At 34.2% G+C, this 451,157-nt stretch overlaps 2 protein-coding genes across 2 annotated transcripts; one reads left to right on the top strand and one right to left on the bottom strand.

Annotated features, from left to right (window-relative positions):
- The first annotated feature begins 71,692 nt into the window (after positions 1-71,692).
- On the top strand, positions 71,693-418,840 carry LOC150107730 (protein amalgam-like). The gene is made up of 6 exons (XM_090391501.1): positions 71,693-72,050; positions 232,384-232,571; positions 353,410-353,620; positions 411,793-412,086; positions 415,486-416,218; positions 418,707-418,840. Exons 1-6 carry the CDS (start codon positions 71,915-71,917, stop codon positions 418,708-418,710), a joined length of 1,566 nt encoding a protein of 521 aa, XP_090247627.1. The 5' UTR covers positions 71,693-71,914; the 3' UTR covers positions 418,711-418,840.
- LOC150107731 (uncharacterized) lies at positions 368,646-400,752 on the bottom strand. The gene is made up of 4 exons (XM_090391599.1): positions 400,654-400,752; positions 385,629-385,665; positions 381,148-381,302; positions 368,646-368,717 (listed from the first exon to the last, which is right to left on the bottom strand). Exons 1-4 carry the CDS (start codon positions 400,750-400,752, stop codon positions 368,679-368,681), a joined length of 330 nt encoding a protein of 109 aa, XP_090247725.1. The 3' UTR covers positions 368,646-368,678.
- Positions 418,841-451,157: the final 32,317 nt, after the last annotated feature.

Here is a 451,157-nt window from a genome sequence, read left to right on the forward strand (position 1 = left end):
TGACTAGTGCTTTTTAGCTCAACAACACTCCATCCACACAGATTTACTTCATTCAGATGACGGGATAAAGAGTCAAGGACTCAGTCCATCGCCCAGTTCCTTAAAGAACTTAAGAGTTGGCTTTATGTGATCAGTCGACCGTGAGATGCGGTGATTGATTCATTCAATCCAATACCATTGGAGGGTAATGGATGGCAATGCTGTAGCCAATGAAGTTCTAACTGAAGCTCGGCTATTGCTGTTACCCTCCTGCCATGATCAGAGCTTTAATAGCCCATTAGCACCTTATCCCTACACTGTCCTCTACAGATAACGGGGAAGATGAAAAGCATTCTTGCTTCGCCCCTTTAAGCAATTCCTTATAAGGACTATAAGAGTTGGCTTTATGTGATCAATCGACAGTGAGATGCGGTGATTGATTCATTCAATCCAATACCCGTGGAGGGTAATGGATGGCAATGCTGTAGCTAATGAAGTTCTAACTGAGCCCCGGCTATTGTTGTTACCCTCCTGCCATGATCAGAGCTTTAATAGCTCAATAACACCTTATCCATACACTGTCCTCTACAGATAACGGGGAAGATCAAAAGCATTCTTGCTTCGCCCCTTTAAGCAAGTCCTTATAAGGACTATAAGGATAAGGACGAGAGAGTGAGGGTTTACCCATGGAGGGTAATGGATGGCAATGCTGTAGCTAATGAAGTTCTAACTGAGCCCCGGCTATTGTTGTTACCCTCCTGCCATGATCAGAGCTTTAATAGCTCAATAACACCTTATCCTTACACTGTCCTCTACAGATAACGGGGAAGATGAAAAGCATTCTTGCTTCGCCCCTTTAAGCCAGTCCTTATAATGACGATAGAGTGAGGATTGATTCATTCAATCCAATACCCTTGGAGGGTAATGGATGGCAATGCTGTATCCAATGAAGTTCTAACTGAGGCTCGGCTATTGCTGTTACTCTCCTGCCATGATCAGAGCTTTAATTGCTCAATAACACCATATCCCTACACTGTCCGCCATAGATAACGGGGAAGATGAAAAGCATTCTTGCTTCTCCCCTTGAAGCCAGTCCTTATAAGGATATTGCTCAATAACACCATATCCCTACACTGTCCTCCATAGATAACGGGGAAGATGAAAAGAATTCTTGCTTCGCCCCTTTAAGCCAGTCCTTATAAGGATAAGGACGAGAGAGTGAGAATATTTAAGGTGGATGGTTGGAGAGAGTGAGAATAGAAATCGACCGTGAGATCCGGTGATTAATACCCTTGGGGGGGGGTAATGGATGGCAATGCTGTAGCCAATGAAGTACTGACTGAGGCTCGGCTATTACTGTTACCCTCCTGCCATGATCAGAGCTTAATAGCTCAATAACACCTTATCTCTACACTGTCTTCTACATAGAACGGGGAAGATGAAACGCATTCTTGCTTCGCCCATTTAAGCCAGCCCTAATAAGAACACTATTTAAATCTTTTTACGAGATGGATTTCATGTTTTTTTTTTTTTTTAGGATTTCATGCATATTTAAATTTAAATATCTTATTTTAGAAAGAAATATTTGGATTTAATTTACTGCAGATCAATTGCTTGAAAAAAGTTGGAATAGTGAGAAAAAAATGGTTAAACTATTCCTTTGTAGTTTCTTTATCTTCAGGCAACTCGATTTGTTCAAGTTTTTTTTTCTTCTCGGAGACGGGATAAATCGTCCTCAGAACCATTGTTCATGACTTTGTGCCTTTGAAATAATTCTAAACAATGACAAAGTTTCACCGCGGTTGCTGTTCGATCTGTTTTGAAAACGAGAACTGCACGTATGTGTATATGTATCGTAAATCAGAAAGAATTCTACATTTTACCTCGCAGATTTCTATTCTGGAATAAAATGTTAAATTCTCTAGCTATACAACACCTCCTGGTAAACATAAAAGTATTTATTCACCAAAAGTTAATACAAGCGAAAATTAGATAAATGTGTGTTAAGGAGACTTTGAAAGAAGGTAAATTTACACAAAAATTTAGTTACTTTTAAATAGAACTAGTCTGGACGAAAAATAGGGTCTTTTTCAAGAAACAAGTCCCATAAACTGTATGCTGCAAATGCAACTTTTTGCTATTTTATTTTAAACATGAGAATTTTAAAAATTCAGTATACTTAAAACATGGACATTAAGAACAATATATCCTGATTTCTGATTTAATAATTATATAGGATTGCTTGGAATATATGGAGATTGAGTTGTGGGTAGGTACCTAAACGGACTGTTTCTAACGTGTTATTAAAATTGTTTACGCAAGATACTCCAAAGTGTTTGATATTTAAGATTCAAATTCCTCTCTAAGTATTTAAATTTTTTTAGTAATTTGAAATTTTAAATATATAGCATTATGAAACGAGTTATAAATAAGATAATAAATAATAAATATTTTAATATTTTATTAAAATATTTTAAATTTCCTTGCTACACCTTATTTTAAATTGTATAAAATATCGTCATTATACAAACAACTGCATTAATATTTTAATGAGTGGGGGATCAATCGACCGTGAGATGCGGTGATTGATTCATTCATTCAATCCAATATCCTTGGAGGGTAATGGATGGCAATGCTGTAGCCAATGAAGTTCTAACTGAGGCTCGGCTATTGCTGTTATTCTCCTGCCATGATCAGAGCTTTAATTGCTCAATAACACCTTATCCATACACTGTCCTCTACAGATAACGGGGAAGATGAAAAGCATTCTTGCTTCGCCCCTTTAAGCCAGTCCTTATAAGGATAAGGACTAATATTTTAATGGGAAGGGGGAGGTGAGATGCGGTGATTGATTCATCAATCCAATACCTTTGGAGGGTAATGGATAGCAATGCTGTAGTTAATGAAGCTCTAACTGAGGCTCGGCTATTGCTGTTACCCTCCTGCCATGATCAGAGCTTTAATAATAGCTCAATAACCTTATCCCTACACTGTCCGCTACAGATAACGGGGAATATGAAAAGCATTCTTGCTTCGCCCCTTTAAGCCAGTCCTTATAAGGATAATATTTTAATTTTCAAAGGAGTGTAACATTGTTAGCAAGGTTTTTTTTAGTTGGTTTTCGAGTTAAAATCATTTATGTTGTCCGTTGTAGTTCTCTATAAGCATGAAATCAGCTGCACTTTTTATTGGCCCTTTACGGATATTTAAATAAGATCAACATACTAAGAACACATTTTAAAAAGCGAGTTATTGAAAATGAAAGACAATCCCTTCCGACCTGGATTGGCTGCGTCTCTCTATGACGTTTTCCAAGCGCGCTAGCTGTCCTAATTTTTCCGACTAGTATTACATATTAGAATGAGATGTATGGCCTGTCATGGCCACCTGTCTTCGCCAGTCCCCCCATCTCAGTTCCTGTAATAAATAATGTTTTCCTCAGCCTCAGATCGCTTCTGTCTAACGACGCATGCAAGTCGACACTCCGACTTAGCAGGGATTCGTTGTTGCCACCCCTCCTCCATTTTCCTCCCTTTTCCAACACTGCTAACGTTTAGGGTGTGTTCTCATGGTGAAGTGGTCGCTTGTAAATTGTGTTTGGGCTTGTCATTTGGTACCGATGGCATTACTTAAATGCCATTCGTCTATTCTTTCCTCTGTCATCATTTGCCAGTTATTCGCTTGGATCAAACAGAACATCCTTAATTTTTATTTCTAGAAGTTAGATTATATCACTGGAAAAGAATGAAAAATAAAAAAATATTCACTTTATTATGGCTTTAGAAACGAAGCTAAGCCGATTTCCAAATTATGTGATATTTATTAAGCTAGAAAACTCTTGAAAAGATGTATAAAATGATCTTAGTCACTTATCATTAAAATAGCTGATGATTTAATAAACAAATGGCTAATGAATTTTTATTTCCTTTCATAATATGAGTTGATATAGATCTTCAGTATACATTCAGTTGATATAGAGCTTAAGCCTATTTAAGATGAGCTTAAGCCTATTTAAGACTTTATTTAATTTTGCTTCCATTTTTTACCCTTCTAAACAATCATCTCAGCTATGAATAACTATTATTATTATTAGTAGTAGTAGTAGTACCAAGGTAAAAAGAGGAGCGATTCCAGGCACGTCCGTTCACGTCCGAGGTGTGTGTATGCGTGCGTGCGACCATGTGTGTGTGTGTGTGTGCGTGTGAATGAATTTCTCATCGTACGGCAGTAGTGAATATCAGACCTATCATATCAGTATCCTACGTCCACGTCCATCACAGCAATCAAACCAATAAACAATAAATAACCGGTGACATCCTCAGATAAGCATACTAAAAAGGATGCAAGCTGAGACATTACATCTCAATCGAAATCAACACAAAGAAAAAAACCCATTTATTACATTGAAGTGCTGTAGTTACAGCGCTTAAATACATTAAAGCAAAAATTGTAAATGTATATCATTTATTGTTATTGTATAAATACTGTAAAATGTAATCTTATTCAACCGCTATAAATTACGAACTACAGTAACAATTATTAATATATTATACAAAAAAGAGGAAAATTTGTACGAATTTCATTATTTAAAAAACAAACAAACCCAGACCAATATGTTTTGTAAACGTATAATATATAATCATAAATTTAATAAGAAAAAAATATTGAATTTTTTTATAGAAATCTGATGTGAAAAATGAACCATAATCTGCAGCATTTAGTTGCAGTACTTTGTAAAATAAGATGTTGGAATATCACTTAAGACGATTATTGCATATATGTAAATATTTTGAGATCAATAAAAATTGCTATTATTATTATTAATTTAAAAAAATGCATGTTCTAATTCTACGAACTGTGACATAAACGAAGAACTCAGCAATGAAACTTTTGTATCATGGTGTTAAAAAAGGTGTAACTATTTTTGAAGAGCAATAAGTTTATTATTGTTATTAAAAAGCTTATTATTATTATTATTATTATTATTATTTACATATATCAATTCCACTTATTGTAACAAATGTTTATATTACAGTGCTAATTTTTATTTACATGTAATTTCTTTGAAAGAGAATAAATATTAAAACATTAAAAAGTATTATTATTATTATTATTATTATTATTATTATTATTATTATTATTATTATTATTATTATTATTATTATTATTATATCAGTGCTAACTTCTGCCCATAATATAACAATTTTATTTCACAATGATAGTAAGCACATATGTACGGTTTTGCTTGCGCCTACCAGGTGGCAGTGTAGTGTATTTGTTCTCTATCATCTGAAAGATAACGCATTTAAATGGAATTTTTATATAGCTGTTTAATAATCAACTTACATTGTTTATGATTTATTTATACATATCTACATGGAGGCATCACTTTAACACGTTCATTGCCAATCACGCGATATCGCGCGATGCGAGTTCTCACCAAACGGCCGATCACGCGTTATCGCGTTGACGTCGCTAACTAAATAAAAAAATAAAATCAAATTTGGCCACCACACGAAATTCCAATTTTCAGCTTGGCAATGAGGGATGCATCGATTTTACCATCTTGAATGATTTTTTTTTACAAACCGCAACACGGAACAGCAATTGTAATAGAAACAGTTGTATAAATAAAATATTTTAAAGCTTAAAACGAACATATTGATTTTAAAAGAAAACCTCTTTCCTTAAACCATGTCTGGACCTGTTTTAAAGGCAAAATATATTCCAAAATATATAATTAATCCTCTTTGTGTGGCAGGAAACTGTATACTATTGGAGGTGAAAATATTCCTAATACATCTTGAACAAGTATAGAAATAAATTTGAAGTTTCCTAAAAAAAGTGTATTAAGAACATTCTTTATATAGCAACATCATTCATGATCATTGTAATTGAATCGAGAGCGGTGTTTGTATGTGATGTAGACAGCGTTATTAATTGCCATGGTAGGCTATTTTTTTTCTTCATGTCGAATTATTTTGCAAAATCAAAATGTTTCGATAAATCCTGTATAAATATCATAAGGAGACTGGGAATAATTTAAATTTTAATCTCTACTAGTTTCGTATGCATCATAGCACATTCCTTCAAGAGAGTGAAATAAGCACGTAAACTAATACTACATTGACTACGAGAAATCCATGGAAAACTATATCCCTTGAAACACGCTCAGTGTTGTACTGGATCTCTGGGATTTATCAACGGTAGAACGACGGAAATATCACTGTGACAACCACAATACGCAGTAGAAGACAAAAGATTTGTAACCGAAAACGTCCCTAAACGTTCTTGACGTTGTATGAGGAGAGCAATTCAACTCATACACGATCTTTACCTCACAGTTTCACTACACCCTCTATTTCACAAATGCAGTGTTTCAGCTATGTGTCTCTTCTATGGGTACTTCCATGGTCACTGGTGCCCAGAACTAGCAACCATCATTTCTCCATTTTTTTTCTTTTTAAAATAAAAGCAGCTTTCCAACATCTCTTTTCATTCAAACTACAAACTCGTCAAACCTGCTTCTTTTCCTCCTCATTTATTCCACCTATCTTTGTCCTCTTGAATAGTCTTCCTTATGGAGTGTTCCCCAACGTCACGAGGAAGACTATTCAAGAGGACAAAAAAAAAAAAAGAAGACAAGAGGTCAATAGATTTTCTTCTTTTCCATTCCTTATCTGTACCACATAGATGGCGCTGATTCTTTATCTCATGTATGGAATAAATAGAAAACTTAACTACTGAAAATTTTGTATGAAAATCAGCAATAAAAAGACAAAGACAATGCAAATAGACAGCAGAAGCATTGAAAATATCAACTTAATTGTGAATAGCGAACCTCTAGCTGGTATGGTAGGAAGTCAACTGAATACATGTATATGGAATAAGAGAGAAATTAGTCAAAACACTAAACTAGCTGTATACAAGACCGCAGTCAAGCCAGTTTTAACTTATGGACCTGAGAGCTCGGTTAGAAATAAAACACTTGACCAAAGACTAGAGACCGCAGATATGAGTCCAGAGAAAGATTAGGGGCATGAACAGATGGCATCAATGGCAATAACATCTTAAAAACGAGGATATTAGGAAAGAACTTAACATCGTTAGCATCCAGTGTGTTAGTAGAGCTAATCTCAGGTGGTATGGTCACTTAAACAGAATGGGCGAGGAAAGATTAGCAAAACAAATGTTCGCTGCCAGGATGACAGGAAAAAGACTGAGAGGAAGACCAAGATGTAGGTGGATTGATACAGTAAAAAGTGCCTCAGAAGACAGAAATATAAGATCTGATAATGTTGGAGTCTTGACAGAGAACAGACTGATTTGGAGGAAAAGTGTTGATAAGAAGTTAGTAATGATGTAGGTTCTTCATGTGGTACTATCATATCCTGTACACCCACTTGAGGATACATGTCAGGAATTTGATGATAAATAAATAAATTCCGTCTGATGATACAGCGTTCTCCTCTTTTTACGGGAGTTCACGGTACCATCTAGTCTCTCCAAATTTTATCCGGGCTCCGGAACCGGCATAGGCTGACGAATCAGACCTATGGCTGGGTCAGTACTCCTGACTGTAATCCATGTGTGTCCTTGGACCGATTTGCCTGCTTGCAGGATTAAAAACACCAGATAAACTGCCAGAAAAACCCTGCCCTCCACGCCCAAGATCGGCTAATTGGCTATGGCTGAGGAAGATCCTCGAACTCCTCACGTCGTTGACGGGAATCGAACCTAGGACACTCCTTCCCCAGTCATATGGTTGCAAAGCGCAAAGCCACTAGGCTAACCGCGCGGACAATTTGATGATGATGATGATGATGATGAAGTACTGAAATTTCCAAATATTCAAATAGGAGTGTAACTTTCCAAAAGCTGATATTACATCTTATTCTTATACCATATATGCAATAAATATAACTCTATAATAGTCTAACATTGTTTGTTTATTAATAGATACTACTATCTTATTAGTAGTAAAAATAATAATTTGAAGATAGTCGGTATGTTCTTCCTGTTAGGACGCCAGGAAGGGGAATTCAAATTTATTTACTAGAAAATAACGAGCAACAGCTAATCGACTTTTGGTTGTTCAAGTTAAAGAACGGTGTGTGGTTTAATTGGCTAGAATTTATTTGAAGTTTAACATCTTTGCAAACGAAGATTCATGTTTCCATGTGGTTATTTCTTATTCTCAAGGTTCCTTTCTGAACCCAGCTGGTTATCATTAATGAAGATTTTTTTGTCCTCTGCGAGCCGTCCGTGCAAGAAGATGAAGGGCGTAATTTCTACTAATCGATAAGGTGGCCTAGTTTTGCTTGTACGGAGAGATACGTTTAGTCTGCTTAACCAGTGATTATGCCACCCTTGATTTACATGATTCCCAACTCAAGAATGTTGTGATTTATGGAAAAAAAATCGTGTGGATTAAATTTAATGCTTCTAGTCACAGCGTGTTTTTTTTTCTTCACGGCAAACACTCATCAGTTCGGTAGGGCGCTTCGTGGTTTCGTCCGAGGGTGCTCATTTTATCATCATTTGGATTGATGAACGCCACAACAATCAGCCGTCCGTCTTGTTATTATTCTGCGCGCGCAATTTAGAAGATGTAATTTTAATATGGAATTCATCGCTTATGTAAGCGAGCAGACGAGGAGAGAAAGATAGAAGCAGAGAGGATTATTTTTTTAAAAATATAGAGATGTATTCGATAGAAGGAGAGCAAGAAGATAAAAAGAGAGAAAAAACAGAAAGAAGAAAGAATTAAAGAATGGTAAGATGTGGAGAGAGAGAGAGAGAGAGAGAGAGAGAGATTAAAACTAAGATGAAAATAATTTAATTATAATAGAAAAGAAAATTAAAAATAGATTAAAAAAACTAATATTTTAAGCATCATTTTGCGTTTGTATTCCTAAATGCATCTAGTCCAGGTATTCAAGATTTCTTAAAAAATTTTAATAACTACTGTAATAAATTTGTCCTAAAAATCAATAATAAAAGACAAACCAAGATCCTTAAAAACATTAATTGCAGCTGAATGGAGAACATATATACTACAAGTCAAAACATTTCATCCAATAATGCACAATTTTAGTGAAGATGACAAATTGAATATGATAATAGAATAACCAAAGCTCATATTGTGGGGTGCCAACCGAATAAATTTTTATGGATTAAGAGAATAGTATTCGAAATACTAAACTTCTTATACAAGAATTCATTCCAACTACATTTACCTTATGGATTCCAGAGCTTGGTTAGAAAAGGAAAGATATGAGAAAAATGAGGAAAGTAAACAGGTGGCATCAGTAGCAGAATCATATTAGAAATGAGGATATTAGGATAGAACTTAATATTGTGAGCATTCAGGAATGTGTGAGCGGAGATAAAGCAACAAAGCTATGAGATTAGTGTATCATGTCAATAAACTGCTCATGTTCTGCTTCCTCAGGAAAGGATGCAAAACAAGTGTTTTAATGCCGTTGTAGTAGATTTTTCTTCGTATATTATCCGTATTTCTCCGGTACATTCTTCGTACAGGAGAAATTCGAAGATCTAGGTGGGATGATGCAGTTAGATATGCCTAGGAAGACCAAAATATAAAATATCTATTAAGGACACATATCAGTGAATTTTAGGATGATTATAATGATATTAAAACATTATCCATCAACTGTTATTCTAATATTTTTTTAAATACACAATAAACTAACGATCAGTTCATATTGTAACAAATTCGTGCATATATTTACATGCATAATTGAGAAAGAGGCATGTATTCAAAATCTCTCTATGAGTGGAAAATTTTATTCAGCCATTTTTAGGCAAGGCTAAGTAATGAGCAGTGAAAGTTTGCAATTTGCTAGTCTATCTTGCTTCATCCTGCCGTCAGTAAGCATTTGAAAGATATCATTCTATAGGTAGAGCTGGACTCAGGAAGTTAAAGAAACAGTCAAGGAAAATCAAGCATATCGAAAGTTCCTGGCAAGTAAGTCAGCTCTTAGGGAATACAGATAAAAATATAAGAAAGCAAAACACTGTGTAAAATTAGATAAACATAAGAACATTGAACATTTGGTAAGAACATTGAAAATATATATCAGTAAGATGATAAAATATTCTGGAGGCTATTGAAAAAGCTTGGAAATGAAAGAAAGGGTACTGTAAAAGGAATCAGAGATGATAAAGGGGGACATGAAAACTGAACATGACGATATTCCAGATGTATGGAGTAATTACTTTGAAAAATTGCTAAATGAAACAAGCGGTGACAGCATGATGGTAGAAAACACTTAACAGAAATGTCATCTGGAATATATATCTGTACTTGAAGTAGGAAAAGCTATCACAAACCTGAAATGTGGAAAGGCAGCTGGAGTAGATAATATTCGACCGGAAATGTTAAAATATGGAGGAATAAAAGTTTTACAGTGGCTGCACTGCATAATTCAGAAGGCCTGGCCAGAGAGTCGAGTTCCAGATGATTGGAGTAGAGCGCTCATAGTATCCATCTATAAAAAAACGGAATAAAGTTGAATATAAGAATTACAGAAGAATTTCTCTACTGAATGCTCCTGGTAAGATTTATGCAAGTATTCTTGAGAAACAGCTAAGAAAAATTGTGGACGAGAAGCTTGGAGTAGCACAAAGCTAGATTCATACCAAACAAATATCGTCAGGATCAGATTTTCACTTTAAGATAAATAGTCGGGAAATCATGGGTATATAACAAGGATCTGAATTTAGGTTTTGTAGGTCTAGAAAATTCATATGACAAGGTGTCCAGGAGAAAGCTTTTCGAAACCCTACAATTTTTTGGGGTGAATGAAACATTCTACAGAGCAATACATAGTGTATATTTAAGATGTAAGACAGCAATTAGAATTGAAGGAAATACGGAAAGATAGTTTGATGTAAAATCTGGTGTCAGACAAGGATGTGCATTACCTCCACTATTATTCATTATGTATATGTATCACATTATGAAGGAAAGCGGTATTAAATCTGATATCACAATTGGTGATGTTAATCGTAGCTCTTTACTTTATGCATGATGTTATATTTCTGAATAAATCCAGTAGAAGTCTGCAAGATTCTATAACTAAATTTAATAACTGTTGTAATAAATTTGATATGAAACTCAGCAATAAAAAAAAATACAAAGACAAGGAATATAGTCAGAAGCATTAAAAATATCAACTGCATTGAGAATGGAGAACCTATAGACAAGTAAACCATTTCAACTATTTAGATGCAATTTTTAGTGAAGATGGCAAATTAAATTTGGAAATAGACAGCAGAATTAGCAAAGCTGGTATGATAGGAAGTCAGTTGAATAAATGTATATGGCATAATATAAGAGAGAAATTAGTCGGAACACTAAATTAGCTGTATACAAGACGGTGTTCAATCCAATTTTAACTAATGGACCCTGAGAGCTGAGTGAGACATAAAACACTTGATCAAAGACTAGAGACCACAGTTATGAGAGAGAGTCCTGAGAAGATTAGGGGCGTGAACAGATGGCATCAATAGGAATCTCATATTAAAAATGAGGATATTAGGAAAGAACTTGAAATTGTTAATATTCAGGAATGTGCTAGCAGAGCTAATCTCAGGAGGTATGGTCACTTAAACAGAATGGAAGAGGAAAGATTAGCAAAACGAGTGTTCGCTGCCAGGATAGCAGAAAAAAAGACCCAGAGGAAGAAAGATATAGGTGGATTGGTTCAGTAAAATGCGCCTTAGAAGACAGAAATATAAGATCTGATAATATTGGAATGTTGACAGATAATGCGGAGGGAAATTGTTGATAGGTAGTTAGTAATGATGTAAGTGTGCAATGCTATCGTAAGATCCTGTAATCTCCCCCTGAGGGTATATGCCAGGAATTTGATGATGATGAATTAGAGCTGGTTACCTTATCCCAAATCTAAAATACTTGTAAAGATCGCTACTGTCGGCAAATAGATTTTATTATTTAGTTTATATATATTTTTTAAATGTGATATTTATTTCTTTATCATTGTTTATTTAATTAAATTTCTTAAGTCCCGTTATTCCCGACGGAAGCAGACAGGAGGTGTTTTAACTCTAATTAACACTGGTCTCCAACCTTATCCGTCATCAACAGCTGAGCACAAGGCCATCAATGATTTGCTAGACATCAGGGAAGAGAGCAGCCTACTACTGTCGCCATGTTAACTTTCTAACAGGTGTATATATATATATATGTATATACATACATGTGTGTGTACTACCCACTCCAGTGCTTATATTTATAATTACTCGAGTATGATACTAAGTATACGAAACGCTCTGTATTTAAACATGTTTCGAGATTTGCATAAAGTTTTTAACATAATATTCGTAGGTTTGAAATAAAATATTTCTGCTGAACTAAATTATTAATTAAGGTTGTTTAACCAACGTTTTTTCTGACAGCTTCTTAACTTTGGTTGTTTCCGCTGTAATTCGAAATCGAATACCTTTGTTCTTGAGTTCAGAAAAACACTAACAATTGTTGTTAGCATAATAATTGTAAATTATAACATGAAAATATGTGAATATTCTACGATATGGTGTAATATAGTCTGCGAGGTTATGCGCTTCACAACCATATGCCTGTGGAAGGAATGAATGTCCTAGGTTCGATTCTCGTCGACGACATGAGGAACTTAACGATCTTCTTCAGCCATAGCCAAGTTAGCCGGTCTTGTGAGTGGACAGCAGGATTTTTCCTTCCGCAAAACAGGCAAATCGGCCCCGTGAACACACGCTTTGACAGACATGGGATACTACCGGGAATAAGGAGCAACCAATCTATTCCGTGGGATTATCGGTTACGGAAGCTTACGCGGTAAAATGCGGAGGCCTGCGCGAAAGCGTAACATACGATGATAATGTAATATCAATGTAGATCTAAAATCTTGCCAAGATTTTAGTATGTCGTAAAAAAAAAGAGTATCTTACGACTATTTTTGGGGAAAAATCCTTCTATGAAGAGTAATAATATTTCAATGATATGAAAAGTTTAAAAAAGTAATTTTAAACTAATTTTAGAAATTTATTACAAACATTTTTTAAAGTAAAATATATACCGTATATGTCGGAGTATAAGACGACTCGCAAATACTACAGAAAACCCCTCGAAACTATGTGTCGTCTAATACGACGAGTATAAAAAGGGAAGCTTAATTTCTTGAATGAATATTTAGGTATATAGTTACAATACATCGTTATACAAGAAAATAGGAGTGTTTATAAACAAATCAGATTAATTTTTTGTTACATAAATTTATTTAAAATATTACAACAGATATAAGTCTTAAAAAACAAATAATAATTATTAACCTCAATTTTCAGGTTATTTTTCTTCATCATCTGTTGAAAATAGTTCCTCAGATTCATTGTTTAAATGATCGTCATATGGATCCCAGTTCGAATCCCGTGAATTGATTTCGTTTTCATCGTCATCAGTGTCCCACAACAAATCATCTTCCGTACCATCCATAAGATTAGAGATAGCACACTTTTTAAATGATTTTATTACAGTCTTCTACTTTTTTGTTGCTTATCAAATTGTTTTTGCTACTTTATTGCTTATACCAAAGCTCATAGCAGTTTTCTCCATATATCCAACATTTGACAATAGAAATTTATGCTCTTGTCTCAACTGAATAATAAATTAATGGAAACTGGTAAGTTTGTGGTCAAGATCTGCTGATAGTTTTTCAGCAATTTTCGTTTTTTGTCGTATTACCAGATTTTTTCTGTTCATAAAACGATTACATCATCCTGAAGTAGCTTGAAATTTTTTACTTTCAACCGGATTCAATCTTGACCATTTTAGTGCATATGCTCTAATCTTATTTCTTGCAAGATAACCATTCTGCCTTTGTTCAAATACGCATTCTGCAACTTGATTTTCCAGTTGCAGCCATCAGGTGATCCCCGTTCTCATCGCATAATTTTCTTTGGCAATTTTTTTAAATTATCTTCTTTCTTCCTCCATTCTCTTACCATCTTCTCGGTTATGTCAAACTTTCTTGCAGCAGCATAGTTATTAGTTTGCTTTGCCATTTCAATTATCCTTATTTTAAATCGAGCTTCATACTTTCTTCGCTTTGTTGATGGTTCCATGATTTTAAATGATAACAATTTTATAATCCTCAAATTTAAAAAAAGTGCAAAATTATTAATTAATTAAAATTAGGGTTAATCACTTTTAATTATGGTGATTCGCGTAAATATGCAAAAAAATAATAAAATAAAAGAAAAAATAATAACGGATATGCATAGATATAAAAATAATGGATATAACAACAATACCTAACGTTGCATTAATACAAGAAAGAAGAAATTCGGGGGGGGGTCGTCTTATACAACCGACATAAGCTTAAAACCTAAAAATAGCCTAAAATTTAGGCCTCGTCTTATACGCCAACATATACGGTAAATGTTACTATTATTTACTGTATAAATAAACAAAATACTAAGTGTAACATAATCGAATAATTGTGACATAATAATACATTAAGAAATTTAATATGAACCGCTTTTTATCACAATTATTACAAAATTAATATATTAATATTAATACATATGAATTTCCCTTACTGATATCTTCCTTACTTACGTAAGAAATTTACCAACCGTTATAGTCCTTATAAGGACTGGCTTAAAGGAACGAAGCAAGATTGCTTTTCTTATTCCCCGTTGTCTGTAGAGGGCAGTGTAAGGATAAGGTGTTATTGAGCTATAAAGCTCTGATCATGGCAAGAGGGTAACAGCAATAGCCGAGCCTCAGTTAGAACTACATTGGCTACAGCATTGCCATCCATTACCCTCCCTGGGTACCAATTAGTCGCCTCGTATGACATGCATTAGCTACAGTGGTGATACTTAAGTAAAGCTAATCTCTAAAAATTCGGACGATCCCTAGACCACTCAGTAGTGGCCGAAAGACCGTCCATCTCAGCGTTGGCTCCACTCAGTGATGGAGTTCCACCCACACAACACCACCGAGCAGAACCGCTCATATTTTCCGAAGAAAAGCATTCACCGACAAAGTCCCTCAGCGGGTCGTGCCGGAGAACACTTCCCCGGAGACTCAAATTGCTACCTTAAGACAAACACCTTAAGAGAGCGAACTCAAACTCTGGAATCTCAGCGTCCAATTAGTCGCCTCTTACGACATGCTTGGATTTGCATTGGTGATACGTAAATATAACTAATCTCTAAAAATTAAGACGAGTGGTGTCCTTCATAATTATATAAATTTTTGGATTAGCAAAATAATTATTGCTTTTTTTTTAATAAATAGCACTTACAAATTTATATTTCGAATGTTTTATATGACAGAACTGTTTATCTAATGGATTAAAAAACCAAATTTCCTTTGGATATACCTCGCTAGAGTCACGTTTAAAGGATTCTGCTATAAAACCTAGTATTGTGTTTACAAACACAATATTACATTATTGTAGTTTTCTGTATAAAAACAAAAAATGGTTCATGATAGATAAAATATTATTACACCGATGGAAAAAAACCAAGCTGAACAGGGAGAAACTGCGCATAAGTCCGGCTAACTTGTCTATGGTAGATTCTTGAGTTCTTCACGTCTCCGACGAGATTCGAACCGAGGACACCTTTTTCCCCGTTTATGGTTGAGAAGCACACAGCCACTAGGCTAACCGCGCAAGTTAATTACACACTAAGGTTTATTTATTTTTGTTTATATTTATTGGATACCAAATATTAACATAGAATGCTAATATTTGGTATCCAAGAATATTATTTTAAACTGGCAATCAGATAAGGATTTGAAAGTCTAAACTTGATAAATTTAGATCGAGATAAATTTCCATCAGTGAAAATAACAGAAATAAATAAATAGCTTCATAAATAAATGTAAAATAGGATTTTTGGTCTCATGAATGTCAATAGTAACAAGTTCGTAGGAATTATGCTTTGAAAAATATTGAAGAGGAAAAATATTTTGTTATCTACTGCATTCGAGCCTTCTTAGCTCAGTCGGTATGGATGAAACCCTTTGGTCGGAAAGATCTGGGTTCGATTCCCGTCAGTGACGTGAGGAAGTTATCTGGTCTCTTTCGACTAAAGGCGAGTTAGCCGGTTTTATACGGAATTTTTTCACCCGAAAAGGCGGGTTTTTCGTCACCCCAGAACAGGTAACCCGGCCCCATGAACACACGCTTCTACAGACATAGGACACCTCCAGGAATAAGGAGTAACCAACCTATTCCGTAGGATTTCGGTTCCCAATGCGTGCAAGGTAAAATGTACGCGTGATTTGGATTAGGATACTGCATTCATTATATTTACCAAAACGAATCTTCACAAAAAAAAACAAAAAAACGGCTTCAAATTGGTGATTGAAATCTTAAGAAAACTCGGAATCAACTTTTGAAAGAAAAATTACACACAGACACACACACACACACACACACAAAGAGAGATTATTATTATTATTATTATTATTATCATTATTATTATTATTATTATTATTATTATTATTATTATTATTATTATTTGTTATACAAGTATTGCCATGGATTCAGGCGACTCCGAGGAAGCCTCGTTATTCACAGAACACCTATCACACCTCCGCTTTAACTCATTCACTGTGCTGAAACACTTTGCAATCCTCTGGCATTCCATTCCATCCATTCACCACATTCCAATAAAAAAATGTAATGGTAACATCTTTGCTAACCACAGTTATACAATTTCCACGAGTGTCCCCCTGTCCTCATCCTGCCATGTATAGAAATAAGAGTTCGGTGTCAATCCAATAAAACCCCTTTAATAACTTATTTGCCTCTATCTTGTCCCCTTGTTTTACGCTTATCGGCCAGTTTTTGAAGCCCATAATCCATTAATCTATTCTTTCTTACAGGGGGCATTCCATAGACCTGCCACAATGTTTGTCATTCGCCTCTGGATCCTCTCCACCACCACTGTTTGAAAGAAAGAAAGAACATATTATAGTGCAAAAGAGAAAAAACTAATAAAAAGATTCTCGTAACAAAAACCCAAAATATAAAAAAATTAGACTATTTGAAAATAAATAACAAAAAGAATGAATGTAACTAAAGCATAGAACCAGAATGGAAATAAATTTTTAAAAATACTGCAAAAGTAATAATGAGAGAGAGAGAGAGAGAGAGAGAGAGAGAGAGATGATATTTAATAATAGTATTGAAATACATAAAGACATTCGATTTCTCTGTCGCTATGGTAACCTGTAAAAGGATATTCCGAAACTGCACCATAACTTCAGCCACTATTGTCTTTCTAAATCCTTCCCTTTTCTTTTATAAGCCAACAAAAAAAAAAGGTAGCCACCTTTCATATCCATGTTTTTTTAACTCAATAAAAGCCAAAATATTGTAGAAACACTCATGCTTCTGTTTTGTCGTCTGAATGTTTTGCCATGTTTCTTACATTATCCGATCATCAGATGTATTAGGTTTATCCCACTGGCCACCTTCTTCTATGTCATAAAGCAGAAGATGCATCCGAAGCCAATACGGCTATGGGTCTCCTATCGCCACTGTAAGAAATATCAAATGTTTTCAATGGATAATGATAGAACAAGAGAACACCGTGTAACTTACGTTTGACTGTTAGACTGTGCTATAAAATTCTATCAGACTCCATCGGAAGAAGAAAAAGATATAATTCACATAACTGGATTTGTGTAACCATCGAAGTACAAAAATTGTTTTACCAAATGTCTGTTTTTTTATTTATTTATGTGTGTCTCTCTATTTGTTTATTGTTTTTTATATATATAGAATGATAATTTTTAATAAATCCCATGAATCTGTCAGGCTAAAAAATTATAGCCTAAATTTTCACCCCAATTGAGTTTATTTTAAGGGGCCTAAGATGGTATTTTTCATAAATTACTTGTTTTCATGAGGGAGAAAAAATACATTTTATAATCCTGAAATCATAATGCAAATGTCAAACAAACTTTTCATTTCACACCTAAACAAAAGTTCTAGAATTGCGTGCTGAAAAAACAGAGTCAAACTTAGAAACGGAAACCGACAAGCGTTCTACGAACTGAACATAAGTGTCAGACTGAGTGACAATATGCAGCCAGGAGAATGCTGATAATGGTCTGTATGTCAATCCTGTGAAAATATTCTGACATTTGTCACATTAGTATGTCACTGGAATTTGTAATATAGCTATAATACGCCGCACTTCGCACATAGAAAATTAAAAATATACTGACATTACACGTGAGGGTTTGCTAAAAATACCTATTTCTTTAAACACAATGCTAAAGTCAATAAGCGCCAAAGGTCCACCCATTGGTGTATTTGGTAGTAGAGAACATAAAATGTATGTAGTTTTAAGATTCAGCATTCAGAATTGAAAAACAAAAAACCTAATACAGCAAAGCGAGAAGTATTTCTAGTTAAATATAGTTAAATAAATAAATTATATCACTATATAATTTTATAATACGTTTATATAAAGTTCTTAAAAGAACTGGGCGATGGACTGAGTCCTTGACTCTTTATCCCGTCATCTGAATGAAGAAAATCTGTGTAGATGGAGTGTTATTGAGCTAAAAAGCTCTAGCCATGGCTGGGTAACGGTAATAGCCGTTAAAACTTCATTGGTTACAGCAGTTAAAACTTCATTGGTTACAGCATTGCCATTTGTTACCCTGATTAGTAAGTAAAGGGTAAAATCTCAAAAAATCGGACGATCTCTAGGCCACTCCATAGTGGGCGAAAGACCGTCCATATCTCAGCGTTGGTTCCACTCAGTGACGGCCGCCCCGTCCTAGCACCCCAACGGGCTCCGCGTCCTAGCAGAACCGCTCAGCGTTGGTTCCACTCAGTGTCGGCCGCCCCGTTCTAGTACCCCGACTACTGAGCAGAACCACTCAAATTCCGAGGAAAATAATTCACCGACAAGAACCCCTCAGCGGGCCATGCCGGAGAACACCTTCCCCGGAGACTCAAAGTGCTCCCCTAAGGCAAAAACCCTAAGTGGGCGAACTCAAAAACTCATCACCCAGGATAACAGCAACAGCCGAACCTCAGTTAACTTCCTTGGTTCAGCATTGCTAATTGTTACCCTGGAAGTCCTGATTAGTAAGTAAAGGGTAAAATCTCAAAAAATCGGACGATCTCTAGGCCACTCCATAGTGGGCGAAAGACCGTCCATGTCTCAGCGTTGGTTCCACTTAGTGACGGCCGCCCCATCCTAGCACCCCGACGGGCTCCCCGTTTAAGCAGAACCGCTCAGCATTGGTTCCACTCTGTGTCGGCCGCCCCGTCCTAGCACCCCGACGGGCTCTCCGACTACTGAGAAGAACCGCTCAAATTCCGAGGAAAATAATTCACCGACAAGAACCCCTCAGCGGGCCATGCCGGAGAACACCTTCCCCGGAGACTCAAGGTGCTCCCTTAAGACAAAAACCCTAAGGGAGCGAACTCAAAAACTCACACCCAGGATAACAGCAACAGCGGAACCTCAGTTTACTTCCTTGGTTCAGCATTGCTAATTGTTACCCTGGAAGTCCTAAAAAGGACTTTTTTTACATTCCCCACGTTTATATATATATATATATATATATATATATATAAATTATATCACTATAAAATTTTATAATACGTTTATAAATGGTGTTTATGTCTTTGTTAACAGGAAGATATAAAACATTTTTATGAAATCATAAAAAAATTTAGAATATGATTTTAGAATAGAGAATATTATAATTCCAGTCCTATTTTATAGCTAAATATAGAAAAAACTTAACAAAGCTTTGAACATTTATCACAAGCAGCGTTTCGAAACAAACATGAATATTAACTACCTGGTAAACTTTCGAAACAAACATGAATATTAACTACCTGGTAAACTTTCGAAACAAACATGAATATTAACTACCTGGTAAACTTTCGAAACTTTTTAAAGCTTATTGTTAAATTTAGTCATAAAATATAAAATATAGCTGCATCTATAATACTTATGTTTTAGCACCTTATCTACAATTTAATGCTTTTCAAATTTATATTTCAGTGAATTAGGTTATAATGACAATAATATTAATAAAAAAAATTACAAATTGAGATATGGACTTTCATGTATAATGAAGAGAAATATTTTTTATTAAATTTGATTGGTTTATATCATTAATTAATTTAACATGTTCGCTCTCATTTTTTTATTAATTTCTAATATTTAATAATTATTAATTTCTTTATAAATTAAACAATTTCTATATGTATTATAGAAATTTAAAAATTTCTATATTTAGTATAAAATATAACTGGATTCATTATAACTTCTGTTTTAATATCTTATCCATTCAAATTGATTCTCTGTATTTCAGAGAATGCAATGTTGTTATTATTATTATTATTATTATTATTATTATTATTATTATTATTATTATTATTATTATTTGGAAATTCAAACACGGACCTCCATATATCACTACGGTCCATGTTTGAATTTGCCTGTCAGTTGTTAATTTGACGTCTTTGTTCTCAAATTTTGTCATTATTATTTTCCTTATGAATAAAACAATCCCTAAGTAAAGTAAGTCGTTAAACATGAAGATTATCAGTCCATCTATAAATAAAAATATAGAAATTTCGATCCACTAATATATGCTGAAAAAAAGTATATGCACAGAAATAAAAAAATCTTAAACACTTTATGCCAAGTATATTAATGCCTAAGCACTTTTTATTTCTATTTAACTAAATGAAATTTTTATTTAAATATAAAACATTCATAATTTTTATTTGAAAAATTTTAATAACTTAATTTTAGTATTAATTATTATTTTCTATACACAAAGACACCATAATTTATTTCATATATAGAAATATATAATATCATGCCCTGACTAATTTTCCGAAGTTGATTGTATTGTATATTGTAGAATTTTATCATAGTGATTACAAGACAAAATCGCAACGAAGGAAAATTATCTCGCTTACTTTCAAAAGCTGAATTCTAACATCCATAGTGGAAATTCAAAATTAGAGTCAGAATGCTGAATATCGATGGAATATTCTTAATGCTTTGCTCACTTAGTGCCATAGCCGTATTTATCTTAGAAATATGCAAATTTACTCACTAATAGGAGTTCATTCGTTGAATTGAACTGCAAAGGTATTTATTCTACGTCGCCCGAAGATAGAGTTTCTGATTTAATCTCTCAATGTCTTTTAGTGCTAGATGTAACTTAACCCCGAGGGCCAATACGTGAGCAGAATCAACTCTCGCGTTTCTCTCTCCTCGGTTGGAAACAAATGCACGATTATTGCGAACGGAGCTTACTCGGTTGACATGTATTTTTGATCGCACTTAATCTGGTACAAACGAATTCTTCTCATAATCGCTTTGTCAGAATAAGCGAAGGGATGCGAAGAATATCTTGAAGTAAGGGTTTGTCTCGGTAGGGCATTTTAAGAAGAAATCATGTGACTAATACATTTCAGTGGCCTCCGTTTGACATTGCAACCGATCTACACTCTTGTCCTACTTTTCCTTTGGCCTGACGTCCTCATTTCGTTTACTGTTCTACTTGATGTGATTCGACACGCTCAGTTTTGAGTCTCTCTCGACCATTTTATCGTTTTTCTCTTTCTATCTCTCTTGAATCTGTTTCTTCCATTATCCTGCCTAATTTTCTCTGTGTTTCCTTTTAATATTGCTTTATTATACCTGTCTCTTTTCTTTTTATTTTTCTCTATCTCTCTTTCATTTTTTTCTGTTTCTTCCTTTATTCCAGCTCATTTTTTTGCGTATTCCCTTTTAACATTCATTATTTCTCTGCACGGTTCTCATCAAGTTACTAACTCACTGACTCTTTCTTTCTCTCTCTCTCAATTCTTTCTTTCTGTTTTTCTCTTTCTCCCACTCACACACTCTCTATATATCTCTCTGCTTCTTTCACTTTCTCTCTCTCATTCAGCGTCCCCCTCTCACTCACTGTCTTGTTATTTTGTTCTCTCAATCACATAGTCTCTCTCTCTCTCTCTCTCTCTCTCTCTCTCTCTCTCTCTCTCTCTCTCTCTCTCTCTCTCTCTCTCATTAAAACTGTTCTGCGCCGTATGTCAGGATGTCGCTATTAATAAAGGTGGATGCCGATATGGCCATACTGTTGCGTACCGCCCCTCCCCCAAGGAATACCCTAATTTTTTACCTTAACAATAGTCAAAGATAGTGTATATTGCTGTTATAATAATGAAATAAAGTATCTATAGTCGGTAAATTATTTGTGTTTGTTACTATGAGACGGAATTTTATACAGACAAGTAGGATTACCTAACCGACAGGTGTCATGGTATTATGTCTAAAATGACACCAGCTTTTCGCTTCTTCTTCAACCTTAGAAAATTAAAGACGGAAACGTACGTGAAATAAACATATTAGTTGTAATTTTTTGTCTAATTATCATACGTATCCTATACAATAAAAAATGGAACATAAAATAAAATTACAATATAATAATCAATTTCAACAAGCGCCACTACAGCATCAGTAGTGCAACAGAAGGTTAGTCAATTCCCAATAAAAATACGATAATATAATAACCAGGAATTTGCATAAAAATTCTTGATCACTTATTGTGTGTTCCATTGTTGTTATTGTAGTGAGTACGCCTGATACTTGGGCGAGAATTTTATAGCTAATAAATTTATTTCAAGTGCGTTTAAGTTTCTGTATTTAATTTTTTTTTGTGTGTCAGCTTACGTACCTATATTAAAACATTCTTCATCAACTCATCCGACCTTAGGACGGGCAGGGTTCGGTCCCCTGATTAACACTTTCATTGCCAAGCTGAAAATTGGAATTTCGTGTGGTGGCCAAATTTTTTTTATTTAGTTAGCGACGTTCACGCGATAACGCGTGATCGACAGTTTGGTGAGGGCTCGCATCGCGTGATTGGCAATGAACGTGTTGAGGGTTATAGCGAATTAATGCAACCAGCAAGCCACACTTTTGCTGTATCCCCTAAGGACAATATCCACACCTGTAGATCTATGTATTCATTCAGTTGGTTTGTAATTTTTAGGGGCGTAAACCCCAACTTTTCGGGGAAAAAACTTCGCTATTTCCCTTATGGGGCCAGCTAACCCACCATTAGATTGAAAACACGTGATAAAGGTTCCTTACATTATAGAGTAGATTCGAACTCGGGTCTATTCAACAAAATGGCTCACCTATGACTACTGAGCTAGTGGAGGCTGTTTTTCACTTCTTTACACTATTTTATGAAACACTTTATTTATTTATTCGTATGGAGTTTCCTTCCTTTTTCTCCCCGTCCCTATTGGGGGGTTAAGTATTTATGGCTATAGATCCGTGTGTGTTCATGGGACCGGTTTGCTTGCTTGCGGGATGAAAAACGCCAGATAAACTGGAGTAAAAAAACCCTACTGCCCGCGCCCAAGACCGACTAACTTGGCTATGGCTGAGGAAGATCCTCAAATTCCTCACGTCTTCGACGGGAATCGAACCTGGGACACTCCTTCCCCAGTCATATGGTTGTGAAGCGCACAGCCACTAGGCTAACCGAGCGGATATGAAACACTGAAACTCGTACAATGAGCTAAATCCTATTGCGCATCTCTTCCAGCGTAATTTTCATCCCCTTTTTTCTTTACATATTAGGCCAAAGGCGGTAATAGATAATAGCGATTTATAAGAAGTTAATACCGCTTCTTATAAATCGAACTTTGGGAATGATACGGAAGTCAGTAAGTTTTTTAATTTGTTACGGTCAATTTACGTGTTGTCCGGAAGGTTTAACTGTATACTCTTCAGAGGGAAACATATTTGAGTTTTTCATATGGATTTCTTTCAGTTCCAGACGGAATTCGAACCCACATTTTGTTCCAACTAAGAGACTTGGTCGTACACACACTGCTAAGAAATCCTGTGTAAATTCGTCTTTTTAATCATACTTCTTTAATTACTTATTTTTCTAGTTTTTGTGACTTCAGTAGTACGTATCATAAACACGATACCACAATTAACATGCAGTTCTCTTTAATTTATTCCTGTTTGTGCTCAATGATGAGCTGCTTAGTGTAACATAAAGCAAACCGATGCATTCTATCCACTCTAGAAAGAGATGAGTTCTTGGCTTGCTTTGATTGGTTGGTTTATTTCAGAATTGTTAAATAAAATCTAAATGAAGCACTTTAAATTCCAAGCCATCCTGTAGCCAGTGACAGTTCTATAGGTTGTATATATATTTTTAATTCTATCGTGGCTTCGTTAGTGACTCCGTTGTGAATAATAAGAGCAATAAAGCTGCATAATAACAGAGTGAATGCTTACTTTGGGAACATTATCATGGAGAAAGTTAAAAGAAACCGAAGATAATGTTTATTCTCTAGTGCAGATTGCTCTTAACGATCTCCAAGCGAATCACTTTTTGCTAGTCAAATGGATGCACTCGAGAGGTGAAAAAGAGAAATAAAGGTAATTATACTCACGAACTAGAAATATCAACACATTAGTTTGATGTTTTTTTTGGTTATCATGTAGAAGAGAGATTGCTTTATAACCGGATAGGCTTCTGACCAAGATATTTTGCAAATAATCCGTAGTAATGCCCAGGATAAATGCGAATTTTTCAATTTAACGTCCGCAGTTTATCACAAAGGTCATATTTGACATCAAGATAGCTTTCGAAAGCTTTCCATTTATTTACATAAAACAGGTTTGCTATCATAAAGATATTGGTACCTTAGCTTCCACTGAAACGCTTGGAAAAGAGATGCTTGGGTTAATAATAGCTGGCACCGGCGCATAGCCGTGCTAAGTGATGGATCCTCGTTTGAGTAATTGTCTTCGAGTTTAATTCTGTTCGGTAAAAAAGTCAGTGTTCCATGATTTAGCTTTGTGATTAATGAATCTCCATCTTGTTTATTATACAGCCGTTTAGAACTTTATCAGAAACTTCTTTACGTTTTCACAAATATCACGCAATCTTCTGTTTACTAGAGAATATATCAAAACTTTTATGAATTTTAATTCATTCATAACTCCTGGCAGTTTCTAAAGCTGTCTAAAATTCATCAAGGAAAATAAGCTGATTCTAGAAAGATATTTAAATACTTTTCCATGACTGATTATAAAATATGCTTGGGGTTTTAAAACATACACACGTGTTGTGAAAAAGATCAAAGTACTGATTATGACACAAGTCCATTTATATGAATATATTATAATGCAAGTAATTTTAGTAATTGATTCATCTGCTGCGATTTTTGTACTTATATAAATAATTTATAATATTCTCTTGGTTATTTCATTTAACCTTTTATCAGAAGATTAAGAATTAATTAACTAATTAATTCTTAATCTTTTCAAAAAAAAGAAATATATATATATACATATATATATATTTTTTTTTCTTTTGAGATGGACTGACTCCTTGGCTCTTTATCCCTTCATCTCATTGAATATGAATATGTCTATGGGGTGTTATTGAGCTAAAAGCTCTAGTCATGGCTGGGTAATGGCAATAGCCGAGCCTCAGTTAAAACTTCATTGGCTACAGCATTGCTATCCATTACCCTCCCTGGGTTCCCATTTTAGTCGCCTCGTACGACATGCATGGGCCACATGAGGCTGGTATATAAGTAAAGCCCTCTCTAAAAATTAAGACGATCCCTAGACCATTCCATAGCCGAAAGATCGTCCAACTCAGCGTCGATTACACTCAGTGACCCCCCCCCACCACCACCACTGAGCAGAACCGCTCATATTCCAGGGAAAAGCATCCACTGACGAGGCCCCTAACGGGCCACGTCGGAGAACACCCTCCAGAGACCAAAAATGCTCTCCCAGGGCAAACCCCCCGAAATCAAACCCCGCCTCACCGGGGAGCAAAATTCTGGAAGAAACCTAAGAGAGTAAAACTCTCAAAACTCTGCGTCCCCTTTAGTCGCCTCTTACGACATGTATGGGCTATAGTAGAGCTATTAGTAGAATTTATCCCGGCCACCACACGGGGACTCTTAATATATATATTTTTTTAGGGGGGGGGAAGTGGACTGATTCCTTGATGCTTCATCTGATTGACAAAATCTGTGTGGATAGGGTGCATGGCAATAGCTGAGCCTCAGTTAAAACTTCATTGGCTACAGCACTGCCATCCGTTACCCTCGATATATATATATATATATATATATATATATATATATATATATATATATATATATATATATATATATATATATATATTTATTTATCCCGGCCACCACAGGGGACTCTTAATATATATATATATATATTTAGGGGGGGGGGGAGTGGACTGATTCCTTGACGCTTCATCTGATTGACGAAAATCTGTGTGGATGGGGTGTTATTGAGCTAAAAGCTCTGGTCATGGCAATAGCTGAGCCTCAGTTAAAACTTCATTGGCTACAGCATTGCCATCCGTTATCCTCGATATATACGTATATATATAAATAAAAGTTTCGTTAAATAAATTAATTATATATATATACCTCATAATTAATTTAATACCTCTTAATTAATATATACCTCATAATTAATTTAATACCTCTTAATTAATATATTATACCTCTTATTTAATTTAATACCTTTTAATTAATAATCAATGCAGTCCTTATAAGGACTGGCTTAAAGGGGCGAAGCAAGTATGCTTTTAATCTTCCCCGTTATCTGTAGAGGACAGTGTAGGGATAAGGTGTTATTCAGCTATTAAAGCTCTGATCATGGCAGGAGGGTAACAGCAATAGCCGAGCCTCAGTTAGAACTTCATTGGCTACAGCATTGCTATCCATTATCCTCCAAGGGTATTGGATTGAATGAATCAATCACCGCATCTCACGGTCGATTCAATCAATCAATGTAGTTAATAAATTAACGTTACTTATATTTAAAATTATTATTTTTGAAAATAGTGTCGGAATAATTTTTTAAATTATATTAATTATATTTGTTATTTAATAAATGATCATAAAATTTAAATATGTATTTATTATTATAAAGAATTTTTATAAATAAGTTAACATCAGGAAACTTGTTTATTGAGTCGGTTCTGGTTTTTAATCCAATCTCAAGTGCGAAGAACCTTAAGTGGCAGGGTTTTCCTCCCAGAAAATCCTGTTTTTTTTTTTATTTTATTCCGCAAAGCAGACAAACGAGACAGAAGAATACACGCAATTATCAGTCATTATAAAGATTCTACTTATCTTCTACCGAATATAACATTATAAATATACATTATTATATTATAATAATGTTAATTTCTAAATTAACACTATACAGATAGGATTAATTAATCGTACTATCAGAGTATTTATTTTAAATTCAGTGAAGTTAAGATATTTGGCCATAACCAGGTGGTCACTGTATCGCTAACATGTAAGGGGAAAATCAGAATTACTGCCATCTATTCCACCCATATTAAAAACATTATACTTAATGGGTTTTACATTTAATTTAAATATATTTTAAATGACGTTTGAATGTGATATTTAGAGTTACAACCCGATAATTAAAAGGATTTTGTTTTGATTTGGATCCGTTTTGATGGAGAAAAAAATCCCAGATTTCAAGCCGACAGGATAAAGATGGATTGCTTTTTATTTTTCTGTAATATATGCCTTCTAAATGAGCTTACAGATATTTACTCTAGAATTCAGAAGAACATCAAAAATTGAAATGATTCAATTATCAAAAAATTATCAAAAGCCATTATCAAAAATATTATCAAAGCATTATATATAATATAATGCTTTGATAACATATTTTATGATTATTCCTATTATAAAATGATCGGTGGCTTATTCTACGATGTAATTTCGGAATTTTTTTCAGTATCAATTTGCGCAGTTCCTCACACGATACATTAGCCTTCCGTCTAAACCCTCTTCCATATCTGAATTGAAAATTTAATAACATTTCACTGTCTTAGTCAAGCAACCGTCGAATTTAAACTCATTATTGGACTGTGGTCTGATTCATTTGTGCAAAGGATTCTAATAATCTTTCTCATAATGAAGTAATTTCACCAATGTACCGTTGTGATCAATTATACACAGCAAATTCGTGATCCATATAACTTTTGCAGACGTGCGTGTTGGATGAATACGTTGCTTACCGAGTGTTGAAGCCGAACTGTGCTACTACCTTCTAACTACCTTTGACAGTGAGAAACCATTCACCTGGTGTTGTTCACTGGCAGACTATTGACGCTACGCATGTGTGAACTAGAACTTCCGGTACACTTGGGTTACATGCAGCCTATACTACAGTCCTCTGTGATTAATAAAATTATACGCTTCGGATCTCTGTTCCAGTGTTTAATTTTGGCAGATAATAATTCGCTTGAGTTATAAATAAAATGCGCTTTATGAAGATGGAGAGACTGTGAGAGGAAGCAGAGTCGTTGAAACGTATGCATCATGAATGTACCCATCTGTTACTCTAGCAAAATATGGATAAGTATGGGATCCACGGCCAATCACCAGATAACTGCAGATGGTCCCCTAAAGGTTGATCATACCCCACTCGAAAACACCTATTTTAACGCAGGAGTTTTTGAACTGTAAGCTGAGTTCGTTAAAGACTGAGTTGTTACAGCTTTTTAGAAATTAAACTTATTTAACTGAATTATACAGAAAGCTGTATACGTTAGTTATAGATGTGATTTAGCAAAAGCTGAGCAAATACATATGACTCCTTACAAGAAGTCCACTTAACTGTAACGTAAATATCAAGCCTCCCTAGGTGCTTTATCTTCATATTTCAGATAGTATAATTTCAATTTCATTTATTTATTTATTTTCGATTTTAAAGAATTACTTCAATGGTTTCATCTGGATGGATATACTATTGAGGGTAAGAATAAAATATCCATTTGTGACCTAGTAAACTGAATATTGCACAAAGAAAAAAAAACCAAAGTTTCTTAAAGGATAGAATATTGAACTAGATTTAACTTACCCGTTAATTAAAAGTCGATACGAAAGAACTGTACTGTTGCCTCTTTAGTGTTTTTTTAGTGCAGTCGCTCACGTGATGCTAATGTTTGAAATTTTTTCGGTCGTTAGTAAACATCCAAATTGTATAATTCCCAACATGACTTCTGCAGAAATTATTAATTTCCAGATTACTGCCATACATTTAGTGAAACTATGAAAAACAAAACTGTACTAAATGGATGAAAGTGTCCTTCAGGTCATGTAATATGTAATTTGCTTAGATTTTAACAAGCATTTCATTATGTAAATAGAGGAAAATTTAGTTGAATACTAAATTTAGTTGAATACAAAGAAAAACATAGACTTTAAAATACCAAGATAGGTTTCAAACTACTATCAGAATACAAGTGCAGCAGTTCAATTTAAAAATATCACAACAAACAAACTTGAAATCAAACAAGGAGAGAGGATTCCCACTCTCCCCAAGCCATTTTAATATTTTCATCCAAGAACTCGTCAAATAAGTATTGTCCTCAACAAAAAAGTTAAAGTCAATGGAACACCATTCATGATGTAGTAGTAATAACATACGAGTATAACCAATCAAATCTCCAACACAACTCGCAAAATTACAATAAACCCGAAGAAATTATTATATGTTTATAAAGTCAAGTAAAAGAAAGAAAATGAAAATTGGAAGCACTTAGGAGATATATAGATAACACGTAATCAGGAAAACATAGAACGAGTTTGGTTTCGTCACATTGTTCGAATGCATTTTAATATAAATTAAATGCATATTTTTAGTATAAATTAAAATTTTATATTAGATCTAATTTAGCCTTAATTAGAAATCGAGGTAGTTCCACCAATCATCGAATAAACTACGCTGTGTTTGTCTGTTATTTTTGTTGTAAATTATATAACAAACATTCAGTCATATATTTGGTGCAAAGTATAACTTTCTTTGCAAACTCTGCATTTATATATATATTTATATATCAGCCTTTGATATCAGAACACCCATAAAGGGTATTGTTAATTATCGACGAGTTGGCTTTGTTAAAGAAAAGTTCTGAATTCAATTTGTAGTCTTAAATTAAATCTGTGAATTGTACATTCATTTCCAGCTCGTCTTTGTCTGCTTTTAGCTAGATGCGGTATCAGAAGGACGTGCACTAAATAAATGATGGCCCTCCAGAGAAATGAGCATAAATTTAAGTGAATATATTCTACGTGAAATTATACCCGATGTGTTATGATGACATGAACTTCATTAGTGTTGCGAAGAAGAATAGGTAAAAATCATAAATTTATGAATAATTAATTGATCTAGGTCCTTTGAAGGATCAAAATCTTCCAGTTTCAATTTGCATAATGGAAGAAACTCCTATTAATCCCTTAGCTTCAAAAATGCGCGGCTTGCAACACTTAAAAGTGTGATCATAACGGTATCAGTGATGGACTGCCATCTTTTTCTTCGTACAAAATGTAAGCTTGAATCTTAAAAGAAAAGATTTCGATGGATGCAGGTGTCTATTCATATTAGTAAACACTAATCGATCATATTTCTGTCTTAATTTTTTGGTCTAGGGATGGAATATTTGAGTGCTAATTAAAACAAGGAACATATCAAGGTGATTAAGGGATTTAACTGTGTTCATCACCAGCTGAAATAGTGAAAAACATGATGGACTTTTAAACTAATCAGTATTGAATAGCCAGGAGTTGTTTTAGATTTCATTGACATGCATCTTATAAATGAAATTATTAATTTGCGGTTTGTCTTGTATAGAATGCGAATAATCTGACTTAGCGAATTAAATTAAAAGCAAAGACAAAGCATTCCTTTTAATTTACATTTAATTTTTTATAAAGAATAAAAGTAAGAAAAGACGTTTCCATCTTTTATAGGAACTTTTATTGAAACTCTAAGGTATCCTCAAATTTGAAAATAAAAATAATAAAAAAATAAGTAGGAGTCAGCTGGTCTCCACCGCTTGTCATTACAGTAGCTGATGGCATTTCTGCCGGCATGCTACATGAAACGTGACGAGAAACGGCAAACAAGTGCTGCCATCTGATGTTCTAATTAAAGTATTATTTATGCATGTATGTATATCGTGCATGTTCACGATCAAGTTTGATTAGTTGTGGGTTTAAAATCTATTTCTTCTAAGAGAAATGAAAAAAAAAAAAAAACACTAACATGGAATACGCTGATAATAGACATAGAAGAGTTCTTTTTGGGAGTTATTAGAAGCAAATATGTCTTCAAAAGGCTTGAATATATGTCTTCAAAAGAATCAAAAATTAGCAAGTTATCCGGAGGCACACAAGCACCTTCTGAATTAATCCATATAACATTGTACATGTTATTTAAATGCTCGGCTATTAAATCAACCTTAATATAATATGCATATGTTGATATGCATTTGAATTTGAAAGGACTATTTCATCTCAATATTATTCATCACTCAATGTGATTTCTTCATGTTCGAGCTCACTGTTATATCCTCTTTCATATACTGATAATAAATGCTTGCAAACCTTAATGAAAAACTTGCCTTAATTAGATTTATCGAGGCTTTGTTGATAATGTAAAATAGACAAAATAAGGCACCTCTACATTCTAAAAGCTCTCATCCAACAAAAGTTTATAAAACAATGATAATTATGACTTGTGGCTTACTGGGAAAGTTAAGCTCAGTAACTCCTTTTATGATAGACTACAGTACATTAAAATCAGGGGCTCTTTATTGTTTATCCACACGTATCTATTGAGCCAAGAATGATGTACGGAACATAATCAGAGTTGTGAGCCTTTCCATTGTTCAGTTGGTAAGGACAACGATGATCTTGTTCGAATTCAGCCTGGGACGTAAAAAAAATTATAAAAGGTATTCAACAGTAGGTTAGTCACCTTGTGTCATACGGAAGTCACAAGGTTTTTATTCCTTGCGAAGACCAGGGTTTTCATCCAAAAAACAGACAAACAAACCATCCAAAAGAGCACCAAGACATAATATTGACGATAAGCTCTAGTTTTTTTTCGACTGTCATTTCTTCAAGGAAAAAATAGCAGTAGATCACTTCTTTCTCAACCATCACCTGCATTCTAGAACGGCACTGATATGCTACAGGTTCTTCTACCTCGTGTGTAAGACGAATATCTATCCTAACAACACAGTCAAATCTTAACCAAAATGATGTTTAGAATGATCCCATCTACGAAGATCGGTAGTCTTCTTAAAGTCTTCTATCGGCAGCATCCTGGATAGACCAAGGCTTAAAAATAATCATATGCTGTATACCCAATTTGTAAATATGTCTATGAACATAAAGGTATATATAATATAATATGCGTAGCCTATAAAATATGTGTAGGTCATAACATATGCATATTTTAATTACTTTTCTTTAGGCAGCGTAACAGAGATAAAGAGACAAGAATGCTCCTTAAACGTTCAGTTTAGAGTAGAGAAATATTCAAAGGTATGGTTATACCAATATTTCAGCTTCAATATTTCAACTGAAAGCCAAGGATTTAGTTATAGGATTTAAAATAAAACATAATACTGCATGTACTTTATCTCCGATATCATTGTACAGATAGGTTTTAGATGCTCGCATCACACAGGGCAAATCATTACCGAGATTTTGTTGTTTCTTTTCACTCCAGCCTCCATGCCAATTTGGTCAAAATCACTTAGAAACCAGCCACTCTGGAAATATATATTTCTAATGCAAGAGCAGTTTCAGTATTGTGCCAGGATCCATTACCACTTCCTATTTCTTTTTTCTTAAATTATCGTTCCTTTTTTTATTAAGTAGAGAGAAGATTATCTTTTTTTTTTGCTATTTCTGAAAGTCATTTGCAGGAAAGAAAATACAATATTATAGACACAGATATGATAACCTTTTGTCACTAAAAGAACACCCAAGTTTCCTTTCACGATCATTCTTTGCAACCATAAAAGCCGTGAAAGTTAGGAGAGAAAGAAGCGGGTGAAGAAAATGTAAACTGCGCAATTGGAAAACATTTCTATATTTATAGGTGACATACCTATTAGGATAACGGCGAAGGAAGTATAGACAGGCACGTTTTATTTTATTGGCACTGAACTGCAATTTATATGGATGGTAAGGAATATTTTTACGATTTTTCAACACTGGTTGAACTTGCTAGCAAATTCGCTAGTATTTGAATAACGCGTGGACCTTTAGCCTTTGAAAGATGAATCTGATGGAGTGTTGGCCAAAAGTTCGACCTTCAGGAACTGTAAAATGGTCAAGCAAATAAACGGTGAAAAACCATGTTTGCTCTTAGAAAAAGTAATAAATTAAATGAAACAATTTTATATATTCTACTTTTTCTAATTACTTTACAATAAAATAATCAATTGAAAATTAATAACAAACTAACAAACAATATTTGACAACATTTAAACAATGCTAACGAAATGAATCTGTTAAATAAGTTAAAAAATTATAAATACATGGCAATATGATTCGTTGTGAGGTGTCATTGAGGTGAAAAGCATAGGGTACGTTATACTAACCCCACGTGGTTCAAATGTTGACTCTTATAAACAGTATAGGTTATTTAAGTTTTGCCGCCAAGCACTTCATTAGCGATAGATCTGGAAGGCTAGGCCTAACTCAATTATTTACTTCTTGTTATCTTTGTGGTGTTCCCATGCATATTTCTTCAGAGCAGCCTGTGTGTGTGTGGCAGATATAACATAACAGTATATATTATAATATATACTGCTATGTTATATATTCGTTTCCCCCTATAAACTTTTTGTTTATAGGGGGAAACGAAGTTGTGGTTGCCTAAACAGTTAGTTGATCATAAAGTACGTAGATCTGTTTACAAAAGTAAGATGCAGTATTAATATTCCATGTTGCGTCAATATCGCTATTCCAATCGGACACGTGTTAGATATATGACAGAGTTATGGCTCCTGTGTAGTCTGGATTGTTCTATCTGAGGACTTTTGTTTGAATGCTGCACTTGTCTATGATTTTAACATCTTAATTTTAATATTTTTCTATTGAAGAAATATCCTTCGAGCGAAACACGGGAGAGTTAATAAAACAGCAGGATTTTTTTATTTATTTTTATTTTTATGTAGTTAATTCTGGCATATATATGACATATTTTCATACTACAGAAGATCAAGAGACGCCTTGTGTCTCTAAACGACTTGTGTAAGTTGAGTCGTTTATTTTATTTTATTATTCTTTTTGACCATTGGTCGTCAATCTAGATATTGGATGTCTAGCTTCAGGATTGGAAAGTAATTACTGGGACATACTGTAGTTATGTCCCAGTAGTTACTTGGAAATTTCTTTGAAATTTTGAAATCTCACAGAAATTTCAATGCATTATGATCATAACTATAATTGCCATTTTTACCAAAAATATTTATTAAATTTTAAATAAAATGTATTTATAACTCTTAATTATCGTTATTAATTAAATTATTTAAATTTTAGTCACATTAATCTTAATTTAATTAACACACCTTTTTTATTTTTTAAAGTAAATGGAATATAATTTTAGTGGTAACGTTATGTTATGCTATGTTATGAGGTCGGTTAATGGTGGGTTGAGTGTTGAATCAATCGACCGTGAGATGCGGTGATTGATTCATTCAATCCAATACTCTTGGAGGGTAATGGATGGCAATGCTGTAGCCAATGAAGTTCTAACTGAAGCTCGGCTATTGCTGTTACCCTCCTGCCATGATCAGAGCTTTAATTGCTGAATAACACCTTATCCCTACACTGTCCTCTACAGATAACGGGGAATATGAAAAGCATTCTTGCTTCGCCCCTTTAAGCCAGTCCTTATAAGGACTATAAGATGTTATGTTATAAGAAAAGTCCTTTTTAGGACTTCCAGGGTAACAAATGGCAATGCTGTAGCCAATGAAGTTTTAACTGAGGCTCGGCTATTGCCGTTACCCAGCTATGACTAAAGCTTTTTAGCTCAATAACACCCCATCCACACAGATTTTCTTCATTCAGATGACGGGATAAAGAGTCAAGGACTCAGTCCATCGCCCAGTTCTTTTAAGAACTATGTTATGTTATGATTCCTTTTTAGGACTTCCAGGGTAACAAATGGCAATGCTGTAGCCCATGAAGTTTTAACTGAGGCTCGGCTATTGCCGTTACCCAGCCACGAGTAGAGCTTTTTAGCTCAACAACACTCCATCCACACAGATTTTCTTCATTCAGATGACGGGATAAAGAGTCAAGGACTCGGTCCATCGCCCAGTTCTTTTAAGAATGTTATGTTATCATACTGAGGTAATGATTCCTATTTAATACCCATTTCTGTATCTGTATGAAACACCAATAGCTCTCTACAATTCATACAGATACAGAAATATATATAGAACGTTACACAGAAACGTTCGTTAAGACATTGTGAAAACTTTTAGTTTTGTTTAATCGAACATTTTGAAACGATAGCATACTGTCACTCTGTGTATCTGATATAATCTTAGTCATTTAATAGCATGTTACACTTAATTCAAGTCCTGTAATATTACTAGAAATTGCATTGCATTCTTTATTGATTTAAGGTGAATCATATTCCCCTATTTTGACTCATTATAACCTATCACAGGCAACAGACAGCTTTGACGAAGTTTAAAATATTTTAGTACTCGATGTATACGGGACTTATTCTATTCGTTTTGCTCCGTGTGTGAAACAATAAATATACGCTAAATAAATGATTGATATTTATCATTATTTTATGAGTTGGAAGCATATAATTTCCTGAATATTAATGGGATCTCACGTTGCTTCTGTTTATAAACTACGAAATTCCGCATAAAAACGTATAAATAGGCTACTTTTAGATGAATTTGCATATGAAGGGAAGAAATGGAAAATGTTTAGTTTTTTTTCTTCTCTAGCATTTAAAATATACTTTCAACAATATCAGCAATAATATTTTTCAGTCGGAAGTCTTGTTTGTCTCATTAATATCTAATACTGGATATATTAGTAAAATGACGCGATATTTGCACTTGTTGACACACACACACAGAGAAAGAGAGAGAGAGAGAGAGAGAGAGAGAGAGAGAGAGAGAGAGAGAGAGAGAGAGAGAGAGAGAGAGAAGGAGAGAGAGAGAGAGAGAGAGAGAGAGAGAGAGAGAGAGGAGTCTGGGTTATAATCCAGTTTAGAATGTGAAGAACTTTGTATGAGGGCTTTTCAAATGAAGATAAGTTAGCCGTTCTCGGGATTTTTCATTCTCCAAAACAGGTGAGAACGAATGCAGTTAATATACATAACACACTGGCTTCATAGTCTTAGTTTTACCGACCGTAAATCTAATCGAAACCAGTTCAAACCAAGCCATAATTAATAACCCATACAGTTATTTTTTTAGTGTTCTCCATGCGTTGATATAAACTGAAATGGCGATATTTATACCCATAAACACACAAGAATATGACAAATCTAGAAGATTTTGAATCAAGCCCGGAATATTTTCAGGATCCTAGTCTGAACTGGAGTTCTATTTGTTTATGACCAGCCTGATACTTCCCTTTTCTTTTAGTGATAAAGTAAGAATACAAGAAATACAAAGCCACTTTTAAGATGTGATTTTTATTGGCATTATGCGGTATACTTAAAATAATAACACAAATTAATTGAAAGTCATAGCGATGATTCCAATTAAAAGAAACAGTTTCGCCACATCAGTTTATGTTGAAATTGTTAATCATTAAATGGAAGCGTAAGATTGAGGAGTATAACAAGTTTGTTTAATTTCGTTGCTCTTTCATGTGTACAAATAGAACCTCCATAGGTCAGTCGGTATAGACGAATCCCTTTAGTCAGAAAGACCTAGGTTGGATTCCCGTCCATAATGAGGAACCTTTAGCTGCTCTTTTTCGATGAAAGGTGAATTAGCCGGTCTCATACGGTTGGAAAAAAAGTCTACTAGTCAGAGGGTTTTTCCACCCAGAAACTCGCCTTTTTTCGTCCCTCAGAACAGGCAAATCGTCCCGTGTGCGGATCTAAAGGAAAAATTAAATGTAGTGAACAATTAACTTATATTTAAAAAAGAAGAGGACGTCTAAGCTCAATAGTCTTATCTGTTGACACAAGATTGTACCTCCTAAACGACAGTTTGACTTTTAATGCAAAAAACTCTAAAAAGAACTAAGAAAGAGAGCGAGAAAGAATGAAAAAAACGAAAAGGTAGGAATTTTAATATTAATATAATTAAAAATTTCTATGGTGTCTGAAATTATTTTAAAATATTTCAAATTTTTTCAAAATTATATTGTGTAAATATTTATTTCTATAACATCTTAATACTTTTTATAAATGTGTATAGAAATTATTAAAATAATTGTTAAATCTAAACTTAACTCTATTATTGTCCAAAATTAGCAGTAACGCTGATGATGACTTGCTTTTGTGTAGTAATAGATGCCTAAGCGCTTAGAAAAACGTTCAGAAATGATAGTTTATGAGTTCTCATTAATTTTCTAATGCTATTTATTTTTAATAAAGAAAAAAAAATCAAAGATTACGTGGAGTTTTAAAAGTCGGAAAGAAAATATCCTCAGTATGCCTTGTGAATAGTTTTCTATTAATGTTTATCACCGAATTGAAAATACTCATTAAAATCGCCATACAAGAAACACGATAAGCTATATTAAACTATGGGTAAGTTATTAAATAGAAAAGGCCAAGCACATTTCAGTACTTTTAACAAAACATAAAGTTTTTTAAAGAGTAGATGTGGAGAACATGGTGAATTGTGCATTGTAACCGGGTTAATGACTACGCATTACCGACTAAAATATGAGTTTGAAAGAAGCGAACCAACTGCTTCATTTAGCCAGAGTTGTTCGCCATCTTGAGAGCCCATTATATCTCCCTTTTATGCCTTTAATCTGCACTGACTGCATTAAACTCATAAACAGTAGACGGGTAATGAAAGTGATGCATCTGTTGGTGTTATGATTTTTCTTTTAGTAATGACGAGGCATTCTATAAAAGGAAATAAATTCGAATGATGGTTAATTAAACTAATGAATAATAAAGGTAAAAATTCGAAGTAATAATTTTCTTATTGCAAGATTTTGACCACGATATATAATTCTAATGGGTGTATCCCACAATTAACACTTGTGAATATATTTTTTGTATTTTAGTATTCCGAAAATCTGAGCGTTCTTAAACATTCAGCTTTTAAATTTTAATTTTTATTATGTTTTAATACTGTTGAGAATTTTTAATTTTCGGAAGAATCACTTCAATATATGGTTTATGAAATATTTAAATAAAAATAAACAAAAAGATTAAAAAATTAAACAAAAATAAACGTTTTCATTATAATTTATATTTATTCAGATAATGTTTTAAAATAGTAAAACATTTATAATTTATGAATAATACATTTTAAGCAGCTAAATCTGATTTTTTTTCATATGTTGAATGATTCATATTTTGTTCGATGATTGTTGCTGTTAACACATTTTAATATAGATCTAAGTGGGCTGGTTGGTTGTTGGCAGAAGCAACTATGAGGTCAGTGTTTAGATCCCGAAATTGCGTGTGTTCATTTTTTGAGAAATGAAAAAAAACTCAGGTTCCGGGAGAGGAAAAAAAAAAAAGTTACACCTCTGTTTCAATATCGATCTGAGGGGTAGCATGTAGCATGTTGGGCCTTTCTGCAGGAAATGTATGAATAATTCTGTAATATTTACCTATAGATAAAATAGAGAGTGGTCTAGGGGAATCATAATTTATTGTATAAATAAAATAATTAATTGTATTGTAATTTAATATAATAATATTAATTGCATTTAAATGATTATTTTGCTTTGCCGGACTGTTTAATTGAGTCAATATAGTTCCTCCGCTCTTGTTCCTGAAATTAGAAGACTCATGTTCATGTTTCAGTCTCATAAACACGAGACTTTGAAACATATGGATTATATCCCGTCTTATTAAATGGATATGTCTTATGTTGTGGTAGACGAGTTTTCTCATAGTTATGTGACCGCTTTCAATCTTATATCGTTTTTGTATGTAGGGTAGGGTAACAAATATGTGTAAACAATTAGTATATTTAAAGTAAATAAATATATAAATTATATATTAATTAATTGCCATAATTGCTACAATTATGGTACGAAACACTTTCACAAACGTTTTTAGAAATTCAGAACATAAATGCAACCAGTAGAAAAGTTGAAATTATATTTTAATAGAAGATATTATAGATCCATTCATATTTTATATCTAAATTTAGAAACAAACTTAGTTTCTCAGAGAACTTATAAGAATATAACATTCAGTATCAGAATTGCCTTGATTTACACTACTTAAAAGACACAAATGCCGAAGTCGTAAATGTGCCTTTTATTAGCCTTTGGATAAAAGGTTTTAGGTTTCACTGCCTGGGAGCTGTTTCTAAATACTAAACAAAAGTCGAGTATACGGATCCCTTGGCAGAGTTCGTTTTTTTTTTTTGTTGTTTTTTTAAGTAGCGTAAACCAAGGCAACTCCGATGCCTATTTTACATAAGCTCTTTAGTAAATTTCGAATCGTTTAAATTTTTTTTTCTATATTTGTCTATAAAATATGGATCCATAATATTCTCCATTTTAATATCTATTTATACCAAAATTAAAGCCTTTCTATAATTTAGTAGTTTAAATTATAGGTTTAATAATATTATCACTCAGAAGTGGATGAAAATGCTATATTTATTTCCCCGATAAATAATTATATCATCAAGCATAAAATTAGTATGCATGACGTCACCTCCGTCTGAACCTGGTAAGATGTATTAATTAAATTAGTTAGCCAAACAAAATCACGGATATTTCTTTTTTTGATCTCCTGGTTTCTTTAAAACACAAGAAAGATAAAATTTCTCATTGTGATATGAAAATCGCGCAAAGATAAACTGTCAATATCAAATTTTGTCGAGAAATAATTAATGAAGCTCATTTTCCTCAAGAGACCTCACTTCCGAGATTGCGATCTCACCACACAGATCAATAATTCACGGAAGAGAACAGTATTTTTTTGTTCGTTTTGTAGTTTGCCTTATAGATAACCTCGGCGGATAACGAGCAGGAACTATACTTTTAAGCTAAAGAAGAAATTCAGTATATCAAATGATTCTCATATTGACTAAACTAAACAAAAAACAAAAGCTAATTTCTTCTGATATCGAAGAAAAAAAATATTAAAAGCCATCGTTATGTTGGAAAAGATTAGTAAGGATGCAATATGTAGCAAAAGTGGAGCATGAATATAAATCACCAGAGCGAGTTTGGAATAATAAAAAATGAATTAAATCGATATAATCAGACGGCATCATACACTGCGTAGACAAAAATATAAACATCAATACATATGAATATTTTTTTCACCCCAAAAGTCTTTTCGAAATGAGTATGTTGAATCTACGTTGAAAAATAAATTATGATATATCCGGTACTGCGATGTTGTTCTTCCAAAACAAAATAAAATAAAATAAAATAAAAATAAATAAACAAAAACACTGACATGTATGCTATCAAAAACGATAAAAATTTGAATATGAAAAAAAAAAACAAAAAAAAAACAAGCAACCATTGAAGAATTTTTATTTCAAAAACAACAACAACAAAATATAGACTGAAAAGAGAATGAAGCCAGACAAGTACATCTACCGGGACATAAAAATAACCAAAATGCTACAATGGATGATATTCGTTGGGAGTGGTCTGTTGTGTAAAGAATTGAATCTCTGTGCTTGATGAGTTCTTAGGTTCTTAGAACAGAAAATAAGGATTAGACTAGAAAAAATGGAAAATTTAAATTGTCGAATCTAAGTAAAAACTTTAAATAAGATGCCTGGCGTAAACGGCAAAAGGACATACTTACCTTACTTTACCAAGAGGATTAATTTATATTATTAATAAATATAAAATTTAAAAACGTGTCATCGTTCCTTTTATACTACATTTTGCCACCAGTGATGAGGACAACGTCTCGTGAAGCACAACACTAGCAGGGATGGATGATTTTCATCCTTCTATTGGTGGCTATTTTTCTTAGTACAAACTTGAAGTGGATAAAACGTTAAACTCAATAGCAAATACCGCTTTTCTCGTATCCCTTTTACCATATTTTTAGAGTGGTGGACTTGGTGAATATCACCAAGTCCACCTCTTGAAAGTGATGGACTTAGACTTCATGGAAGAGATACCTTTGTTACGAATTTACCTGGAAAGATACCTTTGTTACTAGATTGATTTTAAAACGCATTCGTTATTGTTATCTTTATCATTTATCATCATTATTCTTCGGAGAGATCCCACTCTAGGATGGCAAGCAGGGAAAACCATACATATTACTCAGTTCCTTCTTTATAATAAGTAAATATGGCTGTTCCTACCAAACAACATTCGAAGTTGATTATATATTTTAGAAGGGAAACCAGGAGCAAGACAAGCTATCCGATATTACAGTTCTAGACGGTGTGTTTTTTAAAGACTTAAGAAGAATAATGATCAACAGCATTTAGTTCATATATTTGCAAATCATCACTTAGTTTGGAAGAAAAATATTCAAATAATACAAGTCTCTTGGACTACTTCCTCAGGACGGATTATGCGATTTTCTCTCATTATGAAACAACAAAACAATAATAATATGTCCAGCAATTGTAAATTGCGTATAGGTCGTCTTTAGATAATAATATATTGATTAAACATTTATTACCCGTTATTAAGCTTAATAATTTTCAGTACTTAATACTCGCTAACAAAAAAATAATACTTCCAACACGCACAACAATACTAACTACATATTAATCGAGAGAGTAATATACAAAATGTATCGGTGCACATAAACAAAATTAATGTATCCAAAAAGGAACCTTAGCTGTATTCCATGGTGTTAATGAGTAAAGAAATTTTACACTTTCTTCTAAATGAATTTTTTAGTAGTCACGGAACCTTGTGCATCTACTCCATTCACGTAATATCCCATTCACTGGCAGGATCTTACTCCGGAACAAGTTAAAAAAACGATGGAGAAATTCTGATGATAAAAGACAATGTTTTTTTTCTTCAAAGATACGAAAACGTTTGCCTTCATTGGTATAGCAAAAGCCGAACTGACTCTTATATCATTCAGGGTTTCAAGTAATAATGGACCTATTCTAAACCATTCTGAAAATTCTCCAAGTAAAACTTAAATATCACCACAGTAGAATCCGCTATTCAGACGTGTACTCTTTCCAGATTTTTTTCTACCAATGTATATCGTGCTTACAGGAATCTCTCACTCTACTAATTACGCATCTATCAGGACATGGATTCCAAATCTATACGTAAGCTGAGAACCGAGATCTATTGCTTCTCAATATAGATCATTGTTTGCATCGTGATGGACGTTCCACTAAAGTTGGATAGAAAGAGACTACACTTGTGAAGAGTTCGACTGCTATGATATCTACTTTTACAATGGCCAGTTTGTAAGGTAGAATTACTGTTCTCTCGTAGTGAACTGTGCAAGTATAGCAAGGCGATTTTGTTATTCTATTAAGAATTCCTGAACATCCATTGAGAGTACATATAAAGAAATTAATGATGATGAATTACAAAAAAAAAAAAAAGCTCCTGTTTGTTTTCATTTAGATCTTTTCTTGCATTGTATAAGTAATACCAGCTTCATTCCCAGCTAAAGTTAATTTTGGATTGCAATAAAATTACAGCTTTCACGAGGAACGACAAATAGGTCCAAGTTCTAGAATTCAACTATGAGCTTCTATTGAATGATCCAGGTGTTCACCGTAGCTGATGTTGCTTCAGCTGTATTTCATCATGTACCACAGGTGATTTATTCAGCACCTTCTCTCAATAAGTGCTATGCATTAAACACTCTTGATCTTGATTAAAAAAATTCCCGATTTTATGTTCTTTTTCTTGAGATAAGAACATTTATTTACCTGATGGTCGATCTTGCTCATATGGAAATTGTTTCATTGGTGAACACTCATCAATTTCCAATTAAAGTCGTATTCCTTTCACTTTGGTTCTGGACGGAAAAAAATCATAGAATAAAAAAAGGTGAGAAGTAAAGAAATGCAGAAGAAGGGTCATGTGATTTTCAACTTTAACTGCTAGAAATGAGCGGGAGTATTGCCATGTTGGAGGGAAAAAACATTCGTTTCCACGTTGAGGAACTTGATTCAAATGAGCGAATAAATGAAGTTCACCGTTTTCTGATTGAGGTTGATTTTCTAAGCAACGCATGACGCCAGATTATACTCTACCTTTACGATTTGCATTAGCTAGAGTAATTCCATCTTGTGGTCAAACCGAAAAAGTTTGATTACAGCTTATATATTTACTTTGTCTACATTTTATTTAATTATTTTAGCCTGTGATTATTCCAAACATTCAATATAAACCTTTATTAGAACAAACACAAGAAAATAATACTTGTATGTCTAATTAGACAAAATTCATATTAATTAAATAAAGGCAAAATATCGATCTTTAACATAACAGGGGCCAGCTCTTTAAAAAGTGGGCCCCTGTTTTTGTAACAAAAATGTTTCCGTCACTTACACCATTTTTCTAAAACAATATTAATCTATAGCTTTCTTAGCATTTATTTTATTCTAGTAGAGCTAAGATGTTCTTACAGTTTTTAAGTAGCACACAATTATATTTCAAACCAAACTAAAAGTGAAATCGCACAAAGGGATATTTATTTCGAAAATTACAACTTTAAATTTAGAACTTAGATTAATATCAGACCATGAAATATTTAATAAAAGTAAACAATACTCTTGATTATTGCTTCCAATCCCCCCCCCCCCCCCAAGAAAGAGGTTGAAAGCCACTGCCTAAAGAAAGTTAGCTCTGGTACTAGAAGAATCTTTTGAACAATAAAAAGTGGAATTTCCTTTCATTGTTCTAATATTTGCCCTACATATATGTATGTATGTATATATACTTATATACATATATATATCATACATATATATACATATTGAAAAAAATATATATATATATACAAAACTGAAGATGCATCGCAAGAAGACAGAATATCACTGGGTGATGGATTTAGTTAATGTTTTGGAATATCTGGTCGGCATTTTTAATCATACATTGTGAATTTAGTAATGGTTTATTCATTTCGCGTTAAATTTTGATAAGGGGGCTGCTGTTGTGTGTTTGTCTGAAATTATTGGACGTAGTGGGACTTGGTTTATGTATCTTAACTTGCCTGAAAGTAGTGGGTGGATATCTATTGTATTTATCTATTTTGTATTCTTCTTTGAGTTGATGTAAAAGTTGATATCATTCCAGTCATGATGTATAAAATTTTATTGTGTAACAACTTTTATTTATTTATTATTATTATTATTATTATTATTATTATTATTATTATTATTATTATTATTGGAGGGGGCGCTGTGTAGGCATACGAACGGTTGCATGGTCGTATCGCTCGTCCCGTTTTTATAGTTTTAATGTGGTTCTAACTCCTGTTTTTAATTTAAAAGTGTCATAAAGAAACTCTACTTGTCACACTGAAGACAGTGACATATAATTCATCGAAATCGGCCAAGTGGAATCCAAAATCTGCGTGTGCTAAAAAAATTGAAGCGTACACCGCGGTTGCTAACGAGTACAGAACAAAGGACGTCGCCATCTTTGCAGCTGTCCAGAGGAAGAAAGGAGAGTCATGAAGTGCAACAAGTGTCAGAATGAATTGCCGTCCGACGGATGTTACATAACCTGCAGGAAATGCCATAGGAATCTTCACTTTACATGTTCCGGACTTTCTAAAACAACCTGGCAACGCAAATCCAATGCCAAACGAGAAGAATGGAAGTGCCTAAACTGTAGAGAGAACAAAGAAACGCCACCACCCACAACGCAACTGATTACGCAGGAGGCAGAATCGGACGATGAACTGAACAGATAACAAAACACAGGTGAGTCTTATAATTTGAGTTCCGTTAATTTATTACTGAAAAAGGTTTAGAAAATATAGAAGCCAGCTTGGTAGATCTTGTCCAAGAACTATTTGATAAACAGAATAAATAAATAACAAAAAAAAATTAGCGAATATGAAGAGTATTTAAATTTAATAATTCAAAAGTCGAAGAAGTCTTACAAACGGTAAAAGACATTAAAACCAGCATTAACGCATTAACTGAGAGGCAGCACAAATTGATAAAAGACACATCGGAACTCCGTCAAGAATTTAATTCCCTGAAACAACAATACGAAGTTTTAAACCAACAACAACATAAAGAAGACCTTGTCATAAACGGTCTTCCAGAAACCGAATTCACAGAAAATCAAAGAGACGTAGTTCTAAAGTTAGGCCATGCAATTGACATCCCCTTACAGCATAATGATATTCAGACCATAAATCTGTTTCCCAGGAAGAACAGAAAACAAGGTTCGCCACGACCGGCACCAGTCATAGTTCGTCTGACAAGCAAGGTTACAAGACACAATCTCATAAAAGCCAGCATACTGAAAAAACCAGTAGTCAAGGATTTAAATGCATCGCAAGACAATACGCCAATCTTTCTATCTGAGTATTTAACACCTTTCAATCAGAATCTTTTGAACCAAGCAAGAAAAGAATAAAAAAGAGAAAAAAGTATCAATTTTTATGGATCAAAGACGGCAAAATATTCTTGAGAAAGTCGCAGACTTCAAAGTCTATACAAATAAAAAGCTCGGAAGATATAGATAGGTTGCCAGAGTGAAACAAACGACTCAAACTTAGTTCAATAAGAAGATCTTAACACAACAAAAATGAATGTGAACCATCAGATAGATGTAATTACACCGGAATACATCAGTAGTTGTACTTTCAAATCGCTTGATGCATGGAAACAACACACAGTACAAGCGAGAGGTCTCTCAATCTTGCATATTAACATCAGAAGCATCCGAAAACATTGGTTATTGTTACAGGCTTATCTGAGGAATTACACTGATATTATTGATATATTGATTCTTACAGAAGTATCCATAACTAATGACGAAGCGACTGCTTTCCAAATTCCAGGCTTCCAACAACATAGATCATCCCGCCAAACAAAAAGAGGGGGTGGAATATTAATATTTATCAAACAAAAATTAATACCAAAAGAAACTGGTATTAATTTTTCGAGGCAAAGGGTTTCAGCATGAAACCCTTTGCCTCGAAATCACTAATATCACCAATAGACAGCATGCCATAATACTAAATGCTATTTACAGGCCAACAAAACCTAAACATGATAAAATTCTTGCATGAACTCAATTGCTGGCTTTCACGCTAAGAAACATGCTCAACCGAATACCTAATGCTAATTGGCGACATAAACATAAATATTGCAAACGAAAACCAGAACAACACTGTACAATACCTGGACGCACTATCCATCTATAATCTAATACCAACAATAACATCATGTACTAGAGAAGAAATATTCGTAAATATTATCACTGCCTCCTGTCTAGACCATATAAACGTCCGAGCATCACCAAATAACTGCATCAGTCATAAAGTGCAAAGTAGCAGACCATTACTTCACCGCTCTAAACCTGCACACCTAGACAATATCGATGCAATATCCCACAGAAGAAAAGCGACAGAAAACAATAATAGACGAAGAAGTATTCAACCACGAAATAAGAAAAACCAACTGGGAACACATAGTATCAGATTCAGCAGATATCTTATACAACAACATTAAACTCACACTGGAGGAAATATATAAGAATGCTTTAAGGAAAATCAGAATTCGTTCAAAAACAACCCAAAATCCTTGGATAACACAAAATTAATCCTAGAAATACACAGAAAGGACGCTGTATGGAAAGAATTAAAGCGATATAAAAATAACACAGCTTTAAAAACTGAATATAAGATAACAAAGAATTGTCTTACAACACAAATAAGAAATGCAAAAAGATACTACTACAGAGACAAAGTAACCTCTGCACAAAACAACATGAAACAAACCTGGCATCTGATCAACGAGATGAGAGATTGTGCTCCCAACACCACCGCCTTCGAAACCATAAAAAACAGCTTCATGAAAGACGCAAAACCTATCCTACAACTAGCAAATGACTTTAACCAATACTTTGCAGACTCCATCCAAGAACTTCACAGAAATATTCCCCCAATCACAAAACGAGACCCTCCACTTGGATCGCGATCAAAACAGACATTATGGTTCCCAACCATAAAAGAAGCAGAACTTCTCTCAGCAATACATCAAATCAAACCAAACAAAGGCCCAGGAATAGATGGTATCAGACCTAAAGATATAAAGCAACATGCAACTAGTTTAAGTCCTATCCTACTAAAACTAATAAATAAAATATTTAAAACAGGACAGATACCAAGTATGCTAAAGACCGCCATAATTACACCCATATACAAACAAGGAAAAAGAAATTTAATCAGCAATTACAGACCCATAGCAACATTACCAATTATCAATCAAATTATGGAGCGGATCATACTGAAGAAACTCACAGCATACACTGAGATCTGTTATATTATCCCCAAAACGCAATATGGTTTTCAGAAAAATAAGGGAACAACATCTCTCTTGGAAGACTTTACAGACGTAATTAATACCGCATTAGACAAAAACAAAATAGCCATGGTAGTCTTTATAGATCTAACCAAAGCATTCGATACACTTACACATCAAACCTTGTTAGAAAAGCTGAGGCATGTTGGAATAGACGGGCCTCTTCACAAGTGGTTTACAAACTACCTCCAAAATAGAAAGCATATCACGCGTATCGGATCAAACCGAAGCAGAGAGCTACCAGTAACCTGTGGAGTGCCACAGGGAGCTGTACCCTCCCCAACTCTATTCAACATTTACACGCACGATATTAATCAGTTATCACTCAAAGGTAAGATATTCCAGTACGCAGACGATACAGCAATAATATCCATACATAATAACGCAAGCATAGCCCAAACAAATATGCAACATGATATAAATCTGATCATAGACTGGCTCACGAAAAACTCCTAAACTCAGAAAAGACAAAATTAATGATATTCAGAAATCCACTAACTCGACCAGTTGTTAACAAATATATAACCATCCAACATCCACTTTCCAACACAAAAAACACACAAAACAGCAAAACCACTACAATCACTCAGGTTGAAACAATACGATACCTTGGAATTTACCTCGATGCAGATATGAACTGGAATAGCCATATGAAACATTTACACAACAAACTCCGAACAATAAGTGGCAAACTCTACAGATTAAAAGACATAGTTCCCATACATCTAAAAACACTAATATACAAATCACTATGCCAAAATATACTAAGATACGCTATAACAACGTATGCTTTCTGTGCACCCTACAAATTAAATAGATTAATGTCGCTACAGTACAAAATGACAAAACTGATCTTCTGGGAACAAAGAGAAAATCACGACCTTATAAACATTGCAATGGCAGAACACAAAATACTGACAGCAAAACATTTATGTCACTATGCAGCCTTGCTAAAACATTATTTCGATGCCAACTACAGGACAGTTAGAAATACATACCGTATAACAAGACCTCAGACTACTAATTATATCACATATAAATACAATAATCACTACGGAAAGGCCACGCGAAACTTCTACATCCCAGACATGATAAAGAAATTACCTTTTGAATACAGAAACCTTACAAACTACAATAGCCTGGAAAGAGCTCTAAGGACATACTACGAACAAGAAATACGCACCCAAAATACCATACAATCTTAATGAAACACAATATATTCGCTCAGGCTTCCAGTTCAGCGACGCATCAGTACATTCCAATTTATTGTGTGTGTGTGGGGGGGGGGGAGTGCGTTTGTATGTGTGTGTGTGTGTGCGTGCGTGTGCGTGTGAGTGCGCGCGCGCGAATTTCTCAATCATAGATTCCGTAGCATTCTAACAGAAAAAAAAAACAATACATAATAACCAACTGGTGTCATCCTCAGATAAGCTTACATTTAAACTTTGAGGATGAAAGGAGAAAAAAAAATTACTTCTCATCCAAGATGTAACATATGTAACCAAATGCATGTAATGTACGTATCACAAGAAAACCAATGTATGTATTATATGTGTAAACCAATGTATGTATTATATGTGTAAACCAATGTACGTAATGTAAATATCACATGTAAACAAATGTAAGTAATGTATCATATGTAAACAAATGAATGTAATGTATATAATAATTGTAACAAATGTATGCAATGTAAAAAAAAAATTATTAAAAAAAAATAATAAAAATAAAAAATATTATTATTATTATTATCAGATAAGCTTACATATAAGCTTCGAGGATGAAAGCAAAGAAATTAGTTCTCATCCAAGATGTATCATATGTAACCAAATGCAAGTAATGTTCGTATCACATGAAAACCAATGTATGTAATATATGTATTATATGTAAACAAATGTAAGTAATGTATCATATGTAAACAAATGTAAGTAATGTATCATATGTAAACAAATGTAAGTAATGTATCATATGTAAACAAATGTATGTAATGTATCATATGTAAACAAATGTATGTAATGTATATAATAACTATAGCAAATGTAAGCAATGTAAAAAAAAATTCTTTTAAATGTAAATCATGAGTTTACACCGTATGTTTGTGAGAATAAGGAAACATAATATTTAGATTGCATATGTGTAAATACTGTTGTATAATCACACCTTTTCAAACTTGAAAAAAAAATAGTAAAATACAACATATAATATTATACAACTTATGTAACTCTGAACAATATAATTATAAATTATTATTATGATTGTTATAAAAAAAAAAGAAAGAAAGAAAAAACTGTTATCATCATTACTATTTAAATCTCATTATAAATAGCACAAAGTGCTGAACCTTACTGAATAGATGATCATTGTACATATGTAAATATTAGAAAGAACAATAAAAAAATATTATTATTATTATTATTACAGTGATATCATCTTTATTTGCTTAATCGACAGTAATGTTAAACTTATTTTTTAAGCTTCAAAAACTTTAAACATGATACAAAACTGACATTATTTATTATCAACTTTAAAATAAATTTAGCATATATATATATATATATATATATAGAATGAAAATATCGTCAGATAAAACTAAAACAATAGCATTTTGTTGGCTAACCCCAGTTAGAATTAAAATAGTTATTAATAATAAAACAATAGAACAGATAAATACTTTCGGTTATCTTGGATGTGAAATATCATATGAAGGAGAAAAAGTTATGAAATTAAAAACTTCAAATTTTTACACATTATAGGCCTGATAAATAGAACACTCAATCTAAACATTGTACAAAATATTCAGATACACGCTTGAAAATACACAAAACGTTAGCAGTGCCAACATCATTATATGGTAGCGAAATTGCGACAATAAATAAACAAGATAACAACGAATAAAATATGTAAAATGAGATTAATAAGAAGAATTGCAAAATATACGTTATTCGACAAAAAAAAAGAACGAAAAAAGTTTAAAAGGCCAATAACGAGCGACCATATATATATATATTTAAACTATTCCTCAAAATACTACGGCTAGGAATTGAAAAAATAAAATAAAATGCTTCTCAACAAATACTGTATGTACTAAAATTCATCATCATCATAACGCAAATTAGTATATAGACCATATTGATCTGTTCTGGTCTCATTATCCATCTAATATCCTCTTTTGAGGTCTACCAGGCTTTCTCTTTCCAATTGGTTTATAGTTTATTATTTGTTTTGGATATCGGGTGTTGGCCATTCGGTTTACATGTTCGGTCCAATTATGTTTATAATTGGTTCTATTGATTTTATTTTTAGTTCTTTTAAACTTTTTTAGTTCTTTTAAACTTTTTTAGTTCTGTTTTTTTGTCGAATAACGTATATTTTGCAGTTCTTCTTATTAATCTCATTTTACGTATTTTATTCGTTGTTAAGGGTTGCTGAAATTCAGATCAGGAAGAAAGAGTGAAATTATAGATAGTAAACGAGATCTTAGTGGAGCAGTTTTAACTGTTGCCACATTGGATACTTCTAAACAGTCCTTCATATACTAAAACAATGAGTCCTGAATTAAGACATAACAGAATTTGTTACTCCTCAAATTATGCTATATAAAATAGACGATATAAATATAACTTTACTTCGTGGAATATTTTAATTATTTTAATTTTTATTATTAAACATTTTTAAATTTTTTATTTAAATTGTCCAATTAATTATAGTTATGTTACTTTTTGTATGAAGTTTTATATTTTATTCGTTATAAATTTATTTATTTAGTATAACAATTAGGTTTCTTTTATCACTAAATTACAATTTAAATTTCATACAATTCCTACTAATTTGGCGTCACATCTAGAAACATTAAAAAAACTTCTTTTTTATCAACCCATTATCACACTTCACAAATCACAAAACTCTTGTAAGACTCGCAGATTTCTTCAAGATTATCCTTTTTTAAGTCTTCAAAAAAGAAACAAATGATACCTTTACACTCCAACTAAAAAAACCTTCTACTGCGATGGTTGGAAGCACACGGGAATTCTTCTAATTAAAATAAAACTAAAAGCAGTTTTTTAGTTAAAATATTCTCAATTGAGTGGTTGCACGACTGTAATTTATTCTTTCTATACGTACTTAAGGTAGCTTGATCAGCTATTTCTTGGTGCTTATAGCAAGTCTGTACTCCAACGAAAAATCATGAACTTCGGTACTTTATGAGGAAAATTCGCACAGACATCTCTCTCTCTCTCTCTCTCTCTCTCCCGCCTCTTCCAGCATCCGCAGCTTCTCTTATCGATCAAACGCATGTGGGTGTTCCAGACAAAATGAAATTGCCTACGTTTGCATAGCTACTCCAGTTTTCTGAGCTTTAGTAAGTGATGATTTGTGATTGTCAGTCGTAGTGGAGATGGCATGGATAGAAAACTGTCCGCCGTTTCGCATTTTCAAGAGTCTACACAACTTACGGCCTTTCCCCTCCCCTATCTTTTAAAAGAGGGAAAAAAATAATCGGAAGACAAGACTCTTCATAGCAATGGCAGTCATTGAGACGTCGCTAAATGACCATTGCGCTAAAATACGCTACAACATCCATTTTCTTATTTTCCGTCTTCAAGTGGCGTACAAACTTCACAAAACAAAACCAACTTTGCCAGCTGCAAATGGGGCGTGAGAAAGAAAGACACAACCATAACGGAAAAAAAAGAAAGAAAAGAAAAAAGAAACACAAACCAAGATGCTATTTTTACTGCAAATTCCTATCTCTGAAGGTCTTTTGCTGTAGTTGTTCCACATTGACATGGTTAAATGGCATCCAATGTTGCCATGGCAACTTGAGAATGATTGGAGTCGGAGGATAAAAAGAATAATTTGTATTGTAGGAGATGGTAAGGACTCTCAGTTAACATTTCGTTAATATTTCGAATATTGTCTGAAGGATCTTGTTTCAACCAAAGAATTTCGGCTGAAACTATTACCTTTTACCGAAATTTCTAATGAAAATAATACGGCTTTATTACAACAACATGAGCGGTATTATTTCAAACAGTGATAGTTTAGTTTTGTACAAACTATCTGACATAAATCGAAAGTAGCCTCAAACTGTATTCACTTTTAGTGGGCTAATAATTGGAACTCACTGGATTCTTGAATCACTGAAGGTCAAATAGGTTGCTGCTGTTCCTCTTGAGAGTACGTAATTGGACTGTTTGATTTTGAGAAAGTTTGTTTTAATGTTGACTGATTTCATGGTATATCACATGCAAATAATATTAACAATAATTTTTTCATGTTTCAAACAATTATTCACAGTTGAAAACATTGATTTGGAGGCTTCAAAGTAACATTTAAACCATTTTTGTGATGATTTTATGGAATCCACTTTCCTAGAAGGATAAATTTTAAAATGGGGTATAATCTCTATGTTTATTTCACGCTTGAGTTAGTTAGAATTATGATTAATTCTGCTACGAAAATAAGATATCACTGTATTATGTCTAGTAATTGTTTGTGTTCTCCAAATAATTGGCTTGTTTAACGGGACAAAACCCCGAAGACAACCTTTGGTTTTCACTGGATTTGAACGAAGATCTTTCAAACAATGGATATAGGTTGCGTTGTCTTTGCAAATTTGCGTTAATTCTGGTAAAATGGGGATCTAATTCCTGACTTATACAGTTTATTACAGGGTGGCCCATAAGTCACGAAGGAGTTTAAAAAATTTAATAACTTTTTATTCGTTAATTGTTTATTTATGAAAAACCATATCACGTAAATGACTCATTTTCGGCCCTTTCTACGGTATGTTTCATGACAGCTGTTAATGTTAATCGCTGCAGGGCGGGCCCTAATTTCTGCAGAAGTGTTCTCCTTCAGCTGTTGGACTGTCTGGGAATTGGTCATATGCATCTTTGTCTTCGACTTCTTCGTAGTCCCATACGAAGAAGTCGGAAGCCGTCAGATCTGAAGAACGTGGTGGCCATTTAACTGCAGATCTTCACGAAGTTATTCGCTCGCCGAAAATTATACAGGTTACTGGACACAGTTCTGCCTTTTAAGTGGTGTAATCTAAGGCTACTCCGATTCCAAAGTTATATTAGTATAAACTATATGATAAACAGAAATTGTTTCAAGTATCAATTACATTTAGCTATAAAAAGATGATGGATCTATGATATCTTTTTATATGGTAAAAGCTCTACATAGCTTAGCGTTCTGATTAAGTATAAGTTATATACTTTTTGTTATTGGTTACTTAAATTTGATTTTACTAGAACAATCTTGACTCACTTAGTTGGAATCATAATTACTACAAAAATATTTTTTTAATATTGAATATAATGAGGATTTTGACATCTTTCATAATTATAATGCCAAAGAAAGGAAACAAAAGTTTCGAATTTTACCTGAGAGTTTATGAGAATAAACTTTCTGTATAGGAATTGGCTTATGATGGATGTCAAAATCCTCATTACATATTATAAGATCCAAATTGAAGCTTTTTTGGTTCTAAATTTTATTAGTATATATGTTTATTTTATTAAGATGATGGCTTTATTAACAACATTATTTTGTTAATTAATTATTTATCCACAATATTGTCTTATTTATTAATTAATGATTTATCTACAATATTGTCTTATTTATTAATCATGATTATTGCTTTTATATTATTATTTTATAATTAAAGATGATCGTTATATTAATAAACTAATATTTGTTAAGCTATTAGTTTATTAATAAATTAAACTATATTGTTTAATTTTATTATTTATTTATTTAATTAAAAGGACAAGTGATCAAGAAAAAAAAGAGGAATAAATTTGGTTCGATAATTGTGAAGCTGAACTATAAATAGACGTTGTCCAGCATCTGCTATTCGTGTTTTGGTTTTTACATGATTAGAAATGTGTGGAGAAAATTATAGTTGTCAGTTCGTTGAAACCTAATAAAGTATCTACAAAAACCCTAGAGAATATAGGGTCAGCGAACATTTCTCGTCTTATGATACGAAGAATGTTTTTAAGGTTTGGATAAATTCGGATTTAAATAGCATAGAATTTAAAGAAGTAATAAATGTTGTGAATGGGAAAAGATACTGCGTTTTTGGAGTCTGAGGAGACAATGAAGGTGATGTGTTTGGAAAGGCTATATTATGTCAAGAAACGAAGTTTTTATTTGCGTAGAAGTTTTTTAAATTTAAGGAAAGCTAAAATGAGATCGTTCTTACAACAAATTGCAAGAATTAAGGTAGATATTTTGATTTCGTTTTAGTTGATAACAGTCCTCACTGGATAATGGCAAGCAGTTCATTGTTTCAAGTATTAGTTATGGACGATTTTGAAAATGAAAATGGTTGAGCATTAGAAAATTTATTTTACATCAACAAAGTCATGAATAGGGTTTTATATCAGTGAAAGATAGTCATTTAAATTACAGTGCAAAAATGCAGAGTAATCAGCCCATCTTAGCATGGAAATCAGAATAAAGAAAACTATATGACGTCACACGTACTGAAAAGGAAATTTAGTTATAGGCAATGAAAGGCAGGCTGTGTACGACGCTAATTAGCCAACTGATCCTTTGTTCCAGAGCCGATCACATGTATACTGGAAATATTAAGATTTCTGAAGATCTTGATATTAAGATTTCTGAAGATCTTGATATTAAGATATCTTTAGATATCATGATGTCATTGTATAATGATTGGAAACAATTTATTCTGTGGACTTTTGACAACGCACACAAACGATTTGTAAACATATTTGAAGCTCATATTTTGATATTTCTCAATGACACCTGCAACCTCCCACTGATGAAATAGCTCGCCGTTGAGGTTAAACTTCATTTTAGGAAAGAGTGAAAGCAATATGAAAACAAATCATATTTATTTTCCTATTGTTATCTAAATAATCCGCGCATCCTCTGCCTTCAACTTAAACTAAGATCTAAATTACGTTAACAACTTATGTACATGAACTTTAGCCTTTTTTGAGGAAAGAGTAGCATATAGTAAAAGTTGTATTCGTATTCAGAAGTTGGTAACTATCGCTGTTCTTAGAACATTGATAGTGCGTGAAAAGTTACAACAATCAGGTGTGCAGCATACAATACAATCGTTAGTACGTGAACCACGTACTAACGATTGATTCACTGCTTTTAATCAGTGAATCATATAAATTTTACACTCACGCTTATGTCTATTTCGCATTTTTTTAATTTGTTTTTAGATTCCTGATATGTTCTCTGAGGGAGGGGTACAGCATATTATGATGGTACTAAATGAAAATTTTAAGTCATTAATAACTACCTATCGAAAATTTTTCTTCAAATTCATTTCTCATCTCTCAGGGCACCAATGTTGTCAGGTGAGATGTTTGTCTTCTAAGGTCTGGTTGGTAGAAGTCGCTTCACTGCAGCACTCATATGTATGCTTAGGATGATGTTCAACAGGAGAAGAGATAAATACAAAATCACTGTATTAAAAATTCGTAAACACTTTTCGTTTCGACAAAAACGAATCTATAATCTGTAAATTTGTACAGGTCTAATAGATATAATTTACGAGTTTCTGGATGAGAATTTTTCAAAAATTCTCGAATCTAGTGAAAAACAGTACTGTTTGCTTGAAGAGGAAAACGAGCTGGTCTACTACATTTGTAAATGCAAAAGGTTTGCAGACAAGAGAGAAAGGAAGAAAGGAACAACAAAATTTATCTTGTTTCCAATCTCCAGGGAATGAGAACTGTCTATTTTTGCTTTCCACTCATGTCCAATTGTGTTTATAGAAGGAATACTGTCAACACGCTTGCTGCTCCAAAAAGTAAAATAAATTTCTGTTTTGAAATAAAATAAGAAAGGCAGTGCGAAAAATTAAATTTGCTGATGTATAGCTGAAGGCGAATTAGATGTCAGAACAAACTTATTTCGAATAGGCTTTGGAAGTATTACTACAAATTCAGTGATATTAAACAGAGATGAGACAAACAGAGACAGAGAAGGAGAGAGGGAATTCTATCCAGTGTTGATATGACTAAAAACTATCACTTACATTATGTATTATGCCACGTAAAATTTTCAAGTCAGCGAAAATCAAGTCTGAACATAATTTTCTAATATTTAAAATCAGGGATTATTTTTACATGATTTTTAACAATCGTTTTAATATGATCATGCTTTTAAATTTAAGTCATTGACATACTCGATTACAGAAATGAATACAAGTCGATTTAAACTCAAATAAAATAGAAAACAAAAGATTGTCATAAGATATATATGGCGAAATGATAAAGTTACGATACTATAGAAACTGTGGCCCTGAGGAAAAATAACATGAGCAGGATGGAAGTAGCAGAGATGAGAATGCTTAGGTGGATGTGCGGTGTGACCAGAAAGGATCATCTGAGAAATGACTATGTCAGGGGAACAGTGAAAGTTACGAACTTAGGAGCGAAAATACAGGAGGCAAGGTTGAGATGGTTTGGTCATGTGATGAGGAGGGAGGAGGAATATGTGGGAAGAAGGGTCATGCAGATGGATGTGTAAGGAAGGTGGAAGCGTGGGCGGCCAAAGAAGAGATGGAGGGAGCTGGTAGAAGAGGACTTAACGATGAAGAACTTGGATGTGATGACAGCCCAAGACAGGAAGGTGTGGAGAAGACTCATTATCAACAGTGACCCCACTTAAGTGGGAAAAGCTGCAGAAGAAGAAGATAAAGTTACGATACTGATTTCGTTACAGAGGGTAACGTCTGTATCAGAATAAGTTAAAAAGTATAAGGAATGAATATTTATTAAAATTTGTGTACATCCTTTCTCAATATTTCACCGGAGTTTTGACTGTGTTTCATTCAGTTGTGAAAAAACCTTACGTACCTGCAAAATAAAAAGCTTTCACTTATGCGATTGCCATCACCTCTCGACGAAATATATATTTCAAAAGACTTTTGAGTGATTCAGAAGGTAATAGCCCGGTCGAGCAAGGAATGATTTCTATGGATGATGTAGGACTCCATCGGGAAACTTCCGTTATGACGTTCTATGCCAGAACTCAACATCTGCTAACAACGGATCTTCTCGTTTACTCCAAATCTTCTCGCATAGGGCATTATGTGCGCTACAATTTCAAATGCCGTCGTTTTCCTTCCAGCTTCTTCAACTTGACCTAAGCGTCAAGAACAATAATAACTGTGTTGGGAAATGGCATCTTTCATACGATATTAATCGTATGAAATATAAATGGGTATAATGGGTATAAACGATACCAATGAGAATCCATGAGTTGTTTGATAACTCATTTATCCACGAACTTTGCAGAAATTAATTATATCATGGATTAAATTATCACAAATATACTCATAACTGTGCATATTCTGTCTGACTTTCCACTCCTTTGATATTCATCCTTCTGTTTTACGAAATAATATCTGAATTACGTGTTTTGAAGTTCTCAATAGGCTTTTGATAAATATCCTTCTTTCTCTTTCAAAGTCACGGTTGTTCGAAAGTTGTTCAGACTCTATGTTTTAATACTAATATCAAGATTTCAACCCTTCCGTATCATAGGGAACCTTTATGAACTATGACAGCAAACGTCAGGGACATGGTTTTGTTTTAAATTAAATTGTCGTATAGGACAAAGTAATGCTTTTATTTGTTCGAGCACCGTTTCATGCTTTTAGCAAATGATTCGAAGTTCAGATGAGCAGACAGATAATAGGAGAGAGTAATTTTTGCCAAAATAGGCTTACAAGGCGTTTATATACCATGATGTCTTCATCAAATCCCAATAGGAAACATTTTCTGTGATGTGTTCTATGACGTTTTGAGATGGAAGAGAAACTATGATTAACGCGACTTACCTCCACCACAAATTCAGACCAGAGGGAATCTTGATCAAAGGCTTTCGTAAAGATGGACTGGTCTAGGTGGACCAATTCCATGACTACATCGGTCACATAAACTAAATCCTTGTCGTTTTATTTGTGGGGAATGTTACTGCAGTTCATTTATACGAACATACCAACCAGGAACTTTCCAGAAAGTATTGTCAGCGATGAGATGTGAATGTCAATAAAAAGGAAATAATCGTGAACTCCTCCAGTGATGTTATCATCAGAGTATTATTTCTTTTCTCATTTAACATAGCATTTCTGCCTATTTCTTGACAGTTTCCCTTGTGTTTACATCGAATTGTTGGCGTTTGTGCTGCTACAAAGGGCCATTTCTCGAAAACTTTGGGTTTCCAGACGTGCTCATTGGGATATTTTTCTTACTCTTGAGGTATACAATACACCTATGAATTTTATGGTAATTATCCTGTATAGCATAAAATATTATTCCGTCTTGTATACGATATCGAAAGTAATAAAAGTAGTATATCTGACATCACATCTATCTTGAACTTACCAACTATCATAAATTTTGATATAGACCAGCATTAACTTCTTTTTGTATACGAACTGACAATTTTGCTGATGATTGGATTTCATGAATTGTAAACTAATCTATTTTATTTTAATTTCATTTTAATTATGATTTTATTTTACCTTTTTGTACAAAAGAAATAGTTGTGTCCCCACTTTATACCTAATCTCAATTTTAGACTATTGCAAATTGATATGTTTCCTCTTTGATGCTGCATGGGTCATTGATATCTTCAAGAAATGCGCAACTCAAAATACAAAAAATGCCTTAATGACATTAACCTTTAAGATATATACAATATCGCATATGATTATGTTTAACGTTATCTAGCAAATCATAAGAAACACTAGAAATATTTACATTAAATATTCTACGTTATTCAAACAATTAAAATAAATTTAAAGCATAATAAAACTAAAATCGAGTTTTCTTTTTCTCAGAATAAAAGAATACATTTGAGGACACCAGTGATATTATTATCTTTTTTAACAAAGATTAACTTCTTTAAAAAATTCTAAAAATTCTTCGATTTTAATAATGTTGAATAATTAAATCTGTGTTTATTAGCACTCATCAGAGAAATAATACAAATAAACAAGGTATGTGAAACAATTCAGAGTGTGTTTATATAATACGCAAATACATGATGATGTATAAGAGAGGCATAAAAGATTGTCAAAGCCATTCCAAATTTCAGTTGTCACGAACATTCCCATCCCATTCATGTGCCTTCTCCTATCCATGAGGTTGACTACCATGATGTGACTCATGGTAGACTTCGGTTTAATGACATGTGGTGAGGACCCTATCTCTTCCACATATTGTCGTAAATATTCATGGCTGTAAACGGGGCGGGTTTACTTGTTCTGAGGGACGAAATATCCGAGTTTCCGGGTGCAAAAACCCTTTACCTCCGTATAGGAGACCGGCTAACTCACCTTTAGTCGAAAGAGACCAGATAAAGGTTCCTCACGTCATGGACGGGAATCAAACCCAGGTCTTTCCTACCAAAGGTCTTCGTCTATACCGACTGAGCTACGGAGGCTCAATCCGTCGTATTCTAAACCCGAAGAAGGAGTGAGCAATGCAATATGGGATACAACGATCTATCTGATATCAAGAGAGAGCTGCACTTTATACATAACTAGCACCGCCGTGTAGATATTTCAATGAAAACTTTCTTTCCAGTCTTGGATAAAACGAAAATACAATTTCGGTTGAAATATAATAAGTACTGCATGTTAGACAGCCATTCAAAATACAGTTTTTAAAATGCAATGAAAGATGACCAAATGGCAGCATGCAGAAGACACACGCCCGTCCGCACCGCGTGTGTGCGTGTATATCGTGCACACACACACACACACACACACACACACACACACACACACACACACACACACACACACACACACACACACACACACACACACACACACACACACACACACACACACACACACACACACACACACACACACACACACACACACACATACACACACACACACACACACACACACACACACACACACACACACACACATACATACACAACACACGCCTTGAGTCCAAAGAATCTTCAATTATTTTCTTGGCTTCTGAAAGGAAATTCATCATGTTAATTTGTGTACAGTAAGGATAATCGGCAGCTGATTAATTCGGAGGATTCTTTTGGAGACCTGACGATTAATTAAGGTAAAAAATATTTTCATGAAGAAAAACAAAAGATTTTATACAATGCTTAAAGAACATCCAATAAGGATTAAGAGAAGTTAATCATTCTTCCGGATAAGAAGCTTATAAAACAGTAATTACGTCTTAGAAATTGCTGTTTAATTGGCTGAAGGGAAAAAAAAAATTCTGTTCACCGCGATGTGCAAAATGCTTTGCGATTTTTGATTTGCGAATATAATATGACGCTGGATTGTTCTACAAAGAGATTTTAAGTCGTAGAATTAAATGACAGTGGTGCTAATATTAGAAAATAGCATAATTTATGGTGTGCAGGAAACATAAAAACTACTTTATCAGTAATAATTACTGGATAATCTTATTTTCTTAAATATTTCTATTATTCAGTCAAATAGGACTTAAAAACTGTGTGCTGAAACAGAAATCAGAAGAAGGAAACGACAGTAATTGAAACCGAAGAATAAATTGCAGAACAGGAGGTATGCGAACTGAAATTACGAGATGAAAAAGGTAGAAAAATGAAGAAATGGATGCAGAGAAAAAGACATGGAGAAAGAAACCAAACAGAAACAAAGAATAAATAAATAAATAAATATATATATATATATATATATATATATATTAAAAATACAAAGAAATTTTATACTTGGTTTTAATCCTTTTCCCAAGTAAGCAAAACAAAGGTTTGCGCGTGAAATATATTCACGTCTAAGCTAATAGAAGCTAATGACTTCATGTCACTTGGCTATGCATGTATCCCATAATGCAAAGCGCTCCCCCCGCCTTTAGGCGTGTATAATGCAACGAATAATGGGAAGGGCTACTACTCAGACCGTTTCGACCTTCATTGAGGTCTCTTCAGTGGGAGCCAGACCCGGGAGAGATACCAAAATCATTTCGCAATGCCATTGAGATTAAGGTATGGATCGCGACAAAAGAAAACAGAACGTGAAAAACAGATACTAGTACAGTATTGTGAAAGAGATGAAATAGGGAAGGAATAAAAACCATAGAAAATTGAAAGACATTTTTGACTGAAGGTAATCTTAACAGAGAAATATTTGAAAAGAATGAAAAAAAGAACACTGATTAAAGTTTCAAGATAAATTAAAAAAGAGAACGAAGACGAAAGAAAAAAGAGAGAACATACCAAGTAGAAATGACAAAGCAAATGAAGAAGAATTGAATTAGAAAACGCGAAAGAATAACAGAAACAAGGAAGATAAACTATTGAAAATGAAATATTAAAATAAAGTAAGAGACATGGATAGGTAGTAAATATAGTAGGAATAAGAGAAGAATAAGAGGAACAAAAAGGAAGCAAAAAAAACTAAATAAATTGAAATACCAGCAAACGGGAAACTAGACGAGGAAAGAGAAATAAAGAGGAGCATGAACAAGAGAGAAGGAGGAAGGAGAACCTAGGAGAAGAGAAACTAGAAAAATCAAGAGAGACCGAGAGAGACAGAGAGCGAGAGAGAGAGAGAGAGAGAGAGAGAGAGAGAGAAAATAAAGAAAAAAAAAGAAAAACACCGAGAAAGTCCTTCTATTTCTTTGATGTTACTAGTACTTTTCTATTTTGCGTGACACGAAACTCGAATTTCCTAGACGAAAACCCTCCTATTCCCGTATGAATGCAAAACAGCAGAATAATGAAGAGAAGGAGGAAGAGAAATTAAATACATCTTTGGATACAATATAATTATTTCATGCAAACTTGGTGTCTGTTAGTATAAGTATTAGACGAATGTTTCTTCTCATTTACGCTGACTGTGAATGAGAATCGAATCCCGGATATATTTGCATTTTATCGATCAGCAATTATTGGAAAATAATACGAATGATGAACACACACACACACACACACACACACACACACACACACACACACACACACACACACACACACACACACACACACACACACACACACACACACACACACACACACACACACACACACACACACACACACACACACACACACACACAATCACTGCTGTATTTTCGATGCTCAATGATTTTTTTTCTATCTATTCCGAGCAGCTGATATTACGAAATAAAAAAAAAAAAATGCAGCCATCCAATTCAGTCTGAACGATTTTGACAGAACTGCTGAAAACTAAAAAAAAAAAAAAAGGTACAGTGGAGATAATTTTTAACCCGTGAGTTGTGAAAGTTTCTACTTCACAGTCGATTGTAGAGTTAGGCACACAGCTCTGCTGAATATAAAGTAATTTCTTTCCAATATTGGCTGCAACTTTTGACATGTTTCTTAAGGGAAAACTTTTATCATTGTGTGCGTACATATTTTATCAAATCCAGTATTAGAGAATAATGATCTATCGACCAATTTTTTACTTCAAGTTTCGAATTTTTTTTATCTCATCCTGTTCTTTGATGTTTTTCTCGATCACGTAGATGTCTTTTGTGCAAATAAACAAACGTAACCCCAAGTATAAACACATAAGAGTGTCAATACATAATGGTTTTGTTCTCTTACAGTTCTTTAGTTCATTTGTCAAGGTTTAGTATTGCACTAGGCAGTCATCTAATCCATACGAAGCTCGAATCTAAACACACTTTTGTTATAATTCACGTGTAAATAAAGCCGAACTGCCAGCGAACTTAAATAAATAGATCTAGTCGAAAAGAAGAACGATATAATTTTATTTAAAGTAGTTTTAAACGATTTCAAGAAGTTTATAATATTTTGTGTCTCTTTACTAATTGCTGTTTTTAAAAGAAGTGAACTGTGTGAAGCGATGGAAATATTATTTATCAAATTTAAGTGATGCCAACTCACGCTAAACGTGGAGTGTATTAAGGTTATAATATAAAAAAAAAACGAAATGAAATCGTTGGTAAGAAATAGATAAAAAAAATACGCCACACGCAAATTCCTTACCACACATTTCATAGAAGACAAAAATGAATGGAAGTGTAGACTCCAGACATGAAACAATTGATTTGTTTTATAGCAGAATTTTTATCCAAAGTATTGATAATATTATAATAACTATCTACAACAGAACGTAATCTGCTATTTCAGTCAAGTCCGAACTGTAAAATGCGAAATCAAATAATTCAAATTTCACCCTTTTCATTAGCGAAACATAACGAATATGAACATTTAAATTTCAGTTTTATATTCAGTCTCTTCGAGTCACCTTTAGATTTTTTTATATATGCTCCTCAATATTTGAAGCAGTTTCCCCTAGAGTCTTCAGCTTCCAATATGACATCATTTGTTCTGATACTACACTACTTAAAGGGCACTTGGATGGATAGTCGAACATGAATAAATTAAAGAGAATATAGTACAATAACAATCTCTCGAAACATCTTAAAATCAAACTAGTCAAAGCCATGATCCTCCCTACAGCAACATATGGAAGTGAGTCATGACGACTTACTAAGAAGGAACTACTTAAAATAAATGCATTCGAGGGGGAGTGCCTAAGAAAAATAAACAAACTACGCTGGACTGAACATAAAACCACAGAATAAGTAAAGTAGGATCTCAACTAGCAGGACAACCTCACAGACATTATTCTTCAGCAACAGCTCCGATGGTTCGGATATGTCCAGAGAATGCCTTCTCACAAACTTTCAAAAATCGTGCTAAATGGAAGAACAAGAAAACAGCGTTAACCTAGAAGACCGAGGAAAGGTTGGCTCAGATCTGCATTCACCAACTTCAATACTATGTTCGAGAAGACTAAAAAAGAACCATTTGCAGACAAATTGTACAAAGGGGACTCAACCCGTCACTAGACGATGAGATGAAGAAGAAGAGAAAAAAAGGCACGAACTGCGACCAATATTTAATGATTTTACTCAAGAGTTTTACTGGTGCAGCTGTTTCAAATTGTTGGCTCTCATTAAAGCGAAGGCGAAAACCCTTTATATGAAAGAAAAAAAAGAAACTATCAGGATTCTCAGTCTTTGAGAAAGTACTATAAGCGTCCAACTAACTACTCGTGGTTTGCGTCTTTACCTTAACTCGAACAGGTATAGAGCTGGCTTATCATGAAACAAAATGAAGCGCTTGCATAAGAATGCTTGATAATGTTAAGTAGAATTTGATATTTTACTTGATACAAATGGAACTTGAATATTTAGTTAAACTCTTGAGATAGGCAAACTGCTTTCCTAAATGCTCTGGTGTTCGACAATAGACTCATAATTCCACTTTCGTATAAGACCGTTTAACTCACCTTCTGCTGAAACGTTCTTCTTATAGAAGTTCCTCGCATTTTAAATGGGATTTAAAATGCATTCAAATAATAATCACCATTTTTCGTTTGTTTTCGACTTTTGACAAGTTCATGATTTTTCAGATAAGGGTTCTGACACGTTAAGCCATTTCTTATAAATCATACTCGTGCTGATAAGCGCCCTCTATATATACTCATTACTCCGTTACAATATTGGAGAGGGCGCGCCAATCGTTCAGAGGATTTTCAAGATAGGATAATTGTAATTTTTTAATATATTTCGACGTCGAGAGACGAAAAGTTATCCAATCAAATTAACAGAAGTGTATTAACGAACACGCCGAGAATATAGAACATTAGTTTAAGGATTATAATGATGTAATGAAACTAGACAAGAAGACAGACAAAACAAACACACAGAAATATAATGATTTTCAACCATGGCAGGTCATACTTAACCTATAAGTTAAATCATTTTTGATATGAGGAGTATTTTGTGAAATTGAATATTACTTTTGCTATTTAAGTAAGTTACCATACAAATTTCGATATAAATGTAGATTAAAATCGAATAATACTGATGAAAACAAATGCAGTATGTATGTTAGATCCTAATTTTACATAAGAAAATGTTTTGATATCTATTTCAGTTTTAAAATTTCGTACTAAAGTAAACTAATATAGCGTACTATATTTGAAATTTATGAACTCAGTTTTTGTAAATAAAATATCATAGAATTTTGGTTTTTTACATTTCTAACCGGTTAGTAAAAACAAAGTGATACAAAGTTGTATTTTATTTTATTCATAGACTGGAGATTACGTCATACTGATGAAATGATAGTGCTGCCCCCTCAGTAGTTAATTCGAAGAAATGTTTCATGAAAGGCTTATCGAAATAGCATCGCATATCCTGTAAATTATCTTTCTCTAATCAAACATCATTTTGAGATCTACAAATATTCATTTATATGAAGTAAATTTTTATTATATTTAATATGATATATTTCATCTATTTATGGCAATCCATATTAAGTGGTTAGAAATCCGAAGTACATTGGTGTCATACTTAAACATGTGTTAGCCATCCTTTATTAAACAGGAAGTCTCATTCTGGGCGCGATACAAATTACTTTGCTTCTAAAAATACACTAAAAAAGTTTAGTGTATTTTTAAAATATTAAAAGTAAAATTTAAAATTTATATTTTCTCTCAAAAAATAAAAAATAAAAATCGAAATTAAGATTTTATTTCCAATGATGTTTTAGACTGAAAATCTTTAATTTCAAAGAATTACAGTGTACATTATTCCTTTCAAAATATAATGAATTCATTTCTTTTCATTTCTCTGAAATTCAATTCATTTCTCTGACTGGCTTAATGTACCTTTCAATAAATATAAAACTACCATTAGATGTAAAGGAATTCTTTGCAGGTCGCTTTAGCCTCGGAATAATCGCTGCCTTTCTAAACCAGCGGTCGAGAAAAAAAACATGCATGTGGATTGAAACGCGAATCAGTTTTAACTTCATAGACGCCCAGCCAATTTACAGATGAATATTTTAGTGGGCTCGTCAAAATTCTAAGTAGATCTGATTATGCCTATTTTATGAATCGGAATTTGCTTGGGAGATTCACAAAGCATTTTTCTCTGTGCTGCACTAACAAAAAAGAAAAAAATGTTGAAATATGTTTGGAGGCCACTCGGAAATGAATACCAATGTTTGCATAACTGTATGAGGAAAATGGATTTATTGAAAGCGAAGTTAAAAGAAGAAAATCACATCTCACAGAGCACCTTCTATAATGACTACATTTGAGAAAATTCTACTGTATTATTCATAAAGTGCTAGTGGCTACAATGACACTGAACTATTGCGTCTTGATGACATTGTGTTTAACAATAACCCAAGCACCACATTCAAAAGTAGAAGTGGCTGCAACGTGTTTAAGCAAGCTACGAATGATGAAAGACGTGAATTTTTTTTGTCCATTTTTTTAAATTTTTTTTACTCATACAGTTGGAAAGGGGAAATGATGGGAGAAAGTTTTTTTTTTCGGATATTTACATTTCTTCAGACACCGGAAAATTCTATGTACATACTAGAGTTTCTAAATATTTGCAAGCGATATCAAATATTTGGAAACTCTACTGAGAGTACAGGACATTCTGTTTGTGCTTTAAACGCATGGATATAAGACATTTGTTCGTTGTAGCAAAGGGATTTGTATCACAGGGACTAATGCCACAAAGAAGGAAGGAAAATACTTAATCTTTCTCATGTATTTCGACTTATTTCTTCACGAGGTGCCTTGTGCTTTCACAGTACAATGATGATGTTTTCAACAGCTCATCTTTCATATTTCAGATTCAGTTTAGGACAAAGTTGATGTTGAAAGAATGGGTGATACTGAGGACTGACCTCACGAAAACAGAATACTGGAGACGAATGCCTTGGTAATCAGAATTAGAGATGGGTATGAGATACAGATAATTTGTAAATTTGCAGAGTTATCTTCAGTCGTGGATTACTTTGATGACTCTACACTTTGTGTTGAATCTTGCAGTTCATACGCGTTGGCTCGAGCTTGATCAAGCCTTTGCCTCATCGAATGCATAGATGTCACATAAGAAAGTGCTATCTTCCTTATCGTATAGGGAACTTGCATTTTTGTTCATTTTTCAGTGATCAATACTCAGTGTGCTAATCATTCTTCAACAATTTTAACAGAATCTCGAAGTACCAATCCATCAGACTCAATTAATTAGTCATCAACTGGGTTAGTGATGGGAAAACAAATGGAAGCTGTCCATCGCAGTTGAATCTGAGCATTTATACATTGATCAAATTTGACAATGAATCCACTTTAGAGTTAGGTTATGGCCATGCGTTACCTCATTACTGATCAAAATGAATTACACAATTAACATTCACCTATAAACTGTCACTTGCGACTCAGATCTGAAGTGATTATAGTTGACACGTCATCCACTGCTTCCATGTACGCGCCATGCGCACAGTTTCCGACGACGAAATATAATTTCAGTAATTCTGATACAAGAAGAAGACGTATTCACTGACTATGAATGTTTACCCCTTTTGCTCTAAATATGAATGCCGTATCTATCCTTCAGTTATTATTATCAGCCTTATAATGATGTCATATAATAGCGTCTAGATGGAACGTAATGTTTGATCTTAAATGCTGTTCGTGTTTCACTGTATATTGAAATGGACCTGATCATGTGCTTATTAACATCTGCATTACATAAGAGAAACTGTAGTTGAGACAGTGAAGACGATCTGTCAGTTGATACAGTAACTGATTACGAACTTCAAGCATCCTGTTAATAATACCTTTAGAGAATCGGAAATTCTCCAGATGTGTCATTCAAATGTTTTATTCAAATGTGTTATAGTGACCTATCACTTTAAATCACATCCCACTGTGGCGTCAATCACACTGGAATTAATTCACATCCTAATGTCACTAAGTCACATCATTCCAGATATCAACTGACGATGATTTTGGATATAGAATAGGAAGAAAATATTTCCAATTTTTGTTGGAGAAGCTCTTCCTCCAGTTAACACCAGAAAGGCCATGTCATGGAGTCTTTTGCTACAGAGTAAAGCTTAAATTGAAGAGAGGGCATAGCGATTTGGGAGAATGCCTTAATATCCTACCTTTTTCTCCTTTAGTATCGAACTGGAAGATGAAGCAAACGTTAGGTTTAGGTTCATCTCAACATCTCAAGAGTTATAAATAGTATATAATACCTAAGCCATATAACTATTTTACGATTTTTTCATAGCAACAAAATTTCTTCTGCTAATTATCCATTTATATGGGTAGTTACCAGCTGTTTTCTAACATAGAGGATTCCTTTCCCCTTCGCAAGAAAGCGGGGGATATAGTTGGAGGCATGACTCATACCTTTGACTGGAAAAAGCAGAGTTTCGAATCACATAAATATACGAGACAAGAAAACATTTTTTAGATTTTTCGACTGAAGTTATTTGACGGAGATTCCTCTTCTCATCATATTATTTGCCTTGAAAAGAAACAAATAAGTCTTGAAAAATATTTTTGACAGTTCCCAGGACTGAGATAAGCGAAGAAGACTAAACTAAGCAACCGATACATGGTCTTTTTCACGAGAGTTTCTGGACTCAAATAAGATGCGATAAAACCACATCACAGTGAGCTATGAAAAATCAACTTCTACGTACCGAATTTCTTTTAAAAACGTCAATACCAGAGTGGGATTCAAATTTATAACCTGTTGGTCGTAAAACAAAGACACTACTATTTGATCACTCTGGTTAAAGTGAGACTCAGTTTGGAGGAAGACTTCTTTTTTTTTAGGGACATTGAAGCCGAACATTTTTCGATTTCATATTCAAAAGTAACTCTGTCAGATGAGATGCTTTATTAGTGTTAAAAGTTCATCTTGCAAAATTGTTTCGTTTTCTTTCTGTATAATCTTATATATATATATATATATATATATATATATATGTCGAGAGAGAGTTTTGATTTGGCCACAGTAGAACTTTGTATTATTATTTTAAAAATTTCATCAAAAAATTCCCTGTTAAAAATTTAATTATTTTTATCCAGCTTACATTTTAAGAGTTCTTATTTAAAATTCAACTGACTAACTACTCTTTCTTTTAATTATAACTTTTAATGGTAGTTTAAAGAATAAGTATTTTTAAGCAGCCTATTTATTCATTTATTTCTTGTAATTATTTTTTTCTGGTTATATTTAAATGCTTCTTAATACATTTCTTTATATTTGAATTTTCGTTCGCACAGTATTCGCTTCCTTGTTTTCTTCGTTAAGTAAATAAACAATCCTAAAGCAACTTCCGAATAGTAGCCAAGAGGCTCGCTTTCCCTGGAAAATAAAGGGTAAACTGATCTTGATTCACAAGGTCAGTTTATCCTTTACGATTTTTTCAAGAAATTAAGTTAATATCTGATTAATGTAGCTGGTGTTCATCACTGTAGTAGTTTATTTTTCTATGAATTTTTGCAGAACTGAATGTGAATTGTATAAATTTGTATTCTGCTAAGAAAGGTGCAATCCTTTTATAAGTTGGAAAGTTGATATTTCCCATAGATATATTAATATTTTCAACATTGACTATAAATTCAGTTATTCATTTACAAATAAATACTGTATATTTTTAAAAGACCTCAGATTTAATTTATTATGATGACAAACTTTTCATTTAATGATTTATATTTCAGTAGATTGTAGAAATGAACATCTTTCTCCGGTTCTATTAGAAAATGCTTAAAATAACCTCGCAGGAAATAAATAAAAACATTGCAATAACAGACATGCAATGTATATAATATATATAAAATAAAATGCACAATTTCAACATATCTCAGTATACTCATAAAAAATTGTAACACATATGCTGAAATTAGTCCTTATAAGGACTGGCTTAAAGGGGCGAAGCAAGAATGCTTTTTATCTTCCCCGTTATCTGTAGAAGACAGTGTATGGATCAGGTGTTATTGAGCTATTAAAGCTCTGATCATAGCAAAAGGGTAACAGCGATAGACGAGCCTCAATTAGGACTTCATTGGCTACAGCATTGCCATCCATTACCCTCCAAAGGTATTCTCACGGTCGATTCCACCTATCACCCCTCCGCTGAAATTAGTTGCATTAGTAGATTACTTTAAATAAATCTATAAAATATTCTAAATGGTGTATAATTGTATTTATTTTTAGAAGGAATTATTTCAAAATTTTCTGTTTAAAAATACACAAATTGTATAAAATAAAAAATACAAAAATAGTTTATTTCTTCTAAATTAATTTTTGCTAGATAAGTATTAAATATATTAATTGATATTAATTGTAAAAACTTGAAATGGATGTTACGACGCATATTTTGTATTTAACTGTCTGTTATGACAAAAAAAAAAAAAAAAAAAAAAAAAAAAAGAAAAATTCTTTCTCCTTTCATCGCGCTAACCTTTTGTTTGTGCGCTCCGAATAGGAGGGGGGGAATAAAATCCATGATGATAAAGCGTCGGAAACAGAGGCTGTTAATTGATAGATGCAGGTTTGAACAAACATACAAGGTTGCCGATGTGGGCCTACGAGCGACAGAACTGGGCATTCTGTTTACATTACTCGCAGCTATTCGATTTGTTCAAGGCATCTTCGCCAGGAGCTAGACTGTGGACGTGTGTGGCATGGAGTCTAATCAACAGAGACATCGTTATTGTACCTGCTTAGAAGGAATAAAAAAAAAAGTGAACAATTCTAAACAGAATCTATTTCTTCTTTAATTCCATCTTTCTTTCTTTCATTCTACCTTGAAGTTTAAGCTACATTTCCTGACTGGGTCGTATTCCAAGTTACAAAATATATTTACAAATTTCAGCTCATTCTTTATTTCCCATTCGCATTTCCTAGACAAAAGCCATTGAGCAGTTACTACCGGTGAGCGAATTTTGGTTGTATGTGTGTGTGTGCGTGCATGCGTGCGTGCGCGCAGGCTGTTCGACATTTCTTTACCTTCATATGCGATGCTCCAACATTGGCTACTAGCCAACACCTAGTCTCAAGCAGCAAAATCGGCTACTGCTACCTGATTACCGCTAGGGGGCACCACTTGACTCCACCGATTCGTTGGCATGTATCGGTAAACTGCTTCAGCGGTGGTGAGCGAGGGGGACAGCCGCGTGTTTTCATTCTAATCGTACTTCGAGCCTCGCTGAGCCGGTCTTTTGGAGGTGTAGCCGTGTTCTGTGACAAAATTAGAGATCCCGACACCTAATGTGTCGCATCGGAAGTGTAGACTAGCTAAGGATCAAGCGACTGATGATGTGATTGCTCCAATGAGTTGATGCAGCTGATTGAGATACCAGCACACAGGATATTTACAACTGTGTGTGAGACACATTTGATCTACTAAGCCGGAACAACATCCCCCCCCGTTTCTCTGAGTGTCTGCCGGATGAGCAGAGGCAGGCACATGGCTCAAAGCTTTATGTGGATCGGCCTCAGCATGCCTTTAAGTAATCGCAATAGAGCATCGTTGTTCTGGATGCTTATATGTCCACCGATATTCATCTCTCTAGTCAATGGTAAAGGTAAGAAATAAAATATTTGCTTTTGTTTAAAACTCTGCGAAACCTAAAAGTTACGAGAGAAAAATTAACTCTCGTGTCCTTATATCTATTTTCATTAACTCTCGTGTATTTCATTGTATAACTAAAATATTATAAACATGATTTAATATAAAAGGTGTTGTTGAGTAAAATATATATTTTTTATTTTATTCTTCAGAATTATTTTCACTTTTTTTAAAAAAAAAAAAAAAATTAGATTTAAAATGATAATTTATATAATAATTAAATTATTTAAGAAGTTATAATTCCATATATATTAATATAGACAATTGATTGTTTCTATCTGTATCGTATGAAATCAACTTATTGTTAGTACATTTTTAAACTGTAATCTATCAATTGTGAATATCAATGCATATCTTTTAGAAAGAATATCAGGCACGAAAACCTCATCGAATTAATTTATTATGTGCAATTATATGATCTTTTACAATAAAACATTACAAGTGTATGTTACGAACGTTAAAATCATAGATTTCTCTAGACAACGAATTTCGTCCGTATTGTCTTTTTCACATATTTATATCATCTAAAACATCTAAAAAAAAAAAAAAAACCGAAATATTCGGTTCTGTCTCCTAATTGCTAGGTTAGTATTCGACCATCGGAGATCCACTAGTATGATACGATAGTGCCACAAAGGTAAGCGCAGTAGAATTTGCTGCCATAAGAAATATAGATCGTTTAGTGGACAATCTTGAAGCGTTTTACAGTACTGCAATTCTGAAAGTCGTTAATCAATGGGATTTTTCATTACAGAATGTAGTGACCTTTGACCTTTTGAGTATGAAGTAAGCAAACTGTCATTAAAATTTCATCCGTTGTTTGAGATTAATTATTTTTATGCTAATCAATAATTAATTAAATACATCCTTTTGGAATTAACTTTGGACCTTTACCGATCAATAACCTCTAATAAAATCTATTCAATTTGAACGATAGCTATTTCTTTTTATCAGTATGGCAAGAACCCTTTGTAGTCGGTACGCCACTCAAATTCTTTAACAGATTATAATTTCTCCACTTTCACATACGGTTATGTTTGTGACTAATTTTGTTCCTAAATATTAGTCATGTATACACGTAAATTATTTGAAGTTTCCTTAACGGATTGATTTTTCTTCTACTTGGTATTGCACTTAGCGATTACATCGATAGTAGTCTTTCATGTTATATGGTAGAGCATTTATGCGAGATCGTGTTTTATTATTATTATTTGAAAAGTGTAATATACTAATGGTATCAATGGGCAATGGAACAATGGATTGATTTACACGTTGGAAAGCATAAGCTGTTTGAAATCGTCTGACTTTTGAAGAATCTATTCATTCAATATTCTTTTGCTTAAAGAATTAAATATACTTATCCTTAAAGGGCTTTTTGCTCTGTTTTTGATAAATATTATCGATTCAAATAAGACTAACTGATTTATTTTAATGATAACTTAAATACGGGTAAAAGAATACATTGTTACTTACTATATCCAGGTAATTAATTGGAGAAATAAATGAGTAATACAATCGGATATATTCTTTCATGGAAAAGATTGCAGTGAAGTTTGTTATATTCTTTCGTGTTTCAAATCAAACAGTTACTCTTTATTCAATTTTTCATGAAAGTGTTCATTTAGATTTTAAAATAGCCTAATCTGAATAGGATATATCCCCACTTTCCAAAAGTATCGATTTATTGCGAAACGCGTATATGCGCTTAGTATGAAAAGATCTTTTTTATGAAAAGAAATGGTAATAATAAAGATAAAACTGTCTATATTGAATCACAAATGATACTCTGGTTGCTCAATCGTTTTCGTTGCTTTCCATGCTCATTAAATCTTCAATCGTAACTAGGATATAATCTGAGAGTAGTTTATAAACTTTTATTCCACACATATGCAGTGCGATGACGTGTTTATTTTCCACAGAAAAGAAGCAGCAACTATAATCCATCAGCGTTTCCCGTCAGGAAACAGTTAATGACTTTCTACACGACACAGAATTGTACGTTGATTCAGCGTGAGAGATTGGATCTGTTTTTATCAGCTCTACAGACTGCGCTACCTCTGCTACAGGATAGTATAGCGTATAATATATTATGAACTCTTCAAAGAGCATATATTATTATTTTTCATCTAGGTTTGAAGTTACTTGTAAACAAGTAATTTCGAAGGAACTTTAGCATACGTGTACATGAATACTTCTCTAGCAGAAAGAGGGATAGATTTTAAAGAGAAAGATATAACATAAAGAAAGCATTGGAAGGGTAGAAAAGAGAATATATGGGGTTGTTAAACATGGATGTACATAAAATGAAAATAATAGATGAGGAGAATAAAAGTGAACCAGCAAGTGGACTAGCGTGAAAGAGAGAGAGAGAGAGAGAGAGAGAGAGAGAGAGAGAGAGAGAGAGTTATAAAACCAGATAATTAAAGAAAATACTGGTGGTTCGGTGATAAAGGGGAGATCGCATACATACATATATACATAAATAGAGAGAGAGAGAGAGAGAAAAAGTGCTAGTCAGTTAGTAAGACATGCTGAAATGAAGGCCACTAAGCTAGTATAGTATGTCTCTAATTGGGCATAGTTTCTGACTGTTTCTCAGATTTGCATTAGGATAAACTGAAATTACTTGAATGAAACCTGCTTCCATTACGAAATAAAACTATTTCCCATCCAGTAAATAACGAATCTTCCTCACGAGTTATCAGATGCGAACCAAAGCAAGAGAGAAAGAGGAATAAACTTAGAATGTCAGAAAGAATAAACTGGTACGGCGATAAAGACAAAGAGATAGATAAAAAAGTAGATAGACAAATAGAAACAGAAAAAGAGAGAAAGAAGGAGAACATAGATTAAGGAGAGAACTTGATTTTGTCTTTCTTTCTCTCTCTCTCTCTCTTTTCATGTACATACATGATAAGAAAAAAGATGAAAAAGAAAACGAATGAAAACGTAAGATGGGAAAAAGAGAAAGGAACGATAGTAATAGAAAAATACCGAAAGTGGAAACGAGGGCAGTTATCGCACATTCCCCAAAGTACCCGGATGGAAGACAATGGACAAAGTTAGGGCGAAGTAGTCAGAAACCACGATAATAAGACACGTCCAACTACTGCTCTCAGCTGTCGAAGGCAACTCTGTAACCCTGCTCATTACTTTTATGTTCCATGAGGTGTGTGCAGCCACTTCGCTAATGAGGATCGCCAAGAAACAGCACGATTTTCTGTGCCCAACGAACACAACGCGATATATGGCGACACTGTTTAGCCTCTTGCTTGTAGACTGCCGTGACACCTGCCCTGATGAACAGGTCTGTTATCTTGCAAGATGCTGACAAAAATGACGAGAAATACGTGTGCTCCGCACTGCCAACCATCCACGAAGTTAATTGTATAAATGCACTCGGATATATAAAAAGAAAACCTTATAGCCTTCTTGTGTAACTACCAATCACCCCACATAATTCTTTATAGTCACTTTGCTAGCGACCTATTTAGGCATTAACATAAACTTAACACGTATAAATTTGTTAACGGCTCCAAATCTAATTTGGTTTTACTTCGCTTGAATCGTGAACGACTCCATTGTAATCAACTTCCGACACAAAGTGCGCAGGCGCATTGGTAGTATTTAGTACTTGAGCATAGATAACTGGGATCGCTTTCGAGGCCTTAATCCATATTTTCTGTCACCGCCAGTAAAAGTTCCCTTGCTGTTGTTTAGATATGTAAATTTATAGTCGACTGCTGTCGTTAATTTTAAGACCTTTCTACTTTTATTTTCTTTGAGTTTTAGTTAATTTGAAGCCGGAAACACTTCGCCACATGCATAAATTAAAGCCATATACACAAGAGAGAGAGAGAGAGAGAGAGAGAGAGGCTACATTATCTAAAGGCTATTGGAGATTTCTACGAAAATGTTAAATACCGGTAAAATGGTATCAGCAAGGCGCATCGTCTGAGACAAAATGGGATATAAAAACAGTACATTATTATCTCACTTTATGTTTATTGTTTATCTTTAAGTTCTAAGTAAAACAAGATTTACATAAAATCAGCTTACAGATTACTCTTACACTCCGATGTATCTCTGCTGATCCACTTAGTAACATTTTTTATAGCTGGGCCTACTGATAATTGATTTTTGTATTAAGCTGATTTACAGGACGATGGCTGTTATTGTAATTGTTTCCTGGATTACTGAAATCAGTTTTGTTCATTCTCACTCACTCTCTCTCTCTCTCTCTCTCTCTCTCTCTCTCTTTATAGAAATTTTTTTCTAAAGTGCATTTTGACTAATATAATATCATGCAGATAAGTTACAGCTTCATATTTCTCCTATTAGGAATATTTCTTATCCCATCTTTTATGCATATGTCCTACTTAAGCATTTACAACAACGTTTAAGTAAGATGTAGCATTCAGAAAGCGCTGTGATCTTATCAACGTTTTCGGAAAAAAATACACCTCGTATGAGAATCAACATAAAGTTATTCCACCCCGAAACTTTGACACATGAATTTATGTTGCCATATCCAGTTATTATTGTCAGTGTGGAAAAACTGGAAACAGGATTAGTATTTGCTAATCAAGTCTCAATGATAGGTAATCAGATACAAAGTTAAATCATTTTAAAAATTGTAACAATTAATCTCATAGTAAATCGTTAAACTCATATACCGTGACATGACATGGATGCCTTCGGCTATATTTGTATATGTAAGCATAAATTGGCAATATAGACTTTAACATCATAGTCATTCTTGAAAAATAGAGTCACGATGAATCATTGAACCACAGACATATTAAGAGACACAATCACAGAGATTTAGGCTCGTCTTCCATTTCCAGAGATACCAGATGAAACACAAAAATCAGTACCACGTCAAGATCTCACTTATCTCACTTATTATATTAATGTCCAAATTAAACATGGAGAATATATCTGTAAAGCAATGATTCACTCAAAACAGATATACAGTAATTAAATAACAGTCTTTAGGAAGCTTCTACATCGGCTAGTTGCCACTAGAGCTAGACAAGATGGATCAACATAATGGGATGGGAAATCAAAAGAAAATAGTATGGCTATATGGCCATATTATTGTCATGGTTTCTCTATTTACAGTAATATTCAAATTCGCAATTTGTCCACCCATTATATTTCAGTTAACAGTTACCAGGATTTTCGGACATGTGACTTGCTCAATATATTCCTGAAAGAAATGGACTTACTTTTTTCTTTCCATGTCCCAAAATATGGAATCTCGAGTGGTAAGGAGGTTTCATTTGTTATTTACCCCACTACAATTTTTGGTCTTTCTACTTTTATCAATCATTTGTATGAATATGTTGTCATTCTTTCATTATTTTATTTTGTTCTGTTCGTCATACTGCATATTTCTTGATTAAATATAAAATTGCTTGATTTTTTTCTCCCTTACTCTTGTTTTGTTAATTATTTCGGATAAAAAAGTTTACCTCGATATGTTTGCTTGGTAATGTGATTATATATTGTGTAATCTAATTATTCTGTTTACTTTTCTTACTATCACGTGTATCAATTTTTAAACCTTACTCTCCAAATATTGCGAGTGCATTTAGCGTGATTAGATTAAGGATTATATTAAAGAAACCTGATTTACTAACCAAACATGGAAGCCTTCGATCGATTTCAAGCCACTAATAATCCTCCTGGTGACCAATTAGTCTAATAACTGATTTTGTATTACAAGTTGGTCTTTAGTATGCGAATAGTTTCTGTCTTTGTGCTTTTACTGTGTCTACTTAAGTGATTTTCTGACTTTCTTGTTCAGTGTTATTCAAGATTCGGTGTAATACTTAAATTTCATTATCTCTTATTATTTTCACCTTAACGTGCTAGGTGAACTGTTGTTCTGTTGATTAGTCGATATCAATAATGACCTTTGGTTTCTTTTGGATTCAAATCTAGTTCTTTTATTCAAAAGAACTAGATTTGAATCCCGTCTCGGGCATGAAAAGTGAAGATGAGTTAATTGGTCCCATGCGGAGGTGGCAGCATTTTCCTCCTGGAAACTCAGATTTTTTCAATCCACAAAACACACAAACCGGCCAGAAAAAAAATATGCAATTTACAAACATAACAAACACTGGAGATTGGATCAGTCGCCTTATCATAAGCAGCAATCAGTTTTCAAAGATGCAAAGTTAGTTGGCTGTGACAGACTATTGAGCCTAACGCAACAAAGTAAAGTGGGAATGGCATTAATGGGAAAAACCCAATGGAATTTTTAATTTAAGCTCTTCACGCTTGTCACTAAATCAGATCAACTTAGACATTTTGAAATATCTAACGCTCTTTTCTTGACTTAAATAAATGAAAAATTGTACAAATAGCTTTCGTGTTTTGCCAAAATAAAAACACTATTTATTTTGTAAAATGTTATTATCCTGATATTATCTTGCTGCATTTTTTCATTTGAATTTTATATGACATATCATTATATTAATATATATATATCTACAAATATAGTAAATATTCACCTATTTAAAATTATTAGCCATATTAAAATTAATTAATATATATAAAAATAAATTATTATTATTTAAAAAATTTAAAGAAGAAAAATTTTAGAGAGATTTTCAGCTTTTCTTTAGTTAGAATATTACACACCTTATTTTTTTATACATAATAATCTTTAAGTAAATCGGTGTTCGTTAAGCGTATTGGTGATATTTAGGCTCGGTGATTGATTCATTCAATCCAATACCTTGGATGGTAATGGATGGCAATGCTGTAGCCAGTGAAGTTCTAACTGAGGCTCGGCTAATGCTGTTACCCTCCTGCCATGATCAGAGCTTTAATAGCTCAATAACACCTTATCCCTACACTGTCCTCTACAGATAACGGGGAAGATGAAAAGCATTATTGCTTCGCCCCTTTAAGCCAGTCCTTATAAGGACTATAAGCGTATTGGTTTTAGATTTGTGTATTCGATGTGCTTGAATATACTTGGAAAAGTATCCGAACTACTAAAATCCAGCTTTTGCTAAAACTAAAATATTAGGGAAAACGTGTTATTGTTTTCCGAAAGGGTTTCACTTTTACAGAGAATGTATGTCAGTTTTTAGGAATATACTCGCCGTTGACAGAGTTCGCCTAAATTTTCATTGTTTCATCCTTGATTATATGACAGTTATTGGAGCAGTTTGACTGTTTTCAGAACACATTTTAAGTTTTTTTTATTTTGAGAATTAGTAAAACGCGTTTTACACTTTGTCAATTCAAAGTGTAAAATGCGATGTTGAAGCGAACCTTGGCATGTAAGGATAAGGAAGTCATTTTGCCTCTCTTTATAAGGCTTGGATTATTGTGCGCAGATTTGATCTCCCGGGTTCCAAGGGAATAAAGGGTGCAAAGAAGAGTTACAAAGATTATATCCGAATTATGGAATTTAGATTCTGAGAACAATTTGCGAGTATGATGTGGATTACAGACTCTAGTAAACAGCGGAAAGTGGGATGATATGATAGAGGTCTACAAACTTTTGAATGGGTGTTATAGGATATCAGCTGATGAAATATTTCGTTATATGGAAGGTGGGGAGAGAACACGGGCTCCATGGAAGTTAAGTTTGTTCAGTCAAGAAAGGGGTAAGGGCTAGGTTTTTCTCCCAGAGAGCAGTGAGTGAGTGGAATAATTTGCCCTTAGGTTAGGGGTAGTAAGTGCAAATAGTGTGCGCGAATTTAAGGAAAGGTATGATTGCTGCTTTGGGTGATTTATAGCCTCTCTCTCGGTGAGTCCTTGACTCCGTGGAGGTATCAAATAATAATAATTCATGCATAGGTATTTAACAGCCATTTGAACCAATTTTTTATATGAATGGACTTTGATTCATTGAATGAGGAACTTTGCTGAAATTTCTGGACGTATTTCAGTGTTTGATTTTACCAGACGGCTGTTAGCTTCCATAATATAGCATGGCACTATGATATATAAATTTATAGCGTATAGTTTGTTTATTGTCTTGTTTTTGCAATATAACAGATGTACTGTATTAAATAAAAGCTATCTAATGGTAGTAATTCTGTGAAAATTCAAGCAAGATTTTAAAGGGGAGTACAGTTTATGAAACTTCGATCCGTTTTTGTCTTATCTACTGTGAACATGTAATTTTGTTTGGTTTAATATTGCCATAACCGCTTGCCCGATTGAAAGTAAAATAGAAACCGATTTCAGAGATTTTAACAAGAGATAGCGAATAAAACTTATGATTAAATTCTATCATTTCAATGCAAAGTTATGTTGTGTTTTTTTTTCTTTTTTGTATGAGAATCTTGCAACCGAAGGATTTTAAACGTATAGTTTCTATGATTTGAAACACCGAATTGTAATAAAATCTCCAGCAAGCATTCGAATAAGTTACATAAACATGGGTTCAAATTTATAGACCATATTCGTCGGCAGTTTTAATGTGGGTTACTTTTATATACATTTTGCAAAGGCACAGACATTCCGATTGTAATTACAATAATAATTATGCTGTTTTCAATTACCGCAATTGTATTACATTATATAGATATCATTATAATTTTTGGTGTTTTTGGTTATTCTTACAATCCAAAAACAGGCTGTTATGCCTAGTATTTATCGATACTTTGTTGTCAATTCATTCTCAACCAATAAATTTCGACTCCAATTATATTGTAATATTCAGGTGAAGAATTATATTTCCGAGAGTAACACTGCTTAATATTGGGAAAACGACTTTGTGTTGCATATAGACTTTATATTGTAAAGTCTTTCCTGATTTTTAGTACTCACCGCAAATCTGAAAGGGTTTGCGATTACCTCAAAAATACCAAAATTAAATTTCCTTTTTAGGTAAATCGGAACCTTGTTCGTTATATTGCTGAATACAATAATATCCAAATAAGTTATTTCTTTCGAAATAATTTCATTACTCCTTATTGATTCAACTAATAATATTTAACACCATTGTATTGCTGTTTGTATTCAATAACTATTTATGATACAATGTTGGTATATTACTAACGATTTAAATAATATATATATATATATATATATATATATATATATATATATATATATATATATATATATATATATATATATATATCGATTTAGAAAGTGTAAAATAATATTTTAAAAATGTAATTTAATTTTTACAATTTAAAAAAATAACAGAAACCTCTGAAATCTTCACATAAAAATGGAATAATAAATCCTAATATTTGTTTCTTACTGTTTGGTTCCCCGTGTGGTTGCCGGGATAAGAATAGCACCAATGTAACTAATGCATGTCGTATGAAGTGACTAAAATTGATACCCTTGGAGGGTAATGGATAGCAATGCTGTAACCAATGAAGTTTTAACTGAGGCTCGGCTATTGCTGTTACCCTCCTGCCATGATCAGAGCTTTATAGCTCAATAACACCTTATCCTTACACTGTCCTCTACAGACAACGGGGAATATGAAAAGCAATATTGCTTCGCCCCTTTAAGGGCGAAGCAATATATTTTATATCCTTATAAGGATATAAGGATATAAGGTCTTATATATCCTTATATCCTTATAAGGATATAAGGTCTTACTGTTTCTCCTCGTCTGGTTGCCGGGATAAGAATAGCATCAATGCATGTCGTAACAGGCGACTAAAATTGGTACCCAGGGAGAGTAATGGTTGGCAATGCTGTAGCCAATGAAGTTCTAACTGAGGCTCGGCTATTGCTGTTATCCTCTTGCCATGATCAGAGCTTTATAGCTCAACAACCCCTATCCTTCACTGTCCTCCTCAGACAACGCGGAATATAAAAAGCATTCTTGCTTCGCCCCTTTAAGCCAGTCCTTATAAGGACTTACTGTTTCATCTCATAAGAGATGAGATTCACTATGTGGTTACTACTATCCTACTCTACCTTTTTCTCTTCCCTTCTCACTACCTGCTGACCCTCAGCACAACATTTAGACTCCATAGGCCGGTGATGAAAGATATGAACTCCCATTATATCATTGATCGAATTCAGTCCAGTAAGCACGAATCCGAAATTGTATATTCGCTATGGTCTCGTTAGCTAGAATTATTTTATGGGCATTTACGGAAATAGTTATAGACATTTCAAAGAACACTGCTAACTAGAATATCATTTATTTCCAAACACGTGATTCATTTCTGCAGGTTTAACTAAGTGGGTGATTTCATTCATTTTCCAGCTGTATTCTGCACCTGGTTCTCCTATTTTGACTTCGCACAAGTTGGAAAAGTTCCCTTCCCCCTCCCCCCTTCTTTTAGATAATCCCATCTCTAAAGTCACAAGGGACAGTCAATTTTCTGTCCATCTCTCCCGCTATCGTATTGGCAACGCTATCGTAGTCCCGTCTCCCATGAGAATGAAGTTTGATAATCAACTTAGGAGCGTTGGCTTCCCACTTTCTAATGAGACCAACTAACCCTCCTTTTAGTTGATAGATTCGGTAATCTCACGCACTTTGAAGCAGCAGCGGTTTCGGTCTTCCATAATGAACGTAATGTTATCAGCAAATAGCTGACCGCTTCCAACATCCTTTGGTCCGGATGTGGGATCTACACTCATTAAACAAACGACTAACTACAAAAATTGGCCGACGAGTAAAGCTTTTCCCCAAATCGTGATCTGAATTCAATGTACAATACAGGAATCAAGCTCTCACCCTCATCAATAAAGGTTAAGGTATGGTGCAAATTATTCTATAATGGAATACAGAAAAATGAAATCAAATGTGTAAGAATATATTTTTGTCTAAGCTCTTGTGTTATGTTTATACAGTACGATATTCTTATTTACATTACGTTTATAAGATATATAAATACATTTAACTTCTGGCAGCATATGATGTGTCATCAAAAAACATTTGAAATGTACCAAATATCATTTGATCTATCTTATTTTTAAGACCAACTACTTGACTACTGTGGAATTTTAATTTTTTTAAATAAAATATTTCATATATATTTTTATGTAAACTATAATATATATTTTATATACATAAAATATTCTAATATTACTGGAGATTTAAATTTATTTTTAAAGTAATGTTAATGAACCAAATTTATTTAATTTTTATTTAAATATAAATTTTGTGAAAAATATCATCCAATATTGCCGTTACCCTCCTGCCATGATCAGAGCTTTAATAGCTCAATAACACCTTATCCCTACACTGTCCTCTACAGATAACGGGGAAGAAGAAAAGCATTCTTGTTTCGCCCCTTTAAGCCAGTCCTTATAAGGATATAAGGATCCAATCACGCACAATAAAGTTTTGTACCTTCAAAAATCATTTTCTTAACTAATGATATTACTAAAACATAATATTATATTATATTATATTATATTATATTATATTATATTATATTATATTATATTATATTATATTCAATATATATGAAATATTATATGATCATTCAATATATGATATATGATAATTCGATATATGATATTACTAATACTAAAATTCATAGTAAAATTTCTTATAAGGAATTTTAATTTTCTGTATCACAGTATCACAGTACATTAATTGACATCCATCTATTCCATAATTTAAGAAGGAAAGGAGTAACACAACTATGTTCCTTCACTCTCCCAAATATTTACGCTTTTATACTGAGATCCTGGAGAAATCATTAAATCAAACAGGGAAATGTTAAATAAAGTGGATTGAGCCCAGCTTATTCTATCAAATGCCTACGGCACTCAGATGATATCATAGTATTCATGACAGACCAAACTTGTGCACCTGTATTAAAATCATACATTATCAATTTTTCGCAAGCTTCAGGCTCGGCTCTTCATACATGAAGATAAACAATAATCTCCCTATTTGTCTAATAGGAGTGTGAAGAGCTAGTAAACCCGTTACCATTGGTGTTATGTTCATTCACCATATTGTTTTCCATTCAATGAAACAGCTACATAGATTAAGGAATCTTTCTCTCTACTGCAAGACTGTAAACACCAGTTTTAAAGGAACGAGCAAAAGTAGTGAAAGTGAAAAAAATTATGTTTCCTGCAGATTACATTCTTCCCTTTCTTCCAGCTGAAAGTACAGAGTCCTATTTGCAGAAAGATGTGAGCGTGTCTCGTGAAAACGCGAAAAGGAAATTTGAACAGGGTTGTTTTAACATACAGAACATGAGGTTTATTCACACATCGACAAATGGTGTAAATCATGAATATCATGCTTGACTACAATCATCTTAATCACATGTTTTCAATATTCTGAGCTGGCTCGCAGGAATTACTTTAGTGGAAAGCTTTGCTAATCTACAAAATATCTTTCCATCTAGAGTTGTCCTTAATTTTAAGATTTGTAATGATTTTCTTCAAGTTCTGGAATGTATGTGGCAAATAGAAGAAATATTTGATTGGTGCAAAACATGTACTGTAATCCAAGCAACAGCTCACCGTTTCTATTACTGGTATTTAACTCAGGCCGTCTGGAAGAAAGTGGCTGTGTCGTTTAGCCTATTACAACTTTCCAGGGATTTAGCAATAAATTTAGTAATCTTCCTGACAAACAGATCAATAAAGTTGTTATTTATGTTATTAGATATAGATTACACTTATGGGGGATCAACAAGAGAGTGATTTTCGGATGTGTTCAACAGTACTCGTACTTTCTTATTTAATTATTTGTCTGCAAGTTAAGAAGCTTGGGAATAAAGTATTTGTTGTCGTAAATATCTTGTACTTTTTATGGAATAACCAAATGTGTTAAGACTTCTTGATAAGGTATACGCTCTCAGAGAGCGAAAGAGAGAGAGAGAGAGAGAGAGAGAGAGAGAGAGAGAGAGAAGGGGCCAGGAATCATACCTTATTCTCTGAAAGCTTGCACTTGTACATAGAGCTCTATTCTGATGTACATTCATCAAAACAAAGCTGTTTTGATGAATTTAATGAGTCTAAAAATTGTATGAGCCTATCTGGTTGGTTGTCTGCGTGGATTCGTTTCCATTCTCCAACCAGTAGGATGCGAGTTCGAAAGTTATTGTGGACGTTTTTGAATAATTTTACATGGTAGATTATTTACATTGTCTAGTTTAGGAACACTAGACCTGCTAAAAAACGTTCTATAGAAGAAATCGGTATTATGTGTGTTAAATCGCTTGATTAGCTGGATGAAGATCAGGATTTGGCAGTAGGTGGTCCCTTCTAATTATAAAAACACATAACCACTCACTGTTCATATTGAACACTTGACCTGCCGTGAGTGAAATTATCACACCAATAGAAACTTGTTCCCACCCACTGCCGTTTGATACACCTCTCCCTACGAGTGATGAATTTCTTCCGGTGAGACTATGCTTAACATCCAGAAATCAGATCACCTTTTCGTCTGACATAGATTCCAGTCGTCCCTTGTCATCTAATGGTTGTATGAGGAAATAAATACGAATAATATTTTGTTACGTTATATTTTGAAACAACTTCGTATTGAAGTTATACCAGATTAAGTGAAACCATTAGAATAGATAGATAGATAGATAGAGAGAGAGAGAGAGAGAGAGCAACCAAAATGTTTACTTCAGTGAATAATTCCACTCAAAGCAGTCTAATTCTTCTGCACACACATACACCTTGATCCATTCCTATTACCATTGATAGAAAGAATTTTCAATCCAAGTTTTTGATTATAATCGAAATCTTCGTAATCATATATGGTTTAATTATGCCACAATTATTAAACCTTTTGCCTTTCAAGTATCTTTGAAACTTAGAAAAATAAGGGATCACTCGAGATCGTCGTGGACACTTTTGCATCCCCACATTTTCCCTTGAGAGTACTGTTATACGGAATTACTGCCTCTTGAGATGTTTCTGTACAGAATATACTTTCCTTTTCCTCTAAGTCATACACTTCAGTCACTGATTCTTCATTTCTAGTAGCTGAAGAGCGCCCAGAAAGCTCTTCACTTTGAACGGATATTTGTTCTGATTTAAAATTGTCGAACTACTTGAAACCCTTGCAAGGATCATGTTATCGCCGTGAAAGATTGTTTACGTTAATCCTCCGCATATTTCCGTAGTTGTCTTACCGAAGTGGTATATGATAGATACATATTCCGTACTTTCTAGCATATTTTAACGGCAAACATGCCTTTTAAAGATTTGTATTCTCTCTCTCTCTCTCTCTCTCTCTCTCTCTCTCTCTCTCTCTCACACACACACACATACATACACGCATGCACACACACACACACACACACATACACGCATGCACACACACACACACACATACGCGCGCGCGCGAATTTATAAGCTTCTTATTGAATATTACTGAGTAGTTGTATTCTTTCTTAAGCTTTTAGTATTCGAATTCGAAAGGATTGCATTCATACTGACTTGTTCCTACTAAAATGTATTAATTTATTATATATATATATATAAATACTGGCGTTGTGTGCCCATTTCGGTTGGGTGTTCTGTCGTGAATTGTCGTATGATTGCATTTTTATCGATGTATGAAAGTTTGAAGAGTGCATATCGCATCAGCTCTCATCTTAATTGGTCTAGTGCAATTAATTGTAGGATGACTTTGAATACTTTAGTTTATCTAATTAATTGTAACCAAATCTGTGTAAGTGAGGGACAATGTTTTTGTTTTAAGATATATTAGAAAACAGTAACGAAGGAGAATGCTATATTTGGTTGGTGTAGTTGAATTACTCCAAGGTGTAAATATAATAGCGAATTTGGAAGAGGAGGACGAGGCTTACCTCATTCGACTACAATCATACAATATGCAAAAGCTCTGTCAGAAAACGAAACATTCAGTAAATCGTCAAAAATAAAAACTTGACTATATCGCTGTACTAAACATGTTCGCACTTCAATTCACACTCCAAGCACGCAAAACAGATGAAACTCAGAAACCCAAAACAGCAACTCATGACAAATGACGACGTTCAATTGGATTGGTTGACACAATAATCAATCACAGCCACTGATGATTTCTGGGTGCTATTGTCTCAGCGCACACCCAGTCCTGTCTTCTGGGTGGTTTCAAACCATTGGAAAGTTAAGAATTTAACACGCTGCGCCATCTGCACGTCTGTTTAAAAATTGCTTACTTCGTTGGCGGAGTGGATAGCGTCTGGTTTTGCAACCTACAGACAACCTGTTCGATATCTCACCATTCGAAATTCGATCAATTTATCTTCGCGATTATACATTATAACTACTTGCTGAATAAGCAGAAAACAAACTTATGGACCGCACTACTTTGCGTGGATGAAGATTTGTCCATCGGGCGGAATGAGCTGTTAAAGCAATAGTCTCAAGTCAGACAGTACATTGATTAAATAATCTATAATTTGACTGTGTCTACTTCGCTTATTTTTTATTAATATTTTTTGAAAGCTTCTGCCAGTGAAAATAGCAATGCATGAAAGATATTGTAAAATCATAACTATGAACTGATAACAGAAATAATGCAAAAGTGCCGAGAAAGCAATAGTGAGGTATTACGTCATACCTTGATCAGAGAGGCCATCTCTTTTGACCATTTTTGATTAATGCTCTGATAATATAGTTAATCATAATGGTGTGTTGTGCCTATCAACATCGCTTACTCAGCTAAACAAATCTTTTAGTTTCTGGTGAAAAGAAACCCTTTAAACTTCGTATGAGATCGACTAACTCATCTTCAATAGAAAAAGCTCTAGGTTCGAGTCCTGTACGGGATTCGAACCCGTATCTTTCCAAACAAAGGGCACGTCATTAGCAACTGAGTTACAAAGGAATCATTAACTACGTTGAATTAAATCTACCAACCACAATCTTCCTTACATTTTTTATTTTTAAAACACTGTTCAACTAGAAATCTCCGTTTAGGCGGCATAATTATGCAACACCAACATTTTCCTTGACCCATTGAAGCGATGAATCAAGAGATAAATGACGTAGGTCATAGGTTACATCGAGAGATCAGACATCGCAATTGAAGTTCGGAAGCTTTTTTTTTTTTTATGATTTATTTAATGATGATACAGAACGCTTCTAGGGTCAAGAGTGTCAAAGGTCAGAGCTTCAAATTGCAATGCAGCTCCTAACATTTTTTCATCCTCTTTTTATTCTCTCTTTCTTTTTATCGGAAATATATCATCTTGTTGATAATATTGCAACGCATACAAGGCGTTATGACGAATGTCTCGGAGTCGTAATACAGTCGACGTTTCATAATTTACCATAAACTCGCCCTTCCTGACAGTCGCATGGAAGTCCGGCAAATGACAAATCAATTCGTCTGATCAATATTCGCTCCCGTGTGTATTATACCGTATATCTGACGAGCTTTTCTTCCTTCTGTACAGCTTTGATTATTGACCTTTGATGGCGGGGCAGCTGATTTTTGTCGTTCAAAGACCCACTACGATTACACTAAAAATAAAACCAGCTACCGAGTCCAAGTCTACACGTAATTCGGTTTCAGATTAATCTGTGTCCTACAATAACTAGCAAGGGACGATGTTATTTCAGAGAGAAGGAAGCTCTTTCTGACTCACCAGTTTCATTCATTCGTGGCAGATATTAAGAGGAGGGTAGCTAATGAAAGATACGAACAAGCTTTGATAGAACTTGGGGAATTGAATAGGGAGATCAAATTATCTCTAGTCTAGACTTCTAAAAAAGGATTTAATGAAAACTGAATGTAATGTATGTTGTAAGTTCTGAAAATATCCGTTCTATGTTGCAATAACTTCGGGTTTTCATAGGAGAAGAAATATCTTAAGTAAATTAGATTAATCGATTATTTACAACTAAAGATAGCAAGCATGCATATGGAAAAGTAAAAATAATGATTGTTTAATATTATAAAGTTAATCGGGAAATTTTTTGACATTCCCTGATACTTTTTATCGCATCTTTCGCAATAGTGAATTCGACTGTTTAAAGTGATAAACTGATAAAATGGCCAACAATTGGAAACAGTTATAACAATGATAAAAAGACTCCCTTAGTACTTCAGACAGTGGAATTATCAGTTTAAAAGGTCACGAAAATCTTTAATTGCGTTTCTGTACGAGTTAAGCATTGGGGACTGTAAAGATTAAATGACTAGCCAATAGTCTGCTGGCGAACTGGCAACTTTAAGAAGCGATTGAATAAATAATAGATCTGGAAACTGACACCATCTGCTTGAGCAGCAGATTGTTGGTGCAGTGATTACATCTCTTGGGATTCCTGAATCCTAAAAGACTCAAGTCAATAGTAGACCTAAGGTGGACATGGATTTGATCTCATCCACTCAAGAAGGATGTATAAATCTCCTAAAATATCAGTAATTTAAGATAAAATGTCAACTAAACACTGTCATTGGGCGGCTAATTTCTTTGTTTTCTTCAATTGTTTGCAATTAACTGAAAACATATTGACAGAATAGAGTAGAAAAGTTAATTTAAAGAATGTTTAGATTTTTTTTCTCTTAGAAAAAATTAGATCGGAAATGATTTTCTTAGGAAAACCCAGTGAGGCTAGTGCGCTGCATATACGGTTACACATTGAGTGCCTAAAAAAGAAATAAAATCTCCTATTCACATCCCATCGTGGTAAGAAGAATTCTGTAGGACATTTTCAAATATTAACCAATCTCAAGACAAGATATTCAACTAACTCTTCTCATTAGTCTTGACTACTCGTTATAATATCAAACTTCAGATTTATTCATTTTATCTTAGAATCTTAGTACAATCCAAGTCCTACCTACTTCGTTTTTCTTTTCTCTATGATGATCTTTATTCAACTATTTCCTGGTCTTCGTTTTTTTTCACAGTCCTCGTATTGGTTGACGCTGTGACACAAAAGTCAACCTGAGTTAATCTGTACCTAAATAAACAGAATGGGGGAAAAGTACAGTAAAAATACCAAGAGATGCACATTACACATCCAGACGCCAACTTTGTCACGCGTAGCAGTGGCTCCTGACGTGTGAAGGTCGCTACTTTCAAAAGGAATACGAGGTGATAAGAAAATTAAATTTAGTGGAGCGTCAAAGGTTGCAGTTTTGTGTGGCAGTTTGGAGTTGTGTTTTTTTGCAGTTTGTTGAACATTGGCAACAATCGTGTTCTCATTTAATCTGATATCCTTTCTGATGTCATCTAAGCCTCGTTACAGGTGGTGCGCCTTTTAGAAACTTACGTTTGAAATGTCAGCTTCTTAGTACTTTCTTACATTTTCTATGAAATCCAATTTTCTAGAAAGATGGTATATAACGAACTGTTTTTTTTTAAGTATAAAATATATTCTAGTAGTTCATTCTACTCTTAAATGAAATCAAATATGATTATTCCTAGAGAATACTAACTTACAAGACACTCCTAGAAAGAATCAAAATAAATAGATTCACATAGGTTATATTAGACATTTAATCATATTAATAATAAACTGTTTTCTAAGTAGAATCAAATGTTTAGTTTAGTTTATGAAAAACATCTAAAAAATGTTTAGTTTAGTTTATGAAAAACATCTAAAAAATGTTTAGTTTAGTTTATGAAAAACATCTAAACCAAATTAAATATATCAACCAATAGCCTTCTAACCCTGCCTTTTTTAGATGTGTGGAAATGGTGTTTGTTTGCTATAGAGATAGACTGCCAAAAGAAAGATCATTATAGATTAGATTCTATTCGCAGACTTTTCTTTTTTGTCGGTTCCTCAGTAATCGAATTTTGGAGCAGACATATAACGCTATTTGTTTTTTCCTCAAAATTCGAGGTTTTGACTCCATATCTCAAACAATAGACCTCATATATATATATATATATATATATATATATATATATATATATATATATATATATATATATATATATATATATATATATATATATATATATATATATATATATACCTGTTAGCGTTTATTTCTTTCCCGAAAGTCAAAAGTATTAAAAGTTGATACTTTTGAGTTCAGCTGTTAGTGATAGCTGAAGGGTGAACAGCTGTCATGATGCTTTAATTGTTAGGGCTAAAGCGATTTCATCTATTCGCTTTGAGAACAATCTTAAACAGTATCAACTTTTAATATGAAAATATGGCCATACTTTTTTTGGATGGACATCCTTGGGTTCCAATCTCGTTTGGAATGCAAGGACACAAGAGATATTATGCGCAGGCAATTTAATTGATCTGACGTGGAAGTATTGATTATTTCCATCCGTAAACTACGGTTTTCTCTTAGAAAATATACATACAGTCCATTAAACTAATGTGCCAAAATAAAGTCGTCTCACTGCTACTTCTTTAACATTGAATAATTAATAACTTTACGACTAGTCAATAATAAACTTCTCCTAAGCAGACCAAAATATACTACTATTACTTAACAATGAGATCATTCTAAGTAGAATCACATGTATTCGTATACGATAAGTAGTTTGTAATTTGAAGCACACATGTTAACAATTTACAATGCGCTGAGCAAAATATAGTAATTCTGGTTCACGCTAAGGACGCAAAGAGTCTTTCTGAGGGCTTTACAACTAAAGGTGAGTTAGCTGATCTCATATTAAGATGATAGAGTTTCCAGACTCGGAAACTTGTATTTACAGCCCAGAAACTAAAGCTATGAGACCACTGCATTATATTTGTAATTTGCATATGTTCGTATAGCGGGTTTGCCTGATTTCCGAGATGAAAAACCGGAGTTTCCGTAAGAAAACATCTTAAACCCTCCCCCCCACCCTATGAAATAGGCTAACTCAACTGCAGTTCAAAAGTCCTTATAAACACTTTTTTACACGGATTCAAACCTAGGTCATTATAAATAAACGGTATCATTGATACTGTCTGAGCTACGGAGGTCCTCCGCATCAGTCGACACTGGCATCATATGCTAAATTGATTCCGGCGTAATATTACCAACAGCGAAACAAATGAGAGTTCTAGTTTCAGCCCAAATGGTCGAAAACAAAATCCTAACTAAAATCACGCACCTTATTACCGTTTAGAGTACGCTTTGCTTCGTAATAATCCTCATGTACTGTAGGATTCAAGTCCTTTCAAAACAGAATAAAACATAACCCGTGAGTGATTTGCTTATGTGCGAAATCCACACAGAAATTAGCATAAACTCTTTAGAAATCTCTGAGTATTGACGGTTGATATCAAAGAACGTTTTGTATGCAAATCAGAGATAATTTTGAATGTTACAGAGAAAAATAAATTAAACCCAATAATTAAAGAAAATTTATTCCGAAATGTTCTTTATTTCAATTATTTATTCATTAAATACATTAAAATTAAAATTTAGAGTTCGTTGCGAAATCTTCTGTTTCTCAGCACGCACGCACTTACGAACTTGTCATCAGTGAATGGAGCGTGAAAAATCTTGAAATATAACACTGGGAAAACAATTTCACTGACAATCATTTGACAGATTCATACGTCCCTTTCTTAGAGCACCGTTGATGCGTGTTTGTGTGTGTTTCTTTATAACATTGCACATATCGTTGATTGTAGTCCATCATCAGTATATCTTTTGGTGTAGTCTTAAGTTTCGTTATTTTTAAGATTTTTAACCGTCAACTGAGTTAGCACATACTTAATTTTTGTCCCTTTATATTCGTAGATATTCTATCCTTCTTATTTCAAATTATGTCTCTAGTGACCTGTTTCACAAACTGTATTAGATATGCAGTTTGTGAGATCGCTTGGTGATTTTCAAAGGAATATTCAAATTTTCGTGGTCCTCCCCCCCCCCCTAAAAAAGACCTTTGCACATAATTTCTCGTTTTGTCCTTTCTGTATGCTGTTCCTGTTTCTGGTCAAACTATTTCACCATAACATAAAATTACTATTTTATTTACAAAGAACGAATCCTCAATATCTATGGCATCTATTAAATATCATTGGAGAGAAATATCTCCCGAAAACATATACTGACATATAGATTACCAATCTAGTTAATCGAATGAAATGCTCTCCAGCCAGTAGCTTTTAGGTTCGAATCCCAATGTTTCTGAATGCCTTTAGATTGGAAACGAATTTTTATTTCCTGTGTGAGGCCACAACCTTGCTTATTGAAGGCCTGAATGGCTTAAAAATAGTTCCATGTTTGGTCCCTTTAGGAGAGAGCTTTGGGTTTATCTCACCCCTTATCATATCTTATCCTATCTAACCCCCTTACACACACACACACACACACACACACATGAAATCGCTGTGGTAATGAAGAGGAAGACAATACGATACTAATAAATCGTTAACCTAGGTGATTAAGTCGAAAAAGCCTTTATTTTGCTATGGAAGTCAGTAAGCCTGAATCCATTACGACAGAAATAAATGTCAAAATCTTAAGTGAGAGATGGTTATAGCTGCTCGATTGTGACATCATTTTATTTATTTTTGTTCTGAAATGGAATGAAAAAATATTTGTATTGGTCTTTAGAGTTTATGCAATCTCTAATCTACATGTATTCATTTCGTCTGTTTCCTAATTTTAATGGATGTGTATATCAGTTCGTAACTTTCAGTACAAACTGATATTTTTAATTTGAAGAACGTGAGGTGTAGGATAATTTCGAAAAAGTTTTATATCATTTAGTAAATACCGCTTCCCTGTAATTCTTATCGCTTCCGTGTAATTCTTATCGCTTCCTACAAATGCACACTGGAAGATGAATAGGGAGTTGCGTTTTCCCATTGACAATCTGAATGAGATTCGTTTTTGAGCAATTTTGATATCATATATAGGGTGGTTCAAAATTTCACGTACAAACATTGAGGGTAGGTAGAGTACGTCAAAATCAACCATATTCACATAGGAAAGCATGACCGGAAACGCCACCGCAAGGTACTAACAGGGACACAAAGATACAGAAATAACACAAGGCAGTAAGTAATGTAAAAAACTTTATTAGGCGTAACTGAACAGTTCAATAGTAGTTGGATACATAATATGGTTTCACATCAGGCGCTCAAAGTTACCACCATTAGCAGTGATGCATGCCTGACACCGACGACGCATTGATTGCCGTACATTTTCTAAAATACCTAGAGTTTCCCGGATATTAGCAGCGGGGATGGCGATTCTTGCCACAAAGTCCATGTCAGAGGCAACAGGCGTTTCGTACACCATGGCTTTAAGGATCCTCCATAGAATGAAATCAATGCTCAATAAATCAGGTGAGCGTGGGGGGAGGGGTCATGTGACGGGTCTACCACGCCTAATCCATCGAGCCCCCAAAGGACCTGTCCAAATACTGACGCACAGAAATACCAAAATGGGCTGGAGCTCTGTCACGTTGAAACCACATCTGCTGACGCACAGTCATTGGAACATTGTTCAGTAAATCCGGAAGAACTTCTTCCAGAAAGATTCGATACTGCTGGGAGTCCAGTCGGCGTGGTAACTGGTATGGGTCGAGTAAACAGTCAGCGACGATACCTACCCATACATTAATGGCGAAGCGTTGTTGTGCAGCATGTGATCGCACAGCGTGTAGGTTCTCATGGGCCCACACATGAGCGTTGTGGTGATTGAAGATCCGTTCGCGGATAAATGAAGCTTCATCCGTGAACAAAACACAAGTTGGAAAATACCGGTCTACGGCACTTTTCTGCAGAAACCACTGTGCGAATTCCACACTTCGAGGATAATCTTCGGCCATTGCAGATGAAATGTATGTAAGGACTCAGACTGCAAAACGCGCAATAGACTGGATCGAGATACTCCTATAGCAGAAGCAACGACACGTGTGCTTGTCTCTGGATTATTGTCCATCGCATGCAACACCTCCTCTTCGATGGCGGGAGTTCGCTTCGATTGTGGCCGCTGACTATCATGCCTACGATCCCTGAATGATCCATAGTCACGCAAATTCTGATTCAAATGCGCAAACATTTGGTGATGCGGTATACATCTGTTCGGGTACCTGTAGCGATACATTCTTACAGCGGCTCGTCCATTACCGTTAGACATGCACCTCGTTTACAGGTAACCCGTAAACGAGGTGCATGTCTGCCATCTCAGAGTTCGTAAAACGACGCATGTTCTTTGTACGACGTCGAAAGTTTGAATGAGGAAGCCCCAATTGCTCACCTGGAGCACTGGCGAACAGCGCCACCTACCACTTTCGGGTGGCGTTTCCGGTCACGCTTTCCTATGTGAGTATGGTTGATTTGGATGTTCTCTACCTCCCCTCAAAGTTTGTACGTGGAATTTTGAACCATCCTGTATATTCTGGAGGGAAGTGAGTATTTTGATGTTATTTTTAAACATCTTAAGTAGTGTAGTGGAACTGAATGTGATATTTCGAAGTTCCTCTAAAGTTTGTTGTATATTAATAAAATAAACGAAATAAAATAAATGATTACACAAATTAACGTTGATGGGGAGAGATGTAATTAGATGGAATCAGATATATCAATATTAGTTTATAATAAGAGCATTTTGAGATAAATTGATTGTGTGATGGCTCTTCTAGGATTCAAAATGAAACTTATTTGAGATAAATTTGGAGCCAACTATATTACTGGGTTAGATCTATGAGTAAATTTAATGACCATGTGTGATGTATAACGATCAAATTGCATCCAGAAAAGAAAAAAAAAAAATATATATATATATATATATATATCAAAGCTTGATTTGCTTCCTCATTCTTAAGTAAAAGGCTGGTTATATTCCACTAATTCGAGCCCTACCCAAGGGCCTATGAGTTGTGGAAATACTTTCTGAAAATGAAAGCTGTGCCGAACAAAGCGGCCTTTTGCATCTGCCCAATTTTTAATCCATCTAACTCGAGTGCTTCTAGATGCTTTTCAAGGTTTTAAGGATGGCGCCTAAAGCACCTATTATTATGAGAGCAACGTTTGTTTTCTTTTGCCAGATTCGTTGAACTTCGATTTGCAAATCGCGATATTTTGTAATTTTTTCATTTTTTTTTTGTCATCAATCCGACTGTCTCCTGGTACAGATATTTCGATAAACTTAACACCCTTGTTTTCCCTTCTTTCAACCACTGTGATATCGGTTGTGTTACATTCCAAGCTTTTGTCAGTCTGGATTTTGAAATCCCAGAATATTTTAGCTTTTTCATTCTCAACAACTTTCTGGTGAACTTTATGCTTCCAGTAGTCTTTAGATACTTTAAACCCGTACTTTTTACATAAATGACAGTGAATTATCTTAGTTACGTTATCATGCCTTTTACGGTACTAATTATTACGGTGTTAATATATATATATATATATTCTTATTCTATTCCTTGTTTTTATTTCCGGGCTGAAGTGTCCCCTCTCAAAATCCCTCCTTATGTCAGGAATTTGAATGCTGGCTTATCTCTCGTTGCCCAGTCTCAAAGAGTGCCTTGCTTATCAGTAGACAAAGGTTTGTAGCCTGGTGATCCTGGCTTCCGCTAGGGAACGCGAAGTTAGTCCGTCCGTGCTTAAGTTCCTTTTTTTTTTTTAGGTCTTCCCTTTTCCCCTTCTTTTTCTACTTCACCTCAGCAACACGGCTTGGGGAAGGTACAGTGCACTAGAAACGGTGTCTTTCTGCGCCGTAGAGCGCCAACAAGCAACGCTTTCATGGTGCATGATCTGCATAATCGGGTGTAGGCACTGGTCTATCGATTGGGCAAGTTTCGATTTTCCTTGCTACAGAAAGAGAGAGAGAGAGAGAGAGAGAGAGAGAGAGAGAGAGAGAGAGAGAGAGAGAGAGAGAGAGAGAGAGAGCTGGCGTGCGTCCTCTCTCTGACCCAATGATTTAAATTTTCTTAGTCCTAATCCTCAGACAGACGCCTGGTACAACCTCTAATATAATATCGGATAATACAGTCATGAAACTGAAGGAATTTAAGTACAGATACACGAGGAAATTAAGGGGGGGAGGGGGGGAGTGACAACAAACACACCCCATGCTTGGCCGCACTCGTAAAACCACACTCCCAGATAGCAACTTAAAGGCATAAATAGCGCACAGAGACGTGTTTCTGATTGTAAAACCTAATTGAACACAAGGAGCTCTCCATTGTTGATGCACACGCAAAGACCAAGCCCATTACAAGATAATGTCTTCTTAGTAAAAGTAGCTCTTCGTTTAAACAAAATCTCCTAGCTGTTTTACTAATGGCGTTTTTGTCCATTTGCTTGAATAATTCGAAGTCTTTATTGGAAGATATAAAAAAAAACGGGAAAAGATACAAAAAAGTGATAGATTTATTATCATCAGGGTATGTTTTTTTTTCCCTTCAGAGGGAATATTTTGCAGACAGACATATTATGGCAATTCAAAAATATATTCATTCCATTAGAGCAGCGCATCCCAAACTTTTTTTATTATTTATTATTTCTTTTTTGTTATTTTTTTTATTTTAATGGAAAAAAAAGCATACATTGGTGCGAGTTAGTAAATTTTGCTTCGGCGCTTAATGAATATTAGTCAATATATGCTTATTCCTATAAGTTTCATTTCAAAGCAGAAATCTAAGAATTGCAGTTTCAAATATTTCACCTGATATTGACTTTTTTTTGTATAGCAGTATTGAAACACATCCATCACATTAAATTGTCATTAACTTCTTTTATGTTTTTAATTCTTCTTTATTACTAATCGTTTTACGTTTCATGTGCTTGTACTGCAAATGCACAATAACAATATATCTATCTATATAAAAATATGAGATAATGTGCCATGTCAAATATGTATGTAAGATGCTAAAAATATAATATTTGCATTTGATTTTTGCAATATTCCCGGTGTATGTTTTGTATTGAATATAAATACATTAAATATTATAATAATATATGTCTATATTACGATTTTTTTCGAGGGTGGGGGGCCGTGAAATATTTTAATTTTTCCAAAGGGGGGGGGGGCTGACATTCAGAAGTTCGGGAAGCACTGTTTGCCGAAAACTATATGAAAAATTAAGAAAATAAATGTTATAATTTCAACCAATTTCTTAAATGAACTGGGTGATGGACTGAGTTCTTGACTCTTTATCCAGTCATCTGAATGAAGAAAATTTGTGTCGATGTGGTGTTATTCAGCTAAAAGCTCTAGTCATGGCTGGGTAACCGTAATAGCCGAGCCTCAGTTAAAACTTCATTGGCTACAGCATTGCCATTCGTTACCCTGGAAGTCCTAAAAAGGAGTTTGATAATCCTCTCTTCAACCAACTTTTGCCTTAGAGATTTCTAATATTTTCTACTTATATATTAAAAGAAATGGTTTATGTTAAATTAAAAAAATATTTAAGTTGATTTATTTAAATTAAAGATATTGTTTAAATTATAATGGTATATTTTAAATTACCATGTTAATTTATGTGAAAATTCGTTAGGTTTTAGTTCTTAATATAGATGTAGGCAGAAACTTCATTATCCAATTCTTCTACACATCATCGTCCAAAAGTATCAATAATTAGTAAGATCGCAGTAGTTGTTGGAGGAGATACATTACATACTAGGCTGTTATTCATATACTAAGTTCTAAAACATTAGATTGCTATGTTTAAAATTAATTTTAAAGTGTTTTATATTTAAACAGCACGACTAAAATTTTTATACTTTTAAATAGAATTTAGTTTCGCTTTATTTTATCTAATAACTGCAGTTATTTCATGATTATTAAAAAAGATATAATACTCGTTTTCTTTTTATTTATAATTTAATAATTAAATTTATGTGGAATTTCACTGTCTACCACTAGAGGGCAAAATTATATTTTTGTTGCTTTGACTTTGAAACTGATTTGATTTCTTGAAAGGGAAGCCGCTGCATAAAGCAGATGAGGTTTAGAAATTCAAATTATGGCACGAATGAATATAAATTACACTTAGTAGAGCTTAATAGAATTGATTGGTGTTGTTTAAAAATACATGCAGAAATATCCCATTTTTGGCAATATATAGATATGCAAGTATGGTTATAGGATCTACACAGAGATGACATGTCAACCAACCTTATACGTTGTTAAATTATTAACGCGCAGGAAGATCTTGGAAGTGCGCTTGCCAGAATGCGTTGGCTAACAGCCTAGTATGTAATGTATCTCCTCCAACAACTACTGCGATCTTACTAATTATTAATACTATTGGATGGTGACGTGTAGAAGAATTGGATAATGCAGTTTCTGCCTAAATCTATATTAAGAACTAAAATCTAATGAATTTTCATGGTAATGAACTAACATGGTAATTTAAAATATACTCATTATACTTTAAACGATATCTTTAATTTAAATAAATCTATTTAAATATTTTTCAAATTAACATAAACCATTTATTTTAATATATAAGTATAGAATATTTAAAATCTCATTATTTCTTACCTAAATGGGGGGGATAATGGATGGCAATGATGTAGCCAATGAAGTTCTAACTGAGGCTCGGCTATTGCTGTTACCGTCCTGCCATGATCAGAGCTTTATAGCTCAATACCACCTTATCCCTATACTGTACTCTACAGATAATGGGGAAGATGGAAAGCATTCTTGCTTCGCTCCTTTAAGCCAGTTCTTATAAGGACTTGCCTAAATATAAATATATTAATCTATGATCACGATAGTGTTCTAGGTTTAAGAAATGACAGTCTTTAAGAAGTAAAAGGTTTTACGACTTCCAGGGTAACGGATGACCATGCTGTAGCCAATGAAGATTTAACTGAGGCTTGGCTATTGCCGTTACCCCACCATGACTAGAGCTTATAGCTTTCCTATCCATACATTTTCTTTTACAGATAATGGGGCGTGAAAAGCATTCTTGCTTCAACTATCTAGCCAAAAAAAGGGTAAAGATAAATATTTAAAAAAGGGTGAAGATAAATATTTAAAAAAGGGTATAGCTAAATATTTAAAACTTGAATTGAAGTTTCAAAACTCACCTGAGTGCTTGTACGAATGCAACCTTCGCAATTGAGTTGCTTGGTTTTGCACTACTTATAAGACGAACTGTGTGCCCGTATGTTTGCCTTTTATTACTGCTTTTGATTAAGGTTTTACTGTCCTGACATCAAACCAGACAGAAACTTTAAGATATCAAAAAACCTTCTTTTCAATACCGAAGCAATACGTTTGTGAAAAATTATTGAAAAGAGAGTTTTTCATCTCCTAAGATTCCTACCTAGTTTCTGATGAGGACCAACTTTTCCAAACAGCTGTCAGGACAGTGAAACCACAATCAGAAGTATTAATAAAAGTCTAGCGTACGAATTACTGGGAAAACGTCGTGTGTCTTAAGTAGTGTAATGCTAACGCTACTCCGATGCCCAAAGTTATATTCTCATCAGTTCTGTGATCACTTTTGAAAGTTATAGATTCAGTTATTTGGCTATGGAATAATGACAGAGTTAAGATATTCTCTATTTCTATAACTTTCAATCATCTCATCACCAAATTGAAGCCTCCTTAGCTCTTTCCTCTACTATTTTAACTTATACACATAAAATCTAATAATTTGATATAAGTAAAAAGGACTTTTATTTGATACTTTTAATTATATTTAAAATTTTGATCTTTTAAAAATAGTTATGGTCTCTAAACATCCATCAAGAAGCCTGAATCGATATCTGACAGCAAATACAGTGCTTTATGCAGATAGCCAATTAATTATCTGCAAATCTGAAGCTTCACTAATCTGTTAATCATTTACTTCAGCTAAGTACTGAATACAACTTAAAATTTTTCTTAACAAGCAAACAAAAAAATCTAGGTTATTCTGGAGTAAATATTTAATACAAAATAAAATAGTAATTGAAAACTACACACACACACGCACACACATTTCAGATATTCATTTTTATAATAGCATTAATTATCATAAAATTCTAACGCTTCCTATTAAAGATCCAAAACTTGGTTTACTTCCAGTTTTGTAATTTATTGTTGTTGCTATTGTAATTATATTAAAAACTATGCTTTTAATATTCCTTAACTTAAATGCATTCTTTTATCCTATTTGATTTGATAATTATTCAAATCATAATTATTATTTAATTCTATCACCAAGTACCATTTTCCTAGAGGGCGTTAGTTACTCTGTCACGTTTTTTCTATTTACGTATTATTGACTTGTTTAGCTTACCATCGAAGCCGTTAATAATGTACGATCTGAGTTAAAACAGAACCGAACGGTGGCTAGTACAATTTGTAATGCGAAGTCTGACGAAGTCCCGCTAACAGAACGTGCATTCAAAATCACCGAAATGCAGTTAGCTTCGATAATTGAGCGCTCACAGGACGGATGACCTAGATTATTTTTAAATCCATTAGGAGGAGTATAAATGAGTTATTCCATCAAGTATTTCTGTCTCTGTGCTAATTTGACACGACATATCGATCAAACGTCAGTGCATATCGTATGGCTTAATTAGTTATTAAACCTAACCCTCGGCTCCAGGAGACGAAACAGTTTCTGTCCTTACGTTGTATTCCTTAGTATTGTGACACCTTAGATCTATTGATCTGCTTCTACACGTACTTTAGGCCATCGCATAATTGGGTTAGTTTCTGGTGTCAGGGTGATTAGCTCTCACTGGATTTCCAGGCAAGAAATTAAGATAAAATGATAAAATGGTCTATAAAAAAATTCTCTGCGGCATAGTTTCCCCAACTAAAAATTACAAACGATTTTAGTTTTACCCTCTTGATAAGTGGGTGTAGCATGAGAATTTTGACACCTGTATGGGGAGTCAGTAGCAGAATTGTTTAAAGTATTCAAAGAAAATCCATATGGTTACGTTTTCTTAGAGGGCGCTAGTATCTATGCGACGTTTTCTCCTTTATTTAGAAATAATTATTGACTTTAAAGCTACAATCCTGTTATCTGAGATTCATAAACATCCTGCATGCATTACATTATTTCTAAAAAATTCAGGAACACGGTTACACAAAATTAAATTATTTAGAATTACTGTTTTATTTATTTATTTTTTTAAATTCAGTAATTCTATTAAAACTACTAGAGCTGAAAAATCAAATATTCACGTTCTCAGTTTATTATTATTATTATTATTATTATTATTATTATTATTATTATTATTATTATTATTATTATTAGGAGGGTAGATGTAACATTTCTGAAAGTTTTTTGACGGTTAACAGTTACAAAACTGAATATCCGAAATGAAAACATCACCATGACAACAAACCTGCAAGCTTGGAACAACTTGTGTTGCAATTTTAGGTAAACACAGAGATTCAAGCCTATGATCAGCCATGCGGAATCATATAGACCATGCCTACCGTTCCTCTACAGGAGTTTTCCTGTATATCAAAGAAACATATGCGAGACTACAATAAGAACGAAAGGAGCTTCCACAGACATTCTAATATCTGTAAACTAACCTCCCCTTATAGATTGAAAAAAGAGTAGATTTTCACAATAGATCAAAGCCGTACCGATGTCGTACTATTGGTAATAATAGTAACCATAGCAGCAAATAATTTCGTCCACTAAGATCCAAATGTGAAAATATTACATAGATATCAGATATTAGATATTTGTGTAGCAAACTGCCACACTTTTAAGGCGTTTAAAATAAAATTAATTTATATTGAAGTGAAAGTGTTACAGATTACATTGTTGCAAACAGTTACTCATTGTAGCTTATAAAATACCTACATAGTAAAGCCTGAACTTTAAATGCTATTGTATAGATTCTTTCCAGATAAACAGAAACTTGAACTATTTTTAGAATGGAATTTTCAAAATCCAGTCATTCTAGTGAAGCGAACCAGACAGAAGAGGATTATTGGCTGTATACCTGTTAAAGTCGTAGTATTCTTAGTTTATATTCTCAAATATATTCGAACAATGTTCTCTTCGAAGAACATTGTATTGAATTCTGACGATTTTTATTTATTTTTTTAAACATTAACTAATGTAATCCTATAGAAACAAAACAAAGACTGAAAATAGTGATTAAAATGAAAAAAAAAAAAAAAAAGACATTAAGAAATGAGTACAAAACAAACAGTGACACTAATAAAACTAAAGGACATTATTTATTGATTGATTGATTGATTGATTATTACATGACACCTCCAGAGAGTCCAAGGGACTCATTGAGGGAGGACACTTACTCTACAACTCTGTCTCCACCACTCAATCCACCAACTACAACGAGCCGCAACTACCATCATCATCTACACCAACGCCATCTACCGCCCATCACCACCACCACAACCACTGGTATTTTCACAGACAATCACAAACATTAAAAGTTTAACTCGCAAAAAAATGAATAAAAATGAAAAATAAGATTAATAAAATGTAATAAGTTAAGAATAATAAAATGTAATAAGTTAAGAATAATCATTGGAACATGGAACTTTGATTTGTTCATTTATCTGATATTTGCGTATTGATAAAACAGACGAAAAAAATTCCTTGGAGGAATTTAATGAATGATGGTGTACCAGTAGTGCAAGAAGATAATAAAACGTTTGTCTCTTCGCCAAATTTCTCGGTACATGATGTCACACTAACAGCTTTCGAACTATGCGAGTATCACTTTCTCTGAAACTAAGATTCAGTTATCGTTATAGACATTAAATGTTTAATATTTAATAACAAAAAAAATCTTTCTGTAACAAATAAAAACGTACAATAATACTTAACCATATTAAACTTGTATCCGAACTATAATCTTAAGTTCTGTTTTCGGCCAGTGCCAACTGGATCGACTCCACTATTCCGTAAGAGCAAAAAGACTTCTTCAGTTTCGTCCCTAACGATGCATGCATTTCTGTTTTCCGCCCTGTTAAACGAAAAATATGAGATTTCGTAGAAATAGTAGCCGAGGGTGTTTTCGCCACTGAATCAATAATCCATTTGTTTTTCAGACTGCTCTTGGAAATAGAGAAGTTTAGCACCAAGAGAGCGTATTTTCCATGACGAATACTTTGTAAAATATAGACAATCCCAAAGTAGATTATATTGTCGGCCAAAGTTACTCCCTACATTCGTTATGGCCCTACTGAGATACATGAAGATGGATATACTCTAACAGAAGATTTGATTCCATACAAAAATACGTAATCTTTTCAAAAAATATATCGTAGCATCCCTCTTGATCCGGTAGGTAGAATTTTAGATAGCGCCTACGTTTTATTATGGAGTGTATTGACCGTCAGGTATTTGCTGTTAGACACATTTTCGAAGGTGGAATAAATATAATCTTTAAACTAACACGAAGGGATGAACTATGTAAATAGATACAAATATTTGTTTGCTGTTCTGTAAAATGTATTGCCGAGAATCGCGTAGCAACGAAAACAACGTTGTAGTGCTTGTAGAACCATCTCGAAACGAGTCGTGTCATTTATTTGACCCTTTTCGCTAACAGAGCTGTTAAATATGGAACAAGGGACTGTATTGATGGTTGCTACGCCTACTTAGATAGAGAGTTACCTACCGATCTTTAGGCTGAACAGAATCCTGTATTCTCTTAACACTTTTACTCTTGCTACTACATGACATCCCATGAACCACAGTGATTGAGCATCCTTCGTCTATACACTTGACAAGTGCGGCTGCGTTGGTATGGGGGTGACAATCACTTGCTGTAGAGTCGCCTTAAACAAACACCAAGTCTCCTTTTGATTGATTGGTTAACTACGTTCAGAATATCAGGTTTCTATGCAGTGGCTAAAGATTCTTCGGCTTTTATAAAACATTATACAAGGAAAGTACATGTTTTGACACACATAATTAAAAGTGTCTCAGTAACTTCGGTTAATCATTAGGGTTTGGAGTATTTAGAAAATGTCAGAGAATACGTTGCTTCTTCAGTATCACTGACTGTCATTTTGTCTTTTATTTTGTTTGTAAAACGACATCTTTGAAGCAGCTATAATGTTACTTGTGACAATGAAAACGGAGCTTCCCGGCTACACATTTCTGTCATTGTTAAATAACTATGTATGTGCAAGCATTGTTGGAACAAGCTACATTGTCACTCTTTATGGAACAATCGTATTTTAAAGAGAGAACTCTACATGAAATGAATCATTTCTGCAATCGACATTTTGATATGATTAGCTTCACACGTGCTCTTATTTAGAATAAGACATTGTAGCTGTTCCCATATTAAATGAAACTGACATTTGTAGCTAATGTGAAAGTTAAGCTATGTTCTTTTTTTCTGTTATATTGCTGCAATCTGTCTTTCAATCTCAGTATATTATGCTTTTCTCACAGCATAACACGTGTTTTCATTGTTTGAAGTAGTCTTAATGTTGTAAACATTATTGCAATGACATAAAAAACACGTAAACGTATGTTTAATTGACGTCATAGCTGTTACGCATAAAACGTGCACTCATTCTTGAAACAAACATAACTCTTTTCAGTACAGCACGTGCGCTTGTTTTTTGAAATTGACATTAAAGCTATTTTAACACAGTTAAATTGCCTGCCTTGCTTTGCCATGCACGCCTTAAGTTTGATTTTTCACAGTTTACCGTTTACCTATTGTTGTTATATACATTAACTGTGTAAAGGATTTCGTTTGGCACTCCTGTAATGTTTTCTATTCATCGATATATGCTTTCCTGTTTGTCACTCTCCTCGAAACACTAAAGGAAAAAGGCGATTGTAAAGAGATTCGACTATTGCGTATTTTTTTTTTAAAATGTGTTTTTCGATATTTTTCATTTATTGCTCTAACACATTACCAAGCGTCGTGTTTGATGTTTTATTTAAAGCGGGAGCTCTTCAGACAGCTGCAACATATTAAATAAATGTGTAATAAAAACAGGAATCCAATATCTTTCACAGTCTCTTTTACACACACGCATTTTCTCTCTTGTCTACGTCTACATTATATGAGCGGTCTTAGCTGTAGTTAGTATGTGGAGTGAACGAAGGGAGATGTTCTAGGCACAAGCCAACAGCTGATGGGTTTCATGACGCTGTCATTTACACTAAGACCTCTTTCCGGTACATTTCCTCTTTGGTATAAGTTTTGATGCTTTTCTCGTCAAATGAAAGGATTACAAGTAGATTGGTTAATATCCCCTACGGCTGTCGAGGTTATGACTTTACTTGGGAGAAGACGCAAAGAATTCTAATATGAGGTTGAGTCGCTTGGGTATTCAAATCCGCAGCACTTTTCAAGCTAGCACTAAAGGATTCTTCAAAACAGATTACTTTAATAAACTTTAGTTAAGTTTTCTGAAGCGTTATTGTGTTCGTCTGTAAAGTATATTCGACATACGGTATTAGTTTAATTAGTATAGAAAGACATGCACAACACACACTCTTATATTGTTTTTTTTTTTTTTTTTTTAACAACAATGCATGCATCTTATTGTATATCAGACTAACACTCTTTATTTGTTGTTGGGTTTCGTTTTTGTACATTTAACGTTGCGTGGTATACAACTGTTGCTAGTGTAGTGGCGCGCTGTTGCAAGAGTTGCTTGGACGCATTGTTGTAATTGTTGCAACAACACACACGTAAATGTTTGCGAAGGCTCATTGTTGTAACTATCGAAATGGAAAGTTTTGCATATTATGTTTGTGTACATTGTTGTAACTATTCAAACTGACAATTGCCTTTAGACGTGAATATTGAAACTGACAGATTTACATAGCATGCTTAATCAACTGAACTTCAATTTGAATTTCAATTGTAGCAACAATTGAAATTACAGATTTACATAGCATGCTTATACACGTAGTAAGAATTGAAATTGCAGATTTGCACAGCATGCTTAGACACGTAGTAACTATTGAAATTGACATATTTATATAGCATGCTTAGACAACTGAACTTCAATTTGAATTTCAATTGTAGCAACAATTGAAATTACAGATTTACATAGCATGCTTATACATGTAGTAAGAATTGAAATTCACAGATTTACATAGCATGCTTAATCAACTGAACTTCAATTTGAATTTCAATTGTAGTAACAATTGAAATTACAGATTTACACAGCATGCTTATACACGTAGTAAGAATTGAAATTGCAGATTTGCACAGCATGCTTAGACACGTAGTAACTATTGAAATTGACATATTTATGTCAATTTCAATAGCATGCTTAGACAACTGAACTTCAATTTGAATTTCAATTGTAGCAACAATTGAAATTACAGATTTAAATAGCATGCTTAGGCGTTATAACTGTTGAAATTGACAGTTTTTGCATATTATGCGTGGACATTGTTGTAATTATTACATGACAGATATTGTTGCATGAAACATTCTTAGAATATTGACATTGATAACTATGCATATTACCTATATACTTATTTCAAGGCTTTGTTTTTAACTATAAAACATTAGTATGAACTAATACATATTTATCAATGGAAATAAAATGGAATTCGAACTAATGCTTATCTGTCAAATTTGTCGTGTGCGCTTACCCACACTGTTGCTCTTTGATTCTTTACCCCTCTTTTTTAAATCAGTTTTGAAACTGTACTTTACGACATCATTGCAAACACGTTTGCTGTATATACGCTGTATGATCACGTGCTCAACTTTTCTTATTTCGAATCTATGTTTCCTCTTTGAAAAATTAAATAAATGGATTGTTTCAAGTATATATATATATATATCTTTGGAATGATTCTTTTCGCTTTTATTTCTGTATATTTTACACATTTAAATGATAGACCGAGCATTGTTAGTTCTTTTCCGGTTTATTACGCCTCGTGAATCATCTTTAATCTAACCATCACCCTGCAGATGAATCACGTAGTAATGATACCATTTCCCCCTTAATTATACACATTTCTTTTTGGAGTGCAATGCTTATTACTCACGTCAAAGTTAGGCAAAGAGAAAACGTAATATTTTGCAACATTTTATTTTGTTGTTGGATCATTTTTAGCGTAATGGCTTTAGTATGCCTTTCAAGGATTTGGAAAAGTTTTTTATGTTCATTGCTTCTCATAAGCAATCGCATCTTTATTTATTTTTATTTCGTTTTTCTCTTTTTCTCTAGCTTAGGGTTATAATGAACAGGTAATTTGATGTTCTTAATATGCCATTTTTAATTACAAATGATGTGGTTAATTTGTAGATTGCGTAAATATTTTTTTTTGTTTGGTTGGTTTGTTTCTAGATTTGTTTGTGTTTTTCCTTGTGGCAATTGCAATCACTTTTGATAGCTCGGCAATGGCATGAATAAAAAAAAAAATTGAAAAATTAAGTGGGTTTGAGAAAGTAAAAAAAAAAAAGAAAAAAAGGAAAAAGAAAAAAAGTACTGAGATACAGAGCAATTAAATTAAGTAAATGAAAACTTTTAATGATTTGCAGAGGAAATTGATATGTTTTTTTATCCAAACTTATATCGCAAAACAGCGTATCCGGTATATATATACCGGAAACAAATCTAAAAATCAAAGAATGAAATAATATTATAAAATAAAATCTTTATATATATATATATATATATATATATATTTTAATTAATTTTTTTTAAAGATTTTATTTTAGAATATTTCATTCTTTGACTACTAAGCTTATTAATTCTTCAGTGCACTGAAAGTGATATAGTTATAGCTCCAAAAACCCAAATATTTCCAGAAATGCAGAAGATGATCTCATACTTATCTTATATTCATAAGCTAAATTTCACCAACACTCTTATTGACTGTGGTTAATTAATCAACATCGCATTTCTAGAACAGCAAAAATCTAGAAATAAATATTAATATGTAGAAAATATGATAGTAGAAGTTAAGCTAGATGGTGGCAGTTGTCAGCCCTACTTTCTTCCCCAGATGTATATAAAAATCATTGATAATCTTAGGCCAGTTATCTGTGATTTTCAAGAGTGGAGAGTGGCAGTCTACTGGTCTCTGAAAGTTACTGATAAACTTTTTTCATTAAGGTTTTCACTTTTGTTCCCTTTGGGGAACAAAAGCCATCAACAGATTTATTTTTATTTTGTTTAATTCTTCGCAGATAAGAATAAAAATTTAAAATTAAATTTAAAAAAAAATATTTATTTTATTTTTAAAACAATTTAATATGTTTATTTATAAGAAGTAACGAAAAATAATTTCTTATAAACCGAAAACATACTCATTATTTACAGAGTATTCGAAAGCAACGAAAAGGCAGATGAATGTAAATATGTTTGATAATTTCAGAGAAATTTTTCTAAACTACGTCTATTTGAATTATAACTTGGAAAGTGCATTTTTTAAAAACTATTGCAGTATTATTTCTGTTGCTATTAATATTATTTCTTCTGTGTATCCTTACGGCAAATGATACCATTTGTTGAGAAACAAAAAATTAAAAATTAAAAATTAAAAATAAAATAAATAAATAAAACATGAGATGCGATTAAAACTCATGTTTTCATCACATCTGAAAGCGAGAAATATTTGACTATTTTTGTCATTCTAAAAAGATTATATTTTACTTAGCATTTTATTAGAAGCAGCAATTACTAAAAGCTGATTTCGTGTTTTCCAAATGACTGTTATTAAAATGTATTACATAGTAGATGTGAAGATTAGTAATACATAATAAGACATTGATGTTTCAACGACAGATGCAGGAAACAGATAAAATATCAAAAAGAAATTGAGATCTCAGGAAGAGGATATTAGCCATATCGGAAACTTGAATGAACGTAATCCAGGAAAGCAATACGGTAGCAATCACGAAGAACATAAGGTCTAGGTTTCTGTTAAAAAAAAAATAGGAACGCAGATGTATTCCGTTATTAGGAAGTAGCGACTAAAAAACTAATTAAAATGCGTATTAGTATTTAATTCAATCCCAAACATGATGGCTCATTTCAACCTATACTGCATTGGTAATGTGGATGGGCAAACATTTTCGGAGGGAGTCAAGTAAATTGTTGGAAATGTAGGAACCTTCATAAGGTAGAACAACATTGAAAAGAATGAACAAACAGTAGAAAATGTTACTTAAATATAAAGAGCCAACAGGCTTCATTCAAAATGAAGCCTGTTTGGCTCTTTATATTTAAGTAACTTAATGGGTTGCACCTTTTCGACAACTCGTATAGCAGAGTATATAAATTCTTTTCGCTATACCCTTTGGTATTAATTTTGGTCTAGCTACTCACTGATGAAGCCTCAATAAAGGCTGAAACCGATCTGGGTAGTGACCTCCCTACCATAATGTAATAACAGCATACATTTCCTAGGAAATGTGTTTTTACATTATGGAAAATACCAAAAATAGCGATTAGAACTTTCCCCACCTTTGCAACGAGTTGCCCGAGATTGTACTACGTACTGGGACTACTTGCATTTGCTCACGCTAGTAATCGCCGATACTTTTATCGTTTACTATATTCGGCATGAAACTCTCTGATTCCGATCTTTGAGTTTCTTATTCGGTTTTAAAACAATGTGGGAGTAGAAAATGTATTGTTTGAGTTTGGAATTGAACACGAAGAGGTGTTTAGCAGCCACTACACGTAGTTTAAAGATTTAACACATGAGTTTTAATCACATATGGAGGCGAGAAATATTTATAAGGAATATTTTTTGTCATTCTAAAAAGATTATATTTTACTTAACATTTTATAAGAAGCAGCAGTTACTCTGAAAGCTGATTTCGTGTCTTCGAAATGACTGTTATTTAAATGTATTACATAGTAGATGGGAAGATTAGTAACATGTATAAAATAAGACAAGAATAAATCGAATGGTGACATTGATGTTTCAACGACAGATGCAGGAAACAGATAAAATGTCAAAAAAGAAATTGAGATCTCAGGAAGAGGATATTAGCCATATCGGAAACTTTAATGAACGTGATCCAGGAAATTCATACGGTAGCAATCACGAGGAACATAAGGTCTACGTTTCCATTAAAGAAAAAAATAGGAGCTCAGAGGTATTCCGTTATTAGGGACTGCTAACTAAAAAAAAAATAATTACAATGTGTATTAGTATTTAATTGCAATCCCAAACACGACGGTTCGTTTCAACCTATACTACATTGGTAATGTGGATGGGCAAACATTTTCGAAGGGAGTCAAGTAAATTGTTGGAAATGTAGGAACATTCATAAGATAGAACAACAGTAGAAAATGTATTCTTTGAGTTTGGGATTGAACGCGAAGAGGTGTTTAGCAGTCACTACACGTAGCTTAAAGATTTAAAAGAGGAGAAGCAAGCGATGCGAGTGTTGGTGAACAGTGAATAAAATATCTATCGAAAAGAGACGAAGCAGAAGTCGAATGTCTTGTGAAAGAGTGCAGTAAATTGGTGAAGGACCAGTCATTGATCAACCTGATTCCTTTTAGTTGAGCCAATTATTTTAGATATCTCAAATATGACAATAATGCGAGTTGAAGTGATTTTTGATTTGTATAGAGAAAAGAAATGCCAAGAGAAAAGCTAATTTTATTGGATTTTGAAGAAATGCTCGTAATATGTTGCTAAAACTGAAGCGGGTTTTTTCTCGAAAAATTAAAGGGAAATATGACCTATCAAACAATAAAGTTAATGAGATTTTCAGAATACCATTTTATTTAACAAAGGTTTCTCTTTTATTTCCACTATCTACTTTTATAGCCATGTAGAATAATTCGTGTAGCATAAGATTTCTAAAATACAAAAAAAAAATATCTAAAAGGAACTGTGATTGCGAAAACTATGCATTGAGTTCGCAGTCAATGGAAGAAGTTCGGTGCCGTACGGAAAGAAGGTGGCGGTTGAAGAAACAGCGCTCTGTGGTTCCCCACAATTTTTTTTTCAAAGTTTGAGGATAAAGATAAATCCACTATCATGTATAATGTACAGTCAAAGAGAGAAAGGAGGAAATCCAGTTACAGGAATCAGAAGCAGACCATGAGAAGAGAGTATACTGAAATGACCTTTGTATTAAGCCCTATCAAACTAGAGATATCAAGAGCAACCCCTTACTTCTAAATTTTTTCGTGCCATTTGTTGAAAAGTAGATGACATAACCAAGTATATTTCCTGTTGATTTACAATGGTGGAATGCGTACTAGAAACTATTTATCAGCTGAGAGGTTTCCAGATAATGTGCTCACTGTGCATGAATCTCTACATTACAATAAAAGAACTAAAGTGAGAACAAACGTTCAGAACTATTAGAAAAGCGAAGGCTTTCAGAGGTTAGGAGTCCATTTTATATCCAAGTTGGAGAAAATTCTTTTGATTTCTTTCTAGCAAAAATTCAAAGACGACATTGACTATTCTTAAACTTGACTGGCAGAAGAACACTTAATGAGATTATCAGTGTAAGAATTGGAAGAAAAGTAAGATGCTAGGCTATCTCTCTCTCTCTCCCATTTTTTGTGACAAGGCCATCGAATCATCCGAGTGTAAAAGAGGTGGAAGAAGGAGTGGAAAAACATTACTGTGAAAAACTTTGTTAATGGACCAGAAACCAAGACTAGCTTCGGATTAGGTTTACGGTTTTGCATATAATCATCGGCTTACAACTATTTGGAACAAACTTAAAAAGTTGTAAACCAGTTGGGATATGCTTGATTCTTTTCTTAAACAGTCTTCGCAAACTTCTTCACATCTTGTTGAGCCAAGATTTATATAAGAGACGATAATTTAAAATGAAAAGTGAAAGGGATGTTTTCATACTTATAGCGATTCTTTCAGTGATGTATTCAATGCATAATCAAACGACAAGAAACAATAATCCCAATCAAATAAAACGTAGAAATCAAGAATATCATTCCACTTGACATTCTTGTATTTTTCAGCATCACGCAACTTCTTCGCAAACTTCTTCACATCTTGTTGAGCCAAGATTTATATAAGAGACGATAATTTAAAATGAAAAGTGAAAGGGATGTTTTCATACTTATAGCGATTCTTTCAGTGATGTATTCAATGCATAATCAAACGACAAGAAACAATAATCCTAATCAAATAAAACGTAGAAATCAAGAATATCATTCCACTTGACATTCTTGTATTTTTCAGCATCACGCGGGTAAGAGTGGATTTACTGAAGGATAAAATCCATCAACATCTTACTTAGAAGAATCACTCGAGAAGGCGAGATCGGGTTTGGAGAATATTTGGAGTTATCTGGAATTCTTAGAGGGGTGTAAACAACTCATGTCAGATCGTTCGTGATAGCAAATGCATTAACTTCACTGCTTGGTGAATTATTGAATCTAGAAAAGGAAAGGTAATAGAAATTTTGAAATCTCCACGAAAGATTACTTTGCTATTAAGAAAGTTGGATGAGAGAATTTCAGTTTAAAAAAAAGGAAAATTAAAACATTAGCAATGGCCTGTAGTATTATAAGAAGTGAAATGAATTTGATGGAAGAAAGATATTTTAGCCAAAAAATATCAAAAAAAGAGAAGATTTTAAGTTGGACACTTTTTCTAGGATATCAGCCATGCGTCTAAATTCTACCTTTGACACGAAAGCCTTAAAAAGCATTTAGGGAAAGTGAGATGAGTAAAGAGTGAAGGAGTGACCTTCTGTTACGAAAAATAAGTGTGGTTTGGTAAAATGAAGAATGTATTGAACATCCCCTATTTACAAATCGGATCTGGATGGTTTCAGAAATTTCTAATTTTTTTCTTCATGTGCTTTTCTTCAATTTGTTTGACTTTAAATGATTATTGCTTAAAGTAAATGGAAATTAAGAGAAACGTGGAATAAACATCACCTTTGCTAAGAGATATGGAGAATTTTGCCCAGGTCCTCTACTGCCCATTACTTCGGCAACTTCTCAGACAAGCTTACCGACTCTCTTCATGTTTCTTTAGGAGAACAGAGGCAGCAGGATTATTCGGTAGGTGGCCCGTAAGCCTTCCACCTACTTACTATTACGTTCAGTCAAGAATACTGCTTAGCAACCGGTCTGCAGGTTTACAAACTTTACACTAGAATGAAATGGGAGAAAGTAAACCTAAAATAAAATTAAATCCTTTGTTTCGGAGTAAAAGGTTTTGCTATTTCAAGCCACCAAGAAGCAAACTTTGCTATCACAATGGAACAATCAAATTCATCTACCACCCAGTTATACTTGGTACCTAACCTATCCTTTGAAATAGTTCTCCTCTCGTGTGCTGATTTAATGTCTATCTTTAACGGCTGAGGAATGTCTTGAAGATTACTATCGTAATGGCGTAAGTTGAAGATTTGGTTGAAGCAGATTGAACTGATTCTAGAAGTTCAACATTCGCAGCAGTGTTAATGACCTGATTCCATCAGTAGTTTATACTTCCACGATTTAATCCTAATTAGGGACTGTTACCTGTTCACTCTCTCTCTCTCTCTTTCTCTCTCTTAATTAGGAGAAAATCTGCAACCTCCTAAGGGTCGAATCTGGTTCCGTTAGAATTGATTTCTGAAGGCAAAGATCGATGGTAATTTTCATATAAATATATCCTGAAGTTTATTACAGTTAGTTCTTGATTTATGCGATTTTGTTTTGGTAATCTTTCTGTTTTGTTTCTGTCAACGTGTTCCATCCATTTATGTTTATATTTTTTAATTTTTTCTATTACGGATTCTTGGTTTAATTCTTTCATAATTCCTTCATTATATATATATATATATATATATATATATATATATATATATATATATATATATATATATATATATATATAATATTATAATCATGTTAAATTATAGTATAATAATCTTGTAATTATAATAAAATAATTGTAAAAGTATATTATAATCATGTTAAACCATATTTTCTTAAATCAAGAACTCCTTGCTTTACGTCATTTTTTCTCCCTTTAACGCGATTAGTAATTGGTGACATTGGTAGAAGACATCGTAACGTTGACAACAGAAGTCGCGAGCATATACTCGTAACTGCATTCAGCTGTAGTCAGGGTAGCCTAGTTACTAGATAGGAATAGGGCAATGATGGATCTATGAATTTTGCACGGGAGTAAAATAATAAATAATTAATTAAATAAAAACATGCGTCCTTTATCAACGATTTTAGATTTAGCTTCTTCTGTTAATTTTTTTATTGTTGCTCTCTCTCTCTCTCTCTCTTTCTCTCTCCTTGGCTATTTAGACCTCTTTAACCTATTAGAAGGCATGTATTGGTCTGAGTATATTATTAAATTGTTCAAGTAACTATGCGTGCTTATTTGATGCATACCGATTAATAATGTAAAAATATTATTGAGAATCGATACCAAATATGTTTGTAGACACACTCATAGGAGTACACACATCACACTGATCGAATTTCGAATACGCCAAGCCAGCCATTCAGTGTTCGGAGTTCTTTATTGTCACTCTAAAATGCAAATAGTGCATTCGATAAATCAATCCTATGCACACAGACTAAACACATTTATTATTTACACAAAACACATTTGTACAATATAGGAAAGATAGACTAAAGATTGCCAAGGATAAACATAATCATAATAAAACATAAGCGGAATCGGAATGGAGTACAGCCTTTTGTTTCTATTTTCTCTCTGCGAACGTCTAGAAGTCCACTTCAGATTTGACTGGAAAATAATAATAATAACGTAAGCCGTGTGTGGATGTCTGTGATTTATAGGTGGGAGATGAACATCGCCCGCTGTGAGACCATCACTAACTTATTGAAAGCCTGAAGTGGATTGGAAATAAGTTTCATGTTTCGTCTCTAGAACAGAGTTTCTGGACAATGTAAAAATAAATAGAAATATAAAATAGATAAAATTAGTAATAATAGGAAAAACGTATTAGCTCACCCATGGTACGAATGTTCTATAGGTTTACAGAAAATCTTTCGTGGGTGGCAGTCACATAAAAAAATAAATAAATAAAACTAAGTTGAATATGTGGAATTTACTGAGGTCTCTGAAAGATAATTTACCTAAGAAAGGGAGACTGTAAATCCTCTAACAATAAAATTTCAGTACATTAGTATAATACTCCAAAATAACAACCACAACTTCTCAATTTAGGGAAAATATTTAAATCAATTACATGCGAATGCTTATTCAACATGCAGAACAATGATACAAATACATGTATATTGAAGTTGTCGCATATCTCTGGAGAACAGGGACTGACAGCATCCACATAAAATATTTAACATGACAATAGTTCGTGAATATTTAGAAGTCCGTCAATGTATAATAACTTCCTACGTGTTAATCTGTTTATATTTTTCTATACTTAATAAGATGTCCTCTTTTAATACAAGAATTTTATTTATTTTCTTTCTTTCTTTTTTTTTTTAACGTTATGTTCCTGAAATTATTTCTACAAGGAAAGATGGCATTTTCGTATACGTTTATCATTTTCCAATATTCTTTTTACGACTTTCGAAAGTCAAATGCAAACTTTTATATTTGCATAAAATGCGAATCTTTCATCTTTACAACCATCTGTCTGAATACTGTACGCGGAAAAGTGCAATAAAAAGCATATATTGGGATCGGATAATCACGTAGTTTAAGGCGTTGTCCTCTACAAAACCTCTACAAAACGAGCTATAGCGACCTGATAATAATAAACAGAAGTACCAAGAATGTGACCTGATCGTATCCTCATTCATTATAGTTAAATTAAACTTTTTATTTATCTTTCAACCTAATGTTGTTCTTTTCTGTATAAAAAATCGATATCACTTCTAGCGTCATCTCCTCTAGTATTTCCTCCTAGTGTCCACTATAATGAGACAAAGTTACATTGGCGATCCATAGGTAATCTGAGGTCTGCTGATGATACCATACTCCTCTGCAAAGACAAGGAAGAACTAGGAAACATTCTTGATAAAGTTAACGAGATCAGTAATAACAGAAGATTTCAGCTGAATCCTAGCAAGATAAAGATTATGGTTCTCAAAGGAAATACAGACAGGGAATCTCTTGAGAAACAAATACACCTTGATGGACAAAGAATTGAGGAAAGTCATCAAGTTTGAGTACCTGGGATCCATTATTAATGTGAAGAATTGCTGTTCAGAAGATGCCCTAATTGTCTTCTGACGTAAGATTAGGAATTGGCCAATACAACAGTCAGAGATTTGTAAAACATCTGGAAAGATGGATCTATCTCTACGGAAACAAAGTGCGGATTTTGGATGCAGTTGTTTTTCCAACAGCAACTTATGGATGTGAGACTTGGAACCTAAAGAAGTCAGATAAGAAACGGATATCTGCTTTTGAGATGTGGTGTTACAGAAAGCAGTTGAGGATATCATATTCTCAAAGGCGTATAAATGAATGGGTGTTAGAAAAGATCAGTAGAACTTTAAGGCTCCTTACGGATATTGACAGAAGAAAGTTAAATATTTTGGACACGTTGAAACGATAGAAGAAGGACGTCTCAGAACAGTAATAGAAGGTAAAGTTCCTGGGAAAAGAGAAAGGGGTAGACCATCAATTAGATGGATGGATGGTGTGTGTGTGTGGGGTGACTGATCTTCAGAAAGTTGAGGTCGCCAGAAAAGCAAACAACAGGACTACATGGCGAGGCCTGGTGTGGAATATCACCGAGCATCGGAGTGACTATGCGGTATCTGTGGATGGACAACGAACAGATGATGGAGATCTAAAGTAATATGCTTGCTATCACTTGAGAATATTTCATTTCAGTTTCTTCAAAGATACTTTTGCTGATTTTCCAGGCGTACCCTCACAAATAATAACAATTTGATTCCAGAGACAGCTGAACTGCAAATATAGTGCGATCATGATATAGCAGCGGTACTCCCAAACCCTTCGTAACACGAGAAGTAATGAAATATGTTGATAATCGCCTGTTTGGCTGTTAAACTTACATAGCCTCTTTACCGTTCTCAAATTTGAAAAGTAACTAACTCTCTAATAAAGAAACATATAAATAAATAATAAGCGAAGAACTTAAAGTAAGTTTAGTACTAGGTATAATATAAAATGCGAAATAAAAGAGATAAAACAGGAACATACAGTATTTGAAAGAATAGACAATTTTCCAAGAACAATCCTTTGTAAAAGATTTTTATATTTTATATTAAAAACCATACCATTTATTTTATTATTAAAATTATAGTTTTTAAAAAATAAAAGGTGTTTTGATAAATATAATAATTTAAAGAAAATAATTTAATAAAATAGAGTAAAAATTTTTAAACTTCAACTTAATTAAACTTACAATATAATTCTATTATAAAGTTTTATAAAATTTTAAAACAAGATGAATCATATTATGACACAATGAGTTAATGAAAAGATAACGACGAGTCTCAGATAGAGGTAACATGGATTTCAAAAAATTACCCTCAGTTCTTTCAACACGTGGCTTGATTGTGCTGCAGATTTATGCACCTTCTGTTGTGAATTTAAATTAAGAAACTCTCATTGAAATAATTTCTCTTTATGTAAAAGTGACTGCTTTCTCAATTTAAGAAACCTGATATAATATGTAGAGAAGTGCGAATCATGAACGTGAAATTGCTGCACCCGCATTTGAAATTTTAAACAATAGTTTTAAAGAAAAAGGTAGCTAAGAACGTTGTTTATCACAGAAGAATCGCGAAAAGTAATAATAAATCTGTGAAAGAAAAAAAAGCCTCAGGGATGGGCAAGGATATGTGAGTCAGTATTGACTTTTTTTTCTACTTTTCTTCCCTGCATCCATCGCATCATCGTGGACTTCTTACAGCGGATAAGTATTTGCTTCATCTATCGCCAGAGAAATACTGATAACACAACCAAACAGATTTTTCAATTTTAGTACAAAAAATAATAATAATAAATAATAAAAGAAATTTCAAAAAAAAAAAAAAAGTCAATCCAAATAGACTACTTAACGATACAATTACAACGAACATTGAAATCTCATAGTTACCTTTCAGGTTTTCCATGATGTCATTGCAAGCCTGAAATGGCTTGAATCGTACAAGCAATAATATTTTAATAATATTTATCCAACTAGAATGGAGTTATTATATGCGTTCCTAAGGATGCAAAACGAACCACATTTGATAATCCTGATAGTCATTTAAAAAGTTATTTTAATATTTACTAAAAGAAAATATCTACTTAGTTTTTATTCTAAGATTTTCTATAAATGAAATTTTCACTTTTAAACTCGGTAGGTTTAGACTATCTACAAGTTTGAGCTCATCTTTTTTTTTCTTTGGGTATTGATACTTAGTGAAGTTTTTATGTTTTTTGAAGCAACAACAACAACAACTAAAAAAAAATAGTCAAACTTCCATCAATAGTTTATTTTGTGTTATCACAGCCAGATGGAATAGTAATGTTGAGATCGAACGTCTGTTTGTTTGAGAAACTTGAATAACAAAAAAAAAAAAAAAACTGTTTATTTTCTTCTCTAATATCTGATGCTATCCAGTGGTTATGCGAGCAAACGCCACACACTTCGGCATCGGACCATTTTTATCCGCTATGGTTTGTTGCACCGAAGTAGAAGGATTGTAAATCAATTTAGAATACCGGATACAAACACAAATAAGTGGGTTGGGGAGGGAATAAGTGTGTATATCGGAGATGACTGCCGCCGGAAAATGTCTTGGTAACAGGCGAACGGGGATGACAAGCTTGGGAGAGAGAGAGGGAAAAAGTGCGTCAGCCTGTTATATATGTACAAATATGGAATAGCCATGCTAGTGAAAGAAACATCTCTTGGCTATGTTATTTCTTTGCTCACCAGAACAGAATGGATATATCCCTTTTGTGGGGTGGTGGTTCAGTTTATTCCTTCAGGATATACGATGTAAGAAGCGTGTGGGATGCTGTGTTCAATACAATAAGATCGAGTGAAAGAGAAGGCAAAACACAATAAAAAACGCACTTGAAATTCCACCTAACATCTGCCTAGAATCGCTAAGAAAATACAACGCGAGAGAAGTACCGATTATAGTGAGATAAATATAAAGAAAGTTTTTTTATTACTTATTTTTTATATTTAAACTTTCAGTGAAATGAGGTAAAATAAAACTAACAACTACCCGGAAACTAATCGGATTTCTATACCTGAAACAAATAATCATGTGTATCTATCTGTTTATAATTTGTCCACCTATTCCAATTTTAAAATTATAGACTGTTCTGCTTATTGGATAAATGAAGATAATGCTCGACAGTTGTCACTGAAATTGGAATTTGTTTCTACAATCATTTGTTTTCTACAAAAAGTATAAATTGGATATTTTAGTGAGAATGAGATGGTCACTTTCCGTTTTTGAGTTTATTTATCGAAGTAATGTAGCTTATAATTTGAAGCTCAAATTGGATATTACAAAAGCAGGCTTTTAAAATTGACATTTGATAAGATGCGAGCCCAAATGAGAGGCTTGGTGAAGAAGTGGATCGATGTATGGGATGTAAATTTTACGAACAACCGAAATCCTTCTCAAAACATTGCAGGATTTTTATTATGTAAAAGGTTTACAATGCAAACTGACTAGTATATAAAACATTTAAAATGATAAAACTGTTACTGTACAAACTATTAGACAGAGTAAGTTATCTCGGACCATTAAAAATATTGTTTCTCTCACTTCCCTTAATGCTATTTTTTTTACATTTTTTTCATTTACTTATTTCCAGCTTAAACCAGAATTTATTTCTATGTTATGTATAGTAATTAAAGTGTTCTACTATCTTTTTTTTTTATTCCTTTCATTGTCTAGACCAGTTAGGAGACAAGATGTCAGCCTTGGATAGCCACATGTGTCAGACAGAATGTCGAGATAATCTTTATCTTAAGCCAGAAAAATCCTGTTTAATGTGTACATTGTTCAATGTTATAAAGGATATTTTCCCAAAGGCTTTTACTAATAAAAAACCTAGGAGTTCGTCACTCCCTCGAAATAAAAAAAAAAGAAAACAAACAGCATCAGTAGATGGAGGGATAGCACTTTATACTGAAAAGAATAAGAAGAAAGCATTTGTGCACATACTTCTCTACTTATGTTGTGATTTTAATACTTGTCATATATTATAAGCTTTAGCAACCACGAGGAAGTTATGAGACATTTCTTTCTTGATATGCCTCATATTGCGTCACTTCAAGGACTCATGACAATTCTTATACACGGAAATATTCAACTCTTCTTTGATTTGTACGCCATCAAATTTTTATATATACTTCTTATTTTAAATATTCTTCTAATATTGATATGCCTCTTACTTTTGATCCAATGCTGTGTTACAATTTTACGTAGACCATTCACTCTTTTGGAAAAAAATCTGATGGAATAGGAAATGGATAATGCTTATTCTGACAGTATCCTATGTCTGTAAATTTCGCGTGTTGTTCTTCTGACCTGTTTCGTGGGACAAAAAACCCAAAAACTCAATTATGAGACCAGCTAACCTTCAATTAATAGGTCGTGATTAAGGCCTCCTCGTACTATACGAGATTCGAACCCAGGTTTTTTCCAAACAAATTACATTGTCGAAAATGAATGAATTATGGAGTCTATTTTTGATACATCTCTAATTTGAATACATATCTCATTATGAACAAAGTCCCGATTTTTTATTTAATTGTTTTTATAGAAGACAGAAATCCTTCTAGAGACTTTTAAATCCAATTTAGGCCTGGTGATTATCTCATACCATACTAAAAAATTTATCTCCACACATGAAGCCATTCACAAAACTTTGGTGTTTTTAATAATGAGGGTACAATCTATTCAGTCAATCACATCGGAAGCTTAAAAAATATTCCTTATAAGGACTGGTTTAAAGGGGCGAAGCAAGAATGATTTTAATTTTCCCCGTTATCTGTAGAGAACAGTGTAGGGATAAGGTGTTATTGAGCTATTAAAGCTCTGATCATGGCAGGAGGCTAACAGCAATAGCCGAGCCTCAGTTAGGACTTCATTGGCTCCAGCATTGCCATTCATTACCCTCCAAGGGTATTAATCACCGCATCTCACGGTCGATCCTAACCAAATAAATAAATAAATAAGTTCTTAAAATAACTGGGAGATGGACTGATTCCTTGACTCTTAATCCTGTCATTTGAATGAAGATCTGTGTCTGTGTGGATGAAGTATTATTCAGCTAAAGCTCTAGTCATGGCTGGATAACGGCAATAGCCGAGCCTCAGTTAAAACTTCATTGGCTACGGCATTGCCATTCGTTAACCTGGAAGTCCTAAAAAAGACTTTTTACTCCATCTAACCTCCCTTCATAAATAAATATATAAATATATATAGTCCTTATAGTCCTTATAAGGACTGGCTTAAAGGGGCGAAGCAATAATGCTTTTCATATTCCCCGTTATCTGTAGAGGACAGTGTAGGGATAAGGTGTTATTAAGCTATTAAAGCTCTGATCATGGCAGGAGGGTAACAGCAATAGCCGAGCCTCAGTTAGAACTTCATTGGCTACAGCATTGCCATTCATTACCCTCCAAGGGTATTGGATTGAATGAATCAATCACCGCATCTCACGGTCGATTGATTCCAATAATCTAAATATTTTACAATTGTTAATAACAATGATTTATATATATTTAATAACAATGATTTAAATATATATAAATCATTGTTATTAACAATTGTAATTTTATTATTTAAAATATTTAAAGGTGTAAATGTATATTAGCATTTTAAGAATTATTTAAACAAACTTTTATATTTTAGAAATATTAATAATATTGCTAAATTTTAAATATAATATAAGTCAAGTTATTACTACTAAGAGAAACAATGTATAGCATAGGAAACATGTTTGAATACAATGTATTTTGAAGATATGTGAATCAGTTTATCTTCAGTAAATGTTTCTTACGAAGTGTGAAAATGCAGTTTTCTTTGTTCCCCAAACACAAAGGCTGAATACTTAATGAAAAAAGTTTTGGTGAGAATATTACACAAGTACAACCCAACTACCAGTCGTTATCAGTACTATTTGCTTTCAAAGAGTTTCATACACCCTTAAGAACTGAGCCTAGTGACACAGAGGTTTTCCTGTGCACAACCAAACACTCTTCCTGAGGGAGCGATGCATGGTGATTAAACTCCTAGGCAACATCTATAATTACTTATAAGCTGATAATGGATATCCTCCAAATCTGAGGAACAATAATTATTAAGTAGAGTATTTGTTAATTCTCAATTAAAACAAGGTTAAAATCGAGTTCTTACTTGAATGTACAATAGCTCAGTAATGGACTTGCTTATCGGGATTTCCTGGGAAGTAAATTACCAATTTCCTGTTGTCAGACGTTGACTTAATTTCCTCGAGCTTCCTGCATGACCATAAATTACGAAGCAATAAATAGATCCTGCTATTTTATATGAACTTCATTTTGTTTTATTTTTTTAACGAAAATTAAAAGTGGTTTTACAAGAGGAAAAAGTGAAGAAAAAATATGAAAAGTGAAGAATTAAAGAAACAAAACAACAAAATGTAAACGTTTAGCATTTTACTGTACGTATAATGTTTTTGACTATATTATTATTAGAGCCTCCGTAGCTCTAGACGAAGCCCTTTGGTCAGAAAGACCTGGGTTCGATTCCCGTATATGATATGAGGAACCTTTTTCAGGTCTCTTTCGACTAAAAGTGAGTTAGCCGGTCTCATACAGAAGTAGGGGTTTGTTTTTAATCCAGAAACTCGTGTTTTTCGTTCCCTAGAACAGACAAACCGACCCCCGTGAACACACGCATCTGCAGACATAGGACATGCCGGGAGACGTACGACTAACCACCTTATCTTCAAAGCGGTCACGGTTTCAAATCGTAATAGGCCATGCCTAATACATGAAGGGAGGATTATTATTATTATTAAAATTCTAGTTATATTTCAACTTAGATTCACTATTTTATTAGCAAATAGTGAATCTAAGAATATGCACACAATTAGACTAATTGTATGCATATTCTGTTTATTCAGTTAACGTATTTCTATGAACATTTTTGAATAGCACATCTAATGGGATCGTAAAGTGTTGAGTTATAACCAGCCAGAGTAGATTGTGAATCCACTTTATACTAATAGCAGGCTGTGGGTAAAAATTCCACAATAGCACGGGTGTCTGAGAGTAACCTTAGGTGGTAGATGAGTTTCTTCTCCCTCTGTGATACCACCCACCCTTCTTTATGACACAAAAACCATTCTGTTTGTTCGAGAGTAGAGTAGAGTAATAGTTTGTCTGTTTATCTATTTATTAGCACTAGTACAAGTACAATTAATTATTAATTTAAAAATAAAATATATGACTACATTAAGAAATACAACCATAGAAAGAATAAAATATATAGTAGAATGATAGATAGATTGGGATGAGGAATTTCTATTACCGGAGAAATTCTTGGTCATAGAAGCCCAAAATGTGGGCTTCTATGACCCAGTTCTTTTGCATATTTGTCTAATCAAACACAGATCAGGATGTATGGTAATAATTTATTGTATGACCTAATTTGAAAATCATAAAATAAAATCAAACACCAAAATTATTTGTTAATTAATTTAGTGGGTGATTGTCTTAAATTATTCCTTAGAAAATTATTGTATTTTAATTAAAAATGAATATATTATACTTGATATTTTATATAGATAGCTTACCATTTCATATTTTTGTAATTTTGCGCACCAAGATTTTATATTGTGTGCACGATTTTCATGTATATAATATACCGCTAGGTGGACAATCTTTGGGCGACTTCCGGCCTTCTAATTAAAAAAAAAGGTTTCCTACTGCTGGATCTGAATATCACATTTATTATAAATATAATAAATGCAGCGGTGCGGATATAAACTCATCTTTATGAAAGCTCGTGGTATCTCTAACCCATATGGACATCTCCATTCTTCAGAAGCAATAATCATCCATGTGATGCTTGATATCCAGTGCTGTTCAATTAGCAGTGGAATTTGACACGATATTCTCATTTACGGCAAATCCCTATGGTGCTTTGGAAACAGAATTTGAAAAGCGGAGGACCAACCTACGAATATATTGCTTTTAACTTTAATTCTTGCGTGCTGTTATTGTGAACATTGCATTTTGCACAGTCATCTCATTCAACAGTACCACACTTGGATATTTTCAAAATGATCCATATTTTCAACATGTATTCTCAAATTGTTGAATTAATATCTCAAAATTAGTAAACTGTACCGGAGAAATTCATCTTAACCTTAATAAACATATTGCAGAAAGCCATTTACGGTGTGTGCTAATGCCATATAAGTGATTTAACTGTAGACTATTTTAGGCTATTAGGGACTAATAGTTGCTCACATTAACTCCTCGTGCGGCTACAATAGTAACATATTAACTGTGCATAATATCGTGGCGTTATTGCAGATAATTCTTAACTGTCTCCAATGGTCTACAAACGATAACATTTCATGCTTGAACAAATATCGATAATCCCATCTTAGAGTTGGGAAGAATAAACGAAAGTTTATTTGGTGTTGGTAATTGTTAAGAAATCTTCTCTCTCTCTCTGGTTATGTTATCCACACACGCACACACACATTTGCAATATTGAACCAAAGCTTTATTCCTATCAGAGCCCTAACGTTCGCTGAAATTATGATGGGGACACACAACATCATTACAACTCTTCAGAGATGCCTGTAATGTTTAAACTATTGGCCACATTCCAGAAACAAAGCGCGTTGGAATTTTTCCAGCGCCGGTGAAAAAAATAAATAAAACTAAAACGTAATCATGCATGAAAAATATGAAACTCTTTCGATGTGTTTTACTTGCAAAAAGAACACACTGACAAAGTGGATCAAAAGAAGAGAACTGCAAATAAAGATATTACGTTTGTTCGCTTAAAAATGCTGCAGCGATTAAAAGTGGTAATTTACCTGAAACAGATCATATGGTGGGAGTTTCATTTGTTAATTTTTTTATTGAACACAGATTCTATTCGAATTTCGCCGTGCACAGATAAGCATGATTAAAAACCAACAGTGAAAGTAATACAGATTGAAAGACTGATATTGAAGGAGAGTTGACAAAAACGGGAAGCGATCAAAATGTCTAAACGGAGATTCGAAAACGCGATAAAAGGAGGATTGTGCTCGTGTTCAGCAGAAATCAAACTGATAGAGATAGAGAAATAACAATTTAGAGAATCTGTTGTTTGTGTGAGGGGAAAGAGGGATATAGTGGAGTACAATTGGAATCATAAGAGAACGAGAGAGAGAGAGAGAGAGAGGGTGGAGTGTTGAATGTCGAAATTGTTTTGTGAGAACTCATTGGAGGGAGAGAGAGAAAGAGATATGATGGGGTGAATGTCGAAATTGTTTTTGTAAGAAAACATGAGAGAGAGAGAGAGAGGGTGGAGTGTTGAATGTCGAAATTGTTTTGTGAGAACTCATTGGAGGGAGAGAGAGAAAGAGATATGATGGGGTGAATGTCGAAATTGTTTTTGTAAGAAAACATGAGAGAGAGAGACAGAGAGAGAGACACATGATGTGTGAATGTCGAATTTTTTTAAGAAATCGAGAGGGAGAGAGATCATGGGTTGAATGTCGAAATTGCTTTGTAAGAAATCATGAGAGAAACAAAGAAAACAAGAGAAATTGGGAGAAAAAGATTACAAAAAACGCATTGTAATACACAGAGATTATACTACATAAGGAATACCAATTTACATGGATCACTAATTTTCATTAATTAACTTCTTCGTAATCAGAGGGGAGTAATTACTTTCTATCATTTCGAAGCGTTTTATCTAATATGTCAATTCCTGTAAATATTTTAAATGGAAAAATCGATTTACATTGCAACACACTTTACTTAAGATCATCTAAATACGAAATTGCATTAACTTTCGTATCCTCAGAGTAATGTTTGTGTCTTTCAATAATTCAATCCCGACAAATGATCCGGTTTAAACAAAGCAAAATGATCACTCGACTAAAAATTCCAAATTGATTATTTGTTACAGAAATGCTGCATTTCATTAAAATTCGTCAAGCATCAAAGTAGTTATTTATACAGATAGACGGACGATCGCATCGAATCTAATAGACGCTTAAGCATTTTTTGAAGTGACTAACTTACCCTTCTCTGCAAAAGTTTAAAATATATCTGCAGTCATCACAGATTGGATTTAAACCGGTTTCTTACTTGCGAAAGCGAGTGACACAGAGCGACCACTCAATCACAGAGAGGACGAGGAGATGTAGAGACAGTGACAAAGATGGGATGAAGAGATTGGGGGGGGGAAGGACATGTGGAATGGGATATTCACTGAAAGAGAGAGAAAGATGAATTGAAGGAATGAAAGGAAGAGGATAGAAAGACACAAAGAGGTCAAACGGGAGATTGAATGAAAAAAAGGGAGACTGACACAGAGATAGACAGTTTCAGAAAGAGAGAGATTTCTTACTTTATCTTACCAAGTTTTCTATATAATTTTGCACTTACATTATCTTTTGATGTGAAAACATCGGACATTACTTATGGAACAAAAAAAGCTTTAACATATCCTATATGATTAGCTATACTTAAACCGAAATGCGACACTGTGAAAGAAAAACGAAATAGCGTCTAAAGCGAAGGTAAAGGTTAGGATCTTATCTCATAAATGAAGTCTCGTTGTGTGCGAGTAACGTTGTATTATTCCTTTTGTCTGACCTTAAATGTTGGGTGGATTCTCGAGTCGGATAACTTCCATTTAGACAATGATACCTATGGTCACACACGTAACACGCTTCTCCATTTTAACATGAACAGGCTAGCTGATGCACCTTTTACTCTGATTGCCTTGAACAACAGTAATAATAGTGGCCTGCGATCGAGGTATATGTGGGTAAGATAACTTGAATGTTTCAGTGGAATTGTCATTGTCATTTCAAACACAATTTTACATTTTTATTGCAACGAGTAGTCTGTGAGCTCTGTAGTAAGTAAGTGAAGTCATTGGCAAGATGTAATACTATACAGCATTGTGTTGTGCCATAATGATATTATGGAGTGCATCGTCTATGGTAATCTAACATGTAAACAAAATACAAGAATAATCCATTTGTTGTTTATTTTAACAGCTAATTTATTTAATCGCTTTTTGTTCATTTCATGAATTATAATACCATTGCAGAAAAATATTAATTTTTACTTACATCTGGAAATATCCCGTTGTTCTAACGAAGTGGAAAATAATAAAATTGAAACGGGATCAGAAGGCAATTCCATGTATGCATTATTTGTAAGCGACCTGGTAAATGTAGATATAGATCGTATTATTTAGTGTACCTTTTATAATTTGCAAAAAACTATACTTATTAAGGTAATAAATATTATATTTATTACAATGAAGATACGAGGGACGTCCAGAAAGCAATTTCCGTTTTTAAATATTTTCATAGTAGCGCTGCGATTGCAATGGTGCGCATGCGTGCTGAGTTGATTCCTTAGCAAGGCGTTGGTGCCATTTTCAGACATTCTCGCAGTGCGTACTCTTCTTGGTATGTGTTTATAATGTCTAAGAAAATCGAATCGCTCGCCGCAACTTCTTGGATCAAGGCTCCACAATCAACGCGAGTATGTACTGCCAAACCTTTAAGAAACTGCGTCGTGCGATCCAGAATAAACGACATAGCATGCTTACTAGGGGGCGTTGTTTTGATTCATGATAACGCCGGCCCACACATGGCCTACGTAACACAACAACTTTTCGCCACCTTCGGCTGGGAATAATTCCATCATCCCCCAATTAGTCCTGACCTCGCGCCAAGCCACTTTCACCTGTTCAAACATCTGAAATCTTTCTTCGTCGTCGGCAGTTTCAAGACGACGACGAGGTCAAAGAAGCAGTCAATACGTGGCTTGCGTCACAAGTGGAAACCTTCTACGACGAGCGTATACAACAATTGGTTTCCCCGTTGTGATAAGTGCCTGAACAATGGCGGAAATTATGTAGAAAATTAGTGAAAGATGTCTACTTTAATTTCCAATAAAGTTTTTTTTTGTAAGTGTATTTTTGTTTCACTGACAGCCCATCAGAACTTACTTTCTGGAACTGTTTAGGTAAAGGGTAAAATCTCAAAAAATCAGACGATCTCTAGGCCACTCATTCGTGGGCGAAAGACCGTCTAAATCTCCGCGTTGGTTCCACTCAGTGAAACTCGACCGAGTAGAACCACTCATTCCGAAGAAAATAATTCACCGACAAGAACCCCTCAGCGGGCCGTGCCGGAGAACACTTTCCCCGGTGACTCAAATTGCTCCTTTAAGGCAAAAACCCTAAGAGAGCGAACTCTCGAAACTCGGCAGGATAACAGCAACAGCCGAACCTCAGTTTACTTCCTTGGTTCAGCGTTGCCATTTGTTACCCTGGAAGTCCTAAAAAGGACATTGATCTTCCTTCATCATTTCAGTGAAACAGCTCGACTCGTTTTTAATAATATAACAATGTATGTTTAAAGATAAGGTGTAGGAATAAATAAAGACTATTTTGAATAAGCTCTAAATATGTACATCATTTTATGAAGCTATTTTACTTTTTTATTATATTTATATTCATATTTTATTTATAATCTTTTATTTAGTTTTCTGTAATTCTTAACCATGTTTCGTAATTTTACTCATTGGGCTGGTACACGCTATTCCAAATGAAAGCTCCTGCGAGTCAGCGAATTAAGACACTCTTGGCAATCAGAAAAGGCGAAAAGTAATTAATTATGTGGACTGATGGAGTTAAAGGATGAAAGTAGCAACTATTGGGAGACCATTTCATTTCTATGGTTACTAAATCAATTCGTCTTGTCCTTGTCAGTGTGCATACCAGAGCCACTTTGAGCAGAGAAGGCATTGCTCTTCCAAACTCCAATGTAAGCGCTGCTGTTGCTGTAATTAGGTTATAAAGGAATTCATCTGGATTGACTTGATTTGCTCGAAGGAAGCATCGTTTATAAGAGCCCTTTGAAATCGCAATAATTTACTTGTTAATATCTTATTAAACGATTAGGAAATGTTTTATTATATTGTCAGCTAGTGTTATTCTGACGGTTGTATAGATGAAATGACAACCTGAACTGTTATTTATTTTTCCGCAATTTGTATTCAAAAATCAGATGACTCCACTTTAGTAGAGTGGCCTCCACTTGGGAAAGAGATCTTAGTTCAAATTCACTGATCGAATGAATTATTCTGTCTTTTTTTCCAACTCGTTTCTTTTGGCAGTCGTTAGATGGAAGTAGAAGGGTTTTACCACATTATTTTAGTAAATGTTGTCTTATTTCTAGAATATACATAACATTACTTATACAATGGATTCATGAAACTTTTACGAAACATCAGAACTCAATGGAAACGAATCAGAATGGTTCTGCAGTTTCACAATCTATTTACTAAAAGGTAAACCTTAGATAGAAATGTAATTTGCTCCATTGGAAGTAGAACTTCGGACACATTTAATACATTGATTTAATTCAGTGCGTGCTCTGTTTAACTCTGCATACAACAAAGAGAAATCCTATATCTTGGAAAACACCTTCTCACATTTTCCTTCCTCATGCTCCAAAATGATGAGTTGGATGAGACTAAACATACAAATATCTACGAGCTCCTCAGGCAAGTACCGATTACAAAGATCTGAACAAATCGGGAAACTTCATATTCTATTCATTCGAATCGATTAAAGTCTTCTTTGATATTATCAATCCATCTCATTCAGGAGCAACCTCTTTTCCTAACACCTTCTGGATCACTTATAATCTTAATGCCTAAGCTAATACTCCGTATTGTGAAGCGACCGAACCATCCTAGCTCCTTAAACAGAACAATGTTAAGAAGTGGCGACCACTCCTCGGACATATCTCATCGTTATCAACAAAACACACCGCGATACTCCTTTAACATCTTTGAAATCATTAAGTCTTCGATTACCTTCTTACACAAAGTCTGCGTCCATCACGATAAATAGAGTTAAGACGGACATTTTAAGTTTTGGTCTTACTAATGTTTTTGCTGTCTTTCCAATACTTTCCAGACGTTTTAATATTTCAGAGGTCATTCCAAATCTCTATCCACTTCATTCCTCGCGTCATCTTATTAATGTTACTTACGCAGCTAAGAAGATAACTGACGTGAGAGACTTGCTCTATTGCACATCCTTCAAGAAAGACACTAAAAATGCATCTTTATCATTTGATTATCTGTTTTCATTGCCTTTGTTTTTCAATATAGATAAGAAAATCTACTGGCATAGCAATAAATGGGCAATAGAGGTGCATATGAATAAGGCCAACATCATCAGCATAATCCAGATAAGGAACTCTAAGAGTCTTAGACCATTTTAGTCACGGTCTTTCCCATCATAGACCACCTTAGTACGCAGTCTTTTACTACTTGTTTCAGTCCTTCGTAGAGTCCTGTTCCTAACAAAATCAGTTACAGACCTCAATATAAACGACATGGCATAGCCCTTACTCCATTTGTTATTTTAAATTCATTCATTAACTTTAACACAAACTTCGCTGTGTTCAATACCAAATAATGAGAATAGACTAAGCTATAGAAAATTGTTACTATAAAAAAGCTGTTACCATATAAAGTAGACATAGTGTTGATAGGTTTCCCGGGTTGCTCTTGCAATCTTCCATAAATTTTGCTTATTAACTGACTCAAAATCCATTTTGAATTCCACAACAGTTATGGTACAAGTTTCTGAAATTCGAAACATTCCTCAAGAATTTGTCTTTTTCCTTTTTAAATTCACCTTTCTCGTCTCTGTAATTTGTTTGTCAAGTAGATTCTTTAAATTGGATGGCATCTTACGTTTCATTGTGTTCTCATTTTTATCCATTAATAACTTCACTCCATTCCCTCTCTCAGTCTTCTCAGATAACTTACTAATAACTTCACATTGTCCAATGTCGCGATCATTCTCTCTGGCTACATTCTCTGCTTTCTTCGTCATGTTATTAAGCCATTTTCATCTATTTTCGATCTGCGCTTTTATTTGTTTATACATTTTCTATAGCTTAGTCTATTCTCATTATTTGGGATGCTGCTTCAGCCTCTTCTTACATTCTCTTCTTTCATCAATTAACTGCTTTGCTTCACAATCCAAACAATTCTTTTGCTTTTCTCTAATCCCTACAAGCTTCGTTGAAAGCAACTCCCACACACAGCCAGATTTTAAGTCATTATCGTGTAGGTAGGTTTCTCTTTCGTAACATTTATTCTATTGATTCTACTAAATTCTGGCCATAACAACATTGCTTCAGCATTAGCAGTAACAGTAGAGCGTTAGAATGCATTTTCTAAACTTCAATTGCAATGTGCTCTTAACGTTAGTGGTCAGATCTTATCTGTGCCTCTAAATGTCCTGTGCCTCTAAATAAATATATATATATATATATATATATATTATCTTTATGCTTGAAAGTGCTTGTATTTCTTTCTCTAAAAGAACATTCTAGCAATTCTGTTGAATAACAGTTCAACCTTACTGATGTGTTTGCCGTACTCACGTCCTGAGTATATGATCGAGGGCTAACCTTTTGAATGTCACCTTTTCCTGTTTATTTTTCTTCCTGTAGGGCAAGAATCGCCAACGTGCACGTGTGGGATTATCAGTTAGGACATCAAAAAAAATGTCTTAGTTCAGTATCCTTATGTTCTAGGTCCCCATGGAAAGAAAAGTTTGAACAGGTCTCTGGAAGAATGATATTTGTTTGTTCCAATCAATGCATCAGTATTTATTTTTTCCATACGTTAATATCTCCTCAACAAATGCGTCGAGTGAAATACTAGTTAACATTTCCTCCTACTACAGTTGCTATGCTTATATCTGCATACTGGCGCGTTATAGCCCAATTTGTGACAACAGTCAATCCATTAGTAAGCGAGAGAGAGAGAGAGAGAGAGAGAGAGACGCTGCGTTTTATGCTTCGTAGATCCTTGTAACCCTTACTCAACGATGATACAATGCATGAGAAAGTTGTGACATTAGTAAATATATTGTGGCGCATGGCCCTGTTGATAGCTAACCTCCAGTTTCTAGTGGTTGGAGAATTAGACATTGCTGTGTTAGACAATTCTACTAACTGTTTTTCACTAGAAATAAAGTGCTGTATACTACATCAGCAGTCACAGAATGAAATCTGTTAATCTTTGAACTATAAGTAACGTATTCACCTACGCCATGAGGATTACTATTCCGTACTGAACATTCTAATTTGTACCCACCAAAACAAACTGTTCTCTCATCACTAAACACATTTTAAACATACAGATTTTGGTTTTAAATCGAAATATAAAGAGCGTTAGTTTTCAATATCACTCTGCATATTTGATTTATTTGATTTGTACTATTGAAGTGTGTATTACTTGTATTATTGTCTTATAGTGTTTCTTATATTGTAGTTTTCTTGTGTGTCCAATAAAGTCCTTCATGAATACAGATTTCATTTGCAAAATATCACAAGTAAATCCATCATGTCATAGTAATATTCTTTAAAGACATTTTGCCATTTGGCATAATGTCTCCGCATTTTAGTTGGATTATACAGAAAGGAACAACCAACATTAGCAAATGTTTCTTCACTGTTAACAGGCTGTTGTGAATTTTTTGTGAATGCAACTTGAGCACAGCACACTTCAGTTCAATTTGCACATGAAATAATTGTACGGAAAATTAAGATGAATGGAGCTCAATAGCAAAAACCTGTATAAAGTTCAAGAAAGCAAATAGTTCATTGTCTAGTATTATAGTGTGGATATTATAGTAACATATCCCCAGTTAGATTTCTGGTGGCTTTTAAATATTTTCTTACAATGTACATTTTGTCTATTTACGTGTTTCAATTTGGCATAAAGTTCTGAAACTGTTTAAATCTACTTTTACTCTAAGTTATTTAAGGCAACCTCGAATGCATAATATTGAACATGAAAAGTCGTTTTTGTTTGCATTCCGAACAAACTGATTTCCACTTGTAATCACCGAAGTCGCATGTTATAAATAAGGATTTATATTTCTTTTCATCTTCATAGATTTCATGTATTATTTTTTTCCGTTATTCTCTAGTATTTAATACTTTCTTCTATTTTCTTTATGTTATAATTCATATTTTATTTCATTCTATGGGCTTATATTTTCGTATTAAATGTAGCTTCTATAGCTAAATCGGTATCGAAGATACTATTTAGATGGGAAGACAGTACGCGAAGAACATTTATAAGATATTCTTCAACGGAAAATGAGTTGTGAGGTCTTACAGATTTTAATAATCTTGAAGCATGATTTTCATCTTGAAAAAAAAAAAATAATAATATATATATATATATACAGGGTGTCCCAAAATTCACGCAAGAAGTAATTTTGATAGAAAACACAGGTTTTTAATTAAAAATTGTAATTTCTTATTGATTCATAAAGTATACAGTATAGGGTTATTCATGGAATAGCATATCGGGTAAATGGCCTCCACGGCTTTGCTGGCACATACGCACTCTTTTGTCGAAATTTTCCATGACCGTTTTGCATAAATGTGGCTGAATTTCGTTGATACAGCGCTCCATTTCCTCCTTCAAGGTGTGGGTGGTCGTGGGCTTGTTGGCATAAACCTTAGACTTCAAAAAACCCCAAAGAAAAAAGTCCAACGGCGTTAAGTCACATGATCTGGGCGGCCAATTCTGATCACCAAAACGGGAAATTACACGACCAGGAAATGACTCATGCAGTAATTGAATTGTTTCTCGGGCTGTATGGCATGTGGCACCGTCTTGTTGAAACCACATGTCGTCCACATCCATATCTTGCAATTTAGGCACAAAAAACTGGATTATCATGTCGCGATAGCGAGCACCATTAACTGTTATTGCCTTACCAGCCGCATTTTCGAAGAAGAATGGACCGATGATGCCTCCAGCCCAAAATCCGCACCAAACAGTGACACGTTGTGGATGCATTTGTTTCTCAACAATCACTCGTGGATTTTCTGAACCCCCAAATGCGACAATTTTGTCGATTAACGAAGCCATCAAGATGAAAATGAGCCTCATCGCTGAAGATGATTTTGTTCAAAAAATAAGCATCCACTTGTTGTTGTTCCATAATCCATTCAACGAACTCTCTTCGCTGTGTGTGGTCATTTTTAATAACCCTGAACTGTCAGCTGTCACGCTGTCTTTTTTTTTTCGTTGGCAACACTTTACCGCACAAATGGCGCTAAATTTAAATCTTGCGTGAATTTTGGGACACCCTGTATATATATATTATTTTATTTTATTTTTAATTTTTTTATTTATTTTTTATTTATATATATATATATATATAAACACACAATTAACATTATATTACATTTGCCTCATAGCCTTATTTATATTGATTATAATTACAGAACAATAGAAACACCGGCTTTTATTTTAATCCATGTTAATCTTCATTTAATAATCTATTCCGATCCTCATCAATAATACTCTTATTCTTATTCTTCCTCTGTATTTTTTCTGTTGCATTTTCTTTTTTTTGTTTTTTTTTCATTGTACGAGTACTTATATTTACTTCACTATTTCTTTTAGTCTTTCAAATATTTGTTATCCTATATTTTTTGTTTTTAAATTCTACGTTTTTCTTTTTTCTTTCTTTTTTTTTTCTTAATTTTGCTTTCATTATTTTTTTCTTTGTTCTTTCTCCTCTGTCTATTTCTGATTATTTTTACGTAATATAAGCCATGTTTATTTTAAAATTTTGCATCTCTCTCTCTCTCTCTCTCTCTGTGTGTATGTGTGTGTGTGTGCGTGTTAGTTTCTCTGCATTTCTCTCTCTCTTTCACACACACAGACACACAAAAAATGTTATTTCTACCTCCCTCCTTCTCTCTCTCTCTCTCTCTCTCTCTCTCTAATAATTAATGTTGATTTTCTTTCCTTTCCTCTTTTTTGATGGATTTCCATTCATTTATTTTATCTGATTTTCCTTCCTCTCTCCCTGTCCCTCTTTCTCTCTCTCTCTCTCTCTCTCTCTCTCTCTCTCTCTCTCTCTCTTGTCCTTCTTTTACTCTCTTTCTATTTTTTTCTCTCTCTCGTCCTCCTTTTACTCTCTTTCTATTTCGTTTTTTTCCCTCTCTCTTTTTCTCTCTCCTTTATACAACCCTTTATACTGCTTTTCTTTTTTTCTATTTTTTTTAATCATCCAAGTTAATTTTCTAATTTCTATTTTGTATTGCCCTATTTTTACGCTCACTCGATTCTTGTCCGCATCGTCCTCTATTTATGTTTTCCATCACGTCCTCTTCTCCGTCTTTGTATTCCTTAGTTTTATCCCATCATCAACCAAATAACAACATTAGGTGTAGTTTATACTGGAACGGAACCAAGTGCAATGTTCCCTTAATGATATCTCACCTTTCAACTGTTCGCAAAGGAAGGCAAAAAGCCAACAAACGCCCACGGAATGACATCAGTATACTTTGAATGCGTCACAGACTCCATTTATGTAATCATTTGGGAATACAAAAATATTGTTATCTAACATTCATCCCAACCACGTTCTATTAATATTTTCTATTAATATACAAAAATGAACTTTAAAAAAATAGCCCCTGTAGAGCACGTTTCCTTGCATGGCAGATTCGCCATACAGTAAACAATCATGTTATTTGCGTTTCAACCATTTCAAGGAGAAACAGAACTTTTTTTTTTTTTTTTCGGTGACCATACATTAAACACAAGGAATCTCGGCTGGCGCTTCTCTACCGATGTATAAGATGAAATAAAACAGCTTTCCATATACGCATGAATGTATCTTAGTTGCCAGCTCTAGTCACACGCGTATGTAAAACCCTCCATCTTTTATCCACATACAAGAAAGAATATGTAATGTAGAGAGCCAAGAATCACAGTAAAGTTTTGATTCGTTTTTCTCCTCTTAAAGAAGTAGAACATCACAAAGAGCTAAAAATCAGAGTTGCCACACGGAATTTTATTTTCGCGATGTTGCAATCATATATCCACCCATATCCTTCTTGGCAAACAGCGAGCCCCCATCTGTATGCTAGTGGGTAAACAGAATGTCTGGCATTACACACTTTCCAATGGGTTTGACATAAAGAAATAGACGTGGCTAGCGAACTAGTACGTGTATAACATACGGGAAAAGAGAAGTAAATGCATACTTTGAAAATTTCATTTTCTTCTAGCCTTCTCTGAATGTTAAAGACATCAGCCTTTTTCCAGCCACATGGAACAGAAAAGAACTTTATTTATATTCGTTCGCCTTGGCGAACCAGTAAACAGTAATTGCACTAACCGTGAGGAGTCTGTAGATATTGTAAAGTAATGGATTCGAAGGTAATTTTTTAGCTGCATCTACTGATCGAAAGAATCATTTTTAAATGCAAGAAAGTGGGTTTTTTGAAGTTCGAGGGAGTTATGAAAAGAATCAGTAATGGAATGCAAAGCATTGTGGATAAACTCATTTTATGAAATAGGGAATTATGGGTAATTGTTCGGAAGTAGATTTACTTCAGATTTGTTTTTAAACAAATCGTGATGATAATTTTAAACAAAAGAAATATTTTTCTGTTATTTTTAATATATTGTTGTTTATATTAGTTGATCTACCTGCTTAATTCTGGAGTCTTCAACTGATTTTAAATCACTCATTTTTGTATTCCTGAAAGACTAAATTATATTAGCATACCTGAACTAAGATGGCGCAACTATCGATTAGAAAAATGTTGTAAAATATATAAATAAATAAATACAGCTAAATTTAATTCATATGTTGTAATTAGTTTTTTATGTAGAGTATAAAAAAATTAAATATTTAATTTATCAAAGTTTTTACGATTCAAATTTTGAAAGATATAATAAACTTTTAAAAGTACATCTTATTTTTTATTAACTAACTTTTATACTAAAATACATCTCTTTCCAACATTTTTTTTCTCGTGTTATGCTCATTGGTCTATCATGATCAATTAACCTGGAATATTTTTAAGATGATAACCTGCCTTATCATAAGCAATAATCTGGAGGAAAAACTCGAGTTTTCCTGAGGGAAATCCTTCAATCTGCATATAGCTACCAACTCACGTTTAATTGAATAGGCCTGATAAAAACGTTTTTCGCTTCCTACCTACGCGAGACTAGAATCCTGGTTCTGGCAATTTTTTGAAACTTTCTTATGTTTGTTTTCATATTTGGTTATAAAATATGGCTGGATCCATAATATCCTCCATTTTACCAAAGTCTGATAAATATAAAATCTTAAAAATATAATAAATATTCACTAGAAAAAGTTAAGAATATGAATAAAAATCACGATGTTTCTAAACGTCCTTTTCTCTGAAGAAATTGTATTTTTTGCTTCATTTAAAAAAGGCACTACTGTGTTATTAACAACGATCACAGTTTTGTTTACTATTAACTGATATCATTCTGTTTACAAATGTTAAATATTAATTAACCTTTTCCATTTATGCGATTATTCCGTAATAGCTGTGTATGAGTGAAATTCTGGAGGAGCGTAAAGTGTGGAAAAGGAAGTTGTTATAAATAATTCACTGCACCGGAAACCATTTAATGATTTCCTGAGGAAATTCCTAATGTCAGCAAGAACATAAAAATAATTTCCTTTAATCATACAGTCTCTCTCTCTCTCTCTCTCCCCATTCTGATACCCAACTAAGATATATTTTTTAATTGTGAGAAGAAAAATAATTGCTGCTCCTTTCTGAAGAATAATGAATGGAAGTTGATTATAAAAACATACAGACCATTTAAACATTTTTTTAAAATAATTGAATTTATGTCACGTGATAATAATAAACAATTAACGAACTGCATTGTTGGACCGAGAACTCAATAACTCTGAATAAATGTGAATATTCCTTGCTGTTTTCATGACACTAAAAGCGGTTTTATTTTAAAGGTTAGTAAAAAAATTTTCAGTTACTTTATGCATTTATTTAAATAGTATTTATTATGGACAAAAAAAGCGAAATATATCACAACCATTGGGAAATATCCTCCAAGAATAATAGATAATTTACTGGATTCTTAGTACTGTAATCAATTTAGTTTGATGTTATTCTGTGAAAAGTTCTATAGTAATAGGTTGCAATTAAGATGAAACTTTGTTTCTTGAAGATTATTTTCCCGGTCTCTTAAGGTGATAGCAGGGTTTTTCACCAAAACGACAAACCGGCCAGAGAATATACGTAGTTTAAAAACATAGAGGCTAATAATGATGCGGTTAGCCCACATATACCATTAATTAAGTTTCTGGTTTTGGCCATCGATTAAACACGCAAAGTCGAAGATGAAGTAGTATGATTGTTAAAACGTAGCATCATCCTCCAGCATTTACTTGAAATATCAATATGATTGTCATCGATATAATCACTCAGTTAGGCAGTTAGTTCGTGTCTTACAATGTACCTTGACAAAGATAGATTGGCATGAGAAAAGAATGAAGCTCAGGTTCTAATGTACTTTGGCCATTGTGTATCATTGATCTTGCTAATTGTTAGAATCATTTATTGGTCCTATTTTTGGTTACTACTAAACAAAAATGACTAAAAACACTTATACTTCCCATCAACCATACCATGATTATGATCCAGTTGGAAAGAAACCCACAGACCATTTTTCTCTGTAGCTGCTAAATCAATTGCAAGTGTAGAAACGTAGCAAAAGGATAACCAAATATTTCATTCTATGTGACTCCAATTAACTGATGGTTGTAATTCTATAGTACACTATAACAAATTAGTAACGTGTGTGAGATGATTATTTTGTTTATTTTTATGAAACCTTTTCAAATCACTTCACGCCTCCAATAAGCTAAGCCTTGGTTCCACACTGGTGATAATATTCATCTCTCACCTGAGGACAATCGCAAACATCATGTTCATTGCAGATTCGAACCCAGAGTGTTGGTTAGAGAGTTAATCCCTCGACCAACCAAGCCAGCAGTTAGGCAATAAAGAACTGAAAACAAAGTCCTTATGAAGACAGAATATCAACTACATCAAAGAATAAATCGATATGGTGAATCAATGGACGAACAGATTAATTATATATTCGGGATTAACTAATAGTTGAACGATGCGATTCTATTCTTCTTGACCGACAAAATTATTTTGTAAAAATTATATGAAATGTAAGTTACGAAAATCTTATAAAGACAGTTTTATTTAGAAAAGACTTGCTTTTGTTATGAAATGAAAATTAAATCTTTTGACATCCTAGATATCGTATAAACTAGCAAGATGATAGCGTAACACATTAAGAAGAATAAATGAGATAAGATGTCTCTTAAAATTTGTACCTTTCTGTACGCGAAATAAAATGCACTTGCTCCCTCTCTCTCTCTCTCTCTCTGCTCACCTTTCTCATTGTCTCTTTATATGCAAAACTTTACCTCTTTCTGCTTTCTCTGTTCTCTTCATTCTCTCGGTATTTCTCGAATTCTATCCTTCATACAAACTTGACATCTAAGCATATTATTTTAAAAGTCATCGTGACGGTTTTCAATCTAAATGGTCCTTCTAATATGCAGTTATGTTATCATGAACGCATAATGACAAATTACAACGTTGTTATATTTAGGTCACTGCTAAATAAAACCATGTTTAATATATTGCATCGCTTGCAAATTCTCTGCTACACTGAAAGAGTGAGGACTATTATTAAAGCAAGGTTACTCTTCTAACTTGCCCTTCGCTTCGTGAGTGATAACGTCAAGGTAGTATAATGCCAAATGAGTCACTTAAAAATATGGTTTAATGGAAAAAAATGCCGATGGGTAAGAGCGAACTCTGCATGTACTTACATTATTTTGATTATAAAGAAGGCCTACATATGAGGTATAAGTAAAAAAATCGCATTTAATTCACTACCTACGTTCCAAGCTCATAATGGGTGCTTCATCTGATATCAAGTATTAGAACATTACAGTAGCGACAAAGGCTGTTGGCAAATAAATCAAATTTATTCAAAGTGTGTTAAACAAATATTTTAGCATGAATATTAGCTTTATACATGCGTGATTTTTATATATTGGATATGATTTTAAATAATGCAACATATTTTTATTGTTACATTTGAGATCCGAATATCTTTTATAATAATCTTCGATTCCGTTTTTAACTTTAAACGCAAAGTAAAATTATATACGAGATATATATTTATCCACTTTCAAACTGTGGTGACAGAATTTTCTTCCCTCAAGTTTTTTTTGTCCCAAAACGGCCAGTAGAACACACACACACACACACACACACACACACACACACACACACACACACACACACACACACACACACACACACACACACACACACACACACACACACACACACACACACACACACACACACACGCACGCACGCACGCACGCACGCGCACACACACACACACACACACACACACACACACACACACACACACACACACACACACACACACACACACACACACACACACACACACAAGGAATGCCAAATACCTATTGAAATAGGACTAACTACCTCCTCGGATTATAATTAAGAAGTACACTTGAAACTCGTGGGTGCTTAAACACCTGTTAAAACTACCGATAATGATGATGATTATCCTCCTCACCATCATCATCATCATGTTATATATATATATATATATATATATATATATATATATATATATATATATATATATATATATATATATATATATATAACGAGGGTGATCTGAAAAGTTCTCGGTCTAACAATGAAAAGACCAATTTATAATTTGAAAATTATAAATTTTGAAATGATAAATCTTTCAAATTATGTTTCAACATAATTTCCTTAAGACTAATACATTTATTCCGGCGATGCTCCAGCGCCATTATCCCGTCCCCGTAGTGGTTCTCAGTAAAATCTGCAAAATAGCCCTCTACAGCTGCAATCACCTCTTGATTCGAAGAAAAACGCTGACCAGCGAGGAAGAGTTTTAGTTTTGGGAAGAGATAGAAGTCAGAGGGAGCCAAATCTGGGGAATAGGGTGGATGTTCCAACAATTCATAGTGCAGATCCCTTAATTTTCCCATTGCCAAAACACCTTTGTGGGCAGGTCCATTGTCCTGATGAAAGATGATTTTTTTCTTCTGCAAATCGGATATTTTCTCACGAATTGTTTCGTCTGGTCTGGTTAAAAATCGGAATAATATTTCCCGGTTATTGTGTTACCTTTTTTTCAAGATAATTAATAAACAAAATGCCTTTAGCATCCCAAAACACCAATGCCATGACATTTCCTGTTGATGGAATCGAATTGTCTTCTTTGTCGCTGAACAACCGGCTTCTGTCCACTGTTTTGACTGCTGTTTTGATTCTGGGTGTAATGGTGAATCCAAGTCTCATTTCTTAATTGTCCAAAACAAAGGAGAAGAGTGCCCATAAACTTTTATGAACTTCGAATGAATTTATTTTGGCGTTAAACCTTCTTTTACAAAGAATTTTATAACCGCACATTTTCAATTTTATACCAAATTGTATCCATTTCAAGGGATGCAGACAACACTTTTGCTTCAGACAGCTGTATGAAACACACTATTTCATAGAATGACTTGCAGTTTCACATGGATGCTTATGACAAATGTGCCAACTTAGAAAAAAAAATCGTACCGATAGTGTTGCCATCTATGGTCGACGCTGAGAACGTTTCAGACCACCCTTGTATATATATATATATATATATATATATATATATATATATATATATATATATATATATATATATATATATATATATATATATATATATATATATATGTTAAAGATACTAAGAAATTTTATAAAATTGGTTTCAATCGGCTGTCTGAATGGGAGATCTAGGAGATATGAAAGATTAATTCTGATAAATCAAATAGTAGTAGTAGTTTTTTTTTCCATAGGTCGTATAGGTCATTGTTTTCGTTTAATCCCTTTTAATATGACTTAATTTTAATTGAATACAATTTAAACGTTTAGCTGTATGCTATAATCAAGAAAAAGATGAACATTACCAATATCTTTTGTTTTATGAACAATGGGATTAAGTACCATGAAATCAAGGCTTTCCAGCCGATTTTAATGACAAATCTTTCCGAAGATGAAGAGTGCAACATAATTACTTTCACCAAATAGTCCATGATTCCGATTACTATTAGATAAATCTAGCGTAAATAGAATGTCAGATATTTATCTGCGAGTTCCCAAAATAAGCATTTATTAATAATCACATACATTAGTGAGCGCCTATTTGCGAATGTACATAATTGATTACTCCAACAAAAGGAATATAAAATTGAATAATTTATTTATATATAATTTAGCCTTATTAATATTGTAATACTAGCTTATATCATTTACGAAAAAAAAAACAATATAGACGTATATTACAGTACATTCGAGTACTCCAAGGACGAAAGCAGACATCTTTGTCGTCTGCTTTCATCATGAAATGTCCCTAATCGAACAGAGGCTTCAAAGATAAAGTTCATTGCTGTCGTTGTCATGGATACGCCAACATTTTACTCTCCACAGCAATAAATTCTAATGTGTAAGCCAAAGTTGGTAGGTTATTTTATACCATTGAAATGAACATCGTGGCGATTAAATTTTTTCGATATCTGTGAATTTCAGAAACCTGATTTTGTTTATTTAATATTCCAATAGCTTTATAAATATTTAATAATCTAATTTACGTTGACAAATAGATTTCGGGTAAAATTTTTACATATTTTCTTTCTTTCTTCGTGGCTATAAACCATCCATGCTATTATGGATAGAACATATTGAAACGTGAGCGTGTACACCAGGGTACAGCACTTATTACTGATTGTTGAGCACGCAGAGGAACATCATGGCTGTTTGCTCGAGCAGCTTTAATAATGATGGAAAATCTCCATTTGACATCCATCATGAGATACTGTTTACAAAAGGGATGTTAGTGAACATTATGCCTTAATTTATTTGTTTACAAAATGCTTAGTTCTCTTGAATAGCGTGTAGGTTGCATGTATCGTGCGTGTTATTGGTTAAGTGGGGGCCAGACTGGTCGCCATCTTTAATTACTTCGATTTGTTCGCGACCATTGCGCACACAAGATGTAAATTCAATCGATCAATCAGTAGATGGAATGAAATGGCTTGTGAAAGTTCAACACTGTTCAGAACTATGGCGTATCGAAATAGTATAGAATTCTAGAATAAAACCATTTCATCAAAATCTTTGAATGTAGCTAAAAATAGATATATATCACTGAGAAAAAGAGTTGTGCGCAGCGATATATCTCGGCGTTTTTTGTTTTATGAACAATAGGGTTAAAGGAGATATGAACAATAGGTTAAATGAGACCGTCTAACTCACAAATAGTGAGTTAGACGGTCTCGTTCGGAGGCAGGGCCGCCGAGAGGGGGGGGGTGACATCTGAGACTTTTGTCACGGGCCCGGCATCGAAAAGGGCCCGACCGTCGGGCCCAGACGTGTCACATAACTCTGTTTATAATGCATGGTTTTAATTCTCGTAATAATACAACAACGATAAAGGACAATGGCACATCGAGAATGATACTGTGTTTTGTTTTAGACAGATGGCTATGCTCTTTAGCTCGCTGTGAATGTCCGGAAGACACTGATTCTCTCGTCGCGGATCGCTGTAGTTATAGAGGTGATGACGTCAATAGGTGTTCGTGCAAGGTTGTTGCAGTCGGCTGCGCTAGCGCTAGCTAGTAATTGCATTCACAGTAATGTTATCTGCCAGAACGCTTCGTTCTTGTTAGTATTTTGATAGACGAAGGAGTTGTGATTGTTTGTAAAGTGTATAGTGTAGGCCGTGCGCTAAAAAATAAAAGTAAGTATTCTTATTAATTTGATATTTTAATTATTAAAATTATATTTTTAATAATACAAATTTGACCAACAGAAATGTATCATCTGGAAATATGGAAATCAAAAACGAAAGGAGAATAGGGATCGTGAGAAGGCAAAAGAATATAATATTTAAAAAACAAGCATTTACGACTGAAATATTTGAGGACGGAAGAACACCAAGATATTGAAAAAGTGATGCACTTTTTTAAGTGGAGCCAGGACCACAGACTTTTCACGGGCCCGAAAATATCTTCGGTGGCCCTGTTCGGAGGTGGTGTGTTTCTCCGGGAGACTCGATATTTTTCGTCCCTGAGAACAGAGAATCCACCCACCGTGAATACACAAGATCTATAGCCACAAATATGTATCCTTTGGGGGATACATCAGAGAAGGGGCGGTGCCGACTGCATTAAATCATCGTGACCCCTAATTACAGGACTCTACCTGTTCTAAGGGACCGATGGGTTGAAGAAGAAGAAACTGCCCAATATTTAGGAATGTTTTTAAGCAAGCCCCATAATAAGAACTCTTAAATTATAAATAATAATAATCGATACTTTAGTGTTGACAAATTCCAGAGTAAATTATATACATGGTAGAATAAAAAATTGATTTTAATAAGTGGTGTTTGCAGTCTCCATACGTCAATGGGTTTCGATGATGTCCTTTGGTATGGAAATATTATCCCTTTTTCGTTAAACTTGAGTTAGAGAGAGAGAGTCTCAGACGAAAATCAAAGCAGTTTATCTACCGTAAACTGGTTTATTTCATTGAGGCAAACCGGCCAAGAGAGAAGCGCAATTTGCATCTACAGATATTTAGGCATAATACTAACGACCTTATTTTTAAATTATGGTTACAAAAGCCAAGGATACTTGAGAGAATGTTGGGTTTGAACATGTAAGTATTACAGCAATTAAAATGATCGACTCGAGCCTAGTTGAGCGAGTGGATTAGGCTGTGAATTTGAATCTTACTGTGAGTATTATATGTATGACGTGTCTTTATTTGGCGGATGATTTCATCGCCCGATTTCAGATCACTAGCTCCATGTTTGATTTCTAGAGATGGGTTTCTAGACAATTTTGCACTTATTGCACGACCATACTAATATCGACAATCTTTTTTATGTGGCATTCACATAAAACAAACACTGAATACTTAATGAAATGTCCTATGGATTAATGGATGGCTTGCCTAGAGCTTAATTCAGCGCATTCGTTTTGCCATATCTTAGTAATATCTTGAGTATTTACTGCTTGATTACAGATTTTATTAATTTTTTTTCTATTCCTGATTTAATTTCTCTTGTCGTTTTAATTATTTACTATCGCCGAAATCCAATCCTGTCAATATTTTCCTCTCCAATTTAAAAGCAGTGCTCATGTAATCTTGTTATTGTCTCTACCATCTGTAGAGACAATGAGTGATTTTTTTTTTCTTATGTAAAATAAACTTTTCACGTGCATGTCAGTTTCAATATCTTTCGAAAATTCTTTAAACGTTATCTGAATAACAAAAATTATTCTACGTGAAGAAAAATCGCTGCTTACTGTTCGAGAGCTGAAAGAGACTTCTTTAAAATCTTTCATTCTCCTTTGAAGAGAACATTTACTTTAATTAATATTTCTCTCTCTCTCTCTCTCTCTCTCTCTCTCTCTCTCTCTCTCTCTCTCACACACACACACACACACACACACGCGTGTGTGTGTGTGCGTGTGTGTGTGTGTGTGTGTGTATTTCCATCATTTCTACAAATTCAGAAAATATTTTAAATATTCAGAAGATATCTGTTATTGTTTTACCCTTTCCCATATGTAGCTTAATAATTCCGTTGCGGGGAACCATACCACCTCCATCTTACTATCATTCTCTGTTATCTCAAAGTGTATATAATGTAGCATTTCTTCTCATTACTTTATTGTAGTTAAGGTATATTATCTAAAGAAATCAAAAACGTATGAAGAAAAAAGCATATAAAACATCTCTGTTAATCTGAAGTCATCTGAATATTTATTTATTTGACTAAATGCTCTTTACACTTTTCTTTTTCTCGCTGCCAAATAACAAAGAACACTGACTGCATCTGTCGTTAATCAAGAGATATTACACAGTGCTAATGATAATAATAAAAGTCAGACAGAGTATATTAATATGTCTGTGAACTGGTGTTTGCTATGGCAAGTTTATTTGTTTGTTTTCTAGAATGAAATTCACAACTATTCGGAACAATAAGCCTTTCGAATCGCAAAACTCTTTATAATAATAAGAATATAATATTGTAATTAATTTAATAAAAAAAAATCTACTGCTTTCGTCTGTGTTTAATAAACGAAATCACATTTATTACAAACTGAGATCAGTGCTCCTAAGTATCCCAAGTGCAATGAACAGTCAAGGGGGAAGTATATCCAATCATTCACATAGAAGTGAATGTCATATAAGTTCTTGCTAGCTGTAGATCAGTTTAATAATGAGAATTATCGCTTATGCTAGACGTAGGATATACATGGCTCAATTAAAAAAAATAATAAAGTTCAGGGAGGTCATCATTCAAAAAAGAAATCATCATAGAAATGAGACTTAAAACATATTAATACGTTTTTAATACAGCCTATTATCCTTATAAGGACTGGCTTAAAGGGGCGAAGCAAGAATGCTTTTCATATTCCCCGTTATCTGTAGAGGACAGTGTAGGGATAAGGTGTTATTGAGCAATTAAAGCTCTGATCATGGCAGGAGGGTAACAGCAATAGCGGAGCCTCAGTTAGAACTTCATTGGCTACAGCATTGCCATCCATTACCCTCCAAGGGTATTGGATTGAATGTTATTCTCCAACCTACAGCCTATTAGTAATATTATTTTTAACTTAAAATAAGCTTAAAATAATTTTAAAAGGTGTAAGAATTAATCAGTATTTAAATTTAGAAAAACGTTTCAAAAAATAGAGATTAAATTAAATATTTTGAAATTACATTTTAAATGCTTATTGTTTTCATATTATTTATAGCAGTTACTGTTTACAAAAGTTTACAACAAAAAACATCTCCAAGAGAAGCTGTAATTATTGCTTCTGCTCGTGATAACATTTCTAAGATAAACATTGCTACTGAATAAAAACACCCCAAATAAATTTTCTACAATTCTCGCTGTTTTCTAATTTTTATTTAGTTTTTTTTTTAAGTTTTCCCTACTTTCCCTCTCAATAATATCTTTCATCCTGCGTAATTCTCTCTCTCTCTCTCTCTTTCTCTCTCTCTCTCTATATATATATCATCAACCATTCTACATACTTTACGTGATTGGAATCAATATTTTATTCCTTCTTTTGGTGAAATTATCAAATATGTGACTTAACAATCTAATGAAATAGTAGCAAACAGCTAAACAATTCATTGCCTTCAGAACAACATTAAAAAGAACGTTATTGTCTGATGTTCTGCACTAAGTCGTTTTTAATGAATTCCTTTTCAACTCTACAATGAACTCTCCTCCTGTTTTGCATATTTTACGTTTTCCCAATGCAGAAACGAATGGACCAATCAGAAGTCCAAATAAACGAATTTTAAATATTGCAAAATAGGCTTAAATTGTGTTCAACTATACAACATTAACTTTCAAATAGAGTTCGTAATGTTTTGTTTGATAAAATCAAAAACAGCAAATAAAACCTAAGTACCTTCTGGATAATGTTTTCTTTCCATTCTATTAAAGAAATTATTGTCTTCGGAAAGTTCCCCCTACAGAGAATCGATTATTTCTCTCCACTAAAGAGATCCACTTATTATATACTATTTTATTCTCATTACTAGCGAAATTGCTCGGAATGCTGTCGTTTGCTTTATGGGATACTTTGCCAAGCTGAAATAGCTTTTTTCTCTTTTCGCTGCTTCCAGACTTGGCGATTATTTCCAGATCTTAATGGTCGCCAGTCTAACATGTGGCCATCTCATCGAATGAAAATACTTGTGTGCTTTTGAGTGTGACGATACCGAAGTTCGCAAAGTATATTGAATTTGTATTTTATTTCATTTTATTTCTTTGAAAGACAATAATTTTTCTTCTTGAATCACCTGTGTAATCAGGTAAATATTAGATGCATTTAGAGCAATATAAAAACACAACATATTAAAAAAAATTGGAAGGAACACACACACACACATACACAATGATTTGATATAAAATTATCCACTTGTTATTTGCGTTGTTTCTGTCTAGATTTAGTTTCCATTTCTTACCTCGTTACATAAATATATAAAGGATAAATGAATGAAAGAAGAAAATCCCATCCTATGAATCGATGGCATAAAACAATACAATATTTTCTATAAATATATAAATGATTCAATAAATCGCATAAATATATAAATGTCACATTTATTAAAGGAACCAGGAAGATTTCATCCATAAATACATAAATGTCATAAATGCTAAAGACAATCTGCAATTATATAGATCATATAAATATATATACAGTATATGATTCAATAAATCACACATTTAATTAAAGGAAAAGATCCCATCCAATCCAATAATAAGAATTTGATGCCATATAAGAATGCAATACGTCCTATAAATTAATGATATGGCAACTATAATATGCAAATTTTTATATACTTTTTAAACAATACAACGTACAAGAAATAAATATAAAAAGAACTTGTAGTAGTAACATGGGTTGGCAGCCTATTTTTCTACTCACTGTAGGGTGAAGGCCTCTCCCCTTGCGGGAAGTTTTCATCTTCCCCGTTATCTGTAGAGGACAGTGTAGGGATAAGGTGTATTTGAGCTATTAAAGCTCTGATCATGGCAGAAGGGTAACAGCAATATCCGAGCCTCAGTTAGGACTTCATTGGCAACAGCATTGCCATCCATTACCCTAAAAGGGTATTCATAATATAACTCCTTATAAGGACTAACTTAAAGGGGCGAAGCAAGAATGCTTTTCATCTTCCCCGTTATCTGTAGAGAACAGTGTAGGATAAGGTGTTATTGAGCTATTAAAGCTCTGATCATGGCAGGAGGGTAACAGCAATAGCCGAGCCTCAGTTAAGACTTCATTGGCAACAGCACTGCCATCCATTACCCTCCAAGGGTATTAATCACCGCATTTCACGGTCGATTTTGCTCTCAACTCCATAATAATATAACCACAACTATATGTCCACATTACAATTGCTTTGATAAAAGTAATATATAATATAACTCCTTATAGTCCTTATAAGGACTGGCTTAAAGGGGCGAAGCAAGAATGCTTTTCTCTTCCCCGTTATGTGTAGAGGACAGTGTAGGGATAAGGTGTTATTGAGCTATTAAAGCTCTGATCATGGCAGGAGGATAACAGCAATAGCCAAGCCTCAGTTAGGACTTCTTTGGCAACAGCATTGCCATCCATTACCCTCCAAGGTTATTAATCACCGCATCTCACGGTCGATTTTGCTTTCAACCCCATAATAATATAACTACAACTATATGTCCACATTACAATTGCTTTGATAAAAGTAATATATTTTGGTGTTTTTCAACAATAACAAATATTTCTTTAATAAATAATAAATCTGAAAATACGCTAAAAAAATGAAATTTGAAAATTAGGCTATAAATGCGAAATCGACCGCATCTCACGGTCGATTTACAACTTATAGTCCTTATAATAACTGGCTTAAAGGGGAGAAGCAAGAATGCTTTTCATCTTCCCCGTTATCTGTAGAGGACAGTGTAGGGATAAGGTGTTATTGAGCTATTAAAGCTCTGATCATGGCAGGAGGATAACAGCAATAGCCGAACCTCAGTTAGAACTTCATTAGCTACAGCAGTGCCATCAGTTACCCTCCAAGGGTATTGGATTGAATGAATCCCGATTTACAACTTAAAGTTCTTAAAAGAACTGGGCGATGGACTGAGTCCTTGACTCTTTATCCCGTCATCTGAATGAAGTAAATCTGTATGGATAGAGTGTTATTGAGCTAAAAAGCTCTAGTCATGGCTGGGTAACGGCAATAGCCGAGCCTCAGTTAAAACTTCATTGGCTATAGCATTGCCATTTGTCACCCTGGAAGTCCTAAAAAGGACTTTTCCGGGAATCAGGTGTTCATTCCCGCTCCCGTGTCTCGACCTACAACTATATGTCCATATTACAATTGCTTTGATAAAAGTAATATTTTGGTGTTTTTCAATAATAACAAATATTTCTTTAAGAAATCTGAAAATAAGCTAAAAGAACGAAATTTCAAAATTAGGGTTTAGTTGCTATATTATTATATCATATTTTAATAATAATATTAAAATTTTAAAATAAATAATCTACACTTCAGGCCGAATAGTTAGCATACTCACGACCATCAAGTGGGATTTACAATCTCGACCCAGAAAGATGTTGTGATTATCCTTATAATCGGGAGATGAATTTCATTACCAGGTGTAAGACCATCTCCCCGCTTACTGAATACCTAAACTGGATTGAAAAGTTTCATGTTTGATCTTAAGGCTAGACTTTCGGGGTTATGTAAATAATAGTGAAAAAACTCAGAGATCAATTACTATTTAGATACTACTTTTCTTAGTATTATTTGAGTAAATTAAAAACCCAATCTCAGTAGCGAATTATAAGACTATTGGTTCAAATTTTATTCATTTCCGTTTTGGTTCAATGGTCCAAGGAATACATTTTATCATATTTATTCTTATAGCGATGGATGCTAATATTCGCTTCTTAGATTGTTACATAGGGAATCCCAAACCGCCAATATTCTTGTCCACCGTACTGATTCCATTTATTTCCTGTGCTTTAGTAATATTAGGTTTAATTAGTGCACTGATAATCCTTTTCAATGTCCTTGTGCTGTGTGCGCTTCTCCAGTCCAATATTAATGATCTCAGAGCGCACACACTCACATACACACCTACTGAATTTCCAATTGTGTTTTCAAGCAATTAATTCCACCGTTCCAAAACTCGAACGTGTTTATAATTAATTGCTTGGAATTTCCTGAAATAAGCAATTAGTTGCAGATGCAATCGAGGATTCCAATACACCCAACTAATTGTTTCAAATATCAGCCAAAGTTGACGAAGGTTTCCGATGGGAAATTCAAACGAACATTCGCGATTACTTCCATTTTGGTGTGCGAGGTCCTGTGATCAAGTTCTTCTCTATACATAAGTCTGACATTCGTATTTCCACATATATCTATTAGGTAGATCAATAATGACAATTTTTCGATACAAATTCATTCTCTAATGCTTTTGCCAAGGGTTCAGATATCGAAAGGAATTGCTGAAATATCCTGTAAGCGAATGAAGGTTTAGATTAATCGAATAGAGATAAATATCATAACTTAATTATATTTTTCTGATTATTCAATCTCTCTAGAGAAATTCTGAAGCACAGTGAACTATCTTAGAACAAGTAAAGTAAAAACAAATAAATAAAATCAATGAAAATGAACTTAATAAACAATTTTATACAAAAATTATGCTTTCAAGCAATTTCAAATAATCCATAATATAAATTAGGATCTCTTTATAGTGAAAGTACTAAAAATGTTCTGTTATACAATCATTGAATAACAATGAAGTGTGCATTTATCAGCCGGTTAAAGCAGCTACCAGAAGTAAATTTTAGAGTCAGAAATCTACGGAATATGTACAGCGCCCTCATTTGAGTACAATGCGAGTACAATTCACAACACCATTGCCTAAAATAAATTATATCATAGGGAGATGGAGGAGTTTCTTCCTTCCATAAATTCGGGATTGTCTAACAAAACAGACAAACCGACCAAAAGATCACACCCAATTAATAGACATATGGCTTCATAGGCCTAGTTGTTTCGGAAGCATTTCCAATCAACCCACCCTTACAATAAAAGAAAAAATACTTCGGCGAAAGTCTCTTTATTAAAAATCAATTTATGTAACAGCTGTAGATTAGCCACCCTACAGAGAATTTTCCCAATTTACAGTTTATAATCATCGCAGTAATTTACAGATCCTTAAAGCCCATGACCGGTCAATCACCCTTGAATTCCGAGACCTTAATTTTTTAAGACGATTAGTTTGGACTAATCGTCTTAAAAAATTAATGGATATTTTTCTGTATGTCAACTGCTAATGTTTAATGTTTTCTGGCCAGATTTCATGATTGCCAGTAGAAACAACAGGCTTTCAAAGAGAACATTTCACGTATATATTCAGTGTACTGGACATTAACGAAACGCTCTTAAAAAGATTTTTCGTGTCTCGCAGGATTAGAACGCAGTTGTTCTTTTCAATCAAAGAGTATCTTTGATAACTGAACTCCCGAAGCTTCTATTGAAGTTTTATTGTATACTAAGACAGTTTAAGTATAAATTAACCTAAATGAATCCCGTGTAAAAAAACGAGGTAATGGAACACGGTATAACATTTTTTTCATGGATTGACAGTCCACCAAAGAATCTCGATCGAAGATTTTTACAAACTTGGTCTTCTAAATATTAAGGTCTGAAATGTGCAAAAAATTCCGATTGGTAATATGATGTCTAATCTGCATTAGAAATGGATTCTTTTCACAGATTATATTCCAGCAGATAAACTAGCAGTTTAGTCTAATGTATATTATTTCTTACAATAGTAAACCGAATTGTGGCAGCATTGTGTAGCAGCTTTTAACCCGAGGACTTCATTAGGCTATTTTAGTGTGACTAAGTCATCCAACAGTTCGGTGTGTCACCATCTCAGGAATGATGACTTTAATCAAACTTGAGAAAGACTTCGTTATTCAACATTATTTTTATACAAAGGCCAATTCGGATGGGGGGGGGGCTCATCTAAAGAGGAACTATACTATCAGTTTTTTCTGCAAGATTATAGACATAATAAAAACGTCTATACTGCTTGATTACATTTTCAGGTAAAAAGCACACGAAGATGTGTATCGCAGTTAACCCAATGTAGCAGAAAGAATTCTTTCCAATCTTTATCGACGATATGAAAAATGTCTTAAAACGTAATGACTCCACATGTTCGTACAATAAGTTCACGGTACCTTTCGAGTATTAAAATGTAATGCCACCCTGAAATACAAACGCTTCATTTTGCTAAAAGAAGAATGTGTCTCTGTTCGCATTCTTTTTCTAACGGAGGACGAGAGGGCTGTGATCCAAAAGTTTTGTATCATTCCTCTCATACTTGATTTTCCAGGCTAAGAATAGCTTCCTCCAATTAAAGACGTCCAATTGGGTATATACAAGGCCGAAGAATTCCTTCTGTATGCATTATCTAATATTAGAATCAGAAATATCTATTCAATTTTCTAATTAAAATCATACGATTCGAACAATATAAACAATTATAACGAATTATATTAATTACGTAGCAGCCCTTTAAGTATTATAATTTTAAACAACGTGAACAATTAATAATAAATAGCTATTATATTAATGTAGAAATAATTCGGCTAGTACAAAGGAGAATGTTGTTTGTTTATAGACATTCTTTCTTTCTAATTTTGCAAACGTTTACTGAGAAAGTCATATCCAAATGGAAAATTAATCCGATTTACTTGAAACTATCTATTCAATGATTTATAGAGTGCAAATACTGCTCAGTCATTTAATACGCTAACAATTTTCGAGCTAATGTCGGCAGTTTTTGTAACGTCATCTACCATTTAAAGCAAAAATAACTACGATCTCAGGGAATAACAAATAGAACATCTAAATATGAATCAACACGATTTCAACTGATTGTTTTTATAACGAAGATAGTAACAATTCAAATAAAAATGGAACTTTAATTTCAAATGGCCCTGTTTAGACCATGTATAATACAGACCATCATTGGTTTGGGGGCAGTTAATAACAGTAAAGCGAAGGAAAATGATCCATAGCCCATATCCAGGTAACTATACCCTTATGCTTAGTCTCCTATATTTGTGGCGATCGTTTAATATTATCTGGCGTCGTTTTATTTATATGTTTGCTAAACATTTTTAAATTCAATCCCGAACTGAAATGAATCAAGAAGATCGTAAACTTCCATTTTCTATAACAAAAAAAACCCGAACGCTGCCTCAAAACTATGCCTTTGTTGTATAATAGAACTTAAGGTGCATCAGTCATAAATCATTGCCGAAGTAACTTAAAAATGAATTCAGTCGGTCGATGCATCCCATGGTAATCTGTGTTTACACAGAAAAACACAACAAACAGGAGACACGACAGAGAGGCAGATACTAATGCATTCGCCATTATAATTTAGCATTAAATGTACTGGAAAAAATAATGCTCGATGATTAGTGTAGTGAGAACCTACGTGAAACAAATAACTTCTCACGACATACCAAAGAAATACGTTTCCATCTTTGGGATCATGTAAGACTTACAACTTGATTTTTTAAGCCGCAACTTAAAAAAATCGACCATAAAACTTACACATTTTTCAGAAAGTAATACGAGTTATCAATATAGGATGACCAGATAGCAGCAGTTCTCTTCTGTACTCTTTGCCAGATGCCTTTAAAATCTTCAAATTGTAGCTATGAGTTCAACTATTGGTGATAGTTTAGAAAACCTTCTGCTTCTCTATTTCTAATGGAAGGTTGTAAGGGCACGAAGAGTTCTTCCTATTCCCTTTGTGAATAAAATGGCGTTAGTTCTTCTTCTTCTTCTTCTTCTTCTTCTTCTTCTTCTTCTTATTATTATTATTATTATTATTATTATTATTATTATTATTATTATTATTATTATTATTATTATAAGTATTTGGATTGTTTGCATATTTTTGTAATAAATGACCATCCTTTACTTATGTAGAATAATCTTATGTAGAAAAATGTGATGATGTTCCAAACACTTGATAGTATAAACTTCATAAAGTGAATGATAGGAATGAGGAGAGGATTATATACGACTGGGATATTCATGGTGGACTTCGATCACCAAACAATTGGAAAATTAAATTAAAATTAAAAATAAATTCCTTATGACACGTGATGATTAAATTAAGACTGAGAGTTGCAATTAAAGTATTCTGACATTTAAATTCTTTGAATGTCTTTCTTATCTCAGATGACACAAGTTTAATTAACAGTAAAAAATCTCAACCATTCGCTGCAGTATTTTATTTGGCTTCAATTAGTTTACTGACACCCGTACCTACTGATTATACAACACGACCACATATAAATTTTTAATATGAATCCGATAACATAACTCAAAATAGCACACACAGTGTGCTTTTTAATATATTGTTTGTTTATACATAGAATAAGCAAGACAGTGGTCTCTCATCGAGTGATGAGATTCCAGCTAAAAACAATCACAAATATCTATGCCTATGGGGGAGGTCACAATGACTGCTATTGGAAATGAACGTCATTGATTGGATATTGAGGATGTAAGGTACATTTATAATGATCTTTTACTCATCTATAACTGCAACCTCCTGTAGTGGAACTTTAAACGAATCTATATTTTGTGGAAATCATGATCAGGATTATTTTCATCGGTAAATATTTGTAAATGTCAATAAATACTGTTATCTTAAGATCTTTATGAGATGCCTTCCGAAGCCATTTTAGATAGTCATATCTTCCAAATGTTATCGCGAATATTTTGATGATGATGATGTTTTCTTACTAGTAAACCTATCCCCACCAAAGATGCTATTTAATTAATTAACAACTTTTGAATTAAGTGACAACGATACGAATAAAATCCTGTAGCCAATTTCGGTTTTTGCTTGCATTCTATTAACTGTATATCAAGTGTCAAGAAGGCATTTTAGATGTATATTAGGTTAACTTGGAGAATAACCTAATAGAGAATATTAGGTTAACTCAGAGAATGATGTTACGTTAATTGAAATTAGCATAACATTCTGCTGTTGTGGTAATTGAAATTAGCATAACAAAAAAAACACAAAAGTACATAACGCCTCACCGTGAGTTTATAGTTTCATCGGCCTGATGCTCTCAAAATGACGTCTTTCAAAGAAACGACAGTGAATTGCAGCTGATTTGTCCTTTGATTCACTGCGTACAAAATTAAGCCCGCTTCTCTTCGTGATTATTTTCATCACTAGTGGGGTGTGGTTTGGTCATGTTGGGACATTCCAATTCACTGAACGCTTTTTTCTTGTAAACTATATGCATACGGCCCATGCAGTTCTCCTTATGATATTTTCCTTTGGCGCATGCGTTCAGCCGAGTGGCAGAATTCAGCAAGTAGTTTGATAACTAAAATCCATTATTTAATTTTAAAATAACATTTCGTGTTTGCAATTATGTACTTTCAAGATCATTATGAATTTTAAAAAAAGTATAAACTGAATATTGTGGCTATCTCATGAATTTTAAATTATGAATTATGAAAGAATATCGGAGTTAAAATAACTCCACTCGTAATGCCCTCTTATGATCACGTTGATATGCAAAAATACATTTCTATAAGGATCATGCATTTTGGAAAAACCCAGATCTAGAATACAAGAAGCATTACCAACTTTTTCGAAGTAGATCATCCAGGTTTATCTTCCAGGAGAAGTTCCGCATCTTTTTCTGTTTTGTACATTCCTTGCAAAATTGGCTGGAGAACAAACAACTTAAAGACTCTATACCCTTGACCAATAACACTCTTTGCCTGTACGTAATGCTAATCAGCTCACTGTTAACTAATGGACTCGGTCCCAAAAGGAAAGTTATTTGCGTCAACTCTCAATTCATGAAATTTCAGCATTGTTCTTCGTATAGTTCCACAAGTCTTAACAAATGCTTAACATTCTTACATTCTTAACAAATGAACTTCTTGTAATTCGGGTAGGGGCAAACCTGAATCATTTCAAAGTTGTCTTTATTCTGAGGATGCAAGGTGCATAACACAAAAGTGCATAACACCTTAGCGGGAGTGTATCGGCCTGATGCTCTTAAAATGATGTTTCTAAGAAATGACAATGAATTGCAGCTGATTTGTCCTTTGAATTGATATTAATTGCGAAAGAAATGTTGCACCTTGAGCAGTTCATAGAATATTTATATAAAATTATCGGCATGTTTCTATTCAATATGGAATGAAACGCATATTTCTAATAATCAAGCTTTTTTCCGTAATGATATTCTTATATCATACTTATATATAATTATTGTTAGCCAATGTGTTCTGTCATTTTGTTCATTGGATTCATAAAGAATACATACTTTAATCATGAGTTGGTCGTAATTAGACAGATTAGGATCCCACTTATGAAAGATTATTGACCTATAATACATTTGTATGGGTATCGTGGGTGGGATAAGGTTTACATACCCAAAAATCCTGCTCTAGAGGCAAATCACAGAACTTTGATCCTAACCATTTCATTACCAGGAGATGAAATTCATTCTACCGTCTAAATAAATTCCCAAAATATCCATTCCTACAGTGAAATTCGAAACCGCAGCCTGATGGTTGGTGAGAATAATCAAACAATCGCGTTAATGATTGTTGGCTTCAACAATTAATAAAAAATATAAAAATAAATAAATACATTGATGATGATAATTATGATGATGATGAAATAAATGAGCTAAAATGATAGTTCAATGAATTGGAATCGTAAAAAAAAGCAGTAATTCTTTCAACATCACGTCACTAGCCAGTACTTTCCTTATGTATTTCTTAATAAATTTACAATACGATTTGATTTAATAATCCCCTTAAACAGTCTGAAATAATTGACATAATTAACTGTAATAGGACAGCATTTTTCAGATGTCCAATTTTAACAATTTAGAGCAATGCCTAAATGATAGAACGAATAAATATCTTGTCGTAAACTGCGCAAGTTTAGAAAGGATGAATAACCAGTTAAAGCTTCCACTTAACGATGAACTATTCACTGGATAGCACTTAAAACCTACAATCTTCAAAGGGAAAATTCAAAGGGATATTCAATAAGATATTCTAAGAGAAAATAGAAAGAAAAGGGAACCTTTCGGTTCATTTTTGAGCAGTGCTTCGAAGAACAGTGTCAGTTGTTTGAACGATCTAAAATATATTCTTTCTTGTTCAAATAAGCTTTTCTGTCTATGAGAAACGTTACTGAAGTATGTTTACTGACAAAAAAAAGAAAACATATGAGGATAGGGATTTGCTTGTCTGTTGGGACCAGCTTGGACGTCTTTCGGAAAACTGTGAGAAAATCGGTTTTGTTGTTTGTATCAAGGAAGCTTAGAGGAGAAATTGGACTCCTTTCTAAAAAAAAAAACAAATAAATAAAAACACTTAAATGAAGAAAGAGGTGTATATACCATTAGTAAAACTGTTGGGCAAACATGTTTTCACGTGTGTGTGTGTGCGTGTGTAGGAAACAAATTATTTTAGTACTCAATCATTACTCTCTCTCTCTGTTTACCTACTAGAAAATTTTCGTCGTTTATTTCAACCGCTCCTGAGTTTCACCTTAAGATAGATAATTTATATAAACTAATAAAATCTATAAATTTATATAAACCAATAAAAATATATACATTTTTATAAATCAATAAAAATTATAATTAAATTTCTTTTATAATTGGATTTTTAAGAATAAAATTAAAACTTTTTCTTAAACACCATTTTTATATTTGAAGGTAAATAATATATTAAAATAACTAATGAAGTTGTTCACTATTATTGATATGCTGAAATCCGTAGCTCATTCAATAAAAGAAGCCCTTTGGTCGGAAAGACCTGGTGACATGAGGAACTTTTATCTGGTCTCTTTCGACTATTTCGACTAAAGATGAGTTAGCCGGTCTCATACGGAGATAGGTTTTTTATGGACAAAAAATCACGGGTTTCCGTTTTTGAGTCCCCGTGAGCACACATGGATTGCAATCATGAATATGTCCCAGCCGTAGCCCGAGCCCGGATAAAATTGGAGAGTTGTAAAAGCAATGGTGAACTACCCTGTAAAAATCTCACCACAAATACTTTGTGGGAAATGCCTACTAAGTCACCTACGGTCGGAAACGAATAAAAGGGAAAAACAGTTAAAATGTTCAATATTGAACAGTATGTTCAATACATGTATATGTATTGAACATACACTCTAAAATTTAATATAATAAATTCACTTCATATACGATATTTTATTTGTTATCTCAGTATTTTATAAATGTTAAAATAAGTCATGCGATGTTTATCAGTACTTCTGGAATCCGTATATTATTCAATATAAAGAATCTTTAGATGACATCGTTTCTTGTCTTCATTTTTGCACTTTCGTTACAAAAGTTGGCTTGCTTTAATAACAACTTACACTGAAAAATAAGAGTTTTAAAAGCATGTTACCAATATGTTTTGAAAACGAGACGTATCGTCCTAACAAGAGAGCAAGTAAAACGAATTTTAGTATGTCTGTCGATTGGGAAATGTGTTCCATCAAAAATGTAATCATATTTGGAGTGGATGTTTCGTGCCAAAATAAATCATCGTACCGGATGTGCGTTGTGTCTGCTTCATGCTCAGATGACAGACGTTTTAAAGCGTTACTTGAAGAAAATAATCTGGGTAACACACACACACACACACACACACACACACACACACACACACACACACACACACACACACACACACACACACACACACACACACACACACACACACACACACACACACACACACACACACACACACACACACACACACACACACAAAATCGTGCGTTTATCTTACTTGAATCATAATTTATGTATGACTTAACCCTGCTTTGATCGAATCTTCAATGACACTCTAGAGGAAATCAGTTTTCTGGTATGTTTTCATGCTGATGTCTTTTCAGAGTGAGAAATGTAATTTGTTCGAGGGTTCTATAAAGTGAAGTATTGTTAGCGAACCAGTGATCATATGTATTCATAACTTGGTACAGTTTCAAAATACGCAGTTTTATTTGGTGAAAATTATATTAAGAATGCACTCTCCATTTAAGGTGGATGATAATTCGCACTTTTACTGTGTAAAAGCAAGGAAAAAGAAGTTTCTTTTAATTCGTTTATAAAAAAAAAGAATGACAAATAGGAAAATTATTACTGAGAAAATCTTATCTCGGTCTCCTTCGCTCTCTCTCATAGACATCGAGATATATACTTACTGTGTCCAACACAAACATACATTTAATTGAGAAGACGTTGTATATTGGAACAATTTTGATAAAAGCTGGCCTTAATTTCGCAATACATAAAACTGATCTGATCGTCTAGTATCTAATTTCTAGTTTTCATATATATTTAATTTATCACGAGAAAAAAAAGGTTGATCTAAAACGTATGTCGACTGCCATAAATAACTTCGTTCTAAAATCAAACAAAAGGTAACAAACAACATCATGGCTGACGGCCCATGAATTTTTGTGTTTAAGCTCATTATTATGTTGTTTCATATTATAGATATTATTTAAAACAACCTCTCAATATGTTTTCTCAGCTCAAATTAAAAACCTTAGTCGTGTGAATGGAGAGTTGCAGATTGCGACATGTTTATTTTGTTTTGTTTGCTGTGAAATGTTTTTTTCCCACACACACACACACACACACACACACACACACATTGTACCAATTATAATGTAGAAATGAGCGAGTGTTAGAAACCAATTCCTCTTAAATATCGCCTAAGCCTTCGATATCTGCCAACATTACTAACAAACCAGAAATGCTCAGGAATGAGGTCAAACCCTTTCATACGGCTCAGCTTCCTAGGTAACCAGGGAGAAGTGAGCAGGTGAAAAACAAATGTGGTGCCTGTCTGAAACGCGATAAAAATAGAATCGATGCCTATATATATATATATATATATTCCGAACTTCATTTGTTCATATGTTTATCAATACGCGAATTTTTGAGATAATATTTCGAGAAAAATTTTGAATAGCTATTAACGAAACATTTAACTTCTGCTGATAGAAGAATATTAATTTCCTTCTCAGGCGAAGTCTGTTTTGTCTATCCTTCGGTTAGATAGGTCAAAGTTCAAATCGAAGAATTTTTATTAGGATAATTCAAATGAAAGCGAAATAGGTTTGTTATGAGGCCTGCTATGCTATAGGTGGCAGATTTTCTTTCTTTTTTTTATGACGTAAATTCGAGTATTTCAGCCAGTATATAGGCGCGCGCACGCACACACACACACACACACACACACACACACACACACACACACACACACACACACACACACACACACACACACACACACACACACACACACACACACACACACACACACACACACACACACACACACACACACAGTTTAACATATAAAATATACTTATAGACATTGGTCTGACCGCTTTATTCTGTAATCATGGTTTACGAAATCTAAGATACTTTTGGCAGTTATGGATACTTAATGGTCTGTTAAGAACGATAGGAAGAAGAAGAAGGATGATAATAATAGACACCAAACTGTCAAGAAAACAAAATAGTTGATATTTTCTCTCTTAATTCTGATGGAGATTATTAAGCAGGGGATTTATAATGACATGAACCCAAAAGAAACCGAATGCAAATATTAGAAAATACAATCAGTTGATCTTAGCAGGATGGTTATGAGGATTTGTATCATCAACAGCGCTAAATGGAATCTGATTATCGTGTAGTTAATGATTCAAGAATTCAGTAGTTATGAATAGGCAGTAGATTGACAATGTGGGTCAGTATATCCGTTCAAGTGCGTGTTGATAATGAAAAAAGCTTGTGATCTTTGGAATGGAACTTATAGCTGAAGTCAGATTATCGAGTTAAACTATTTTAAAATTGCTTTAACTGAATCGTCTTCAGCATACAGGATAAAATCAGAAACATTAAATCAATGTCAAAAACAGCTAACCGATCGCAAAGATAGAACAATGACGGATAAAACCATAATTTAATAGACATCCTATAATTGTTCAAATTATGGCAATAATAATTTTAGATTATATGTGCTGTAAATGAAATTTACAGCATATATTATAAAGAGAAGCGTCTTCACATACTGGCAACTGAATTAGAAACATTCGTTTAACACCGTGTTGGACCTCCTTTAGCCCGAATTACAACACATATACAGTTTCGCATGGATTCGAGAAGGTGTTCAATTGCTTCTACGTCTGTAAGTGTTTAAGTATGATTTCCAAGATCATGTCTAGAAGATCTGATTCTTAATATTCACTCCAGAACTCGCAGTTGCTGATACAACACTGTCTGTCTGCATACTTATTAAAAAAAATAAAAAAAAAGAACTTTTGCTTATTGACATTAAACGTGACGTGATACTTTCACGAGATTTAAAAGTTAATGAATCATGCCATACTAAAATCGGTATGATGACGTAATGTGTCCCTCGTGTTGCCATAGTGACAGTAAGTTCTGTTGGCATAGCTGCTATACACTGATATCTGCTATGGCATAGCAGATATCAGTGAATGTTTCGTTCTCAGTAAGTATGGTACAGTTAAATACGCACTGATCTTTTCTCCAAAGCTAAATTTTATTAAAAGATCATAAACTAATAGAATGCGGTGCTATTAAGTCTATTATTGAAAAATCCAGCATTCATTTCTAAAAAAATTATTGACTAATAAAGTAGACAATATCACTGTTAGTTGCCTCAAATATCACTAAAATCTTTACACTTAAGATGGAGGTCATGTGGGATGCTTGTTCATGAGTGATTGTCTTAGAATCTAGAAATTATGTCATAAAAAGAATGACTTTTAATTTTATAAGAAATCTACTTATTGTGCGGAAATTTTCTTCTCGAAAAGGCACATAAAATAATCAATAAAAAGCAGTGACCTTTCTCTAGGTGGGGAGAAGATTATTATTTATAATAATTATTATCTGAGATATTCATGGAGTCAGAGACTCACCGAGGGAGACTATACATCACCCACCCCAGCTGTCATACCTTTTCTTAGATTTATTTTCACACTAGATGCATTCCCTACTTCAACAAGCAAACTATTCCACTCACTCACTACTCTGTGAGAGAAAAATTTAGCACTCAACTCTTTCTTGACTGCACACAAACGTATCTTCCACGGATGTGCTCCCTTGTTTTCTCCCCATCTTCCGTATAATGAAATATTTCATCAGACGATATCAAATAACACCTGTTTAGATGTTTAGAGACTTCTGTCATATCACTTCTCTTTTTCCTGTTTACCAACGTCTGCAGTTCACATAATCTAAATCCTTCATACTCATTTCGTGAGTAATAAATGTAATTTACATTTTAAAAATCCCAATTGTGAAGATGACTCCAATGACTAAGTAGAAAAAGTGTTATAGTTTAAAGAGTTTATAGCAGAGGACAGGCAGGGGATTGAGGATTTAGAACATCCCCACCCTCCTGCCTGCTTCAGGTGATTAAAACGATACTGAATTGTAGGTTCAAGATAACACTAATACTTCGACCGACGTCAGAATTTAAAAGCCTTAACTGAGTTTCTTTCCTCAGAACGTGCACCTCTGACTGGCCCTCTTTTGTGACCATAAAAAATCATATTACACAATTTACACAGTTTATTTAAAATTAATTAAATGATAAAACAAAAAGACACTTTTTATTTTGTTATTTAATCAAGAATATCTATTTTATCACTAGGAATTAAATTCTATTTAAGTTTATTTATTTAATTAAATATAAGAACTTAGATATGCCTATTGAATCCCTATGGCCCTGTTATTTATGTGTGTGTGTGTGTGTGTGTGTGTGTGTGTGTGTGTGTGTGTGTGTGTGTGTGTGTGTGTGTGTGTGTGTGTGTGTGTGTGTGACTCTTTAAGTTTTCAGCTTCCTTTCAATGTATATGATTTTTCTCTTAAAGGATATCGTAGTCAATTTGTACTAAAATATGCATATCAAACCAATAGAACCATTTCCTACATCTGTGACGGAATTTCATACATATATAATCTCCCTCTCGCTTTCTCTTGCATCCCAGATGCAATAAGCACATCTATGAAAACGGAATTGCTCATTTTCAGAACCCAGCCACAAGAACAGAAACAGAACTATAAATTTAAAAAAAAATAAGCAAATCACAATGCCGATATGTTGAAAGTCGCTTCACTAGTGTGATAGAACATTTTTCGTACATAAATATTCCAAAGTAGACGACTGAAATTTGTTAAATGAATATGGACATTAATAAATAATATATTTTCTAATGTTTGTTTATTAGATAATAATTTATCTATAAACATATATACTATTAAAAGATACTCTTTATTTATTAGTAAAACATTTTGTTCTCTGTAAATTATCAAGTGACAATTAAATGTATTAAAACACCGTTTAAAAATCTGTTACTTTTCTTTTATAAAGAGTATTTGCAAACTGCAGTTGTTTTCAAATCTGTTGAATTCTCTTAGATGAAGTAGAAGAACTATTAGCTAAAATATTCTCCGCATTCAGTATTATTAATTTTAAATATTTTCAATAAAACAGGAAACATGTAGTAGGGCTGTCCATATGATGCAAATCAATACAAGTTTACAAAAACAAACTATAATATAATATATAGTCCAAAGTATAATGCACATGAATTTAAACAATTTATGATCTTAATTTTTAGTGTAAGTCGGCTTGTCTGGGAATAATAATAGTAACAGTATTCTCTCAGACGAAAATGAACTTTATGATTCTGATTTCATATTAAACTGAAATGATCCTAACATATAAGATATTTGTTATTAAAACTTAGTATATTAAACTGTAGTGTATTCTGTATAATTTTAGTGTTCTATTATAAAACATCTCCTTAAGAACTAATCAACAATGTCTTATTCTTAATGGAAAGATAATATTCATCAATATCACTTTATCTAGTTGATTGTAGCTTCAAATCCTAGGAGCGTTTATCTTTAAACGAACTTACGTCGCACATAGAAAGACATATTAATTATTTGCTACTGAAAAATGAACTGTTTTGTTGATAATCAACCAATTAAGTCTTAATTAATGAGGAATAAATTAATTTATTCTTTCATGTAATGCGAGAACACATAACAGGTCATTTTCTTTGTAATAAATCATCTCGAATCTTGCTGAAAAATTGAACTAGGGATATTTTCATAATTTCTCTCTCTCTCTCATCATCGGTTTACTTGTACAGAAAACTCTGATAAAAGATCGGGTAATTGCTGTAACCCGATCTTTTATCAGGTTGTTCTCAGTGACTAATATAATCATCGACTATACTTGAACAGGAATTTCTAAGAGTTGTTATTCAGATTATCAGCGTGAGATCTAAGACAACAAACGGCTTACTTAATTCTTTGATCCTAATTACATTGACCTCCGTGAACTGAGTGAATTGTCATACCGGTTTATGTTCTTTGAATAGTGAATTCGCTTTTATGAACGTGAAATGTTGCGTAGTTATTAACAATACGTGATATCTGAGCAGAACATGGAGAAAAATTTGTGATTAAATGGACAATTTTTTAAATTCTTTTCCAACTGATAAAGTGTGAAATTAAGCCCCATCCTAAGAACATTTTAAAAGAAACCTTTGGTTTATCAGTGCAGTAGAGTTTTACTAACAGTAATAAGCTGCAGTAACCTTATAAGGACTGGCTTAAAGGGGCGAAGCAAGAATGCTTTTCATCTTCCCCTTTATCTGTAGAGGACAGTATAGGAATAAGGTGTTGTTGAGCTGTTAAAGCTCTGATCATGGCAGGAGGGTAACAGCAATAGCCGAACCTCAGTTAGAACTTCATTGGATACAGCATTGCTATTCATTACCCTCGAAGAGTATTCTAAAGCACCACCCAAGCTGCAGTAACAGTCCTTATAAAGACTGGCTTAAAGGGGCGAAGCAAGAATGCTTTTCATCTCCCCCGTTATCTGTAGAGGACAGTGTAGGGATAAGGTGTTATTGACCTATTAAAGCTCTGATCATGGCAGGAGGGTAACAGCAATAGCCGAACCTCAGTTAGAACTTCATTGGCTACAGCATTGTCATCCATTACCCTCCAGGATTGATTATGAAATTCAATAGCTCTCCTAGTCTGCTGTAGTAACATCCTTATAGTCCTTATAAGGACTGGCTTAAAGGGGCGAAGCAAGAATGCTTTTCATATTCCCCGTTATCTGTAGAGGACAGTGTAGGGATAAGGTGTGATTGAGCAATTAAATTAAAGCTCTGATCATGGCAGGAGGGTAACAGCAATAGCCGAGCCTCAGTTAGAACTTCATTGGCTACAGCATTGCCATCCATTACCCTCCAAGAGTATTGGATTGAATGAATCAATCACCGCATTTCACGGTCAATTGATTGGTTAAGGTATCAGTCGCTGTAGTAACAATACATCACTCCCTTTATTATAGTTATATTATATTTAAAATATTATGGTGTTTTTAAGGTGTTTAATAAAAATATCGAAAAAGTTAAATTCCTATAGAAAAAATAAGAAATTAAATTAAATTTTAGAAATTTACCTTATTTTTAAAATTATTTTGAAAATTAAGGGTAATTTTTGCATCAAAATGTGTTTCTTTATGGAACATTTTATCAGGAAGAAATATATTAGTGAACACATTGTTAAACCGAATGCCATTTTAGCGATCATAGCGGAGACCATTCCCGATCCAAATGGAAAATACAAAACGTGCTTGACGTATCAAATATAGTGAATGACATCTGATCGTTTTCACTTTGTGTTCAATCTTTTTATTTGGTAATGACTACACACAACCGAGAGGTTTATAAGGGACCTCTTGATGGTGGCAGTGAAAAGAGGAAGTGTATGAAATGGCAAAGAGAGAATATCGCGACAGCGAAATGGACCTCAAAGAAATCCCTGGGGTATGGTCACTACCGCCCGATACTCATTCAATGCGTGGTTTGTGGAATCGATCGAAGAAAAAAAAAAAAGCTCCCACCCTCTTTTCTTAGCCTCACTTCAGTCTAACGTAACCGATTCTGATTTCTGTGGCTGCAGAAACGTAACCCAGCTGGGATCTGTTTTCTCTGCTGATGATAGAAGGCTGTAATATGCTAAAACGGAGTGGAAATTCGGATTATTTAAAGGGCACCCTCCCCCCCCCCCAAGATTATAAGATATAAAGGACCACGTAGATCGATCGATATATTTCCCTTCCACCAACTCTCAGTTATTTCTGGAAATTGGATAGAGTCATGTATCTCGTTTGCGAGGGAAATAAGACCATGTTTACCCCATCAGAATTTATATATTCGAGCAGTCGAAGTAGATGACGAAAGACCAACGATGTTCTATGAAAATTCATTATTTTTTTTTAAAGATCTTTGATCATTATTATGAATTTATTGAATATCTCTCCTTGAATCATAAGAAAGGATTAACATATGCATCGATTGCATTATCATTTAATTTGATGATATTGATGTAACAGTGCGATGCGGTATAAATTAAATGATAGATGACATCCAGGTCTCAATATCCGTTTTTCTTATGTGGAGAACAAAAGGAAATTCTAAGTTTGGAGACTGGTTAGTTCCTAGGGAGGCCAACCAATTTCCGTTTGACAGTATTTTTCACCTTATTGTAGACTACTGACAGAGGCTTCTTAGAAGTCTTTTGCCTAAAATCTTAAGAAGAAATGAGGATATTTAAGAAAAAGTATTTTCCTTGATTGTAGAAATTAAATATCTTTATAAATTAAATGAGATTTTAGCAACACTTAACTATAAATTTACTTATATTTTCGGAATGAAATTTTATAAGATTATTTTTAGATTAATTCTCAAAATAATCTATTGGGCTATTAGGATTACTTATTATTCCTATCTTAATGAGTGAGGAGCAATTTAAACAAACAGTGGTCACATCCATCCTTGATCACAAACAAAATCTATTGCGTTATTGAAATCTTTAACACCCTTTCTTTCTTTCTTTTTTTGTGGGGATTACCAAAAGAAATAAAATTAACCTGTTCACATAAATTACCAATTTTGGCGTCCTCTTTATATTACGAAAAAAAAAATTATGTAAACATATTTTTAATTTTCTAAGGCAGCGTTCTTCAACCTTTTTACACATGCAGACCGGCGGAAATAGGAGAAATATTTCGCCAACTGGCTGACGGCTAAGACAGAAACATAAACCAATGTAGATAGTGTTTTATTTATTAAATCCAATGTTATAAAACTACAATTTTTAGCTAGTGCGATATTTGCTGCTGCTTAGAGGTAAGAAAAATTTGATATACGTGGCTGGAGCGTTGTTTCTGCGAGATGAAGAAATTTTTGACTGATCGGCACCGGTCCGTGCACCACAAGTTGAAGAACAAGGCTCTCAGGGACACTGTCTTAAAGTTGACGTTTCAGAAATTGATAGGCAGTATATCTTTACATCTTTCTCCCTCTCTTTCTCTGTCTCTCTGTTGTAAAGATTGAGTGCATTCTTATGGTGTGCTAGCTAAGCGATAGTTCCTAATCCCAACTAGTATTTATGCACTTTGTGTATTCTATGGTCTGTTTTACTTAGTTGGGAGGTTAAAGCTGAATTTCTTCGAGGGCAAAAATAAAATAAAATAAACAAATAAAATCGATTCGTAACTAGTTGAAAATAGATATAGCAAAAAGATCCAGCAGTCGATATCTAGAATAGGAATAATTACAAGGTCAAATGATTACGCAACATCCATGCGAGCAGCTTACAAGAATTTCCATACGTTGAATAACGACCTATACAAATTTACAAAATATAGCTTCGAATATACCTTTTTATATGCAGAAAACACTCATCCACAGATCTATATTTGCACGGTCAAAATCCAAAATTAGTAAATCCACTAAGGTTTTAAAAGTGCAATATACAACATACAAATCAATAAATCATGTGAAAAAGTCTACAACGAGAAATCCAAATCAGGAAACTCGTGTCTGATACCCATGAACTATTCCGATGAGAAACAAGCTCATTAAAATTGATCGACTGATCTCTTTGGTGATACATTGTAAAGTGCAGTTGAAAATAACCAGCCAGACCTAACCTCATAACCATTCATCCTAGTTAGTATGGTCAAGATATTTTTTTTAATTATTATTACAATTCTATTACAATTATTGGAACGAAAAATTAACAACTTTAGGGTACACACTTCTTGTAGCAAGTACAAAAACATTCGGCAAATATGAATAGTTCCACACAATTTTGGGACAAAAAATATGCACATGCACTTCTACATTCCCAAAATTTTGGACGAATATCTTAGAAGATACAAATTTTCATGGAATTTGTGTTTCAAGAAAGTGTCGAATGTACATTGGACTAGATTTAGTTAACGTGTGCGTTTAATTCACAACAAGAAAATCTTCGCGGAATATCCCAGGTGTCATTCCTAACAGTCTTACTTTCTCAATTATACTGCATAGTAGATACGCCTGATATTAAATTGCTAAAGAGGAAAATATCTTGGTGTAATGCATGTTTCACAACAGACAAATGAAAAATGAATCCTGAATATGGTTTTACATTTTTTTTTTCTGTAGATAGGCGGTAGATGTTGTCCTTTATCATCTTCCTTACAGAAAGTCCATCTGGAAAAAATGTCATGTGATGTGACATTCTACTACCACAAAAATTCCCTGTTTATTTTTCTGGTACAGACATAGGCGGATGACGTCTGTAATGATGCCATTACAGGCTGTAGTGTCTCCACCTGCCGGAAAATTATGAAAACCGCATTAAATGATTTATTTTTCATTTGTGTATCCCTAAAGTAGGGAAATGTAAATTCACTTGTTGAACACTGACAGCGCCCTCTGGTGTCCTATTTCGAAACTAGTACCGCTGAAATTTATGAATTGCTAGATTAAGTCTCTAAATTACCGTCTAATTAGTCATTTCCTAGGGAATTTCTGTTCAAGTTAAATATCTTATTTAATAGCGTCTAAAGGTATTTTCCGTAGCCAATTAAACAGACGATTGAACCTGTTCGCGATGGTTGTTTGTTTGTGATTGAATTTAGCAGACACTCCTTCACTTGCTTCCAGACATGCACTCCACCAAATGAGCCCGTAGATATTGTGTGAGAAATATTTGTGGACAAATTACTTGTCGACGAATGCAGCACTTTGCACTCAATCAGTGCTCCCCGTCGGGGGACTGCCACACGTAATTTGAAATAATCATCCCGGTGGCCAAAAGTAGCGAACCACTTTGAACGAAGCACCATAAAAGAGAACGTTTAAGTAGGTAGAAAGGCAGGTAATTTGTTTCAGGTGTTTAGGTTTGATCTTGCCATTAGTTCACTACTGTTAGGGCAAGCAATATATTGTGCTATTGTGCCTGGAAGCGATCAAGCAAACTTCGTTCTGATACAGCCAATCTGCAGTAATGGTAGCAAGAAATACTGCCTCGAATGTTCCGATAACAGAACTGCTTCCTTACTAGAAGAAATCGCCGTGCCATCGGTGGGAAGGAGGGAAAAAAAGGGAACAGACTGTTGCAAATAATTGACACAAGTGGGAAGACATTGACAACGACAAAGCGTTTGTTTACAATAAAAGGAAACGAAGGAATTTTCTCTATTTCTTTCTTCATCTAATGATTGAAATGAATAAAGACAAAATAAAACTAACTTGAAGCAGACGATAAACAAAAAACTGAAGCAGACGATTCAAGGAATTAAGCAGACGAAGTTAGCACGTGATGAGAAAAGTGAAATAAACAAGATAAAAGAAATACAACAGATAATAGAAAGACTGCAATAAGAATTAAGCAAGACCTGATAAAACTTGGAAGATAATGATGAAAGAGGAATGAACATAAATATGATGAAAACAAAAAAAAAGAAGAAATCTAAAGACGATAAATTAATCCAAGATGAATGAGTAAAACAATGATGAATGACTAAAATGAGTAAAAGTTTTCGAATAAAAAATAAGTAAAATTAGATGAGTTAAAAACTAACAAGTCCTAAGATAAAGGAAAAATCATAACGGTGAAGCAGGTGGTCCTAAACGGCGATTAAAAGAACGTACTTAGTTTTGGAGTACAGGAAGATTATAAAAATGAACATTAAAAAAGAAATAACAAAATATGTAACGATCTTAAAAATAAAGTAGATGATGATAAAAATGAAGCGGGTGTAGCAATTTAAAAAAAGGTGATAACACTAAACCTGAATCAGATGACAGTGGAAAACAATCAGCAATAATATGCAATGCATTAGCAATAAACATTCAAAAACTAAAGAATATATGAAGTATAATAATGTGGTCATTAATTGAAGTGTTTTAATAAAAATATAATAAACGCATATGAGTTTGTAATTGGAAAGAAAAAGAAATGAAAGATATTACAGTAAAAGTCAACATTCTATTTACGATTCATTATGAACTTATCGTTCATATATACAGTGTATATATAAAAATACAAATAGGGAAAATAGGGAATGAAGGAAGAGGATAAATGCCCAATAGTAAAAACAGACGATAATTAGAAAGGCAGACGATAATTGCGTAATAAATAAAAAACATACGGAAATTGGGGGGAAAAGCAGACGATAGATGCTAAATAGAAAAAAACAGACGAAAGGAAAAAGCAGACGATAGATGCTAAATAGAAAAAAAAACAGACGAAAGGAAAAAAGCAGACGAAAAATGAGCAATGGTAGAACTAAATTTTAAGGTTAATATTACACGATTATTATTTATTTTTGTCTTGAATAAACACTTGAATTATGCACATTTCAAAAGAATTTTTCCCTCATTTTAATTAGGAAGACTATCGTCCACTATTCATGCTATCTATGCAATTTCAATGGTCATTTTAGGAAGTGTACTTAGACAGTTCCCTGTTATAAAATGGATACCTTCCATTGATAATCTTCAATTTCACTATTCTGTCTGTACAGAAATGAATTCTCCCCTAGATCTCCAATTATGTTCAAATAAGTTAAATTGTCCATTTAATATACTAGAGATGACCAGAAACTCTTCGACTCATTGCAAGAGAAAGGGATAACCAATTGCACGGATTATGCACTTAGGCCTTTACAACTCTCCTTAATAAAGCCGCAGCGCATGTCACAAAAGATGCGCCATTTTAGTGATGCACTCAAAGATCTCGCAACTATTTGTCACGTCATTTTCATTAGCTGACTTAATAAAGGTATTGTAGAAATTTGATAATAGTTGAAACATGTGACATTTCCATTCCGAGTCGTTGCTATGGTGACAGCGGGTGATCGTTAAGTCAAAGAATACACATTCACAGAAGTGTTGTTCTGTTGATTGCTTCACTTAGCAGTCAAGAACTTTCGTTTGTTTTGGTAAAACTTCAGTATCGCAATTGAGTTCGATTACAAGTTACATCTTAACAAAATTCTAAGTTTGTAGGAAATAATAATAAAGTCATTCTCTAGTATATAAATATAGTAAATTAACGTTTCTCTCTCTTTCTCTTATAATCTGTAGTGATAATCTTTTTTTTTTCATTTGGCCCACTTCTGGCGAAATTTTCAAAATTCAGAATGCTATTTTTATTTTTTGTTTATTTATTTCGCAGGTATAAACACGTCAAATTCATTTGAAAAAATTACAAAAGATTATTTAGTTTGGTTTTATGATTAAAAGATTTTCTTTCATTTTCTTCTTCATTTTCTTTTCCTTCTTCTTCTCTTCCTACATAATTATACAATCAATATGGACCAAATTTGGAATTTAATTTACGACAAATATAATTCTATGATAAATCACACCAAAATGGGAAAGTTGTAACGGAAATAGAGGAGAGATAGAGAGTAAAATGTCACATATACCCACAGAGGTCGTACGGTTAAACCTATTTCGAACAGTTATTTGGTAGTTGTTTTACCTATTTCTCCTGAAACAATATTAAATGACATCGCCTGAAAATATATCATTTATTTAAAAAAAAAGTGAGCCAAGTATTGAGAGAGAGAGAGAGAGTTACTTTCTAGATGCAACTAGTTGCCTGATATAAAGTGTTGAGAAGTGCACATTTCCTTTTGCTAATTAAACTCGTTCACTCCGTAATAATAGGAACAAAAATAAAAACGATAAGAAAGTAATGTTAGGAATTTGCATACACAAGAGACCAAATCCGAAACGCTATAGATACGATTCATGCAAATCCGTTCTAAGAGAACTGGCCAGGCTATTATATCAAGTATTTCAGATCAATCAGATTAATACTTATTTATTTTAAAACACGTAAACACCGTCTCATACACAAGACAGTTGTTTTAAAAAATAAAATTAGTAAAAACTGTCCTTTAAAAATAAGCATGAAAAATAGCCATCAAATCCTTTGGTGTTTCAAGAGCCATTTGCGTAATCATCTTAATTTGTTGATGTAGGATTTTCGACTATAAAATATTAGAATACCTTAAAATGAATTTGCGTTGTTTGGGAAAACGTGAAGTGATGGCCTTCATTGCTAATAAAGGGGATTTGGTGTTCAAGAAAACAACGAACAAAATAAATTGTCGTATTCACCAACAGAATTGGATTCCTTTCTTCGTAGCACATTCTGATAACCTTATAACAGGCCCTCTTCTGTGGAGAGCTAAAAAAACAACATTAAAAGCTGTTCTTAATTGTGTAAGTTTGATTTTTACGGAAATTCCACCTCGGAAGTAAAGGTTGCAAATTTATGGCCTAATTGGTACGATAGTGTGAGATAAAAATTGGATTTTTTCCGAAAGCCCAAACATGGTATATTTTCTTCGACTTAAAGATATTCAAAAATATCAGTCCCAGAGTGGGATTCCAACCGGCACACACACACACATACAGGGAGAGAGGGAGAGTAACAGCTCCACCTTTGAGCGTAGTACGATCGTCAATGTCGATGTCATATGGTAGAAACAGCAGTCTTTCTGGATTTAAGTTAAAGTGTTTAAAATTATACAAAAAAGTCTAAATAAAACAGCCAGCCAATAGTAGTCCTTTGGTCGAAGATAGTTTGATGAGTTAATAATGGTTAATGGCGGATTAGAAGAATTGTTCAGACTAACAGGCCGACTGTAATCCGTCAAAGAGAAGGTAATATCACGGTAGTTTTCAAATGGATATTTCGAAGTGCCCATCGGGTGGGTGGATCATATCACGAATGGGCGTGTAGTTGCAGACGATCTAACTCCCATGTATGGTAACGGGGTAGTATAGGCGTGGTGAAGGAGAACATTAACCGAAATGAAGCCGAAATTGGAATGACGGAAAAAATTAGTACGAATCTTAATACATAAATACTGAGTTTAATTAAATTCTATACACGAGAACAGGTTCATTATTATTAATCATTTATAAAATGTTTTCCGCTAATTTTACTTCATCTGGTCTGAGTTAAAATTAGAAATCGCTGAAGACATATTGAGAAAAATACCGAACATAAAATTTCGACCAAATTACTCATTCAGAACGATGTTATAGTACGGAAGGATTGACAAAAAAATGATAAGTACTTACGATGGAACTGAGGTAGAACCATGTTCTAGGCGTATATCAGAACTTTTCAGCCCCCCAGTGCACACTTTAGAAAACCTTTTAGTGTGCCTGTTTTGAGTAACGAAATCCGAATTTCGCGAGAAAAATCCCTTCCTGTCTGTATGAAATTGGCTAATTCACCTTTTAATTATAAAGTCGTGATAAAAGTTCTTTGCGTCAAAGACGGGGTTCGAACCCATATCTTTCCAGCCAAATGACTACGTCGAAAGCAAAAAACCCACGAAGGCATCACAGGTATATTCCACCGCTGCAAAACATATTAACGGTTGCTTCTTATATCGAATTAAGATCGAAGCAATGAAGGCTACGACCCCGATCTATGCTATCTGTTAATTGTTGTTCTGAGCCTCCGTAGCTAAGTTGTGTAGACGAGCCCATTGATTGAAAAGACCCAAGTTAGAATTCGGGTCTAACTAGGGTCTTTCTCTAGAAAAATTAGGGTTTTCGTCTCTCATAACAAACAAACTAGTCCTTTGAACACATACTGTTCTACAGACAAAAAATGCATATCCTTTAAAGGGATGCAACAGAGGATTTGCAAACGGTCTGCATTAAATTGCCCAACCTCTCTAAACAATCAGGAGACAACCATACACATAAGATCTGAACTGCGGGCTGTCCAACCAAAGGGCATTATTGATATTGATTGAACCACAGAGGCTCTGAACAACAGGACACACACACACACACACACACACACAAAAAAAAAATTTGCTTGTGTCTGTATTAAGTAATCCTCTTAAACCGTTTATGGATTAATGTGAAATAAGTTTACATCTTTGGAATTTTAGAATTCATATTACGATACTCGCGTAATTATTTCTTTCCTCGGGATATGTGCACTCATCATATTTTAATTAAATTTCCCCATGAGTTGGTTATTGAGAGATGTAAAACTTCTCTCAATAACAATCTCTATAAATTAGGTATCCAGAAAGTTTCGTCTTGATTTCATTTCGCATTATTATATAAAATCCAAATGAGGACATCTCATGATGCCTTTTTTAAATAAGGGAGATATTTATACCGCATATAACAATGAGATCTTTCACATCACTATTTTTAGACCATCAGTGTAACTATCGTTCGTGACGCCTATGTTAAGAGAGAGAGGAGCTGTCACTCTCTGAATACGATGCTAGCGTATCCAGAGCTTCAGTATTATAATTCAACTGCAGTTGTTTTTGTTAGCTACACCTAGTTATCTAATAATACGCTGAGCTGAGTTTCAATTTTTATCCGTAAGGTATTCCTAGTAGTGACACTCTGTTGCTATAGTGACGCATCGGTGATACTTTGGATAACAATGGTTGGAAGTAGGCAATAGCTACTTGTGTACTGCCGAAGTTCATTGTTGATAGAAAGACAGCAGTAGCGTATTAATGAGAAGATTTTTCTATATCAATGTTTCCCAGAGGGATATCTCCGCCATCTTGGGGTTGTTTGGTCTGTCACTCTGATAACAGGAGCGCTACAACCATCTGGTGGGCATTTTTGTAAGGTTGTGAAAAATGTTGGTAGGCCGAGCCAGTCTACTTTGTATCACGCATGAAGTAGATGGACCGATTTTGAGATGTGCAATGAAAGCAGTTGGCAACATTCATTTTGTGTTAATATTATTATAAAAAACACATTTCATTTTTCAATATAATTACATCAAAATGATATTATGTACGAGGTATCGGTTTTTATAGTTTCAAGAGTATTATGGTTTTAAAAGGGTAAACCGTACTATAATATATATTTTTACTTTGCAGCTCATTTTATTTCACAAATTATTGTTCACAGTAGGGAATGCTGAATGGATTCATTTCATTTTTACATTGCAATCTTTCACATTTCATTTTTTTTTAAATCGATAATAATAATAATCGACTGATATATTGCATTTTCTATTTGGAAAAAATATTCATTAGAAAATACATTTTAGAAGAATATACATACTAACTCTCAGCAACAGAAGTCCTAGAAGTAATAAGTTATTATTAAATAATTACATGCAGGTGATAAAATTAGGTAGTAATAAAATATTAAAATAAGTTTAGTTCTGAAGGATACTTATAGATGTGGACTAGAAAAAAAAACCTGTATTATCATATGCGCAAAGAGAGTGAAGTGCATATTACCAGGGATGAGACTCATTCTAATAAGAATAAATATCATTAAGGGTCAAGAACAGGGATGATGTTAGTTAAGGTAATGTGATCTGGATGGTAGCGAGGTTATAATGTGGCTTTATAATCCTTCGAAGCTAAATGAAGCTTTTGTGAGGAGAGTGGGATTAATTTTTAATTACTGTAGATGTTTTGGTGTATTATGTGCGTGTGTTTTCTCTTTAATCTTCTGATAACTGATCCGATGTGATCTTTTGGTTGTATGGGTGTATTGTGCTAACTGTGCAGGTACAACTTCCATAGTTCTTGTTTGAGTGTTCGATAACTGGTTAGGGCATTAAGTTGCGTGGAAGATTGTTGATAAGTGTAGGTATCAGATGCTCTCTAATACTTTCTCGCTATCTATGGTTGAAGTGCTGGTAGTGTAGAGAGTCATCTAGGCCTCATTGTTATGTCTCTGTATATTTACATTGAAGTACTTGTCTTAAATGAATACGTAGTGTCTCAAGTTTGATATGTTTAAAATTTTATGTATATGATTAAAATATTTAAGAGATGGTCAGTGTTTGGTGTGTGTTAGCTCTCCAATGCACCATAGAAATGATTCTTTTGTGCAACGATTCTAATTTGGACATATGACTGTTTGCTGTGTTCATATAGACTGTTGCCGTATCTTAGTATTGAGTGACAGATGCTATGGTAAGTCATTTTCTTAATGTTGACTGGTATCATATCGTTTACTTGGAACAATTTAGTTGCAATAATGCGGAGGAGTTTTTGAAGGTTCATGACGTTTTTTTATTTTCCATAAAAGGACTGGCTTAAAGGGGCAAAGCAATAATGCTTTTCGTATTCCCCGTTATCTGTAAAGGACAGTGTAAGGATAAGGTGTTATTGAGCTATATATAAAGCTCTGATCATGGTAGGAGGGTAATAACAATAGCCGAGCCTCAGTTAAAACTTCATTGGCTACAGCATTGCCATTTATTACCCTCCAAGGGTATTAATCACCCCATCTCACGGTCGATTCCAACTCACATCACCAGACCGAAGGTTCATAACAAACGCAATTGTTGGCATTGATAATACAGTGATGCGTGTAATTATGAAGTGTAGCTGGTACTGGATATACGACTCTCTGGTTTTTAATAACAAACATTTAGGTTTTGGTATTGTTTATTATGATAATTGTTACGAAAATATTTCGTTAATTCATTCAGGTTTTGTTATGATTTGGAGAGGGCGATGTTACTGATAAATCTGGCTCTGTATGCGGAGGTTGTGAATATTTTTTATGTATATATCAAAAAGGGTGGGTGATAGTATTGAAACTTGAGGGACTCTGTGTTTGGTTTGAATACCCGTACTATGGTTGGCACCTATTTTTGTTATTTGAATTCTGTTTGACAGGAAACTCCTGAACTAGGCGTTTAGCTTTCCGCTGACTCCAATGAAGTGTAATTTGTCCACTTCATTGGAGTCGGTTTAGTGGTCGAGAGTGTCGGATGCTTTTTTTTTATCTATAAAAAGAGAGAGAGAGAGCATCTGTCATTTCGAGTTTGAAGACAGTTAGAAAGAATATAATTTGCTGCTGACTGTGATGAGTTGGTTTTGTATTGGGTTTAATTTGAATGATGTCTCTCTTGAGTAATGTTGTTTGCAAAGTTTTGGTTGATGGATTCTACTAGATGTTGGGTTTTCGTGTCTTGTCCAAATTTGTTGGCGATGACGTCTTATGTGTGTGTGTGTGGGAGGGGAATTACGTTTTCATTTAAGCAACTTGTTGAGTGCAACTATGTTTGTTTCATATTGCCATAGTCTGCAGAAAATTTCTGGAAGTAGTAATTTATTTTAGATGTTACTTGGTTTCTTCTATGTATATAAAATGTTTGTAACTGGGCATGATTAGGTGATTTTTTGAAATCTCTTCCAGAGATTGGTTTTTAAAGAATTGCTATTTAGAATTTCGATATTTATCCAGGGATTTCCATCTAATGTTTTTTTAAATGTTTTGTTGACTTCTATATATTTCGGTAAAATGGCAAATAAAATCTTTATATAAACTTATTGGATCATCTAAACTAAGTAAACTATTCCAATCTGTGTTTTATGAGGTTGTCTATGATATTTTTTGCTATGAGAGTCGGGTCTGGTTTACTGTGTAGAGTTCTTTTGCTAGTGTTTGTGGAGCAGTTGACAGTTGTGCTGTGGAAAGTGGTAACTATTATGTAATGATCCGCTATTTAAATTGCTAATATTGACGATGTGTTTGTAGCCTCTTATGTTGATCGATGCAATTTTGTGTGTTTCTCAGCATTTCCTCTGTTGTTGGAGAACTTATAATCACATTAATATTATACTGACAGAATACATCTAGGTAAACATTTGTTGTGGAAGAGTTAGATTTAATGAATTGATATCGAGATCACCTATCAGAATAAGATGGTTTACTGTGCAAATGTTGATTCCGTTTATCCAGGTTTCTACTTCTTGGAGAAAATTGTGAGGGTTCGTGTCCGTAGGTCTATACATTGCGCTAATAATGTATTTTGGTTTTCTGTTAGCACCAGTGGCGGCTCGTGACTTGAAATCGTGGGGGTGCTGCAACTTTCGAAATATTCATACACACTGTAAGTACAGTGTATAAGTGTTTGGGTAAGATATCAAAATTATGGTAAAAATTCAAAAAGAAATTAAACATGAAAAAATATTGTTTATTGTCGATAAAATTATACAGTTTGGTATAATTCAAAATTACGTAAAAATAAAATCCATTGCTTTAATTGTAATTAAAGGAATGGATTTACAATTTTTGGACATTACAATTAAATCCTTTAATTGTAATGTCCAAATATTTACTGAGACGGAGTAAAGACGATAAGCACTAAGAACACTCTACTATTTGCCCAAACTGCATATAAACAATAGTGGAACTGCGCGACGGACAGTGCCGCATTACGCTAAAGTTCACATCTCACTATGACGTGTATATGCTTATATGACACTGTGGTAAACACAGTGCTGCTAGTGTCCTTCGCCCTCCTAAATGCTACAAGATGGGTTTTTATTATTTTTAATACAAAATAAGAGAATTTAATAGGATTGTTGTTGATAAAATTAAATATTACAAGCAAATATAAATAAATTGATCAATATATTTATCTATCGAGAAAAATTGGGGCGCTGCAGTTCCACAGTGCCTATGCACGAGCCACTCCTGGTTAACATTAACACTAGTGTTTCGGTGTGTTCAAAGTTAGTTGGAATTTCGGCAACATTCCAACCTTCCTTAACGAAGGCCATAATGCCACCTCCCTCTTCTGTGTTTTCTACACCAAGCGTAGGGGTGAAATTTGGTAATATTATTGTATCGTTTAAAGAAATCTCTGTTAGAATTAGTATGTCTGTATTACCTTTAGGAAAATACTTTAGGTCACTATCAAATATTGGATGAAGTTGATAATCATATAACTTATTCGTAGAGTCAGTAAAATAATAAAATCACATGAGTTGACGAGAAAATAACAATATGCGCTCGACGTGCATTACTCTGAGTTACACGCGTCTGAAAATAAATTTATTATGTGTCCTTCAGTAATCGTATCTATCATATGATGGATGTACTAGTACAATAACAATGCACGTTTAGCATGTTTGTTTATCCAGATAATGCACACGCATCCTTTAAACTCGTCAACTAAGTTCACGCTGTTATGTCAACAATACAATGTTTCAAACAGCATCTGCGCAAGTACAAATTAGTTCTGATCAATCAAACTAAAAAAAATGCTCTTATTTGGAAAGATATAATTACAAAAGAAATGTATTAATAAATACTCCACGTCATATTTCCGATTACATTGCAAAATAATCTCGATAACCCAATACATATTCAAATATGGACATTCATTTATTATATATTATATTTTACATAATATATTATATTTTATGCAATAGTCCTTATAAGGACTGGCTTAAAGGGACGAAGAAAGAATGCTTTTCATCTTCCCCGTTATCTATAGAGGACAGTGTAGGGATAAGGTGTTATTGAGCTATTAAAGCTCTAATCATGGCAGGAGGGTAACAGCAATATCCGAGCCTCAGTTAGAACTTCATTGGCTACATCATTGCCATCCATTACCATCTAAGGGTATTAATTACCGCCTTTTATGCAATTTGAACTTAATTGGTTGATGGATTGAGTCCTTGAATCTTTATTCCTTCATCTGGATTTTAGTTTGTGGGTGATGAGATTATTGTGGGTAATTTACCCGCTCATTGTGAGCATTGAGGCTGGATCAGCTTTCTCTTGCGATGGAGGATTTTGGTTTTTTATGTTTGAAATGATCTGAGGGCTTGTAGTTCGCTGCTTGTCGAATTACTTGATTTGGGTGATTATCCGTGATTGTGAAGAATTTCTCCGCAATGCCTGTTATGTAGGTCTTAATATCTGAAGATTGGCTTCTTGATGTAACTGGATGCTTCTGATGAACCATTGGGCATTAAATGTCATTCTTAGGCATTTATTCTGTATTATCTGAAGTCTGTTGATGTTGCTTTTAGTCGTGTGACCCCCAGGTTGGAGAGGCGTAAGTTAGTTGCGGTCTTATTACCGATTTGTAAAGGAGAATTTTGTTGCTTATGCTTAGGAAGCTGTTCCTATTCAAAAGTGGATATAGCTGTGCTATGGTCTGACTTGCTTTAGTGGCGACATTATCTATATGTGACTTGAAGTTTAGACGTCTATCATGAACTCCCAGATATTTGGTAGAATTGTGCCAAGGGATGATTTTACCAAACATTTGTATGCTTGTATTCGGTTCTGCTTTACGTCTGGTGAAAAGTACTGCAGAGCTTTTGTTTGGATTGATTGCGATACGCCATTTGGTGTACCAATCCTCCAATTCATTGACTGTTCTCTTGCAGCTTGATTGTGGCCAGGTGTGGACCGAGGGATCTGGCTATAATGATTGTGTCATCGGCATATAGAGCGGTGATAAATGGGGACAGTTTGGTGAGATCTGCCATGTATATGGAGAAGAGTAGGGGAGATAGCAGAGAGCCTTGAGGGATTCCGGCCGTGATTCTCCTCTCTGTGGATCTGATACCGTTGAGTTTTATTTTACATTTTCTGTTATTTAGATATGATTTGATAAGTAGAACTAGTGGTAATGGAATACCAACTTCGTGTAGTTTAAAAATTAGTCCGTGATGCCACACTCTATCAAATGCCTGAGTGATGTCCATGAAAACTGCCCCAGAGTGTTGGTGCCATTCATACCCTTGGGTTATATGTTCGACAACTCTGTAAATTTGTAGCGTTGTGGAATGATATTTCCTAAAGCCGAATTGTTCATCTTGAATGACATGGTGATATCTGTTGCCTCTTGAACCCATGTGAGAATAGCACGTTCGGCTATCTTACCTATGCATGAAAGAAGGCTGATTGGTCTGTAATTTTCAGGAAACTGTGTATTTTTCCCAGGTTTGGGAATTAGGAAAACGTCGGCAATTTTCCATCGCTGTGGTGGGAAATAATTTAGCCGGAGGATGGCATTAATGATGGCTACTAGATGCATAACCCCTTTCTGGGGAAGTAGCTTGAGCACCTTGTTTGTTATTCCATCTGGACCCGGAGCCTTTTTGTTATTTAGTTTTCTTAAAATCTCATATATATTTCTGTTGGTGACAGGGATTTGTTGTTGGATTGGAGTGAGGCATTTTGAGTTATTTTACGCACTTGGGTGTGCATTTTACTTATGAAATTTATATCTGTATTGATATAATTGGGGCTGCATTGTTTTTATAAGCTGTCAGCAAATGCTTCAGCTTTTTCCTCGTCGTTGTAGACAACACTAGATTCACCTTGGATTGGAGGAAGTGTAAAACGCTTTGAACGGAGTGATTTCATCATTTTCCATATTGATTGATCCTCTGTGTTTAATTGGTGAATTTTGTTATTCCAGAGTTGGTTACCGTGGTACTTTAGGGCATATCGAACCTGGTTTGCTGCTCTATTGACTGCTTATTTATCCGCTGGGTCCATCGTTCTCTGATATTGTCTTCTTAATCTGTTTTTCTCTTGGATAAGACATTTTATATCCTCTGGGGGTTTATTTGATGGTGCACATTTGGTTATATTTGTTACCTGTGTTATAGCTGTCAGTAGTTGTTTTTCAAGAGTTTTCGCTGCTTTGTCTATATCTTCGGCGGATGTTATATGAGGTATTATTGGACCAAGGTTATCCTGGAAGGCTGAGGGAAGTTGTTTCCAATTTATAAATGTGGTGGTGTTTTCCGTTAAATCTTATATGGTGCCTAGTTGTTATATGATGGAGTTATGATCAGAACTTAAGTCGTTGATTGCTTGTATCTGATAGCTGTGCGCTATGTTTTTTAATATTAATATTTGAATTTCTGCTATTCCAGACTGAATGTTTGACATTAAAATCTCCGGATATAATCACATCTAAATCAGATTCAAGGAGTTTTTTATTTGGGGGTTGTAGGCTGCATATATCGTAATGCTACTTGTATTTTCCATATGTATTTCTATTACTGTAGTTTCCATGTGTTCTGTTTGGGGTTCGGCTATTGAATTATGTTTTATGTTTCTTTTCACAAAGATGGCAGTGCCTTCACCTCTACAAAGCATCTGTCTGCACGGTAAGTGCTATAACCGTTGATACTGATTTTGTCACTTGGACGAAGATGTGATTCATTTATGAGGATGATGTATGCTTGGGTTTCTGCTGCAAACTCCTGTAATTTGATAGATAAACCATTTGCGTTCCATGAAACAATTTGTAGCAATTTCGGTTTTCTTTTAGACTTATCCATTAAGAATTTCCATAAGGAGTGATTGTGTGTGCCTTAAGATGATATCCTTGTCTTCTTGAGTTGGATTGGTTTGTCGGAGTTCAACAAGCATTTCACCTAAGTGGCTTGTTATGTTCAGTAGGATAGGTTTGTTGGTTGGCTGTGACTGATTTGGTTTTGGGTCTTTTTGGAAGGCTGATCTTGTAACTTCAGCATACGATCTTCCATCCGTTGTGGAGACTATGGTTTGATGGGAGGACGTGTTTTCTTGAAGAGGTTTTCTGGTTTTGAATTGCATATTTTGGTTTTGGGGAAATACTATACAGCCCCTATTGTTTGCAGCGTGTGGTCCTCTGCAGTTTGCACACTTTTCTGGAAGTGTGCGGGGTTTTGGCATTCATTTGATGCGTGTTTGCCACCACATTTCACGCAACGAAATTCAGCCTTGCAGCATCGTTGTGCATGCCCAATCTTCTGGCATCTATGACACTGGGTTGTAGTTGATTTATGTCTCAATGCCTCAAATTTTATGAATAGATCACAGATGGTTTGGAGATTGTATATATGTTTTTGGTCTTTACTTATTTCCACCAGAATTAGGGGATAGGGTGTTTTATCAGCTTTCCGCATTCGGCTGACTTTAATTGGGCTAAATCCCTTAAATTGGAGGTCTGCACTGAGGTCTTCTATTTATAATGTTTCAGTTACTCCCCTTAATACCACTTTTAGATTTTTCTCACTGTTGAGTGCAAAAGTGGCGTATGGCAGGTTGTAGTTGTCTAGGAGTGTGGTTATTTTTCTGTAGTCTGACGACGTTTTAGGTTGTATACGTATCCCTTCTTCTGTGTTTGTAGCTTTCATGAAGGTGATATCTGAAGATTTCAGTGCGGATGCAACGGACGTCCAGTGCTCGTTGGCCCTTAGGATGACTGGGTGTACCCTTTCTTTAAGTTCCTTATCTGATTCTATCTCCGCTGTTTTGGGTGTAAATGCAGTAGAGGAGATTTTCCTTTTCTTTTTGAACCGTTTGGAATTCTGTATTGGTTTCCAAAAACTGCTGAGTATTATCTAGGGATGCAGCATCCTATATATTCGTGGAGTGTCCTAATTCTGGTTCAGTTAACATACTTCCATCATTTAAATCACCCATAGTATCCTCTGTGACTGCTGTAGGGGGGAATGTATCTGATAACTTTACTTTCCCTGGCCAGTTGTCGCTCAATAGTTTTCCTAATCTTAGAAATTCTCTGTAAACTTCTTCGAATATGCTTTCATTGAGAGGTTTTGACATGTGTGATAGGAGGTAATAACTCTGTTAGAATAAAGTTTGAGAAATGGGTCCTAGAGCCCAATGTAAATATCCCGTAGATCAAATCGATCTATCAGCATAGGTAGTATTTTGCACTCAAAAGTTTTCTGAATAAAACTACTTACCAAAAAACTTTATTTATACATACTTTTGCTACTTGATTGCGAATCTAAACCAAAACTCAACAGACATTATTCATCAAACTAAACGATATTACATTCACTAGGCTTTATACGACTCAGCTAATCCTAATCTTAACTCCTAATCCACGATATCTATCTGGAATCCGTCCTTATAAGGACTGGCTTAAAAGGGCGAAGTAAGAATGCTTTTCATCTCCCCCGTTATCTGTAGATGACAGTGAAGGGATAAGGTGTTATTGAGCTATTAAAGCTCTGATCATGTCATGGAAGGAGGGTAACAGCAATAGCCGAGCCTCAGTTAGAACTTCATTGGCTACAGCATTGCCATCCATTACCCTCCAAGGGTATTGGATTGAATGAATCAATCACCGCATCTCACGATCGATTGATTCCACTCTACCACCGCATCCGTCCTTATCCTTATAAGGACTGGCCTAAAGGGGCGAAGCAAGAATGCTTTTCATCTTCCCCGTTATCTGTAGAGGACAGTGTAGGGATAAGGTGTTATTGAGTTATTAAAGCTCTGATCATGGCAGGAGGGTAACAGCAATAACCGAGCCTCAGTTAGAACTTCATTGGCTACAGCACTGCCATCTATTACCCTCCAAGGGTTCCGTCGCTTATAAAATAATAATTTATAGTAAATGAATCTTACATTTAAAACGGTGTCTTTTTGTAAAATTTAATAAGGAAAGAAAGTTTAAAACTTATTATAAAACATTTTTCAAATTCATAAAGTTTTAATATTATACAAAATATAGTTCAAAATTCATTGAATTTTTATAAACTAATTCGTTTGATGCACGCACTGCAAATTATCAATTATACTTCTGTATGATTGATATACGTTGAATTTATTTGCATTGGGAGGCCGCAAATATATCATTAATTTTGTTTTCGTATTATGATCAGTTGTTCATTTCTGCTATATTAGTATTTAGGAGAGAATAACTTGTCCTAAATAATAATATACCTATATAATATATTAGTCTATATAATATATACTAACATATTATATTATATTTTTATGATATAAAACGTATGTAAATTATTTTGATGCAAAAGTTGTAAGGATAAGGAAGTATTTTAGAACTTAGACTTGTAAACAATGTGGCTGAATGTCAATTCAGCCACATTGTTTACAAGTAGAAATAATACCGTTATTATTTCTCCTTGTAATTAGCATTATCCTAATGGGTTTTATGCGCTTATTTATATTTTCTTGTATACAACTGGAAACAATATTTTACGTCTGCTACTGAAAAAAAAATTAATAGCATTTAGAGATATTATTACAGTGCGTCAATTTGAAACATCTCATGGGATTGCATTCCTTAAGACAGTGTGTGTTCAGAATATCACTGTTCTGCTGAATAGTGCTGAAAACACTCTGTTAGTCGCTAAGAAGTACTAAAATTTCCTTGCAAAAGCATATTTGCAACTCTCAGGATATTTCTCACTCGTAGGTGTCTGTAAAAGAGGATCGTAGAGACTCAACATTGCACTTCGGTTGGAAGAAACTTGGTTCTAACGTAGACTTTTCAAATGAAGGTGAATCAATTGGCATCATACGAAAATGGAAGATTCTTCCTACCAAAATATATATTTCATCACATGATTAGGATTATCGACTTATATAACTCTATCCACTTATGGTACTAATGCCCTGTAGAATCACAACCTTTCATGATCGATTTGGCTTAAAACAAAATCAATCCAGGAAGATAGATTTTGTTTTTTAAGGATCCGGGATAAAACAAATCTATTAATCTGTGTAAGGTGTATTGGTTAAAGCTTCTACAGTCAGTTAAATTATTCGTTTTTCAACAAAAGGAAGGTTTTAAATCTCTGCTGAATAGGTTTTTCCTGTTGTCTTCTTGATTTTTCATTATACGGAAGCAACTCATTTTGAAACCGCTCAATGAAACAGACTGCATTGTAACGGAGCCTCATATCCGTGCCTTCATATGACTGTGTATTTATTAGCACTATTTAATTAATGGATCATTTAATCATAGTTAATATTCTATTTCAAAACATCACCATTTAATAACATTTATTTTACGGATTGTTCATGTTTTAACGTTGCTATTGATAACAGTATACCTTACAATTCCGTATTCTATAGGAAGAAACACGTTTTTTTAAAAAAATAAATGAACATGATTTTATCCTACTGGTGTCCATTTATTTTCAACCTTACTTCTATTGGTGATAAATGTTAATCTGTTGTAGAGTTGGCGATTCTAGTTGTACTAGAGAACTTCTCGGGCTCTCGATAGTCCTTCTACTATTCAGCAGAACAGTGACATTCTGAACACACAGACTTCTTAAGGACTGCAATCCCATGAGATGGATCAAAAGAATTCCAAAAAAAAAAAAAAAGAAGTTTCTTTTAGAGGTCGCATAAAGTGTAAGGTAACGCAATCAGTTGGGTTAACTGAAAAGCACTTTGGATAGACATCCAAGTGGCTCAAAAGAATACGAAAGGAATAAACCAATCTTTCGTTTTCCTATCACGAAGTGGGACTTCTTTCTGGTTTTTTTTTTCTCTTTTCTTAAAATCTATTTAGCGTTTACTCTCAAAAGCACTTTGAGTGGTAAAATTCACGCAATTTCAGCATCCTTAAAATAATGTAAAAATAAAGAATAAATGAATGTATAGAAAATGCATTCCTGGGCCTTCTATTATGCAAATATTCTTCCCATCATGCTCAGCGCCACTCAGTGAATACTCGCAAACAGATCGTTAGTGTTCATCCAAAGGTTTGTGCGCCCCACGTGTGCATGTATGTGATCAGTCAATTGTTATAGTAACACGCTCGTGTCTTTCAGAGGGGTATTCGTGTGGCCTACTTTTTGCTTCTTTACAACCAACATTCAGTAGGTCTCCATTAATGTATTCCTATCTCCCAATTCCATTAACGTGTCGCCACACGCAATCCTGTCTCATATCGTATCTCCCACCCCACCTGCAAGTAAAGATATCAATGTCTGAGGAAAACCCTTCATTGCGCCTCTGTAGCATATTCCATAGTTAAGACGTCGCTCTTTGTGCGGAAAGCACTCGGTTTCGATTCCATCGTGGTAAGGAAAAACCATGAGAGCTTTTTAACTAATGCGGAGAGAGCTGGTGTTATACTGAAGTAGCGTTGCCTTTTTCCTAAATAAAACAAACAAACCGGCCCTTGAACACACACACACACACACACACACACACACACACACACACACACACACACACACACACACACACACACACACACACACACACACACACACACACACACACACACAAAGAGAGAGAGAGAGAGAGAGAGAGAGAGAGTTGCATGGAAAAGAATAAGTATTTAATACCAAGTGTTTGTTTAATATTTTGACGCCTACAGGTATCATTTTGGTACGCTTTTCTTATTTAGAAAAGGTTTTGTAAAAAATTAAATTATGCGTGCTATTAAATCAAATTTACTATTTTAGCATTATTAAATAAGATTTAAAGTTATTTAAAGATTAAAAAATTAAAAGTATTAAAATGCATATATTAAATAAAAATGAAAGCTATGATATAAATTTTACTTCTACAATATATAAAGGTAATTTTATCGCTTTTATAAATTACCTCGTTAGGCATTTGCCTTAATACTTAACTCTAAAATATGACACAGGAACCATTATTTTCTGATTGCAGTAATTATCGCTTAGTAAGATTTCTGTATACAAAAACAGAATAGTGTGCTTTCATTTTTCTCAATATAAGAGCTAGTTTACATGGATGTACTCTATGCGACTTAGATTTAGACAGCTTAGCTGCAACGCATGTTTCTTATATCTGTGTCAGCAAAACTCTCTGATAGACGCTAAGTAGGAAAATTTTCTTGCAAACGTTTACTCTTAGGATACTTTTGATACCACAAGTGTCTGCAAAATAGCGTAGCGACGCAACATTGCACTTCTGTTGGAAGACCTGGTATAACATGGACTTTTCAAATGAAGGTGAATCATTCGGTGTCATACAAAGATGGAATATTCTTCCTACCACAAAATCGCAGTTTTGATTCCTGTAGAATAGATAAAACTGGCAGGAAAACATGCACTCAAGCAGTGGGGCACCCAAGGGGCCCCTGGCAACCCCTAAGGAAAAAGAAAAAAAAATTAGCAAAATTTCCAAAAACCTTTTCCTAATTAAAATTCATTTTTTTATTTATGTTGTTTGTGTCTTCTATTTCTATACTATTTATGAATTAGAGATCATTGCAGATGTTCAGTCATTGGTCGTATGCGATGCGTAGTGTATATTCTCAGATCGTCTACTCAACTCAACTGCGCCACTGCGCTCAAGAGACGTGCCACAATGATCCTATAGCTTTAGTTGATCCTCCCACTTCACTTCATCTAAGTCAACAACCTTTTCCAAATTAAAGTGAATACAACATTATCATTGTTTTTCACGGAAAGGATACGGACGCTCTCAATTCAATAAATTTCTTATCACTAACACTGACGTCAATAGTCTTCATCGGTGAGTAATGAGACTAGTGTTGACACTGAGTAGGAACGAGGGTGTACCACAATTCGTTTACTTTGTAATCACGAACATTCTCTTGTTCGAAATTAAAGAATCAGCTAGCTAATCCCAAGAACACATCCGATATGAAAAGAATTATTGTGATATAAGACGTTACACACGATATGCCTAAAATGAAAAGCATCACAACTTAATTTCTTCCCAACCTGTATAAAAATAAAACAGAATTAAACTTATGTTTCATTTTTATACACGTTATTTTCGTTTAAATAGGTTTTCATAGGACTTCAAGAATGTTTGCATCTTGGAGTATTTGGGCAATTCTGAACATCAGCGCACTCAGGATTTAATCTTGGGGGGGGGGGGGGGGGGAGTTGAGCATCTGCAAGTATAGAAATAGAAGATACAACACAACATAAATTTAAAAAAAATGAAATTTTAATTAGTAAAAGATTTTTGGAAATTTTTCTAGTGTTTTTTTTTTTCTTTGGAGGGAGCAGGGTCCCTCCTGAGTGCGCCACTGATTCTGAATTATGACCCAAGTAACTAAAACTATAAGGCAAAATTATTACATCTGATAATTGCCTGTGTTCTTTAACTGGTTTGTGAATTTTGCAGGAAAAAAAATAGGAGTTTCCCGAAGGGAAAAACAAAATCTCCACCTCAGTATTAGATTGGCTAACTCGCCTTCATTTGAAAAACGCTTATGAAGGTTGATCTCATTCTAGACACCCGGAAGAGTTGAGAAGTTGAAGATGACTCAGCTTAAAATCTGATTGCTTTTCTCAATCTAGTTCTCAGTTTCATTATTTACTTCTCTTACATTCTCTGCCAGTGGCATGCTTGAAATGTTAGAAATAACATGGTAAGGGAAAGATCATAGGTTAGATAATCAGAAGCTGTTCCCGAGAGACCAGATATAGTCTTTTGATTTTGTCTCCATGCACTGCTTTCACAATCATTTTTAAGATTCAGGTCAGAAGTTGAAGGTTCGAAGATGGTAAATTCAGGCAGTTAACAGCAATATTAATGACACGGAAAGACCTTGACATTCCCGTGGATACTCCAGTCCTAAAATCAACCCTCAAAATTATTGTTGTAGAAATGTGCTTGAAAGTAACAATTTTTGTGCAATAATTATGTTTCATAAATAAATAATTTTATTTATACAATTTCCTATGCCTGCCACAGGCTCTCCTTCCATAGCACAGTATCAATAATGATGTATTATACTTTTTGGAAAAAAACGTGCGTTTGAATCCCGTCTAAGTACATTTTCTGTTTTTTTTTTTTTAATGTAGGTTATCTGGTTTTAGATGGAGATATTAGGATGTTTTCCCTCTAGGAACACTGGTAATTATTTCCGAAAAATATCCAAACCCGTGTGGAAAAACAAATGCAGTCAGCAAACATAAATACGCTCACCTCGTAAACTTTAGGATTTTAATTTTCGTCAGCTTGTGTGAGACCGTCTGTCTTATCGAAGCCCTTGATCACCAGAACACGAATTCAGAATTCTCTTGCCATGATAATTATATCATTAATTCTAAATAACTTCAGTCACAGAAATCGCCTATTAAATCTCGGAGAGATTTCACAGACTCTGCAAAGAGCGTTATCAAGGGCAGTTAAAAGAAATTAACTAAACTACCTGTAGTTCTCAGGGCGCTTTCTCTTCATCACACTCTGGAGAAGCAGATAAGAACTCCAACAATTTCTTATTCTTCTCAAAGCAACTCTTTATCTCACAGATGTGCAATTTGGTTGATTTGATTTTTGCATCATTGCAAGATTGCATATCATGTGTTTATAATCAAGAATATACCGATACTTTTGAATACAAATATATTTAAAAATTTCCATTCAGGATGGTACACTACTGTACCATATAGGGTACTGCAGTGTACCATCTAAAAGGTGATAGTGCTTGCTGAGACAAATCAGCACCTTTTCTTACCCTTTAATTACTCCTAAATAGGACGTCCTCTTTTCGGGTGACAAACTATCAAAGACCATCCACCAATGGGATGGATGAACTATTCTAAAATAAAAAAATAATAAAAATTAAAAAAAAGAAGAAGACCTATTTCGACTAAATATATGGCTATCTTTCCGAGCATTCCAAGCACAGAATATGTGCTTGGAATGCACAGAATATATGCATTCTCGTTTCATTTCTTGAATTGCTCCATACAAGTTTATATTTATCTGTTGTGTCAAAGAGAAAACTGCAAAAATTCTCCAAGCGATTTGTTTTCTGTTATCTTCTTATTTGTTTGTTTGTTATATTTTAAATAAATTAATATTCAAATTATGTAGTACATAAAAGTTATTTAATTTAATAAAAATCAAATATAAATATTTAAAATTTCTTTTAATTTTTAGAAAAAAATAAGTAAACCTTTAAATTTTTACAATCATAGTATTATAAATAAAATACGACAAATATCATTTGTAATTTGGAATGAAATTAAAGCCGGGTGGTAGTTGATAGTTGATGAACCCTTGGAGGGTAATGGATGACAATGCTGTAGCCAATGAAGTTCTAACTGAGGCTTGGCTATTGCGCTTATCCTCCTGCCATGATCAGAGCTTTAATAGCTCAATAACACCTTATCTCTACACTGTCCTCTACAGATAACGGGGAAGATGAAAAGCATTCTTGCTTCGCCCCTTTAGGCCATTCCTTTTAAGGACTATTTGTAATTTGACTTGGAGGGTAATAGATGGCAATGCTGTAGCCAATGAAGTTCTAACTGAGGCTCGGCTATTGCTATTACCCTCCTGCCATGATCAGAGCGTTAATAGCTCAATAACACCTTATCTCTACACTGTCCTCTACAAATAACGGGGAAGATGAAAGCATTCTTGCTTCGCCCCTTTAAGCCAGTCCTTATAAGGACATTTGTAATTTCTTTTTCGCAATGAAACAGAAACTGCTAATGCTAATGTAGTCCATAATTGCAAATGCAAATTTACAATAAATAAATATAAATAAATTTTCATGAATTTATTGTTTCATAAATCATAATACATTTGAATTTTAATATCGCAATTATATTAAAAAAGAGTTTATTAAAATTTGCTAGTCAATCATAATAACAGCAGTTCCTGTTGTAAACTGCACAGTTATTTTTATATTCACAAGTGGTTTTCATGAATAGCAAAACAGGGAAAAATTGAAACACAACTAAACTGAAAGAAAAAAAAAAGCCATAAAATTCATCTTAAAGTGTGACTCATTATGATTTTACATACCTTTTATTTCTTGTTTTGTTTACGCATGACATTTAATTTTGATTCTTATTTCGTGTTCTGTTCTTTTAATTTGCCATCGCCTAGATCCGAGACTGAGTTGCAGAACGTTTTTTTTTTTTTAATCAAGGATGCTGCAACAGAAAATTGAATAAATTTATGTCAAATATCAAGAAGAAAAGACCAATTTCATGAAATATATTGGTTGCAGCCTGTTGGAGGAATAAATTAGCGCTTCCATTCTCTAATTAGGACGAAGATTCGAATTCCATTGCTGGCATGCATGCTAAGTGGTAGATGAATTTCATTACTAGGTGAGACCACTATCCTGCTTATTGCAATCTTGAAGTGCCTTGGAAAATGTTATATGTTTGGTATATAGGGCACGGAATGTCTGCCTATCTAATCCTTAGTTAGGACAGTACTGTGCGACCGCAGACGCGAGACTTTTCGACACTTCGGAGCATGGCAGAAGAAGGCGAATCCATTCCGATAATAGGGTAATCAATGCGTTTCGTGGGGTGAGGGTTTTACCAGTGTTTAATCAGAACATTAACTTTTCTTTTATGAAAATTCTAGTTTTTAAAATAGTAACTATTTTACTTGTACAACAGGTGAACTTTTACATATAAAGCACACGTGATTTCGCAGGTTGGTGACGTATTCGCACACTGCTTTATTCCTTTCTCCCCTTTAACATGAATTGACTCTTCTTGGCAGTCTGCCAACGAGAGCTCTCGCTTCTGTTGTCGCACAGTATATTCATGCAAGGTAGGTTCACACAAAATAAAGTTAATTTGAAATATATCATATGTGAATAGAATGGAATTTCCATGGTCAGTTGCATTTGCTCCTTGAAACCCATGTGAATCGGACATAGTCCATACTTTACTTAGCAGATGATTAGCGAAAATTGGTTTTCTTGGAATACTGTATATATAATTAAATATTAAAACTATTTTATTAAGTTTATGATATTAATTGAATTATGTGCGTTTGAATTTGGAAATATACAGTACGAAATTCGGTACAAAATTACTCAGTAGCTTACTGGTAGCCTTCCCTTTCTTTGAAGTTTTCATATGACGCTAAAACTTCTGGATGTCGTTAGGAACCACTGACCAATCAGTGCACGGCTAACGCCTCCCTTCAGAACTTGGAGGAGGCGATCAAGTGGTTGGCACAGACAGGGAAATGTGCTGCTCAGCAGTATATTAGATGGAATATTTCTATTGACCACCGAATATGAGGAAGCAAAGTTCAGATTCTTTTTCACATATTAAATGAAATCTTTTGTGATTTCCGATGAGACGATACCAAGAAAATTCAGTCAGTTCAAAATCTTGAAGAAGTGTGACTCTTTAAAGGCGCAATAACGTTCGAAAAATTTTTATATATTTTGAAATAAAATAAATGCTAGTTAAAGATAATATTACCGCAGCTTTATTGAATTCGGTTATCTTTATTTCATTGAATTTTAATAAAAAATAAATATCACTAAAATGGCAAAGCAATCATATAAATCAACTGTTTTATGTTTCATAGACTTTTCGTATTGCAAAATTCATGCACTATATCCAAATGTTATTAATTTTGAATATGAGATATTCAAAATTAATAACTTTATATTAAAATTAATAACTCATAACAAAAAAGAATATGGTCATGCCATACTCTCTCGTGTTTAATGTTTAATAGCAAATTAGGAAAAGTGCCGTGAATTTTTGATAAACATCACTAGCAAGTACTTTCTATAACTGTAATGACTTATACTTTGCAAATATATATATATATATATATACTAGGGGGGGATCTGCCCCCCCCCCGAGTTCCGGGCTGGTAAGCCGGTTCTCCTTCAATTCTGATGACTCGAGACATAGACATGAGACAGCAATGTGTTTGTCTCATGAAGGCAAACACATTGTTGGACGTTTCAAAACAATGAAGAGACAAAAAATGTGACATAAAAACGTTTCACATTTCAGCTTATCTTTTTATATATATAGAATAGATATATAACCCTGCACTAGAGACCAAACATAGAACTTTTTCAAGCCACGTTTTAATGCGGGTTATAGAAAATAGGTTGAAGAACGAAGGTTAGATAACAGCAGTAGAACCCCCACATTCGACTAATATTGGATTAAGGAAGATTGACCTTGTAGCAAAGAGAGGAGATGAGTTAGTCGTTATTGACGTACAAGTTGTGGGCACTGAGAGATCACTCACTATCCCTTATCATGAGAAAGCTGCTCACTATGTTGAAAACCAAGATTTAGTACGGACACCTCAGGAAGAACATCACATCGTGCCAAAATGTACCTCTGCAACTATCTTTTAAAGGTGTATGGTGTCAGCAGTTATATGGACTTACTAAGCTTTGGACTCCCTCGGACTGACTTTTTTGTGCTAACTCCAGGGTCTGGAGTTAGCACAAGATATTGCTAGGGGCTTAGGCCTCTTCTGGTCCACTTCTTCGCACTCTTTCAGTGCGAAGTTAGAAAATAAATAAATAACCAGCTGCTTATAGTATCATGTGACTTGTAAAAGTACCCAGTTTCATGTTTAGATTAAGGTTTATGCAGATTATTCCTCTGCTATCATATTTGGAACAAATAAAATAATAGAGAAACTTTGTGTCATATTTCTCAAGTGCTGTCTTTTTTCTTAGAAAAGCTTTTATATAAAATATGAAATAATCCGTAAAATATAATAAATTTAAAATTAATTCAATTTTTGTAGTGTTTGTTTTAAATCTAATTTATAAATACACCTATTATAATTTCTAATATTTGTATAATAAATAAATTAGATACAGATTTCCTGTCATTAAAATAATGCATGCTAGAATTACCAACAGTACATTGTATAATTATGCTTATGCGTTAAATTAGAAAGTAACTGCTCGAGTTAATTAATAATATCAAACAACAAAACTTTTAATTTCTCAACTCCTAATTAACTACGCTACAAGTAATTCTTATCATCTTGATTAATCTTTTTCGCTTCAATGAGCAATAAAGATTATCTAAGTGTTGTTACCTGAACAGGCGTGAGATCTCACATTCTTTTGCTTGATCTCGTGGATGCTAACAAAAAGAAGCTCATATGATTTCAACATTGAAGATGACAAGCAGGAAATTAAGCTGCATTTAACAAAGTGTGTGTGTGTGTGTGTGTGTGTGTGTGTGTGTGTGTGTGTGATTTTCCAGTAGAGTGGAGCGCTTGAGTAAATACCCTGTTTTCAGTTTAGAGCGATGATTTCTTTAAGATGCTGAATGTAATTTAGCTACGATATTCATTTTTAACAATACACTAAAACGAAGTATGATAAAGTTCAGTGGCGATGACAATTATTATTATTATTATTATGTTAGCTGTAGTCAAGCTATCAAAAAACTGGGAATGCATTCTGGGAACAATATTATTATTATTATTATTTATTGATAATCGTGTAAATGTATATCTGTATTTTTATAATGAATCAAGCTATTTTATTTATTTTTACATTTTCGAATTTTCATTTTCTTTCCTTTTTGTGTCTGGCTCAACAGTCTCACGGCACCCAAGTATGTTTGCTTCGTAGGAACCCAATTAATGCTATGATAAGGCATTTAATCGTGTGTTATATTGTGAATTCCACGTTTGTAATTTCTGATCCATTCATCAATCTATCTGAATGAAAATCCCCAGCTTTCAAACGAAAAAAGCCTTACCTGCTTCGTATGAGACAAGCTAACTCCCCTTTAAATAAAAAAGTCTCTAATAAAGATTATTAAGCATTCTACCCAAAGAGTACGGTCGATACCAAATGAGTTAAAGAGTCTTCAATGTTATAGTGTAATTCTACACTGAATTGAATTCTGCTCACTAGTTTTATTATCGTCTCAATCATAAGTAACCCGAGTTACTTATGTTTACTTTTAATTAAAATTAATTAATTTATAGATACTTTTAATTAAAATTAATTACGATGAATACAACACAATTTATTATTAAGTACTGAATATTAAATAAGTGTATATGATTCATTATTCAATGGAAGAATGGTACAAATAACAGTATTTTTACTGTGCATGTACATATTGTACACTTTTTTTGTAAAAGTAAATATTTATATCAATAATGAAGTTTACATCAAAGCCAAATTAGCTATTTGGTTTTGTGTGTTGAATTCTAGAAATTCATTTAACAAATTTAACTTAATTTAAAGATTTTCATTGAAGAGTGCTTAACATGGGCCATTTTTTATCTTTCATTTTTTTCGAAACTGTTCAAGCTATTCGGAAGACCCGTTTTGTTTACTTATGATAACTATTCAAATCTCCAATAATAATAATAATAATAATAATAATAATAATTTTTAAATAATTATTTTAAACTATTTTTATCTACACAACTTTTACAATTGTTCCATTAAACTTTAATAATGTAATCATATACTTTAACTGTGACCCAGACACGAGCTGTTATACGCATGCTTTATGATTCATTATTTTGATTCATGTTTTGAATGCAGTTAATAGCCTATCTTCCCCCCCCCCGACGATGTCTACGTAACGTTGGATGAAATATATCGAAGTTTTTGGATAAACGTTTATGTATATTAGTTACATGTGTACTCTGTGAACGTTTTTTCAATATATCTAGTACACCAGTTCCATTAAAACTATTTATATTACCTATATCTTAACCAACTTGTATTAAAATGTCCTTCAAATTCGGATTATCCTACGGTATCAGTTAGAGAACCCTCTAGGAGGAATCGTTGCATCATGTATGAACTCAATACGCAAAGAGCTTACAGAAATAATATTTTTACTCACATAGTTTTTAACATTACTTAAGCATTTTATTTCTATCTAATGAAAATGAGTAACGAACTTGACAATAGCATTAATGACATGAACATTAGTCATGTATTGGCTTATGATTAAGAAAAATATCTATGATCTATGTGATCCGAGAAAAAAAGATTCAAAATATGGACTCTAGAAAATAATAATATCTAAATAAGGTTCGGCTATCACTTGGGGGGGGGGGGATTTATTGCTAATATTTCTAATATATGGCAAGATACTATTTTTTTATCTCTACTAAAAATAAATAAATAAATAAAATAATTATAAGTTTTTTAAATCACATTTTGCGAAGCAAAATTTTAATTGGATTGTTTCATGTCAATTTGGGAATCTTTATCTCTGTTATGAATACCTACTGTTGTAGAAAACAGAAAAATAATCCTATAGATACTTAACATGCATCTCTGTTAAATATTTAGACATTAATGTTATTTTTTTTAAATAATATCATTTTCTTCTGATCGTTGTGGATATTACAATCCGAATAAAACATTGCCATTGATTATTTTTATTCCACAAAATTTATTTCCTAATGATTAGAACTTCATTCCTTGGAACAGTTAAAAAACTCCATTCTGAGAAAATTTAAGTTCAAATCAACGTCAAAAATTTAAGTAGACCTCTTTAAGATGCTGAAGTAGCCGATATCAGACAGTGATGATAATGTTATTCTTTAGAATACTAGAGCTCTTCTTCCCTTTCCTTAAGACAAATCAATCACTTCAGTTTTTTTTGTTTTTTTTTTTTGGGGGGGGAATGTAATACAGATGAAGCAAAAAATTTCATGAACAGACCTAAGTTAATTATTATTATTAGTAGTAGTAGTAGTAGTTTTGGTATTTTGATTATATCTAAGCGTACTGAATGCAAACAAGAAGCTCGCCTATATGAATGGCTAAATATCAAGACGCTTGTGCACAAAGCGCATGAATACAATATGTCCTTAAATCTAAGAAGTATTTAAGTGAACAAGAATCAATAACTCCACCTGCTGTTTACAAGAGATTCTCATATTTAATTGTTGGTCTATGGTATTACAGCAAAGACATCGACTAGGTTCATCAGAATTATATCTATATTTAGAATCCAGTCGTTAAAGGGAAAGAAACAGGGATAGAATTCTAAAGTATATTATTCATGCTTAAAATTCTGCAGCTGGTGATTTCACACCTATTCCCTTCAAAAAACTTAAGTCCTTACCTCGCTGCTTAAGCAGTGATGAATCTGTTTGAGTCAGTGCGTGTGAGAATTACTTAACTTGATTTATAAGATGCAACTTTTCATCCATTTCAAGATCTAGCCATGAAGTATAAAATATTTCGCACTATTCTATAATAAACTCCATGTCGTGCTAGTCTGCCAATCATTTACGTGTGAGCGCGTCTAACATTTTTTTTTATCTGGCACAAACACACATACCAAAGCAAATATAATTAACTAATGGTAAAGTAGTAAGAAGGAAGTTACTTTTGATTTAATTAGGCAATGGTGCATCTAAAACTATTTCGAGTAATATTTTAGTGCCAAGCAATATGTAACTATTTTTGAATTTCTCTAGATTAATATACATAGGTTATAGTAAAAATGATAAATAATTATGTGCTAACCGATCATATAGTTGCCATATAGAGCCATGTTGTAAAATATTAATGTAATATTTCTACAATGTTGTATTTTTAAAATTAATATAAAGTACATAATTTATTGTAAATATGTTATTACCAAATATCTTCAAAGTTACATTTTAATTTTAATTTAATGTGATGTTCAATTTAGTCCTTATATAAGGATTAAAGGGGCGAAGCAAGAATGCTTTTGATATCTTTCCCGTTATCTGTAGAGGACAGTGTAGGGATAAGGTGTTATTGGGTTATTAAAGCTCTGATCATGGCTGGAGGGTAACAGCAATAGTCGAACCTCAGTTAGAACTTCATTGGCTACAGCATTGCCATCCATTACCCTCAAAGGGTATTAATTAATCACTGCATCTCCCACCCGATCTCGAGATGTTCAATTCTTATAGTCCTTATAAGGACTGGCTTAAAGGGGCGAAGCAAAAATGCTTTTTATCTTCCTCGTTATCTGTAGAGGACAGTGTAGGGATAAGGTTATTGAGCTATTAAAGCTCTGATCATGGCAGGAGGGTAACAGCAATAGCCGAGCCTCAGTTCGAGATGTTCAATTTGTTTGTTTTTCTTTAATATTTAATAAAAATTGATATGGAATACGAAATGGTGTGAAAGGAATTAAAATTTTTTGATATAATTTTTATTTAAATTACAGATAAATAGTGCATATTCATATATACAATTTTATATTTAAATTGATTATAGTTGTAAATTACTTGACACCAAATATGCTATATGAAACTTTACAGAAAAATGAGTTTTATAATGGCAAAACTAATTTTTTGTAACTATGCACTTTCTTGAATCTATTTGCCGATCACGAGTCTCTAAGCTAGAAAATACCGATGTATTTATATGAGTCATTCTATGCCAGGGTAACATATCGAGTTGAAAGACCAGCTAATGTGCGCTATGGGAATCTGTTGGCCCATTTCTCAGTCACGTGTAATTTATTTGAGTTTTTAGTGTCGCAAAGGCGTGAATATTTTCTGTGATACTTCCCGTTGGTTTGGCTCTTCAGTATATTAGATCACTAGACGCATTCCTCATGCAATTCCGTTCTGCAGATAGGGATCAATACTCTATTGTATTCTTTTAAGATGATGTTATATGCAATAAAATGAAGTATGTAGGCACAAAATGTAATTTATTGTGCCAGCAGAAGCAAACAGTGATAATATTGTTTATTATTACAGGTATAAAAACGTGCCTCCAGATTTGTATCAGTGCGGGGATGGAGTAGATGGCGCTTTGTTGACAGTATACGATTTACGAATTCGGTACTCTAGGGGAACCCACTGGGTATTCTGAAACTAAGGAGTACTAAAACACATACTAAATAAATATTCTGAAGCTAAGGAGTACTGACACACATACTAAATAAATATAAATTTATTTAATATAAATAAATAAACTACTGCGTCCTAAAAATAACTATGCATGAAGTCAATACTCCTTAAAGTCCTTAAAAGGAATGGCCTAAAGGGGCGAAGCAAGAATGCTTTTCATATTCCCCGTTATCTGTAGAGGACAGTGTAGGGATAAGGCTATTAAAGTTATTGGCTATTAAAGCTCTGATCATGGCAGGAGGGTAAAAGCAATAGTCGAGTTAAAACTTCATTCGCTACAGCATTGCCATCCATTACCCAACAAGGGTATTAATTACCGCATCTCACGGTCAGAAGTCAATACTTATCCTTATAAGGACTGGCTTAAAGGGACGAAGCAAGAATGCTTTTCATCTTCCCCGTTATCTGTAGAGAACAGTGTAAGGATAAGATGTTATTGAGCTATATATAAAGCTCTGATCTTGGCAGGAGGGTAACACCAATAGCCGAGCCTCAGTTAGAAATTCATTGGCTATAGCACTGCCATCCATTACCCTCCCAGGGTACCCGTTTTAGTCGCCTCGTACGACATGCGTGAGCTACATTGGGGCTATCCCGGCCACCACACGTGTAAGAAGTCAATAGTTATCGTTATAGGGATTGGCTTAAAGGGGCGAAGCAAGAATGCTTTCCATCTTCCCCGTTATCTATAGTGGACTGTGTAAAGATAAGGTATTATTGAGCTATTAAAGCTCTGATGATGGCAGGAGGGTAACAGCAATAGCCGAGCCTCAGTTAGAACTTCATTGGCTACAGCATTGCATCGATTACCCTCCAAGAGTATTATGTGTCTTTATTTCGAAATCAATACTCTTAAAGTTCTTAAAAGAACTGGGCGTTGGACTGAGTCCTTGACTCTTTATCCCGTCACCTGAATGAAGAAAATATGTGTGGATGGGGTGTTATTGGGCTAAAAGCTCTAGTCATGGCTGTGTAACGGCAATAGCCGAGCCTTAGTTAAAACTTCATTAGCTACAGCATTGCCATTCGTTACCCTGGAAATCCTAAAAAGGACATAAATTCTTCCTCCGTGTCCTTTGAAGTCAATACTTATTGTCCTTATAAGGACTGGCTTAAAGGGGCAAAGCAAGAATGCTTTGCCCCTTTAAGCTAGTAACTGCAATAGCCGAGCCTCAGTTAAAACTTCATGGGCTACAGCATTGCTATTTTTTACCCTGGAAGTCCTAGAAAGGACTTTGATCTTCAGACCCTTCTACCGTTGTTGTTCGAAAAGTCAATGCTGAAAATCTTAAAGTTCTTAAAAGAACTGGGCGATGGACTGAGTCCTTGACTCTTTATCCCGTCATCTGAATGAAGTAAATCTGTATGGATGGAGTGTTATTGAACTAAAAAGCTCTAGTCATGGCTGGGTAACGGCAATAGCCGAGCCTCAGTTAAAACTTCATTGGCTATAGCATTGCCATTTGTCACCCTGGAAGTCCTAAAAAGGACTTTTTCGGGAATCAGGTGTTCATTCCCCCTCCAATGCTGAAAATGTCATGTCATATCTCTTATTATATTCTGATATATACATCCTAAAAAGGTGTACAAAGTACTATGGTAGTACTATGATAGCAATATTAAATAAAGTTTATATTATCTCTAATTTATATCAACCAATTTATTTCAAATTAATGTTTATTTATTTTAATATAAATTTTAAAGTTGTTATTGATAATGTAAATCTGTCATGTGCTAACGAACAGCTTTTTATGCGTTTACAAATTTTTATATATTCTATATGTGCTTAAATCAATGATCCAACAATGAAGGGGTACGAGAAAAGTTTTGAAATAGGTAACATGCTATTTTGAATGGAATGACTGCTGATATAAAATGGGAAGAACATGACAATATACTTCAATGTTGTAGTAAAAATCTGGACATATGGACTTCATCAATCCATATCATAAACGCATCGATGATTATTTAAAAAATATTCCGTTTATGAACGCCTAAGGAAATACAACAAAAATTACTTGCTCAAAAAAAAAAAAAAAAAAAAAAAACCTTGGGATTGCTACGTGACATAAACTCAACCCCATAGTTACAGTACGGTAACAGATTTTTAGACCTCATCATGTCAAGCTTTCGTCCCTGAGAATTTTTGTTGGGATTCACAGAGTTCTTTGGACCAACTTTAGTAACCATACGATATTTTTTGGGAGAGGAACATTAGTTTTCCCCTCCAAATTGTGGTCTTTTGTGTGCGTGTGCGTGTGCGTGCGTGCGTGCGTGTGTGTGTGTGTGTTCAGTTTTTGACTTCCTGAATTAGACATGCTTGATATTTAATTAATAATATCAAAAAAAGAGATCACTGGATTACAACAGTGATTTCTTACTTCACTTTTAGAAACTCAATTATGGACAACTGTGATTCATTTATCAGGGGATAGTTACTTTCGGTTCCCATTGGGAGATTATTCGAAGTGTAATGCCACTTTTCAAGTGAAAAAAAAAACGCAATAATGATATGACACAAGTAGAAATTAATTATCTCACTATTAATAAATATCACGCTAAAGTTATCATCAATTACAGTACACAGTTTTACTAGAAAACGCCATAGTAATCCTAAGGAGTAATACTTAAGATTTCTTAAGGAATATAGAATTATAACCCTTATGAAATATAATTAAGTTGTTCTGGTGCAAATTATTTGACATTTTTGTGAATTTGTTTTTAAAACTGCTTCCTCTGAATATCTGTTCTTTCTAATCGGCGATAAGTAGTACCAATAGGCGATCACACACACACACACACACACACACACACACACACACACACACACACACACACACACACACACACACACACACACACACACACACACACAACTGTTTGTATTTAATGTTTTTCGGATTATTCGCCAAAAATAAACAAACTATTATTTATTAAGATTTTGATGATGGCATTCAGTTTATAGCATTGGCCTGGTTGATGAGTGAATAGCATCCATTCTCCCTCCCTCTCTCTCTCTCTCCAAACTGCGAGTTCGATTCCCTCTGTAGGCATGGTAAGTGTCCTTAAATTAGTGGATAAATTTCATTTTCCCGGTGTGTGAAACCTCTAACTCCGCTTATTGTAGAACAGAAATGGTATGGAAAAGCTCCATATTTGGTTTATAAAACAAAACTTCAATTTCTTTCGGGCTCGGGACCGGCATATGGCTGGACGTATTCATGGTTGTAATCCATGTTTGTTCAAGTGGCTGGTTTGCGTGTTCTGGGGGACGAAAACCCGAGTTTCCGGGTGAAAAAACCTTCCCCCCCCTATTGACCGGCTAACTCACCTTTCGTCGAAAGAGACCAGATAAAGGTTCCTCACGTCTTGGAAGGGAATCGAACCCAGGTCTTTCTGACCAAAGGGCTTCGCCTATACCGATGAGCTACGGAGGCGCTGTCAAACCCTTAGTGGATGGTTTACATCGCTAGTGTGATATTAACATGAATATTTGAGGTCTAAAATGGGATGCCATTATGTTTGTTATCGGAATAGGTTCAGACGAATTGTGTCCTAGTGGCACTAGAAGACGTTTCGTGAGTTGATAAATAAAGAAATATGTCACCAACTGCAGTAGAATACTTTGTTGATTATATATATATTTATTTAAATTGTTGGATTGATATTTAGTCGAATCAATAATTTTCTATGAGGAGCTATGTATCCATTGATAAAATAAAAAACTAAATAAAAACGCGAAAATACTTTCATCTTTCTTCTATCCCATTTTTTAAGTCTTTTATGTTCGCTAATGGAGAAAGTCTCCAGCACATCTCGAAGAACTTCCTGCATTCTCTATCTCCAACTACGAAACAGGCGACGACGCGTGGATCAAGCCTAACGTCTCTAAGGAGAGATTCTGTGAAGGGTTTAATGAAGGAGAATTGGTGTCCTCGAATCCAATTCCCTGAACATTCTCTTGGTTTATTCAACCCATTGACCATGGAGTATACCTGGCAAGGATGATCATTTACAGTCGACCGAGCGTGGAAATGTATTTTAGAGAGGAAAGGTGGCGAAAATGATCACGTGCTGTCCTAACATGTAGTGGTTAATTTATCTCTCATATTATTCACTTAAAGAAGATTGGAAAATGTTTCTTCTTTACTGTCCCAGACCAGTGTGAACTGCTATTCGAACTCGGACTAAACTTTTTATCTCACTGATTACTGCTGTTTATTTGAAAATTAATGGTGAAACCTAAGAAATGTTTGTAAAGAACTTACCGATAAACCAATTCATCTTCATGCCGATTTAATAGCATTCCCCTGCTTAGAATTTCCTACAGATAAACGTAAACAGTTTAATTATGTTGTTTGAAAGTTAATATTACTGATGAGAAAACACGAGTTCCCGATTTTTAAACACATTACTGTAAAATGTTCTTTCTATCTCAGGAAGGATAAAAAACAGTAAAAAGAAAATTAGCACATGGTTTTTAATGAGAAATTGGTAATTATGTTTTAAAATAAAGGTTTAATTTTTTTGTGAGTTGGTTCCTTTCTTGTGGAATTGCTTTTATTTATTTATTTTGTCTAAATGGATGAAGCAAAAATGCTTTTCATATTCCCCGTTATCTGTAAAGAAAATGTATGGATAGCGTAATATAGGGCTATAAGCTCTGATCATGGCAGGAAGGTAACAGCAAAAGCCGACCCTCAGTTAAAACTTCATTGGCTGCAGCATTGCTATCCATTATCCTCTCTGGGTACCCATTTTAGTTGCCTCGTACGACATGCATGGGCTGCAGTGGGGCTATTCTTATCCCGGCCCCCCCACATGGGCATAATTGCTTCTACCTTTCCTTTTACATTCACCTTTCCTTATATATAATTAATATTTAAGAAATAATTTATTTTCAGTGAATATTTCATTAACAGAAAAAGACATTTTTATTTATTGTAAATAACTTTTATAATTGAATTTTTAATTATAATATACTTTAAAAATGATAATGATCATCTTCATACAATGGTGGAGAAGTGTTTGATGGATTTTGGCTTCTCAAGATTTCATGTTTTCAAAATAGATAACCTTTTAGTATCTGAGAACCAAAACTCTCATTTACTATTGCAAAAAAGTCATATTACGCATTCTGGTTTATTTTCAAACCTTATAAAATTAATCAGTAAATAACATCAATAAATTTAAATAAATAACAAATTAAAAGAAAAATAACTTTTTTTTTTAATTTTCATTTGTTTATTCTATTATTTATCAACTTTAGCTTTCTATTTTTGTTTTTATTTTGTGTTTTAAAGTTCTTAAAAGAATTGGGAGATGAACCGAGTACTTGACTCTTTATCCCGTCATCTAAATGAAGAGAATCTGTATGGATGGGGTGTTATTGAGCTAAAGGCTCTAGTCATGGCTGGGTAGCGGCAATAGCCGAGCCTCAGTTAAAACTTCATTGGCTACAGCATTGCCATTCGTTACCCTGGAAGTCCTAAAAAGGACTCTATCTCTCCTCATCATGCTTCACACCTCTGTGTTTTAAAGTCCTTATAAGGATAAGGACTGGTTTAAAGGGGCGAAGCAAAGATGCTTTTCATCTTTCTTATCTGTAGAGGACAGTGTAGGGATAAGGTGTTATTGAGCTATTAAAGCTCTGATCATGGCAGGAGGGTAACAGCAATAGCCGTACCTCAGTTAGAACTTCATTGGTATGTATTTTAAATTGAGCAATTAAAGCTCTGATCATGGCAGGAGGGTAGCAGCAATAGTCGAGCCTCAGTTAGAACTTCATTGGCCATCCATTACCTTCCAAGGGTATTGGATTCAATGAATCAATCACCGCATCTCCGGTTTGTGTTTTAAGGTTCTTAAAAGAACTGGGCGATGGACTGAGTCCTTGACTCTTTATCCCGTCATCTGAATGAAGAAAATCTGTGTGGATGGAGTGTTATTGAGCTAAAAAGCTCTAGTCATAGCTGGGTAACGGCAATAGCCTCAGTTAAAACTTCATTGGCTACAGCATTGCCATTTGTTACCCTGGAAGTCCTAAAAAGGACTTATCCAGGATCACCGATATTTTGTGTTTTAAAACATCTTTATAAGGACTGGCTTAAAGGTGTTATTGAGCTATTAAATTAAAGCTCTGATCATGGCAGGATGGTAACAGCATTAGCCGAGCCTCAGTTAGAACTTCATTGGCTACAGCATTGCCATGCATTACCCTCCAAGGGAAGGGTATTGGATCAATCACGAATCAATCACCGCATCTCACGGTCGATTGGTTCGTGTTTTAAAAACAGTCCTTATAAGGACTGGCTTAAAAGGGCGAAGCAAGAATGCTTTTCATCTTCCCCGTTATCTGTAGCGGGAAGTGTAGGGATAAGGTGTTATTGAGCTATTAAAGCTCTGATCATGGCAGGAGGGTAACAGCAACAGCCGAACCTTAGTTAAACTTCATTGGTTACAGCATTGCCATCCATTACCCTGATTAGTAAGTAAAGGGTAAAATCTCAAAAAATCGGACGATCTCTAGGCCACTCCATAGTGGGCGAAAGACCGTCCATGTCTCAGCGTTGGTTCCACTCATTGACGGCCGCCCCGTCCAAGCACCCCGACGGGCTCCCCGTTTAAGCAGAACCGCTCAGCGTTGGCTCCACTCAGTGTCGGCCGCCCCATCCTAGCACCTCGATGGGCTCCCCGACTCCTGAGCAGAACCGCTCAAATTCCGAGGAAAATAATTCACCGACAAGAACCCCTCAGCGGGCCCTGCCGGAGAACACCTTCCCCGGAGACTCAAGGTGCTCCCTTAAGGCAAAAACCCTAAGGGAGCGAACTCAAAAACTCACACCCAGGATAACAGCAACAGCCGAACCTCAGTTTACTTCCTTGGTTCAGCATTACCATTTGTTACCCTCCAAGGGTATTGGATTGAATGAATCAATCACCGCATCTCACGATCCCTCGACACCGATTATAGTTATTCATAATAAAAATATAAAATACAAATTGTGGTTTGCTGTTTATTATTAAGATCGTGTTAAATAACAATCGCTATTTATTAATAAATAATTTATAATTAAGGTTAAAATAAAGAATGATTGTTATTTGTTAATAAATAATTTATTAGTGAATTATCAATAAATAGGAATTAATCTAATGCATTATACAAGAGGAAGATACAAGATTTCAAAGAATATCTCAAACTCTTATGAGAGATTCTTTGAAATAAAAATCTCATGCACAGTCACAAACGAGTCTCAGTAGATTTCCCTATAGACTTGAAGGTACCTAATCATCATAGAAGGAAGTATCATCACAAGAGCTGTTATTTCCATGGATTTCAGAGAAAATCGTGATAGAAATTAAGTAGGTCAAACGATTACTTTTTCATTTGAAGGGAAAACGAAATCATAAGCTAATAATAATTTGTTGAGATACGATAACATTTGTATGATTTCCGTCAAGCAGATCCTCAGATCTTTTAAAAATTGAAAACACATTATTCTTTATGATTCTGAGCAGGAATACCACTTTATCGTACTTGAGATTATCTCAGATGACATCTATTATTCTACGTTTCTTTTCTAATTCAGAATTGGTACAATTACACGAGATTTAATATGTCGAAAAGTAAATTAGTAATTAGCGAAAGCCTATGGATAGTGTACATTGTTCGCTGTTTTTGAATTAAGGTTTAATTTGATTGGTTTATTTTTGTACGTCGGAGATTGGTGCGTGCTTCTGCTGTTCTGATAGAATAGATCCACATAGGCTTTGGAGTAAGTGCACTGGAGAAAGTTTCTCTCAAAAATTCAACTGTAAAAATAAAAATTAAATTAGAATAATAATATTAACTTTTACTAATTGAGAATTAATTTCTAGTAACTAAAAAAAATAAGTAAACCATAATAATTATAATATAAATATTTATAAATTTTTGTTTTACGAAGTTTATGTTAATGACTGATCCAATTGATGTTGTTGTCGTCTCGGCTTTCGAAATCCGGTATGCGATTTATTTAATTTCTCGACTAAATGCTCCATGGACGTTGCTGTTTGTTAATGATATGAAGTGTTTTTTCTGCACTTACAGCATTATGCGTGTATTCTAGATTGTCTCCATACTCTCCATTTATTAGCAGAATTCCATTTAGCTACGACGCTTTATGTTATCGATAAAACCTTTCGTCCAACATCTCCTATTGTGTTAGAAGAAACAAAAAGTCTTTCTCTGTACCCACACTGGTGGATAAGATATAAAACCTCACAACAGCTTACGGTGTATGCCTTTCATTCTCTCTGAGGCAGAATGTCGAGTAACGAGCTTCATGTTCATAATCTTCAGCCCTCATGAAGTGCAGTGTGGTGGAGAAACTATTACCACCAAATGCTTCGCTGAGCTACGATTTTTTTTGGGGGGGGGGGGGTGAGGAGGACGTCAGATCGCATAAGTTGACGATGTAGCTACTCGATACGATTTCTAGTTTTCTTTATTTGTTATCTACAGACATAGCCAACATTTTACAATAATCAGATATATATCATAAAATACTTCTAAAAAATTGTCATTGCCATCTCAGAGAATGGTAAAGGGAATTGAGAGAGGTTATGGGTCAGTCGATGAATGGCGGAAATTTTAACAACAGACATCGAGTACAATACATAGCTTCGGATGCGTTCCCGACTGACTTCATGGTGAAAGCACATTCGCGGATTAGCGATCAAAAGACACCCTCTTATAAGAGTTAGATTAATCTAAGTAATGTAGTCTTGATATTCGTACCATGTTTTCCCTTTGTGTATTCGTTTAGTCTATAAGAAGAGATTTGCAATTAGTCAAAAAGGAGATTTGTTGGAATTTTTTATGTGTTGATGAGGTTAAAGTTCTGCAGTTTGACTCGTCTATTTAAATACCTGTTATGGTAAATCTGCTTGTGGTAGTACCTTCTGATATAAATTATTAATCCTATTGTATAAACATTTCCGGTTAACTTAAAACCCTAAAAATACTGCAAAACCTTATAAAATATTGAAATTTTGTTGTGATTTTGCGACAGTGAGAATAAAAAAAGAAGAGGTAATAGCTGGTTGTTGACAATTAACAACTACGCAAAATTAACAAAACCAACAACAAAATATTTCACACTGTTCCGTCTAATAACACTTGAATTTAGTTCTTAAATGATCTACAATTCTCTTCATCATCACCAAATGCACAAGAGAGTATGATATAGCAATTATGATTTAGTTATACTTGTCTGTCTACAATTTTTTCCTAAATTGGTCGATTATTGTATTATATCTTATTATTGTTTCTATTTTGTAATGCCCAAGTTATTTACAAATGCACAGAGATTGCACACGTAAATTTTAAAAGGACTGAATCATGTGGATACAAATTTTCATATTTACCCACAAAACAATGGATTAATATTTGCTACAGAAGAATTTGCAAGTACTGTATATGCTAATGGCTCACAATCTATGAGAAAACGTTTGGAATGTGAAAGAGATAAATCTTCGAAAGCACTTCCGCACAAAAGTGTTGTGTGTGTGTGTGTGTGTGTGTGTGTGTGTGTGTGTGTGTGTGTGTGTGTGTGTGTGTGTGTGTGTGTGTGTGTGTGTGTGTGTGACTTTTTTCAAATTATGGCTGAACGATCCGCTTGCTTCGATGTTCCTATCGTCTTCTTCTTCTTCTTCAGTCCATCCATCCCTTAGGATGGGTAGATTCCCGTAATTATTGGTCACGTTGAATTAATGCAGTCCGCACGCCACTTCTCTTCTGCATCCTCTGAGCAAAAGAGAAGTTTGCGAAGGAAAAAAGCTCGAGTTTCTGGGAGAAAAACTCTTCACCTTCGTATGAGACAGACTAACTCACATTTGATCGAAAAGACCGGATAAAGTGTCTTCACGTCACAGACGGGATTCGAATCCAGGTCTTTCCAACCACATGACTCCTCTATACCAACCGATCTATGCTTTAATGCTCCTATCACAATGTTATAAACACCAACGCATGTACTAGCTGTCACCTTAGATTGTATGTAGTAGATGTAGGAATGGTATAAAATATGAATTTAGGTAATGCGAATTTAGCTATTACTAACCAAGATAGATTTAGTTTCCGGGATTAATAATAATAATAATATAAAATAATAATAATAAATTTACACATAAAACTGATATCTAGTGATAATTCACGAAAAAGTAAAAATCTCTTATATTAAACTAAGTCAAGTACTCAGAATATAAATTTATTCTTCCCCAAATTTTCTACTATTAGTTTCATTTGATTGATGATAACTAGCAGTTCTAATGCTCAGCATTTAAGATTATTTTTGCTCTTTTGAAGTGGCATTAAAACATTCACAGAAAATCAAATCGTTACTCTTGGAAAAATGGCGAGTGAGGATGGTGGTACAACTAGGCTAATGACTTTGCTCTTGAGATAACAAGTGATTCATATGATGGCTACAAGGTACTCGAAAAGAAACATTTAGGAACCACAGCTGTCCTACTACTAGTACAACTAGGTGCAGATCCTTTGTGCCAAATAAAAAAAAAAAAACTTTCCTTGGGAGTGTGGTATTTTGGAAATGATTGGTCTAGAAGAAAAATACTGTGCTTTGGCTACAAATAAGAATGAATATTTATAATTTATATTTATTATTCTTTTGTGTCATAGTTTATGATGTCAGGTTAAACATTTTCAGCTCTTTTTTGCAATAATTATATTATTGAAAAACTACACACGCACACCTACCCACACACGCATTATTTGAGATTACTTGTATTCTAAACGCACTAAGTGAAAACTTTCAGTTCAGGGACAAAGCTAAACAATGATAGAAAATGTCTCTTTCAAACGTTGTCATGACAACATGCTTGCACGTGTACTTTGTTTCTTTTTTCTCTTAACATTACAGAGTCCATAATGTCATTCTTTTTTTCCCCCTTCTTTTTACGGACATACAAGGTTCCTGTTCATTTCTTTCAAGTAAGGGATAAAGCGACCATTGATCTGATGCAAGGAATAGCCTGGAGCCTTTTTGAATAAAAGATTATCTTCCTGCTTGGAATAACTTTGCTATACAATGCTGACTATTAAGTGCGTTGACCACGGTTCTACAAGAAGGAAGACATCGATTATTGTTAAGTGATAATGAAATTAAAACGGACAGATTAGCACGGTTGTCCGGACCCTGAATAATGTAAATCCTCTCAATAAAAGCTAGTTAGAGAAGTGATCCATTGAACTAAAAAAAAAACTTTAGGATAATATCGAGGAGGTCATAAGCCTTTCTTTGTTCTTCTGAATATAACGATAGATTTATTTACTGCATCAGTGTCGTGAACTCCCTTATCTGGAACTCACTAATATTCTAAATGCTGGATGAAACATTAGGACCAAGAAGAAGAAGAAAACTTCATTTATGTTATTAATCATAAAAATTACGAAATATTAAGATTAGTATATGCATCCACTTTTAGCAACTTTATGTAACCGATTTAAAACGTAAAAGAAAAAAGGAGAATTTTTAAAAAAAGTTAATTTCTTCACAATACTGTGCTCATGACAAAAAACAAGTACTGCATCTCTGTATCGCCACAAAATATTCATATAATAAACAAAATACATATAACATAACAATATGCAATCCTTATTACAGTGAGATAATATTGGTGTTGTTGCTTTTATAGAACGAGATCCATACAGCCGAATGCAGTATTCTAATGCAGTATTTCAATATAATAGGTTAGCCCTTTGCCACGCGTGTTTGGCATGTGGCACCAGACGTAAGTTCAGAAAGCATAAAACTACGTTCTTAAGCAAACGAAAAGTCATAAAGTGACACATTGAATGTACAGGGAAAAAACTGTATTGCAGTTTTTCAGAAACGAAAGATATTTTAGTTTGGAAATAAAATATTTCGCTGATACCTCAGATTGAGAGTATTTAGGCCAATTCAAACAGACAACAAGGATAGGGACACTGCAAAATCTGCATTAGGAAAAAAAGGCTATATAATACTTATAAAATTCTGTATATGACTAATAAGTATATAAATATTTTATATTTTGAAACATCGGTGTACAATATAAATTTCTTTAATATTAATAAAGAAATTTATATATCGTAAACTTTAGTCACCTTCAATCTATAACCACTATGACTTATCGTAAACTTGTAAACAATATATCATTTGCCGAATACATTCAAGGTAATTTCGTTTGAGAGCCCTCACCACCACCACTATTATATTATGATACAGAGTGATACAAAAGTTAATTCAGAATTGGACTATTGAAAAACATGATCCGGAACCAAATCCTTATTGGTGTCCTTGCATTGATGGATTGCATTGTATTCATGGATCTAAAAGTAATTCTTTCAAATCCATTTCGGTTACATGCGAGTTAAAAGCCAAGAATATATCAAGACAAAATTACACGAATAATACATCTATATTTTTTTTGACAAAGTTTATTATTCTCTTCATATATACAAAATATTTACAAATATACAATTGAAGTATTACTATTACATTTTTTTTTCACTACAAATATTCAGTATTTGAAGTTAAGTGAATATTTAAATAAGATATACAAAAATAATAATAACTAATAATGTATTTTCCATTTTTCCATACATATTTACAATTATTTATTTCATTTGTTAAGAGAGAGATTTTTTTTCTATATGTGATATAATTAGTTGTTTGAGGTCTTGTTATGCGATATGTGTGTCTGACTGTCCTGTAGTTGGCATTGAAATAATGTTTTAGTAAATCTGCATAGTGACATAAATGTTTTGCTGTCAGTATTTTGTGTTCTGACATTGCAATGTATATAAGGTCTTTATTTTCTCTTTGTTCCCAAAAGATTAGTTTTATCATTTTGTATAATGACATTAATCTATTTCGTTTGTAGGGTGCACAGAAAGCGTACGTTGTTATAGCGTATCTTACTATATTTTGGCATAATGCTTTGTATATTAGTGTTTTTAGGCATATGGAAACTATGTCTTTTAACCTGTAGAGTTTGCCACTTATTGTTCGAAATTTGTTGTATAGATGGTTTATGTGGCTATTCCAGTTCAGAGGTAAATTCCAAGGTATCGTATTGTTTCAATCTGAGTGAGTATAGTGGTTTTCTGTGTGTTTTTTATGTTGGAGAGTGGATGTAGGAATGGTTATATATTTGTTATCAACTGGTCGAGTCAGTGGGTTTCTGAATATCATTAATTTTGTCTTTTCTGAGTTTAGGTGTATGGAGTTTTTTGTGACCCAATCTGTGATCAGATTTATGTCATGTTGAATGTTTGTTTGGACTATGCTTGCGTTATTATGTATGGATATTATTGCTGTATCGTTTGCGTATTGGAGTATCTTACCTTTGAGGGGTAGCTGATTAATATCGTGCGTGGAAATGTTGTATAGAGCAGGGGAGAGTACAGTTCCCTGTGGCACTCCACAGGTTACTGGTAGCTCTCTGCTTCGGTTTGATTCGATACGCGTGATATGCTTTCTATTTTGGAGGTAGTTTGTAAACCACCTATGAAGAGGCCCGTCTATTCCAACATGCCTCAGCTTTTCTAACAAGGTTCGATTTGTGAGTGTATCAAATGCTTTAGTTAGATCAATAAAGACTACCATTGCAATTTTGTTTTTGTCTAAGGCGGTATTAATTACGTCTGTAAAGTCTTCTAAGAGAAATGTAGTTCCATTATTTTTCTAAAAACCGTATTGTGTTTTGGGGATAATATGAAAGATCTCTGTGTATGCTGTGTGTTTCTCCAATACGATCCGCTCCATAATTTGATTGATAATTGGTAATGTTGCTATGGGTCTGTAATTGCTGATTAAATTTCTTTTTCCATGTATGTATATGGGTGTGATTATGGCGGTCTTTAGCATACTTGGTATCTGTCCTGTTTTAAATATTTTTTTATTAATTTTAGTAGGATAGGACTTAAACTAGTTGCATGTTGCATTATATCCTTAGTTCTTATACCATCAATTCCTGGGCCTTTGTTTGGTTTGATTTGATGTATTGCAGAGAGAAGTTCTGGTTCTTTTATGGTAGGGAACCATAATGTCTGTTTTGATTGCGGTCCAAGTGGAGGATAACGTTTTGTGATTGGGGGAGTATTTCTGTGTAGTTCTTGGATGGAGTCTGCAAAGTATTGGTTAAAGTCATTTGCTAGTTGTTTGATAGGTTTTACGTCTTTCATGAAGCTGTTTTTTATGGTTTCGAAGGCGGTGGTGTTGGGAGCACAATCTCTCATCTCGTTGATCAGATGCCAGGTTTGTTTCATGTTGTTTTGTGCAGAGGTTAATTTGTCTCTGTGGTAGTATCTTTTTGCATTTATTATTTGTGTTGTAAGACGATTCCTTGTTATCTTATATTCAATTTTTAAAGCTGTGATATTTGGATATCGCTTTAATTCTTTCCATAAAACGTCCTTTCTGTGTATTTCTAGGATTACGTTTTGTGTTATCCAATAATTTTGGGTTGTTTTTGAGCGAATTCCGATTTTCTTTGAAGCTTTCTTATATATGTCCTCCAGTGTGCGTTTAATGTCTCTTGTTGTATAAGATATCTGCTGAATCTGATGCCAGGTGTTCCCAGTCTGTTTATCTTATTTCATAGTTGACTATTTCTTCGTCTATTATTGTTTTCTCGCTTTTCGCTCTTCGTCTGTGGGACATTGCATGGATATTGTCTTGCTGTGCAGGTTTAGAGCGGTGAAGTAATGGTGTGCTACTTTGCGATTTATGACTGATGCAGTAACTGTTTGGTGGTGCTCTGACGTTTATATGATCTAGACAAGAGGCAGTGATAGTATTTCCTAATATTTCTTCTCTAGTACATGATGTTATTGTTGGTATTAGATTATAGATGGACAGTGCGTCCAGGTATTGTACAGTGTTGTTCTAGTTTTCGCTTGCAATATTTATGTTTATGTCGCCAATTAGCATTAGGTATTCGATTGAGCATATTTCTTGGCGTGAAAGCCAGCAATTGAGTTCGTGCAAGAATTTTATCATGTTTAGGTTTGGTGGCCTGTAAATAGCATTTAATATTATGGCATGCTGTCTATTGGTGGTATTAGTGATTTCGAGACAAAGGATTTCAGCATGCTCAAACTGATAGGCAGTTTCTTTTGCTATTAATTTATGTTCGAAAAATATTAATATTCCACCCACCCACCCGTTTTATTTGGCGGCATGATCTATGTTGTTGTAAGCCTGGAATTTGGAAAGCAGTCACTTCGTCATTAGTTATGGATATACTTCTGTTAGTATCAATATATCAATAATATCAGTGTAATTCCTCAGATAAGCCTGTAACAATAACCAATGTTTTCGGATGCTTCTGATGTTAATATGCAAGATTGAGAGTCCACTCGCTTGTACTGTGTGTTGTTTCCATGCATCAAGCGATTTGAAAGTACAATTACTGATGTATTCTGGTGTAATTACATCTATCTGATGGTTCACATTAATTTTTGTTGTGTTGAGATCTTCTTTTTGAACTAAGTTGGAGTCTTTTGTTTCACTCTGGCAACCTGTCTATATCTTCCGAGCTTTTTATTTGTATAGACTTTGAAGTCTGCGACTTTCTCAAGAATATTTTGCCGTCTTTGATTCATAAAAATTGATACTTTTTTCTGTTTTTTCTTTTGTTGCTTGGTTCAAAAGATTCTGATTGAAAGGTGTTAAATACTCAGATAGAAAGATTGGCGTATTGTCTTGCGATGCATTTAAATCCTTGATTACTGGCTTTTTCAGTCTGCTGGCTTTTATGAGATTGTCTCTTGTAGCCTTGCTTGTCAGACGGATTATTACTGGTGCTGGTCGTGGCGAGCCTTGTTTTTAGTTCTTCCTGGGAATCCTATTTATGAATATCATTATGCTGTAGGGGGATGTCAATTGCATGGCCTAACTTTAAAACTACGTCTGTGAGATTTTCTTGGATTTAGTTTCTGGAAGACCGTTTATGACAAGTTCTTCTTTATGTTGTTGTTGGTTTAAAACTTCGTATTGTAGTTTCAGGAAATAAAATTCTTGATGGAGTTCGGATGTGTCTTTTATCAATTTGTGTTGCCTGTACGTTGATGCTGGTTTTAATGTCTTTTACCGTTTTGTAAGACTTCTTCGACTGTTGTATTATTAAATTTAAGAAACTCTTCATATTCGCTAATTTTTTCTGTTATTTGTTTATTCTGTTTATGAAATAGTTCTTGGACAAGATCTACCAAGCTGGCTTTTATATTTTATAAACCTTTTTCTAGAAATAAATTTACGGAATTCAAATTATAAGACTCACAGGTATTTTTTTGTCTGTTCAGTTCATCGTCCGATTCTGCTTCCGGCGTAATCAGTTGCGTCGTGGATGGAGGCGTTTCTTTGTTGGCATTGGATTTGGAATAATAATAATAATAATAATAATAATAATAATAATAATAATAATAATAATAATAATAATAATAATAAAGAATCTGACAATAGTTATATTTTTATGTCTGCAGAATGATGTTTTCGAATAACACACCACTAAAAAAACTAAAGCAACTACTAAAGTTGGACTAGTTGGCATTACAGTCAAAGTGATCAATAGCATGAGGCTAGAGCAGTATTTGTTAACAATCCAACCCTATGTTTTCCCCCGTTTGGTTTGTCTGTTTTTCCGGGATGAAAAAGTCGAGTTTTTGAGAAATTAATACACCACTGCTTATGAATTTTACTAACTCATCTCAACTAGAAAAAGAAACTTGAAGAAACAAATACGGCCTACATGCTTTTGAAGTCGTATCCTTTTCCTTTTTCCATCTGAAAGGGAGTGGTTTGGCTACTAAATGCGACAATTTTATTATAGAAAATATTATAGAAAATGCTACCTAAATTACAAATCATAATACCTATATATCTGAGACGAGAATGAAGGGTAACATGAAAGCCTGAGGACAAAATAGACACTCGTGAATAACTACATATGCCCTGTGAACTAATGTTCATCTCTACAAGCGCTAAAGTGACACATAAAAGTCAATAATATACTCGACTTGACTAGGCGACTCAATGCATTGATGTCAGCTGGGCAGTTCAGCGAATGTATCAACGAGAAGAGACAAGGATGGAACTCTTTAATGAGAATAAAACAGCGTAGTAACAACGGAACACAGCATCAATTGACGACTTAACTGAGAGTTAGGAGATAGTAGGATGCGAACTGTATATAGAAAGGGCATCAACTGTACAATAAAATAAAATAAAAGTCGAAAACTATCTTGTAAAGGTTTAAATGGGTTCTGCACTTCTGATCAAAAATTGAAAGGTCCACTAAACATTATTATTATTATTATTATTATTATTATTATTATTATTATTATTATTATTATTATTATTATTATTATTATTATGTGCTGGATGTGTCACTATGTGGAATGGCTCATACTCTGAACTTTCTTGCTGCAAGCAAATATTAACTAATAGAAATGCTTTTGAAGTCGTATCCTTTTCCTTTTTCCATCTGAAAGGGAGTGGTTTGGCTACTAAATGCGACAATTTTATTATAGAAAATATTATAGAAAATGCTACCTAAATTACAAATCATAATACCTATATATCTGAGACGAGAATGAAGGGTAACATGAAAGCCTGAGGACAAAATAGACACTCGTGAATAACTACATATGCCCTGTGAACTAATGTTCATCTCTACAAGCGCTAAAGTGACACATAAAAGTCAATAATATACTCGACTTGACTAGGCGACTCAATGCATTGATGTCAGCTGGGCAGTTCAGCGAATGTATCAACGAGAAGAGACAAGGATGGAACTCTTTAATGAGAATAAAACAGCGTAGTAACAACGGAACACAGCATCAATTGACGACTTAACTGAGAGTTAGGAGATAGTAGGATGCGAACTGTATATAGAAAGGGCATCAACTGTACAATAAAATAAAATAAAAGTCGAAAACTATCTTGTAAAGGTTTAAATGGGTTCTGCACTTCTGATCAAAAATTGAAAGGTCCACTAAACATTATTATTATTATTATTATTATTATTATTATTATTATTATTATTATTATTATTATTATTATGTGCTGGATGTGTCACTATGTGGAATGGCTCATACTCTGAACTTTCTTGCTGCAAGCAAATATTAACTAATAGAAATGCTTTTGAAGTCGTATCCTTTTCCTTTTTCCATCTGAAAGGGAGTGGTTTGGCTACTAAATGCGACAATTTTATTATAGAAAATATTATAGAAAATGCTACCTAAATTACAAATCATAATACCTATATATCTGAGACGAGAATGAAGGGTAACATGAAAGCCTGAGGACAAAATAGACACTTGAATACAGGAAAGTAATGATAATAAATCGTCCAGATTTGCCGTTTTATAGTAGCAGCTAATTTCTGATGGAAAAAAAAACTTCAAGAAATATCCGTTATTTATTCTTGTATATGTAAGAATGATATTTTGATTATTTTAGAGCAATTATTTTGCTAAAATACTTTGATAAAAAAAAAAAAAAAACATGTTTCCAGGGGTGAATGCTGGTCTTGAAATTCACGCTTGCTCTTGTTATCATTCAGGGAATGAGAGGTGTGATTGAAGTCTGATTAGTGGAATAATGAATTACTGACCATTTAAGACTATATATTTAGAAATTTATGTACATTTAATCATACAAATACAACATTTATTTTACAAATGATATTCTATCTTTTTCAAATTAGCTACTTGAATACAAATTCTACACTACGGTTCTTCTTTATGAACTGGTCATTAACATCGTCATAAAAAGTTGGTTGTAACTTAATTTTCCCAAGTAACACACACACTTGTAAAGGCTGGCTGAAGCTCACTGGCTAGAGCTACGTTGACTGCGTATGGCCTGTGTTTAAGCAACAGAATGAGACGACGTGAAATGGCTACGCGCGCGCTCATGAAATCACAGTGCTGCTGCAAAGAACTGGAAACTCCTACAATCGAGAAAGGCAAGGTAGCTTTGACTAGACGAGCAAGCATCGGCCTTCGATATACACAACGCAAAGCTCAATTATTGGCGCGCAAGCTTAAGACGTCTTGTGTCTACAAAAATAAAAGCCGAAATGGAATGCTTATAAATGCATGCATTTATTAACAAATAAATATTACTTCTTTCTCAATTAATGAGCTTGCGCAGCAAGCATGGAGAATTCGCCCCTGCATGTTTCGAAATGTTCTATTATTAGAATTTCTTTTTAAAATCTGCTTAATAGAAATTGAATAAATAAAAACAAAATAAATTTTAAAAATATTTATTTAAAACACAAGTAATTTACAATGAAGATTAATTGCCGAATCTGAATCTATACAAAATAAACCATTAATAATAAGAAGATGGGAAGAATTAGAATAATTTGAAATTAATTTTAATAAAAATTCAAAATTAAATAATGCTAATTAATATTAACAGATTTTCCAATTTTGTATTATACTTTATATATACTGGAAAAGATTTTGGAAAAGTCAATAATGCGTTGCAGTAGCTATTAAAAATCAGGTTTGGATGGGATACATAGAGGGGGGGGGAGAGGTAGTAGAACATTTCCTCTGAAACGTACTGACTTGACAAAAACAACAACAAAAAAAATCTTCATCATATGTCACTGGTTCTCAAGTTGTTCTGGTGCGGGTTTAATCAATTTCAGATCGGGAGTGAAGTTACTGAAACGTGGAGCCAATGGGAAAGAACATTTTTTGGGTTTCTTTTACTGATATTATTGACTGGACGTGAAGCAAGTGTAGAGGAAACAGTTAAAGTACATATTTTTCAGTCTTTCGAGCTTTACTAAATTCCCAGGCATTTTGCTTCCTTACTTATCTTTTCCATTTCAATGGGTTTTAGCATCAGACTTTTATCCCTGGTATTTTAAAGTACTTCGTCAGCAAAATAGTCCCGACGTTTTCTCATCGTGTGGCTGTTGCAAGCGTAATTTCCAAAGAAAATGGAGACACGTAGCAGGCATGGATTTAGCCATGTGAGCGACATTAACGCTTAGGTCACAGCGAATCATTGCAAACTTCGCCACACAACAAAGGACAACAATGGAGTCGGCTTGTCACGCGATCCTATTACGTCTCGTTTGAGACATGCACGAGCAGCGAACGCGTGCGTTTTTATTGTCACTCCTAGTTCTCATGAACAAGCCTCTCTGATGAATCGCTTTTGTCAAGATAACATCGAAGAGTTGGATTGCAGTGGAGGTATCAAAAGATTCGGAATGTGGTTATTTATGATAAATAATTAAACATCCATTTTTTTTCGACGACGTGATATAAATTGCCTCGGTTTGTTTATATGATTAATTCTATTTATTTTTTCATATAGCTCAATTATTGAAACATATAATTTGTGTAATAAACTTCCATTAGAGAGAGCAGACATTTTCTCAAATTAAGTTTAGTTTAATTAAACTTAATTTATTTTTAAGATAAAGCATATATGAATATTTTATATTATTTAATTTAAATAATAGATTATATTTAAATTTTTCTTAATATTTATATTAAGAAATATAACAATAAGAATATAAATTGTATGCTACTTGTGGGTGGGATGGATGGATTGATCCACCGTGAGATGCGGTGATTAATAATATACCTGGAGGATAATGGATGGCAATGCTGTAGCCAATGAAGTTCTAATTGAGGCTCGGCTATTGCTGTTACCCTCCTGCCATGATCAGAGCTTTAATTTAATAGCTCAATAACACATTATCCCTACACTGTCCTCTACAGATAACGGGGAAGATGAAAAGCATTCTTGCTTCGCCCCTTTAAGCCAGTCCTTATAAGGACTATGCTCCTTGTGGACATACGAGGCTAATAAAATGGGTACCTAGGGAGGGTAATGGATGGCAATGCAGTAGCCAATGAAGTTCTAACTGAGGCTCGGCTATTGCTGTTACCCTCCTGCAATGATCAGAGCTTTATATTTATATACCATATATATATATATATATATATATATGTGTGTGTGTGTGTGTGTGTGTGTGTGTGTGTATATATATATATATATATAGCTCAATGAGGTAGAGGAAGTTAAGACATCCCAGTCCTTTTTAGGATTTCCAGGGTAACGAATGGCAATGCTGTAGCCAATGAAGTTTTAACTGAGGCTCGGCTATTGCCGTAACCCAGCCATGACTAGAGCTTCTTAGCTCAATAATACTCCATCCACACAGATTTTCTTCATTCAGATGACGGGATAAAGAGTCAAGGACTCAGTCCATCGCCCAGTTCTTTTAAGAACTTTTAAGATATAGCTCAATAACTCATTATCCTTCATTATCCTTACACTGTCCTCTACAGACAACGGGGAATATGAAAAGCATTCTTGCTTTGCCCCTTTAACATGTTCATTGCCAATCAGGCGATATCGCGCGATTCGAGTTCTCACCAAATGGCCGATCACGCGTTCTCGCGTGGACGTCGCTAACTAAATAAAAAAATAAAAAAAAATTGGCAACCACACGAAATTCCAATTTTCAGCTTGGCAATGAAAGTGTTAAGCCAATCCTTATATGCTACTTGTTTTTTAATGTTACGTAACATTCATTTTGTGTAAATGAAATGCGTAATAAAATATTTTTGAGTACTACATTTAACCTTTAGATTAAATTAACAGTATTGAGCAAAATTAGTACTTAATACACAAGCGCAATGATTCTTTGTTCTGTTATCTAAAACTGAAAATTACTGAGTTTGAAAATTTAGCCTTCGCAACAAATGTCGTCTGGTTGGCCAAGTGTTTGGCGTACCATTTTCCAAAGAACAGACTTTGGATTTGAATTTCACGATAGTCACAGATGTGTGTGATTGTTTTTGGTTGGAGGTGAATTTCATGGTGCTGTATGAGACCATCGCTCTACTTATTGGAGGCTTGAAGTGCCATGAATATATAGGTATATATTCATGCCACAAATACATTAAAAAATCCATAGCCCATCGAGCACCAATGTAAATGTCCGTTTACATAAAAAAAATCTTTCATGGGTGTGAGACATTTAAAAAAATTATACAAACCACTGATTTTGTACTTTTCCTGAGATAACCTAGTCTAGGGTGTTAAGATATAAACGGGTTTTTATGTTAAGTATCGCTCAGGGATGCAAGGAGATTCGAACTGAGTAGGATTTAACGTGAAATTGAATATTACTTATCAATTTAGTTATATTTGTGTGTGTGTCAGACAGGATTTATATTCTTGAGAAACGTTTAGATGAATTTGGCTTCTTGGAATGCCGTGTTATAAAACTGATGCTAAGTAGATACTAACAAAAACATAAATAACATTAAAGGAACACACACTTCAATGTGCATCAGGGATGAACATCAGAACAGACAATGATGAATATAGTACAATGATGAGTGATAGATAGGTTCAGTTTCGCAATTTCTTCGTGAGTGTTTGTAAAACCACAACAAAGCCGAGCTTTGTCTCACTAAAATTTAAAATTTCGTTCGATGTTTTTTTTTTTTTGTTCTGAATTTAATTCCTTCTTTTACAAGACTCTCCTTAAAATTGTCGTTATAAGTCTTGAACCCAACTTTCATTATTCATGCTATGATAATTAAAGTTCGAGATAGAATTAGAAACATAACGATTTATCGACCTCAATTTCTAATTAAAAAAGAAGAAAATTGCACCTCAGACGCGGTAGTCCGAAACACTTCGAAAATTCCAGATAAATAATTAACCAAGATTTAAAAGCTACACACGACAAATATAATTTCTGTAAATGCAGGTGCTAATTCATTTAAAGAATTACTCTGAAGGGCTTTGCACTCAGATCAATACTTGCAGCGAAAGTACTTATATGAGTATTATTTAAGCATACATGCTTGAACCACTGTATTAATTATATTATTTTTTTTATTGGCTTACAAGACTAGAAAAGAGAAAAACCAGACAATGAATTCCACAAAGATAATTGATAACGCATGGATACAGTATTTTTCCAATTAAGTTATTGCTCTTCATAAATCAGAGGGGTCGTCAACCTTTCTTGTCGACTTAATTGAAATGTTAGAGTATATCGATAAACCCTTCAAAGCAAGCGGAATGAACTCTTTTTATAGAAGATTTTCTTGATATTTTAAAATAGAGTGCATGGTATTAATTATTGTGGGTAATACATGTATAAAATATTTTCCAGATACCATACACGCAAGCATGACACGCAAAATTGTACAGCGTTCTACATTTTTAGTGTATGTGGACAGCATTGTGGATACGTTTCTGGTTGTTCTATAATGCGAGACGTAGAAAATTCGATTGTAGTGGTTGTCCAGAGGAACATTTTATCTGGTTAACAATTGTAATATTTAACCTAATTTATGATTCTGTTTGTCATTTTGTTGCATGAAGGCCTTGTTTTTACAAGTTTTATTTTCATATAATTCGTTTATAAAACAATGTTCGTACTGCACTAGGGGAATTTCCACCAAATATTGATGAATAAACATTAGCATTTTAGCCCATTCCTCCATCAGAATGGAAGTCAGTTCCAGATAAGTGATGCAATCTCTTTTCTTCTCCTTCCGACTCTGTAGGCAGCAATCAGCACTGTCTGCTAGCCCACAAGATTGTCCAAATCCTTGCAATGTAACATGGTGCATTTTCACTGTAGTATTCAACTAGGTTGTTTCCATGGGATCATCGTTTATTTTCCTAGAGGGTGGAAGACTTCTACAATAGCTCTTTTCCCGACAAAAACGAGAAAAGAAACATGCCAGAGTGGATGCCTCCATCTCCATAGATGAGACGATACCCTAGCTAGTAAATAACGTTCTTCTGTTTTGAGAGCTGCAAACGCATTCATCAGATTTGAAGAGTGTGTGTCGTAATTAGTCACTTTGTACCACAGCTTTCTAAAGATTAATTCTCAAACCAGTACATTGGGCGATGTTTAGTTTTTACTCAACAACCAACCCATGGAAACTGAGGTTATGAAGTGCAGTACCTGATGTTCTGGCACATTTCTCTGGCTTTTACCCTCATACTAGTTCTATTGAGAGAGCCTTGATAGTTAAGTTAGTATCGATGATAGTCTTCGGTTTAAAAGAACTATGTTCGAAACCCTTCTAGGATGAAGGTGAGTTAGCTAGTGTCTTAGGGATATGAAAGGTTTTTCCCTTCCTTAAACTCGGTGTTTCCATACCATAAAATAGAATCTCCGATCAGAAGAACAAGTGCAATTTACAGACATAAATTGTGTGTTCCACTAGCCAGCTAAGTCCTATGGAAAGAATTCACCGATTAACAACAGTAAGAATAAACAACTAACTCAGTGCTTTCTATCGCCTTTCTTTCTGTTCTTCGTCATTAATTATATTAATATAATTTAGATCAATATACATGGAGAGGACCATCATTTACGCCTGGATTACGTTTCTGAAAGAAAGATGGTGTAAAAAGACACATACGATCAGATTCGGGAATATGTGGTCCTAATCCAAAATATTATTCCCGCCCCAGAATTTCCTTTCTGTCTATTTTAGCCTTAAAAATTAAAAACACTATTTGTATGTTTCTAATATATAGATATAAAAATAAAATTATTAATATTATTTAATAAAAGTAATAATCATTTAAAATTGCTCACACAGAGATGCTATAGATTGTAGTCAGGTGATCATTCAAATAACTAATAACAAGGATTGTGTATCTATTTTTTGTTAATTTTTTGTATTTTTATTTATTTTGACATAATCCAGAAACCTTGCTATAAAGACCAAACATGAAACTTTTCCAAGCTACTTTATGTCTCGAATAAGATTATACAGAATAATCACTCAAACAGTTAATTCAATAAAGGTTGGTAAGTGATTCAGATAATTAATTCAGAAAAATTTGCTTTATGTTCCTGATGTTATGTATATTTCAGTAATTTTTCTTAGTTACACCTGAATATTTTCTGAATCAGAAAAAAAAAAGTTCTCTGAACATAGATTTGCTGATCTGGTTGGCCGAATGATGAGCTTATCAGCTCTCCAATCAAGCTGTAGGTTCGAATGTCACCGAAGATGTGGATATTTCGGTATCTTTAGGAGGTAGATGAATTTCATAGCCCATTACCATCCTGTATTTGAGGCCTGGACCTGCTCGAAAAGTTTTCATAGTTCGTTTCTACATTTAACAAAAAGAAAATGGTATTAGTTAGTCTTCCTGGGTTCGATTCACTACGATATTCCTCACAAATACTGTATTGCTTAGTAAGTCACCCATCTTCAAGGTCATATCTTTGCGTTCACAAGCATCTTCAAGGTCATATTTTCTTTGACAAATAACTGCAACAATAACAATAACAATAACATTTCTGGCTAGATGGGTGAATCAAAATTGCTTTTCATATTCCCCTTTGTCTTGTAATGGAAGAACTTTGAATGGAGTGTTTGTGAGCTATGTGCTCGCCCATTGAGGGCAGTGAAGTTAGTTGCGTTCAGCTGAACTTAAAATAGATTTTGGTCTTTTAAATTTGTAGATTTCTTCTTCATTATATTCCGAGGCTTCCTTGATTAACGGGTTTGGATGGTTACTTGTCTTGGTAAAGAACTTCTCAGCTAGATTTATGAGAAAGGAAGAGATGTAAGGGATATTAACTTCTCTATGGATCTGGGTGTTTCTTATGAACCAGGGGGCATCCAGAATCATCCTCAGGCACTTATTCTGTAATCTCTGAAGTTTTAGAATGTTAGAATTTGCGGTGTGGCTCCAAGCTGTGGATGCGTAAGTGATAACCGGTCTAATTACCATCTTGTAAATTGTTAATTTTGTTTGCGTGTCCAGTTTACTTTGTCTGTTGATCATAGGGTAGAGCTGTGCTAAGACGTTGGATGTCTTTGAGGAAATGTAACTAATATGTTTGCTGAATAGGAGTTTACTATCTAGAATCACTCCAAGATATTTAACTTCAGTCTGCCATGGAATCTTTACTCCCAATAAATAAATATCCTCCATGGTATGGATTTACTTTCTAGTAAACAGTATGGCTGAGCTTTTCTGGGGGTTAACTTGGATCCTCCAGTCTGCCATCCACTTTTCTAAAGTGTGTATGTTATTTTGTAGTCTTTTAGTTGCCAGTTTTGGGCTCAGTGAACTTGACATCAGTGCAGTATCAGCAGCATATAATGCAGTGAATGTTGTTCTTGGGTTCAGAGTGATGTCTGCTACATAGATTGAAAACAGTAGAGGTGCCAGAAGAGATCCTTGAGGTACGCCTGCCGAGATCCTGCGTCTGGTCGAAACCGTTTCGCCTACCCTGACCTGCATGTATCTGTCTTTCAGATAAGAATGTATTACCTTTATTAGTCTGACTGGGAAATTAAATTTTATCAGTTTGTAGAGAAGACCTTGATGCCATACTTTATCAAACGCCTTCTCTGCGTCGATGAAGATGGCAGCTGTATTGAGTTTCCAGTTGAAACCTTTAGTAATGATTTCTACCATCCGGTGCACTTGTTGGGCTGTACTATGGGCCCTACGGAAGCCGAACTGTTCGTTAGGCAAAATTCCTAACTTATCTGTTTCTGCTTGGAATCTTGAGAGGATCACTTTCTCTGTTACCTTTCCGAGGCTGGATAATAGGCTTATGGGTCTGTAGCTTTCAGGAAGGTGAGCATTTTTTCCTGGCTTCTTCAATGGTATGATTGTGGCTGTTTTCCATGTAGAAGGGAAATGCTGGAATCTAAAGATAGCATTTGTAATGTTGACGAGATGGACTATGGCCTTTCTTGGAAGTAGTTTTACTATTCTGTTAGTTATGTCATCCGGTCCTGGAGCTTTTCTATTGTTTAGATGGGAGATGATATTTATCATTTCTGTTGGATTTGTAGGAGTGATATGTTCTGAGTTGACAATGTTCTGTCTTAAGGTTGACCTAACATGACGATGAATCTTGTACATAAGGTTGATATTTAAATTAGTATACGATGGGTTGCACTGAGATTCTAGGTTATCTACTAGTGCTTCGGCTTTCTCTTCATCTTTGTGTACTGTCCCTTTCTTGGTTTGGATAGGGGGTATGAGTTGCTTTTTGGTGCGGATTGCTCTTAAGAATTTCCATACAGAATGATCTTCAGTATTGATGTTAGCCAATTTGATTTCCCATTGATGGTTTCTGTGTTTTTGAAGAGCTTCTCGGACCTGCCTGTTTAGATTGTTCAATACTTTTTTATCTTGTGGGGCTCTGGCATTGTGGTATCTCTTCCTGGCTCTATTTTTTGCTCTGATTAGGTCCATGATTTCTTCAGGGATACGGTTTGTTGGGTTGAAGACAGTTGATTGTCTGACTGATTCAATTGCTTTCTGAATTTGTATGGTTAAGTTATTTATTGCTGTGTCAATCTCTTCCTTTTTACTGATATTGGGTACTGGACCAATATGATCGGGAAGAACTTTGGCTAACTTGTCCCATGGTATGAATGTGTGCAGAGGAGAGAATTGATCTGATGAACCTAGATTGAGCACTATGGGACTGTGGTCAGAAGATAATTCGTTGACTGATTCCAATTTGAATTGGTATCTTAAATTTTTAAAAATGACAATGTCCAGCACATCCGAGCCACCCGAAGGGCTGTAATGGGTGGGCTCAGTAGGGCCGGCGACTACAACAGAGTTGAGCATTGCATAGTTGAAAAGTGTGTGGCCTTTGGTGTTAGTAGATGAGCTGTACCAAGATGTGTGTTTTGAGTTGAAGTCTCCTGCTATTATTATGGAGTCATTTGGACCAAGTACGGAGTCTAGATCTGTTGTCAGCAGAGGAATGCTTGGAGGGTTATATGCAGCATAGATCTTGAGACTCCCAGCATTGAAGGTATGTACCTCCACACCAGTCACCTCCAGGTTTACTGTTTTGGGCTTGTCTATTGTGTTATGATTCAAATAACTCTTTATATATATGGCTGTGCCTCCACCTCTTGTGCCAATTCTGTCGTTTCTGTACATAGTGTATCCACGGATTTTTGGGTTATTAGCTGGTCTTAGGTATGTTTCACCAATCAAGATGATATCAGCACTGAGACGAGTTGAAAGTTCTTGTAGTTCCAAAATCTTGTTCATCAATCCATTTGCATTCCATGCTATTATCTTAAGAGCTTTTGGTTTGAATTTATTATTCATGACAGATGGCTGTTATAATGTTTTGAGTGCTTTGCAGGAATCTCTTTCTGGAAGATGTTGAGGGGCATGTCTTGCTGAATTCTTGCAGCATAGTGGCAAGTGAGGCTGTTAAAATGGATGTTATGTTGGAGCTTTCTAGCTCAAGAGATGTAGGAGGCTTAGTGCTTGCAGCCTCAGCATATGTTTTGGTCATGGTTGTTCCTTCTTGTGAGGAAGAAGGCAAGGTGTTTCGGACTGGAAGACGATTTGTTTGGTTGCTTAAAACGTCTTTACGTGGCGGAACAAGATTGACGTTTGTTGGTCCTCGGTTTTTTGGATTGGAAAGGCATCCCTTGTAGTTGGCGGGATGAGGTCCTCTGCAGTTTGCACAGCATGCTGGAGTTGTGCGAGGTTTGGTGCAAGAGATGGTCTGGTGTCCCTCGCCACACTTCAAGCACCATTAGGCTGCCTTACATAGTTTTTGGGCATGTCCAAATCTTTGGCATCTATGACACTGACCTGCAGATGCTCTTTTCCTTAGAGGCTCAGTTGTAATTTTGAGACCGCATACTACAGTCAGTTCATAGATCTGCTTTCGTGTGTTGTTTATTTCCACCAGCACCAAAGGCATTGGCCTTTTATCTGCTCTGAGCATTCTGCTCACTTTAACTGGGGACAGGCCCTGTCTGGAGAGATCAGTGGACACATCTTCGGGAGTGATACCTTCAGCTATCCCAGGTAGAACAACTTTTAGGTTCTTTTCACTAGGTAAAGTGAAGGTGTGGTATGGGACGCTGGCTTTGTCCAGAAACCTGGTCATCTGTCTGTAATCCGAGACTGTAGAGGGTTGTATTTTAACTCCCTCATCTGTGTTTTTAGCTCATGAGAATGAGATGTTTTGCTCTCTTAGGGCTGATGAGATAGAGATCCATTTTTCTTTATCCCTTAATATGACAGGTGGTATCTTTTCTTTAGGACCATTGTGTGCTTCTATCCCTGATGTTTTGTGTTCTTCCACATTGGTGGAGATTTTCCTCTTCTTTTTCACCAATTGGAACTCTGTATCAGTTTCCAAGGTATGATGTCTGCTGTCTTGGGACGTAGCATCTTCCATACTCGGGGAGTGTGCTAAATCTGATTGCGTCTGAGTTATGGGCTCTTCACTCATGTCAACCATATTATCCTCTGTGACTGCTGTGGGAGGAAATGTGTCAAAGAGCTTGACTTTTCCTGGCCAATTATCACTCAGCAGCTTTCCCAGTCTGAGGAATTCAAAGTAAACTTCCTCGAATTTGGCCTCATTTAGAAGTTTTGCCATGATAATATTCGGAAATAAGTCACGGATGGAGAAAGAGTAGAGATTGCTCAAGTATTCCGAGCAGGTAAAGATAATCCTGTGGACTTTTGAGGGTCCACTAGCAAATCCCGGAGACACACTAAGGTGTCTACCAGCAATAAGATGTGGCGATATAAAATATAAAATACAACAATGGCGATACTAGCGGCAGTAGGCCTAGCGTATCGCCCTTGTAAATTCAATAGACTTACCTGGATAAACCAGTATAGAAAATAAAGTGCCAGTTTATGGCAGCAAGTAATCAAAAATACACGACACGAAACACTAACACGCGAGCCGCCATCTTACCTAACTGTTTTATGCCGACAAATAATAACTGCCCTTATAAGGACTGGCTTAAAGGGGCGAAGCAAGAATGCTTTTCATATTCCCCGTTATCTGTAGAGGACAGTGTAGGGATAAGGTGTTATTGAGCTATTAATTAAAGCTCTGATCATGGCAGGAGGGTAACAGCAATAGCCGAGCCTCAGTTAGAACTTCATTGGCTACAGCATTGCTATCCATTACCCTCCAAGGGTATTGGATTGAATGAATCAATCACCGCATCTCACGGTCGATTGTTCCCCTATAATAACTGCGTATAATATCGTACTTTTTCAATTAAAAACATGCTAATTTTTAAAAGGTGTGGGATGTTATTTTTTCCTTAGAAGTACATTAATATTTTTATAAAATATAACACCTGACTGGAATATAAACAGTATTTTTAAAGCAATATATTGTTATTTAATTATAAAGATTAAACATTAATTGCACTTAAAGAAAACAAATACAGTAATGATTATATATTTGATTATTGTTGAAAATAGAAAAATAATGCATTGGATTGTTTTTTTATCTGATATCGATACATCAATCTCTATGGACAGCATTTGATGTTGCTGTCTTCTATCAGAAGCAGCGTTTCATAGAAGAAACATCTTTGTTTCGTACAAAACCTCTATGGGGGAATATCTTTCGCAACCAACCATGCGAGAACCTGTATAAAGCGTCATCTCATTGAGAAGTTCATGCTAAAAACCTCTCTCCCCTCCCCTCAAACAGTAGAAGAAAAAATCTTGGAACGTTTCCAAATTTTAGTCTGTCTAGTAAATTAATTGGTCAGATGGGATGTGTGCATTTAATTAATTTTTTATTAGTGTTATCATGAATGTACAGGAATGCACAACTCTTCTCTTATAATGGGTTGGTATAGAATTCAGATGGCGTGTTTCTTATACTTAAAAAATACGTGTAGTTCTACCAATTTAGTATTGACATAGAGGTGAAATAATTTTTACATTATTTAAACCTTTATCCTTTGAGAGAGTCAGATGGATGCAGGTTAATGAGACGCACAAGACAAGCAAAATACATTTGTAGTGCCAATACGATTATCGATCCATCTCTTAGAGTGTGAATATCTGGTGTGCTGCAAAGAAACGTACTGAACTTTCCCAAAGGAAATCAAAAACATACGTACAGCGAAATTAATTACATGCTACAGAAAGGTTTTACTAGCAAATATACTCTCTCTGTGAATAGAGAATTTTTTAAGCAAATGATATTGTAATTACAATTATATGTATTATTTTTTTACATTTCTGTGAACAAGAACATTTTTATTTATTTATTTCTAGGTTCTACGTCATATACGGGAGAGCAAACAGGACACTTTCATTATACAGACTCTGTTGTTCGCCATGCACGAACAGCAGAAAATGAACTTCTCCCATATTTTGACAACAGTACTAATCGCAATGTAACTACATCATCTGGGAAAACGGCTTATCTTCCTTGCAGGGTCAGACATTTGGGCGACAGAACAGTAAGTTATTTTTGAATAATGTTTTTACCAATATCTAAAAAGAGAAGGAGTGGATATGTATGCATATCGAAATCAATATACATTTTTGAAATAATTGATTCGATATTTTTATTAGTAATATGTATAAAATAAGTTGGTGTATTTATAAAAATAAAGAAATCAATACAATTTTTTAAAATAAACAACATATTTAATGAAGTTTATTTAATATTTTAAAAGAGTTTTATATAAATTATATAATTTATATTGTTTTATTATATGTATGAAAGAATTTTATAAAAAAACTTTAGTACACATTTTCCAGGAGAATACTGTGGGTAGAAAAGATGAGTATTCAGTTAGGATTTAATATATCATTCGTATATTTAAATTAATTGAAATTAAAACTAACTTCGGTTTTCCTTATTTGACTAACTAAAAAGTAAATTTTAAAACGCAAGTTTTAATTAGACTGGTAATTTTTTTCTAAAAAAAGTGTAAAACAGAAATTGAACAATATCATTTTAGAAATTTAAAATGCTATTAGACTATGAATTTTTTTTTTTATAAAAAAACGTTCGTTTATTATTGAAGTTTTAAAGATATCTGTCAAGTAAAATAGAAATTGTTGTTTAACTTAATTTTCTCTGGAGAAAAATACAATTACAAATAGCAAAGCCTAAATGCGATGTAATTCAACCTAATATATAAACAGAAGGCTAATAAATAAAACAGAGACAGAAATAGAATGAAAAAAGGCGATGCATTAATAATGATTATTATTGAGTAGTTTTTAAAATGCACACTTTTTAATATAGTTTATCAAATCCTCATTAAAAAAAAAACGAATTCTTTTACTCTCGTCACTGTATCAAGAGTATCACGCTGTAACGTGATACTCTTCGATTAAGGTTTGTTTGCTCAATTTCAACTGTGAATTCTTAGTAGTTTTTTAAGTAAAAAAAAAAATACGGCATCCACTATTTATCTCTATCACTATGTCGGTACGTTAAACACATTGTCTTTCAGCATTTCGATCCAAGATTGAAAAAACGAGGAAATACCTTTAGTTTCAATTTAAATGAAACTGGTGCAACAATCGAGAAGTTTACGTTTTTTTTTTTTTTTAAACCACTCTATTGAATGCGTGTATGCACCATTCTTGTTTTTCCCATATTGTGTGATGCATCCGCATGTCGCTAAGAAATTCCATAAGAATTTTATTACCTTTCCAGTGGTTACCTAGGAGATAGTCAACACACAAGATTGTTTCTCTCTGTAGTTGGTTTTTCAATAACCTTCGTCATATGATCAGCAAACTCATTGGTAGTATTAAAGAAAAGAAAGATTTTTTCTATAAATTGCACTACTGGAATTATGTGCCTTTAAAATAAAAACAACAACAACAATTTTTAACATGGGAATTAGATTATATTATACATACCTGAAATAGTGCGGTTAATGCTTGCGTAAAGTATTCAGTACTAACTAATATAACGTTTGCCACTGTCATGTTCCAAGAGACAATCATTGTATGGGTGCAATTAAAAAAATCGTGATTTTTTTAATTCGATTTTTAATTTTTTTAATCATACTTAGCAGACATTATTTGATGTAATGAACAGTTTATGACACATTATTATTCTAGTTGTCTTTCTTTTGCTAACTAACAATAGAACAAAAACTTTTTAGGTCCTGCACCTCTTTTACATTTATATTTTCACTTATAATTGCAAATAAAGGGATAATATGTTACTCATAAAAAAAGTTTGTAAAGTGGCCACGTCTTTGCTGATGCATTCTTGTATTGTGGCTTGATATATTACTGTAATAAAGTTATCCTAAAATTTAATTTTACGAATAAAATTAGATTGCTCTAAAAAATAAAGAAAACTTATATTTAATATATAATTTAATTCTGTAAATGGACTTGCAATTCTAACAAAAACAAAATTAGAATGAGATGTTTTGAACCATCAACCTTTCCAATAAAATAAATGTTATTGATCCTTATAAGGATAAGGACTGGCTTAAAGGGGCGAAGCAAGAATGCTTTTCATCTTCCCCGTTATCTGTAGAGGACAGTGTAGGGATAAGGTGTTATTGAGCTATTAATTAAAGCTCTGATCATGGCAGGAGGGTAACAGCAAAAGCGGAGCCTCAGTTAGAACTTCATTGGCTACAGCATTGCCATCCGTTACCCTCCAAGGGTATTGGATTGAATGAATCAATCACCCCATCTCACGGTCGATTGATTCTAAATGTTATTGATATCGCCTGAGTTACTGGTTGTTATTTGTTATGTTAAAGTATAAAAGGTGGATTAAAGAATATAATTATATTTTTCTGTTTTCTCTTAAATATACTAAAACGTTTATGGAATTCAGATTAATATAAAGTTTGCAAACATATATATTAGAAAAGAATTAAGCAATATATTGATCATTAATTATTATATAAAAAAGGAATGTTTCTTGTTATGAAACTAGTTAATGACTCATCATCCAATAACATATCGATTCCTTCCAGTGTCTGGTTCAGACATCTGAATACAAAACCAATAGTCCAAATCTAGTGACATTAGCATCTTCTAATCGATACCTCGTTTCATTTGCGAATCTTCCAGTATTTAGATGAACAATTCATTTTCTATCGTAGTGTAGAATATGCAAAAATATAAAACAAGTGAATAGGAATAATAAGCATCAGAATTATACAGCTATCTTAAGTTAGGGACATTCGTTAAAAACGTATATATATATATTTTTTTTTTTATTTAACTTGTTAAAATAAACATTACACGATAGGTAACAAGGACTATTTACATATTATATATTATAAGTTTTTAAGTATATATATTTCAGAGAAGAAACATTTTTTTTTCCGGGTGTACAATACAGAATGCAACAAATGAATTAAAAAATTTACAGTTTACAGTTCAGTTTCAGTCTGAGTTGTCTTTCAGGTGAAGCACATTGTCGTCGTCAATCCAGAAGAGGGTACCAGTCGGATTCCACGCCTCTATGAATTTCGCGACAGTTCTTGTTTCTTTGAAGTGCTCAAGTTCCAATATCAGCCTGCTTTTTAGTTTCCGACGGAGGATATACATGAGGGTTTGTGCAGCTTCAGTGATGGATGGGTGCTGGTTACTTCTTGTCTGTTTTAGGTAGAAGCTGTAGATGACGGCTTTAGCGCAGATGAAGAGGAAATTGGATGTTCTGTGTCTGTTTTCTTCTGTGTGGACTAAATTCCAGTAGTCTTCTTGGCTGTGTGCGAAGTTACAAGTGCTCTAGGCAGTATTCAGGGCATAGGTGATTATCATTTTGTTTGCGGGACAGGTCAGATATGTGTGTTCCAAGGTACCTGAAACGTCACAGAATAGACACAGATCCGTTTCTCTTAGCTGAAATTTGTACAGCTTAGGAGTTGGCAAGATGTTGTGCCATAGTCTCCACTGTATATCGGAATCTGGTTTGGTACATTTTGATTTATATGGCAGATCCCACTGAAAACTGTGTGGTATATGCAACCTTGTAGATGAGAGTGTTAAGGCTGAGTATAAGAAGGGCGAGGATGGGGACATTGACATGAGGAAGTGGTATATTTTCTTGTAGTTGAAGTGAAAAACGTATAGATAGATAGATAGATAGATACAGAGAGAGAGGCAAACTGGCCAGAAGAATACACTGAGTACTGAAAAAGCTGATAATGCAGAGGGAATTAATCGCCCTATCATAAGAAGTAATCAGTTGTTTCAAAGAAACCAAATTACTTGGCCCCGTTACATACGATTCAAATTACACACTAAACAGGAAATCGGATGTGATGGGACGGGATGAGATGAATAGTTCAAAGTAATGGGCGACGATGCACACTGTGAACACGATGAACCTGGTCGCACCGTGTAAAGACATTCAGAAAACATCCATCCATCCATCCATGTAGGCAATTTCAAGCCACGTCAGCTCCTTATTTGAGTTGACACTTTTTCTTCTCTAAAATTCATAAGTCACATAAAAAAAGACTTATGATAGTCGTATGCTGCTATTTCTCAACCCCAGAGTATGCCGATCTCATGCAGTGACTGCAGTTTGTTTCTCATCAGAAACTCACAATTTCGCTCGCAGGATGTTGAAACACACACACACACACACACACACACACACACACACACACACACACACACACACACACACACACACACACACACACACACACACACACAAGGAATGTTAGCGCAGAAATTAAAAAAAGGACACCCTGATAATAATCTTTATATAAGCTGTTATACATACTGACTGAGGCTTAGGATTTCTATTACATGAGAATGTGCAAAAAATGCTGAGGACCTCAGAATATATCGAATGAATCGCTTATGTCGATAACAAAAGTGGTTAATTTGATACGTCAAGAGTATCATACCACAGATGCCAGCAAACATATACGATAAAAACATTATTCTGTCAAGAATACCTGTCCTTCCTCTTGAATGAATATAGTGGGAAAAAAATTAAAACCCTGGAATATTAATTACATATTTTTATTTCACTATTGAATTGATTATCCATTTAGAACTGTTGTAATGAGTAATTATTAAGATATACTGTATATTGGTTATCTAAAAAAGAGAAGATGGCAATGATATTAGGGAAAGCAGTCTACTAAATTAGGAATCAACAACATATAGAGAATTCATTGCTGGCCCTTCGTTAGGTTTATGTAAGCTCTAAGGGGGTCTCCTCCATTTTTGTGGATTTTTTCATACGGAGTAACGCCTTTGTTTTAGAAAGAATAGACACAATCTTTCAGATGGTGATATCAATTACATCAGAAAGAGAGCACATTTATTTAATTTCGAACTTCCTAAGACATGTTTCGAACACCATTAATAATCCAAACTATCCTTTCACTTGGAGTTAAAGAAACATTAAATTGCTGTATTTCTCTGAGAAATGTAAAGAAATGAGACAGATAGATAGATAGTAAAGAAAGAAAGAAGTAAAACCTCAATACAAGTTAGCATTGGGGAACAGGGGCGAGATACGTGAAAAAACAAGAAGAGAGTAAAAGAGAAGATAAAAATAAAAGTAATGAAATACAGAAACAAAATTGAGAGAGAGAGAGAGAGAGAGAGAGAGAGAGATGTTTATAAATAATCGGTGTGCAACTGCATGATTTCTGTATGTTTATCAGACTTTGTTTAGCAGAAGGAAAAATCTTACTGGTTTTCAAGGAGTAGGGCACAGACCCTTCTTTCTCCATATGATATCGACAAACTGCTTCAATTCAAAAGGCGTAGAAAAGTTCTTGATCTTCACACCCTAAATTTAAAATGAAAAAAAAAACTTCGTTCTTTCGAACTGCACTATAAAATATCAGAGAAAACGAAAAAGCAATCCAATAAGCAAAACTATTCCAGGAGAGAGAGAGAGAAGAGAATGATAATAAAACAACTAGAGAAACAAATAAATAAATATATATATATATATAAAGAAAATACGAAAAAGAAAAGGATAGACAAAAATAACGGTTAAGAGAAAGTAAAAAGAGACATTAAATGAAATGAAAAGAAAGTAAAATGAGAAAGAGAGAGAGAGAGAAGGTTACAAGAAAATTACGATAAACGTACAAACACAGACAGAGAGAGAGACGGGAGTAGATAAGAGAATTCGAAACAAAGATTAAGACAGTAATAGAGAGAGAGAATGAAAGAAAGAACTTGTAACAGTAAGATTGAAGAAAACCATGAGAAAAGAAAAAACAAAGAGAAAGAAGAAAAGAATTAAAGTTCGAGACGTTTCCCGATTACAAATATTATTTGCACTTGTGTAATGCGAACGGAGTTGCAATAACCTATTCCCTGCAAACGTCCACGCTACAATCGCAACATCTACAGTAATCGACCCTCCCTCCCTCTCTTCCCCTCCTCCCACACACACACACTCACAGAGTTGTACTGCAGAAACACAGCAACAGTACGGAAGTTGCGAAGGTTAAATTTAATTTACATACTTCTGCTCCGTTCGCAGGAGAAGAATGTTTTGGGTGTCCTGTCTCGCGAGGAGAATAAGAAAAGGAAGATGCGAGTACCAAAGTGGAACGCACGAAGTCGATAAGTTCTTTCATCCTATTACCGAGGCGCAAGGCACCGACCGAGTGGAGACGATCAATGCGCCTCTGCATGGAACGACAAAACGAAAACGGGGGAAAGAACGAAAGGGGACACACACACACACACGAAAAAAGAAAGAGTTCGTTGAAAAGCGGCAAATGCTTTAGAACAAAACATGTATCCTTGTGTTAAGGTTCTTAATTCCTTCAGCTCGCTTCTTTGAAATCGAGAAAATCAGATTTATTTATCAGTCCTTTTGAACTGCCTCTCACCTTATGATTTTCTATCAAGAAAGACGAACTCAGATAGGACGCAATGTAAATCGATATCCTTCCACTTTATAATTTTTGTACTCTCTTCGTTCGAGATTATATTCCTCGGTAAATTAGATTCTACAAAAAAAAAAAAAAAAAAACAGCACGTGGTTTTTTGCGTGCTTTCGAATAGCAGAGACACAGAAAGACGTGGGGGGGGCGGAAGGGATGGAAATATAAGGAGGTGATTCTGCATTGGATAACGTTAATGAAAGCAGCAGAGTATCGAGAATGCGTGAGATGACAGGGGGGAGGAGAATTAATAAGGGAAAAAAAGCAGAAAAGGAATAAAGAAAATGGAAGAGGAAAAGAAAGTAGGAGATAATTAAGTAGTAAAATAAAAACTATATATATATAATATCGAATCTAAATAAAAAGATTTTTTTTAATAAAGATTTTTTTGTAGAAGCAGTGGAAAATACAATCTAAGAAGCAAGTAAAGGGATAATACACGAGAAATCAATAAATGTATTTAAACAAAGCGGAAGTGCTTTTGTTAAACTAGAGAGAATTAAATCTCTCATGGAAATACATGCACAATAAAGAAAGACAGAGAGAGGAAGAGACAGCATTTTTAAAGAAGAACGTAGAATGCAAACTGGAATAGAAGTAAGTGAAAATAAACTGGTATACAAGAAAAGTAGCATGTGGAATAAAATGCCCTGCTTTTGATATTTAGTTGCAAAGATCTGAATGGATGGTATCTTCTTCAATGTAGACACCTCCAACTATTTGTTTTAATCATCGACAGGTTCTTTTTTGTTTTTAGCCGCTTGCCTACATTCTACATTTGATGTACTGTAGGTTTTGCAACCTCTTGTGTGTGGAATTAATATAGAAAATATGAATATCACACACGAGAAACAAGAATAGATTAATTTTTCTATTCTTTTAATTGAAATCGAGCAACTATTCCTTGTGTTGTGTGGATACTTCCCATCGAACAGTATTCGCCATTCATCTACAGACGGTATTTTGCTACTAATTTGGATATAGTTGTCGAGAACAAGTGAAACGGCAGCATGGAAAGATATAGAAAGTATTTACATGTTCGCTCTTGCCCTCTGAGACACACACACACACACATAAAAAAAAATCTTCTCTCTATTTATATCAAAATGTACCTATTCTTGGTCGATTAATTTAATATGATTTTACGATTTTTAAACGCCTGCAAATATAATAAATGTTCTGGAATTGTTTAAAGTAACTTTTTTATTTCAAATTACAGTATGCTTTTTAATTATAATGATCTCTCTCTCTCTCTCTCTCTCTCTCTCTCTCTCTCTGTTCATTTTGGAGACAATATTTCCATGACAACATTAGTTTTGGTTTTAGAGTCGGAACAAATTTGCTTTATGAATAATCTGAAATAGGAGCGGGGAAAGAAACATAAAATTAGTATATTTAATCACATTATTCGCTTTAGTGTGCTATTGTAATTACATGAATAGTTTTATAATTACATAAATTAAGTAAATCGTTGCATTTTAAAATATTAGAAACTTAGTTAATTTTATGAAATATTTGTGAAGAGCCTCTAGTGAATTACTGCTGAATAAATACGCAGGCAGTATTTTATTAAGAGAAACCAAAATTGCTCTCACCTCTACAACAGTCGTGTGTGTGTGTGTGTAAGAGTGAGAGAGAGATCCTTGGTACTAATGACACTTTACATCATTTTATGTATACTCTCCACCAGTCTGTGGTAAATATTTTGTCCATTCTCTCTTTTCCGTGAATATATATATATATATATATATATATATATATATATATATATATATATATATATATGTGTGTGTGTGTGTGTGTGTGTGTGTACATAAGGAGAATAAAGAAGTAAAAGTATTATGCATTCTAAGGAAGCCAATCAGTAAGAAGATATGTCAATTAAAAAATAATAGCGCTTTAAACATTTCTTTTAGAAATAGAAATTACACACTGTTTATTTCATAGTATCTTAAAACTTACTGTTAAGGTAGGAAAGCAGTTGTTTTAGTAAAGCTCTCTCACCGCTCAGTAAATGGATTTCTAGGTATTATAATAATGCTTCGAGTTAGTCACTTTGAATGTAGTTTGCAACGCCCAACGTTCGCCGATGCATCACATCTCTATCATCAACCTCTTTTGCATACACTAACCTCTTCATACGACCTCAGATGCAATAGCCTAAAGGATTTTATCAGAGTCTGGAGATGTAGTTGAAACAAGTTTTAGTCGGGAAAACTAGCTGACTAAGTATCATCGCATGTGCAACAACTGGGAACATAATGGTTTGGAGAACAGGAAACCAGTCTAGGAAGAGTGTGTGTGCTAGAGCGTGATCATAATGTAAATACTTAAGATGTTGCATTAATAACAGAATATCCATTCTCCAAAAGAGGCCAGAAACTTACTTGGCAAAAAGTTTTTCCTGAATGAGAAGCTGTTTGAGCACATATCAACTGTTGCACGAGGGATTTCGGCAGTCTAATATTATCATAATATTATTCACTCTGCTCTAACTCGAATATATGCTTCTGTGAATAAATTGTTCCTATACACGTCTAATTTATTTCTGCTTCTTGAAGAATTGCTGATCTTGTTAATGGTACACAGGTAAGAATCTCATTCGACGTCATCTAAGCAGTCGTTTCAAAAAAAACACTGTTGTGCATAAGAAAATTCGCGACGTATATGTCACAAGACTGTTTTGTTGATCAATAAAAATTTGTTGATTATGGATCGGAAAATGACGATCAGATTCCTGTTGTTGTGGTTACAAAAACTGTCAATAAAGTAGACGTCATCGTACTCCTCATTTAATAACTTATTCGGTATCTTTTAATAAAAAGCAGACAATTAAACAAGGTTAATCCAGTACCAATTCTAGCAAGACAAAGATCATGGTTCTCAAAGGAAAAACAAACAGAAAAGCTCTTGAGAACCAAATGTATCTTAATGGAGAAAGAATTCAGGAAGTCAGCAAGTTTGAGTACCTGGGATCCATTATTAATGTGAAGAATTGCTGTTCAGAAGATGTCAGAAAAGGTTAGGAATGGCTGAAACAACAGTCAGAGACCTGTCTAAAATCTGGAAGGATGGATCTATCTCCATGGGAACAAAGTTGAGGATTTTAGTACAAATGAATGGGTGTTAGAAAAGATTAGTAGAACTTTCAGGCTCCTTAAGGATATTGACAGAAGAAAGTTAAAATATTTTGGACACATAGAAAGGATGGAAGGGGGACTTCTCAGAACAGTAATAGAAGGTAAAGTTCCTGGAAAAAGAGGAAGAGGTAGACCATCAATGAGATGGATGGATGGCGTGTGTGGAGTGACTGATCTTCAGAGAGTTGAGGCTTTCAGAAGGGCAAACAACAGGACTACATGGCGAGGCCTAGTGTGGAACATCATCGAGCATCGGAATGACCATACGGCATCTGTAGATGCCCAGTGAACACAGACAAAATCCAGTACCAAAAGAAAATTTTTTGCAAGCTGTTAGAACGCTTGTAAGAACTAGATGACTTAATTAGACCATGCAGCATACATACAAATTACTTGGTCATGAACACTGCCACGTGTTCTAGGCAACTATTTAAGAATGCGTCTGGAAAAGTTGATCACAATGGGAAAAACAAAGGATCTTTCGGAGTTAGATCAAGAGCTGCTGTGGGTAACCGTCTGGCTGGAGCCACGATTTTGAAAACAGCAAAGTTGACTGGTTTCTCAAAGGTTAGATATCCTGTATGTTTAATCAGTGGAAAAATAACCCACTTGACTTGTCTAAAAGGTGTAACTGTTGTCCTAAGCCTGTCAGGAACAAGATTGCCGTTGCCTGAGAAGGCTTGTATGAGCAAATAGAACTTCCTGTATGCCTTCATTTAATGAAGGCTGTTTCAGACCCATACTCATTAACTAGGCTCAAGGAATTGAAGAGGATTGGTAATGGCAGTCGCATACCTACACAGAAACCACTGATTTCTGCGAGGTTTCTAATTCAGTGGCCGGTATGTGTAGTAGCCGAATCACGGAAGAATCACATTTTACCACCCGTTCTGAATGTAGCAGAATGTATACCATGCTGGCATATGTAGGTAGTTATTCCATCATATATAACATCATTGGACACCATAAGGCCAGTCCCGTACCTCATTGGGTTTTAGGAGTGAAGCTGTCTGCTGTCGAAGATGCCTTTTCCACACAGAGGTATTAGAACAATCACAAACATCCATGCCCTGGCGGGATTTGTCCCCCAGCCTCTTGGCTGGAGAGCGGATACGCTAACCACTCGGCCAACCAGGTCGGCATGTTGGCATAAAGCAATAAAACTATATACAGAAAAAAAGGTAGTTTTAAGGGATTCTCATAAAGAAAAGATTGTAAATCAATATCTGTTGGTGGGTTAAGCATAGATAATCCAGAAACTGTACTCTGTAGACCAAACTTTTTAAGTCTCGTTAGGCCTTCAATTGTTAAAGTGGCAATTTCAATCCCAGCGATGAAGACCATCTTAAATAGTAATTAAATGATTATGGTTATAGGTGAAACATTTATAAATATCTACGTCCATAAAAAATAGTAACACTACGACAATAGACATTCCAGGAGATACTGGATAATGACAAGAACACTACTAAATGTAGTGAAATCTATTATGATTTAATACATTTTCTGAATTTAATGAATTTTTGAAAGACATGTAATTTAATATTTTAATATGAGGAAGTTCGCATTGAGATATCAAGAATGGTTGTGTTTCTATAGTAGACTAAATTATGTCTCATACTGAGGCGATCTTTAATTTTTATAGCCAAATACTTTCAATCAGTGACTCCCAGAAACGAATTGTGTGCATTAAATTTTGTACAACAATCTGTAAGCCGGTAACTAAAACATGTAAATCATTTAAAGAGGTTGTCCAACTTGTAATGCTCTCAACTAGCCATAAATGAAGTATCAATGGCTGGAGAGAATAACAGCAATGAGAAAATACAGAATGGTTACCATCTGTAATTATTAGCATAATAATTCAGAAAGCGGACAACGGCTGCTAAGTAGACATCCTACCGTTGGAATGTTAATGCTCTCAACTAGCCATAAATGAAGACTTGATCCAAATCCTCAGTTTGGATCAAGTCTTTTGCCCTGTTTTTGGTTTTCGTAGTGAATAGAACTGTCTGAGAGAGAGAGAGAGAGAGAGAGAGATTTGATTGGAAATATGATGGAAGTATGGTTGGGTCAGTATGTATTGTCTTCATTAGATATGTTCTCTGGCTACCCGTTTATGAATTCTAAACCTACTACGTTATGAGATCAGCTAATTTACATTCAACTTAAATGGCCATATAAAGTTTTCTCTTGTCCATAACAGGAGTTGAACTCTGGTCTTTCCATCCAAATGAGAAATGTCGCGTAGTCTTCCAAGCTACGATATAAAACACAGGGTGATTCAAAAAGATGGATTCAATTTTGTAAGTCTATATATCAAACATAGAACTAATGATAAATATAATGTAAACTATATTTGATTATACTCACAATAAAGTTTATAGATGTTCAATGTGTCCCCCTCCGGCCGCACGGATAACATCAAGACGGTAGCTGAATTCTTCCCATACCCGAAGAAGGATGTCTTGCGTCACTGAGTTCACCACAGTTGTGATACATTCTTTTAGGTCAACCAAAGTTGTTGGTAGAGGTCGTACTTAAACTACTTCTTTTACGAACCCCCACACAAGAAAAAGTCGCAGAGTGTGAGATCAGCAGCTCACGAACGCAAAAAAAGTTGTGCTGCATAGTAGCCATTTTGCTCACAACTGACGCTACTGCACCGCTGTGCGCTAGGCAAGCTCTTGCGGTAGTATTTCAAACATTAGGACCTCCTCTTTCAAATGTTATGTAGATCATTCCCATACGATGTATAGTTCAGGAAATATAGCCCCACGAAATTGAGTCCATCCTTTTGAATCACCCTGTAGAATAAATACAGGAAGTTAATAAGAGAATGCGTACTGATAGAATGATGAACGTAAAAGACATTAATATGCCAAAAGAGAGAATAATAGAAAACCTGTTATTGAGTTCAGATTTCAGTGCAAAATGGTTAACAAATTAACTTCAAACATTCCTTTAGCACGTAATATAGAGTCGACATTTCAGCTATCAAGATGTTCTTCATGTCTATTCAGCTTTCTCGAGAGAGAATATTACGAAGCAATTACTGCTGCTATTCTCCAGGTTCCGCACAATAGTCGCATCGTGATGACATGGATTTCAGTGCTCTGCAAGCGACCAGCATTGCAGCCAAGGTCACACTTGAAATAACTGAAGTTCCTCATGCATCAGACGTGGGGATTATTACAAGCGCACTTGTCACTAACGGATAATAAGAGGCTGCGTTTTAAAACAGATGAGATGTGCATAGGGATTTCGTAATAATTCCACTGAATGAACCGATTCTCCTGTTTAAGCTTTTCGGTCTTGGAAGGCAGGATGGTAGAGACCGGATAACACATGTACGCTTTAATATAACGAAACTAAACAGAGTTTACAATGATGTTTCGATCTGTTTGATGGGCCTATGCTAGATATCTTTAACAAACAAGAATAAATTTATTTGGAGCTGACTAAAAAACTGATTATGATAAATTTGGAATACCATTTTGTGATAGTACTATATATTATCATTAGAGGGCACTAATAAATATATTAAAATTGAAATAATAAATGTTGTAATTTGCTTTATTAAAATAATTAAGCTATTTTTTTCTATTAACTCAAATGAAAACTATAAAAAACGTTAGTTTTTTTATTAAAATTACTTTTAAAATTAACACAAAAAGTATATTGATTAAATATTGATACATCATTTTTGTTTTATAATCGCTTGTGTAGATAAAAAACGTGTTTGGGCGATCCGCTCAGTTTTGTTTCGCAACAGGTTTGCCTGTTGCTGAGTACAACCACCACCGCCACCAGAGAACTTCAGTTCATTTAGGAACCCACCGAGAGTTCACTTGTGAAACGAGCTCTCGTCTAACACCGGCCAGAACATGGATTTTAGCCTGGTCTCTGACATGAAGAAACAGCTTGAAACAATCAGACTAGTACAACAATACAATATACAACATATACATACAATATACAATAAATATCAGACTAGTGCAATATACAATATATACATACAATAAATATCAGACTAGTACAATACAATATATACATACAATATATATACAATAAATATCAGACTAATACAATACAATATATATAATCATTGCACTAATAAAAGGCGAATATATGGGCTCTTCATAGCAGATTCCATTTCTTTTATTAAATAGTGTAACTGGAAAATTCGAAGCTTTTTATGTTTCGTTTATTTGGGTTTAAAATAATGACTGATATGTAATATTCGTATCATATTAATGCTTGTTATTTCATATTAGATATTATATCAGAGATATAAGATATTCATAAAAAATGAAAATAGAGATTTTTTTTTTATTTATACATTCTTTTTATGTGCCGCACAAGAAATGTAAACCTAGAGTACAATGGGTTGTCTAAGGAATTTTTTAAATCATTATTTATTTTTTTGTAAATTAATTTTTACGTAATCCTGAAATCCTACACTGGAGACTAAATATAGACCTTTTCCCAGCCACTTCAGGACTAGGAAGCGGCAGTGATCGCAAACATTCATTTCCACAGAGGCCTACGTCCCTGCAGCCAGTTGGTTGGTGATGGTAGGGGGAGGGATGTTAACTACTCTGCCATCAGGTCGGCGAAAGAGATATTCATAAGACAGAGCGATTGATAATAAACTGAATTTTTATTTTTATATTAGAAATATGCATATCACATAGACAATAGAATTAACAAAACTGGATTGATAGGATGTCAAATGAAGAAATTTATATGGAATAAGAGGGAAATTAATCAAAACAGTAAATTAGCTGTATACAAGACAGTGTTCAAACCGATTTTAACTTATGAATCTGAGAGCTACGTTAGACATAAAACACTTGACCAAAGACTACAGATATGAGAGTCCTGAGAAAGATTAGGGGCGTGAACGATGGCATCAATGGCAATATCATATTAAAGAGGACAATATTAGGAAAGAACTTAACCTTGTTATCTTCTGGGAATGTGTCAGCAGAGCTAATCTAAGGTGGTATGATCACTTAAACAGAACGAGAGAGGAAATATTAGCAAAACGAGTTCTCTGCCAGGTTGGCAGGAAATAAAAACCAGAGGAAGACCAAGATATAGGTGGATTCATACAGTAAAAAGTATCTGAGAATACCGAAATATTCGAGCTGATAACAGTTGAGTGCTGAGACAAATTTGGAGGAAATTACTGATAGGAAGTTAGCAATTATGTAACTTCTTCAAGCAGTACTATCATAGCATCCCGTATACTCCCTGATGTTTACACATCAGCAATTCGATGACGTTATTCATAACACAATTATATTTTTTTATATTATTGATTACAGGAAGAGATATCAGATTTTAAATTTCATAAAAATCCTTCTAAAGAATAAAAATAGGCATATAGAAAAATAACAGATTACGAATCGAGATTTATTGTAGTGTTTCGATTATTGAGGATGAATAAAAATCTCCTTATCATTTCGGTAAGATAAAAAAAAGAAACAAAAATAGAGAGAAGATGAGAGCAACTTCAGTTCCGAAATCTTCATTAGGTGCATCTGCTTGTAAAGTCCATGTCTTCAAACGCAGCTGTTCTCTTTGCTTGAATGTTAGCTTCTAATGATCGATCATGCGGTGGTTTCCAACAGCACACGTCGGCCTCTCTCTCTCTCTCTCTCTCTTTCTCTCCACGACTAAGCCATCATAGTGAAATGTGCAGTATCTAGCGTTTCGCGAAAAGGTCACGAGAACAGGAGTATCCCATTTTCAGAAATGGACAGATGCAGTGCCGGTGAAGTTAGCGTCACTTCCATGTTCCCAAACATGGGGTTTGCTCAAAATTGAATTTGATAGTTTTTTTTTTTTCCTTTCTCCGTTGCATGGCAGAAAGAAAGAAAAAGTGCGATGTGCTATTACAAGTTACGTATTTCATTGGGCAGTTCGTCATATTATGGTGAAGAATGTTGAATGTCGAGAGCTAGAGGAGGAAGACGGAAGGGAATACGAAAAACAAATCTCGATTGTGGACGTTTAATCGGCGGAAGATAAAAGAAGTTTTTTTTCTTTTTTTTTTTTCATTAGGTGACGGCAGCTGTGTCGGAACAGGACGTTACTTAAATTCATCCAAGCAATATGCTTCCTTAGAGATCAACTATTGTATTTGAGAAATCGACATTTTTATCAAAATTTATCACACAAGTCTTAAATATATCTCTTTTGATCACTTGCAGACTGATGATAGCATGTTTATTAATGAGTGTTCCATTGCTAAATAAATGACGATCACATAATTTAGGAAATTTACAACTTTACCAAAGTGAATTTAGACTTATTTCTAAAATATTATTTAAAATAAAATATGCATTCAAATAACTTTAAATAAGCTTAATTTTTCTTTAAATTTTTGAATTAAAATAAGTAATTTTAATATACCATTTTATTTTTATGTTAATAACTCTAAAAATTATAAGTAAGTTCAGAAGTAATAGGAGCGAAGGGGCATCAATCGACCGTGAGATGCGGTGATTTATTCATTCAATCCAATACCCTTGGAGGGTAATGGATGGCAATGCTGTAGCCAATGAAGTTCTAACTAAGGCTCGGCTATTGCTGTTACCCTCCTGCCATGATCTGAGCTTTAATAGCTCAATAACACCTTATCCCTACACAGTCCTCTACAGATAACGGGGAAGATGAAAAGCATTCTTGCTTCGCCCCTTTAAGCCAGTCCTTATAAGGATAAGTAATAGGAGCGGGAGACGAGATCAGTACCATTGGAGGATAATGGATAGCAATGCTGTAGCCATTGAAGTTCTAACTGAGGCTCGGCTATTGCTGTTACCCTCCTGCCATGATCAGAACTTTAATAGCCAATAACACCTTATCCCTACACTGTCCTCTACAGATAACGGGGAAGACAAAAAGCATTCTTGCTTCGCCCCTTTAAGCCAGTCCTTATAATGAATATAAGTATAAGTAATGAGAGGTGATTATCGACCGTCAGATGTGGTGATTAATACCCTTGTAGGGTAATGGATGGCACTGCTGTAGCCAATGAAGTTCTAACTGAGGCTTGGCTATTGCTGTTACCCTCCTGCCATGATCAGAGCTTTAGTAGCTCAATAACACCTTATCCCTACACAGTCCTCTACTGATAACGGGGAATATGAAAAGCATTCTTGCTTCGCCGCTTTAAGCCAGTCCTTATAAGGATTTAAGGAAATGTAATCATGGGAGTAAAAATATGGGTCCTTTTTAAGACTTCCCGGGTAACGAATGGCAATGCTGTAGCCAATGAAGTTTTAACTGAGGCTCGGCTATTGCCGTTACCCAATCAGGACTACAGCTTTTAGCTCAATAACACCCCATCCACACAGATATTCTTCATTCAGATGACGGGATAAAGAGTCAAGGAAAAAGTCAGTCCATCGCCCAGTTCTTTTAAGAACTTTAAGAAGTATAATCATATTTCAATACGATATATAATTGATATCAATAATTTGGAATGTTATATAATAATTTGGACAATATAGTATAAAGATTGTTATACAATACAGTATGTAATGTAATATACAATGCTATACAATACAGTATGTAACAATACTAATATGTAATATCAATAGGTTGTGTCATATCCAATAATTTGGACTGTTATACAATACAGTATGTAATAATACTAATATGTAATATGTAATAATATATTATATAAATAATATAATTACACATAAATATAATTACATATAATATATAAAATGTACTATTCACATAAATGATATTCATTCATCCATTTAATTCTCTTCCATCCTTAGGCGGGTCGAGTACCCTAATTAGGGGCACAGGGCAATTTAATGCAGCCGGTGTGCCATTCCTTTGGTCCCCGTTCCCCTAAGAATAAGGATTTCGTGGATGTACACGGACTTAGTGTGTTATATTGTATGATATATGATATTTATTATTATTAATTTATATCATAAAGCAATTGTATTCGAAGCTACACCCCTTATAATTCTCTTTGTAACCCAAGCATGTCGGTTGTGCTTACCAAAAACGGAAAACTTTCACTTAATTTCTCTTGATTTTCTAAAGAAAAAGAACTTGATTTCAAGTTCTCTTTCTTTAGTCAACCGTGATGTTGCCGACAACTGTGCCAAGACAGATAAAAATAAGTCATATTGCAACTGGCATGCACGATGTTTTCCATTATCCTGTGCGGTGTAGATTGTAGCTGAAAATAGAAGTAAACGTGTTATTTATTAACATAATTATCGATTTCGAAAAGATATTTGCATCATGCTAAAAGTGCACTCATGTTTCAGTTTCATGACTATTCCTCAAACTATTTGTGGCAGCTTTATTATATGAAACTGGCAGCATCGCTATGATTATTTCTCCATCTCTGTAAAATTCTTTCGCCGCAGAAATTGAGTTCTTTTACGGACTCAGCTTATGGATTTGCTCTCTCTGTTTCAGGTTTGTATGGTAGCCACGTGACCTAATCTTAATTTTATCTCCTTGGATTCTTGAAATTAAGACCAAGGCAAGTAAGGTTCGACTGCTGATTGCTAGCGTACTTTGGTTTGTTAGTTGTGCAGAGTAAAAATCCAAGTATCAGCTACGAAAAAGCCTGCCCACCAGACTCGAGACCAGGTAACTTTCCTGCAGTCCAAATACTCTGCTAAACAGGATTGGTCGAAGTCAGATCAACAAATGGACACATTTATTCTGCGTATAATTTGCATATTTTTACCAGAACTTTACGGATAAACTCATGCGCCTCATTACCATACGTGACGATATTTCTCCGTCAACAACAACAAGAAAAAGGCACAGCGTTTAAGTGGGTATTAAATGAAGGTAACTTACATGCTGTTATACGGGAATGGCAAGGAAGATCCCATTTCCATAAAACAAACAAACCAGTTCACAAACACACGCAATTACATAATAAAGCATAATGAAAATAGAGATCTTAGTTCTCCTCTGCTTTAATTCTAAATAATCAATAAGCAAAACTCACTTGGAGGTAACTGCAAATTGCCCAATAAACAATTACACTATTATATTACTATAATTATGCATTATCTGTGTAGATGCATGTTAACTACTACCATGACGCTGTATTGACAGAAGAATCATTGTTATAGTTTCGATTCTAATCGCGTGCAGCTGGTTTTCATTTGATTCTCGAGTTTACTATTCTTACTTTTGCTGATAAGTAGTGTCTCTTTTTTCTTTGTTTACTCATTCTTTCTGTTGGTATTCGGGTTTCATCCCCACAACCTAGAAAATCGGTTACCAAACGAACACTACTCCATACAATAATAGTAATCCGGATTGGCAACACGACTAATGATGGCAGTTTGTGTGCCATCTCGTCACCTGTAAGTCAAGAAATTGTCAATAGAGGTGAAATCAAATGAACGATTTCTTTCTGTTTAATCTCTTCAGCAATATGAGGGCAAAAGCATTGCACTACTGAGTACTTCCTTTTCCCCTCATTCATATAAAATTGGAACAGTCAAATCAATGTAAATAAGTTTGTTATTTTTTTCCCTAATCTTCAACACCTTTAAGGCATGAAAAGCAACAACTAAAAAAAGTCTATTCGCACTGATTTCGAGACGACCGACTCTAATGCTGTTTCGTGCAAAGTGACAAACTCAAGGGAGACATACTTAGAGGCATTAAAGTTCTTCGTGTTCTAAAAACACACACACACAAACACACAACCGACAGAGGGCGTAACGCTATAATTATGGGATTTACAGCCGAAATAGCTTCGTGTGAGCGTGATGTGACTTGAAATGGGAGCCTTGGAGCTTTTAGCGAAACTGGTTTCTCACCTTCCTTTTCCACCGTCCACTTCGTGCTATTTAGAGAATTCGATGTGGCTTAAAATTTCTCACACACCTGAAAGACGATTGCGTTTTCCTACTTCCAATGTCAAGAGCGCGCTCAGTAAGTTCGCTACTTTATCATTGTACCGAGTATTCCGCCCTTCAAGGTCACGCTAGATTTTCCCTCAATGAGTACTATAGCAAGAGTTATAAAGAGTTTCGTGAAGCTTAACAGAAAGCTCGAATCATAAATAAATACGATTATGGTCAAATGATATACGAATACGCAAGGTTGCGATGTATTACAACACATGGTGGGGCGGATCAGAAATAATAGGATAATCAGATAATCCACATTTAAGCAGAAAAATGTGAATCTCTATGGTTCAAGCTGAAATATATATAGACACGAGATTTTACAGACTGAAGATCATCATCATCATCATCATCATATATCTATATATGTTACCCGTTCTTTTGTTCGATCAGATATTCTTTGCTAGAGGAAGATGCCTAATTTTGAATTTTTCCTTTTTTGACCTTTGCTTAAGAATTTCTTGAGTTATTCGTCTGCTGTTCATGCCCACTCTCTTAATTATCAAAATAATTCTGACCTCTTTGACTTTTTGAAGCTGGATTCCCTGCAAATTCAAATACCCAAACAGAGAGTCATCTTTAACTTGCTGCACGTAATATAAACACTTCATCTCTCAACTAGAATATATGATTCACCCAACACTCCCGGATCTTTCGTAATGATATCGCCTTATTGGCACATTGTTAAGATGACCACACGCTAATTCAGATTACAATCTCATCTAAATTTCATCGCTAGTGAAATGCTCTCTCCTTTAGCATTCACAACGGACTGCCTTTCATAACAACAACGGCAAGTCTCTGAAACTTTTATTCCTTCTTCTTTCCATAGACAGATTACGATTTCTTTCCTCCAGATCCACTTGTTACATGAATTATCAGCATTCGAATGAATTTCCCACCCTGTTCACAATTCTCATTGAATATCCAAGCCATGATTTTCCAAGAATTGTGTCAAGACAATTAAAAAATAGCCTGCAGTGTCATGGAACCAGAACTCCCTCTTCATTCATAGTCTTCGCTGAAGCCTGCATCACTTGAAAAACCAGTATTAACAAGATTAAATCCGACTTTGAAAGGCTCATAAAACTCACCTATGCCAGTGGGAATCGTTCCTTCTGGTCCCCTTCCAAGAGCTGCCGGGTATAATATCACCTAGTTGGCAGTTCTTCAATATTATTTAAAGATAAACCTGCCTTCCTGGCCTCATTATTATTGTAATTGAACTCCTGCATAGTTCACAAAAGCAAATCATCCGCTTCTTTATCTGAAACATTGCATCGCATGCCTCCTTTGATCTTCAGCCAGAAAGACATCAGAAAAATCTTTAACAACTTGATTACCAATAACGCTTCTGGTTCTAATAGTTCCCTACCAGTTCTACTCAAGGGATGTGCTCTTGAACTTGTAGTGCATTGGATTTAGCTGGAATCCATTCCACATCATGGACGCACAGCATACAACCAATTCCCCTTTGCTCCTCTCTTGAAACGCGAAGGAGAAGAAGATAAAGTGATGACATTTATCATCAGTGTATAAGTCCTGATGAATAATCTCTTGGCAATATGAACCAAATAAATGCCGTCAGGAGACTCTCGGCTAAGCAGAGAATATCATACAGAGTTTTACTTGCATAAATATAAAAACGAAAATCGCTCCGGGCAGACACAGAAAGAAGGGAAAATGAAGAAATAGAACTCCATCTATGAGCCAGCAGCTGAAACGTCCTACATTTCCTTCCGGAAAACGAAGATGATAATAATAAGAATACTACTACTACTACTACTAATAATAATAATAAATAAATAAATAAATAAATAAATAAGCAAGAGGAGACTTCCTCATTTTGCATTCTTCTTCTTCTACTTGGCTTCGCGTGTTAGGCAATTGTTTGCCTGTAACGTTTTCAAGGGTTTTAAAAGTCTTCCGCCCATCTCCTCCTGGGTCTTCCTCTTAATCGGTGTCCCTTTAATTTATAATTCCAGGCAATTTTTGCCCAATTGTCCTCATTCTTTCTTTCTACGTGACTTTTCCAGTTCTTTCTGGTAAAGTCACATAGAAGCATTTTTACAGCTTCCACTTGTCTTTTATTTCGTTTTCTCCAAGTCCATGTTTCAGAATTTATTTGCTATTATTTTATATTAGTTATATTTGGGTTGTTCTAGACATCTGTTTATTGAAGTGCCTGTTCAAATTTCCAATGAGTGCTTGGAATTTTTGCTTTTTTTGCTTTCTTCCATTATATTTCCTATTGCTTTTGTGGTTTGAGGTAAAGCTTTCAATTCGTGCAGTATATTGATTAATTCTGTTCTGTTGGTTTGATCCTATGCTTTCTCATAATCCAGGAAGGCCATATATGTTGGCAGGAAAAGTTCTATTCTTTTCTCTATAACTCGTTTGAGTATAAATGTGGGACCTGTGGAGGATCTTCCTTTCCTAAACCCGCATTGTTTCTTTTTATATTTTATATATTTTTTAAAATTATTATTATTATATTATTATATTTTTATTATATTTATCCCCTTTTCTCAAATTATACTAACTCAAAGTTTTGCTCGGTTAAAAAATGCTATAAGTTAATGAGTTGACTTCCTTCATCTTCTTTTTATTTTTCATGTAGTGGGATATTTATAAACTCTGACTGATCGTTAGTGAAGCAAGAAATAAAAAAAAACGAGAAACCTTTGCCGATAAAACGAATACTTAAAGTATCAGATATTCAAAGATGGTCTTAAAAAATGTGATGCTCTAGCTATTCTAATTTGGAAATTTAATTAAGTCAAGCTTGGGTGTAACAGACAAGTGGTGTTTTATGTCATTTAGTGGAAACCATTCTAAATAATAAGTCGTAACGTCATCATTTCACCGCAACCTTACTTTAACTCCGAAATAAGCGTTGTCATTAAAGTGCTTCAAGCTACGCATATTCTTAAAGCTACCGCACGCATGCCTGCCTTTGATTTTTTAAAAATTCTTTCTTTGTTTCTTTTTGCAATCTTAGCTTTCATTTTTGTTTTCCTTTTCCTTTGTAGTTTTCAGTTTGGATGGAATGAACAAGTAACGATTTTTTTTCTTTTTTGATGAAAATACCGGAAGATAGGAGAAATTAATTTCCTTCTATAGGATGCGTTTTATTTAAAAGTCATGTATATAATTGAATGCTTGAAATGCGAAAACAGAGCACTGAAAACTATCTTGTAGTAATTTAATGCAGCGGTTGCTAAGAGATTATTTCATTCTTTTCATTCATTGGTTATAATTGGCTTATAAATGGCTATAAGAAGAATAGGAATTATAAAATTAAACAATTTTACGATACGCGTAGTTCTTGGAATTACCACTAGGTGGAGTGGGGGTTCCATATCTATATGTTTTCTTTCTGAAACGAATGTCCTAATCAGCCACTTTCAACATCAGGATGCAATCCAAATTGAAAATTACTGAATTTTTTCGTTTATGTTTATCGGCTGATTCGTCTGATTATTGTAGGAGTAAAACCCCGATTTCCTGTATAAAAATAAGAAAAACACTACAACCTCCGTTTGAGACCGATTAAGTTGTCTTTAGTGGCCGATGCTAAAATATTACTTAAAAGTACCTACAAAAGTGCTTTATACTTAAATAAAGTACGAAGTGTGGCTATTAAATAACAAGACTGGTTGCAAAAATGTGGTTTATTATTACAGTTGTACAACTTAATTGTTATCCCCCTCAACATACTCCCCTCTTCTATCTATACACCGTTGCATACGAATTTTCCATTGTTGGAAGCAGTGCTTTAAGTCATCAGGTGTTATCTGCTTCGTTTTCTCCTTTACCTCATCCCCTGACTGAAAATGGGTGCCCTTCAATGCGGATTTCAATTTTGGAAAAAGGTAAAAGTCGCATGGAGCTAAATCCGACGAGTAAAGGTGGATGGCCCAACACTGGGATCTTCTTATCAGCCAGACACTGCTTTACAGAAAAAAGTGCTTTTATACTTTGTGCACTGTGGGCTGGAGCGTTGTCCTGATTGAGAATCCAAGCATAGCGTTGTTCTTTCACAGATCGTGTGTCATTTCTTCCTCACTCTTTCTCTCAGCTTGACCAGAAACTCAAAGTAATAATGAGGTTCAACTATTACCACGCCATTGATATAAAAATAAATAAATAAATAAAACCCGATCAGCTTTGCCTTCAGTTTTAACTTGCTCATTCTTGCACGATTCTCAGTGTTGGACTATCCACCCTTACTCGCTGAACTTAGTTCCATGCGACTTTTACCTTTTTCCAAAGTTGAAATCCGCATTGAAGGGCGCCCATTTTTAGTCAGTGGATGAGGTAAAGGAGAAAACGGAAGCGCTACTGAAGCAGATAACACCTGATGACTTGCAGCACTGCTTCCAACAATGGAAAATTCGTATGCAACGGTGTGTAGATAGAGGAGGGGGAGTATGTTGAAGGGGATAACAATTAAGTTGTATACAATTTTAATAATAAACCACATTTTTGCAACCTGTTATCCAATCTCGTTATTTAATAGCCACACCTCGTACTGTAATCGTGAATGCCGTTATATGAGACCATCAAGGAATGAGTGCTGAGAATTTTACATGTTTTAACGTGGATGCTGTATAATCTTTGATTTCTTGCATCGGATTTATCATTAAATGTCCATCCAAACAGTGTAACGCTTTTTTCTGTGCTGTGCGTGTAGATACGCCTTCGCTCAAGAATATTTGTTACCGGAGTTCGGTCTTCAAAAGCACTGTGGAGATGGCTACGTAAGATACTTAGTATAATCGTTTTCTCTATCATTAGAAGGTAGTGTCATTGATCAAAACAAGAGCCAGGATTACCTGTCTTGCTAGTAAATACCACGAGCTCTTCGCTTAGACTCAAAGCAATTGGTGTTTTCTTTATATCTCTCTCTTACCTCTAGATACAAATCCATCCCCGGAGTAACGCCTCAAAGCCAAATTGGATGTTGTTTTCAGAAACAATTAGAGATCTACTGTGTGTGTGTGTGTGTGTGTGTGTGTGTGTGTGTGTGTGTGTGTGTGTGTGTGTGTGTGTGTGTGTGTGTGTGTGTGTGTGTGTGTGTGTGTGTTGCTAAGCTACAATTCCATTTTGACCTTTCGTTTTCGTATCTGGAGTTTGCTATTGATGAAATATCGTCTCCTATAGAAACAGCAAACATGTCAAGAGCTTTAGAGATATTAGTAGATTCGTATAATGAATCATACGTTCAAAGTAATCATTTAATTTAACTGGATTATAGCAAGCGTCTAGACATTAGCTGGTGGAATAATTGTTTTCAGATATTGTAGGAAATCGTTCGTATGCAAAATAACTTCTGTATGATTAATATTCTAATTTTTAAAATGCACTAACGTGTTAGAAATTTCTCAACTGTTGAATTCCAGAAATAGTTCTGACATCAGTTCTGATATATATATATATATAAGATTAGATATGAATTTCCGTTATGAGAAATCTATTATTTACAATATCTTTTAACCATGGAGAAAGTAATAATCAAAATTTCTGTTTATAACATATTTATAATATTATAAAATTTATAATATAACTATTTATAATATGTGTACTATACTGCTGAATAATTAATTATTTAGTTTATCTAATATTATTTTTAATATAATATAATTTAAATATAATTATTTAATAATTAGCTTTATCTTTTAGAATTCAAAAGTAAAGTTATAATTTGAAAACACACCATTATTTTATCTCAATCTATTTAATATATTTCTTCAAAGAAATGTTGGCATTATATCTTTAAGCTTGCCATATGATTTTTACATTATTATTAATCATATTGACAATGTATTCTTCTCCATTACATTACATCTTTTGTATTATTATTATTTTATTGTTCGTTTTAACTACTTTAAGCTAAGCTAATCTTGTATAATTTAACTACCTTCGAAGCACTTAGTTTCAAACTTTTATCAGTTAGCATTTTCGATGAAATTGAGATGCAAGAACTGCTTGTAATCTACGAAGTTATTACCTTCTTTATACTTCAGAACAACCTACTCGCCAGAGTAGGGGAATCTCTTAGGTGCTAAAAGTGTTCCACAGGGATGCTAATCAATGTAGAGTTCATTGCATTTCATAGTACACTACACTGTGGTAGTTTTTCTCCTTGAATACCTCGTTCTTCCGCATTCTCTGTAGAATTTAATTTGAGATTCAGGAAAATGTGCAAGCAAATGAATTAGTAAATTTACTCTTATATTTCTGTAACAATTCCCCACGCTGCTGTGTGCCTTTTCAACACAGTGCAATTATTGTTGGCAAGTAACCGCTATCAAATGGATAAACCGTGAAGAAGGATATAGCCGGTCGCCAACAATCTTCAAAGTAAGCTTTAAACATTCCGACGTCGCCCCACCGGCACGAGGATGGAAAGAACTAAGATTCGCCATAATAAGCAAATCACGCAGTACTGTTGTAATCCCTTGCCATTCGATTTACCTTACCCATTTTAATTAATATATTTAAAACAAACTAATTGTAAAGTTGGTTATAAAAATTCATGATCTTTTGATAATTATAAAACGGTAAAGGAATAGAAGCAACACCCACAATGGTCACACCAGAAACGTTTGGAACCAGTTATCTAAACCTGGTTTAAACACTGTTAAACCTGGTTAAAGTGTAATTATATTAATTATTATTTCACTGTACTGTTTTTATTCCATTAAGCCTGAAGATGAATCAAATACACTCCCTGATAACAATGACCATCTTGTAAATAGTTAAAAAAGGATTTAAATAGCCTGTGTAGCTCAGTGGATGTGGGGTTTGCACACCATCGCGCTTGGCCGCACGAAGGAAGTCTTGGTTTCGAGTCTAGTCGGCGACTAGAGGAAATTTTTCTAAGCCTTTTTTCGACCGGTTCCCGAGTTAGTCGATCTCTGGCACGGGCAAGCAGGTTTTTCCTCCCGGAAACTCGGGTTTTTCGTCCTGTAAACTCAAGAAAATCGACCGTAGAACCCACATTATTTCAGACATTAAATATATTGTGTTAGGGTTAGAGACCACGAGATGGCGGCACATTTGAGCCGTCTCTCTTCACTGCGTACCGCTTAATTAGTGATAGCCTTGGGCCATCTGTCTCTGATTGGGTACCAGTGGAGATTGAACTGCCCACTCAGTCTCCAAAAAGTTAGATAGGGCTAAATGGCCTCGCCTACTCCCGTATATACGGGAATAAAAAAGGCGTTAGCTGATTTTTTTTTTTTTTTTTAAATAATAAATGAAGGTTTGATCCTTGCTCACAAAATACGCAAGGCACCGATAATAATTCATATCCATAATTCAATAATTATTCAACGCAAATAATTCATATCCTCTCCACCAAAATTCCTTTAAGCCTATTGGCATTAATTATGTAAAATGTATATGAATTTAATTTATTAATAACTATACAACCTAGTTAAATATTTGTTAGTTCCATGATAGCTTTACTCTGCACCATTTTAACAATAGGAATATGTTCAGTGAAGCTTATATTAATTGCATAACAGTGGGTTTGAATCACGCACATATGTAGGTAACCTTGGCTAATTAATCGAGAGCATTCTTATCTGTTTAAGTAGGTCAGGAAGAATTTATGAGTTGATTGTCGCAAAGGTTATCATTATGTAGTGGCATGATTGATTTCACTCATTTTAAGTTATTATTAACGCAGTACACTGAGGAGACAATCGGATAAACCTCGAATGTTTGATGTAGCAAGAGATGTTCAGTTATAAGTGTGGGATTATTTCGTAGTGAGAAACTGGCGTTTGGAAAATAAAACATGAATAAGAGACTTCATCCCGAAAATAGGCAAACCAGCCAATCGCACACAATTTAACATATCACACTGCCTCATTGGGTAAGCTACTTCTGTCGTAATAACATACCAACAATATTTTTTCTATATCTCTCTTTCTTCTTTGTTTTCCTCTTTCTCTTGCATTTATATATATTTTTTAATTTTTTTTTCTCTCTCTCTCTCTCTTACGTTCTCTATTTTTCTGCCATCTTTCTCACATCTTCGTCCCCTCTCTGTCTATCTGTTTTATTTCCCAAACTTTGCGTGAGGAATCTATTCACGCAAACTGTCTCATGGGATACAGGTTGTGCGTCGTATTCAGAATTCTTTGAAGCGACGCAAAATCTGCACTACTCATTAATACAATTTCATATAATAACGCCAATTGTGTTCCAAATGGATCAACGACCTCTGATTTAAATCGGCAATAACCCAGTATCTTGAATTCCGTATGGCATTCAAAGTCATTAAACGACTGACTGAAATCAACAATATTGCATTATATATATCCGTTATGCATTTCATTTTTTGGTGTCATTACTTGGGGAATTTTTAATCCCTTTTCATATCGATATGCATCTTTCTCGAAAGAATTTTGCATGTCTGTTCAGTATAAATGATGAAGATTCTATTGACCTGAGACACAAGTGTTCGTGTTTTGAGAGACAATTCATAGAACGATTGAAAAAAATAATTTATAACAAAGCACTGATTTTCGCAAAGGAAGATTTACTATGTTCTGGGAAGTTATCGGAATTCTTCTACATATGAAATTCAAAGAGAATGCAACCTAATGTTTTTTTTCTAGGACGCTCCTTTGAATCTACTTAGACTCTTCGAATATGTTTTTAATAAAATTTCCCTCTCAATTATCCTGTTGGCTAAGAATGAAAGCCCTATTTTCTTATAGAAATGCATTTCTTTTTTTTTTTTTTTACTATAACTGTTGACATAGGACCTGCATGAAATGAATATTTTTCAGAACCGAGATTGTTCTTCAATATTTGCATTCATAAAAAAAAGAGCAAAATTACTTTTCTTTATCTGTACATATGACTCTCTGAAATATGCTACTAAAGAAAATGCTGTTTGTGATTTTAATCAAATTGAATATTTGACTTTCACCGTGTTTTTATTTTGATGTTTGTTGTTTTTAAATAATTACTGGTAATATTTTTTTGGTATATTTTATTAATAGCTCCTTATTAGTTTTAATTTTCTAGGGAACAGCTCGATTCTGAAAAAATATAAATAAAAACTTATAAAGTATATATAACTTATTTTAATTTGTAATATTTAATTAAATAAAATTAAATAATTGCTTTTTTTTTATAATAAGGAAATAACTTAAATAAATACTAAAACACTTATTATTAAAACACATACTTTTATTATAATAAAATTATAATTAATCTTTTAATTAGATGGATACGTGATTAATACCCTTGGGAGTATTAATCATGTATCCATGGCAATGCTGTAGCCAATGAAGTTCTAACTGAGGCTCGATACTCATATAATAACTCAATAATACCTTATCCCTACACACTCCTCTACAGATAACGGGGAAGATGCTTCGCCCCTTTAAGCCAGTCCTTATAAGGACTATTTATATTAGATGTGGATTGATTGATAACCATCTTTATATTATATTATGTTATGTGTATATATATATTATATTATGTTATGTGTATATATATATTATATTATGTTATGTGTATATATATGTATATATAATGTAACTCTAATGTATATGTTATGTATATACATATATGTAATAAATTTTTTAACTTGGGGATATTGCATATTAGGATAAAAAAAGTCATTTTATATACTTGGTTATTTTAATTCCTAATCCCAAGTATGCAAACAATTAAGTTTGCGCCTGAAACAAAGTTCAAGTCTAATGATGGTACAACACCAGGGCAACTCATTGTAAAGGTGAGTAAAGCTCTGATCTATTCTTAGTATTTTCCCATAATGTAAAGCACATCTCACTAGAAGATGTATACTGCAATGCATTATGGGTGGGGTCACTACCCAGACCGGTTTTTCAACCTTTTTTGTTATATATATATATATGATGTTATATATATATATATATATACTAGTACAAAACCATTAATTTAATTTCTATTATATATTATATTATATCTTGTCTTAAGAGAAAAAGCATAATATTATTTCTTTTTGTTGTATAGTAAACACCGAATTATGAAAGGAATTCATCCAAAACTAGTTTATGAATATATTTTCCGTGTAACAAAGAATTCGTTCGGGACAGACAGCACGAACATATTTTTGTCTTCAGAATTCAAAACCCGCAGTGGCAAATGAGCTGAGAAGCAGAGACGCTAATAACTTGAATAGCTCATTGCATTTAAAAATACGAAGGGTTGAGGCGTTGAATAAATTTTAATGAGGTCGGATGCTTGCTTTAATGAGCAGGATGAATCCTACTTCAAAAGACTTAGAAAGTTATTTGCATTAAGTAATGTAGGAATGCAGTCTAAGTAATGAATGACGTAATTGAAAATCCTACTAAATTTATACTTAAAAGAACCGTTAGAGGGCGCTTACCTGTGTTTGTACACGAACATTGAAATAAGTATATTCGCTTATTTCAAGAGCTTGGAGATTCAGATGATGTATTTGCAGAAAGATAAGCTGGAAATGTGCCATAAAATTGATAGCTATCTCTGTTTTCGATCTCCTAACACACAACGATATGCTCTTACTCATCTTCTGCTTAGCCAAGAGGGCGCTTATATATATATATATATATATATATATATATATATATATATATATATATATATATATATATATATATATATATATAAACAAACTTACTTATTTTCAAGTACGTAAAATATAATAAAGGAAAATTTTAAAAGTTTGTATAAATAAAAAAAAATAATTTGTTGCTAATTATGTAGTTATTCAATTTAATATTTTATAAAAAATAATTTGGGATTAGGACAAACATGGAAGAGATAGCAGAGAATCTCGTTAACTGTCATAACTAGGTCCTTCAGAAGAGATCACGGTTGTCAAATTGACTTTTAGTCTACCCTCAGTACTAGTAATAATGTCAATTGATTTACAGCATTTTGTAAATGAAATTTTCAAAACAAATGAAAAGTTCAGTCCTTTGGCCATCATTTCCCCCAAACTCTTGCTTCTTTGAGTGTAGTCTACCAAACTAGTGAATTGTATTTCATTTCCTCTGGTGACAGTGCAAACGTAACTCTTGGCAACACAATACATCAACTCCCACTCATCAGTTCACTTAACTAGCTTACCCAAATCGCCTTAAGGAGCAATCAAAATGGAATTCCCTACTGTTACTTCATTCAAGTTTGAGTCATTTGTAAACAACGGAATATAACACTTCCAGTCTTGAATAATATCATTACCATATAAATTAAACAACAGTAGTCCCACAGAAGAATAGAAGTGGTGTGGTGTGACATACCACATCACTTATCGCCTCCCTCCTCAGAGATGTTGCTCCCTCATAAACAACCAGCTGACATCTCTGAGATTACATCCCCATACCAACGCCACTTAGAAATCTCTCTCTCTCTCTCTCTCTCTCTCTCCCTCCCTCCCCAATACATCCGAACATATACATTTCTTAAACCTTTCAGTTAGTTTTCTGAAATATGCATTATTATTTAAATGGAGAAATGTATACTGTACGATAAATATATTAATATAGTCATATCCATTGTATAAAATGTAAAGCTATTTATTATACTCCACATTTTAAAATTTAGATTGTATTACTGAAATATGTAGTTTTAGGAACTATTTTACAAAGGGTAAAAATACAAAACTTCCATTATTGTTGTTGTTGTTGCACGTTATTAAAGCAACGACACAAAATGTATTTCGATCGAGATTCTAGAAAAATTCTATGTTGTTTCCATTTAAAATCAAAAGGTTAAATTCCTGTGTTGTATTTCCCTTTAGTTCAAAGAAAAAAATAACGGGGATGAGTTGAGTAAAAACTCTGCCTTAATCGAAAGAATCACTTGCTTCATTTAATCTTTATAGTTTTAATAAGAAGACTAAGAGAGGCCATTCAGACGGAGAAGACGGTCGAATTGCAGCTTGTCGTTTAACCATAGTGAGGTAGAATAGAATGACAAGTATTGTAAAATGGAAATTAATAACTGAAGCTATATCTAGAGGTCGTTGACCCAAATATTCAAATTTCCAAAATTATAAGATATTTCTAAATGCAGTCAAGCATGGAAACCAATTTAAAATTGACTTCTGTCCTGACGAAACAATACACGACATCCTTTGTGATCAATTATCCGTTCGTACGTCCGTCTGTCTGCTTGTATACGCGTTGACATAAAGGTTGAGTATTTTTGTTGTCTTGCTTTGAACAAATTAGTGACGAAGCCAAAATTCGGGCAAACTCATATCGCTGCCTATGACATGGACTCCTAGTGGAAAACAGACAATAAAAATAAGAAAGGTTTATTATTATACAATGTATTTTATGTATACAGTTGAATAACATTATTAAATTTTGAGCTAAATTATTATTATTTAACAGAGAAGTGAATGATTAGATCAAAGAGAGAGAAAGATTCATGTATACTTAAGTACAAATGAATCTTCCCATGAGGAAATGTTGAAAATTATTTTAAATACATCAAAGCATTATTTTGTTTACCAGAATATTGTGAAAATGTTGTGAAACTTCACACAGCAAACATTTAATTGTAATAAATTTGAGCATAAAATCACGAGAGATATTAATGTTGTATTCATGTCATTGTTTAGTGCACAATCAACAATAGTCCTACAAACCCAATAGAAAGTTTCTGTTTGTATAAATATTAATCATCTGAGCATTTTCGTTAAAAGTAATTCTTTTGCTGCTTTTCTATGATGAAGTAATAATGCATATTAGGACACTTCGTCGGTTATTTCTTAACAATTAAGTTAAACATAACAATTTATCAAGCACTTGGTTTATTGTAATTTATCTTTCAACAATTAACTTAATGTAGCAAATTTCCATAGCTATTATGCAACGTATTTATTTTGTTATTGTCGCTAAATACTAAGGAAAAGGATTCACACTTATGCTAATGTTATTAGTCTATCTCTTTTAACTAAAGAACTTTTGTTTTATTCGCACGCTTGAAAAGAAATAGATCAAATAAAAGGTAATTTTTCTATCGCGTTTTTATGTTACAATTTTCTTCATTATTGAAAAAAAAAAGGATTATTTACCTAAAAAAAAAACGCAAAATGTTTAACGAAATGCAGTTAAACATTCGAATGTAGTATCGTCAAAAGAGATTAAAAAAAAAGTATTTAATTCTCAGAAGTTAGAAAATTTAAATTCCAAATTGGAACGTGCGTGTGGTGTATGAAGAGAGAGAGGGGGGGGGTGAGAATTGTACATGCTTCCTGATATTATCTCAGAGTAAACATTAGTGTTAATTGGAATCCATTCTCAATTGTACCATTGACACCGTTACTTCCCAGAGAACCATTACGCTAGAGTCATTCATCTTAGAGGCGAATGATAACAGTCGCACTTGTTCAATTTGGAAGCACGTGGAAGAATAGGAACAATTCGTCTTCCCTAGCGACTAAGTGCTTGCATATCCTTTTGAACCCAAGGTTCGCTTCTTTTGTTTTCAACCAATATCCCCCCCCTCACTCCCCAACTGTAAAGGGGGATGATTTATTTGGTTTGTGTGCTGTCAGAGATAGACAATTTATCGTGATTATAATACCGGGTGCAATCTACTTATTCGTAAGGCGTAATTTCTAACGAAATAATTTCTCTGGCAATGAAACGCACTTAAAATCCAAATTTATTGCTACCGGGCTGCTTCCATTAATCCCCAAAGAACTGTTTAGCGTAGAAATGCTGTCAGTGTTAGATAATAGGTCCGTTATTGAGGGAAAAAAAGATGCGTTATTATGAAATAGGATGACCATGTGGAGGTATAAACTGCTCTTTTCTTTTTATCTTCCTTTTCATCTTAATACGAGCACACACACACACAACGGCTTTTAGTATGCACTACTGGTAACGAGATTATTAACCTTATAGACTTAAAAGAGCACAATAGCTACAAACGTGGCTCGAACTTATTGCTTTGTCATCTTGTTTTGCTAAGAACAACTGCCGGTATTCCCTTTGACCATTGACTTTTGGATTAAATGGAAGCTTGGCTATTTTATTCAACGCAAAAGTCCCTTTCTGAAATATAATTTCGCATTAAAGTTGCTACGATTGATGGGGGAATATTAAACAAGAAAGAATGCGCATTAAATGCAAAAATAATGGATCCATCCAAGCATTATTTGTGTATTTTTTGTCCGGATTTTTAATTAAACAAAGTTTTACGACATACTAAGATGTTATGAAAGGTACTTAAGGAACGATATGGTCAAAGCGAGTGAATTATGGGTAATTTTCTTTGGAAAAGAGATTTTCTTTTCCCAATGACTTATTTATAGAACATGCATTCATGTTTTTACAAACGACTCTCTTAGTAACTCACTAAAACGTTGGCATTAAATTGGAGAAAAGAGCAGCTTTCATAAATTTTGACAGGATACTGGATTTAAAGTTAAATTTTCTTTCTGTCGTGACCTAAGTTATCTACAATATGTATAAGGTTTGGAATTATTATTCAAAACACAAAGACCCAGGATGCATCAGTATATTATGTATATATAATCTTCCCAGTGTTTTGTTTTTGTTTTGCTACTCGTGTGTTTTTTCGAGAGAGACAAACCAAGGGGTCCGACAGGGATGTCCCCTCTCAGCAACATTTTTACTATTTACCTAAATGAAATAATAATAAAATGGAATAAAAATTTCCATGAAGTTATTAAACTTTCTCCTACAGTGAACTTAAACACTCTCCTCTTTGCCGACGACCAAATAATAATTACAAATTCTGAAGACAATTTACAGAAAGCTATTTTAGATCTAAATGAAATAGCCAAAGATTATGGTATGATAATATCAATAGAAAAATAAAAAAAACTATGGCCTTTAAAGGACAAGATCCAGTAAGAACTAAAGTAGTAATAGATAACAATATCTTAGAACAGGTGAATTCATTTAACTACCTAGGATAAAATGAAAAAGATTTAAACCTAAAAATTGAGAAATATTTAAAAATAACAGGTGTAATTAACTCTATATTTAAACCAAAACCTAGTTCAAAAACAAACCAGACTAAAAGTGGTGTGGAATTCGTGGACGTGTGGAATGAGTTTGATGGGCGAAAGGACTTATACAAGATGGATGGCCTGCATTTGAATGGACTTGGTGTGCGAAGACTGGAAAAAGTGTTGCTGAATGAAGTGAAAATGGATGTGCAGAACCCGGGAAACTAGAACTACCAAGGATGGGGGGGGGAGGATATGCAGACATCAGTGAGACAGTTGAGTGTAAAAATGTATATAATGTACCTGAGCCAGCACTAAGGACAAAAAATGGGAATGGGACATTTAGAATAACGCATCAAGATAGGGGTGGGACAAAGGGATCACTGCATTTCATGTATACTAATGCCAGGAGTATTAGGAACAAGAAGGAAGAATTTTTGGCCTTGATTGGCTCTTCCTGGCCACAGGTTATTGGCATTAGTGAAACATGGCTGACGAAAGATGATATAGTTAGTGTGATAGAATGTGTAGGTTATAGTGTGTTTAGGAGGGACAGAGAGAATAAAATGGGGGGAGGGGTGTTATTGATGATAGCTGATGAACTGCAGCCAAGCAGAATTGAAGTTGTATTGCAGGATAGTGAAAGGAGCTCATTTGAGGCTATTTGGTGTGAGATTGAGACTGGAAGAATAAAATATACAGTTGGGTGCTGCTATAGACCAGGTGATGGAATAGATGGTGGAGATAGTATGCATAAACAAATTGATGAAAATGAGTGGAAGGAGGGTAATTATTATGGGGGATTTTAATTATGGTAACATTGATTGGAAGGAGGAAAGGACACATGTGAGGAAGGAAATGGATTTTATTCAATTATTAAGGGATAACTATCTGAGACAGCATGTAATTGAAAATACTAGAGGTGTGAGAGTGCTTAACCTGGTAATAGCATCTCACAATTTGACTGTAATGAATATGACCATGTTGCCACCTATTGGTGAGAGTGATCATAAGGTCACTCTCACCAATGGGAGATGGCTAAAGGTGTGTGGAATTTTTGATTAAGACAGGGTATATATGGAATTACCGTGCTGGCAAGTATGAGAAGCTTAGGAGATTGCTTGGATCGGTGCCATGGCATGTACAACTGCAAGGGCTGGACGTCAATAGAGCATGGGAAGTGGTCAAGGAGCATTTACAGGAGGTTATGGCTGATTGTATACCTAGGGTCCGAATTGTAAAACAAGTAGGGGTTAAATGGATGAATAACACCATTAAGCTTGAGCTGCAAAAAAAGAAACAACTGTGGAGGGAATTTAAAGAAAGGGGTGACCTGCAGGCACACGAACGGTAAAAAGTGCAGGCCAGAAGGGTAACGAGTGTGGTAAAAACAGCAAAAGCCGATTATGAAAGGAAACTAGCTATGCAAGCAAAAGAGAATCCCAAACAGTTCTTTCAATATGCTGCAAGCAAGGAAAAAACTGTACATGGCAAAATGATTTTAAGGAATGACGATGGTAAGGAGGTCAATGAACCAGTCGATATAGTGGAGTTACTGAGTGCGCACTTTGCAAAAGTATATCATCCAGGTGGTGACATTGAAAAAATGAAGGAGCCATTAGTTTATACGGAAATTGTGATGAAAGAAGTGGAGGTGAATAGTCTATCACAGAACATTAATGTGAATACATCTGTGGGATTGCATGGTATACCGGCACGGGTCTTGCGTGAAGCGGCTAAGGAATTATCAGTGCCCTTGACCATGTTGTTTAATCTGAGTCTCAGGTCTGGTTTAGTCCCGAAGGCGTGGAAAGAGGGGAAAATAGTTTCACTGCATAAAGGAGGATCCAAGACTACGGTTGCAAATTACCGACCAATCAGCATATCAGGAGTTTTTGTCAAGGTCTTGGAGAAAGTAGTCAAGAGAAAAATACAGGAATGGATTGATGAAAATGAGATACTGTACAGGTGATAGCATGGCTTTGTAAAGGGTAGATCATGCCTGAGTAACTTGCTCAAGTTTTATAACAAGGTGACGGCTGAACTGGATAAGGGAAATGGACCTGCTAAAGGCGTTTGACAGGATACCACATGAATTCTAATCCGTAAACTACAACATATGGGAATGGATATAGGGTTGGTGAGATGGATAGGTGGGTAGTTGATGGAGAGATATCGAAGAGTGGTTTATTCAGGAGTGGAGTCCAAAAGACGGCCTGTGACTAGTGGGGTGCCGCAGGGTTCTGTTTTTCGACCACAGCTGTTTAATCTGTTTATTAACGATATAGGGAAGGATCTAAGTGGAACAGTTCATTTGTTCGCTGATGATGCAAAGTTGGGGAGGGTGATAGTGAATGCAGAAGATGTCAAAGTCTTGCAGGATGACTTAGATAGATTGGAGTTCTGGGCTAAGGAGAATGGATGTCAATTTAATGTGACAAAATGTAAGGTTATGCATTTTGGGGTGAAAAGATTAGCAGCAGTATACCACATGGGTGGAACTGTACTCCAAGAGATTGATGAGACCAGGGACTTGGGAGTGTTGGTGGATAGGGGAGATGAAGTTTAGGGGGAACATTGCGAAAGTAGCTAAATCAGCTCATCAACTCACTTGGTTGTTGAAAAATACCTTAACGAGCAGAGACAAGCAAGTTATTGTACCTCTGTACCGAGCCTTGATAAGACCTCATCTTGACTACTGTGCCAAGATTTGGTCACCTCGGTTCCTTCCTGATGGGGAGGAGGTGGAGAGGATCCAGAGGCGAGTGACTAAGATGATAGCAGGTCTATGGAATGAACCATATGAGAACAGGTTGAAGATTTGTGGGTTGCAGAAACTGGTTGATATGCGGAAAAGGGGAGATATGATTGAGACATTCAAATTGCTAAAAGGATTCTATAAGATTAATTCAGAGGATATTTTTGAGATCAGGACTGGTGGTGGGAGAACTAGAGGACACCTATGGAAACTGGGCAAGAGTGTGGTTAGCAGTGGTGTTAGAGCTGGGTTCTTTACTTTTAGGGTGGTGAATGAGTGGAATAAGCTGCCAGAGTCTGTTGTGGGTGCTATGACAGTGAGCTAGTTCAAGGCAAGGTATGATAGATACTGTGAGAATGGCGTATAGTTGTGTGGGCATGATTTTTAGGGCCTCCCTCGATGAGTCTAAGGACTCCCTGGAGTAGCCCGAAAAAAAAAAATAAATAATGTATGAAAGCGAAATCTGGATAATAAAACAAAAAGACAAACAAAGATTAATAACAGCAGAAATAACAAAGTATACTCTATTTGATCACAAAAGAAACGAAGAAATTATGAAAGAATTAAACCAAGAACCAGTAATAGAAAAAATATAAACCTAAATGGATGGAACATGTTCTAAGAATGAAATTAGCAAGATCACCAAAACAAACCTTAAACCATTAGGAAAAAGAAAACCAGGACATCCTCTTAAAAGATTTAACGATGACTTCTAAGGCCGGAACAGACCATGCTAGGCCTAAATCCTTTATATGCATGATGATTATGTGTTTTTTTCCTCTGGTTAGTTTGATTTCTCTTTTTTTTTTGTGGGAGGAAAACTTAAGTTATCGGGAGAAATGTATATAAATGGCTAACTCACTTTTAATTCCAAAAGTCCATAAAAATATTTTTTGAATCAAGAATAGGACCGAATCCAGGTGTTCCACAAACAAAATTAACATGCAAAAGCAAGTTCATTTCATATAACTGAAATAATTTTTTACTACTCTGATAAAGTGTATGAACATTCATACAAAACATGAAAACGGACATAGAGTGAATTGAAAAAAAATGGTGAATTGATGAAATGGTAACCCTATTTCTTTACGCAGACAAAACGTGCCTCAGAGATGCACTTGGGTCAGCCCTCTCTGACATGGAATATCAGAAGATAAGCGTCAATATCTTCTTTAAACTGGTGAGAAAGGCAGTGTCAGATACGTGTTAGAAGAACACATTCTGGCAGTATTGACCGGAGGATGGGGTAGCGAAATGGACCATACACAGTACGACAGATAGCTAGAAGCTATTGACACATCGCCATCGCATAAAGAGTTGAAATGGATTTACTAATGAAATCCAAATAACCCGTTTTGAGTTGTATAAAAACAATGACAAGATCGAATATAGCCGGAAGCAACTTGTGAATTATGAGCGAGTACCGATTACGATATTTAATAATATTTCGGTTAATTTTATATTTCATTTTAACAGTAAAGTAGATTTGTTATTATTAATGAAGATGATTTCTAATGAAGAAATATAATTCTAAAACACCTACAAATTAAATAACTTATGGTATTGCTTAAGATGTAGCAGAGTAATTGAAATGGTATGTATGTATGTGTATGTATACCAGTTTAATTAACTGGTTTATTTAATTATTTTCATTTGTAAACAAAAATGGTGTATTAAGAATCATGCAAAAATAATTTAAATGTTAAAGATTTTATAATAAAACTTGAAATTTATTAAGTTATATATAATTTTATTTTATATTCTTAAAATATAATTCTTGCTTCTCTTTAAAAACACTTGGTTCTCTGATTGAAAAACGTACTTACTAATAGCTAGGATTTAAATGTGGTATGTCTTTTCAAAGCAAGATATAATAATAACAATAGCGTTCTTGAAACTCTTTAAGAGACATATTCCAGAACTGAACATGCGGGATTAGCTCCTTACTCTCTTACTCATTAACAGCTCTAATTCCTTTCTGATTCTCACTACTTAAGACTTCTCCTAATGATTTTATGAGCACTTCAATGAAATGTATGTTACTTAGTTTCAACGTTAATATGACGGTGCAGCGAATGTGTTAATGTCGATACACTACTCCCTGTACGACGTAGTTTAACTAGTCGATGAACAACAAAGGGGAGACGGCTGTAGCCATAATAAACGTTCATGAATAAATAACTTAAAGATCATTCATTGTGTGATAGAATCATAGCCATTAAACACTGTGAATATAACATTCAAAAATAGCCACGATATACATATTGATTGATACAAGAAAAGCAGCATTAGTCAAAAAGCATTAAGTTTTTCCTTTATAATAGTTTTGCATTAAAAAATGGCTTGCCAAACTTTAAAAAATAAGAAGAACTAATGCTAAAATACTATAAAATTAAAGAAATTATTAACACAGTTTTCTTTTTTATAAATAGTAAATTTCCATATAATTCTTCTAAGAATTTGCTTTGCTAATACAACTCATTAGTTGTAATGTAATATTGCTTCATCTTCTATCGAACTGAAAATTCTGTACGCTAATAAAAATCGATGTCAAAATTTAAAAGGGATAATTCAAACATGACCACGAAATCAGTATTTTGCGTAGATTATGCAAACATGACCGATAAACCATGAGTGTTATGTACAGAAATAAAATATACATAAATAAAAATATTTTATTTATTTATTACATCCTCAATTATTTGGGATATCCTTAAATAATAAGGCACTATTTTTTCAGTACGTTTTGATAATCTGAGGAAAGTATCACAGAATAAAAGTGAATAAATACGAACTTTATGTTATCTTTTCTTGTCATTTTAAATTCATAACAAGTAATTTAGTTTTAATTTTTCCAGCAGTTTTGATTTTTCTTTAATGGTTTAAATATTAAGTATTGTAATAGTTTAATATTTTGATGTATTTATTATTTTAATATTCTAAATGTATGAAGATGCTCAGTTTTTAGTACGAATTTTTATTTTTTTTTTAAATCTAACCATATTATTTTTCTATGAATGTGATTTTATATCGCTTTAGATATTTCCCGCTCTCCCGTCAGACTACCTAACATGATGCATGATTTAAAGATAAAAACAAAAACTAACTATCGTTTACTAAAAGATTTTGACGATATTTTTGCACTCGGAAGAATCGACTTGAAGCATAAACGAATTTGGATGAGGGGCAGAGGGAGGAGGGGAACGAAGTTAACTACAGGCTAGAATATCATTATAATTATCTTCAACTTACTATATAACTTTTATTGTTATCCTATTACGGCTGTTCATATAGCTTATTCCAGACAAATAAATATAGTCAGTAAATCAGAAGCAGGTTTTAGTGATATCAAAATTAAATGATTCTAGTGTATTTGAGATGAAACAACAATAAAATTCTTTATTTTATAAAAGCCTATTTTCAGAATGATATGATGGATTGGAAAAGGAGGACGTTGAAATCTACTCTTAAAATGCTTCAATACAGACAGAGAGAGAGAGAGAGAGAGAGAGAGAGACTTCTCCAGTACACTCCAGCACTATCGGCAGATCTCCAATCTCTAAATGACAAATAAGTCTCCATGCAGAATGCCTTCAGTTAACTGGAGCTTTCGTCCCAAGTATTTCATCCCAAAAAGTTTTCTTTTTTTGATCTTGCCAGATGCAGGGACAGTTAAGCGCGGTAAAATTGATCAAAGAGGATGACAAGGTGAGCTATAAATCATATCCTTTACAGACCGACTGTCGCGATAGCAGTGGACAAAGGCTGCATGCAGTTGACAATACGTACGGATAAAAAAAGGAAAAAGGAGGAAAAAAAATCTGAAGCCGGAGACCAGTCGCTGGTGTATTTTGACACTGTTTGTGTGACCACTCTTATAAGACGTTGGTGTCGCGGAGAAAAAGGAGTGGATGAAAATAAATGATCATACCCAGTTCGTTTTTCTTTTCCTCTTTTTTTTTTTACTGTTATTAAAGCGATATCTTGCTAACTTTTAAGATGTGGCAGATAACAAAGACAAAGTGTTGTATCGCGTATCCTGTAGCCCCGAGAGTTCTAGTCTTCATTTGTTTCGACATTGTTAACTATGATCAACAAGTGAAAGGCGTTGCCGATGAGGTTGTTAAGATCAAGTGAGAAGTCTATTTTATCGGAGTATTTTTGTTTTTCGAGTGATAAAGGTGTCCCTTACAAGAAATAAAGAATAAAAATATGAGCAAATGATAATAAAGCAAGCATCTTTATTTATTGCAGTTATTGTAGCGATACATGCATCGTTCGAAAGACTGAACTTAAGAATGAACATCACAGGAATTCTATGTGTCCACCCGTATCAGGATAATACTTATTCCACTTGATATGAAACATTTTGAGTGATTTTATTTAGTATTATCACAAAGTGGATTATCACAATATGTCACAAAGTGGATAAAGCGAGTATCCTATTTATCAAGCCATGATCAGTAGGAAGCTTTATAGATAAAAAGTAAATAAATAAAACATTTGGTTTAAAATCATAACACGCTCGTGAATAACTTTTTACAGACTAGGCCTCTTAACGTCATGTTAGTCAATCTCATACTGAGTTGGACGATTTTCTCCGAAATGCATCAGTTTATCTCTTAAAGCTGTTTCAAACAAGATGAAAAGTAATAGAATCGTTATTATAGTTCTCAAATACCTTTAATTAGCCTTATATCATATTTCTCGGTTTACTTATCAGTTGAATACGCCAAAAACTATCCATAGGAGATTTTGACGCATTAGTCCAGATGCAAAGATCCTCTGTAACCCATTTGGTTTCTACTGAGACTTTTCGTTGGCAAGACTATGACGAGAGGATCCTTTATCAAGACCCTTTATTAATTAAAGGTGAGTTAACCGGTCTCATACAAAGGTGAAGGGATCTTATCTTTGAAACTCGGGTTTCCGTCCCTCAAAACAGGCAATACTGTCCCATGAGCACACATATCTATAGACATAAAATACACACCCTTTGGGATTACAAAAGAGGATGGAAAGCCTGCTACATTAATTGCCTATAATCCTTAATAAAGAGAGAGACATAACCAGTCTTGGACGTATGAGAATTAAATGGATGGAATACTAAATGCAAACAATGCCTTCATCTATTAGAATGAAGTTGTTAATTCCCTCTGAAGGAATAGCATATTATCGCCGGACTGATTTTGTAAAAGTATCTTAAACCGTTTTTCCTTCCACGAAATCAGGACCTGCTAAAATGCCCAACTGCAACACTACCTCAAGCATAACGAGAATAGTGTAAACACAATACATCACGTTAACGCATGGATTTTCATCGAAAATAAAGGATCAGTGCTGGATCGACGGGATCATGAAAGCTAATAGACGGGTGCAATAATTGGTCAAGAGTCGGATAGCCATTGTGCAGGAATCGGAACAACACACACTTCGTCTGTCACCATTAAAAATATCCTCTATCCAGCATGACCTAGGTTTAAATCCAGAGATGTTTTTCTTCCAATCACTGATCTCGGTAAAAATGGCTTTGTAACATACTGGTCTCATAATCTTGGCTGTCCTGGTTGACCGAGTAGGCCCACCTGATCTCCAACCAACAGTCAGAGCGTTCAAATCGCATCCTGGATGTTTGTGTGTAAATGTTTATGGCAGATAAATTTCACATGCGGTTTGAAACCAGCTCTTACTGGAAGCCTGAAAGTGGCTTCACAATTTCCATGTATGGTCTTTATTACAGTTCTGTTTTTCGAATTTTCTTATTCTCAATGATACTAATGTCAATGTATTGCAGGTTTATAATATTTTTTGTGAGTGGGATTCGCATAAAAAGGTTGCTTAGGGCTTAATTACAACCAGTTATATTAAGTGTCAGTTTTAGTATCATTTACAACTCTGATTTAACAGTAGGTCTATAATGCTAGGAGCACATGTCTGAAGACGCTAGGAACAAGATAAGGAAGATATTTTTTCAATCTCCGGAATCCTTTCCGTCCATGCCTTTTTTAAAATAATTACTGGAAGAAATATAACTGTCCATAATTAGATAAAGTAGTTGCATCTTATGAATAACGTGATTAAGCAATCTAATGTGTAAGCACTTGAGATATTTAATGCGGGAGTATATTTTTAACTCCCTCTTCCTATTGCTGTGTTTATGACCAACTCCGAAACCTCCTCAGCAAGTTTATGTCGTAGCCAGGAAGTCTTATGAACTATATTGGGATTTATCTGCGGTACTTTAGTTTCGCATGAATCGTTCCCACATCGGTCGGCAAATACTGAACTTTTGTTTGGCTGCCAAACTTAGGGAGTGACAACCGACTGTGATCTTATTTCTAAGAGTAAGATACTTAGGAAAGAAGTGCACAGAGCACCGTATATTTCAGTGCACTTGATGGAAGTGTTTGCCATATGTGGGTAGGTTGACATTAAGTGGGAATCACTAAGGATGACCGACTCTTTCTTAGAATACAGTCTTTTTCTATCTCTTTTAGGTTTGTTTATCATCATTTGACATCAAATAGGAACGAGCACATATTTGTTTGCATTTATGGAATGCATTGTGATATTAGGAAATTATAAATGCATCGATTGTCTCCGTAATACGCATTATGCACTTTTAGAAGGATGAAACAAAAAGATATTGCGAAAAACTGACGGAATCGAACAGCAGTGGAGGAACGATAAAAAGGAGGGAAAAGATTTAAAAGAGAGAGAGATGGAGCATTAAATTATTAAATTAATTAACAAGCGATAAAACTGTAGTTAATCAGAAAGGATGCACAAAACGGTTTATTTTATACGTTGAAATAAATAATGATAGTAACATTAAAAAACGAGATAGAATTCGCTCATGACAACATTAATTTGCTCATGACAACAGAAATAATTAAGCAGACCAACAAACAATCAGACGAGTCAAAGACACAAAATTGTACAGAGAGAGACAGATCTATTTCTCTCTTGAGAAAAACTCAAAATATATAGAGAAACAGACTAATTCAAAACACTCAGATAGAGCGACTTAAAAGAAAAAAGATGGAATAAAAGAAAAAGGAAGGAAGACGGGATGTGTGTGTGAGAGAGAGAGAGAGAGAGAGAGAGAGAGAGAGAGAGAGGGAGAGAGAGAGAGAGAGAGAGAGAGTTATTGCTCTCTTGAAAAAAAAATTTCAAAAATGTAGAGATACAGACGTCATTCATAACAGTCAGATAGAGCGACTAAAAAGAGAAAGGAAAGAGCAAAAAAAAAAAAAAAAAGAAGATGGGATGAGCGCGCGCGCGTGTGTGTGTGTGTGTGTGTGTGTGTGTGTGTGTGTGTGTGTGTGTGTGTGTGTGTGTGTGTGTGTGTGTGTGTGTGTGTGTGAGGGAAAGAGAGAGAGAGAGATTTTTTCTCTCTTGAAAAAAATTAAAAGAGACAGACGTTCTTCAAAACACTCAGACAGAGCCACTAAAAAGAGAAAGGATAGAGTAAAAAGAAAGAAACAAACAAAAATGAGATGGATGTGAGAGAGAGAGAGAGAGAGAGAGAGAGATCTTTCTCTAATGAAAAAATAATTAAAAAGATATAGAAAGTAAATCAAAACGCCCAGATGAAACGACTAAAGAGAAAAGAGATAGAATAAAACAAAAAGGGAAAATGGTGTGTGTACATGTGCGCGTAGAGAGAGAGAGAGAGAGAGAGAGAGAGACAGAGAGAGAGAGAGAGAGAGAGAGAGAGAGAGAGAGAGAGAAAGAGAGAGATTTAATCAAACAAAATGATTAAATGGAGGAAAGATGTAATACAGATTGCAGATAAATAAATGAGAAATTAATATATTTAGAAGATGTGGAAAGAGAGAGGAGACTTTCCAATTTAATATATATATAAAAAATTAACGAAAACTAAGCTAACACACAGATAAGAAAGTAATTTTAGAATTAATTTAAAACAATTATTTTTTCTCACGGTAATCCTCTTGCGTAAGATAACAGAAGAGAATACAAATATTCAATACAGAATCGAAATCGGTGCTCTCTCTGATTTTCTATGGCTGTTATGTTCTTTTTATTCCTAAGCAAAAGTACTCGTTCCGAATGATAAAAAGGCTTAACATCTCGAATTCTCTAGGCAATAACAAGTCAAATGTTTTATTCCTCGTTTTATCTGAAAAAAAAAAGAGAAAAAAAAACAATCTTAAAGATACCGTCGGGAGTTAAGAAAATGCACTAAGAATTAAGTTTTCTCTATCAGTTTAATACAAAAGCAATGCAGTAAACAGATTTTGTTTTGCAGCAAACTGTGCTAAGCCATTGTGCGTGAAGAAATCTTGGCTGAAATAAATAATTCAACTGAGTCTTTCTGCTTATTTTGTCTTACTGAACCGCTATAAAAACGAGACCAAATATAATGAGCATTCTCATCCTTTTCAATTCTTTTGTTTAGTATTTCATAAACTCCAGTATTCGCCTTTTAAATATTTGCGCTGCAAATCTCTAATCTATTCGTAGATTTGGCAATCTTTTTCTTGCGACCGTTCTAATGTGCTTTGATACACCTGTCGCGGTTTGTACGTCACGCTGCCTTTGTTATGTCGAAGCCCAACATCTTGACGACTTAATCAGCTTTGTGAGAGTAGAATAAAGTTGAAAGTGTTTAGAACGGAGTAGAAATATTCCGAAGATGCCGAAGATGTCAGGAAAATTGGCATTTCAATTTCAAATCTTAAATGACTTTCAAAGAAAACGCTTAAAGAATTTATTTGCTTTCCGATGTATTTACTCTCTCTCTCTCTCTCTCTCTCTCGTCCCCTTCCTTCCAAACCCTCCCAACCACCCAGCTACGGGAATGTTGAATGGAATCTTATTCGATTAATTTTGTTCGTGACAAATTAATAAAATTAACATTATTTCATCTTCAGACAGTATTTCTAATTACATTACGTCACATTTTAATAAATTAGCCACCTTAATTACAATTTTGGGAAAGTTCCTTCCATTTAATTTTAGCAACTTTCTTCATTATGATTTAAGCGAATTCCAGATTGTGAAGGAAATATCATTAAGTTTGTGTGTGAATATGAAGAGGGCGCAACTGTTCAACAATGAGAAATATGTTGAACAAGGTAAAACCTTAGCGAACTAAAATATCGCTACTGTAGTTCTTCTTTCCTTCTGTACAAACGAAATATAGTTGGTGTAAAGTAAAACTGAAATGAACACATTACGTCACATCCGTCTGTTGTTCGTTTGAACAACAGACGGATGTGACGGGTGCAAGTGGCCATCTCGGCCAAAAAAAAAAAAAAAACGCTTAACACACAACTCGGTGGTCATAATACGTTTATATGCGTTGAAGATTGATATATGTTGGAGGTAAGATAAGTTTCTAATCCGAAAAATTGGAATTATTATTTATTTTTATTTATTATTTTTTTATTTGGTTTGCGTTTGCTGTAACGTCGTATTTCTCGTAATGAAACGTAACATTTTCTAGAACAAATCCAATTGAGGATAATCTCCTAACGTCCAACCAGGCCAGAATACGGTTGTTTTGTTGATTTAGCAACAACGATAGCACTGATAGGATTTGACTCCAACAATACCAGAACACAAGTGATTTTTTGATAGGGCGACATCAATGCAAGCATTGATTAGCAAATTATATTGCGCTAATTCACAGCTTTAATGGAAGAGAAATTTCAACGGCAAAGCATAACAAAACACAGACTCTTTCCAGATAGAAAGCGTAGATGTTCGCAAACAGTTTGCTTACAGTCGCATCTATCCCGATTTTTAACATGTCTACAATCAAAGCATCAAGTGTGAATAGGTTACAGATACGGCATCCATGCTTCCTATCATAGAATTCTTTTGAATGTAAAGTTTATCCATTATTTAGCAGTAGAAGTAGGGGAATTTAATACTCAAAACTATAAGAGACGCTGATTAGTTAGTAAATCATTAACGAGTTAACCGTTTTTCCTTATTATATGAAAATTAAAGCGTAATAGACTATTCATTTAATTGTTATAATTCGTGATGGGTGCATCACGTCTGACACTAAGCAGACGTGATGCACCCGATTCTAACAAGATTTCTCTACTTCAAATAGTTGATTTTTAGCTGACTTTTGAAACAATGCTTTGTTATTATGCCTGTTTATTCTTGTGAATAGCAGTGGATTTACAATTTTTCCCCCACCAGACTTGTCAGTTTGAAAATAAATAAAGAAATGTTATTTATGATTCAAAGCTTGTTTTTATGTTTTTATTTTAAAGCGCTCTTTTTATATTGTTCGTTTTTTAAAAGAACAATGTAATATTTATAATTATAGGTGTACTTACAAAACTCGTTATTAAGTTCAAAATTTTCATTATCGATTAAAAAGTTTTAAATATAATATTTTATATATTAATTATCCTAATATTATATACGAAATTAGTCCATATTTCGATGGATTATGTGCAATTCATGCAGATTATTACTGTCAACAGATTAATGGTAAAGTTAAGTGCAGCACAAATTTCCTATTCCTGTAGTTATGAACAAAGATTATTTTCAAAATTCCTATTGAATTCAACATTTTCTGTATGTATTGCATTTTTGGAAATATAATGTTTCTATATTAATTTTCTTAATATTATATATGACATTAATCCATATTATTCGAGTACTTGCTGTCAGTCGTTTTCAAAATCAATAATATACACTCTTACAGAGTGATGGATTATTGATATTATTGTTACAATGAAAATGTAAATTATATCTAAATACGAATGATAGGTAGTAGTAAATTCTTAGTAGTAAATTACTTTACTTATGGCTTCAAGACTTGACCCAAGATATTTTATCTCTGTGATAAAAGCGAGAAAATGATTTTGCGAATATTTGGTTTGTTTTCATGGATTTAGCTTCTTATAGCCATTGATTTCTAATGAATAATATTTCTTTGTTTTTAATCACTGGTATTCTTCAGTAGGGTTTTCAATTTGATTTAATGATTTCCTCTCTTTTTCCCCCTGTTTTCTCCCTTTCTATCCCTATAATTATCGCTATGTGTGGATACTTTGGGCACAAAGTCATCGATTTTTATTCCACAATGGAGATTGCTTGCAATTTTTCATTTTTTTTTATTTCTTCACTATTCCTTTTAAAATTAATTTTCATTTCTCCTTGTAAAAATGCTTTGTAACGAATTTTATAGTGAACCCTCTTACATCTTTTAGCGTTTCAATAAAGTAAAAGCAATCAGGAATTTTCTAAAAATATAGTCTCTTATGGGAACTGAAATTAATTTCGAAAATGTTCATTTAACATTACTCTACTAGTCGTAGATTATAAATGAGTAGAAAAGAGAAAAAAAATAATTTTGTTTAACACTTCGATGAGATTTATTATACACAGTAGAATACGGAGACCAGGAGGAACTTGTAATAAACACCAGTCCAAGTCGATCGTATTTCTTCTTAATTCTTTGTTCACGGGACTACATCTTTATCACAATGAAGTCGACAACGAAGTAAATTGATATTTCTGATATCAGAAACTGTTCAATTAGAAAAAATCTCAAATCCTCTGATAACTAATATTGCTATTTCAGTTTTTTTTCTTTCATAATTTATGTTACTTTTTATTTGTAATAAGAAAAATAATGTCGAACTTTAATTGAAATCAAGTATCAGATGATTTATTTTTTCTTAACTGTTATTCTAAGGGGGATCGCAACGATATTAATCATAGTGTAAATAAATTCGTAAAAACCCAAAGTGGCTGCATACCATATATTTATTTATTCAAAATCACACTTAAAGTATGATTTCTGTTCTTTTTCTCACCTCCTCCTTCTCCCAAACCTTGTTGCCTCTGAATAAAAACAGTCTCATTGATCTGACTTCGTTTGTGCTTGACTCTCCTGAAATTAGGACCAATTCTTCTGCCCCTTCACCTTTTTCTCCTTCACAAAACATAATAATTCGATAATTTATTAATTAAAGTTCTTCGATGAAAAACTCTATTTAATATATCAGTACTTTATGTTAATTGAGTAATATAAATCAACTCATTAATAGTCGTACAATTTGTAAACTTAATTTCAGATTAGTTTGACTTCTCTTTACGCATAAATCTGTTTTAGGAATTTCTTGAAGAGAATAACTGGAGATTGTATTGGAAACACCCATATTCGATTAATATAGCTTTCTTTTTCTGGATTTGTGTGTGTGTGTGTGTGTGTGTGAAATTAGCAGCGGATGAGAAAAAGATGAAGAAGAAACCAGATGGGATAGTGCTTTTGAAGAGAGAATAGATAGAGGAAGATCTGTTATAAGAAAAAAGAGCAATGATAAACAGATTTGATTGGACGGGTAATCGGTAGGGGAGAAAAAAGACTGAAGAGAAACAAAGACAGCAAGTTGGGAATAAGAGACAGAAAATGGACAAAGAAATGTATTTTTCAAAAGCGGAAGAAAGTGAAAGGGGAAAAAACGATGGAAGAGGAGAAGAACGTAAATAGAATGCAGAGAGTTAAAACGTAATAAAAGAAAAATCGAATGATTGCTGAAAGGCATTTGTCAACGCATAGCGAATATTTTAAACCAACAGAATACATTTTGTTGCCTTTCGCTCCATCAGAAAAATGCCTACCTTTCTCCAATCTCTTAAGAAGATAAGCTTCCACCTCTTGATTATCCAGGCGTCTACCAGATTCGCTGCTCTTGTTGCTTATCTTATTTTGGACAGACTGGAAGATCTGCTTTTATTCATCTAGAAGAACACACTCCTTATATTAAATACCTTGGGCCTGAAAGGTCTGGAGTTGCTGAGCATGTCACCTGCACTAAAAATGGAATTTATTGGAACAGGACAAGATTCCTTCATAAAATTCGTTTCCTCATAGAACGTATTTATAAAGAAAGTGGTGAAACATCGCTTCATTCCCATAAGTTAAACGGATCTGATGGTTTGCTTCTATCCGCTTTATGGGAGATAGTACTTTTTAAATCTGTATAAGTCCTTCTCTTTCTCCTTATACGTATATTAGGCTTAGTGTCATGTTACCCTCGCATTAGGCATGGCCTATTACGATTCGAAACCGCGACCGCCTCGAGGATAAGGTGGTTAGCCCTATATCTGTAGATGTGTGTGTTCACGGGGCCGGTTTGCCTGTTCTGGGGGACGAAAAATCCCCAACCTCCACATGAGACCGGTTTCTTTCGACTGAAGGCGACTCACCTTCAGTCGAAAGAAACCAGATAAAGTTTCCTCACATCTTGGACGGGAATCGAATCCAGGTCTTCGTTCTATACCGACTGAGCTACGGAGGCTATAAATCTGTATATTATTAGTATTATTATTATTACGGTTACGAAATTATTGACCATTTGGTGGCTCTTTTCAGAACTGTCTGTTATTATTTGATCACCGTTCTGTATTTCTGTACCGAATATGCCTATGACACTTAGGCGAAAATTATACAAATAAATAAGTTTTACTCCGTTTGTATACTTTATTATTATTGTGCCAATTCACAGTTTTCCAATATTAAAATAAAAAGAAAAAAACACAAGGAAAGACGAGGAAAATTAGAAATTGAAATCTTATAAAGGAATGTAATAAGAGGATTAGCAGTGTAATGTGATACTGATGAGAATGGATATCGAAGAGGGACAGTAAATGACATATAGAAAGAATTGAAAAGTTAATTGCTTTTATTCTGCTGGCCGCGTTTTAGGATGAAAAACCCGAGTTTCCTGATGGGGGAGGGAGGGAACTCTGCCACTCTAAGTGACTGAATAATTAAAACGTTGAAACGCAAATGTAAAAGTTCCTAGCGTGCTAGACGGAATTCGAATCCTGGTTCTTCCTAGCGAAGAACAAATTTCACGTCATTCATGTGACTACCAGGGATGTGCTTTGAAGAAGAGAATGAGGAAAGATCTGAGAAAATATAGAATGAGTAACGGGAGGAGAATTCAGATAAACGAAATATAGACCAAGAAAGATGTAAGAAGATAAATATGATGGAAATAAAGGATAACGAAGATGAAATGACCAAAGAGGGAGTAAGAGTGTGGAAAGAGAACAAAGTGGGATGAAAGAAGGTGGATGGTAAGGAAGTTAAGTGGGAGTAAAGAGCTGGGTAAAGAAAGATAATGGTTGAGAAAAGGAAAGAACCAAATAGAGAGAATTCCTTTAAAAACAATAATGCTAATTAAAGTAATATAAAAGAGACTGAAGAGAAGAAAAGGATGAAAAAAAGTGAGCAGTGAAGAGAGAGAGAAGTGAAATCTAGGCAGAGTGAAACTATCTGATCTAGATAGTGAGCAGTGGTGTGAATAGTGCTTATTCAGTGGAAAGAAGTGTATAAGATAATCGAAGTTGTTTTTACATAATTCTCAATTGTTAGTAAACGTGTAACTTTATTTCCTCTTATAAACTGATGAAGAAACTACACTTAAAATATTTCGTTTCTAAAAATAAGATTACATTAACTGTACTTCCCGTCTTAATCCTAAATCAGAGAACTCAATGTATCTACTGTTATTAAACTGTCTTTCTGCAGTAACTGAGTGTTTTACGTTGATTTTATTTCCACAAAATCTAGTAGTCTACCTCAATACTCGCTTTGGGGTAATCAATAAAGTACGACCATCTTATTTTTGTATGGGCAACTTTTCTTAACTCTGAACATTAAGAAAGTTATATTCTTCATTTGTGTAATTATCTGCTTAGCCTTGACCGCTGAGTATTCATAATCTCCATGCTACACCTACAACAGCCAGGCCCCATTCCTTCCACGGTATCGCAATTATTGATCTCCTCTATGCACAGTAAACCATCTTCCGCCAACTGCAATTGGATTGTTGCCATACAGTATTATCCACCGTTTCTCTCTCACACATGGCCTGAACTTTCTTTTTCCGTTTAGCAGACGTTAATGTTTTAATCTTTATCACCCGGCGAGTCCTCAAATTTAACTACCATTCGCCGTGTAAGGAACACAATTAAAATAAATAGCGTAATGATAATGTATTTTTATATTGCGTCTTTATTCTCATTTTTATTACTGTTTTTTTATTGCAGTGAGATTCTGCAGGAAGTAGAGAATCATAATTCTTTAATTATGATGAGAGTGCAGCATGACAGTTCTTCTGTTATTTAGCTAGAAGCTTTTGAAGTGTCAGCGAAGTCATTATCACTATCAAATTTTTAAAATGTTATGAACGTGTGTATTACTGATCAGGAAAAAAGAAAACGTATTCCATTTATGTAGTACTTCAACCTTTTTTTTTTAAATATATATAATGTTTATTAGCATTGGGAGAAATATTATCAAATAATTCATAACAAACAATCAAAAATGGTTTAACTTAAATAATTATAATTACTTTCTATAAAATAATATTCAATTAATTAAAATCTCAAGAAATAAATTAACACTTCTTTGAACAATTTTAAATTTAGAGTTTAATTTGTAATAAATTAAAGACACCATTTTAATTAATATGTCCTTAATATATATATATATATATATTAAAATGAATTGAGATAAAGATAAATATTGGGTTGAGTCTAGGGGATCAATCGACCGTGAGATGCGAGTGATTGATTTTATTTATATTTATATTTATATATTTATATATTTATTTATATATTTATAGAGTAACGGATGGCAATGCTGAACCAATGAAGTTTTACTGAGGTTCGGCTGTTGCTGTTATCCTGGGTAAATGAGTTCGCTCTCTTAGGTTTTGACCTAAGGGAGCACTTTGAGTTACCGGGGAAAGTGTTCTCCGTTGCGGCCCGCTGAGGGGTACGTGCCGGTGAATTATTTTCTTCGGAATGAGTGGTTCTGCTCGGTACTCGAGTTTCACTGAGTAGAACCAACGCTGAGATTTGGACGGTCTTTCGCCCACGAATGAGTGGCCTAGAGATCGTCCGATATTTTTGAGATTATCACCTTTACTTACACATCCGGTGATTGATTTTATATATGAGATGCCCATATAGGGTAACGGATGGCAATGCTGAACCAATGAAGCTTAACTGAGGTTCGGCTGTTGCTGTTATCCTGGGTAAATGAGTTCGCTCTCTTAGGTTTTGACCTAAGGGAGCACTTTGAGTTACCGGGGAAAGTGTTCTCCGGCACGGCCCGCTGAGGGGTACGTGCCGGTGAATTATTTTCCTCGGAATATGAGCGGTTCTGCTCAGTACTCGAGTTTCACTGAGTAGAACCAACGCTGAGATTTGGACGGTCTTTCGCCCACGAATGAGTGGCCTAGAGATCGTCCGATATTTTTGAGATATCACCTTTACTTACACATACGGTGATTGATTTTATATGAGATGCCCATATAGGGTAACGGATGGCAATGCTGAATCAATGAAGTTTAACTGAGGTTCGGCTGTTGCTGTTATCCTGGGTAAATGAGTTCGCTCTCTTAGGTTTTGCCCTAAGGGAGCACTTTGAGTCTCCGGGGAAAGTGTTCTCCGGCACGGCCCGCTGAGGGGTACTTGCCGGTGAATTATTTTCCTCGGAATATGAGCGGTTCTGCTCGGTACTCGAGTTTCACTGAGTAGAACCAACGCTGAGATTTGGACGGTCTTTCGCCCACGAATGAGTGGCCTAGAGATCGTCCGATATTTTTGAGATATCACCTTTACTTACACATTACGGTGGTTGATTCATTCAATCCAATACTCTTGGAGGGTAATGGATGGCAGTGTTGTAGCCAGTGAAGTTCTAACTGAGGCTTGGCTATTGCTGTTACCCTCCTGCCATGATCAGAGCTTTAATTTAATAGCTCAATAAAACCTTATCCCTACACTGTCCTCTACAGATAACGGGGAATATGAAAAGCATTCTTGCTTCGCTCCTTTAAGACAGTCCTTATAAGGACTATAAGAAGATAAATATTGGGAAAATATAGACATTACCCTTGGAAGGTAATGGATGGCAGTGCTGTAGCTAATGAAGTTCTAACTGAGACTCGGCTATTGCTGTTACCCTCCTGCCATGATCAGAGCTTTAATAGCTCATTAACACCTTATCCATACACTGCCCTCTACAGATAACGGGGAATATGAAAAGCATTCTTGCTTCGCCCCTTTAAGCCAGTCCTTATAAGGACTATAAGATAAATATTAGGATTGATTTTCAATCCAATACCCTTGGAGGGAAATGGATGGCAATGCTGTAGCCAATGAAGTTCTAACTGAGGCTCGACTATTGCTGTTACCCTCCTGCCATGATCAGAGCATTAATTGATTGCTCAATAACACCTTATCCCTACACTGTCCTCTACAGATAACGGGGAAGATGAAAAGCATTCTTGCTTCGCCCCTTTAAGCAAGTCCTTATAAGATGTGGATGATTCAGGAGACTTCCAGGGTAACAGGTTCGGCTGTTGCTGTTACCCTGATGAGTTTCGAGAGTTCGCTCTCTTAGGGTGTTTGCCTTAAGGGAGCAATTTGAGTCTCCGGGGTAAGTGTTCTCCGGCACGGCCCACTGAGGGGTTCTTGTCGGTGAATTATTTTCTTCGGAATGAGCGGTTCTGCTCGGTGGTCGAGTTTCACTGAGTGGAACCAACGCGGAGATTTAGACGGTCTTTCTCCCACGAATGAGTGGCCTAGAGATCGTCTGATTTTTTGAGATTTTACCCCTTTACTTAAACACAGGGTAACAGATGGCAATGCTGTAGCCAATGAAGTTTTAACTGAGGCTTGGCTATTGCCGTTACCCAGCCATGACTAGAGCTTTTAGCTCAATAGCACCCCATCCACACAGATTTTCTTCATTTAGATGAAGGGATAAAGAATCAAGGAATCAGTCCATCGCCCAGTTCTTTTAAGAACTTAAGAATATAGATGTTACATTTGATCTCATGAAGGGTAATGGATGGCAATGCTGTAGCCAATGAAGTTCTAACTGAGGCTCGACTATTGCTGTTACCCTCCTGCCATGATCAGAGTTTTAATTGCTCAATAACACCTTATCCGTACACTGTCCTCTACAGATAACGGGAAAGATGAAAAGCATTCTTGCTTCGCCCCTTTAAACCAGTCTATAAGAATATAAGATGTTACATTACAGAAGGTAGTACCGACTACCTCAGCTGGGAAACTTGGTAAACCCTCCATCAAAGAATCTACTACATTCAGATCTGTATGCCGTCCTGGGCAATAAAGAGTAAGTCATCATTGCCGGTGACCTAAATGCGAAACACCCTGCATAGAACAGCAAAACCACCAACAGAAACGTCTACTCGAGTGCAAACTATGCAGTTGTGGCAGGCCCCGCAGAACCAACACATCATAGTACTATGGCACAGCCGACATACTTGACATTGCTATCCTACAAAATATTATGCTACAGTATAGCCTAGACTCTTTAAATGACTGACATCCGATCACAATCCAATCCTGCTCCAGCTGGGAAAGCAAGAACAACTGCTGCCTCTTCCCCACGCCTTCATCTCATGGACAAAACTACCAGAAGTACTATCGGAATACATTGGACATGTCCCTCACATCACATCAGATCCATAAAAGAAATTGAAAATGCTGTCAAAAGCCTGACTCAGCAAATCAACACAACCATAAAGATTGTTACCTCTACCCAAAATACTCTTAAACCAAACCGACTACCCGAAGACATCATGAATTTAATTAGGGACAAAAACAAAGCAACAACAAACCTGCAAACACCTCGCCAGCGGAAATCTATGAAGTTCTAAAGAAGCTAAAGAATAAAAAAGCCCTGGCCCAGATGGTATAACAAATAGAATAATTAAACCTGCCGCGAAGAGCTGTTGTACATCTCACCACCATAATCAACGCCATGTTCCGATTTAACTATTTCCCCAGCTATTAGAAAGTCGCAGATGTGGTCCCATTACATAAACCAGGTAAAGATCCACACCTGCTGAAAGCTATCGACCCATCAGCCTAATCTCAAACTTAGGCAAAATTGCCGAAAAAATCATCCTCTCCAAGCCTCAGTAAACGAGTTAAATATCCTTCCAAAGGAACAATTTGGCTTTCGACAACATCACAGTACTACTCAACAGATTCATAGGATAATTGAGTACATCACCACCGGCTACAATTGGCACCAGCACACTGGAGCAGTTTTCCTCGACATAGCGAAAGCTTTTGATAAGATATGGCACTTCGGATTACTACACAAACTCATTTCAGCAGCATACCATCAAGAATCGTCCACCTAATTAAATCTTACCTCCAGGACAGACACATACAAGTCAAAATAAACGGAACAGTTTCAAGTCAGCGACAGATCTCTGCGGGAGTTCCCCAAGGTTCCCTGCTGCTGCTGGCACCGATCTTATTCTTGATATATATGGCAGACATCCCACACAACCCAATGTCATCCATCTTAGCACTCTATGCGGATGACACAGCAGTACTTGCCAGATCTCTACAACAACATCTCGTTACTAAAAAAACTGCAAGAAAACTTACTAAAACTAGAACAATGGTTTCCAAATGGAGATTACAAGTGAATCCCCAAAAGAGTATAGCGATACTTTTCACCAGAAGATTGGCAACTCCCAAGGGGGACCTTTATCTATTCAACACCAAAATCCCCTGGCAAACAGAAACAAAGTATCTTGGGGTAATTCTAGACAAAAGATTAGTGTTCAACCCACACATCAAAGCCTTCTGCTCGAAAGCATCTAAAACCATCGCACAACTTTACCCTCTAATAAATAGAAAAAGTAAGCTAAATACCAGAATCAAAGTGCTCCTCTACCTGCTGACGATCCGCCCCATAGTGACATATGCATCTCCAGCCTGGAGCCACACATCCAACACCAACATCCTCAGACTACAGAGAGTACAGAATAAGTGTTTGCGCATGATCATGGATGCACCGTGGTTTGTGAGAAACGTCCAACTGCATAGAGATACAAACATCCCTTACATCTACTCCTTCCTACTAACTACGAAGAAAAATTCTTCTCAAAGATCTCTACACACCCCAACGATCTAGTTAAACAGGCAGAAAACTATGTTTAAACTGACCTCTTCAAATACAAGAGGCCAAAAGCCATCCTGAATACTAGTAACAATGATTAATCTCCGCGCCACCCCCCCCCTAGGGCGAGCTTACAGCTCATAAATCTTTCCTTCAATTCGTCCTACCTATCAGACAACGGGGAATAAAAAAGCATTTTGCTTCACCCTTCTGGCCAGTGATGTTATGTTATGTTACAGAAGTGAGGAAGATTTTCCTCTGCTTTCCATTCGCCACAATTTTGATGTAGTAGATAATGGTAATAATATATAGGCAAAAGCCCACATGAAAAAGATGATGAGCAGGATTACTTAAGGTTAGGCAAGTTGTCCAGTTTATCCACAACATTAGTAGAATTTACACAACGGCACGATCCAATAGGAATCATATTGTAAAAATAAATTCAAAACATTATTAAAATCTTCGAAATATGATCCGAAACAAAATATTAATTTTAGGTATTATTTCTGGGAAAATTCCCATGTTACTCCTCTTAAAAACTATTCTTTTTCATGCTTTCGTTTAGGAGTATCCCTTTTTTAATGTCACTGGCTTTTTACTCAAGAACTCTTAGGGCATTACAGATGTATTATAACAAATATATGCAGAATAATAGAAGAAGAAAATTCGCACATACCTTTTTTGAATGTTGTTGGCTGTCTTCTTTCTGTGATGTTCATACTTCTGCTTAAATTACTTTTTTTTTTATTTTATAGCACCAAGAAAATAGGAATCCCTTCTTATTAGGGATTAAAACATACTGTATCAGTGTACGAACTATGTCATTTATATCCAGATCCTCAACAGAATGATCAAATATAGAAACTCATGGAGTAGACGACCAAGTTAGGTATTCTTTCCAATAACTAGAACGTAACTCTGTTGACTACTCAAAACAACTATCGCTACATTGACAGACAGTGAAAACCGATTTCAAAAGAAAGGGCATAAGTAGTGAAACAAGCCACAATTCTGTATACTGCATTCTTCTCTTTCTACCAGATAAGAAGTTGAAAGCATAGATATTTGTTCTTCTACAAGTGAAAATGCGGTTTTGAACGTGTCTCACGGAACAAACTAAAAAAGTTTGTAGGAGGTTTCAACATAAAGTAAGTTTATTCACGTGCACAAATAGCATTTACCATGAAAGTTCTCGCCGACCACAATCATCCTGATCACTCTGTTACAAAATTTTGGGTTGGTTTTCTAGTACTTCAGTGAAAGTTTTGCAAAGGCCACAAGCAGTTTATTCGATATATTTTTTCTTAGGAATAAGTTTTACAAGTGTGAGAGAATATTCATTCAGAATATTAAAATTACTGTGTATGGTAGTACTATCTATCTTATAGAACGATCTTATATTAAAAAAGAGAAAAATCAAATAACATCAATTTTAATAAAGCTGTGATTGTCTTTTAAGTCTTGCTGTTTGTGAGAAAATAGACAAAGGGTGTGACTGACTTGCGCAAGGAGGCATGTGTTCAAATCGCAGCAAAGATTTATCTTTTCTACTAGCATTATTTAAAATAGGAAAATTGCAACTCCTTTTAACATGCAACGGCTCTCCGGAGATTTAGTAATAAATTTCGTGTCCTCTTTCCGAGAAGTCAAATAAATTAAAGTTGTTGTTATTTACTAATATTAATTTAGTTTTCATCTATTAAAGGATCAGAAAAGAAGCATTAGCAATCAAATAGATTTTGAACATGAAGATGTTCCGGAATTATTTATTTTAGATCTTTCAGATATTCATGAAGAACTCGAAAATGAATTCCATTTTGTATTTGATTATCTAAAGCAGCAATTTAGTAGAAACCCAAGCGAAACATTTTTAAACAACTGATATTATCCATTCTATAGAATAGTTAAGTATATTCTAACCTTAACTGATTATTAAGGTGGATTGCAGCACCTACATGAAGTTTTGCATCCTGAACGTATATGTAAGATGAATATTTAATATGTGAGATAGTTCCCTATCATTTTCATAATTTAATTAATTTTGCTCTTTTTAAATTAAACACGAAATTAATTTAATAAACTAATACTCCAAATTCCTGATAGAAACCATTCAAATATACTCGTGTGTGTGTGTGTGTGTGTGTGTGTGTGTGTGTGTGTGTGCGTGCAAGCAAGGCCGACCATCTCGGGAGTGCGATGGGTACAATGCACCGGGGCTCCACGATCGAGTGGGCACAGTCGGTTCACAAAAGCGGAAACGTATTTTTTATTTATTTTTTTTTTCTTCTACTAATTTTGCTTATAACTAAAGGGATTTCATCGATAGCATTTTAGGGTCCCCGGTAATAATAATATCTCTGTGGTTTCCTATTGTATTAGGGTTTTGGCTTAACCCTTTTGATGCGTTTATGCAGTGTATAAAAATTAACAAACATAATTTCGTTTTTACCCTAAAATGCTAAAATGCCTGATTTATCATTAGTTTTTTTCTAATCTATTATACATTTATATGATTTGGCTCGTAATAGAAACCGTTGAAAAAATATTTATTATATTCTTCTTATATGATTAGTCTAGAGCAGGGGGTGGACAACCCTTAATATGCCTGCCAAACGTGGCACGCCAATGACTTTTTTCCGGCACGCAACCCAGGGCTCATCTTAAAAAATAATTAAATAAAAAAATACATTTCGAACATCTTCGCTGACACATTTTAACTTAATATAATACAGTTTTATTAAGTACAGCTATACCAAATAAAAATGCAATAATTAATTAAACTCTACCAACTGTTTCATAATAATAAGTAATAAGAAAATTAGAAAGTTCGAAATTAGAAATAAGAAAATAAATGATTCAGGTTTGTGGCCAAATATTATAACTGATAAATTTAGATTATTGTGTGTTAAAACCGGACCTAAACAACATCATCAAGACGCATTCAAGAATGTTGAAGGTAGATCATTTTCTACATCGTACTATTAAAAAAAAAATGCCAAATGGTGAAACTCAGCTTCGCAGCTGGTTAGTTTGCTCAAGACTCAGTATTTTGCTTTTGTTGTGTATTATTTTCCAAAAGAAGAGGAAAAGATCAATCAATACTATTTATATATGGTTTTAATAAATGGAGAAAACTGTCATCTGTAATTCGAGATAATGTGCTTTCTGTTGGTCACTTTAATTCTTTTATTGCTTGGCAAGAAATCCAATTAATATAAATAAAGAAACGGAACGTCTAAAATTACTATTCCAAAGAATTATAGATCTAATTCTATTTTTAGCAAGTAATAATCTGCCATTTCGGGGATCCCATGAAACAATAGGAATGCCGAATAATGGAAGATTTTTAAGTTTAATAGAATTATTAAGTGAATATGATCTTGTGCTAATGGATCGTGTAAACGGAATTAAAAATACGAAAAAAAGAGAATTGTGCATCATTTGGCGCATAGATTTCAAGAGGAAATTATTGCTGAATTAGGTAATGAAGTCCTTAATAAAATTAAAGACGATATAAAAGCAGCCATATATTACAGTATCCAAATGGATTTTACTCCTGATATTTCTCACAAGGAACAAACGTCAATAATTATTAGATATGTAAATTTTGTAGACAAAAAATCAATTATAAATGAGTCATTTATAGGATTTATTGAAGCAACTGATGTGACTGATGAAGGACTAACAAATTCGCTTTTAAAAAGAATAGATGAGCTTGATTTAGATATTATGAATTGTAGAGGGCAAGCATACGATAACGGTAGCAATATGAAGGGAACATATAAAGGTGTACAATCTAGAATAATTAGTTTAAACCCTCATGCAATTTATCTACCTTGCTTATCACATTCTTTTAATTTGATAATTTGTGATGCTGCTTCCAGTAGTATATATTGTAAAAAAAGTTTCGGAATATTGCAACGTTTATATTGAGTATTTTCTGCATCTACAAAAAGGTGGGAAATTATAAAAAGCATTTAAATATTACGCTTAAACCATTAAACCATGTGATACTTGATTGGAAGCCAAAGTAGACGCAGTCAAAGCAGTGCATACACTGCTTTGAACAAACTTATAATGCCTTAGAAGAATTTATTGGTGCAATTAACGATAACACAGCTGTACGAAGCTAAAAGTCTACTAGATTCATTACGAGAAATGCCATTTATTTTAAGCTTATCGGTGTGGTTTACAATATTGTCAAAAATTAATAGTATCAACAAACTATTTCAAGCAAAAACAATTGTTCTTGATTCTGCTTTTAATTTAGTGAATAAAAATAAAAATGAAATCCAAAATTTAAGATCAAAATTTAACATATTTTTAGACGACGCAAAAATGATAGCACGAAACTTGAATATTTCCGAAGACTTCCCTGAAAAAAATAATTCGAAAAAGAAAAAGATTATTTTCCGAACTAGCAGAAGATGAAGTTTTGCTAAACCCGGTATAGGAATTTAGATGTCACTTTTTCAACGTTCTGGTCGATACTGTTATTGTACAAATAGATGATAGATTTAAAAATATACCCAACGGTTTTTCTTATTTTAAATTAATCACTGATATAAAAATATTAGAAAAAAATGAACTAGAAAACCGCTCAAGGGATTTTGTAAAATATTATAGTAAAGATGTAAATGAAGACTTAATCTAGGAAATTGATTTGTTACGAGAATTGATCTTGGACCAAAAAAATGTAAATAACGCGCAAGACATATTGCAATATATATAAAATAATAGTTATAATGAACTATTTCCAAATGTGCTAACTGTATTGAAAATTTTCTTTACGTTACCAGTTACTATAGCAAGTGCAGAGTGTTCTTTTACCAGATTAAAATTAATAAAGAATTATCTTCGCTCAAGTATGTGCGAAGAACGCTTAAATAAACTTGCTATATTAAGCATCGAAAAGGAAATAGCAAAAAACTGTAATTTTTCGGAAATCATTAATGACATAGCAAAAAAAAAAAAAAAAAAAAAATCGCATATTTAAATACATACATATTAAGCAATATACGTATTTGTAAAACTAGGCCCCTAAATAGTAAACCTATTTTTTTTTGTGCTTAAATTAATTTTTTATTACTTTAAACAATAATTAATTGTAAATAGTTTTTGTGCGCTAGTTGGTGAGCCAGGTTACTTTTGTTTGTGTTAAATATTTATTTATTTTAATTATTTAATACTTTTTTGTTTTGTGTTCAGTAAACGTTATGTTAACCTGTTATATTTCGAATGTTTTTTTTTTTTTTTTTTTTTTTCCTGTGCCAAAATGATTTGCAGGTAAGAGGTTTTACAATACGTTTATTTCGAATCCTTTAATTTTTACCTTTGAAAAATATTTTAGGGCCACAAAAGGTCTCTTGTAGAGAAGTCCCTTTATAGAGAAGGCCGACCCTGTGTGTGTGTGTGTGTGTGTGTGTACACCAACTATACTAACTTATATATATAATGCACTGGCCTCATTACGTTAGTTGCTTTGGCAGTAATTTCAGAGATTCACAATCAGTGACATAGACAGGTTAATAATATCGAACTACTCTACAATTTCCCTACAAAAAGTATTTATGATTATACTGAAACACAGAACCTTAAGGCACTTCAATTTCGCAGGATCTTATAATATACAATGAAGGATTTTGAGATCGGCAATGATTATATAACCAAATAAAAGTTTTGAATTTTCGAAACTTTTATTTTACACTATTTAAAAGACATGAACTCCGCCCGGGAGTCTGTGTAGTCGCCTTTAAGTGTACTGATTAGATTTCAATTGCCTGACAGCTGTTTCGAACTGTTGTTCTCATCAGGGGCTAGGCAGAAAATTATATTCTTCATAAATTAATTATAAGTAGGCGAATAAATTTATTACTAAAATATGGAACCTAAAATGCTTCAATTTGGCCGGTTCTTATAATAAATATATAACGAGGATTTTAGTATCGGTTATGATCCTTATTATTTTTAATAGTTATTGAATATTCAATAATTATTTATTATTCAATTTTTCCCACCTGCCGTACTAGGGAAATTATGATAGCACAATAGGTAAAGGAATTCTTATCCTTTCTCCAATAATTTAAATTTCGATATTCATACATGCATAGAATAATGTTTATGCATAAAATGTATGGAGGTTTGCCACCTAGCCCCTAATGGCAATTGAATTTTTGTGGACACTCATTCAGGTTTGTATTGTAGAAAGATTATGAAAAATTGGATTTTATGGGTCTTATATTTTGCTTCAATAGTTGCGATAAACAAATATGTAAGTAATCCAAATATATATAAAATTTAAATCTAAAAATAGTTTCAAATTTACCCTATTAACGGAGCGATTGATAGAGAACAGAGGAGTATATAAGCATACGTGAATTAAACGGTGTTTCGACATCATGCCGTTAGAGGGCGCTGAAATCGATCAAATGTTGAAATTTTTTATTAATTTGCATATCACCCTATTAACTTCTTATTTTCACAATTTGATTGCCATATAGCTACAGAAAAATCAACGTAGCGATACAAACAATTCCGAGGGAGAAATAGCCCATACGTTTGCATTATGAGCTGTACTACAACAAGGTGTGGGAAAATCAAGCTTTTTTGAACAGAAAACACGAAAAAATGCAATTTTTAGTAAAGTGCACAAACGCATTATTTTAGTGTTTTATACACATAAATGCTATAAATTGGAGCAACTTGAGTGTATTTAAGTAATTTTCCTTATATGTAGCATAATTTAACGCAGCGATTGATAGAGTAAAGGGCCATCCTTGGAGATTATGTAAGAGTGTGGTTAACAAGGGTGTTAGGACTAGATTATTTACTTGGAGGGTTGTAAAAGAGTGGAATGCGTTGACAGAGGTGGTTGTGAGTGAATTTAAGGAGAAGTATGATAGGTATTGTGTACATAATGGTTAGTGTGTCAATGTGGGGTCTCCCGCGATGAGTCTCTTGACTCCATCGAGACACCGTTATAATAATAATAATAATAATAATAGAACATAGAACAGAGCAATACATCGTATATGTGAATTAATTATAAGATAGAGGGAGCTCTTATAATAGTCCTTATAAGGACGGACTTAAAGGGGCGAAGCAAGAATGCTTTTCATCTTCCCCGTTATCTGTAGAGGACAGTGTAGGGATAAGGTGCTATTGAGCTATTAAAGCTCTGATCATGGCAAGAGAGTAACAGCAATAGCTGAGCCTCAGTTAGAACTTCACTGGCTACAGCATTGCCATCCATTACCCTCCAAGGGTATTAATCATTAATCACCGCATCTCACGTTCGGCCTTTTTCCATCTTCCACTCTCCCAGAGGGAGCTCTATTTCTGAAGAACTGCTTAATTAGCTAATGTATGTTTGCCTTAGATAGGTGTGTGAGGGATGAATACAAGAATATAATTTGTTCTAGGATTTAATAAAAATTTATCATAATAATAAATGAACAATTATTGAAATAAATGAATTGTAGAACTATAAGTTTAATCCAAATAGTCAGTTTAATTTTCTGCTTTACAATACAAATATTATCTTTCTTGCTCTGATAAACCAATCAAATGGTTTGATTGACGTTGTGAAAAGAGACAATACAAGACCGAGTGCAGCTATGTAGTGTAAATTACTAGCTGAGGGAGTGTACTAATTGTCCACAGTCGTAACTTGAAACAGCAGATAGTCGGGATTTAGTTCGCAATAGAGCAATGCCTGCAGTACTATAAGGAGGGAACTGACCATTCTAGTGGCGCATAGGGAAACATAATTGAGCCTTTGTTACAGATAGATACAGAGCGAGAAACGCAAGCTAATTCGTAGCTATTGGTTAATAGCATCTTTGATTAGCGGTTGTCATCTAGGACAGCTAATCTTAATTTTGACCGAGAGGGCGCTGATGTTTTCAGTTGCCAATTGAAATCATTAAATATCTTTTATTTCATTTTGATTTTATGCTACATGAATTCACTTATCTCATGACGAAATAAGTATTTGAACATTCCTATTTTAAAATCAAATACGCTGATACATACCTTATAGCGGTTTGTTCCAATTTAGTAGAAGGATTTGTTTTAGTGAGTTCATAAGCCATAATTGTAACAACCAATATCGAAGACATACTGGTGAAAAGATCATTTACTGGTCCCTTGTTCGTTATTTTTCTGAGCGCATTTTCCTCACTCAGGGTTTTAATTTAGCTCTACAGTAATTCCAAGAAATCCAATCGTTCATATGTGACAGCATGGTTATCTTCCTTTAAAAAAGGTAACGAACAAATCAAATAAAATTCGGTTATTGTTTGCATTCTTAATTACAATACTTAGCTTGAAATACAAAGATATCTTGTTCAGTTATAATCATATTCATTCATGTCAGAATTTTCGTTCTAATATGCCATGCAACGATTTTACTTAAAACATAATTTTTTGCTAATATCAATGGAGAAAATTTTCAAAATTGATTTAAGTATGCAAGGTGATGAGTTTTACTTAAAATGGGATTAAGTTTTGTTGTGATTATTTTTGAGAAAATTTACCTAAGAGTTTTAATTTTAGGTGTGTGTTCGTCTCGTAGAGCATTTTTAAAGTACTATTACAATACTATTACCAATAAATTCGTTAAATTAAAAAGTACATATACTACAATTTTTAATTATATCAACTTAACATGGTATTTCTGTTGCTAAGCTTTGTATCATGCAGCAGTCTTTGCACAAATATGGCTTTGTGCAAAGGTAGGTGGGTTAACCCGTCTCATACGGGGGCGGGGGAGGAAAGGGTTAGGCGTAAAGACGTACACCCAATGAATACTGATTTACTACAATAAGTAAGACATCTTAGAAAATTTATGTTCTAAAAAACTCTGATTTATGCTTGCTAATGTTCGCTATTTTTTATTTTATTTTATTTTTATTTTTTTGACCACTCGCGTATCTTATGTGAGTTGGGAAATGTATGCTTTAGTAGAAACAGTGATTGTATTACAGTAGGGGTGCCATTTAATCAATAAACTAATATGATTTTCCCTTATTTAATTAATTTTTAGTATCATAGATACGAATACCAATACCAATTTATAAAATATAAATACCAGGTGTGCCATGAATAACATATAAAACATGAATAACAGATAATAACATATAAATAATGAAAAGAAAGAGGAAAAATGCTTTCTGTTTTACTTTGAATCAATAGTTTCGCTAATTGTAGACCTGTGCTTATTCATGCCTTTGAATTGCAACTAGCACAGTTCTGTTTAAACTCGCATGGAGGAAGTATTCGGTACATGATTGGTAAAATATGAATAATAAGAAGGATGTGATTAATTGGGTCTTCTAACTTGATTACGTGGACGAGCCATTCAGAAATAATTAAAAGTTTTACGGGATACAAAGTTCGTTATTGTTTTGCGCCATCAAATTTACATCCATCTTGAAACAGCAGGACCTTCGTGATTAGGCCAATTACGCAATTATCACTCAGTGATATTAATACAGGAAGATGTAATTTCATTAGTGACATCTATATACCCTTCTAATTGTGAAAGGTAATTACTTTATCAGCAGAGAGGAACAATTACGAAGAGGAAGTGATTATGTTTTGACTATATGAATGGCATTGGTTATCGTAAACAGCTCACATTTAACAAAAGAGCGCTGTCCCATCTTGTTTAAGGAAGCAGCATTATTAAGATTTCGAAGGAAACTTAATTAAGTAAAGTTGGATATGTATTTGGAGGAAGTCGATAGTATTAATTCTTGATTTGCAGTTATGGATTTTGTCTTATACTGAGCGCATTGTGCTTTTAGTAAACTCACTTGTTATGTATAGTAACTGTGAATGCGAATGTAATGAGCATATTATTGCAATCTATAAAAATATGCATTCATAGTACTTTTAAATTTCATTTGGTAAAGTTTTATTTGATTTAATTCGTTTCATAATTATTTAGTTATATTTTAATCTGTCAGATCAAGCTTCATCTGATTTTACTTATTTATTTCTTTATTTGTTGTAATTTCAAATTTACTGAGTAAATTTGAAGACGACTGAACTCGTATTGGTCAATCCCAACAATTAAAATTGCTCAGGAAATGATGTTTCAGATACAAAAATAAAGAAATAAATGAAATCAGATGAAGCTTGATCTGACAGATTAAAATAAAACTAGGGAATTATGAAACGAATAAATAAAATAAAACTTTTCAAATAACTTGAATCTAAAACATAAAATTATTTATAAAATTTAATAAAAAGTAATAAATTATTTTTTCAACTTTTTTTATATTTCTGAATTTAATTAGAATATTACTAAACACCATTTATTTAGCAAATTAAGAAAACACCTTAATGAAATTTAAATCGTTACATGAAATACTGGCGGTGATTAATACCCTTGGAGGGTAATGGATGGCAGTGCTGTACCAATGAAGTTTAACTGAGGTTCAGCTGTTGCTGTTACCTCCCAGGGGCGCTGAGATTCGAGAGTTTTGAGTTCGCTCTCTTAAGGTTTTTGCCTTAAGGGAGCAATTTGAGTCTCCGGGGAAAGTGTTCTCCGGCACGGCCCGCTGAGGGGCTTTGTCGGTGAATGCTTTCCTTCGGAATACGAGCGGTTTTGCTCGGTGGTGGCGTGTGGGTGGAAGGCCATCACTGAGTGGAGCCAACGCTGAGATGGACGGTCTTTCGCCCACGATTGAGCGGCCTAGGGATCGTCCGAATTTTTAGAGATGGCTTTACCTTTACATATGGCAGTGCTGTAGCCAATGAAGTTCTAACTGAGGCTCGGCTATTGCTGTTACCCTCCTGCCATGAGCAGAGCTTTAATAGCTCAATAACACCTTATCCCTACACTGTCCTCTACAGACAACTGGGAAGATGAAAAGCATTCTTGCTTCGCCCCTTTAAGCTACTCCTTATAAGGATAAGGACATGAAATATAAGGCGTTATAAAGAGATCCAGAGTAACAGATGGCAATGAAGTTTTAACTGAGGCTCGGCTATTGCCGTTACCCAGTCATGACAAGAGATTTTAGTCAATAACACCCCATGAGATACTAGCATCAAATAAATAAATAAAATAAAATTAAATATAAGTTTAAGTATAATCCAATCTACAAGTTTGTATTAGTGGATGTGATATATTTTTTCCCTCACTCACTTTCGATTGGTTAAATTTGAGAGATTCCAAATTAAGCTTTCTCAATCTAAGGAATGCGTATCACTAGCAATAATCGCTCAATTTACTAGTCACGAAACATCGCGTTACATAGCCATGTCACTAAAAGATGCTCCATCTATAATTACTGTTTTTATTTTCACTAATTACAAAACACCACGTTGTTCTTCGCATTTTATTTACTCTCTTCGTTTTTCATTTTTTTTTGCTTCTTATTTGCTTCTTAAGCATAAAAAGGTTTTTTTTGTAAGTTAAAAACCAGTAATCGAAGTAATTAAGAATAAACTACATAGTGATAGAGTAAACTGATTAAAGTTCTAAAAAGTGGTAACAACAGAAGTAAGCTGGAGATTCTCTGACTTAAAGAAATATTTCAAAACTTCCAATTTTTTTTTTTTTAAGATTTCAAAGCTATTGAAATGAGAGCAATACCATTCTTTCGTCTTCGTTTTTTGTTTCCTTTTTATTTAACTATGCTAAATAAAATTCCTTACCACCTTCCATTTGGTGGTTATTACTATTCACATAACTTGACATCTATCAAGGGCGTGTGTCTCTGTTTTGAAAGGCGAAAAACCGAGTTTCAGGAAGGAAACGCCTACCACCTCACTTTGATACCGCTAACTCACACTCAGTTGAAATTCCTGTATAAACGTTCTTCACGTCCGCGATGAGATTATTCTAACCAAGATCTTTCTAAAAGAATGTACATCATAGTTACCAACTGCGCTACGGGGAAAATCTATCTTTAATTCTCAATTCATTACAAATTCGTTTTTAATAATAATACTTTGGTTAGTTTCAAAACACTTTCCTTCCATACTCACACAGTTTTTATTATTCAAATAGATGTCTTGAAAACAGATTTGGCGACCACTTTTCATAACCGTCAAACATCCCTCACATTTCTCTTAATTTCTTCCATTGATGAGTGGGCAACGTTTTAGGCGAAACATCATTACCCAGAGGAAATTGCAAGAATTCAGATCTACACTAATTCTGTTCAGATAATGACATTTGTGCACTTAGCCACTTAGATACTAAGTCATCCTGACCTGATTAAATAATCATTTAGCATGGCATGGAAACTGCCATACGAAACATTCAACAATACGTGAGCTTCTTCCAACACAAGAAACTCAATTTTTCCGCCTAGTTTAAAATTCTTAGTCTTCCCACAAGAGTTTGCCCGAATTGGAATGCAAACCATGAGCATATTGTTTCAGAATTTTATAATAGACCATCCATGGTTTTTCCAAGCATAACACCCAACGTTATATTCGCAAGGAGTTAAACATTGCGAAATGTCACAGAAAATTGAATACGGAAAGTTATAAATATAAGCGAAAAACGGTATTTTATAATCACATCCTGTTTTCAGAAACTAATAAATCCAGGCACGAGCTTCATATTTATACAGGGTGTCCCAAAATTCACGCAAGATTTAAATTTAGCGCCATTTGTGCGGTAAAGTGTTGCCAACGAGAACAAAAGACAGCGTGACAGCTGACAGTTCAGGGTTATTAAAATTGGAGCGCTACACGAAAGAACAACGCATTTTCATTGTTGAGCAATATTTTAAAAATAATGAAGGTTTGGCAGCTACAATTCGCAATTTTCGTACAAAATATGGTCGGAATAGTGATTTAACTTCATCAACTGTGAAAAGATAAATTAAAAAATTCAAGGAAACTGGATCAATTAGTGATCTTATACACTCTGGCCGTCCTTCAACAAGTCGTTCAACAGAAAACATCGAAGCAGTTCGTGAGAGTGTTGCTGAGAGTCCAGGAACATTAATTCGGCACCGTGGTATTGAATTAGGCATTTCGAGATGCTCTCTACAGCGTATTCTCAAGAAGGATTTGCATCTTTATGCTTACAAAGTTCAATTGACTCAAGAACTGAAGCCTACTGACCACACACAGTGAAGAGAGTTCGTTGAATGGATTATGGAACAACAACAAGTGGATGCTTATTTTTAGAACAAAATTATCTTCAGCGATGAGGCTCATTTTCATCTTGATGGCTTCGTTAATCGACAAAATTGTCGCATTTGGGGTTCAGAAAATCCACGAGTGATTGTTGAGAAACAAATGCATCCACGACGTTTGGTGCAGATTTTGGGCTGGAGGCATCATCGGTCCATTCTTCTTCGAAAATGCGGCTGGTAAGGCAATAACAGTTAATGGTGCTCGCTATCGCGACATGATAATCCAGTTGTTTGTGCCTAAATTGCAAGATATGGATGTGGACGACATGTGGTTTCAATAAGACGGTGCCACATGCCATATACAGCCCGAGAAACAATTCAATTACGGAATGAGCCATTTCCTGGTCGTGTAATTTCCCGTTTTAGTGATCAGAATTGGCCGCCCAGATCATGTGACTTAACGCCGTTGGCCTTTTTTCTTTGGGGTTTTTTGAAGTCTAAGGTTTATGCCAACAAGCCCACGACCACCCACGTCTTGGAGGAGGAAATTGAGCGCTGTATCAACGAAATTCAGCCACATTTATGCAAAACGGTCATGGAAAATTTCGACAAAAGAGTGCGTATGTGCCAGCAAAGCCGTGGAGACCATTTACCCGATATGCTATTCCATGCATAATCCTATACTGTATACTTTTATGAATCAATAAGAAATTACAATTTTTAATTAAAAGCCTGTGCTTTCTATCAAAATTACTTCTTGCGTGAATTTTGGGACACCCTTTATAAGAAGCAAAAATTAAGTTGCGTTTCTTATTTTATTATTATTATTTTTTTATTTTTATCATTTTGAATTGTTTTATATATGCCAATGTTTATCCATAGACTTATTATCCTGATCCCGTCCAAGATTAAAATATCACAGACCGAAATGCCCAGTAAATACAACTCTTTAACGTTGCAGATGGGCGATCCTATGGGAAAATCGATGTTTCATTGCGTTATAGATCGCATCTCAGCTGTCAAAGGGGTGGATAGATTCGGTAGTGATGGAAATTGCTATCGACACTACGAAATTCGGATTAATACATATCTTTGAAAAGAAATGTGTAGTTAATAAGGTTCCTTATTTGATTTCTGTCTGTTTACGTGTGTCATATTATCCTCGGATATCTATTCCTTACCAGTTAACAGTATTCGTACAAGAATGTACACAAGATCAATCCTTGAAACCCTTATAACAATAAGGATATCCTACACTTGTTAAAACAGGTGTATATATATATATATATATATATATATATATATATATATATATATATATATATATATATATATATATATATATATATATATATATATATATATATATATATATATATATAGGAAGAAAAACATATATATATATATTTTTTCTCGGTTTCTAGTCATTCAATATTTTTAAAATAATATATGTGTATATATATATATATATATATATATATATATATACATATATACATACACACATATACGAGAATGGTCTGAAAAGGTCTCGGCCTCGATCATAGATGGCAACGCTATCGGGACGGTTTTTTTTTCTAAGTTGGTACATCTGCATAGGTATCTGTGTGAAATTACAAGTCATTCTATCAAGTGGTTTGTTTTATACAGCTGTATGAAGCAAAAGTGTTATCTACATCCCCTTGAAATGGATAAAATTGAGCATCGTGCGGTTATAAAAGTCTTTGTAAAAGAAAGTTTAACGCCAGAAGAAATTCATTCGAAGTTCACAAAAGTATATAGGCACTCTTCTCCTTCGTTCTCGGCAATTAAGAAATGGGCTACCGAGTTTAAACGTTGCCGTACCAGACTGAAGATGATCCACGTGAAGGACGTCCAAAAAATGTAAGAACATCAGAAAACATTGATCAAGTGCATGATATGGTATTGGATGACCGGTGAGTCAAAGTGCGTGAAATTTCTGAGAATATAGGCATTTCAAAAGAACGTGTAGGATATATTTTGCATGAAGAATTGCAAACGAAAAAGCTTTGGCAAGTTGGTTTCCGAGCTTGCTCACAGCAGATCAAAAACGCACTCGCATGAAAATCTCTGAACACTGCTTGGAGCTTTTTAACAACAATGAAACTGATTTTGTGCGTCGATTTATTACTATGAATGAGACTGACTCCTGTTTCGATTCACACCAGAATCCAAACAGCAGTCAAAACAATGGACAGAATCCGGTTGTTCAGCGCCAAAGAAGATAAATTCGGTTCCATCAGCAGGAAAGGTCATGGCATTGGTGTTTTGGGATGCTAAAGGCATTTTATTTATTAAGTATCTTGAAAAGGATAAAACAATAACCAGGGAATATTACTCCGATCTTTTAACTAGAACTAGACGAAACAATTCGTGCGAAAATACCCGGTTTGCAGAAGAAAAAATCATCTTTCATCAGGACAATGTACATGCCCACAAAGGTGCTTTGGCAATGGGAAAATTAAGGGATCTGCACTGTGAATTATTAGAACATCTACCCTATTCCCCAGATTTGGCTCCCTCTGACTTCTTTCTCTTCCAGGACTAAAACTCTTCCTCGCTGGTCAGCGTTTTCCTTCGAATCAAGAGGTGATTGCAGCTGTAGAGGGCTATTTTGCAGATCTTACTGAGAATCACTACAGGGACGGGATAATGGCGCTGGAGTATCGCTGGAATAAATGTTTTAGTCTTAAGGGAGATTATGTTGAAAAATAAAAATAGTTTTGAAATTACAAATTCATTTTTTCATTGTTAGGACGAGAACGTTTCAGACCACCCACGCGTATAACGTTTGACTCCCCGAAAACTTAACTACTAATAGTCTCCTACTGTTGACTGGAAGCAGTCTAAAGTAATCTAGGGAAAAGAAAATGTTATTAAGAAAATTATAAGGAAGAGAAAATACATTTACAGTACTGTACTACTTATCGATACCATAAGTTTATGTCGTCTGTTTACAAGATGAATCATGTAATTTGAAAAAGAAATTCATATTTGTTTACAGGTATAACGATTCATGCACCGATAACGAAGCGGCAATACGACTGCTTTATGATTGATTAATTTAACTAATTAATAACAGTTAATTTTGTGCAGTTATGATTTAATACTGCTTCTTTACGTTTGGTTACATTTCTCTAGACTGCAAATGGCCATGCCTGTAATTTTAACTTTTTATAATAGATTTGTGTATATTTTATGGTAGTCAATGATAAAATAGACTAATTATCTATATATATTTTATGTGTTCATTGACATATTTTTTCTTAATATTTTCGAAATTTATAGGCTACGCGGTTCGTCTGCGAGTTCTTTTTTAAATTGTCGCAAATCTCCAAAAAAAGGTTCCAATATATTTATTAAAAAATAAATAAATAAATAAAAAACGCGTATAAGTGGAATCGGGCAGTTAAAACCCGTCTTCTTCAAGGGTCAACTGTATATTTTTTTTTCAAACCAATATGAAAAGCAATGGACTCAAACAGGTTAATGAATATCATCTATCACCTAAGGATTTTCCCAAAAATCCATGCCAAAGACAATATTACTCATTCAATCAGACACATATTTAAAATCTAGAATTTACCTGTTTAGAAAATATGTATCATAGGATTATTTACATGCAGAAAATAATATTTATATTTACTCGTAGGATTATTTATGTCTAGAAAAATTATTTATGTAATCACGTATTATTTATATTATGTATTATATTATAAAATTTGTTATTTATTTAAATTATTTATATTATATTATTTATACATTATTTATGTATAAATTATTTATATATTTATTTATGTAATATTTATATATTTATTCAAATTATTTATATTATATTAATTATGCATGTTTATTTATAAATTATTTATACAAATCCCAAGGTCTCAGACCTAATCTGTCACTCATTACACCGAAAATGATTTTTTTTTCCTCTCCATAAAAAAGTAGATTTTGTTTCTGACATTTGGTGTGTATGAGTTTCTTTTTAAAATGTCATCATCATGATCATCACAACGCTAAATTCAGATATAGACCATCTTGGTCTGTTCCAGTCTCATTATCCATCTAATATCCTCTTGAAATCTACCCAGCCTTCTCTTTCCAATTGATTTATATTTTATTATTTGTTTGGATGTCGAGTGTTGGCCATTCGGTTTACATGTTCTATCCAATTTTGTTTATAACTGTTTAGTTTTCCTTCTTATTTATTTTTCGTTCTTTTAAAACATCTTCGTTTCTTTTTTGGTCTATTAATATGTATTTTGCAGTTCTTCTCGTGAATCTTATTTCACTTGTTCTTATTCTTTCTTTGCCGTGTTTGTTTATTGCCCAAATTTCGTTGTCATATAATAACGTGGGCACTGCTAAAATATTGTATATTTTCAAGCGTGTTTCTTTTTGTACTAGATTTGGATTGAATATTCTATTTATCAGGCCTATTATCTGTAAAAAGTTTTGTTTTTAATTTCATGTCTTTTTCTCCTTCATACGATATTTCCCATCCAATATAACTGAAAGTATTTATCTGTTCTATTATTTTATTAGTAATAACTATTTTACTTCTAACTTTTAAAAATATAACTGCTATAAATTAAAATTTAAACTACATTTACTCTGTTTTGTCTATTATTTTACATACAAAACTTTTTATTATAATTTAAGTAGTTATATTTAAAAATTCAGTATTGTTTTAATGTCATTATATAATATGTGAAATATACCAGAAGCAGGTACCTAAAGAATTGTTTTTTGTTAAATAGTAATTAACAGCACATATTTTGCGTATGAAAATGGAAAGTAATATATTTATATTGGAATTTTGAGTGGAAAAACCTTTTTAACCCTTTCAGTACTCTAGCTTGAGACATTTATATTAGTATACAAGACATTTGATCAAATTTAAAATCCTAAAATTAAATAAAACTTCAAATACTTTGTAAATGTCTATATTTGTCGTTGATTATGATTTGCTTTTTTTAATTAACAGCCTAGTAGAAGCCTATAGAAACATTGTCCTACATTTTCTTAGGTTATTCTTTGCACAGTATATTAAAAAAAAAAAAGAAAAAAGAAAACTAAAGCAAACTAGTCACTCGATTGAAACTCGAAGTACACGCTTTAGATAGAGCTGAATAATCACATCAGTAAATTATTTTAAATCGCTATCCTGACTGTTATCAGGAAAGAATTTTTGTTTCTTTCAGCGGCGTTAATTCTTACAGAGCCATATAAAAAGAATGCTTCTCACGTGGTAGATTAACAGAGATATTTGATGAAAGAAATATATGTGCAGCCAAAGGGGCTCACTCATCTGGAAGAATAAAAAGAAAAAGGAATCGATACCTTGCCAGCAAGGAAGCGAAGATGGACGAGATAAGATTTCCATTAGAAGATAATGTACCAAACCATGAGGAAACATCCCCAATGTTTCAGTGTGGCTGTATAAATAAGTTCCGGGGTCAAGTGAGATAAGAGAGCTAATTCTTCCCTTGAAACAAACAACAGTAAAAAAAAAAATTGTTTAAATGCAAAGTAAGCAATGCAAAATAAAAGGAAACCGCCGAGCATAAAATCGGAACAATTGTACAGATATGAAAAAAAAAAAAAAAAAAATCAAAGTAATTCAAAACATAATGAAATCAAAGAAATACAATAAATAAATATATACCATAAAATCGAAGCTAAATATATAACATAAAATTAAATTCGAATATATAATGAAATCATGCACATACAGGCCACTGAATTAGAAACCTTTATGCAGATGTACATAAACATCACTTAAGCAGCGTACATGCAAAATACTTGCTCACGTGTTCTAGGCAACTATTTAAAAATACTGCTGGTCAGTAATCGCCAATAATGTTGATGACAATGAGTAAACAACCGAGCTAACTGGTATCTCAAAAAGGTCAGATATCCCGAGTGTTTAATCAGTGGAAAAATAACGCACCTTGCTTGTCTAAATGGTAACTGTTGGTCCTAAACAATCTGTCAGGAACGAGATCACGTCGTCTGAGGACTGTACTCACAAATAGAACTTCTTATACGCAACAATTAACCAAAGAATTTAATGAAAGTGTTCCCGACTCATATCTCACCGAATTATACGCAGGAACTTGAAGAGGATCGGTAATTGACAACCACTATATTAAATTTCTCATTCAATGGCAGGTGTGGGTAGCAATTCTAGATATATAACAATAAAAACTAAACAGCATAAAAAGATAGTATTCATTTTAGGTAGGTTTGAGAAAACAGTGGAGACTATAAAAGGAACATCTCAGATTTATCGGGCACAGCAGGGATGTACTTACAGTTTTCCGGAGGCTGGAGGGGCCGAGGCGCTATAGTGTTCCGTCCCCTCTCATTGTTTTGGGCCCGTAAATTGGTTGGCTCTAATTTTAGGGGCTCCCAGCTAGAGTCTCGTGCGCCTGTGCATAAGTATGCCCTGAGGCAGAGTTGATACAACATACAGAACAAAAATAGACGCATAAAACGAATATGAATTATGAAAACAATGGTCACCGCCATCGAAATTTGAAAACAGAAAACAAAGTGAAACGCATGCGACTAAAATTATCAAATTAAAAATAATACCAAGAAAGAACACATAATCACTGGTTACACAGAACCTTTTCTAGTATAAATATTAATAATAATGCGTCTTGAAATACAAAAGACTTGTAAAATTAGAAAAGCATATTCCTATTTTTTTAAATAATCCATTTCATACGAAAACAGCAAAGCAAAATAAACTAAAAGGACTACTTAATTAAAAAAAAAAACTTAAATTAAATACAGTAATTCAAAATTATTATTAATATTTTCCCATTAATATGCGTCAGATTTATTTATTAATAATCTTCATTAATTTCATTTATTTATTATTACAAATTAGACGTTATTTATTATATATTATATAGACTAATATATTTAAAAGTAAGATTTTTTTTTAAATAATATTATTGGAAATATACTTAATAAATCGAAATAGGTTTCATATACCACTTAATTTAATAAATATATTTTATATTAAGAAATGTCCATTGCCAACTAATTTGGAAATGGTCAGAGAAATGTCATCCGGACATCCGAATGTGTGGTCCTTTTTAGGATTTCCAGGGTAACATAACAAATAGCAATGCTGTAGCCAATGAAGTTTTAACTGAGGCTGGGCTATTGCCGTTACCCAGTCATGACTAGAGCTTGTAGCTCAATAAAACCCCATCCACACAGATTTTCTTCATTCAGATGACGGGAGATAAAGAGTCAAGGACTCAGTCCATCGCCCAGTTCTTTTAAGAACTAATTTGGAAATGGAAGTGGCAAGTCCTTTTTAGGACTTCCAGGGAACAGATGGCAATGCTGTAGCTTTGTTTTTAGATTTTTAAGTAAGATTTTTTTAAATAATATTATTGGAAATATACTTAATAAAGCGAAATAGGTTTCATATACCACTTAATTTAATAAATATATTTTATATTAAGAAATGTCCATTGCCAACTAATTTGGAAATGGAAGTGGCCAAGTCCTTTTTAGGACTTCCAGGGAACAGATGGCAATGCTGTAGCCAGTGAAGTTTTAACTGAGGCTTGACTATTGCCGTTACCCTGCTATGACTAGAGCTTTTAGCTCAATAACACCCCATCCACACAGATTTACTTCATTCAGATGACGGGATAAAGAGTCAAGGACTCAGTCCCAGTTCTTTTAAGAACTTAATTTGGAAATGAAAATTGACCCATTTTGTTAAATGTTTCAATGGTTCTATCAATGATGAATACCAAAGACGAATAATATGAGATATTGATGCAATTATATTCCAAGAGCGAAATTGATATTGTAGGCCTTATAGATTGTAGTTCTTGTAGGGCAGGGGTCTCCAAACTACGGCCCGCGATATGATTTTATCCGGCCCGCCAATTGGACTAATTTTTCAATAAGAATCGGAAAAAAAAACACGGGGTGTTGATATATTTCAAATGCATTAATTAAAATTGTGTTCAAAATATATTCCCGAATAGCAAAAAGTAACCGTAATCCAAGTTACGGTCTTTCTGACTGTAAAAGGTCGGTTAAAATCGACTAACGAAGAAAAAAAATTTGAATTTTACAAGCAAATATGAAGAAATTTGCTATTAAATTTATCTCTATTTTCGGGACAACGTATGCTTGCGAACAAACGTTTTCCCGAATGAAAAATATATATTGACAAAATACAGGACAAATTAATCTGATGAACATTTGAAATCGTTACTTGTAATTAGCACTTCAAAATTTGATCCTGTGTTTAATAAGATTTTAAAAACACAAACACAGTTACATCATTCACATTAATGGTTTTATTATAATTTGTGATAAAAATATATGAATTTGCTGATAGTGTTCGTTGTAATTAATATACGATAATTTAATCTCACATACTCTGTAATCAGTTTTTATCTGCTTTCAATAAAACTCTTATATCTAGTTCTAGAGTTTTTTTTTTTTTTTACTACGGCCCACTGAACAGTGCTGAAGTACCCAATGTGGCCCTCACGGTGAAAATACTCTACAACAGTTGTTGGAGACCACTGCTGTAGAGTATTGTAGATCATGGAAGATAATATTTTTTTGTGGCTCCTACCCACGAAAGTTTTATTTATAAACGTATTATACATTTTTATGGGTGGGGCTAAGGATTTTTTCTATTTTTACTGATCGTATGTGTTATTTTTTAGATAGTCCTGATACTCTGCTAAGAGACCAAACGTGTATCTTTTTTCAACATGTTCATTGCCAATCACGCGATATCGCGCGATGCGAGTTCTCACCAAACGACCGATCACGCGTTATCGCGTGGACGTCGCTAACTAAATGAACAAGTAAAAAAAAATTACCACCACGAAATTCCAATTTTCAGCTTGGCAATGAACGATATCGCGCGATCACGCGATGCCAGCTCTCACCAAACGGCCGATCACGCGTTATCGCGTGGACGTCGCTAACTAAATAAAAAAAATTTAAAAAATTTGGCCACCACACGAAATTCCAATTTTCAGCTTGGCAATGAAAGTGTTAAAGCCACTTCAGACCTCCTAGCGAAGAGGTGGTCTCATCCTGGGAGATGAAATGTATCTCTCACCTAAATTATTAAACAATTAAGCCGTTTTCTGAGATGATGCAGATACAATGGAGAAGGCTCAAAGGAGAATGTTGAAGATGATATTGAGACAGTGGAATACAGAGATTATGAAAACTGATCGAGAATCTGTGGACTGACAGGAGAAAGAGGAGTGATGTGATGGAGACCTTCAAAATTCTGAACGCCTCAACAGAATACTGGCAGATAGAATTTTTCAATTTATGAAGAGTGGGAGAGGACGGGAGGGTATTCATAGAAGTTGAGAATGAATGCAATCAAGAATGAAGCGAGAACTAGATTTCTGTCTCATAGAGTGGTGCGTGGCCTGATTGGAATGGCTTGCCTTTCGAGGTAGGTAGGTGATTGCAGGTGCGTGAATGAATTCAAGTAAAGGTACGATAGCTAGTGTGGGTGATATATGTCCTTCCTTGATAAGTCCCTGACACACTCTGGTAGCAATAATAATAATAATAATAATAATAATAATAACCTCCATATATATGATTATTTTAGGAGGTCTATCTGGTTTGAAACATTTGGTCTGGCGTCAATAATCATTGTAAATGTTTCCAATTTTATCACGGTATTAAAAAAATGCAGGCTATTAAGTAAGCGTGTAGTTTATATAATCTTTGTGAACATACCTACCATGTTCATATGATAAAGATGTATAACCTGGTGAATAATTTTACCAGATTAGCGTGGTTGAAATTCTTCAAAGAATGGAGGGATATAGAGGTACAAGAGGCCATTTTTTTAAGTTGTATAAGTAGGGTGTAAGCAGTAAGTGAGGAGGGGGGAGATTTTATTTTATTGAACGGAGAGTATAGTGAGTACATAAACAGTGAATGAGTTTATGGCACTGTTCCATGATCTCTCTCTCTCTCTCTCTCTCTCTCTCTCTCTCTCTCTCTCTCTCTCTCTCTCTCTCTCTCTCTATGTGTGTGTGTGTGTGTGTGTGTGTGAAAATAGAAACCGGACATACTCTGTACAACAACATTCGTATGGATAATCGAGATTTAAATCTTTAGTTATTGTTGTTATGTTTTAATATCTTTAATTTTTATAATAATGCCTGCAGCAAAATGTGACATTTTAAACTTTAATTTACTGTTTGTTTTTAAGTGTTCATTACAAAACAATGCAGAGGAGGAAACAGAATAATTAATTATTGTCTCAATCAGACTCCTATTTGATGAAATAACTGAAAAACAGCTTAATTTCTTATTTTTATTATACGGGCATCTCCATGAATTCAGCAGACTTATTTCAGGAGGTCCATTTATAACAACACTAATTATAAATAATCGTACAATATCTGTCATATATTGCTTCGAACTCATTTAGAATCAAAGCTCTTATAACAGAATATTCCCCTTCTCCAAACTAAAAATACAATCCTCACGCCCTTGCTAACTACATTATTACGTAATTACCAGAGATAATTCCTAGTTATCCAACATTAGTTATGTACGAAAAATCGTCCTCCGTATTCTAATGTTCAAAATGTACTAACAACGGCTGTTAACAGCCAAAAAAACTAACAAATATCAGGTTAATAAATGCCCTTATTTCTAAGAATGATTCTTATCAGGACTGGCTTAAAGGAGAGAAGGAAGAATGCTTTTCATCCTCCCCGTTATCTGTAGAGGACAGTGTAGGGATAAGGTGTTATCGAGCTATTAAAGCTCTGATCATGGCAAGAGGGTAACAGCAATAGCCGAGCCTCGGTTAGAACTTCATTGGCTGCAGCATTGCCATCCATTACTCTCCAAGGGTATTAATAACCGAATCTCACGGTCGATTCATTTATCCACCTCTAGGATTGATCTTAAAGTTCTTAAAAGAACTGGGCGATGGACTGAGTCCTTGACTCTTTATCCCGTCATCTGAATGAAGAAAATCTGTGTGGATAAGATGTTATTGAGCTAAAAAGCTCTAGTCATGGCTGGGTAACGGCAATAGCCGAGCCTCAGTTAAAACTTCATTGGCTACAGCATTGCCATTTGTTACCCTGAAAGTCCTAAAAAAGGACTTTTTCAAAGGATCACTCCATTTCTAGGATTTATCCTTATAGGCCTTATAAGGACTGGCTTAAAGGGGCGAAGCAAGAATGCTTTTCATCCTCCCCGTTATCTGTAGAGGAGAGTGTAGGGATAAGATGTTATTGAACAATTAAAGCTCTGATCATGGCAGGAGGGTAACAGCAATGGCCGAGCCTCAGTTAGAACTTCCTTGGCTACAGCATTGCCATCAATTATCCTCCAAAGGTATTGGATTGAATGAATCAATCACCGCATCTCACGGTCGATTGATTCATCATCTCTAGGATTGATCCTTATAATCCTTATAAGGACTGCCTTAAAGGGGTGAAGCAAGAATGCTTTCATATTCCCCGTTATCTGTAGAGGACACTGTAGAGATAAGGTGTTATTGAGCTATGATCATGGCAGGAGGATAACAGCAATAGCCGAGCCTCAGTCAGAACTTCATTGGCTACAGCATTGCCATCCATTACCGTCCAAAGGTATTAATCACCGCATCTCCTCTCTAAGATTGATCGTTATTTTTTTGAAATATTTGAAGTGAAGCTATACAATGAAGGATTTGGTATATCATAGAAAGTTATGTGGCTTGAAAAATATATTCAGAATATTAATATTTTTATTATTTTATTTTTATGCTTTCCATATAAAAAAGAAGTTTATAAATTTTATTAAAATTCATACTTAGTAAGTTTTTATTCTACTTGATTCTTAAACTAAACAGTTTTGAGATTTCTATTACTTGTCTAAGTCAATGATGTATACCAGAATTGGAACAATAAGTAATGATTACAAAATGGATATTTAAGTGCAATGATTCTCTCTCTCTCTCTCTCTCTACGTTTTTAGTTTAAAATGAACACCCTGACGATTTCAATTATGCAGCTGCTGAATGCATTTCCATAAAGTGGCGAAAATACGAAGAAAATCTACAAATTTAGGGAATTTTTCTGTAGAAGCTATGATGTGTAGTGATCTAGTAAAAGACTTATATTTCATTTGAAATCCTATTTACTTTATTCTCTTTATATGATTAATCTAAATGTTTTCTTCCTTGACCTTATTAAAGGTCCAATGATGACACTGGGATCAGTGCGATAAAGAATGACAGGCCTCCTTTTTCTCCCAAAGAGAAAGGTTGTATCCTCCCATTTCAATTTATACGCATATTTTCAATGGAAACCCAATAGACCCTTCTATCTCTCACTTTAAACTCCCACAGAATTCAACAAAGCTCAAAACTTAGCTATTTACTCTCGCTCCCAGAGTAAATAGCAAAGTTCTGAGATTCTTTCTTGACAGTTCATCTCTCACAAGGAAAAGAAGAAATTCAAATTTTCGAAAGAACCTAACCAAAAATCTCTCTCTCTCTCTCTCTCTCTCTCTCTCTTTACCTCTCTCTTTTCATTGGAATATTGATCCCCTGGACTCATATTGTTCCTCAGAGAAGCTGAATATAAAAGGAGAAAACGCATTTTGTCGTAGACAGGTTAACAGTTTTAGAGAATAATATTCAAAGTAGTTTCCGAACACGGAGACGTTTAATTATAGTCGGTGTAGACCGTTATCCATTAACACAAAAGTTAATCTCATTATCAAGCCACAGAATAACTTGGATGATAAAAAGCCACCTCTCTCTCGGCTAGAGCGGTGATTATTCATTGGGGTCCTTTATCGTGGAGATTAGGGGATATAATGAAAGAAGGATTTGTGGAAGGGAGAATATTACTTAGTGCTTATTCTCAAGATACGATCTTTGCCCGAAGGCCTAGCCCACTTTTATGTGTTCCCAGCACCAAAAATAATACATTCAATTTTCCCTTTGCTCAGCACTTAAGAGATGAGGCATCACTCATTATCACGCCAGTAGCAACAACCACAGCTAATCACCAAGTATAAAATGAGTAGATGGAAAAGTTGCATAAATCACTAGATGTGAAAAGCAAGGTTTAATTACTACGGAAATATTGTGTAATTAAATAAAACCAACTGAAATATAGAATCAGTTAAATTAATAATGAGGCAATCTCATTGCTTACCGAGTAGTTGAAATTGTACGTATATCTATGAATAAATTGAAATTGCATTACAATTTTTATTTAGTTTAAAAAATAAATAAATAAAAGTACCAGAACGACTCAACATTTGACGGCTACAGAGGTAGCAGTACTTTTCCTCTCCGAGTTTTTCTTTTTTCTTTCTTTTTTTTTTTTCACCCGCAAAATCGGCAAAGTGGTATAGCATGCTAGCCTTAATTGTAATTGAGGTAACAGCTATTGTTACCTCAATTACAATTCTTAAAAAAATATAATATTATCAAATGCTGAATAGAAGTACCTATAACTCGGAATGTTTTTTTTTTGTTTAGGGATCTCGCATAACTCAACTGATAGCATTACTCAGTTCAAGAACATTGTAACATAAAATTTATTTTTGTAGATGTTGTTCTGCAGTTACTGCAGTTATCTAGCTATTTAATAACAGCTGGGTTTGTTTATTATTGATTATATCATATTATGTTTCCATGTATCCATGACAACAATAGGTTTTGCTTGTTCATAGTAGTCAGTTGATGTTATTGCTGTCGTTTGTAACATATCTGCAATAAATATTCATATTTTTATTAAATTCTTTTCTACCAAAAGTTTGGTAATTTCTTAATTTAAGTAAGTACGCATGGAATTAAATTTAATAATTAATAATATTTGTGCTATTGGACGATTTGATTCGCTAGTCATTTATTTGAAAGTTAAGTTGCGACATCCGACAATAAATCAATGGGGTTCTTGGCAAGTTAATTATTATGTTGAAAAGTATCATTTAGTTGAATATACATTTTGTCTGCTGAGACAGTTCGTCAATTCAAAAATAATAAATATTATACGAGTAGGAGGGATACTTATCAAATTAGTTTCTGTGTGTTCTGTGTATTGTTAGCCGAATGGTTAGCGTACTCGCTCTGCACCCCACAAGCTGAGGGTTGAATTCTGCCTTGGGCATGTTTGTGAGCGTCTTTATGTGGGAGATGAATTTTTTTGCTCACTGTGAAACCACCGCGCCGCTTATTGGAGGCCTGAAGTGGCTTGAAAAAGTCTCATAGGGTTTCGTGCAAAAATATACGAAATTCATAAAAAAAAATATAATAAATAAAAAAAAAATCTTAAGTCACCCATAGTATGAACTGAACTATTTTGGTCTGAGTTGATTACAACTGAGCGTAGAACCACAACCGTTTGTTATGAAAAACAAAATCAACATCTTTGTCTGTAACAGGCAACAAACTTGGATTTTGTTGAAAAACACCTAGAAAACTGGATAATTCCTAGGTCATTGGTAAATATATTAAACAAACATACTCCAACAATATAAAATCATCATCACCATGTTGATTATCATCATTTGGTGATGATGATAATCAACATCATCATCACCAAATTTTTGCCATGTACCCTCAAGGGGTGTACAGGATATGATAGTACTGCATGAAAAACTTATATCATTACTATCTTCCTATCTACAGTTTTCTTCCAAATCAATCTGTTATCATCTGTTACAATCTGTTAATGTTAATCAACATTCTGAGATCTTATTTTTCTATCTTCTAAGGCACTTTTTACTGTATCAATCCACCTATATTTTGGTCTTCCTCTGGGTCTTTTTCCTGCCAACCTGGAAGAGAACACTTGTTTTGTTAATCTTTCCTCTCCCATTCTGTTTAAGTGACCATACCACCTGAGATTAGCTCTGCTAACAATATAAAACCTATAAGATTAAATATATATATATATATATAAGAAGTAAAAAAAAAACAACTAATGAATGAATATTGACATAAATTTTGTAAAGGTGTCGAACTAATATGATATTCAAATTTGAAAAGGATTTTTATCCACCCTACTAATAGAATGATACATTAATTTTGGTACAGCAGATAGGTTAGAGGTTATATAATGCTGAAACTGTACTCTAGTGATCAAATGGAACTTTTTCAAGCCCTTCGGCCTCAGTAAGTAGGATTGTGGTCGCGCACATGACGATGTAATTAATGAAATTCATCGCCCTATAATTCGAACCCACTGTGTGGTGGTTCATGAGAAGATAAACTATTCATTCAGTCAATCGGTAGAAACTACAATTGCGTGTCCTTAATAATAATAATAATAATAATAAAAGCTCAAGCGAATTTAGTCATGTAAATTGCATTTAATTAGTTTCACAATGATGTTTAGCATTACAGAGAAAGTTTCCTGCATTTTAAGAAAGTGATGATTGTAAAATTAATGCATTTTCATTAGCACAGTTTGAAGTAAAAGGGCCACGACTAGCTTAGAAAAAAAATCTTTATATTCTAATGGGAGTCCATTTTTGCTCTTTCCAACTGAATGTGGTTTTCGCTCAATATTGCACAGTAAATTTTCAGAATATCTTTAGATTTTGTGTAAAATTTCATTTAAAAAAATCTCTCTGTGTGTTGTGTTTCGCTACGCTTCAGTGGTGGTGCGTAAAATATACAACGGAGCTAAAACCAATTAATTTTTTTTCTAATACTTCCAACTCTTACTTGAAAGAGACTTCAAATATTCGAAAAACGAATACGATTGCATTTCTCTCTCTCTCTCTCTCTCTCTCTCTCTCCCTCTCTCTTTCTATTGGTGAATGATTACGTCATCGTGTCATCACGATTTGTCATGATTTTCAAAGTGTCTTGCAGTTTTTCAATTTTCGAGACCATCTTGGAGTCCAGAACCAATTGAAATGATTGGTTCTGGGATCCAACATGAGAAAGCTTTACATAACAGGAGTGATAACAAAAGAAAGAACAGCCAGTTAGGTACTCAATTAAGCTAGCCTATCAGACACCTACATTAGGCGAATTTCTTCTGAGTACAAAGATGCGAAAGTACAGACGAAGAGGCAGGAGGAAAAAAGAAGGAACAGCCAATTAGACGCTGACTTAAATTACCGCTATTAGATACCTACGGAGAGGGGTAAACAACTTGTTCGTACAGAGAATGAGTCAACGAGATCGGATGCAGAAAAAAAAATTCTGCATCCGATCCGAATATTGCTTCTGAATAATAGAGATGAAAGATAAGGATAGGATCGTGTGTGACGACAAATGAAAGAACGCTGGATTAGATATTCACTAAACATATCACCATTAGATACCTATGGGAGGAAATTTTTCTTCCGTACTGAGATGAGGGAATAATAGCAAAAGAAAGCACAACCGATCAGAACTTCAATTAATTTAGGCCTATCAACTGCAAATGATCACACCTTGAAAATGCCCTTCGCTTCAACCCCTCCTTTCTTTTTCTTTCGGTCTCTCGGGGGAGAGAGAAATAAGTTTAAGATGGGCGGTCGTTCGATTGAACTTTTCGCATTTGGAAGTTAAAATCCTAAGAACGTCACCTTGTCGAAATCATAATTTATTAACAGCACTTTGTTAATTACAACATCTTAAGGGGGTTTTCTTTGGAGTACAATACTTGAGGTCACGACATGAGTTAAGAAGCTTATCTTTGTCGCCTCTTAATTCTCCATCGTACAAAGAGGCTTATCAAATAATTAACGTAAAGAGAAATCAGATACACTGATTGCAGATGTGTAGTTTTAAGAGTTCTGACAGAATAGGAAACAGCGAGTATCCAGCGTATTACAGGATGTGACAGTTTAGTCGTTGCGTATAAGCTCTGTTACAAACAACCGGCTAACGAAGAACGACAAACGAAAGGAAATAGTAACATGGCAACGGGTCGATGCGGCAACCGCTCTAGAAAATGCTGCTGTACTTTGATTCCACCGTCGGCAACGGCAAATTCTAATTACTTCTATCTTTTGCAGCAGTAGATATGCGGAAATCAATGGCGGAAACTAAGCTTTGCTGTTCTTTCTAATGCTCCCATATCCTGAACGTTTTGAGTCGGCTAATTAAATAGAATAATTATCAGACGGGGAAAACTTCTGCTTTGTAAACTTTGAAGTCTTTTGGTGCTCGGTGGAGTTGAAAACAAGAGTTTGCAGCAATATCTTTTAATTCGGATAGCTTTTGTTTTATACATAATGAATAGTTTGGAAGAATTCCAATTTGCTATTAAATAAGTTTTAACAAATAGCGAATACATTAAACTTACCTACGTTAAAAAAAAGAGAGTAAAACTTTATATTTATCTTATTAAATTCGAAGTATTTTGTTCTTATGTGACTCCCCTTAGGAAAAGGTTTTGTAAACTCGGGCTAAGGAATTTGCCTATTTTTATTTGTATTTATTTTAAATATTTTTAATGTTTTATTATATTTTATAAACTAAAAACAACTGGTTAAAAAACAAAGGCAAAACTTCTTAAACTACTTAAAACCTCTAATAAGCTGAGTAGCATTCGTTCACCAGAATATCAAATGAATCTTCCACTTGAAATAAAAATAAATAAAAATTAAAATAAATATAAACTAAAAACATATACGAATAAAATGGGTATCCTGGGAGGGTAATGGATGGCAATGCTGTAGCCAATGAAGTTCTAACTGAGGCTGTTACCCTCCTGCTATGATCAGAGCTTTAATAGCTCATTAACACCTTATCCCTACACTGTCCTCTACAGATAATGGGGAAGATGAAAAGCATTCTTGCTCCGCCCTTCTAGCTAGTCCATTTAAGGACTTACGGAACTGAAAACACAAAACGAATATCTGCTGTGTGGAGACCAGGATAAGAATAGTCCCAATGTAAATCCATGCATGTCGTAAAAGGCGACTAGAATGGACGCTGAGTTTCGAGAGCTCGCTCTCTCAGGTTTCTTCCGAAATTTTGCTCCCGGTGAGGGAGGCTTATCTCAGGGGAGTTGCCCTGGGAGAGCATTTTGAGTCTCTGGGAAGGGTGTTCTCCGGCGTTGCCCGTGAGGGGCCTCGTCGGTGGACGCTTTTCCCTGGAATATGAGCAGTTCTACTCGGTGGTGAGGGAGACCTGTCACTGAGTGCAGCAACGTTGAGTTGGACGATCTTTCCACTATTGAGTGGTCTAGGGATCGTTCTAATTTTTATACAGGGCTTTACTTACGTATCAGCCCCAATGTAGCTCATGTATGTCGTACAGGCGACTAAAATGGGTACTCAGGGAAGGTAATAGATGGCAATACTATAGCCAATGAAGTTCTAACTGAGACTGGGCTGTTGCTGTTACCCTCCTGCCATGATCAGAGCTTTATATAGCTCAATAACATCTTATCTTTACACTGTCCTCTACAGATAACGGGGAATATGAAAAGCATTCTTGCTCCACCCTTTTAAGACAGTCCTTTTTTTAAAAACAGAAAATAGCAAGGATTTTATTATAATGGTTCTATCAACGTTTTCCATTCGACAGGATAATTTTTATAATATTAAAAAGATAATTTATCTGTATCTGAGTGTGCATTTTTTAAAGATAAGGGTGACATAGTATTTACCACAGAATTTAATGACTGTCCGAAATAGTATGTGATTTCGAAAGAAAAAAAAATGTGGAAGTGAAGAATCAATAAATGAGCATAAAAATAAATAACAGAAATAAAACTAATAGCGAATCAAAAATATGGATTTTAAACAGTTAACAATTAAAACATTGCCTAAAAATGAACTAAAAGTGATGGTGGACTGGATTTGTCATATTTTAGACTGAGAAAGCCAACTATGAGCTTGCCATGTGGTTCATGAAATAATTAAATATTAAGTGAAGTTTGGTTGATTCGAGAATAATAGTAGGGTAATTTATCTTGTTTGATTATCATGAAGACGAGATTAAATCGAGTATTTTCGTGTTTATTGTTGGTTGGTTTTTATCGCTAGCGATGAAGAGCAATGTAATTTTAGGTTTTATTAAATTCTGTAGTTTGTTTCTAGTGATGAATACAATTTTCTAATTAGAATATGTGTTTGATTACTTTATAGATGTTATGGAATTTTAAGACAGTATAAGTTTTTGATAGGTTAATCTGCGATGAGAACAAAGGTTTTTGGACTGAGTGAATGGCATAATCTGTTAGCGGAAGATATCTCTCAGACTGTGTGTGTGTGTGTTAATAGGTTTTCAAATAACTTTGAAAGTCTATTAATTAAGTCTATTAAAATCATGGTTAGACTAATACCTGGCTGTTTAAATACCAAAAAAAAAAAAAAAAGCAAACATAAAAATTATGTCTGGTCTCTTACATCGTTATCTAATCTTCACTCTCATGAATAGTTATGTTAATATATGCAATCGATTTATAACGTTTCTTGATTATGATTGCCACAAAAAGAAATAGAACATCTGTGTGTCAGCGAGGAAAGAGAGTCGACGAGAGAAATGTCATTAATCTATCTGCTTGTTTCACTTCACCCGGACTGAAGAGTTTTAAAGGAAGTTTTTGAGCCTCCTCCTTAAACAACATAACAGTATACCAAACCACTTGGAACATATGTTTACGAATCATCTGGTTGCTGTTAATAAAATTAAAATAATATTTACTAATACTTTTAAGGATGAGCATCTTGACGGCAAAGTCCATTTCGTGTGTGAAGTGGGGGGCGGAGTGTGACATAAATGTGTCCAGGCCATCAGAACCTATTAGAAAGGAATTAAATAATTTTTTGTAATCAACACTGTCCTAAATAATAAATAACATAATGTAAAATTGACTAGTAAATAATCTAATACTAATCACCACTTAAAAGGCAGAGTCCATGGTTTAAGTAGCACAGGCAAATCCTAAGCCGAATGTTTCTTCTTAACCCCTCCAAGTAAAATTAAAAATGTTTATGTTTGTTTCATCTAACTATAAAATGATGATGTCCTCATTAAATATTATAAATAAGATAATTTTCGAAAATGTATATGTAATTTCTGCTTACAGGAATTTTCCTAGACAGCAAGCCTTGTAAACATTTTAAATGTAGTGGAAATAAAACACAGTATAACAAACCGTATATTTGTTTAAACGACAAATGCATTTATGTACTGCAGCTTCTACAAAATTTTTGTTTAGCCGATTATTAGCTCATCTCATCTCATTTTCCTTTTACCTTCTTTTACCTTTCGGTGTCGAGGATTTATTAATCATCGGACCTCAAACCGTTCACAGTAAGGCTCTAAATAGAAGATACGCTTACTTGCCGCCATTTTTGGATCTAGGGTCACCCAACAATCGCATTCGTTCGAGCTCTTGATTTTTTCGACTTTATAGCGAAATGGGAGGTTGTTCTGCTCCAAATTGTATGTATGTATATATATAAACATAAATAAGTTATAAATTATAATTGACCTGCTTGCTTTTTAAAAGTTCATATTGAAATATAAAAAAAATCTTATGAACTTGCATACAGTACATATACTGAAAAAATTGTTTTTATATTACACAGATTTCCCCCGTACTTGCCGCCATTTTAGAGCTATCTTGGTGATTAGAGCTCGTATCATTTATCAGTAAATAGAAGTGGCTGTATAACGTTCATTAACATTCATTTTTCGTGAATTCGTAAAGAAAAGACTTCCCGTGTCCTTTATTATTGGTTGTACTGCTTTATATGAATTAGCGATTTTGATAAAATACTGTTATTAATTTTAGAAATTCTGCATTGTCTAAATCCGTACTTTAAAATACAGAACTGAAAGTCCTGGGATTCCATGGAGGTGTCATGTAATAATATTAATAATAAAATGAAACAAAACTAGACATATGACTCGTAATTATCTTTGAAACAATGATAATTTATAAGTAATTTATGTTTACACACACACACACACTATGTCCTGTAGTGTTGAGTTCGCAAGGCCGGTTTGCCTGCTTTGCGGGATGAAAAACCCCAGAATAAAGTGGGGAAGAATCCTTACTGTCTACGCCCTAGACAGGCTAACTTGGCTATGGCTGAGAAAGATCCTTCAGTTCCTCACGTCACCCACGGGAATCGAGCCTAGGACACTCTTTCCCCACGCATATGGTTGCGAAGCGCACAACCACTAGGCTAACCGCGCGAACTGCCATTTATTATAAATAAGGAAAATGTAAAATAATAATAAATACATGAAAAATGACCAGATGTGTGAGAGACTGCAATATATTATTTTTCAGGAAAATATAAATTTTTAAATTATATTTAAATATAATTTAAAATATTCTGAGAATAGAAATATTTGATATATAAATCTGATAAATATTTCAAAAAATGTAATTTTTATTTATTCTAAGTTAAGGCAGCAATTTAAGTTTACAATTCTAAGTCAAATTTCTGTGACATCAGACAGAAATTCATCTTATTACTGTTTTGCAGAGAGAGAGAGAGAGAGAGAGAGAGAGAGAGAGAGAGAGAGAGTATGTGATTATTTAGGTGGAAGTGATAGTATTCTTTGAGAAGAAGACGGGAAATGATTGGCTGTCCAATTCCATAGTCGAATTGTGCAATAGACGTTTCTGGCGCTTTGTTGTGATTGGGTTGATTGTGGAAGCGAAGAGATCGTTCAAATCTTTGCAGTCTCCCGACATTGTATTGCCCTACGTGTAAATTCAATCTATGTCATACAACGGACACAAATTTTGCACCTAAGCAGTTTATTTCTCTGACAGGACTCCATATTGTTGTCTAGTAGCGCCATCTACACAGAAAGCAGCATGTCATAGGCAAACGATAAATGTCGCATTATTCATACAATTAATTTTGAGAAAGATAAAAAGAAGTAAGGTAATTAGTATTCAGAGACAATAAGAATTATGCTTGTACACTACCTTATCAGAAGTTAAAGAACATTATCTCCGTAACACTTACAACTTCTCTTTCTCTTCAAGCTTCATTACCATATCAGAGTTTGTGCTCCCAGCCTAAACCTACAGCAACAAATTTATGTAAATATAGCTCAGTAGGGACTACGATACTGCAGCAGCTTTGTGCAATTATACGTGCCCTGAATTTGACAGATTTAGTGTAATTATTCTTTCTCTATCCGCCAGCGGTGACCTGAGTGTAGATTATTCTAACGGTTAGATCTGTGTTATGTTAATTAAGTTAGATCTTTGGTATGCTATGTCTCTTGTATTTAATTAAATAAGTTCACCAAAGGTGGCTCGTGTCACACACGGAGTATCTACGAGAGGGAAATACAAAATGGCCGAATACACTTTCATTTACAAAGCTAATGTATAATTTTCCTCGGAGAATTTGATGTTATTTTTTCTTCACTATAACTGAAACTATAGTTCACCATAATGCGCTTTCAGATCTTTGCTATGTTAATTAAAACGTCTTAAGGAATGCAGAAGAAGTCTATGTTCTGTTATATATAATTACAGCCTATTATATTGCACTATTATTGCTTGAAATTATTTAGCATTAATGTTGATAAGTAATTATATTCACGTAGTTTAATATTACATTATGATTAAAAATATATATTTAATTATAATTAATTTATAATTACATATGACATTATATAAGATTATTGAATAATTTTTGAGTATTAATATGTATCATATATTCATCGGAAATACACCATTTAGGATATTTAATATGATGGTATTAAGAAAAAAAATAAAAAAATAAATTATATTATATATGTGTGTGTATATTTGAATGTTTCAATGATAACAGTATTTCTCCTGTGGGTATTATTTGCAGTTTTAATTTTAACAAATGACTGTTTATAAAACACCTTTGTTTATAAAAGAGGTATATTATGAAATGCAATAGCGAATGCAGTTCTATTTTGTTCTGTGTAAGGCTTTGTTAAATAGTAGGCAACATAAAAAAAGAAGGGGGGGAAAGTACTGAATGCAGAGTAGGTTTTCACTTTTTTTTTTTTTTTTTAGTATGGTATACATTCTGGGATGGTTCCTAAAATGACGTGTCAGCTGTCGTTTTTGCCTAAACATCGTCCATCTAGGTAACAAGGATCAAATACACCGACAACAGGTGGCGCCAGACCAACTGACATTTACTGGCTTTTCTCCAGTGTGTTCTTTACTATTTTGCGTAACACTTTAAAGAAGTGAATGGATAGGAACATCCTCAATGGAATCGCAAACGATTACTTAGTGAATGGACTTCTTTTATGCTAGCTGTAGCGGAAGTACTGCCAGCTTTTCTATTGAACTGCCTTTGACTGTCTCACCTTTACGGCAAACTTTTTTTTTAACTTTTCTTTTCCATTCTGTTGTATCCTGAAAGTGGATTGTAAGATAGCATTCTTAAGAGGTGTTGTATTTTTTTCTGTCTTTTTTTTTACTGTGTTCTGCATGTTTCGCATTATGCCTTTCAGATAGGTGACTGTAAAAGCCGACAAATTGCTATAAATATCAGATAAATCGCAACGAAAATATAAAATTAGAAAATATTTGACATTGGTTAATTTTATTTATTTATTTATTTATCCACTCTGTTGGGTCAAAAGTAAAAAAAAAAAAAAAAAAAAAATATATATATATATATAACAATAAAGTTTTGAAGAAAACCGGATTTTTTTTTTTTTGTGAATTCACGCCACGAAATATTTTTATAGCCATCAACTAACAAATGATATTCTCAATGCCCTTCCCCCAACCTCCACAAACAAAAAGGCTTCAGAGTTTTTTCCTCTCAAAAGCAGTTTCAAAGAATTCGAGATTATTTATACAGGTATCCCTTTCTTAACACGGTTTCGCTTAACACGACATTTGATTAACGCTGCGAAATTAATTGCGACAGTCCCTTTATATAGGCGGCAAGAGTTTTAATTAACGCGCCTTTAAATTTAGCAAAATTCCACTAAATACGACATCATTGCTACAACCCACGGACATGGGCGTCTATGCAACTTTCAAAGCCTATTTTCTTAAAAAGACATTCTCAAAGGCAGCAGAAACAACGGGAGGAAATGCGATTAGGCTCAATTTTAGAAAAATTTTCACATTAAACACGCAATTGAAAACATTCATGATTCGTGGGAGCAAATTCTTCTAGCTGCATGAGAGCTGTTTGGAAAAATTTGCAGAATGCGCTAATGATTTAGGCGGTTTTCAAAATCCTGTGAACAACGTGATTGAAGAAATCGTTGCAGCTGGTGAAGACCTTGGTGTTGATGCAGAAGATGTTAAAGAATTATTGGATTCAAATTCAAAAGATTTCAGTGACAACGATCTTCTTGAAATTGAACAACAACGCATATATGAAGACAACGAACAAATGGAATGTGAAGATGGGTTGCAAAGGAGATAACAATCAAAGAACTGGATGGAATATTTCATAGTTTTAGAATCGATTAAGCAGCAAGTAATGGATATGGATCCAGATGTTAACCGAGGAATGCTTGTTTGCCAAGGTCTAGAGTCATTTTGCTTGTTATCGTAGAATTTATGCTGATAGGAAAAAAACTAAAACTGGTCAAACGACTCGATAACTTTTTTGATAAAAAATTGCAGTAATAATGTAGGTACAAGCATTTATTAAACATTTACTTTGCATTCATTTTTTATCTTTCCTAAAAGTGTACCATATAAAACGAATTTTTAATAATTGATCATGGACGAATTGTAATTTTTACCATTGATTATTATATTTGATTAACACGATTTTGATATACGCGGTAACATCGAGGGATTAATTAAATCGCGTTAATCAAGGGATGCCTCTAAATCGTTATTTAACCAGTCTTTCCTGGAAAACTGATAAAGCTTTAAAGATCAAGTCCCATTCAAGTTGTGATTTGATGTTTAAAACTGCATGTCCATGATTTCTCTAGGAATATGTTAGAATTCTCTATTATCGAGGAGATGTTTTAGTAATCTGTAATATAATATTCCTTTTTTTTTAAATCTTTCTCATGTCAATGGAATTTCAGACAGTGGTCAATATTCTCCACCGAAGTCAATTATTCCTAGTACTACAATTATAAGCTTACCTGTCTATTTTACGAAAATGAAAACCATATGCTGCTGAAGAAAAAACAGACTTGCATAATTATTTTCTGAAATCTCCGGTCTAGTTCTTTCGTTTCATTATTTACAAAAAAAGGTAATAATTGATAACAATTGAATAATTGATGCTGATGGTCATCACTATCATAGCACTAATTACATGGGCTTTTTTGATCCCGTCTGGTCTCTTTTGCTAATATAACAACCGTTTTGAGGTCTTCTTAGTATTCATTATTTATTTAAAGTATTCACGATTTGTAATTAATTGCATAGGCTTTCTAACTTTTGTTTCTATTAACCTAGTTTTGGGTGCAATGAATAGATTTACAAAATATATTTATTTTATAGTCAACGCATGGGTTAGAATTCTCATAATTTCTTTCCCTTCTGTTTTTGTATTTGTAATAACTGAAGAGAAAACCGAGTTTCATTTGGTGGTTTAATTTAAATGGTCGTTTAATTTTATATTTCATTTCATCTTCTAGTTTGTTATTTTGTCATCCTTTAAAGGCTATATTATTATTTTCAATTACTTTTTATTTAACTTTTTTAATTCTTCATTTTTCATAATAAGCTGATATCTCGTTTCGATCCTAATTCTAACTCAAAAGAGATTGTAAATTATCTAATGAATTATCTTCTTCTTCGCTTCTCTTTTAGCTCTTTAATGAAGCATCTCAAATGGATTTAAGTTGAAGAACACATTCTATACCTTTCAGGTATCTGAAGACCATATCCAGAGTTTTCTTGATATACTTGATATCCAATTGGCATTTGCCAAACTGGTTGACAACCATTTCCCTTCTCCCACCCACTAATATCAGATAAGTACACTTGTGGAATCTATAATCTATAAAGAAGTTTGTGAATGCTTTTAGGTGGTAGATGAATTTCATAATCCTATGTAAGACTCCGACCCTGTTTACTGGAAGCGAAAAAGCAAAAAATGCCTAAAACGCGTTTCATTCCCTGGAGATAGATTCCGGATAATCTATGTGTGGAATTCGCATAAAAAATGTTACGAATAAGAAAGAATTAATTGAAGGAAAATTAAATTACATACATACATTAGAATAAATGTATGTATATAACTTCATTTACTCCAATAATTTTTCTATTCTAATATATTACATTCTAACTGAACTACTTTTCGATTATTACTAGCAGATCCTCATAGCTCAGTTCGGTATAGACCCTTGGATCGGGAAGACCTGGGTTCGATTCCCGTCAATGATGTGAGGAATCTTTATCTGGCCTCTTCCGACTAAAGGTGAGTCGGTCTCAGACGGAGATAGGGTTTTTTTTTTCTTCCGGTAACTCGGGTTTTTCATCCCTCGAAAGAGGCAAACCGGTCCCATGAACATATACGGCTACAGTCATAAATACTTACAGGAAGGAAGGCAACGAGAAACCACCCCCTTGCTCATAATCATCTCCCCTCGTTTCGTCTGCAACCCTTTTATAAGAGAGAAGGCTACAGATTAGGATTATGATTCTGCATACACATAAGAAATACTAAAAAGAAAAATTAGCTTAAGGCGGATATTTAAATACTTACAAATATGATATAAATAAATTAGAGAGGTAAAACTATTCTAAAATTCGAGTTGCTTTGAAAAGTCGTTTATTATTATTATTATTAGTAGTAGTAGTATCCACTTAAGAGAACATTCATTGATGAATGTTCTCTTAAGAGAACATTCATTGATGAAGCATGGACTATATTTTCAATTTATCTTGAAACAGATAAAATTATACGCCCGTTTAAAATTCTTATAAACGACCGACAGATAATAACAGGTCATAGTTTGCAGTGGTTTTCTTCATCACAGTATAATATAAGTTTCATGTGTGTATAAGTTTCATTTTCACATATAATTCAAAATTACTACAGTAATTAGTTGGTTTATTATGTCATTCTGCCACTGACCAGATTTCTAATTATGTTAACAATGTATGCTGGTGGCGGCCTGCCTTTCTCTAATAGCCGTATGTGTTGAAATTATATCAGATAAACACTAAACACATTCCCCGCAATCTGGCATTGTGTTAACACATAACATAGATTACAGATAAAACTTTATTTTATGCAATAATAATGATGGCGCTGATATCTTGATGGGAATGAGAATATCTTTGTATCTAGTTTTATATACTTCAGAAAGGAAGCCCTCACAATAAAAAATAGAAACTGAGTAAATAAGTAAATAGTTAATAATAATAATAATAATAATAATCTTTCGTTAACGATGAAGTATATCTTTGAATGTATGCTAAACAAAGATATAAAATAAAAGACCCACCATTTGAAATTTATTATTTATAACGCAATTTAGCGCGAAAATGGCCTTCTTAAATCTATGCATAGCAATCAATATAATTTTCCTAACTAATAAATTAGCTTTAGAGCGATTGGTGAATAACGTAACTAAGATAGTATTAGAATAAATTGCAAAAACTGGGTTTCTTAACTGTTTCTTAAATTTCAAGCATTAAACTATCCCATGAGTCTTATTTACTACCTGCATCCTTGAACAACATCCAAAGTGCCGTAGCATTTTTTATCATGTTGGGATCAAAGGATAAGAATCGTACTAAATAAATTATTTATTTTTTTGTGTCATCGTCCAATGAAAATATTCCTCACTAATCTCTCTCTCCATCGTTTACGAAACAGTTTCTCGACTTCCGTGCTAGATATTACCTGATTAAAATGAAAGGGCCTCAGTAATTCAGGTCCCATAATTTTCTGCTTTATATCTAAGAGTCACAACATTGAGACATAAAGGCGAATTGGTGTGACAGGTTGAAGACATTCAACTCGCATTCTAACGAACTTTACTGTACTTTATGATCATTTTAGGCATCTCTAGTGGTCCACGGGGACAGATTTCGCATAACTGCAAAGCCATTTATATTTTGCATGTAATTACATGCAGCGGCCACAGTCCGTTACATTCATCTTGCGATGTAGTTTCGCATTAGGCTTAACAACTAAGTAACGGTCTTTGTAATGCTTCAAACGATTGCTATCTGTATTTAGAAACAAAAGAGAACATCGTAGTTTTTGTTGCACGAAAATATTTAGAAACAAAAGAGAACATCGTAGTTTTTGTTAACGTAGTTATTTAAGCAATACGTTTACAAGACGAAAACAATAATTCTTCTCGTTAGCCAAGTCCTTTTAAAGACTGTAAAAAATAAAAAGGTGTATTAAATTTATTTAGAAATTTTTTTAAATATTTTTAATTTAAGAAGTATTATATAAAATTTACATTAATAATTTTAATTAAAAATTAAATTTTATTGAAATATTTATTTTAGTTTAATTATAGAGAAATATTTTATAGCAGTATAGTATCAGATTAAGAGAAACATAACTTTGAATTGTTACACAATATTATCTAAAATAATCTGATCTGTAATTAAATAATTACCAAATTTTAGAAGTCTGTTCAAAAGGCCAAAAAAAATCGATTAGAATATCAAAGATTCAATAAGGAGAGCATATGATTTATTATGTTCTCTGAAACAAAAACAGTCACCAATATGTGAGCCATCAGAGACGTATACTGACCTCAATACGATTTGACAAGCATCATGCATTAAAATAAGACATTAAAGAGACGCAAATGTCAAATGAAGATAAATTAATTATTTTCCAGAGGTTTTATGACAGTTCTCTGGTTTATTCTGAATATCTTATAATCCACTAAGTTGACAAGAAACAGAGCCACTTTAGGATTATAGAAAGTCGCTATGATAAGAAAATAATATATTTCGTTTATTTCTAATAAGATACTGTATCAATCACGTCGCTGTCACTTTTGAAAATGTGACTGATTTTTTTCTACATTCTTTCAAAAACTAGTGCCTTGCGATATTGATTACTCACAAGAAAATTAACAAATGACCAATAGCAAAGGAATGTTTGCGATCTTCTTTGATTATGCAAATAATCGTTTATAGTTGGACGCTCCAAAAGAATTTTTCGTTCTGCGTATGGCGTACACTTTAATGTAGGGCATCTGAGACGGAAAATATTAAACAATTCAGGAGTAAAAGAAGAGAATCTTAACTGGATGCCGCAAATATCCAAACGTGTGCGTTAAATGCATATGTTCCCTACCGGGTTTTTGTTTTACTGAGATAAAAACCTGATTTTCTGGGAAGAACTATTCTGTCATGTCCGTACGAGAGGCTAATTCACCTCCAATTTGAAAGCCCTTCCAAAGATTCCTCTTCTTTGATCATTATTCGAGCCGAGGTCGTGAAGCTTAAACAAATATCCAGATTCTTTTCCGACTGCGCCACAGGCTGACGAAATGAACTACTGTATGTGTAATACGTGAAAAGAGTTATTAAATTTCCATGTAACTTGGATTTCGTAAGATAAAAAGAAGTCTAAAGATATCTCTGTAAATAGATATCGATTAACTGCATCTTTGATCTTCGCTCTGAGTATTTCTAGAGATGGAGAAGCTAAATGTCTCCAAGTAACATACCAACCATCTCCATATCAGATCATTAACTCGCCATCATTTGAACCACGCTTTCTTATAAATGTGCCTTGAGTTCCGGATGGAATTCACACATCCAAATGAGCATATCGTTCCGATTGTGCAGGCGTAATTTTTCATTATAAATCAGGTAGTTAATAAGACAACCGATTGATCATTATTTATAAACTTAGAGACAAAAAATGCAAGTAAAAATAGGTTGGAACTATGGAATTAAACTCACTAGCTTGTAAAAAATACATATGCAAAGGAAAGTAACAAATATAACTCTGAAATGAATCGATCAATATATTAAAAATAAATAAAAGACTTTTTGTTCTATTTTTTCCCGTACTCCACGCATATCCGAGAGGTACAAATAAGATCAAAATAAATAACCTGAGAGAGCAGCCAGTTTCACTTTTTCTCATTGTAACGGAGAATAAAAAAAAAAAAAAAAGTGGAACTGGTCATCTGGTACAAGAGAAGTGAAAACTGATATCTCATACACGTCACATGCTGGGCATATTGGAAGCATATTGTTTTAACAGAGAAGTTCCTTTTCTTAAATTGAATTTTGGGCAAATTTTATTATACGAAGGAAAACTAGAAAGAATCTGTTACTAGAGACCTTCTACTCTCCGTGTGTCAATTTTGATTTTTGGTGATTCTTGTGTCTTGTTTATAAAGCATACACGTATTTTAAGAGTTTGAAAAGAAAGAGAATCCAGGGATCGAAGTAAAGCGTAAAAGCAATGCTTTAAGATAAGCAAAATTCTTGATGTTGCATGAAATAGTAAATAGAACGCCTGAAAAATTCAAAACGAAAACACTCTTTGTGGAAGTGGGTTGTCTGTAATGTAGATTACAATTTGAAATAAAAATAAAACAAATAAGAAGAAGAATTGCTTTTGACTCTGATTAAAAAAGGGAGTATAATAAAGAAACAAAAAAGAAAAAACTCTAATGTACATGCATTTGCATTTATTCCTAACATGGAACATCGTCTTATATGTTTTTTACTACATCCTTCGGTATCTGATGTCTTGAGTCAAAACAAGACTTTCCATGAGATTTCAGAACACGTTATGATGGTTTCCGAGAAATTACAAAAAAAAAAAAAAATAAATAAATAAAATAAAAATAAAATAAAATAAAATAAATGAACAGTTAGTCTGCATGCGTGTATTGCAACACACATTTATGTTTCTTATATATGAATAGATTATATTAATTTATAAAAGTTTTTTTTAAATGGCTACATATTTTACAAGAAGAATTTTTCATGCAAGGTCACGTTTTATACAAAGCATTGTTCAAAACCGGCAAAGTGGTGTAATAATACAATCAAAATCAGCCTGATCGTTGAGTTATCCACTTAAAAAATGTTACTAAATCCAAAATTAATTTAGGGATAATCTGTAGAGATACGGAAAATCCTTCACAAAACTAATTCCAAATCTATCATAACATTGCAAGTTGCTCAAAATAGGAGTGAAATGTGTTCATTTATGTCCTTTTACATATATATCTAAAAGTATTTTACTTTTTTATTACGATTATTTTAAGAATATAGTTTAAACTGTTATCAATATTATTAATAAATTTAAAATATCAAAAATTTTCAAGAAAATTAAATAAGAATAGAAAGTAAATAGTTACACCTTTTTTATTTATAACATTGTCTATTATATTTAATTCAATAAGTTTAATTTGATATCGATTTTTGATACTCATTTTTGATACCGTTAAATGATTTAATCTTATTGATGTGATGACGCAAAACCGAAAAAAAATTTTATTGGAAGGAAAAAGGGTTTTTCTTAACAACCTTATCTGTTTTCCCCAATAAAATTCACTTGGTATTCTTCAGCAGCTGCTACTTTTCCAACCTTGTCATTTGATGGAATCGATGCCAAATACTAATTTTATTCCCGCTGCTATTTCCACTTCTAAATGGCAACATTGTCATCGGTGTTTGAAGACGGAAGATATCAACGATGACAGGAGAAGCTGATATGAAATTTAATGTAATGAAGCTGTCACTACAGATCGTAACCGAGGAACTTGGTCTATTTGAAGAAAAGATTTTTTCAATACTTGTGCTCCTATTTCAGAAATGACCATTGCTGACTTTAGAAAAACATTGCGAGAATAGTTTTTATTTAAGTGCCAAAAGCAAGAATCTAAATTTTAGTTTTGTTTTTATGTTTTAGAATTGGGCGGCGAATAAGGAGAGGCAATTCAAGAGTCCAAATAATTTTTTGACATTTCTTGTTTAATTTTATACATATAACAGTTGTTGCAATAAAAAATTTTGTTATTATTATCATTTAGATAAACATTCACAACTCCTGTTGCCTGATAGATGAGGAGAATCTACCTCCAGATAATAAATTACTTTAGGAATTTATTTTTGGAATTACTTTTTGAAAAGATCAAAGTTCAATTCTCGTCGTGACGAGCGGAATCTTTATATGAGTTTTGTGAATTGAAGGTGAGTTAGACAATCTCATAAGGAGATAGCAGCGTTTTTTCTCCCGGAAATTCGAGTTTTTCATCTCACATACAGACAAATCGGCCTTGAGAACACACGTAATTTACAGACAAAAATATTACTGGTGGTGGGCAGTAGATGGCGTTGGTGTATATGATGATGATAGTGGCCGTTCGGTGTAGTTGGTGGATTAAGTGGTGGAGACGGAGTGTTGTAGAGTAGATGCTCTCCTTCGATGAGTCTTTGGACTCCTTAGAGGTGTCACGTAATAATAATGATAATAATCGGTAGTGATATGAAAAAAATTTACTGTAAAGATACCAAAATTAATTTAGGGATTATCGACAGAAATACGGATAATATCGTAATTCTATTTTAGTAATTAGTGGGTTATTAAAATTTAGTAGCCTACTAATTTAAATGCTGAAATTACTAAATTATAAATTATTTAATTAAATAAAAATTTATTATTTTCTTAATAAACCTAAATTCTTATATATGATTTAATTTCGATTAAGTCGCTCGAATTATTGCGATGTTTTTATTTCAAATTCTTAGCTAGCAAATAATAATAATGATTACAATAATAATTTATTTATTTATTTATTATACTATACAGGCAACTCTAGGGAGTCAGGGACTTCTGAAGGACGTGAAATACTTGAAACATTCAGCGAAAACTCACTCATAATATCCACTACTAATTTTTTCACTCACCCATGAGAAGATCTGATACTCACATTTTTCCTGATCACAACCTTACTTAGATTCCAAAAATGATCCCGAGTTCTTTCCCATTTGCTATGATTGCAAAAATTTCCCTAATTCTATATTTTAAGATCTCTTTACCAGCTTTTACGTTTCTATCATATCTCCTTTTTGTTTTATTTTTATTTATATTTTTTATTTCTTAAACTTTGAAGGCTGCATTCTTTTCTGTTGTCTATATATACAAAGGCTCACTAGTCTACCGGCTACCAAGATATTATCTTGGTAGCCGGTTGCAAGGCTGTTTGCCCATTTTCATGAGATCTAGGTGACCATATTTGAACACACTTCAATGTATATTAAGGCTTAGTAAAGTGGGAGAATAACTTTCTTATTCCAGCAAGTTAGTGTTCTTGTCAACATTGCAGTCACCCGATGTGATATCTTAACCATCTTAGAAATGTTCTCTCAAAACCCTTACTGTTCCCCCCATGGCCTTTAGGTGGTTTATCATTAACGTGCATCAAACTTCCATTAAAATAATACTCAATCTGTAATGTCTTTAGTCCAAAATGCATAACGCGGCATTGCATTACATTAAAATGACACATTATTGACATTATCCATAAAGGCAATCAGCCTGCAGAGATTCTGCATCAATATGTCCCTTATCACCAGATCAACTTTTCATCATCTATAGATATATAACTGAATATTTCCATGCTATAACTGGCTGCACGAGTTCTAATTCCATCCTTGTATAATGGAATGATCTGGTCCTCCTTTCACTCATTTAGAATCGTGTTGGTGACTCAACCAGAGGCACAGCTAATTCTATTTCACATCCTTTTAGTACGTATGCTGATATCTCCTTCAAATTGACTGCTGTCTTTACATCAAGATCTTGCAATATTTTTAAAACCTCTACCGATTTCACCTGTCTTAGAAATGTTGCCTCAAAACCTTATCACACTATTCCCCATCGCCTCAGGTGGTTCATCATTCATGTGATGTGTATCAAATTTCTATTAATACTCAGTGTAGACGGGTCGACAAACTACGGCTCGTCTCCTATTATTGCACAGCTCGCGAGCTGAAGATGCTTTTTTAAATTAACGTAGTGATAGAATCATGAAACTGGGTTTCTGTATCCACAGAGAAGTGTTAATTTTACGCAGACATCCACATTCATTTACATGTTGTCTATGGCCTCTTTCGCACTATTGTTATGGCAGTGACCTTATGTTGCACTCTCGTCGCCTTGTGATGCCACCGTTGACTAACAGTGGTAACTAGGCAATACTCTGAGTGTTGCAGACAGAGCGGTTAGCGTTTCCGCTCTCCAGCCAAAAGACTGAGGGTTCGAATCCCGCCGCGCGCTTGGATGTTTGTGATTGTCTGTGAAAATACTAGTGGTGGTGGTGGGCGTTAGATGGCGTTGGTATAGTTGCGGTTCATTGTAGTTCATGGATTGTGAGTGGTGGAGACAGAGAGTTGTAGAGCAGGTGCCCTCCCTCGATTAGTCTTTTGACTCTCTGAAGATGTCACATAATAATAATAATTATAATAATATCACCACTTTATGTCGGGGAATATTGGTAGATATTTGTTATATTCAAATTCTGCAGGTCAGGAAAGACATTTCCTAATATATCTTTTTAACATCTTAGAAAAGTTGCACTACATAAAATCTCAATACAAATCAGCCTTATTCGATGAGCACTGCTATCGATTTTGATGACTGGGAAGGCTAACTCTGTGCCCTCAATTACGCATAATATTATGTAATATAAAAGGAATTCCATACTTTTCGCTATTTTCTTAAAATTTTGTTTGTACACATACTGTATTTTTTTTTAAAATATAATGTGAAAATTTTGTTTTTTTTTGTCTTATTTGTAATTATATGATATCCTCGATTTTATCTCTTGGCCGGGAAGTTTAAAACATTTACTGTCCGACCTTGTCAGAAAACGTTTACTGATTCCTGGCCTACATCCACCTCAAAATTCTCTCGGATTTCCTTTGACCGTTTCATCTAACTTCTTCTCATAATACTGATTTCGCTTTCTTCGCCATTGTTGGTTACATGCCTGATCTGTTCTTGATATCGTTCACGCTATTAGTTCCATAACATCTTATTATTATGTAGTTTATGATTTAAAGTTCAATTAAAGTAAATTATTTTATTTTATAAAATAAACAATTTGATTTTATTAAAATAAACTATTTCTTTAATAAAAAGAAAAAATTAAAATAATTATAAAGAAATATTTTATTTAGATAGATATTAATTAAAATTGTAGCATCTGCAATTTAAAACTTGTGCAATATTCAAATATTTCTTATCAAAATATAGAATTTGTTTTTCATAACAAATTTAATTCATGAAAGGGTTTTTCGTAAAAATGAGTATTATTGTAATTTCATGAAGTGTTATGCGTATTAGTGTAATAATTTATTTTATTTCAATTTCGTACATTTTATTCTTAGTAAGAATTTTTTTTATTATTTTTTATGTATTTTATATAATGCTTCAATTTTTATCTGTTTTACAATAGCAACAGTAAGAGTAAGAGTAATATATTTTTATTCTTTATTTTTAGTTTTATCTATTTTTATTATTTATTTATATTTTATTTTAATATTATTTTTATTTGTTTTTTTTAGCCATGGCTATTTTATTGTCATATAATGTTAATGAACTGTAGTCTTTATAATCAGTTTTAAAATTAACTTTAGATATTGAAATTTTTGAAATTAACCGTACGGTTATCCGGGAAAAAAAAGATGTACTTCTGTGGGAAAAAAATAATGACACGGGGTGTCTTTTTATATACTTTGTTATTCTCGCCGGACAAACTACAAGAAACGCTCTACATCCTGTAGTCTCTACGTGACCAGAAATAACTTAAAACCAACTGTTATCATCATTGTTTCGCTATAAGTACTTCTTGAAGTATTTGTCACCAAACGAATAGCTACCAAATGTTTGGTAAGCACTTGTTTTCTATGACTATAAAACCTTCAGCAAACAGCTGGTTCCAACATGTGGCTGCATATATGGCACTAAAAACAATCATTTGTTCGCGGTGGCTACTATAAATCACTTCAGGAAGCTGTGAAAGGTCCCTTTCTCGCACGTGGGTAGCCAACAATTCCTAACACTTTAACGACGCTGTTCCAGGAAATACAGCACTAAACGTGAACGACCGACTATATTGAGTATGGTCTGCCAACATAAGCCCTCTACCTTTACTTTATTAAGTTTTTATTTAAATTCAAGGCCACTTGGATGTGATATATATATATAGTGACTTTTGTTTTGCACATATGAACACCTCTCTCTCTCTATCTAAAGATGATGTTTTCCTTTAATTTTTCCCACAAGAACCTTTTGATTCGTATTTTGCATTTTATTCAACTTTTCCTTACCACTGAAGCGTATAACAGAGTGGCTTGTGCTCATATTGTCTGTGTCTGTAAGTCACACACACATACAAAACGCTCGGTGTTTCTTATGGAAATAAATTAACATTTAAGATTCAAAATTGGTCTTGTATAATTTGGATGTGCCATGAAAACGACACTTTCGCAGAGCAGTTAAAAGGATGGCCCATAGGCATTTCTAATTGGAAAGACCTAGGTTCGATTCCCATCATGACGCGAGAATGCCTTTTATGGACTTAACCAGCCTAATACTGAAGTAACAGGTTTCATCTGGGAACTAGATTAATTTCTCCAGGCAAACTGGCCACAGAACACATGGAAGATTGAGTGGTAGAGACAATTGTAGAGTAGGTGCCCCTCCCCCCTCGATGAGTCCTTGGACTCCCTGGAGGTGTTACGTAATAATAATAATTAATAATAATAAGAGGATATCAGTCCCAACGGTGGACTGTGTAGTGTAGATGGCCGATGACCTCATAGCATAAGGTCATCGGCCATCTGTGCCAAAAATTTTACCAACTTGTTGGAGGTGTAATAATAATACAGGGTGTTTCAAACTGAATGACCTGATTTCAAATAATTATATTTAATAATAAAAATGTGGTACAGTTACAAAATAAATTACCACGTATGAAGTAAGGCGTAAAGTTTCACTCACCGCAATTACAAATGCTCAATGTGCCCTCCACCTGCTGCACGGACAACATCAAGCCGATAGCTGAATTCATCCTAAAAGCGTCTGAGAGTGTCTTCTGTCACAGAATTTACTGCAGCCGTGATTCTGGTTCTGAGCTCATCCGAGTCAGCGGGTAATGGACGAACATAAACACAGTCTTTTACATATCCCATAAAAAGAAGTCACAAGGTGTAATGTCTGGAGATCTTTGAGGCCAAGAGTGTAGTGCCAAGTCGAGGGGTACCGTGCGTCCAATCCAACGCTGAGGGAATGTTTCGTTTAGAAACGGGCGACCTTGGAGGTTCCAATGTGGCGGTGCTCTGTCTTGCTGAAAAATGTAATCTTCAGATTCTTCATTCAGCTGTGGAAGTAGCCAGTCCTGCAGTATCTCAAGATAGGAGTTTCCCGTAACAGTGTTTTCCTCAAAAACGAAAGGGCCATAAACCTTTCTACCAGAAACCGCGCAAAAAAACGTTAAGTTTTGGTGAATCACGTTCATGCTGTACAATTTCATGTGGATTCTCAAATCCCCATATCAGAACATTGTGGCGCCCCTGTCCTCCATGTCCTCTAACAGATTAGCATAAAAATCTGTTCAAACAAAAAACTCTGGGCCAAGGCTGTTCACATGGTTCAAGTCGCATTCATTTGTGGTTCGTGGTTGCAGAGATATACAAATTTCAAATTGGGACATTCGTTTTGAAACGCCCTGTATACTGACTCCTGGTATAAGGAAACGTACTTCTCTGTTGTTGGCTAGAACTGCATTTCCATTAAGAAAGCATGAATGTAGTGTTAATAGTATCAGTGATTTAAGATATGTTCCTTACAGTGTTCCTAGTTTCATCCTAACTAGAAGCTACAGTAATTTTATGAAATTTTGTTGCGCATTATATGTATTAGCTTTTAGGATAATTTATCAATTCTCGTGAACATTGATATTATACACTAACTCCACACTGCTCGATAAAATTAACAGAACAATTTTTTTTGATGAATATTTTATTCTTCACAGTGTCTCCAAAGGCCAATATTGGTTATAATAGGCCTGCAATTCCGAGTATCCAATAGAAATTGATCTACCACTCCCAGGGCCATCGCCAGATTAGATTGCGCCCTGAGGCAAACAATTAAATATCGCTCCTAATGGATTATAAGACAAAAATATAAGAAAATCTCCAATTGCTATTTTGTTTTTATTACAAGAGCAACATTAATGCAAAATGATTACATAATAATATTAATTAAATGTTAGCTTTGCGGGGATATCGCACAATAAAACTTTTATAAGCTCTTCTAAATTTAAATTATAAGCTATGTCCGCCTCTATCGATATAGTTGCTAGATCAACTTTCTACAAACACATTACAACTCGTCTGAATTGGTGCTAATTGTACATATTTTGAAGCTCTGAGAAGTGGAGTACATTTCTGTTCTCCGCTGTGTCCCGTTTTAGTTTTAGCCTACAACTGATTCTAGACGTTGTTTCAACTCTGGAGAAAGCAAAGAATACAACTGAATCTCGGAGAAAGAAATATTTTTATTCAGTTCAGAATAATGATCAAGGCCGCATCCTTCCTCACGTTTTTGATAAGGATATCGTAACTACGTACAGGTGCTGAGAATAAATCCTCGAAGCTTATGTTCAGGGTTGCATGTAACCTAGATTTTCTTTTCATGCATGATAGTGCTACTGCCCATAGAACTCAAGTAGAGGAGTATCTTGAAACTGAAGATATCTAACGAATGCGTGGCCAGCACGATCACCAGATTTAAATCCGATCGAACATGTGTGGGACGTCCCTGGGCGTTGCATTACACGCAGATTGTCACTGCCTCGATAAGCTAAAGTCGGATCTGGTAGAAAATGGGATTTGCTGTCACATTATCTTATAGAAACTCTTACCTCGTATATCGAGCAGGGTCCGCCGCTGTCAGACCTGTCTAGAATGAATTTATAGTTGGACTGTGCATTTGTTTGTTTGTAGATGGAAACAGATACTTTATATGTATTTGCTTCAACCTCTATTTCTCGAAATTAATTACTTATATAAAAAACAGCTGCTGTCATACCATGCAGACTAGGCAAGTGAGGACAACTATTAGTAAAATGAGTTATTAACGTAGAAAACAGTTGTTCAGAATAATTTTTTCAGTAGAGATTAAATGCTAGCGACATTAATGTGTCAATATGGTGGTAACAGACAAAAAAAGAAACAAAAAAAAGGAAGCTCTGAGCTATCGAGTCACATCATCGGTAGTTGCAATGCAGCTACGATGCACCGAACACAGATGCAGTTCATATGCAAATAACTCCCGAAATTCCTAGGTACATGTATATAAACGCAAACGGGGGTCTGCTACCGTTTATTGCATATTAGAATAGAATCCAGAGAGGACCTGAGTGACGTTGAAAGGGGCGTGATTGTTGGAGCCAGGCTGGAAGGTGCATCTGTGACCAGAATAGATGAAATTGCACATTAGTCGAGGAACAATCTCTAAGGTCGTGTCAGCATGGCAGTCAACAGGACAAACATCATCATCAGCCAAATGTGATAGTGGAGAAAGCGCTTACTGGAAATATTTCGAACATTAGTGCGCTGGTCGAAAAATAGGCGGGCTTCTGCTGAGCAGTTATGTGAAAAATTCAACGCCGGTCGTGAGAAACCCATTTTAACAAAAACTCTGCCGCGGAAACTACACAGAGTTGGATATCCCAATCGGATTGCGTTACACAAGTCTTTGATCACTCCCCTCAAAGCACGTCGTGCTTGTTTCCAACTGTTAACGATTTTGGTGATTCTGTAATGATCTTGGGAGCATTCTTATGCCGTGGTTTGGACCCACTTATTGTATTGGAAAGCAAAGTGGATGCTGCACGTTATCTTTCAATCATAAGTGATTTTCGCAACATGATGGTGAGGTTCCCTGTCTGCCATGGCCATTCCACTCACCAAACTTAAATCTTATAGAATATTTATGGGACATTTTGGAGCGAGCTCCCAGGCAACGTTTCCCACCTCTAAAGAACAAACACGAATTGATCCAATTTCTGTCGGACGAATGGTATAAAATTCATCCTGTTGAGTTCCAAGCACTGACAGAATCTCTCCCTCAAAGAATATAGGCTATATTAGACGCCCACGGCGGACGGACCAACACCACATTAATCGAAACGTATCACTTTTTTTTTTGTTCATTACTTGTATTTAACAATGCACGTAAAGAAATTAATAAGCCCCAAATAGAAATAAAACTGGAAACACTTGGTAAAATAGTGTTTTCTAAACTATGAGGCACGCTTCAGAGATGGTGATGCAAGCGTGTGTCACGAGGACATCAACTAATGTTCAAATAATGCCTTTAATCGTGTTGTGTTTTCTGTAGTACACTTGAGCACAGAAATTTGCCTGCAGAAATCCCGGTAAGGATTCTGTTTAGAACATAGGGTTAATTTATAATGCATAACATTATTTACATAATGCATAATATTTACATTATATATAACATTTATCTTTACATTACACATAACACATGTATATTTATTTAATATAATGCATAAATATTTATAATAAAGTAATTATGTTATTATCATTATTATCCATCAGGAGACTTATGCCCATCTAGAGCTGCATAAACTTCACGAATACCACAAGTTCTTAAACTTTTTTTTTTATCCGCAAGCCCTTTTCAATAAGGCTAAGTTATTAGCGACTCCTGGCAGCACCGGTTAAGTCTTTTTATACTATCATGACATTTTTTGAGAAGATTTAAATAAAATGATAAATAGAAACAATGAACATATTTATTACAGAAATTGTGTACATACAGTTATATTTAATAATATATACTTAACTTTTTTATAGTTGACAATCTAATTTTATATGTGGTTAACAATATAAAATTAGATAATGTAGAATGAGGATTATAATTTCACTAGTACTATAGTAAATATTTAATTTATTCCTGTTTATCAATGTTTGTTGCGACCCCCAGAATCTTTTTCGCCACTCCTGGAGAGTTACCCACACTATTTACCCCCCCCCCATCTATAGCCACTGTTTGTATTTAGGTCTGTTAACTGGATGTGCTCTTTGACCTATTTGCCTATATGGTCGAAAACTCCAAGCTTTTGGGAGAAACAAAATCCCTCTTCCTCCTTATGACATACGCAAACTCACCTTCAATTGATAAAACTTATATAAAGATTCCTCTCCATCATAAATAGAAGAGAACTGAAGTCTTTTCCAATTAAAGATCGCAATGCTCCTTCCAGTTTTGATATAGTGGCGCTAAATAACATATTGTTTATATATTACGCTGTATTATAATATTTATAATATAAGATATAAATAACAATTATTCTTCCATTTAATTAGGACGAGAAAATTAAAATACTGGACATTTATAAATCATACGAACATTTAATATGCATAATGACCTCAAGCTATCGACATTTTTTAAATATATTTTAGACGTTTCAAACGTAAGATTTCAGTTCGTTTATTCTTACCCCCCAGGACGTTTTGGAGCATAAATACGGAGCCGTCACCGATGAATAATGCTTTGAAGATTCTATAAAGGCATTTAACTTTTTAGTTCAAGTTATGCACGGTAGGATAGTTTGACATTTCGTCATACTACGTCATCAGTCGAAAAAATCTACCTATTGTAAATGCACGCCATTTGCAATGTTGCATGACTGGTTTCCTGAGCTATTTCGATAACTTGAAGATAACTATTATATTTCCATGAGTTGAGAAAAATTTGTGCTATAGGAAAGTGAAATAAATAAAACAAAATAAGAAATTGATAATGTTTTCTAAATATTTTTGAATAACTGCCATATTATATTATTTATATAAAACACCATTTATTATCTTAGCAATTTTTCTATAAATTGCAATTTTGATTATTTTAATCGCGTGCGGAAGAGGATTGGAGGGGAATCAATCGACCGTGAGATGCGGTGATGATTGATTCATTCAATCCCATACCCTTGGAGAGTAATGGATGGCAATTCTGTAGCCAATGAAGTTCTAACTGAGGCTCGGCTATTGCTGTTACTCTTCTGCCATGATCAGAGCTTTAATTGCTCAATAATACCTAATCTCTACAATGTCTACTACAGATAACGGGGAAGATGAAAAGCATTCTTGCTTCGCCCCTTTAAGCCAGTCCTTATAAGGACTTTAATCGCGTCCCTCCCAACTGATCATAGCTAACACAACTGCCCTCAAAGGGCGAGCTTAACTGCTCACAAACCTCCCATTCCCAAACAACTCTCATTATAGATAAAGGGGAATTATGAAAAGCACTAGTGCTTCACCCATCCTGTCAGAAATGTTAATGGTAAATGGTTAATCCCTTCTGGCTTAGACCTCGAAGAAAAAAAAAAGTCCTTTTTAGGACTTCCAGGGTAACGAATGGCAATGCTGTAGCCAGTGAAGTTTCAACTGAGGCTCGGCTATTGCCCATTACCCAGCCATGACTGGAGCTTTTAGCTCAATAACACTCCATCCGCACAGATTCTCTTCATTCAGATGACGGGATAAAGAGTCAAGGACTCAATCCATCGCCCAGTTCTTTTATTTATTATTATTTAATCGCGTCTGAGTGAGAAGCTACCGTGAGATGCGGTGATTAATACTCTTGGAGGGTAATGGATGGCAATGCTGTAGCCAATGAAGTTCTAACTGAGGCTCGGCTATTGCTGTTATCCTCCTGCCATGATCAGAGCTTTAATAGCTCAAATTTAATCGCGTCAGTAGTAAACATTAATTTGTTTGTATGTTGAAACATACATACATACATAGTAAACATTAATTTGTTTGTATGTTCATACATACATACATATATTTTTAGCATTATTCATTCAAATGTATACAGGCTGTTGGGAGTTTAGCCCAAACTGCTTTAAATTTAATGCAATAAACTGTAATGTTATTAACTTTAATGCCATTTAAATGAAAATGAAAAATACTGACGTATTTGGCAAAATTCAGATTGCACTGGCAAACGATCAAGCGAAGCGAAAGGGGAGCTGTTAGAAAAATACATATGCAGAGACACTAAAAATGTGTACGACAAATGGAAAATAAAAGCAGCGACCAGTGTACAGAATAAGCAATTTGCATTGATCATTACAACACTTGTTCTGCTTGCGAATGTTCATTATGACTTTACATAGGGAGTGTCTACCTGCAGATGGGAACAGAAACAATGCATGGAAATCTGAACGTTGCCTTTAGTAAAGAGAGAGAGAGAGACACACACCGTATGAGCCTGCTGATCGCGCAAAGTTACCGGGGGGAATACAAAGCGCGACCTCAGCTATATCAGCATTCCGTTACCTCTTCAGCCACTGGGGTACTGATTGTAAATGTACTTAAATTGCAAATGTAAGCTTTGCGCATCTCCCAGCTTCTAGGTTGTATGTAAGAGCTGTTAGGAATTGGACTCTGTGCAAGAGACATCATTAAGTTCCATGATTGTCTTTTAGATCTCACACGAGAGGAGAAAAGACATTAGAATCACATTTGAAGTATTACTAGTACCCAACGCGTTTTATCGTATAAGAAAGGATACCCAATATTCCGTTGCTTTTATTCGTGCTCAAGAGAGACAAGCATAGGACCCATAACACCTAAGTTGAAATTGCGTTTTCATTGGTTTCTTTGAAGAGATGACCATATGGAGATTCGAATACGGTGTAAGAGAAAAGAACGCACTCATACGCACCCCACTATTTGTTTTACATAATGCTTAGAGACAGTATTTTAATATCCATCAACTTTTCTGTAATGCTGAGGAAATAATCTATTGAATACCTGAGAAAGATCTGGATGTTGATGCTTTGCAATTCTCTTACAGTTCTTGGTGAAATATTTTCACATAATAGCAGACTTCAAACATAAAATGCTGAAAATAATACAGTCTGTGTATTACTTAAATACACAAACTGTATTAAATGTCAATAAAAATGACCGCATAGCGAGTTTTTTTGTTTTTTTTTGTATACTATAATATAGATTAGTGTAAGATATCATCTTAGAAATACACCTGTTCGGTACTTATTTTGTTAAATTATTTTTATAGTTTAAATTCATTGAGGTAAGATTTCATTTCTCATAATAATAATTTTTATTATTATGAGAAAAATAATAAAAATTAGCCTTTCTAACGACTTTTTTATCATGCTCCATTCGCTATACTTGAAGAAACCAGCAGTTCAAAATGCCTTCTGAATCATAAACATAGTTATATAATATGATATCATCTTCATGGATTTCCAATCTTCATTAAAATGCGTAAATAATTGGGGAAAAGGTTGTACAGCCAGAAGGCATATCAGTTTATGACATAAATAGTGTTCTAAAATTTAATCGAACATCAAAACAATTTAATCAATAATGTGCATTGCGCCCCAGAAAAAATCTAATAAAAACACTGAAAGTACGTCTTTATTGATTAGTTGTTTTTAAGTGTTATCTATTTGTTCAGATAAGTGGGATCATTTCAGTGGATTTTCGTAATTCGAAGCAAAACATCAGTCTCTAAACTGTTTTTATACAATTTCATAGAAACAGAATAGGATTGAGGGATAAACCATTGCCTATGTATTTCCCTCTAATCCGCCAACTAGAGATGGAATTATCAATGTTTCCTAAATTTCATTAGTATCTGGAGCGCAGTACGCATAACTATTCGTTACAAGTATTTGCAAATGGGACTGGGATACAAAATTAAGTACAAGTATATAACAAAGTGTAAGTTAGCATCCAAAATGAAACTAAATGTAGAAAAACAAACAATGATACCGTAAAAACCACAGCCTCTTAAAACTTCGCCTATTTTGCGGATAATTATTGCATATTGAGATTTTTAAAAAAATAACACTTATATCGGAAAGGAACCTTGAAAATGTAGTTTATATTATAACTGAATTTAAATATTTTATTGTTACCGAACTCTTCACTATAAAAAATCGACTGGTTCTAAACTATGACTTCTACCATATACAGTGAGTGCTTTCCACAACATCCCAGCCGACCTTAAGGACACACCTTCATAGCGCACAAAGTAAGCAGATAAATTCGGTTAGAAATAAATCTTATCTAGATCGTGCAGAACCTTTCTAAATGATTTTCAACTGTACTGGAATTCGCCGGGCTCAAACGGAATTTTTCGTGAGGGAAACTGGTTTTTTTTTGATTCCAGAAAACAGTTCAACCGGACAGAGTACGTTTAAAAAAAAATTGGATTTAATACTCAACCCGTAGATTTAGTTCTTTTGGAAGTGATTTCACAATGCACAATACTGCATGATGTTAATTATTTTATTCCTGTCAAGAGCCTCCGAAGCTAAATCGTTTCGAAGATACCATTCGACTGGAAAGATCTGGGTTCAAATCCCGTCTAGAAGACGAAGAACGTTCATCAGTTTTTAAATGAAGGTGAGTTAGTAGGTCGCATACGGAAGTGTAAGGTGGACGTTCTCCCTAAAAACAGGCTTTTCATCCCCAAAGACAGAGAAACCTACTAGAAGGACACAGATCTAGGACAGTGGATGAATAAGGATTAATCAACCTACTGCGTCGGATTTAGTTTTAAATTCTCCTGGTATGGTGTGGATCTACGCACAATTGTAAAACAGAGAGAAATATTACCAAAAAGAATTGATGTGATTAATTTAATTTCACAATAATAGTTATAAATTTTTCGTTCGGAAAATGTATAATCTGTAATTTACAACAGTATTTTATGATGGAAGTAGATATTAGTTCTATTAGAGTTCATAAAGTTCTATACGACATTCAGTTAACTAGCAAATTAGTTGCGTCACATCTGGGTACCAGATTTCTACATGAGTCCTGTAATGCGATACAGGTATATCATGTTACATTTATACACCTTGCAAATATTTCAGAATGTATGACATTTATCAATTTAAATAATATCCAACAGAAATTTTTAACAGAATTAAAATATTATATTCTAATATTTGAGCTTTTACTTGATAACTTTGATAAGCTCCATCTATATTAATAAAAAGAAGTCAACTGACATCATCAATTTACTGCATGAAAGGACATCAGAGGTTCAATTATATGGCGTGGCGATAATTTTATTGGTTTTACTAAAATTGCCCTTCCGTCTACGTGGAGCTTGATCATCTGAAAGGGGGATTCATGAAGACTTTGGTTCAGGTCCTCTCCAACCATGTTGTGAATTCGAATCCCACCATGAGTATGATGTTTGAGAATTTCTTTTTTAGATAGTAGATGAATACCACTATCAATATTACTCTTTCTCCATCTATAGTGCTAATACAGATATATTTGCAACCGTTCATTTGTGAGATTCATGATGAAAAATTAATTAGTTAACTAAACATTAAAAAAATTAGACCACCATTGTTGTAATAATTAACTATTTTCATTAACATTTGAATTATATTTTCCTAATAAAGCTAAACCGATACTGTGACCCTCTAAGATGGGAATATGCAACCCATGTCCCTTGAGTCTATTCTTATACGGTCTGAAATATTTTCAAGAAAATATTTGAGATTTCTTCAATCGTGCAAATATCATTATATTTTAATAATTTAAGAGTCTAAAATTTTTCTTTGAATTTTCATTCTCATGTCTCTTGCATTTATTGTTTTTAATATATGTTTATCGTTATATTTTAAAAATTATTCGCATCAAAATTAATTGATATTATAATCAAAACTTCTAGGTTATTTACTTTTAATACTTAAGAAAAAAGTACGTTAAATTCAGAGCTAGTATTAAAATAGATGAAAATAACAACAATAAACGATTCAATTTCATTGGATGTGTTTGTGAATTTAATATTAAGTTGAAGAATATTATTAATTCTATTATTTTTCTTTATTTATTTCAAAACTATTACATCTATAAATTTAAATATAAAATAAATTTGTATTATTTTAGATGTTATGATTTAGTAAATTTTAATACATTAACAATATGTATACTTGCACATAGTAAGCATATAATACATCTTTTTTTTTTATCTCTTAACTCTTCATATGAAGTTTTTCAATCTCGTTTTGAAGTCAGATTAGAACGTTGTCTAAACACACCATAAAATTTCCAGATATATAATAAGTAACAATCGCACACTTGGCAATTTATTTGATTGAAATTTTATTCTGCGTTATTGCGCGTGCGTAGCTACATGCGCAGAACGTTTTCGTTGATTTCCATCCAGTATCATGTCATTAATTCATAAATATAGTACTGTAGAGTTCAAAATTTCTAGGTATAGTGACAGATTGAAGTGACTCCTTATTTGAGTTACATGCAAACAATACAAAAATCCATATTTGCACCTTGCAGGTGCATTATGGAAGACGAGAAAATTGTTTGAAAAATTTACTAACTGCTACTGCCAAGACTGTTACTACTTTTATTTATTTATTTTAGTCGAGTTCTCCGTATTTGAAGTACTGATATTTCTTGTAGTTACATATATATAGATTATTGATAAACTAAAATGTATAACATATTTATATTTCATATATCATTTAGGGACTTGCACTTCAGAATTCTGACGTATATGTACCGAGAAATAAGCCGTGTTTTGTTGTTTCCTTTAGAAGTTGTTTTGATGACCTGCCAAGATCTCCGACGTCCACAATCATCTCATACATTACTTGCTATGTGAGTTGATGATGATATTTGCACATCGACTCTTCAAGTCTTGAAAGCTTGATGCTTGATAGAACGCACTGCATTGGGGCATCGCAATAGAAAAATAGCCGAAGAGATAATTAGGAAGGTTAGAGGAGGTGTTTTCTTCATCTAGAGAATGGACACTAATTAGAATGGATGACCACAGCATGTGATCGATTTTGGAACCACTAATAGCTCCAAGAGTCATGATAAATTAGAAAAGCGGTTGCAATTAGCAGAGCTTGAAGTATTTCGGTAATTACTACACACTTTAGTAATACATGAAGCAGAAAGCAAGCATATTACTATATAAATAATAATAATAATAATAATAATAATAATAATAATAATAATAATAATAATAATAATAATAATAATAATAATAATAATAATAATAATAATAAAACTTTTAAATATTTAATAATAATTTCTTTATTTTAAGATTTACATAAAGACACCATACAGTTAATATAATGCAAAATTATAAAAATAAATATTAGAGGAATTTCGCGATTGGAAGGGGGGGATCAATCGACCGTGAGATGCGGTGATTGATTCATTCAATCCAATACCCTTGGAGGGTAATGGATGGCAATGCTGTAGCCAATGAAGTTCTAACTGAGGCTCGGCTATTGCTGTTACCCTCCTGCCATGATCAGAGCTTTAATAGCTCATTAACACCTTATCCATACACTGTCCTCTACAGATAACGGGGAATATGAAAAGCATTCTTGCTTCGCCCCTTTAAGCCAGTCCTTATAAGGATATAAGGAATTTCGCGATTATTGATTAATAATATTTTTCGTACGTGAATTCAGATGTAATGTATAAGTTATGTGTTAAACCATCTTATTATTATTACACCATTATTATTATATTTTTCGATATGGATGAATGGCGTAGAAGTGGAATTAATACCTATGCAAAATATCGATAAATAATAACATGGAAATGGTATATTTATATGTAACTTCCATGAAGGATTGTAAACCCATGTAGTACAAGAGTTCCTCAGTGAAATCATCTAAATGACTACTCTTTTTCATTTCAAAAGCGTAATATTTAATTATATTAGTAATAAGACAGAACACAAGGTTTGTTGCGAAGTTATATGAAAGAAAAATAGTTATGGCTGTTTTCTTCCTCGTGTGCAGAGGAGTGACCTGCTGACAAAGGTTGTTGTTAGTAAATTGATAATCTGAAGGATTAGGAAATGGAAAACAAAAAAGGATTGGGAAAAAAGAAGGTGAAGTGGAAAAGTTGAGGAAATGGAATGGCGAGAGTAGGTGGCAAGTTTATCTCAGTTAGCAGTGAGAACCCCACTTCATTTTGTATATAAGAGATCGAAATTTTTATTCATAAGTATAGTTAAATAATTTATATTTTTGTAGGTATGTTCTTTCATGGGAATTCAATCAAAAATCTTCTGATTTAAAAAGCATTCTCAATCTTATCTTCTAAAATAGTATTTTCCTAAGGTGTATCGTCTTAATATAGCACGTTTTAAAAATAGTTTGTAAAGAAAATAAGATATTTAAAAAAAGAAAAAAAATCAAATGGGTATTGTAGTGAATTTGTTTTACTTAAATAAGAAGATACGTTAATAATTCACGAGTCATAATTTTTTTCTCCTTTATTAATTCTTAATCTTCATGCGAGCCTAAATCGTCTGAGGACAGACATCTGATTTCTCTAATATCTATAGCAATGCTCTTCTGGTGTACTTTTTTTATGTCAGCTCCTCCCACAGAAATCAAACACGGCATCGTCAATACCGTAGGTGGACTAAATTCGATATTCCGAGAACCTGTTCTCGACATCAAACATGGAATTTTTCAATCCATTTCACGCCTCTAATAAGCAGGGTGGTAATCTTACACTAGATGATGAAACCATCTGCCATCTAATCACATCTACAGGCACTCACTAAAGAGGGGGAAGGAATTCGAACTCGTAGCTTGTTGGTTAAAGAGAAAAGACGCTATCCACTACTTCAACTAGACCAGAAAATTGCCAGTATATTCGGTACGGAAGAAATTTTGTCATGTGTTAATGTCCACCTAATCCCGTGGCTTCCTCTCTATCAGAGGGTTGCAGCTGATTACTAAGGAGATAATGACTCAAGATGGTTTCCCGTTGCCTTCCTTGCCGTAAGTATTTATGACTGTAGCCGCGTGTGTGTGTTCACGGGACCGGTTTGCCTGTTTTGAGGGATGAAAAACCCACTACTTCCGTATGAGACCGATTAACTCACCTTTTGTCGAAAGAGACCAGATAAAGCTTCTTCAAGTCATGGACGGGAATCGAGCCCAGGCCTTTTCGACAAAAGGGCTTTGTCTATATTGACTGAGCTAAGGAGGCGCTAATGTCCACCATATCAATGAAATGAAATGAAATCAGAGTATTTTTGTGCAATCATTTTATTCATAAATCCCTACCAGATACAGAGCACTCAGTGCTTCCTCGAGCAACATATTCCACTCGCTACTACCCTCAAGAATTGTCTCGTTGCTAAATCAACGTTCAAGGACGCCTCATTCATGTTTTTCCATTTTATTATGGATGGAAAAGTCTTTCCTGTAAAACTTTTTTTATGTGGATGTCAAATACGAAATTTTATAAAGCTATTATATATCATGCATAAAACATTTCCGTAGTGTGTGTGTGTATGTGGTGCTCGGAAAAAAAAACCGTCACGTAAAATCAAATACTTCCCCATAACATTTTTTAAAATCATGACTACAATAAAGAACAAACAAACAAACAGCTCTACAATATTATTATTATTATTATTATTATTATTATTATTATTATTATTATTACATTAACGCTGCTTTTGTATGATTCAAAGTATGAAACTGTTTTCAATATTTTGTATTTCTTTTCAGGTATCGTGGATTAGGCGAAAGGATCTACACGTCCTAACAGTAGGCAGGTTTGCTTATACTAGTGATCAAAGATTTCAGACCATCCACCTAGAGAATTCCGATGATTGGACACTTCAGGTTCGATATCCCCAAAAACGAGATGCGGGGATTTATGAATGCCAAGTTAGCACAGTCCCAAAAATGAGTCTATTTATTACCTTGAATGTTGTAGGTGAGTAGAAAAAAACTAGTGAACTACAGCATTTGCTTTCAGAAATTTAAAGAACATTACCTACGTATTGCACTGTTTTAATGATAACAACCTAATTGTTTCTTTTTATTACGGTTACAACTTCGGATAATGCTCACAGAGATTCTTGCTTATGACATTCCAAGAAGCGTTTTAAAGAATTTACGACAATTGCCAGTAGATGCCGCTAGCTATATCATGCATTCCTTCCCAAGTATTTCGATAACACACTAGGAATGAAACAATTAACATTTACACAAGCTACGCAAGAGTTGTTCGATATTCTAGCAACCGGGAAAATGTTTTATAAGCACAAGGAAGATTGTTTTTCTTTGTAGTATGGAATTCTTTCAGCGGACATGCCGGCTAGTCACTTTATTAGCATTCTCAGTAAATAAAGTAAAAAATAATTCACTTACAATAAGCCAGCGGTATCCTTCCCTGATTGTAAGAGGGATCTGCGATTAGTCTATTTATCACGTGTTTGACAAACCATAGTAATAAACAATAATAATAAAAAAGTTAATTATAAAAATATTTTAAAATAAAATTTTATACTCTGAAATGAATACCTGTCTAATATATTTTTCATGGGAGTTCACGGATAACTGGCGATATTTAAATAGGCGACACGACAGGTGGGTAGAAGATAAATTTAAGTACCCCTTCCAATAAATCACCTATCATCTGCTGAACGGCTTTCAAGGCTTAACAACCAAGAAATTCAGCTGCTGGAGCAAAGTTTTCCAGGATTTTCAACTAAGTGGATGCTGCACCATAGGACTGGTTTTTCTCCTTCAGTGATGTTGTCGAAGCATCTGCACTGTTATTGGACCAGATGAATGAAAAACATTGATGATTTCATAAAACTTGGATGTTTCAAATTAGGGGACAGTGTCGATGTTTTCATTGCTGGACGAAATACGGAGGGAACAGAATGACAATGAGGCTGCTAATCATAACGATAAAACTGGCCAAAGATACAAAAGGCAGAACCTACACAAGAAAACTCTAATAAGAAATGAACCAAACAAAAATCTTGTTGCATGATATCAAGAATTCAAAGACAATAGTTAGATTTTTCTCTACTTAAAGAGATTAGGGAACAGTTTTGTACCATCTGCCGAAGAAGGTTTATGTGTTTTTAAATACTTTATAAACCTGGACACTTTACTATTACATAATGCTCGAGAATGTTTTCATAAACGTAGACCAAACCTGAGAATTTTATAATTACTTTATCTTTTTTATCAAAAAATTGTATTTTATATGTAAAAAAGTATTTTTAAATGTGGCCTAACTGAGATGTCTTCCAGTAAACCTGTCACCCATCTCTGTTGTCGTTCAGTTGGCTGCGCCCATCGTCCCTCTTGCTTAGTTGACTGTGGCCGCCACCGAACCATTTTATTCTGTTACTGTAAATAATTGAAGCGATATTTAATATTACCAATTTATGCGACAGCACTTCAAATGTTTAAGGCCAATGCCATATCAATAAGCTCGTTGACTTTATTTTGTAATATTCTTAACAACAATATGATCGTTTTCCAAATACTTTCCTGAAGCTATTTTTTTCTGTTCTAGAAAATCTTTCACTAACCATGGATCATTGTGATAATAGTGTTATTTGAACATACATAATTATTGCCAAACATTTAGTGTCATGAGTTTTTTTTTTTGTCAGTTAATTGCAAGGAAATTTCCATTGTGCGACCACCACATTTGTACTTTTTCATCCAAAACGTGTCTTTGATTTTTATCTACAAATGAGAAGATATTTTCGAAGAAAGAATTTATATAATTATGTAACACGTGCTTGGTCAGAATATGATAATATAAGTATATTTTATGGTAAGGCCACTTACCAACCATCCGCGGAGTACAGTAGTAACACAGGTCAGCCTAGATATACCAGTAATCCTGTGCTCTGGACACATTGTTTTATGCTACTTCAGGACCTCCAATGATCAACCACATATTTAATTTTTTTTTTGACAATTACAACAAAATTTCAACTGTCCATAACCATGCATGCGCCAAGTTGAATTCAAATCCACAGCCTATCAGCAGAAAACAGAGGGTTTATCCAGTATTGCCGTACTGCATAAACCAATCGCATGATGGCTACTTGAAGTATTTATCTCCCATCGAATTTCGTATCCAGTCAATGCACTTTTGTGCAAGTCATTGTACTTGATGAACGATATTTGGACACCATCATATTCTGATATTATCATCACACTCTTTGCTAATCTTCTTTGAGGACATAATGCTTAGAGAACTGGAAATAACATTTGCTTATATCATTTTAACAATTATAACATTTTGTTTCTATTTCTGCAGTTTAATACAAAATTTTATATTCGATGGCAACACTAGGCAATTATTAGGAATGATAAAAAAAAAAAATAATAATAATAATAATAATAAAAACTGTGGTATAATGATATGTTTTTAGCCACTTCTCTGCATTTCACTTGTCCACCTACATTTTAGTGTAACTTCAAGTTTTATCAGAAGAAACAAAATCAATCTCCGGAATTTAAATACGCCTTTCTAAAAAATGTCAATCGGTGTATAACCTTTCTAATCACGTGATTTAAAAACGCCATATTGAATTGATGAAAGTAATCTTCACGCATAATACTATCGGCGTGACCTTTTTTATCACCCCGATGAGCTGTACGCAATTGGAATATGCGATAGGAGAAAAACAAATTTGATATTCAACATGCATGGCTCTGCAAGCACGATAACCTCTCCCAAAGGGATATCCATTGCATTAAATTGCTGATATAGTTTGCCAGGTGCATTTAGATGATTCCGTGAAAACAGCTAATTCCCTACTGATTGTGTATTCATCTTTACGATTCTGAAAACGAGAAAACAATCGAAAATGTGCCTCATTTGTTTTCCACGATCGGACTTCCCACTATTGGAGTTTCTTAGTCTTAACTAAATGAATTACATTAAATGTATGCCATTGGCCATTCCTCCTCCGTATGAGCACTTATAGTGTTAAATTTGTTATGGACCCTTAGGAAATCAAAATACTTTTTTTGAGAATGCTCTTGATGGCCACAACGAAGTGAATGCTCATTGTACGAGATGGTTTCAAGAAAAATGAAGAGATGCACATAAAGAAACAAAAATCTCTCTTACACATGTTCTCGTATTGGAAAGAAGCACTTACGTTCGTCAGACGATTGAAGTTTCAATCCCCTTAATGACGTAAAGGAAATTTTTATGAACTATTCGGTCAAGACTAAGCGACGTATAATCTTTTAACTTGATTAAATAAAGATATCCTTGTTTTCTTCTTAAACTTCCAGTTGAAAATCATTATCGACTGCTTGTGAAAATCGAAATCCAAATTAGGCCAACTTGTCGTAAATAATCCCTGTGTGTGTGTGCGTGCGTGTGTGTGTGTGTGTGTCATACTGCGCCATATCAAAGGTTATAGCAGTATACACAAGGCAAGACAATCACAAACATCCATGTCCACAGCGGGATTCAAACCCACGACCTATTGGTTGAAGACCGGATATGCTACAACAATCACTCCGGCAGTATGTACGTATGGTCTATTGATGGCAGCAGAGTTACGAGTTGAATCAGTCATATTACAGAGCAGCATTTGAGATTGTGAATGATACAATACCTTGATAATGGTAGCGAATGGCTATTATCCTTTGTTACATCATAATAATAATTCCAAGCTAGCCAGGCAACACTGTGTGTGTGTGTGTGTGTGTGTGTGTGTGTGTGTGTGTGTGTGTGTGTGTGTGTGTGTGTGTGTGTGTGTGTGTGTGTGTGTGTGTGTGTGTGTGTGTGTGTGTGTGTGTGTGTGTGTGTGTGTGTGTGTGTGAAAGAAATTCTCCGAGGAAGGTGTTTTCTTGAAAAAAAAAATTTCACGGCCATATGACAGAAAAGATATCCAGGCAGAAATATTATAACTTCTCTTATCAATATCTCTCAGTGACGCTCATTAATCTAGAAATAATATTCTGTTGTTGTTGTTTTTTTCTTTCGTTTTAGATCAAAAGTATACTCAATACTTTTTTTGACACCTCAAGTTGGTTGACTCGGTGGAGAACATCTTCACTCTCGACTTTCAGGTTGTCTATTTGATTATGAATGTGATGAATGTTTGTACTTTAGGTAAGAGATAAATTTTATTGCCCAGTAGGAGATCACCACCTTACTGTTCGGAGGACTGAAGTGGATTTAAAACAAAAACAACAGGTTTGGTTTTCAGAGCAGAATTTTCAGATTATTTCACCCTTATCTATCCTGCGGTGCTAATGTGTTAAAGATTTATAAGTTTCATAGATGAAATTGTATTTTTTTTTTTTTTTGCCAACGTTCAAAACTTATTTGGATAAGTGCGAACAATGACATTCTCAACCTAAGTAGACCAAGTTTTTCCTCGGGTAAAATAGGCAAATAGAGAATATAAACTTTTGTTTCCATTTTGTTTAATTTTTATTTTCCAGCTGCTGATTAAGTTTCAAAAAAAAAAAAAAAAACCAGCACAGTTTTGATAGCGTCTACCTTTTTTACATCTCTCACTTCTCTTTTTATATAATTATCTACATGTTTGTTCTGTTAACTCGACTGCTATCTTTTCAAAGTGTCTACAGAGAAATTTACATAAAAAGCTATCATTTTATCTTCAATTAAGTTTAGCATTCATCCAAAACACTGCTGGGATTTCTTGGGTGTGAATAAACTAGCTTTTAGTATACAGACAGTCTAAGTGACCGAAGTAAAGTGGTTTTGCGGGTTAAATAAAATGTAATTTTAAATAATACAAAATTAAAGCGATGATTAAGTTTCAGACTTGAGGGTCTCCATCTGAAACATGACACCAATTTCTGAATAAATTAAGATAATTAAAAAAAAAAAGAAAATAACAAATTTACTGATAAAGAAGTATTAAAATCTTTCGCATAATTGAAGTGAAACTTGCTGACGTGCAAAATTCAGAGGCCTTCGTTTGCTTTTTTCCTCCTTAGTTTAATATAATTTGTCTCTCAGTATTCATGATATAGCTTGGATTGATTATTCGTCAAAGACAACGGGCATCCACATTGAATAAAAGCACTTTCATAATTAAACAGAAAACAATTAAAATTAGATACGCTTGATGCACATAATCAGGATTTGGATTATTCTATTTCCCGCTAATTGCTTTATTTTACTTGCTGGATTAATTATTAAGAGATTCGCTTACGTCTAAGAAGTAGTGAGATGAGATCCACTTAGGCTGGCCTAGTAATGAAGAGCTTGTTAAGTTCAGAGCGCATGTATTCATCTTCGTAAGAGTTGCTCAAGAAAGTGTGATATCTCTTTTGTATTGTAGCGATTTCCTATTGGTTGATCTACAGAAAAATTGATAAAAGAAACGGGGTAAAAAATAATGGTTATTTATGATTGATAATTAATGTTCGTTTTAACCACCAGGTGGTACATCTGTAGATTTGCAAGGGACACTGAATATTTATACACTTCGTCATTTATAAATTATTAATTTACACAAAGAACTGCAAATTCGCCGGAACTACTTCATTGTCGATGCACATATAAAGAATCCTTCTGAATAAATTATTTTAAGTTATTTGAAGATTTGTTTAAGAGCACACTGTTGAATAATCTGTATCTTACTTATGATTGTGTATTTCGTCTATTACTGTTTGTTTCTATAACATACTACTAATTACTTTATGGAATAGATTACATATAGCACAGCGATGCTCAGATCGACGGTATACTGCAAAAAAAAAAAAAAAAATTACTGAACTTCGACCCCACTTCAGTACATGCCCTATGCCGTACGACTGCATGGACATTCACAGAAGAGCATGTGTAGAGTCTACGCCATTACATTTATCTCTAGCAATGGTGTTCACGTTGGAAGAAAAGATGCTTACTGTTGAGCATTATTTTCGTTCATGTGGAGTTGGTAGAGCAAATGGTCCAAGTCTACGACATGCTTGTGAGTGGTTTGTTCGTCGTTTCCGTAAGTGTGTCCCTAGCAATAGTGTCATCATTGCCTTAATCGAGAGGTTCCGACGTACCAGGAGTGTTCTACCGCAATGCAAAGGGCATTCGGGGAGATGACGAACTTTTAACATAAATGAGAATCACAAGGCGTGCGCTGTAGCAAGTGTTGCAGTCTCCGAAACGCAGTCAACGCCGAACAGCGGTAAAACTTGGGATACCGAGGCGGTCACTACAGAGAATCCTTAAGGAGCTAGGTGTCTTTTCGTACGTCATTCAGGTGGGTCAGTGTTTAAATTACGCTGCACGGCACGCGTAATTTAAACCAAATTCAGGTCACGGTTTCTCGAGACCTGAATTTGTCTAAGAGAAACCTCTTCACAGCGAGGTCATCGCATGATGATGACCTCGCTTTCCGACCATGGCATAACGGACCCTAAGAGGATGTTGTAACCGTGATCTTTAATAATGAACGCTACATCGAGAATGTGTTAGTTCATTCACCCAGGATGTGCATGGAATGTGTCGTGCAAACAACATTCCATTTCTTGCATAGTTATTCAAACAATCTGTCACACATCACATGGTTCTAGAGACTATTTATCAAACATTTCACCGGGAAGTTCATTTGAAGGTGCACAGAATACCCGTGCCCTTCACATTCTCCTGATCTCACATCACTTGATTCCTTCGTTTTGGGTATGTTGAAGGAATAGGTATTCCACCATCACCCACATTCAAACCTTGATGAACTAAGGGATCAAATTGCACGATATGTCCAGCAGATGTCCCAACCCTAGTTCTCCAAGATGACGGAGAACGTTCGCATGCGCTACGAAACCTGCCTTAAAAGAAGTTTAAAGAAAAACGGGGGTACATTACGTGTCCATTTCGAGCACGTAATATACCGCAATTAATGCTTTATTTGACCAAGATTCCGACAGTTGTGGATGTACATATATTTCTTTGTTAATGAACCCGTTTACTCCATGACATATGTCGTTGTCGTTATTATTCAGTACTGTTTTTTTGCGCCATACTGTATAATATATATATATATATAATTTAAAACTTCATATATCATACATATTCATTATTAATAATAATATGTAATATACAATTATAATTCTTATAAAAATTGTTGCAATAAGTTTAGATATAAATTTCCAAATTTATATCTAAACTGAAAAACAAACCATTTTAACGATACAATGTAGAATACTATATCTATCTACAAAAGCTAAAATGTTGTGAAGTCCTTATAAGGACTGGCTTAAAGGGGCGAAGCAAGAATGCTTTTCATCTTTCCCGTTATCTGCAGAGGACAGTGTATGGATAAGGTGTAATTGAGCTATTAAAGCTCTGATCATGGCAGGAGGGTAACAGCAATATTGAGCTATTACAGCTCTGATCATGGCAGGAGGGTAACAGCAATAGCCGAGCCTCAGTTAGAACTTCATTGGCTGTAGCATTGCCATCCATTACCCTCCCAGGGTTTCATCCATCAACCTTCCGGGTTTCATCTCTTATCCTTATAAGGACTGGCTTAAAGGGGCGAAGCAAGAATGCTTTTCATCTTCCCTGTTATCTGTAGTGGACAGTGTAGGGATAAGGTGTTATTGAACTATTAAAGCTCTGATCATGGCAGGAGGGTAACAGCAATAGCCGAGCCTCAGTTAGAACTTCATTGGCTACGGCATTGCCATCCATTACCCTCCAATGGTATTAATCACGGCATCTGACGGTCGATTATATACATATATATTTATATTCGATCCTACTCCTTTCTATGCTGCGAAGTATTGTTATAAACTATATAAAAATAATAAATAAATAAAAGGTGTTGTAGTAAATTATAAAACTTTAGACAAATGTCAATGGAACCTTTTTTATGATATATAGTTTTTGTACATTTAATTTAAATAAATTAAATATATATATATATATATATATATTTATTTATCTACTTAAACAAATGATGTATCAGGAATACATATCTTAAACATAGACATCTGGTAAATAGAAATAACTTTTTTCTGACAGCATTTTATACGTGCATGAACAATATTTTATGAGATAATTCAGAGAATTTTTAGTATTCTTCTTCAAATGTTACTGTCAAGACAAACCGTTGTAGAATAAAAAAAAGTACTCTTATTATTTAACATGACATTCCCCCCCCCGCAAAAAAAAGAACAAACGTAAAAGTTCATTCTACAAGACATATTTTACTCGTAAATGGTTTTTTTATCTGCATATGAGTTCGTGCACACTTAGGTAATATGCATTTTGACTCAAGAGACTCGGAATAATGCACGATCCAAGGCGAAAAGCCAGAAATAAATAATTAATCTATTGAATAGCAATAAAGTTTCCGAGAGTGGAACGAAATTTATAAATTATTAATTTTTAGCTACAGATCCAGTTTGTCTTAAAGCCGTCCACAGTTCTGTTGTACACTTTAAGCAACTTGCTTTATAATTCATTACAAGGAGACGATGTATTTTCAGCCTGTTGTCTACTTTCTTCGCGAAAGCACTTATAATTCAAGGGAGAAAAAAAAAACCCACCTACGAATACTGTCTCTTATTTTGAATCTTTTACATCTATGGTATGTGGGACTCCAATGAACCCTAAAGAAATAACGTAGGTAGAATTGTTTGTTAATATTCACAGAATTTTAAATAAATTGCGATAGTGAAACAAACGACAAAGTTTCTGTAGTAAGAAAAGAAAGCCATATGTCAAAAAAGTTTGTTGCTTCATATTGTACAAAATGCAATGTTTTTAAAAGCAAATGCTTTCAAAAGTAAAAATATTTGCAATTAATGTTTGCAATTCCATTAATGTTGGAAATAAACCAAAGTGAAATGAACTATTCTATTTCTACATGAAAATTCATCTAATTTCTGAAATTTACAAATTTACTTTAGTGTATGCAGACAAGTAAAAGTTCATGAAATGCAATAAAGAAAAAAAAATCAAACAGCATGAACTTTTTGAATTATAAAAGCAAGCGATGTTTATATAATAAATAAAAATAAATAGAAAAATTTCCAAATTTATATCTATATCTAAACAAAAAATGCTGATGACACCATTCTAATAGCAGCAAACAGAAATAAATTAATCAAATTACTGCAGCTACTAATTGAAGAGGGTAAAGAATTTGGATTAGATATAAATGCAAAAAAGATCAACTTTATGAAAATCTCAAAAGAAAGCAGATCCGAGCCAGAATTATTCATAAACAATATGAAAATTGAACATACAACAGAATACAAATATTGAGGCATCTACTTTACTGCAGATGGAAAGCAAGAAATAAAAATAAGAACAGCCATAGCTAAAGATGCATTCTGGAAAAATAAAGATCTGCTCAGAAGTTCTGTGAGTATCGAGACAAAAAATAGAACGATAAGAACATTAGTGTGGCCAATTTTCACATATGGAAGTGAGACCTGGATATTCAAGAAAGGAGTAAGGCAACAGATAATGACCTTTGAAATGTGGTGCTATAGGAGAGCTCTGAAAATCCCATGGACAGAACATGTGACAAATACAGATGTCCTACAGAGAATGTCCTACTTTATTACAGGAAATGATCCGGGAAAAGATGAGATTGGCAGGACACGTACTGAGAGGTTCAGCAGGACAGAGGATACTAACATTTTTAGAAGGAAACATTATGGGAAAAAGATCAAGAGCTAAAAACGAAGGACATGGCTTGAAGATATAAGATCATGGACAGGATCACATGGCTATGCAGAAACAAAAAGGAAAGCTACCAACAGAGAGAACTGGAAGGACATGGTGCTGGCAGGGTGACCACCTAGCAAAAATATTTTGTACTTTTTTATGCAGGAAAAGTACCAGATCTGTAGTAGATTTTTATTTGCTTTCGTTTCACTCTATTTAGGGCATTTTACGATATTACTACCTTATTACCATAGATGAACTCAATGTAAAACCGCTAAATTAACACATATACAGTAAATATATAAAGAAAAAAAGTCAAAACTCATCTGACTGTACTCATCTATGAATCCAAGGCTGCAGTTGTCAATCATCAATAACCTAAGTCCCAATTGTAATTCTAGCACATCACATGTGCATTAATTTACCATATATTTTTTAGTCTCAATTTAGTATTTGAAATAATGTAACATTAAATTTTCAGTATTTAATACGCTATTTACATATATACAGGGGTTCCCACCCACAAGAGAAACAGTGAAAGTATTTATTCATTCTTTTTTTTTATCAGATTTTGCTAAATTAATTAACTCTTTAGAAATAGTAAAATCTGTGGCTGATGAATATTTTAATTTTTCTTTTGTCAAAAGGAGTCCATTTATCAAAGGAGGTTTTTTTTTTGAGATTTCATTGCGTGAATCCACAGCCAACGCATTTTTTATAAGATAGTTACATTTAGTGCGTCCACACTGTATTTTCTCAGCAATTTCACTTATTTCACTATTAGGAGCAATTGTTTTCACTAGAGTTGGAAGAGTATCCATAAGCCACAAAAGCAAACTGTATTCGACATCCAGGGCCGTTCCGTTGGTTTGCGACTCCCGAGTGCAAAATTTTTGTGCCCCCTCCCTTCCATTAAAATTAAAGGATCCCGAAGTACAATAACACGTTACGAATCATTTTATTATACTACACATTAAGAGGGATGTATATTAAAATAAAGAAAAAACACAAATAATAAAAAAAAACTTATTTTTATATAATACACAAACATACTCTTATAATGTAACATGGAACACGACAAGAAAAGAAGAAGAGACTCTCAGAATAACTCAGCGTGCAATAGAACGTAGGATTTGTAACATCATCAAAGCAAGATGAGATGGGCAGGTCACATAGCCAGACTCAAGGATAACAGGTGAACATATAGAATACTCAACTGCCAACCAAGAATAAAGACAAACCAGGAAGACTACCTACAAGATGAGAAGATGCAATAGTGAAATCTATGGGTATAACATGGAAGAGAGAGGCTCAAGATCGAGATCGTTGGAGGCATCTTTGTGACCTGCACTCATGAAGAAATCCTGAGTGAAACACAGGTCCATCAAGAGGAAAACTCAAGAAACTCCTAGAACGTTTGTTCAGTGTGCTGAGAGCAGTGATTACAGTAAGTTGTGTTGAAGCTCGTATCATTTATTTAACTACCCGACTCAGTCCCTCACTGAAATCTCTCACATTCGAAGGTGACAAATATGCACAAACAGTTCAGTGTATTATTTATTCCCTCCCTAATTTTTAAGAACGTGTTTTATACTGCCCCTAAATTGTGCCTACCGGGTTCACTGCACCCTTTGAACCCCGATACGGAAGGGTCCTGTCTGCATCATATGCACAAAATCTTAATTCTCCCTCTTAAATTTATTTTTCCGATTGGTATTTGGAACTGGATTTAAACAACGACATTATACCTAGTGTGCTTCTTTTAGATTCTATATTCTGCTTGTGTTTTGGAATGTTTGCATGACGAATCAATAGACATGCGTTACCATTAATGATAATATCACAAAATTTACAATAAGCAGTGTGTTCTTTACTTTTACCTGAACTGATCCAGGATTTAAGAATGGGATCCGCCAACCATTCTTCTTTGAATGTTTGCTTATATGATTTTTTCATCTTTTTAGATGAACCTTGTAAACCTGAATCATAACTATTATCACTTTCTCTTTTATCTGAATTACCTGTGTCAGAAGTGGTTTCTTGTGAGTGGGAAGGGAAGGCTCTTTTATGTAATTTACTGACTGACGCACTACACATTTTCCCCTGAGATTTAGATTCAAATTTAAATTTATAAAGTTTTTTCTTGCCACTTGTCCATGTTTAAAAGGAAAATCTAAATAATAATATTTTCGACAAAGAATTAAACAAGTTTTTGTTAATAAAATTATTAAAAACACTGGACTTTTTATAACGCGCGAGAAGTGTTTGAACTTTGAACAGCGAAGAATATATTTTCATTGGCTAATGCCAGTCGGATTGAGTGAGTACGGGATCGGGGTGGGGGGAGAAGACTAGCGAACAGTGAGAGGGATAGGAAAAAAAGAGAAATCATGCTTATGTCACTGAATGTGACATATGGGGAGGTGGGAGAAGAGAAAAATATTAAACTCAAATGTCTAACTCACGTTGTTGTTATTATTCGGAAAGAAGAAAGTACTAGATCTGTTGGTGAACGTACTAGAACACTAAAAATTTATGAAAAGTACTAGATCTAGTACGAAAGTACTAGTAGTGGTCACCCTGGGTGCTGCACCTTCTCACTGAAGAAGCTACATGAAGAAGAAGAAACCAAAACACAACTGCGTAAAGAAACAATCTTAAATACTGCATCCACGAAAGCTAAAATATCGCGAAATATTATTAGAAATTATACAAAAACCTAAAAGGTGTTTTAGTAAATTATAAAACTTCAGAGAAATTTTAAAAGAATATTTTTGTAATAAATAATTTATGTATATTTAATTTAAATAATTTAAATATAAATATATTTATTATCATGTTGTACCATCATTTTCTATATTGGTTTAAGCCAATAAGAATACAATTTGGTCGGCTAAATCCCAAATTGCCAGCCCATCCTCGTTCGTTCAGTATCCAGGTAGATACCCAACAGGGTGCACCACGAGAAGGTGAGGATTGGACATTAGGTCAGAAGCCCTGGTCGGTTCTCCGCATTCCTTTAAAGGCTATGTGGAGGTCTCCTCTCATTTATACAGATATGGTATGAAGGTCAGCATTAAAAAGATAAAGACAATGAAATAGGTAGAATTGTTGAAAATGTCAACTGTGTTGTGAATGGGGAACCTGTGGAACAATTAAAACATTTCAGCTACTTAGGCACGATTTTTAGTGAAGATGGTAAATTAAATATGGAAATAAACAACAGAATCAACAAAGCTGGTATGGTAGGAAGTCAATTGAATAAATTCATATGAAATAAGAGAGAAATTAGTCGGATAATTACTAAATTAGCTGTATATATACAGACAGTGTTCAAACCAGTTTTAACTATGGATATGAGAGCTGGGTCAGAAGTAAAACACTTGACCAAAGACTAGAGACTGCAGATATGAGAGTACTGAGAAAGATTAGATGTGTGAACAGATGGCATCAATGGCAATATCATATTAAAAACGAGGATATTAGGAAAGAACTTGACATTGCCGGCATCCAGGAATGGGTTAGCAGAGCTAATCTCAGGTGGTATGGTCACTTAAACAGAATGGGCGAGGAAAGATTAGCAAACCAAGTGTTCTCTGCAAGGTTGACCCAGAGGAAGACCGAGATATAGGTGGATTGATATGGTACAATGAGCCTTAGACGAAAGAAATATAAGATCTGATAATGTTGGAATCTTAACAAGTAACAGACTGATTTGGGGGAAAATTGTAGATAGGAAGTTAGTAATGATTTAAATTTTTCATGTAGTACTATCATATCCTGTACACCCCTTGAGGGTACATATCAGCAATTTGATGATGATGATGATAATGATGATGATGATATTTATTATCTACGTAAAATTCTGATGTATCAGGAATACATATCTTAAGATTAGCTATCATTTTTACAGGAGAAATTTCCAAATCTGTCTGAAATGAGCACAACTTATCACGTTCTATTTCCGAACTTATAAAAATCCAAGCAATAGAATATGAGTATGGCAATGATGATTAACACGCTGATCAATACAAAAAGATGTGACAGAAATATTAAACATCTTATATAAGACGTGATGTGTGTGTACTATGAGCACCGTCTGAGGAGGTTCTCTTTGGGAACAAGAGCCTTCTCAAGATCTCTTGACTCAACATTTAATGACTCACAAAACGTGTATTAAATCCACCATAGTAACAATGTATCAACTACAAAACTGTTTTTATAAATATCCCTTAAGTATGATAAATGCAATAATGTTTACCAATATTTTTGGTAATGATGTCACTTAGTAATGAAAACACACTCACACTACAAATGTGAGTATTTTCTCGTCATTTTTAATACACCCGGACTTTTGGTTGCTTTGCACAAGTGTGTAAATAATACTTTTTCAATGCAGTGTAGTTGTTCATTGCAAATGCAAAATACACTTTTAATGACTGTAATTAATGATTTAAGTTAACACGAAGTCACGCATTATATAGTTCAAGAGCCACTCCTTAATTGTACCCGTGAATCATGATTTGGGTTAATAAATTATAACATCTTTAATTTACGTTTTATTTGGTTTTGCTCTCCGCGTATGTTCATTTTGCCCTAACGAATTAGAGTTGGATAGTCAGTTTTGTAATAGAATGATGTTCATTTTTCTCTCAATTCACAATTAAAGTGACGTGTGTTTTACCAATCAATTCTTGCTATAAACGTTCCACAATCTTTCAGATAATAGGTATTTCAATGCACTTCTTATCCAATTTGAACAAAACAGTGATAAGATGTACATTCTATGCAATAACTGTTATTTTCATTTCTCTCTTTATCTGTATTGCTTAAAATTGCCGTATAAATGGCAACATAAACTAAATTTGATTCTAGAGTACTTTTATCTTTCCAAACTCTTAATTATAAGTAGCATTCGTTGTAAAGATTTACTGTGAACTATTATGAACCTTTGTTATAATGAACATTCAAAATCCTTTCATATCATCCAATTCACTATTACCGATAATCGACCACTGCATTAAAATATTTACTGGATCCCCACCGAAGTGGAATTTACTATTTCTCATTCATTGAATACAAATACCACACAGAGATGGGTAACATACCGGTCTTCAGTGCATCGCGTTAAAGAAGAAGAAACAGAAAGAATTGCAAGAATTGCACTAACTACGTTTGGAAGACTTTAAATGGAACAACGAGACTCTGTTCATCAGACAAAAAACTAAGATAAACGATTTTGAATCTCTTCGAGTCACTTACCTTGCCTTTCTTCTTCTTATAAGATTGTAGAGTCGGTCAAATTCAGCAACACGATCGTCTTGACGAAGAAAGCAAATCACAGACACCCTCTTATGCTTAGGAGCTGAAAGAGTGCCTGAAATCACCAATGAGACAAAATTTACGCTACTAAATATTAAACGGATAACATTAATAATATAGAATCATTGGAGAGAGTACACGTGGTATATATTGACTTGTTTAGTCTGCTGACCAAAAAAAAAAAAAGACAGTGGTTTTAAGGGTTAACTTTGATACGAGCAATAGCGTTACGAAATGAGATGGGAGGATACTTATCCATGGTCTTCGTATCCGAAATTTAGTATATATACGATTACTATATTTCTCCGCATATTTAATTTCCTTTCATTTAATAAAAATTGCTTCTTTATGATAAAAAAAGTACCTCAAAATAGATGTTCATAAATATTATGGGACATTCCTTACAATCAGAACGATTTGTTTTCACGTAAAAAATTAACATATATAACACTTTCTCAATTTATTAAACATTTTTTGATTTAAATTTTCAAACAAATACATGAAATGATGCGCAAAGAATATGATATTCACACACACACACACACACACACACACACACACACACACACACACACACACACACACACACACACACACACACACACACACACACACACACACACACACACACACACACACACACACACACACACACACACACACACAGTCCAGAGTTTCTTATCTTATCGTCCGACTACTTTACTTAACTTTTATTCAAAAATCTATACTTTTACGTTCAGTTAAATTATAATTCTATTCAGAAAAATATCAAAACAAAGATTATATTAAAATCCATCTTACTCCTGATAAGATTTCTGATTGCAACAGATTTTCAAATTCGAATTAAAATTTTGAATAAGCGCAACTGAGATTTTATCCAGGACAATTGACAACTCCCTTTCATTTTAGTGGGATCTGTTAATGTGCTCGGAGTTTATTCTTAGCAAGCCTTATTCCAAATGCATTTTAGCCGCATCTTCGAATATATTTCTCTGAAAGTTCGTCTGCAGGCAGTTGTTAAACTCCCACACAAAACTTCGAAGTCGGTTCCATTGAAAATCTTTCTTGTAGCGATCCATTAGTGGAGGGTGATGCATAAAATAGCATGCCTGTTTTCATATGTTTATGGAAATTGACCATAGTTTAGCGTTCAGACACAAAACTGTTTCGTGAGTTCTGTTTTTGAAAACGTTTTAACTTCTTTTTAATTCTAGAAACTTTAGTTCAGATAAAAAGTAGCTATTAGTGTAACTTCGAAAATATCCGGGCTTTATTTTAATGAGACAAAATGTACAAAATAATTGAAATTTCTAGAAATACAGATTCAAACATACTTAACATACTTATATTGAAAAAAAAGGGCTGAAATGGGTCTTGCAAATGTCAACAACAACAACAACAACAACAATAATAATAATAATAACATAGTAACAAACGAATTTCAGAAGAAATTCGAGATAAGATATATAAGTAAACAGAAACAAAGATCAATTAAAAGAAAAAAAACATTTTTTTCTTTTAATCAAATATCTGCTTTTTTCTAGATCTTCCCAAAAGTGAATATGACATATTTGGGCAGAATTTAAAAACAAAATTAAAAATTAAAAGAATAGATTTGTATATATATGTGTATGGACCAGAGAATTGTAATGGTTCCTATAACGCAGGTCACTCAGGTCTTTCGCTAATCTACTAAATCTCGTGATAAACATCCCCATGTCAGAATTTGAAAAACCAGCCTATTTAAAAAATTTTGCAACTGCTGTCGAACTTCAAATTTATCTGGTCATTTGTATATTGTGCAAAAATGTTATCGCAGTGCTATAGTAAATTTTGGCATTGCACAAATTTAATTTCCAATAACTGGGACTAAATAACTGGGATCTACGACAAGGACTTATGAATTACTCTGAAAGTAATTAACACATTTATTCAAGCTTTTTTGTGCAACTCAAGCTCAATACAAAAGCCAAAGCTTCAAATAGAAAATTTTAATTAAATATATCATTATTTTCATATTATATATTCATTTGCAAATTATTTATTATTTACTTTAAAGAAATATATTCATATTCATTCTGCTGACCATCTGTGAAACCAAGAAGCCTTGGGTTATAATCTTACGGTAGCCATGGATATTTGTAAATATTTTTAGATGGCAGAAAAATTTCAAACTGTGGGAGATACTATCGCTTGTTAGACGCCTGAAGTGGCTTGAAAGCTTTCAATTTTTTGTCTGGAGAGGTGGGTTTTCGATTATCTAATTCACAGTATTAATAATCATGTGTAATATAGCTTTCAAATTTTCGCTAATATGACTATACCTGAGTTTAACAGAGATACAGACCAGCACTTCTATCTCTACACCGTTTTCCTCCGCGTCTGTACTGGATTCCTAAAATTCACAAGGAAACTCCGAGCACCTTCTTTCCAGCATCAGCAATATCGTCTTGAAGAACAAACATTTTTAGCAAGCTTTGATATCGCGAATCTGTTTAACAACTTTCCAACAGATGATCTGCTAATACCCTTCTACAAGACAGATTATGACACTCCTCAAATATTGTATCTCTTCTGGGCATTTTAAGTACAATAACTCATCATACAAACAGAATTCTAATTTAACAATGGGCAGTTCTTTCTTCAGCTTTAGCAAATATTTATATGGAAACATTTGAAAGAGCCTCCGTAGCAAAGTCAGTACAGTCGAAGCCCTCTGGTCGGAAAGACCTGGGTTTGATTCCCGTCAGTGACGTGAGGAACCTTTATCTGGTCTCTTTCGACTAAAGATGAGTTAGTCCGGCCTGATTAGCGGAGTGGTTAGCGTATCCGTTCTCCAGCCAAAAGGCTGCGGGTTCGAATCCCGCCGTGGGCATGGATGTTTGTGATTGTTTGTGAAAATCTAGTGGTGGTTGGTGTAGATGACGACGGTAGTTGCGGTTGGGAGAGAGAGAGAGAGAGAGAGAGAGAGAGAGAGAGAGAGACAGTCGTAGAGTAGGTGCCCTCCCTTGATGAGTTCTTGGACTCGTTGGAGGTGTCATGTACAGTCGGTCTCATACGGAGATAGGGTTTCTTTGTCACTCAGAAACTCGTGTTTTTCTTCCCCTCAGAACAGGCAAACTGGTCCCGTGAACACACATGGATTACAGCCATGAATACGCCTCAGCCAGTACCGTCGACAAGGTGTAGCATAGATGCAACCTGTCTCACGGCGCGGCTTAATAAGGGCGCTCGTTCAGCCTTCTGCAATATAGCTGAACGACGCCATCGCTACGCTAACAATTCCTGTTAGCGTAGCAAGTGCGGAAAGAAGTTTTTCTAAGCTTAAACTGATTAAAAAGTATTTGCTAACAGCAGTAACCCAAGAAAAATTCGTTGGTCTAACAACTATAGAGGCGGACATAGCTTATAATTTAAATTTAGAAGAGCTTATAAACAGTTTTATTGTGCGATATCCACGTAGAGCAAACATTTAATTAATATTATTATGTAATCGTTTTGCAATAATATTTCTCTTGTTAAATAAATTAAAAAAAAACAGCAATTGGAGATTTTCTTATATTTCTGTCTTATAATCCATCAAGGACAATATTTAATTGTTTGCCTCAGGGCGTGATCTAATCTTGTGACGACCCTGGCCCCAGCCATATGCCTGCCCCGAGCCCGGATAAAATTGGGGAGTTGGGGAAAGTAATAGTGAACTACGCTGTAAAAATCTCACCAGGAATACTTTGTGGGCAATGCCTACAAAGTATTCCTGGTGAGATTTTGCCTACAAAGTCACCTACGGTCGGAAACGACTGAAAAAGAAAATCAGTAAACATTTGAAAGAAAAGTCCTCGAATAATAGCACCCTAAACCCAAATTATGGAAAAGGAATGTCGGTATTACATTCTTGTCTGGAACCATGGACTACCTTCACTTTTGAATTTTCACGAATACCTTAACAACCAACATCCCAAGATAAAACTGGCTTGCGAATTACAGTCTAGTGGTTCACTCCGATTCCAAAATCTTCGACTAACTAAGGAATCTGGTAAATTAAAAGTCTATATTTCGAAAACCTAAACATACTGCCAGATATCTACACCTAGACAGTTAGACATCATGTGTTATTGGGATGAGTCTTACATCATTGCTATAACAAAAAAGTACAGAAGGATTTCAGAATCTTAAGAAATGTCATTGGATCCCAAAACGTAAATATAAACACTAGTGTTAACTTGCAGGAATGCATCCTGGCCATAGCTAGCCAAACATGTGTACGTGAAAGCAAATATACACAACGTTCTCAACATTGCTGTGCACAATTAGAAATATTTTTTAAATCATCAGATTCTTGTATAACTACATAGCGGTTGTCACCTTTGTAATTTTATTCGTAATTAAATGGCGATCTTCACAAAGCAGACAGTCCACATGGCACAAGAATGCGCCATGTGGACTGACTTGGACTGACAATCGAATATTAAAATCCAATATATGTGTATGAATTCTGTGAGGGAAACTAACACAAAAAGTTTAAAACATATTAATAGACTAATGTGTGCACATGCTGTAAAAAAGTAAGCAATGGGAGCGATTAATGGGTGAAGGATTATATATATGTATTATATATCAAGAATGGATTATATATATATATATATATATATATAAAGAGGGGAGAGAGAGAGAGAGAGAGAGAGAGAGAGAGAATATTGCATTTTTAAAACGATTATTATAATAACGACTTTCATAATGAATTATGTGAAGTAATAATAATTACTTATTCAATTTTTGTTTGTTTATAAAATTATTTATTTAGATCAATTATATGAAATTTAATACATTACCTTATTGTTTTAATTATTCTCTGTAATTAAAGTCGTTTCCGAACTTTACTAGGGGTTTAAAATTCAATTTTCTGTTATTAATTGCATCCTGCACTTATCTTTTTTTTCTTTTCTGATTATCATAATTTATTCGGAAATTATAATAATCCCGAAATACATCATGCATTAAGAGACATCTTGAAATATTTTCGATGTAAAAGAAATCTCCTTTCAAACAGTTTAAAATTTTAGCTGTATAGGTGTACGATACATTTATTCGAGAATTATAATTAATACAGTGCGGCTATAGGAGGAGTTTAAATCTAAATATATATAACTTAAGATTTGGATAAATACAGGCTTAATAAAACAAGCCCGTCATTATGGAAGAGACAGTTTTTGCCAAGTCTTTACCAGACAAGATGCTGTTATATATCTTGTTTTTCTATAAAAATCCGTAATTATTTTGATATATAAGATTTATGGATTCTGCTGAGAGTTTTGAGTAAGATAAATAATGCACTATCAAGCAGCTAATGGCAAATTATCATTAATTACTGTTCTTGAACGAAAATAATACCTTTCTTTGTGACTGTGTGACGTAGATAGATGAAGAGTTTCATTTGAATATCGAATTAACCAACACACAAATAAAGACTAACAGAAACATCACTAGAATGACTTTTAATGGGATTATATTGATCAAGTGCATATAATAAACAACTATGTTATACCAACTAGTTTCACCAACTAAGGCTGTTGGCATCTTCAGGGTACATAACTGATGTACGGTACTAAAAAGTAAAAAAGCTGTTACAAACTATAATTAACCGATTCCAATTATATTAAACAAAGAACAGAACGCGTACAATACATGCATAGAGCGCGCATGATCTCACTTGTTGTTATTTAGGAACGTTCTATAGTTGGCACTGTAATTCAGTTCTGGCGAGTTGAGAGATCTAATAAGGGTCTTCCAGATCACGGGTAACATTAGTCTTGGTTCCTGTTAAGGTTTTGTATACAGCGCGCAACTGTTGTGGCCTCTTTAAAAATTCGGGAGCGGAAGTCCTCCTCCATGTAAGGAATTGTGCTTTTATCCTCTATGATATGGTTTGTTCTTGAGAAATGAAAAGCTAACCCCGATTTTTCTTCTCTGTTATTATTGACGTCACCTATGTGTTCTTTTTGCCTAATTTCAAGGCTCCTTGAAGTTTGGCCGATGTAATTTAAGCCGCACGAGCAGGGTATGTTATAAACTCCAGCATATTTGGAGAAAGGATGGCTATCTTTTGGAGATTTTAAGAATTGTCTAATCGTTTCTGTAGGTTTAAAGGCCACTCTTATTTTGTGGGGTCTAAAGAGTCTTGCAATCTTATTGGAAACTGTCCCTAAGTATGGAATGACGATGGTAGAAATATAACGTATATCATCTCGTTGTCTTTGTCGGGGTTCAGAGAAAAGTATCTTGTGGACGAGTCTTCGAGGAAATCCATTCATGGTACGGTTGGTAGATATCAGGGATAGTTCTTCCTGGAGGTCTTGTTGATTTGTTGTAAGGAGAGAGGCACTGTTCTTCAGTATGTGTACAATACTAAGTTTCTGAGAAATGTGGTGGGAGGAAGTGAAATGTAAATAACGTCCTGTATTGGTAGGTTTGCGGTAAACTGAGAGGTTGATACCACCATTGGGAAGCTTCTTAATTAAAGTGTCCAGAAATGATATTTGGTTATCTTTTTCAACTTCTAAAGTGAATTTGATTGTGTGGTGAATTTCTTAACAGAGTTGATTTTGTTAAGAAAGTCGAACAGGTCCTTTTTTGTGTGGTTCCAAACAATAAAGATATCGTCCACGTATCTCCATCATACTGTAGGTTTAGGGTCTCTTTGAGATAAGATTTTACTTTCAAAATCCTCCATAAAGAGATCAGAACAAGATGGAGCGAGGGGTCTACCCACTTCAAGGCCAGTCAATTGCTGATATATGGTTTTATTCCATAAGAAAAAGTTTGATGTTAAACAATGACGGAACATAGAAGTAATGTCTTGTGGGAGCAAACGTCCTAAAATGTTGATGACTTCCTCCGTAGGGATGTTAGTGAATAGAGATGTAACATCCAGGCTTGCGAATAGATCCGTATTGGAGATAGCGATGTTGTTCAGTTTTTCAACGAAATGTTGCGAATTTCGTATATAAGTATCCGAATTATGGATGTGTGGTTTGAGGAGGCCTGCCAGATGTTTAGATAACAGATAATTTGGCGAATTGATTCCATCCACAATCGGGCGTAGTGGTATTCCATTTTTGTGTACCTTAGGAGCGCCATATAGTCTTGGTGTTAGTGGATGCATGGATTTCAATCTTTGTTTTAAGTCTATAAACCAGTTCACCATGCGACGTATTAAATCGTTGGTGTCATTGTGATTCTTTAGTGTTGGATCTATGACTAGGACACGGTAGGTTGATGTATCCGACAGTAAGCTGTTAATCTTATTTCGTAATCACTGGTGTTTAAAATCATTGCTGAATTTCCCTTATCTGCCTTCAATATGATAATGTATTTCTTTTTCTTCAAACTATACAGTGTTCTTTTTTCAGAGTAGTGATATTTTTGTTAGGATTTCTGGAAGATGAGAGGATGATACTACTTTTTAATCTAATATCATTAGCTATGGGTTCCGGTAACGACGAGACTGCCTTTTCTATATTCAAATGATATTCAGTTTAGGGACATGATCAGGTGTTTATCGCAAAATTGAAACCTATTTTAAGTATATTGATCTCTGGTTTTGTTAATACGTGATCCAATAAATTAAAAATAACTTTGCCGTCTGGTAGAGAAGGTTTTGACTTAAAAGGTTTTGTATGAAGATCGTTAAATTTTTTGATTCGGTTTCGTTTGCTTGTTGTAAAGGCTTTATCATAGCTAATAGTGACCATTCTGTCCACATGCGACCATATATCTTGGTCTAAAGTACTAGAGATATTGTCATAAATCTGATAACATTCTAAATCTATTTGGCTTAAAGCCAAATACCTTTGCAACTGTATCCTTTAAAGGTATATGATGTCAGCAAAATTATATGCACTTACTAAGCTTTGTACTCTCTTGAGCTGATTTTAAGATACTCTCTTTGAGTCCCTTGCAGGACACACTGGGCTGGTGAAGGACTTACCAAGAATGACCTATCTGGATGACAATATCCTGTACTGTCCAACCATGATAGTATAGGATATTGTTGGGGGCTCATGCCTATTCTGAACCTCTATGTGAGACCATAGTATGTAACAGTCTTTTCAGTGCGATGTTTGGAAAATAAAATCACAAAATAAAAAAATAAATAAATCATCTTATTAATTTATTAATAAATAAATTAATCATAAGTTATTTATTAATAACTTATGATTAATTTATAATTGTGAAATGATAATCATCATTTGATTAACTTATGCTGAATACTATTATAAGGGAACAGTGGATGTGCGTCATGCATTCCTGTAGGAGTCGGAAGCAGAATGGTGAAATTATTCAAGCAAGAATCGTTTTGAAAGGCATGTCTTCTAAAAAAGGAAGGCGCACGAATATTCCTTCAAGAGCAACTAAATTTAAGTATTTTTGTTGGTGGGGAGGGGACACTAAAGGAAAGTGAACTGGATATCTAATTGCGAAATTATAATTTCTATAATTCCTACACAAGATATGATTTGATCAAAGAATCCTCGCTGTTTGTTTCGGGAGTACAAACATGAGAATGATTACATATACCGAGAAGTTATCAAAACTTAGGAACACACTGACTGCGTCCATAGAAATTATCCAGAGTATTGTTAAGAATTGGAACAAATAATGCACCTTTTCACAGTAATATATGATTGTTTTTATAATTTGGTAAACAATACGGTCAAAACAAAACAATAGAACAGACATAAATAATCACGAGATTGATGTTAAAAAACGTTTAATTTTCTTGATCAAAAAGCTCTTGAAAATTCGTTCATTTATCAAGAACGAACCACACCATAAAGTGGGAAAGAAGCACAATTCCTTACATGGAGGAGGACTTCCGCTCCCGAATTTTTAAGGAGGCCACAACAGTTGCCCGCTGTACACAAAACCTTAACAGGAACCAAGGACTAATCTTGCCCGTGATCTGGAAGATCCTTATCAGATCCTTCTCGCCAGAACTGAATTATAGTGCCAACTATAGAACGTTCCTAAATAACAACAAGTGAGATCATGCACGCTCTATGCATGTATTGTACGCGCTCTGTTCTTTGTTTAATATAATTGGAATCGGTTGGTTTTAGTTTGTAACAGTTTTTTACTTTTTAGTGCCTTACATCAGTTATGTACCCTGAAGATGCCAACAGCCTTAGTTGGTGAAACTAGTTGGTATAACTTAGTTGTTTATTATATACACTTGATCAATATAATCCCAATAAAAGTTTTTTCAATCATGAGATTGATACACCTTTGTATGATTTTGGGATCTATTCAGTCTGTGTTTGCATTGTTATGAACAATTTTCGCTTAAACATAGCAAAGTACTTTCAAAAATTCAAACAAACATTTATTATTGAGCATTGGTTATGGGGAGTTTATTAATTATGTTTAACTGGATTTAATACGAGTCGTAACCATTCATATAAACATTAACTGATAAGTCAATTAAAAAAAAAAAAATTGAGTCCTCGGAAAAGGTGAAATGAATATTTTATTTCAGCGATATTTTGCATCGTAATGAGAATATGTAACTGAATAGTATTATTCTATGTAATTTCCGTGAACCTTTTTCATTTAGCACATCGATACTCCTCTTAGCCACATATAAAACATGATGAGTTACATCTTTCAAACTATCAATCAACTTCAAGATATAACCAAGCAGTAATTTAACCATTTTCTGGTCTTCCTATATTTGCTCCAAGTTTCATGAGTGATTGCTTCCATTCAGATCTGAATAAAAGATTTATACATCCGAGAATTTTTAATATTCATTCTTCCTTCTCTTCTTGTCATTTGCCATCTTTTTTTTTTGTATAACGCTTTAAATTTTGCATCTGATCAAAATTATTTGAGTAAAGCACAAGGAAAAAAAATAATATAACACGCGTGCATGAGAATAGATTTTTTTTTTTTTAAATGAGAAAATGGGATTTTTCATTTTGTTATGTAAAATGAATCAGTCTGTGTGGATACCTAGGAATACACATCGCGAACAGTGGAAGAAATGGGGAACGAAAGTTATTATTTCTGGAAAAGAAGGTTTATGTCTGTAATATTTATTAAAATTTATGGTTTTAGTAAGGAGTAGAAAGTCTGATTATTTCTTTTTCTTTCTATTTCTGTGTCGTATAAAATGAAATTTCTTTGAAAGGTTTGCGATATAAGATCAATCCAGAATACTGTTGCAAAGGGAATTGTCAAGGTTGGAAGGAAATTCAATAGATAACGCCTGAAATTCACTATAGCTAGTCTTTAAATTAATAATATATTATTTATTTCTTTTATTTGTTTTCAAATTAGTTTCCAATATCTCTCTCTTGAGCCTACTACCAAAATGAAAGAAGAATAAATTAAGTTAGTATTACACACCATAAATATTCTAATAAAATGGACTTTTATAAAAATTCAAACAATTAAACGTGATTGATGGATTCGGAATCAATCGACCGTGAGATGCGGTAACTGATTTTATATGAGATGCCCATATAGGGTAACGGATGGCAATGCTGAACCAATGAAGTTTAACTGAGGTTCGGCTGTTGCAGTTATCCTGGGTTAATGAGTTCGCTCTCTTAGGTTTTGCCCTAAGGGAGCACTTTGAGTCTCCGGGGAAAGTGTTCTCCGGCACGGCCAGCTGAGGGGTACTTGCAGGTGAATTATTTTCCTCGGAATATGAGCGGTTCTGCTCGGTACTCGAGTTTCACTGAGTAGAACCAACGCTGAGATTTGGACGATCTTTCGCCCACGAATGAGTGGCCTAGAGATCGTCCGATATTTTTGAGATATCACCTTTACTTACACATACGGTGATTGATTCATTCAATCCAATCCCTTGGAGGGTAATGGATGGCAATGCTGTAGTCAATGAAGTTCTAACTGAGGCTCGGCTATTGCTGTTACCCTCCTACCATGATCAGAGCTTTAATTACTCAATAACACCTTATCCCTACACTGTCCTCTACAGATAACGGGGAAGATGAAAAGCATTCTTGATTCGCCCCTTTAAGCCAGTCCTTATAAGAATAAGGACGTGATTGATGAGAGGGTAGGTTACTCGACCAGTCCTTTTTAGGACTTCCACGGTAACGAATGGCAATGCTGTAGCCAATGAAGTTTTAACTGAGGCTCGGCTATTGCCGTTACCCAGCCATGACTAGAGCTTTTAGCTCAATAACACCACATACACACAGATATTCTTCATTCAGATTGCGGGATAAAGTGTCAAGGACAGTCCATCTCCCAGTTCTTTTAAGAACGGGATTGATGTAAACTCTGTTTCAAGATTTTTCATTACCAAAAAAAAAATAATAATAATAATTCTATTAAGATTGATGGATTTACAAATATTAATGAGTGTATTTTCGGTTAGAGAAATCTTTTATTCGAAATCTGTTCGGGAAAAAAAAAAAAAAAAAAAAAAAAAAAACAGAATCATTCAAGAATATGCCCCATTCAAGGATAGTTTGTTCTATAAAACACGAATGCTTTTTTAAAATGAGATATCGACATTTTCGAAGCAAAGGAAGCCAAATTTGCTTTCCTGATATTGATTTTTGCTACCAAAATCTCAAACAAAGCCAACCTCACTAAACAATAAATACACTAAACAAAATCTTAGCGTAACAAAAAAACTTTCGTGTGCGGAAGTTATATAAAAATTACATGAATATTCTGACTATTGTTTGTTTTACAAGAGTAAAAAATTGTCAAAATCTGTGACAGTAGATTTTCCATCGTTAACAGATTTCCAAGATTGGGTGTTTCCTTTCGTGGTCCTCAAAATGATATTGTGCAAGTCAACATGTATTATTTCTACTGAAATAGCGAAATTAGCTATACTTTATTAGCTGCTATCATAAATCTCTTTTAACTAAAAATAAAGTATAAAATGCCAATGCGAATTGTTCTTTGTTATTGGATAACGTATAAATAAATCTTAAACTATTTCTACATCGAATATGAAGCGAGTATATACGAAGACAGAGAATGCACTTAAAGGTTTAAATTTTTTTTTCTTATTTTTCTAGATTAAAACAATCTTAGTTGAGAATTATGAAGAAACTAACTCCCTCTAGTGGCTATTAGTTTTCCTTCTAGAACTAATACAAAGTAATGTGCAGATGTAATATTTCATAGATTTCGACATCTGGTTATCGTTAATAAAAAGGAGATCATGAAAACCCCCATTTTCTTTTCTTTTTTTTTTTATTAGTAAAGACAGAGTAGCAGTTCTGTAGATTTAAGTTTTTACACATGCGCAGATTGATCTCGCTCGGTTCATAGGCATTTAATGAGATGCATTAGAATAACACTGTTGTTAGTGAAAGATCCCAGCTTGGAAATGTGCCATGGAAACCTCCGACATCACTCGTTCTCTTCATAAAGTAAAGCAATTTTCCGAAAATGACGAGCATTTACTTTTTTATTTTATTTTTTAGAGTACCTACCTTCTCAGTGTACGGAGAAATCATTAACTTCGAGTACCCACTGCTAATTGCACAATCATTGACAAGGACCGTTTCTTCTCCTTGTTCTTGAAAAAGTCGATCACTGCTCACGATAGGAGAGTAGTGGGTTAGTGGGCACTTGTTCAGGGAAATTTCTTGGTTTTACATGCATAGAAAAAAAAAATAGATTTAACAGAAAAGTTCTAGCTCCATAAACTCTCTTGACTACAAGAGAGTTTATGGAGAGTTTAAGAGAGTACACAAAGTTTGAAGTGTAAAGTATTCTGAGATGACTAAATACGGTTAGCGAAATGATGAAATGTGATACTTTTAGCCTATAGTTGTTTAAATACTAATTAATATTAATTTTTAATTAATTTTCTTTCATTTATAAATTACATTCCTCATTCCACATTCTCAGGTTTCAGTTTTCACGCCTAAACCAGTTGTTATTTTTCATATCTACTGCGAAGGTTTCCTCTCTTTCTCTCTCTCTCTCTATCTATCTCTCTAATATTCAGATAATATACAGATATTCTTTCTTCTTTTATTTACTTGAAAATAAATGTTTACTTTCTTTACTTGAACCCTCTGGACATTGCATTGTCTTCACTAGCTTATGATAATATGGATCATGTTGAAAGAAGAATGGTCCATAATACCTGACGTCTCCTACTTTTCAGTTTGTGACAGAGGCGTTTTATAGTTGAGATCGGAATAACTGTATATCCATCAGTGTTTATCCTTTTAGGCTACGACCGAAGGTTCACACTCTACCCGCTCCAGATCAGGAACTTCTAACGCACTATAAATGAGCCATGATGCTTTTTCAACCAGTTTAATCCGTACTGTTGATCTTCACGATTGATGCTTAGTTCATGTTCAACTTTCCTAGAATAAAATCGAAAATTTGTATCAATTTTCGATTTTATTTTGTTGTTTGTTGCTACCAACTTAAACTTAGTATAGATTCTTTACACTCTTTGTTTAAAGAATGTTTGTTGACAGCGGACTGGATCTTCTTCTTTTTTCTTTTTTTTTTTGTGGACGTGGCATTTTACATTTTCATCCGTTGATAATACTGCCTCTTTTTGTTTATGCTGCTCCTACTCAGGAGAGATTTTCTTAAACCTATAGTACATTTGTGCTATATTTATTGATTTCATATATTTTTAATTTTGTATTTTATGCCTTTTTTATCTAGTCTGTTGGAAATCCTACTCTAGAGACTAAATATGTAACTAATTTTTTCCGAGTTACTTTAGGCCACTAATAAACTGGAAATTGACCCTCATACATACGCATTAAGTTGAATTTGGATAATGAAGTACTTTATCACTGTCGCTAAAGGATAAGCCTCTGATATGACGTCTTATAATAACAAATTTCAAAACTCTCCACATTTTATACTATATTGAGAGTATACAGATTTAAAGATAGTATGATCTTCATATAACACTAAAATTAAATCTCTCAGAATCAGAATCATCTTTCTCAAACTTTCGATGAAATAGATGCGTATGCAACCACTCTTGAACACATTTCAATAAAATCCATCAAGAATTAGAGTTATCCATATTCTATCAAACGCTATCGCCTTTCAAACTACCTATGTTCTACTGAGATGGTCATGAACTCTAGAAAAATATAGACACTTACAACTCTGACTATAACATCCCATTAATCTGTATTAGAAAAGAGTGTTTTCAAACAAAAATATAAGTTCCATAACTTGTCAACAGTTTATTTCTTCCTACATGGAGACTGGGAAGGAAGCTGGAGCGGAACCCCTCAAACAGTCTTTCAAGATATCACAACGTAATCAAGAATCCAATTTACTAGTGAAATCTACCATAAACCTGCATTTTTGTGTCTTCTGTAGCTTCTCTATCAAGGAAATATACAGGGTGTTCGGGATAAATTTGACAGTTTCGTAAGGAAAAAGAAAATCTTCTTTGTATCTATTAAATTTAATGAATTGACAAAAAACATTACAGGCAGAGTTAATTACAATACTATCAACAAGATTTACTCAAAATAACCACCATTAGCATCGATCACAGCTTCAATTCTGCTTCGGAACCTCGAACAAGCTGATGCTACAGTCGCCTGGGAAGGGCCGCAAAAACTGTTTTAATTTTATCCATTAACTGGGCTTTTGTATTACTGGAAGTGCGATTGGTGTCTTTTTCAACTGCGCCCCATACAAAATAATCCATGGGGTTAAGGTCTGGGGAGTTTGGAGACCAAACATTTGGACTGGTGAAGTCGTAGAAATTTTCAGACAACCATTTTTGACTTTTCCCAGAGGTGTGGCAAGGGGCCGAATCCTGCTGCCATACATACGGCCTACCATTGGCTACCCTTGTTATCCAGGGCTTGACTACAGTTAGCAACTCCACGAACAAAGCCCGAATTCCAATGCCAGGGTTCTTCAACACCTGTTCCTGCAGATTTGCGAGGAATTCTGCTGTACGAACGCAATCAGATCGTCTGCTAGGGATCTTTCTTCTTGCTACATCCTCGTAGTCACCATTGCAAGTCTCTAGTTCATGCCTGATTGTTTTTACTGTATTCAGGGAGCATTGGGCAGCAGTCGTAATATCCTTATTTTGATGGCGGGCACGAATCATCATGATACAAGTTATTCTCTTCCATGATTCAGGTGGGTTCCAGCTATCCATCCTTTCTGACATCTTGTATATGAATGAAGAAGGGTCCAAACTTTTAAATGAAGAGAAGTGTGTGTTAATACATGTAACTTACGGAAAAATATAATTAATTATAAATATGTCAAATTTATCCCGAACACCCTGTACCATCCCTCATATCACATCAAGCAGCTACATCCTCTGCATATGCATCCAAATATTCACCCTACTGTGCAAATTCACACATCCGACTCAACATCCATTGAGATCAATCCTCCATATAATATGACAGCCGTAAACTAGATGTAGGGGTGGAGAAAGATTCTAATGAACGTTGACTGTTTTCTGTAACAAGAGAAGGATATGTTTCTCATTTCTTTCTTTCTATGGTTTCTTTTCTTCTTCTTCTTCTTCTTCTTATTTCGCACCTTTTTGTTTGGTTTTATGTTTTATAGTCCTTTTTTGTAATATAAATTTTATATATTTTGTTTCAGTTACTCAAATCTATGCGAAAGGAGAATCCAGAATTAGTGTGTTTTATCGAGATGAATAATACATAAAAAAATAGAGAGAGATAGAGAGAGAAGAACTGATTACATTACAGAAAACATCTGCCATGTATGTCTTTTTTACACGGTTATAATTCCTCATTTACCTCGATAACAGTGAACTAAAACTGGACGGAGAGATCAAATTGGGTAAATGACTTGTGTTATGGGAAAATAGGTTAAAAACCTACTAGTTAAGGAAAATGCATTTTGCCTGTTCCACTGTGACGGGATGCGAAGGGAGAGTCCAGAATTAGTGTGATTAATGGAGGACATTATTGCGTCTTTGCTTGAGCCTTCTCACATGCTGATGACCGCTGCAGTTGCTCTATTGACCATACCCTTTCCTTGTTTATAGGCACCCTGTGTTCATTACAGTCCTTAATGGCGTTTACTCCCATTTGTTCTTGACTTGTCCTCTGTCTCCTTCTCCCTCTCCGCCCCCCTCTCTCTCCATTTCTCTCCGACTTGCTTTTTCTTTCTTTTGGCATTGCGATTCAGCTGTTAAGAATAACATAATTTCATTAATTATAACAGTGAACTTCTCAAGTACAATCTTCGAGTGAATTTTCATTCCTTTTCTACCATCTCCTAAAGAGGACGAAAATGAGTTAACGTAGCAGGCATACCAAAGCAGCACTGTTAACCGAACACACACACTAACTCTTGGCCTTCCCATGCCATTTAATAAAGCTGCTAGAGGCGACTGTAGCTATAACTTCATGAAAGTACCGCATCTAGCGAAGCACAAGGTGGATAGCGGAGCTAACAATCAACATGCTAATTAGATAGCTTCATAAAACAAAAGAACCTTTTAATCTTCACATCTGAATATTAATAAAGGCTTAAAATATGCAATGAAAAGCGAACAAAAAAAATTCTTTTAATAATACTGTCTCTGTTGAAGTAAATTTACTCTCTTACTCCCCCCCCCCCTTCGCTCTTATTGTGCATTATCTTATCGAAAAGGAAACGAGAGATGATATAAAAGAGAAGTCCGTAAACGAATAGAAAAGTGCATGTTCTATTATGTTAGAAAATTAAAGTCAAAAGTTAAACAAAATGTCCTGGCTGTAAGCACACGAAAATACTCAACGTCCAAAAGCAATCTGCTCTCTCTCTCTCTCTCTCTTTCACTCTACAAGAAAGCTGTGCATCTTATCCGTTTTATGAAAAGGGAGAATAGCGAAATAACCGAGGAACTCTCATAATTTTTAACAATATGGCCATAATTTCCTTCTCTTTGTGTCGTTAAGGGTAAATGAAGTACTTCTAGGCTTACCTTTCTCGCAAATCGGCTGATCTCGCCGGAACCATCCCTGATTTTATTAAAGTCTGGACGTAGGCGACAACCAAAAGCGATTATTACACTTACTATATTTATCTAGTGACGTCACTACGAACAAACGAACTATGCACGTTGTAACGATTATACGTGAAGTCAATATAATGTTAGCGAATAGTAAAACGTAGAAAATTCAATTTCGTGAGCAGTGAAACACCGAAATACTATTTGAACAGTCATTTAAATTTCAAATAACTGTTCAAGTATGATATATTATTAATTTGGTTCGTGTTTCAAGGATAAAATCATTATATTATTACATTTTGCTTGTTTGTAAAATGAAAAGGATATGTTTTTCATTAACGTATTTTAATTTGAAATAAGAATAGCCTTGTTTGTTGAATTGGATTTGCTTCAACAATAATTACAATCACTTCGCTATCTAACAGAGGATGTCTCAACAGAATAAAAAGATGAAATGATAGCATAAACCATGATATAATAAACAAATCTACATTTTTATAATCATTTGTAACAAAAAAAACCTATATTTTTATAAAAATGCCGCCTGATTAATGACCATAAAAATAAATACATTATTATCTGTCATGTATCGACGGTATAATTGTTTAAAAGCAGAAGCAGACAAGTATTTTTAAAAAGAAAACTGAATTTTAATAATTTATGTTATTAAATTATACATATATAAAGTTTTTGCAATTTATAAATATGTCTTAAATGTATGCATAAAACAAATTAATTTTAAAAATGACATATAATTTTAAGTTTTATCAGTACAGCATAATGCAAAATAAATACGTAAATATGAAAATGATTAAATCAGTAAGATATTGATCATATTGTCTGAAAATTGTCTCCAGACAAGTATTTTAAAAACTGAATTATAATAATTTATTTTATTCAATTATACATATATAAAGTTTTTGCAATTTATAAATATATCTTAAATATACCCGTAAAACAAATTAATTTTAAAAATTAAGTATATAATTATAAGTTTTATCAGTACAGCATAATGCAAAATAAATAAGTAAATATGAAAATAATTAAATCTGTAAGATAATGATCATCATGATATCCCCGTGTGGTTGCCGGGATAAGAATAGCACCAATGTAGCTAATGCATGTCGTACGAGGCGACTAAAATTGGTACCCTTGGAGGGTAATGAATGGCAGTGCTGTATCCAATGAAGTTCTAACTGAGGCTCTGCTACTGCTGTTACCCTCTTGCCATGATCAGAGCTTTATTCATAGCTCAATAACACCTTCTCCTTACACTGTCCTCTACAGACAACGGGGAATATGAAAAGCAATATTGCTTCGCCCCTTTAAGCCAGTCCTTATAAGGACTATTCATAATGATCATGATGTCTGAAAATTGTTTTCAGTCCTATTTAGGACTTCCAGGGTAACAATTAGCAATGCTGAACCGAGGAAGTAAACTGAGGTTCGGCTGTTGCTGTTATCCTGGGTGTGAGTTTTTGAGTTAGCTCCCTTGGGGTTTTTGCCTTCAGGGAGCACCTTGAGTCTCCGGGGAAGGTGTTCTCCGGCAGGGCCCGCTGAGGGGTTCTTGTCGGTGAATTATTTTCCTCGGAATTTGAGCGGTCTGCTCAGTAGTCGGGGATCCTGTCGGGGTGCTAGGACAGGGCGACCGACACTGAGTGGAACCAACGCTGAGCGGTTCTGCTTAAACGGGGAGCCCGTCGGGGTGCTAGGACGGGGCGGCCGTCAATGAGTGGAACCAACGCTGAGACATGGACGGTCTTTCGCCCACTATGGAGTGGCCTAGAGATCGTCCGATTTTTTGAGATTTTACCCTTTACTTACTAATCAGGACTTCCAGGGTAACAATTAGCAATGCTGAACCGAGGAAGTAAACTGAGGTTCGGCTGTTGCTGTTATCCTGGGTGTGAGTTTTTGAGTTCGCTACCTTAGGGTTTTTGCCTTAAGGGAGCACCTTGAGTCTCCGGGGAAGGTGTTCTCCGGCACGGCCCGCTGAGGGGTTCTTGTCGGTGAATTATTTTCCTCGGAATCGGAATGTGAGTGGTTCTGCTCAGTAGTTGGGGAGCCCGTCGGGGTGCTAGGACGGGGCGGTCAACACTGAGTGGAACCAACGCTGAGCGGTTCTGCTTAAACGGGGAGCCCGTCGGGGTGCTAGGACGGGGCGGCCGTCAATGAGTGGAACCAACGCTGAGACATGGACGGTCTTTCGCCCACTATGGAGTGGCCTAGAGATCGTCCGATTTTTTGAGATTTTACCCTTTACTTACTAATCAGGACTTCCAGGGTAACAATTAGCAATGCTGAACCGAGGAAGTAAACTGAGGTTCGGCTGTTGCTGTTATCCTGGGTGTGAGTTTTTGAGTTCGCTACCTTAGGGTTTTTGCCTTAAGGGAGCACCTTGAGTCTCCGGGGAAGGTGTTCTCCGGCACGGCCCGCTGAGGGGTTCTTGTCGGTGAATTATTTTCCTCGGAATCGGAATGTGAGTGGTTCTGCTCAGTAGTTGGGGAGCCCGTCGGGGTGCTAGGACGGGGCGGTCAACACTGAGTGGAACCAACGCTGAGCGGTTCTGCTTAAACGGGGAACCCGTCGGGGTGCTAGGACGGGGCGGCCGTCAATGAGTGGAACCAACGCTGAGACATGGACGGTCTTTCGCCCACTATGGAGTGGCCTAGAGATCGTCCGATTTTTTGAGATTTTACCCTTTACTTACTAATCAGGACTTCCAGGGTAACAATTAGCAATGCTGAACCGAGGAAGTAAACTGAGGTTCGGCTGTTGCTGTTATCCTGGGTGTGAGTTTTTGAGTTCGCTCCCTTAGGGTTTTTGCCTTAAGGGAGCACCTTGAGTCTCCGGGGAAGGTGTTCTCCGGCAAGGCCCGCTGAGGGGTTCTTGTCGGTGAATTATTTTCCTCGGAATTTGAGCGGTTCTGCTCAGTAGTCGGGGAGCCTGTCGGGGTGCTAGGACGGGGCGGCCGTCAATGAGTGGAACCAACGCTGAGACATGGACGGTCCTTCGCCCACTATGGAGTGGCCTAGAGATCGTCCAATTTTTTGAGATTTTACCCTTTACTTACTAATCAGGGTAACGGATGGCAATGGTGTAGCAGTGAAGTTTTAACTGAGGCTCGGTTATTGCCGTTACCCAGCCATGACTAGAGCTTTTAGCTCAATAACACCCCATCCACATCCCGTCATCTGAATGAATTTCTTCATTCAGATGACGGGATAAAGCGTCAAGGACTCAGGCCATCTCCCAGTTCTTTTAAGAACTTTAAGAATAGTGTTTATTTTTAGCGTATGAATTGACTGCGTCTCATCTGCTGTAAATTAACATAAAAAAGGACTGAAAGAATCTTTCATGAGAGATTATGGATAAAGACACAAAAATTATATTAAATAAATCTTACTTCGCCAAATAATTGATCATAATTTTTTGCAAATGAAAAGTGAAAGTTAATGACATGACAAAGAAGTGGAAATTCAATAGAAGTGTTTATTTAATCATTTCTACTTATTAATTATACAGTTTCCTATTTAATTAAATTTTATTTATACTACTTACAAAAATCTTAAGATAGATTTATAACATATATTAATGGTAAGGCCTTTTTTCTACCCTAACTGAAACTTGTTCCACTCATTCACCACTCTCCAAGTAAAAAACCTAGCTCTAACACCCTTGTCAACCACATTCTTGTCCAGCTTCCATGCATGGTCCCTAGTCCTCCCACCACCAGTCCTATTTTCAAAAATATCTTCTGGATTAATCTTCATCATAGAAAACATAGAAAAACTCATTCATCATAGAAAATTCCTGTTTTTAACCTCTGTATTGAAGCTGAATGTAAATAATGATTAAAAAGTGTGTGTGTTCTAAAGAATTCTAGTATCTACATTTATACTGGTTCACAGTGCAAATAATTGGCTCGTGTTGTAATTGCCATTGTCAACAGTCCCTTAAACTATTAGACTCTCAAGAAGAGTCTAATAGTTTAAGGGACTGTATGTAATAGTTTTTCATTTAATATGAAACAATTAAATTAATATTTTTATTTAATTTTTAAAACTTTAAATATTTTACATTTATTATTAATTTTAAATGTTAATTAAATATTGAAATATTAAACAAATATTAATTATATAACATTCGAAGATACACCTTTTCTTTTTTAAAATAATTTTAATAGACCCGAAGTTGTAGAATAGATTGTAGAAAAGGTTGGTAATGGATGGCAGTGCTATACCCATTGAAGTTCTAACTGAGGCTCAGCTATTGCTGTTATCCTCATGCCATGATCACAGCTTTAATAGCTCAATAACATCTTATCCGTATACTGTCCTCTACAGATAACGGGGAAGATGAAAAGCATTCTTGCTTCGCCCCTTTAAGCCAGTCCTTATAAGAATAAGAATTGTAGAAAAGTTATTTTCATTCGTTTCAATAAGTATTAATGTGCAACTTAAACAGATAAACTCTCAATGTTTGTGAAAAAAATATAGTCTGTGTGTGATCGCACAGAAATTTTATTCTTTTGGTTGACATGGCAGTGAGGAAGCCTTTTGCTTCGAGCGACTTAGGATTATTCCTGGAATAGTTCTGCGAAGGTTACTTGTTATCAGTATATATTTAACATGAACCTGGAAAGATCTACGACATATTTTCTGATATACTAGATTTAAAAACAGTCGCTACTATTTCAACACGTAATGTACTTATGAGAAATATATACAGATAAAAACCACTAATATCTGTTATTCTAAAGGAGAAATGACGAAGTTAATTCAAAGAGATCATTTATTTTAGATGAATAAACTGATCGTAGCAAAACATGATATAATAATAAACAAACCAGCTTAAAGTTTAGTCTCTTGAAGATGGTATTGACAAGTGAAAGATTAGTTTCTATTTCCTAGTGTCTTATTGTAGGTCTTTTTTTTTTTTGCTAACACTTTTCAATTCTTTCCAATAAATTTAGAGAATGGTGCCAATCGTCGAAACGGTAGGAAACATGATAAAGTCACGTTTTGAACCTCTTTGGTATGTTTGCTCCCAATTTCGTTCATTGATCCTTAAATTAAACACTATATTTGTCTACTAGAAAACCGTCCAAAAAAAAAAAGGCGAGTGTTGACGTAATCTTGTGCTAGACTATTCTGAAATCCGTATGAGATCCTCTTTCACTCTTCGCTCTTTCAACTCATTTTTCCAATGTCTATTTGAACGATGTGTCGAAGCAGAACTGCAACGAAAACCAATTAAATGACTTCTATTGGTACAGCCTGGGAATTCGGTTTGCTATTATTTTTGTGGCCAAAACAAGTCTCGAAATTGATCCGTCGACAACTCACATGACTATAGCGTTATTATACTTCAATCAATAAAAGTCTTTCCCGCCTCTTACGTCCTCCAAGGTCATGTTCTAATTCCTAAAATTCTTTATTGATATATGAAGTTATTTCTTAGTTAATACACTTATGAATAACTCAGGATCTTCTATTTTTTTCTGTGCAACAAAAAATTGTCTCACTTCTCTAATAACTTTATTCCGTAGTTATTTATATTCAATTTTGTGTAATGTCTACTTCTGTGTTTTCAAAATTCAACGTTTACATATAAAAATTCCATTTTAAACACAACGGACGTTGACCCCATGAAAACTAACAATTATAGTAACTACAGTATGTATACTGAGATTTTGACACGTATGTTTTTCTTTATTATTTATACTAGACGTATTTCCTCAACATGTTTCGCTGTCTATATGACTAATACCATCTCCAGGAAGTTGCTAATAACATAAGTAAAAAAACGACAAAAAAAAAAAACTTTTTCAATAGCCGCTAATAATACACGTGATAGCTTAATCACGTGTATTATTAGGCATGTTGTGTGCATTCTCTGCATTGTTGAGTAAACTCTGTATGTGATTGCTAGCATATGACAGGTCTTCAATGTTATATATGTCAATTAATGACTTTAGATGTCATTAGTTAACATATATAACATTCCTTATATAACCAAGGACCATTCCTTGGTTTCCTGTAGAAGTAATTCTTTTTTAAGTAGGGCATGGAGGAGGTTGGCCAGTTTACCATGTGATGTTCTTTGAGGACGGCGTTCTGAGTCAGAAAGGAACGTCCTCATAAAGAAAACAAAGAATTTTTTCTTGCTTTTTTGGTCCTGTTATTTCCAAAATGTTATGAGAATCTACATTTCTTACTTCATTCCATAGCGCGGAGGTCCGATTGGTCCTTGTCTATCCAATTAGTTTATGATTGGCTCAGTTCATCATTTGCGGATTTTATTATTTATAATTTTATCGAATCCCCAAAACCAAAAAAAAAATCTTCCATCTGTTCATCTTACTGAAGTTTTTATAGTTTGTTAACTGCTGCCTTCCAATGAATGTATCTTTTCAATACTTTTAATGACTGTGCCTTTTCTTAACCCTTTAGCCGTTATATTTCTTAAGCAATACTGTTGTATCTTCTGTTTATTTTCTGCTTTTTTCTTGTGCCTTTGATTAAGACTTTTCCCTTTATTTCTTTAACCAGAACTGTCTGAAGATTAAATAGATATAGCTCATGTTTATTATTTTGTTACCTTTAGTTTATTTATTTATTTTTCTTTTAGTTTACAATCTTTTGTTTATTAGAAGCACGAAATAATTGTTATGGTTTATATTAATTATTGAAATTTTCATTCCAACTTATGTAATATTTTTATTCACTTTCAACTGAAATAATAAACGCAAGCAACACAAGCGCTGTCTGTGTTGTAAACAGCTATGATGCTGTCTCTTTTGTTCATTGTTTCTATTTTAGCCATGGAAAATAACACTCTAAAGTAGCTTTAAGGGATTATTAAATCACATCTGATTTGAAAAAGGGTGGGCTATTTGAAGAGTAACACAGACAGGAGAGTAATTGATGAGCAGCTTATTTAAAAACAATGCAAACGCGTCATTTGGGGGAACTGTGGTGTTATTTTGATTAATTTGCAGCCTTTAGAGAAGATACGCTTTGGATATTAGCGGAGCGTACTGAAATTGGTTAAATGCTTATTAGGCTATCAACTTTTTTCTTCTTGTTCGCAGTTGAGTTAATGAAGCGAAAACACAAGGCACCATCGCTTGTGTGTGTGTGTGTGTGTGTGTGTGTGTGTGTGTGTGTGTGTGTGTGTGTGTGTGTGTGTGTGTGTGTGTGTGTGTGTGTGTGTGTGTGTGTGTGTGTGTGTTATGTGCTAGAACAGATTTTGTTCTTTGTTTTATGAAACGCTATAATTTGGTGGCGTACAAAATTGGTGAAACTTTTGTTGTTATTTTTTCATGATGGAAATTACAGATGAATCATTAGATGACAATTCAGAACCACAAAATCTTATTTCCAATATTTATGAAAAAAAAGAAAACATTCATGCTGACAAACACGAAGTCTGATCGAAAATTATTGAAACAGAAAATTTCAAACAAAAATTCTACAACACGCTACCTTTCAATGTTTGTCATAACTTACTGAAACAATGAAATATGTCCTGGTCTGCACAATAAATAACTGGTGCGAGGAGACACAGGTCAACACTCTGAGCTACTGGAAAATGAAAATTACATATGATCTTGTTAACTTATTCCTTGAACTAGATAAACTTAGAACATGCACTCATGAGCGAAAACAATTTGATCAACCTGGTTAGCCTGCATGTTTCCGGCAACCAGATGACACAGTTGGCAGTATCTTGGTATGGAAATTGTTCTTATGGATATCACTGGATTCTCTCATTCCCATTGAACACACTTTGACCGCGAATTCTTACCTTGTGATTGTTTCGTACCGATAACCCGACATGGTAACAATGTAGCCCGATGGATCTTGACTCTTCCAGCAAGACAGCGCTCTGTGTTCCCAAGGCTCGCAAGTATAGCTTGAAGAGCATATCCAAGCATTTCGTGTGTTTCCCTTACCGCCTAATTCTCCTGATCTGAATCACACCGAACATTTGTGAGATCATACAAAACATGGCATCCGCTAGCCGTCACCAGTGACTTGCTCGATCGCTAACTTCCTGGATGTTATTCTATATGGAATAGTGCCAATACCACGGACACCTTCGGTGATCTAGTGGATTCAATGCCAACATGAGTGCAAGCGATTATCTCTGCCAAAGTAGGGCTACGCTAATAGGCAGGTGAGCATAATATTTTGACTAAGGAGTATATTTCCAATGTTATCATAGAAGAATGAGTGTGTTACCGGGTTAACAGGGTGTTAACCTAATAAGGCACAAGTTAACATCAGAGGAGATGCTGTCATGCAGTTTTAAAATGATATAAATTAAAATTAATATTATGGTTTTTAAGATATTTAACCTCCAAACTATTCTTCTTTCCATTATTCAACTTCATTACTTTCAGAATCTAAAGTCACTTGGACAGTCTTATGTAATCTCATTATTTTTTTGGGGAAGGGGGGGTAACTTATGGAAACTTTATCACAAAAAGCCACAGATCTCTCTCTCTCTCTTTCTCTCTATCTATCTATCTATCTATCTATCTGCCCTTCTCCATGTTATGTTATAATACTTGTGATTCTATTTGTATTCAGCAATTTCTTGAGTTTTGAATGACTTACACTCCAATAAATCATTTCTGCCCATAAAGAACTTTTAGTATGTTCTCTCATTAGGCTAGTGAGAGATTGGCCTGATGAGATTAACCACTTTCTCTTCCTCAATCGCATGCACGCACTCATGAACACGCCAGCCAGAGTGCCATTATTTGAGGAAGATCATTCGTAAAGGTGCAGTAGATATCCACGCCACTAACAGGTCATTGTGCAATCCTAGAAATTATAACCTATCCATTATTTGTCGGTTTCGTGCAGGAAAGATCCTTCTATCTCCTCGTGAAAACGCCATATTTACTTTCAGCTAAAAGAATTTCCTTAAATATTTCTTCCGGATTAGACTGGATCATACTCCAGGTTTTTTATAAAAATGCATTTGTTATAACTCGGACCTACAAACGTGACCCTTAATGGGAAAAGAAAATATTAGAAAGTGCAATAGAATTAGTATATTGTACCGGTTTTCTTCCAAACTGCGTTATTAGTTAGTTTATGATTCGATCACAATCTTGACTGTAGTTTTGCCTGTTAATTTTGTTTCAAATGCTAGATTTGTCTCTTCTATTATTTCTTTTCTTCCCTCTCCCCCTTTTTATATGACTTCATTCCATTAAATGTTGCAAACCTATAGTACCGTGTATGAACTAAGACTTTTTTTTCTAATTTTATTGCTTTTATATAATTTTTACATATTATTTGTTTTTTAGATTCGGAAACATTGCCCTTATTGACCAAACATGAAACTTTTCCAAGCAGTTTCATACCTCCACTAAGCATGTCATTTTATAATGGGCATTGAGATCACCGGTTTAGACTCCATCCCCACGCAGGATCTCGTATACTATCAACAAACCCTGAATTTTAATTTATTTTTTAATATTTTCCTGCTTCCCCAATAATACTAGTTTCTCTCTTTCTTTTTTGGCTAGATGGGTGAAGCAGGAATGCTTTTCATATTCTCTGTTACTGTAGAAGAGAATGTAAGGATGGGGTAATATAGGGCTATATAAGCTCTGATCATGGCAGGAATTTACCGGCAATAGCCGAGCCTGAATTAGAACTTCACTGGCTACAGCATTGCCACCTCCAAGGGTATATTAATCAATGCATCTCACGGTCGATTATACTTCATACCTCCCATATCCAATTATTTTTATTCTTATAGTTCTTATAAGAACTGGGCGATGGACTGAGTCCTTGACTCTTTATCCCGTCATCTGAATGAAGTAAATCTGTGTGGATGGGGTGTTATTGAGCTAAAAAGCTCTAGTCATGGCTGCGTAACGGCAATAGCAGAGCCTCAGTTAAAACTTCATTGGCTACAGCATTGCCATTTATTATATTACCCTGGAAGTCCTAAAAACGACTTTTCTCGACAAGTGGGTCGATCACTCACTAGCAATTATTTTTATTAGTCCTTATAAGGACTGGCTTAAAGGGGCGAAGCAAGAATGCTTTTCATATTCCCCGTTATCTGTAGAGGACAGTGTATGGATAAGGTGTTAATGAGCTATTAAAGCTCTGATCATGGCAGGAGGGTAACAGCAATAGCCGATCCTCAGTTAGAACTTCATTAGCTACAGCATTGCCATCCATTACCCTCCAAGGGTATTGGATTGGACAACCAACCTAATCTCTGCAATCCAATTTTTTTTTTTTATTAATATTCTTCATTTTTAATCATTTATTTGTATTCTTTATAAGAAAAGGTGTCTAAGGAGAAATCCTTTTTTATACTATTAGTTTATTTTTGGAGAATATAATAAAGTTCATAACTAAACTCTTTAAATTTTTATTTTATTATTTAATTATATAGACAGCTGACTTCCTTTAGAGCTTAATTTTTTTAAGCTCTAAAGGAAGCCAGAGACTTTCTATAAATGTTGTTTTTGAATGTATCTCCAATATCTTTTTGTCATTTTTTTTTATTTATTTTTCCAAGCACGGCTTTAAAACAAATTTTGAAGTAAAGTCAGTTGCTAAAAACATTGAAAGCAGTACCGGATTTTCGTAAAGCATCATCCATTGACTGTTCGCCTACATTTTGTAGATAGAAATGCGTTGCTCGGGGATAAAAACAAACACAAAAAAAAAAAAAAAAAAAAAAAACACCCCTCGAGCATCCAATCCTAAAACCATTGTTGCACTGGCAGTTCCCGAAGCTTCTGAAGTGTCATTTTGAGACGAAAGCGAGGCACGTTGATGTCAGCCTACAACTCTGTTAATCTGATATGTTGATGGCTACGACCATCTATCACCTGCCCAACTAAGGATGGAATCGTGCAAAAGCCAGGTATTTGAAATACTTCGTAGAATTCAAAATATTGCTTCTCTATCCCGTTTTTTTTTTTTTTTCGATTGATGTTTTGGAAAGTTCGCTGAGAAGTGTAGGTAGTCTTGCTCGCTTAAAAATTGCAAAGGATTACGTAAGATCGGGCAAGAAATTTAAATAACAAGGGTGGGGGAATAATAATTCCACAAAAGTACAACTGTTGAAATAATAATTAATATTATGAAATATTAATGAAGGTCAGTTTAATAAGCATTGGAGAAAAAATAATCTTTTCTTTTTTAATACGAACTTCCAAAACATTCAAATTTGCAAAATCCACTTCACAATCAATGTCTTTAAAATCGGTTTATTCAATCCGATGTTCCATTATTAAAGAGTCAGTTATACGGTTTCTTTGTTTTAACTTATTGTATTGGAAGCAAGAGAGTCTGCGAACTCAGTGGAAATGGTGTTTGCACTTCTCAGCGCTAAACCACCCGAAGATAGACTTAATGACAAGTCTAGTCGCCGACTAGAGGAATTTTTTGTAAGTCTTTTTCGGAACAGTTCCTGAGTTAGTCGACACTGGCACTGGCAAGCGTTTTTTTTTTTTATGTCCCTGAAATTCGGGTGTTTCATCCTGTAAACTCAAGAAAATCACCGTAGAACCTACACTATTTCACACATTAAAAATATTGTGTTAGGATTGGAAACCACGAGATGGCGGCACTTGCTTAGCCGTTACTTCACTGCGGGGTGCTTAAATTAGTGATAGCCTTGGGACAGTTATCTCTGATTGGCTACCAGTGGAGATTGAACTGCCCATTGTTAGCCAATCAGACATAGCTGGCGAAAAACTATCATTAATTTTAAACGGCATCCGTTGAAGAAAGTACGGCACACAGTTGCCACAATCTTGCAAACTGTTTTGATTATGATTTTTAAATCATAATTTTACTGACTAGGAACACCGAGATAAGGTCAGATAAAAATTTTAATTAAAACACAACTAGTTTCGTCCGACTTCTTCAGGTGTATAAATTATCACAAAAACTGGAAAAATTAGCAAGATAAAACATAAGCTTCTCATATGAACAAGTTAGGAATAACAAGAGTCAAATTTGAACTGGCGTCCGCCTGACAGGTCTAGCGTGAGGCGTTAGTGAGTGGCAACTATCTCGAGAGCGCCAGAACTGAATCACTGCGCTGTGTGAGTCAGGTAAGCTTAGATTACTGTTCATGTGTGAGGGGTCCAGAACTATTTCTTTTGATTCTAAGATGCGTCTTTCTAGTTCGTCAGCGCATTTATAAATATTAGTAGTAAGATTCCAGTCTATCTGGTGTTGACGCTCTTCTAAATTAGAGTTGGCAGAGAAAAGGACGTGACTGGAGAGGGCGCTTGCATGGATTCTTTTGTAGGATATATCACGTTGATGCTCTTCGAGACGTAGTGAGACCGACTTATCGGTTTGCCCATAACTGCAGATGATTATATAAACTCCTGTGAACTGAAGTTGGTTGTGTATTGCTTGGGTTGACTCAGGTGTTAAGAACATTATACCATAGATCATATCGCATCAGGGTGACCACCCAGCGAAAGTATTTTGTACTAACGTATGCAGGAAAAAGGTACTAGATCTAAAAAAAAGTACAAAATTTTTATTTGCTTTCGTTTCACTCTATTTGGGGCATTTTACGATATTACTACCTTATTATCATAGATGAACTCAATGTAAAACCGCTAAATTAAGACATGTACGACAAATATAAAAAGAAAAAAGGTAAAATTCACCTCACTGTAGTCATCTATGAGCCAAGAGCTGCATTGTCAATCATCATAACAGAAATGTAACTCTAGCACTTAATATGTGTATTAATTTACCATATAATTTTTAGTGTTTAAAATAATGTAATATTAAATTTTCAGTTATTTAATATACTATTTACATATACATATATAGAGTTCCCACCCAAATTATAAACATTGGAAGTATTTATTCATTATTTTTATCACGAAATTAATTAACTCTTCGGAAATAGTAAAATCTGTAAGTTCGGAAAGAGGTCCGTGAGTAGACATATCGATACAAAATTAATAACGGAAAACTCACGTACAAAGATTATTTAATAGTATAATTTTCGCCTGTGTGTCACAGGCATCTTCAGTACATTTTAAGCTCAAATTAAACAATAACTGACAACTCCAAAAAGCGCCACCTAAGTAGCTGGTGTAAGATAACTAAAAAGGTCAATAAATATCCTAACAAAAAAAAAATGTATACAATAAAAAATTAGAAAAGATTAGCTGATTTGTAAAGTACTATCTCCCATAAAGGGGATAGACATAAGCCGTCGGATCTGTTTAAGTTAGGAGAATGAAGTAAAGTTTCACATGTTTCTATTCGGCTAGAAGAACACTAGTCTTATATTGAATACTTTAAACCTGAAAAGTCTGGACTTGCAGAACATGCCATCTTCACTATACATAGAGTTCATTGGAGAAAGACAAGAGTCCTTCACAAAAGTCGGTTCCTCATGGAACGCCTTTATAAAGAAACATGTGGAAAACTCTACTTCATTCTCCTAACTTAAACAGATCTGATGGGTTACGTCATCCCCTTTATGGGAGATAGTACTTTACAAATCAGCTAATCTTTTCTAACTTTTTATTGTATACATTTTTTTGTTAGGAAATTTATTGACCTTTTTAGTTATCTTACACCAGATACTTAGGTGGCGCTTTTTGGAATTGTCAGTTATTATTTAATTTTGAGCTTAATGTACTGAAGATGCCTGAGACACACAGGCGAAAATTATACTATTGAATAATCTTTGTACGTGAGTTTTCCGTTATTAATTTTGTATCAGTAAAATCTGTAGCTGATGAATGTTTAAATTTTTCTTTTGTCAAAAGGAGTCCATTCATCAAAGTAGTTTTTTTTTTTTATCAGATTTTCATTGCATTTTTATAAGATAGTTACATTTAGTGCGTCCACAACACTGTATTTTCTTAGCAATTTCACTATCACGAGCAACTGTTTTCAATAGAGTTGGAAGAGTATCCATAAGCCACAAAAGCAGATTGTGTTCCAGGGTCGTTCCGTGGGTTTGCGCCGCCGAAGTGCAAAATTTTTGTGCCCCCCCCCTTCCATTAAAAATTAAAAGATCGCTAAGTCCAGTAACACGTTACGAATCATTTTATTATACTGCACATTAAGAGGAATGTGTAGTAAAATAAAGAAAAAACACAAATAGTAAAAAAAAATCTTATTTTTATATAATAAATAAACATACTCCTGTAATGTAACATGGAACACGACAAAAAAGAAGAAGAGACTCTCAGAATAACTCGGCGTGCAATAGAACGTAGGATTTGTGACATCAGCAAAATGGAACATGTTAGAAACACGGAACTAAGAAAGAGATCAGGCATAAAAGATGTGGTAACTGCAGTATGTGAAAGCAGGATGAGATGAGCAGGTCACATATCTTTTATATGTGACCTGGTAACCAAGAATAAAGAGAAAACCAGAAAGGCCACCTACAAGATGAGAAGAGCCATTAGTGAAATCATGTGAAGAGAGAGGCTCAAGATCTAGATCGTTGGAAGCATCTTTGTGACCTGCACTCATGGAGAAATCCTTAGTGATACACAGGTCCATCAAGAAGAAAAACTCAAGAAACTCCTAGAATTGTGCCTCCCGGGTTCTTTGCACTCCTGTACGGAAGGGACCTGTCTGCATCATATGCACATAATCTTAATTCTGCCTCTTAAATTTATTTTTCCGACTGGTATTTGGAACTGGATTTAAACAATGACATTATACCTAGTGTGCTTCTTTCAGATTCTACATTCTGCTAGTGTTTTGGAGTGTTTGCATAAAGAATCAATAGATATTTGCTACCATTAATGCTTATGTCACAAAATTTACAATAAGCAGTGTGTTCTTTACTTTTACCTGAACTGATCCAGGATTTAAGAATGGGATCCTCCAATCATTCTTCTTTGAATGTTTGCTTATATGATTTTTCATCTTTTTAGATGAACCTTGTAAACCTGAATCTGAATCATAACTATTATCACTTTCTCTTCTATCTGAATTACCTGTGTCAGAAGTGGTTTCTTGTGAGTGGGAAGGGCTGGCATTGATATCTTCACTTTCAATGGCTCGTTTATTACTTTACTGACTGATATACTACACATTTTCCCTTGAGATTTAGAATCAAATTTAAATTTAGAAAGTTTTTCTTGCCAGTTGTCCATGTTTAAAAAGAAAATCTAAATAATAATATTTTCGAAGAACAATAAAAGAAGTTTTTGTTAATAAAATACTGGACTTGTTATAACGCGCGAGAAGTGTTTGAACAGCGAAGAAAATATTTTCATTGGCTAATGCCAGTCGGAAAGCGTGAGTATACGGAATCGGAGGGGGGGGGAGAGAAGAATAGCGAACAGTGAGAGGGATAGGAAAAAAAGAGAAATCATTCTTGAATCACTGAATGTGATATATGGGAAGGTGGGATTAGAGAAAAATATTAAACTCATATGTCTAACTCTCATGTTGTTATTATTATTATTATTATTCGGAAGGAAAAAGTACCAGATCTGTTGGTGAACGTACTAGAACACTAAAAATTTATAAAAAGTACTAGATCTAGTACGAAAGTACTAGTGGTCATCACTCTGAATCGCATACAACTTTCAATATCTAAGTTTCAACACCAGTAGTAGGGTAGGCACTAATAACCAGATCAAGATCAAGATATGATAAGGAATCGTGACGCGATTGGTTGTTCATCTGATGACATCATTGTGTGTGTGTGTGATATCATGGGTTTGAAATGTTTGGAATTTCCCTGGGGGTATATGTGTCAATGGTTTCAGTTCTTGTGTTTTGATTCGCGTATGGAATTATGGGTGATGGTAGAGATAAGGATTCGTGTCGTGATTGGCAGGACACTTTTAACCCGATCAAGATCAAGATAGGATAATCTTGATGATAACAACATAGATGATAACAACAAACAAACGTGAATGTTTGTTGTTATCATATGAAGATAAGTGACGTCATTTGTTAGTTGTAATTAAGTGACTTCATTTGTTAGTTGTAAATAACTGACGTTATTGTTTTGAATGGAAAGGAAGATATATTAGTGGATATATCTTCCGTGTCGTGATTGGTGGGACACACTTTTAACCAGATCAAGATAAGATAAGGGATCGTGACATGGATGTGTGCTATTATGGAGTTTGGAATTTCTCTTGGGTCCCACTTCTGTCACGGACATCACGTGGTGTGTTCGTTCACGTGTAGTATTGTGGATGATATTTAGAGATAAGAATCGTGACGTTATGTGTTAGGAAATTTCTGGGGAACACATGGTGTTTTGGTTTGCCTATGGAATTGTGGGCAATATTTTTAAGATAAGATATCTTGGAATTTTCCCAGCGTGACACTCACATCCATCAGTGTCGTCATGTTTTGTCTTTGGTTGTCTATAGATGGCTGTACTAATTTTCCTATACAGTTTGTGATATTTCTTTCCTGTTAAAGGGTGGGAATTCTTAGAGTAAAGTTGTGATGGCAGCAGTGATTAGGCTTTTCTGAATAATTAATTATATGCTGATTTCCCTCAAACACACACTTTTTTATATACCTCATACATATTTTATTCTATATTCATATTCTAAAGACTATGGGAATTCTTAGAGTATAGTAGAGCCTAGTGACGCCAGCGTTTATGCATTTCTGAATAATTTAATTATATGCTGGTGTCCCTCCACTTTTTTTTCAATAGCTCTTACATATTTTATTCTATATTCATATTCTAAAGACTATGGGAATTCTTTCTAGAAATTCTAATGAGAATTTTAATTACTTATAGACTTTCCAGAATGGTACTTCTAAATGCGAATATTCCAAAAAAGATATTCCAAAATAGTTGAATTTTATATCCACAGCACAACACAAACGCTCACAGAGAACAATATTTCTGTAGATATCCAGAAAATATAGTTGACTACATTTTAGATTTCAACCCGTTTGGTTCAGTTCGTTTTCTTGGAGATGACTCATTAATTCCCAGTCTTAGTTTTCGACCTCTATCACACGATGGAACTGTTTGTATTAATCATCCTGTAATACATGAGTTGAAGTATTGCTTAAAAGGTATCATTTTCAAATTGGTTGGATGTTTGTCAAATACTTACATATGACAAAGTGATTAGCATTCACATGATTGTGATGACACATATATCATAAAAGTAGTCATTCCTGATTAAGGATTTTATACACTTATTGTTTTCAAGTAGATGGCTTGTTTGTTTGTTTAAATTTGTGTAGCTAGGAAACTGGAATTCATTTCAAATGAATATTAGCTCTATAATATATATACTTTGTTAATTTCTATGTTAACTTTTATTTGACTGTAATATTATTAACAAATTGTATTTACTGAATCTAACATACAGAAATTAAACAAAGTGGAAAATACAGTATTTTTTTCTTTTTCTTCTGATTTCACATTTGTGCTGATGTTCGTAGTCTATGATTTCCCACTGGTGCTTAAGTATAATTCACATGATTTTTCTCCGTGTGACATTTCAAAACAAGTTGAACTATGGTGCTTACATAGTTCAATTATGTAAAACTCATTTCCGTTTGTCCCAAATGACTGTTGTCCTCTCATCCCGACATTTATTTCACAGTAGGGATATTTATATATATATACTTTAACACAATTACTATATTAGGTATTCTTTCCAATACAAATAGGTAATTATTTATTCTTATTTCAAATGAAAATTAGCTCACTAAGAAAGAAAAAAATGTTTGCGCTATTAATTATATGAAGAGCCAAAGGCTTCAATTCGGCGACATAAACTTATTTAAGTTAAGGGATATTACATCCCATATTGTTTCATTGCCAAATAAGAAACTCAAAGAGTTTCATGCCGAATATTGTAAGCAAATACCTGGATAGTGTTACAACTGACCCTTTAGGGAGTGCAACACTGAGGCAACTCAGGGCAATGGTGGAGCAAGCTCTGATCACTATTCTTGATACTTCCCCATAATGTGAAACCCAGATCTTAGGAGCTGTATTACTGTTCTATATTATGAGTGAGAGAAGTTCACTATCCAGACTTGTTTCAACCTTATGTATAGGTGAAGCGGGCTCTAAAAATAAGACGATCCCGAAAGATCGCCCAACTCAGCGATGTTCCATTCGATGACAGATTCACCCTGTCACTGAGAAGAACTTCTCAGCATTCCCACCACCAAGCAGAGCCATAATCTTAGTGGTGGCCCCACTCATAGACAGGCAAAAACCTACCGTCACGTGGAGCCTCTCAAAGCCAGATCTTCCCCGCACCGGTTTCCACCCTCATTGGTGTCTCATCAGTGAGTAGGTAGACCTAGAAATACCAATTTTCCTTATAGTCCTTATAAGGACTGGCTTAAAGGGGCGAAGCAAGAATGCTTTTCATCTTCCCCGTTATCTGTAGAGGACAGTGTAGGGATAAGGTGTTATTGAGCTATTAAAGCTCTGATCATGGCAGGAGAGTAACAGCAATAGCCGAGCCTCAGTTAGAACTTCATTGGCTACAGCATTGCCATCCATTACCCTCCAAGGGTATTGGATTGAATGAATCAATCACCGCATCTCACGGTCGATTGATCCACCTCGATCCAATACCAATTTTGTAGCAAACAGAACTTACATATACTCTACTATGAGAATTGCCAAGAAGGTGTCCAAATAAACTATTAATTATATGAAGAGCCACAGGCTTCAATTTGGTGACATAAACTTATTTAAGTTAAGGGATATTACATCCCATATTGTTTCATAGCTGAATAAGAAACTTAAAGAGTATCATGCCGAATATAGTAAATATATAAAGTTTGGCGAGTCCAAGCATAAGCAAATACCTGGATAGTGTTACAACTGACCCTTTAGGGAGTGTAACACTGAGGCAACTCATGGCAAAAAAATGTTTACCCTCAAATAAATATTTATGATCACAGCAAACAAGAAATTCATCAGTTCTTTCAAAGTTTTGAAATTTATGCAAATATTGTTTTCAGCATTTGGTATCATTTAAATGAAGAATTGTTGTGGTTATTAAGTTCATTAATGTTTTTTTTTTATTTTCTCTTCCAATGACGAGTATTGTTTGATATATGGATGTTGATTCACTTGATTTTATCTACACACGATAAAATCGATTCCTTTTTTCTACAGCAATCTTTTTAAGAGTTTTAGTAACATGTTGGTCTAAAATATCTAATGTCTCTCTGTAAAATAACCAAACTCTAACAGTATTGTGACTTTTCAGGTGAAATCTTCTCCACTAAAATTCTGGCTATTAATTTAATACCCGATTATTCCTTTTGCTTCCAAGAGTTGACAGTTTCTTGAAATATTTGAGGGCTTTGAACAAATAAGACTTTAAATTCATTGAGTCATAAAAAGTCTGTAGTTAGTTTGTGGCATGAAATTTCACAAGGAGGAATAAAATGTTATGGTCTTACTTAAATTTGTATAACACATCAATGACACCCAATTTGTTCATTTAAATTTACACATTTTATTTGAGGGAAATATTATTTACAAATTGTATTTACTGAATCTAACAAAGAGAAAATAAATAAAGTGGAAAATACAATCTATTTTCTTTGTTCCTTAATCTTCTTATTGTTAAATTTGCACTGTTCTTCAAAGGTTCTTCCCATGCTTGTGGAATTGCCATGATGTGGTTTTTGACAATGTGACTCCCATCTGAAAGTTAATTTTCATTTGGTGATTATTGGAAAAAAAATGCATTTTTTTGCCCTCCAAAGTTATCAGTATCAGTTGGAGGTGACATCCCTAAAAGATATCTGCAAATGAGAAGCTTGCTCATCTCCACTAGGCTGAGCAGACATTTCCTGGTGGAGAGAGGGATGAGGGATTAGTGTATGGGGTGGGGGAACATTGCAGGGAAGCGTTTCTTTCTCTTTTTTTCGCTCTGCATTTATCATTATCAGTTGGAGGTTCCCCCCCCAAAGTTATCAGTATCATTTGGAGGTTACATCACTAAAAGATATCCGGAAATGATGAGCTCCACTTGCCTGAGCAGACATCTTCTGGAGGAGAGGGGGACAATAAGGAACTGATGGGGTTAGGGAGTGGGGTAGGGGAGTCAATTGGGACAAACGGAAATGAGTTTTACATAATTGAACTATGTAAACACCATAGTTCAACTTGTTTTGAAATGTCACATGGAGAAAAATCACGTGAATTATACTTAAGCACCAGTGGGAATTCATACACTATGAACATCAGCTCAAATGTGGAATCAGAAGAATAAGAAAAAAAATACTGTCTTTTTCACTTTATGTACTTTCTGTATGTTAGGTTCAGTAAATACAATTTGTTAATAATATTACAGTCAAATAAAAGGTAACATAGAAATTAACAAAGTATATATATAATACAGCTAATATTCATTTGAAATAAATTCCAGTTTCCTAGCTACACAAATTGTAAACAAACAAACAAGCCATCTACTTGAAAACAATAAGTGTATATAAAATCCTTAATCAGGAATGACTAATTTTATGATATATGTGTCATCACAATCATGTGAATGCTAATCACTTAGTCATATGTAAGTATTTGACAAACATCCAACCGTGGGAAAATGATACCTTTTGAACAATACTGCAACTCATATATTACAGGATGTGATTATTACAAACAGTTCCATCATGTGATAGAGGTCGAAAACTAAGGCCGGAAATTAATGAGTCATCCCCAAGAAAATGAACAGAACCAAACGGGTGGAAATCTAAAATATAGTCAACTACATTTTCTGGTTATCTACAGAAATATTGTTCTCTGTGAGCGTTTGTGTTGTGCTGTGGATATAAAATTCAACTATTTTGGAATATCTTTTTTGGAATATTCGCTTATAGAAGTGCCATTCTGGAAAGACTATAAGTAATTTAAATTCTCATTAGAATTTCTAGAAAGAATTCCCATAGTCTTTAGAATATGAATATAGAATAAAATATGCATGAGCTATGGAAAAAAAGTCTTGTAATATTCACATTTTTAAAGCCATTCTGGAAGGACTGTTAGTAATTTAAATTATCATTAGAATTTCTAGAAAGAATTCCCATAGTCTTTAGAATATGAATGTAATATATATCGGCTATGGAAAAAAAAGTGTGTGTTTTAGGGACACCAGCATATAATTAAATTATTCAGAAAAGCATAAACGCTAGGGACACTAGACTCTACTATACTCTTAGAATTCCCATCATCTTTAGAATATGAATATAGAATAAAATATGTATGAGCTATGTAAAAAAAAATAAAGTGTGTGTTTGAGGAACTCCAGCATATAATTTAATTATTCACAAAATCCTAAACCCTCCTGCCACTAGACTCTACTATATTCTAAGAATTCCCATAGTGTTTAGAATATGAATATAGAATAAAATATGTGTGAGGTATGTAAAAAAAAATTGTGGGTTTGAGGGACACCAGCATATAATTAAATTATTCAGAAAAGCCTAATCACTGCCGTCATCACGACTCTACTCTAAGCATTCCCACCCTTTAACAAGAAAGAAATACCCCAGACTGTATTGGATAATTAGTACAGCCATCTATAGACAACCAAAGACAAAACATGACGACAATGACGGATGTGAGTGTCACCCTGGGAAAATTCTAAGATATCTTATCTCAAAAGCATCGCCCAAAATTCCATAGTCAATCCAAAACACCATGTGATATCACAGAGACATATGTTCCCCAGAAATTTCCAAACACATAACGTCAAGATTCTTATCTCTAAATATCACAAAAAAAAACACTACGTGAACCCAACACACCACGTGATGTCCCTGACAGAAACGGGACCCCAGCGAAATTCCAAACTCTATAATAGCACACATCCATGTCACGATCCCTTATCTTATCTTGATCTGGTTAAAAGTGTCCCACCAATCACGACACGATTCCTTATCCACTAATATATATTCCTTTCCATTCAAAAAAATAATGTCAGTCATTTACAACTAACAAATGACGTCACTTATCTTCATCTGATAACAACAAACATTCACGTCACTCTACCATCACCCATAATTCCATACGCGAACCAAAACACAATAACTGAAACCATTGACACATATATCAACAGGGAAATTCCAAATGTTCTAAACCCATGATGTCACGCGCACAAAGACGTCATCAGATGAACAACCAATCACGTCATGATTCCTTATCTTATCTTGATCTCGTTATTAGTGCCTACCCTACTACTACTAACACCATCTTTAACTAAATTAAATTTAACATTATTCTAGTTACAAATGACAATATTAAATTTAGCATTGTGCTAGTTCTTATCCTTATAATTACTGGCTTAAAGGGGCGAAGCAAGAATGCTTTTTATCTTCCCTGTTATTTGTAGAGGACAGTGTAAGGATAAGGTGTTATTGAGCTGTATAAAGCTCTGATCATGGCAGTAGGGTAACAGCAATAGCCAAACCTCAGTTAGAACTTTATTTCCTACAGCATTGCCATCGATTACCTTCCCAGGGTACCCATTTTAGTCGCCTCGTACGACATGCATGAGCTACATTGGGAATACTTAAGTAAAGCCAAGTGTAAAAATTTTGACGATCCATAGACCACTGCATAGTGGCCGAAAGATCGTCCAACTCAGCGTTGGCTCTACTCAGTGATGGACCCCCCCCACCAGCGCTCATATTCCAGGTAAAAGCATCCACCGATAAAGCCCCTCAGCAAACCTGGCCAGAGGACTCAAAATATGCACTCCCAGGCAACCCTCCTGAAATCTAAGCACCCCCCCCTCACCAGGAACGAAATTCCTGGAAGAAACCTGAGAGAGCAAAACTCTCGACGTTCTGCGTCCATTTAGTCGCCTCTTACGACATGCTTCGATTTGCATTGGTGAAACTTGTAAGTAAAGCCAATCTCTAAAAATTAAGACGATCCCTAGACCACTCAATAGTGGCCAAAAGACCTGCCATCTCAGCGTTGGCTCCACTAAATGATGGCCTTCCACCCACTACCACCACCATCGAGCAGAACCGCTCAAATTCCGAAGAAAAGCATTCCCCGACAAAGCCCCTCACCGGCTGTGCCGGAAAACACCTTCCCCGGAGACTCAAATTGCTCCCTTAAGGCAAAAACCTGAAGAGAGAGAACTCAAACTCTCGAATCTCAGCGTCCATTTAGTCACCTCTTACGACATGCTTGGATTTGCATTGGTGATACGTAAGTAAAGCCAATCTCTAAAATTTAAGACGATCCCTAGATCACTCAATTGGTGCGATTCTTATCCCGGCCACCACATGAGTATCATTGTGCTCGTTCTTAAAAGAACTGGGAGATGGACTGAGTCCTTGACTCTTTATCCCGTCATCTGAATGAAGAAAATCTGTGTGGATGGGGTGTTATTCAGCTAAAAAGCTCTAGTCATGGCTGGGTAACGGCAATAGCCAAGCCTCAGTTAAAACATCATTGGCTACAGCATTGCCATTCGTTACCCTGGAACTCTTCTTGTGCTAGTCCTTATAAGGACTGGCTTAAAGAGGCGAAACAAGAATGCTTTTCATATTCCCCATTATCTGTAGAGAACAGTGTAGGGATAAGGTGTTATTGAGCTATTAAAGCTCTGATCATGGCAGGAGGGTAACAGCAATAGCCGAACCTCAGTTAGAACTTCATTGGCTACAGCATTGCCATCCATTCCCCTCCAAGAATATGTTAATCACCGCATCTCACGGTCGATCCCATCCTCCTTGTGCTAGTTCTTAAAAGAACTGGGAGATGGACAGAGTTCTTGACTCTTTATCCCGTCATCTGAATGAAGAAAATCTTTGTGGATGGGGTGTTATTGATCTACAGGCTCAAGTCATGGCGCTGGGTAACTGCAATAGCCGGGCCTCAGTTAAAACTTCATTGGCTACACCATTGCATTTGATACCCTGGAAGTCTTAAAAAGGACTTTTGTCCAATGCCTTTTGTGCTAGTTCTTAAAAGAACTGGGCGATGGACTGAGTCCTTGACTCTTTATCCCGTCATCTGAAAAGAAAATCTGTGTGGATGGAGTGTTGTTGAGCTAAAAAGCTCTAGTAATGGCTGGGTAACGGCAATAGCCGAGCTTCAGTTAAAATTTCATTGGCTACAGCATTGCTATTTGTTACCCTGGAAGTCCTAGAAAGGACCCGATCTTTTGTGCTAGTGACAATTGACATTTATTCTTTAAGGGTGAAGCAAAATGCTTTTCATATTCCCCGCTATCTGTCGTGGTTACAGTGAGGGTAAAATTTACGAGCAGTTTGCTCGCCCTGAATGGGCATGGAGATTATGTATCGCTATAGGAGGCTAATATAGTTTTTGGTCTTCTATATTTAAATATGTCCGTTGGCTCGTATGCTGCAGCTTGTTGAACCAAATCGTTGGGATGTGTGGACGTCTTTAGAAAAAATTTGGAAGCTAAGGATTGTAGATAAGAGAGAATATAGGGAATATTTGTATCTTTTGTGCTAGTTCTTTATCCTTATAAGGACTGGCTTAAAAGGGCGAAGCAAGAATGCTTTTCATATTCCCCGTTATCTGTAGAGGACTGTGTAGGGATGAAGTGTTTTTGAGCAATTAAGGCTCTGATCATGGCAGGAGGGTAACAGCAACAGCCGAGCCTCAGTTAGAACTTCATTGGCTACAGCATTGCGATCCATTACCCTCCAAGGGTATTGGACTGAATGAATCAATCATCGTCCATCCTCCCATTTGTGCTAGTCCTTATAGTCCTTATAAGGACTGGCTTAAAGGGGCGAAGCAAGAATGCTTTTCATATTCCCCGTTATCTGTAGCGGACAGTGTAGGGATAATGTTATTGAGCTATTATTAAAGCTCTGATCATGGCAGGAGGGTAACAGCAATAGCCGAGCCTCAGTTAGAGCTTCATTGGCTACAACATTGCTGTCCATTACCCTCCAAGGGTATTGAATTGAATGAATCAATCACCGCATCTCACGGTCGATTGATCGGAATCTTGTGCTAGTTATAAAGTGAATGCCATCTTAAATTACAATATTTGCATAAAATTAAGGTGTATTTATGTTATCCTATAAATAATAATAAACTAAGAAAACGTTATCTGGTAAATATTAAACTGTGAAAGTATTTATTATTTTACCAAAGTTGCAATAGAAATTATGTATTTTCTCCTTATTTGAAGTCAGTATAACTTAAATTAATGAACATCAACCCTAATGTCTGTGATTTGAAACTACTGGAAGATGCACATATAGGAAGTGCAAGCTGATTTCGGAAATGTAAAATATATATGTATATATACTGTATATATATATTTTCCCCCCCAGATATACTGGAACATCCGAAATTAAATAACATGTCATGAGGTGACTTGAATAGCAGCTTTATGGAAGAAATAATTATCCATTACAGCACTCAACATCAGTATTGAATGTCTTTTTATGAAGGACGTCATTTTTTTCCTGTGTTTAAGTTAGCAATAAGCTATCTTATACTATTTTCGAGTCAGCTAGTTTACGTTTACTATCCTCCGATAATAAAAATAAATTCAATCAGGATTCGCACCATCGGTTTGCTTGTGTTTTTCAGATAAAAATCCCAAGTTTTTGGAAGGAAAATCCATTACCTCCGTATGAGATTGGCTAACTTACCTTTAGATGGAAACCCCTTATGAAGGTTAAATATGTTCCACCAGCAGTTTTTACCAATAGATTCTTAGAGAATCATAAATGTCTTAAAAAGATCAGTATATAATTTTTTTTATGTTTCCCTGTCATCAAATAAGAAGAAATTATAAATAACATGAATAATTGGTTACATCAATATAAATGTGTTGCTGTTACATTACTCTTCGCGTCGTGTATTCTATAACGTCACCGACCACGTGATATATGATGCAATCTGTTGAATACTCGCAAACCCAAAGTTCTGTTCTAAAAACAAAGTACAGTACTGAAAACTCCAAATAGGGAGAAAGAAATGGACAAAACAATGCGAGAAATGTTATAAGATTTCTGAAACAGACATTCGTCAGTATTATTTATTGTACAAATCTTTTCCGTCTTTTGTTTTCTTGTCAAATTTCTTTTCCGCAATATTATAACCATCGATTGTATTTACTTTGTTTCTTGTTTTTCTTTTTCTTTTGCAGTCAGCAAGGCGAAGATAATTGGTGGGCCAGCGTTGTACATTAACAGTGGCAGTACAATAAATCTCACATGTGAGGTGATGGAAAGCCCAATGCAACCGGACTATATTTTCTGGTATCATAATGCCAGAGTGATCAATTACGATTCTCCACGTGGTATTAGTGTACACACAGAGAAAGGCGACCGTACAACCAGTAAATTATTAATAAGCAATGCTCAGATTCCCGATTCAGGAAATTATTCTTGCGTTCCATCGAATGCAGATCCAGCAGATATTGCTGTCCACGTACTCAATGGTAAGTAGCCCAATTTAGTTAATAGATTATTGTGTTACTGTAGCGCCATCTGCGCAACTCCTATTACCAATGTTTACACAACTGGATAAATATTTCGTTTTTGATGTGTACGTATCGATAGATAGATAGTTGATGAAATAAATGTCTATTTTGCAAGGGAAATGGAAGAATTATGAAATACCAAAATTTATAAATACTAAAATTAGGTAGATATCTCATTAACTTATTTTGTAAATTAAACATATTTGAAGAGTGCATCTGGAAGAGGTTATGCAATGTTTATTTCAAAAGGATATAAGATTTACATTTCTACAAGACAGGCAAAATAGTTGACAACATTTTTCCCATAATGACTCCAAGGATATATCCATTGCATTAGTGGAGAGAGTGCAAAGGAGAGTGTTAAAAATGATAGCAGGATTGTGGAATACTGATTATGAAGGCAGATTGAGAATTTGTAGACTGCAGACGCTAGCAAACAGGAGAAAGAGGGGTGATATGAATGAGACTTACAAACTTCTAAAAAGGTCATACAGTATTTCAATTAATGGAATTTGTCAATTTATGGAGGGTAGGGAAAGAACGAGAGGGCATCCTTGGAAGCTAAGAATGAAGGCCGTCAAGAAGGGTGTGAGGGCTAGATTTTTTTCTGTGGTGTGTGATATTGTGTGTGCAAGCAGTGTGAATGAATTCAAGAATAAGTATGTGGCCTTCGATGAGTCTCTGACTCCCTGGAGGTCCCACTTAATAATAATAATAGTAATAATAATAATAATAATAATAATAATAATTTTTTTTTTTTTTTTATAAACGACTTATTTGTTTTTGTTTTTACAATGAAAATAATAAAGTTTACTATCACACAGAGTATCTGCACACAATAATAATAATAATAATAATAATAATAATAATAATAATAAATTATGGGATACTAAGGCAATTGATGCGAAGGCATTGGCTTCTATATATTAGTAGCCCAGTCGTGAAGTGACATCGCGCGCAAACTTTGTTTGCTTACACTTGGATGGAGGATTAAACCAAGAATATAATTTCCTTGCATCTCTAATTTAAAGATTCTTCTATCTTTTTTTTTTTAATTGAATCAAAATAATTTTTGATTGAAATTACGCTGCTTGTTAACTATATTAACCAAATAATTACAAGAAAATATCATTCTGTTTTCCCCTGAAATATAATTTTAATTTGTTACAGCCCACCTTTACTCAAAATTCAGAATAATTTCAAATTTCAAATATTCAATTTATACAAACCAGAGAATACATTGCAAAATTTACTTTAATTGAAATAAAAAATATTCTTGTTTTATTTTGTATGCAAACTGGATACGATTGTATTATTTTTGCCTGTTTCGCCCAGTGGTTTGTGACTCGTTGCCATCACTGAATCAACGCAGAAAGATTTGTCGATCTACAAACCAGGACAGACTCGTTCAAAGTCAAGTATATATTACATCATTTACATTACATTAGAATAAGGGAGAATTTCTTTGTCATTCCAAAATTCATTCGCTTTTGGGGATGACTGGGTTCATATGAGTAGGCCATTCCACGGACATTGCAAACATCCTTTTCAGAAGCAGGTATTTTAAACTGTCTGAAATGGGTGGCTACGCATGCAGCAAAAACCCTTTCATAAAAAATTCCACATAAGGAAACATAGCGAACCTTCAAAAGAGAATTTCGTATTTGAAAAAGAATTTTCCTTTGGAAAGTTGTATTTTCATTCCACAAATAAACAAACCGGCTAAAAGAATATACGGATTTAAGTGACACAACACATTCGCCTCATAACTTTAATTGCTTTAGTTGAAATTCCAAAACAATCCAATCCAGCCTAGCACTTTAGTTTTCATTGTCGTTTAACTTTTACTCAAAGTAACATAAATAAGATCAAGAAGTCGACATACCTTTATTACTTTCTACTTTCAACCAGAATATTTCTTTCTATTTTTCGTTAGCTAGCAGATAATAATTATTATTATTACGTCACATCTCCAGGAAGTCCAAAGACTCATCGAGGGAGGGCACCTGCTCTACAACTCTGTCTTCACCACTCAAATCCACGAACTACAACGAACCGCAACTACCATCATCATCTACACTAAAGCCATCTACCGCCCATCATCACCACTAGTAATTTCCAGACAATCACAAACCTCCATGCTCATGGCAGGATTCGAACTCCCAGCCTTTTGGCCGGAAAGCGGATATGCTGATCTCTCGGCCAACCAGGCCCGGCAAATAAACAAAAATATAATGTAAATCATACATCTCTATCAAATAAAGTTCTTTTATTCCCATTAATAACACTGCCTCTAGCCAAGTTGTTTGTTTTTGTTAGTAGCCTCGAATTACAAGTTGTGATGGTTGAACGTTTATTGAAGAGGTAGATTTACTGATCATTCTCAATTTTTGAAGTCAAATAATATTACGGTGTACAATTATTGTCAATTGACTGATGAAAGTTAATATGCATAACATTAGTAGTTGCTATTTTTGTGTAAGAAACACGACAAAGGACCAGAAGGGGGGGGGGAGACTTGCACGGTATCTTACAAGGGATGATCAAAAATATCTGAGACAGTGTTTTATATATATATATATATATATATATATATATATATATATATATATATATATATATATATATATAAAGTTACGTTTAGATACCTCCTTCAAACTATGATCCCTGTAAGTGCCTATTCTCATTTTTCGATACATCTATGCTAGACCTCTCTGAGAATGATCTGCAACCGACGTATTCAGTTGTATATTAGCGACACCTTGAAATTATTTCCCTTCAGCAGCCTCTTCAATAATGTTACAATTCCCTTAAAAAGTTGTCCAAAATATTTTTGATCATTTCTTATTGAAATAATTTTTTTAGCAATTATTATATTATCATAATCTGAATTTTTTAACTGTGATAGATTATATCTTTTGTCATTATTTTTTACTTTTTATTTTCTTTATTTTTATTGTATTTGCTTTTCCTTTTTTTTTTCTTCTGCTTATAAATATATTAGAAAATTACATTTGAAACATCTTAATAGTTGTTTCCATCCAGTCGCTAAGCCTCGCTTCGCCTTTCCATTGAGTCGTAGAATATGCTTTGCAAAACGAGAATAATTGTTTCCCTTTATCTGCAGTGTCCATCCAAAGCTTCTATTTGCTTATCAACATTCGCAATATTCCTTCAGCGTATCACCACTTCTAGTTTCCTGCTTTTGAACCCTACCAACAACTACTGCTTACTGCGATCAATCTCACTTCCATCATTAGCTCAAGCTGACGCAAAATCTTCTTGTTTTCCCACAACATACTGTAACTCTATCAAGTATAGTTCTTAATAGTTTTTCATTTCTTTTTTTTTTTGCAGTAAACAAGAAGACAGGCATAATCGGAGGTCCAACGCTTTATTCGAACAGTAGCAGCACCATTAATATTACCTGTCTTGTGGATAATGCAAACTCAATAATTTCTTGGTACCACAATGGCACCAGAATCGAGAGCTATGAACGCACGAGTATATTAACAGAAAGGAACTCTGATTCGACAAAATCCACGTTATTAATAACCAATAGCCGATCGAGTGATTCTGGAAACTACTCCTGTATCCCAATGAGAGCTCAAAGAACAGATGTTCATGTGCATGTTTACGATAACGAGGATATTTCAGCAACGCAAACTCCATCCGTGACGAAGCCACCACTTGGTGGACAGGACTACAAGACAATTATTCGTCTACCATCCATTCCTTCGTTTTCCAATATTTACTCTGCATCTTTAAGGTTATTTCGTTTCTTTTTTCCAGCCAACCAGACAGAAATAATCGGAGGCCCAGTTCTCTCCTTTAACAGAGGAGATACCATAAATCTCAAGTGCGTAGTACACAGTTCAGAGCCGCCTCAATATATTTTATGGTATCATAACGGCACAGTTATTGACTTCGATTTCACAAGGAAAGGTATGTGTTGGACTACAGAGAAAGTTGACCAGCAAACAGTTAGCAGCACATTTCTGTTAGAAGAGGCTAAGCCTTCGGATAATGGGCGCTATTCTTGTGTCCCTTCAAATACTGATCAAGCCAACATTGTAGTCCATATTGAATGGTATGTACCTTAAATCCACTCAACTTCAGTTTGGGGTGACGTGAATGTCCACTCAGAATTTTGCTTAACGTTTTCCCACAATTCTTCATCATTTACTGTCTTCAACTTCCGAAAACAACGCTGCCCATGAGCGGACACGCACGCATGTACACACACACACACACACACACACACACACACACACACACACACACACACACACACACACACACACACACACACACACACACACACACACACACACACACACACACACACACACACACACACACACACACACACACACACACACACACACACACACACACACACACACACATGTACTCCATATGAAGCATACTGATTTTTGTCCCTACATCACGTAAATATTAAATATTAGTTCAAAACTGAAAATCTCAATTTTCAATTTTGAAAATGTGATGGTTTTCTACTGATTTAAGTGTTTTGCTGCCTTAAAAATGAGATCATGTAAAGATGGCCATCGCCATCTGTAAACGAAGCCAACATGGCGAAAGTCCTTCAAGAAAGGACTATGATGATTGGAATGCAAAAGATCTCAAAAGCAATGTCGAAAGACATTTCCTTTAGTTATAGGGATGTGTACTGTTGGCGGACAGAACAACAGTTCTTCAGAACACGCATCGCTATTTGTATCATTGAACCTTGGTCAGATGCTTTATGTTAACAGAGTTCTCTTTGCAATTTGTAAAGTTCCAAAAATTAAACTTTCTTCATAAAAAGCTGAAAATATTTTTTTATAAATCGGCATATTTTAACCTAAATACTGAAAAGAAATTTGCCTAAAATTATTAGTCAATTTTAAACCATTCTGACATTGAACAATCTTTAACTTATTAAGATCCAAGATGCAATTACAAGCCATTATTTTTACCCAGAGTTCAGCCTTAGAAAGCGCTATAGTGTAAACACATATTTAATATCCTAATCACCAGTGTCTATTTAATTAAACATTTTAGTATAATTGCAATCATACACAGGTGGAAGAGTTTTCATTGTATCGCACTCACTACGTCATGTCAACAAACTACACACAGAACAGACGTTGCTGCATGTAAATGCTCTTTTGATATCGCTTTTCTAGTGAAGAAAGTCTAAAATATGGAGGAAAGATATACATATACACCCAACACGCACAGAGAGAGAGAGAGAGAGAGAGAGAGAGAGAGAGAGTGAAAATGAAAATGGATGTTGAAACATCAATTAGCACTTTTCGCAACAGGGTTAGCATTTTTTTTTTTTTTTTTGGCCCGATGCTAATTTAGCAAACTACTGGCCAATAAGCACGATTGACCGTAATGAAAATAAGGAATAAGAAACGAATGAGGAATTAAAAATATACAGAAAAACCCACTGGGTGTAAAATCATCGTTGGAATCGGTCTATGACGCGAAGAACTTTTATTAGAGCTTTTTAATTAAAGATGAGTTAGCCGGTCTCAACAGAGGTGGACGACTTTTCCCTCCTGGAATTTCCCATATTTCGTCCCTCAAAACAGGCAACGTTTCATGAATACACATATTTACAAACATAAAAAGACTCGCCCTCAGAGGAATATCAAATCAGCTATGCTAATCGCCTAAAACCACTAATCCGCGGGCTCAGTCCTTCTTGGATGGATGGAAAGTAGAAGTAATGAAATAGAAGAAATATCTTCCCGTTATCTTATAAGAAGAAGAAGAAGATTTAAAAGATGTAAAATGATACCATATCATTAAAATTAATGCAAACTATATTAATAAAAATTTAGATAATCCAACTATGCAATCACGAAAATGAAATACATTCGGATAATTGTTTTATATTAATTTTTCTTCTCATTATTTCTTTCTGCCTTTTAAACGAAATAATAGATAAGCCAACCAATATTTCTAGGTCCACCATTATTAATCAAGAAACTTATAGTCGTGAGCCTATTCCATCCTTCCTCGAACAAATGATTACATCTTGTCGAGTTGAGAAAATGAAGAAATGAAAAAAAAAAAAAAAAAAAAAAAAAAACGAACGGTTCCTGTTTCATCACCAGAGGATCAGGAGTACGCAAAAAGTAACGACTTTAATCTTCAACGGTTAAAAAGAGAAAAAAAGTAACAATCTTTTTCAGCAATTGGTTTAGCATTACAGCCAGCACAACCTAAACTTATGTGATACTGTATACATACACAATTTAATGGGAATACCATTTTTAACTTATAAGTTTTACATTTATTTATTTATTCATTTTCTTTATTCTTTATTTAAACATTTTATGTATTTAAATATAATTTATTCTTGTTTTAATTTCTTATTAAACGTTATATTTGTTTTTATATAATTTCTGCTTTTTCTCTTTCTCAGACTAGAATAACTATGAAATTAATTTTAATTTTTGTAGATTTATTTTAGAAATGTTTCAGTATTCTGATTCTATACATTTAAAGCCGTTGTGTGGCGTTGTAATCATCTAATTGTTTTCTTTACTCGATTACAGGTGAGAATCCTGCAGCAATGCATCACGGCAAACACACAACTTCAGGCGTATCTGGGCTTCCGTCAGCATGCAAACTTTTATCTAAAATAATAAGTCTTGGACTTATCTTCTACTCAAAGCGGTGATAGTTCTCCTTCATCTTCCACTTCTTGGATGAATAAAACTGCTTCAGTGGAGTCACCTCTACGAACCAAAACACGCCAATTAGATGAACGAAGCAATCAGTGCGTAACGTTTCGTTGACCAGTCAATGTGGCGCCATCTACCGTGCCATGTGAAAACTACTGGAATTTTCTATAAGGCATTGATGGGCTTTATTTGGTGTGTTGTAAGTGGGGTTGATGTGCTACAATAAAACTCTTTTCCTCAGGAACATTCACCCCTGCGAGCTGTTGCTCATGAATATCATATACCTTCCGTCAGATATTTTTGGCGGAGTTATCATATTGTAAATGCTACGCTTTATGTAACTATTTCTTTTGCTAATTTTTATTTGCTTATGTTACAACGAAAATTGCGGGTTCGAGCTTCAAGTTATCTAGTCAATAAAGTGAGTCAGCATGAGTCAATGACTCAAGGTTCAGATCGAGATATTCTTTGGATTGTAGACCCTACAAAAGGAAGAGACTTTTAAGATGAGCTGTTCGACGTGATCATTTTAGGTTTCAGTTTTATTTTGTTTGAAGAAATTGGGGATTGTCCAAGACAATACTTTCTTACTGATAATATCAAAAGAACCCTTCGACTTGTGATCATAGTTTTATTATTATTATTATTATTCAAACATTTTATTTCTAACTATCAGAACAGTTTTTATTTTTTCGTTCTTACATTATGCAGTGCAGTGTCATATACCAGTAAATGCATAAGAACAAACTACTAGAAGAAATCCAGTTACTATGAATTTTTTATCTTTAAAATGTACTTCAGCTGGTTATAGTCTCCTAGTTATTGCTATGAGCTTTTGATGTATTTTATGTTTTACGTAATATTTTAAAGAACTTTAAACTTTTGTAAACAAAAGGAATAAGTTTATGTACATTCTTTTATATACTATACCACAAGTGTATTCAGATTTTCCAGTTGGTTTATTGTTTTTCGCATATATGACAAATAGATAATTTTCATGTTAATAAAATAGTTCCAGTAATATGTTATTAAAATTAGCTAATATCGCTTAAAAATAATATGAAAAATATTAAACAAATAATTACTTTTTAATTTCTAACGTATAAATTAAAAATTTTTCTTTATTAGTTTGATTGAATAAATAAACCATAATAATATAATAATAAGGAATGTATGAAATGAACTATAATAGATATTCCTCTTTTGAGAATCCGGAATACCCTTGGAGGGTAATGGATGGCAATGCTGCAGCCAAAGAGTTCTAACTGAGGCTCGGTTATTGCTGTTACCCTCCTGCCATGATCAGAGCTTTAATAGCTTAATAATAATACCTTATCCCTACACTGTTCTCTACAGATAACGGGGAAGATGAAAAGCATTCTTGCTTCGCCCTTTTAAGCCAGTCCTTATAAGGATAAGGATTCCTCTTTTAATTGCCATTTAGTGTCAAATGTTTTTTTTTTTCTTTTAATTTTCACCTCTAAATTGGGTTCTGAAGCATTGTTTTAGTATTATTAAAATTCATTACTATGAAATATTATTCAGTTTATTTAAATAACTTCACTAATGTATCACAGCGAGTTTTTATATTCTTATGACATAGCCATTATTTTCTAATAATATTATATTACTTCATGATTTCTCTTTTTATTTTCTTATTATATAGTCATTAATTTTGTGTAGTGATTTATAATAGTATTATATAACTAAAATAAAAATTGAATCACGTGAATAAAAACATACATACTAAATAAAATGTTATAATATCTAAAAACATTATTTGTTTACTATTTTGTGATTATTTTTCTGCGTAATTATTTGTGATAATATTTTATATTATATATATACATCACATGATATAATTATATATTAATAAAGCTTATATGATTTTTTTTAATTCCCTGATTTTTATAATATCAGCTATAGAGCAGTGGTTTAAATCTGTGCTCGTGAAATTACAAGAATTTCCGTGTCGGTTCTTTCATATTATCCATTGATGTTCGGGAAAAAATCGATTTTAGTCAGAACTGTTTATTAAATATCATTACTCGCGTTTGTTTTCTTAATTGTGTTGAACTTCTGATCATAAAATAAGTTATAGACCTTACACGCATACATTTTTCTCCATGAATTTATTTTAAAATGAAAATGGTTTTATATTTACTTTTTAAATCAAAAGTGATTTAAAATCATTGTTTTAAACAAACACCTTTTAATTTTTTACATAATGTGTACAGAAAAAGGAAGGACTGCAAAGGTTGTCTAATTTATCTAATCTAAGCAGAGGTAGCGCATCTGCTACTAATCGCTGTTAAAAATTAGATTTGGTGGAATTAATTTTTGAGATACGATGAGCAAATATATATAATTATAATTATTATTTTTGAAATTGAAATTATTGTAATTTTTGACAGTTAGCTTTCTTTATTATAATGTTATAATGCATGCTACATTACAATCATACAAGATATTTGTATTACAGCATCCTTTTTTCTTCATATAACACACACGCATACATCGCTAAAAATAAATAAATTAGTATAATCCCGAATATCTAGAATCATTTTTTCGACACTAAATACTCTGTCTAATAATTTATTATTTGAAATATTTTCTCTGATATGTACAGACATCACAAAACTTATTTCTGTTTTAACAGAAGTGATATCTGTGTAAAATTTATGCATAGATAGTATGAGGTGAAATGTAATAAATATAATCATAATAATAATATTTTCCATTCATTCTCTGAAGGGAGAAGTAACAGAGGATTTATATTATTAATAATTTTAGTCATAGGGTAGCTCAAGCTACCTCTATCGACGATTTTTTGCTTATAAATGACAGCAGTACAAAATACAAATTCTGCCATCTCGTGTTCCTAACCTTAACTATCATTATTGTTATACAAAATTCAGGTCTATGTCAATTTTTCTGAGTTGTAGGATGAAGCAATTTTTCCCGAGTTATTGGCATTAAAAATCCTACTCGCGTAAAGGTTGACGGACTCGAAAATTGGCTAGAAAAACTTCTATTGGCTACTAGAATCCCAATGCAGCTTTACTTTTGCCAATATAATCTCCGAAATTAAAGAGAAGGCATGCTATGTTTCTGTTTATTTTGTCACTAAGGAGAAATAAACTAGAAACATAACTAATAACTTTAATCACTCTAAAGGGAACTATAGTAAAGCTTGACGATATCTGAGTATCATAGAACCCTTAAACTCAAAATCGAATGTTTCAAATTTTATCAAAGCGATATCAAAGAGTTTATAAAATACCTAACGGTAACTGTGGTGAAGAATATAAGAATTATACTGCTTACTCTAAAAATAAATACTCTACTTACGCAATTTATATTGCATGTTATACATTCATTAATAACTTGAACTATATGGGTTAAAAACAGTCGGGATAGTCTCAAAAGTTTATTTACAAAAATGCGATACAACGCATAGAAATAAATATTACTACATCCAGGAGATATTCCATTTAGTTTTTTTTTTACCAACAGAATAATTATTCTTGAGTATATTAATAGGAATAAAGGAAGACAGCAGTGATAATATACTCGGATGTGCTGTATTATTAGAATTAATCATTTAAAATTATTATTTTAAATTCATTTATATAACATTGAGTGAGAATTAGAATTATTTTGTTTTGTTTTATTAACAAATCGGTGGGAAATAATAAAAGTTATATTTTATTTTAACATTGAAAAATAAACTATCAACACCAAAAATACATTTTTGTACTTATTCCCTGCAAATGAGTGATTAAAGTGATTAATTACGTTTCTAGTTTATTTCTCCTTGGTGACAAAATAAACAAAAACATAGCATGCCTTCTCATTCAATATTTTTGATATTGATTAAAAGAAAAGGTTTGAACCACCATCTATTCTAAAATTATTTTACAAAATAAAACAAAACGCTTTTTATTTCAAAAAATAAAATATTATTATTATTTAATCAAATTTTAATAAAGGAACTTAAATATCAAAAATTTTATTTTGTGTTTTTTTTTGTTTTTCTGATTTCTGTTCGTACATTAATAACACACAATTACATCATTTATCTATGTTACATTTCTGTGAGTTGACACGTTATTAAAATATATTAAGAATTTTCAAGCATAATAGCTTACAAAAGTTTAAATGTTTTCAATTTAAGCTTATAATTTCACAGTAATTAATGCGATATTTTAAATGCTTTTTTTAAAAAAAAAAACGATGCTAAAAATGGAATTTCTTCTCTGTTATGATTTGTATCTCACTTACGTCAAATGTAGAATTTTTAAAAAAAATTAGTAACTTCCTGAAAATTTATTTATCCATCATAACATTAATTTGAAATTTTTATATTGATGTCTTAATTATGAAACAAATATATAATTACAACGATTTTTTAATGAACAACATGAATTTAGGCTTAACGGAAACTAAATAAATCTATTACGAAAATAATAATAATGCTTTATTTTATTTTATATAATTAAATTGAAATAATTTAAATAATACTAAGCTGTATTATGATCCTCAGCATTAAGTTAAAGAAAACAAATCACTGCTAGATATTTTCCCAGCGCTTTTTATCTTAATGCAATACTGCTAGTCTATAGAAGATGAACTTTTCTATAAATCTAGAGGCTTTCTAAGGCGTGCTTGCTCTTTCTCTTCATGGTGCATGAGTTGCAGTCTTCCCAAGTATCATATTTAAAAGTTAATATAATTTAGATACTCCAGTAAAGTCTCTTATCCATAAACTTGTATTGATAGATTGAAATGCAGAGCTGATTCTCTTCTAATTCGATATTTTTTTCTTTTTTTTCCGCAATTTTTAAAGTCTTCAGTGAGATGTCATCTTTGCCGAAATTAATCCATAATGACAACATTTATAATATATAAATGTGATAAATTAAAAAAAAAAACTAACTCAGATTTTAAAATCTACTTTGATTTAATATAAAACCTCCTGCTAGAAAAAAAAAAGAATAAGCTCCTAGATATAATATAACACATGTAATTCTTAACTCATTATATTAATATTTAATTAGTTTTGAATTAGAAATAAAATTGTATTTATATTCTAAGGAATTAGCTTAAATGAAAATTTGTGTTTTGCATGAAATCTTGATTATTTATCAAACAGAACTGCTAGAAAATTTAAATTTCTTAAATCACTAGTTTATTTTATTTAGTTAATTATTTTAGATAAGCTTAATATTTGAAAACAGTACATAACCAACTAAAAGTAGTAAATTGGAAGGCCTGGAAAAAATCTGCAAATCAAATGTCTATATTCCTTAAGTTGTTGACATTTTACCCGATAGATGGCAGCAGAAGCTCATTTCAACTGTATCTTTCGAAAATGCTGGTATTTATAATATAACCATTGCAGGGTTAGTCTGTAGACTGTAACCTTGCAGTATCTAATGGAATGCATTACCATTAATCCTGTGAATAATGCATTAAATTTAAGGAACAAACTTTGTTTTTTGAAATGGCAGAGCAACTGTGGAAAATATAATCACAATTGATTTTTTGCTTGTGATTTACTCTTTCAACTTCGAATACAGGTCTCAAACCGATCGGAACTATTCCTGTTTACACCAAGCCACTATGAATTACAAACTATTCAATGTGATGTATTGATTTGCATGTGAAGTATCTTGTACAGTGTATGTACAGTGAACTTTTATTGGTCTCAGTATGAGAGTTTTATCTAGAAGTTGTGTAATAGCTTTCTAAAATTTGTACTATAAGTGTAACGTACTGGGCACTGTACATACTTCGAGGAATGTAATATATGATAATATATTTTAATAAAATACAATAAAACATTTTTTGATAGTTTATCTGAAATTTCTCTTTTCACATTTAAAATAACCTCAAAATATTAATTTTGTCTTAATAATATAAACGTACGTATACTTTTTCTTATTTACTCTTAAAATTTCTATATTTTTCTTAGATATGAATACGCAACTTATGTTTTATTACAAAATATTTAAATATTTTTCAAACATTTTGAATATCTTATAACATTAGAATATTATTCAAATACACCTTTAAAAGTTTAACATCATGATATTACAATCAACGGCTGTTTAGATTACCGTGTATAATATATATGTATATATATATATATGTATATGTATATATATATATATATATATATATATATATATATATATATATATATATATATATATATATATGTATATATATATATATATATGTATATATGTATATATATATATATGTATATATATATATATATATGTATATATATATATATATAAACTGGAGAATTAATTCGAGTCATTTTTAGGACTTCCAAGGTAATAACGGATGGCAATGCTGTAGCTAATGAAGTTTTAACAGAAGCTCGGCTATTGCTGTTACCCAGCTATGACTAGAGCTTTTAGCTCAATAACATTCAATCCACACAGATTTTCTTCATTCAGATGACGGGATAAAGAGTCAAGGACTCAGTCCATCTCCAAGTTCTTTTAAGAACCGTATAAACTACCCTTGGAGGGTAATGGATGGCAATGCTGTAGCCAATGAAGTTCTAACCTAGGCTCGGCTGTTGCTGTTACCCCCTCTGTGAGGCAGAGATTCGAGAGTTTGAGTTCTCTTAAGGGTTTTGCCTTAAGGGAGCAATTTGAGTCTCCGGGGAAAGTGTTTTCCGGTGAGGGGCTTTGTCGGTGAATGCTTTTCTTCGGAATATGAGCGGTTCTGCTCGGCGGTGGAGGTGGTGGGCGGAAGGCCATCACTGAGTGGAACCAACGCTGAGTGAGACGGTCTTTCGACCACTATGGAGTGGTCTAGGGATCGTCTTAAATTTTTAGAGTTGGCTTTACTTACCAATGAAGTCCTAACTGAGGCTCGGCTATTGCTGTTACCCTCCTGCCATGATCAGAGCTTTAATAGCTCAATAACACCTTATCCCTACACTGTCCTCTACAGATAACGGGGAAGATGAAAAGCATTCTTGCTTCGCCCCTTTAGCCAGTCCTTATAAGGACCGTATAAACTTCTGTTTATGGCAAAAGCAGACAGGAATGGAAAGAGAAAAAAAATTCTCTAACCTGCATTAATGAAGCCTCTGAGAGGATGAATTCTTCAAAAAGTGAGTCTATTTGCTGAACTGATTGAACAACTTCAAGTCATCCATATACAGCAGATAGTAAATTTTAATATTAAAAGTATTAAATATTATATTTAGGAATTCCATATCCAAGTTTTGCTTCCTTCAAAATCATAGACAAGTATGAAAGAAATGTCGAAGAGTAATAGTGGCAAGGAATCAGCTTACAAAATTCCAAATTTAATGCTTTAAATAGTTTAAATCTCCGAATAGTTCATTATTGACTATTAGAGTCGTTTTCCTCGATTTCATATCAGTAGCCAGAATGAGCATATGTTTCTGCTAATTCCAAATATTTCTAGTGATTTTAGGATCCTGGAGTGTGGGAGGGAATCGAATGCTTTCTTGTAGTCTATCCATGCCTAAGTTCATTTTTCTTTTTGAATTTCTGAGGATCATTTTATCAAGAACAATCTTGGTTATTTGTTCCTCTAGATTTTTTAACTTTTATTATTATTATTATTATTGCAACTTTTTGACATAAAATAGCAAGGTGGTGTTATTTAGATCATTTCTATCACACAACTTATGCTGGCAAAATTATTGTTAAATTGATCATGAGCAGAAGCTAATTAGAAAAAAAAAAGGTATCTTGACGAAACGTAGATGTTTTGTATCATACCAGTCTCTCAGAATAACAGCATCGGATATTTAATCTAAAGTTTTGATTCTGAAGAGGAATTTTTAAGGAATTAACAGGAATTATGACACGTTCAACATTTTCTACCAACAGGCCATCAAGATCATAAGTATCATCGTTATCATGCGTATCAAGGATTTAGGCTTAGCATGGCCTGTTCCGGCCTTAGAAGGCATCGTTGAATCGTTTAAGAGGACGTCCTGGTTTTCTTTTTCCTAATGGCCTGTACTTTAAGGCTTGTTTTGGTAATCTTTCTGTTTTCATTCTTTGAACGTGCTCCATCCATTTATGTTTATATTTTTTCCATTACTGGTTCTTGGTTTAATTCTTTCATAATTTCTTCATTTCTTTTGTGATCAAATAGAGTATACTTTTGCAGTTTTTTTCACAAGCTTCATTTCTGCTTTTGTTAATCTTTGTTTGTCTTTTTGTTTTATTGTCCAGATTTCGCTTCCATACATAAAGACTTGTAGGGCTAATGTATTGTATACTTTTAGTCTGGTTTGTTTTTGAACTAGGTTTGGTTTAAATATAGAGTTAATTAGACCTGTTATTTTTAAATATTTTGCAATTTTTACGTTTATATCTTTTTCATTTTCATAAGTGATCATACATCCTAAGCAGTTAAATGAATTCATCTGTTCGAAGATCTTGTTATCTATTACTATCTTAGTTCGTGATGGATCTTGTCCTTTAAAGGTCATAGTTTTTGATTTTTCTGTTGATATTATCATACCATAATCTTTGGCTATCTGATTTAGATCAAAAATAGTTTTCTGTAAGTTATCTTCAGAATTTGTAATTATTATTTGGTCGTCTGCAAAGAGGAGAGTGTTTAAGTTCGCTGTAGGAGAAAGTTTAATTCCCTTAATGTAAATTTTTATTCCATTTTATTATTATTTCATTTAAGTAGATATTAAAAAGAGTTGTTGATAGGGAACATCCCTGTCGGACCCCTTGGTTTCTCTCTCTCTCTCTCTCTCTCTCTCTCTCTCTCTCTCGTATATGATAGCTTGTGATTTAATCTTATTTGTATTTGATTATTTTCATATATACTTGTGATAGCTTTTAGGGTATTATTTGGTATTTGTCTTTCTTTTATATGTTAAATAATATGCTTCTTTTAACCTTGTCAAATGCTTTTTCAAAGTCAATAAATGCAATATGTGTTTCTAAATTATATTCTCTTCTTTTCTCTATTATTAATTTTAGGCAAAATGCCGGGTATATACATGACCGTCCTTTTCTAAATTCATTCTGTACTTCTAAAATAAAGCTTTTGGAATATTTCATTAGTATGCTATTTAAGATTTTCATATACATTTTGTAACATGAATTTAGTATACTGATACCTCTAGTTTTTAGAGTCATCTCTATTACCTTTCTTAAAGATAGGAATCATAATTGTTTTTTTTCCATTCTATTGGGGGGATACCAGTTGAATAAAGTTTATTTAAAAATAATAAGAGTCTTTCTTTGAATCTTGTTCCTGCGTATTTATATAGTTCTGAACCTAGTTTATCTTTTCCAGGTGATTTTCCCTTTCTTGTTTCTTTCAGGCTGATTTCTAATTCTTCTTTAGTTATTTCATTTTCGTTAATTGTTTGGCAATTGTCTTTTTTAAAATATTTGTCTTTCCACAATTCTGTGTGGTAATTTAGAAATACTTCTAATTTCAATTCGGTGTTTAATTTTATGTTTTCTTTGGTATCTGCATTTAAGTGTTTCAAAATCTTATATGCATTGGGTCTTATTTTATATACATCATGTTCTAAATTAGAAACGAATTTATTCCATGATTCTCTATGTCTTTTTCTGACTTCTCTTTTAGCTATGGCTCTTATTCTTTTATATTCTATTTCATATTCTAATCTTTTACTGCTTAACCATTTGTGATAGGCTTCTTTTTTCCTTTTGATTATTTCTTTGATTGTATCATCCCAGATCTTCAGTTTTTTTCCTTTTATTGAATTTTTTGTTCTTTCCTAAGCTTTCATTAGCTGCTGCATTTAGTATCGTTTTTATATGCAAGATATGCAAGATGCAAGAGTATATCATCCAGGTGGTGGCTTTGCGGAAATGGAGGAACCAACAGCTTATACTAGAATTGTGATGAACGAGGTAGAGGTAACTAGTCTATTACAGAACCTCAATGTCAATACATCTGTGGGTTTGGATGGTATACCAGCTCGTGTCGTACGTGAAGCGGCCAAAGAATTGTCAGTGCCCTTGACCATTATGTTTAATTTGAGCCTCAGGACTGGGTCAGTCCCAAGGGGGTGGAAAGAGGGGAAAATAGTTCCACTGCACAAAGGTGGTTCCAAGGCTGCTGTTGAAAATTACCGGCCAATCAGCATAACAGGAATCATTATCAAGGTCTTAGAGAAAATAGTCAAGAGGAAAATACAAGATTGGATAGAAGAAAATGGGATACTGTATCGGGGACAGCATGGTTTTGTGAAGGGTAGGTCATGCCTCAGTAACTTGCTCACGTATTATAACACAGTGACGGCTGAACTGGATAAGGGTAATGGGTTTACAGTGATTCTGCTGGACCTTGCTAAGGCCTTTGACAGGATACCACATGGAATTCTAATCAGTAAATTGCAGCATATGGGAATGGACATAGGGTTGGTGAGATGGATAGGAGGGTGGTTGACGGAGAGATATCAGAGAGTGGTTTACTCAGGAGTAGAGTCCACAAGACGGCCTGTGACTAGTGGTGTACCACAAGGATCTGTTCTTGGACCACTGCTGTTTAATTTGTTCATAAATGATATAGGAAAGGATCTGAGAGGAACAGTTCATTTGTTTGCGGATGATGCGAAGTTGGGTAGGGCAATAGTGAATGCAGATGACGTCAAAATTTTGCAGGATGATTTGGATAGATTGGAGGTCTGGGCTAGGGAGCATGGATGTCAATTTAATGTGGCAAAATGTAAGGTTATGCATTTTGGGGTGAAAAGATGGGAGGCAGTTTACTGCATTGGTGGAACCGTGCTCCAGGAAATTGATGAGGCACGAGATTTAGGAGTGTTGGTGGATAAGGAATTGAAATTTAGGGGACACATTGCAAAAGTGGCCAAATCAGCTCATCAAATCACTTGGTTGCTGAAGAATACGTTGACAAGCAGAGACAGGCAGGTTATTGTTCCTCTGTATCGAGCCTTGATAAGACCTCATCTCGACTACTGTGCTCAGATTTGGTCACCTAGGTTTCTTCTTGATGGGGAGGAGGTGGAGAGGATCCAGAGGCGAGTGACCAAGATGATAGCAGGTCTGTGGAATGAACCGTATGAGAACAGGTTGAGGATTTGTGGGTTGCAAAAATTGGTTGATAGGCGGAGGAGGGGAGATATGATTGAGACATTCAAATTACTGAAGGGTTTCTATAAAATTAATTCAGAAGATATTTTTGAGAACAGGGCTGGTTGTGGGAGGACTAGGGGACATCCATGGAAACTGGGCAAAAGTGTGGTTAGTAAAGGTGTTAGAGCTGGGTTCTTTACTTTTAGAGTAGTGAATGAGTGGAATGCGCTCCCTGAGTCTGTGGTGGATGCTGTGACAGTGAATGAGTTTAAGGCGAGGTATGATAGATACTGTATGAATGTCGAATAGTTGTGATGAAAATGATTTGGGGCCTCCCTCGATGAGTCTAATGACTCCCTGGAGTTGCCCGTAATAATAATAATAATAATAATAATAATAATAATAATAATAATATTAAGCCATTCTATTTCTATTTCTTCATTTTGTTTTATTTTATCTAGATATTGGTTAATTCTTTGTTCATATAGCCATTGTACATTTGTGTCATTCAATAGTCTAGTTTTATAAACAAATGTTTCAATTTTTTCTTTCTTTCTTGTTATTTGTAACCATTTAGGTAGTAATCTTAATTTCATTTTAACGAGGAAGTGGTCACTATTTATTTCGTATCCTCTGTGAACTCTAACATCTAACGAAAACTTTGATGTCTTTTCATTTAAGATAAAATAATCTAATATTGATTTGCATCCTCTTGCTGCCCAAGTATATTTATGTATGTCTTTATGTTTATAGAAAGAATTCATTATTTTTAGGTTATTATAAACTACAAAGTCAATCAATTTTTTACCATTCCTGTTTAGTGTATATTCTCCATGCATTCCTATATTATTATTAACTTTCGTGTTTCCAATTCTTGCATTTAAGTCTCCTGCTAAAATTACGTAATCATTTTTATTTATTTTATTATATATGTTTCGTAGCTGATTATAAAAATCAATATTATCCTGTTCTCTTCCTTCTTCTTGGGCATATAAACCAATTATTGTTAAATAGCCTCTATCTATTTTTATTCTAGCTTCTATTATTCTTTCATTCCATAATGTATAATGTTTTAACTGTTTTGGAAGGGCGTTATGAATCCAAATCATGACTCCTGCTTGGGCTCTTTGGTCTCTGTCGACTCCACTGTATAACACATAAAAATTTTCGGTTCTCATGGTTCCTTTAATTTCTTTTTTGTTTCAGTGATTACTGCTATTTTAAAATTTCTTTCATTTAATAATTGGTCTGATTCTATTTCTTTATATGCTATTCCTCTTACATTCCAGTTTGCTATGTGTATTATATTTTATCGTTTCCATTTTTGTTTTACCTTTTCCATTCCAGGGTCGTTTCCCTTAGATTCAATCCGATTATCTTTTTCTGTCAGCTTACAAGTAGAATTATGTAATAAATCTAGATGTATGTAATTATGTAATATATCATAAATATGTTGCTACTTATCTCTCAAGTACACATCATCAATCCAAAACAGATAATTACTTATCTGGATAATTGCATGCAGGGATATCACCTATCATCATCAACATCATCATCATCATCATCATCATTATTTATTTATTTATAATTTTACAATTATAAATAGGGAAACTAATCAAAACAAATAAGCAGTCTGCGTACACTTAGATAGGACTTGGAGGTTGTTATGACGTGAAGGAAAACCAGGCTTCTCTGTCTTATGCTAATTGACGGATCTCTGATACAGAGAGTTGGGGGGAGGAAACGGGTAGAATATTGCTGATGTATTTTCAATATGCAGTTCGAGGTCTGCCTCTTTTTATTTTTCCATCTGTAGGGGCGTAGAGGACCAGAGCACAAAGGGTACAGAGAGTGGATGTCTGAGTTGGTGGCCGAGCCATTTTATTTGGTTTCTTTGAACAGTGCTGACTAGAGAATCTTGCTGGGTTTCATCTAATATAGTACACTTGGGAATGTCGTCTTCCCAGAGGTAATCCAGGATATTTCTTAGACAAATAATTACAAAGCTCTTTATAATATTGTTTGTTGGGATGTCACAGGTCTGGGAGCCGTACAGAAAGATAGACTGGCTGGTGCACTTGTAAAAACGAATCTTCATCTCGTTTGAGATGAAGCTCGACTTCCATACTTTATTAAGACTTCTGTGGAACTGCAGTGCTTTCTGTGTTCTTGTTTTAATATATGTTAAGGAATCTGAGATGTGTGATTCAAGGTATACAAAGTCCTCTTCTTCTTCAAGGTGATCATTTTGATTTATATAGATGTGCCCATCTATCTGATGTTTTAATATCTTTGTGTTTTGGGAGTGTATTTTTAGTCCAAATATTTCTGTGGTTCTTCTAAGGCTGTTGAAGTGGTTTTGGGCATCTGTAATGTTGGAGTCAATGAGGACTATATCATCTGCAAAGCTCAGATCTTCATGGTGCATCTTTATATATGGATCTTTGATAAGGATTCCAGATTTAACTTGCATTAATTTAAAAATATGGTCAATCCCTATGATGAAGCGATATGGGGCCAGAGTATCTTCCTGTAGGACTCCTGTGGTGATGAAAAACTGTCTATTTTGTCTCCGTTAACTAGTACTGTGGCTTTATATCTCTGGTAGGGTGCATCGATTGCCCTGATAAGTTTAGGTGGAATGCCATAAAGTTTGAACGTTTCCCATAGTCGTTCTCTGTGAACAGAATCAAATGCTTGAGTAAAGTCAATGGAGTTCAAAAGCAATGGTAGATTCTTGTCCTTTGAACCTTCTATTACTCTTCTGATGTGTTCCAGAGTACCACGTGCTTTGTGGAATCCAATCTGGTTTGTACGAAGTAATGGAGTTATATGTGGTTCAGTTCTATTTAATATCATTCTATTGTAGATATTATTGTATTCTATAACCTATAAGAGCGTCAGTTAGTCGAATATTTCTTACAGAATTTAGTTAATTGTCTTGCAAATATCTTCATGAGAGTTATTATAAAATTAGAATGTAGATCTGCCAGAAATTCGGCATTTCATTACTGATGGACTGCGTGTCGTTCTTACGTCTGTTTCCGGAGATATTTGCGAGGGTCAAACAAACGATAATTATCCAGAATTTAAGTATGAACATTTAAAAGTAAGCTGGGTAAACCTTATTCTGTGAGTTAGTGTAATAAAATGCTCATTTGCTATTCTGCAGTAAAATGTTTTTGTTTTTATTTTTTTATAGAATTTTTTACATTTTTTTTTAAATAGTAACACTCGGGACCCCAAAAGAGAATCACTTTGGAGTTGTGCCCTCAAGGCTGAATTTCTGGCTGTCATGCTAACTAATTAATGGATGGTTAGGAATGTAAAATGGAAAGTCAGTTATGTCGAGGACTTTTAAGTTCGCTGTGAATTCAAAGAAAGCATTCTGCGCGGTTTCTTGCCGATTTTCATATCTATTATCTAAACTTCTTTGATTTGTTATTCAAGACTCGCTTCTGCCATTCCTTCTCAAAGTAATGTTTCTCAAACCAGAGGAGCGAGGTCAGGGAATGACAAGAAATGAATAGCTAAAAGAAATTATGAAAAAAAAATTGTTTTTGTCTCTTTATCTGAATAATTGGAAACAGTGAAAAAATGTATTGCATCTCAATGGAGTGTTGCTACCAGGAAGAGGAAAGAAAACCTCCCATCTCTGAATGGCAATGTTTAATTTATCTTCAGTAGAAGATGGAAAGTCTTATAACGGTTGTATGGTCTTATAAGGAAAGACATCGGATTCAAACCGACGTCTTTCAAATACAGAGCATCGTAGCTACCATCTGATCTGCGAAGAATCTGGGAAGTTTGTGTATGTGTGTGTGTGTGTGTGTGTGTGTATTGGCAGACGAATGATTCCATGATCTTGAAGCTTTGAAGGTTTTGAATATTTCTTATGGAAGCTGCTCAACGCCCGTTTAGCATGCCGGCGAAAAGCGTCGTGAGTTCATTATGATCATAAACCACATTTCGTCCTTTTTCAGACATTACCCCTTAAACCTTTTTTCCAAAATCATTAAGTTAATCAGATTAACTTACTTCATGTAGATGATGACGAAATATCGAAGAAAAAAGTAGAGAACATAGTATTTTCAATGCTTCAGCTCAGTCATAATGTTTGTTGCTTCTAACAGTTAATGAGTGGAGATTAGTGAGATTAGTAAGCCAGCCCCCATGGCCGATTGGTTAGCGTATCTGTTCTCCAGAAAAAAGGCTGCGGGTTCGAATCACCCCCCCGTGGGCATGGATGTTTGTGATTGTCTGTGGAAATACTAATGGTGGTGACGGGCGTAGATGGCGTTGGTGTAGGTGCGGTTAGTTGTAGTTGGTGGAGATAGAGAGAGATGTAGAGTAGGTGTCCTTCCTCGATGAGCCTTTGGACTCCCTGGAGGTGTCATATAATAATAATAATATTCCTTCCCCATCTGCAGAATCTCTCTTTCGCGTGTCTAATATTTCCAGAATCATTGGCACACAATGGGAAACTCGGGACAACGTTTGCATACATTTTATCAATGCTATGTAAGTCCGTTATTTATCCCCATCAATCATGTAACTAACTTGAATTTTTGCTTAAATCTATGATATGTTCAGCGGGAACCCTTCGCCATTCTTTACGTAGAATACTGTTTAATATAGCCAATAAAGTCATCTTTATTGGCTATATTAGATAATTCACTTTTTTCTCCGTACGTTTCCAAGAAGTCAAAGATGATTCTGTTTCACCTTCAAGCAGAAATTTACCTACTCTGTCAACTGAACAACAGATAACCTTCTGCGTTTGACAACCTAAAATCGAGGGTTGCCAAACGCAGAAGAAACGTTTGCCAATCTTTCAAATTCTAATTACCTATCTTGTATGATTGGATGCATGTCCTTATTTGATGGAACCATTACCAAAGGACCCAAACAAGAGTACAGGATATAGTGTAAGTATATAAACACTTTCATACATTGTAGATAATATATAAAATATAAAACGAAATTAATTATATACCATACTTTAGTTGCCGATCAACATTATAGATAAACAGCAATGAGTCCATTCTAATTATAAGTTCAGATATTCAACAAGGAGAAAACTTATCTTTCAAATAAGCTATCTAAAAATACAAGGAATGATGTCGTTTCTCTAAGTAAAAATAAATAAATAGTATTACTCTTTCCTTTGTTTTACTTCTGTTTTATAGTAGCAACTCATAAGTGTTGCTACTTATGTATATTATTTCTGGGAAAACTCCCATGTTACTCCTCATTATAAACTATTATAATACATACCTTTCCCAATTGTTCCGATGATGACCACGAATAGTCGAAACGGTCCACACCCCGTCAACCACCTTTCCCCTTCCCCCTCCTTATTTTAAAAAAATTAACCCTTTCACTTTTTCCCCACCCTATATAAAAGTATATGTTTCTATATATTACGAAAAAAACCCGGGTTTTTTCTAACTTATTCTACCAAACTGCCTACCCCCCCCACACACACCACACACACACTCTGCAGTTCTCGACATCGCAGACAGAGGAAAAGCCACAACACCCAGAAAAAGGTATGTGCAATTTCTATTCCTTAAGCTACATATACTTTTTAGTACATCTACACTCATAATGCCCTAAGAACCCATGAGTAAATAGCCAATGACATTTAAACAGGGGCACTCCTAAACTGAAGCAGGCAATATAGCTGTATTATAATAGTTGCTACTTATGTTTAATAAGTAGCAACATAAGTTTAATCGTAAATTTGACGCCTTCACTTAATACCAGAGATACATCGAAATTAATTCTGTAGTTGAAAAAACGATAAGTTTACGGAACTCAATTAATAAGGTATTTCTGAATAAATAATAATAAAAAAAACTTGGCACACAGTTGCAACAAGGAGACAGATAATAAAGAGATATGTTCCTCAGCATTTATGGCATGGACAACTTAGACTGAAGCTTTAAATCAAACTACTAAGCATGTGAAGTTAAGGTTGATGTTGATTTTATTAGATGCAAGTCCTTGAGACCTTCAGTAAAGTGCACCTGTGAGGCAAAAAAAAGTAAAGAAAGGCAGGATTTTATCAGAATGACAATTCTCGGGAAGTCTCTAAGCCAACGAAATCAAGCAAGACTTCATAAACAGTACTAATCTTTTTACGTCTAATATTTTTTACCTGTATATACATTCTATATAACTGTGCATAATGTTATGCAATTGGAGCTCCTAGAATTACGTTTAATTGGAGGAGCTCAATGGCACTAAGTTAGAAGTCTTCTAATTCCTTTTGCGTATCCAAACAGATAAAGACGATGGATGACCATCGGAGAAATGGTTTAAGCCTTTTTTTGTACATTTGACAAGTAAATGATCATGTTACAATTACCTGGTGTTTCAACACTTAGAAAATAGTATATGAAATACTAAGGCATGGCTTATGGAGCGTGCTCTTCCATACAAGGTATGCAACAGTTTTTGCTCAAAACAAAGGCACAAGAATTATTATTTTGAGACAATAAATAACAATTTAGTGCTGATGTTATCTTTATACCGACGTGTTCTGGCAAAATTGCTCTTAAGTTTTGGATAGAAGCAGTAGATAAGTGGAAAAGACTTCTGTCTTAAAATAACAGCTTCTGATATTTAATTTAAAATAGGCACGAGGAGTTTAAAATTCCTTAATAGAAATGGGATTAATATAAAACGTCCACAGTCGCTTACCATTTGTTCATTAAAAATATAAGCAAATACCATAAGTGTATTGATACTTATGACGATCAAGTTGGATGAGAGATTAAAGGAGGAGTCGCCAATCTTGTACGTTCCATGTGCCAATTTTTCACGTAAGAATACAGATGAGTTACAACTTTTGTACCTTTAAAAACGCCCTGTATAATATGTTAATATAGATATATCTACTATAGACATGGTATATTGATTTAATATTAAAACAAGATGAACATTACTTAGCTTAATGAGAATTCTGAGTCTGTTTTGATTTCGCCAAGCTTTTAATGTTTGGAGTTAAATTAGTTACCGAGAGCAGCAGAGAATTCTTCAAATTCTCTGCAAATATTTGGAGACAAGGTTTAATAGTTACTTCTCCATCAGAGAAAGACTTGCGTTTTTTGGCCAACGCTAAAACAATTTCCCAGGACTCTTCTGTCATAGAGTTTCCAAGTTTTATAGTCTATTGAGATAATGTTTTTTATTATTTAAGAAAGTGTTTTCACAAACAATGCACAACGGCTTTCGTGGTAGGATTCGCTATAAATAAGAACTCATTTTCCCACTGGTCATTGAATTCACGCTTACTATCACCTTCTGTTTTTCTTTTACACTGTGATGAATAACTGAATATAAAAACAAGACTTAGAAAACTGAAATCAGCCTGAAAGAAACAAGAAACGGAAAATCACCTGGAGAAGATAAGCTTGGTTCAGAACTATATAAATACGCAGGAACAAGATTCAAAGAAAGATTCTCATTATTTTTAAAAAAATTTACTCGACTGATATCCCCCCAATAGAATGGAAAAAAGCAATTGTGATTCCTATCTTTAAGAAAGGTAATAGAGATGACCCTAAAAACTATAGACTTATCAGTATACTAAATTCCTGTTAAAAATATATAGTAGAATCTTAAATAACAAACTAATGAAATATTCCGAAAACTTTACTCTAGAAGTACAGAATGGATTTAGAAAAGGACGATCATGTATAGACCCGGCCTTTTGCCTAAAATTAATAATAGAGAAAAGAAGAGAATATAATTTAGAAACACATATTGCATTTATTGACTTTGAAAAAGCATTTGGCAAAGTTAAAAGAAACATGTTATTTAACATATTAAAAGAAAGACAAATACCTAATAATATCCTAAAAGCTATCATTATCAAGTATATATGAAAATAATCAAATACAAATAAGATTAAATCACGAGCTATCATATACGATAGAGATAAACCAAGGGGTTCGACAAGGATGTCCCCTCTCAGCAACTAATTTTAATATCTACTTAAATGAAATAATAATAAAATGAAGTAAAAATTTACATCAAGGAATTAAACTTTCACCTACAGTTAACTTAAACACTCTCCTCTTCGCAGACGACCAAATAATAATTACAAATTCTGAAGATAACTTACAGAAAGCTATTTTAGATCTAAATTAGATAGCCAAAGATTATGGTATGATAATATCAACAAAAAAATCAAAAGCTATGGCCTTTAAAAGACAAGAAGATCCAGCAAGAACTAAAATAGTAATAGATAACAAGATCTTAGAACAGGTGAATTCATTTAACTACTTAGGATGTATGATCACTTATGAAAATGAAAAAGATATAAAGGTAAAAATTGCAAAATATTTAAAAATAACAGGAGTAATTAACTCTATATTTAAACCAAACCTAGTTCAAAAACAAACCAGACTAAAAGTATACAATGCATTAACCCTACCGGTCTTAATGTATGGAAGCGAAATCTGGACAATAAAACAAAAAGACAAACAAAGATTAACAACAGCAGAAATGATGTTTATGAGAAAAACTGCAAAGTATACCCTATTTGATCACAAAAGAAACGAAGATATTATGAAAGAATTAAACCAAGAACCAGTAATAGAAAAAATTAAAAAATATAAACATAAATGGATGGAACACGTTCAAAGAATGAAAACAGAAAGATTACCAAAACAAGCCTTAAAGTACAAACCATTAGGAAAAAGAAAACCAGGACGTCCTCTTAAACGATTCAACGATGACTTCTAAGGCCGGAACAGGCCATTCTAGACCTAAATCCTTGATACGTATGATGATGATGATGATGATGAAAAACAAGACTTAATTTTCGATAAAGTACAAAACCGCAAATGCTCACAAAGGACGAACAAAGCAGAACTCCGTAGCACACGAGTATCAATTGTAAACTGACTGGCAAAAAAACCTGCGACGCACCGCTGTTGCTAACGGTTGGCACCTCAAACAAGCGAATGTGCAAAAGATGTGCACGAAATAATAAAATCGATAAAAATAATTACTAAGTTTTAGCTTTTATCCACAAATCTGTATTTGGTTAATATTTTTTATAAATAGGCTTACTTTTTTATTGTTATCATCGGGGTTCAATGCGCCACTTCTAATCATCCAGTGCGTCACTTTTGGCGCATGCGCCTCCGCTTTCGAACTATGCTGCGAGTTCGAATCCTATGGGCATAGATGCTTGTGATTGTCTTTAGATTTTGACAATCTCCCCGCTTATTGGAGGCCTGAAATGGCTTGAAAAGTTCTATGCTTGGTCTGTAGAAGGGGGTTTTTGGATTACGTAAAAAATAAACAAAAAATACTTAGCCCATCTGCGGTACTAATGTACTGTAGCTTTATTACCTTTCTTGAATGATAGTTAGATTTAAAAATACGTGAATCTTCATATGATAGTTATGATTGGCGCATCTTTGAAACAAGTTTCTCTGGAGAAATATAAAATAAACTTGGCTTCTCAAGATTCTTCTGTGATTCTACTAACTCCTATAAATAAATTTATTTCATTAATAAAATAATATTTAAAATCAAATGTTGCTTTATTTTCCTAAAATTTTATAATTTTTTTTGAAAACTTTTATTAAATTTTGCTATATTAATTAAAACACCCAAAAGAAATGCATTAATATAGACTATTTAAAAAAAATAATAATAAAAACTACAGCAGAATCTTTACACCCGGCATGGAACAGTAAAACTACAAACAGAAATGGCTACACGCTCTTTAGCTACTCCAGTTCAAATTATGCAGTGGTGGCAGGCCCTGCAGAACCAACCCATCACAGTACGTATGGCACAGCTGACATACTTGATATTGCTATATTACAAAATATTAAGCTACAGTATAGCTTAGTCTCTTTAAACGAGCTGACATCTGATCATAACCCAATCCTGCTCCAGCTGGGAAAGCAAGAACAACTGCTGCCTCCTCCCCACTCCTTTATCTTATGGAAAAAACTTCCAGAAGTACTATCAGAACACATTGGACCTGTCCCTCACATCAGCTCCATAAAAGAAATTGAAAATGCTGTCAAACGTCTGACTAAGCAAATCACCTCTGCCATAAAGGTTGTCACCTCTACCAAAACCACTTTTAAGCCAAACCGACTTCCAGAAGACATCATGGATCTAATTAGGAACAAAAACAAAGCAAGGAAAAGGTACCACAACACCTGTGCACCTCAGGACAAGGGGATTCTCAACAAACTGAACAATGAAGTTAAAGAAGCGCTTAAAGCTTATAGGAACAAAACTTGGGAAGCCAAACTAGCCTCTGTATCACCCGGCGATAACTCCATCTGGAACATATTAAGAGGTCTCGGAAACAAAAGCAAATCTCTTCCCCCACTCAAGTCAGACACGGGACTAGTACACACGGACGCAGAAAAAGCTGAAGAGATAGCAAAGAACCTAGAAAAACAGTGTAGCCCTACATATGACAACTTGGACTTCAAACATGTCTATAAAATCCACCTCCATGTCAGACATGCACTGAAAGTCACCGATACCTGCAACAACATACCTCCAAACACCTAACCAGCGGAAATCTATGAAATTCTAAAGAAGCTAAAGGATAAAAAAGCCCCTGGCCCAGAGTAATAGAGTAATAAAACTGCTGCCCCGAAGAGCTGTTGTACATCTCATCACTATAATCAACGACATGTTCCGATTTAACTATTTCCACAGCTATTGGAAAGTCGCAGATGTAGTCCCAGTGCATAAACCAGGTAAAGATCCACACCTTCCTGAAAGCTATCGACCCATCAGCCTAATCTCAAACTTAGGCAAAATTGCTTAAAAAATCATTCTCTCTAAACTCCACGCCTCAGTAAATGAGTTAAATATCATTCCTAAGGAACAATTTGGATTCAGACAACATCACAGTACTACTCAACAAATTTATAGGATAATTGAGTATTATTGGTATTGATATAATTGAGTATAATTGAGTATTGATATAATTGGCACCAGCACACCGGAGCAGTCTTCCTTGACATAGCGAAAGCTTTTGACAAAATATGGCACTTGGAATTACTACACAAACTCATTTCAGCAGGTATACCATCAAGTATCGTCCACCTAATTAAATCTTACCTCCAGGACAGACACATACAAGTCAAAATAAATGGTACAGTTTCAAGTCAGCGACGGATCTCTGCGGGAGTTCCTCAAGGTTCCCTACTGGCTCCGATCTTGTTCTCAATATATATGGCAGACATCCCGCACAACCCAATGTCATCCATTTTAGCACTTTATGCGGACGACACAGCAGTTCTTGCCAGATCTCTACGACCTCATCTTGTCACTAAAAAGTTGCAAGAAAACCTGCTACAACTAGAACATTGGTTCTCCAAATGGAGATTACAAGTGAATCCCCCAGAAGAGTGTAGCAATACTTTTCACCAGAAGAATGGCAACTCCCATGGGGGAACCTTTATCTTTTCAACACCAAAATCCGCTGGCAAACAGAAACAAAATATCTTGGAGTAATTCTGGACAAAAGATTAACGTTCAACCCACACACCAAAGCCTTATGTACGAAAGCATCTAAAACTATTGCACAACTTTACCCTCTAATAAATAGAAAAAGTAGACTGAATACCAGAATCAAAGTGCTCCTCTACCTGTTGACGATCCGCCCAATGTTGACATATGCCTCTCCAGCCTGGAGCCACACATCCAACTCCAACATCCTCAGACTGCAGAGAGTGCAAAATAGGTGTTTACGCATGATATTGGACGCACCGTGGTTTGTAAGGAACGTGCAACTGCATAGAGATACAAACATCCCTTACATCTACTCCTTCCGATTAACTACAGCAGAAAAAGTTTTCTCAAAGATCTCTACACACACCAACGATCTAGTTAAACAAGCAGCAAACTATGAAGAGACTGACCTCTTCAAATACAAGAGGCCAAAAGCCATCCTAAATACTTGCAACAATGACTAATCTCCGTGCCCCCCAGGGCGAGCTCTCAGCTCATAAATCTTTCCTTCAATTCATCCTCCTTATCAGACAACGGGGGAATAAAAGCATCTTGCTTCACCCTTCTGGCCAATGATGTTATGTTATGTTACAGCAGAATGTTTGAATCGACCGTGAGATGCGGTGATTGATTCATTCAATCCAATACCCTTGGAGGGTAATGGATGGCAATGCTGTAGCCAATGAAGTTCTAACTGAGGCTTGACTATTGCTGTTATCCTCCTGCCATGATCAGAGCTTAAATTGCTGAATAACACCTTATCCTACACTGTCATCTACAGACAGATAACGGGGAATATGAAAAGCATTCTTGCTTCGCCCCTTTAAGCCAGTCCTTATAAGGACTAAGCTGAATGTTTGCATTGTATATGTATATTTGGACCTCGAAAATGAGATCAGACATGACAACATATGTAGCTTAAGATATGTTCACAAACATTAATGTTGTATTTATGTATCAAATTTATTCGTTTCTACAGCTGTATTGAGACTCGTGTTTAGTATGTTTAGTATACTAAATGTGTAATAAGGAAATTCACATTTACTTATTTCTAATAACAGTGATGATTTTGCTTCAAGTGGTCTAACTTTGTTAGAAAAATGGGTAATGCATTACAATGGGAAGGCTAGAAATGTAAAAGTAAACTGCGTGGTATAAGTCTTGAAGCTCTCTGCACGCGCACACACACACACACACACACACACACACACACACACACACAATGTATATATATGTGTGTGTGTGTGTGTGTGTGGAATTGGGATATGTTCATATTTTTATAAACTGACTTAGATCCGAGAGATAGAACAAACGATTAAATTTATTCACAACGCAACATGCTTCGTCGGAAGGCCGACTTCTTTAGGCGTTAAGAATATATATATATATATATATATATATATATATATATATATATATTCTTAACAGTGTATATGTATATATATATATATATATATATATGGAAAGAAGCCAACGGACATCCCATGAACAAGTCGCATCATGGGATGTCCGTGTCATGGATGTAACGAGTCACATGTTTGTATCCGTATAAATTGGAAGAATATGATTTTCCCAAATCATTGCAACTGTGTCTGGGTGAGATGGTTGCGAGAAGGGAACTGACGGCGTTGTGATAAGATGCCATGTTAAAGGCAGGCCTACCTGTTCGGTAAATTGTTTAGAAAGTGGGCCACCTCAGTTCAACGATCAGCGATACCATACTGAGATGAAAATGGTGGGAATCAACGTAAGTGGATGACTCACCGAACGTGACCGTAAGGTGCCACGAAGGATAAAGTCCTTCGTTCGTCAGCCGATACCTCGAATGCGGAGTTCCAGGCATTGATTGGAACGCGAATCTACACAAAAACATTCAGAACCGATTCTCAAAACTTGGTTTCCATGGTAGGACCGCAATATGCAAGCCTCACATACCCAAATCAACTTACAGCGTCGTCTTCAGTGGTGCAAAAAGCGTGTACATCGGGACGGGGAAGCTTGTAAAGTTGTGTTATGAAGTGACGAATCGCACTACACTCTGTACCGAGCAGATGAATGCGTGTGGGTGTGGTGGATGCCCGGTGATTACCAGAAAACTTAACTCCAGCCATGAAGTTCGGAAGAGGCGGTGTGATGGTATGATTCTGTTTTTCCTAGTTTGGCCTCGGACTTCTGTTTGTTATGCCACGAACATAACTTCGAGAGCTATATGAACATATTGAGCAGTGCAATGCTTCCGACTTTGTGGTGTTTTTGTGGAACTGACCATTGTCTCTTTCAGCAAGACAGTACACCTTTTCATAAGGCTGCTGCTGCTGTAACTGCGTGCTTTGTGGACATGACCGTCACCACACTTTGACGGCCTCCACAGAGCCGTGATCTCAAACCCTAATGAACATCTGCGGGATAAACTGGAGCGTCGAGTGAGGTCAAAGGAAGTCCGCTCCACAACAATCCATGACCTCATTAGATGCCTACAGGAAAAATCGTCCAAAATTCCAATTGATCTTATCGAATGCTTGTGGAAAGTATTCTCCCTAAGATCGCTGTTGTCTTTGCAGCGAAAGGAAGTCCTGCATCTTATTAAGGTGGGCGCTATATCTGTTTGTGCCTCACAACTATGTATATATATATGGGGGGGGGTAGGTCGTCAGTGGCAGAAATATTACATCGGGTAGTAATTTTGTTAATAATATAATATTGATACCTACAATTCCAAGTAGTGACCATCACATCCTTTAACTGCGTGTGTGATGGACACTTACTTTGTCCAAGCAGGCTACAACACTATTTAGTCATCCGTCTACCTTTATTGTTCAAATAAAGCCGATATCTATTACTCCTGAGACCTTTTATACTATTCTGGTATTTAATGCGAATGGTATGTTATCTTTAACCATAGCTGATTGTTTTATTTTTTTATTTATTCTTTTATTTAATTGTGGGGGGGGGGGGAAGAAAAAGGAGCATGCCTGGTATGGAATATCATGCTCGTCTGCTATTATGTCGCTTCCGGACGATATCAAGTACATGATACCCTGGCATTTCCTCATTGTACTGTGAAGTCAGTTATTATATCTCATGGACGGTACTTGGCAATTCAGCCAATTTTTATTCGGCTTTTTGTATTGATCTACAGTTTCCAACCACATTGCCGATGTCGACTTGATGCTTTTTTTTTGTTTATCACGCAGTTCTCTATCACCTATGTAGGGGTTGTTAGTGGAATGATGTCGTTTATTATGAGAAGGTCTCTAATATTTTGGTAACTGAATGTGGAATATGATTCGGACTTATCAAAATATTGGCATAGTACCAGCCAGTGTATTAGAGTTAAGCTCTTAGAATTTAAGAAAAACAATTAAAATTAGAACAAGAAATGCTATTTAGCTAACATCCAAGAAGTTATTAATGATATCACGTGGTTTACACCAGTCCGAGTAGAGATAATGAAACCAGGATATATATAAGATAGTCGATTTAGTTGCTAGATGATTTTTATTGCCAAGTATGACACTATTACCATCATGCTTATTGGAGACATGTGGCTTAAAACATTTGACATTATTTATTCCCTAGCCCTCCCATAGCCTTGAACCCTATGATACCTGCTTGTAACCATCTAGATTTTAGATTTCCCTTTAAACACTTCTTGTCTGATAACAAACAGTTTCCTAGCATTTCACTTCGTGAAACATAATAAGCAGGCTTTTATGTAATACGCTGTCAAAGGCCTTATTTACACCCGCTGTCCAAAAAGAAAAGGAATTTTCGAAAATAGAAGACATTAGTGGCCCACCTGTTGTATCTTTTTGTTGTCGAAAGCGGCAACCGTCATTAGTGTTGTGTCAACTGTCTACTACATTTGTTTCATTAGAAGCTGAGTTATAGTGCCAAGAGAGACAGTGTGTTTTGACTAACGGTAGGAAAAACAGAGAGCTGCGATCGACGTTTGTGTTAAACTTGGTAAACGTTTTACCGAAACACATCAAATAGCATACGGTGATGAATGCTTATCCCACACTCAAGTATACGAGTGGTTTAAGCGCTTTCAAAATAGTCGAGACGCTTGAGGACGACAAAAACTCGGGACGTCCAAAAACTGGACTAAGAGAAAGTTAACAATGGAAAAGTGCGTGATTTCATCAAAGAAAACTCGAAATCGTCCGTGAGATTGATTGAAGATGAATTGGGGATTCCAAAATCAACTGTGCACAACATTCTGACCGAGAGTTTGGGCCTTCGTAAATTGAATTCGCGATTTATTCCCACAAGTTGACCGACGACCAAAAAATGTATCGAATGGAACACTGCAAGGACCTCATTGAAACCGCTCGTAAGGACTCAAACTTCCTTGAAACGATCGTTACTGGTCACCAAACAAAGCGCCAGAGTGCTGTGTGGAGATCACCAGAAGAGGGGCATCCGAAAAAAAGTCGCTTGGAGAAGTCAAAAGTAACGACAATGCTGATTTATTTCTACAACTTCAGGGACATTTTCCATAAAGAATTCGTTCCGCCTGGCCAAACGGTCAATAGTGAGTTTTATCTCGAAGTTTTGAAGCGATCGATAGCGAGAATTCTTTGCATTCGGCATGAATATCGTGGTTCAGGCAGCTGGTCACTTTTGCACGCTAATGCACCATCTCATCTTTCAAACATTGTGAGACAGTTTTTGAGCAAAAACCAAGCTTGTGTGTTGGATCACTCGCCATATTCACCTGATTTAGCACCCTGTGACTTCTTTCTCTTCCCGTGACTTCATTTGCCGATGAAAGGAAAGCGATACGACACCATTGAAAATGTTCAAGCCGCAGTAACCACTACCCAAAAACCGACATAAAAAACTCATTTAACGAATTAATTGACCGTGTCAAATGCTGTATCGAAGCTGAGGGAGAGTATATTGATTGAAATCAATGACTTTTTTTGAATAATTATAATTGGTCTCTGTTTTATTTTCTATCAAAAGTTCGGTTTCTTTTTGGACAGAGGGTGTGAATATAGATCACATCATAGTCATCAGTTAGTTGATTATTCCTGTGATCTCTTAATAAAATGCAAGAAATTAGGACTGTTATAATCCATCCTGTCAGGTACATGAGAATGTATCTAATTAATTTTACCAACATTTTTAATTAAGGCTCATAGGAATAATTGGCTTCTTTGTTTTCCACTTTATATGAAGAACCATTCTTAGAAATTGGAATAACTTGTTGAAATTTTCATTCAAATGTACTAATCCCAGTATCATTTAATTGAAGATGATCAAAAGTGGATTGATAACTCTTTATATATCTCCATTGTTGATGAGTATATATATCAATTCCTACCTCCGACCTTTGCCACATAAATTAAAATATTTCAAGTTTTCTCCCCTTGAAATCATCATTATGAATGAAGCCCCTGATAAGACGAAATGCTGCTGTTAAGTGATCAGCGTTCATATACACTCACAAAATATGATTAAATTCTTTCACATGTCCAGCAAGAATTTTGAATTATTCTGAATAATTGTTAAGGTGGTGCTTGTTATGCTTCATTCATCTGTTATACTTAATCTCTTTTTATATACATCTAAAAGATTTTTGGATTAATCTTAACGTTACTTATAAGATTTATTAAAAGTTTCTTTCCGTGTTACCCATTTTTTGGATTTTTGTGATTTCCTAAACAATCTCTCACATCAACCTATCTCATAAGAAAAATTGCCTACAGCAGGATTATTTCTCCTAAAAACTCAAGGTTTCCATCCTTCATACAAGCCAATCAGCCATGCTACACATGTATTTTACAAACAAAATGTCTTGTTAATGGCGGTAGATGGCGTTGTGGGTAGATGAAGTTTCGTTATGTGTAGTAAAGTGACCTCCGGCGATGAGTCTATGGACTCTTTGGAGGTATCAAATAATAATAATAATAATTAAATAATTAACGTGAAACGCAAGCATACACGCCATTGTTAACAAAACCGCAGATAGGATGAAAATTTTACGCTAATTAGCATTTCTCAGAGTTATATCTACTAATGTACTTAGACTATGACAATGGAATTTTTAATTTAAAACATTTAGAAGGAGATCCGGAATTCAAATATGAGTCCAAAGTATTAAATACAAACTAATGTTAAAAAAAGTAAAGAAATATTTTGTAGGTAATTTTATGGCACGTTTCTGGTGGGTTGGAAAGACGAAAATTTGAAAGTTGAAATAAGATAATCTTTCCGTAGAAAGATCACCTCTGACACACAACTGGACTTCATTTCTTCCTGTTGGGAGGGGGGAGGAACTACTACTAAGGCAGTAAACGGACAGAAAGAAATCAAGTCCTACAAACATAAGACATAAATAATACAAGATTTCGTCTTATAAAGGAGGAAATCTGACAAAAAAAGTATTGATATCATTAAAAATTCTCCTTAAGGAGAACAAGTCAGTTTTAAAAAGCGAGTGAATAATAAAATAAACAAATAAATTAACATTTTATGTCAAAAAGCGATCCTCAAACAGGGTTATAGCTACACTCAGGAATATGTAAGAATCTGGGTAATTTGTGAAGTTATGTTTTTGTCATTCTAGATGGATTTATTGCTCTGTAGAAGACGGATAATAATAATAATAATAATAATAATAATAATAATAATAATAATAATAATAATACCCTAATGATTTTTTCACAAACTTCATCCTTCGCCATTTAGAGACAGCTTGCTCAAGACTTAACAGTGATTTCAATTGGTATCCGAGGAGGAGAGAATGACAGACGATTTTCGCCAATTCGCGATCGCTAACCGAATAACGATACATTATTGTCTGAGATAGTGTGAGTTTTACAATCAGTTTTGTTTAAGTTTCAGGGAGGAAAAAAGCCGTAGTCACAGACAGATCAGATAACGCTCAACGTCGAAGAAAGGCTTAGAAAAAGTTCCTCTAGTCCAGTGGTCTCCAAAGTGTGGTACTCGTACCCCAGGGGGTACGCGAGTCGATACGTGGGGGTACGTCAAAACAATTTTTATATTGATAGGAAAAAAAATTAAGTAATTAATTAAAGATAAAGAACATTACTTTCTTTCATCAATTAAACATATATCTAATATAGACAAAGAGGTTATAAAGATCTTGTAAACTTAAATTTGCGAGTAGCGCACATTGGGTGACTTTGCACACATAATCGTCCGTGGCAAAGCAGTCATGTTTTTTAAAACTAGGGAGTAAATCTCTTACTTCTTATCATTGCCATTGCTTGTAGAGCATCCTAGTGTTGACAAGCCCAACTAGAGAAGGAAAATTGCTTAGTTATTCTGCTATCTACAGATGACACCACAGTTGTATTAATTATTTGACTATTAGTAGTAAGTTTAACGATTTTTTAGTATATATATTGTTTCTACGCAGTTCCAATGTCTTTTTGTGCTTACTTTTACGTTTACACTAGAAATAGTGAATTAGTATTATCAAAATTGCTTATATTTTTTAAAAGTGTTTGATATTATCAATAGTAATGAATTATATTTAAATTTTACAAATGAACCCTCACAAAATGGATAAATAGTTAAAAAAATTTCCTCCAAAGAAACCGCGAATTGAAGATAATTATGAGTACTTCTACATCAGACGAACAACAAGGAAAAGATAGAATTGATTCTTCTATTCAAACAAGTTCATTATCAGTCAAATTAAGTGATAAAAACATTAATCTGAAACTTAACAAAACCTTGCCCAAGAAAGTTCGAAATTATCAAGAAGACTACTTGAAATGGGGATTTACATCGACGATAGTCAACAATGAACCTCGTTCTACATGTGTATTGTGTCATGAGACGCTATGTAATGGAAGTATGAAACCATCATTATTAGTTAGACACTTGAAAAACTAAACATCCTGAACATGAACACAAATCTTTATAATTCTTTGAACAATGTTTGAAGACATGTAATTCCCAATCCAACAACTTAAACAAATTCACTAAAAGTAACGATAAATATTTGGAGGTATCTCTTGATGTTGTATTCTTAATTGCAAAAGACCAAAAGCCACACACCATTGGGGAAACAATGGTGTGTGTGGCTTTTACTCCTAACCGCCATAAAAATGGTAGAAATAATCCATGGAAAAGAATATGCAGATAAACTAAAATGTATTCCCTTATCAGCAAATACTATTGATAGACGTATAGAAATCATTGCAGATAATTTAAAGAAGCAACTATTAAAACAAATGCCTCAAGTCATTTGGGAAATTTGCTATACAGCTTGATGAAAGCACAGATGTTGTCAACATGTCTCAGTTATTGGTATTTACAAGATATTATTTTAATAATGAATTACACGAAGAACTACTTTTTTGTGAGGCAATTCAGGAAAGATGTACAGGGGAAGATAACTTTTCAACAGTAAATAACTTCTTTGTTAAAAACAATATTTTGTGAAAAACTGTTTAAGCATAACTAGCAATGGAGCAGCTGCTTTAATTGGTACAAAGAAAGGATTCAAAGGAAAAGTAACGAAATTGCGCCACATGTCAAATTCCTTCATTGTATTATCCACAGGCAAGCTTTTGCAGCAAAAAAAAATGCAGCCTGATATACACAAAATACTGCAGGATGTTATCAATATAGTTCATTTTATAAAAACGAGGCATTTGAATAGTAAAATATTTACAGTACTATGTCAAGAGATGGGCAGTATCCACGAAAATCTTCCATACCACACGGAGGTCCGTTGGTTAGCTCGAGGAAAAATGCTTAGGAGAGTTGTAGAACTAAAAGATGAATTACGCATTTTCCTACTGGATAAAGATAAGAAATTTGCAGATCTTTTCAGTGACGATAAGTGGCTATTAATACTATGCTACCTTGCTAATATTTTTGGAAAAGTAAACATGCTTAATTTGTCTCTTCAAGGAAAAGGTAACATTTTAACAATGAATTAGAAAATAACTGCATTTCGAAAGAAAATGATGCTGTGGAGAGAGAAATTTGAAAAGGGATGTTTAGAAATGTTTCCATCTTTATCTGATTTCGTTACAGAAAATAATGTAAAACAAACAAAAAGTCTAATATCTGCACATTTAAAAAGTTTAGAGACATATTTTTGTAACTTATTCACAGATCTTCCTGGCAAAGAATTTCAATGGATTTTATACCCATTTGCAGAAAATATAAAAATTGACCACCTTCCGATTATTTTTCAAGAGCAATTAATTGACTTTAGATACAACACAACTTTGAAAAACGAATTTCAACAGAAATCTCTTCACAATTGATGGATGGGACTGAAGTTGGTTATCTACTTTTACGAAGTCCGAGTATAGCAATTTAGTAAACACAACAAATGATGCACTCCTACCATTTGGTTCTACTTATTGATGTGAAGTATCATTTTCTGCAATGATATTAAAACCAAATATCGAAATACATTAAACTTGGAACCAGACCTTAGTATTGCAATATCAGAAGTCATCAAACCAGAATTTCAAGAAATTATGAAAGAAATGCAAGGCCATTGTTCACATTAAATATTGTAATAAATATGTTTGTAAGCTGTTAATAATAAAAATAATGTGTAAAAATATCTAGCGTTTTTAATTATTATATGATGATACAAGGCATATTTCCTCTTTATAATACTTATTGCAATAGATTTTTGCTCAATCAATTGGGGGTGTTTGGAGACCACTACTAGTCGACGACCAGAATCATA

Source organism: Typopeltis vanoorti, chromosome 4 (assembly GCF_054136105.1).
Source record: "Typopeltis vanoorti isolate ZY-2024b chromosome 4, IOZ_Tvanoo_1.0, whole genome shotgun sequence".
Taxonomy (NCBI): Eukaryota; Metazoa; Arthropoda; class Arachnida; order Uropygi; family Thelyphonidae; genus Typopeltis; species Typopeltis vanoorti.

Coding starts and splice junctions, on each gene's coding strand:
- LOC150107730 (XM_090391501.1), top strand. CDS start 71,915: ATGAGCAGAGGCAGGCACATGGCTCAAAGCTTTATGTGGATCGGCCTC. Junction 232,572..353,409: donor GACATTTGGGCGACAGAACA/GTAAGTTATTTT, acceptor ATTTCTTTTCAG/GTATCGTGGATTAGGCGAAA. Junction 412,087..415,485: donor TGCTGTCCACGTACTCAATG/GTAAGTAGCCCA, acceptor TTTTTTTTGCAG/TAAACAAGAAGACAGGCATA.
- LOC150107731 (XM_090391599.1), bottom strand. CDS start 400,752: ATGTGTAGTATATCAGTCAGTAAAGTAATAAACGAGCCATTGAAAGTG. Junction 381,303..385,628: donor TCAGCCGATTTGCGAGAAAG/GTAAGCCTAGAA, acceptor TGTAAAACCAAG/AAATTTCCCTGAACAAGTGC. Junction 368,718..381,147: donor TTTCTCCGTACACTGAGAAG/GTAGGTACTCTA, acceptor TGGTGATTTCAG/GCACTCTTTCAGCTCCTAAG.